General features: G+C 45.7%; 12 protein-coding genes and 1 long non-coding RNA gene across 29 annotated transcripts; 10 read left to right on the forward strand and 3 right to left on the reverse strand.

Annotated features, from left to right (window-relative positions):
• The first annotated feature begins 27,002 nt into the window (after positions 1-27,002).
• Positions 27,003-30,075, forward strand: GPR25 (G protein-coupled receptor 25). Its single transcript, XM_090025594.1, has one exon. It carries the CDS (start codon positions 27,693-27,695, stop codon positions 28,764-28,766), a length of 1,074 nt encoding a protein of 357 aa, XP_089881720.1. The 5' UTR covers positions 27,003-27,692; the 3' UTR covers positions 28,767-30,075.
• Positions 30,076-48,983: 18,908 nt separating this feature from the next.
• On the forward strand, positions 48,984-94,394 carry INAVA (innate immunity activator). Of its 5 annotated transcripts, none has more exons than XM_090026188.1 (10): positions 48,986-49,151; positions 56,935-57,091; positions 69,200-69,353; positions 73,335-73,459; positions 73,913-74,035; positions 79,486-79,714; positions 82,194-82,247; positions 82,561-82,816; positions 88,604-89,324; positions 91,331-94,393. In XM_090026188.1, exons 3-10 carry the CDS (start codon positions 69,299-69,301, stop codon positions 91,421-91,423), a joined length of 1,656 nt encoding a protein of 551 aa, XP_089882314.1. In that variant the 5' UTR covers positions 48,986-49,151; positions 56,935-57,091; positions 69,200-69,298; the 3' UTR covers positions 91,424-94,393. The 5 variants fall into 5 exon arrangements, with proteins under 5 accessions (XP_089882315.1, XP_089882314.1, XP_089882313.1 ...); XM_090026187.1 differs by having other exon boundaries at positions 69,203-69,353; XM_090026189.1 differs by lacking the exon at positions 56,935-57,091 and having other exon boundaries at positions 48,984-49,151; positions 73,913-73,972; positions 91,331-94,394.
• Positions 94,395-100,774: 6,380 nt separating this feature from the next.
• KLHL12 (kelch like family member 12) lies at positions 100,775-142,675 on the forward strand. Of its 3 annotated transcripts, none has more exons than XM_090025244.1 (12): positions 100,775-100,884; positions 101,544-101,770; positions 107,972-108,125; positions 109,525-109,742; positions 123,880-124,029; positions 126,352-126,466; positions 135,340-135,446; positions 136,817-137,012; positions 137,545-137,703; positions 138,787-138,885; positions 140,404-140,590; positions 141,179-142,675. In XM_090025244.1, the coding sequence occupies exons 2-12, from the start codon at positions 101,588-101,590 to the stop codon at positions 141,303-141,305; spliced, it is 1,695 nt and encodes a 564-aa protein (XP_089881370.1). In that variant the 5' UTR covers positions 100,775-100,884; positions 101,544-101,587; the 3' UTR covers positions 141,306-142,675. The 3 variants fall into 3 exon arrangements, with proteins under 3 accessions (XP_089881370.1, XP_089881369.1, XP_089881371.1); XM_090025243.1 differs by having other exon boundaries at positions 100,802-100,901; XM_090025245.1 differs by lacking the exon at positions 123,880-124,029 and having other exon boundaries at positions 100,802-100,901.
• Positions 142,676-143,974: 1,299 nt separating this feature from the next.
• On the forward strand, positions 143,975-145,134 carry RABIF (RAB interacting factor). The gene is made up of 2 exons (XM_090026184.1): positions 143,975-144,126; positions 144,445-145,134. The coding sequence occupies exons 1-2, from the start codon at positions 143,998-144,000 to the stop codon at positions 144,688-144,690; spliced, it is 375 nt and encodes a 124-aa protein (XP_089882310.1). The 5' UTR covers positions 143,975-143,997; the 3' UTR covers positions 144,691-145,134.
• A 7,271-nt stretch (positions 145,135-152,405) lies between these two features.
• Positions 152,406-160,883, forward strand: LOC149853936 (tubulin alpha chain, testis-specific-like). Its single transcript, XM_090025399.1, has 5 exons — positions 152,406-152,558; positions 155,707-155,929; positions 157,550-157,698; positions 159,476-160,156; positions 160,466-160,883. Exons 1-5 carry the CDS (start codon positions 152,556-152,558, stop codon positions 160,757-160,759), a joined length of 1,350 nt encoding a protein of 449 aa, XP_089881525.1. The 5' UTR covers positions 152,406-152,555; the 3' UTR covers positions 160,760-160,883.
• Positions 160,884-174,783: 13,900 nt separating this feature from the next.
• Positions 174,784-178,147, reverse strand: LOC149853937 (uncharacterized). The gene is made up of 3 exons (XR_016438934.1): positions 177,987-178,147; positions 176,179-176,306; positions 174,784-175,163 (listed from the first exon to the last, which is right to left on the reverse strand). It is a non-coding gene; the product is annotated as an uncharacterized LOC149853937 (long non-coding RNA).
• Positions 178,148-180,866: 2,719 nt separating this feature from the next.
• Positions 180,867-265,291, forward strand: KDM5B (lysine demethylase 5B). Of its 4 annotated transcripts, none has more exons than XM_090025226.1 (28): positions 180,867-181,165; positions 199,459-199,536; positions 200,472-200,594; positions 201,165-201,335; positions 202,800-202,856; positions 207,829-207,963; positions 210,173-210,266; positions 211,924-212,033; positions 215,257-215,415; positions 216,035-216,154; positions 216,728-216,886; positions 217,577-217,758; positions 223,456-223,618; positions 225,257-225,376; positions 227,355-227,549; positions 227,964-228,145; positions 229,481-229,605; positions 230,273-230,444; positions 232,227-232,341; positions 235,893-236,248; positions 237,709-237,847; positions 240,124-240,303; positions 240,596-240,754; positions 244,655-245,140; positions 247,152-247,263; positions 248,184-248,338; positions 249,251-249,583; positions 251,329-265,291. In XM_090025226.1, the coding sequence occupies exons 1-28, from the start codon at positions 181,028-181,030 to the stop codon at positions 251,464-251,466; spliced, it is 4,656 nt and encodes a 1,551-aa protein (XP_089881352.1). In that variant the 5' UTR covers positions 180,867-181,027; the 3' UTR covers positions 251,467-265,291. The 4 variants fall into 4 exon arrangements, with proteins under 4 accessions (XP_089881352.1, XP_089881354.1, XP_089881353.1 ...); XM_090025227.1 differs by having other exon boundaries at positions 180,868-181,165; positions 230,294-230,444; XM_090025228.1 differs by lacking the exon at positions 202,800-202,856.
• Positions 265,292-268,033: 2,742 nt separating this feature from the next.
• IPO9 (importin 9) lies at positions 268,034-328,661 on the forward strand. Of its 3 annotated transcripts, XR_016438855.1 has the most exons (25): positions 268,034-268,229; positions 280,531-280,592; positions 281,605-281,691; positions 285,288-285,489; positions 286,463-286,551; positions 286,972-287,058; positions 289,244-289,363; positions 291,721-291,821; positions 292,704-292,762; positions 293,589-293,740; positions 295,329-295,427; positions 295,617-295,723; positions 298,059-298,198; positions 301,971-302,130; positions 303,779-304,005; positions 305,049-305,197; positions 307,794-307,922; positions 309,048-309,323; positions 313,805-313,971; positions 317,271-317,404; positions 319,675-319,794; positions 320,134-320,235; positions 322,127-322,203; positions 324,810-325,308; positions 326,131-328,661. XR_016438855.1 is itself a non-coding variant. In XM_090025230.1 (24 exons), exons 1-24 carry the CDS (start codon positions 268,091-268,093, stop codon positions 324,918-324,920), a joined length of 3,096 nt encoding a protein of 1,031 aa, XP_089881356.1. In that variant the 5' UTR covers positions 268,034-268,090; the 3' UTR covers positions 324,921-328,661. The 3 variants fall into 3 exon arrangements, 2 of the variants coding, with proteins under 2 accessions (XP_089881356.1, XP_089881358.1); XM_090025230.1 differs by having other exon boundaries at positions 324,810-328,661; XM_090025232.1 differs by lacking the exons at positions 268,034-268,229; positions 280,531-280,592; positions 281,605-281,691; ... (1 more) ...; positions 286,463-286,551; positions 286,972-287,058 and adding an exon at positions 287,832-288,031 and having other exon boundaries at positions 324,810-328,661.
• A 1,550-nt stretch (positions 328,662-330,211) lies between these two features.
• Positions 330,212-373,676, forward strand: LZTR1 (leucine zipper like post translational regulator 1). Its single transcript, XM_090025249.1, has 20 exons — positions 330,212-330,460; positions 330,540-330,602; positions 332,427-332,483; positions 333,599-333,678; positions 334,196-334,304; positions 336,189-336,272; positions 337,389-337,446; positions 341,232-341,371; positions 341,892-342,093; positions 345,428-345,538; positions 347,729-347,821; positions 352,116-352,211; positions 352,875-353,058; positions 353,654-353,823; positions 355,242-355,398; positions 358,972-359,098; positions 360,315-360,464; positions 364,789-364,894; positions 365,902-365,982; positions 371,094-373,676. Exons 1-20 carry the CDS (start codon positions 330,273-330,275, stop codon positions 371,208-371,210), a joined length of 2,373 nt encoding a protein of 790 aa, XP_089881375.1. The 5' UTR covers positions 330,212-330,272; the 3' UTR covers positions 371,211-373,676.
• Positions 373,677-378,411: 4,735 nt separating this feature from the next.
• On the reverse strand, positions 378,412-380,951 carry LOC149853941 (sperm acrosome membrane-associated protein 3-like). Its single transcript, XM_090026347.1, has 4 exons — positions 380,813-380,951; positions 380,041-380,199; positions 379,666-379,744; positions 378,412-378,487 (listed from the first exon to the last, which is right to left on the reverse strand). Exons 1-4 carry the CDS (start codon positions 380,949-380,951, stop codon positions 378,412-378,414), a joined length of 453 nt encoding a protein of 150 aa, XP_089882473.1.
• Positions 380,952-396,506: 15,555 nt separating this feature from the next.
• Positions 396,507-416,075, reverse strand: TMEM9 (transmembrane protein 9). 2 transcript variants are annotated; one of them, XM_090025883.1, is made up of 7 exons: positions 415,848-416,075; positions 413,372-414,007; positions 410,126-410,227; positions 409,343-409,434; positions 405,381-405,489; positions 404,197-404,328; positions 396,507-397,483 (listed from the first exon to the last, which is right to left on the reverse strand). In XM_090025883.1, exons 3-7 carry the CDS (start codon positions 410,219-410,221, stop codon positions 397,334-397,336), a joined length of 579 nt encoding a protein of 192 aa, XP_089882009.1. In that variant the 5' UTR covers positions 410,222-410,227; positions 413,372-414,007; positions 415,848-416,075; the 3' UTR covers positions 396,507-397,333. The 2 variants fall into 2 exon arrangements, with proteins under 2 accessions (XP_089882009.1, XP_089882010.1); XM_090025884.1 differs by lacking the exon at positions 415,848-416,075 and having other exon boundaries at positions 413,349-413,392.
• A 41,983-nt stretch (positions 416,076-458,058) lies between these two features.
• On the forward strand, positions 458,059-521,595 carry IGFN1 (immunoglobulin like and fibronectin type III domain containing 1). 5 transcript variants are annotated; one of them, XM_090026316.1, is made up of 26 exons: positions 465,110-465,312; positions 466,234-466,284; positions 467,433-467,551; positions 471,895-471,963; positions 477,447-477,569; positions 479,614-479,753; positions 480,233-480,332; positions 480,525-480,572; positions 481,853-481,901; positions 482,763-482,940; positions 485,530-485,643; positions 487,118-487,289; positions 488,345-488,617; positions 490,363-494,676; positions 496,301-496,425; positions 498,786-498,927; positions 500,069-500,365; positions 500,839-501,138; positions 502,469-502,642; positions 505,827-505,955; positions 506,514-506,816; positions 508,453-508,541; positions 513,689-513,884; positions 514,538-514,837; positions 515,672-515,998; positions 519,451-521,595. In XM_090026316.1, the coding sequence occupies exons 4-26, from the start codon at positions 471,945-471,947 to the stop codon at positions 519,462-519,464; spliced, it is 7,926 nt and encodes a 2,641-aa protein (XP_089882442.1). In that variant the 5' UTR covers positions 465,110-465,312; positions 466,234-466,284; positions 467,433-467,551; positions 471,895-471,944; the 3' UTR covers positions 519,465-521,595. The 5 variants fall into 5 exon arrangements, 4 of the variants coding, with proteins under 4 accessions (XP_089882443.1, XP_089882440.1, XP_089882441.1 ...); XM_090026317.1 differs by lacking the exons at positions 465,110-465,312; positions 466,234-466,284; positions 467,433-467,551 and adding exons at positions 458,085-458,511; positions 458,661-458,737; XM_090026314.1 differs by lacking the exons at positions 465,110-465,312; positions 466,234-466,284; positions 467,433-467,551 and adding an exon at positions 458,086-458,511.
• A 21,986-nt stretch (positions 521,596-543,581) lies between these two features.
• LOC149853944 (uncharacterized) lies at positions 543,582-570,482 on the forward strand. The gene is made up of 5 exons (XM_090025586.1): positions 543,582-544,002; positions 552,263-552,879; positions 553,332-553,485; positions 554,900-555,020; positions 560,822-570,482. Exons 1-5 carry the CDS (start codon positions 543,688-543,690, stop codon positions 561,079-561,081), a joined length of 1,467 nt encoding a protein of 488 aa, XP_089881712.1. The 5' UTR covers positions 543,582-543,687; the 3' UTR covers positions 561,082-570,482.
• The last annotated feature ends 2,106 nt before the right edge of the window (positions 570,483-572,588 follow it).

Below are 572,588 nucleotides of genomic sequence, written 5' to 3' on the forward strand. Positions count from 1 at the left end.
TTAGGATTAAAAAGGGAAATCTGCCCACATATGGAGGATGTAACCTTTAAACCCCAGAAGGAAGCAAGGAGATCCAAGTCCTTCTTCCAAACTGAGATTCTTTAAGAAACAGCAAAGCAGATCATGGTCTTGTGAATGGAGAGGAGGACCCTACCCTTTTAGCTTCTCAGCTCAGGGCAAGTCTCAGATGCTTTCCCTGTCATATTGGTATGTAGACCACATACCACAGGCTTGGGGTAAGGGAAAAACTGGACAGGATAAATAGGAAATTCTACTGCTGGAATGCAAAGTCAAGTTGGATAGTATCCTATCCAGTATCAGTCTGATGGGAAGAGCTCAGTTTCCACCTGTTCAAAAATCAAACCATCCCTTGAGGAGGTGAGTTTGTATGAGGTGAGTCCCTGTGCTGAAGGCCCTTGCCTTTTGGAAGTCCACTTACTTGGGTCATTACCATCACTCATTGCATATGGCATATAAGGGCTTGTTCTACCCCAGGAAGATACACACACTAATAGGGACATGAGCTGCTACAGACGGTGCTTGCCTCTGTTATGTTTGACTCCTGTCACTGCTACTTTAATTCACAACCAGAATCTGCATTTATGATTCTTTTCTATTCTGAAAGTCAAAGCACCTATGTACATTTGACAGACAGGCAAACCAAGACACAGGAGACGGTGGCAGAGCTGTGAAAAGAACCCTTGACTCCTAATTTGCAACACCCTCTCCTCCAACACTCAGCACCATTAGACCTCTTTCTCTTCCCAGACCTGGGAATAAGATGCCCAGCAACACAGCACAAGCTGTGACTATGAGGAACCATGATCATCCTGGTGCTTACTGCAGCAATGCCTTTTTATTTCCTGGACTCCTTTGTCCTCTCTCTGAAGCTGAACTTTTCATTTTCCAGGGTGACTGCAAAAGGCAGAGGAGTCGTCAGATTCCAGGTAGGAGCTCCTTGCGCCAAAGAAGAAAGCATCTGTCGTGTGGGAAAACCACATTTTCCAGATAAGAGGAAGCCAAGGGATCTAACTGCCCCTACAGAGGGATGGGGCATTCAGAGGGTTTGGGCTTTTTCCCAAGCAAATTAATTTGTTCATGAGCAATGGCTGAGGCAGTGATGTAACTGGGGGGCGGGGGGTGACTGGGGCAGCAGCCCCAAGTGCTGCTTTGAGGGGCTGAAAAGTAATCACTGCCACAGCTGGTGGCTAGCCATGCCACCGCTACCAACAGCTGCTGCTGCCCCGTGCGCAGCCACAGTCCAGGGCACAAAGCTGCCGTCATGCCTCTGAGCCAAGGGGAGAGGGAGTGAACTGTTTCGTTGGGTTGGGAAGCTATATGATAAGCAGGGACCAGCAGCATCAAAGGTCACATTTTGAAGAGACTTCTTAACTTATTCAAGGAAACAAGCCACTGGAAAAAAGCCCTGAATCTCACTTTTATAAATAAGTAGTGATGTTGGAGGCCCCACTTGAGATGCTGTTAATGGAGTCTGATTTTCAGAAGGTGGGTGCTCATTGACTCCAAGTAGGACCCCCAGGGACTCAAAACCACTAGGCAGTCAGTAAAATGGTCTTGATTTCCATCCTTACTGGTCACATGTGGCAAAATAAAGAGACCAGTTAAGGTCATTTTCCAGTGCACCTCTGCGCACTCAAGTGGTAGATCCTCCTGAGCTAAGTCCCCTGTAGGGCTCTCATGGTGAAGGTATGCCCATTTCAATAACCTATGGTCGGGTTGGGGAGTTGTTGTATACCTGGGAGAAATGTTAGAGAAAATTTCACGAAGTGCCATTCAGTGGCCAACAGCACACACAGAGGCAGTGTAGCCACCATCCCATCCAGCTGCTTTTAACCCTCTCCTAAAAGAAAGGAAATTAATTTACAGCAGTGTAAATTGGGGCTGGCCTTTGGAATGTGTTGAAAATGGGTCTCATACTTAACATACCTCTGATGTCCCAATGAGGCACCTGAACCACAATGCCATCACCACCCACACAGGCCACAGGTATACCCTTAATTATTCTGCGACTAGTAAACACAACACAACCTTAATTAACCAAGCCCCATTGTCTGAACTTTGTAGGACCCCTGATACACCAATTATGTGCCAGAATTTAACTTGAGAATTACAGACCAGTTAACTTTTATCTAGGTCTGGGTGCTAGTTAAACGCTAAATTTAAAAGAGGGAGAGGAAAAGCTCAATGGAAATGATACAACTGAGACAAACCGGATCTGCTGCTAAAAAGGATATTCATGCTTCATTAACATATTAACATACCGGTATTATAAGCATGATGACAACATTCAGTGACATCATTTATTTGAACTTTCCCAGTCTTTGATAAGTCACTTATAAACCAGCCCTGTTAAGGGTATTAAGCTATGGGGCATTCTGCTAACAAGGGAGCATCCAACTGAGAACTTAAAATCCCAGAGGACAGAGCAGAAAGGAGCAAGCTCTGAGGGAACAGACTGCAAAAAGGAGAAGCACGGCTGCTGCGCTGGGGAAAAGATTGAGCAGAAAGTGACTCTTCTGCTAATGTCTGGAGAGGACAGAGGGCTTTGGGTTGTTTCATTTCTGTTGTTAGAAATTAAAGTCTCTTTGGTGAGAATTGATCTGCCTAACAAGTAACAACAGAGCTAACTGGCCTGCAAAAGTTAGCAAGATAAAGGACCTGCTTCCAACAACCCAGTATGCTATTGACTATTTGCAACATGGACTGCTAGTAGTGATTCCTGGGTCCAAAATAAGTGCAATCTCATCACTTGAAGGAAAAATGTATTGCAAAAATAGAAGGAACCTAGAGGTAGAAAGAAGAACAATCAGCAGCCTGATATGAATCAGCAGCCAGTCATATAAAAAGTAGGAAAACAAGGGGACGTTCTATTAAACTGTCAGGCGGTATCTTTAAAAACTAACATATTTTTTGCCTAATGCATAAGTCTGTAGAACTAATTGCCACAAAGTATCATTGAGGTCAAGAGCTCAATAGGATTAATAAAATGTTTAACATAAATATACATAATGAGCACACCTACAGTTAGATGAGAAAAACCATCACAACTGGTAGTAAGGTTCCATTTCTAAATCATTTGTAAAGGGTTAATACATAGTTAATCGTTGTTCTGACAACTAGTAACCAGTCATCTATTATTGAGTCCATTAGGTAGCCAATAACCATTTAAACCATGGCTAATCTCATTCATCTGGCATTTGCATTTCAGAGGCAGGCAGACAGGGCTTTGAACCTGGCACTTACCTGACAGTCAGTGGCACCAGTGGCCTCATTGAGCCAAAGAAGTTGCCAAACCCAGTCAAAGAGTCCAAGAACCATCAGGACCTCCATCGGGAGCTGTTGTTCAGCCACAGGAGGTATGTGATGAAGCTGTCAGGAGGGCATAGGGCAAAGGATAGGCTTATTCTATCTGATGCAGTGGGTGGCACAAGATCCTTGGCCTCTTCTGCTTTACCTGGAGATCCTTGCTTGCCAGGGACATTGAAACCAGACATCCCCTGTAGCCTTCTTTATGTGGGCACTTGGAGGCCATCAAGGTTTGAAGAGGTCCCTAGGCCCCATGATCAGTAAGCCAGGAAACAGAGAACAGGAATCCTTAATGATGATGCCTGAGTCTAGAGCAGTATTCTTTACCAGGGTGCTGTGGCACCCTGGGGTACCTTTAGATCCTTTCAAGGATGCTGTGGGCTGTAACACAATGTTAGCACTGCCAGGTGCACAAGCAAGATTCACAAGATAAACCAGGGGGTTTCAAACAGAAATCATAGAGTTAAAAGATTTCTGCCCTGCTGAGCTCTTTTCAACAGAAGTATCATTCCAGTATTTTATGTAGTCAAAAAACAAGTGAAAATTAAGAACTGGCATTTTCCAAGGGGTGCCTTGAGCCTAATATGGGGTGTCTTGAGTCTAAAAAGGTTGAGAATCAATGGTCTAGAGCAGAAGTGGGCAAAATATGGCCCACGGGCTGAATATGGCCTGCGGAGCAATTTTTCCCAGCCCACAGCAGGTCCCTTGGCCCTGCCCTGCCCAGGTGCAGGGGCAGCCTGGGCCATGACATGTGTGACCGGTTCTGCCATCCCTAGATGTGCGGCAGGAGTGAGGCAGCACTGGTTGAACTCCACTTCCCAGCAGCCCCCATTTCCCAGCAGCCCAAGCAGAGGCAGCTCCTTCCAGCTACCTCTACCGGACTCAGCCCCGCTGCCCATGCACCCCAGCCCATCCACCTGCACCCACTGCCGGGGGTGGAACGTGCACGGGCAGGGTGCACAGCCATGCAGCTGGGATGGGGCTGCAGGCTAGCAAAGAGGTACCTAGGAGTGAGATGGGAGGGTGGAGCTGGAGATAGCCAAGAATCTTGCTGTGGTGACAGTGCAGAGCCAGGGCCAGGACCGGGGTACAGCCACGATCCGCTACCCGCAGTTTCCACAGGTAGGCAGGGCTGGACACAGGCATGAGAGAAGTGGGCGGCATGCCCCATCCCACATAGGGACTTTTGTTGAGTTGCTGGGCAGCGGGAGGGGTACTGATCCGGCCTGCAACAGCTCAACAAAACTCCCTGTGTGGCCCACAGGCCCGCATAATTGCCCACCCCTGGTGTAGAGGCTTTTCTGTAGCATGGCATACTCACTGCAAAGCTGGATACCATCCCAGGGAGTCACTGAGAAAGATGGTGTATCCTAGTACCCAGGCAGCACGGCATGTGCAGTGTTTCCAACAGAGGTACCTGCAAAGGAAGGGAGGCAGGAATCTTGACTTAGAAGAATAGGACTTCCCAGGAACACAATAAAAATTAACACATTATTACTGGGAATATACCCCAGGACCTGAGGCCAGCTGAGGCCACCTTTGCTGACAGGGCTTCCAATACACTCAGTATGTCCACAGCCAGGGCACCAGGATATTGGGTCAAAAGAAAGAAGGGAGAGAGTAAAGGACCAGAAGGGGGGCAGTAATGGAGAGCTGAATCAGAAGAAACGAGGGAGTCTATTCCACTCCATTAAACCCTTAGTTATTTCCTGTACTCAGAGGGCTGTTGCCAGAACACAAACCTGAGCTCCAGAAGGTTTTGGAAACCAGGAGATTAAAACAACTGAAGGAAGAGTCTCAGAGGCCCCTGACAGATCTGGAGAAAGAGCTGAAGAAACGGCACCAGAAGCTTGAGGAGGTATGTGACCAAATAACTGCAAATAATATTCATGGAAATAACTTTTTTTTCCTTGCTTCTCAGTCTGCTGCCCATTAATTTGTGGGTCTTTGTTCAGCTGCTGGTTAGGTAGTGTGGTGTTTCTTGTAATGCAAGTGGGTGCATATGACTTGCTGAAAGGAAGCTAATTCAACATGAAAGCTAAGGCCAGAGCTATCAGTATGACGGTGACTGAGGTCATTCTTACTGTTGTTAGTGATAACTATGGTTCAAGTCCAGACTCAGAAATGCTGCATCTCCCATACTCCTGGGCCTTGCAAGGGTGATTAAAGTTTCATTTTTCTGGTGAAGCACAGCTGCTGAGATGGTCTTGGGGGCAGAAGCATCTCTCTATGAACCAGGACCGTTGTTAGAGAGGATTTTGAATTTCAAGGCAGGGCCCTTGATGCGCATGACACTGGGCATGTCTACACATGCGCTTTAATCTGCAGTAGCCTATTTTACTGTGTATTAAAGCATCATGTAACAAGCTGTGTAATTATGCTAATACACAGTAAAATGGGCTACTGCACATTAAGTATCACTTAAAAATCATGCACATTCGTTACTGCACATTAAGGTAGCCTGATATGTATTTCTTTAGTACCTCACACTGGAGGTACAAAATGTTAATGTGCATTAGAAAAAGTGCCTTAATGTATGTGTAGATGTGCCTACTGATTCTTAGACAGAGTGGAGGGATGGTAAATAATAAAAAAAAAAGACTTGTGGCTGGATATGACAAGAACAGCTACTCACTGGAGTGGAATAGCATGACTAATAGGCAGCCATCACTAATGCTAGTGGAGGCATGCTGCTGACATCATTCTAACCTTTCTGCACACCTGACAGTGTAGGGATTTGAACTAGCTGATCTCTTGAGATCCCTTCCAGCCCTCCTTGTCTTTGCTTCTATTGGTGGACTCTGTTCACTACAGAAAGGATTTGGACAAATTGGAGAGTCCAATGGAGGGCAACAAAATCGTAAGGGGCTGGGGCACATGACTTCTGAGAAGAGGCTGAAGGAACTGGGCTCATTTAGTCTGGAGAAGAGAAGACCAAGGGGGGATTTAATGGCAGCCTTCAGCTACCTGAAGGGTGGTTACAAAGAGGACGGAGCTGGACAGTTCTCAGTGGTGGCAGGTGACAGAACAAGGAGCAATGGTCTCAAGTTGCAACAAGGGAAGTTTAGGTTAGATATTTAGGAAAAACTTTCTTAGTAGGAGAGTAGTAAAGGACTGGAATAAGCTACCAAGAGAGGTGGTGAACCCTCCATCCTTGGAGGTTTTTAAGACCTGGGTAGACCGAGCCCTGGCTGGGGTGATCTAGTTGGTGATTGTCCTGCTTTGAGCAGGGCTTTGGATGAGAACAGTATTTCTCAACCCATGGGTCTCGACCCAAAAGTGGGTTACAAGAATATTGCAAAGGGTCACAAGCTGCAGCAGGGCAGACGGGTGGCAGGAAGGTGCCTGACCCTTCCAGTGGAGGAAGGGGGTGGGGGGGAGCTGCATGGCCGGGCTGGTGGCACTGGGGCTGATGCCCGTGCTCACAGGGGCAGGGCGGCTGGGAGATGCTGCTCGCAGGGTGGGAGGGGCCGTGATCAGGCTACCTGGTACAGCCCAGGGCAGGGGACTGCCACAGGCCTCTCCTCCTCCCTCCAGCCTGAGCTGGGGTTGGACTCGCTCCACTGCTGCCCACATGAGCCGGAGCTGCTGCAACCTCTGCGCTCTGACCGAGTAGGACGGGGTGCTTCTGGCAAGGCTGGGGGAGGGCAGGGAGCTGTGAGTCAGGAGTGAGGGAACCAGCATGGCCCGAGGGGGCAGGGGACTGGGGGTCAGGCCATGGATCTCTGCAAATGGGTCCCGGTAGGAAAAAGGTTGAGAACCACTGGACTAGGTGACCTCCTGAAGTCCCTTCCAACCCTAATTTTCTGATTGTATGAAAATGTGGCTTACTGTGATATCTGTGTCCAGCCTCCTTATATATTCCAAGTATTATTTGAGTAAAAGTAGCCAAGTATATAACTTGGCATGGACAGCTCCATGAACTAGGACTTTCTATGTACTGTTAGTGATTCTGGGAAGGAGATAAGGTTAAAATGCTTCAGGTGGTGCTACATAATTTGTATCTAGATTTAGAAATGTGGATGGTAACATAAAGGAACATGTTTGGAAAATACCCTGAGGCTTTAGGATTGTTATCAGAGAAAAGAGGGGCTGGAAAGGACCTCCAGAGGTCATTTGGTCCAAGTCTGTGCTCAAAGCAAGATCGTCCCCATTTAAGTCCTAAAGAAGTTCTTGTCTAATTTAACCTGTTCATAAAACTAAAAGAGCAACCTTCATCCACAGCTACCAAGCACAGTGCCCGAAAACACCAAGAACACCCTAACTTGCCACAGGTAAAGCAGGAGGATGAGGCTGCTGTCAGTGTCCTTCCACAGCAAGGACAGAAAGTAGATTATTAAAATACACTTGAGAAATCCAAGGAAAAGGACCATCCGTCTCTCCCTCCAGCAGCAGTGTGGCTGTACCTCCATAACCTTCTGGTTTATTTTGTAGAGACAAAATTACACCATCTCCGGATCTGAGGATGCATGCCCACAGCCAGATTTAGGGACAGATTTTATACGATCAAGTCAGATGCATGCATAAAAATGTACATGCTGAAACTTTAGAAAATAGTTGCTTTATGCTCATCTATCTGGCCTTGAGAGAGCTAGATAGATGGTGGTAGTAAAGGGAGCCAACTTGACAGCTTTTAAGGCAACTGTTAGAGAGAGGTGACTTAAATAACATGTAAGTGGATTTCCCAATTAGCTGAAGTCATGTAAAATTTAATAGGGTTGAAACCAAGAGGGTTCACTGGAGATTACTTTAAGCTCCTAGAAAATCTAATGGAGTTTCTTCCTTAGACTTTAAAAACAGCTAACACTATTTGATAGCAAATGTTATGCCTGCTATAATAGGGTTACCATACGTCTGGGTTTACCCAGGCACATCCTCTTTTTGGGATACTCCCATCTCATCCAGGTGGTTTTTTAAAATATCAGCAAATGTCCGGGATTTTGCTGTCTCTTCTTTCCCAGTCCCAGCAACTGCATACAGGTGAGTCTGTGTGTGTTTGTGTGTGCATGTGTGCATCTGCTGGCACTGCAGCAGAGCAGGGAGGTGGGAGAAGGTGGTAGGGAGGTCCTTCGGGGGCAGCAGGGAGTTGCTGGGCTGGGAGAGCAGGGGCTGTGGGTCAGGAGTGAGGGGCATTGGCAGGGTTGGGGTGGCCAGGGGGATGTGGGTCAAGAGTGAGGGATATCAGCAGCGATGCGGGGGCTGCAGGTTAGGAGTGAGAGGCACCAGCATGGTCTGGGGGGCAGGGTACTGTGGGTAGGGAGTGAGGGGCAGCAGCAAGGTTGGGGAGGGTTGCGGCTTGGGCATGAGAAGCAGGGGCAGGGCACTGCCTCCCCCCAGTCACAGGCTCCTGCCCCCCCACAGGCATCCTCTTTTTTGACACTAGAAATACGGTAACCCTAAGCTGGAGTGTTGTTGTAGCTGTGATGGTCCAGGAAATGTCATCTCATTCTCCATTCATATCAGTAAGACTCATTTGTAGGACAGGATTTGGGGTCTTCCCCTGATCAGTTGCTGCACTATAATTTAGGACATTTATATGACCATTGATTGAGAGAGTACAATTATTCCTTTCAGAGGTGCTGAGTACATGGGGGGCCCTGAGGGCTCTGGCCCCCGTGGGAAGAGGGCTGTCACCTGAAATGAGTAAAACTTTCCACATGTCCATCATCTTAGGCTTCCCCCCACCCTGGCAAAAATGAAAGTTGGCTCCTATGATTCCTTTGATCTCAAAAATTACACGTAAACAGGGAGCAGGCAGAGGAAACCCACAGCTAATTTTGTTAAAAACACGAAGGATCCAATTATGCCCTTAATTGATGCCACAGGATGAAGTTTGGACTTGTGATCTAATTCAAGGCATGGATGATGGTTTGGGCATGGAGTTCGGGATGGGTTGTAGAGACCATTTGAGGTTTGGCAGAAGGTTTGGGTTTGGGTTGGGGTTTAGCTGGAGGGACGTATCCTCAGACTAGTTCAGTTAGGATATGCATTTTGTCCTCTTTATAGTATGAGCAAGAGCTAGCCCTGAAGCAGGACCAGGAGCACAGACCTGAGTTCATCCTTGTCAAGGAGAGCCTGAAGAAGATCAAGTTGTCTGCAGAAACAGGCGTGAGGCAGACGTAAGGGACAGGCGGTGAAGCCAGCTCCAGGGAGGCTCCCTGGCAGAATCCCAGGCAGAAGCATTCTGTGCAAGGCAAGTGCATTTTCAGTGAGTGCCCTTCACAGGCCCTGTTGGCTTGCACCTGCCCTGGTGGCTAAGGAAGCACTGCTCACGTCAGACAGGACCACAGTAGAAGATCGAGGTGCTCAGCAAGAGCCATCACTTCCTGGAGGCTTCCAGTGAAAGACTCTCCAGCCAGGATTTTAGCCCAGACTCTACGGGATGGGAGATGGCAAATCTGCCCAGGCCGCTGTGGGCTGGATAGACATTTATTATAAACAGTTACTGTGCAAGCAGGTAATTTTAAGAAGCCTTATATTTGGCAAGGGATCCTGATATTTGCTTCTTGCTTCTTCGCCCCAACCCTCTCCCACACACACATGCACATTTACTCTCTATTATAGGTCTGTGTGTACTTATATTAGCCTTCTCCATTCCTTCTGTTTTGTTAACAGCTACAATGGCTCTCTTCCCTCTAGCCTGGAAAGACAGAAGACCAAGCTTACTGATTACATAGGCTTGTGTCAGCATTGCTGCATGGAGTGGCAGCCTGGAGGGCCTGCCACACAATAGATATGAATGCTTCCTGACTTCTGAGTGTATGCCTGCCATCTGTCTAGAAGACCAGAGAGCTGATGTCCAGCAGGAAGCCAGGATTTCTTATGCAGGGGAGGACTTCAAAGCTACCAAGCCAATGGGAGATCCCTGTTACACAGCACTTTGCATCAGCCAAGCACTTGTGCTCATCTCAAGCTCCTGCAGCTTATGATTCTCCACAGATCGCTTGATGGGATTAGCTCTCACCACTGTTCCCTTCCTGTCTGCTGTCATTAGAGAGCACACACATGCCTATACTTATCTCTCTATAAATAAAACTAAGCCAAACTTTTAGGTCTGCTAAGTACATTGAAAAACTCTCACTTACCTGTGAAGCTCTGGGGGCACTATCTACTCTTTAAAGAACAAAAGGGTAGCCTCTGCTCAACTGGTCCCTGAGTCCCAAACCTTTTTTAAGTGTTCAATGGCACTGGCACAGCCCCACCACCTGCCTCCCTCCAGATTTATCCCCAGGAGACCTGTTCTTCTGGCGTGGTTTAGTACCCGCCAAGGTGTTGGGGCTTAAAGCCCACTTTATGGAAATGGGAGGCTCCTCCCTAGCCGTTCCTGTAGCCATATGGCTGAGGGCAGGCTAAACTCAGGGGGCATCCGAACCCCAAGTCTTCGGGTTTGGGCCTGCACGTAGGATGCCCACCAAAAGACACTGGAAACATCTGAAGCCCCTGGCGGGGGTGGAGAGTGTTTGCCAGTGGTAGGGCCACATATGGCTCTGGACTCACCCATGGATTTGGACTTAATTTTTTTAAAATAAATTTTTCATGTTCCAAGCCAAATCAAGTGTTCGATGAACAGGCTATATAACCTGGCTGTTTGAAAGCTGGGGACAAGTATTCCCCTAAGAAAAACCAGGTTCCACACTTCTGGCTGAACCCTCAGATGGGGAATTTCCTATGGTTGGTCTCTTGCTTGTATTAGATCATTTGATTTCTAATTCCCAGCATATTCTTAATAGAAATGTCCTCACTGACTGGCTATGCTTGGTTTTTTGTTGTGTTTTGTTCTCTTCCTGTTGCTTCAGTTCCCTATAGGCATTCAAATAAGGGCCATCTTTTTAAAAGAGCCTCGCAGCTTTTAGCATACAGAACATTTTTGAGATTTTGTTTTGCAAGCTGTTTTTTTAAAGAGACCAGCTTCAGGAAACAGCAGCATTCATGTGGCTACATTTGAATAATAAAACATCCTCAATGATGTGCAGTAGCAGATAAGGAAGAAATGCGAATGCAGCAGGTATAAAGAAAAGGGAGATGCAATACAGCCATTTCACCCCTCCATCTCTCCCCTCTCCTCCCTCCCTCAGGACTATGTCCCACCTCACTGGGGGTGCAGGCCCTCCTTGTTTTATCTTTTTCTCAACCATGTTTTCTATTTAGAAACATCACTTCTGGGTGGTACAGAAACAGCATTTCAAATTCTGCTCATTCTGCATACAGGTTCAAACATTTATTACAGTACAGGTGGAGCCATCAAGTCCCCGAGAATAGTAGCTATCAGACTAGTTTAGTAATTATACAGTTTTGAATATCAAGGCTATTAGGATATAAAGAAAGAAGGGGAAATGAAACACTTAGAAAATATACAGTAACATTAAGTACAGAGGTGGGTTCCAAGTCAAAGCTACCTCTGACCACGTCAAAGCATTTGGACAGAGGTCTTTATACATTTTTAGGTCAAGAGTATATCTAGCTAATATTCTAACCTAGCCTCAAAAAGCCAGGGCTATCCAGACTAAATGCTGAAAACTGACTCAGTGCCTCACATCAGCTATCATGATGGATCTCAAACTTGGGCATAATATTAAAGGTTGTCTTAAGGAAGACAGCAAAGTAGGCAGAGGGTTGGAGTTTGCAAATGTTCACAAAGAAATCTGAAACTGCAAAATAAATCTACTTTCTAGTCTGTTAACTAGACCTGAAGCATATCTCAAAAGCACCCAGGTTCAACTGCAGCCGAACCTAACGTCTATTTATGTTTTCAAACTGAATGCACGTGAAATTCAGCAGCATCACAGGTAGACGCAGCAGAAGAGTAGCATTGGCTGTTTCAAATTTCACTTTGAGTTTTGGGGCTCAGAGGGAAACTTGGGAGGGAGCATGGCATATACAAATCCACATAGACCAGAACCAAATCAAAACAAGTTGAGTACCCTTTCCTTCTCCCCTCTCCAAAACATCCAGTGTCACAGGTCTTCAAATGCCACCTGATTTTTATGGACTTGTATCAATCCCACAGTTTCATGCAAAAATGTAACCTGTGTTTATTAACAGCTGCAAAAGGGAGATAAAAATAAAAGTTCTTGAAGCATACACGTTTCATTTTAGAAGCTGGTTTTGAGACAACAGTGTCTGGTATATGGGTATCACCATTGTGTTACCATTAGGTTCACGTAGAAGGCAGCACAAATTTGTACTTGTAGGCTAACTAAATCAGAGATGTATGGCTTGACCTTTCATGAGCCCAGGCTCACTTTATCAGATGCTGTGAAAGGTTTATGAACACTGATCTGTTGTGTGACACTGGGTACATCAATTCTCCTTGCTATACTTTAGCTGTAAAATTAGGATATTTATAGTCAGCTACTCCAAGGGCGGTTTTGGGGCTAAACTGATGATACTTGGTAGTGCTCTGAAATTCTGCCACAGAAGGTACTTGGAATATGCTTCAGTACCTTGGTATACAGAGCTGGTGACAGCATTTAAGGTTGTCTGGCCTTTCCCATCACAAGCCTCTAATTTCAGTTGCTTGTACTTTGGACTAACATTTTCTGTCCTCAGGGTTAAATGCTTTTTTTTTTTTTTTTTTTTAACATTTCAGTCAAAATGTCTCAGCCTCTTCATGAAACCAAGGTTAAGAGAAAATACTGCAGGTTGTTATGCCTGAATTAAAAAAAAAAATCTGGAGGCACTGTTTTGAATAGTTGTAGCATCATCATGTAGAATCAGGACACTGAAATATGATTGAGTTTTGAAAGGGTCAGGAGTGGCTTTTCCATCAGGAGCTGTGCCTTTTCCTGTTTGCATGTAAATCCATCCAGATTTAGCTAAATTATAGACTTTGGAAAGATTGCAATTTAAACATGCACAGTAGGGTCATTTGCAAATTTTAGCAGTCACATCTCCAAACATTCTTCACTAAAGATGCTTGAACTTGTGTTAACAAGACTGCAAATGTGCCACCCCTACCCAGCAGGTGAGCTAGCTCCCTCTTCTCCAGACCAGTAGGGGTAAAGTTGGATCTTCCCAGTAACTACCGGTCCTATCAGCTCCAGGTTAGGGTATCACAGGTATAATAATTCAACCTTTTAACCTGTGTTTCCAGGAATCTCCCTGCTGGTTTCCTGGAGTGTCCCTGCTGCTAACCCCGATTTTGAGGGGGAAAGGTGTGTACTATATGGTACTGAACAGGGCTTGTAGACGTGATGAAAGTTGCCCATTTTTTGAAGTTTAATTGTGTCACACTGCCTGTTAGAAATGGAATATTGTTAGAAATGCACAGCCTGCATCTTACTCTTGATAAGAAAGAAATACTGCCCAAGGCTCCTTTCTCCCCCTCACCCGCCTTAGCCTTTCTCATGCTGATTACAGAAGCTGGAATTCAATTGACTGTGGCCTTGGGGTATGAATTTTTGGCGAACTGTTGTAGTTTCTGGGCATGCTTAATGAACTGTTGCATATTCATCTCTCCGCCCCGCATACTTAAGTAGCTAATTATACTATACATGCGATGTATGTAATGATGTAACTACATGTATGCTTGTATGAAACGGAAGTAGCTGTAAGAGTTCCGGTGTCTGCACACGTGCTCAGGAGAGAAAAGATAAATTCCCCTTGCAAACACAGTTTGTCAGAAGCTGATTTGGGCATCAATGCCCCACTCTGACCTTGTTTGCAAACAAATACATCCTTTTGTGCCGGCTGATGTTTGTGTGTCTGTGATCTTTGCGGGCCTCCAGAGAAACGAACCGCTTTTGTGCAACAATCTGGCGAGCCAGGCAGGAGTTGTTTGGATCACCCCGGAACCCAGTGACAAGATCGTCCCTGCCACCATGGGGAGTGCGCACCGAGTCGCCTTTTTGGGCTCGCCCAGGGGGCTTGAGACGTGAGTTGGGGTATCCGGGAGATTAAAGGCTACCTGTGCAAAATTTTTGGTTTCTGAGGACTCCAGACACACATTCTGGCATTCTGATCGAGATCTCTAGGATACCTGAGTCAGTATACGAATTCTGGATCCGGGGGCAAAGATTTGTTCGATTTGGTTTTGTACCAGGGGATTTTTGGCCCGGTATTTGGTGTGCGTAAGATGTACTTTTGCAAACGGTCTGTGACTAGGATCTTTTGGTATTTGGTGTGCGTTGGGCGCACTCTTGTGGGCATTAATATGGGTGTGGGTAGCTCCCGTGTAGAAAACTCAGGTACTCCTTTGGGTTGTGTTTTACGGAACTTTAGCAAATTTGCAAAGCGGGCAGATTATGGGGTGAAGATGAAAAAGGATGATTTAATTAAGTTTTGTCAACTCGAGTGGCCAACATTCGGGGTCCACTGGACCCCGAAAGGATCCTTTGTAGTAAAAGAAGTGATAGCTATCCATGAAATAGTTATGCAGGATGGACATTGGGATCAATTTCCTTATATAGGTTGTTGGTTGGGAGTGGTTCAAAATCAGCCACCTTGGATTAAGAAATGCTTAGTAAAGTCTCATGTGATGGTTGTTAAAGGAAAGACTCGAGGAGGACCGCCTGTACTCCCTGAGTCTGATGAGGTGGGGAGGGATCCTGAATTAGCCGAGTACCAGGCTCATTCTCCTGTCACCCTAACAAGTAGCGAGGATGAATCAGACACCTCCTCAGGATCCAGTCCCTCTGCACCACCGCTCTCTCCCTCAGGGAAACCACCACCGGCGTACCAAAGCATACCTAATGATTCAGAGCATGTGCCTCAGCCAAGTGCCCCATCTGAATCAGGGAATAAGGGCTATTATTTGCGCAAGACTGTAGAATCACGGCCAGTGCTGAACTGCCCGATGCGAGAGGTTATTGGAGAGGGGGGCAATGCAACTTTTGTCTACACCCCATTTAGTACTTCAGATTTATTTAACTGGAAGAATCAGAGCCCCTCTTTTCGTGAAGACCCTGAAAAGATGAGGGACTTGTTTCGATCCATTGGGCAAACCCATCGACCCACTTGGGCTGATGTCCAGATGATGCTCCAAACTCTCCTGACCCCGGAGGAGAGGAGATTAGTATTGGGACGGCAGAGCGCATTGCAGCAGCCAGGGTAGAAGCAGAGGGAGCTGCTGGTCGTACCTTGCGTGATACCTGCCCTGTTGAGGAACCGAGATGGGATAATCATACCGCAGAAGGAAGAGAGCTGAATGCACGGTATCTGGGGATTATAGTGGAAGCAATGGGGAAGGGAGTGCCTCGGGTTACTAATCTGTCTAAATTGTATGAAGTGAGACAGGGAAAAGAAGAGGATCCCTCAGCTTTCCTCAGGAGGCTGTACGAGGCGTTCCGCAGGTTTTCGGACCTAGATCCAGAAGCCCCAGGTAATCAACGCATGGTAAATCTTATGGTTATTGGTCAATCCGCTGCTGATATTCATAAGAAGCTACAGAAAACTGAGGGAGGTGCTGGGAAACTGATTTCAGAGCTGGTGGAAATTGCATATAAGGTATATGGGAATCGTGAGCAGGCACAGGAGCGCAAGGAGGATAAAAAGGCTCAGTGACAGATGGTAGCGCTGGCAGCTGCTATAACTGGAGGTAACCCTGGAAAGGCTGGGATATAGAAAGGGAAAGGAGAAAGAGTGGGAACAGATGTTTGTGCTTATTGCACGGAGAAAGGACACTGGAAGAGGGAATGCCCAAAGTTGAAGGAGAAGAGAGAGGGTGAACCAAGAGGTCACCTCATGCAGGCAGAGGAAAAGGGTGAGGACACAGAATGAAGGGGACAGGGATCTAAGACCACTACCCTTCGGGTTGGAGCCCGAGAAGATCCCATGGTAACCATTAGGGTTGGTGGCAAAAACTTTGAAGCCTTGGTGGATACTGGGGCTACATTTTCAATGATTCCAGAAAAAAACCCCTGTGCAGGAGCTAGTGAACAGCATGTACTTGTGGAAGGGATTGAGGGAACGCAATCCCGACTCCCCGTTTGTAAGCCACTCCTCACCGAAGTGGGGGACCATTTGCTTGAGCACTCCTTTGTATATTCTCCAAGTTACCCGGTTGCACTCCTTGGGCGGGACTTACTCACAAAATTGCAAGCTGAGATATTTTTCAGAGACGACCAGATGGTGGTCCAGTTACCTGTCAAGCAGAGCTCGAACTATCAGATGGCTCTCCTGGAAGACCGACGCCCTGTAGTAAGTTCTGAAGATCACATGACTGGAGTAAACCCTTCGGTATGGGCTGATGGAACCCCTGCGCGAGCTAAGTCGGTCTCCCCGGTAAGGATCATACTCAAGGATGGGGAGGGGCCTGTTCGGGTAAAGCAGTATCCACTCAGCCGAGCGGCCAGAGCTGGACTCAAGCCGTTAACAGAGAAATACAAGAAGTACGGATGGCTAGTGGAAGGGTCCTCACCATATAATACCCCCATTCTTGGAGTGTCGAAGGCAGATGGGGTCTCATACAGACTGGTCCAAGACCTGCAAGCAGTAAATAAGAAGGTCCTTTCAGACCACCCTGTAGTCCCGAACCCACAAACAATTTTGACACAAGTGCCGGGGGAAGCTGAAATATTTTCAGTGCTAGATTTGAAAGATGCTTTCTTCTCCATTCCCCTTCACCGAGAGAGTCAAAAATTGTTTGCTTTTGAATGGGAGGACCCAGATACTTTCCATAAAGCCCAGCTCATGTGGACAGTTCTCCCACGAGGATTCATAGCAGCCCCCCATATTTTCGGACTTGCCCTTCAGAAGGACTTGGAGGAGTGGAAGGGATCACACCCCGCAGTGACCCTCCTCCAGTATGTGGGTGACCTGCTAGTTGCAAGCCCAAATTTGCAACTGTGAGGAAGCCACCAGATCACTGCTAAACACTCTAGGGGAAAAAGGATATAAGGTCTCTAGAGAGAAAGCCCAAATATGTCAGCCTCAAGTTACATTTTTGGGATATAAGCTCTCAAAAGGAGTCAGAGCCCTGAGTGTGGATCGCATACAGGCAATCCAAGGTCTAACCCCACCTAAGTCACCCAAGGAGCTGCGGGCATTCCTAGAGCTAACTGGGTTCTGTCGACTATGGATACCAGATTATGGTGGAAAGGTTAGGCCACTGTATGACTCCCTGACTAAGGAGAGTCTCACTGAATGGAAATGGACTAAAGAAATGCAGCATGCCTTTGATTTGCTTAAAGCAGCATTAACCCAGCTCCCTGCCCTGGCCATCCCAAATAATAAAAAACCATATCGACTGTATGTTCATGAGAATCGAGGGGTTGCATCGGGGTGCTGACGCAGCCATCAGGCCCAACCTGGAGACCCATGGGATATTACTCAAAGGTTCTAGATCCGGTTGCGCTCGGGTGGCCAGCCTGTCTTCGGGCTGTGGCAGCCACAGCAGTGGTTGTCGAAGAAGCCCAGAAGATAGTCATGGATGCAGACATGGAAGTACACACCCCACATGGAGTTCCCCAGATTCTAGGGACTGAGGGAGGAAAGTTTCTCAATCCTTCCAGACAATCACGGTATGAGATATTTTTGCTCTCTAATCCAAGACTTACTTTCAAACATACTACAGCCTTGAACCCTGCAACCTTGCTGCCGGAACCAGGGAGACCAACGCATGACTGCCTTGAGGTCCTGAATCAAACCACACAGGTGCGACCTGATCTTGCTGAGGACCCAATTGAAAACCCAGATGCTGAATATTTCGTAGACGGTTCCAGCTCTGTCATCGATGGAAAAAGACAAATAGGATGTGCAGTGGTAACCTTCGATAAGGTAGTATGGAGGGAGTCATTGCCGAGCTCATGGTCGGCACAGGCCGCGGAACTCACTGTGCTCACCCGAGCATTACAGTTGGGGACAGGCCGGCGGGTTAATGTATACATTGATTCTCGCTATGCTTTTTCTACGGTTCATGCGCACGGACTATTGTGGAAAGAAAGGGGTTTCATTACGGCTTCTGGGAACAGAATTGCTAACGGCCCTCAGATTATCAAGCTGCTAGATGCACTCCACCAGCCTAAAGAGGTAGCAGTCATTCATATGCGAGCTCATGGGAAGGCTGCTTAGGAACAGCATAAGCTTGGAAACGCAAGGGCTGATGCAGCAGCAAAAGAAGCCGCATTCACTGGTGGAGAGGTGGAGGAAGTATCCAGGCAGGCCTTGTCCCATGCCGTATGGCCACACGTCCGGGATCTAGTCCCGCAGTATTCCCCTGAAGAAGATAAATTTGCACAGGAGGCTTGCGCAGAAAAGAACTCCCATGGGTGGTGAATAGTACCAGGAGGGAAAGTCATGATACCTAGGCCATTGCTTCAGGAGGTGCTGCATCAGCTCCATGTAAGTACCCATATGGGAGGCTTGGCTATGGGTGATCTAATGATCTGCCAAGCAGTAGCCCCAGGGCTATATGTAGAAGCTCAGCGCATTGCTACCAGGTGCATCACATGTCAGAAAGTAAACCCTCGAATGAAACCTCCTGTGCCAATGGGAGGTAGACCCTGGGCAGCGTATCCTGGACAAGCATGGCAGATTGATTTTGCCGAGCTCCCACGGTCCGGACATCATAAGTTTTTACTTGTCATGGTAGACCAGCTCTCCAGTTGGGTCGAGGCCTGGCCCACCAGGACTGCCACTGCGGCTACAGTAGTGAAATATCTGTTGCAGGAAATCATTCCCCGGTATTCTCTGCCCGAATCCATCGAGTCAGATCAAGGACAACACTTTGTGGGAAAAGTAGTTCAAGAGGTTGCACAAGCCCTCAAGATCACTTGGAAACTACACACACCATGGAGACCACAGAGTTCAGGACAAGTGGAACACATGAATAGGACCTTAAAAACTCTACTCACCAAGATCTGTATTGAAGCACACCTTAAGTGGCCTCAAGCATTGCCGCTAGCTCTTACTTGCATTCAAAACACTCCCCGACAGGGCATTAAATTAACCCCATATGAAATTATGTTTGGCAAGCCTCCTTGAGTCTTACCCCCTGGGATGCGAGAAAATGTAACTTTTGAAGTAGGTAATAGCGAGTTTCACATGTACGTTATTGCTTTGCAGTCTGTCTTGTCTTCTCTTCACAGATATGCAGCCTCCTTTCAACGTCTGCCTTTAGACGTCCCGGTTCATGACTTCTGCCCGGGAGACTGGGTCTTGGTGCAGCGGTGGAAAAAGGAACCTTTGACTGAGAGGTGGAGTGGCCCTTTCCAGGTACTTCTAACAACCCACACCGCTGTAAAGATTGCTGGCCATGACCGTTGGATACACCATACCCGTGTGAAGCGACATCCACAAGTGTCAGAGGACATCAGCTCCCAGGACGAGCTCACTCCGGAAGCTGAGCCGTCCTCGGAACAAGAAGCCAGCAGGTGGAGCTGTGAACCTACTGGTGATCTCCAAGTGCGCCTGAGACGGCTTAATCAGAGTCCAGAAAATCAAATAAGGAAGTAACAAAGAAAAAGTTTAGGCTGTATTTGATCTCAAGGGAGGGAGGATATGGTGGGAGTCTTAATATGCCTTGTTGTTATCTATGTAGTAAAAGAGGCAGGATTGAGCAACCCTAGCCGCCACCCTATATCCCCGTTTCCCCCAATTGCTCCCCCAGAAGCAAATTTGTATGTTGACTTGATGGAAAGAATTGCAGGTACCTTCAATCTCACCAATTGCTGGGCCTGTGGGGGACTCCAAGAGGCCAGAGGCCGGTGGCCTTGGAGGGCTTTTCCTTTAGCCCCAAAGTGGCTAGTGAGTAGTAAGGCGGATGTTAAGAGTACTAGTTAAGAATGGGGAGCAGAAAGCATCTTGAGGGGGGAATATTGTTAGAAATGGAATATTGTTAGAAATGCACAGCCTGCATCTTACTCTTGATAAGAAAGAAATACTGCCCAAGGCTCCTTTCTCCCCCTCACCCGCCTTAGCCTTTCTCATGCTGATTACAGAAGCTGGAATTCAATTGACTGTGGCCTTGGGGTATGAACTTTTGGCGAACTGTTGTAGTTTCTGGGCATGCTTAATGAACTGTTGCATATTCATCTCTCCGCCCCGCATACTTAAGTAGCTAATTATACTATACATGCAATGTATGTAATGATGTAACTACATGTATGGTTCTATGAAACGGAAGTAGCTGTAAGAGTTCCGGTGTCTGCACACGTGCTCAGGAGAGAGAAGATAAATTCCGCTTGCAAATACAATTAGTTTGTCAGAAGCTGATTTGGGCATCAATGCCCCACTCTGACCTTGTTTGCAAACAAATACATCCTTTTGTGCCGGCTGATGTTTGTGTGTCTGTGATCTTTGTGGGCCTCCAGAGAAACAAACCGCTTTTGTGCAACACTGCCCACGTGCAGAATTTTTGCTGATTTAAATGAGTTTGTTACTGTAATAGCGTGGGGTCCTAGGGGTGGCCGTGATCTCCCCTAGCGCCCCCTACCATGCCAATGTGGTATTAAAGCACCCTCACATCTCTCCTGCCACGTCTTTGATGTCAACAATGTATAAGGGAGGCTGCCTTTTGTCCTCTCCGACATGGTGCTCTGATGTACCTCGGTCTCTGTTCTATTTTGGGTGACTCGGTGCACCCCAGCCTTATGGGCTATGCGTGGCTCCAACTGCCCCTGTACCACGCCGAAGCCTCGCAGATGTCCCAGACGTTGTTTGGTCAACTTCACTCTTTCCTGCCATGGCAGGGGGTTAGACTCGATGATCTGCTCAGGTCCCTTCTGACCCTAGAAACTATGAAACTCTCCTGCACCCCATAGGCGCTTCTGGCTTGCTTCGCAACCGTGCTCCCTGGCACTTGTCAACAATCTCTGCCCCCGCCCTGGGGCTTCTCGCACTGCCTGCCCTGGGGCTTCTCATCTTGGGGCTCAGGTGGCCGTAGCCAAGCCTAGCCCCCAAATCTCCTCCTTGGGTCTTAAACCTCCTGTGGGGCTCAGGCGGTCTCAGCCTTACCTGGCCCCCAATCCTCTGCTCCCCTTCTCAGGGCTGGGGTCAGCGCACCCCCGAATGTTGTGCCCTCTCTGGCACTGGGGTCCCCACGCTACCGTGGAGCCCCTATGAGGCCTCCTCCAACCCCTACTAGCCTCACCCGGTCCTCCAGCGTAACAACAACAAACAATAAGACAAGCTTCTGGGCTATAATGCAAAGCTAAACCTCACGGCTAAATGTTCTCCAAACCACACCACATCTCTCACCCATGTAACTAGCAGCTTGCACATCCAGGCCTTTTTCTCTTTCCTGCATTCAGGGCCGAGCTCTTTTCCTTAGTCAAGCAGTACTCCTTCCTGGCTGCCACTTGAGAGAGCAGTCACAGCCTCCTGTCTGTGTCTTATAGGGGTCAGCCCCGCCCCTTCCGGTCAGCTGACTCACCAGGCCTGGGCCCTTAGCGCCTCCTGGTTGCCCTTAGCAACCAGCACCTGAGCCCATGCTGCCGCTTTTCCAATAGCATGTTTAGTTTGCAACCTAGCCGTTTGTAATGTCGCAGCCTTTTGACGGCTCCCCCCACCACAGGAGAGGCGAGCTGAAGGCAGACATGGCAAGAGGCCTAATCCTTTTGGGGGGGGGTTTCCTTCACGGAGCCTGCCCGCATCTCCCACGGCCAGGGGGCGAGCTGCCAGCAGGGCAAGTGGCCCCTGAGCTGTGGGGGACCCTGGTCCTCCCCTCTGCAGTGGCAGCAGCCCCCAGGTAGGCTGCTAGCCGACTGGATGCTGCCCCGACTCAGGCTCAGGGAACAGTTGGATTGGGCTGCCACCCACTAGCCGCCCACCTTGATGGCTCCAGGGGGCACTGCCACCATGGAGGGAAGGACCTGGGGCTCCCACCGCTCAGAGCCCGCTGGCAGTTCATCTCCCAGCCATGGGGGAAGCAGCCAGGCTCTGCAGGGGGGGGAGGATCAGGCCCCTCCCCACTTTCTCTTTTCTTTTTCTCTGCAGAGCCTGCCTGCACAAGCTGCTGGTGTGGCCCCTGAGCAGCAGGACAACCTGGCCCTTCCCTCCATGGTGGTGGCATCCCCCAGGACCACACAGGCAGTGTGCTAGCAAGCTGGGGGCTGCCTCAGCTCAGAGGCAACACCTCAGTGGATCCAACTCTTCCCTGAGCCCACCCAGGGAGCAGCGCCTGGCAGGCTTCCAGCGGGTGGGCTCAGGGAAGAGTTGGATCTGACAGGGTGCTGCCTCCAAGCTGGGGCAGCTAGCCCCCGGCTCACTAGCACCCTGCCCAGGTGCCCCTAGAGGATGCTGCCACCATGGAGAGAGGGACCGGGGCCTCCTGCAGCTCACGGGCTACTCAGCCCACTGGCAGCTCAGCCCCCAGCCACAGGAGACACGCACAGGCTTTGCGGGTGGGGAAAAAAGGATCAGGTCCCTCACGGTAACAGTAATGGAAGCTCCTAAATTGAAATGGTGGGTTTTTTAATCATTGCAATTAAAAACCCACTGTTTCAATTTAGGGGACTAACCCCCGCCACTTATACAAGCCCCCATATAAGGAATTAATGATCTCAGATTAAGTCCCCAAGAATAGGGGATACTTCTTACGGCAAATTGATTTAAGTATGGTAAGAGCTCAGATACTATTGTGACGAAAGCCCAAGAAGTCATTAATAATTCCATCTTTAAAACAAAGTTGAAATAGTTTGCAGTAAAGTCTGGGGTCACACTGAATATTGATGCTGAAACAAAATACAGAATACCTGCTCAAAAAGTGAGCACATGAGGGTTGTGGACTAAATGAGACAGATCTTGTGGAAAAACAGTACGTGGGAATGTAATAATTAAAGACTTCTATACTGTTAACACAGGCAACATTAATGTTGGCATTTGCTAACTTTGCTTGACTTTGTAACATAAATAAAGCTCTTTTAAAATAGTTGTTGTTTGTAATTGTAAATAAAGTATGTTATAGTTAAAATCAGAAGTCAGATGCTGGATCTGAATCTTATATGAATTTTTGCAGCTTTGGGTAGTTCCTAATTTGAAATAAGTGAGTATCAAAGTTGCGCTGCTTTTAATGTGTGTGATTTTATGCCTTCCTGAATTGGGACCTGAAGCAAGAGCTTTTAGAGATCTGTGTCCCTGCCTTAGCAGTTGATTTCCATTTTGTTTTGCTTGTGGTTATATTAATTACCTGTGCCCTTGTTCTCTGATCAATTTTGATGGCAACTTCCTTAAAAGAAAGCATTTAAAGATAATGTTGTAAAATCCATCAGCAACAAAAGGCTTTTTTGAGGGATGAGGTGGGGCTGTGCAAGAGGAAAGTGAAAAAACAGGCGGATAGTGGCTTGGCAGAAAGGCCAACACACCTATGTCAAGCCAAAACCAACTGATATATTTTTTACCTTATTTGGAACTGTTGGCTCTGAAAAAGTAGGGAGGGTGCCACCTGAAATTAGAGATGTGGTTAGAGCTACAAAGGCAACCAGCTCATCCGTTTTCTGACTTATGCCCACAAACAGATTTCAGTAACGTATAAGCAGTTCTCTAATATTAGACCCCTCTGTCATGAGGCCCCAGTATTTCACCTTCAGGGCGTTTCTGATGTATCAAATGAACTGGAGTTATTTGGCTGTGCTGACCCTTGCAGCACATCTGTATGAAAATGCTGCTTTGTCAAAGCCCTTGGACACTCATTGCTCAGACTGCCAACCAAACCAATGCTTAGGGAAATATGTCTCTCCGTTGCGGATACGCAGGGGATCACTTCAAAGCCTAGGGCAGTGATTTCCAATTGACAAGAGATTCATTAAAGGGTGCCACCATATGTTAGCCCTGCTAGGCGTGCAAACATGATTTACAAGTTAAACCCAGAGATTTCAAATAGGAATAGTGCACTGCAAAACTGGACAGTGGGAAACTGCATCCCTGAAAAAGATTCATGTAATTCATATCTGGCCCTGCAAAAGCATTCTCACAAATGCAATCCTTTTGCCTAGTCATTGGGATATTCATATCTGCAAGACTAAGCCTTTGAAAGTTATAGGGGAAAAAATTACTTGCATCTATGTGACCATATTCTCAGTAGAAACCTATCTGTTCTCCCGTTGCAGTCAACAATACTTTCCCACTTCTAATGGTAAGAGTAGTCAGGACTTTACTGCATTTGAAAGTTGTATCCATATAACAGTTATACATTTTGCAAGACCTGCTACCTTGGTTAGGAATCTAAAAATTTGAGAACCACTTATTTAGACCAGGAGACTAGGGAATGAATGGAGTCTGGTTAAAAATGATAACCCTAGTGTTAGGATCTAGTTGGGATTAGAGAGTCTGAAGTATTTTCTAGGGTTGGGTATTTGACTGGTCAAATAAAGTTCAGTTAATTGACCAGTCAAATATTGGTCAAAAATTGTAAAAAAATGCCAGTAGATCCAAATATTATACAGAAAAGCACACATTTTCCATTAAGAAATGTGTCAAAAACGATAAAAACTCATATTTCTGTCAAGCAAACCACAAAAAATGTAGGGTTTTTTTGTTTTGTTAAATTTCTATAATCTTTGACTGGTCAAAAATATGCAGTCAATTGACCAGCTTGCCAACCCTAGTAATTTCATCTATACTAATGGTTTTGCACATTTAATCTAATCACCTGGAATGCACCACAGTCCCCTCTATTCATCTCTGAATTTCAGATTTGCTCATTTGTCAAGTTCTGTCATAATGTTTCTTTGTCAGGCTGTTCTGCTCGGCTGCATCACCAAATTTTAGAGTGGCTCATCCACTGAGCCCACACAAAGAAGAAAGCCAGTTTCCCATGGACTGAGAAATCAGTAGTTGGTAAGATAACAATTAAACTGAAGGGACTGTTCAGTTCTTGCCCTGCTGACACATCATGAATAAACAGATCCAAAAGAAACCAAATTCCCGACCCCAGCTAGATATGCATCTGTGCAAAAATGACTTGCAAACCAGGTTATTTATTCTGTTAGGTTTTCATTTTGTTAAATCTTTTGGCACATGCCACCTTGTTAAGGGGGGCACTGGGTGTAGCAGAGTATACTTCCGTTACTCTGTTTATAAGCATCTTTTTGCATATGCTTCCATTCTAAAAATATTTAATACGCTTCAGTGACTGCAACTTTCTTTCCAGGTGTTGTTATTTTTGCCTTTCAAATGGTGGCAGGTACATGGCAACGTCTTCAGAGTAGAAACCATGCCATCTGTGTCCATTTGTATACCAGAGAGCACTCTGGGGCTGATTCTGATTTGAGCTTATGGGCACTACTGTAATAAATAAGCCTGACTCGTCCTCCAATATTAGTTGTTAACTGGTGTATCTCTGCTGACATCTGATCCTGTTTTAAGTGAAGGAACAATCAGGGATATAATAATATGATTATTGTTACCTATGGTGGAACATTTCTGCCATTTTAGTTGTCTAGAATGGTTTAGCTGTCTATCATTAAACACTTTAGACAAAGGCAAGGCTCACATCCCACTGGCTAGGACAATGTTGACTTCTTTCTTGGTTGATTCCCAGTTAAACATGCTCCTGATTAACTTTTTGTCTGAAACTGATTCTAGCAGCATATGAACAATGAAGCTACTCTACCATCAATAAGGTTTGATGTCCACCCCTGGTAACACTGTAGCGTATTTAAATGAACTGGGAGAATAGCAGTAGCCAAGCTGCTGCTTCAGATAAATCGCTTTGGGTTCTTGAAAACCATCATGACTTTCTCAATCATTGCTTTTAGTAGAGAATAGTGACTGACAGTTGCTATGAAGTCCCGTTCACAAGATGCTCTTAGTCAAAAGAGTATTCACACACACACCTACCAGGATATCATACCTGCTTACAGCCTAAATAGAAACATAGGAACAAAGGAAGCACTGGAATTGCTGCTTCAAACCCTGGCCAACCGATGCAGCAAACAATCCCCCCAAACCCCAAGAACATCTTAAAGCAGGCTGCAGGCAAAAGCAGGGCAGATGAAGGCATGGGCAATACCCTGCAACATAGCAACGGGAAATTGGTTAATGTATGCTCAGAAGATCTTAAGATGTCCCATACTACAGAAGAAGATAGAAGTAATAATAATAAAAAAGTCTGTTCCAGTCTGATCTAAGGGAAAAATATCCCCAGATTCTGTGACTAGTCTGACCCTAAGTAGAAGACCAAATTCCCTTGCCAGGTTTTCTAACTATTATCAGAAATATCAGCATAGCATGCTCCTGTCAAAAACCTACAACCTGAAGTACCTGAGAGAGGGGCACAAGCCAACAAAAAAGCCACCCTAGAAGTCAGTGGCATTCTTGAAAGGAAAGAAATTCTTTCCTGGAAGCAATTGCCAACCAGCAAAAACACAGAGACAAGGGATTATCAAATGCCTTCCACACTTTTCAGCCAAGGTTCTTTGGGTGAATCTGGTATCTTTTATTAGACCAACTTAAATCGTTGGAAAACAATTATTAAGTAAACTTTCAGGTTCAAAAGCCCTTCACAAGGCTGAGGAAGTTTCTGCAGTCGGTGTGTGCTCTTCCTGGGTGGAATGAAAAGTAAAGAAGCCGGAGGCTGGGCTGGTATGTAGATTGACTCCTCAATCTACATTTTCACTGACTGCCTGTCTTGTATGCATACCGGCCCAGCCTCCGGCTTCTTTACTTTTCATTCCACCCAGGAAGAGCACACACTGACTGCAGAAACTTCCTTAGCCTGACGAAGGGCTTTTGAACCCGAAAGCTTGCTTAATAATTGTTTTCTAACTATTTAAGTTGGTCTAATAAAAGGTATCAGATTCACCCAAAGAACCTTATCTGCCTGTGTCCTTAGACCGACACAGCTACAACCTACACCCCTTCCACACTCTTCTACCTCAGCTGGGGAGCCAACGATTCCAAATTCCACACAATTATTGATGTGCCAGAAATGGACCAAAGACAACAGGTACTGCAAACCAAAGGGTAACCAAAGATGGCTGTATTCGTAGTACTGCTTTGAAGGGACCTGCAAATAACCAAGCTTGCATCTTCTTTCCTTCCTGTGTTTTTTAAATCAATCTATGTAGTGGTGTGCGGAGAAGAAATGTAGATTTGTCTGCTGCGGAAGACTCTGTGGATGGCTGAATTATGAGCATTTTGCAGTTACCTCGTATTTGCCTACAAATTGCATGCTATGCTTTGTTTTGTTTGTATTTTTTTTCATCATTTTTTTCTGGTTTCCAAAGACTTGTCTCAGCCCAAATTGCTCACACCCTTCAGTGCAGTCTTCCGCCCCACAACCCTTACCACTGCGATAAAAACAAATACAAAATATTGTTTCAGAAGTTCATAAAAACAAAAAACCACTTGATTTTTTTTTAAAAAAAACCAACCAGTTAGCTACGGAGTTAGCATACTTCCTTCAGCCCCTGCATCGATTTCTACAAAAGCTCTCAGCGGACCTCTCATTGAACAGGATCTGCTCAGTGCAGGAGACAGCTGCTAAAATGACAACTGAAGCCTGGACAACTGGTTTTGAAATGTCTGGAGATTATGAGTGGGGAGATTTATGCCAGCAGCAGAAGCTACACTTTGCTCAAGTCTACATTCCCATCCTCTACTTCTTTGCTTTTCTCATCGGCTTCATTGGCAACCTCTTTGTGATTGTGCTGATGGCCATGAAGAAGGGCAACAAGAGGATGGTAGATAACTTTGTCCTGAATCTGGCTGTAGCTGACCTGGTCTTTGTCTGCACCCTGCCTCTCTGGGCGCTATCAGCAGCTCATAATAATCGCTGGTACTTCGGAGAAAGTCTATGCAAGGTCAGCAGCTACATCATCTCTGTGAACCGGTGTTCCAGCATCCTATTCTTAACGGGCATGGGTGTGGAGCGTTACCTGGTGGTTATGAAACGTGTGCACTCCAAGTCCTCCATGACTAAGAAATGTATCTTCACCACCTGTGGCTGCATTTGGGCTGTCGCTCTCCTTCTGGGCATCCCATCTCTGCTGTACAGGAAGCTCAATGCCTCTGATAAATTTTGTCAGGATGAGGACTCTTCTGTTTACCGCAAGTATAACCTGGCTTTGCTCGTCTTGACCTTTCTCCTACCCTTAGGGGTCATCTTGTTTTGCTATTGTTCCATCTGCATCAAGCTGCTGAGCCATATCAGCATGGGAAAGGGGACAAAGAATTCCCTCAAGATCATCTTCACCATCATCAGCACCTTCATCTGCTCCTGGCTGCCCTTCAATGCCTTTAAAGCGTTCCTCATTCTCTCTAGTCCTTCAGAGCTCAATCAAGAAGCATCAGTCTCTTGCTCAGCACAGACTTTCATCAAATGGGGTCTAAGCCTTAGTACTTGCTTGGCTTTCATGAACAGTTGCATCAATCCCATCATCTATGCCTTCATGGATCACCACTTCCGTCGCCGGGTGCAGCTATACTGTTTCCACTTCTTTGGCACTTCCCGGAAGACAAGCCAGGGCTTGGTCGTCTCTTCATCTGCTGCTGAGTCCAGCCTCATGTTTGCCAGCAGGAATAAGCCATCATCACCTATTTGCCATCAACCAAGTATGTAAGACTGGGAAAGGGAGGCTTATAATACTAGCCTGTGACTTGTCGTTTGAGCATCTTTACTGCTTCTTGTGAGTATGTAAAATGAGCCACTCATTCTGAGGTGTCAAATTAAATTTGATAAGGAAAATCACTGCCCTTTCATGAAGGACCTCTCTGTTATAGCAGCATTAGGCAACAGATATACATAGAACTACTGTAAGGTTCTGTATCATAGGCATATCAATTGTCAGTAGAAAATTTATTAATTCAGTTCTCTGCTGGTGTAACTCCATTAATGTTAATGAAATCATATTAACACACACACACACTATCTCTACAAGCTCTAATGAATTACGAAAAAAAGGCAGAAGTTAAGATTTTTTTCAGTTCTGATGGGGATTTAATTGTACTGCTCCCAGTGAAATGAACTTCTCAACCAAAACCTAATCTAACCAATGCTCTCTTCTTGTCTGGGAGAAAGAAATCTCATTTGGTGTTGCCTACCACCATGTCTCCATCTAAACCAATTTTATATCTAGTGACTCTGTCCTTTTGGGGAGTTAAATAAATGGAGAAATGGAGGACACACTCTGACTATGGTATCACAGCAAGCAGGCTCTTTATTTAGTTTTGCTTAAGCAATGAAAGTCCAGTAGCTGAAGTAGTGGGAGCAGGAGCAGGACTGGCTGTGGGTCCACATAGGTTTGTTTAAACAACAAATATAGAAAATTGTGTAAATGTTTGGGTCCAGATTCTGATCTGAGTTACACCAATATAAAGCCAGAGAACTGAGCATGCACAGTCTTAACTCATACGTGTGATCCCTGTTAACATAGTAGCCTTACTGATTTCAAGCAGAATACACTCCTAGTAGTTACACAATTAAAAGGCTATGTAGATTTGGTCTCCCATGTCAACAGATTGAAACTAGGAGTAATTTAGACTGGAATCAGACCTAGGGTATAGAGTATAAAATCTAATGTATGTTGTTAGCATTGCAGTTATATTTTACAGTGTTAAAGCAAATGTAATCACTTGCTTGCTTCTGTTGTATTTTATTTTATATAATAAAGGCAGAATTGCTGAAATAGTGACCATGTACTTAAAAAAAGAGCTCTCCTCTTGTTAAGTAGTTACATTAATAAGCTTAATACATTAAAAGAAATAGATCCAGTAACAAGACTGTGATGTTAATTAAAAACTAGTAATGTGTTTACTATTAAAAATAACTCTGGTCTTATAATATGCTTGTGCAATGTATACTTTTTAAATACTGAGGTGCTATGCAGAGTGACCTTGCATGGACAAGCACTTGCTGAATCTAAAAACTGCAACCTTTGGTACTAATGGTTGGGAGTGTAACTAGGATTGGGTAAGCAGAGCTGCTGGCAGCCCCCAGGGACACTGCAGCAGTAGCAGCCGTGTGTGCATGGGGAATTGTGCAGCATCAGTAACCAGGCTCAGGTAAGGGTCTCTAGTGCTTGGAAACCCCAACTCCTGCTCCCGGTCCTTCATCCTCTCTGTCCAGGGGACAAAAGTCACTAGTCACCTTCTACTAATTATTCAGCAATGCAACTAATTTACAATCTAGTCTTTAGTGATCGTGTGGATTACAAAACAATGCTGATAACACTGGATTTATTACATTCAATTTATACTCAATTTCCATGCATTGTACAGCATGACTTTTTCATGACTTTGAAAGAAGCCAAGCACAATTGGATGACAGACCTATCAAGTAAACATCAATTAACAGTAGTTATTAAAAGGACTGCTTGAGGTTTAACAACTAATTGACATGTCTGTTGCCTTCTGTTCAATCCTATCAAGTATATTTTTAACAAACAGATGCTACTTCAAGTCTCACAAAACATGCATTAAATCTGAGTGGCACCTGTACTAGGACATGGCTAATATTAGTATATGCAAGAAATGGAGGCTAAGGGACTTCAACTGAACTTCTAGTCATTTACCTTGCACTGAGGCAGGAGAAGTACATCATCTCTAACCTATATTTGTCCAACCTGTTCTTAGAAATCTTCAGTGAGGGAGATTTTGCAATACCCCCAACAGGTTGGAGGCTTCCCTGGATAGACTTGAGGCACTGCTCAGAAAATCCCAGCTCTTATTTTTCACAATTTTTGTTTTACTATAAAAAATAATAGAGCAAATTTTCTGATGCAAAAAACCTAGAAATCCATAGTTGTGGTCTCTCTCTCTGAAATCTCTGGGGTAACCTTGTGAATCATGATTGCAAACTAAATAGTGCTAACAGTGTGCAGCATCCTGCAGCACCCTTAAAAGGATCTCATGGCACCCTGATTGAGAACTACTGCAGTAGAGGAAGCTGAAGAGAAAAAGTGGGGTCATTTATTATAAAGGAGTGACAGCTCTGCTATAGTTAAGATCAAGTACTACTTCCTATTTACAGGTCAAGATACCTACGTGCTCTAAGACCCATGTGCATACTCAAATTGCCTTGAAGGTTGGTGTGCCTTTTGGGGGTGCATGATAGGATTGCAGATTCAAATTTGGGGTCATTTCATCAACAGATTCCTTAAAAACCAACCTTCAAGCATTACAGTTTACCAACTTTTTTTCTGCACATATTTGGTATTCAATTGACTCCATAATTATCTCAGGTATTTGCATCTTCTTCATATGCAGTTAGCATATGACACCTCTCTCCTTCCCTCCCCCCTGCTTTCAAAAATGGCTTTCAAAAAGAGCTGTGCTCTCTCCCTAGGCACACACCTAGCTGTAACATGCCAAGCATATGGACTCATTCCATCAGGCACAAGGTTTCCATTCACCCAATATTAGGCATTATCCCAGGTGCCCCTGTACAGTACAGGAAGGAGAACAGATTGAGTGGGCTGGAAAAGGGGGGGAAATATAGGTATGCTTTAAGGAAACACATAGTTAACTCGTGGAGCTGTCTGCCACAAAATATCACTGAGGCTAAGAACTTTGAAGTTCTCAAAACTGTTTTGTCCCGGGGAATGCTTCTGCATGCATGCTCCAGTGCGTGGCAAATGGACCTGGGTGGGGTAGGGGAGACTGGGGCTAGCACTTGTGCTGTCCCCAACAGCCTTACCGTGGGGTCCTGGGGCATCAGCAGCATCGAGCCAGCCACTAGGAGCAGAGCTCTGGTCAGCCAGGCTCCATTTCTGGTGCTGCATGGTGCTGCCCCATGTGCCACACCATTTATGTAATGGCGGGGGTTTTTTACACTGGAAGATACTGGTGTCAAAAAACCCAGCGAAAAACTGCTGTGCTTGAAATTAGCAGTGCAGTGCATGGGTACATATGTGCTGTGTGTGTGTGGTTTGTGGTGCTTCAGCTTTGAGGCACTGTAAACCACATGTGCACATTCATCAGAACGTGTCCCCGGTGAGCAAGAGAGCAGGGGTAGAAGTTGAGCCCAGGCACTGAGAAGCTGCTTGGAGGACTCGGGTAAGAGGCACAGCGCCCAAAGTTCTGGACTGGCCAAAATCTTCCAGTCTAGTTCACTTCCACATCAGAAAGCTTCAAGATCTGTCACTATATAACAAAACTTGTCCAAGCCCTGCATCTGGAAAGGCAGGGGAGAAGGGTGTGGTGTAGAGTGTACGTGAGAGATGTGTGAGCGGAATTAGCATTAGCAGTTTACTCTGGAGGTCTAGCTCTCTCTTAGCCTGCAAACGCAATCACCCAGGTCCTGTCATTGTCAGAGTACAGGAAAATGTTCCCCACCATCTTCACACCCCCAGCAGCTTGAGGTCAGTCTGTAGCAAACTGAAGCTGCAGGATACTGTATTTCCCACCACAGGGTACTGCTGCCCAGCAGGAACATCATCTTCCATTTCTCCCTCTCCCAGGTAACTAACTATTGTATTTCTTTGGATAGGACACATTTTAAAAAGATATATTCTTTCTAAAACTGGCCTTCATCTTAAATTTGATTAACTAGACAGTAAAAAAAATTCTCATATTCATCATGGAGTATCGTTTGGGTGCATCATTTCCATCACTTCAAAGCCTTTTGGCGCAAATCAAATGTATGAGGGGGTGGAGGGCTGTGTGCGTGTATGTGTTTTTGAGGTTTGGGGGGGGGGGTTGGTTTTTTTTTAACTGCAACATGTTTGAAACCTCCCCCTCCCTCCGCAAACATTAGGGCTAGGGACAGAAGTTACACATAAACCAGTTTAAGTGATCAGACACTGGTTTAAATCTGTAACAGAACAAAAGTTCAGTGCACATAAACCAGTTTCAAGACAGCTGAAACTGGTTTAAGATAAACCTGGCTGAACATAGTTATCAGGCTTAACTGAGTGATTGAGGTCAAACCGCTTTGTGGAACTTCTGTCCCAGACGCCTTCCTCGTTTAAGCTAAATCAGAGTCCCCCAGCATCCCAGCATGCTTTTCAGCCCTGAGCTGGGCTGGGCTGGGCTGGGCTGTCTGCTCTGGAGAGCAGTGCTGGCCCTGCCCCTCTCCTCCGCAACGCTATCACTGCTCCGGCTGACTGAGAAGGGGGGTGGGAGACTGCAGCAGGGTCTGCCTGGCAGGGGCACAGCACCATCCGACAGGCTTCCCCTCGCCCCACCCTCCCCGCTCACTGTTCAAGCAGGGATCCCCCTCTCCCTCCCCTCCCATCAGCAGGATCTCAGCCGGGATCCCCCTTTGCCTCAGGCTACCGCATCTGGCCATGCCCCCTGTGCTAGCTAATGCTGAGGGGTGTCTATGGGTGCATGTCTCCAATTTCACTGGACAGGAGGCAGACAGAACAGTGTCCACTTAGGGCTTTCTGGAACTAATCAGCAGGTCAGCTGGGAATATCTGTCAGCCAGCCAGGGTTGCAGTATGAGCATGAAAGCAGAGCTCCCTCCCTTCTTCCGGAGTTTCTTTGAGGTTTGTGGCTCTCCTGCTTTCGCCACCCTCTCCACACTTCCCCCGCCACACACCAAACATCCAGACCTTTGCTGACCACTTTGCTTATTCCCCAGGATTCTTTATATAGGGATTAACCTTCTCGTCACAGTGAGAGGGCAAGGAGTGAGCGGGTACATTTATCACTCCCACTGAGGTCTACAGTTGCATTGGTGTGATTATTAGTGGTAGCAGTGTGCCTGTGTCTGGGATCTCTCTCTGTTTAGCTTCTTTGTTTCTTAAATGGGATGAGGCTAGCAGCAAAGCAGCTCTATTTTACAGCTACGGTCTAGTTGCCGTGAGAAAGCGTGTGAGTGGGGATCACCAAGAAGCCAGTAGCTTGGAAAAGCCTTGTAAATTCCTGCACCCTACAGGGGTGTAGGTGATAGCCATGTTGGTCTGAGGACATAGGCAGACAAGATTCTTTGGGTGAATCTGATATCAAGAGTAAATTGGATGCTTATCTTGCTGGGATCCTATGACCCCAGCTCACTTCCTGCCTTTTGGGCAGGGGGCTGGACTCGATGATCTCCCGAGGTCCCTTCCAGCCCTGATGTCTATGAAAATCTATGAAAATCTTTTGTACCAGATTCACCCAAAGAACCTGGTCTGCACACTACAGGTAAGAAGAGCTTGAACTAATGAGAGAGACGCTTTTATTTTCTTTTGTAGTCAAGAAGCAACTTGATGAGCTGATATGCTTTGTGTTCTGATAAGCTCCCTGCTGGCTTGCTTCAAAGACATCAGAGTGCAGGCCTCCCAAGTGCATTGCTTACCCTGAAACCCTTATATCAGATGAAGTTTCACTATGCAGCAATTCATGCTGGTGATTGCTTCTGCGCATCAATTACCAAGCCTGGTTAGAGTGCAGCTTCCCAGTCCTGCAATCTGTTAGTGTTCAATAGGGGGCAGAAAGAGGTGTGAGAAATGACCTGGTTTGCAATGAATGGAACCTGTCAGTTTGAGATTTAGGCAAATATGAAGCACTAGCTAGCAGGATAATAAGAAGGTGGCAGCAAATCTGCCTGGAGCAAACCAGTTCACACTGTCATGCTGCCCTCATCAATGATTTGGGAAGTGGCTGTGAATACCCCAAAGAACAAGAGAACAGAGGCACTTCTGAGAGGCTTTGGTGCCACTTCCTGTCTACAGCTGCAGACAGTACGAAGGAGCAGTGAAAGAGAGACTGAAATGCTCATACACTATCATCAACCGATGCGTGCACTCTACACAAGCAGCTCCCCTCTCCCATCCCCACCCCACTTTGCCTCAGAGTGCTAGCCAGGGGCCAGGGTCTTGCAACACTCCCCATCCCTTGAGCAGCAAGCAAGGAGGGGAGGTGGTGGGGGAAGCCGGACAACGGCTGCTTCCCTTTCCCCCTCCAGGTACACCTCGGCTGGGGACTATGCAGTCCAGGGTGGGGATTTAAACCCCTTCCTAATCATAGTGGTTTGCCCAGGCCTGGCTGCACCCACCCCTCAGGTCAGCACTGTAGAAGAAAAGGGAGGGCTCATTCTAGCATCCCACAGATTCTGGCCTGACCCACTGCAGATATGTGCCTGCATTTCCTGAATCAAAAGTGAATGTCTATTCATTTGCTTGCCAATTCAATCTATGCAGGTTAGACTAACCTGCAAAGATTGAATCAATTCAGGCTCAGGCTTTTTGAATGCCTGTACTTAGCCCAAATAACATTTTGCAGCATCTAATAATGCCTGTTTGGTATTTTTCATGCTTGCAGAAAAGACAAACCCCATACGTGCAAGTAAGAATCATACTCCTAGAATATGAGAGAGCTACTAATGTATTGCGGAGTTTTTCTTTCGAACGGCAGCATTTGCCACAATTCACCCAAAGATATCTACAGTAAAAGCCGTGTTATCTGGCACCTTACAAGCCGGCATGCTCTACTAACCAGCATGCCAGGTCGTAAGGTAAAGTGAAAACCGGAAAACGGCCTGGGGCAAAGCAGCCTGCACTGCCAAGCCCCCGTGGCATAGCAGGCTGCACAGGGCCCACCTCCCTGTCCCGCGGGAGGGGCAGCGACACACTGGATGTGGCGGGAGAAGCGGTGGCCCGAACAGGCAAGGATGCCTGTTCAAGCCGCTCAATTAACTGGCATATTTTGTTCTCCGGCATCCCCCATTCCCAGGGGATGCCGGATAACAGAGCTTTTACTGTACATGGCTGTGGCTTATGACACTGACTTCACAGGTGGCTCCTGAGCCTCTTAGGCCTAAGTGTCACTAGTCTAAAGTGTCAACCATGTGTCAACCATGCCTGAAGCAACCCCCTGAAAAGAACCTCAGAGCATCTTTATATAGAGGAGGTCTAAAATGAGAGGAATCAGGGATAGATTGGTCTAACAGGTCCCTCCTAGAAGTAAGCTCCATCCCCTAAGAAGTATTGTATATTGGACTGTTTCTACAGCCACTGGATAAAGAAATTCTTCAGGCATCTAAACATTTACAACAGAAAGCAAAAAAACAGAAGGGAATTCAGCTCTGCTTTCATGCTCATACTCAAGCTAATTTTCAGAATAATAATTGTGTTCACATGGCTTCATGCAAGTAAAGGAACACAATGGATTTATTGATACCTAAACAAAGGTGGTGAAAGTTGAGATGGTACAATTTGCAACTGAAGCAAGGCAATGAAGTCAGGGCTGGTGAAGACTTGGATCAACTTCTGAAAGAGCTCTCTCAGCTGAAGGTACAGGCTGCATGGTAGCAGATTCAGTGTTGATAAAAGAAACTAAGCAGTATGCACAAGTTGAAATAAATAATCTGAACTGCTCATAACCCCTGTTGGGCTCTAAATTAACTATAGGCACTGAGAACAATAACTTGAGCATCACTGTGGATAGTGCCTTGAAGAGCATCAATATGTGATGGTGGTATTAATAACAATTTATTATTATTATTTATTATTATTATTAATGGTATAGAGAAGATAGATTGCATGGTCCTATTCACTTTTTCTTATCTTACAATACTTTATTAAGCTGAAAGTCAACACATTTAAAACAGGTAAATGGAAATATTTATGACTAACTTATTGTACCCTTTGCCACAAGATATTACTGAAGTTGCCTAACATCTGAAGAGATACCATAGAATTGTTCTCCATTTTTCTTTTCCTTGTTCTCCATTTTTCTTTTTCCCCAACTATATTTCCCTTTTCCCTTCTGCTTTCCTATTCCTTTCTTTCACCTACCTTCTATACATTTCCAACATGTCGCAGGGTGTGTGTGGTCTTAGGATGTGAAATCCTAGCACCTTAAGAAATTACGGTAATGCCCAAGGATGAGAGATCAAACTGCCCTGACCCTTGCTAAAAGGTCCCAGTTCTTGTAGCAAAACATCAGCTAGGATCAAAATTAGGGGGGTGGGGAATGACTGCAACTCACCAGCTCTCAGTTGGTATCCTTCCTTCTCTGGGGCATCTCCAAATAACATTGTCTGGTCTGACCACCACATTTAGAAGGGTTAGTCTTCATGGTGAGACAGAGAGAGAAGTTCTCAGCATCAAGACATTGTCTGTTCTTACAAGCTTGTAACCCTCTTGGGGCTGGCAGTTGAGAGCTGGGTTGATGTGCACTTCCCATCACCTGCCCTGTCTGCCAGTGGCAGAGGATGTGGTCAGTTCATACAAAACCAAGCCAAGTCTGTGATTAATCTCTTGAGCTAAGTGGGCTCTCAGGAGAAGGTTTCTCATGGGTGCATATAGGGTATGAAGAGGGCAACTCAGACACCTTCCCAGCATCGAGATTTTGATACCAGGCTTGTCTGCACTAAGTGAGGGAACTGCTACAAAGAGACTGTCTGGTTCTCTGGTTTCTGTGTGCAGTGTCTCACCACATTTGATTCTGATGCACCCAAGTTAGCTTGTGTACTCAGAGCTCCTCTGAAAGCTAGCAATCAGGACTCATAGTAGAGATGATGTCTTTTATTAGACCAACAAGATTTTTGCAAAAAAAAAAATCTTTAATTGCAAGCTTTTGGGCACAAACATGCTTCATCAGGCATTGGAGAAAAGATTGTAAAAGTTCTCCTGGGTAGAAATGAAAGTTCATATTTCATAAGATTTCACAGAGGACTCAGTAGATGGAAAACTCTGGGCAGTCAGCTCATAGCTGGTATGAAGCCTCTGGCCTCCTGTGAGGATCTGTGATGATGTAAATTAGCTTGAAATAAAGGCAGGAGCAGGATCTCAGGTTTCAGGTAGTCACAGTTGCTTTCTGCTTGGGAACGTATGAAGATTTCATTTTTTAAAAATGGCTGTACCTGTGCATTTGGGGACTCATGTAAAATCCCTATGCAATGGTGCCCCAAATCATTACTGAGCACAGAGGCTCAAAAGTAATTTCCAAAGAGAAGCACAGCTGAAGTCACTTGACTTGTACTACAGAAGATATAAAAAGGCAGGGATTGCTTCTGGAAAGCAGACAACCTGCAGGGTTCCTTGCCCAGCCTGAAGCCAATCCACATGACATTGCCCCATGCTGCTTATAGTACAAAGGCAGAGGATAGAGGATTCCCACTCTGAAAAATCTCACTGCAGCCTGATCATTAGCTTGGGCCTCACTGAAGCCTCGAGCGCACTTCTCCCAGTCTGGCACAGATGTCTGGCCTCCGCTGGCTCTGGAATGCAGGGCTCAGGAATTTGACCCGGGGTAGAAGTCAAAACAGGGAATGAGAGGGTCAGCAGGGTGTCAGGGAGCCATTGTAATCACTTGACTCGGGTCCTTTTTAAAAGGTCTAGATGGAAGGGAGGAATGTGGGAGGAACGCCCCTGCTCTGGAGCAGTCTTGTGATTGTTACATGGATGAGAAGGGGGAAGAGGGGGCTAGCCGGCACCTGTGCTGACCTAGCCCCAAAACCTTCATTAAAATTTTAGCTACTGTTTAGCTTTCCCATCTGCTCAAATCTGACTGAGTAGCATATCTTCTCCTGCAACACAAGCTGACTCTCAACCTCTCCCTTGCCCCTGGAAGGTTACACAACTCACCCTTCCCTCAAATCCGGCTTAACCCCCCACAAACCATTATCAGGCCTCCCCATACTACACCTCCTCTGCCCCACAATAAGGCTTCACTTTAGCTCCTCTCTACTTCCCCACAAATCAAGGCTCAGCTCCACCATGCCAAACCAGGATACACCTCGGGCTCTCTAATATCCCCCGACCAGACCTCGCCTCAGTCTCCCCTCTCATGTCGTGCCAAACTGGACCCCTGACTGGTATTTACCCCATCCTCACCTCTAACCCCCAAACTGGGCTTCATCTCAGCCTGCCCTTTACCTAGGGCAGCCATCCTAGAGGACAGTCCGGTTGTCCTCTATTGATACAAAACTGGACATCCATAGACGTTTCATAGACATTTCATAGACATCAGGGCTGGAAGGGACCTCGAGAGATCGTCGAGTCCAGCCCCCTGCCCAAAGGGCAGGAAGTCAGCTGGGGATGCCTTTATGTCCTTGATTTTCAAGAGAAAAATTGGGTTTGTATCAATAGAGGACAGAGCAGCACAAAACCAGTGTGTCCTCTATGATGGTTTTACCACTGACAAATCAGGCTCCACTTTAAAATCTCCTTTGCACTCCACAGTTTCTCCTCTCTCTCCCCACAGCAGGCTTCACCTTGGCTTCCCTGGCCCTGCCCCAGTCCAAACCAGACCTCCGTCCTTCCCAAACAGAGAGGTTCTCTAGTATCCCCTCTGTCCATCTCAAAAAAGGGCCACATCTTATTGTTCCTTCCAACCCGCAACTGGCCTTCATCTTACCTCATCCTCTTCCTTGGCCCTCTCAGACTGGGCTGCCCCAGGAGTTTTGACCCCTAGTAGAGCACCAAGACTAGCATCATGGCTGCAGCTAATGAACGCCCCCTCGGCAGCTTTCTGTTCCCCTGTGCTTGTTGAAGCAGACGGTTTTTGTCATAGTGGCAATTTTGGCACTTGGGCACAGGTAACCATTCTGTTTCCCCGCCGGGTAGATGTGTGCATGGTCTCGCACACCATGTGTCTAGACTGAGCATGCACAGTAGACTATGCACTAGCTGTGCATGCACCTGAATACAAGTGTGCTCTGGTGTTGAAGGCCCAACAACATAGGCAGCCCCAACCCTATGGCTAGAGGTAGAAGGAGGAGGAGGGGGTGGGTTCTCCCATGTTTTAGAAAGGGATAGGCTCAAATCCTCTGTGTGTGTGGAGCAGGGTGAGGAGGGGCTAGAACCTGCGCTTCTGGCTACCCAGATAAGAGTCCTAATCACTCATCCATTTGGGGCTAAAACAGAGAAGGGTCACCCTCCTCCTCCATTTTGTTTCTGGAACTTGGGCCCAGGTACACACATGCATAGTTGTCTACCTGCACAAGGCGACGTATGGCAACAGAATGGCTGACATGTGCCAAATGTGCCACTTAGACACGGGAAGGAAGTAGAATTCCAGGCTATTGGCACTGGAAGTTGACCTGAAGACCTCTGAATCTTAAGGCCTCAACTACCTATGCAAACCGATTCAGCTCTGCTAGCTATAACTGTAACAACTTCAGCAAACTAGACTTGGGAGATGGGGGATCTAGTCCTGCTCTGTCAGAGACACCCTATACGACCTTGTGCATGTCAAAAAATGATAAAAGAATGAGGCTGGCAGGGACCTCAGGCGGTGAGCTAGTCTAACCTCCTGCTCTAGGCATGATCATCCTTGACTAAAACACCCTAGACAGATGTGTGTGTAACCTGCACGTAAAAATTTCCAAGGAGAGCAATTCCACAGCCTCTCCAGATGGCCTGCTCCACTGTTTCACCACCCTCATAGCAAGAAAATTCATTCTAACATTCATCCTAAACTTTCTTTGCTGCGAAGACAGACCATTGCCCCTCATCCTGTCCCCTGAAAGCAGAGAGAAAAATCTCCATTCTCTTTATAACCCCGTTCAGGTATTTGAAGACCATGGGCGACTGGTGCCTCCCAAGTCTGGGGGAGCACCAGATCACTGAAGTGGGAGTGGGGGTCCCTCAGTGGCCGATTGCTGATCGGGGGGAGGAGAAGTCAGTTGCCCAGCTGGTTTCATGGCTGGTGCTTTCAGGGGGGTGGACGGCCGAACTCAGGGGGTGCTCGTGCACTCATGTGCACCCCCTACACATCGCCAACATTGAAGACTATAATTAAATCCCCCGTCAATCTTCTCTTCTCCAGACTAAACAGTCACAGTGATTCCAACCTTCTCCCGTGAGTCATGTCTCCTAGATCACTACTCACTGTTGCTCTTCTCTGCTGGACTCTTTTCAATTTGTCCATGTCTCTCTTGAACTGTGGTGCCCAAAACTAGACACAGGACTCCAGATGAGGCATCAGCACTGAACAGAGTGGAAGAATCACTTCCCACGACTTGCAGGCAAAACTGCTTATATAGCCCAAAGTGCTATTGCCATTTTTTTGCAGCAAAAGTACACTGCTGACTCATAGCCAACTTGCAACCCTCAGATCTTTTTCTCTAGTACTATAGTCTAGCCAGTCATTCCCCATTTTGTATTTGTATATATGATTATTCTGTTTGAAACACTGGACTTTGCACTTCTCCTTACTGAATTTCATTTGATTAATTTTGGCCCATTTTCTCAGTTTCTCAACATCACACCCAACTACAGAATTGGTCCAATAAACAATATCACCAAATAAACCTTGCTTCTTCCATATTTCCTGAACCATCACAGCTACAACACTCCAACCCAAGAGTTTATCAACATTACTCAGAATCCTAATCCTACCCTCTAAAGCAGGGGTGGGCAAAATGGTGGACTCCATTTCCCAGCAACCCCTGCTTGCATCACTGCATCCAGTTTCCATGGAAACCCCAGTAGTGGCAGCCCCATGATGGGTAGCGGGGCAGGGTTTCCATGGAAACCAGCCCTAGCAGTGCTGGCAGCTGAGCAGGGAGCTCTGGGGTGTGCTGGCGGGGCATGTGGCTGGGCAGGGATGTGCAGGCAGCGGATCGCAGCCCTGCCCTGGCTCCAGACCTGCTGTCACCACTGCAAGATCCTGGCCCCAGAGCAACACCCTGCCCAGCTGCACACCCTGCCAGTGCAGCTGGGGCCAGACTCCATGGAAACTCTGGCCCCATGCTGTAACAGTGCTGCCACTACTGGGGTCTCCATGAAAGCCAGCCACACCGATGTGAGCAGGGGCTGCTGAGAAATGGAGTCCACAGTGAGCCGGACTTTGCCTACCCCTGCTCTAGAACCTGTTCAACTCCACCTGAATTTCCTAAGTGTGAACTCAACCCCGTCCTTCAAATTATTCATGAAAATAGAAAGTACCAGGCACAAGACAGACCTCGGGAGAACCCCACTTGATACCTCCTGTGACACTCGGAGCCAGTAATGACTATGCGGGGCACAATGATCCAACCAGTCATGTGTTGAATTGAAAGTGGTTTAATTTAGACTGTATTTCCCTAATTTACTAATTAAAATTACATGGGAGACAAGTGACAAAAGCATTGGTAAAGTCAAGGTATATCACACCTTGCTGTACAAGGTAATCAGGTTGGTCAAACATCATTTCATTTTGACAAGTCTGTGTTGGTTGCTCCCAATCAGCTGTTATCTTTTAGGTACTTAGAAATATATCCTTTGATGATATGGTCCCTCATTTTTCTAATCATCAAAGTTAGACTGATTGGCATGAAAATCCCCAGATTTTCCCTTTTCCCATTTTAAAGATGGGTTCTGTATTTGCCCTTTTCCCTTGTCTGGAACTTCACTTGACCTCCATGTGTTCTCAAAGATAATAGTCAATTGTTCTGCAGTTACCTCAGCCAATTCCTTGAATACTCTAGGATGAGTCTCATCTTGTCCTGCAGGTTTCAAAACATCCAGCTTCTCTAAGTAATCCCTAACTTGTTCTTTCACTACTCTAGACTGATTTTCTCCCCTGTCCTTGCTGCAAAGTGTATTCATTATCTAATTGCCGACTGTGTTTGTGAAGACAAGTAAAAAATGTACAAAATATTTCAAACTTCTCTACATTGTCCACAGTTAGACCGCCATTCCCATTCAGTGAGGGATATATACTTTTCTTGGTTTTCCTTTTACCTCCAACATACTTGTGGAATGATTTTTGTTGTCTTCTACATCCCTGCTAGCTGTATGTCACTTCATGTTCTGGCCCTCTTGATTTTCTTTCTTCCTGTCCCCCCAGTTCCTTGCTCGTCTGAAGTCTAGTGTCTGCTGCTCTCTTTCCTTCCTTTCCTTAGGTTATTCATGGTCACAGTCATCCAAGTTGCCTTCCACCTTTACCAATTCCTCCTTATTTATGAGCAGCAAACCAAGAGTGAGGCTATCAGGCTAAAACACTGCGGAGTCCCCTTCCTCCTCCAGCATCTAATATCTACTAGTCACACTTTTTTTACCCACATGTAATTTGGGGGCTTACTCTTGCCCTGGTAATTATATACAGAGCCACCTGCCTGACTAGAGATCAACTTACTGAGGATGCTCAGTTGCTGTCTACACTTGTGTCTACACTGCACACACGTGGAACAGGATTGTAAACTGTGTGCAAGTACCATTGACGTGTGTAAAGTGAAACTAGATTCAGCCCTTAAATCACAATTTGCTCCAAAATTTGTAATCTTTGTTTTACAAGTTGGAAGGAGGGCAACTGAATGTAAAATAGGTAAGAGAGTTTCTATACAGATTAATATGCATATGCCTTAGTGATCTGTATGAGATGAAAATTGAGGAATAATAGTAAAGGAGGAGGAAGTAAGAGTGAGACACAGAGAAGAAAGCAAATATAAGAGGAGAATAAAGCAGTCAACGAGAAAAGCACATCATAATAGAGTTGATTATTATTTACTACATATACCAACGCAAGGAGTCTGGGCAGTAAATAGAGGAACTAGAACTCCTCGTGTGTAACACCAGAGTGGAATTCTGTTACCATTTGCATCCTTAAATAGCAGCACTCTTTGGTACCTATGCACAGGTTGTGATTCTGCACGGTGGATGCCGGTTGAAGGGCATATTGCCATCTAAGCAGAGCCACCTAGCCTCAGCTGCAAGCATCAAGCTCATTCACTGCAGTCAGCTGGACTGAGTATATAAGCCCAGGTCCTTAAGCAGGGTTCTGGGTACTTAATGCCTTATCTTACAGCAGTTCAGCTTTGGTGTAGCACAGTCTTGCTCCAACCCTGGATTTCAGTATCTCATCTTCTGCCTAATCTGCTGTATTTCTAGATTTCCTGGCTTCTGACCTGGACTATGGACACAGATATTGTTTGAATGTGCCTGGTTGTTACCCTTTTGGTACAGATGCAGCTGCATCTGGATTCCCTGCAGGTTCAGGTACTTGGCTGGCTAACTCCATGTTTCACAAGACTTGTTTGGTATGGCCCATCCTTACAATGTGTAAGCATGCATGTGTACACTGAATATGCAGAAGATGATGCACTGGCTGTGCACGCACCTAAATCCTGGAGGGGGGAAAAAAGACCTACTGGTCCTCCCATAACTTGGCAGCAAAGACTGAGTGGCTAAGGTGCTTACCTACAAAGCTGGAGCTGAATTCTATGCTTCAGGGGGTCTGGGTTATTCTTCTCCTAGAACATTTGGGGAGGGGGGGAACTGTATACAAAAAACTGACTTATTATCTAGCATGGAGAGTCAAAATCTGTAAATGCAGGGATAGTGCCCCATGACTGAAAAATAGCAAATGTAGGCCCCACTTAAAGGTGTGTGGGGGGGAAAACTCGGAATAGATGCTTGTAAAATGATAGTGAAAGATATGGCAGGGAGTAGAAAATGGGATAAAATGTAACATAGATTTAGAATAATGATGCTAGTTTGACATAATATTATCTTATTAGATAACAGGCTCTGTTAAGGATAAGGCAGTGAACTAACTTACCTGGATATAAGCAAAGCTTTTGATAGTGTGCTTCATGGAAAATCGCTTTCCAAACTAGAAGGGCTGAGGATCAACGCTACAAATCCATGAGCTAGACTAAAGCAAGGTATATTAAAAGGAGTTGTCTGGCTAGAGGGCAGTTACTAGTGATGTTCCTCTAGGGATTAGGCTTGGCAGCCTGCTCAATAGGTCCTATTGCCCTTGGTGAGCCTAACAGCATAACTGCTATCTTCAGCACTTGTGCATAGGTGGTAATTCTATCAGCCCTGCACTATGGATGCATGCGTGTGCAGTAGGCTAGGCACTGTACCTGAGAATAAGTCCAGGTGGGGAAAAAAGATGGGGATCATCACATGTTTTGATTTCAAGAACTGAATGGTTAGGACACTTCCCGAGGAAGCAGAAGGCTCGGGATCCATGCTGCTCCTTGCCCTGAGGGCTTGAGCTGCATTTCTCTGACTCCCCTGCCTGCCCCTCCCTGCCCCCAACCCCTCTTCCCCTTCCCATCACAGTGCTCTTAGCACCATGTCAGGAGTCTTTCTACTTGTTCCCCAGACAAGCCCAAGCTGCCCTTATAGCCTGGATGGGAGTGGCTGCAGGCTGCCTGAGTGCCCTCATCTGTTTCATGATCCTTAGCTACCTGCTTTCTCTGCTTGACTCCTGCCTGAATCCTTGCCCAACCTGGATCCCCTGCCTCATTCCTGCCTGAATCCTAGCCCATGTCCTCTGCTTTGATTCTTGGTTTCTGGAGTCCTAGTTTGTGACACTTGTAGCATCTTGCTCCAATCCCCTGCATCCAGGTTGTGTCTGCGACACGCCAGACCACACACACCATGCACAGCCCCTGGCCTCTGTGAGGCAGCCTACAAAGGGAGATGTGGAGCCCCTGCACAGCTCCCCAACCATTTCAGTTGATGGCTATTATGTGCAAGGGGTCGTGGCTCATCCTCAAAAGATGTCCTGAAGAGTGGAAAAGCCCTAATCTATGGTGTGGTGGTTAAAGCATTATGTGGAGAAATTAGTGATGTTGGCTTAAAACCTCTCTTTGGTGACTGATTTTTAACTTGCATCACTGTGACTTGACTTGCTAGGTGATGGGGACCAGAAACCCAGGTCTCCGGCATCCTAGGTAAGTGCTTTAGCTATTCAGCTCTTGGGCTAAAACTTGGAATGGGTTTTCTCCTTTCCTAAACTTTGTTGCATGATTACATACCTAGTATACGTACATGGCCTTCTCAGTCTACACATAGATGCATGCATGTCTGCTATATGCAGTAACAGGCCAAAAAATGCAGCTAGGAAGTGGCCATGTAGGTGCACAATGACAAACAGAATTCCATCCATCCCATTTAAATGTTTGTAAGTGGCCTTGGCACTGGGGCTTGAAGCATCCTCATCAAATTTGCAGAACTGGAACAGCTTGTGGAACAAGATGGCGAGTTCAGGCACACAAATCGGGGTGTGTGATGTGGAAGTATGTAATTGAGGTCCCCAGGTTGAGCTCTGCAGTGAGAAAAACATGGTAACCCCAAACTCCAGAGCTTTGACTGGCTTTTACTGGGTGCTAGTTGAGGCCAAGAAGGAAATTTTCCCCTGCATGGTTCTAGAGGGTCTTGTTCTCTTCATAGCATGGACATGCATGACAATTAAAACAGAAGTGAACAGATAGAAAAGACACGCATTAAACTGTGTTGTGTTTAAATCCACCTGGAGCAGTTCAAAAGTGTGCCTGGAAAATCAAGTACTATTTTGAACTGGTGCACTGTGAACTGTTTCAGTGGTTATGTGTGGACTCAAAACTTTCTATGACATTAACCTGGCCAGTCTTCCAGGAATCCCAAACTTCATCACGTCTCGCCTCTCCCACGCACTGCTGCAACCGACTGCTCTGGTAGCGCTTCTCAGGCTTTTGGCTAAGATCAAGTGTAGTCCCATCAGCTGCACCAACCTGGGCTGAGAGAGGCAGCTGTGCCCAGACATCATTGTAGCCGAGGAGGAGAACAAATGCATTGTGATGGCTGTCCCGTTGGAGAACCAGCAGCAAGCCTTCGTTGAAGCCTGCAAGTGGAATTTGACATAGTACCAGCTGCTGGCAGGCGCTGTGAATAGGGGGCTGCAAAGTGATGGTGCAGGTACTGATTGTTGGGGTGCTCGGAGCATGGGACCCTGGCCACAAGAGTATCTTGTGTGCCTACTGAGTATGCCAGCGGATGAGATGGCTCATGGTGTCTGACACCATCAGATGTTCCAGGGACATCAACGTGGAGTGCATTGCGAGCGAGTGCCAGTATGCGGACACCAGCAAACTACTGGCTGGAAGCAACTTGGAGGAAGCAGGCTGATTTCTTTTTCCCCACCTTCCTTCCCCCACGAACAGATCATGAGCTAAAACTGCTTCCCACCTGGACTGTCCATTGCCCCTGCAATTATACTCCACATGCTGCTGTTTGTACCTGCGTATGTATCCCTTAGAGCCCACAACCCTACAATAATGCAGCTTCCTTGCACAGGGCCTTTGTATCTTCTTCCCTCGGTAAGCATCATGCTTTCAGCCCCCTTATCGCTCACCCTAACTCATCCCCTACCTAAGTAGGCTGCACTCTCTCTGCATAACTTAGTTGCATCCTCCATGCACCCACCCAGTACTATGCAACTACCCTTCCCTGGGTCTGCTGTGTCTCCTTCCACCTCTTCAACTCTGTAACGTCCTACTAATATATACTAATAAACTAAATGTTGTATGTAGCCAGAGTCCTACTGCCCCCTTTTGTTGGCAATTATTGTTTTTATCAATGAGCTCCCTTGCACTCTCTTTGCTCAATAAAAGTTGTTTTTCTAACAGCCAGCTCTGCCCTGATTCCCTACTTGTCTTCAGCCCATCCTCATGCCCCCCACCTGCCCAGGCCCCAGGCAGTACCTGCCACCCCCTCCCCACAACCAAAAAGCATGAGTCCAAGCCCTGCCTCGAAGTCAGGTGAGCACATTGCAAATGACTGAAGCCTTCAGGCTACTGAAGTTTACTGAGTTTGGACAAGTAACAAGGAATGAACTGAGAATGTAAACCCCAAATTGGGGCTTGGACTAAAGGACAGCAATTGGGTTAAGTAGGGCCAGCACCTGGCTGCGTGGGGATGCTGGGGAGTGCACGCATTTATTGGAATGGGTGCATCGTTTCTTAATGTGGCTTAATGTGTGTGATGGAAAGTTTTATGCTAGACGGGTTGTGTATGTGTGTGTACTATAAAACATTACTAAGCTTATATTCAGGAAGCAAATGAAAGTAGGAAAGGGACAAAACCCTCAGCCACACCTGGGACTCCCAAAGCATTTGCCCACTGCAAGGCATGCTGGGCTGGGTGCTCACTGCCACCCTGGTGTCCAAGCCACTACAGTTCCCACCATTGTGAAGGAATGAATTCCCCCCCCCCAAAGGATTTGATTGAGGATGTGGGCACACATTGCAGAATCATGCTGATTACTGGAGCTGGGGTAGGAAGGGTTTTTCTCCCAGACTGATTGGCCCAGGCACTGGGGGTTTGCTTTCCTCTGCAGTGTAGAGAGCATAATCCTTTTCATAGAAGAGTCTTCATATGTTTCATAGACATTAGGGCTGGAAGAGACCTTGTAAGAACATCGGGTCTAGCCCCCTGCCCCAGGGGCAGGAAGCCAGCTAGGGGCAAAACATCTCAGCAAGGTAAAAGTCCAAATGTTTCTTAAAAGTGTCCAGAGTAGGTGTTTGCATCACCTCGCAAAGTGGTAATTTCGAGATTCCTTTAACAATTGCCTGCAAAGGCAGGGGACTAGATTCAGTGGCAGAGGCAGCCCCTTCCACTGGTGTTTCTGGTAAGTTCTGGTTTTAACCCAGCTCCCTGCCTATCGCATTTTCTCAGTTACTAAGTAGCACACAGTTGAGCTGACTTTCCAAATAACTCATTAATTTGCCATTGTGCGTGCTGACTAGCTGGCAGATTCCAGCTAATCCATCACTAATAGAACATTAATAGCCAGCTGCCTTGCACACTTTCCTTGTGGGCTGAGCTGAAAAAAACTCTCTGATTCCTTTCTTTCCAGACTTTCACCCTGGGTCTCTCAGAAGAAAAGCAACCACAGGGGAGGCATTGTGCTGCTTGGAAGAAGTACTTCCAAGACTCAGTGAATTACCCTTTCCTAAGACTAGGGCTGGTGGGATCTGAGCAGGAAATGGGGACCAGGAGCAGGATCATTATTCTCTTCTCTGCTAAAAAAACAATACAGTGTTCAGAGTAACAACAAAAATCCAAGGCATGATACTCCACCCTGGCATGTTTCCTCCTTCGCAGTGCTACTTTAGTGAGGCTTGAACGAGTTTGAAAGCATACTAACCAGCATCTCCCCCTCTTTTCCTAAGGGATTGGTATGCCCCAGGGACAGATGTCTTTAGATCTTCAACCTTTGGGATGTAGCTAATGCCTAGTTAAATTAAGTAAGGGGGGAGCTTTGCAAAAGCAGCAGTGTGGGGTGATGGAAGCAGTGTAAATGAAATTCCTTGGGAGTGATTAAAAAAAAAAAAAAAGGCAGGAACCAGCTACAGGACTAGTTGCTTTTTAGCAGGTAAGTGAAAACAAACTTGAACTCTTTGTGAAATCTGATCTGCCTTAAAGTATCCTAGCAATTTGAACAGGAGACGTGTGCAGTGTGATCCCCTATAATTAAAGATGTTGCTGTTTGAACATGTTTTACTCAGCAGAAATTTGGTGGCCAAAAACAGTTGTTTGTTTGTTGTTGTTGTTTTTTGCAGTAGTAGTTTTTCCCCTGAGTTTCCCTCCTAAGATTCATGGAAATGTTTGTTGCTTGGTAAAAATATATCTTTGAAATGTTGTTCACCTAGCACCAGGGCTGGAAAAAGGAGGGAGAGGCAGATGAGACAAAGACAATGGGCCAGATTCTCAGCTGGTGGAGATGAGCTGAACTTCATTAGTTTGAATGGGGCTAGTCCAATTCACACTTTATGAATTCAGGCCAGATGGCTGGAAATTTCATATTGGCTACTTGCAGGAAGACATCCAATCAGAAGGAGGATTTTTTTATTTTATTCCTCTAAGATCACTTACATAAGGAGACTAGTTTGTTCTGTGCTGGCACACATGACCCCTGGGAAATTATTAGTTCGGGCCAACATGCTTGTCCTTTGCTCGCATTGTAAGAAGGGAGCAAGGATTGAAGGACTTATGAATGGTGCCAGTCTAATTTAAGTCTTTCAGCTCTGGCCTTTTAATTCGGTGCAGGAATGAAGTGAAGCATTACTCAGCTGTCTCTGCCTGAGACTTGGAAAGGCTCTGAACCTGGTTACTTCTTTGCAATGGATTTATATAACTTCTCCTTTGTTTCTTGTTTTGTGGGTTAATGTGCATCACGTTTTAGGAATCCCAGGGCCAGGTCCCAAGCTGGTGTAAATCAATTTGGTGTGGCTGGTGTTACTGGAGCTAAGCAAGCTTACTCCTGCAGAGGATTGTGACTGCAGTAGCATTTGAGAGCACTAGACAGGATGGAGACCTTATTGTAATAGCCCAGAACAAGAAAGCAACACAAAATTAGTCCCTCCCTGTTCTTACAGGCAAAGAATTACTAATCCTGAGGATGGGCCAGGCCTGCAATATTTTGATTTGAGTTTCAAATTCCAGGAAGATGCATTCTGGTCATTCACATTGAAGTCAATAGGGAGTAAATGCTATGGTTTTCAGTAGCAACTCTGAATCCACACCGATGTGACTGAGACCCAAATCTGAGTCAGTGAGTGGACCTCAGACAAAAAAAAGTCCAAGTGTGAATTTTGGAATCTGTGTTGGGACTCTGAAATTTTAGGAGTGAAGAGGACTGAAGCTATAGCTGGAGATCCAGGTATTAAAACTGAGATCAAGGCCTCTGCACTAGGCACTAAATATCCACACAATCATAGACAGTTCCTAACACAAAGAGCTCATGCTCCAAGACAAGAGTGGGGGTGGAGAAAGGAAATACCACTAGCCACATACAACAGGTGGATAATAGGGTCAAAGAGAAATTCTGGGCAAAATCCTGTTTCACTTTACATGTCCCAGTGGCACTTACCCACAGTTATAAATGCCATTTTGGACACTTGCACACAATGTATAACTACTCCATGTGCACATGGCTATTAAGCATGCTCAGTAAGCTATATGCTGGCTAGTCAGGTAGGTGGACCCATGCACTCGCTCATAAATGAGTGCAAGTTCCCGAACTTTTGCTGGGTAAAACAACAGGTGTTAGGTGCTGGAGGGAGGGGGCCCCCATGCTTTAGCCCACTGCTAGAGGCACTCACCTGCGTTCTAGACCTGCTCATCCAAAGGAGGTTTAATCATCTCAGACTTCCCAGCACAATGCTCTAATTACCACACCACAGGAAAGTCACTTTCTAGACCTCCTTTTGCAGCTGGACCCCAGAAAGAAGGCACGTGCTTGAGGATGCATGGCTTAATGAGATGAGCCTGGCTTTAGCCTGAGCTACTGGTTCCAAACAGAGCAGTGCAAGGGCACCTCCTGAGCTGCAGGTTCTCTGAGCCGCTCTGGCTAGCACTGCTCTGTTCCTCCTCCTGGGGTGGAGGCAGGAAATGGAAGCTGGAGAAGGGAGGGGGAGCCCAGGGACCCTGGTAGCAGCAGTAGAAGCAATGAAGGGAGAAGCACCTGGACTGGGAGCCATGAGTTAGCCTGTGGATCACATCCAGCCCACGAGTAGCTACCAGTTGGACAGATGTGACCTACAGGTTGGGTGGCTCTGTCTTGGAAAGTAATGGCACAGAGAAGGACTTGGGAATCATAGTAGGTAATCACCTGCATGTGAATTCTCAGCCCATGCTGCAGTTAAAATGGTTAGTGCAATCACTGGATGCATAAAAGGAGACTATCAAATAGACACAGAAAAGTGATCTTGCCTCTGGACACAGCAATGGCAAGACAATGACTCATGCAGTGCGTGCAATGCTGGTATCCACATTTGGAGAAGGATGTGGACTTACTGGAAAGATTTCAAAGGGAGAGGGCAAAAATGATTCAGAGGCTGGAATGCAAGCCCTGTGATATGAGCTTTAAGGCACTCACTTGGTGCATCTTACCAAACAAAAGATTGAGAGATGACTTACTTGATCACTGTGTGTAGTGGAAGTTATCTGATACTGGGGGCTTTGCAAAGGGTAACCTGATCCAGTGACTGGAAGCTGAAGTTGGGCAAACCCAACTTTGAAATAAGATGCACTTTCCTAGCAGTGCGGGTGTTTAAACATTGGAACTGCTTCCTACGGGAAGTGGTGGACTCATCATTGCTTAGAGTCTTAAGATTAGATTAGGTGTTTTTCTAAAAGACGTGCTTTGATCCAAATTCTGGGGAAAAAAATCTGTGACCTGTGTGTGTTTGGATGCAGGGGGATCAGGCTAGTCCCTTCTGGCCCTGGTGTGTGTGAATCTGTTCCTGTGTTCGTCCTTTTCTTTCATAGGCTACAGAAGAAACAGAAGGGTTGTTAATGTGCTTTGTTTGAATGAAGACAATTACTCTAATGATCAGTTCTCATGCTTGAGGGCTTCAGCTGGTTACCTGCAGTTGTTTGGACTTTCTCCCCCTGTTGCACAGTTGGCAAGATGTATTCTGCTTGCTTGTTTTGTGTTCAGCATTCTTTGAAGCCTCAAGGATTAGCTGTGGCTGAAGACAGGGCATGGGGTGCTCTCCTGAATCCCATCCCCATATCTCAGCCACAGGACCAGCTTTCCTTTCCATTGGAGCTTAATGGTTCTCATCTGATTCTACCAAGATGTCCCTGTACGTTTCCCATTAAACCTTCATTTTCAGCCTTCTCTGAACACAGTTAAGAAATTACCTCGCCTATACTCCTGACCCTTAATCCTGCATTGCTGTATCCAGAGAGTTGCTCAAACATACACCTCAATCCCTACCACCTGCCAACATACCCACGGAGTGACCGCTACAGGCAACTTAACCCTTACCCCAATAACATGCCTACAGTGTGCTCCCCCAACACCCTGGCTCTCACCACTATGCCCATAAACCCACAATGTAGTAGTGTTCAGATGGGGAGATTACTCAGGGATAGCGGGTGCGGTTGGTGTGCATGGGATATTTGGCAGGGTACAGCACATGCTAATGTTGAAACTTGGGATGCTTATGTGTAGTTTGAGGGTGTTTTGGGGGGGTTGACAGGCACAGACCTATAGAAAAGGGGGTATAGGCTTGGAAGGGATGTTGGGGGATGGTGGGGGGCAGGGGGTGGGGGAAGTAGGAAGAAGTTTCTTGTATTTGGCTATAAATGGTGGTTGGGAAGCATGGTTTAGATTGGCTGGAAGGTTGGTTTGCTTGTAAAGGGGTTTAGGCAGGGAAGAGGTGGTTGCGGAGGGAGGAGGGGAGTTTGAGTTCTCAAGTTTCAGGATGCTCTTAAGGGAATCCTATCCCAAGGTTATTTGTGTGTTTATATTGTCAGCTGCTCTGGGCCTTTTGGATAGGACAGGATGTAAATCAAATAAATAAATACATATAGATGCAGGCACCCAGTTCTTGGGTCCAGCAAGTGACTTCTTTCAAATCTGCCTCCTTCAGCTGGACAAGACTCTGCCATTGAAGTCCTTCTCTTGGGCAAGAGCCCTGCTTTGATCCATCCCCTGTTGCCCAGGGGCTGGGCACTCTGCTACACCTCTGACAGAGGAAGGGGAGCTGGCATGGATGTGTCTGGCAGAGGAGCAGAAATACTGGGGCAGCAGTAGATTTTTCACTGCAAATCCTTATCCAGTACAGAGTATAAATGGGGAGTGCTACATGGATCAGTATAAGCCTGGGAAAACTGCATTCACAGTGAAGAAACTGGTACTGTTGAACAGTTCAGGGCCTGTTAAGGTACTGTAGCATTTGTTTGCTGACAAAGGGTGAGTTGGGTGTGGTAGCTTAATCTTTTGTCCAAGGACATTTCTATTTTACAGGCTTGGAAATGGACTTGTAAAAGGCTATGACCTGCCTGGGGGGGCCATTGGCATATGATGATACAATGAGGATCACAAAGCAAGGAAAAACACATTCACAATTGTATGTCCAGATTTTGCAGCCAGCTGATTGCTTCAGGAGTCCCCTCAATGTGGAGTTGGCAGATGCACGGTGAGGTCCTGACGTTACGGGTCTGAAAGCTCTGCGGCAATCTGTTGACCTTCGTTAGTCTTTGCTGTCATTAGCCATGGGGTCCAAAGGACAGTTCTGCGTCATCGAGATGTAAACTCATTATCCAGGGCGCATCATGAAGAGGCAGTCTACATTATACCCCACCTGCCTGAGGTCACCAAGTTTATTGGTGTCAAGAGGAGGAGGCCTGGCTCCCAGGGCTCTGCTCTGACCTTTGCCTGTACTATTAGCATATACAGTCTCAAATAAAAAGCCAGATTTATATGACCAAAGATCCAATCTCTGCTGATGGATTGTCTCCATCCAACAATATTTCTTACTGTGATCAGGCAGCTCTTGAGTGTAGGCAATAGGGAAGCCACTACTGAGCTGGTTTGAACTATGTCTTACCTGAAGGGGACAGGTTGTGGACAGGTGCCACACTGTCTTCACCCCATGACTTCTGTTTGTTCCCGTGCTATGGTGGGGCAGAGAGCACAGCCCTTCCCTGACAATCGGGTTAGGCTCTACTGACTCATCATGAGCCAAACAGGCCTAGGAGGCTGTAAAAGCAACAGCTGCCCAGCCCTAGCACTGTACGCAACATGCTGTTTATGGCACAGGGAAGATTAGCGCTGACAGCAGCAGTGTTTGGCTGAGTCTCCTCTCCCTGGGTTTTGGTATCTTGGAGATCAACAGCCTCCGCCTGATTGTCAGCAAACAAAAAACCAGTCCTATGTTTTCATTTGCTCTGTCTGCCAAACCTGTGTGCTGCACCTCTAACCTGGGCGTCATACATGACATACCTGTACTGCCCAAACCTCATGTAATTTGTCCGCCCCTTGGGGAGGAAATCTCCTTTCGATATGTGCACTGACCATGGTGAGTGCTGAATGCATAATAACGAAGACCTGTGAGCTTGTTTCTCACCAAATGTGTCGGTGTGATGTGTCACTGTACCTAGGTTCTTGTCCATGAAAGACCTACCATAACACACCAGACTCAGGGTTAGTTTCCCAGGAGAGCTCTGCAGATTTGGTCACAGTGCTTTGGAAAATTCAGTCTTAGATGAGCACTCGGAAATTGTGTAAGTCCAAATTTTACCTGGCAAAAAACCCATCCCTAGGGGGTATTAGCTAGAGAGGGAGGAGGCCAACAACATTCCAGTGTTTTAGCCCCAGTAGCTGAATAGTTGGCCCTGCATTCAGGAAGTGGGAGACCCAGGTTTTAGCCCTCCCTCCTGCGAGATTAAACATAGAATCACACTGTATATCTTTGTGACTGCACACTGGAAGGGGTGAGACTAACCCAGTGAAGACAGCACAACATGGCCATCTGGGTTAGTGTCTTTATTTTGAGCAGGTACCAAAACTGAAAGGGAACCTGGTGCCTGTGGAGGCTTGCAAGGTTGCAACATCTAACAAAACCGTACTCTATACAATAGTTATTGAACCTCGCATCACAAGAACATAGGACTGGAAGGGACTTCATGGGGTCATCTAGAGCAGGGCTGTCCAACTGGTGGCCTGGTGGGTTCCACATAACCCACAAGAGATTAATTTGAAGTCCCTGGTCTCCCTCTCCCTCTCCTGGCTTCCACTTTTTGCCCCTGCCCCCATGCTGTCAGGGGAGCCTGTAGTTGGGGAGCTGAGGGTGAAGCCAGGGCGTCCATGAATGCAGTTCAGCAGGGAGTGCCTGCATAATGTGTGCCTGCAGCCCTTGGCCACTTAGAAGTTGGACTCCCCCCATTTAGGGTGTAGGCAAACGTGACTAGTTTAAATGCAGTTTAAACCCAAAGAGGACAGACATACCAGACCATTAAACTGGTTTAAAGGTTCAAAACCCTACCTGGAAAAAATGTTCTGTTGAACCAGGCAACAGTAAACTGGCTGAGTGTTGTGTGTGGACACCCAAGTGGTGGAAGGAGCACCACAGGTCATCATAGTTCCCTGTCACAGCCCCTGTCTGGGGACTTATGCTGCATGCAGCTGCAGTGATTTCAAAGCGCTTCAGCCAGGAGATGCAGCAGGGGCTGTGTGTTTTCCCACCGTGGCAACTCTGCTTTTCTAAACAATTCAAGCCCCTTTATAGTTTCAAACATTACACTTGTCCTCACGCTGAGATTTGCAGAAGGTAAGGGACAGGGGAATTGAGCTTGGTAGTGTTACCTTGATTTACACTAAGATGAGAACAGAATCAGTGGAGCCACTTCAGTGTCACTGTGGTGAACGAGAGAGGAAGGCTGCCTGCTAGACTCGCTCCTGATGCGCTAGGTAAGTAAGAGGGGAAGCAGCCTTGCGATGCTTCCTAGACTGGTTCAGACCATTGATCCTTCCAGTCTGATATTCCCTTTGCAACGGTGGTCAATACTTGTTGCTTTAGCAGCAGCCATCTTCTCTGGCTAGTTATACCAGAGGTGGCCAGCTTGCCGCATGGATGGCACCAGTGGTGTGGGCAGCGTCTGTGTGTGGGATGTGGCAGATTGGGAAGGAGTCAGGCAGCAGTGGCAGATAGGGCTGGGAGCAGCAAGCAGAGCAGCAGATTGGGCAGAGAGCACAGGGCAGGAAGCAAAGCAGAAGACTGAGCAGGGGAAAGGGATCAAAGTGGCATTCAGAAAGGGTATGGGGCTAATTCGTGGCCCATCTGGCAAAGAGGTTGGCCCCCCTGGAGTTATACAGTGGTGTATCTTTAAGAAAGGTAGCTGGGATTCATTCCTTTCTGCCCCCTCACCTCCCCGGTGATCACCTTATGTAATGCAGCCCGGGATCAGGTTACTCTTGCCATTGCTTGCACAATCTTAAGGGTAGTATGTGTGTCTGAAATGCTCAGACCCTCTTATTTTGCGGGGTACGACACAGGTGGTATCGCTTATATTGTGACTTGTAAGTGTTACAAGTGCAGAATTTGGGCCCAGTTGGAGGTGCTGGCCTTGGGGTGATGTGCTGTTCTCAGTACTAGGATAACATGGCAGCTGTACACCTGGATTAGCCGGGCTGCTGCACCTGGGACATGTCGAGCATGGTGTAGGTTTCCTGCTACACGTGTGAGAGAACTTTTCTCTCTCTCTCCCTGCCCCCCACCCCTTTGCCTGGTATCAGGCTTGTGCTTTGCCTCTTGCTCCTGTAAGGCTTTGGCTGCGTCAGTCCTTGTGGGTGGGAAGGTGTTTTTCACCTGCCCCTCCCCTCTGATTCAAGTCGAAACAAGTAATACGTTTTCCTGACATAGCCAGAAAGAGAGTGAGGGGAGAGTCTGGGAGAAGGAAAGAGTTGACCGAGTAGAGAAGCAGAGGAGTGATCAGCACAAAACAACCTCCTGCCGCAATTGGATTTACGAACCAAAATCACCGCCTGCTGCCAGAGCCTCGCTGGATCGGGAAACCCAGGTAAGACGGTCTTTCTGCTTCTCAGCAGAGAGAAAGTGGGTTAGGAGGTTAAGGCGCTGCATCCTGCTTGCTTGAGACACACCTGATCTGGCAGGGTGTAGGGCAGCCAGGAGGAGGACAGGAGAAAGGAAATGAATGGGAAGGGAAACAGAACTTTAATACAGACATTTTACTAAGCCCTGTAATTCTTCCAGGCCCATCTCTTGATATTGAACTGTGTTTTTGATGCATTTCTTCCCGCTGAGCATTGAAATGTCCCCCTGTGTTCAGCTGGGGCTGAGGTAAGGTGGAGAGAGTGAAAGGAAGAGGCGAAATGCAGCCTCCTTGTTTCCCAGAAACTTTTCATATGCAAGGAATGTTGTTCTGAACCATCCCTTGCATATACACACGTTTTGGGGAAGGTCAAAATGAACAGCTTTTGGAACTGGCAGAGCAGTTGTAATGGGAAAGGGGATGGTTACACTTTTTTTTCCTGATACAGAGCAGCACTGCACTCTTAGTGACTGCTTGGGGCAATCTCCCTATTTATTTATGATAAGCAGCATTTGAGTAATGCTCAAATATACTGAATTCTCTGGCCAGATCCATCATACGCCACATATGAATAGAACTGTATGGCACTAGGTGAGTATCGTTAATGCATCACCTTGGGAGATGATACCACCTGTTGTCCTTTCCTGGAAGACCTTCACTCCCCATAGCCCGTTCTCCATCTGTGTGTGAATAAAGAGGGTCTAGAACTGAATCATTCGGTGATGATTTTTATTTTTGGTTTTGTTTCTGCCAATCAAAATCCTTACAATAAGAGTTTGCCCTGATGCAGACCTGTCTCCTCTGGGTTTGTCTGTGCAATTGAGATTAGTTCTGAGTTCGGCGGCAGAGGTACCAGTGCTGAGAGGGGGGAAGTGAACTTTGAGTATAGAAATGGTGGGCCCCTCTGAACAATGTATGTCCAGCAGATAGTGAACAATAGGGGTGGACCGGTAGCTACCGAGAGGGCAGTGCTGGCAGGGAAGCTACCAAAGTGATCATGGATTCAGATATTGCAGGAGGAGGTAGGAATAGAAGGAGGGATGCAGTGCCAGGCCTGTCATGAGTGGTGTTCCTGATGCATTCTGGGAGGCCTCAGAGGTTTAGGAGCCATAGGCCCTGGTGCTGTCACTTCATGTGGACTAGGAAATAAAACCGTGAACTAAGTGTCGGGAGGACTGGGCTCTTAATCCCAGCTCTAGCACTGGCATGCTGGGAGACCTTGGGCAAATCTCTTTTTCACTTTGTACATCAGTTTCCCTTCTGTGAAATAGGGATAATAATATCAGCTTCCTTGGTAGCATGCTTGGAGACCTGTGGGTGGGAAATGTTAATGTAAGGGTCGAAGGCTATTTACTGTGGAACAGTACAGGGGATGTTATTAATGTTACTGATATCCTGGCTCGCTTTCATGAGGTCTTGTCTCTTATTTAATGGAAGGCACTTCAGAGTCCCACTGTGTGAGTGGAGGTGTCCCTTTTTTGTTCCACTTGGGTTTCCTCGCAAGCTGTGTCTATGACCCCATTGCTGGGGTGCTGAGGAGGTGCACACGCAAAGGGGTCATTAGGCATCCTGCCCTGATGGGAAAGTCGACTGTACTCGGTCTGTTCTCATGACCAGGAGCCTTTTGGTGCCCTCACTGTCATTTGAATACATGTCTGAAAGGCATCCTGTCTCATCCCCACTTGCCTCTGCTGTGTTCCCCCTTCCTAACAGGATATGAATGTACAATCGGCTATACGTCACTTGGGCTGCTGCAGCTGATGAGCCACACCTGGTGTAGCTCTTTCAATGCGAGTAATAAGGAAGAAGAGTTTTAGTGTCCCGTGAATCCCTCCTGATTAACCTTTTATTGATGGTAGTCCATGGTAGCGGGTAGGTGATGCATAGGCAGGAGTGGAGGGTAGATCACTACCCATCTCCATAGGTACTGGAGCTTGGGGGCTGCAGCGTTTGCAGGAGAACATTTGGCACCCGTTCTCATGGGTAGCTCAGTATAAGAGGACCCAGGATCCTGGGGCTTTATGGTCACCATTCATTCGTGGTCAGACTGTTAGACCCTGATTCCATGCAGCGCCCAATGAGTAGGGAGACGACAGTCAACCAGAGGGCCACAGCAGTACCATGTTTTGTAGCTGTACCACGCCAGACTTTTCAAGGTGCTCAGCATTCAGTAAGCACTGACCTTACAAATTCTTCTGTTCACCCTTAGGACCACATTCCTGGGCAAGTGTTGTCTGTCTGCAAGGGGCTGACACATATCTTTGCATGTGTTTGTGCAAAGCAGAGAGCCTGGTACTGGGCTGGAGCTGGCCTGGAGAAGACTGTAGGCACTGGCTGGTGGTGGAGGTGTCTTTGAGTTGGCAAGTACCTTATGGAAGCAAAGGCAGCAGTTGACTCGGACAGTGGCTATTTGCTTCTTTTGATTTTTCGTTCGGGGGGGACATGGAACAGGGGCTTCTTGTCAGCTGTTGGCATGTCTGATGAAGTGATATGACGGGGTGCAGTGCACAGTTTATTCCAGCAAAAAGTCAGGTTCCAAAGGGCTGAAGTAGCAATTTCCAATAAACTTCTTGGAGGGGAAAGGGAGAGTCCTGAAAGGGGATAGGGAGAGAAAGATGAAAATGTTATTATTAGTTCTATGATGACAGTAGCCAGAGGCCTCTGCTGAGATCAGGGGCATCAGTATGCTGGGTGCTGTACAAAGACACATCAGTGTGGTCTTGGTCCTGAAGAATGCCAGACCTATAGCCTGCCCTCCCCGTAGTGCACCCCACCTGTGCATCACCAAGCCCTGTACAGACATTAGTGAATTTTCCTTCCCAACCTCCCTGGTGAAGTGTGTCATTAGTTCTAGTCTTCAGATGGGGAAGTAGAAGCACAAGAACGTGACTGAGATCATTTGGTATCTGGCAGAGCTGAGAACCTAGATCATCTGAGTCTCAGACTCCTGTGATGGCCAGAAGCCTGTAGCAGAAGAAAATTAGAAACCAACTAAATGGTTTGAGGCTCCAAGTAAGTGGCAAGGCCAAGTGAAACCCGGCAGGAACTCAGTGCCATTTCTCCTCATTAGTGACTTGGGATGAATGTTTTGCAGCAGACGTTTCCAATGACAAAGGGGAGATTCTGAAACACAAACTTTTTTGCATATTCCTATTGATTTCACCAACTTTACTCATGAAAGGGGGAAAGCAAAAAGAAATGCTCTGTAAAGAGAAACATTTTGTATCAACCTTTTTCAACTGAAATGTTTCCGTTTGAATTGGTGTTTTCCCTTCACTTCAAAAAATAAAAATAAAAAAAAAATTACAAACTGTGAATTCAAGATTAACCCAAATTAATATTTTGTTTGGTTCATTGACTTTTTTTTTGAAGAGTTCATTTTGGATCAGCCAGCCACAGGTTTTTTTGTTTTTTTTTTCCTTCAGTTTTTCAGAATTGTAGGTGCAGTGAAACATCAGGTATCCCCGCTGTTTTATGCAGCACCTAATCTTCTGTTCTTGCATCAACCCTAGCTTTCCTGAGCACCTCAATCAAGGCAGGATCTGGCCTGTATAGGACACAAATGAGCAGCTGATAGACGGCTGGTGAAATGAACTCTGTTTTCATTCATGAATTAATTGTGGCTGAAGCATTGTGAAACTGCCTTATGAAATTTTGCCTGGGTTTCTTGGGTACAAAAGCAAGGCATGAGGATTTCGTTGGGCCGGGGGAGGTGGCAGAAATAAAGGGAAAGGTTTCTTCCTACAAAAGGAAATGTCTCCCCCACAACTAAGTTGTTTTCCCTGCAGCTCCAGTCTTAGCTCCAGTCTTAGCCTCATATTAGGTTGGTTTATATCGTCCTCCTTTCCCAGTGCAGTATATAGGAGGCTGCAGATGCTGTAGATAGAAGCTAAATAAAAACTGGGCCCGGTGCCCAGTGAAACTGGCCCTTTCTTCAGCTGAACCTGGGCAGAAGCAAACAGTTCAGCTGGAAAGGGTTGCTTCTGTTCCTCCTGGGAGATTGCAGTAGTCCTCTCAGTGCTATTGGGGTATGTGCATAGAGGAACATGGCTATGATATCTTGGCTATGCCATGCATGTAGCAAGATGAATGTGGGATAAACCAGACAGAAGGGAGCTAGCTGGAGGATGGGGATATGCTAGAAAGAGGTGGACAGGATTCAAGGATGGGGATAAGGCTGGGAGAGAGGGCCAGGAGTAGAGGATGGAGGTGGATGGGGGAGTGGGTTAAAGGGGTTGAGCATGGATGTGACCTGTTAGCAGGAAAATAGAGAGCCCCCCCCCCCATCACAAGCAGTGATTTAGAGCTGGGGGAGCTGGCCAGGGATGGAAGAGTCTGTGCCATGGCAGGGCGTGCTCAGTCATAGGGGCCAGGCAGTGCAGCCCCACACCCAGCATCTGGCGGACAAGAGCGGAGCAAACTGGTGCTCCGAGCCCCCCAGGGAGTCTCTGCCATGGCAGGTGCAGCTCTGCACCTAATAACATCTGAAGTGGGTGGAGAGTCAACTGGCTAAGTAGCAGCTCTGCAGAAAGGGACCTGGGGGTTGCAGTGAAAGCTGAATATGAGCCAACAGTGTGCCCTTAAGGCTAACGGCATACTGGGCTGCATTAGTAGGAGTGTTGCCAGCAGATGGAGGGAAGTGATTCTTCCCCTATATACGGCACTGGTGAAGCCACATCTGGAGTACTGCGTCCAGTTTTGGGCCTCCCACTACAGAAAAGATGTGGACAAATTGGAGAGAGTCCAGCAGAGGGCAATGAAAAGGTTCAGGGGCTGGGGGACATGACTTCTGAGGAGAGGTTGAGGGAACTGGGCTTATTTAGTCTGGAGAAGTGAAGACTGAGAGGGGATTTAATAGCAGCCTTTAACTACCTGAAGGGGGTTCAAAAGAGGATGGAGCAAGACCGTTCTCAGTGGTGACAGATAAGAGAATGTGGAGCAATGGTCTCAAGTTGCAGCAAGGGAGGTTTGGATGTTAGGAAAAACTTTCTTACTAGGAGGGTGGTAAGACACTGGAACTGTTTACCCAGAGAGGTGGTGGACTCTCCATCCGTGGCGGTTTTAAAGACCTGGCTAGACAAAGCCTTGGCTGGGATGATCTAGTTGGGGATGGTCCTGCTTTGAGCAGCGTGTTGGACTATGTGTGACCTCCTGAGCGCCCTTCCAGTCCTAATTTTCTGTGATTCTGTGGGCACCAGGTGCCACCCTCAGGGGACTGCTGGTGCCAGAGCTGGCACGGCCACAGCAAAAGTAGCAGCAGCAGCAGCTGCTGTCAGCGTGCAGAGAGCCCTGGCAGCTGAGACTTCCCTTGCTACCCCACCTTGGGCACTGAATGAGTCAGCGCCACCCAAGCACAAAGGGCAGAGCGCTGCATGTTGAGTGTTTCACAGTGTGGGGCCCCTGTGCTGGATAATGTTAGGGTATCTCCTACGCATGCTTTGCCAAGGGTTCGGGCAACCAGTTTGGAGCCCCATTTCCTAGGCTGGTGAACCGGTTTTGGAAGTCTCCATTTTTGAGGCCAAAACTAAGACACTTAAGCCTGACTTTTCACATCTGCTGTGCACTCAAAAGTCCAGGGCAAGTTAGGATGAGTTGCAGGGTCTTACCACCCCTGGCATTCAGGCCCTGGCTGTCTGAATGCAGGCACCTGGAAACAGGCCCCTTGATTCCAAAGCTGCCCTTGGGGATTCGGCTGCTAGACTTCCTGCTCCTCATCCTGGATCATAGGAAAAACAGAGCTGAAAGGAACCTCATGAAGTCATACGGTCCAGTGCCCTGCTTAAGGCAGGATTGTCCCTGGTGATGAACCATCCCAGCCAAGTGTCTGTCCAACCTGTTCTTGACCATTTCCAGGGATGGAGATTTCCACAACTTCTCCATGTTGCCTGTTGCAATACTTGACCACTCTGACTCAGAAAGTTCCTCCTAATCTCCAAATTCCCTTTGCTGAGTCTGAGGCCATTGCTCCTAGTCCTGTCCCCTAAAAGCCAAAGAAAAGCCCATCTCCATCTTCTTTATAACCACTCTTCAGGTATTTGAAGACTGTTATCAACTCCCCTATCAGTCTTCTCTTCTAAGTAAGCCTAGTTCTTTCAGCCTTTCCTCGTATGTCTTGCTTCCCAGGCCTGTAATCATTTTTGTTGCTCTCTGCTAGACTCCTGCCAGTCTGTCTATCCACATCTTTTTTGAAGTGTGAGGCCACTCCTCCAGGAGGTTAACTCTCAAATGCTGCAGTCTGGCAGGGGAGGTCATGCTTGAGCCCCTAAATTCTCTCTTGCTGACTTGTCAGTCTGCTTAGTACTTCCATGAGAGCCTGACTTTACCTTCCTTTTTATTATTCATGCCTCAGTCACTTCGGACTGTCTGGCTGGCTGTGACTCCTTTTGAGAGGGTGCGTGGGGGAGCAGGGCATCTGGAAAGCTGCAGTCAGCCCTGCTGCTAGCATGAGAACAGGCAACTTCCCCTTCTCACCCAGTGCTTTCACTGACCTTGGTTCCACCTTGCCTCTTGCATGCTCTGGGGACCTGCCTTTCCACCCAGCCTTCAGTTTGGTACTCCGGCAAAAGGTTGCTTTGCTCCTTTTGCTTTCCTCCCTGGTATTGTGACCATGAGCCTTCCAGCCACTGCATGTTCCCCTGGTATGTGTCCGCCTGTTGAAGACATTTCAGCTACTTGAGATGGTTTGCAGTGGTCAAACATACAGAGCCAATTCCCTTATCTCAAAAGGCAATGCACATGCATTGTGATGGCATGTGGTGCCTGTGTGAGCAAGACTGTTTAGGAGCAGGGCTTACAGGAAACCTGGCTTGGAGAACAAATGAAAAATAACAAGCAAATCCAGCCAGAGTAAAGTGACTGATTCTCCAACTACAAAAAAGTGTGAACAAACATTGTCACAAACCCATATGTGGGGGGACCACTGGAGCCCCGAGCAGTAGCGATGTGTAGGGGGTGCTCGTGCACCCGCTGAGAGCACTGGTGCACCCCCTGATGAGCCATGCTTTCCACTTAGGTGACAGGCAGAGGGGGAAGGTGGGAGTGCCAGTGCCCTCCCCTGTGAGCACCATCTGGGGAGTGGGGGCACCAGATGAAGTGCTGTGGCCACTTCTGGGAGCGCCGCAGCTGCTTCCCAGTCAGTGCAGTTGTCCCCCAGTCGCTGACTGGTCGCTGCCGGGGCACGATCCCCCCGACTAAGGTGGCACCAGTCACCCATTGCCTCGAGGTTCTCCCCACTGTGCTTCCACTCGCCTTAAGAAACAGACCTAAGACCTGAAAGAGCTCCCTATCTCTGCACCGCCATTCCTCTGGCCTTGTACGTGGATCCTGCAGCTGCAGTGATCCTGGAGCGGCCCTTGTATGTGGATCCTGCAGCTCCATCCTTGCATATGGATCCTGCAGCTGCTGTGCCCCACCCCTCTCTCACACTCACACACACACACACACACACAAACGCACACTTTTGGGTAATGGAAGAATAAATTATAGGTCCCTCTCTCCATGGAGAGGGCCAGGCTGGAATATCACCTCCCCAGAAGTCACTCCTTCTACAGGCAACCAAAAAGGAGACAAACAATAAAATGATTTATTATAAAAGCGGAACAAGCATAAGAAACCAGTAACCATAGGTTGAGATACAGGCAGAGATATAAGAGAAACCAACAAAAGCAAATACCAGAACATTAACTTGGTCGTACCCAACCCCTTAAATCCAAAGATGAAGTGCCTAGCTAGCTTCAGGAATCTAAAGGCAACCTCTGGTACTGACCATGCCCAACGGGGACCTCTCTCCACTTGGGTTACCCAGCCTCCTTGGCTGAGGGGGGGTTATTATAAAAATATATCTCTATATATACATAAAGTTTTATATATCGCTACACTCCTAGTCACATACCAAAAGGGAAAACCATAATCCCATCACAAAATCCCCAGCCGCGCACCTGTACAAAGGCCCACTGGGCACCCAAAGCCATTACAATATGCATGCCTGCACACCCACACACAAGCCCTCCAGTCTCTCAGACCAGACACCACAGTCCCTTCATCCCCGCCCCAATGACGGGGTTGCAGACTCGGATCATCCATTGTCCGTGTCGCTTTGCCCCAGCTCCCGCTGGAGGACTTGCTGCTGCTGTCGCTGCTGCTGTCCTCAGATCGGGTCGTCTTTGCATCCTCTTCACTGTCACGGTCTGTTTCCCCGCTGTGGGGTGGTTCCTTGGCTAGGGGATGCGGGCAGAGCTCAGAAGGGCCCTTGTACCTGGGAAGACTGAAGACAAAAGCCAGGTTTAAGTACCTTTGCCAGTCTGGCCCTGAACATATGTCACCCCTTCATTTCTAGGGGCTCGTATTATGCCAGTCACTTCCTGCCTCCTCCCAAGGTGCTCATGTACCAAAGTACAATCTCGCATCCTTTTTAGACATGCAGATTTGTTAATCTGATATGCAGCCTCTCCTGTATGACAGTTTGACCAGCTAGGTGCCATCACAAACCAAGTCAAATGCTAATTCTCAGCCATTTCCTCTTCTAAGTGTGAACAGTTGTGGGCTGTTATGTCAGATGCTGTAACAGACACAGATAAGAGAACAACAGAAGCAAACGCAGCTTCACGCTACTTATTAGTAGAGACCAACCACCCTGATATTACACCTAATTTGGGAAATATCCATGGTGAAACCCCCAGAGTAACTTTGTCTCGGGGTACCTCAGTGACAACCGCAGACCCAGTTTTCACGTAGGTATGCTTCATTTCTCACACTTCTATTAAAGCTTCATTTCAAAGGGTTTATTAAAGCTTAATACATGAGAGAAGCATGTTGTAGGCATGAACAGTGTATGTTACTGTTACCAGCTCATCAGTAATAGTTGGTAGGGATGGTTGTTGCAAGCAATTTACAGACCTATTGGACAAAAGATGAAACCCCTGTTAATTGTTTGTTGGCCTCTAGTGAGCCATTTAGAAAGGGAACGCTATCATAAATGATACGGTTTACGAGATGCAGACTGTATGTAACATGGTGACTGCAGTGATGTGACCCAGGAGCTCCTTTCCAGCTTGTGCTCTGCAGATAACTATCATAGTATGACCGAGCTTTCTCACATGGTGAGGAAATTTTGACTTGGTTACCTGAGGAGGGATATGAGGTATGTGTGTTCTTCAGTGGGTTTCCTTAATGCAGTGTTTCCCAACATTTTTCAGACTCAAGGCATCCTTCAGAAAATGCCAGGTCTTCATTTTTGCTTGTTTTTTGATTATGGAAAAATAATACAGCAATTTTGTTGTTGGGAAAAACGCAGAAAGCCCACAACAGGTCAGAATGTTTTTGATGTTGTGGATTCCTATTTCAAATCTCCGGGGTTATCTTCCGAATTATATTTGCACGCCTAACAGTGCCAACTCTGCAAAGCGCCTTGAGACGCCCTTAAAAGAATCTCATGGCATTGCAGGGAACTGCAGCCCCCTGGTTGGGAATCACTGCGCCAGTGTGTCCTCAGATCCTTCCTTGCAAAGCAGGTTAGTGTCACTATGTCACAACTGAGGCTCAGAAAAGGAAAGTGTTGGTACTTTGGCCATAAACCTTTTCCTGATCCACACCCTCAACCTATGCTGCTGAGAGGATTGGTTTTACCTGCTCTGTGCCGCCAGGGAATACCCACCACTCACTCCAGAGTGCCTTCAGTCTGCACTGCTGTGTCAGGGTGACATGAGCCAGACTTCACAGGGCTTGCAATCGTTGTGCTTGTGTTGAGATAGCAGCTGAAATCTCCAGTCCTGGACCAGGATCCTGCAGCAAACGATGCTGCACAAACACAGGATATCCAAATAGTCCCTGTCCCAGTGAGTCTACCCAGCCAGTTTCCCCTGCTGTTCCTGTAGGTCTTTCACTTGTCATTGTGGAAGACAAAACTGCTTTAAATAACAGGGCAATGTGGGTGTAAATGGCTGTCAAGGATGGGGTCTGAAACTAGTCTTAACTCACTTTTTGAAACTGCTCACCTGGTGAGAACTGAATGAATAAACCAAGGAAGTCTTGCCCGCTGCCACGCTGGTGGCTTGTGGTTTCCACTCAGAATGAGGCACACTGTCTGGCTTAGGTCTTTTTGAACCTAAAACTCAGAATGAAACCCAGTGGCTGTGATTCCCATGTGATCTGAAACTGAGAGGTCTGGGACCCTGTGAACCAACCCCCTGGAGCTGCAGGATGCAGCCTCACAGCTGTCAGCTGGGAGATGTCCTCAGCAGGTTTCCTCCTCCCCGTATCAGCTCAAAGAGTAAATATGTTAGATCCTTCTGCTCCGATGCCTCCCGTCTCCTGAATGTTTTCAGCACTGCAGACTGGCCAATGTCCATCACGAGCAGATACACTTAAGCTCTATCTAATTTAGGGGAACTGAGACTGAGTCAGATGGGGGGTGGAAACTGGGTTTTACAGCAATACTTCCTCCTTTAATAATCAGCTGGGGTCATGCACACCAAGGCAAGGCTCATTGTGCACTGGGTTGGTGTATCTACATGAGGACTTTGTACCAGTGGACCCATAGCAATGTAGTTAAATATGTTCACATTCTCCCCCTTTATGCATAAGAGTTTCTCTCCCCACTCCCAGGATAAACTCCAGACAGGAACTCTGGGTGACTTGTGCAATGGGCTGACTCATGCGGGGGCAGGGGAAGAAGCCTGGGTACGCAGGCTCAGCCCACACCAGGATTAGAGCCATTGCCCGGAGAGCAGCTGCAGGGTGAATAGCAAGGGGAGGGACAGGTGGCACTGCAGCAGGAACAGCCCTGCTGTCTGGGGACGCAGCTTGGCTCCTGCAGGGGAATTGCTGCTCACTGTGCAAGACTCCACTCAGCCAAACCGTCCCTGCCCGCCCAGGGTGGAGCTTGCTTGCTGTCTGTCTGCAGCTCCAGAAGGAACGGAGAACTGCAAGGCAGGGGAGAGGAGAGCGAGCAGGTCTAGCACTCTGCCAGGAGCTTGCAGATGGAGGAAGGGAAGCAGGGGGCACAGCTGTAAGAAAGAATAGGCCCGTGAGCCCCAATGATGCTCCCCTCCTGTGTCCCGAGTAGACTTAGCCACCACCATTGACTCTCCCAGCTATCTGTGTGGTGAAACACTGGGAGCCCTTGTGGAAACCTGCTTGTCAGAGCTAACATAACTGGGACTTTGGGCTTTAAAAGGGCCAGGCCTGAGTGGAACCTGAATCTTGCCCCTTTCCCTCTTCCCAAGGATGCAGCTTTCCTCTCAAGCTCATCACTTGCAGCAATTGCCCGCAGGGGTCAAGGCAGCGAGGTCGGCTGCTGGGGGACCGTCTCCCCATTGGCAGGACTGGTCGCAGGAGGGGCACATGCCCCCACTGACAAAGACGGCATGAGTTGCCCGTGCTAGGAATGGACTTTGGCTCCAATAAATATGTGTTCTTAGTGATAAGTTAAGGGTGTAAACATTTCAGCTGAATGAAGGCCTTACGTGTGTGTGTGTAGGCATGTGTGAGCCTGCAGTGTATTTACATGAATGGGTGTGTTTCTGAGAGAGTAAACAGTCACATTGGACTTAAACCATCAGTAGGAATACAATAGATCTACACAAGCAAGCACGTGCACTCACAATAGATGTCAAGCCTGTCGCATATCTTTGACACAAGCGTGTTTGGAAATCTGTATGTGCTTCCTAGAGATCTGAACCAGGGGTGTCAAATGTATGGTCCAGGCACAGGCTCTGTCTGGCCCATGGTGCCATATCACCCAGCCCACAGGGTTCCCAGAGGGGCTGGGAATTCAGAGATGAGGTGAGCTGGGAGGTGAACGTCGGCAGCGGTGGGGGGGTAATATAGCCATCGCTGCCTATGCTGTCACTGTTAGGTCTGGGTTCAGCCAAGGAGGTTCCTTGCAGTCCAGGTCCAGTCTGCAAGCAGATCCAGCCTGGGAGCGCAGGTGAGTTTGACATGCCTGATCTACACAAATGAGTGTGTGTATTCACAGTAGAGTTATACAAACAAGTGTATGTCTGCATTCACAGTAGATTTATATGCATATACATGTGTGCGAAGCACTTGTGAGTCTTTCTTTCATCTTTGTTTAAGCAGGTGGAGCTCACGGTTGACCATACAACAGAAGCCTCCACAGGTCTTGGCTCAGTGCCCTATCTGTCCACGTTACTTCCTGTTCTCCTGACCTTGACCATGGAAGGCAAAGATGAAATCAGTGACACAGACAGTGGGATCATACTACAGTCAGGTAAGTGACTCATGGTGGGAATTCCAGTGCCCTGCAGGAGGATGCAGTTGTGTTGTGCTCTGTCTGGAAGTGCAGTCCATCTTCTGGGAGCTCTGGGAGGAAGGTGCACAGGTAGAGGCTAGTGTATGTCTTTGGGGAAGTCTTTGGGAGTTCCCTTTCTAGCTACCAACTGTGGCTTGATTTCGCTGAGCAAGGCGCTGCTTTTCCAGGGGGATTTGGGGGCACCAAAGTGCCAGTACATCACCCACATGCTGTGCAGGATACTGTAGACATTTCTGAGCTAACTAGCTCAGGTCCCAACAGTCATCACAGCAGCTTGGAGCTCAGTGTTGACTGCTGTCATACGACTATTTGTACAGTTTCGCAGGTGGTTTTGTACAGCTTTGTTGCTGTTGCGGCTGTGGTTAGACTGTGTATCCTGTAGTCACGCAGTAGCTACAAGGCAGACATACTCATACTTGCCCAGTCATTGCAAGCCAACCTAAAACATTGCATGGGAACATCGTGTAGCTGACTTAGAAAAGCTTGTGTGGTTGCAGAAGGAAGACCAAAAGCCAGAATATCACCTCTCTTCTCCACCAGGATTGATATTTTAACTAGAAACCTCAGAAGTTATCAGTGATTTGGGCACATTGCCCAAGAATAAAATTTACAGCTCTAGGAACACAACCATATGGGGTGAGGAACTTTTCTGCACCTTTCCACGCTCTAGCCCCATTATCTCCAGCTCCCCCCGGCTGCTCAATCAGAGCTCTGTCCTATTGAGAAGCTGGCCTCAAAGGAAAATACTAGTGCAATGAAAGATGAGATGTCAGTCTCTCTTGCCCAGGGAGTCACAGCACTCCTTGCATCCCATCTGAAAACCCTTTTCTTACCCTAGCGGTTCATTTGTCTAGTAGTCTGTTAAACTCAGCAATGTTTTCACTCGCAACAATTCAGGCTCCCCACATTATCTGGGATGACCTGGGGCTGGTTACAGCCAACATAATCATTGCATACTCCAGCTAGGGAGCGTGCAGTGACCTCTGGTTGGAGGCTCTGGAGATGGACCATGCCAGCACCTTCACCTTATGCTGCTCACCTGGGTGCCGTGGAGAAGGAGCAGCACTCAGTTCACACGCTGATCAGGGAACCAGTACCTAGAGCTGTGGGGCTCAGCCCTTTTGGCAGGCGTATGACAAATTTGCCCTGTACCCCCCCACCCCCCCATGTGCCACTCCCCTCCCCTCGCCCTGCCAGATTTACTGCTCTGCTTTCTGCTCCCAGTCTTCTCTACCGCTGTGCTGCTTGTCCCCTCCACAATCTGCCTGTGCCATGCACAGAGGCTGCCTGTGCTACTTCATAGTCTCTAGGGTTGGAAGGGACCTGAGCAGATCATCGAGTCCGACCCCCTGCCATGGCAGGAAAGATTACTGGGGTCAAATGACCCCAGCAAGGTGTACATCTAGCCATACTTGTGACACCCGTGCTGCAGGTCTGTTCCCTAAGGCATTGTGGGAAATATTCGAGCTGGCTGACAACTGGAATTTCTATCCCTAGAGACATGCCAATGCTTTTAAATGAGCTTTTCCTCTAAATGGAGATGGAAACACAAATCCTTGAGGTCTTATGTTTGTTCAGCAGGGGAGCAGCCTCTAGTAAACCATGGGAGATGTCTGGGGCTGGTAAGGGAGGCCCACCCAGGAGAGGCTTACCAAATTATAGGTACCCATCAGGCATTGCAGTAGCTCAGGCAGCCACAGATTAGGGTTGAACTGACTTGAAATGAAACATTTCCATTTGATTTTACAACCCGGATGTTTTGATTTGCGTCAGTCTGACTGAAAACAAAATGTTTCCTTTGATGCGCCAGAAAGCAAAGCAGAACTTTTCAAGACAATTGATTGTTACCCCCCAGCAACGCTGGATGTTGCATGAAGTGCCTCTTCCATGGAAAAAGGGGGAAAATTCCAGGCTTCCTTCATAAATGCACATCTGTAACGAGTGAGATGATGTGCTTAAAGAGTCTGATCCTACAAAAGGATCTGGTAATTATCAGGAAATGAAACTTGAGGGTAGTGGACATTTCCCTAGATTGGACCCTGAACCTATACCTTCATTTGAGAGCTCTGTGAGGCTGGGACCTGTCTTTGTGCCTGGTCAATGTGGTCCTGACTTCTGGTTCATGGTCCTTAGGTGTTATTGTAACAGAGACAATAGGTTATAGCACCCTTGGGTAACCTAGATTGTGCCAGGGTGCTAAATGTTAATGTTTATTAGGGTTGGGGCAGCAGCACAGAGCACCCTGTGGTGACTTGAGCATCTTCACAACAATTAGTCTGGGCAGAAGGTATCCAGGAACTGCACTGCATAATAGTACCTGACACGTTCAAAATGCTTATCAAAGTTGATTTAAACTACTCAGTTAAAACCTTGCAGTGGCCTTTTCTGCAAGTCATCTGTATTACTGTTTGATGGGGAAACTGAGGCACAGAGCAGGGAAGTAACTTGTCCCAGGCTGCAGAGTCACTTTTGGTGCCAGCATTGCTTTGCTCCTTCCCAGTGCAGTGGAAACTTCCATTCTTCTGTCTGCTGCATTACTCTGTGCCTCATCCTGTAGCCCTGGATCAGCTGCATGAAGGGAGGTGCCAGGTTAGGGCAGGAATAAGCTGCTCCTTCTCCTACAGGTTCAGGACTTCAGAGACTGCATGGGACATGGGGCCCTGAGTCCTAAAAGCCCCAAACTGTCACCTGTACTTAGGGCCTAGCTCAGGAGTGGGCAGTTATTTCTTCTGAAGGGCCACTTAACGAGTTTTGGTGAGCTGTCAAGAGCCACACACAAAAAGTCTTTTAAAAGATATCATTTTAACAAATTATAGATAGAAAACAGATCATATACTAAAAATCAGACATCTACTATAACATATTTTAATTCTGTTTCAAAAAAGATTTGTCCCAATGTATGTTTCTTTGAGTAGTATATATAGGGGTGATTGCATAATAGCTCAAAATAAAGTCTTACTCTTGTGTGTTGTGGGGATGTGGAGAGGGGTGTGGAGGGTGGGGAGTATAGGGGCGTGGGGTGGTGCATATGTGTGTGCAGTGGTGTGCATTTGTATGGGGGGGGGGCTTCCCATGTGCTATGCCCCAGGAGCCATCTGGGGGGAGGGGCAGCAGGGCAGGGGGGCATGCATCAGAGCTCTCTCAGGTCATGCCCTGCAACTGCTGTCCCCTGTCCCAACCCCATCCGTCCATCTCATGGTTGCCCCTGTGGCACTCTTCATGGGGCCAAGCTCTGCCTGCTTCCATGCAGGACAGCCCATGTTGAACACCCAGCCCCAGCCTTGGCCCCAGGCAGCACACAGCTTCCCAGAGGGGCTGCTCCCAGTGCAGCTGCAGCTGCCTGGGTATTGCTCAGCTATCCCTGCCTCCAGCGGCTCCTCCTCCTCCTCCTGCCCCTGCTGCACTGCTCTGGGCAGCAGGTAGTGCTGGAAAGTGATGGTGGTGGCCATGGGGACATGTGCAAGGCATCACACACCCAGCCAGCTGGGGGCAGAGGGGGAGGAGGGGAAGCTGCAGCCATGCATATCCTGCCCCAGCACACATTCCCAGCTCCTGCCCCAGCGCACATCCCAACAGCCACTGCCACCGCTTCCCAGTGCTACTTGCTGCCTGGAGTGGCGTAGTAGGGGCAGGAGGAGGATGAGCCACTGGAGGCGAGGGAAGCCTGGCAGGACCCAGGCGGTTGCAGCCGCGCTGGGAGCAGCCACACCGGGAAGCTGTAAACAGTGGCCAAAGCCATCAGGGGGCACAAGCGGGAGTGTAGTGTGGACTGCCCTGGGCTGGATACAATTGATTGGTGGGCACCCACCCACAAGCCAGATACAATCAGCTGGTGGGCCAAATCCAGCCCATGGGCCATATTTTGCCCACCCCTGGTTTATCCCCATTATCACCAGCTTCCTCTGGCTGTTCAATCAGTGCTCATTTTGTCCCCAACAGGCCAGGTAAGCCCCGTGTCACCCCTGAAGGACCTGACCAAGGCAGTGCACAAGCAGCAGAAGGCACTGGAGGCACACCTGGAAGCCTGCCTGCAGGAGCTGAGAAAGCTCTGCCTGCGTGAGGCGGTAAGGGACCCTCATCACTGGTGCAATCACATGGGCTTCTTGGAGATGACTTGGCTATGGCTAGGTGTAGAGAAACTAGGAGCTCTGCTGAAAATCACACTGCCTGGCCATGGGAGATGCAAGGTTGGGGATGGGCATTTCTAGCCAGACCCAAGTCACATGTTCCCCCTGCCCACTGACTGCAGCCTCTCCTCGGGAGCCCCAGTGGCTGGAGTCAGGTCCAGCAGGAGCACTGTAGGGTTAAACAAGGGGTGGAATATCCCAGACAGGGTGGCAAGTGCTCAGCAGGTCGTGCATGAGGGACCGACTGCCAGTGCTATGTCACCACTGGCTGGAATCACCTTCTTGTTGAGAAGCTTCTCCATTCATCCCAAGGAAAGTGATACCCATGATGTAACTCCTACATTCACTAGAAGATGCCTGTGCCACCCTCACTGCCCTTTCCCCACACAGGAGCTAACTGGGATGCTGCCACAGGAGTACCCTCTGAAACCAGGAGAAAAGCCCCCAAAGGTGCGTCAGAGGATTGGCACTGCCTTCAGACTGGATGAGAAGACCATTGTCTCACAAGGAGCAGTAAGGGCCTGGCTTGTACTACAAAGAGATCCTCTCTCTCAGTTGGTGTTTGGTGCAGGGGGGGCGCAGGTAGACCAACACTGCAGGGCAGGCTGCCTAAAATAAGTGTGGAGGTTTTTAAAATTCATATGACAGTCACCAGTCCTATTACTGACCCTAGTTGGTGGGCACCAGTCCAGAGCTGGCAGGTTCACAGCACAAGAACCGCCACTTGTGCCATTGTTGGTTTCTTTAGCATAAAGGCTACAGAGGCACTGGATCCATAGGGAAGAGACCATTCCAGGCCAGGGTGAAGCACCACAAAGATGGAAACAAATTCCCCTGGTGTTGTCCATCTTGTACCTGTTGTATGAAGGGAGAACAGGGATGTCCAGGGTTGCCTACCCCATCAGCGCAAAGAAAAGAGATTTATGGCTTTAGCTTTGGCTAGGTTCAGAGAAGCTGTAGGAGCTGTCCTGGACATCGGGTTTCTTGGCGGTGGGAGATAAAAGGTTGTGGAGGAGCATTGCCTTAGTCTGTCCCACCCAACTCTGTCCATCTCTCCGTAGCCATTTGTGAAGGAAGCAAGCCCAGCACTGAGAGCTAGCTCCAGGTAAAAGGAGAGAAGAATAGCCCTGCTAAAGGGTCTTCTTGGGTGCATCTGCCATGCAATTAGCATACAAAAATAAATGCTGGCACAGTTCGTGTTGGAGTTAATGGCTCCCGGGCACAGTGTCTATACATGTGCCCAGGACCACACCAGTTTGAGCTAGGGTGGAGCAGCCCCAGGCTGGCAGCAGGCTCGGGGGGTCATTCCCATCTCCAGGTTGTGGTGTCAGGTGACAGATAGGGATGACTGAGGCATGAGAGTGCCCAAAGAGTAGAGCTTTGTGGCTAGGCCCTGGCCCCCTGTTGCCTGAGCTGACCAGGTGCAAGTTAGGCCCAGGTCAGCATTTACACTTGTGCTTCGGTTAAGATATTTTTGCTGTGATAAGATAGTACTTGTCCCCGACACTACCGTCTTATGGTGGTGAAACGTAGTTTGCTGCACTCCTGTAGCACCGCACATGTAGAATGTGACAATTTACACTGCAGCAAATTAATCTACTGAGCCATTAAGCACACATGTAGATGCATCCCTTAATGCTTGGTTTATAGAAGGGCTCATTAACATGCAATGTTCTCCACTTCTTTCTATCTCCTGAAGCTCATTTACCCAACCAACCCAGCTGAGATGGCATGTCTGACCCCAGTAGGAAGCAGCTTAAGGCATGGTGCTGAGGATGGTACTGCTTATTCTCTCTGTGAGTAGTGCAGGGTTGAGGCATAGGTGAGGATTGTATTTGCTGCTGATCTGAGACCTTGCTTGATCCCTGCGCTGCCAGCATACCCAATCTTTATCTGTGTGGTACCTTAGTAGAAGCCCCTTCACTTTCTGTTGTGGGCAGGGAGGGTATTTCCTTCACAATCCCTCTACCTGGGAAACCCCATATTGGAGCCATCATCTGGTCAGCACTAGGGGCCTAGACCAAACTCTCTCCAGAGCCTGACTCAGGTTCTGAAGCTGCCTGCTTCCCAGGCCAGATTATGCTGCATATGTAGCACCTCTACCTCTGCCAGGCTCAGGAGATGAGAGAGCAGGGCTAGGAAACAAATCATCCTCTCCTGTGCAGCTGCCATGCAAAGCCACAATCACTGTGAGTAGTCAGGGTCTATATTCTGTGGGTCCATCTCAAAGGCCAATAATGCTGATGCTTCCATTGATAGCATGTGGCATGCACGTATGCTGAGCTGTCCAGTGTGCCCCTATTCCTGGACCCTTGTTTGCAATGTCAAGGACAGTTTGGAATCTGGCTCCAGTAGCTCACAGATAATTCCTAGATGTGAAAGCCACCGCAAACCATTAGAGAAGAAGGATGGTCTAGTGTTAGAGCACCAGACTATGCTGAGAGGTCCTGAGTCCAATCCCTCCTCTGCCACAGACTTCCTGGGTGACCCTGAAAAATACCGCAGAGAATCTGAGCCTAACTGACTTGAGGACCTGGTTGTCAAGGGATGACTAGGATGTGGGTGGTCACTTGGAGCTTGATACTAAGTTTTGCAAGCCAGGGAGCCTGGACCAGGCACGGTCAAGAGGTAAAAGCAGGGGTCTGGACTGCAGCCACAAGCCAGGGGGTCAGGAGCCAGTAGTCAGGAAGCAGGGACGCAGGCTGGAGTTAGGGATTAGGAACTTGGAACCAGTGGACAAGAACCTGGAACATGGGTTCAAACCAGGCCAGGAGCCAAGCAAAGAAGCATCTCTCCTGTTGAGTAGTCTACCGAGTACTGAAAGGGCAGATGCTTATAAGCAGGCAGGCACACTCATTCAGGTAATCCAGGCTAGCTGGGGGTTAATTAGGCTGCCTGCTGCCCTGACATTAACAACTCCCTTTTGGAAGGGAGGATGTATAGGAGCATCCAAATCATTGGGAGTTAGGTGGCAAATCCTGTTTGAGGAGCTTGCCCTTTGCCTCTCTAGGTTTGATCTCCCTTTTTGTACAACAGAGATCGGGGCACTGCTCTTCCTCCCAGGAAGCACCACCATGATAGGGGCAAGAGAGGCTCCTCTGATGCATCATGGCGATCTTCAGTCAGCCTTGCAGAGGGAAGGAACTATTTTTTCCCCTATTACATTGGTACTTAATTCAGACCCGTGCTCCAAGACTTCATCTGGGTCTTCCAGTTTGGGGGATTCCTCTTTCCCTCTGTGTGCCTGAATAGTAGTTTCCATGCATGGGAGTAGTATTTTTGGTTCTTACACACTTGTCGCAATTCAGTTCCCCCTACACTGTGGACATATAAGCATACACATGTAGACTGACCATGTGTGGGGCCCAAATATGGGCATGTACACTCAGGTCATGAAAATGTAGCTTCCCCATTGGGAACAAGGGTCTAACCTAGATCCCAGGATTTCCCCCATCTAGGGGACCAGGCACCTTACTGAGCCACATCCCTTCTAGCTTGCTCGCCTGATCCAGCAACCACATATCACCCTCTCTTAGGTGTCCAGGGAGCCAGCTTCAGAAAGGGCACAGCAAAAGGTCCTGGACAATGCCTAACTTCTGGTGTGGTGGTGTAACAAGCCGTTATTGCAATGGTGTTGGGATGTTGGGATGCCCCTCAGCCTCAGGCCTTGGTCCACTGTTCTTCTGCTTGTTGAGTGAAGACAGAGTAGGTTTCACCCTTCAGATAACTCCTTATCCCAGCAAACCTCCACTTTATCTGCCCCAGACCAGATCTTGCAGCTCCAGCAGAGGAAGTTTGCCAGCTTTGGGGGCATATGCCCTTTAGTTTGAAAAATATGGTAGGTCCTCACTCCTGTAGGAGTGAAATGCCTGTAGCTGTAATTGCTCTGAAACCACACCTACTGTAGACAATTAGTAAGGTGTGTAAAACAGCAAAAAAGATTTATGGCACAAGCGACATAAATCATACAAACAAGTTTAACTGGAAGTTGGGAAAACAGAATGCCAGAAATGAACAGAAAGTTTACCTTGCTCTGCTTTTTTTCTTACTAGAAAGCAATCCTTTTCCTCTGCCCAAGCAACAGTTGTCCTGTCCTTCTTATGCCAACTCCTTTGATTTTCTTCTGTAACTAAACCAGATTATGGAGCTCTGCTTCATTCTCCTGCTGCTGAGTGTGGTCTTTTCCCCTACTCCCTGCTCTAGGCTGCAGAGCTCTTGTGATTGCCCAGCAATCTGGGGGCAGAGAAGCTCCTGGGCTGCCAGCTGTTGCTCCTTAGAGATCACTCCAGGCATCGCTACTTCAAGATCATCCCTGACCAATGCGTGTTTAAACTGTTCTTGAAAACCTCCAATGATGGAGAGTCCCACAGCTTCCCTAGGCAGTCTATGCCACTGCCTCACTATTCTAACCATGAAGAAGTTTGTCCTGCTATCCAGTTGAAACATATTTTGCTGCAGCCTCTCGCTATTTGGTCCACAGCCTGCTCTCTGCGGGAGAAAAGGTGTTTTCCCTCCTCCATAAAGCAGTCCTGGGGGCTGGAGTCACCCAGGCGCTAAGGCACACAGTTGTATAGCCTAGAAAGGTTGCAAGGTTGACACCATAGCAGAAGTGCTCATGGCGTGACCCTGTCAGATTGCAATGAATCTGCAAATTATACTAAATACCATGTCACAAGGACATGAAAAAGAAACAAAAGCATAACAGGCCTTTAGATGTTTGAAGGCAGCCATTATGTCCCTTCCTAATTACCTTTTCTGTAAGATGAACATATCTAGTTCTTTCAACCTTTCCTCATGTGACTTGTTTTCCAAACCCTTAATCATTTTTATTGCCTGCCTCTGGGCCCACTCTAACTTAACACTGAAAGTTATATCACCTTTCTGGCTGATTGAGTTGTATAGCAATCTCAAATGTAAACTCTCAGAGATTCATTTCCCTTCTGCAAGCCAGGGTTCCTCTATTGTCTGGTCTGGAGATATTCCTGATGTTTGCTGTAGCAACCACTTCATTGAACGATTCACGTCATATCTTAAATATAGAAAATAGAGTCACATCGAATAGCATAGTTCATACAAACATACACATGATAACCCTGAACATAGTTTAGCACTAGCTGTAAATAGAGAAAAATAGAAATTCCCAAATAGAGTATGGGAAAATATCTAGGCATGACACAAGTTGAAGTCCTAACATCAGTCCTGTGTTTGAGTGGATCTCTGAGAGGTGTTAGAGCACTGTGCTGCAAAACTGAAAGATGGTTAAAAAATCTCTGGATAAGGGAGGGGAAGATGTGGAGGGAGTCACGGTCCCCAGCTTCCTGGGCAAGTGCCCAAACCACTCGTATATTCATGCTAAAAGATAGGAGGCCGTCTTGTCTTTCCTGGAGGTATGCATGTAAGTGGCATGTCTATGTCTGGCCAGGATGTTGTCTTCTGCACATGCTCATGTGTCCACAGTCCAGGGTGTGCTTAACTGCCAAAAAACACCACTTCTGTAGACAGAAAACTCACGCTGAGGTGCACAAAAGGAAATAGATTTGTAATTACCAGATGTTCTTGCCTCTTCACTCTGGATTGTTTAACCGGGATACAGATGATCACCAGAAATGACCTCTCCTCTTTTGAATTGCTGGGGCATGGAAGGCAAGTGGATCATCTTCACAGCCTTTGAAATCGTAGAAAGCCCAGCTGGGTGGCAGTGTTATAAATGGGGTAGAAGTGAGGTGCAGGGTTATAAATGGGTAGAAGTGAGGTGCAGCAAGCTGGTTTTAGAAGCGCTCAGCTGGCTATCCCACCAGGACACTAGAATTCAGGGGTATTGAAACCTAGCTGGTTCCTGTTCTATCCCAATTGACTGGACACTGTAAAAATGAGTTGTTTTCTCTTGGCCTTGAGCATTTTGGGGTGGAGGGTAAACTTGCAGGCTCTGTTCCATGGATTGTATCTCCCTTCACTCTGCACAGGACCCTCTGAGCAGGCTAGAGAGAGACCTGTCTCTGCAGATGCAGATCGTGCAGGCTGCTCATCACCTCTTCAGGGAGGAGAACATTAGCAAGCAAATCAAGAAGCGGAGGAAGAGCGCTGTGCTGAAGGAGGAGAGGAAGATGAAAGAGCTGGAGAATGCCCTCAATGAATGCCGTCTAATGGCCGGACAGAAGCCCATGCCCAAGGCCAGCACCACAACCACTGAGGGTGAGCCATGTGCATCTGCAGCTCTCAGCATACTGCTCAGTGAAAACCTTCTCAGCTTTAGAGAGTGGACATGTAAGCCATTTGGGCAGCTCCATATGGTTGGCCAGAGATCAGCTCCTGTCTGACTTGCCTAGCACCCAAAGAGCAGCTTGGCCCTATGTCGAGCCGTGCCACTGACCAGGCTGTCCTGGGAGCTGGCACTGAGTGCCTCCACCTGCCGTAGGGTTTGTCCTGCCCACCCCCAGGTCAAGCAGAGCCCTTACCCCCAGGTAAGCAGAATGTGTCCCATAGCTGCAGCCTGCCCCAGTGGGCAAGAAATGACACCTGTAACTCCATAACAGCATGCACTAAGCTGTGCAGGGAATGCACTTAGGCTTGCAGGGGCTGACCAATGGATGAGCCCTCCCAAGGTCAATCTACAGCTCCCCCTTACATGGACTTCCATGTTGCCTTACACATCTTGCCCCTGGCTTGGTCACACTGCCCACGGACAGTCACACATACCAGGTTTAGAAGGGCTTAGCAGTAGATACGAGGAAGGGAAGCACAGATTATCTGGTCCCTGCAATGTGGGGATCCCTCCAGGGCTCCTGAAGTTAAGATGTCCTGAGCATTCGATCTTACTACCTTTATGTTAGCTGGTCACAAAATAGCTACCAGCTATAAGGCTTTCCCTCAGTTTGTGGCAGCATATTCTAGAATTAAACTATTCTAGCTAAAAGGCAAAGGCCTTGGGGTGAGTGAGTGGGGAAATGGGCCATCAAGCTTTCCCTATAACTAATGAAGATGCTCCCTACAGTGTCCTTAGCTGGGAATTCTGGTTTTATCTTGTTAATTCTGTTACCCGTCCCACTTTTTCTTGAGGGCGAACACGCTCTCCTCCAGCTTCACGTTACCGCCTAGAGTTTCTTTTCTCCAAAACTTATGGTTTCTCCTCTAGGACTGCCATAGCCTGTCTGTCTCCATCAAAATTTCCCTTGTGTTACCCCAGTGAAGGGCTGTGGTCAAGGCCAAAGACAGCAGTGTGCTTAATTAATTAATTAATAATATTTTATATTTTTACTGGGCCTCAAACCTCTTTGCATACATTAATCCAGGGGTTCTCAACCGGGGATACATGTATCCCTGGGGGTACTTGGAAAGGTGCTAGGGGGTACATGTGGGCAGGCAGGGATGGAGCACCACCACCCTCCACCCTGTGCCACCGCCTCCCAGGAGGCAAGGGCAGTGGCTCCCGTCTGCATGCCACACAAGCACCGCCCAGCTGGCTGGACATGGGGAGTGGGGAGTGGGGAGCTTGCATGCGGCAACGGCCGCCATCATTCACCACCCCGCACCACCACGTGCAAGCCCCACCCCTGCTCTGCATCCGGCTGCTGCCACCAGAAGGGGGGTACACTCCATAAAAAAGGTTGAAAACTCCTGCATTAATTGGTTAAAACTTCACAACAGCCCTGGGAGGCAGCTAGCTATGTGGAGATTTCTGTGGCTGAGAGGTATATACAGATATTTTGAAGCATGTCCGAAATGCAGCCTCCTCTCGGGTAAGGGACAGAATGCGACAATGAATAACCAGCAACAAAGAATAGTCTCCAAATGAAACCAAAGAGTCTGGGATGGGTTGGAAGGATGGAGTTTACACTGGAATTTGGTCTGTGATGCAGATGAAAAGGAATTTTTGTATCTACTCATCTTGTTCACAGTTTTGCAGTGTCCTCTCTACCAGACAGCTGGGCAGATCAGAGGCAGCTGCAAATGCACAGACGCATCTCAAAGGACAGAAGGGGAATTCTAGATGCCATGACCCTCTTACCATCATGTCCCCTTAGATAGGTCAGCCAGAGTGCCTGCAGGGAATGAATAAGAGAGAAAGCGCTGCTAGGGAGAAGACAGTTTTGTCTAGGCTCTCTGGTCTGGCATTTTCCGGGGGGCATTCTGAGTAAATGCTTGGAGGTGGGGCTGAGCTTCCCCCATCATGAAGAATGTAAGCTGTGGGCAGCTGAAGTTGAAAGTGTATAAGAGATACCCCTTCTTCATAAATTTTCTCACTGTGTCTCGCCTGTTCCTCTTGGGGACATGCAGCCACTTCCTTTCTAGCACATGAGAAACTTTGGGAGAAATGTTTCAAATACACCTGAGGGGCTTAGGAGTACATGCAGCATGGGTGACTGGTGCCTCCCAAGTCTGGGGGGGGCACCAGATCACCAATGGGGGGGTTCCCCCAGTGGCTGATCGCCGAGCCAGCAGCAAAACCAGAAGTGCACTTCTGGTTTTGCCGCTGGCACTTCCAGGAGGTGCGCAGCTGATCTCAGGGGGTGCACATGCACCTGCTACATGTCACCAATGCATGCATGCATGTAGTTTTGATGCTCAGGGGGTTCTACACTCCTAAACTCAGAGTCCTTATCCAGATCTCTTCTCCAGCACAGTCTTTTCTCCTTCTCTCATCTGTGTTGCTTCCCCTATTTTTTCTATCTAGAGCTGAGCATATCAGATGATCGCTCCTTGTTGGACACCAACCTGCAGGAAGAAGGTAAGGTATTGACTTGATGCTGTAGCCAGTGAGAGCCACTAAATCAGTGGGGGCTGAATGGGTAGAGCAAAGCGTGGCGTGCTCCTGAGATGCTGCATGGGTGGTGTGTGGCCTAAATCTGAGTTGTCTGCTTCATGCCCACTGGAAGCCCTGATCTGAGTGCTATTTGATTTGAGCAGAACCATGCAACTACAGGAGTGACCTTCTGGGCCATAACAGGACTGGAGCTCAGACCTGCAAGGAGGGGACATGTTTTACTGTGCAGTTTTCACTGTCTTGGCCTATGATGGCATAACATATCATTCCCTTTCAGAGTACTGCCACGCTCCAAATCATCAGGCTGTCCCAGAACTCCTGGTGCCAGTTGAACCAGGCACCCCCAACAGCACCCTGGCTCTGCCCTCCTGTTTGGCCCATCCCAAGAAACACAAGGGGCCACAGCCCGCGTGCTGTGAAATAGCAGGGCTGGAACGCACGCCTATCCAGAACAGCCCGTGGAAAGAGACCAGCCTTGATAAGCCCTATGAGAAGCCCAAGAAGCCATCTTTGGAGTCTAGCAATGTATCAAGGTATAGGTCATATATGATACCACCCCTCTCACCCCTATCTCTACTTCGGGGGTCCTGCCATCCAGTCTGTATTTGGATCTTGAGGATAAGACTGGGAACATACCTGTGTAAAGGAAAGAAACAGTTTGGCTTCCTAAGGTAGAGAGTTAAAAAACCAGGTGGTCAGTGTGGTCCCATAGGCAGCACCGTTCCCTCTGAGCTGAGCTAGCGTTACAGTGGCCCCTGTGCACCTCTCAGCCGAGTTCAGGAACTGAGGTCATAGAGATTTATGCTGAGTATAAATCCTTTGGCACTCATTCTGAGAGCATTGTCTTTATACCGCGTATCCTGGCCAGATTCCAGCTAATCGTGGCGTTTTTGCTTGGTTGTGGTGCTCTTCATTCCTTGTACTAAAATGTTGTGGTCTGTGCTGCTGCTTTCCATGGGTGCACAGCCCGGTATTTGGCCTTCTCTCCCACATCTCCTGATGAAGGTAGCATCTTCCTTACACTGGTCTTATTCAGTTTGAGTTGTTTTATAAACCCATGCTAAGCAGGAGTTTCTATGAACACCTTACTGGGCTGAACATCTTTTCCATTTTCTCTTCCTTTCCTTTCTTTGCCTTTCCTTCCTTTTATTTCTTATAGGGAATGTGATATCCTTGGGTGGAGCACTGGTGCTAGGAACTGAACCTTTGATTTCTGAATCTAAAAAGCACATGCCTATATTGCCAGGCCTAAAGGAGCCAGCTGTTTTAACCTGAAGGCTGTAGCACTCCTAAGGCTCTGCGAGTCTGACCTTTGTGGACAGCCAAAAAGTCTGTCTACACTGCAGCCACTGCCTCATCCATAGAAGCACTAGGTTCAGGTTAGATGAGGACAGAGTCCTACCTCTCAGCTCTCACATACCCAACCTCATACAGAGTGACTCTGGATCTGAGGCCCAGCATGGGTTCACTGCCCAAGTATTTACCTGGCTTCTCAGATTAGTTTTGGTTGCTTGCATTGAGCGCCACGCTTCCTCAGCTACACCGCCAGTCTTAGATATGATAAAGCTGGCTTGGGGATGTCTGCACCTACTGCAGTGACATCATACCCAGAGCCACACTGCTTGAGAGTGGTTTAATGACAGAAGGGGACAGGGGCTCTGTCCTCATCTAACTGGAATTCAGTCCTACTCTGTTACCAGGTGAGGAATCATGCCAGTATTGGGAGACGCTGGCTGTCAGCTGTCCCACATCTGTCTCTGCTTTCTGTGTTTCTCCCCCGCATCCTAGCTTTAATGCTCTTCCCAGTCCATGTGCCCAGCCGTGCAATTCAAAGGATGTCCAAAATGCCCCTATACTCACTGTCCCCAACTATGCACAGGCCTGGGTCCAGGACTCTGGCAGGCAGGAGGGGGTAGTCTCAGTTCATAAAGTCATACATAGAGACAGGATTGGCATCAGGGGCAGAACTGAGCTAGGTAGACGGGGAATCGGATAACTAGGCCTGTCTAGAGCAAAAGAAATCAGTGGGATCTAGTGGGTTCAGCACTGGACTTGGAATCAGCCAGCTAGAGTTCTGTTCCCAGCTCTGGCACTGGCATGCTGGGTGACCTTAGCCAAATCACTTCCCATCCTTCTGCACCAGTTTTCACTAGGGGTGCACAGATAAAGATTTTCTTGGCCAATATCGATAGCCAATGATTAACCAACTAATTATATCGGCCGATGCTGATTTAATAACCGATATTTAGTAATAGTGCAAGGCATTTTAAACTATTAATATGAATAAACCTTTTTTTGGGTTTGTTTTTCATTTATAACACACATGTATCTACATACTCTGGCCCTCGATGAGGGTGGCAGTGATTGCCTTATTCTCGTGCACGTCACACCTTCGCCCATGGCTCCTACCCTCTCCCCATGCTGCCATCCTGGGCAAGCAGGGCAGACATTTGAGCGAACAGCAGTACTGGACACATTTAGAGCCCCAGAGCATGCTGCTGCCTCAACACCAGTGGCCCTGTGCAGCACAGCTCCTACAGCTGCGGGGAAGAAGCTCCTTTTGCAAAGGCACCCAGTGGTGTGGGATGCCCCTTGCATGGCACATTACCTTTCCTGCACACAGCCCAGCATCTCCACAGCAGTCCCAGCACTCAGACCCTGGCCATGGCAGCTGCAGCAGCAGCTGGAGGCAGCAATGGTCCCTTTGTTGCTGAGTGCGGTGCCCTGTAACTGCTCCCAGGTGCCCCCTCCCGCTGCTCACTGGGACCTGCTCACTGTAGTTTGCCTTGGGCTCAGATCAGCAGTGGGATCTAGGGACTGGACTTCACTCACTGGAGTGCTCTGGGCACATGGCCTTAATTATTAGCCACAATGATCAAAAAAAAGCCAATAGCTGATAACGTTGTTTCTCTCTTTATTGGTGCAGGTCCAATAGCCAACTGATATAAGGGTGCACCCTAGTTTTTGCCCCTCCACCTCTCACTTCTGCATGCAGACTGTGAGCTCTCAGGGGCAGCAGCTCTATCCAGCACCCAGTACAATGCAGCCCTGATTCTGGTTGCCAGCCTTGGTTTCTACTTTAATAGGAATAAAGGCTTGTCTGCACAGGAACACTCAGAGAACTTAATATGAATGAACTACAAGTGTGACTTCTAATAGATAAATAATTAGTCAAGTAAACTAAATCAAATTAAATCCACTCTGATACTGAATGGCAGTGTCTATGGGCATCTATGCATGTACTCTGGGTGGAGGGGGAGAGGGTTTTTTTTAATTAGAGCGGCTCTAATGAAAGCACTCACAGCATCGCATGTATTCAGTTTTCCATGCTTCAGAATGGTGGCGGGGGCACTTGAACTAGAGCCTGTTGGACGAGCTTTAGTTAAAGTGCCCCGCCACTATTTTGAAGCTGGGGAATGCTGAATAGATGTGATGTGGAGGCTGTTGGAGCATGTTAATTAGCATGCTCCAGCAGACTCGATTAGTCATACCAGAGCAGACATCTGGCACATGTTTAGGTTCCCTGTGTGAGGACGTAATGCAGTTTAAGTAATGCACTTTAAAAGTTGATTCAGACCCTTTTTCCTGAGTGTCTTATGTAAGCCCTAACAGAGGTGATAACACTGAGATCCTGGGAGAAATACAAATGGTGTGCATTTTACATACAATGAGATGGGGGAGCACAGGAAAGAGTGTGGGATAGCAGGTGACTGTATGGATCTGAGTGGAGCACTGTCTTAGGAAAGGGAAGAAAAGCGAGATGCTGTAACTACATGAGCCTGACTTAAATCCTAGAACCTGTGATTTTTAGGACTCCAGCAACTTTTCTAACCTTGTAGTGTCCAGCAGTGGGATGTTCTGTCCTTCCTGAACCACTTTCTCTCAAGCTTTCATACCACTGAGCTACCTCCACGCACTAAATAGCTGTTGGGTGAAGGATGCTCTCCTTCAACATACTGGAAACCTTCCACATTTAATCATTAGCAATAGTCAGGTCCTTAAAGGACTCTACAGGGTCCCTGACACTTCTTTATTTTCAGAAAATATGCTCTGCCTAGAGAAGGGATTTTGGCTTCAATCCATTACTTCTATTTTTTCATTTTTGTGTCTGATTGGTTTTGGCTTGGGATAGAATAGGATGTCAGTGTAGGAGGTTACAGGATAGGGATATAAAGTGCAAGGGGGAGTCACTGGAGTTCAAAGGTAAGGGCTGTAGTGTTGGTGTTAAAGGGTACAAGGAGGTGCCAGTGTTGTTTGGGATGTCAGTGTGGAGGCTTAAGGGTAAGAGCCAGCATTGAAGATTAAGAGGGGAAGAGGGAGTCACTGAGATTTGGGGGTAGGAAGTCCCATTGGGTTTTGGTTGATGGTTTTGGGGCATAGGAATAGAAAGCACTCAGTGTTGCAGTTTGGGGTCTAATTGTCAGGGTTTAGTGTTTTGAGCGGGTATCAGTGTTGGTGTTAATCATAGAATCAATGAGTCGGGAGGGACCTGGACAGATCATTGAGTCCGACCCCCGCCGTGGGCAGGAATGAGCACTGGGGGTGGGCAGGGGTCATAAGACCCCAGCCAGGTGCCTATCCAGTCTCCTCTTGAAGATTTCCAGGGAAGGTGAGAGCACCACCTCTCTGGGAGCCTATTCCAGGCTCTGGCCACCCTTACCGTGAAGTAGTTCTTCCTAATATCTAACCTAAACCTATCCTCTCCCTCAGCTTGTGGCCATTGTTCCTGGTGACCCCAAGGGGGGCCCTGGTGAACAGACTTTCCCCGAGTCCCTGCTGCTGGCCCCTGCTAAGGTTGTAGGCAGCCACAAGATCCCCCCTCTGTCTCCTCTTGCGGAGACTGAAGAGATTCAGGTCCCTCAGCCTCTCCTCACAGGGCTGGCCACGGAGGCCCCCAACCATACGAGTGGCCTCCTCTGGACCCTCTCCAGGTACTCCACGTCCTTCTTGAAGTGCGGCGCCCAGGACTGGACACAGGACTCCAGCTGCGGCCTGACCAGCGCCGCATAGAGGGGGAACAAGACCTCTCTGGACCTGTTAGTGATGCCCCTGTTGATGCAGGACAGGGTGCGGGTGGCTCTGCCTATTACTTCGTCGCAATGGCAACTCATGTTCATCCTGGAGTCAGTCCTGACTCCAAGATCCCTCTCTGCCTCTGTGCTGCCGAGAGGGGCAGCCCCTAACCTATAACCATAATGCTGGCTCCCTCGCCCCAGGTGCAGCACCCTGCACTTGTCCTTGTTGAACCGCATCCTGTTCAGATCTGCCCACTTCTCCAACCTCTCCAGGTCTGCCTGGATGCGGTCCCTGCCTGCCGGTGTATTCACTTTACCCCACAGCTTGGTGTCAGCAGCGAACTTGAACAGGGTGCTCTCCACACCCTCGTCCAGGTTGCTAATGAAGATATTGAACAGCACCGGCCCAAGGACCGAGCCCTGGGGGACTCCGGTGCCCACATAAAGGGGATGTTTGTGGCCATCTAAAACCTCTTCTAGCAGGGCACAGGTTCCTCCCTGAAGGGTTGAAATTAAAATTAATAGTAGAAGGATGATCTTTGGGGTGTCGGTATCAGGGTTTCTGACCTGGCACTGATGTTGTGAGCTTCATTCATGAAATGGAAAGGCTTTTTCCAAGAGGACATTTCTCTGGCTTTCCAGTGACTTTTCATCCTGTTCTCTGCTCATTTTCAGTATCAAGCTTGTACTGTACGATTATGGAAAAGATGAATTTAACATATCTCATGAAAAACAAACCCACCACCTCTCCCCATGTCATAGGAACCAAGGCCAAAGGGGGAACGGTATGAAATGGGAGGTCTTGTGGGTACAATGCTGATGGATACAACTGGTACTAAGGGGACTGGAAGTTTGTGTGCTTGGAATCGCTCATAAAACCTTCTAGTGTGTGTTGTCTGGGCTGCTCATTTCCTAAGTGTGAATAGTTTTCTGGGATTTTTGACGGTGCTCCTTTCAGCCTGGCAGGGATGGGAGCCTAGCAGCCTAGTAAGAAGCCTTGCTGCCTCCAGAGGCATGAGTGAGAGCACCACTCCCGACTTGTGCAAGGGCTGTTTCCAGTTGTAAGCGGCTGTGTGATCATCATTTAGGCTGGGGAGTTTAAGGTAACTGGATGCAATGCTGGCTACATCCCTCCCTTGTGCACCATGGATTAATCATGTTAGGCAGATGGACCATTAGGCATGGGCAGGTCCTTGATTTGCTTTCAGCCTGAAATTCTAGGAGGGAAGGGGAAAGGGCATAGTTAGTTCTTCATTCATTGCCTGTGCTGTGAGTGGTCTCTAAATGGATTCCTCTTGTCCACAGAGTGGAGGCGTGCCAGGACTATGTGGAACCCCGTGGAAGAAGCATGCTACCAAGGAGGCGCCCTACGTACTACACCATCACTGTCCCCAGCTACTGCTTTCCCCTGCCTAAGCCCAGCGTGGTCTCCAACCCCACCTATCACTCCAGCTCTGACGACAGCAACTCAGACATCTCCAGCATTTCATATGCCACCTCTCCTGGCAGCAGCAGCCCTGACATCTTCCTGAGGCCAGTGCCCCCACCAGCTATTGAGCAGCCCTCTCCAACATTAAGGGGCCAGATTGTTGACAGGCCTGGAGCAGTGTATTACTACCAGACCTCCCAGCAGCTACTGCTGCCTCCTTGCTGCATCCCAACCATGGAGTATGTATCTGAGAGCCGCATGGGGGCTGCAAGGGAGTTCAGCTGCAGCCGCCCTTCCCTGGGCACCGGTGGGCCACCTCTGTTTTCCTATGAGGAGGACAGGGTGCCCATGCGCTACCAAAGACTGGTGCCCTCCCAGAGCAGGATTGTACGCACCCCATCCCTCAAGGACTATGCTACAGCCAGAGGCCGGACACTTTCCAAATCAGCTGTGACGGAGGAGCTGAAGTCATGGCATGAACGCACCAGGCTGAGGAACTCACGGCCCCATTCGCTGGACAGGCAGGGGACTTTTCGAATGTGCAGTGGGCCAGGCAGGGAGCTGTATGCCTTGCGATCCCCCATGCAGCGAGTTCAGGTAGAGCACCCTGGGGAGCAAGAGCCAATGCAGAGAGCAGTGCTCTGCCAGGGACACTGCATGACGAGGGGAAATAGTGGAACTTCGTACCACACTAGCTTCTCATTTGATGGGGGGGGGGAAAGTAACTATCCTGGATTTTCCAGCACATCCCCAAATTTCAGGGCTGTGTCTTGGTGTCCCCAAGGCTCCCTGAAAAAGGTTCTTCATCCTTGCATGTGATAAACTGGTCCCAGATCAGTGCCAGGCAGTGTCCTGAGCTGGGCCAAAACTGTGTCCCCCCAAATTCTGCTCCCTGAAAATTGGTCATTTTACCTAGCACATTGCAGAAGCTTGGGGTGCCTTGCCCTCAGGTGCCCAATGAATATGAGCTGGCAGGAATGGGGGAAGGTGGAAGCGGGGGAATGCAGGAATGGATTGTGCGTTAGGCTCTGCCAACTCAAGTTAAAATTTCTACAGATTAAATAGGCTTGTGAGTCTTGTTCTAATCCCTAGAAGTAATGATGTCCACATCACGCTACTGCCAGACACAGAACTGTGAGTGAAGGGAGTCCCAAAGTGTGAAAGAGCAAGAAGGTTCGGATGGAAGGGCATGGCACAGCTATAAGGGGGAAGCTACTAGTATACTGCCTGTTAAACTGTGGTTGCCTTAGCCACTACTCTGCACCCTTGCTATCATGTGTAGGAGCAGCAAAGCATGGAGAATGGAAGTGATTTAGCCCCAGGCCTCCTGACCTCCTGTGTCCCCATGTGCTGTTTACCTTGTAATTAAATGGTTACCAATTACCAGGCATGGGATCAGCCTTGAGAGGATAGTAACTCACAGCCTCTGTTAACGACAGCCTCTAGCACAGTAAATTCATCCTAATTTGATTGGTAAACAGTAGTGATCCTGGCTTGGTATTTATGGCTTTGCTGAGAGAGTCGGATCTTTGTTTCCAGGGTCAAGGCATAAAAAGAGAGTCACAAACATGTAGAACTGAGACCATCAGCTAATGACTACTGTTGGTCACTCTTGCATTGGAGCAAAACGCAGGCGCCAGACCATCTCTCCTATGAATTTACTCCAGTGTATCATTTCCGTGTATTCTCTGCTCTGTAAAGAAATGATGCTAGTAAAATATTTGTGACAGAATGGTGTTCAGGCCAAGATTTGTGACACTTGCATGTAGAATAGCAGCATCGTATACTGCCTTAGCTAGATCGTAGATCTAGGTGGTGTAAATCAGCATCACTGGCTCTAGTGGAGCTATGAAGAGTTACGTCAGTTGGGGGTTTGGCCCATTGACTCCAATGACACCACTCCAGTTTAGATCAACCCAGACTCTGGACCTATACCTTTAAGGCTACTTTAATAATATTGTAATGTATTTGAGCACACATTTGAAATATCCGTGCAGTGTCTTTAACTAATTATTTAACACAGAAACCCTTCCAAAACTTGCATCTCTTCTTCTGCAGTCTCTTGCAGTCAAGGATGATTGTTTTCTATATTTGTGGGTCTGAAGATGGCTGAGGAGCCAATCTGGGATCGACAAACCCTATTGCAAGATCCAGGATCAACGATTTCTGTTGCAAAAAATGTGCATCTATACCTATGCAGAAGAGGGAACTAGTTAATACAGATCAGAGGTGGCTCCACCAATGCCCTTAAATCCTAACTCTACTCCCATTTTGAACCTTCAGGTTCCCTTCCTATGTACAGTTCTGTGAGACATCATCCCTTTCAGGGATTAGAACAAGACTCACGTGCTTTATTTGTGGGATTTTTTAAATTTAGGTCTCCAAATTCACTAGCTTGAAGTTGTCACTTTTAATGTAGCCTCTTGTGGTGCCCTCCAGTGCCTTTTGGGTGGAATGAGACAGGGTGTGGGATCCTGTTATGCCAGCTGCAGTATAGATGCCTACGTGGGGCAGGCATTGTGCATTGATCTCTAGACCTGATGTACAGGATGACTGTGCCTTTTCCAGTGCCATTAAGCAGCTCTTTCCTTTGCCCTGTGCAGGTCCCTCAGATCCATATCCTGAAGCGGTCCCCTGAGGGAGCCCCCGTGCAAGTCTACGTGCCTGAAAATGGTGAGATCATCACTCAAGTCTAGAGCCAGCACTGCATCTGCTGCCACCCTGCCCAGCTGACTGCCTTCCTTGCCAGGGTATCCCCAGACTTCCTGCCTGAGAGAGTGCCAGGCAGTCCGAGGCACTGAGCTCCTCAGTCTGCCACCCTCTAAGCTTCTTGGGATGATCGGACAGCCATCTGCAAGCCATATATTTGTACCGAGACAGAGGCATGGGCACTTCCTGCCTTTGTCCCCCATTACCCCTGGAGGACACCACTGTGGGAACAGAGTCCAGACCACACTAATCCCAACTGTGTCCTTCAAGCACAGCTGTCATTTGAAAGGCCTGGATTCATTCTGGCATATTGTTACCCTCTGTGCTCTTCTTTGGACTGAGGGGCAAACGGAGAGCTGTTGCGTACGCTCCCCACTGTGTCTTCTTTTCACTCTCGTCCTATTTATTTATCTATCTGTGGAGAAGCATGAGAAGTGAGCTCCCTTTGGACACACTGTCCCTTCTGTGTCTTTTGGGGAAGGATTGATCCAGGAACAGTGCAGGCAAGACAAGTTTTGAAGCCTTCATTTGGATCTTAGAGGCAAAGGGACCCGCTAGATTTCTTAGCAGAGTAACAGAGAGCAAGTTATGCACATGGTGACAAAGACCTTTGCTTTGGAAGGACAAGGGGCAACAGGTCCATCTGATCCCTGGGTAATGATTGGCTACAAATGCAAGGGACTGCACTAAATGGCTCCAGAGGCTTTCCTGGTATTTATCCCCACGGAGACCACTGTATTTGGTTTGTGGATGTGTTTCAGCTGATAAGATTATCAGCAGTTTTGCACTGAGACCTTGCAAGTATTACCCTGGTGATGGTGTTTTGCTAGGACATAGGCTGCTGCCCAAATGGTACAGGATCATTTAGAGTGTGCCAGGATTCAGGCAAGTGCTGATAAATTCTTCCTCTTAATTGATTCTGCAAAGCAACTGCTAGTTTGCAGACCATGGTGCAAACAGTGCATCCCCGCAGAATGCAGCAGGAGTGAGCCAGCCTGTCGGTATGTCTGCATGTAGGGGGAATGAAAGGAAAAAAGAGCTGGCTGCTAGTCTCTCTGCACTCCTACAAACCACTCCAACTCTCTCATTGAAGAGGAGCCACAAATCTTGCCATCTTCCAAGGCTTTATATATTCTTTTCAGTTTTATGGAAAAATGTCCTTATGACCAGGATACCTACCAAGCTTTGTGGGCAGCAGCTGATAGTAGATGAAGTTTACAATTTCACTTTATCTAGGGACTTGCAAAGCCGGTGCCTTCCAAGACTTTGTGGATTTAACCTCAGAATACCCCTGGGGGACAAGAAGATGGTATCCTCACTTTACCCACGTGGAACCGAGGCAGAAAGTAGTTGAGATGACTTGATTAAGGTTGTGCAAGAAGATCTGTTGTGGAGTCAAGAACAGAACCCCGTCCTGTCAACTACCTGCCGAGTGCCTTAGCCGCAAGACCATCCCTAGAAGGGAAATGCACTGTGAGCAGAGGGAATGGGGTTGTTTCTGGGTCTTTGAGTAATCCAGAAAGCTGCTGACTTTGCTCACAGTGGCTTTTCATAGTGCTGGCAAGAAGTCTAAGCTTCTGAGATCCAATGGACACCTGGCATTTGCTGTCTCTGTGGCTGGTCAGGTGCTTTTCACTAGGACTGGTTTACCATGGAGTGTCAAAAGCATCTAATAGAAACATGCCCCAGGTTTAATAAGCCAGTTGTCTTGGAGCAGTCAGCTGGGCTCTTCCTTGCAACTTCTCCAGATGTCCATGAGCATTAATCACCTAGGTCAGTGTTTCCTGAACTCTGGGGCAGGCCCCACAGGCAGGAGGAGGGGAAAGGGCTTGGGGAGGGGGTGAATATTCCTATAAAGGTGCATGCAAATCATGGTGACAATCAGCTGTGCCCTTCCCCATTCTTCAGCTACTCTTGTGCCTACTTCAACCAGCAATGCCCCTTCCCCTTGCTGCCAGGTCTCATGGCCAATTGCTGCCAATTCCCGCCACCGGTGAAATAGGGAGGTGAGAGATCTGGGAAACACTGAGGCAGGGTATAGACAGATGTAATAACTTCAGTATCAAAGGATACCAGTATAAGCTGTTATCCTGCTACTGCTACACTTGCATAATTCCATGGTGATACGAGTTTAACCCTGTTTCATTCAAGGTCAAAGTCAAGGTAATTTAGTGTAATTATATCACTACAGGATCATGCAGCTGTGAAAGTGACAGTATAATAGCTGATACACACTTCAAAGCAGCAGCCTCCCTTCCTTTTTAAAGCAGGTAAAAGATATATTTGCGCACACCCCTAAACAGTTTCACAGTAGGTAGGGTCAGAAGGGACCTGAGCAGATTATCAATCTGACCCCCTACCATGGTAGAAAAGAGAACTGGGGTCAAATGAGCCCGGCAAGGTGTTCATCCAGCCTCCTCTTAGGAGGGTAGAAGCCAGCACCAGTTCAGTTCTGCAGCCTTCACCCCTATTTAGTCTAAGTGCCTTTCAGTCCTCTTCCATCTCACAGGCAGAGAACTGAAGCCCATGTACATTAAACAGTTTGCTCAGGAAAACTGGAGCAGAGTCAGAAATCGAGCCCATATCACCAGAGTCCCAGCCTAGTAACTTGTCCTCTCTACCAGCCTTCCCTACTTATGCAGCTATCCTTATTTCCTGTTATACTCCCCTTTTTGCTCACTGTTCTGTGTCTCTTATGATTGCCCATGTGTCTTCCTTTTATTTCTCTGGTAGGCTAGAGATGTTAACCTACTAACGATGCTAACAGAATTAGTAGTTACTTTTTATATATGGTATCCGTGGCACATGCTTTCTTTATATTAACTTATTTGTAATAATGTACAGTATTTGGTACCCAATCTATGAATGTGTATTCAATTACAAAGGGTCAATTTTGTTCTGGATTTCATTCCAAAATATCTTCATTAATAAAGTCTGTAATTTGGATTTGCATGGCTTACTTTTGACCCAACAGATTCCATCTCATACTTAGAGATTCCTTTGGAAAGGTTTTGTCCCAGCCCATGCTTTCAGGCAAAGCTGACACAGCAGTCTTGCTAAAGCTAGGGAAGTAATTAACTGGGGCAAGAGAGAAACTGCACCTGCAGTTATCAAGCACAGGATATCACTTTACACATGTGGAACTAAGTAAGTAAACACAGGGATAATTGGCCATGTTAATCTTCAGCCAAGACAGAACAGAGTAGCACAGAGGCTGGCTAAACAAGCAGGAACGTTCCCCTGTGCTTGGACTTTAGTATAGTTACAGGGCATGGAGTCTTATTTTCCCCAAAGCATCTTCCCAGCTGTGCCAGAGACTCCAAGAAGATCTTTGAGTGTTATGTGGGCAGCAAAATCAATACTAATATGGGTAGCAGACTAAAAAGCCTAAAGCGGTCGCACCTTTTGCAAAGAGAAGAGGAAGCTGAACTGAGATTATTTCTCACTGAACAGGTACTGGTGATTTTTCAGCTTTTTTTTCCTTCCCATGATTCCATTCTACAACAAAAAAGTGTTGGGAGTCCTCTGGAGATTAGAGAAATGCCTGTTCAAGTAAGAGTTCTGTTTGATATTATGTAGTTACTATGCGACTTGTATCAGGATGCCTTTTTATGGGTGTCCAATCCTTTCTTTGGAGTAGATACAATCCAGAGACTAGTCATTAAGTTTAATGACTCTCTACTGAAGCATAGATATGCTGAGGAGGGTGGGTGGAGCTGGGAAAAGTTATCCTCCAGCTTGTCTGTGGGGGGCTCAGAGAGTAGGGAGAAAAAAACAGCAGCAGGACAAAGGAATCGGGTATTGCAAGGAGTCCTATACATTCAGGAGATTCACTCAGACAGGAACAGAAATTCTGGGCGAGAGAGGGAAGGGGATGGGCTTTAGCTCTGGGCCCAACCAAGATCCAAGAGGGCCAAAGTTGGTAGGACTCCATAAGTCAGAGCCATAGACAATGCATAGGGGCGTTACAGGGGGCACAAGAGTGCTGGTGCCCCCCCTGACAGTGAGTGCTCCAGCTGGAAGGGGAGGCACAGAGAGTGCTTGTGCCCCCCCTAAAATTGGCTCTGGTGGTGGAAGTGCCAGTGGTGGAAGCGCTGGCACTTCCACCACTGTGCCGCGTGCAGAAGTGCTGGCACTTTCGGTGCCACTGTGGGGGAGACTGCTGGGGCACTCCCTCTGGTTGCCAGCTGGTCACTAGGGACCCCCCCCAGTCATGTCCTGCTGGTACTCCCCCAAATTTGGGAGGCATGATATGGTCAGAGCCCAAGCCATGGACAGCCCAGAAGGATCCTGGGTCACCTCGGCCCAAAGAATTCTGTAAAACAGTAAAGAAGCTGAGGCAAGGGATTATATTATTTATTATTTTTGTCTAGATCTGTACATTTCTTTTGCTACTAAGTGCAGAACAATGGTGTTTTGGAACCCTGTGCAAAGCCTGAATGTTATGTGTTGCATCTATCATACGCCCCTAGAGAGACAAACTAAAACAGATATTTCCTACCTCCTGTGGGGTTTTGAGTTTCAGCAGCTGCTGGAAAGGCTTCTGGAAAAGGTGCCTATTTATTTATTTTTTAGATTTATATATGTCAACCTTCTCAAACCAGGCTCAGGATGGATTACAATAAAAGATACAAAAAATGTAGAAACAGAATGAGATATTAAAATAAAGAACATGCAAGATTTCTTAGGATGGTGTTATTTCAGGGTCTAAACAATAGATCTGGGGATCTCTTTGTCAAGGGGGCTGCCAAACACAAGTTCACAGCCAGATTGCTTTGCCTCGAGGCCCAAAGTTAGTGACTGTGGTTATACTCCTGCCAGTCCCAGCAGCCTAAGGCAACAAAGGACTCAGGGCTTGGACCTGGTCCCAATAGTCTTTTCAACCGAGAGAGTGCAGAAAAGGTACATTATAGATTGTTCTAGCTATGAAGAAAAGAAATGTGACTGAGAAATGTGAAACCTATTTGTGAACCCCTGCAAGCCATGAGCCTCCAGTCTAAGGACTCCCAGTGCAAATCATCTGCTCTGAAAGCATTTGAAAACAGAAAGGCAAACATCAGAAAAACAAGTTGGCTTTCCGATTTGTGATAACCACCAGTCAAAAATTCAGGTGCTAGGGTGGGGAAAGGATCCTGATGGGAAAGTTTTGCAGTGGAAGACAGCAATTGGTTCTACCACTTTGCTTGATTCAGTCAATCCCACTCAGCCCTGATTATTAATATGTTTATGTTTTCAGAAGTAGCCTCCTTTTCAGCATGTTTCTGCTTTTGGGAACCCAACCTGGCACACTGTCAGTCTTTTCTTCTCTCTCCTTGGAGTTGATGGGATGTGCGGGGACTTGGTCCCTCTGGCCATCCAGCCACTCGCAGCCAGACTGGAAGCTATATACAATAATGGTAGTTGACCAAATATCCCACAACCAAAGATAACCATAAGTTCTTCTGACTGAATACCTGTCATTTGGAGAGACACGGACAGCTAATTAAAAAAGGCATACCCTATAGACAGAATCACTGATAGTATAGCTCTAAGGCTATTATTATATAACCTATACCCCTGCATGCCTACAACCTATACCCCTGCAGATATCCTTAGATTCTATGGATATGAACATATATTCACTCCTGCTGGTTTCTGAGGATGCCCTGAAACCATGGCACAGGTGTCACATCTTATGCCTTTTTATCTTTTCTAGTGTGAAATCATGCAATCCTCCAGCTGTTAAACTGGACTCTGCACTCCCAAAGCCAGTGTCTTGACTATGCTCATGTAACAGGCCCGACTGGCTTCAATGCCTGTGATTCTTTCCTCTGGGAGCTTGAGAGTAGCCACGAGTATACAGACCAGATAGCTGTTTCAAACCAAAGCATTATTTAGTATTTTGCAGTAGTAACAAAACATTTAGAGAGGAAAAAGGAATTGTAAAAACAAGAACGATCTAAATACTTATACACTTTATATGACCAATGATATACCACCATCCAGATCTCTTGACGGTAACGCAGACAGATATAGTTTTCTTCAGACAGACAGAAGATGCCCATTAAGTCTTCATCCTGACTCCCTAATCATATACTGTGTATAACAACTGCAGAGAGCAAGAGATCCTCTCTGGCCTGCCCAAATTTCTTTGTTATTTTCACTTCTGGCTTTTTACCCTTTGAACTAGTTTTGCAGGTTGGCTGGGGAGAAAGTAAAATCTTCAAAACTAACAGTAGGGCACTGTCCTCTAGCAGCTCGGAAGTGTTTGTTTAGGGCAAAGTTATCTTGGGCAATGTTTTTGCATCCCTACTCCTATCAAACTGATCTAAAGTATACAAAATGATATCATAAACTGCTATAATCTGGTCACCACAGCATTCGTGGACAATTAGGGAGTAACTTCAGTTCTATTCAAGGGGCATAGGGTTGATTTTAACCAGCTACACTGAGGTAAAGCTATGGGACACTTTGTATCCCCTAAGATTGTACAGAGTTAACTTTCCATGCAACTACATACCTATTTTGCAGTTTTGACAGAAATGCTAAACCTTTCTTCCCCGTGGTTCAGGTCAGGTTTTACAGCCCCCACTGAAACTTGTGCTTTTGTGGCTCCACTGCTATTGGCCGCAAGCTAGCTAGATTGCAATCCTGCCTCTGGATTGCTGTGCAGCATTAGTCCAAGGAAGGCAGAGGGGGTTATGCAGGAGGAGGCATGGCAGGACAGGGGCATGAATGTTAATGTGGAGGAACCATGGGGGCTCTGGAGAGACTGGGCATTTAAAGCTGATAAATAGAAGGAAGCTAACATCCCAAACCTTGGTTGGGAAGTGGGCAGGGACCATGGGGCAATGAGGATGTCCCATTCCTCCAAAGGTCCTTGCTGCTGGTAATGGTCTGTGCTTCTGCCAGCTGTTACGGCAGATAACTTTCCAATAAGGGGTGACTACCATGTCTCAGAACCTGAAAAGCTCCACTCTCAGGGTGAGACAGCACGGCATGCATGGGGGAAAGAAGAAAGCCCAGATGTGGCACTGTTTTAGCTTGCTTTCTTCCTTCAAGCTTGACAGCTATGTTTCTGGTTGGCTCCTCATACCAGTTCCCTCTTCCCTGAACTCAGATGGTGGTGGGGAACCTTCCACAAACAGACCAGGCTCTGGAGTATTTGTTCAATGTGCTGGTGGCTTACATGCAGCTCTGGCTTCTCAAATCCTCCTGCTGGCAAACTTAGGCAAAGCAGCACATGGTCCCTGGTCCACCACTGCTGAGCACCAATTTCTTTCACATGTGCACGGATCCACAGGCATCTCCCTTGCAAGAGTTTGGGCCCAAGGATAGAGGAGGATGGGTAACCCTAGCTGAATCTCCGCTCTGCCACCCCCTACAGTACAGTTCTACCTGGTGGAGGTGCTTTTTTCTGTACTTCTTTTTAAACCAATTGGATCAAGGATTTTGAGTTTTGTGGCACACTTGCTTTTGGATCTGAGGCTGAACTAGGCAATCTGAATAGCAGGGTAAAGAGCTCAGTTCTGTGCAAACAGCCACCCATAGGAGCAGAGCCCAGGGCATAGCAACTTCCAGCTTGTGGAACAAACATAGTTCCTATACCCTCTCACTGGTTTCTATGCTATGAAGACACCACTTTATTTATCCAGCTTTGACCTAAAAGGGCAGTCCTCTCCCAAATTCACACCATCTGCTTTAATGCTCATGATCCCCCATAATGACACTCTCTGTTAAATACTGTGGGCTTCTGCAGGTTATACAGAGCTGAATATTCTCAGCATCTTGCAAGATAAAGCCTTAAATGAGTAACTGGTGTCATTTGTGTTTCGCAATTTTAAGAACTCAGATGAGAATTTCCTTCATTTATGTTCTGAGCTAATGTTGAAGTGTTGCCATTAAATGAGTTTCCAGTAGAAATGTTGGCAAGAAGGCTGCTGTTGTGAACGTCCCTGTGGTACAGTGCACTGTGGTAAAGATACTCCAGTTATAATGTTCTCTGTAAATTATGTCTGTAGGTTGGGATCCTGTTGGCTCAGACTCCATAGGGGCCAGGTGGTAACCGCACTGGTCTAGAGACAAAAGGAATCAAAACTCGTGGCAGAGGAACATCTTTTATTAGAGCAACTAGGCAGGCAAGGTTCTTTGGGTAGATGAGATATCTTTTATCAGACCAGCTGAGTAGCTGGAAAAAAGTTCTTAGCAAGCTTTCAGGTGCAATCACCCTTCTTCAGGCACGGGGAGTCTCTGCTGGGCTGAGACTCCAAGGAATGAGAGATGCTAAAAGTGGGGCAGGATGTCAGTGAGAAGGTAAATAGGGAGAAATTAGAAAGACAAAAGGTAAAGCAGAGAGGGGAGGGGAAAGGCTAAAGGGAGACATTACAGTGATAGACTACAAGGTGGAAAAGAGGCTGTCTGTGAAGAAAGAAATAGCTGGAGATCAGGGAAACAGGAATAGGAGAAGCTCAAAGCGTGAGAGGATGTAGTGAAAATATAACTAGGTAGAGTGGAGAAACAAAAAGGGAGGGGGAAACAGGGACGGGGGGGGGGGGAAGACCAGAGGGAAACATTACAGAGGTAATAAAACAGGGTAAGAAAGAGGCTCTCAAAGAAGAAGGAAATAGCAGGAAATCAGGGAGACAAAAGAAAGAAAAGGAGGGGATGGGAGGGGAGAAAAGAGGAACATTAGAGGTCAGGCCAGGCAGGCACCTGTTGATCAGATGTCAGGCAGTGAAAAGAGGTTTCTTCCGTCTCTGCAATGCCTCCCTTTAGCCGTTGCTCCCCCTGCTCCCTCCCCCTCCCTTCTCTGCTTTACCTTTTGTCTTTCTAATCTCTACCGATTTACCTTCTCACCGACCTCCTGCCACACTTAGCGTCGCTCAGTCCTTGGGAGTCTCAGACCAGCAGCGGCTCCCCGTGCCTGAAGAAGGGCGGCTGCACCCCAGAGTTTGCCAAGAACTTCTCCCCAACAACTCAGGTGGTCTAATAAAAGAGATCACATCTACCCAAAGAGCCTTGCCTGCCTGTGTCCTTAGACCAACACGGCGACAACCAAGAACCCAGCATTACAGCGAGTAGTTTCTGCACAAGCACGTCTGTACAGGGGCTAGAGGAAGATGCCCGGCTCTGGCTCCGGTTCGGACGGAGGGTGCAGGTGTGGACTCGGGGCTCTCAGCACCTCTCCGGCCCGGACACGCGTTACAGCCGGGGGCCACCTGGAGTAGTATCACGCGACGGGCACGGGCAGGAGCCGGCCACCGAAACAAGACCCACGTGCGGCAGAGTTCAAACGCGCCTGCGCAGTGCAGGACCCTGACGTGTAGTAACCACGGCAACAAGACCGCTCTGGGGGTCACGTGGCACGATGGGCGGTGCGGCGCGCGCTGACGGAGCCCGGGTCACGTGGCGTGAACGGCTGCCGGCCTGTGACGCCATCAGCGGGCGCCGGGCCCGTTCCCCGCTGCGGGTGCGGTGCGGGCTGAGGTGTGTCCGCGGGCGGGAGCCGGGGGGTGTGCCCGTCAGGGGAGGAGGGCTGTGCTCGCCCGGTGGCGGGGTGCCCGCTGTTCTGCCTGCGGAGGCTCCTCTGGCCGCCCAGGCTGGTCCCCGCCGGCCTCCTGGGCCGGGGCAGGTGCTGCCTTTGTCCCGGGACGGCTGGTGCCTGGGTTTATCCCGGAGCAGAGATCCCGGGATTGGCCCGTGCCGACATGGCCCTTTCCACACAGGCTCGGGTCACCATCGTAGAGGACAGTCCGGTTTTCTGCTACTCTGTCCTCTCTTGATAGGAAACCCAGCGCCTTTAAGTCTATTTCAAGAGAAATCGAGGACATAACGGCGTCCGGTTTCGTATCAATAGAGGACAACCGGGCTGTCCTCTATGATGGCCACCCTAGCCATCGCTTTCATGCCAGAAACCTGGCATGAACCTTCAGATGCTGTCCTGGGATTAACTGTTCGTGCCCTTTTGTCCTGTGAAGCTCCTGGGACAGCAGGCACGGGCATCCGAACAGCAGCACATTGAGCCCGGATGAAACGGTTTGCCCCTCGACAAGTGGCGTCTGTTTGTGGCCTGCGTGTTGGAGGCGCCCTGCGCTCCTAGTAAAGTAAGACTGCTCTCTCTGCTTGCAGGGAGCTGAGGCGCCTCCTGCTCCCTGTGCTATGCTGCTGACGCTATGGCTCCGAAAGATATCATGACGAACTCGCATGCCAAGTCCATCCTCAACGCGATGAATTCTCTACGGAAGAGCAATACTCTGTGTGACGTGACGCTGCGCGTGGAGCAGAAGGATTTCCCAGCCCATCGGATTGTGTTGGCTGCTTGCAGTGATTACTTCTGCGCGATGTTCACCAGCGAGGTAGGCAAGGCAGTTGTCACAAAAGGACTTTGGATCCGTGTCTGTCACGGGTGTGGCTTGTGCCTCAAAACCTCCAACTGGGCAACCAGGGGGTTGTTGAGAGAGAGTGCTCAAGAGACAGGAATTTCCACCTTGCTAATGTAGGTCTATTCAGCAGATAGCACATGCTCCCATACCTAGAAATGCACTAGTTACTTTGCAAGTGAGTCTTCCTCCCTATCCTTGATATTAGACAATTCAGGGTCTCATTGGGGCATACTTTAGTTGTCCAGCGGTTTAGTAATCCAGTGGCCTTTTGTTCCCAAACTTTTTTTATGCCTTTTTAGTTGCATATTTATTATTTTCACCATGACTGTTGCAAAGACTACTGGTCATTTTATAGGTTATTTGCCTAATTGAGTTTTCACTGTTGGTTATCTTTCTAAAATCCTGACTGCATAGACACACCCAGGCTGTTATACTTTTCTTATCACACTTTTTTTTCTCTTTCTGAGCATCTTCTTACTGTCCTTGACAAAGTTTCTACATTTACAAAGCGTGCAGCTGCTTTGCTCAGCTTTGACTAGCTAGTGTCTTTTTAGCAAGCTTGCTGAAGTTTAGCAGTGCCTTGCAGAAGTGGCGACTGGCAGTTTTCTATGGCTTCATGGCCATCGGCCTCCTGCTCTACCAAAATCTGGTGCTTGCTCCATCCAACTCTTGAAAGCAAAATCCTTTCTAGAACCAAGAACATGCATCTTGAAGGGTTAGATTTTATTCTGTGTATTATGTAGCCAAGTGTGATCCAATTCTACCTGTTTCAAGTGCCAGAAAAATGTCACTGTGTACACTTGTAACGGTCTGAAGGCTAAGATGACAGACTAAGTCAGAAGAAACTGTGAGCAAGAAGAGGATCCGTCCACTTCTTGTGTTAACTGTTCCTCAGAAGGAGAGTACAATAAGATCATATACAGATCATGTATATTCTAATAGGTAGAATAAGATCTGGCTCTGACTACTCAGGATATTGAACACCTAAGGACTCAAAGCTTTCAAACAAAAAGCATTCCCCCAGTGGTCTTGTCATCCAGCAGTCTTTCTGATCATGGTATTTGCATCACAACAGTAATTAAAGATTCCAAATGGGATTATTATTCTATTATGTTAAGTGCTGTGTAACCAGAAACAGTGCCTAGAGAGTTTGCAACCTAAATAAACAAGAGTGAGAGAGAGCTGGGTAGGCAGCCAGTCCAGAGATGAGTTGCATCTCATTTAATATCATAGAGCAGGTCAGTAGCAGAACCAAGAATATAATATTGATCCCCTGAACCCTAGTGTAGTGCAGTCTTGATTAAGAACTGTTGGTTTATATTAGCCTACACTAGCGGTGCCAGATCTAGCACCTATGCTGCATCTGTGTGTGGGCTGATCTTTGGGCCAAATCTGTCTAGCACAGTGGTTTTCAACCTTTTTTCATTTGTGAACCCCTTTGGAAATTTTGAATGGAGGCGTGGACCTTTCTGAATTTTAAGTGTGGTATTCACTTGCTTTTGATCATAGTTCTCTTTCACGGACCTCCTAGATATAGTCTGCAGACCACAGGTTGAAAACCACTGGTCCCTAGCAGACCAGCCCTGTTTTACCCATCTGGCCCACAGGGCTGGGTGAGTTTGACATTCGCAGTTTACACTAAGGACATGTTCTTGTTCCAAGTCAGGGGCGGGCAAAGTCCGGGCTAGATCAGGCCTGCAGCAGATTCCATCTCCTAGCAGCCCCTGGGCCACGTTGCTGCGACTGGTTTCCATGGAGACCCTAGGAGCAGCAGGGCCATGACGGTGTGGGACCAGGGTTTCTATGGAGATTGGCCCCAGCAGCCTCCCTGCCCAGCTGTGCCCCCTGCCAGTGCCGCTGGGGCCGGTCTCTATGGAAAGCCTGGCCTCGCATTGTCACAGCCCCTCAGCAACTTGGGCAGAGGCTGCTGGGAAATGGAGTCCAGCTGCTGGCTGGATCTACCATTTTTCCCACCCCTGATCTAAGCAGTAAAATGACTTTGGCAGAGCTACAGCTAACATTGATTCAGACGGGTAAATCTAAAGCTATGGGTGACTGACTCAGACAATGTGGTAGCAAATGGGAAAAATAGGGAAGGTAAAGGAAGAGATCATAAAATTGGGTTTTTTAAATTATCTTTGTGGCTTCTTCCACAGAAAAACAAAAGGTATCTTTGGTTTCCGAATAACTTCTCAATTACTAGGGAGAGAAGAGGCATGAGCAACTGGAGATTCAGACAGTCTACCTGAAATCTTTCTGGAGATACTCGTTTTCCTAATCTTAGCCAGTGAACAAAGCTGCCAGCTAGAGGTCTGCTTTTATGGACATATGCCATATTTTTCTCGTACCTAGTCATAATGGAGAAATGATTGGAGTGTGTTAGTTTCTATAAGCAGGTCCAAGAAAAGCTTCTATTTACCCTGTATTTTTTGGTCTTCGTGATTTTAAATTTTGCTTTATTATCTCTACAAAAACTGAAATGGCTTTTATGAAGTATGTCTGTATTGATGGATATAGAGAACATAAAGGAAACAATGAAGTGAGTTTGGTTGTTGAATGTTTAGGCTTTACATCTCCATCTACCAACAGCTGAGGCATGGACATAGACTCTCTCCACTTCAGCCCCTAGCTCTTTCTCAGTGCATGTGACCACAGGAATTGCATCTAGCAAACTCAAATCCCGGGGGCCTAATTGAGAGTCCCAATAAAGGGGAACAGGGGCAGTGATTTGTGTGTGCTAGGAGTTAGGTTGTGATTGTCAGTTTTTACTCCTTTGTGTGCCGGCTTTAAATCTCCAAATTTTAGTGCCTGTGATAATAGTTGTTTATAGCTGTTTCAGGGACTGAAAAGTGCTTCTGACCCTTGCCTCCTTTTGTCCTTCTGTGTCACTTAAAGGTTTTACATGTTCTTTGTTCATCTTAGAGTTTTGCTTTTCTGTTTGGAACCCCAGTCTCAGAGGCCTGCCAAGTAAGATATGCCAATACCATGTGTTTATGGAAAAAAACTTCCTCCAAGAGAGATGCTTGCTAAACCCCAAGCTGTGTGTGGTGATAGCAAATGCACTGTTCAGGTAACAGGGGTTATGTTTGGTAACTGTCTCAGTCAGCTCTGGTTTTGTGTGCTGATAGGTAGGTCCATAGATATAACTCTAAATAGTGGTTTTGCAGATTTCACTGAAACCATGAGAACAGCGTTGTCCATGATTGCTGCAATTGCTGGGAAATCCGGCACTGGCCACAATTTCCCGTGAAATCAACCGGGGAAAAAAGTCAGTAGTGAGGTAGACTGAGTGAAGGTGCCCTCTGCCAATCAACAGTGAGGGGCAGGGCAAAGAAAGCTGTAGTGAGGTAGTAGTAAGGGATGCGACCATGGTGAAATGCCCACAAAATCTGTGTGCTGTAAGTGGGCCATGAAAAACTCATTGTCTCTCCATAACTTAGGTTTTTAGTTATGTCTCTCCAGTCATCTGGGAGAACTCAGTGTGACTGATTATGAAGTAGATTGATTGGCATAACAAGGGCTTTCATCTAAGTCAAGGGTGGGCAAAATGCAGCCCGGGGCCAGATGCGGCCTGCCAGGCCATCCTATCTGGCCCACAGGACCCCTAAAAATTTAGAAAATTTATGTTAATCTGCCCTGGGCTGTCTGTCATGCGGCCCTCGATGGCTTGCCGAAACTCAGTAAGTGGCCCTCTGCCCAAAATAACTGCCTGCCCCTGATCTAAGTATTTTGTATATTAGTTACAATCACAACTTGCCAGTGTCCTAGAGAAGTGCTAGGGGCTGGGGTGGTGCTAAGGTGGACAGTTGACAGCCCAGAGATTACAAGTTTGAGGTCGCAGCATAAGCGCTTCCAACTTATACTTACCTGGCAGGGGAAATATCCTGACCATGGTGGTGGCAAAGGAACTACCCTGACCAATGTAATGCAGTTAAAATGGCACTGTGTAGTGGAGGGTGCACCCTTGTCTGCTTGCAGACGGGACTCCCTTCGAGAGCCTCATAGTTAGCTTCCTGCCGGCCAGCCTCCAGTAGGAGGATTTCAGGTATATACCAACTTTATGGAAATGGGAGATTTCTCCCTAGCTTGCTACTGCAGCCATACAGCTGAGGGCAAGTGTAATTTGGGAATGCAAATCCTAAGCCTCCAGGCTTGGGCTTGCATGTAGGAGGCCTGCCAAAAGATTTGGAAGTATCTGAAGCTCCAGGCTGAACAGTTTGGGGTGGAGAATACTTGCTTGTTGTAGGGTCGCGTGTAGGTCTTGAACGATTCAAAAGATTTGGAACTGATTTGTCTGATCTGGCTAATTTGACCTGGAACACGAAAAAATTTTCCTTTTAGGAAAAAAAAAATTTTTTTTAAATTCATGGCTCAGCCCTGTCAGGTTCCGACTAATCTGTGGATTCTGCTAAATACCTTGTCACAACGGCATGTAAAACAAAAGGAAGGGAAGCTTTTCAGCTCTTGGAAAGTTGGGAATTTCTTTGCTTGCTCACAACATGAGTTTCTAGTCTGCAATATCTACTTAAACTTTGGCTGCTTTGTGTTGAAGGCCAATAATCAGGTCATAACTTGGGTCGCTTTTGTCTCAGCTCTGTGCTAGCCATCAGTAATTCGCCACTGTGGAGAACTGTCTAAATGCAATTACTGTGCCTCTGATTTTTCCATCCTTCGCCCTCTTTTGAGTTTGATGTTTACTTTAATTTTTTTTCAATCCTGTGTTAATATTGATTTATTTCCCATTCTGTTTTTCCAGGAGGCAGAGAAGCCATTGATTGCATGCTGAATCCCTGGCTGTTAATAACTGCCTTTTTTTGCATAGAGTAAGGGAACTGAATTAACCCTTCAGTTTCCTTGTAGAATTGTTACTTGCAATGAAAACTGAAAAGTCACTTCAGCAAATGCATCCCCACTTTTGGTTTTGCCCTGGGATTTCTGTGCTTGTTTCTGAAGAGCATATTATAACTTCTAAGGATGCTTTAAGAGCTGATCACTGCCTCCACTCCTGAAAAACTAGATAGTTCAATGAAGATAAAGTACAGGCAACCCCCACTTTAGCACTCTTAACACTGAGCATTAAGTAAAACCAAAAGTATATGACGACTCAAGATGGTGACCACAGTTGTTTTTAGTGATCCAAGATGACAGCCGCAAGCGGTATAACAAAAGTCACTGAGCCAGGGGGCAGGCAATTATTTTGGGTAGAGAGCCACTTACTGAGCTTTGGCAAGCCTTCGAGGGCCGCATGATAGGCAGCCAGGGGCAGATAAATATTAATTTTCTAAATTTTTTAGGGGCCCTGCAGGCCAGATAGAATGGCCTGGCAAGCCGCATTTTGCCCACCCCTGCCTGAGCGCTAAGTGAAATCAGGTATCAATTTCAAATGAGCATTATAGCGAAATAGCACTAAGTGAAACGGTGTTAAGTGGGGGTTGCCTGTACTCTATCTAATAGTACTCTCTAGGAACTGTTTTGCTTCCCTGGGATAATGTGTAGAAACATCCTTCTCCTGAAAATAAACAGCTTCTGATTCTGTTCAGGTTTTCATGAGGATGTCTGCTAGAGCTTGCAAGTCATGTGCCTTAAAGGCCCTGCTGGCCAGCATTCATCTGTCATATGGCAGTTTTTCTCTGTTCTTCTCTGCAAAGTGAAACTAGAGGGGTTTTTTTAATGTATGTGTTGTACCCAGTGTTTGGATCAGTGAAAGCAATGCACAAAAAATAAGTGGTGATGGTGGTGGTTCCAGAGTCTTGGGCTGGCCTTTTGGAAAAGCCCTATTTCATGCAAAGTGTGGGACATATTGCTGTAAGGGCTGTTGGTAGTGATGCTTGATACCTCTCTTGCAGCAGCATCCTGCCTCAGCTCTCACAAGTTTGGAATACAGGATGAAGGTGTTGATTTTACTCTATCCAGTCATAGCAAATTATTTAATTTAATCTTTTACAAGAGAAGCTCATATGTTCATATTGCTAATTACAAGAACTCTGACCATAGGTTTCTAAGCCCTGCTCTAAGGGAATTCCTTCCTCTTATGCTTTTTCCCTTTTATATGCACTGAAAAGGCAGAGCACTACTGCAGCCTTTGAAGGGTCATATTTTCAGATCCTAGTCAGCAGCATAATTGGTTTTTCAGGCAGTCTTTGAAAACCATTGTCATCTCCTTCTAATTTGCAGCTTTCAGAGAAAGATAAACCCTATGTGGATATACAAGGGTTGACAGCTTCAACTATGGAAATCCTACTGGACTTTGTATATACAGAAACAGTTCACGTGACAGTAGAAAATGTCCAGGAATTGCTCCCAGCAGCATGTCTCCTTCAGCTGAAAGGTAATTACAAAGCATATACCCATGTAAATTGGACTATAGCTGCCATTTAGACCTTTGGGCAGTCTGGCCTTTTATAAATAAAAGAGAGAATGTGTATGGCAGAATATTTATAGGTTGCTGCTGTGCTGTTTCCAGGCTCCTGTCTCTGTGTATTTAAACTATTTGATAATTGCTTGCTTAAGTTCATATTTGTGCACTTCTTTCGTAGTCATAGAGGAGTTCACTCCTGTGGAAGTGAAGTATTATAATTAAACAAATTGTTGTTCCAGGCTTATCTCTTTTTCTCAGGTCACTTACAGGGTGAGACTCCCTTTTGAGTTTTGGGTTTTTTGGTTTGTTTTTGTTTTTTTTAAATAATGTCACTTCATATGTGTAAATTAGGGGTGCACCAATAAAGATTTTCTTAGCCAATGCTGATGGCTAATTATTAACCAACTATGTCAGCCAATATGCAGCCGAACAGTTTGGAGAGCAGCGTTTGGCTGGTAAGTTTGTTGTGGGGGGGGGGGGCATGGGAGAGAGAAGGAGCATGGGGGATGCTGATTGAGGCCCCCACATTCAGGGAGGGAGTGGGGCTGGGGCAGGGGCATGTGCTGCCAGCCAGGGCAGTGAATGGGCTCCTGGCATGGGTTGTTGAGTGGAGCTGAGAACCGCTTGTCCGGGGGTGGGGGGAAGGAGGAGCTCCCTTGCCACTGCTCACACCCCCATGGAAGGCATGTGTCCTCCGGATTTGTGTGCTGGGCGAGGGCAGGCTATGGGCTCAGGGCCAGGGGCTGTGCTAGTTATTCCCTGGTGGGGCTGGGCTGGGATTGTGCTTGGGGCAGGCAGCGGTGCTGGGAGGGGTGGCTACGGCAAATTTTGAAGTAGCTATAGCCCACCCTATATCCACCCCTGCCGCTGGGGTCCATTCACTGCCCTGGCTGAGCAGCACCTGCCCCTGCCCCACCCCCTCCCTCACCATGGGGACCTTGATTGGCCCCATACCCCTTCCCTCCAGCAGACTTACTGGGTGGACGTTCCCCTCCAAGCTGCCCAGCTGCAATCCTAGTTGCATGCGTGGTGCAGCTGCACACTTGCACATGGCATTTATCGGTGACATTATTGGCTACACAGGCCAAAAATGCCGATTGCCAACAATGTTAATTTTTCTTTTGTCAGTGCTGATCCAGTATGCCACCAATGTATCAGTGCACCTCTAATGTACATACAGTAGTTAGTGTCATAAATGTGCTGCTTTGTTTTCCTGCTCCTTTAAGAAATGTTTGTTCTTCCACATATATTTTGTTTTTAAGTGTGATTCCTAGGTTGGGGTTTTTGTTAATAGATTAGAACTTGTTTTTCCAAGACAGTGACTGGAGAGAAATATAGGAGTTTGCTCACTTATTTTATTTCTTTATAGGTGTGAAGCAAGCTTGTTGTGAGTTTTTGGAAAGCCAGCTGGATCCATCGAACTGTTTGGGCATCCGGGATTTTGCTGAGACACACAACTGTGTTGATCTAATGCAGGCTGCAGAGGTCTTCAGCCAGAAACATTTCCCAGAGGTGGTTCAGCATGAAGAATTTATCCTCTTAAACCAGGAAGAGGTAGAAAAGCTCATCAAATGTGATGAAATTCAGGTAAAAATCAAAGGGACTGTTCCAGTATAAATCAATGAAAGCAAAATGCTTAAACTAATCAAATCAAAGATAGCCATGATTCCTCGGCTCTCTTTGGTTGCCTAGTTATGCTCTTGGAAAGGCCTTCTGCGTCTGAATGTCGTCCTGACATCTGCTTCCTGCTGTTATCAGCTGCATAGTCTGAAGCTGATGTGTAGATCACAGCTTCCCCTCTGCAGGAATATTTCTATCATTAGAAAGCTAGTGCAACATGGAGAATGAAGCCCTGCTTTCCCACTGGTCACTGTAGTAATCATTAACTGCAGTTCTGCAAAATGGACCCAAACTAGTGACGGGCAGCATGGCAAGTACAGTAGCTATAGGCTGTTTCTGTTTGAATTATAGCTGACCTAGGTTTTTCCTAGTGCTTGGTAACCAATGAGTTAAAACCTCTAGTGAAGAGAGAAGCATCCAGTGATGGCAAATGGATAGTGATTGTAGGCTCCATTCTTACTTTTTTCCACTTGATTCTGTACAGCCAAGCCATATCTTGCTCTGTTTTGCTTTACCTTTCCCTAGGGGTGCAACATAACCTGAAGGGAAGTCCCTCCATAGCATCGCAGATGCTTGTGCAGCTGGTTTAATTTGCTCTGAGATCAATGTACAAATCCTATAATTTGTCTTTACTATTCTCTAGATATCATTAATAAACTAATCATTTGGATTAATTGCAGGTTCTTAATCCAGCTGCATTTTGGGATCTGTGTTAAGCTAGCTTTTCCTGGGGTTATGTACTCTTCTGATTTGAAGTCTAGATTCTTTTCTGTTGTCTCCCTCCCCTGTTGCTTACATCTGATTTGAGAGGAGAACTCACAAATAGGTGGGCTTTCCAGGTGGCAGAGAGTTTCCTGTTAGATGGCTTATTTGTGAAGAAGTCTATCACAGCTAATAACCCCTCAGAGGTTCCTGTTCTCAGAGCATTTCCTCTTTGCCTTATTCTTTAAAGAAGCTTTCAGAATCATGGAGACAGGTTGCATTGGTGCCCAGTGTTTGTGTGTTAGTAATATGTATTGTACAGCAGTGCTTCTCAAAGTATCTGATGTGGTGGACAGGCATTTTTTTTTTTTTTTTCCAGTGGGCCAGGGACCAGTGACTGGTTCAGCCGGTGGCAGCAACTGTGTGTAACAGCGGTACACAAATGTGCGACCAGGTGTTTTTCTCTTTCCTCACCTCGCACAACTTGACATCACCTGGAGTGTTGGAACATATGAACTGTGGCAATATGACATATCAATGCTATGCTTCTGAAAATATATTTCTTTCTTTCCTGGCAACTCTCTGCGGACCGGCAACCGCTGGCTCATGGACTGGCACCGGTCCGCGGACCACCGCTTTGAGAAGCACTGTTGTACAGGATTTAATTTCTTACATTAGTCAGCAGCACTACGGGTATGTGTATAATCCCCATAAACATCAAATTCTCCTACAATTTGGAAACAGTGAAAAGCAGTACAATATAGGGAAGCCATGCTTTGTTTCTAGAGAGAGCACTACTTGGAACTGATTATTTACTAGATTCAGGCAAGTCTTGTGGGAAAGCAGATTTCTTAATGAGAACTAAAGAAAAACATTCCAGAATAGAAGAAGCGTTTTTCAAATTGTGTTTACACAGGATGGTGGGAGTATCCTCATCAGATTGTGATGCAGCATAGAGATACCTAAGCTAGCTATAAACAAATTAGTTGACAGAGCAAATTTAGTGATGTGTAGCCTGTAGCTAGATAGCTTGGGTGTCAGAGGCAAGCTTGTTCAAAGATAGCTCCAATATCTCCATGTGCCAGTGCATTATGCAATATAGACATGCCCCTGAAAGCAATTTGTGGATGTTTAGGCCTTTGTGCTGTACCAATTCTTGCAATATTGTTGCATATGAAATTAGATCCATTTTTTTTTATGATCCATGTAAGCGAAATAAAAAGAGCAGTTCAGATGGAGATGGGAAGTGGATTAAGAGGAGGGTGCATGTTAGTCCTAGTGCATTCCCCTTGCTGCGATTTTATACAGCCACATGAGGAATATTAGTAAGGAAGGAGGGTGGTCAAGTGAGCTCTGATTCTTTCTGTCTCTCAGACTTGCCTTCACTCTCATGAGAGGGTACAAATTACCTTCTCAGGTTAAGTCAGGAGTACAGGATACCACCATAAGGACCTAAAGTGTTAGTAAACAGTAGGATGGCTAATGTTATTATAAAGGTGCTAAGAAGGAACCTGAAAGAGTTGAATTTTACTTCGGTACTGGAAAAAGTAGTCAAAGAAATGTATTAGACACGTTTAGAGAAGCTTAAAATTATAGAGACAAACCAACTTGTTTTCAGTAATATTAGAGGTGTTTATGCCCTGTTTTACTTATTTAGGGAATTTTGGGGAAAAAAAAGAATCTGAAGAACTGCTGGTATCCTGTTGGGCTTTAAGGCTTTAGTAAATTTCTCATGAGCAAAATAAGAAGTAAAGTCCTGTAGCAGATAAAAAGCCAGCTTGAGAAAGGAAGCAAAGTACTTCCTCTCTCAAGCTGGCTGTATCTGCTGAAGTGAAGCCATGAGGAGCTAGCTCTAGATATGTGTAGCACTATAGCATGCTACAGTATAGTGATCTGACGAGGTGAGGTTAGTGGGAGGCCAGTCAGTAGTGACATAGTGGGTCTGATTAGTCAGCGATGAAGCTGTGAGTTTGTGAGGCTCCAGAAGGACCACCCATGCAAAGAAAATGAGCTACACAGTAGGAAATTAAGTTGAATGTGGAGAAATGTGCGTATGGCCTGAACTCTTCCATTCAGTGACCATTACCTTATGTGTTGCTGGGTTCCAAACTAGTTGTGATGTCTTTAGTAGGCAGTAGAAACAAATGTGGGTGTCACCTCAGTTAAGATGCTATGCAGGGGTTTAAGAGCCACTGAAAGAAAAAACGTGTTGACATGTCCTGACCTCATTCAGTTTTGCACATCACATTCAGTTTTGCACATCACAAATCCAGCAAAGATCAGTAATGAGTACAGAATGGAGATGTACAGGGGGGGATGAGAGAGGCTAGGTGCACTGAGTTTACAAAAGAAAGAGAGAGATGAGAAATGAGAGAGAATTCTAAAATGCTGACTTGAAGTGAGCTGGTAGATATCTTTGCCCCAAAATGTAAGTGTAAGAGACCACCTGAAATTACAATGTGGCAAATGTAAATTGATGTAAACTGCATAATTAACCTATATCATTCACTGCTGCACAGTGCTAGTCAGTGGCAGGGTGGGGGGAGCTTCTGGCTAGACTAGATAATTTACCAGACATATGAGCTGGAAGACTCTATCTACCAAACAAAGTATCTCTTTCTATCCCCTTACATGCCAGTTTAACTTTACTTAGTGACATATCGGTTGTCTCGGGGAATTCCCATCCAAACCCATAAAACATGAAATTAAAATAAAACTTTCCAGCAGTCCTTTCTTCTTTCCTATTACCTGCACTACTTTTGCTAATACCTGCAAAAGGCATTGACTTCCATCTGTATGAAGTACAGAACAGCTATGTGCTTTCTCCTAGTGTTTGCAGAGTGGGGTGTTAGATAGCAGTAGTGCCTGCTTTGCCATTGAAGATCCAAAATGTCCTGATCTCCACCAAGGACATACAAGTCTGAACAGACAGAGGTGTAAAGTGTCATAGAGAAGTTGCAGCTTATAGTATTTATGATGATGAGAGCTATGTGTCTATAAGTTACTTGCTTGTTCTCTAGTACAGAAATAATTGTTTGTCTTTAACAGTACCCTTTGAACTTTAGGTGTGAAGTCACAATTTAAATACTGTAGTTACTCAAATATAAGATGAGCCTGAATAGAAGACAACCTCCAATAACTAGATTCTATAGATGGAAAATCTATAAATTGGTTATAATTTTCCAGGTATAGAATCTAAGTATTGGAGAGTAGTCTTGAATCCCCCACCCCCCACTGCTATAGCAGGGAAAGCAGGGGCGGAGGAGTCAAGATGGTCCCTTTGTCTTCTGCCCTGCCCACTTCTCCTTGCAGCCTTCCTGCACCCTTTCTTCCCGCCTTCAACTGCCCAGTCTCTGCTTCTCACTTCTTTCCCTCCCCACCTTGCACAGTTAGACGCTGCTTGGGCTGCTCTATCCTGTCTCCCCCCCAGAGCACAGCACATGGAGCACAACAGCAGATCCCACCAGGGATCAGACTCCATTTTCCAGCAGCTTCTGCCCATGTTGCCACAGCCAGTCTCTATGGAGACCCCATCAGCAGCATTGCTGTGACAGCATGGGTCCTGGGTTTCCATGGAGACTGGCCCCAGCAGTGCTGGCAGGGTGCACAGCTGGGTGGTGAGCTGCTCTGGGGCTGGGATCTTGCAGCAATGACAGCATGGTCCAGAGCCAGGACAGGGCTGTGATCCAGGGCATGTGGGCTACAGATAGCTCTGCCCCAGCTTTGCACCACACTGTAACTGCTGCTGGGGTCTCCATGCTGCATAGTGACTTCCCTGTACTGTTTCCTACTGTATAGATCTGTTTGGGAGAAGTAAAAGGAGAGTTTAGACATGCATAACAGTTAGCCTGTTCCAAATGTGGTTTAAACCCAAAGTGGACAGATTTACCTGCCAATTAAACCAGTGTAAAGTCAGTGGGAATGGTTCAAAAGTATACCTGGAAAAATCAGGTTTTCTTTTGACCTGTTGGATTTTGATTTGTTCCATGTTATGTGCACATGCTAAGTGTTCTGTGACATGGCCCTCTGGGCAGCCTACAATGCAGCACTCTTCACCTCCCCCACTCCTGTAAGTGGCTTCTCTGGGACACAGGTTGTCTGGGACACAGGCCAGCGGTTACATTTGGTCTTTCTCCCCATTTCATGTCCCCTACTTGGGATCAAGGGTGGGAACATTACTGTTGCCAGCACTCCACTGCTCATGAAGGCACACTCCCATTCCTTGGGCTGCTGTCCGGCAGCTTGTTGTGGTCGGCAGCTTGCCATAGCACTTGCCATAGTCAGTGACAATTTCAGCACCGTTTCGAGGAACACCTGCTTCAACCTATTTAGATACTACAATGTCTGCTCCAGCCTTATGTCAGGCACACCAACAGCTGAAGACAGGAAGATTTGTTCTACCTGCTCACCATTTGGAACAATGAAGAAAGCTAGTGGGCACTCCAGTCAAGCCACCATAATCAGGCCATGTATGAGGGCATTGTTGTGCAGATGACAGCTTGGGGACACTGCTAGGACTCGCTGCAGCACAAGGTCAAGACCACAACCTCCAAGTTGAGTTACAGGAGGGCACGAGATGCCAGTTGTGTGTCTGGCACCTGTCAGATCACCACTACATATCACGAGGAGCTGCTGTGAACTCTGCTGGGGAATAACTCCATTCAGCCCTGTTACACCCTGGTTGTGGCCAACCACATGCACTCTAGTGCCAGCCAAGATGATGATGAGATGGGGAGATGACCCCTGCCACTGGTCTGCCATTACCAAGGGACCAGAGAAGCCAAGGTGCACAGCAGGATTTGCCCACACTACTTTTGGGTAAGGAAATGGAACCCTACCTCACTTGTGCACAGGACAGCGAGGACAAGATCAACACAGAGTGGGCCTACTCCATTCCCTCAGCATCACCCTAAGACTTGGCAAAGTCTCCACAGCACACAGCTGCTTATTGCTTTGCCATCCCCTTCGTGCTCTGCAGCACAGCCTCAGGTACACACAGCAGCATTGCAGCCTTCCTCCCACTGCCCTGCTACCAGTGGCTGAGACATGTGCCAAGGAGCCCTGGTGTCATCTGTCCCTAGAAGGTTTTGGTGACCCACTGTGGTGCCATGGGACATTGTAAAATACAGGGCCAGCATGACTGGGTGGGGAGGGAGGTGAATTTTGCAGCTACCAGGGCTGCCTCAGTTCCCCTGTGAACCTGCAAACTGTGTCTCAATTTCCCCTTTTGGGGGCAGTGTGTTAACAAAGGGTCCCACTGCAAGCCATTCTGCAACTTTAATTGCATGCTTTTCAGTGGCTCACTTTTTGAGAGAGCCTTTAAATGACTTGTTTAGTGTTATGGCCCACTTCACAACTCATCTATGCTATATGCTGATAACCAGCCTTCCCCTCCCACCCCGCCCCCCACACACACTGTTGACTGAATATCCAGGAATTCAGATGAAGGCCCAGACAAGGGTGAGAGTAGAAGGGGGAGTGATGGGGCAATCTTGGCCCCGCCCCAAATACCAACCCACCCCCTTTTTGCTTGCAGCTCTCCCATCCCCACATACCTGCCACTCACAGGTTGGGAACATCCTGCTGTTCACCATGGGATCTGTTCAGGACAAGAGACCACTCTTCTGCTCCTCTCCACCAGTCTCCTGGCAGGCATGTAAGTAGAACCTTGAATGGGGAAATGTAAATTACTGATTAGTGAGATTGGCAGCCTTATGTTATTACCTAGTAGCAAGCAGGAGGGAAGGGGAGTCGAGGTGAGCAGGGAAATCCTGTGTGGTGAATGAGCATTTCAGTGCACAACCCTGCCCCTCCTCCCCACCACCTTCCTCCCGTGCCTCTTAGGTTTCAGATTCCTGGTGGTGGTAGACAGGTTGACAGTCCTTGGACACTCTTGAGGACTGGGGGATAGGGGTGGAGACCATGTGGATGTTTGAATATTTAGGCTTCCCACTGATGTGAACAAATTCCCCAAGGCAGTCCTTCATTAGTGAGGTCTAGAATGGGCGAAGAAAGTGCCTGGGACTGGTCAGCCTGAGCACTGGCTACCCAATTGGCAAAGCATCAGGCAGCATTGATGAGGAGCAGGCAAGCCATGCGGTGAGACCCTTGGATTACAGCGATCTGTGGCAGTGGGTCTGACCCTGCTGCGTGTGGGCATGAGTTGGGGAAGACAACCCTTAGCAGAGCACTATTCCAGAGCTAGGTCGATGGGTGCTTTAATCTCAACCCAGTTGCCCCACAAGAGATACTGGTACCAGTTGCAGGCAGCCTGATAGTCTACACCTCGTGTTGAAAAGGCTTATTCTCTTCTCTTTAAACTCTTTTCACTCAAGGGAATTGACCAACAATCATTCTCAAGCAGGGAAACAGCATAGAGGGATGGGATGTCCTGTGTCATGTAGAACAGCGTATTTTGGTCCATGGTCAGTCTTACCAGGGAGGTAACAGGAAAAAAAAGTCGTATTTTTGCAATGGTAAGTGAAATCAAGTATGGACAGTGAGAGGCTACCCCAGGAAGTGCTGCACATCTCAGTCCACAGTGCTTGCCCTGGAAAGGTTCGAAGAGAAGGGTTAGTGGGAAAAGATACCAGTGCACAGGCTGGTCAGAGGAAGCACGTGCATCATGAACTTAGTCCTGGCAGCCAGGAATGAGAGCCAGCAGGCAGTCCCTACAAGTGGTATTGGGAGGTCTTCATCTTTTTCTCTAAAGTCGAGAGTTTGCAATGAATGCCTGTTCCTCTGATCTTTTTTCTAGGGCCAGCACTTACAGTCTCCCCTGGACCCAACAGCAGTTCAAGGCCGCAACACAAAAGGGTAGCCCAGCACTGGAGGCAGCCAGCTTAGAACAAAACTGAAGATGTTAGCAGCCCTTGTCAACCTCCCAGCTGAGGGCTGCTGGTGTAGATGAGTGGAGGGGGCTCATGGAATAATTCCAGCAGCACTGTGCCCAGGGTGCTATTTAAGGGGGAATCTCAGCTGAGCGCCTCCCCCATAAAAGATGAGGACCCCCCCCCCCATAAGATTTGAAAACCATAACCTGGGTGGGTCTCCGATCAGGTTGCTCCTTCACTTAGGTGGGCTTGTTAATCAACTGGTTTAATTTTTTTGCAGAGCCCCCATTTCCCCCCAAAGAGTGAAAGTGTAATTCGAACTTTGACTGTGCCTGCCTGATCCAGAGGCCCAGGCCAGGTGCATGTCAGTGTTCCAAGCCCAGGGGCATGTGGACACCATCACTTGGGCTATGGATGGAGCAAAGCACGCCACGTGCTCAGCCAGAGAACATTCAGTAGGGGATGAGAACCAGGCCCAGCTGGCAGCTTCCATCAAGGTGCACACAGAGCATCCTGGATGCTGCCTGCACTGCATCACTCAGCAGCTGCTGACACCTTCCCATTGCTGGTGGCAGCGGCATTCCCTGGCATCCCTTCTGTTTCCCATGACCTACAGGCACCGGTGCAGCTCTCCTCTCCTAGGGCAAGAGAAACCAGTCCTTACACCCAGCAATCCAGTGCCAGGATACTGTTCTTTCCAGGCACTTCGGGCAGGCCTCAGCCTCCCTGCGCCACTGCGGTAGTGGCAGTGTGCATGAGTGGGGATGCCTGAGCCAAGTCCAGTTCATTCAACTGTCTGAATGTGAAGCCATGGTCCCTCAGTATTGACTACCCCACTACCCTGGGGAAAAGTGACCAGAGAGTGTAGCTGCTGTCCATGAGCCGCCTTCAGTTTGTTAAATGTTGTTGTTTGAAGTGGGTTTTGTTCTCGTGATAAGAGATGAACTACTTTGCACTGCATGTTTAATAAAAGTTCTTATTGTTTTTCCCCAAAACAAGTTGTGTCCTTACTTCCCACTTGACTGCAGCCCCTCATCTTGCCCCCTGGCCCTGGAAGTCTGGCGCCTAAGCTCCAAATGTTAAGCACACTGCAAGAGTACCATCATGATTGCATGGTTTATTGGCTTCATGGTTAGAAGAAAAGCAGAAAATGTGCCCATTCCCAAGTCCCGTCCCGTCCCGTTCCCCCCAACCCCTTCTTGCGTCTCGGCTCTGGGATTGGAAGTAGAGCCATCAGGACACAAGCGTGTCCTGGCGGTTGCTGACCCTTGAGTGTATGGAAGTCCTGACAGACTGGCAGCTCTCCAGTTACCATACTTCCTTTGCCCAGGCCTCGTGAAAAAACTCCCCCCTTGGTCTCACAAATTTTGCGAAGGGTGCAGGCAGAGAAAATTGTGTGGAGCATGATGAGCTTTGTGACATCCAGCCAGATACCCAGTGTCTCCCAGGGAGCCTTAAGGCACCCAGTGTGCACTCCAGTCATGTGGAAGCTGCTGAGGCACTGGTTAAAGAGATTCCAGTGGGCATCCATGTGGCTTGTGCAGGGCTTCATGAGCCAAGGTTGGAGCAGGTATCCTGGGTCCCCAGTTAGCAGGGATGAAATCACACTCCCAGCCTTGATTCTGGGAACCTTGTGTGCAAAGTCCCTTTGCTGCATCCCAGCCAGGAGGCTGGAGTTGTGGAATACCTTGGCATTGGAACATTACCCAATCGGCCATCAGTCACACTTCTGAACTGTCCCTCGGGGGCCACAACACCCCATGACACCATGGAAAAGAAGCCCTTGTGGTTGCTGTCATCTGTTTCATTGTGCAGGAGCTAGGATGGAAATGTGTGTGCCCCATAGGGCTGAAACCAGCCACAGCCACTTGCGGGTTGGCCAGGTAGATAAACGGTGTTCCCAGCACTTCATCACCAGATACACCTCCTGCACTGCCAAATCTGCCATGGACTTGCCCGTGCCAAACTGGTCTGGAGAGCCCTCATCCCTGATTAAGCACCAGTGCAGATTTCCATGAAGGTGGTTCAGGACCTATGGGACTTCATCCACCACTGCTTATTGTCCCAGGCGGATAGGATAATGCTCTCGCATCCATTGCTGCTTGTCTGCCTTAACCAGAAGCACCATTCCATGATTTGGAGTTGTTCTCACATCAGTTTGGAGTTGGTGATGTGCTGTACGTCGTCATCTTCCACTGCCATGTTGGTGTGCAGCAGCATCAACATGAAAGATTGTGGGTGTGCTTCCATTTGTATTCCTCAACTATTTATGTTGGCTTGCACCTCCAGTGAGCTGTGAGCTAGTTGGCATGTGCAGCTGAGAAAGCCAGGGAAGGCTCACAGCCTCTGCCTAGAGCAGCACTCCTGAGACTGAAGCCACCATAGCTGTGCACAGGGGAGGACTTGCACAGTCACCACCTGGTAAGGCTCCATCTTCCGCTTCCTGCGTCTGGAGTGAATCTGACCTGCCTCCCCGGCACAAGAGTTAGTGAGGGCATTGGGGGTCGCCTTTGTGGCCATCCAGTTGGCTCTTTCCTGTGTGCTCAGGAATCCTTAGGAGATTCTAGAGACTTAGCTACTGTGGTGGAGGCTTTCTCTGCCCCCTTGTAACGTGTCCTCACCTGGACTGAGGAATGGTGAGCACTTTGGGCTGGATTTGGACTGGTGTGTGTTTGTATGATACACGTACAGATCTGCTGGGTCAAGGCACTGGTGACCCGGAGTTTCTCCTTAAGCCCAAAATGTTAATCGGTGTCTTCGGTATACACAGATGTAACAATTGTATCGGTATAAAAAAATACAAGCTCTTATAACGATGCTTCCCAAACATTTCCTTAGCATGATCCCATTTCTTCAGCATGGCCCGCCATCCCCGTTACCCCATCTGCTGACATTGTGACCCCCATTTGGGTTTGCGACCTACAGTTTGGGGACCACTGTCTTATGCTGCTGCTGTTATATCTGCGTAATTCTGTAGCGATGCAAATGTAGCAAATCCTCTCGTGGTTTAACTCTGCTTCGTTCAGGTCCTAATTGGAACAGTTTAACTCATTTGCAAATACCGGTACAGGATGGTGCATATGTAACGGTTGCAGTGTAGCAGCAGACGTGCACACCCCTGTTGCAGCTCCCTCCTTTTGAGTAGCTAAAATGTATGTTGTTCATATCCCGAGTCCCTCCAACAGGGCCTGTCTGTACTCTAGTCTCTCATACAGTTGAAAGAATATTGTCAGCACTTAATGAGGTACTATATCCATGTGTGTGCTCTGATTTTGTGAAATGTGTTCCATATTTGCATGGAGCCCATAAAATGGAAGTAAATATGGTGTACCTAGAAACTAGTTGGTGGTTTATACCACAGAGCAACTTTGTTGTCAAAAATGATGAGATTCACTGTTGAACAAATTTGCTAATATTATGTTCATTTTTATTTTGAAAACTCACAGTAAATGTATGCAGTAATTTTCAGACCTGAGTAAAATACATACCTCTTGTATGATATGTTTACAGTATAAATGTATGCAGGCAGGGAGATGGACTAGACGACCTCCGGAAGTCCCTTCCAGCCCGACTTCTCTCTAATTCTCTGAATACAAATCAAGAAATCCTGACCAATCCAAACAAACTTTTTATTTGGCTTTCCTCAAAATGAATTTGGGACTGCCAGATTTGAAAAGCTTTGAAAATGACCCTTCCTATAAAAATGAAACAAAACAACAACCGCCCCCACCCCATCTTTTGGTAACTAATTAAACGGTAAAGAAACATTTTAAAGTTCACAGAATCAGATTGCATGGATCTGAAAATTGTAAGTCTTTTGCTAGATGACCCAACTCCTCTTCCAGGCTAAGTTTGTCAGCGTGCATGTGCTTGTCATGCTGGCTTTTATCCTTTCTGCTTTTATTGTTTGTCAGTGTGCATGTGCTTTCTCATGCTGTGTTTTATCCCTTCTGCTTTTATTGTGCGTCAGTCTGGCGCTCTGTCAGTTTGTTTCTGGCAGTAGAAAATGCATTGTGGAGACGGGGGCAACAGCCCAGTTGTTGAGAAGAGTTTTACTAGCTCATGCATTGACGTTATGATGCTACTATAAACCTCATTTCAGAAGTTGTTTCTTACCATGAGGACACTATATAAGTACTGGCATTGTTTGTTTCCACAGATCGAAGTGTCCTGTAGCACTCTTCCCAGGTATTATTTCAGTGTAGCTGTTATTCCAAGGAAAAGATGATGTTGGCACAGTACAAACTTTTAGAGGGAGCTGAAGTAAATCCCCATCTCAAAAGCATGAAAGAGCATAATCTCTTAGTTTTCAAATGCTCCTTCCTTATCTGTTTCATAGATGCTTTCCTGTGAGTGACAGGTCATGAATCACAGAAATGAAAGGCTGGAAGGGGCCTTAAAAGATCGAGTCCACCCCCCCTGCTCCGGGCAGGAATACTGCTGAGATCAAATGATCCTGGCAAGGTGTTTATCCAGTCTCCTCTTGAAGACTTCCAAGGATGGGGACTGCACCACTTCCTTGCGAAGTCTGTTCCCGATTCTGGTCACCCTTCCTGTAAAGAAGTTCTTTATATCCAACCTGGCCCCATCCTCTAACAGTTTATGGCCACTGCTCCTAGGTCAACAGCTTGTGTATGTATACAGACTTCGCCCTCTGTCTTTGATAAAGGTCCACCGAGTTAAAGATAGAAAGAAAAGAAATATTTTTGGATATACTTTGGTTGGATACCTCCTATCTTTACAGAGAGACTTTTTTGCATAGAAAGTTCCCTTCACCCCTTGGACTTATACTGTATGAGGACATGGACACATGTAACACTTAGACCTATTTAAAAGCAGATTCAACCTGAAATGGACAGACCTACCAGCTGATTAAACAAGTTTAAAATCACCTGGAGTGGTTCAAAATTGTACCTGGAAAATCAGGTACTCCTTTTGAGCTAGTTCAGAGGGCACCAGTTCATTGTTACTTGTGAGGACCAAGCATCCTCTGACATGGATGTGGTTGGTCCTCCAGACATCTTGCACTGCATCACTCTCCCCTACTGCACAGCTGTCTGCTGTCATACACCGCCTCCCTGCTGCCTTCCTTTTTTCCCTTTTGTTGGCATAACTTTTCCTGAACAGGGTATCTTTCTAATGACTAGCTGCAAACTCACTGCCTAACTCATCATGCCCCCACCCCAGTCCCTGGGAAACCAAAAGCGTGTGTCCAAGTACCTTCCCACCCCTCTCATCACTGCCATCCCAAGTCAGACAAGCACACTGCATTTTGATCAGTTCTCAGCTATTGAAGTTTTTGAACTCATGTTTAGGAAGCAAAGGAAACCAACAAAGTGAAAAGGTACCCAGACACGGGTCCCCCCCAGGACCGCCAAAGCCTAGGTACAAGTAATCCCTCCAACTCACCCACTGGAGGTGTGCTAAGCTGGCTGCTCGTTCCCCATCCTGGTGTTGGAGCCACAGCACTTCAGCACCTAAAAGGTGACCACTCTGCCTGCAATACTAGGGCACTGTGCATACAAACACCTGTGACCCAAGCCAGTTGTGAACTCATTCACAACCCATGGCATTCAGGAACAGTTGGATTGTCATGTGTGTCGTCATCCTGAGTTGTCCTGGTTAGAACTGTGGCCTGTCTTTAACACCAGCACTATCCCCGGCTCCAGGATTACTGATTAGCTCCCCTCATCGGCTATTTTTGGAGGGAAATGGAATCCACTGTAAAGTTTATTCAGATCCTAACATCTACTTTGTCCTTATTGATGTGGTAAGTCCTAACCAAGATCCAGAACCCAAAGCCCTGGAGGTGGCGCTGTCTTTTCAGAGGGTGCTGTTTATGTGGAGGGAGTGAAATACTGGTTATGCTAGTAGGAAAGTGACTGTTTGCATCCCATGGCTGGTTCTTGCTTAGCCCCTCTACCATACTGAAGCCTTCATTATTTGTCGACTCTCTTGAGTTGCTGCAGTGAATACGTCCTGCAGCTGCCAGCAATGGAAGAATTCGATTTTTCTGAAGGTTGGCCAAAGTGCTTGAGGCTCTGCAGCAGATTTCAGTTGAGTTAGTAAATACGTGTCAGTGAGGGGTAGGCGTCTGAAGATGACTTTAAGTGAAAGGAGCTAGATCAATATGGATGTCAAGGAGGAGTGAGAGTTGCACCGTAACATCCCCCACTGTAGAGGTCTGATGCATGTGCGATGAAGAAGTTTCTAAGAGATGCAGAAATGCAGATAACGCACCAGGATGCGACTTAAAGAACTTCGGGATAGATTGCCTAAACAGCAGAGGGTTGATAAGAGTAAGTTGGTTAGATCTGAAAGGCTCTGAAATGCTCTGACAGTCTCATAGAGGCGATGTCATAAAAGGAAGAAAACATAGCACTTTAGGGGGAAAAAAATCAAGGGAATTTCAGGTTGTCTTCTATAAATATAATGACTCCAAATCTTCTTTAAAATGTGAACCTTAAAACATTCAGCCTCTTCGCTAACTGAGAAGCAGAATCAACAGGCTGAAGTCCCAGGGTTGCTCATGCACAGTCTCTCTGAAGTTTGATCAGTTTTCTTTTTAGGTGGATTCTGAAGAACCCGTTTTTGAGGCAGTTATAAATTGGGTGAAGCACTCGAAAAAGGAGCGGGAAGCCTCTCTGCCAGAATTGCTGCAGTATGTGCGCATGCCACTTCTCACCCCTCGCTACATCACAGACGTCATAGACACCGAGGTATCAACAGCACAGCGATCTTGTGGTATAGATGAAATTACAGTCAGTATTTTTATTGTGCCTTTGCATCTCGTAGTTCAGTTCCCTTGTATAGAAGACATTAGGGTCTCTTTCTCTCCTGATTCTTTTCAGGGATGACCTGTAAACCATGGTACCCAAGTCTGTTGGAGGTGCTATTTTTCACTACTCTCATCAGAAGCAGGGAACACTGTCCTGTAACAGTGTAAGAATCAAGTCTCTAAACACACACATCGGGCCCCTCAATTGGAAGGAAGACCCAGGCAATGGAAGTGTTCAGTTGCTTGCAGCATGGGCTGCTTGGCACTTGGGAATGTGTATGTCTACTGTTTAGTAATAAATACTAGCCAGCCCAGAGATGTAATAGTCCCTTCACATTGATTAACAGATTGTTGGAGATTGTCTGAGAAAAAATGGATGAAGCGAAGGTTGGGAAAACAAATACATGCTTTGGGATTTCGCTGTAGAGGTATTTTAAACTCATACTTTATCAAAAACGGAACTGGTAACATTGTGTAGCCTTTGTTCAGTCATTATGGACCATGCTGTCCTTGCTCTGTGATATAATCATAAATAATGCTGTTGGAGTAAAACCCTCTGACATGGAAAGTCTGCCCCAGGCCATTATATCACGTGGCAGTTTTTTTCTGATGAGAAGCTGCTAGTTTTCTAGCAAGTACTTGGCAACACTAGGGGTAGCTGAGGAGGGCACTATCTCAAAACAGAGGAGAGGTCCAAAGGGAGGGAGCTACCTGAGATAAGAAGAAAGGGATGCAGAGATGAATGGAAGGTAGAAAAACATCCAAAATCAACAGGTTGGTAGAGCCAGTGATGTTGGGCCCATGCAGAGTTCAGCCCTCTGTGTTGCCCTCCTCCAGTCAACTGAGAATTTGGCAGGGGTAAACCCTAGTGTGTGGTGGTGGTCAAAATAAAATAGCATAGCCTTTGCAGTGGAAACTTATGTGCCAAAAGGAAATCATCTTCATAGTCCACTTGGGGTGTGGTAAAGGGATACAGGATCTATCACTTGCTACAGCACTGATCAGTTCAAGTTCCCTGATTATTGACTCCCTGCCAACTGGCAGGAGGTGAATGCTGATCCTTCAGGGTTTTCTACACTCAGAAATGACTTATTAAGTTAAAGCATATTCTAAAGCATCACAGCCCCCTTAAACTGTTTTAAGAAAATCTGTACAAGGGTGCCTGAAATATATGTAGCTTTGTTAGAAGGCAGGGAAGGATCACTTCCTTAGAGACTAATTGGGCCAGAGAGACCCATACTTCTGTAGACAATGGCCCATCACCTAAGAAAGTTCATCTCTCTGAACCAGTTTTTAAGGTGTCACCCTGTCCTACCTTCTGCCTGACTTCAGATTAACCTAGCTCACTACCTCTCTATTCATTTAGCTTTTTGAGGTTTGGACTCAAGTCAGATTGACATAATCTACCCTAAACAGTGAAATCTGAGCCTCCGTAGAGGGACTGGTACCCATGTAACTGCATTGTTTCTGAACCAGTGTGGTTACATCAGTAGCAGGTTGGTGCTATCAGCCAAGTCTCAAGTTTCCCACTGTTTGAGGTGGTCCTTCCAGGCTAGGTCTGAGGCTTAGTTGCAGGCACTGGCCTGTTGTCTCCAAGGTGTATTATCTGGATTTTGTGCTGCCTTCACTGGCACTAAAAAAAGCACTTCTTTGAAAACCAATTTACAGTCTGGTGCAGAAATTCATAGTATCTTGTGCTGCCTGGAGGGGGCTGGCCCCTTGACATTGAGCAAAGGCCATTCAGGAGAATAACATCCAGTCCCTCTGCCAAAAGAATGGAAGTTGCAAACAACTGTATATTTAAGGTCTGAAGTCGAGAGAGGGGAGATGAGATTTAGTCCAGGGCCAGGTGCACATGAGACTGGCTGCAGCCATATAATGAAACTGATTTTAAATCTGCTTGGATGCCGCACGGCTAAGCCTCAGCAAAAACATACGTGAGCTGTTTAAACACTGTTTCCCTTAGTTTAATTTAGTTTGGTAATATACTCACTTTGGGTAGGGAACCTGCAGTATCTGGTGCTATTCAGGGAATCAAGAAGGTATGCCTGCCTTACTCTGAATTCATTGATTCCTCAGCTGAAATCCAACTCCAAGAAGCCTTTTGTCCTTATTCATCTGTGGCATTGGCCAACTTCTCTATAAGCCTGTCATGCAACTCAGTTTAATGCCACTGAAATCCCATGGAGCTTATTCTAAAATCATTATCTCTGGAGAACTGCAAATAAATCATACATACATCACGCTTGTGTTTTTTCCCCAGCCTTTTATTCGATGCAGTTTGCAGTGCAGAGACCTTGTAGATGAAGCTAAGAAATTCCACCTAAGGCCAGAGCTCCGGAGCCAGATGCAAGGACCCAGAACCAGGGCACGTCTAGGTGAGTAACAAAGACGGGGACTTGGAGAAGGATGGGTGATATTGTCAGGTGCAGTATAATAGATGTTCTCTAATGACTTCTAACTAACGCTATCAAGAAACTGTCAAGCACTAACAGGTTACCTTTGACAAACCCAAGGAAAGCAGGTACTTATTCCCAGTGTACAGGGAAGGAAACTGAAACCCGAAGGGAACGACGTGCTTTCATAACAGTGAGCCAGTGGTAGAGCTGGGAGAAGAAGCCACATGTTACTCCTACTTGAGAGCTTTAGCCCCAAGAGCTTCTTTCCTGGATGACTTATCTATGTCTCTAAGGACATCCAGGGTGGATTTGATTTATATCAAATCAGTTTAGATCATGGTTGAAATCATGATTTAAATCACTAGTCGGGAAGCCTCGATTCAATCATTGTTTTGTCCAAAAAGTGCATTCTTGTTTAATATAACCTTAATACATATTATTCACAACTCAAAGATAGATGTAGGTTTTGTTTTTAGAAGGTACACGCTATCCATTTTAAAGCAGTGATTTGAGATTTTTTTCATATTAACTGAATTATGGCATTTAAATCATTTTAACTAAAGCTTATGTATTTTAGATATTTTTTGTCAAGAACAAACAAACGTATAAGTATTTTAACAAAAAGCACAGGTCTTTTTGAATTTTTAACTATTTAAGTTATAAATATGAAATGTGTTTTTAACAAAAATTAAATAGATTTCAGCCAGGTCAACATGAGAAACTTAAAATACTGGGTTATGCAGCAAACTCAGTCTTCACCTTCCTCTTCCTATTTATTCATAGACTGAAAAAGAAAGACAAGTTTTCCTGCTTTTTCAGGGCCCAAGCGATTTTTCAATGTAGAATGAATTAGTCCGAAGAAAGAAAATATTTTTTTACACCTGCAGAAGAATCATCGAAAATGAGGGCTGGATGGGACCTCAGGAGGTCGCATCTAGTCCAACCCCCTGCTCAAAGCAGGACCAGGCCCAACTAGATCATCCTCTCTTGCTGCACTCGCCCCCCCACCCCCTTCACATGGGAGCCAGTGGTGGGTTGCTGAGGCAGCCCCAAGGCCCCTTAAGCCCCTCTGTAGTCTTAGTGCGCCTAGTGGGGGGTAGCACCAGTGCTAAGCCTGCACCTAGGTGTTGCCTGCGGAAAGATACTTGGGCATCTCCACAGCCCAAAAGCCCCAGCAGGGCAGGGAGTTCCTAAAGCCGCAGAGCAATGGCTAGGACAGTCTTGGGAACAGGGTCTGCGCCCCTCAGTGCTGCAGCACCCCTGAAAGGATCTTAGCCCAGGCTGAGAATCACTGCTCTGGGAGGGATCCAACACTTGCATGGGCAGGGGTGACACGTAAGGGGTGTATACAGGTGCACATGCACCCCCCCAAACGTGGTGGTGTATCTCCTGCAAAAAGATGCCACCGGCAATGTTGGTGGCGGCTGCAGGCAATCACCATTTGCCACCGATACCGATGGCAGCGTCTGTAGGCAGTCCACAATCACCCTGGCTGCCGCCACCAATGCTGGCAGCGCCTGCAAGTGGTCACCGATCCCTGGTTGGCACTTGCCACCCCTCCCACAACCAACAACAGTGCTGGCTATGTCTGCGGGAGCTCCGCACTTACCGTTGCTGGGCTCTCACCACCATGCCCCCCCAGGTTCCAGGGGCACGCACCATTTATGTGCGTTGGAGTGGCAGAGGTTGGCCCCCAACAGCTCTGAGATCCCCCTCCCCACCTTTTCTTTTTTTATAAGTCTCAAGTTGCAGCAAGGGAAGTTTAGGTTAGCTATTAGGAAGAATTTTCTCACTAGGAGGATAGTCAAGCACTGGAACAGGTTACCCAGTGAGGTGGTGGAAGCTCCATCCTTGGAGGTTTTTAAGGCCCAGCTAGATAAAGCTTTGGCTGATGTGATCTAGTGGGGGCTGGTCCTGCCTTGAGCAGAGCATTGGACTAGATGATCTTCTGAGGTCCCTTCCAACCCTCATTTTCTATGATTTTGCCCCAGCCAAAGTTTTGTCTAGCCACATCTTAAAAACTTCCAGTGATGGAGATTTCACAACCTCTTTGGGTAACCTGTTCCAGTGCTTTACTACCCTCCTAGTGAGAAAATTCTTCCTAATATCTAACCTAAACTTCCCTTGCTGCAACTTAGATTTCATAGACATTAGGGCTGGAAGGGACTTTGAGAGATCATCGAGTCCAGCCCACCGCCCCAGGGGCAGGAAGTCAGCTGGGGTCATAGGATCCCAGCAAGATGAGCAATTTACTCTTGAAGGTGTTCAGTGTAGGTGCTTGAACCACCTCCGATGGGAAGCTGTTCCAGACCTTGGGGGCTCGGACAGTAAAAAAAATTCTTCCTTATGTTCAGCCTGAAATGGTCTCGCAGTAGTTTATGACCGTTCAACCTCGTCATCCCTTGGGGCGCTCTGGTGAACAAACGTTCCCCCAGATCCTGGTGGTCACCCCGATAAACTCATAGGTGGCCATCAGATCACCCCTGAGCCTGCGCTTTTCCAGGCTAAAGAGCCCCATGGCTCTCAGCCTGTCCACTGAGACCACTGCTCCTTGTTCTGTCATCTGTTACTGCTGAGAACACAGTTTACCTCCATCCTCTTTTGAACCCCCTTTCAGGTAGTTAAAAGCTGCTATTAAATCCCCCATCAGTCTTCTTTTCTCTAGAATAAATAAGCCCAGTTCCTTCAGCCTCCCCTCATAAGTCCTGTAAAGAAGCTACTGCTGTTAAAAGCTGGATTATCACTTCAAGTCTCTGATGGATTCAGGTGCTTAAGTGACTTCCACCAGTTCACTGGTGTGACTTTCTTTAAAACCTCATCAGCAAACATGTATTTTTGTATGGTTCACCCTTAGCCCTGAAATTTGTTATAATTGGTATTATGGCGGTGTGATTGCTGGATGCCCATGTCATACCCAACTTCTCTTCTTCAGCAGTTAAAAATTGACCCTGGAACTGAATATTGACAGTATTAGCAAGAAAATGAGCTGGAGGTAGTGCTTGATCCACCCGTTGTTTTAAATGCCTGTAACTTAACTCTGTCATGTATTTCTCTTTGCAAGGTCTCTCTCACTCATTTCCTTCCAAACTTCAACAGCATCAACAATAAAACAGTGATTTCCCTGCACTTTGTTCAAGGCTATGGAAACAGGTTCAGGATAGTCGGCATATGTTCTATATTTCTCTTTATCCCAATATTGAGAATGTGGCTATAACAATTCCATCTGTTTTGTCACAATTTTGTTCACAAATTGTCATCAGATTAGGCCAGATCTCAATATACCACTCAAAACAGCCCAATGCTGAGTTCCATCGGTCGTCTTGTGGGAGAGTTAGTTTGGTTCCTCCTGCTTTCTTCAGAGCAGCTGCTGCAAAGTGGTTGTGATGGAAGTATTTTGCAATTTCAGCACTGTTAGCCTTTATTTCTGGAGCACTGAAATCTTTGGTTAAGAGGTGTTTCAAACAAGCACTGCAGCCATATGTTATTAGTTTGTGGCTTTCTTTACTTTCTTCTAGATTTCTTCTCATCTTTGATACGTTTGCAGCATTGTCTGTGACAAAGGTGCATATTAGACATTTGAATTTTTTTCACTGTTTGGTATAGCTTTTACTGGTACATCTTGTAAGTATTCCATTGTGTGTGCATTTCTTGATGTATCAGTTGTTTCTGTAAGGTAGACTGTCCCTTCTGTTGTCACACAACCACATGTTATTGGATCATTGTGGACATCGCTCCACCCATCAAGACTCAGGCTAATACTTTTCCCCTAAACTGCTTGAATGTTGTTTAAATTCTTTCTTACACACTTTATCCAGCAATATTGTCTCAAATAGTATATGCTTAGAAGTTATAATCCCTATTCCACGATGATGTCTTTGAGCTTTAACGTTTCTTAAATGAAAACTATCTTTATGTTGGGGGGCTTTAAAGCATCTTCACAAAAAATATGATGACATCAAAAAAAATCTTATTTAAAGTTTGATTTTTTTTAATTAAAAAAAATGTATTTTTATCCACTGAGTCATTTACCATGACGTGCTTCCTTCCTATATCCTGCCTTTCTTCTTAAATCCTTAGACGTACCTAAGAAAAGAAGAGCTAGGAAATGAAGACATACAAAAAACTAGAACTCTTGGTTCCAAAATGATACCTTTTATTGGACCAACTGGAAAATAGCAAGAAAAATGTCTTTTTCTGCAAAAATGAAGTTTATTTCCTACCTATGGGGACTTTTTTTTCTGCTGGTCGATGCCAACCTGGCTGGGCTCCTCCCATCCCCAGCAGCACATGGGAACCTGGCTTCAGCTGTGTGCTGCTCCAGATGGGACAGACCCACCCGGGTCAGCACCTGCCAGCAGAAGTGGCGGTGGAGCCGTGTGCCGCTCGGGACTGACCAACACAGGTAGGGGAAAAGCGCAGCTGAGTCCCTGCTGCTCCGGCTGGGCTCATCCTGAGGTCCATTTAATGTTTGTAAAATGCTTGGAGAGCCCCACATAGATGCACTGCATAGAAATGCAAAATATATTTTGACTTCTTTCGTTGGCACCTTGGGCTGAGATTTTCAAAGCTGAGTCAAAAGGCCAACTTCCGTTAAAATGAATGGGATTTAGAGGGCTCCAAGTCTTTTATGACAACTTTATAACATGCCTATCTACCCCTTTTTGCAAATCTCAGCCATAGTTTGGAAGCTCAGCCAAAGAACATAAGAGTTTCTGAACATAAGAGCATAAAAAGTGCCATGCTTCGTCAGCCCCATGGTCCATCTAGCTCAGTATCCTGTCCTGAACAGTGGCAGAGGTAGATGCTATACAGGGAGAGTTTTGAACTGGTTAGACCCATTTCATTGTCACTTCCTGCAACTTCATTGGTGTCAAAGGTCACATGACATTATTTCCTGATGTGATACCACTTCCTGTGAGGTCTTTGAATATGGCTTGCCGGCCCACTAGGTGATAAAAAGTTCATGATCCGGCCCCACATTCAAAAAGGTTGGACACCCCTGGTGTAGATGGTACAAGATGGTAAAAAGTCCCCATAGGTAGGAAATAAGCTTCATTTTTGCAAAAAAGGACATTTTTCTTGCCATTTTCCAGTTGGTCTAATAAAGGGTATCATTTTGGAACCAAGAGTTCTAGTTTTTTGTATGTCTTCCTGTCTCAGACCAAGAGAGCTACCAAGTACACCCAGGAAATGAAGACACACTTTAGTGTTAAAGAGCAAAAATGTATCCTTATTTTTGACAGATACTTCCTAGAGAGGGGGAGCCGCAAGCCCCCTTCTCACTTGGTGCTGTGTTCTAGTTTTTCTGAGAGTCCTGCAGAGCTGAGCTGGGACAATTAGTTCATTGTTAGGGGTTGCTTGTTCTTGGCCTGCTGATGCCTTTTATCTCCTGGAAGATAAAATGTTCTTCCTATCTGTTTCTGTAGCTCCCACTCTGCATTCCAAGCATAGTTTGGGGGCTCTTGAGGAAGATACTTGGCTTAAAGCTACAATTGTTTCAGGGTGATAAAAACAATGGGAATTATGCCCAGAAGAAGAAAAAGGTGCCTTATTGACTTATTACGCCTTGCTGCCATCCTCTTTGTTTTCTCCACAGGTCCCTCTTCTTCCATCATCTTAGACACAAACTACCTGACCTCACCTTTAGGGCCCTGCCTGGCTTAGCCCCATCCTACCTTTGGTCTCATACCCACTCTAAAGACATCAACTTCTGCCCTGCCCACAGTACTAGCCATTATTATTTCTTAGTCAATTGATCCCATAAATACCTTCATCTTTTCTCCGACCAGCCCTTACGCATGGGGGAAGTTGGCTGTAAATCCCCACAAAGTCACTATAGTGTAGTCCCGAAAACTCATCTCTACCACGATGCCTATGAAACACTGGAGAGCAACTAAACTAGTAACTGGCCCAGGTAAGCTGCCTGCTTCAGCCTTTGTTTGCGCTCAGTTTGCATACTTACAGAGCAGCTTTTTTACAAACTGGGCTTTCCATCCAGGGGAACCCTGCCATCTCCAGGTTCCCCTGTGCAAGATTAATTTTCTTTTCTACCTGGGAGAAATTTTACAATCTTTGAATTCTCTTTTGTCTGATGAAGAGCAATGTGGACCCAAAAGCTTGCAAAGAAAAAAACATTTTTGCAACTATTTAGTTAGTCTAATAAAAGATATCGACTCTTCCCCAAGAGTTTTGTCTGCCTAGTAACTGGACGGTAACTTATTACATGTATCATAGCTATTTTGCTGGAATCTTGTGCTCCTCTGCACCTGCATGTTGGTTCAACTAATTTTGAGTATAACACCTAGCACAGTGGAGCCCTTTTCCCTGATTGGGGCCTCTGGATACCAGCTCAGTACAAACAATTAATAATAATGTCTATAACTTTGACCCCTGTGTCTTTGTATACACAATGGTCATCCTAGGATCATATCAAAGTAGGGCTGGAAGGGACCTCACAAGATCATCTAGTCCAACCCCCCACCTCAAGGCAGGATCTTCAAAATCTTTTAGTCTTTTGAAATAGCTGTTTGTAAGTTAAAGAGCAGGTACGGCTTGCGTGGTAAGGAGTGTTATCTGTTCTATTTTTTTTATAGTGCCTAGCAGATTAAATTGCCACCGCTAGATCTGGGCACAGCCTTCCCCTACAAAAATCTTTAATAATTATGTTTGTGGTGGTCTTTCTATCTACTGTGGTAACATTTACCTAAAAATACAGCACTGTGGCGATTTTGATGGTGACCACTGTTTCAGTTGACTCTATCTAATTTACTAATTCACTGTCAGCTCTGCAGAACCTATCTTGTTCCAGAAGAGAGAAGCCCCCATTCTATCATGTCCCTAACAGTATCACCCAGATTGCTAGTCTCTTGGTGGTAATTACGTTGGAAAAAAGGGGATGAAATACGATATTTTTTGTTCATTAATGATCAAGAAAATACAGTTTGGGTATCAGTGGAGCATGGAGTTTTAAGTTTTGTTCTGGCACTTGGTGTACACACTAATTGCTTCTTTGTATGGTGATGAAAGGGGCATGACAGTTTAACATGTGATCATGGCCTGTCTGTGCAATGGTTTTCCTCAAAAAAGGAACTCCATTTCCCATGTATTTGCTTCTCTCAGATTATGTTGGATGGATCTGCCTATAGCTATGTTGGTAGTTAGGTTGTTCACAGTGGTGTTTTCAGAGTTCAGGCTCTACTTGCAACTTGAATGGGAAGATGCATCTTGGTTTAGCTTGAAGACTGACTGTTTCTGTAGTATCTGTAATGAATAGGGAACAGAAGGATTGGAATACTGACTTGAAGATCATTGTACACCCAACACAAAGTCACTTCTCTCTCTCTCATGTTATTCTTTCTCCGGAAAGTTTCTTCACTAAGATACGACTCGTGTAGTACTGCCTTTCACTCCTCTTCCTCACTCAGAAGAAACCTAACTGCTTGCCTATTTTACAAAATGTGCGATTTCATCCCATTCTTTCTCAAAAGGAATACCCTGTGCAACAACAAACATCTATCATCCTCATGAGATTATTAGAAAGTGTTATCAATAGCAGTAAACCCAACCATTTGTGCCTCATGTTCCTTTTCTGCCAAGTCCAAAAAGATCCATAGTGGGGTGCTGAATGACACTGGCATACTGATGATGAAGACTTGGCTTTGGGAGAGTGGGTGGTTGCGAGTTTGTAGGAGTCAGAGTCTGGATGAAGACTAACTGGCTGACAATTTGCCCAGATAAGAGGGAGATGACATTTTGATGCCACAAGAAACCACAAGCAAGCAGCACATCGACACTTGTCATCTGTTGAATGCATCCACTGTTGAGCCAGGTTCACAACTTCATGGAACCCCTATCCCTAGGGCCATGATGTTCCTGCTTTCTGGGATGTGTGGTCCATGTTTGGTACTTGCCAGCCGTTGTCTCCTGTGATGCTGTTGCTCCAGCAGTTCCAATGCAGAGTGCCTGAAAGCAGTTTCTTACCTTAATCTGCACTTTGTGACTGTTGGTAGTAACATGCTGCAACTTCTCTTTGTCCCTCTTTGGCACCTTCTGCTCCAGCTTCTCGTGACTGATGCAGGAAATCTTCATTCTGTTCATGCTATGCTTTCAGCCCTGGAAACTTCCTCCAAGATGAACACCAGCTTGCAGTTGGTACAGATGAAGCTGAAGTTATCTCAGCTATCAGGGAGGAACATGAACTTGGTGTGTCCCATGTTGATAATGAGTCTCATCTTGATGATCCACTCTCCACTTTTCTGTCCTTGCATCCTTGGAAGACTCCTGGGTGGTGGGGGAGTGGGGAAAATCTTATTCTGCCCTAGCTTTCTCCTGAGGCAGACTCAGTGTATTTACACAAGGCTGCCTTTTACAAGGCTGATTGGTCTCGGCTGGTCTAATTCATACATGGTCCTAGCTTTTACACTTCAGTCAGCTACACAAGACCTACCTGCAACAAAACACTCTAACCACACGCAGCTGCAAACACAAAGCATGAAGATGACTGAGACGGACGTACAGAATGAGGCTGCCTGCTATTGTAAAGGCTTAGTTCATAGTGGAGCAGTGAATGAGGGAGGATGCAGTTTCAAGTCTGGATGTCATTTATGTTAAAAAAGAGAAGTGGGGTTTTGCAAGAAAAATATACGGGAAACATGCACTCTCCATGCAGGGGAGATTGAAAATTCTGTGGGGAGCTCAGAGGCATTCACTTAGAGCCAGCTGTTCTGTACTGTTTGCACATTAAACTGTCTTTCCCAGGCAGATAAAGTAGTTAAAGTATTGGCTTGAGCCAATTCTTTAGTGATAAAGGAATTTGTTTTACTCTAGTCTTTTTTTTTTTTTCCTTCCAACAGGGGCTAATGAGGTTCTTCTTGTGATTGGAGGTTTTGGCAGTCAGCAGTCACCTATTGATGTGGTGGAGAAATATGATCCAAAGACTCAGGAATGGAGTTTCTTGCCAGTAAGGAATTTATCTGCTTTGTGACTTTTTTCAGCAGCACTAGTTCCTGCAAACATGCTGTGATTATAGTCCTAACAGACTGGAACATCCAGATCGAGCTCCAGTTGTTTCATTTTTCTTATTTGAAGTATCCATTCTGTTCTGCTAAGAATTTCAGATTCATGCTGAGAAGAATTGCTTAAGTTCTGTTGTTGCAAGAAGTGCTAATTATTCAGATTCAGGAAAAATGCATTGAGAGAGATTTCAACTATGTTCTAGAGCTGCCAAACAATTGAAAAACTTTCTAGTTTGTGTTGTGATACGCAGCTTGTGGTATCAGCAAAATGGATAGAGAAACCAGCCAATTTCTTTACTGAGAGAAAAGAATGTGCCTCACCTTTACTATTCTCTGTGATCTAAGAATGCCTGTAGATGTCTTCTGCGATCAGAGAATGCAAAGGCATGGAGAAAAGAGGAAAGGGGTGAAGTTAAGGATTAAAAAAGAGAACGTCAGAGGTAGGGAGGGAGTAGTGGAGGTACCATAACTATGCTGTGCCTGTTGCAGCATTAAACTGGAGTCTTCTGTGTGTAATGTCTTGCTGCATTTTTTGCAGGTTCATCACATGATTCAGTTGAAAAAAAATTAAGAAGTTAAGGCTGAAAAGTATTCTTTTACATTGAGCTTCTTCCCTTTTTTACTTCATTATGCTGTGTAAAAATGGGAAAGAGCGTTTTGGTTTTTTTTATTTTAAAAGTTTTAAATTTCAGCAGTAATTATTTTACTAGCTGAGGCAGCCTGGCAGTAGTTTCATTGTTGCTGACTGTAGTTGTAGAGAACAGGGAGGGGAACAAATAAGTTTGTATCTCCTGAAATGGATAATGAGAAATGTTCCTTCCTAAGCAAAGAAAGTGGTATGCTGCCTCTCATCTTCAGTACCACTGGGCTCAGAAGAGCCTGAATACTATGAACCTTTAACCCTAAATCCCATTTAGATGTCTGAAAACCCTGGATGTTCCTAATATATGTGACACAGCTCCCGCTTTCCCCTTTGCAAATTTCTGCAATGAAGGCAGGTGGTAGGAATGCAAATATCTGTGGTACATCAAAGATGCAGTAGCAGCTTACAGCAGTTTGAACTTAAATTGCAAAATGAACCATGTGAGAGTTCTGGGGACAGGGGATGGGGGCAGTGAGAGGAACAGAGCATGGAAAAGTAAGTCCATCCACACACAATCAGGGTCCCCCAGCATATCATTTAAATGCAGGTTGCCATGTGTCCTTGACTGCATTGATGGGTCCTTTTCAGAAAAGCAGCAAAAGGGAATGGAATAAGCTGTGATAGTTCTCCATGTATCAGTGTGATTTCCTTTCTCTGGTACTTCTCAAACAGAGCATTACTCGTAAGAGGCGCTATGTTGCTACAGTGTCCCTGCATGATCGGATCTATGTGATTGGAGGGTATGATGGACGCTCCCGTCTCAGCTCTGTGGAATGCTTGGATTATACCTCAGATGAAGATGGCATCTGGTACTCAGTGGCTCCAATGAATGTTCGCCGAGGTTTGGCAGGGGCCACTACCCTTGGAGGTATGCTCTGATCTTATGCTAATAAGGGAAACCAGATTGCTCCGCTGTCAGCATGAAATGCAATGTGTTGGCACCTTTGTTAGTGCATATGGTTGTTCATGTGGATGGGGTAACTTTCAGAGGAGTTTGTAGCACTTCTCTGTTAACCCTAAGAGCAACCCTTCCACCTTCTCCTTATCCTTATTGTGTGGAAGTCTGTATTTTGAGAAGGCAGTACCAAGCAGGGATTATAGACAGGAGACCCTTTTGTTGGAGCAAACCTAGCAGTATTCAGATGCAGTGTGTTCCACCCCTTATAGTGTTAGTTGGCAATGTTTACTTTATTTGTTTTAAGAAAGTGCTGATGTATCAATGAATGGTAGTGTCCAAGTAAACCTAGGCCTTCTATGCAGAGGGATACAATTGCACATAGAAGCTGTGCATAAAATGATATCAAGAGTGGAAATGATAGGCAAGGAAGGGGCATGTATGTATATGGGTGGGAATATTTGAGACCTGTTTATCTCAATCTATTTCCAATACTATGTTGCAGACATGATCTACGTTTCTGGTGGTTTTGATGGAAGCCGGCGTCACACCAGTATGGAACGATACGACCCAAATATTGATCAGTGGAGTATGCTGGGAGACATGCAGACAGCTCGGGAAGGAGCAGGCCTGGTTGTTGCCAATAATGTTATCTACTGCCTTGGTGGGTACCCATAGGATCCATCAGCTCTCTGCAAGTATTAGCATCTCAGCCATTCTGCAGGTGTTTGTGTCTCACCCAGATTTTTTACCCATAAGATCCATCAGCTCTCTGGAAGTATTAGCAAGGAACTCCTGGTACATGCAGAATCCAGCTTCAATGGGAAGTTGTTGCAAATGTTGCCATAGCAGGGTATAGGGCAGCTTAGTCGATAAGGACAGATTTATTTCATTCAGTCATTGCTGAGGGAGGCAGCAGTGCCTTAGACTAAAGCTCTTTCTTTACAGAATCATAAGATCTCTATATCTAGAAGTAAATTGGGAAAAACTAGCACTGGTGTTCTGTGAGACAATAGAAATACCTGAGAAGTGCAGGGACTGAGGGAGATTACAGGAAATATGCAGTGGAGCGTATTACAGGAAGTGAGAAGTAGTAACTGCACTTCCAGATCGGTGTTGTTGTGGTGTCACTGGAGCATGGAAAGTCTGTAGAGGCCTGTCCTGAGCTGCTCATGGTTCAGCTGTTCTTTGTGGTGATTGCAGGTAGATTGAAGGTCCCAGCTTGCACACTATGAATGTTCCAGGTGGAGGAATGTCAGATTCCCAGAGCATTTCCAGGTCCTGTGGTCAATTTTGCCTTAGCTTTTGCTTTTCAGCCACCCTTATCCAATTCCAGGGGAACTGCACACCAAACGCCATCTGCTAAATTTTCATACAGCTCCATCCTGAGTTCCCAAACCTTCCTCAGCCACTCTGCTCCTCTACCAGTGTGTACCCCACTGAGACAGCATGATGTAGCCACTCTGCATTGTCTTCTGAAAAAAGCTATGATAGCCTTGTATTCCTCCTTCCTCGCTTTTGCTGTCTATGCCATCCAGGGCTCCTGAGCCCTGTTTGTTCATGGTTAGAGACTGTATTCCCACAGGGTTTTTGCCTGGCAATGCTGGTCTGCTCTGAGTTGTTCTGCTCACACTGCCAAACCTAAGCCAGAATCACACAGATTGGGGAACGACACAGGTGCATTGCTCTCTGGCATTAAACAGTTCTCAGTGTCAAACCCACTGTTTGTTCCTATATTGTGTTTCAGGTGGCTATGATGGTCTGAACATATTAAATTCCGTGGAGAGGTATGATCCCCACACTGGGCACTGGACTAATGTGACCCCAATGGCTACCAAGCGCTCAGGTGAGAGGTCTCAGACACCCTGGAATCTGAGCAAGGGTGAATTGCAATTGAATGAACAGTCATTTCTAGTTGTCTTGCCACCATCAAAGCCATTGGTCATATCCTGATATGGGAAGGGAGATGGAGAAGTAGGTGTGTTGCAGTATGAACAATTCTAGCAACAGCTTTTGTGCAGCCTTAGTGACCATTTCCAGAAAAGTGTTCGCTTAGCTTCAAAAAGATTTCCTTACTCTTCAATGTAGCCTTGTTTCCTAAGGGAATATTCTATTCTCAAATAACAGACAAGGTTTTACACTACTCCGTTCTGTCTGTTCTGAGCCATCGATATTGTTGTATGTGGCTCATAGCATCTTGCATTTAGTATTTATTGGGTGAAACTGACAGGAAGCAGAGGGGAAGTTTTTGTCCCATTAGGAGCAAGGGACCAAGGGTGTTTTCCATTCCAAGGCAGTAGCTCTCCCATTGAGCCACCTGGTTTGTGTGCTTCTTCCTGGCCCCACATCTCTTCCTCCCTTGGCTGCCCAGTGTACCAGCTTTAAGAGGTGGGTTGGTGGTTAGAGTACTTTTTTGAAAAGCAAGAGATGCAGGCTCAAATCTTCTCTGGATGAGTAGGGGGGGCTATAACTTGGATCTTGCACTCCATGGGCAAGTGCACTAACCAGTAGGCTACTGGGCTAAAACATGGGAGGGCTGGTCCTTCTCCTGTTCTCCATTTTACTTCTGGCAGGTCTGAATGCCAGAGTCATTCTGTTACACCACGGGGCAAAATACTGAGTGTGCCACTTAGGCATATACAGCGAGATAAAATGTAACCCAAAGTGCCTTTATCACTAGATGAATCTCCATTGTAACTTAAGATAGCATGGCCTTTATTAGTATGCGTTGGAAACAGCACCTGCTCACACAGATATTTCTACCCTATCATGTGCGTCACCAGAGTGAACAGTAAAGACTTGCAGGTCTCTGAGAACCAGGTGCTGCGTGGCTATATGCAGAGCTAAGAAGGGAAAAGATAAAGGAATCCATCCCATAATTTGGTACTTTCTCCTTGTTCTAGCTAGTGGATGGAGGAGTAGCTGGAGATGTAACATCCTTGACTTATGGTGGGGTTAGGCTTGCACATGCATAGCTGTGCATTTGCTCATGTGCGCAAACATCTCTGAGCTGAACTGCCCAGTGTATTCCCACACACATGCTCTGCAGAGCCGTGTTAGTTCCATTGCATCCGCTGAAATTAAGAGAATTCAACTAGCTACAAGTGGGTAAGTGGTGAGAGATTTTGAGGAAAGTAATTGCATGTTTTCTTTAGGATAGAAGCAGACAGGAAACACTTGACCCCCTACTTGGTTTTTTGGCGGTAGCTTAAATGTGAAAGGAATGTTACTTCTGACCCTACAGGGTTTACCTGGGTCTGTGGCTGGGGTGGACACTACTCCATACATCCTAGCTGCAATGATTGTTGTGCGTTGCATGCATGGCATCTTTTGCTCAATAGAATGCCCTTCCTTCCCTTTCCAGGGGCAGGAGTTGCTCTGTTGAATGATCATATTTACGTTGTTGGTGGATTTGATGGGACTGCACATCTCTCCTCTGTGGAAGCCTATAACATTCGCACAGACTCCTGGACTACTGTGACAAGCATGACAACACCCCGTTGCTACGTGGGTGCCACTGTGCTGAGGGGAAGGCTGTACGCAATAGCTGGGTAAGAAGGGCAGGCCTGGGGTGGTCTCTAGGGTACCTCTACACAGGTTCATGCAAAGTAATAGAAAGCAGATCCCTAATGAGCTTAATGCAGGGGCTGCATCTGGCCCGTGGGCCGCATTTTGCCCACCCTTGGCTTAATGCTTAGTGCAGACAAATGCAGTCATATTCAAGCCTGTTAGTTGGCAATGTTTACTCCAGGGTGGCAGAGGAGGGGAGTAGCATGTTTTCGCTAAGGAAGGTAACAGCCATTGTACGAGTAAATTTAGTGTAACAGGCTGAAGATCCTACAGAAGGGATTCAAATGAGGCTGTTCACGCATTTCACTGATGGGACTTGTTAAATGAGGATGGGCTGTAGTTTCGCTGTACTAAATTAAACAAGTGGCAGCATTGCGTGCTGGAATGTTGCTCAACCAGACTGGATATAGTGTGAAAAGTTCCTGTGCTGGTTTTACACAGCCCTTCCCCTTGTACATGCAACTTTAACAGCATTCCTGCTCCATTCTAACTTCCTGAATTCCCCACAGAGCTCCAAAGGTCGCTCTCTGCCAATCATTGCTCACCTGTAACCTTCTCTGTCCTTGCAGATATGATGGTAACTCACTGCTGAGCAGCATTGAGTGCTACGATCCCATCATTGATAACTGGGAAGTGGTGACATCACTGGGAATGCAACGTTGTGATGCTGGTGTTTGCGTCCTTCGAGAGAAGTGACCTTGGGGGGCCCATATAAGAAACTCCCTGAGAACAGGCATTCTGGGTGGTTTGCAGTGACTGTTCTTGAGAGCTGTGCAGTGACGATAGCACTTTCTTTGCTTTTTTATGCAAAGTGTGCATAAACATGTTGGCTCAGCAGCCACTGGAAGTTGAGAGCTCTGTGAGAAGCTAGAGAAAGGCACTTGGGTGGACCTAGAGAAATTGCATCCTCTGCCAGCCAGTCTCCCATCCCCTGTGGCTAACAGCACAGATGCCTGCATCAGCTAGTCGGATGAATGCTTCTGAGGACATGTACATAGAGCTGGCTTGACAGTCCCCTCTGAAGCTTCAGGCCACACAGGGTTGCTGGCAGCTCTGAGTTGCCATGATGTGCGAGGATGGAATCCAGACTGCTCTCCAGATTGTCTTGGACAAACTGAATGTTTAAAACAAAATGTTCTGTGGCCCGTGTGAGCAATTACATCCCAGGGGTGTTCTGCATTGTAGCTATGTTTGCAGGCTATACACAACTTGAATACAAAGCAAGGAAGTCACAAATTACTGCTTTCAACTACTGAGGAGGGGTTTTTGGTACTCCAGAACAAAATTGGAGGAAGGAGCAGCAGAGTATGCAAGTGATGGGACTGCAAGTGATGAGAATCGCATTCAGTACATTCACATTTTCTGCAGGAAGGTCAATGGACATTTCTTGGAAGTGATATTTTTTTTCCTCTGGCAGCAAGACTTTGGCGTGCCTCTCTTCACAATCCTCCTGGGTGGATGTCATCTTTTAGAGGAACAGAAAGTGTACTAGTGAGGCCCTTTGGTGACTAAGACTCTTAACTGGGGACTGCGACTCAAAAAATGAATTTAGAATGTACACATACTACTGAGTAAGAAGTGAGCTCTTCCTAGGATGAATCTCTGCTTGAGTCTGTTGGAATCCATTTTGTCCTATCTTATTTGTGTTGATTTTCCTTTTATCCAGTTCCATTCTGCTTATAAGGGGCCTCTTTGAAATGGCATTCGGATTCCTTTTCACCCATCTATTCTCAGCTATATACTTCCATGCCCCTAGTTCCTTCACCTGTTGACTGCCCTTTTCCTTAACCACATCTCTTACTTTGTGCCCTCCATCCTCAAGGATCCAGGTCTTTGTCACTCCTGCCACCAGCTGAGCCCCCAAAGCATCCGAGTTCCATATAATGCTGCTCTTCTACATGCTGATGGCTCCTTGCTGATGTGGTGGGGTGGGACCAGGGACAGAGTAGCATGACTTGATGCACTTTCAGCTGATGCTCTGAATCCTTGTGTTTGTTCCTGCCACATTTTGACTTCATTTCCAATGTGTATTTTTAATGAAATTATCAAAAATAAAGTGAAGCCTATGAAAATACAGCTTTCTGTTTTCTGTCTTAGAGGACGTGCGTGTTTACAAGAACTGTGTCGGTGATACATCTGTACTGACCATACCGGGTCAACACATAGGGGGTGCGTGTGGGTGCACGTGCACCCCGAGCGTGGTGGTGTACCCCCTACAAAAAGGTGCTGCTGACACTGTTGGTGGCACCTGCAGGCAGTTGCTGCTTGCTCCCCCCCACCGCCAACACCACCAGCGGCGTCTGCGGGAGTTCCCGCTTACAGCCGCTGTGCCCCCACAGCTGCCGGGGGCATGCACCGTTCATGGACCTTACAAAACGCTTATTGGCTTAAACGGAGTCTCCATTTCAAAATATCCCTCAAGGCTGAAACTCCTAGGGCACAGGGAGAAGCTGGCTCTTTTTTTATATATAAAAATAATTTGTATCCATGGCCAAATTAGCTAAAACTAATTCCAAATCTAAGAGTCCAGAACCATAAGTGGCCTTACTACCGGCAAACATCCTCCACCCCCACCTGGGGCTTCAGATGTTCCCAAAACCTTTGGCCTGCATCCTATGCGCAGGCCCAAGCCTGGAGGCTTAGAGTTTGGATACCGAATTTTGCTTGCCCTCAGCCCTACGGCCACAGGAGCACGCAAGGGAGGAGACTCCCGTTTCCAGAAGCGGCTTAAAGCTGCTGCACCTTGGCAGGTACTGAACCACGTCAGAAGAGCAGTTTTCCTGCCAGGCGGGTCACGAAAACTGCCTTCATGGACACAGATCTGTGGTGTTTCCGCGCCCAGGTTAAGCCACCATTATGCTTGCTCTGAGCCTTCAAGAGGCCAAGATCGAATTTTATTAGATGTTAGGAGTTATATCAGCAGATGTTTAGAATTAAGACTCCAAGATGAAAGCCAGTAGGGAAATACAGATCAACGGGCAGACAGCCAAAGTCCTGTCTGCACATGAAAGTATCTGTGGGCCTTGGCTGTTTGGGTGGAGACTTTGGTTTTCTTTCTTCCCCCCTCACCTGCACAACCCTCGCGGCTCCCGGCACGTGTTTCTCGCCCCTGGCCTCCCACTTCCGTGCGCAGCCACGCCCCCGCGTGACGTCACCTGCCCCGCCTTACATCCCTGCAGGACCCTGATCCCCTGGCTCTTCCCCGGAGCTCCGCGCTCCGCAGGGCGTCACCGCTCTAGAGCCCCGCCCCTCCCAGTGCAACGCCCAGTTCCGGTGACCCCGCCCCTCGCGCCGTTTCACGTCAGTGACTGACGTCACGCGCCCTGTCCCCCCCCCCCCCCCCCCCCCCCCCCCCCCCAGCGGCGCTTCCGACTGCGGCTGCGCGGCGATGGCGGCGCCCGGCGCGGGGATGGAGGCGCTGGTGTGCGCCCGCGGGCGGAACCGCAAGGCCGTGCTGTGCCAGCGCTGCGGGTCCCGCGTGCTGCAGCCCGGCGCCGCCACCTTGGCCCGCAGGCAGGTACGTGCCCTGTCCCTGCTAGTGTCATGTTGTGACCCTCCCCCGGTGCCCCGGAAGAAGGCTCGAGGGGAGGGCGCCCCCAGTTGTGAGGAGACTTGCTGAGACGCTCCCCATCCCCACCACCTGGCCCTGCTGTAGTGGATCCGTTCGGTTTGGAAACGGGGCGTCATCGCGTGCAGAGAAGTAACGGGGGGGCCCCGACGAGTGTCAGGAAAGGGGGTGCCCGTGGTTGCCAAATGGGCTGAGAACCGCTGCTCTAAAGGGGAGCAGTACTGCGGTGGCGGTGACGGTCTGACGCGTGCTTTACTTGTCCGGCAGCTTTTCCTGCCTTCCATGAAGAAGAAGACGGCCCTGGCTGAGAGCGGCTCCCCTGATGGGGACGTGCTGCAGGACCACTGGCTGGTGGATGACATGTTTTCCTTTGAAAATATCGGCTTCACGAAGGACGTTGGGAACATCAAGTTCCTTATCTGTGCGGACTGTGAGATCGGGCCCATCGGCTGGCACTGCCTAGACGACAAGAAGAGCTTCTACGTCGCCTTGGACCGTGTTTCCCATGAGTGACAGCCGGAGCAACACTGGTTCCCCCTGAGGTCCTCGCAGCCACTGTAGCCATTTCATGCATCTCCATCATGCACTAACATGAATCTGTTCATACAACACATGGACTTGAACCTGTCATGAACTCATCTGAAATGGCTTATTTAAGGCAATGTGCAATTACTCAAACATTCATCAACTTCTGGTCCATCCTTTCATTGTATTATGGAGGTGGGGGTGGCAGTTTTATGATTTTTGTCTTATTAGGGTTTTTTTACTCCTGATTCAAGGGCATTTTCTAGTTGCGTTTGGAGGTGTTAAAGTAAGGACATATTTCTTGTTTCTACCATGTGTCTTATCCACGCTAACTCATTGTTCGTGTCCTAATATTGTTTAAATGTTGACTATACTATTGTGATATGTTACATTTAAAATGTTCATCCTCTAAGTAAATGGCTAACTAGAAACTACATCTGATAATAGGGGTAACTAGATAGAATTCTGTTTAGTTTTTGTGGCATTTCATCCGTGATAATGGCTTCCCATTGTGTTTTGACCTAAAGGGCTTGTCATTTTTACCATTCATTAAAAAAATTACAACAAGGGCAGCTTTGTCCCTAATTCTAAAAAAGGATGACTTTCCCACTTGCTCTTTTACTGCTTGAATTTTCCTTGGCCAGGCAGTGAAGATAATCTGGGATACCATGGAGGCAGTAGTAAGAAATCTGAGTTTTCTGAGAGACATTCATAGTAAAACTACAAGGAGCTGATGTACTTGATCTGCTGTCATTACGAATATTCATATTTGAGTAAATGAATTCCATGCTTCTCAATGTTGTTGTTTTTTAAATTGTTTTGCCTATAAAAAGGCAATGCTGATATACAGCATTTCTGTGGTTGCTGTAAGTCACATTGTTTGTTGTAGGCTAGCCACTAGAAATAGATTAGGACTTAGCTGAAAACTGAAATGATGATTATAATTCCCAAAATGAGACTGTGCAGTTGCTTTAAGTTAGGATATATTGTCTTGTTACAAAAGGCAAGTTCTTAAAATACAGTGCAGAAAAACTGTCAGGTGAGCCAGTATGGTTTTAATGTATATTAAATAATGGGAAAAGCTGGATAATGCTGAGAGGTTATTGAAATGATTTGGTTAAAAAAAAATCAGACGGGATCATTATCTGTTTAAAACTTTATGGTGGTAGAACTTGCTGCATGTAAAAGAATTGGACTATTTAGAAGGAAAAAACTATTTTCTGTAGCTCAACATTTATTATTCAGTAGAAAAGCTGCAGCCAAGAGGCTATTGCAGCAGACAATGTGGACAAACTAGCTGATTTGTTCTGACCTGTGGAATTGCAGGGTATTTTTTTTTTCTTTTTTGGAGAGAGAGTGCAGCTGCTGCAATTGAAAGTAAACACAAAAATATTAGTTGCATCAGCTTTCTAAATAAAGTGAAAACCCAGTCTTTGTACAAGTATGGTTGATTCAGTGGGAAACGTTAAGGAGGTGCAACTATAGTGTTTCCAGATGGTTACATGCTGTTTAGAATGACCTGGGAGAGGTGTCTGCTGCTGGAAGTAAGTGCTTTAAAATAGTGTATAGAGCTGCAGACTTAGCTTGACGTTTGGAAAGCAGTCAAGAAATTATAGGCATTGATTTCATTATCTTCACCTGTGCGGACTTGAGCTTTCTGAAAGAGCTTAAACTTTATGAAGTTTGATAACAGCATAACATAACTGTAAAATACTTAGAGCTGTGCAAGCCTTTTGACTAGTAAGTCACTACAACATTCATTTGTAAAATTAACCCTACACAGTATTAACTAAGCACACTTTTACCTGAAAGGTCTGAACAAATTGTGATCAGTAGGGATTTATTGTTCAGTGAGGATGATTTTAGTGGGGTTTCACAGGCAATAGTACTAAGACCAGTGCCGATCAAGTTTTTATTGGTAAAATACTTGGTAAAATACACAATCATCGCCCATGTTTGTATCATGCAAATTTTATCAGCAGAATGGTAAGAACCAGGGAAAAATAAAGTCAGTAAAGACTGACTACAAATTCTGTCCCGATCTAGATAATGTATCCTGTATCTCCATTCCAAAGGAAAAGGCTTACCCCACCAAGGACTTTAAATCCTGCACAGAGCAGCTCTGGCTGCCTGGGTCCAGGGCCATGCTGGGGGCTGGAGCCAGCCCTGGTGCAGTCCCCACTAGACTGACAATCAGCTGATAGTCAGCTGTGTCCAGGGATAGCACCACAGACTCCCCTGGCACTAGCACAACTGGCATCTGATCACCTGTCCAAAATCATGTGCCCTGCTACCAATACGTGGCGTGGCAAGAGGTTCAGTTGTTGGGATTCAGCATCAGATCCCATCACAGCTTTAAATGAATATCTTCTGGGTGCCTAGGTGTCCTAAAATTGACCAAACCTTTCCTAGAATGTTCTCTCCTGTGACTTAGTTACTTTTAATGACTTCCCCTAACCTCACTTATACTAACTGGGCCCAATATAAACTTAAAAGCAGCCTAAGGCCTATTAAAATGGTTACAGTGCAAGTTAAAAAAATTCCAGCTTACCACAAAGGTCTACAGTGGTCCCTAGTAAGTAGTATTGTGAAACTACAATATCTTTTGTATTTTACTCCTTACTCCATGGTTTTTGATACCCAATGTAAATAGCCAAAATGTTTCCACTTTGAATTTCTATGAGCAGGGAGGAGGTAGTGGTACCGTGTGCTCCATTTCCTGCTCCCTTCTTTGCTTTGGTTCTGAATGCTCTGTACAGAAGCTAGCCTCTAGGAAGACAGAGGCATTTTTGCCATTCTGCCCCAAGTGGCACAGAGGCAAAAACTGTAATACAAAATAGGAAGGACTACATACTTTTTTAATGTCACAAGCTTGAGTTACTCCTTGTTTGGTTGACTGATTATGGTGTCCTATGCAAAAGGCCCAGGTTCAAACTTCTCTGCTGTGTTCTGACCATTGAGCAAAGGTCTTTCAGTTCTCAGATGCGTGTCCTAATCACTGGATTATATAGGAAAGAGGTGTCAAAGATACAGCCCGCAAGCTGGAGCTGGCCCACAAAACTGTATCATCTGGCCCCCGCTGCTGCCCATGGGTGCCAGTAAGGCACAGGCAGCGTGCAGGGCATGCTTGATAGCCCTGTGAATGTGAGTGGGTGAGGCACTATGCTGGGGGATGAGCTGGGGTCTCGTCAGGTCTCTGCACCACATGTCTGAGACACGGGGTAGCTAGAGGGAGGGGAGATAGTTTCATAGTAGCTAGAGTCGGAAGGGACCTAGGTAGATCATCTAGTCCGACCCCCTGCCTTGGCAGGAAAGAGCACCGGGGTCAGATGACCCCAGCAAGGTGCTCATCTAACTTCCTTTTAAAAATCCCCAGGCTAGGAGCCTGCACCACTTCCCCTGGAAGCCGGTTCCAGACCCTAGCCGCCCTGACTGTGAAGTAGCGCCTCCTAATATCTAATCTAAACCTACCCTCCGCCAGCTTGTGACCGTTATTCCTGGTCACTCCTGGCAGCGCACGGGGGAACAGGGACTCCCCCAATACCTGCTGATCCCCCCTGACCAGTTTGTAGCAGGCCACAAGGTCCCCCCTTAACCTTCTCTTGTGGAGGCTAAACAGGTTCAGGTTTAGATGCTGCAGGCTGCTAGCTGCCTGTGTTCAGCTCCTGCTTCCCAGGTTGCATGACAGGCTGGATCCATAACCTGGCAGTGCACGAGGTAGACAAGACATCACCTGGCTTGCAATCCCCACTGGGGTTCCAGGGGCAGGACCCCTGGTGTGAGCAGGGGTGTGAGGAGCACTGGCTCTTTTACCTTCAGCGCATGTAGAGGAGGTGACCAAGACAGGCAGGATGAGGTGGGCTTGACCAGCACCAACCAGCCTGCAGCATAGCCATGGAATGGTTGGAGTAGGACCACAATAGTGCCCACTCTGGCCTCAGGACACGCAAGGCCAGTGTACGGGTTCAATCTGATTTGCAGACCAGCCCCACGCTGCTCATCCAATCTATGGGGCTGGCTGAGTTTCACACCCCTTATATAACATTAATTGGGATACAGAGATTGTGTACATCCCAGCTGTTTGTTGTTCCCCAAACAGATGAGAGACTGGTTGCAGTACTTGCTTCACTGAATATTTGATTATGTAAGCAAAATAGAATTGCTTCAACAGGAGAGAGAGAGATGCTGGGTAGGCATTCTCCTGAGAGCTAGGTGACCTTGGTTTAAGCCCTTGTTCCAGTTCAGGCAAAGAGGGAATTTAAACCCACATTTCCTACATCTTAGCGAAGTGCTCCACATTGGTTAAAAGGCATAGGGAATTGTAGTTCTTCCTGGCTGTGGTTTAAATGGGGGTTTTACACCCAGTATGTCAACTGGATGGAGCTCCACAGCCAAAATAAATATAGGGGCACCCATAGTTTTTGAATCCTGCAAAGGTTCAAGTGCGAGCTAATCGCTGAACAGATCAGCATTGCCAAGACAAGAAATTGTACCCATGCCCACCTGCAGAAATGTTAGTGCTTAGGGGACTTTTCTGGTGAAAATGTAGGTGTTGAAGGAATTTAGGCTCCTCCAAGGTTATGCAAGGGCTCAGCTGTGTGTAGCACAAAGAACAGTGGAATGTGCCCTTGAAGTCCACATAGCAAGCCTTGCTTACAGAGCAATTCCAAGTAGAGCTTTGCAGTGTGGCTGCTAATGCCGAGGCAAAGTCAACCCAGGTACCCAGATCCAAGTCCTAATCAGGTGGCTAACTGTTCAGTGAAAATATATTTAAAAGGGCTAACACAAGCCTTGTACACATAAAGGGGGACATGGAGTAGTTTTATGGTGGGGATGTTATTCCATGTATAGCAGGTGGGTTCCCAGTGGAAGAGTGTGTTCAGTCAGTTCTCATATTCCCATTTCAAAAGGGATGTTGAAAATAGCAGTGTGTGGCAGAGGAGTGGGAGGATTAGAAAGGCAGGTATTCATGGATGATCTGTGGTCCTGTATAGTAGAGGGAAACTAACAGGGCTCAGTTTATCTGTCTTATGCTAGAGAAGGTAAAAAGGCAAATTGTTCACAGTCAGCATGTCCCTACAAGAGAAATTTAAAAAAATATTGGTATTGACAAAAAAAACCCCCAGAATTTAAAAGTGTCCAACTTATAATCCTTCCACTTTCCCAAGTGATGCATTTTCTGTTGCTTGGTAGCCGTCATCATATAAACCTGTTCTCCTATTTCCTATAAAGTCTTCTGTGAAAAAGGATGAACTTAAAACGTGGTCTGTCCGTATGTATGTATGTATGTATGTATGGGTACATATCTATACACATCATACATGTATTTATATATATATATGTATGTATGTATGTATGTATATGTGTGTATAAAATAAATACCCCTACGACAAAAATACCTTCCATGCTGACGCAGTCAGCCCTCTTTTCTATCACAGATAAATAGAAAGGGGAAATGCCATTTTCCCTCTGCAGTTTTACTTTAATGTAGTTCTAATCTGTTCTAGAAATGCCCTCCAGAACCTTAATAGCTAACATTGTTGATCAATCACTCTTGCTAAGGATTTTTAAAGTAATGTAAGCCCCACCCTCTCGTACAGCCAGCCAGCCAAGGGAACACTTAACAAACCCTCTCTCTGCTTATGGATGAAACCCTTTTCTGAGAGGTTTGCTTTATATGAAAGAGAATGGCTCTATTCAGAAAGGATAACAATCTTATTGCTCAAGGCTGCTTTAAATACCTGTTGTGACTGATTTGGCAAATACTGTAATCACTAAAAACCTCATAAAATCACCACCAGGAGGGGAGGCATCCACAAGCTTCACTTCAGACGCAGTGCTTCTCATGAAAGCTTTTGATAATCTGTCCTGCAAGACTCGAGCTCTCAGTTGGATGCACCCCTACCTCTTGCCTCCTCTGGCAGAAGCTCCCCAAGTGTTTACTGCATCACTGACTGCAGGCCAGAGCAGCGTGCTCAAACCTACCACCCATGATGGTTCAAAAAGAGACTGGATATGTTCACAGCCAATAGATTTATTAATGGCTATTGAACAGAATGGTTGGAGAAGTTTTCTTTAGCACCTCTAACCCAATAAATGGTGGATGCCAGGGAGGGTATTGAAGGGGGGCATAGATCACTCTAGAGATATCCATATGTATGTATGTATGTATATGCATATGTGTGTATACACACACAGACACATATGTATTAAGGCTGTGCAAAGCTTCAAGTGGTGATTCGATTCAGAGGAGATTCAGCCTGATTCGGTGGCCGAATCTCTGAATCCGAATGGAATCGGGGGACCGATTTAAAAGTCCAAATCGATTCAAAGGTCTCCAAATCTTCGGAAAAGATTTGGAGAGCTTTGATGATTTGGGCAGTCCCTGGTGGCTGCAGCAGGGAGCTCCACCTGACTCTGAGCTGGTAAGTACTAGGGGTGGGAGAGGGGGGAGGGGACCATGGGGGGACCCCTGCCAGCCCCTACGACCCCCGCCCGCTCCCCTAGCCCCGCCATGACTGCCCCTGCCCGCCCCAGCTTAGTACTTTAAAAAAAAGCCCTGGTTTTCAGTGGGTGCTGCTGGGCGGGCAGCAATCCCTGCTTCCCCCCACTGCCCCATGCTGCATGGGGGGCTCTACCATGAGCCCCCCCAGCCCTCCCCTGCTCCCCCATGGGTCTCCCACCCGGGCCAGCTCCAGCCCTTTAAGAAAAAAAAAAATCAAGAAAAGCCCAGGGACTCACTGCTCCTGCAGCAGCCTTGGGGGCTCATGTAGAGCCCCTCACCTGGCGCAGGGTAGCGGGGGGCAGTGGGGATCGCCACCCGCCGGCAGTAGCAGTGAGTCTGGGGGTTGTCTTGGTTTTTATTTTTCCTTAAAGAGCCAGAGCTGGCCTGGGCAGGCACCCATGGGGGGCCTCGGGGAGCAAGGGGGGGTTGGGATGGCTCATAGAGCAGTGGGGGGCAGTGGGGATTGCCCCCCACCTAGCAGCACCCGGTAAGCCGAGGCTTTTTTTTCCCCAAAGAGGCAGGAGCTGAGGCAGCCATTTCCAGGCTGGGAGAAGGTCAGGGAATGGGCCTGGCCTGGCTGACTGGGCCAAATCGAATTGGGACAGCGATTCGAATCCCCGAATCCAGAGGGAGTACTACCCACTTCACTCACTCACTTTCTAACATTATAAAAGCCTACGTCTGTTTGTCTGTCTGGTGTCATGCTTTATTTGTGCTCTGATTGGCTGACAACCAGCCAATCAGAGTGCGAAGAAGGCAACCTGGCGCCATAATGGTGGGGGACATGACACAGGGGCACGGAGGCTCCTCCCCCTCCCCGGCCTGCTCTCTAGACACACACACACGTATATATAAAGTGTGCATGTATAATACACACACGTTGGTCGTGTACACGGTGTGACTCGACCCCGCGTGACATGCTTCCTGTCCGTGTCACTCGTTGTGCCAGACGAGGCCCCGAGGCGGTTTTGGTCTCTACCGCAGGGCAAGCAGGGCCTCAGCTGTCCCATCCCCCACCCATTTCCGCCCAGCCCAGCTCCCCCCTCCCGTGCCCCCGCAGCACAAACGCTCCAATGGCGGGAGCGGGCGACACAAATTCATACCGGCCGCCCAATGGCGAGCGCCGGGCACATCCAGCGGCGGACGTAGCCCAATGGCGAGCGAGGCCGCGCGCGGCCAGGGCATCCGGCAACCAATGGGGAAGGGGGCGGGGCATCCCTGCCGACCCCGGCCAATAGGAAGACAGGGCCCGGCGTCCTATATAAGCGGCGCGCAGGAAGCGGCCGCGCTTTGGCGGTGAGACTTGGACTCGTTGCGCGTCCTGTGTTACCTGGGCCTCGGCGGAGCCATGGTGAGGCGGCAGCGGGGGGAGGGGTGCGGGCGGTCGCCCGCTGCCTCGCTGCAAAATGGTGGCGCCCCGCCCGCGCGATCATGGCGCCTGACGCTCGCGGCGGGCCCGGCGCGGAGCTTCCCTCGGGCCGGGCCTGTCCCGGCGGCTCGAGGGCCTTGGGAAGGAGGCGGCGGTGCATCGCCCTGTGTAACATCTCCCGTCTTTCTCCAGCTTAAGAAGCTCTGCCCGGGGCCGGTGGACGCTAACCCAGCGGCACCTCCTCGGGGCGAGCAAGTCCAGCTTTCCGTCCCGATAAAAAGTTGAGAGCCAATGTCCAATATTGTTAAGACGCAGCAGATGTAACATTTCTGCCCGTGCGGTCTTGGCCGTGCTGCTGTTTTAGGCGAGCGAGTCTCATCTCTTTTTTCTTTTTCTTTTTTTCCCCTCCTCCCCATCTATGCTGCTAAGCAGCTTGTAGGGGTTTTTTTTGGTAACGATTAGGAAAACTGCCAAAGCTGCTTCCTCTTGGAAATGAGTTGCAGGTGTTTCTCCATGGATTTAGAGAAGCTGGTTCCTCTCCGTGAGTGATGTTGTAATGTGCAGTGACGTCCTGGATAGCTTTAAAAAAAACTGCCCCCTGCAAAGGCTCAGAGCTGAAAGGCACCCGCTGAGAAACCCGGTGTTTTGTTAACGTATGAAAGTTCGTCATTTTTAGCACTGGACTTTTGAGTGCTAGCGTTTGGCAGCAGGACCAGTATTGGACTGGTGCTCAGGGTGGCCCTGGGACAGAGGCAAAGGTGTGGGCTGGTTCTTCCCCCCTTGTCCCCACATCGAATTACTTTTGTTAATTTGCTTGGGAAAAGGTGGCATGCAGTGCTCCCCGTCTACAATTTTATATTTTTTGTGGCTGGTTACACGTGACCTAACTTCCCTTGCGGATGTCCTTGGGCTCCTGCCTTGGTTGCTTGTTCCTAAAACTGACTCCAGCTGGCAGTATGAAATGTGTAGACCCCTGCAATTACTGTGCAGAGCATGAGATGGCACTGTTTCTTCTGAAACCCTTGTGGTGAAGGGAATAGGGTAGGTCAGGGGTCAGCAAAATTTAAGGAGTGGCTGACTGAAGGCAGCCAAGTCCCCCTCTACACTGGTAGCTTATGCAGTGATTGATATGTTACCAGTGGTATAAATGAAAAGGGTGTTACATGTGCAGCCATTTTCAAGGTGCTATAAAATGGCAGACTGGCCATAAAAAAAAAAAACATTGTACATACAGTGTAAAGCAGTTTTATGGCTGGTTTATATGGTGGAGTTACCCTTGGTAAGCTACTAATAGTCATGAGTGCAGTTTCTCCCCGATTTTCTCAGGAATAATGATTTGATTAGTTGAAGTTAAATGAATGTAGGAGTTGGATCGATCTGCTCCTTTACTCTGGTGTCAAGATTGAGTACACTGATGTCAACATGTCCTATCCAGGCCTGAAAAGAGAGACGTAGTGTTGTGATTTCCCTGTAAAGCTCATTTAGGCAGGAGACAGGGTTGAGACTGTGGACATGTACTATGGGTAATGTATCCCCAGTGCTCCTCTTTCCTGTGTGGTTAGGAAGGATTTATTTCTTTCATTTTTTTTTCTTTCAGTACTTCAGTTTTGAAAGTGCAAGGGGAACATGGGCAAGAATCAATGCTGAGCACCCACAGCTTGAAACCAGTGTTGATAGAGGCTTGTGGGAAGTGTTCACCTTGGTGTTTAGGCCATTTCTGAAGTGCCTTTCAGTCTGCTGAAAAAAGATATCCCCTGGATTGCTACTGCAAGTGAAACAAGGAGCAATGGTTTCAAGTTGGAGCAAGAGAAGTTTAGGTCAGATATTGGGGAAAACTTTCTCACTAGGAGAGTAGTGAAGCCCTGGAACAGGTTACCTAGAGAGGTGGTAGCATCTCCATCCTTGGAGGTTTTTAAAACCCAGGTAGACAAAGCCTTGACTGGGATGATCTAGTTGGGTCTGGTCCTGCTTTGAGCAGGGGGTTGGATTAGATGTGACCTCCTGAGGTCCCTTCAACCCTAATTTTCTGTGAAACTGCAAACAAATCCCTTGACCTCTGCTTCAGTTTACCCATCTATAAAGTCCTGGCTTCCAGTTTTGGGTAAGAATAGACATTTGGGGGTTTTGGTGGCTCTTTTTCTGTTTGTTTTATTTGTAATGGTGCTTTGAATATGTAAAGCCAATTTCCTTGAAGTTTGAACATAACATGGGAGCCAGGATATGCTACAGAACTTGACACTGAAGCCCATCCGCTCTACACTGGGATCCATTTCCTGAGAATATTGTTGCCTGGCTTGGCTGCAGCAGATACTTGGAAGAATTTTCGGATCTAGAACAGTGTTAAACAGTTATTGGAAGAGAGACCCTTATTTGCAGTTAGATTTTTATAAATGAGTGCAGGGGTCAGTCATTTGTGTTAGTTCTGAAGTTCTGTACTTCTGTATCCAGCACATGGGAATGAATGTATAAGTCACATGCCTAGCAGAATGCATAAATTACTCCTTCAGCATGTGCAACATAAAGAGAAGGAGCTGGGGGTTGTACACCTTCAAGATGAATGACAAAAGCTTTTTCTGCCTTCACGTACTAATAAAAACATAGTATGGTCCAGTATTATGACTCCTGTAAAGTGTGCTCCCTCTGCTGGCTTTAACCAACCCACTCCTGAAGCTGAGCTGGTGTCCTGGGTGAGCCGAGGTGGGCCTACTGCCACTGCCCTAAGACGCATGTTCAAAGCAGCTGTTTAATTTTTTTGTGACGGGGAGGGAGGTGGTCCTCAGCCAGGGAGAGGGAAAATTGACAAACTTCATGCTTCCAGGTCTCTGAGGACACTAACAACGAAGAGAAGAATGAGCTTATAAAGTATTACTGGATGTTGTCCAAAGTTGTTTTTTTCTAGGTGAAAGGAGATGATGACTTGAAGGAAGCTTTTGTGTTCAGTTGAATTTTGTGCCAGCCACGCTAACCCCCAGCACAATGGGGCCAATGTTATGGGTGCTGTCTTTAATAATTTTGCAGCATGGTAGTTTCAGGCAGTTTGTATCAAACATTTTGCTAGACAAGGAAGCTACTGTTCCTGCCAAAAATTCTTCATTTTCTTTTTCTTTTTTTTTTCTTTCCCATTGCACAGCGTGAGTGCATCTCAGTCCACGTGGGTCAAGCTGGTGTGCAGATTGGCAATGCATGCTGGGAACTCTACTGCCTGGAACATGGGATTCAGCCCAATGGCACCATGCCAAGTGATAAAACCATTGGAGGTGGTGATGACTCATTTAACACCTTCTTCAGTGAGACTGGTGCAGGAAAGCATGTCCCCCGTGCAGTGTTTGTGGATCTTGAACCTGCAGTGATAGGTAAGTAAAATCAGCAGTGTGGATTGAACTAACAGATCAGCTGGAATGGTGTTTGAAGGTTCAGTTTACCTCTATTTCTGGTATGGTACAAATATTGTAAAAGCACTTAAAATATCTTTAGGCAAAGCCTAGTCAGTGTCTGTAACTGATGCTTTTTGCAAGTGACCCAGGAAACACTCTGTTTTCTCTTAGCCTCTAACAAGTAACACGCATCCTAAAATTGAGAAGAACTTTGCCATACAGAAGGGTTTTAGGGTTAGATGCCAAGTAATGGACGCCCAGCAGATGCATCTAAGGAGCCAGACACGTACTTGGATCTTTAGATTCTCACATTGTTTCCTACAGGCTAGATCAGCCTTTTCAGATTACTGTATATATACCGTGCCTTCTGAACCCTCAAGGCAGCTTTTTTTTGTCCATCAAATTCTCCTTATGCTCTACGAAAAGAATTTATATTCCATATCTGTGTAACCGGAAGTGCACTTAATACTAAACCATTGGCTTCTAACAAAACTACCAGCTAGAAAAGTTAACTCTTGTTTGCTTTGGGGTTCCCTTTAGTAGATTACCCCCAGTGTCCTTTCTAGCACATCAGCAACTTTCATATGCTGTTCACTGTGGTTCACGTGCAGACTCTTCCTAAAACCACTTCCATCCTTTCTTGTTGCCCCAAATACACTGTTTTATTCTGTCCCCTTTGTCTCTTTATTTTTTCATGTTTTCTGCCTCCTAATCATAGTTCTTCTACAGGCTGTACCAGTTCTTTTGCATTAGCTTTCCAGAGACTACACATCTATGCCTTAAAGAAATTCTAGGTTCTCTTAAGTCTGTTGCTTAAGGCAGGGCTGGCTAACTTCTAAGTGGCTGGGGAATGTATGCTGTGAACACACGGTCCTGTACTGTGCTACCTGGTGTCCTCCTCCACTCTACCATGTGTCCTGCTGCACCACCTGTTTCTTTCCCTGTTCCTTTCTGGTCATTCATGGATAATTGTTATTACAAATTGTCATTACAAATTAAGCAAAATTTTAGACGCACTTGATCTTTACATTCTGGATAACTGGTGCTTGGCATAGGGAACTTATAAAATACACATTCTGTTTCTGTAGCTCGTATTTTAATCACAGGGAAGAATCATAGAGGAGCAGGGCTAGGTGGCACCTCCACAAGTTATCTAGTTCAGCCACCTTCCTGAGGTAGGATCATCCTTTTCCAAACAATACTATAGAAATCCATTGTTTAAACCTCTTCATAAAATTTTGATTGACCCTGATGCAGCACAGACCTGGCACAAGTAAAGCAGGGGAACCACAGCAGCCAATGTCTTGCTTCTGTGATCTGCTAGAGTGGTTCAAAAGCCAGAAAACTAAATTGGCATTTGACTCTGGACATGCAGATATTCAGTAAGGTACATAAATGACTCAATTTTTCCTAGCAATTAAACACCCAGTAATCCAACACAACCTGGTGGGAACCGTGGGTGCCTTTTTAAAATTAAGATGTATATTACTGAGGTCTAGACATAGATTTGAGTGTTTAGTTTTGTCTTAGGCCAGGATCTTCAAACAGCATGCAAAACTTACTGTAATTAATTTGCACAATGTTTGGTTTTTTTCACAGATGAAGTGCGGGGTGGGACATACAAACAACTTTTCCACCCTGAGCAGCTGATATCTGGTAAAGAGGATGCTGCAAATAATTATGCTCGTGGTCATTATACTGTAGGGAAAGAGATAATTGACCTGGTCCTAGAGCGCATCAGGAAGTTGGTAAGTCTTTCTATGATGGTGGCTGTTCATTCAAATGGGGATAGCTAACCTGTAGCATGCACATCACAAGTGCCCAGGGCAGCCTCTGTGGCCTGTGACAGATCAGGAAGGGAGCAAGAGGCATAGTAGCATATAGGACAAGGAGCAGAAAGCAGAGCAGCAGATCAGGCAGGGGAAGGGGATTGGAGTAGTATGCAGAGGATACAAGACTAATTTGTGGAACACCTGCCAAAAACATGTGCCCCGCTACCTTGTGAGATTCAGCTAGAGAAAAACATTAGAGTGCCACGATCAGAATACTCTAATTAAGCTTTCATGGGACATTTGGGGCTCAGTTCAGTTCTGCACCCTGTTGCATGGTAAGGAAAGCTGTACAGGTCTGTTCAGTTATCTGAGTTGATCAGGTGTGTATGTTACTGATTAAAAATGGAAGTAGCTGATCATGGTTCTTACATGCAATCCAAGTGAGCCCTCTCAAATTGTCTAAACTGCTTATGTTAAACACACAAGCTTTTATCCTAACATTTGATTTTTAAACCTACAAATACCAAGGATGCAGTCCTGTCAATAGTGTCCAATTTCCATGTTTATTATTGGAAGAGGATCAGTTCCTGGCTGAGGTTACTTCAGAAATTTTAATCAAGGAACTTTACTTTGTTCCAGAATGGTTTGTTTTTGTGCAATTTGAATTCAGATCATATTTGAATATTTTATTCCTCTTTTAATTTAGTTTCCAATTTCTTATGGTAACAGAAAAACAAGGGTCTGAGACTTCCTTAGGCTATAAACCTTGTGGCAAACTGAGAAGAAGCGAAGTATCAAGCAGCAAGAATGTGCTTTGCATGCAGCCTAGATACAGAATGGTTTTGATCAGTGCATAAAGGCAATAGGAGGATTTGGCCTCCAGTGCTGTAGTTGGGGCTGGGGGGAAGAAGAAGTTAAAAGTAGTATCTTCCCCACCCCCCCACTCCCCCCCCCGGTTGCTCTTTGAAGGTCAGAGGAAGTTTGCTCTAAATTTTGAATCCTAAACTAGGGATGAGATACCAGAAAAGTCTCTTTATATTTTTAGACTGTTACAGCTGGTTACATACACTCCAATTTTGACAAGGTTTTTCCTTTCTCTTAAACTATTGAGAGTCCTCAGTCCTTCATATCTGAGCAGGTCGTATTCCTCCATTTCTGGAGTGAAATACTAGCTTTTGCCTACTGCAGGGGGCTTCCCGTTTGAACTGGCTTGGAGAGGTTGCAACAGGGCAACCATCTCTTCTGTATTTACATACATGCTTCTCAAACAAAATGGATAGCAACAGGAAATGACCACAATATAGAATAGTGCCATCTCCTGGCAGGAGTGCATAATGTGTGCATAACACTTGGTACAGAACTTGAGCTTTCTGAGTGGTGAAGAAGTTGAACTCTTTGCTTTTAAAAAGCCCAGCTTGACATTAATTTTCATGAATTTAATGTGACGTTAAATTCCCTGAATTTAAACCTGCATAATCTCAATTTAGCACTGGAACATAGGACAATACCGACATTTTGGGACAGATGTAGAATGTCAAATAGTATGTGCGTGTAAAAATAAATGATGCCACAACTTCCAACTGTGTATTTACTGAACAAAAAGGTATGAAATGGATTTTAGGGAAATACTGTTGAAGTGAAGGAGGTAGATATCATAGAAAATGATTCACAGTAAAGGGCCGGTTTATTTATTTAAATTTTAGATTCTAGTGTTCAGTTACTGTGTTCACATTTTAAATATTCTTTCTTTCAGTCTGACCAATGCACTGGCTTGCAAGGCTTCCTGATCTTCCACAGCTTTGGAGGAGGCACTGGCTCAGGTTTTACATCTCTGCTGATGGAGCGCCTTTCAGTTGACTATGGAAAAAAATCAAAGTTAGAATTTGCAATCTACCCTGCACCACAAGTCTCAACAGCAGTTGTTGAGCCCTACAACTCAATCCTGACTACCCATACCACTCTAGAGCATTCCGACTGTGCCTTTATGGTGGATAATGAGGCCATCTATGACATTTGCCGTAGGAACCTGGACATTGAACGCCCTACCTACACCAACCTCAATCGCCTCATTGGCCAGATTGTCTCTTCCATTACTGCCTCCCTGAGATTTGATGGTGCCTTAAATGTAGACCTCACTGAATTCCAGACCAACTTGGTGCCTTACCCACGTATCCACTTCCCCTTAGTAACCTATTCCCCAATTATTTCAGCAGAGAAAGCCTACCATGAGCAACTGTCTGTGTCTGAGATAACTAATGCTTGCTTTGAGCCTTCCAATCAGATGGTAAAGTGTGATCCTCGCCATGGCAAGTACATGGCCTGTTGTATGTTGTACCGTGGTGATGTTGTTCCTAAGGATGTCAATGCTGCTATTGCTGCTATCAAAACAAAGCGCACAATTCAGTTTGTCGACTGGTGTCCCACTGGTTTTAAGGCAAGTGCTAACTACTTCCTTTCTGAGTTGTACAATGGCTCTTCACTTGTTTTACATTGGGTTAGATTTTTGCATTAGTAAAATCAGGGCTGTGGTGTAGGTACCTAGTGGGGAGTTATAGTGCTTTTAGGAGTGAAGATTTGCATTTGTTTTGAGCATGCAGCTCATTGGACCATTATAGGGACGATTATGGATGGGTAAAATCAGATATCTGTACTTGATCTTCTGTCGGATAAATCTGTAAACAATTGGTCATTGCCAAATATGGCAAGAAATCTAACCTTTTTTTTTTTCCCCTGCCTCTTCCAGGTTGGTATCAACTACCAGCCCCCAACAGTGGTACCTGGTGGAGATCTTGCCAAAGTGCAGCGTGCAGTGTGCATGCTTAGCAACACCACAGCAATTGCTGAAGCATGGGCCCGTCTGGACCACAAGTTTGACTTGATGTATGCCAAACGTGCTTTTGTCCACTGGTATGTGGGAGAAGGAATGGAGGAAGGTGAATTCTCAGAGGCTCGGGAAGACCTGGCTGCACTTGAGAAGGATTATGAAGAAGTGGGCACAGACTCAGTGGAAGGAGAGGATGAAGGTGAGGAATATTAAATTCCACAGAAGTGAATGGCAAGTCTTTGCCACTCTACAGCCTCTTCAGCAATAATGAAAATGTGGAAATTTCTTTTCTGAATCATGCCAAGCTGTTTGGAATAAACTTTTTTTAAAATTGGAACCACTTAGTAGTCTCATTAACTCTGCAGATACACGTCTCAACCACACACAGATTGATAGCTCAAACTCTACATTTGGGGGGACAGAGACAGAAACCATAAAAAATGTCACCCCCTACCATATAAAGCAACCTCCACTGTGGACTAAACTCTGAAGTTGCGGTACCTGATTGTGAAATTGATATGGCCTGCCTTGCTTAACAAGGGCCCTTTGCTATGCTATGCAGACAGAAGAGGAGTCTGTAAATGTCCTTCTGTAAAAGCAAGGCACACATCAAGTAATGGGGGAATATATGGTATTTTGGTTTTTGTTCTTTGCCTGTCATAATACTTGGCAGTCTTTCCTTGCCTGAAAAGGTGGAATCCTCAAAGACTTAGATGGGAGCTGGGCAACACCATCCAAGTGGCAATAGGATCTGTATTTTGATTTGGAATCAGAAACCATTGATAGTGATTTGGGTTCTAATAAGGCACTTGGAGCTGCAGTCACCCATGTCCTGGAAACCACTGCGTTAAGTGCTGGGGAAGAAACCCCTTGGATTAGTAAAGAAGTTTTATGGACAGCCTGTTCTTGCACATTGTTGCTCTTTTATTTATGATTTGGGTTTATTATTTATTTGAATTTCAAGGGTAGTTGGGAGCTGATCTGACTTGCAAGTCTGTGATAAAGTGGAAATCTCATTTTATGGAGAGAAATGTCTCCCCTAGGTTTTATTGTCCTTATCAGCTATGCCCTTATGTAGCAATTAAGCTACATGCTACACTAAAGGCTTTTACTGTATGCATTGATTTGATAAAAGTAGCCAGAGCTGGTAAAGATGGCTACTTAAAACCAAATTTGACCCTGAAACTCTGGCATAATTCAAACATGTTGCCTCTGGTCCCTTTTTAGGTCTTTGAAATACTTCCTCGCTCCCTAATGGTTGGAGTATTAAGTTGTTAGCCATGCACAAGGAGAAACTTTTTGCTCAAGGGAATTTGCACAAGAAATAGACTGAAGCAGGAAGTGGAACCTGGGGAATCAAAGGTGGTTGCTGGAACTGAGTGGGGGGAGCAGAAGACTAAAGCAGCTCTTGTTATCACAGACAAGTTTGTAGCAGAATTCAAGTCTCTTCAAAGTCTAGAAAAAAAATTTATGAGGCAATTGAGTGGCAGGGGTGCACAGGTTTGAGGAAATGTGAATAAAAATCTTTAAACCAATATAGAATTGGAAAAAAAAATCAGTAGAGGGGAGAAACTTGCAGGGGGGAAAAAGAAAATATTTGAAATTTGTTTAAGGAAAGTAGCACAAGTGTTGGGTCTTACTGGGGGTGGGGGGGTGGAGAAAGGTGATTCTACTCCCATTTTTAAAAGCACTCCAAACACTTCTAACTAGTCTACACTCAGTGGCACCCTATTCCAAAAACAAATGGCATTTTGGGCTGCCTGGGTGGTGGGCATCATGTACAGTGTGGATCTTGGACTAGCCAGAGTGGGCTCTGCATGTGGTACATGTCCTGTGTCATGCAGTTCAACTTGAACCCATGGGCAGCACCAGCGCCAAATAGGACTCTGGGCTGGATTTGGCCTATAAGCTGTACATTTGACTCTTCCCCCTCCCCCCCCCCCCCGCCACTTCCCCTATTATAAATGGCAAGATCTTTAAAATGTTAAAGGAAGGAAGTTGCTACAAGCCAAGGCTGTCCTATGCGGGGGTTGGACTCTGATCTATTGAGGTCGCTTCTGACCCGAACATCTATGCACCTGGCACTGTGGGCTGCCTGGGCCAAAATGCAGCCCATGAGCTGTGCCCAGTCACTGTTCCTGCCATTGCTACTGCTGCTACAGCAGCTGGGGTCTCCAGGCCCCACTCTCTTCTGGCTTCTGGTTCCTTTCTGGGAGTGGGGCAGTGCAGTGGGATGGGGTCCAAAAGGTAAGTTGGTCTACACCCTGTATACATCTCCAGGTAAATCAAATAAAGTCAGAATTGCAATGATCAGAAGAAAACCTAGAACTCTTCAGCTAAAGGAAAATGTGGACAAGGGAGGTTATGTTAACTATGCAGTCAAAGGCCTTTGCTGCACGCATTACTTGGCAAGAAAACATCCTAGACTGGAAAACATTAGGTGCCTATTGACTTTGGCTCAAGTGCAGGCATTGTACAAAGTAAGCTAGTATCTTAAGTGAAACTAGCAACTGATAGCTGCTTAATCACCTGATACAGAATAATTTTCATGACTCACTTTGTGCCAGAGGAGGAAGTAGGCTAGAGCCCACAGCAAGCTGCCAGAAACCGTACTGCTCTTTGCAGGTAATGGCAATTTTAAATATTGTTCTAAGATCCTGTTTGTACCATAGCGGGGAAATGCTGTGCATCTGAATCAGTGGTATGGACCATATAATGAATATGCCTCATTTTATATATGGTAACAAGCATCTGCCACAGATGACTGGGCTGTTTTTGAGATGATTCAAATTATGACAGCTGCAAAAGTGTCAATTTTGGTATTGTATACACTAGATAATCATTTACAACATGCTTGGAAATCCATAGGCATTTCCCTACTCCCCTTATTGCAATGCAAATCCTTGGAAAAACCTACAGAGTCTTATACCTTCAGGTTATTACATGAAAGGGGGGTGAAAGCATGCATTTTTAATAGACCACTAATGGAAAGTATTACATAGTTCTCCCCCCCCCCCATACACATGCACAATTATATATATTATTACATGTTTATTTCAGTTCAAAAGGTCTAACTGATTGATTGGTTCCTGATGTATGTTCAGAACAGTATAACAGGAACCAGTCATATACATTAGACTTATGACTATATAATTCAGCTAAAAAATAAAGGCATGGCAGACCTGGCTGCACAGTCATTCGCTGCACTTCACCTAAGGTGGTATTTTTCTTAAAAGTATGGAGGATTCCCAGCTTTGCCTGCAGTTTTCCCTCCGACCCCCCTGCAGATCAGCCAGACTGGAAGGGGGAATTAGTGTAAGCCCCTAAGACCTTGTGTAGCAGGCATGCTGATGGTCTTTGTAATAATAATAATAAACTCTGGATCCCAGCTTCTTCGCTTTTCCATAATCGATTGCCATAGGCCAGTTTCACACTTACTTGCCCCAGTTTCTTCACAGCCTCTAATTCTGTCATCTATTGTCCTCCCTCACTCTACACGTTATTTCCATTCTGGAGCAGCAGGAGCCTGGGGCTTGAACTGAGGTCTTAGTCTCATGGGCACAGGTTTCCATAGCTGCTCCAGCATGTGACTGGCTGGATGTTAGACCCAGCCTGGCCTGGCCTTCCCATGAGGTTCCCAGTGAGGGACCATGTGACCCAAGAGAATAAATGGAAGCCATAAGCCCTTGATGGAAGGGCTATAAAAATCCTCCCCTAGCCCTGGATCCTTGTTCTTGCAATAGTGCTTGTAGTCCTGCTGTTTGGGAGTGTCTTGCCTTGGACAAGACTGAGTTCTGCCTGCTCAATATGATTTTTGGACCAACTGTGTTCTGCTCAATAGATATGATTTGCAGCTGATTTGCCCTGAAACACCAATTATATCATAAAAGAAAACTAAACCAAACAGTTGTTCCCTTTCTGCTTACTCCGTCTCCTGATTCCTGTGCTGGCCTCAACCATGGATCTGACTCAATCCCCAGTGTGAAACCTCAGACCTGAACTGATGCCTGTACTGTGACTCTTGGCTTTGGCTTCTGGACTCCTGGTATTGTTGACCCTCAGCTCCTTTACCCTGACCCCCGTCATACTGAGTGCTAGCTCACTTGTTTCATGTAACTACTAAGGATCCATGATCAGTATATCACTTTTAAGTGTGCAGTGCATAAACCCAAGAGCACTAATATGCTCTCCACGTTGTTTCCCCCCATGGTTCTGCCAAATCAAAATGTTTCCTTTGGGGCAAGATCACACATTCCCCTTCCCTGTGGTATCTCTCAGCCAAGTTTGTTTTCTATCTCCAGTTATAATCAGCAATTTTTTTCTTAGTATGATAGGAGCATATCTTTTCATTCTGCTTGGTCAGGAATGGATGACTTGGTCTTGCCCAGTTTTCCAGGAAAAAAAACTCCTAGGCAGGGGGTCGGATTCAATGATCTGTTGAGGTCCCTTCCAACCCATCTATGAAATTTATGAAAACATCTACGGTAGACTGGCATCAAGCCCAGAAAACTCCAGTTTAAAGGTACCCATTTACAAACTTATAACCATTTTATGTGGGGATGTACAGTGCAAATTATTTGGCAACCTTAACTAAAAAAGGAAGCAAAGGGACAGGCATCATAAAATAGAGAGGTGATGACCAGGCAGCCTAGTATACGGGGACGGGTATTTGATTCAACTACAAAACTGACCTCCTGATTCTTGGAGTGATTCATATGTGTCCCTTGGACTTTCTTAGGGGCAGACCTGGCACAGAAAAATATAACCCAGGTGAAACCAACTTCCTCTAATATAAAATGCTGAATTCACTTACTCCTACCAAGACTTCTTCAGTTTTTTTAGTCCTGAGATGATGTTGCCATGATGGTCCAGGAAATATGTGAGAAGAGTGAGAGAAGAATTCCTCTGGGTGATTTCTTTTCTTGGGGGTGATATCTAACCAATGGCGTGGTTGAGATAAAAATAGGCAAGCTTTTGGGTATCACAGCACCCTTTCTCAGGCCTCAGCGAAAGAAGCAGACACAGCAGAGCTAAGTAGCAGATAGCACAAAAAGTGATGTGGATAAAAACAGGCAGGGGAGATACAGTAGAAACCTGGTAATGGAAGAACAGGATTGTTCGGGAGGTCCCTTATCGCCTCTGAAGTGCACAGATTAGGGAGTATCAAGTAGATTGTAATGGACTATGAAGTCATTGTGTTAAATTCTTGCTGCTTAATGTCCAAGAGGCTAATTCATTTCTTTTCCCGTGCATATCTTATAAAATTGTTTGGTAGATTGCCTTTGAGCATAAGAACTGTGAGATCAGACAGGGCGTGATTTTTCTTTTTCTTTGTAAAGTGTTCTCCTACCTGTGTCCTGGTGTCTCTATCCTTTATCCTTTTTCTGTTGTTATTCACTCTGGCATGTAGTTTTTTGTCTGGTCTCACCCTGAGGGCACTGGATGAGGTATACCATGTTTTGGGATAAACATTTATATGATCCATGGACTCTAATGGTTCAGTTGTGGGGCATGTTTTCTGTAGCAGTACAGATGTGTTGACAGGTCTTGCATATATTGTTAAGGCAGGTCTGGATCCCATTAGGTGCCTGTTGATCAGTAGGGAGTTTACTTCTGATCATTAGCTGAGCAAGGTTAGAGGGTTAGGAATCTTTTTTTTCCCCCTCGAGATCTGGTCCTTTTTCAAGTATAAGCTGTAGTTTGATCCTTTTTGTTGGTTCCAGTATGGGATGGTAGATGACAATCAAGGATGTACGGTTAGTGGGGGCCTTTATTTCGTATTGTAGTAGGTTGCTGCGGGGTATTGGGGTGGCTCTTTCAAAGTTACAGTCTATTTCTCTGCTGGAGTATCCTTGCTGGGTAGAGGCAATTTTCATTTTGGCAAGATGGGTGTCACGCGTATTCTCCTCCAGAGCAGATGTGGTAGCTATGGATCACTATGGATCTAGAGCCAGGTTCTCAGAAGCCCATGGTTTTTCTGTATACAATGGTTTCCTGTAGATAGCAGTTTGTAGGATGCCCTCCCAGATATAGATTGTGATATCTAGAAAGTTGATGCTAGTGTAGGAGTAATCCAGAGAGAATCTGATGGATGGGCGGTAGTTGTTATTAAACCTGTGGTGAAAGTCCAGGTGTTCAGCCCAGATAATGAAAAAATAATCTATATAGCGTGAGTATAAGGCAGGATTGGTGGTGCAATTTTCCAGAAATTTCTCTTCTAGGTGGTTCATGAAGAAGTTGGCATACTGCGGAGAGCTGTCTTTATGACCATAGCTGTACCCATGGTTTGGAGGAAGTATCGGCTGTTGAACTGTGGGTGAGGATGAAATGGATAATTTGTGCAGTGTGTTGTGGTTGCAAATCTGAGTGTAGTCTGTTTTCCTGTAGATATTTCAGGCTTGCACTTGGAATGGGATATTAGCTAATGACATTCATGGTTGCAATGTGAGACCTTTGCGGGAAGCGGTGCATGTTTTGGATCTTGTTGAGAGTCTGTTGCGTCGTGCAAGAAACTTGCTAACTTCAGAGCCATTAGCCAGCTTCTCTGAGAGTGTGTGGAGGTTAGCTAAGGTCCTGGATAATTGCAAAGGGCAAATACAGAGCCCATCTTTAATAAAGGGAAGGAGGAGGATCCAGGGAATTGGAGACCAGTCAGCCTGACCTCAATACTTGGCAAGATGAGTCCAACTATTATTCTTCAGAAAGATTTCTAACACCTTTAAAAACTCTTTATATCTATTTTGTTCCTTTTTTCAGAGATCTTTGGCAAACAGAAGATATCATGTTATGCAATACAATCAACAGTCACTTGTAAAAAACACTTTTTACTCAGTCATGCTGAGAGCACTGGCTGTTGTGGCTTTTCAGTTATTTCAAAGTCTACTTTGAGGAATTTGCCTTTGGGTGAGCAACATGTCAGTGAGTAACACACGTGCTACCATAGACTTTTAGGCAGGAGTTGCTTAGAAGCAGCTCAAGACCTGACTTTGTACAGTTTTACAGTCATCTTCAAAGGTACGCTGCATGTAGAATCACTGTCAAGTTGACATTTAAATAACCAAGATGCTTTGGCAATGCTGAATTGTTAGGTGTGCAACAGACTTGCCTTTGCTTTTCACAGCTCTGCTGGAATAAGAGAGAGATATTCAGGGTATGGACAAATGTAGATTTCTATCATCTTCAAAAGGGCAAGGGGTGCTGCTCTGGAGGATGCAGCCGCTGTTATGCTGTAATAACCATTTGCAGGATCATGTAGCAATTCAAGCAACTCAGAGTTAGACTCACTTAGGACTGTGCAGACATACTCTCTCTCCCTCCCACCTTGTGAAGTCACCACTAATATGTTTGTCCATTGGGAGAAGTGTCACTGCTAACTCTAAGTGCTGCAGTCATTAGCTTCTGCTATATTCAGTGGAGCCACTTGGCCAGCCCAACTTTATGTGCCTAGTCTTGCAATCACTTTATAGATTAGGCATGAGGCCCCTCAGTTTTCACAGAAAGTGATGTTACTGACAGTCACTGCTGATGTGATTACATTCTGGGAAACCTTCATATGGGAGTGTTTTATCACAGAAGCTGCATCACTGAAATGACTTGCATTTCTTGTATGTACAGACATGAGTTATAGGGCAGAGATTTAGGAGAATCAAGCCCCTGAGCATCACCACTTGACTGGCGAAGGTTACTATAGTGTATCTAAATGAGCAATCACAGATGTCATGGAGGCACCCTGGGAAAGCTAAAGAATCAACCAAGCTCCTACATGTGCACTTACTCATTTAGGGTTAAAGTGGCTTAAGATAACTATAAGTGCAGAGCAGCACAAAGACATTTTGCAGCTGAATGAATGCATCTACATGGGGGTTTAACACATTTTAACGTGTGCACATTGACTCCATGCCCTTAATTGACTGCTTATTGACATGTTGTAAGAGTTCGTGATTTTACTGATCACTGTGCACTACATGGCACATTGCAGAATAAATAAAAGACGTTTAATATTTTAAAGTTTCAACATGGCAAGTGCTGGCTGTAATGCTGATGTCTTCCATCTTGTAAAGTCATTTATAACAGGTACCAGACACAGATATGAACTAGGTATATCTCAGACTCTTCAGAAAAGCCATATTTGTGAAAAAGCGGTTTGAAATCCCTTTGAGCTCAGTGCATTTTGAGGCACCGATTTTTATTTAGTTTAATAATATATTGAGTTCAAACCTGTTAAAATCACCTTCCCCTCTGGTTGATTTGATCGTATCTCTCCTGCTTTGAAGCCCTCCCTGTCTGCTATTGCATCAGATTTAAATTACTGGCCCTGACTTTCAGGCTCCATATAAATCCACCCAACCATTTATTTATCCCATGTTGGGATTCATGTGATCCCCTGCCCCCATTCTCTACCCACACTGCATCCTTTGTCCACAGTATCTGTTCACTCTGTGACTTCATTCATGTAGCCCTTCTGTATTACCCAGCCTGCCTAAACTCCTCTGCAAGGCCTCTTCCCTCTTCACTTAAATCCCTTTGAAAAACCCATTTGTGCCAAGCTGCCAATAATGGATGTTACTGATTTCTAAACAAAAAAATCCTTTTTCTCCTGGACCTCTGCTGATTTGTCTGTCCAGCCTTAGACTGGGAGTTTGAGGCAGGAACTGTTTCTCTTTGTAAATTCTGAAAGTATCCAGTAAATGCCGGGAGCTCCCAAAAACCAGTAAAATTGGAGAAAATATTTTGCATAGTCACACTTCTACTCAAGACCGTTGGTGGCAGTTTGCCCAACTGAAAACGTGACAATAATGGAGCAGTAACATGCCACTTAAAACGAAGATCTGACATTGATTCCATTGTTGATTTTTTTTTAAAGAAAACTTACATTGTTTAAAACACTCTCACTGAAGCTTGAACTTCTGGATAAGTTCCAAGTGAATCTTGTAATTGGTGTACATTATCAATTAAAAACAGATTGCCTTAAAAAAAAACGTAACTTGGGGAAAAGTCACAATGTTTCAAATATACAGACTGAATAATACCAGAAGCCTGTACCTAAGCGAGAGTTCGGAGGTCTCCTTAGAGGTATGCAATTATTTTACACTGATATAAATTTACCAATAAAATTATTAGCATTACATTTCATAACTGGAGAGAGGTAGTCATCCATATGAGTCAAAAGTCAGGTAGAAGGCAGGGTAGAGATGCACCTTATAGATACACTGAATCAGAGACACAAGCTTTTGCGAGGAAAAGCTCACTTGCTCAGATGATAAATGAATCTCAACTGCATTTCATTCCACCTATGTTGCTCCTTAGGCACTTACGTACTTTTAGGATCTGAGACTAGGGCTAAATTCACAAGGGGGTCTAGGCATTACCAAGTTGAACCTTGCCATCTCCTGGACTCCAAAGCATCAGGTGCCTAAGAACAAGTTTCACAGAAGCCAGCGCACTGTACAGGGAACTCCCAAAGCCAGCCAGTAGGAAAGTCAAAGGGTGATTAGGCACCTATCTCTCTTTGGGATTCTTAGCCAGGGATCGCCTCCTGGACTTAACCCTGATCAGATCTTTCTCAGGAAAACTGTGGAGTGGGAGATTGCTCCACTCTGTTAAGATCACTAAACACTCACCAGGGATGCAAATGTTTTTAAATATCTACTCTGTCTAGTCAGGGAGATTTGAACCCACAGTTCTCAAGCGTTAGAAGTGCCCTGACCACCACACAACAAAGTAAATCTCTCCCTACTGCTGTTCCTGTGAATATTTTATTTTGTGTATACAAAATAGGACAGCTTTAACTATAGGGACTGAGTTACTGGGTATGGAAAGGCTTAACAATTAAAATAATTTCAAAGACCCAGATGTACAAATGTTCAAGCCCTCTGAAACGTACTAAAAGTGGCGGAAACACTCCAAAATAGTGTTACCTTATTAAAGGGGGGTGCTGCTTTGGCACATTACGCTCTTGGTTATGTTTCCATAGGTGGGGGAGAGAATGGACAGCTACTCTGCTATCCCCATTGAGCCCTTCCTGTCTCTTGTGCAAGTAGCTGGCAGAGCTGGTGCCATGAACAGTCCTGTAAGGCAAGGCTTCCTGACCATCCAGGACCCAAATGATCTGGTTCAAGGGGAAGCTTTCTGATCCAACTACTCAGTGGCCTCCTGTCCGGATCAACTGGGTCAAGAGCTCTAGCCTGGTGATGAGTGACGGGAGGGCTTACTCCTGCCTGTGCTCCAAGCCATCTAGAGGAGAGCACGGGCCTGCTGCCGTCTTTGGGGGGTCTACCTGTCCTCAGCCACCCCTGCCTGCTTGAAAACTGGGACTGACTTGAAGCCAGAGATGAGGTTCATCCACTGTTTCTCCCTCTCAGGTCATCAGCCAGCTTGTCCTGTCTATATTCTGGCGCTGGTTCAACACCCTGCCCATGCCCCTGCACCTCCTGGCTAGCCCGTAGTACTAAGCTATCATTTTCTCTAGCCAGGATGGCAGCAGATCTCTACAGGTGTCCTGTGCCTCCCTTTGCTCAAGGGAAGGCAGGGCGTGGAGTGGTTTTCATCCACAGCCAGGTCCACACCTTCTGCCTCAGGCCTTGCAGCAGCAGCTTTAGTGTTTTATAGCCATTTGGCATGGTGCCTGGAGGGGCACACCTTCCTCTGCCACCTCCAAGGGCTCTGATATGACATGCAGCTCTTTTGCCTGAGAGATCTCCCTAAGTGAGACCTTGGAAGCTACTGGATTTCTAGCATGACCTCCTTGGGACTTGGAGGCTGGTCTACCCATCCAAATTTGCAGATGCAGTCACCCAGGGGACAGTCCTTCTAGATGAGCCCCTGTTGAAAAATCTGCAGCTGGTGTTACCGGTGATGGAAGTACCCTGGGAGCACTGGAAGACGGTTCTGGCCAACATCACTTGTATCTGAGACCTTCTGGACTTCTTCAGGCAAGACTGAGTAGAACCCCCTGTGCTGACCTAGCGTATGAAGCTGCCCATACCACATGCTCCCTGTCACATGCCTAGCTTGAGGGTGCCAGGCTACAGCTCTGCTACCACCTCTTCAAGAATTGATTTGAGGTCCTGGCTGCTCTTTTCCCCCATATCTTTTAGTTTATACATGCGTCATATATAGCCCCACTAAGTTCCAAGACATTCTGGTCAATCCCCTCTTGGCCACGTCCAGACTTTCCATCTAGCAGACCAGGAAGGTGGTGTGGTAGGGTGCTCTTCTGTTCCCCTGTCCTTCTGCATATTTGAGGCAGAGTTTCACTGGGTGGCACACTTTTGATTCCTTGGGTTATTTAAGACTATTTCTCCTGAGTGGCTCTTTGGTGAGACCGAGTCTCCATCCTTCCTTGTACAAAGGGAGATACTCCTCCCTTTTATTGTCGAAGCCAGTTCCTCAAACTCCACAATGCTTGTTGTGTGATTCCAAGATGCCAGTCAATGTTGGGTACTCAATTTTTCATCTACAGTTCATTCTAGATCAGGGCTGTCTAACTTCTGAGTGGCCAGGGACCACATGCTCCACAGCTGCGTGCCACATAGGCCACACATTACGGCATGGTGCAGGCAACCCGTTGCACTGCGTGCCCCCCACCCAGCTGCATCATGCCCGTGCTCCAATACTGTGTAGTGTCCCCAAGTCCTCTTAGTCCTCTGGCTGCAGGTTCCCTCAGCCACTCTATGCTCCACCAACTGTGCCCTGCTCCCAGTGGCTGGGCAAGACGCAGAAGCCGGAGGAGGCAGGGGAAGTCCAGAGACTTTAGCAGCAGCAGTTGGAGGAGGGGATTGGGGGGGTGGGGTCCACATGTGTCCCATGGGGTGCTAGTTGAACAGCTCTGATTAGAGGGTGTTTTATTCTACCAACTACCTCTTCTTGCAGTCATCAATCTAATACTGACGCTGGAAGAATAGGCAGACTCCAGTAAGTGAGCTGTGTTGTCAGTGCTTTCTCTTGGGGCTCCAAGAGCCACTATGATAACATTAGACCTAATTTTGCTGATCCTAAGAGAGGTCACAGCTAGACAAGTCAGACAGGAGGATCCATATAATAGCCTTAGTTCTACCAGCTTCAGCTAAACCCCAAACACCACCTGGAATATAAGACCTATTTTCCTACTGTCACTGCCTCCTTCCTGTCTCCGCCCCCTCCCCCTCCCACACACTTTACGTCTTATATTTCTTCTTTTTGTCTGGTATGATAAGAGTCTGGTTTAACCAAACAAGATAACTACATTTTGCAACAGTGCTGGGAAACTGTGACGAGATAGAAAGTTAAAGCAATTATCTTAAACAGGTCAGCATTAATACCAGTTTTGCTAGTTCTTGGAATGGCTGACGGAGATTGTTTATAAGGCCTATTTCCCCTGCTGTGAATTTGCAAGTAATTCAGCCAGAGAAACAGAAGCTGCCTTCTCTATACACATCTTTTTGTGTTTGTTTTCAAGGCAACAAGATTGGATTTCAACAAGCGCTCCATCTCAGCTAATTTCTTAATTTTTGCCCAACAAGAGCGATCGTTTCCTCTCCAATACAGTCTGAAAGACTGTCAAACAGGGCATTTTCCTGATACTGCAGTCACAAAAAGTAATTCTAAAGGCATTTTCCTCAAACTTAACTAACCACTGAGTTTCCCCTATAAGGACCAAGTATTTTCCACGCTTGTCTTTCCCATTGTTGCAACCTAGATGCAAACCAGAACTTTTGGGAGCTAGCCTACAAAACCAGGACAAACTGCTGGCAACCACAGTGTCTATGAACTTCACTTTTAGCCAGGGCACTATGAGTTTACATGTTGGTCTCAGCTGATTTCAAACCAGTAATACCCTACAAACACATGCTTTATAATCAAGGTCATAGTAGTGCAAAAAATTGTGCCGGCTAATTCATCTTTTTCTTGATGAGAAGAGAGACTGATACTGTTGCCAGCATCCTTGCACAGGACATGAGCCAGCAACTTTCAAAAGGTTTAAAACTAATTTCTAACCTAGATGATAAAATGCTGAGTGCTATGCAAGCCTATACAGGCTGCTGGTTTGCCCAAGAGAACTTGTTTGGTTTGATATGATACGCATCTGGTATTTCTAAAGCTGTTTATTCTCAGGAAGCCACTTCCCTAAAGAGTCCCAGAAATGTTAATATGTTTTCCTTCCCCCTAATCTGTGATTCTCTGAACCTGGAAAGAGACTTATTAGGTCTAATTCTTTGATAGTCTAATGAATGCACTGACTTTGGTGGAATTTGACCTGCTTGTAAGAACTGAGAATCTGGCCATTAGATTCCACATGCAGGTGGTGAACCCTTCTGCTCCTTCCGTTCAAAAGGGACCTGTGAATCCCAAGGTTTACTGGCTTTGGCCTGAATTTGACTCTCATGATAAGGTCAGCTGCAGCTCACTTCTTGGTGATTCTGGAACCAAATCTAATATTACACTGTTAGCATTTTAATTTCAAGGCATACTAACTGCTGAACAGCTGAAATAAAAATATTCAGCTTTTTAGTGCCCAAAGTGCAGGCAGTTTGGATCTGCCTTGGGCACAGGGAGCTGGCTTGGCTTTCTATAGGACACCTAAACCTGACCTTTCCAATGTTCTTTTTATTTGTCACCAGATAAATGAAACAGAGCTCACTGGAGTTAAGAAGATGCCTGAAAGGCAGGGTCTACCTGAAGCTCTGTTTTGTGTTACACAGCTAAGCTTGGTAAGGCTTTGGCTATTGCATTGGAAGAGGCCCTAGATCTCACCAAGCAACAATGGAAGCATTCACAAGAGAGAATTAAGCAGCAAAAGCTGCAGCTAAAATGGCAGCTGAAGTATTATGCTCCACATTGGGCACTGTCTGATTGAAATTGCTGCCAATAGGCCAGGAAAGGTGGGAACCACTACTTGTTGCAATGCTTATATTTATAGGTTGTGCTTTTGTTACCACCATCAAGTATAAATTTACATTTTCGCTGAAATAAAAGTTGAGAGTCTGATGTAATCACACAGCTCCAGGAACTAAAGGGCTTGATACTGGTCTTCTAGCCAGTCTGAGAATTATTCCAACATCACTTGTATTTATATATATGAACGGCAAATTGAGAATCATTTGAAGGAACTATAGATCAAAAGCACTGTGACCTCTTAGTGAGACAAACAATCTTTTAATTATTAGAACTGTCAGGGGTAGGGTTGGGGCTTTTTTTGAGAAGGGGGTTTGGCCAGTCTGAGATCTTCTGGGAAAGACGTGAGCAGTTATTTTTGGCTTCTTGGAGGAGCTGGACTCCATAAGTTTGTGAAAATGTAAAAATGGGTGGTCCACCTGAAGGAAAATAGGAAGAATGCACAGGGGAACAGAACAGCCACTTTGGCATAACTCCTATCCTCCAGAGTACTCTGTCCCCAATTACTCACCCTGCAAGGCACTGGCCCTTTGCACCACTCCATCTCCATGCTGGCCTCCCTTTATTCTCCTATCCCAGGGGACGCTCATTCTTGCACATCCCATCTCAGTCTCACATTTGTTTCCTCATCTCATTTTAGACCTTTGCAGTGTTTGTTTTTAGTTCTTTCTTCTCATAGCTTCTGCAGTAAGTCACCTGAATTTCTTTACCAGATATCCTGTAGACAAGGCTTTTTGGTACTGGACTGAAAACAAAAATATTCGCAATCATAAAGCAAGACTGAGCAAAGCTGTATTCAGCCTTGAGGTAGAGAGCCAGAGACCAGTCCTATTTTAGGACTATGAGAGCTGTTGCAGCAAAAAGGCAAATGGCTGGGCATTAAGACCTACTAACACATGTTACCAGGATGACTCTGCATCTCCCCATATTAAAAATGAAAGATGCCAGTGAGTAACCTACAGAAAAGTAGAGTTTAGAGTATTTTGCCTTACCGGGGCCTTAGACACTTGAGTTGCTAGTTCTCAGAAAGGGTGAATGGTGGGCCCACATTTTAGGTCATGCGATCTGGGAAGAGCTCTGCACTGAGGGCTTTCCCAGATGCAAATTGAAGGGGTTGAGAAAAAAAAAGGGGGCAGGCTGTGTTTTTATATAGGCACCTGATTTCTGACTGTGATTTATTTCTACTTCTATGCAAGGAAACAAGTCTCTACATTGTTCAAATAAACCCATTTCCAAATCACTGATTTCTACAAGCTCCCAAATCAGTTATTGCTCAGCAGATGGAATGACAGGACTTTTCCTCAGAGCTTACAGAGATTAAAAGGCCCTTCAGCTGACTGTCCTCTCTCAGGAGCGCTGGGTGACTAAGCCTTATTATTTCAAAGCTTCTTCTAAATCCAGATCAGGACATGCAGTCTCTTAGAATAAAAGATAATCCCTGTTGGGACAGAGTTATGAGACAAGCCCAGAACCTTATGCACCCAGCTGCACATGCAATTACTAACAGTAGTGCATGGTGCATGCACCATAAGCATAAGAAACTGCCACACCAGAGTTACATTACCTGATTTCTGGTGTACAGTGTTCAGAATTGCTTGTTGTATAGTGTGACTGAACCAGCTGCAATGTCTACATTTTTTACATGGCCTAAAGCCTGGTAGATCTGTTGGTGTTTGGCAGTGTCCTTGCATTTCTTGGAAGTCTCTTTCCTTTCTTGCTGTGGAAATTGGTAGCAAGTGTGGAGAAAACAGAATATGTACCTCTAGGATCCTTTGTACAATTCTCATCTGTGTTGAGCCTGTTCTTCTTTGAGCTAGTCCTGAATGCATACACCAGGGACATACAGAAGGATGCCTCCTGGTGAATGATGTTCACTGATGATGGAGTCCTGATCAAAGAAAGCAGAGAACATGTAGAGAAGGATCTGCGCAGATGGAGGCATCTTCTGGAAATGCATGGTCTGCACATCAGCAGGGAAAATGGTCTGCTGATGTACAAGTCATGCACATTTTCAGGTGACAGTACCAGGCATACTTCTGTGTCACTGAACAACATGGTACATACCACCAGTGTACATGTACCCCTGGGATCTACTGTGCAAGAAGATGGGGGAGAGAAATGAAAAAATCAGGAACAGAATATAAAGCATGAACAAAATGGAGGGAAATGGCTTGTAACAGGAAATGCTGATTTATCTGAAGGGAAAAATCTACAATTGCATCTGTATGGAGCAGAGTACTGGGTCATGAAGAAACGGCAGGTGTCCTGGGAGGCCAGAATGGTGAGGGTGGATTTGTGCAGTCCCTGAAAAAAGGCCCCACAACAGACAAAAATGAGAACTACCTCAACAGTAAGTGAGAGCAGACTGAGATTGTTTGGGCACATTGACTAAAGGTGAAAGTATAGGGGAACACGTGTGGAAAATTCAGGCTATGATAGCCTATATGCAGGAGAAAGACCCAAGAAGATATGGCATGAGTGAATTAAAAAAAAAAAAAAATTAAAAAAATTGAGAACATGCAGTGTTTCAGAAGAGATGGTAATGAACAGCAGCTTGTGGAAAATGAGGACTCAAAACACAGACCCCACCAAGGGGGGAGTACACTATGATGATTGCCAATAAAGCATGTTAAATAAATTAAGAGCTAGATAAATGACTCATCTCTAAAAACTAAAGTAGTAGTTGTCAATCACTGAATGCAAGTTTCTGCTCAGGGTTTTACAGGAATTAATATTAGTCTGGCAGTTTTCTACATGTTCACAAGTGATCCAGAAGTAAACAAAATGACTGCTGGTAACATCTGCAGGTTACACAAACCGGGGTGGAAAGGGAGCGATTTGGATTCCTTTAGAGTTTCGGCCTACTCAAACAAAGATGCGTTTTCATGCACAATTATACATCTCTGAACAAGGAGTTCAGGCTGGACTCAAAATGGGAGAAAGCAATCTGGAAAGTAGCAACTGAAAAAGAAAAGGACCGTGCCCCAGGCTCGAGTCAGGCTCTCCCCAGTCCTTGCCCATCTGATCGAGCAGAAAAATTCCTTCCCCGGCCCAAATGCCGCGATCAAAATGATGCTGCAGAGGGCGAGACCTTGTAGCCCAGAGGTCAGCAGCATTTTGCAGGGGAGGAGGGAAGGGGGATTAATGGAGTTGAGCTCCCAGTGCAAGCTGCTTCTGACATGCTGCCGGAGGCCGTCATCGCTCCTCTCACAAGGCCACTTTCCCCCCTGCCTCACTCCACAGCCCAGATAAAATGGCTCTATAGACCGCACATTACCATCTCCTCTCCCCCACGTACATCTTCACCCACGGCCTATCTTGCAGGCACCCCAGCCCAGCCTCTGGCTTCTTTCCTAGTCACTTCATCCAGGAAGAGCACACGCCAGCCGCAGCCTGGCAAAGGGCTTTTAAACCCAAAAGCTTGCTTTTTTCCAACAATGTAAGTCAGTCTAATAAAAGAGATCCAATTCACCCGAAGAACCTTGTCTGCCCATTTCCTTAGACTGACATGGCTACAACCTACACCCCTTTCTAGTGCACTCCTAGCAATGGAAGGAAAAAAACCCACCCCGTTTTATCTGGGACCAGTCTCCTCATGCTTCAGAAGAAGGGGAGAAGCTAATACTAGCTTCAGAAGAAAGCTCTGCAATCCCCAGCAGCATGCAGGAGGGGAAGCAGCTCCTCCCGGCCCCCAACAAAGGCAGAGGGGGCGCGAGGGGTGCTGCAGCCCCGGGAGGGTGCGAGGCAAAGGCTCCCCTCGCGCACGGGGCCAGCCGGGGGCCGCGAGGCGCCTCCAGCCGAACACGTGCGCTACGTGCGGCGCCTGCAGCTCCCCTGGGTCCTAGCGGCGAAGCGGCTCCCGCGCCTGCGCGCTGCAAGCCGGGCCTCCGAGCAGCTACCCCCAACCCACCGATGCCGGCCTGGAGACACAAAGGGGGGCGGGGGGGCGCGGACGTGGCGCCTCTTCATTGGCCGCGGTGCGGCCTCCCTCCGGCAGGGGGGCGGGGCCCGCGCCCCCCCCGGTGCGGGGCAGACAATGGGGCGGCCGCGCGGAGCGGGCCCCGCTGACGCGCCCCGGCCTCGGCCTATCGCCGCCCACACTGAGGCTCTTTAAAAAAACGAGCGCCGGCCCTGGGTTGTGTCAGCTGGAGGATCCCTCCGCGCATGTAAACACAGCTCATGGCGCGGGGGCGCCGTGGCCCAGCCCCGCGCACGTGCCTGGGGGGATCGCGGCCGGCTAGAAAGCCACCAAAAAAGGGAAACAAAGCACCGAGCAAAGCCGGGGAGGTCCAGCTAGACGGCTGTGGCGTCGGGGGAAGCATTTCTTCCCCGCCCCCGTGTCAGGCCCAGGCAGGGCCAGCATCAGAGAGACCCCTGGATGGGGCTGCAGGCCCTGAGGGGAGCTAGGGGCCATGGGGACCTGGACACGCTGGAAAAGGGTGGAAAAGTCATGAGAAGGGAGTGCCCAGTGGGTTTAGGGCAGGACCGCTGTGATCCCGCGGGTTATACCGCGCCCAAGGCTGGACACGGGCAATAGTGCGCTCCGGTTTGTGACGTGAAAAAAGTGGGCAGCACACGGCAAACCGAGGGAGGCGATTCTCCAGCTGTGTTCAACCCTCCCCTGGTCTTGTGTCCAGTGACAGGCCTCTGGAGAGGTGGCCGAATTAGAGAGGGCTCAGCTGGTGACAAAACCGGCATCCGGCATCTTTGCGCGCCTCGGCATCGATTTGCCTGCGCTCGGCCATTCGCAATGTCACCGGCAGCTCTCGTTGTCCCGGGTGATGGGAGCAGCACGGATGCCTGCACGGCTTCAATTGTTCCCGGCCGCGTGCTCTCTCCTTCAGCAAATGCTGCCGCATTGAGTTTCTCTCCGGTGTGGTGGCTCCATGAGGATGTCTATAACATAATCATGGCTTGTATAGATGCACAAGTATATAACAACAAGGGTCCCACTTGCAAGCCCCCGTTCTGTACCTGCCTGAAAAATGGATCGTTTTGGAGGAGCTGTTGGCGACGCGTAGGGGGCACCCCTGGGAATGCCAGCCACGGAACTGAAAGTGCCAGAGGAAGTACACTCTTGGTTTCATCACTGGTGATTCTGGGCTCTGCCATCGGCCTCTGGGGGGACCCACGTGGTCGGCGAGCTGGTGCCCCTCCAGGCTTGGGAGGCACCAGTCACCCATGGGTGGAGCTAAACTCTGTCCCCAGTCCAGTCGTGTTAAAAGCCCCTCCAAATGATGTCATAAAAGTCCGCGTTGGCCTTCACGGAGGTACGTGGTAGCCGTGTTGGTTTGAGACGGAAAGAAATGCACAAATCTAGAACTCTTTTTGTTGCAAAAAGGATACCTTGTATTAGACCAACTGAGAAATCGGCAAAAAATATATACATCTTTTTCCGCAAGCTGTTGGGCTCACATGCCCTTCATCAGGCTCAGGGAAAGTCCAAGATGGTTAAAAGTCCCTGTAGACAGGAAATTGGTAATTTTTTTTTATTTGTGTGCAAGGCCAAATTAGCCCAAACTAATTCCAAATTCCAGAGTCCAGAACCAGACGTGGCCCTACAACCAGCAAACATCCTCCACCCCCACCAGGGGCTTCGGATGTTTCCAAATCCTTTGGTGGGTATCCTACATGCAAGCCCAAGCCTGGAGGTGTGGGGTTCGGATGCCCCTGAGTTTGCTTGCCCTCAGCCCTACGGGCCTCGGAGCAAGCAAGGGAGGAGACTCCCGTTTCCATAAAGTGGGTTGAAAGCCGCTGCACCTCAGTGGGCACCGAACCAGGCCGGAAGAGCCGTTTTCCTGCAGGGTGGTTCAGGAAAACTGCCTTCTTGGACATAGATACACGGTGTTTCCCTTGCCAAGTTAAGAAGCCGTTATGCTTGATCTGAGCCCGCAAGAAGCTGAGATTTCTACACTTGATCCCAGCCTTCGAGAGGCCTAGCTTGAATTTTATTAGTCGATGTTAAGAGTCATGAACCAAAAAGATGGCAAAGCCGGAAGGGAAACGGAGCGCCTGAGCCAGGGGCTAACAAGAGGGATGGGGGTGAGGACAGGGCCACAACTAGGTTACAGAAAATACAACGTTGGCCAGCTAACGGGAGGAGCGGGGCTTTCACTTGATCCGAGGGAGGAATTAAACTTCATTTTGGCACAGAGGACACATCGGCCATCGCGCTTATCTGAGCCCGTCCCTCCAAGCCTGATGTGGGGGACTTTCTGGGACAAGCGTTGGCTGGTAAGGACCACTTTGTGTGGGGGAAACAGGAGCTGCAGGTGGCGTCTTTTATCAGAGCAGCTAGGGACTGATCTGCTTCAGGTGGGCAGGAGCCCCCCGTGGCGTCAGGTAACAACTCCCTCCGCGGCGCACCGGCCGGTTGCGCGCGGCTCCGCGCCCTGCGGAGGGGCCGGGCCGGGCCGGGCCGGGGGTGGGTCCGGGACTCTTTTCTCTCCCCTTCCGGCGGAGGCGCACGTCTGGTTGGGCGGCTCGCGCGGCGGCGGCTGCTGCGGGGGATTGTTTGGAGCGGCGGCGGAGCAGGACCGGGACCGGGACGGGGACGGGGACCGGGCTCCGGCCCAGGCCCGGGAGCGATACAGCCGGCCCGGCCTGGCCATGGCGGAGTTCCTGCCGCCGCCCGAGTGCCCCGTGTTCGAGCCCAGCTGGGAGGAGTTCGCCGACCCCTTCGCCTTCATCCACAAGATCCGGCCCATCGCCGAGCAGACGGGCATCTGCAAGGTGCGGCCGCCGCCGGTGAGTGCTCCGCCGCCGGCCGCCCTTTGTGTGTGGGGCGGGCCGCCCCCCAGCCGGCCGGGCCCCTCGTGGCGGGGAGAGCCTGCCCCGCACAAGTAACTTACCAGCCTCGAAGCGGTGCCCCCCTCCCCGGGGAGGTCTCTTTTCTCCACTCTTTTTAAAAATTTTTATTTATTTTATTTTTAATGTGCCAGCGCCTCGGCGAAGTTCCCTGGGGCGGCTGCTGCTCCGGGGGGAGCAGCCACGACGGGGGGAGACCTAGAGGAGGCAGCTGCTGGGTGTTGCCCTCCATGTTGGCATTGTGGCGAGCTGGGGTTGTACATGGCTCCCTTTGCCTGCTGCTGCTGCTCCTTGCCCCCCTGCCCAGCCCCGAGGCTTGGCTTTAGTTGTGACAGGTAACCTTCCCCTCCACTTGCATCGCCATTGCTTCTCCAGCCCACAGTTTGGAGGGGGGCCTCTTCTCTCTCTCTCTCTCTGAATCCCAGGCAGATATGGCCACCATTTTAGAAAGCTAGACATACTGGGGGAAAGTATGAAGTCCTCCTCATCACCTCGGGTGGCAAAAGGATTGGGTTGGAAACCCACAGTTTCCTTCTCTCCCTTTATTTCTTTATTATTTTTTGGTGTTACTTAAATAGTTCACCTCTCTCAAGTTTTAATTTGCACAGAAATGTAGTTTCATTCTGTTTTAATGAAGGCACTGTAAGGAGACCTGTTTGGGTCTGGTTCTTGTTGGGACCAAGATCTGTTTAATAACACTCCCTGGGAAGGGTTTTTTTTTGTGGGGGGGAGAGGGGAGGGTTCATTCCTACTTTCAAGGGTAAGGTGGTGCAAAGGAACTTAGGATAGTTACTGTACGGCAGCCAAAATGCTGTCCTGCTAAATAAGAGTGCTTGAAAGATTTACATCTGGTCCAGTAAGAAGTGAGGTTTACCAAATGCTTGTGCATGTATTTTTGGTTAAGTGTAAGTTCTGAAACCAAAGTGCATGAATCGGACGCATTTTGGTTGGACTTGATTACATTTAAAATTCTTGTGTAACTAGGGGAAAAAAACCCTTCAGTAACTTGCTTCTTGCCAACAGGATTGAAATAAAATAAAGTTACTTCATGATACAGTCTGAGATCAGAAATACATTTATAATTGGGTTGAGCAGGGTCATCTTCCTATAGGTAATTCCATCTTCTGGAAGAGATGTAATATGCAATTGAGAATGTGTGTCCTCATTAACTTTACATTTACTGAAACGGGGCTCCGTCTTGAACCTCTATAATCTCTTATATGAAAATCAGTTCTTTGGCCAACTGACTTTTTTTTTTCTTCAAACTATGAGCAGAATTCACTTTCTACGTAGCTTTTTTGGTGTTTTAGGTTTTAAATCTAAATGTATCCTATTTGCAAGTTGGCATAGAAAAGAAACCTAATAATAAAAGATGTTTTATAAGCTATGCTTCTTAATGGAGAAGTTGGAGATGGAGGGACCTTTAGGTCTTCAAATAACTAGTGTCAACATTTCTTTGTTCCTTTACCAAAGGAAGAACATGGTTTCAAATGTCTTGTTCTCCAACTACCCCCCCACCAAAAAAAAAAAAAAAGCCAGCATCCAGCCAATACCGGCCATATTGCTATAGTTATATGTTTCACTGGCTTTCTAATGTAGAGCCAGACTGGATACAGTGGGAGCTGCTGGATACTGAACATGTTTGTGCTTGACTGGAAGATGAGCACTCATGAAATCTGGCCCCTAGCTCTTGCTTATGCTAGAGCCAGTCATAGCACCAGTGTAAGCACAACTTCAATTCCTCATTGGCCCTCCTGAAACCATATCTCTGATGAGATCTTGAAATTGTGTTTTGGGAGCTTACAGATTATGGGGGAAGAGGTCAAACTCCTGTGAAGTCCATGGAACTGACATTTTCCTAGCCCTTCTTAACAGCATGAATGTGCTAGTCTTCCTCCTTACTGGAAAGATGCTGAATTTTTGAAAAGTGGGCTCTTCCACATTTACACAAAAATGTTAGGGTCATGCTTTCTACCTCAGGTAAGGGAGCATTAGAGTTTTATTTAAAATCAAGATAGATGTTGCGCCATGTGATGCAACAAGGGCTAACATGAAGACCTTACTGTGAAGGTGATACAGTATGCCCAGCGTACCATATTCTGGTTAGGTTCCTGAAATCTCCAGCTAGGCACATGGCTCTGAAGTCCCTACATGCACACTCTTTGCAAGTTCTACCTCACTGGGTCATTCTGAGACAAGTTGGTGGCATTAACTTAAACTTCAAGTTGACTGACTTTACTGTGCTATGTTTTTGGATTATTGTCAGCAGATGGACTAGTACTTTTGCATTTGAACCACAACTGCTGGATGGTGGAACCCAAGGTCTGGGATAACGCACAGTATCGGGGTCAGGGAGGAGACTTGCTCATGAACTAATTCTGGTTTCGCATGCAATCCCACAAGGATGACAGCTGGTTATGCTATAGAAAAAGTAGCTCTGGTTGCTGTCCACCAGTGACGGTTATCAGTTACTTGCCTGCTGGTTTGAAGTAGAAAAAAGTAATCTATGGTGGATTAAAGTTTGGAGGGCAGTGTCTGATGTATTGCAGGGGTGTGATCAAGATAACCCAGCGTACCAGAGATTGGTAATGGGTTTAAGCAGCTGAAGGGCCATTAGATCTCAAACTTGCCTTATGTCGCCATCCTTACACATGCATGTGTATAGCAACAAAAAGAATTACTAACCAATCCCTGTGCTAGAAACTCCCCAAACTGGTTTTGTAAGAGTGGTTAAAGGGAAATGCATTCCCAGTTCCATTGTTGATTTTCTTGTTTTAACTGCAGTTCTCTGGCTGTAATAACTGTAGGCCAAAAATGGCAAGTGTGGCTATGTTTTCCTGGTGCATTTTGTATGAAGTGGGAAGGCGAAGGTGAAGTTACTTGTGAATGTTGGCATGTGGAGCCTGAAAGTGGTATGGCTGCCTATGTGCTCAGCTGGGGTAGGGATTTTAAATGAGTCTATGTAGCACAGCCAATAGTTGATAGACTGCTCCAATGAATGCTCTCTCCATGGACTTCAAACCAAAGTGGAAAACTGAATACAAAAGAAAGGATTGAATGCATTGTATTTGTCTTGTGCTGTGTTGCAGCTTTGAGTTTTTCATGCATTGAAAACATACTTTATTTATCATGCATTTTTGTGGTGAGTAAATTTGAGGAGCAAGTTATTGTAAACTTTGGCATTAGCTTAGTGAGTTTGTATTTTGCGTGATTTTAGATTAACTCTGTCTCTCTGAATTGATTGTAATAACACTTTTATAGAAGAATGAAACAGTGATTGCTATGTAAGAAGAGCATCCTGACTGCCTGGAGTAGGCAGAGCCTTTGTTTTCAGGAGGTAGCAAAACTCCTTGCCACTAGTAATAAAAAGTAACATGGAAAAAAACGGGCAGTATAGGATTTCTTTAAAAAATGTATTGTATTTGGGACTGCATCTTCCTTTGCAGTTTCTTGCAGAAAAATAGGGAGCCTAAAGAAGGTTGTAAGGAGGTGGTAGATAGAGTACAGTGAAGCCAGGGCGTTGGACGGGTAATGCAAGGGCCAGTTTTCCGTGGTCAGTTTTTGGGGCCTTAACAGCTAACGCTTCTGGCTGCAGCTATCCGTCTCTCCTTCTCTAGGCTTGTACTCTTCTTTGTCCTCTTTGAGTTCGTCCTGCCGCTTCTAGAATGTGTGAATCTTTATGTTCTGCCTTTTCATAATGACCCTTTTTTTTCCCTCTTGAAATAAGTTTGTCCTTTCTAGTTCTCTTCCTTGAAAAACTTTCCTCTCCTTGGTCTTCACATTTTGTAAAGCAGTTAACAGTGCAGTGTGCAATTAACTTGTGGATCTCAGTGTCACAGGAGGTTGTAGAGGCAGACAGCACAGCCAGGGTCAAAAATGGACTAGACAAATTCATGGACAATAGATCTATTAATAGCTATTAAACAGAACAGTAAGAAATGTTTCCTCTGGCATCTCTAAATCGAACAGTAAGAAATGTTTCCTCTGGCATCTCTAAATCAATGATGGTGGATGTCAGGGAGGGTAACGAATAGGGGATAGTTCATTCTAGATGTACATGGTTCAGTGCTCTCTAAAGCAAAATCCACTCCTGCTGCTGTTGGAGATAGGTTGCAGGGCTTGGTCTGACCCACTATGGTGCTATTTATGTATAGCCAGAGGACTGTATTTGGCCCATTGAGCCAGGGATCTGTTGTAGCATTTTGACTGCTGGGGGAAGTAGTGGTGGCGGTACTGCAGGGGGGCAATAGTGACTGTGGCTCCAGCTACTGCTTTGGTGGCAGTGGCACTGGCCTCTATAGAAATGGCTCGTGCTCAGAACTAAGCTCCATTAAAGTAGCTTCCAACAGCAATAAAGTTGTCAACCTCTGTTGTAAAGCATTGTAGATGGTCCTCATGCTGGAGTCAGCCGTAAAACAAGAAACAACTAATAACCATTGCAGTACCGTATTCATCCCTTGGAATACGAAGTCAAGTTACTTATTCCATTAAAATTGAGTTCAGACTGGTTAACATCTTATGCAGTCTTATAACCATTTATTCTTTTGACTAGAGACTAGGGATGGTATACTAGAGAGGTGTCATTACTTGGAAAGCCAGCATTAAAACTCAAGAATTTCACAGTTAAGTTTAGAGTTAAAGGAATACAGACACATTAAAGTTTTGAAGTAGATAGCTGAGGCACATAAAGAACCTTAGCTCTGCTCTGCGGAAGATAAGCATTTTGGCTGTTTATAGATGCACTCTGGGAGTCCGGGGTGGGGTGGGGAGGGAAAGAGGGGGGAGCTGCTCTAATTAAAGCTCCCAAGAACATCTCTTGTATCACTGTCCATGTGGTGAAAAATGGTGGTGGAGGCGCTTTAACTAAAGCTTGTCAAATGGGTAAAGTGCCCCCACTGCCATTTTTTCAGTGTGGGGATGCTGATACATGAGACGCTGGAGTCTGCTGGAGCGTGGTAATTACCACGCTCCAGCAGACTCAATTAATCGAGTCTGCTCTGATGTACTGTAACTGCAGCACATTGAAGCAGCTTCTCTGCACAAGTGTAGGAGCTGCAGATTTGTTGCAACCAAGGGTTTTAAACATCTTCTAGGGGAAGGGGGAAGCTCTGAATTGCTGATGTTTTTAGTAAGCCTTGGAGCACTGGGAAAGTTTTAGAGGACTTCTGGTGATATGCTGGTTAGGCAGATTTAACTTCTGAGAGAGAAAAAAAAATGAAATGGCTAATATGGAACTCAGTCAGAAGAAACTAGAAGGTGGTACCAAATTTCAGTTAACACAATTATAGAAAAAGGTGGGTTTTTTTGTTTTTTTCCAAATTAATTTTACTGTATTTTGTTAAATTACAAATTTTGTTGATGAAAGTAATCATGTTCCTCTTCCATGTAGGCCAGTAGTGAGATCAGTTTTTGGAATGCATTTATTTTAGGTATTCTAACTTTACAAAGAATATTGATTAAGTGAAAAAGGGGGTAGAACAGAGTTGAAAAAAATATTCCAAGTCTGGGAGGGGAAAAAATTACCTATAGTGCCAAAAAATTTAATGTGCTTATTTTTAATAGTAAAAATAATTAACTATTGGAATATTACCAAAAATTGTGGTTGATCCTCCATGATTGGCAACTATGAAATTAAATTTTACTAGTTTTCTAAAAAACTAAAAAAGTTCCTTGGCTCAAACAGAAACGAATTGAGGCAGGTTCTGTGACTTATTTTACATGGGAAGTTTGTAGTCACTTATATTTGTCCCTTCTAATCTGTGAAAAGTCAGTGTATTTCTATTATTAAAACAAATACTGAGCAGTGACTGGCTTACCCAACTACTTTTGGAGGAAAAGAATGATAGATATAAAGGACTGATTAGCTTAGTGGAGAAAAGTATAAGGAGTATCAGTGGCTGGAGCTGAGTCTTGACACTTGAATAGAAGTAAGGCACACATTTTGGACAGTAAAGGTAATTAGCCATTGAACCAAATTACCAAGCTTTATAGGTCATATGCTGTTTTCCTAAGAAATGAGGTAAGTAAAATGAGGTACACAAAACTAAGATGTCAGATACTGGAAATCCCTGTTTTAGCTGATCACAAGTTGATTAAAGTGATGGATAGATAACAAGGTAAAATCATACAGGTCAGACTCAATTGTTTACCAATCTCTTCTGGCATTTAAATACCAAGGGAATGTAAAATGGGAGTAGAAAGTTTACTTTGCTGTTGTTCGCAGCACTGGTGAGAGATCTGATCGAGCACTGTGAAGTCCGTAATTCAGAGAGATTGAAAAATTAGAGCATGTTCAAAGAGCCACTCCATTGCTGCCACAGGGGGTCACCACCACTCCTACTGGTTCCCTTTTGGTTAAACTGGTAAGAACAGGAACTACACTTTCTCTCTCTTCAGGTTGCCTGTGCAACGCCAGCTGGTTTAGATCTTGACCTACTTCAACAGCCGACTTGGGGTTTTTCAGCTCTAGTGAATAACACATTTCTGACTGAACCTGCTGTAGGGACTTGTCCTCACAAATATGTTTCTTCTGAGGAGTTAATAAGCCAAAAGGCCCTCCAGGGAGTAACTCCTATTCAGAATCTCTCCTCTTCTTCCTCCTCTCACTCTGTGCACTAAAACTGAGGGCTGCCCAGCTGCAGATCTCTGCGCAGCTCACAGCGAGTGCTGACTTTTTTGTGCCTTTGCATAATTTTGCACTTGTAACATGTGCACGCCAACTAGGTTCACCATTTTGGAAGGGAGGGCTGGTAGGACACACAATCCAATCCACTGTAACCCCAAACAGTAATCCCCAAACCCCCCAACAGTGAAAGCAGGTGCAAGAACATGCATACTAATAAGGTTATGCAGAGAAAGAATACACGGAGTTACCATTATAGAACATAACTGTAGCCTCATGCGTATAACATAATCCGGGTTGCATCTAAGTTTTTTTTTTAAGTACTCATTTATTACAACAGTGGGGAGAGAGACTTTACTGTTCAGTAGATTAGAGATGTGCTAATTCCAACCCCCTACCCCATTATTTAACTCTTATGTGAAACTGTGACACTAAATTCTAGAAAAAAATGTAATGAATGTTTATAGCTATCAGTGTTGGATGCAAATGTGAATGGCATTCAAGACTGAACCGTTCTTCTTTTCCTTGGCTTTTATCCCAACACCCCAGAGTCAGCTCAAGCAGTTACAAAATTAAAAAGAAAGACGTTAAACAGAAATAAAGCGCATGGAACAAATATAAAGGACAAAAGTCAGTTTTTAAAATGTAGTTGCGCTAAGTAGGCGGCAGGCCATCTTTTTGAATTTTGCTGTTTGGATTTGGAGATGCCTGCAATCACAACAGATGGCCAGTAGAAGCTTTTCCCCACCACAGAGCAGCTCCTGCAGTCCCATGTGACTTAATATGGAGAAGAAAAAGGAAGCTGGAAAAACTCTGGAGAGAGAAGCAGGGCAGGGGATGCCTATTCCTAAATGGTGAGTGTGTGCGCATCTTGAGTCCTTCAGGAGTAAGGGGGCCCTCACTCTTGCCCTTGCTGCCAGCTATGCAAGGTCATTGATGTTTTTTCACTGTGGTCAAATAATAGGTGAATTGACCAGTCAATTGACATTATTTGACCAGTGGTTGTACAGGGCCTTCTTGGAGGTCCGAGAAAACCGTAGCACACTGGTACCAAGCAAGCACCCCCTGCAGGACTCCATGACATCTCTTCAATGGCATCTTTTCCCCATGGCGGCAGCTCTGGGACAGGAATGTCTCACTTCTAATTTAGCTCTCTAACACACGTTAAGGAGATCAGGATTCTCTTTGGGATTGGGTTTCTGTTTCAGTTCACTTTCTCCAATATCACTGCCACTTGTTCTTGCGGTATCCCAATTTATGGAGGGCTTGCTGTACACATGACTAGGGCTGATGGGGTAAGCTTTGCCATGATAGCTTAGTAAAGAAAATTCACTTTTACATTGCAATAAATGTGCATTGTATATGCTGGTGAATTCATTTGAAATGCCCTTAGGGGTTTTTCATGCTGTTTTCATATCTTTGCAGTGGGCTAGACTTCTATTCTTAGGAGCCTCTTTTCTGACATTTTTAGTCCTTGTTTGTACCATATCCTGCAAAGAGGGATGGCTATCCTGTGAAGACCTGGAACTTGGTGAGGTCTATATCAAATGTCTAATCTCCTAGGAATTCTGTTTGATATAGAAAATGTCCTTCATCCTAATATGAGGTTTGGAGTATTCTTCATTTAACTCTTTTTGAGTGCTAATGTTTGTATGTGCTTATTTAAAAGTCCCTTTCAGACCTCTGCCTTGCCAGGTGTTAATTGATCTGAGAATGCTAATAGGTAGGGAGCCAAATATAGTAGGTCAGCCCTAGAAGTCTTTACATTATCTTTGAAGCAGCCATGTGCTTTAAGCAATTTTGGCCCAATTATGGAGATGCGGTAAGGAGAGCAAAACTTTAGTCAATTTTAGCTCTCTCTCAAACCTGCCATCAGAATTGATGCACATTTTAGTAGTTCTGCCTTGATTTACTCAGAACTCGTTAGTCTTTTTTTTGGCCCCTTGTTGGTCATTACATTCCTGCAAGAGGTAATAAGGAGATCTCATTCAGGAGAGAGTTGTTATTTACTCCCAACAGTTGAAATGGAATGCTTCTGCACATTCACACTTCCTGCCCACCTTCTTGTCATCTTATTTCTATTGGTTTTAAAATAAAAAAACCCCCTCTGTTTATAGACATAAGTATTCAGTGTGCAAACAAGAGCTGAATTAATTACTGATATTTCAGATTCCAATTTTTGAGGCTAGATAGCAAACGAATGCCAGATACTGTAGATTAAATGTTACATTCACTGAAAGGTCTTTTGTGGCAGTTCTACAGTCTGTCTGCATCTTCCGCTGAAATAAAATAGATGTACGAAGGAACTATTGGAGCGAGTCTTTTAATGTCAGATGCAGTACACCAGTCACTTTTGCCCCAAAGTTTGGAGTGACTGAAACCCTTCTTACCCCTGTAAGCAGTCAGTTGCTATAACACAGAGGAGTCACTAGTAAATGATGTGCCCTGTGCAAAATCCTGCTGGAGCGGGGAAGGAGGAGAGCACACTCTTGCCTGCCCCTGCTGCTGCTGTGGTAAAGTCTATCCACCCCTAGTTGCTGCTGCTGCTGCTGGTAAAACACCCAGATGGAGGCAATGGCTGTGGCAGCTGCTGCAGTGCAGTCTCCCCAAGGGTCTGCCATTCTGGCATCCCCTCTGAGTGGGCGAGTTGGTCTGGTACCCTACTTCTATGATACAATGGCTTTAAAATACGATAACTTCCTTTTTAACCCTTTAAATATTCAGCCTTAGTGGTAAAGTTTAAGTGACTAGAAGGCTACATCTCAGTTTATTTGACTGCTGCATTCATGCCGTTGTGCATCTTTTAAGTCTGTACTTATGAGAAGCTGAAATGTTCTCAGCAGTCTTTCCAATTCTTATCAACCTTTGAATGTGAAACCTATGACCAAAGTGTATGTTATCATTGCACCATAACTGGTCTGACTCATTAAACTGTGAATTTAGTATGAGTCATGTGTAGACTAGGTTTGTTTTCTCAGCTGCCTTTTAAAAAAAAAAAAAAGTATCCTCTGCTCTCCCATTCTAAGGCTGTTGTCAGGGTTTGAACCTGTCCTTCTAGATCTCCAACATAAACCTCTACCACTTGCCTTATGGGAGTATTTGTTAGCCTGTGTCAGTTCTCTCCAGGAGTTGATTAGCATGTTCTTTGTCAGTGACTTAGTCTGTTTGTTGGGACTCTTGGGGTTTGGACAGACATAACACTTGAACTTTTCCAAGGATGTCACTGGTTGGGGGTCGGTTCACGCTGTCTCAGTTCAGAGGTGTGCATACATGCTGCCAATGGTTTTTTACTATTTTAGACACCTTTTAGACATTGCTGTGCTCTCAAACCACCATTGGGTATTCCCAATCACCCAGGCAGTATGGTCCCAGTGGCAAGTGCCGCAGTTTCTGCTGAGCAGGGGAGGAAGACTCTGATTGGCTGGACACCAAGGAAGAGGAAAAAAATGTCCAAGGCCTCCATGTTCGTTGCTAGGAATGGAATAAAATTGACCAGTGGTTTGGTAGAGAGTGCTCTTTTTAAAAGCTTCAGAGACATTGGGCAGTCCCTGCCACTTGTTTCCCAGGGATCCAGAAACAGGAGTACCTCTTTTTGTCCATCTGCCCCATACCCGCAAGCCTGACTCAGCCTGGGAAAGCATGCACTGGGTCAAAGGCAGGCAATACAGATTGGGGCAGTAGAGTTCTGGCTGCAAGCTATGGCAAACCTTGGGGTTGGGACAGCAGGGTGGAGAAGCAGTGCAGTGTGGGATGCCTGGAGGACTGACCAGACACTAGTCATTGAATGCTTGGTATTTGCACACAACACTGAACTAGTTCAATGACACCTGATTATCCAGGTATACTTTTGAAATATTCCAAGATGTTTAAACTGTTCTAAACTGGCATGTATGTCTGGCTTGCAGTTTAAACAGCATTTAAAATGGTTTAAATGTTGTATTTGTCCACACCCTTGGGCTTCATGCTCAGGCTCCATGCTCCTGCTTTGTAATCTTTTTATTTTCTAATGTTGTAGGAGAAAAACCATTGTAATTAGGGTTTGTGGTTGTCATACTTTACTGTGGTGATTTAAATGATAAGCCTAGGTTAGTTATAGGTATAGGAAGATGGGCTCATTTGAAATGTGCTCTTTTAATAAAGTTATAAGAATTTGGGATTAGAGCGGACCTCCTACTTCTTTGAGTCTAGTCCACAGTTCCTTCTCAAATGCAAGGTTGTATTTCTAGGAACAATGAATGTAGGTCATACTGCCAAGAAAGGCATCCTGGGAAGCTGGCTTATTGTAGATAACTATCTTAATGATTATGAGCTCCCAGCATGATGATGTGCGAGAAAACTACTAACAAGATCCTTGTGTGTACATACAAGGGAATGTCGAACAGGAGCAGAAGTGACACCTCTCTTCCCGATGGCATCGAGCAGAGAAGACTGACGTACTGACTCGGTTTAAAAAGTATGTTGAAAAATTGGAGAGGATTCAGATGAAAGTGAAACATAACTTGTGGTGTGTGAGGCATGTCATGCAAAGAGGGGCTAAAGGAGCTCTATTTATTAAGTTTGAGAGGTGGCTATTGTGGCTTAGAAGTACATACACAAGAAGATGTTTTAGTTGGCTTTTTTTAATGTAGCAGACAAGTAAGTTTTTGGAAGACAAAACCGGAAGACTAAAAGTGGAGGAAGGATGGCTACCTTCACTGTTGAAAACTGTTAACATTTAGAAGAGAGAAGGGTAGCTGTCATGTTAGTCTGAAGCCAGGCAGAAAATAGGGCAGATTTGCAACTTATAAACCTAAATTTTGTGCTTAAAACAGATGCATAAACTTCCCATGCATTTCTGATTTAGTTAGTCTATAAGGTTCAAATCTACCCTGCCTCCTGCCTGAACTTTAGGACAGCCTGCCAAGAAAAAACAATCTTCAGTTTGGTGGAGTGCTATGTTTGGATATCTATTTTGAAGTTCTAGCTTTACAAAAGAATTTGGATGCAAAATTTACTAGTTGAAATCATGAAGCCAGGGATCTCTTCTGGCCTCATAGTTATGATCTAGAACTACACCAAAATTAGTAATGTAAACTTCAACTGTTTAGGAGAACTACTTGCAATACTAACTTACATGTACAGAGGTCATCCTCTAAGAAAAATAGCAGTAAATGATGTTTGTTTTTCAATTCAGAAGAATAAATGTTGTTGACTTTTCTTTTGAAATCTATAGGAGAAGCCTCATTTTGAGAGTCCAGTTTTGCTCATAACTATCTTTTGTATCTATATTTTGTTTGTTTTGACACTCATGACACCACTAATTTACCACCTTGACAAAAGTACTTAAGCAGCATTAGTGTAGGTTTTGGAAGAAAGCATACTTAAACTTGAGACCCTCACAAACACATTTTGGATGGAAATATTCATACTTACAAAGCTTTTTTTTCACTTGGTGGAACTTACTGAATTAGGAGGGTAATGGGTTGGGGTGCAGACAGGCAAAACACTTGACCTATTCCAGGAATATTACTGATTGGGAACTAGTTCACAGTTGTCCCTGGACAGAAGTGTATGCACATACGCTGCTAAAGTTTCTAAGCAGAAATGGCACTTTTTAGGGATTGTATTGCTGCCAAAATGCCATCAAGAAGTGGTAGAGAACCCAGACCATCATGCCTCCTGGGGTTCGGTGCCTGGTGTTTCCCCAGGATTCCCTCAGAGGCGGAGGAAGACCCAGTTTGGCTGGATGCCGAGGAAGAAATCATGACCCACAATAGTAATTTCTGCTCCTGCTTCTCAAAAAATGAATGGAAAAAAAAAAAAGCTGCGTTTAATAAAGAACATAATTATGCTTCTGCGGAATCTGACTGGGAATGTACAGGTGTTTGTGTGTAGGGTGGGAGGTGGCATTCTGGACCCTGTGACAGGCAATGGACCCTCCACTTGGTGGGATCCCAGAACCATTTAGGGCAGGGATGGCAGTGAAGAGTTTGCCAGGTGCTAGGGAGGACTGTGTGACCCTGTGCTTGTGGTTTCCTGGGGTGGGGGGGGGGTTGCATGCTATTGGGTGCCCCCCAAAATCTTAAGCTTTTCAACCCTGCCCTTAAAGCTGCACTGTTAATTTCACCTTCCTGTGCTGGGAGGTGGGGGGGAAGGGGGCCTGTCTGGACCCCTGTTTATTTCTGGGGAGGCTATAATAGCCCCCTCTTCCCCCCTGCGCTTGGTAACCTATCTCTTCCCACCTCAACAGCAAATGATCCTGCAGCCAGGAAAGCAGAGTCTCTAGAAGGGAGGGGAAGGTGACAGCACAGCTTCCAAGGCAGGGGTTTGAATCCTGAGATCCCAGAGAGAGATGGAACTGGCATGGAAGCTTTGCTTCAGTGCAGCCTTGCAAACTGGTCTCCCTGTGCAGTAGATGTATGGACAGCATGGTCCTGGCTGCGTTCCAGAACAGCCCCTTATGCTGTGTATGTCTGAGGGTGTAGTGCCGTGCTGTCGGGGATGGCTGGAAGACTGACCAGACAGTGGACATGGAGTGTTCTGTGTCCATACATAATGGTGAACCAGTTCAAAATAATACTTGATTTTTCCCACAAGTGCGATGGCCAAAAATGTGGAGTAGCTAATTCCAAGGTAATGGTATGCAGAACTGCCATGAAGTGGGGGAGTAACCCTCTGCACAGAGCTGGGATGGAGCAGAGGATCAGCCTGCTTTTTGGAAAATGCAGAAGATGCATCAAATTGGACAGTTGAGAATTGGCACTTGGTTAGTAAAACGCACACGAGATCAGACCTTCCCACTAGATGAAGTCTGTAGGTTGCTGCCCCTTGCTCTAGGACAGGGGTGTCAAACTCACCCAGCCCCACAGGCCAGATGGCAGTTGCTAATCTGGTCTGCGGTCTGCCTTGGGCCTCAGAGCCAAGGCAGGGCCAGTTTGGCAAGGCACCACATGCAGACTGCATCGCACCCTGGTCCCATGTGCCACATGCAGCATTCATGGCTGGCCCAGCTCTGTATACCGTGTGTAGTACACTGGGCGCCACTCCAAGGCTCACTCTGCACATGGTGCAAGTAATGCATGGGGTGCTCCGCCAGACTGATCCTGTGCACTGGCTCTGGGGCTGGTTCATGTTGGGTCCCGGGGATCAGATGGACAGAGCATCATGCAAGGTAGGTTTGGGTGGGGAATGGAATCCAGGATAGTTGGTTGCACTATAATAATGGCAGAAGAGAAGGCTATGCTATGCTGATACAAAGAAAGGCTAGGAAGTGCAGCAAGAGATTAGCTTGACTAATCAGTGAACCCTTCAATGAGTTGAAACACCAAAAAGGAATTGGAATATTGTCATCTCACTAGGGAAGAGTGTGACTATCTCATGGTCGTTTAAGGAGAAAATCAGGAAGGCCAAGACAAATTGAGATGCAGCTAGCAAGGGGCATACAGCAACAAAAGGCATTCTGCCAGCATGTCAGAAATAAGGGAAGACCATGGGAAGTTCAGGTCCCTTATTGAATGCAGCCTTCTGTGCAGCATCCATTGCCTCTAACGTATTTCATGCCTTTTTTTTTTGTTACATGAATAAGGTCAGCTGGCAGATGATGAGCACAGCTGGCAGCAAAGCTAGACAAGGAGATCAGCAGTCTAGAGAAAGGTTAGAAGTAACTTAGAAAAGCTGGATGTTTTCACATCAGGGCACGATGGGCTGAATATTAAAATACCAAAGGATTTTGCCAAGGTAATTTCAGAGCTATTAGCTCCAAATACTCCTTTGAGAACTTATGGAGATTGGTGAGGTACCAGATGACTGGAAAAGGGACAAATATGGTGCACATCTTTAAGCAGGGGGATCTGGGAAATTAGAAATGGGTCACACTGACCTCAATACTTGGAAGTATTATGGAGCTTATCATCAAGGAATCTATTTCCAAACATCTACAGGAAAGCAAAGTAAGCAGGAACAGTCCATTTGGATTCATCCAAAGCAAGTCATGTCTAACTAACCTGATTTCCTTCTGTGACAAGGCAACAGGCCCTATGGGTGGGGTAGAGCAGTGGATGGGTGGATACATAACTGATTGGATCATTATGTTCACAGTCAGCAATGGTGCAAGGTCTAGTTGGAAGGAAGTGTCAAGTGGGGCTTCCCTGGAATCTGACCTAAGTCTGGTACTGTTTAACAGTTTCACTAATGAATTGGAGAATGGGACTGTATGCACTATTCACAACTTTGGGAGTGACACCAAGTTGAGTGGAGTTGCAGACACGATGGAGGTTAGGACTAGGATCCAGAATGGCCTGGATAAACTGGAGAAGTAGTCTGAAATCAGTCAGATGAAATTCCACAAGAACAAATGCAAAATCCTGCACTTGGGACAGAATAATCACATGTACAGATATAGACTGGGGAATGATTGTTTACCCCGGTGTCTCTCAACCTTTTTAGAGCCAGGGTACCCCATCCACAGCTTTTTGCTTTTTGAATTTGGTGGCAGCCCTGGTTGAGAACCACTGTTGTACCACCTCTGCTTTCCTTGTTTATTCTTAACCAAGGTGCTGCTGCGCACTTCTGCCTGTATTAGGGTTTTCTGAAAAACCTAAAGCAGGCAGAAGCAGAGGCATAACTAAGGAGTTTTGTGCCCTGGGTCAAACTCCCCTGTGCACCTGGGCTGTTGGGGCAGGGGTGGAAGGGAGAATGGTCTCTACCTGCCCAGGGTGTCCCTGCAGTCAGCTTCTCTGGCTGGGCAGTACACACAGCTGCTCCAGTGCAGTAGGACTCATTTGGCTGAGCTCTGTAAAGGGCTGCTGCAGCCCAGCCTGAACCCCTCTGGATGAGAAGTGAAAAGCGCCTGTGGGGTCAGACTGGGAAGGGCTGTGGCAAAAGTGTGGCCTCCAACCACAGCTGCTTCCTGACCTGCCTCTGCAGGAGGCACATGGGCATTTTAACCTGTCTACAGTGGTATCTGCACTGTGACTCCCTTGGAACGGGCTTGTGGCACTCTGCAAACCACTGGTTTAGGCTGTGGTACTGCAAAGGGAGAGTTCAGGGGTTAGAGCTGAATAGGAGCTATCAGTGTGGCTTTGTTGCAATAAATAAAACAAAGTAACTGTACTGGGTTGTATTTATAGGAGTGTCACTTGCAAATCAAGGAAAGTGACCTTCAACTCCATTTGCCAAGAACTCATCTGGAGTCCTGCATGCAGTTTTGGACCCTGCGTTTCAAGAAAGGTGTGGACAGATTGGAGAGACTCTGTCAGAGTCACAGAAATGATTAGTGGTCTGGGAAACATGACTTGTGAGGAAAAGCTGAACTAATGAGTACTGTTTAGTTTGTAAGCTGATGATTGCCTGTACTTCAGTGTTTTGAGTTACTTTTCACACTTGGGGACACCCTGTTTCAACTTTCTGATATCAGATTTGACTTTAAAACGCTTTATCCAATGCCATGCCAATAAACAAGTTTGCTGTGTAACCCACCTCCCTGGAGAACATCTGTCCAAACTTCCTTCCACGTTTTTATTAAGAAAGCAGACAAGACTCAAGAAAAACCTGCAGCCGAGACTCCTGAGAAGACTCCAGCCAAGAGCCCTTCAAAAAGCAAAGTCACCTCAAAGAAGTCCTTCCAAATCAATATGATTGCTGCTTACAATATAAATACATTAGTGTAGCTATATTTCTCGTCTATAATTGATCGAGTACAAAATTCTGGGTTATTTTTGGTGAAAATAGGGTATCGGGCCTTGGTTCAGGAACCAATCCCTCATTTATAACATTGTTTCCTATAGGAAAATTGGTTTTGAGTTGCAACGTTTTGACTTAAGACATGGTTTTTAGGAAACAATTGTATTGTAAGTCCGAGGACTGCCTGTACTGTTGTGTAGTTTGGAGAAGAGAGGATGGAAAGGGGGATTTAACAAGTCTTCAATACCTGAACTGAGATGAGAAAGAGGATGGAGATGGGCTTTTCTCTGTGGCCTTGGAGGACAAGACTAGGAGAGACGGTGTCAGCCTACAGCAGAGAAAATTGGGAGGAGATTACAAAGAACTTCCTGACTATTGGAACAGGCTGCCTGGAGAGCCTTCTGGAATTTCTGTCCTTGGAAACATTTCGAAGCAGATTAGGCAAACGCTTGTCTAGGATGGTTGAGATAGGGATGATCCTGGCTTGTGTAGGGGATTGGACTAGATGTTCTCATGAAGTCTATTCTAGTCCTGTTTTTCTATGATATCTGTCACTGTGTTAGTGCTTTTTATTTATTTTGTTGAACAAATGTCAGCTATTACTGAATATTTCCAAGTTGGGTACAGTTGAAGTAATTGTTTCTTGGTTGTCATTGTAGCTCCTGTTGCTAAGAGTATCATGTATGAGAAGCAAAGAAAATATTTACCTGCTGTGTTTGTCCCGTGAGCATTTAAAGTCTCTGATTTCAAATAATTACCTTCCCAGGAGTAAAGTCAGTGTCTGCCTTGTAACTCACTTTGTCATTAATGAAAGAGTTTAGTTTAGATTCTATTTTGCCTGACAGCAGTGTTCACCTTTTTATGTTGCATATATTTGTTAATTATAACATTTATCTAGAAGTTAAAAGATTTCTTTGACCTTGTTTTGCACAAAAGAAATTGCACAGTAAATTCTTTACAGTAAACCTCCTATGCGAGTTTGACGGACAGAATTTCCAGGTGACTGTTTCAAATGGGCCTTTGCAGTTGGTGAGATTCATAATGCTGAGAGATGCATTACCCTTCTCACCTGCTGCCAAAGATCATACACGAAAGACCAATTTGTATATGTGAACCTATGTGGGATTAAAAAGCTAATTAGTGGGAATGTCTGCATGTACTATTAATGCAGTTGAATAAACTCCTGGGCATGCATGTTGAGCTGGGGTGGAGCAGCCCCAGTTGGCAGGGGACCCTGGGGGTCAGCCTGCCAGCTTGGGGTTGCTCTGACCTGGCACAGCATGCTGTGGAAGGGCTACCTGGGGCATGAGGATGCTTCATTGTGGGACTGGCCAGCTGGGAGCCCCTGCACTTGTAGCAACCTCACATCCCAGCCAGCCCGTCAACATATGCATTGCAGTGGCGTAAATAACTCCCCCCACTGGATAGTACTTGTGTTTGGCAGTACTATCCTACAGTGGATTTAATTAGTTTACTCTGTCCTAATAGTACCGCATGTATAGACAGTTATGGTTTACTGCGGAGGTAATTTAAGCAACTGTAAACATCTCCTATAGATGTGCCCAGTCTGTGTAACTCTTTATTATGTCAGTGAAAGACCAATATTATTTTGATACAAGGATATTAAAGGCACTGGAACATAATTCTTAATAAAAGTAAGAAGTATACCTGCACTAGAGTATTTATTTTTAATTTTCTTGCAGATAACATGAAGATGTTTTGCTTTCTCTTAATTTCCTTGGGTATTTTTTTCTATGCAACCACTTGGGAGGGAGGGGGGAAGTATACTTAAATTTGAAGATGGAGGGGGAGTGACTTTTTTGCTTTAACTAGTCTAGTTTTGCCGATGGGAATCGTCGATTCTCCTGGATCGTAGTGTATGCATGAGGGCCACCCAAGTTTTGCTGATAAGCGTACACACAAAAACATTTAATTTTTCTCTTCTGTTTAGGATTGGCAACCACCGTTTGCATGTGACGTTGATAAACTTCACTTTACTCCACGGATACAGAGGCTGAACGAATTGGAGGTAATATAATAAACTGATTCCATTGATATTAGTATTGGCCTACTTACACACACAAATAATTTAAAACAATTATTTTGTCAAAATGAGAATTATTTAGGAGTATACAATGAAGCTGAAGGTCACCTTTGCTCCAAACTGCATTCAAAAAACAAGTGGTATTTTGAAAAATAATGGACCTGATTTTTCACCAAGGTGATCACCTGCAGCTCCTATTGATTTCAACTGACACTTCTCAGGGGTTCAGTACCTCTGAAAACCAGATGCAACATAAAACATGAAAACTGAATCTCTTCAAAGTGTCTTTAGAAAGAAGGAAGGATCTCTAGTGAACATAAACAGCAGTGTTATTTTGAGGGCAAAACTTGGCTCTACTGTAGAATTGGCTAAAATATATTGAGGGGGTGGTGTGAATTGTTTCTTCAAAATTATTTTTAACAGGCCCCAGTTAGGTCAAGGCTCTGTTTTACAGTTAGACACTGTACAAACATAGTAAATGGCTGTCTCTGCCATCAACATCTTATGTTCATGAATATGAGACTACCACTTGGGTGGCCATGGGAAAATAATGCTGGCAGCAAAGGTTAACTTTTTACCACAAGTTAGTTATTGGTACACTTTTTTTTTAGCCAGTCATAGGCTAAAATAATAATTCGTCTCCTGCCTGGCTGTTCTCAGATACTAGTTTTCTGAATGCATCATGGAAAGTGACCTTTGAGGACATCTTGAAGTAAGGTAGGGGGGTGGCTTTATGGCTTTTTTTTTTCTACACTGCCTTCCGTGCTACCTCTTTCTCCCAGAAGTCTGCTTGGGGAAGAAATGTAAGAGCAGGTGCTTGAGGCTATTGTAACAGAACTTGAAAAGGCTTGGACACTATGAATGTTGAAAAATGGGAGGTAAATTGTGCTGCCTATTGAATGCAGATTGTCTTCTATTAGGCTCAGACTCGTGTAAAACTGAATTTTCTGGACCAGATTGCGAAGTTTTGGGAGCTCCAAGGATGTACGCTCAAAATACCACATGTAGAGAGGAAGATCTTGGATTTATTTCAACTTAATAGGGTAAGACTTTTTAAAAAAAAGCTTTTTATCTTTTACCCCAAAAGATGTCATGAGCCTTCTGCTTCTAGACTGAATGTAAACTTGCTTCTGTGATAAGCTACTTGCATAGAAAGTGAGGACCGCAGGTTCATACTCTATAAAATGGACTCTAGACAAGTATATAGTTGACATTACACTAGAAAATAGTGTTGGAGTGCTGACTGAGTAAGTATTTAGTGTTTTGGGAGGTTAGCTTAAAGTTCTTCAGGCAGGACTATAAGCCTTGCTTTATCCAATTTTCCTGTTAGACTCATCGTGGAATATTTACCAAAACTTTAAATTTTATGACAAACTAAATAAAATATCAAAGCTCTAGCTTTCTCTTAATATGAAAGCTGAATATAAATTATTTGTTGGTTACCATAGCAGGTATTAACAGAAAACACTTTTCCCTTTGGTTGCTTCCTTGCCTTCTCTTCTTCCCCCCCCCCGCCCCACCCCCTCCCTTCTCCTGGTAATATCTCTTTAAATGTTTATAATAAGAATAATGTTATTCTTGAGAGTGTGACCGTTATGTCTTCCTGTTTACAGCTAGTGGCAGAAGAAGGTGGATTTGATGTAGTCTGTAAGGAGAGGAAATGGACCAAAATAGCCACAAGAATGGGTTTTGCTCCTGGCAAGGCTGTGGGTTCACACATCCGTGCACATTATGAGCGTATTCTTTATCCCTACAATTTATTCCAGTCTGGAGCTAGTCTACTGGTGAGTTTTTTCTGATTAGCTCACTTTACTAGTAGTAACCAATGTGTGGTGTCCTTTGGATGAAATATTTCTAAAATGTTAAATCTTTTAAGCTTATATTTATATTGGTTTTCTAGGTTTCATTTTGGTTGCCTTTAAAATATGCTTTAGAAATCCGCAGTTGTATCAAGTGAAATGTATTAGAATTTTTTGTGCAGGAGGACTTATGGTAACCCTTACCTAGAAGGCTCACAATCCTTTGTGTTTTCTTGTTTCTCTAATGTCTATGCCTGATGTCATAATTGCTATTTAATACTTTCTGGAATGACTGCTTTGACACTCTTCTTGTCAAATGTACTGTTAAAATACTCACAAGCCACTAACTGTCCATCTCTCTCAGATGGGTTATATTCAAGTCCTGGTAATCTTATAGCCATTTTCACCTGAATTCATTTTTTATGGGTAGAGAGATAAACATGCAAATGCTATTTGGATCCTTCATGGAAAGCATAATGTAACTTGATAGTGTAATGAGTGGTTGAGTTTGTTAAACCTAAAATTGTCGTCATCATCATCTTCATTTTTTTTTTTTTAAGTTTTTGACCAGTAATAAATAAGATTGAGGTAGAAACTCTGTCTGCTTTAGTGAACTACCAAGACTGTTCTTTTAGACCAGTGTTAGTTTATTTGTGAGACCTACACAGATTGATACAAATGGATTTCTGCTGTCTTAACAATTCCCACCTTGGCTCTGTTTCTCAACTAAGTGGGTTACATCGTTGAGAAAATCCTGTTGTGAATGTTGGCCAACTCTACAGAAAAGAACAGTACCACCTATTGTTTAGACAAGAATGGAAATTTGACTTGAGTAAATAAGATAAAACTATAGTTAGTGCAAGAGTTTTTACATGAGCAGGGAGAATTAATTTTTGGTGAATAGGAGCAACAAAAATGTGTAATTCTGACTCAGGTTTTAGGTGTTATACAAGTGTAGAACAAAGAACAATATGATATGGGGTGGGGGGGAAGAAATATGTTTAGAGCTAGGGAGACTATCTAACCAGAGAGGTTTTTGCCTTACTTCTGACATGTTCATATTACATAGTGGAAAACAGCACCATTTTCAGTAAGGTGATTCATTGGCACCTTTCCATTTTCGTTCACTCTGAAGACTCAAGAATTGTCTCTTGCATGAAGGCATTATGCTCTTTCACACCTAATTATTTTCTCATATTTTTGAAATGACAACATACAGTAAATGTTTGTAATTAAATGTCCTAGAACAGAATTGTTCAGTGACCCTAAACTGCTGAAAATCTAGGCCTCTAATGCAAGTGCCTTTCACAAACTTGAGGCTTAAACTCATAGTTTCTCAGTAATGGATCATTTTACATTGGAAAGATTCTCAAATGGCTGCTTGTGATCTCATTTAATGAGGTCACGCTTCTTTTTAAATGTAACTTTCCAAGCTCTCTCTTGCATTAGGCACCTGACATTTGTTCCAAACTGATGTGTTTAGTGGATCATGCAGTTCTGAAAAAGGTATGTTTAACTTCATTTTTAACCCACAAAAAGCTATTTTTGTTCTAAGCTGTTGAAATAGTTCCCTTCCATCCTCCTAAGTATGGTATTAATGCATACTTTGAGTCCACTGGGCAGTGAACTCAGAGAATCCAAAGAAGTATATTTGTTTTTGTTTAAGTAATTTTTTGCCCTGCTAGAATTTGATTTTACTTCTTGCCATAGTATCTTCTGAACTTGTTTTGCAATAAATGTTCTCTTGCATTGGTGCTTGATGTCCCTGACCAAGAAATTCATCAGAGGTGGTTTCTTTTGTTTTCTCAATAAACAGTGCTTTTCCAGGTGTTCCTTATATAGGTGTTAATTTTATTGTCCATTCAGTGCTTTTCTGGAAATTTATGACTTCATTCTTGGAGAAGATACAGCTGTTGGATTTGATAGCTATCCATTTCAAATCTGCTTCCTTTCATTTGATATTTCAGTAAGCCTTTGAGAGAAGCTCTGCATGAAGCCAATATCCTCCATGAAAAGACTTCATACATATACTTCTTGAAACACATTTTTTTAAATTGATGACACTGTATTCCATTGATTTTTCTGTTTGTGCGCGTGTGTGCGTGCGTGCATGTGCACACAAGTCAGGGATAGAAAAAGAAGTATTTTCTACTTACTGACAACGCAGCATACATTTTTGTTCAATCTCACATACAAGCTGAATAGTTTCACTGTCTGTCTATGGCTTAAATATATTTTTAAACTGGCTTCAAAACTGACTTTCTTGAAAATGTCCTGTCTGGGGAAAAAAAAATTTTCTGTACATATAATATTGAAATAGGAATTTGCTGAACAATAAATAGGTCGTCATCACAACATTAGCATAATTAGATCAGTAAATCCAAAACAATGAAAATAAAGAGAAATACATGAATATACAAGAGGCAATGCTTAAATCCATAGAGAAGTTCTTGAAATTAGTAACTTACTCATTACCTGTTTTACAGCAAGTTAGATATGTTGCAGTTTTATTATACAGAATAATAAACTTACCATTTGTTAGAGATGGACAAATGGTAAGTGTTTTACTGAGGCAGACAAAGTTCTTTGGCTAAATTTGATATTTTTTGTTAGACTAAATAGTTAGAAAAATTGTTCTTTGCAAGCTTTTGGGCACAAACACCCTTCTTTTATTCGTAAGCCATAGCATATGTGAAGCATTTTTATTATACTTCAGGCTCTAACTTTGGGTATTGGCATCCATGCCAGAGCATGGCATGTGAGGCCACTTTCTTTGGTATGCCACAGTGGGCCCAGGCTCTGGGCATCTGCCATCAGCCACAGAGCCCAAGCTGCTCACAGCAGGTAGCCACCAAGTCGTCGCGTGGGTGCAGATTGGGGTGTTTTTGACACTCTGGCCAAAAATGTTGCCCACCCTGCTCTAACTTTTGAATGAAATGTGCAAAAGCCACCTCAGGATAAGTTAATTATCTTCAAGTTTCCCAGGGCTTGTATTAAAACTGTAATGTTTCCTAAACCTCAGATGTGGTTATAAATCTGTATTAATTTAAAAAACCACCAATTCAGGGCTCTTACCCTAGGTTCTCATTTCTCCGGTATGGTTTAATTATGAAACTCTGCTAATTAAGATGTTTGGTTCCCTGTGGCAACTGTAGACTCTCCTCTGCTCAATATTCTGTAGCTTCCAGTACCCGTAGAGGCCCTGGAACATTTCAGCCGGTTCCTCTGTTGGTTGGGAAAGGAGTTGCCACTCAATGATCTTGGTCAGTATAGCATAATATACTGCTCCAGGGATTCTTTCTGCCATCTTATTATATAACAATTACCGTCACAATCTAAATAATAAGCCTGAGATCAGTTAGTGGTTAAGTAGCAACTTTTTTAATTTAAGCTCACAAAATGGCGATCACCTTGGTTGCAGCTACAGGCTCTGAAAATGTATTCAGAATTGATCTAGTTGATTCTTCATATGAGGGACTTGGGTTCATAAGCATTTTTCACTCTTAAAAATGGATCTTAGCCTCCTAATACACCGGTGTGTTTTGGGGAAGGGGGTGAAGGCAACATTGTTCTTTGTCTTCAAGTTTCATGGCCTCTGTAACTAGTATAGAAAAGCACTGGTCTCCCAATCTTTAAGATTTCCCCACTTATGGGATGTACCATCCTTGCTAGGGCTTGGAGTTAAACTGTTGATGCTATCTGCTATTTTGCTTTCTAGGTTTCATTATCTCTTAGTTTACCTGTATGTTTAGGAAAATATGTGACTGTCCATTTCCCAAGATTTAAGTAATGAAAGATAGGCAGTGTCTTACAAACACTTTACTTTCTCTTTGAAAAGTAAAGTGAACCAACACAGGCTATGGTAGTATTTCACACTCCACACCCACATGCCTTTTTTTAACTCTGTCCATCAGAAAGGTCGAGGAAATATTAGTTGTTTCACCTTTTTTCTAAAGTAGTTTTGCACAATCAGTCCTCAGTCTCACATGAATACTACTATTCATACAGTGCTAGGCATCTTCTCCATCTTCTGCCCTACAGTATTGTCCTGGGGAAGTCTGGCAGCCTGCTGGCACATGCAGAACTACAAGATTGAATCAGGATTCCCCAAATATGATCCCCCCCCCCCCCCCCCCCCCCCCGCTCTTCTGTGTTTGTACTGTTCTTGGAAAGGGTACAGCCCTGTTGTCTCACCGGGCTACTCTTTGAAGGGATCTGAGTTAATGCGTGAGTTTAGGCTATGGCGGGGGGGACTTCACCTTTTTTTTTTTTTTAAGTTTAAAGCATTAGAGTATCTTACATTTAGGGGTGGGGGATATGGGAGGCACTACTGGTCAGCCTTGCCTCTGATTTTAAAACAAAGTTAGGACAGTAACTTTCAAGTTCAGTTTTTTTCTTCTTATTGGACAAGGTGACAAGAGAATACCAAATTCCAAGCACGCTCTCAGGAGGGTGGCTTCAGGCACAGACTCTTACAGGGTTAGAAGACCGTTCAGTTCCCTTTACCTTTACAAGTCTGCTTATCAGGGAGAAACCTCTATTCGGTCCTCCATTACCTCTTCCTAACGTATGCGGAGCCTCTTCCCTTACCTCTGATCCCCTTAAGTTTGTCTTTCAGGCTTCATTTAATGGACTTCAACAGACTTTAAGGAGTTATTTCTTTTTTTGTTCTTGTACTGCCATGCAGTGTCCATAATTATACTGTGTTTCGGAGCATTTTTCAAGCTGCTTATTCTTGAAGTGCTTATTCTGCCTAAATGTAACCTGAAGAGAAGGTTAAATTATCATGTAGTTTTACATTTCTGAAGCTTTTGTCCATCCTGTTGCAGAATTGCCTACCCACTCGCTCGTTGGTTATTTGTACTTTGGATGTTTAAATGTTTTATGTATTTATTCACATTGCGCTTGTACATAACTCTCCATCAGAGTGATCCTCCAGTGTTGAGTAACCTTGACATACACTTAATAAGAGCATAAGAGTCAAACTTAAATAATCACTGGTCAGGATCACATTTTCAAGTTTTTTTTCCTCCCAGCATGTTGAATAAATGCCTTGATCCTAATGTAAGCACATAACTCCAGGACCCCACAGTCCCCATACAAAAGTATACCCAACTAAATATATACAGTTTTCAATTATGAATAAAAATGATTGTATATTCAACAGCATGAAAGAACTGAATGTTAATGGTACTTTTCTTTCATTCTTCCCTTGCTCGCCTCTCCTTTTTTAGTGACGTTTGCCTTAAACAAAAAAAACCTATAAAACTTTTTAATATTTAAAATAGTATGTTTGAAAGTGCTGATAAATATTAAATACTTGACAATAATTTGCAAAATCAAATTGTAGCCACATCTTAATGGCAACAGACAGACGGGTGTAATATACTTCCATTTTTTCTGACCAATATTGAAATAAAGCAATGCACTGTACTGCAGCCAAACTTTTTGCCGCCACAAAAACTATTTCAAGAAAACCGAGGTGTTGGTATTTCCTACAAGAGCATTGTTTACTTTGAGAATAACTGATGTTTCCTCTATTGCAAAGTCACTGCACTGAATGCCACGGGGAACTAATAGAAACATTAGAGGTGTGCAGAGAAAGATGATTATGTTTTGTGGAGAGCTTTAGTAGTTTGAAATTTGGTTTTGTTCCAGTTTGGATTTCAGTGCCAAACTTTTGAAATTCTCTGTGAAAGGGAAACCTGTGAGGCCCCAAACTCGGCAGTGGTATGTCTGGCAAGTTACTCTCGGATTGTGGACCCAGAAGTCCCTTCCTAGGGGGTAGTCTGACTTGACAGGCTATGCAAGATCCTGCTTAGTGTGAAATCTTGGGCTATCAAGGAGTCACAGGTCTGTGAAGTAATGCTCCCAGAGCTTCCCAGTTGCCAGGCATCTCTGGTGACCTGCATAGGCATAGAGAGCTCTGCTCCCTGACAGCTTTACTGTTAACCTCCCAGGTTCCTCCACAGTTTAAGAGCTGAAGGAATCAAGATTCAGAAGGCACTGGAGACCTCCTATTCTCCCATCAGCCTACCTGAGAGGTTGCTGAAGACTTGAGTATAAGCCATCAGGAAACCAAACACGTTTCTGATAGAAGAAGCCTTCCCACTTTCTGTTGGGCTTTGCTAGTTAATGAAAACTGAAACATTCAAGCATTCTCCAACAGAAACATTTTGTTAGAGTATTTCTGGCTAGCTCTAATAAACATTAAAAAATTGATTAATTTTGGTTTCATTTAGAATACTTATTTCTTCCACTTTCTTGAACGCAGTAATGAATAACATTGTGATTTTAAATTCTAGTTGGTAGTTACGACTACTCCTTTTGATACCACAGCACAATAAATACAAAGTCTTACATGTACTTTCTTTTCACGTGATCCAGGAAAAATACTTTACACACTTTTGTGTGAGGAGCAATTTTAGCAAGTGATGAAGAGAAAAATGAAATAACCTAAATTGTGCTTCTCTCATAGTGTTTGCAGAAGCCCGACCTCACCAATGATACGAAGGACAAGGAATATAAACCTCATGATATTCCCCAGAGGCAGTCTGTTCAGCCATCTGAAACTTGTCCACCTGCACGTCGTGCAAAACGCCTGAGAGCCGAGGTGAGGGAATTTTCCTTTGTGTCTGCAGTACCTCAGTTTGAAACAAAGCAGCTCTGCCACGTAGGACACATGCCGGTTTAACTTGGGGTCCTAATTTTAGCATTCTGTTCACAGGAATGCATGTGTTCAGACTACTAAATGAATGCATGTAGTATGTTCACAACATTTATTCTGTATTTCTTCTTTTGCCATCTGTTTGAATGTGCTTAAAACCCATGAATCTTTCACCTAAGATCTATTTGGCAAGAGATTTTCTGTGGCTGATATGTAACACTTCACAATTTCCAAGCACAACACAAGTGCCGGATCTTTCTCTGAAGTGTTTATAGGTGGCATTGACCCTTTTATAAACAGGAAAACTGCAACCTAGACATGAAAGGAATCTTGTAGTGGAATTGATGAAATCAATGTGATTTTATATTCTGAACTGCTTCAGAACAGTTGGGTGTTCACAGGCAGTGGATTCTCCTTATTTTCGTATAGGTTCATAATGGGGATGGAGAGACAAATCAAGAGATAATGACTCGATAGCCCATGATTATGACACTTATCTGGGATTTGGGACAGCCAGGTTCAAGTCTCTGCACTAAAGGACATTTAATTATTTAATCAAGTGGAACCAACCTCAGTAGCAAAGACTGAGAACACCACTCCAGAAAACCCAGCAGCTTTGTGGTTAGCACAGAATTTGGGAGATCTGGTTTCATGAACCTACTCCAAGTTGGGCAGAGTGTGGATTGGGAACAGGTCTCCCACCAATTAGATAAATGCTCCGATCAGTGGGTTATTGGTTATAGTACGACTGGGATTGCATGCATCTTCCTTTCATGAAATACAAGGGAAGAGTTGGATTTGGTTTTAGGGTAAATCTTTTAACTTCAGGGGCGATTTTTCCAGCAGAGAATATGCTGAGTGATGTGTATGCCTACCTCTCGCCCAGAGCTGGGGGCCTTAGTAGCTTTGAAGGGTGTGACTAAGACCCTATCATTCTTCATGGGATTTCCTACATGTTTAGCCTGTTTCTGGTTGTTTCGTGTGGATCTTGTTCTTAGTTACCTGACTTTTTCCCCATGTAGAGCCCAGGGGTCGGTTGTGGGGCTGGTTTTGTTCAATATTTTGATCATAGAGTGCACTCTCAGCAAGTTTGCAGATGACATCAAGCTGGGGGGGACTAGTAGATATGCTGGAGGCTAGGGCTAGGATTCAAAGTGACTGAGACAAATTGGGTCAAAAGAAATCTCATGAAGTTCAACAGGGACAAGTGCAAAGTCCTGCACTTAGGACAGAACAATCCCATGTACCAGCACAGGCTGGGGGCTGATTGGCTGGGCAGCAGCTCTGCAGAAAAGGATCTGGGGGTTACAGCGGACAGTAAGCTGAATATGAGCCAGCAGTGTGCCCTTGCCGCCAAGAATGCAAACGGCATACCGGGCTGCATTTGTAGGAGTATTGCCAGCAGGTTGAGGGAAGTGATTATTCCTGTCTATTCAGTAGTGGTGAGACCACATCTGGAATACTATCCAGTTTTGCACCCCCCTGCCCTGCCACTAGAGAAAAGTTCTGGATAACTTGGAGAGAGTCCAGCAGAGGGCAATGAAAAATGGTTTGGGGGGCAGATTTAATGTCGGCAGTTGGCTTTTTTTTGCCTGACGTAGCCAGTAATGTCACTGATTAAATGCCGTATATGTGTGCAGCCACAGCATGCGTGCAGCCAGGAATGCCCGTCCCACTCCTTCCCTCACCATGGGGGGCCTCAATCTGCCCTCCCACACCCCACCCCCAACTTACCTGCCAGACGCTGCTCTCCAGGCTGTCCAGCTGCATTCCTGTAAATCAGTTATTGGATTGGTATCAGCCGATATGGCTGGCTAATAATCGGCGGTTGGTATAGGCCAATAAGGCTGGCTAATATCTGGCTATCAGTATCATCCAAGAAAATCTTTCTTGGTGCATCCTTAATATATGTAGTTGTTTGTGGAACATTATGTGAAAATTTTACCTGCTTGAACCAGAAGTTGTATAATCCCCATTGGTCACTTGACCAGATAGCAGGTATATGGTATATGTACTGATGATGTGGTTGGTTAAGCAGCATTTTGGTTTCAAGTAATTTAGGTTTCAGTGAATAGTATGTAGGTTACCAATACAAACAATATCTAGGTGTTGAGGAAGTGATTAAATGACTAAATATGATTTTTCTTTTTTTAAGGCTACTAATATCAAAACTGAATCTGAGACCCCAGGAGCCAGAACTCATAACTTGAGACGCAGAATGGGATGTACGCCTTCAAAGTGTGAAAATGGTAAATGTCTTAATGAGTGATACACAATATGAATGGAATGCTTCTGCTTTATACAAGCTTATTTTAAGTTCCAAAATCATTTTTTGCTTTTGGCAGTATTTGTCATCAGAGTTAACACTTCAAGAAAATGAGACTAAAGATCATTTAAGGAATATATAGTATTGGTTCATGCCTCAATGTAAAGGATCCCAGTAAAGTCTTTAGAACTTCTGAGTTTCATGGACCTACTCCGAGTTGGGCAGAGTGTGGAGAACTTCAGAGTTCTTGGTGCTGCACTTCGGGAGGGACGTGGAGTACCTGGAGAGGGTCCGGAGGAGGCCACTCGTATGGTTGGGGGCCTCCGTGGCCAGCCCTGTGAGAAGAGGCTGAGGGACCTGAATCTCTTCAGTCTCCGCAAGAGGAGACTGAGGGGAGATCCTGTGGCTGCCTACAACCTTATCAGGGGCCAGCAGCAGGGACTCGGGGAAAGTCTGTTCACCAGGGCCCCCCTTGGCGTCACTAGGAACAATGGCCACAAGCGGAGGGAGGATAGGTTTAGTTTAGATATTAGGAAGAACTACTTCACGGTAAGGGTGGCCAGAGCCTGGAATAGGCTCCCTAGAGAGGTGGTGCTCTCACCTTCCCTGGAGATCTTCGAGAGGAGACTGGATAGGCACCTGGCTGGGGTCTTATGACCCCTGCCCACCCCCAGTGCTCATTCCTGTCCATGGCAGGGGGTCGGACTCGATGATCTGTCTAGGTCCCTTCCGACTCATTGATTCTATGAACAATTTAGCCACCTCACTTGAATTGAAATTGTGTTCATTTATGTCAGAGAAAAGTGGTGGCATTTGGGTCACTTAGGGCTGGGACACAATATATTTACATTGGTGTAGTATATGTTAATTTTGTATACCAGTATAAATTATAGTGGGAACCTGAGTGGCCAGCTGAGCAGCTATTAGGAGTAGCTGCTTGCAGTATGTGCTATTACAGTGCTATGGCACAAGAAAATGGCACTATCTGGTGTTGCCTTTAGAAAATAGCTGTCCTGGGATGAAGGTGGATGATGATTCCTTTACTGGTATAACTTAACATGGAAGTATTTTTTTTCACTACAGATTTTATCCTGGATTACCACGCTCTTAAAAGCAATGCATTTTTTAATTATCTTCTCCTTGTTCTACAGCAATGTAAAAGCTGATTACACCAGTGTAGCCATGTCATGTGTCCAAGCCTTCAAACTATTTCAAATATTCACTCTAAATAAATTAGTTTGTCTGTAACAATGGCCTTCTATTTATACTCCCACGCTTGTTCATTTTTATTATTAATAATTTTTCTCTTTATAGGTAAGTGTTTCAAGTGCTGCCTAAAAGTTCATAGGAGCATGTTTGCTGTCTTTCAACCAGCTGTCAAATCTGGCATGGCTTGCAGTTTTCACGCAGGCTTAAGTACAGTGGTTGCTGTATAGTAGGGCAAAGCTCTTTGAAGAAACTTACATACTTGTCTACAGAATTACTTGTTATAGTCTTTCCTGTCCATCCGTGATTATAAAAGTGAATTTATTACTGAAAGGAAATGCTTTGGATGTGCATAGTAACAGGCCAGTGTATGCTTCAAATTACTGAGCTGTTGCAGTGTTTTGTAATAGTCCGATTTTCTTTTGCTGTACCAGAAAAGGAAATACACAGCACAGTGAAACGAGAACTTGCTGAGAAGAGAGAACACATTGGAGACGTGGAGAAAGAGAAACTGAAAAATTGCTCTAAAAAACCCACTAGTTCAGTGAGTACACCTTGTATTTCTGGTGCTTAACACTGATTGCAGTTGTTTCTGGGTTGCGAGTAAGTGCACAGGGTAGCAGATGCAGTGAGAGAGTTTGTCTTGTTCTAACCACAAACATACCATGCAAAGCGATGCGTCTGTCTGGTCACTGGAATATCAATCTTCCCTTAAGATTTCATGCTATAAAGTAGGAAATAAGTCATTCCATTTTACTGTTACAAATCATACCTCTTCTTCCTCACTGTACTGCCTAGAAATTACAATTATGAAAGACCAGTCAGAAAACCAGATAGTTCTTCTTGGGGCTGGTCTCCTGATGTCTTTTTCTTGGGCATGGACAAATGTACGCTTGAAGCAGTTTCAGTAGGGGAAGGGGAGCTGTTGCTTGACACTGCTCAGCAGCCGCACATTGTAAAAGTTGTGTGCGTGATCCTGTAGCTTTAAGAGTGAGCTAAATCACTTCAATTTAGACCTTGGACGAAGCAGGATTGTAGCTGGAGCTGTTTTGCCACAGGTGCATTGCTACAGGCACATACTTACCTGTCATGCAGTCCTGAGCAGCAACTTCCCCTTCCTTTTTGAAGCTGCTGCAAATATAATAGTTCATATCTCTTGATGATTCACCTCTGACTGGTTAAGCTGTGAGTTTTAGCACCCAAATCTTCAGCAAACCTACTTTTTATATTGTTGCTTGAATTCTTAACCCCAGGCCCAGATAAAATACCAGTGGAAGTTTACATTGCTAACATCAAATGATGGACTCCAATCTTGGAAAAATGGTATAACTCTATAACTTAGTTGGGCCAAATCCCAGATTCCTGGAAAGGGAATATTACTGTACTGATTTTCAAGAAAGGTTTAAAAGATAAGCCCAGAATCTTATCGCCCTACAAGTTTGATAGGTGTTTCAGGTAAAATTTCTGGGTGCCATTTGTTCTATCATCTCATAGTACGGGTAAAAGGGGAAAACTGTATTACATTAACATCAGATCGGATTTAGGGACAGATAAATTCAACTATTGATAATGTATGTATTCTACAATTTTTGAGACATAAGTATACACAGATGCGTAAGCCAGCACTGTATATTGTATTTGTTGACTTGTGAAGAGCTTTTCACAGTGTAGATAAAAGTAGATTTTGTATGAAATTGATAAATTATGGGACTGACCCTTTTCTTTTGCATTTGTTGATAGACTATTAGAAAGATGCATGGGCCCAAGGCAGGTGGAGCTTGAAGGGTGAACTTACACATAAATTCACATACATCCTTATCTAACCCCTTTTTGTGTTTTGGCCCCTTTGTTATTTAATCTTTATATGAATGACATCATTGGAAATATGCAGGATATGCATTTTCATCCCCCAAAACTGTTAGCAACCCTGATCCCTATTTAAATGTACACAGATGACACTGTTAAACTGTCAAGAACTCCTAATTAGATTACGGAGAGCAATTACAACTTCTGAGCATCTTTGGACAAAATAACTTTGAAGATAAATTATGATAACTCCAAAATAATGCATTGGGGAGGTCATTTGATGAAATAGCCATGGAATACGCTGGGAACCAAACTTGAAGTTGTCAAAATCTATAGGTATTTGGGTGTGTTGTTCATAGTTTCTTCATCATGGAAGCATCATATTCAGTCAGTTAAAACTAAGGCAGCCCAATTAGCTGTGACTATAAAGAAATTTTATGAAACCACAGCAGGACAATCAGTCTAAGCTCTCCTATATCATCATATAAAGCCAAAGTTACCTCTCAGATCTTATATGATGCTGAAGTATGGAGTTATGGCGCTAGTAATGATGTAGATATACCTCTGAACCAGTTTCTTAGGGCTCTTCATCTCTCAACTCCTGCATCCTTTTTGAGATTAGAGACAGGAATGGATTCTTTTTCAACTAATATTATTATTAGAATGGCGGGATTTTAGTTTAAAATCCTGCCCCTTTTTCAATCTCATCTGCTTAAATTATGCTACATAGGAAGATATTAATAATCCCTCTTCCTCTCCAATCACCCTGGTTAGCTTTTCTTTCCTGTACTTCTGCACTTTCTGGGATGGGATACTATCTCAAAGATAATGAGAGATTTCTCTCCCCCATAGAAAAGGTTCAGGTTTTCCAGGGGATACAAGATATTGCCAGGCAGAAGTAATTTTGCAGTGGCTAGGGCTACTCTCATTGCCCCTTTTATATATACTCTTTGGAAATTAGATTGGGGGGGAGAAAGGTATTTACAGGTGGATCTCAATAATAAATGGCAATCCCCTTTGACTAGACTTGGGACCGAACAGATGTCCACAGCTGTTTTGGCTGGATATAGATTTTCCATTCCAAGGGCTAAAAGATGTTGCCCAGTCTATCCAGGAGTTTTGGAAGATACTGGAATCAATTCCCTCTAGTGGTGGTTCAGTCACCTACCCTGGAAAGCTTCAGAAGGAGACTGGACAGTCACCCCTCTGGGGTGACTTGACCCCAGTTGTCTTTTTCTGCCTAGTGCAGGGGGATTGGACCCGATGATCTACACGGTCCCTTCAAGCCCCTAACCATCTATGAATCTGTCCGCTATGTTTTAGAATGTTCTTTATATAATGACATAAGGAGAACCTAGTTATTACCGTTCTTGCAGAAATTGATACATTTTTCAAACAGAGAAGTTAATCTGGCTTTTACAGCAAACAGATCCAAATTTAGTAAACCATCTTGCAATTTTTGGGGTTGCTAACAGAAAGGGTGAGGTGGTTAGAGTTAAATATCCTTTATTACTGATGTGAGTGATAGATTTTAACATTAGATTTTATTTTTGTCTCAGTTGTGGATCTATGTACAACAATATTATAGATTCATGTTTTGATTTACTACTATATTTATATTAATAATGTTTTATGTTGGTGGGCTCTATTTTAGTATAATATTTGAAGTTTGGTTACTCTGTTTGAACTTATTTATATTATGGTTGTACGTGTGTTATGTCATTTTTGGGAGCATGGCATTTAGCCAGAATCCTTAATAAATTGAATTGAATTAAACTCTAACTCAGATGCTTCTTGTGGTGCTACATGGCAGCTGTTGCTTCCAAAAATCAAAAAAAAAAAAAGAGGACTGCCTTATGGGTGGAAAAGAACCTACAGATTATTTTAATTTACAAATTGCTTTTTTGCCATAAACTATTTGAAAGCATTTCAGTTCCCACTCTGATAATTTCTTGTTGCAGGTGGACTTGTATGTATGTCTCTTGTGTGGTAGTGGTAATGATGAAGACCGTCTTCTGTTGTGTGATGGCTGTGATGACAGTTACCACACTTTTTGTTTAATTCCACCCCTTCATGATGTTCCCAAAGGGGACTGGAGGTGTCCCCAGTGTCTGGCTCAGGTAATCCAGAAAACAGGCTGCAAAGTTATTTATTCTCTTCTTGCTCCTACTGGAAATTCAGAATTGCAGTTTATTATTACCTTTTGAAATGGTCCTGTGAAGTGTATGGTAGAAGATGAAACAATAAAAGAACTGGGTGCATTTTGAATTGTTACATTGTTATAAAATAAGCACAAAGTTAATGTAAACCTTTCAGAAAAGGATATTTTAGTTTTTAGGTAGCTTTTAACATAATGGCATTATACTTTTGTGTCATTGGGTTTTACAACATTGAGTTTTATGTGTTTGTTTTCTGCTTCACTGTAGTAGAGGAAACAGAGTTTGCTGGGACCGGGTTATGCTGCCCCTACTAATGATTCATAGCATTGTACAAAGCAATGCATGTCATGGTTTGGTGAATTAATCACAGAAGTAGGAGTCAGGACTCAAAGTAGTATTTCTGACTTTTGATTGGCTGCTTGTGTGCCCTTGGGGCAATTCATTTCAGTGGAGTGTCCAAGCTTCCTTTATTTGTAAAAGGGAGGCAATACTGACCCACCTGTGTGAAGCACTAAAAGGTACAAAGTTATAGTTGTCATTATTTTCTGCCAATGAGTTAACAACCATGTTTTAATTGCAGGAGTGTAATAAACCTCAAGAAGCATTTGGTTTTGAACAAGCAGCAAGAGACTATACACTCCGCACATTTGGAGAGATGGCCGATGCATTCAAGTCGGACTATTTTAACATGCCTGTACATGTACGTTTGTTTGTTCTGTAATTCAGATAAGATTTTTGTGCTTAACAAAATATTACACAGTGGGTGGAATGGAAACTTGAGTTTAGATGAGAACAAGTGGAAAGTTGTCACTCATGTAAATTGTTTGCATATTCCTTGCCACTGATAGTATTTCGGTTTCTGTTCTAACCCCTCTACTTTCCTCTTTGAACTTTCTCTAAGGCATCATTTATTAAAGGCACAAAGCAGCAGCATTATGTATATTTTTGTAAATTGGAGCTTACAGGTCAAATATCCGCATTTTGCTATGTTAGTTTAGTTTTGCATAGTTGAATTAATAAGCAACTACTTTTTCAAGCTTATAGTAATAAAACAGAGAACGTGCAGTAGAGCTCAAGTATAGTTGTTGAAACCACAGTGTCATTTGGGGGAAATATTTGAAGCCCCAGGAACTTCCTCCTTGAGTTTTCTGCCATTACGTATCTTGTACCTATTGTGTTGAGTTTCTACAGAACTACAGGCAAAACCTGAGAAATGCAGCTTTTGTTGTAGACTTATTGTCTTTTTAATTTTTTTCTTTTTTTTTTAATCCAGATGGTTCCCACAGAGCTGGTTGAAAAGGAGTTTTGGCGACTTGTTAGCACCATTGAAGAGGATGTCACAGTGGAATATGGGGCTGACATTGCTTCAAAGGAGTTTGGTAGTGGCTTTCCAGTGAGAGATGGGAAATTTAAAGTTCGGCCTGAAGAAGAAGTATGTCTCAATTGACACTCTTGAGTTCATATTTGTGTCTGAGAGTTTTACCAGTCCAATTCTACATTAAATGATGTTTAAGAAAAAATATCTAATTTTGTATCAATGGCTACTTGGAGATGTTTAAAAAAAATGCTTTAAACTTGTTGCACTCTCGCACTGAGCCTGGTGCATGTCTGGAAGAGGCAGCACCTTAGCTGGGTCTGGCTTGCCCAACATCTGTATAGATTAGGTGCTTTAGCAGGTCTATTTTGATGCTTCTCCCTAATAGCTGATTGACTCGGCTTTAGCTAAAAGAGCCAAAAAGTCCTGTTGAAGTGTTCAGTTTATACAGATGCTGCAGAGCCAGGTTCAAGGTCCCAACTGCCTCTACCACTTCTTTGTGCTGCCTGGTTGTGGCAGAGGAAGAGCTCCCTCTTTGCCAAATCCTTGGATGCAGCATGACGTGGGCAGAGCCCCTCACCACCAAATGCCATCAAAGGCACAGCACAGCTGTGCAGGCCAGATCTGGCCAATTAACCATATATTGCCAACCCTTTTAAAACTATTAGTTCCTTGATGTATACATATATTTTATCAATTGAAAAATACTTTTTTCTATCAGAAATTGTACTCTTAAGTTTTACCTTTGTTTTGCACTTAGTCTTGCTTAGTTTCTGTAATTTTTTCTTTTCTGTTTAATTTTTTTAGGAGTATCTTGACAGTGGCTGGAATTTGAACAATATGCCTGTGATGGAGCAGTCTGTCCTTGCTCACATCACTGCAGATATATGTGGAATGAAATTACCTTGGCTATATGTAGGAATGTGCTTTTCTTCATTTTGCTGGCATATTGAGGACCACTGGAGCTATTCCATCAACTACCTGCACTGGTGAGTTTGGGAAGGAAACTCAATCCTCAAAGTCCTCACTCGTTTTAAAGACTGAAAGCCAGGTTGTAAATTTGTAGATCCTAAGGCTGGAGGAACCCCTATGTTATTTAGCCTGGCCTCATGTCGTTACAGACCATAGAATTTCATCCCCGGTTTCCACCCTTTAAGCCCAATATTTTGCTTTTGAGCTTTAACATGTCTTTCAGAAATAATGTTCTGATTTTAATTTTGTTTTGCTTCAGCTTAGAGTTCTGGGATCTGATGCATGCCTTTGAGTAAAAGTTATTTAGCTGTCAAACATGAATCGTCTTTCAGATTGTTGTGATGAGACTGGTTTTTTAGAACTTGCAGAATTGCTCAAGTTTTGCTGAATGTTTTCCAGTGTTTCTATGGTCTTTTTAAGCATAGACAACAGAACTGGACATGGAATTACAGTAATGATTTTGCCAGTACTTTATTCTGAGTTAATGCCACATCCCACCTCCTACTGAATTATTCCCTTGTTTATATATCTAAGAATTATAGTAGCCGCCCTATCCGTACCATCCCCCTGAGAGCTTACTTTTGTTTAGTTGTTGTGTCTCAGCATTAAGCCCTTTCAAAATCACTTTTTCCAGGATACAGTCCCCTCCCCTCTCTAAGTGACTTGCAGCTGAAATAATGGATGAATTTAATGTAATTGCAAACATAATTGATTCCAGCTTTTTTATGTGATCTGTATCATTCTGTAAAAGTCACCTTTCAGTATTTGCCCCTCTGTCCTATCCTATGTCCTTTGTCCCATTGAGAACAATAGAAAATGGCAGCCATTTCACAATGGAGCAGGTATTCATTGATGAATCAACTTGAGCCTCTATTTGAGGGTGTTTCTACTTGCTTTTGTTAGGTTATCTCCTTTTTGTGCTTTTACATTCGAGTCAGCAATTGAATTCTGTTTCTGCTTATCACTGCAGTTAACTAAATTCCTGTTGCAAAAATGTTATTTATTCATAGAACTGAAAACTAGAAGGAACAGGTTTTTTTCTAGGCAGGAACCTAGGCTAGTATGTCACAGGCCATTAACATTTCATCCAATCTTGAGCCCAAGAATTTGTTTGAAGCAGATCTGAAAACATCAATAAATGGGGAAACTACCCCTTCCTTTAGTAGCTGTTTGAATTATTAATTTGCCCTTATTGTTAAAAGTTCTGTAGCTTAAGTATTTGTCTGTTTTGCCTAACCTTCTTGCCATTAGTTTTTGTTGGGCCTTTCTTCATTAGACTAAAGTTCTGTTTAGTACCAGTATTTTCTCCCAGTTAATGTACTCATAAACTACAGCCATGTAGTCTCATCATTTTTTGGATAACTTTATCAAAATTGAGATCTTTGACCCTTTGCTACTATTTATACATCCAAGGATTATATTATCTCTTTTTTTTTACCTCACAGCTTTGCATTGAGAGCTTGTATTAAGTTTATATTCTGTGATTTCTAAATGCTTTTCAGAGTCAGTCAGTCATGCCCCCCCATAGGTATGATCTGCAGTCTCTGTTCAGAAATGCATAATTTTTTATTTACACTTTTTTTCTATGCCCTAGCTTATCAAGCAATCCAGTCGTGTCTTCATTATTTACGACTCTGGGTCTTTGGCAGATTTTTATCAGCAGTGATTTTTTTTTTTTTTTAAATGTATTCCTGGATAACTGAGTAGTGTCAGGCCAAGTATCAAATTAGAGGATAGCTCCTTGACAGATTTTTGAGACCTGTCATTTGGAAGAGGGCTTAGTTCATTTATCCTGTGCTTTTATTTATTACTGAAAGTGATAACTTTTAATCACGAAGTCAAGTGACTTGCGAAAATTTATGTTACGTGTACAAAATTGCTATAATTGACCAAACCTGTAATCTGGGTGAAATGAGGTTTGAGATTCAGCATTGTTTAAATAAAATACTACTGGCAGTAATTACACTCCTATCCCTTAATTTCACTGATTCCTAGTATCAGCTCCTCTTTTGTTCTCCTTGGGTTTAATATCAAAGTAACTGCTCTATAAATACTTGGGTCATCCTCTTTGCCCATCCCAAACTTCTGTGTTGTTTCAGGATGTATTAAATCTGAACATCAATGGACCAGAGATATTCTTTAGGGCTTTTGAATGCAAGTTGTCTAGGCCTCTTTATTTAAATATTTTCCTTAACTAGTGGTTTTTAATGTCCTCCTTGGTTACTTAAGGATTGGAAGTAACTCCATCTTCCTGCTTCATTCCAAATACAGAACCGTTGAACATACCCGTTGAACACTTCTGCCTTTCCTCCATTGTTAACAATTTTAACAGCTGTCTAGCAATGGGTGTGGTTTCTAGAGTTTTGTTACATTAATACTTGAACTCCTTATTGCTAGTACCCCTTCTAGTCATGGATTTTCCTTGGCAACTTTAGCTTCATAGTTAGTAGGGTCGGAAGGGACCTGAGCAGATCATCTAGTCTGACCCCCTGCCATGGCAGGAAAGAGTACTGGGGTCAAACGCCCCCAGCAAGGTGTTCATCCAGCTTCCTTTCAAAGACCCTCAGGGTAGGAGCCAGCACCACTTTGCTTGGGAGTTGGTTCCAGCTCCTAGCCGCCCTGACAGTGAAGTAGCACCTCCTGATGTCCAATCTGAATTTACCCTCTGCCAGCTTGTGACCGTTATCTCTAGTCACTCCTGGCAGTGCTCGGGGAAACAGGGACTCCCCCAGTGCCTGCTGTTCCCCCCCTGACTAGTTTGTAACAGGCCACCAGATCCCCTCTCAGCCTTCTCTTGTGGAGGCTGAACAGGTTCAGGTCCCGTAGCCTCTCCTCGTAGGGCCTGCCCTGCTGCCCCCGATCATGCGAGTGGCCTCCTCTGGACCCTCTCCATGCTGTCCACATCCCTCCTGAAGTGTGGCGCCCAGAACTGGACACAGTACTCCAGCTGTGGCCTGACCAGTGCTGCATAGCCGGGAAGGATCACCTCCCTGGCCCTGCTCGAGATGCATCTGTGGATTCATGACAAGGGGCGGTTGGCCTTCCTGACTGCCTCCCCACACTGCTGGCCCATGTTCATCTTGGCATCAATGATGACTCCAAGATCCTTTTCTGCCTCTGCACTGGCGAGAAGGGAGTTCCCCAGCCTGTAGGTATGGTGCTGGTTCTTCCTCCCAGGTGCATCACCTTGCACTTGTCAGTGCTGAATCCCATCCTATTCTCATCCTCCCACTCCTGTAACCTGTCGAGGTCCAATTGCAGCCTATTCCTTCCTTCTAGCATGCCCACACCTCCCTGTCAGAGGCTTTTTTAAAGTCCAGAAAGACTATGTTCACCGCGACACCTGCATCCAGGAATTTGGTGACTTGGTCGTAGAAGGCCACCAGGTTGGTCTGACAGGACTTGCCTCTAATGAACCTGTGTTTGTTGCCCCTAAGCATAATCTCCCCTGCTGCCCCTCGTGGACATGTGCCAGAATAATTCTCTCAAAAAGCTTGCCTAGGATTGAGGTAAGACTAACTGGCCTATAGTTCCCCGGGTCTTCCTTCCTCCCCTTTTTGAAGATGGGAGCTACATTGGCCCTCTTCCAGTCCTGGCACTGCACCAGAGCACACGAGTGTTTGTAAAGCCATGCCAGGGGTCCCGCAATGACCTCAGCTAATTCCCTCAGCACTCAGGGGTGGAGACCGTCCGGCCCAGCTGATTTGAATACGTCCAGTCCCTCCAGAAGTTCCCTAACTAGTACCTCAATAACCCTTGGCCTAGGTGCGCCTCCCCTGGGGTTTAAGGGGGGCCCAGGGGTGGGAGAGGCTGTTCTGGTCCCTGCTCAGGAAAATGGATGCAAAGAAATCGTTAAAAAGGTTAGCTTTGTCATCTGGTGTGATGACCAAATTTCCTAGCCATGTCCTGCAGGGGCCCCATGTTACCCAGAACCTTCTTTTTGCCCCCTATGTATTTAAAAAAGGACTTCTTCTTGTCCTTGCTTTGGGAAGCTGGTCCCAGTCTCATCTCCGCCTTGGCCTTCCTGACTGCCCCCTGCATCCCCGAGCAACCGCAGTATAGTCGTCCCTGGTGATGGCCCCTCCCTTCCAGTGGGTGTGCGCCTCTCTTTTAGCCAGGAGACATTCCCCGATGCTTTTGGTGAGCCATGGGGGCTTTTGTGCCCTCCTGCTCCCTGTGATCCGTGTTGGGATTACCTCCCTTTGGGCTTGGAGGATCATCTCCTTAAGGAGCAACCACCCTTCTTGGACACCTGGCTCCCCTCCGGGACCTCAGTGCTTCCCCGACTATTTTCCTTAGCTCTTTGAAGTCCACCTTCCTGAAATCTAGGGCTGCTGCCTTGCTGCAGGCCTTTGCTGCCTTGCTGCAGGCCTTTGCCGCCTTGCGCTGGATGGTGAATCCCAGCAGGCGATGATCACTGTCGCCCAGGTGGTCGAGCACCTGCAGCCCCCTCACCAGGTCGTCGCCCATGGCCAGCACCAGTTCCAGCAAGGCATCTCCCCTGGTGCAGCTGCATACCTCCTGGGTTAGATGGAGGTCCTGCATTTTGGCTAGGAGCCTACATGAGCAGTCAGACCTGGCTGATTGCTCTTCCCAGCAGATGTCTGGAAAGTTCAGGTTACCCATTATGACCACGTCCTTTGACCTAACTACCTCCATGAGCTGACTTAAGAATTCCTGGGCTAGCTCTTCTCCTTGGTTGGGTGGTCTGTAGTAGATCCCCACCGTTAAGTCCCTTTCCCTGCGACTGCCTTGTATTCTAACCCAGAGCACTTCCATGTGCCCCTCCTCTGACTGTGCTACCTGGTGGGGATGTGTATTCCTCCTTGATGTAGAGCACCACACCCCACCTTTCCTCCCTGTCCTGTCCCCCCTGTAAATAAAATACTACTGGTAGCTTATAGCCCTTGATATTCACCGCCCAGTCCTCCTTGATGTAGAGCACCACACCGCCGCCCAGTCATGTGTTGGGTCCCACCACGTTTTGGTGAGCCCCACTATGTCTGGGTTGGTGTCAGCTAGCAGGAGGGTAAGTTCCTCCTGCTTGTTTCCCATACTACAAGCATTTGTGTAGAGGCATTTGAGGCCTCCTGTAGATGTGTGCACTGGCCCCCTAATCTCAGCATTGCTCTGGCCCCTGCTGCTTACCTGTGTATGTGTTCCACTCTTCTGTCCAGCTGTGCTTGTGGGTGCTGCTTGGTTTAGCAGTCCAAGGCTTCCTCCTCCCTCGTCTTCCCCTTCCCCCGACAAGCTTCTTTTATCAGTTTCTGCAATTCTAAGTTAAATTGCTTGTGGGCTCTCTTTTTCTCCATTTGTTAGATTATTTCTGTCCCCAGTATTACCATAATATTTGCCATACTTGCTGGCCTTCAGATGGAGTTTACTGCGTCCTCGGTTAAAGAAGCACAAACTACTAAAATAAGTGTAATTTTCCCAGTATCAAGTAATGATAAAAATGGAACTCCACAGTGCATTTCTTGAGGCACTTTACAGAATTCTTTAAGTTATGTACTAAAAAATCTAGTCGGTTTGAGCTGAATCAGAAGGGAAACCTGTAATTTTAAAATGTGAAATGCTAAGGCAGTTCATAATTTTAGCTGTTTCATGGTGTTGCTTCAGTTTTCTTTTTCTTGTGACTCATTGTAAAGCAGAAGTCTCTAGACACTTTAACAAAGTTGTAAGTGTTTTCTCTTTCTCTCTAAACCTTTTTGCAGGGGGGAGCCTAAGACTTGGTATGGAGCTCCAGGATATGCAGCTGAACAACTGGAAGATGTAATGAAGAAGTTGGCTCCTGAGCTATTTGAGTCTCAGCCAGATCTTTTGCACCAACTTGTCACCATTATGAACCCAAATACGCTGATGGCCCATGGAGTGCCTGTATGTCATTGAATTTCTGTGCCTACTGTCCTTCCTCCCTCTCCTGCCTTGTTTTGTATTGGTGTTAAGTCTTTAGCAAATAAAATTTGCAGGTAACTTCCAACTTGTTTCCATTTTGCAGCTGGGATATATTTAAACAGTTTCTTCAGATTGTATGGACTGTGGGGGTTTTTTTGCCTTCCTCTGTATCAGGGGTGTTGTCCTCTACCCAAGACCTCTTGAGCTTATATCAACAACAGTTTTTATAGAAGCAGGACATTGGCTGACATGGTTCTCCTGTGGGTTACCTAAGGCAGGTTAGGGTGTTAGGTCTGTGTTGCATCAGGGTTGATGGTGGTCTTATGTAGAGTTTAGACTGTGGTTGTATGGGATGGTTTGGATAGGGGTGATCCTGCCTCAGGCAGGGGGTTGGAATAGAAGACCTCTGGAGGTCGCTTCCAGTCCTACTTCTTTAAGATTTTTTTTTCCCCGTCTTTGATTCTCACTACATAAGAGTAGCAACTAACTGATTATAAGTTTAATTTCTCTTTTGAAGTAGACTACCGGCATTCATGTGTCACTTCTGTGAAATGAGAGGTGAGGACTCATGTTTTAGGTGGTTCTCAGATGAAGTTCACAAGGTTGTACCAATGGTTGATCACAAGGTCTATGTTCAGAAAAGTGTATGGAATAAATATACTGTGTTCTGTAATTATGATTTATTGAGGTTGCATTACTTGACTGCTTTAGATAATTTCTATGATTTACTATTTAAGTGCTGGGTTGTAACTCAAACCTTACTGGGTGCAAGAGAGAGTAAGGCCTTTGCCTTTGCCTGTGTGGCAGAACAAGAGCTTATCCTGAATCTTGAACCCAGGGTCAGGAGAAACATCAGGAATCTGCGCTACCCAGTACCTCCTCTATTTAACTGGTTGGATGTGGGAAAATTGAGCAGTCCTGACTGTCTGCCAACAAATCTGACACGGGAAGAATGTTTCTTGTAGTAAGTCAGTGCCACTTACTATCCTACCATCTGAGCAAATTCAGAGGTTCATATGAGGAAGTCATGTTAATTTCCAGTGTTCTTCCTGGAGCAGCATTTCTTTGCTCCACCACTAAATCCAAGATGGAAAAAAAAACTTGTGACCCTTTCTCACCTTTTATAGAAAGATGGCTATCACAGAATTCTTAACAAACAAGTAATAAAGTATTTTTAGTTATTGTTAGCAGTAAAATTGGGTATTTTTTGTTAGTAAGTACAGATTCTTAGGTTGTAGGGATGTCTACCATCCTTATGGAATATGTACTATCTGAGCAGCATCTCTTGCAACACTAACAGTGGGGCTGTATAACACTCTGCTGGGAATCTTATTGTCATTTGCTCTGACTGTTTCACAATCGAGTGCTGGCATAAGGAATTCCCCTGGAGTCTTCTGAGTACAGATATAGGTGCATATTGTCTCTGCTGTCTGGGGCTAGTGCACTGGAATGCTAGTACTGATTCAGTTTTTTGGGTTTTTTAAGCTGTCTAAGGATTTGAATATGCCCAGTTACCATAAAGTTAACGGAAATCAGATGTCTGCGTTTTTCTAGGGAGCTCTGAAAATCTCAGCCCGCAGCTCTGTGTAGACCTTAACTGTTGGTTTTTGTTTTTATTAGGTTTACCGAACCAATCAGTGCGCTGGGGAGTTTGTGATTACATTTCCAAGAGCCTATCACAGTGGCTTTAACCAGGGTTTCAATTTTGCTGAAGCTGTTAACTTCTGCACAGTTGACTGGGTATGTTTCTGAACATAATGCAAAATTTTCAGGTTTTTACTCCAGGTTCTGGACAAGGCCCTGTGTATGACTAGAATATGGGAAATCCAGAGGCTACTTAAATTCAGGGGATATACTAACTGTTTTTTTGAAGTAGGCTGTCTTCCATGAAAGCTTGTGCCTTTCTGAACGAGTTAGTCTTTAAGGTGCCACCTTGCCCTACCTTTTGCCCTCATTACAAAAACAGAATTACTTGGTATCTGGCCCACAGATCCATTTCTACCTCAAACAGCTTTAAAGAGATATTTGTGGCATTTTTATCATATATTGTAACTGTTACTTACTGCAGTCTTGGATGAAGATTGTGTCCCAACACCTCCAAGTTCATCTTTTCCACTTAATGCCAGTTAAACTGTATGAGAGAGGAGGAGTTTTTGGTGACATCTCTTACGGGGCCAGTTGTTTAGATGGGAGAAAGTTAGAAAAACATTGGGACACAATGGGTGCATCTACACAAGATGCTACTGCCTACTGGTTACAGCACATTTATTTAGTATTTGTATAATCAAGTACTAAAATGCAGTAGCATTGGCAAATACCTTTTTAGTGATGCTACGGTGCAGTGGCTTACTAACACTGTTGGTGCTGTGATGCGCTACTGCACGGGTAGCGTCTTGTGTAGATGTGTCCAGTGTGCCCTTTTTCAGGTCTGGACTTTAGGTTAAATTGCATGTATTCAGAGCTGCTATTTTTCAGTATTTTTAAGCTATTGGAACACACAAAACATTGTTCTTGCATTTGAGAATTCTCCAAATCGGACATTTTGCACAGAAACAAAAACTGTTGGGATTCTTTTCCATGGACTGTTGTTCTTAAATTGCCTAAGGTTTGCAGCATATGTTGGGAAGTGGTAAACGGTCCTCTGCAAAAAAGCATCAGAAAAATTGCGTTATCACTACAGAAATATTAAGAGGTTTATGCAGCCATCTTCCAGAAAATTGAACTTAACTTTTCTAAGGGCAGCACATGAACTGCACATCTCTGTTCATGTCCTTAAAAGTATTAGTCATCTAATCCTATATGAGAAAAAGGAAGACCCCTATACATAGCAAGGGTTTTGCTTTTTAAAAAGTTTTTAGTCCAAATAAATTCCTCCAAAAGGAGGACCCCCCGCCCCCCTCTAGCAACAGATTCCACAGACACAGGCGATCAAAACACCTCCAGTGATTTGCTGTGTCATATCCGTCTCTTGAAATAACAGCTATTTTGGATTATTCTCAGTTTGGATTTTCTCAACACGGATTCATCATCCTATAGACCAGTGTTCATTCACTTGCATGGAGCCCATTTGAAAAATTAGTGGTTGAACAAGCAATAAGGCTCAGATGCTGTATACCTGGGTTTCCAGCTTTTGGTACTTGAGTTGTATGATTACATCAGAATATCAGCTTTTAAAAGAAAATAGTTTGTGTTCCAGTTGCAGTGCGCCCCCCCCCTCCCCGAAATAAACAATCAACAAAAAAACCCAACAAAACCAATACTAGTAAATGCAGCCTATGTATAACCAAAGCAGTAGTATTTGTCTGAGTCAGTAGACAGCCCAAAATAATAGCCATTCACTCCTTCCATGGCTATGTTCATAATGAGCTAGACTCACTCCTTTGGGGGTTGGTGTGGTATGCTTGAGGTGCACTTAGTTTTCTTATTTTGGCTCTGAAGACAGCAGGCATCCAAGATCAAATGTGAAGTCGATATTCTAGGTTTATAGAGCTTACTCATGGTTTCATTTTCTCTTTAATCTCTGTATATTTGATGAAAAAAATGTATATTGTTTCTGGAATGAGTTGTCATTGGCTGTCTTTTGGATGGCTAGATATAGTACTTGTTGAACAGCATAAATGGCCTGCTTTCAAATCATTTCCCCTCTAAAGACTTTCTGTGAATAAGATTTTATTTATATATTTTTGCTGTCTCCAAACCTTGTTCCCCTTCCATATAGCTGCCATTAGGTCGTCAATGTGTGGAACACTATCGCCTGTTAAACCGCTATTGTGTATTTTCTCATGATGAGATGATATGTAAAATGGCTTCCAAAGCAGATGATCTTGATGTTGTGGTAGCATCTACAGTTCAAAAAGACATGTCTATTATGATCGAAGATGAAAGGGCATTGCGTGAGGCTGTGCGTAAACTGGTAAGTTTTAGGAAGTGAAGTTACAATTTCTGGACAAGCATTAAAACATTGGTTGGAAATGCATTTGTGGCCTGCATTATTGTAACCAATTTAAGATGCATATTTTATGCTATCCTTGCTGATTTTACTGTCATGAATAGTTCTGTTTATTTCAGTGGAACTACTTGAGTTGTGGGGGGTCGGAGGGCATGAATGCAACTAATCATTAACTAAGTTTTTAAGGTCTGTCTTTTTGAAAGTTTTATGGCTTCTTAACTAATTGATCCATTAGCCAAAACTTGGCTATGTTCACATTTCCAGTATCATATTTCTGGACTCTTATGAGTAGACATTACTTAGCTACTGATCTCCCAGCCTAAGTTAATGTATTCAGTTTATTATACTCTGAAGATTCTTACAGTTGTTCTGTTGTAGGGAGTGACTGAGACTGAGAGAGTGGCTTTTGAAATGTTGCCTGATGACGAGCGCCAGTGTTTAAAGTGCAAAACCACTTGCTTCATGTCTGCTGTTTACTGTTCATGTAAACCTGGTTTACTGGTTTGCCTATATCATGTAGAAGATCTCTGTTCCTGTCCCACTTATAAATATAAACTGGGGTAAGTTTCAGCCAGCACCAATATTAAGTATTGGAAATTAGAATGTGCTTTTCGTAAATGTTAAGGGCTTGATGATGTTCTGGCATCACTTGCAAAGCAGATTAGCCAGGCTTGATGCCATATGCCTGCTTCTCTCACAACCAAACTTACCAATCTGAATCGGGATCCCAACAATTGCATGTCCTGCCATGCCACATATGCATGGGAGGACATGCAAGTTTTGGGATAAGGGATGAGATTCCAACTGTGCCCTTTTTACCAGTACAGGTGGAGCCTAAGATCACAATCCCAGACTCTACCTGCACCAGCAAATTCAAAGCGGGGCATCAGCAGCCCCACGTGTATGATGGAGGGTACTCTACTTTGACCTTTTTGCCAAGAGCACCCATGGAGTAATTGCAGATCTGCATACCTGCAATCCTGCATGTGGGACACCCAGTGTTCACCTTTGACCCTGCTGCATGGGGCAGCCAAGAGCTGTGCCATTCAGCTTTCCCCTCCCCCACTCTTCCCTCATGTGCAGACCCCTGGGCAGCCCTGGTTGGAGACTTTATGGTGCTCTGGCCCCCACCCCCATGCTGACAATCAATACGTGGGGACTCTGCAGCCTGAGGCTTGTAGCTTGGCCAGGGTTGTCCCCCTTTCAATGCTGACTCTCAACTGATTGTCAGTATGGAGTGTGTTGGGAAGTGTGGGACAGCCTAGGGTGCCACGCTTTCAGTTTAAGGTTTCAGTATAAACTAGCCACAAAGATGTTATATGTAGGATGTCTTTGTAGCTGGTTTCTCATTTTATTGTCATTAATTGGCTGAATGTGTGGCAGTGTTACTGCTTATGTCACCATCAGTGTGTTAATCGCACCATAAGTATAACACCTGCCAGGGCCCACAGTGTCTGGGCATGGAACCTCTTCTTGGGTGGTATACAAGACTCACTTTTCTCATTTTACAAAGTATCTTTCTTCTACGATATCTACAAGAAGTTGATTTGCTAACTTATTTATATTAACAAAAATCTTTGTTTCACCATGTTGTGATAATTCTAAGGTTTTCTAAGGAACTGAGTGATCCTACTATTTTTCCCAACTGCTTTTCCTTTTTGTGTTCTCTCTCCCTATTGTTTTTCCCCCCCTTTGTTTTGAAGAGCTCACAGTTCAGTTTCGTGTGGGAAAACAGAGACCATGGCTATGTATTTGTACTGTGAAGCACCTAATGTGCTTGGGAAGTATAAAATAATGATCACTGGTAACTAAGGTGATGCAGTAATGTAAACCATACTTTATTTTGGTTGTTAAACATGCCTTGTTTAATAGTTTGAATTCTGTAACACTTCCAGCTACCGGTATACTCTTGATGATCTTTACCCAATGATGAATGCATTAAAATTGCGTGCAGAATCCTACAATGAATGGGCTTCTAATGTAAATGAAGCTTTGGAGGCAAAAATGAATAATAAAAGAAGTATGTATTTTTTTTCCTACTTTCTGGTTTGCTACATTAGGCTAAAAATGTTGTTGTTTCTTGCTCAGCTCTTAATTTCGGAAACTTACCACTTTTGTCTTGGAAACTTAGATGGCAACCCTAAAATGATATAAATAAGTAACTGTTTAAAACTTTAATTGTTAATAGCCTCTGAAATTAGGGAACGCTGCATAAAGGTTAAGGATGAAGAGCAGTCCTATTTTATACGTGAACTGCTTCTTTTGTACTCTTCTTTCATGTACTTAGTGCTAGCATTTCCTGGCCCCCTCTCCAATTTCTAATCATTAACTTTACATCAGGAATGTAGTGTTGCTGAATCTTGGGACTCTAATCCTTGTGTGGATAGAAATTTAGCCTTCTCACCCTAGCTGCTGGTTGTATTTACAAAGACAGAGCTGGGAGGAATATACCAGGGCAGTGGGGGTATCCTGGAGAATAAGAATGTCAGGTCATTAAGCATTGATTTGGTCTGATAGTTGCACATAACTGTCGCCATGCATGTGAAGAAAAAGTGGAATTAGATTAAAAACTTACATTTCCTTAAATCAAATAACTGATATTTAGATAGGAATGCTGTTGTTGTTGCACTGTAACATTCTGTTTTATGAATTAGGACAATAACAAATTAGATGTTTTCTAATTAAAGAAAATATCCTCTTCCAAAAAGGCCTCATCAGTTTTAAGGCTTTGTTAGAAGAATCAGAAATGAAAAAGTTTCCAGATAATGATCTGCTGCGACACCTTAAGTTAGTTACCCAGGATGCTGACAAATGTGCCTCAGTTGCACAACAACTTCTTAATGGGAAAAGACAAACCAGGTAAGTGTGTGTATGTACATTTGTATGTGTACATGAATGCACAAGCATGTAGAGGTTTTGAACAATTCAGGGGTAGATTTTGGGAAATCCTTTCTTCCGTGGGCTTGAAAATTACAGCCTTCTCTGTCCCTTCCAAAGATGTTCTACTTTACTTATCATATGCTAAAAAGTTCATGGACTTGCAGAACCCTCACCGAGGCTCTTGTTCCACTTTATATACTTTCCCAGAGTAAGAGGTTGCTATGACATTATAACTTGTTTTTTCTCAGAGAGATTTTGTTGAGCACCCAGGTCCTTTTCTCTCTTCCCAAGAGGAAAGACCTATTATGATATTTATGGACAAAAATCATTATGAACCAAGGCTGTCCAGCTGGTGGGATTAATCTGAAGTCCAGTCACCGTTCCCCCTCAGCCCCTCATCATTCCAGCTGCAGCAGCAGCCAGGGTTTCCAGGCTTCTTCTACCTCCTCTGACATTTGCATCCTGCACCCACCCCAGGGAGCAGTGCAGTTCTGGGGGAGTTTGCAGCACAGTGGAGCCTGTGGCTGAGGAGCTGAGGGTGAAGGGTGCCCAAATATACAGTGCAGTGATATCTAGGGCTTCACCCCCATGCAAGGTGCAACAAGATAGTGGGGAGCTGCCTGAGATGTAGAAGTTGACATTCTTGCCTTAAACAGGCAGGAGCCCACTTTACCCATTTTGTGCCATGAGGCAGTGAAGTTGTGATAGTGGTGCAGACATCTTTATATGCTGCATGGAAGAACAGAATACCTGAGAAGAAAGGTCTAATATTACAGGCCCTTGAAAACTTCAGTTATTCATCATCTCTTCTGCAATTTGAGAAAGCTTAAGATAGAACTTTTGCTACTAGCAAAAGCAAATGTTCTTTTGACTAATTATCCACATACACTTCTCACTGGTAGGTGTCTCTCACAGCCTGTACTTCAGTCAGAGACCTTTTTTGCTTTAGCACAATTGGTAGAGTGCACTTTCTTTGCTTGGGTACAGCCTCCCAGATCTGGGGGTTGGGTCCAGTTCCCCCTTCCTGAAAAGCAGAACTACAACACAAGATGATGACTTTGCCACATATACCAGCCACATGTGTTCTTTCCACTTCCCTGGGTTTCCCTTGTTTGAGTTCCTTCTGGTGCCACGTTTTTCTTTAGATGGCTTTACCCAGACCTGTTTCATACTTGGGGTTCAGGGCATGCCCTTCCAGTGCTGAACTAATTCCAGCTCTATGAGGTGCCTGTTTTGCCTAGGGGAGGCCCATATTCCTGAAATTTGTTCAGGAAATGTTTTCATGAGGAAGAAAAATCTCCAAGACCTCTTAGCTCATAAAGGCACTAGGTGAGACTCTTGAAGAACTTGATCCCAGGCACAACTTGAGATGCAGCTGGTGAGGGTCATAAGAGGTAAAAATAAATAAAAATTTGCCTCTGTGACTTCATTTTACAAGTATGTCAAGAGTAAGAGAGAGACCAAAGGAACTGTAGGTCCCTTATGAAATGCAGAAGGAAGTGAAGTTACAGGTGATGCAGAGAAAGCTGAAGCATTTTATGCTGTTGCAGAATTCCCAGTCTGGATTGTAATGTACAGGACTTCTACTTCCTTTATAGTTTTTACTGGCCTCTCACGGAGCATATTATGACTTTTGAAACATACTATGCTCTGTATCTTTAGATTTTTTTTAAATATCTTAATGTATTTTCAGAAAATGTTAATTGTTGAAATATGTTTTTCTGCGATCTCGCAACTCAAAAAACACCTATGTAATTTCAGATATCGTTCTGGTGGAGGGAAGTCCCAAAATCAGCTGACTGTGAATGAACTCCGGTTGTTTGTAAGACAGCTATATGCTCTACCCTGTGTCCTCAGTCAGACACCATTACTGAAGGTAACTTTGAGAACACTAGGAGAGACAGGAAGAACTTGTATTACATGAGGATTGTGAAGAATTGTCCACTTGATTAGTAACTAAATGGATGTTAAAATCTCCTAACAGAGAGACTTATTTAAATGATCAGGCCTGCATAATTTGCATCCAGGAGTCCTTAAAAGGAGTTGCCTGAGGAGATCTCTGACATACTCGTGTCTATTTTTAGTAGATCTTGGAATACCTGAGAAATTGGAGGAACAAAAAAAATGCCAATATTGTACTGTAATCCAGAGGGGAAAGTGGGTTGACCTGGATAAATATAGCCCAATTAATCTGACATCAATCCTGGGCACAATAATCAAAAAACGGGCATGAAATGTAGTTAAATAATTAAACAATAGGAATGTAATTACTGTCAGTCAGTACAGACAGGTTTGTGGAAAATGGGTATGCGCTACCAAACCTGGATTCTTAGAAAATATTACAAGTTTTGGTTGATAAAAATAGCCCAGTAATTATAATGGATTTTTTTAAGGTGTCTTGCTTAGAACTGGATGATTTTCTCATTAAAATATCAGTGCCATATAATGTCAGTAAAGATCATTTTAAGTGGATTTAGGACAGGTTTACTTATAATTCTTGGTTTCTCCACATAAATTCTAGCATTGTATATCAAATTCAGTGCATGAATTAATTTGTTTTTTGTTTTTGGAATACCAGTATTTGGAGTTTTATCTATGACCTGGGGCTCTCATAACTATTGTTGATAAAGTTATTAGGAAAATGGTTACCTTAACCAACCTCTGAGAACCTTCTTACCACTTACGGCTTTGAGACTAGACCCACTTATGTCCACATCTCTTCAAAAATAGATATAATAATTGGGTTGTTTTCGGGGGGGGCGTTTCACTACTTAATAGTTATCTAAACAGTTATTTAAATGTTTTGTTCCCCTTTTGGAGTAAGACATCAATGGGTTTTTTTGTTCCTTCCATCTTCTATACAAGGGCTATAACTGTACTGTGTGTGCATGTGAAATAATCAAAATCAAATCTCCAGGATTCAAGATTTATCCATCCGATAAATACAGCAATTCCCTTCAACAACAGACATTTACTTAAGCCCGCTATAAGGTGCTGGTTGGTATACAGACCTTCTTCAAAGCGCATGCTAAAATCAAAACTAAAGGTTTATCTCCTAGGGACAGGTACGCAGGCCTCTCCCTCTCCAGCATGTCCCAGTATCCATTCTGATGCATCCATTATTAGCTTCCATTTATTGTGGTGTAAGAAGCATGCATACACAAACCCCTTCTCTAGAGCAGCTGATGCAGGGTAAAGTCTCTTCTGACTCCCTGTAATTTGTTTTATCATACCCTCAGCTTAACTTTTGCCACTTTTTTTTTATTCTTGCACTTTCTGACTATAGCTTTCTTTATCAGGACACACAGTTTTCTACTCCTTGTTGATTCTTTGCTTAGTCTTAGTATCCTTTTTGAGATGGTTGTTTCCTCCACTTAGAAATGAATCCCTTCCCCACAACATTTTTTCCCTTTTTTGGAAGAGGGGGATTTTGGCTTATTGGTTAATTCACAGAAAATGATAATGAGCTTCCAGTTCTATGCAGCTGTAAAAAAAAGTCTAACTCAATCTTGCAGTGTTTTAGGCTAGGGTGTAATAGAATCAAGGGAATCCTAGTATTATTGTACGAGGAAATGAGGGTGACTTTCTGTTCCCTTCCTGATTTATCCAGGTGCCTAGATTTGGCTGTTTAAAATATGGGTATATTCTATGCTGCAAAAAGACCGATAGGCAGAACTGATTATAGGAACTTTGGCCAGTGTTTGTACCATTGAGATGGAAGGACAAGAGAAGGCTGGTAGGGAATGGAGACACCTGATAGAGAGCTACATGTACTAAGTCACTTATGTATGTAAGAATTAGCATTAATGTAAGTGTCCTATTAGGTGCATGCATTGCAAATGTTATATAGTGTCTAGCTACATCTTTAGTTTTTGACTTTTTCTTTTCCAACACTTGCATAATTAGCTTCTCTCAGGTATGCACTTAAAGGTAGTGTATTGTCTGTAGCTTCTTTATCCAAAAATCTTCACTGTTTCCTCTTCCTCTTCTGGTCATGTCCAGTGCTGCAGTCATTATTGCTGCCTTCTCTGTTGCTACTTTTTTCTTTAAAAAAAAAAAAAAAAGCAGGGGGGGATGGCCAGCCTGTGGCGCAGATGCCGCTAGTGACATGGGCAGTCTCTGTGTGTGGCATATAGCAGATTGGGTAGGGGGCCAGCAGCATAGTGGCAGATAAGACAGGGAGCAGAAAGCCAAGGAACAGATTATTCAGGGAGCACAAGGTGAGGATCAGAAAACAGAACAGTAGATCAGACCAGGAAAGGGAATGGGATGTCACTCAGGAAGGATTTGGGGTCATTAGTGGCACACCTATCAAAAAGGTTGTCCCCCCACTCCTTTAAAGGACAAACGCCTGGAAACTCCTGTGCAGATACCCTACTTCTCTTTGCTAAAGTTCTTGGCTGTGGCTACATAGATCTTTAAATCTCTGTGGGTTAGCCCTGTTTCCTTGTTTAGATTTGGTGTTCACTGTCTATCAGCTGTGATCAAGGGCAGGAAGCCTTCAGGTTAGGGTATGCTAACCCCCGCCTTACAGCAAGAGAATTAAAGAGCTCAAGCCAAAAGAATGCAGAGAGATTATATGATTACATTATATAAATACTTTCATTTGGAGAAAAGAGTACTAACAGCCTGTTAGTGAAAACTAATGGCTGGAAGATGAATCCTGCCAAGTGGAAACTGGAAATAAGGCTTTTTTTACCATTTGGAAAAGCTGTCGTGGGAAGAAGTGTTGGATTCCATCTCTCTTCTCGCATCAAGATCGAATGCCTTTCCTGAAGAGACAGACAAGATTCTTTGCTCAACACAAGTTATTGGATTCACATTACAGTTGGGAGGGGGTAGTAATTGGGTGAAATTTAATGGCCTGTGATAAAAGAGATCCATAGAGGATTTTGTAGTCACCTTTTGAGCTCAAATTCTACAACTTTTTAAAGGAAAACACTTAAACTTCAATACTTTTTCAAATGGGAGGCCTGATATTGCATTCCTTGTCAATACTGTGTGATTTAAATTATTTTAAATCTAAAGGAGTTGGAAAGATGTATTTTAAGATGCATTTAGATGCGTCTTTAATAAGCAAGCTTGTCTTGTGGATTCCAAAGGCTACATCCTCTTCTTTCTTTAATGTGTTAAGTCTAATCCTGTTCTGCCTATCTGTTTTACATCTAGTTTATTAATTCACTTCCATCTTACCCCTTTGATCATAAGTGGATAAGGCCCACCCACCTTGTGCAGCAAGTTTTTAGGGACCTAAACAAGGTTGAATCAGATTCATCTTCAAGCCCCATAGGTGGAGTGGTGTATTTTGTTTTGTTGTTTGTTTTTTTTCCAACTAAAGGAACAACCAAGGTTATTCTCTTCTTAGAAGAGGAGCTTTTTACCATTGCACTGGCTTTCTTTATTAATTGCTGCTGTTGTGTATTTCAGGATCTTCTTGATCGTGTGGAAGCTTTCCAACAGCATAGCCAGAAACTACTTTCTGAAGAAATACCCAATGCAGCAGAACTACAGAAGCTCCTAGATGTCAGTTTTGAGTTTGATGTTGATCTTCCACAACTACCTGAACTGCGGATACGCCTGGAGCAGGCACGCTGGCTAGAAGATGTACAACAGGCTTGCGCAGACCAAAGCTCCCTTACTCTTGACGATATGAGACGCCTCATAGATTCGGGTGTTGGTTTGGCTCCTTATCCAGCAGTTGAGAAGGCAATGGCTAAGCTGCAAGAACTCCTTACTATATCTGAACACTGGGATGACAAAGCCAGAAATTTGATAAAGGCCAGGTAGAAGCTAAATCTTCTTAGTGTTGTGTCCTGCATGCTGTAACAGAAAAAACAAGCTAATCTCAGTCTTGACCTTGTTTATGTAGTCATCCTCATTTCTGAATGTATGAATAGCAAAGAAGTATTATTGTTCAGCTTGAGTCAGATAATGCACAGAATTGCATGCATTAGATTAGTGGGGGCATGTGGGCCACAAATCAACGCTATCTTCAAGAGGAGACTGGATAGGCACCTGGCTAAGGTTTTATGACCCCTGCCACTCCCAGTGCTTCTTCCTGCTCGTGGCAGGGGGTTGGACTAGATGATCTGTCTAGGTCCCTTCCGACTCATTGATTCTATGAAACCCTCCCCAAGTGTCACTTCAGTCCTTTAGTCCTGCTCAGTTTGCGTCTCTGCTTCTGCTCCCTGCCCAGTTTGCCATTGTTCTGCGTGTCGCTTCCTCCATCTGCTGTATGCCGCACACAGAGGCTGCTTGTATCACAGGTTGAGCATCTTCATAGTAGGTTATGAAATGGACAGATATTTCATGCGCATATGTTTGGTTTACATAGAGCATGAGGAAGAGTAGTAAGTTGAAACTTCATATCTGTTTCATAAGGATTATTACATCAATAATTTAGACCAGTATAAGCAAGGTATGAATTGAAACCAGTGTATTATTTGTACCAGGATCACTTGCCCATGTAAACACTTTTATACTACAATGTAAGAGTGTCTTTCATGGTTTAACCTTATCACTTGGGATGGCCTAGCCACTCATAAGAGAGTAAGTACATTCAGATTGGTAGATATAGTGGTATAACTATAGTTGTATTAGTAGAAGTGGTGAAACTTTCCTGTGTAGACAGGCCTGAAGATGCAGAGGTGATTTGCTCAGGTCAGTGTGGCCATTAAAGGAAAAATGTTCAGCTATTAAAAACTTACTGCTGGATGGATGCTTAAGAAGTCATAATTAAGGCTGTGATTTTTCACTGCAAAAATATGGGGGTTTAAAAAGCAAAATCAGTAGAAGCAGCTAAACAATAACCTTCTGAGTGCATTTGTTTCCAGTGAGTATTTTCGTATTGGAGTTGCAGCGGGCTATTACTTTCTTTTCTCCTGTATGCCAGCGTATCTAGTGAACTAGATCTCTTAGGCCTCCTTTAGACATTACATGTGTTTGCAGGATATATGGACTTGTCCAGAGAAGAAAAAATGACTGATCTTTCCCCAAAATTGCTGATTCAAAAAGCAACTATTTTGTTGTACTGGAACAAAAATCTGGCCATATCTCTACTTTCCACGGTGCTCTGCTCTTCCTCCCTCCTGCCACCCCCCCCCCCAAAGGGACAAACAGAGTAAGCGGTTGGCTGCCTGACCGTTTTGTACTTAAATTTCCCTCCCACCATGCTTTGAATATCAGAACTAAAGCTGAACTAGATTGTCACATTCTGAATAGGATGTGTGGTTTTTTTTCATAGACCGCGGCAGTCACTAAGCAGTCTTGTAGCTGCAGTAAAGGAGATAGAGGAGATTCCCGCTTATCTCCCAAATGGAATTGTGTTGAAGGATGTTGTGCAGAAGGCCAAAGATTGGCTACAAGAAGTGGAGGCCTTGCAGGTAGGTGAAATTAATCTGTCGTCTGTTCATTTGGGGATATCCCTCAATACTGGTGTATTACTATATATTTTTTTTTCACATTAAATGTACCTGCCTTATTGTCATGCCAAATTAAATATCTTGGATTTGTAATGGCTGTTGCCTTAAAATAGTTGTGCAATTAAATTATAGCGATTGCTCTGTCTCAAACAGTAGTGGACCTTATTTATATTACCTTGGTCTGGAGTTAACTCGCTAAGGGAAGTATTGATGCATAAAAAATGCAACACATTTACCATTGTGCAAACCTCTACTCAAGGTGAAGCTCTCCAATTGCCAGTTAACAGTGTTAAAATATAGTGCAGTTATTATGTTTTTGTACCATTATCTAGCAACAAGAAAAGCATCAAATTATTAGACTTCCCTTAAAGATCATTGAAGGTTAGCTTTCTCCTAGTCTTTCAGTTGCAAACCTTTACATGCTTACAGCCCATTCTCAGCCCATTCTCAGAATCAGAGGGTTGAAAAAGACCTTGGGTCATGTGGACCTTCTTTGTATGAAATCAGGAATTCTCTTTCTAAAGGATACTCAATGGGAAATGTCCACATGGATGAAGTAGGGCACTCCCATCTTTAAGCCCCATAGTCTAGGAGCTTGGGTATACCCAAGAAGTGGGAGACCCAGGTTCTAGATTCTCATCGACCTGAACCCACATTTCCTACTTCCAAGAAAAGCACCCTGACCACAAAACTGAACTTAAGCAGGGTGAGAGCATCTGCTTAAGCATCTGCTTTCTGCACAATCAAGAATTATGGGACCAGAAGGAGTGGAAACCAAAAGAGGTACCGTGACTATGGCCCAGTGAGGAGGCCACTTCTCCGGAGGGAAGGAACCCTGGTTTGGAGATAATGGGTTCGAACTACCTCTGGTTGAGGAGGGCCCAGATATCTCCCACTTCCTGAGAAGTGCCATAACTATTGGACAGTTGGGCTAAAACATAGGTAAGGCTGCCCTTCTCTCTCTGTGACTGGTTTTCCCTTAGGAGATGGATAAGATAGAAGAAAGATACGTTTTTGGGTAAATGAGGATTGTATCTCTCAGGTGAGCCAACTTTGTTTTGGGGCTAGCCACAGAAAAGATTTAAACATCTTAAAGGGGAATTATGGTCTGGCCCTCCATGTTCCAAGCTGCACGTGCTTTGCTGGTAAAAGCCTTATTGCTAAGACTGTCTTTTTATTTCAGTCGTAGTACAGCTGCTATCCTGTCTTTAGGGAATGGTATTTTCAGAGACTGGTGACTAGCTATTACAGTGTATTATTCTGTAGCATGAAAGGTTTTGTTTATGACCCGGTCATGTTAATTGTATTTGATAAGTATGTATAGTGTCCAGGTGACAGGTTCAAAGTTCTAATGTTTGCTACCATTAAATAGACCAAATACCTTGTAATAATTATGAACAGCCATCCATGTCAGATGAAATGTCAGGGGAAATAGAAATCCATTTTATTTAAGTTTTTGGAGTATTGCCTATTTTTCATGTTCTTTAACATTTTGCTGTACCTGACATTTTCCCTTGAAGCTATACATCTGTTAGGATTTCTGTTAATTGCCTCCAAAGGATTTATAGATGCTCTGAAACAGTCAAACTCTCATTTTCTTATTGGACACTTGAAGAGAATATAAAACAGTGTGGCTGGATATAAAAGATATTTTTGTCAATTGAACTACTTTTCTTTGAAGAAATTGCTGTCTAGCCAGGCTAGTCTCTTGTTGCACTTCCCATTCCTCTGTTGCATTGGAACAGCTTGCTCCTGCGCCCTTTAAACAGGCCTCATTTAAAGTTCAGCCAGCTCTCCTGGACTCCTTTTCTGTTCAGACTTGCTTCCCAGGAGATCATGGCCACCAGTTCTCCCATTTCGTTTAATCTGCTTTTCTGAAGTTCAGTGTCCTTATTCTTCTGCTTTCCTTCCTTCCTCCTCTCAGGATCTTGAGCTCTATCATTTCATGGTTAGTGTCATCCAAGTTACCTTCCACCTTCACATTCTCAACCAATTCCTCCCTTTTTGTGAGCAGTTGGTGTACTTAATGTTAGGGGCATTTTACAAGATCTAGTTGTCCAATAACTTGGATCAAAAATTGGAAAAAATAACTAATAATCTTCTAATGCTTTACCAGACAAAAGAAGTACTTTAACGATAGATTGTTTTACAAAACCTTTTTCCAGCTTAGCTCAAAGAGCTTTTTGTCTTTTGTCCTACTTGCAACAAGTAATTCTTACTGTTTTTTATATTGTTAGGGTGGAGGGCGTGTGCCAGTACTTGACACGCTTGTGGAGCTTTTGACAAGAGGTCGCTCTATCCCAGTACATCTGGACTACTTGCCAAGGCTGGAGTCCTTAGTGGCAGAGGTTCAAGTGTGGAAGGAATGCGCCAGCAATACGTTTCTGACGGAGAACTCCCCTTATTCTCTTCTAGAGGTAAGATATCTAAATCACACGTGTCCTCAGAGTTGATGTGCAGGCAGAAGCACATTGCAGCAGTGGGTGTTAATCCCATAGAAGAGTGGATCCATCGCACCGTGTCGAAGGTGGTTGCATAACATTCCATTTCATGCAGTTCTCTAGCTCCTTTTTATGTTCCAGCTTAACTGCTTGTTGGGCAAAGCTTTATGTGTGTGTCTGTTCTAAATAGTATCTATGTGTATAGCTATGTCAAGCCGGGATTAATGTTGAAGATAGTTGTGCTTTTTTGTTTTCTTTTATCTATTAGGTGTTATGTCCCAGGTGTGATATTGGAATATCTGGGTTTAAAAAAAAACAGAAGAAATTAAAGGAGCCAGTACCAAGTGGAAAGAAGAAGGGCACCAAACTGGAGAGTCTGAGTGACCTAGAAAGAGCTTTATCTGAGAGTAGGGATACTGCCTCTGCGGTACGTAACAAAACTTATCAATAGGCCTGTCGATATAAATTCAATTTAAGATTTATTCCCGGATTTGATGTATACATTTTTTATTTTTTTTTTTAATATATATGACTATTTGTCTCTCTCACCACCTGCAGTTATCAAGCCCGCTTTCTGCTGCCCAGTTTCTCATTGAATGAGTTATAGATTTCTGAGGGATCCTGTGCTGTTGCTATCAGCTCCAGAACTAAGTCTTGCCCCTTTCTTTGGAGCCTCAAAAGTTTGGTCTCCAAAGAGAAGCTGCCTTCTGTGTTTCTGACCAATTCGTTTCATTCTTTTCATTTGTTGTGCAATAGCAATCTTATTTCAGCTTCTAGTTCTTTTCTCTCTTCAGCTTGGCAACTGCCAGGCTCCCATCCACTACTACAGTTTATTTATAGCACTTCTTCTGTCCACCCTCCCTTTCATCCCTAGCTGAGCACAAACTCAGACTGCAGAGCAGTTCTGCACTCTTCACTAAGTCCAAATGGAGCTATGTTTTTGAGGCTACCCTTCAGAAACTTGTGAAAAAGATCTCTGCATTGCCTTCCCCTAGCCAACTGGCTTCCCCTCTTCCAGAGCATGGAGCTCTAAATTAAAATGAGATAGTAGAGCTTTGACACCTTGTTTTACTGTGGAAAATTTAAGCAGGAAGGATTCCCACTTGGGTCTGTTCACATATTTGGAGAAGTTCTCCAGAGTTGCAGATATCTTTGAGGAGCTTTGTCTTAACTGCTGAAGGGGAATTAGTTTGTGGGGTGAAAATTTAGGAATTTCAGTGCAGTTAAAGGAACTAGTTCAAGACTTTGTTTAATACAGAAAGTGGGGGAGGGGTCACTCTCTTCAGCTTTCACAACTTGGACTCCCTATTTTAAACAGCTGGTACCCAAAGCAGAAACACATGAGGTCTTCATTTCTCACGCATCCTTGAATACTAGCAGAGTAAATGAGAAATTGCATCCAAAACACGTCACCTTAGTAAACAAAGCCACAAGCTGGGAGCTTTTCTGAGAAGCAGCCATACAATCTAAGCTGGTGGTGCCTAACCTTTTGATCCTGCAAGCCAGATAAGCCAGATCCTGCATGAGGTCAGCATGGGGGCGGTCAGTCCAGTCTCCTATGTTGGATCCAGTCATATGGGCCTCCCTGTAGGTCTGGAAATTTGGCAGCGGGGGAGCAGCAATTAACACAGGCACCATTCCTGCACTGCCAAATTTCCAGACTTGTGTGGAGACCTGCAGGCCAGATAACATGACTCTGTGGGCTGAATCTGGCCTACTGTTCTAGGCAGAGAAGAATCTGGTATTTTCTAAAGCAGATCACAGTAAGGGTATGATGGAACAGAAAGATGAAAAGAGAAAGCATGGTTTTGGAGACTGATTGTAGCATCCAAAAAACTTTCGCATTTTGTTCCAGGTTACCTTGACAGCTCAGGCACTGACAAAGAAATGTAGTTCAACAGGGATTCTGCTTGGGTGTTTACACAGGACTCAACCAGGAATATGTTTGTTTGTCAGGTCAGGTTTCATTCTGGCACAAAGAGAGACCTGAAGTCCAAGTTATACTAATTTCTTCATGGTGGTTTGGATTCTTTTTACAGTCAAGAACCATAGCAAGACGGTGGTAATTCCCAGCATTGGTATTTGCACTGCTATCTAGATCTCTGTGATTAAGCACCTGCAAGCATCAAGACTTCTCAGAATAACTAGATTAGACAAATATGCAACAAATCTTATCTCCCCAACATCTTGCCTGTTTCTCTTATCCAGAGCAAAGTGGAAGAAGTCAAAGCCAGCTCTGTAACCTAATCATTCTGTATAATTTAAAACTTTCTGTACCATTAAGCTCTGTCTTTCTAAGAGACACGTAGAAGGCATATCTTTATCAAGTTACTAATTCTAACAGTGCACTGTTTGTTAGAGCCCCAAGGTACCTTTCTGTCTGTTGTAAAAAATTGTTTGGCTCTCACTGCAGAGCAGCTGGAGTACAGCAGTAAATCTGGCTTTTCGTTTGTAGGTGGGTTAGGTGGGTGGGTCGGTTGATGTCATGATGCCCTTTGCAGCAAAGGCTTGGGCAGTTTACAGGAGAACAAAGAAACGTATAAAACAGGAGAACAGGGCAAGAGAACAATATAGCGTATACAAGCAAGTAGTGTATCAAAATAAAATAAAAGCCCCCTACACAAGTTCTGTTCTAGCCTTGCTTACTAAAAACCTGCCCAAACAGGAAAGTCTTACAGCAGTTTTGGAAGATGCCCAGGCTTGGGCTCTGGTGGGCTTCAAAGGAGAGGGAATTGCAGAGTTGGGAGCGACTGCCAAGAGTGACCTTCCACACATTTGTGCCAAGTGAACTTTATGCTAAAGGTATTTGCAGGAGGTTGCTCTTGGCTGACCTTAAGAATTGTGATAAGGCATAAGGGAAAAGGCGGTTCCTTACATATGTAGGGTCAGACTGTTTCAAGCCTTATAGGTCAAATCCAGCACTATGTACACAAGGAAAAGACTACTGGAAGCTACTGTAAACCCTGGAGGACTGGAGTTGTGAGCTCCTGGTGACCCACTTCTGTCTGAGTGCAAGCTACTGCATTCTGCACCAGCTGCAGCTTCTGGATACTCACCCACATGTAAAGTGCATTGCACTAGTTCAGCCTCGAGGTTATGAAGGCATGGATAGTGGTAGCCAAACTGGAATCTTAAAAACAGGGTTGCAGCCTTCCTACCACATGGAGCTGGTGAAAGGTGCTCCTAGTCATGGCCACCATCTAAAGATCCAGGTGCAGTAGAGGATCCAGAAACACCTCAAGGCTGTGAACCTGAGTGACAACAGAGGTGATTTGTAGGTGTCCCAGTACTGCCCAGATCAAGCAATATGCCCACCGCCATCACCTCCTTTTTTGGTCTGGATTCGGCTTCAACTGGCTCACCCACATCCAATCCCCAACTGCAACTAGGCACTGGGAAAGCACTGAGACTGGAGGGCCCAGATCAGATGAGAGAGAGAGTGGGGTGTCATCAGTAAATAGAGGGCACTACACTCCAGTTCTCTGCATGATCTTTCCCAGTGGCCTCATACGCATTGAACAGCCGGTGTGACAAGCTGGAGCCTTTGGGGCAACTCGCAGGAGAAATCCCAAGGGAACAATGAGTGTTTACAGCCCATCATCATGACCTCCCTGCTAGGAAGGAGTGGAACCAGTTTAGATTAATCCTGTGAATCCGCTCCAGGTCATGTAAATGCTTTAACCAGGATACAGTACCAAACCACCAAATTCATAATGGATAGAACTGATATTTATAGTACTTGCAGAAAGGTCTGTAAAAATAGAGGATGTTTTCAGAGGGGCCCCACAGACTTCACTGCTTGAAAACTCTGCTGTAAATGCATGAATCCGAATATGCTCACACATTGCATATCCAAACAGTTTAGTCAAAAAAGAACATTAAATTGAGGCTTGCCCCTTGAGAAGCATCTGTCAACTACATCTGCTCTTTAGTGTCTGAACCTTTGGTTTCAAAGTTTAAATGGGCTTTTGAGGAAGTGAAGATAATATATTTTTATATGTGTAAAATGGGAATTGGCCTGAGTAGGAAGGGATATGATTATTTTGCAGAGTGTGCAGCTTTACAGCTGTGAAGCTGAAGAGGCTACAGGTGGAACTGACACAGAGCATTATGCCAACCCTTAAAAGTTTGAAGTCATGAGGGGAGGGATGGGGTGTTTCAATAGACAGTATTATCACAAGGTTTAATATGCACGCTGATGCATCTTTTAAGAACGCTGATGTGCAGAATTCACTCAGAAGTCCAGTGAACAACCTTAATTTAGAGCGGATTCTGTTTGTGGTCAGCTGGGAATTAAATAATAATTATTTTTTTAACTCTCTTTTAGATGGCCACACTTGCTGAAGCCCGTCTGAAGGAGATGGAAGCACTTCGTTGTCTGAGAGCAACAAATGAAGGGAAAGTGCTAGCTACTGAAGAGGATGGAGAGATGAAAGTTTGCCTGTGCCAGAAAGAGCCAGTTGCCCCCATGATACAGTGTGAACTCTGTAGAGGGTTCTTTCACACCAGCTGTGTTTCAGCACCCAGCATTTTGCAGGGACCTCATGTGTGGCTCTGTCCTCACTGCCATAGATCAGAAAAGCCACCGTTAGAAAAAATCCTACCTTTGCTGGCCTCCCTGCAGCGTATCAGAGTGAGGCTTCCTGAAGGAGATGCTTTACGGTATATGATAGAGAGAACTGTGAACTGGCAGCATAGAGCGCAACAAATGCTATATTCAGGGAATCTAAAACACATACAAGACAAAGTTGGCTCAGGACTATTGTACAGCAGATGGCAAACCACAGCAGGCCAGCTGCCAGAGACAAACAAGGTAAGACTGAGCTACTTGCAGCTTCCCTGCTTGGAGGTGGAGTATGCACTTAAAGAGCAGTTTGCAAACCTTTTTGCATTTTGTGGGTTCTATTTGAGACATCTTGACCATAAACTCATCCAGCGTCTGCACACACATTCTAGTGGTGCAGGCTCACTCTTAAGTCTTAGTTTTTCCGCAGCTTTGAGGAAATACTTTTGGCTCGTCATGTATTTATTGTGCATGTATTCTTTATATTCTCCAGCAGCAACTTGGAATGCTGCATTCCTTCCCTGCTATAACTCTGAGAATACTCTTATCTTTCTTATTGTTATATCTGGTGGGCTTCCCTTCTGCTGTATTCTGCCTCCTGTTGGCACTGCTGTGTAGAACTGGAGGGGAACTGAAAGATTGTTTCACTTAGTATTTGTTTCTAGGGAGACCCATGATTCTGTTCTTGAGTCTGTCCTAAGTAAAGAATTTAAAGATTTCTTTAAGTAAAACCTTACCTGCAAGCAACTGGTAACAAAGTAGAAAAATCTTCCTTCCTGTTCTGTCTGTTTACATTTGCTCCTGGGAAGTATTGTTCTTGAAGTTCTCACTGTGGTGTGTTAACTGCCCATTGTCTTCATCCTTTATAATGAAACCTCCAAAAGTTCTCTGTTTAAAAGCACTGTATGAATCGACCTACATTGGGTGCTTTGGGTGGAATATATTGCCTTGTTAATAGATTTTATAACCCTATTTCCTGAGCTTGGAAAATGATGATCACTTTTACAAAGCAGAGTAAAAGCATTTAGCCAAGATTCACTTTTGTAGATGTAAGATTTGTTTTTTCAGAGGCCTTGAATGCACATTCATTTGTGTCATTCCAATATAGCGTATCCAGAGAGATTTAAGTACATTAATGGTAATGTATTTTTAGAGTTGAAGGCAAGAGAAACATTGCGATCCTTTTAGCTTGAATCAGACCCATCTTACAAAGCCCAGTGCAGAGGGGAATGTCAGAAATATGCTCTGACACGACAGTTATCATAGAAAATGCTTCTCTGTTTAAATTTCCTGTTTCAAAGTGATCTGCAGTGGAGGCAAACTGTGCTTACACTTTTTTCTGGCTTGCTTTTTTGCGTTGCCTAGAGGGAGGGCCTGTTCCCACCCTCCCTCCCTCCCATAGTTAGGCTTTATAACTCACAGTAACCATGTTTAAAGGTCTCAAAGTATTTGCCTGGAGTCTAAAGAACGTAGAAGTTTTAACAGAGTTTTAAAACAATCTGTCTGAAAAATAATCCTAAAGAAATTAAGATCAGGGTCCATACTCATTTCATAGTGTATATATATTCATCTAGCTCAGGGCTGTCAAACCTGTGGCCTGCAGGCCCCTACAGCCGTCTCTTACCTCCCACTACCACATGGTAAGGAGTGGGGGTGGGTGGGGGAAGGGCACATACCACTGCGTATGGTTTGGGAGTCCACGTAGTGTGTGGTCCAAGGACTGCATGCCAACATTGTGCAGACCTCAGCCACATCAAAGGTGGGCAGCCCTGATATAGCTATATGCACTTCAAGATCTCCTAGCTATCAGCTCATTGCCTCACCAGGTAAATCATCTGTTTAAAATAGAGGAAATTAACATTAAAAGCTATCATAATCCAACTTTTCTAGTTAAAAATATTATATAGAAGTCAGTCACTTACTGCCATTGACCATCACTTGGCTCCGGTGTATGTGTCTGCTATGGTTTATTATTGATCATTATAAAACGGGAGAAGTTGCTAGGTCATTGTAGTGGTGCTATTGTTTGGTCTCTGGAAACTGTAATTTACAGCTTTTTACTTCATCACAATGTTGCTTTCACTGGTTTTCCAGGTTTAAGCTGAAAAATTAAAATGAATTTGCTAGAACGAATGAGTTGCCATACGGAAAGCTTTTAAAATACTTGTTGAAATAGAAACACATTTGTTTTGTTGCATTGTGATTTACAGTTTAAATATTTGGTAGGAATGAGTGTGTGTTTATGTTTTCCTTCCATTAGGTATCTCAGACAATTGGTGCTATGTCTTTCTCTCTGCCTCATGACTGGGATAGCAGAACCATATATTTACATTCTCCTTTTTCTACAGGACAAAACTGCATCCCCCTTCATGGTTTGTATGCTTTACTTTAAATTTACTATACATGCCTAGAAAAAAAAATGCTGTGTAAAACTTGGGGCTACGCCTTGTTCTCCATCCCTTGATTTTTGAGTCCTGTAGCTTTTAGGTTCCCTGCCATTAAGCTTCTCAGCAGATTATCTAGAATGGATTAGATCAATATAGGATAGGAATAAGTGAAATCTTTCCAAAGTCATCCTTGCTTTTCTTCCCCCTGTCTTTACTGCAGACATCTACTTCTGTGTGAGATACCAAGATCCAGTTTTGGTTTTAGGTTTTATTTCTTGATATAGTTGAGTTCCATTTCAATGTACTAACCAATTATAGGCTTGTTTCTTGACTTCAGCGTAGAACAATCTTTTGACAATGTTGTAGTATAAAATTAAATAGACTCAGCAGCAGAGAGCTTCTTTATCACAAGTCCAGTACACTTTGTTTTTTAAGCTCAATGCAAAAGACTATTAACCCTTAACAGTATCTGAATAATGCATAATTTGGCTTTTAACCTTTCATTTATACTAGAAATTTACCAATATGAAATGACTGATATTTATTTTTTGTCTTCCTTCTCCCATCCCCATCTTAGTCCTTCACTGTAGTCTTATCCAGGGTTTACAGATATTATCTTTTTCAAAATGATAACCTGGAAGAATTTGGTTGGGGCATTTAAAGATGATCCTACTGTGCTACACTGCTGCCCATTAATTATACTATAGGCTTTCACCTTTCCTTTAGCTATATTTTCATAACCAGAATAGTGAAGACTCTGAGCTGACTTAAAGTTCAATCTAAAAAAATCGTCCCCAAGTAATTCTTTGTATTGACTTATTTACTACAGTGAAATAATTTTCTAAAGCACTAATTGTCACAAATGCTAATATCGGAGAATTAAAATCTTTGTTTTATCATTATAGTCATTAGTGCAGAACTGGATGAGTTGATGATGGAAGCCCAGCTGCTACAGGTTTCCTTACCTGAAATACAGGAGCTGTACCAGATCCTATTCACAAAACAGAGCCCTGTTCTGCAAGCAGAACAGAAGTCACCAGTAGGACCATTGAATGAAAAGGCAGGTATTTGACAACAGAGATGGGACTGGGATGCTTTCAAAGCAGAGAGATTCTGACTGGAATCATAAGCTTTACAATAATGATAGGTATGAAGCTTCTGTGGGCCCTGGCAGATGTGACATTTATTGCATGATAAATTGTAACATATCACATGTTCAGTCAATCTATTACACCAATAAAATGGCAAACCCAGCCACAAGGATGTTCAGCATATAATGTGGAGTGCCTTTGTGGCTGTTTTGTATTGTGCCTTAATTTCAACACCTGGCAAGTTTGGCACCGGGCTTTATGGTGGCTTTTGGTGCTGTCACACAGAGAGCTGACCAGCTAGTTGGCTTCTCATGCACCAGCAAGTTGAAAGCTGGTGTGGCAAGATGCATAATTGTTGGGATTTGGGATAGAATTAATCAGATACCAGTCACATAACTAAAGTAATATCTACCAGGGGCCTATGAAAATCATCTTGTTTTCTGAAAAGTTTGACAAGTTGTTGAACTGGTACAGCTTGCTGGAGAATTCTCTCTGGATACGTTTTTGTGATTTATTTCTACATCCTGAAACTGCATTTCATGGTCATTCATATGACTTAAATATGGCCATTGTGTTTTGAATGGGAAGCAGTTACTAGCAAGTCTAGTGGAAGCTTTTCCTAGAAAACTGGACCTATATTACTTTGGAGGATGTAGGGCAAGAATCTCTGTCTTTCATGAACTTTAGTCATTTAACATTTGCCCTGAATCACTGTGAAACTTGTAAGAATAGCTCATTGTGAAAAAAATAGCTCGCAGAGGGCTTGTCTTTTCAGTGTTGAAAGTAATGGACGATATACTGAAAAGGAGCAGGGAGCCTGCAAAATAAATTAGTGTTTGAATTCAGTACTTACAGTTTTGCTTCAATATCTTTTCTAATAGAATGAGTACTGCCGGGGCAGGAGAGATGGAGTTGGTTATGTGGAGAGAAAGTTAAAGAGGCGCTTTGAAAGAGAGGGTTTCTGCGATGGAAAGAGAGCAAGGATAAAAAAAATGAAAACCCCCAAAAAGAAGAAACTGAAACTGAATTACTCGAAGGATCTCAGTAACAACAAATTGGAGAGGGAGAGAGAGAGAGAGCGGCTCATTGAGGTGCAGCGCTCCAGTGAAAGCCACTTGCTTCCCTCAGATACATCATTCTCAGAACAGGAAGACTCTGAGGATGAAGATGCGATCTGCCCTGCTATGAACTGTCTGCAGCCTGAAGGAGATGAGGTCAGTGAAGGGAAAGCTTGCTGTGGGCACTAAATGCAAGGAACCAGGGATGTTGCAACTGAACACTAATTGTTTTATTAGAAAAACATTTTCTACAAAGAGAGACCCTGGACAAGGATTCACCTGAAGTGGTTTCAAAAGGGGGAGCTGCTGCCTGGGGATGTGCGCCAGCTTTTATGCTCTAACTCGGGGGCAGGCAATTATTTTGGGTGGAGGGCTGCTTACTGAGTTTTGGCAAGCTGTCAAGGGCCGCATGGGTAGCCATGCCCCTTGACAGGTGCCCTGCCCCCTGGTCACCATCTTGTGACCAGAAGTCCCACCCCATAACCGCTGACTTGCTGCCAGAAGTCCCTCCCCTTGCCCTGAGAAGTACTCCTTTTAGCAAGGAGTTTTGCCATCTGAGAACCAGAAGATACCCGATCTATATTTTAAGAAGTGATCATCTACAACGTTCATTAATGTTCACATCTCTCAACTTTCAAGATACCTATAGTTCCTCCTCACACTCAGACTTTCCCATAGGAAATACCTCAAACCTATATTTGGTCAGAGCCGTTATCAGTATGGTCACTGGCGATGCATCGTAGGGGGTGCACGTGTGTCCCCTGAGTTTGGCCGTGCACCCCCTGGAAGCGCCACCTACAAAATTGGAAGTGCACTTCCAGTTGCACTGCAGGCTCAGCAATTGGCTGCTGAAGGGACCCTCCCTGCCCCAGTCAGTGATCTACTGCCCCCCCCCCCAGACTCTGGAGGCACCAGTCATCTATGAGTGTGGTGTCCTCCTAACTGGCCTTTCAGTGGCTAAAAGGGTCTTCCCCACGATTTTTTTTGTGGGTGGTTGCATGCTTCAGAAGGCAAGTAGTCTTCAATGATCCTGAAGTATGAGTATAGGGAGACTTCATAGATCTTACCAGAGCAGCTAGAGACCCGTTTATACCCTTGCATGGACACAATAAAGTAAACAAAGTTGAAGGTCTCATACAGGCCCTTCTCCATGCAAGAGGGGGCAAGAACAGGTGTGTTCCCCACGGGACTGAAGAAAAACATGGGGATGCAGGTGCCATCTGTGAACTTCCCATGGGCTTGGGAAGCAACTTGGGGCGACAGGTAAGGACCCCTTACTCCCAGATGCCTGTACGGAAGGCTCAGCTGAGCACCAGGGACTAGAGACAATGGAAACTAAAACAATGATATGGTGAAGGCAGCCATCTGACTAGATTTGTCCTAACCCTTCTTCAAGGAGACAGGGTCAAGATAGAAAAGATGCTCTCCCCAGAAGGATGGATGCAGAGGTAGCAGGGAGAGGAATTTTATTTATAGGGATGAGGGCAGGCAACTAACAGGTGACAAGTTTGTTTTTTAGGGATGTCTACGTACAGCAAGTTTGAACTGTGTGTCCATCTGACCTTGATGCATGTGTTAGCTCCCCACTGTATGTGTAAATTGTACCGGAAGCTGGGAATTCAAAAATGCAAAAGAACAACCCCCTTCCACATGATGTCCAACTCTAGGCAAGGGGAGGAATCCAAACACTGCTGGTCACTGCTGTTTTAGTTACACCAGTGAAATGGACTCCATAGCCATGTCCATAGCTGTGCCCCTTACAATTGCCAAATGAGTCCTAGATACATGACAATGGCTGCTGGTTCTGGTTGGTAAGAACTTGGAAATAAAGCAAACAGTTTTCATGATTAGTTATCTGCTGCCCCTATCTGAACACTTATCTGTCTGTTCTTCATAATTAGGTGGACTGGGTCCAGTGTGATGGCAGCTGCAACCAATGGTTCCATCAGGTGTGTGTGGGTGTCTCTCCAGAGATGGCAGAGAAGGAAGACTACATCTGTGTCAGCTGTGCTGGGAAGGACTCTCAACATCGAAAGTAAAACTCCCCATAAATCATTCAAGACTCTATTTTAAAGAAGGTTATGAGAATTTCTCCATAAAGCCACAGGGGCTGGTTTAATAGCCAGGCTGCAAATGGTGCTACTTCTATCCTCATGGGATCATTTTCCAGAACTCAATTTTTGACACTTTTTGTATTTTTCTCCCTTGAGCTGTTTGTGATTGTTGAGGTTTGAAATGCTGACTGTTTAGCAGGGGTTTCCGCCAATTTGGAAGGCATTTGAAACATGCACCTTTTTATTGTACAGCATTAAATTACCTCTCTCTGGGATTTACCGGCATATTTAAATCAACTCTGTTTGGGTGCAAAAAACTGCACTATGAATTTTTCCAATAAATCCTCTTTTGAGGAAATCCCTGTTTACCCTGTTAACTTGTTGGAGACTTTAGGTTTTTTTCACTTTGATTTTTTTTGTAGACTAGGTTTATTTATCTGAGCAATAACTTCTATGTCTGGCTTCAGTGACTGGAATGACAATTCTGAACAGCGTGTTGGTGCTTTTAGCATTGGTTAATGTACAGAACGCAAACGGTTAGGTCCTAGTATCACTGATGGATTAGTGATTTAGAAGACAGAAATGGCTCTGTAAAGTAATTGCCACAGCTGTATTTTGGCTTTCTTCTCTTTTGGGTAGCTTGTATCAAATGTTGCAGTTTATATTGTGGAATAAACCCCTGGTTATATTATAAAACTAAATGTTGGTGTTTTCAGAGAGCTTAAAATGCAGCTTCACTTTCAGTTTGGATTGGTCTTTGCATTGGTTGGGTTTCACTTGGTCAGAAAAAAAAATCCATCTGATTAAAAAAGAAATAAAAAGCCACGCCATTTTCTTACCTTCTCTACACCTCCAGTCTAGGAAGAAGGAAGTGAAATCAAAATATTGTTTGCATCAAATACATTTAAAAAAATATTTTTTTCCAAAGCAAAAAGAGTCTCGTAATAGATGGGCTCAGGAATAAGCTGTTCTGGGGGTTCTTTAGCAACAGAGTCTGGAGGAATTGCTGCTGTTGCTGCTCTGTGAATGCAAGCAAGGCATGACTCATTAGGTGGGGAAGCAGGAAAAAAAAAGGTGATATAGCTCCGATCTCATCCATCTGGCTTTGAAGAGAATGGCTTTGCTTAAAGCACAGATTGATTGCCAGCTGGGCAACAGAGCACTGGCTGCCTGTATCTCTTTGTCTCCAGCTGCTTCCACTGATCTTCAGGCTTTAATGGCAAATAAATAGCCTGTATGTCAATGTAAATAGTTGGGGAGACAAAGAACTAATCCAGCTGCCTCTGTTAGGGACCACTGTTATGGACTGCGTATAGGGGCCACAAACATCAGTGTTACAAAGGTGCCAGCCATCAACCGGATAAAAAATACTTTGAGGAGAAGGGAACAAGATAGCCAAGCATCCATGGGAGCAATGTAGAAGAGACTGAAGCAGCTTATCAGTGTATCCAAGGAAAAGGGGACTCAAGCAGCAAGTAAAAACTAAGCAGGGAAGAGCATGTGGGAGAGAAGGGCAAAACAGCAGCAGATCACATGCTGGAGGGAGAATTGAGAGAATCCAAATAGAAAATGTAATTAACTTTTAATTACAATCACCATGCCTGGGATTGTACCTTTAGAAATAATAGAAAAATGGTACTGCAAATGCCTCGGGTCATAATTTAGCTCCCTGCTCAAGGGAAAATTATTCCCTTGTATACCAACCCAGACAAATATATTAAAAAAATTAAGTGTAGATGTCACCACCTCTCCAGCTAATCTGGTCCTGTACTTCACCATTTTCATAATTGGAATGCTCTTACTAATGTTCAACTTAAACATTCCATATTGGAATTTGAATCCATTACACATGTCTGGTCTCCTGTGGACACAGGGAACAATTGATAGGCATCCCCTTTGTAACAAACCTTTTTGTATTTGGAGACTCCCCTTAGTCTTCTCTTCTCCAGACATCTTAATCACGGTTCTTCCAATCTGTCATCATATGTTTCAAGTCCTGTGATCGTTTTTTGTTCCTCTCATTTAGAGTCTCCAATTTGTCCATGAGACAAATCTTTTGCATTCCTTTGCAAAGAGAGGCTAGTGCAGGGTGTGGCAGATTGGAAAATGCCACAATGCTCTGTGGCTTCACTGGATGGTTATTTGGCAGGTGTTAACTTAAAGCATTACCACTAACCTCTAAAGTCCTGGAAGGGCCTGGGACCTTTCTAACCTTCCTCCATAGGTTATACTGACACCACTGTGATGGGTGGAAGTGCTGGTATTCCTGTTATGCTTGAGCAAGAGCATCCTCTCACAAGATAATCTTCATTGGTGTCCTCAGCTCTGGATTCCTTCCTTGGTCTGAATTACTCAATTGTGTTGACTTCCTGGGCACACAGTAAAGACTTTCTTTTTGAGCAGGGGAGGATTGCCAGTGTTTAGGGATGGACTGTGTGGAACATGGAGGCTGATAGGGTTTAGATTTGTAATGTTTCCTGGCTGGTGTTTTAGTATACTTAGTCTTGTATTGGATTTTTAACTACCGTTGAAAGCACTTAGAGCCCAGCTTATACAATTGTCTAAATGCAAATAAAAAGACAACATGACACCACAACATCAGCGGTAAAAACAATTAAAAGTATATAAATACATTCTGCAAAGATGTTGTGTGGTATCAAATGGAAGAGAAGTTATCTACTGGATTCTCAGTGATGATGTACCCTGGGGCTGTCCAATTCACAGGCTGTGTGCAACCCATGAGGGGTTAAATTGTGGCCTGGGTACTGTTCCCCCCGCTCCAGTTGCTGCTACTGCCAGGATCTGGGCTCCCCACTCCCTCCTCTAGCTTCTGTTTCCTGCCTCTGCCTCTGCCCCTGGGGTGGGACAAGGCAGCTTGCAGAACCAGGGAGCCTGCAGCTTGGCATCCGTGCGGCACAGTTTGTTGGGGTGGGGAGGAGAATACTGGTGGCATGGTTTGGCAGGGACCATCGTGACCCGCAGCCATTATGGAGCTGGACAGCTCTGAATGTAGTCCATGTTGTGAGAGAGGTTTGGAAGTCCCTGTCCCTGCAGCAAAGCTATCTGATACAGATCACTCCATGCATTTTAGAAATAGCTTTCTTTAAGGGAAATGGGGACAAAATGGGGAACAAAGTTGTAAACACACACTTGGCCAGGGTTTTTGATATCCCTGTGGATATTACTGAAAATGTTAGACTTTTTCTCCCAGGTTCTCATTTTCTCAGTGCTTGTTTTCTCCTTATACTTGCTGGGGTATGCAATACAGTTGGTTCAGTAAACGATAACACACACATCTCTTGGACATTTTTTGGCCCATCACAATTACAGCAACACTCCAAACCTACCATACTATGTTTTGATCTTGTTATCCTGACCACCTATTTACCACAGGTCTTAGGCTTTTACTCAGTAGCCTTAAGCTTAACTCTAACTTAATTGGAGCACAACTTTCAAAAAGACCCCTGTACAATCTGAGTGATCATCTTAATATTAAACATTTATATTTTTATTTTCAGTTGGAATTTGTCTGACTTCAAGTTACAGCCACTAAAACTTTTTGTATACTTGCCTGCTACGTTGTGAGGCTCTTCATTTTTGTAAGCCTTCTTCACATATTGGTACTTAGACCATGATAAGGGCATTTGTTAACTTTCTGTTTAGCTAAATAGGTTAAGCTGTTTTAATCTCTTGGAATAAGACAGGTGAGTGTGCCTTGGCATGCATCCCTTTGAGAGGGAATGCTGGCCAGTGTAGCTTAAATGGCGCAGTCCTCTCATGCAGTCTTCCTACTCTTCCTCTCTCCACTTGTGAACATTTAAGGACACATCTGTACTCTGTCACATACTTTGAATTGCAGCAATCCAGATGGATGTGAACAAATTTGCATCCTGATTCTTTTACTTAGTAAATATAGTGTCTTATAGAAGTCTGATTTGTAGTTAGTAGGTTAGGCTAACTTAGTGGTTTAAAGGATGTTCTTTGTAGTCTAACTTAGGTCTGCATCTGGTTTATTTAGGGATTTGGAATTGGAGAAACCTGCTTTTTAAAATGATACCCATCTTGTCTGGTAGTTCTTTTGGTATTGGTGCTCTTTTTATGGGTCTGGATTCCCTGGATGTGGGCTGCTCTGCCTGAATGAAAATTATCCTGTAGGCCTACAAGGAACACCAAAACAGGTCATATACCTTATTGCTTCAGGAAAGTGTGGCTGCAAAGCCTTTCTGATCCAACATTCACTAAAGGATCTAAATGTAGTTTAAAAAAAAAAGGTGGCTCAAGCTTCATGTGGGTCTAAGATGATGGTAATACAGAAAGCGTGGGTCTCAGTTTTAGGATCTGGTTCAAAAGTGCCTGTGCTTTTGTTTTGCAAGGCCTTGGCTCAGACTTTCAAGTGCTGACATATTTCATCAGTTTTAACCTCCAAGACGAGAGCCAAACCAGTGGACTGTCACTAAACTTATCTGACTGGTTCTCAAGAAGAGTATCACAGACTGCAAAAGTCTTTCATTGTTAATATGTTGAGACAGTTGGAAATCCTGGGGGTCCACTGAAATGGAGCAGAGTCTCATGGATCTTAAACAAAAAGATGAAAAACCAAAAACAGTACTTTCTCTGTCCCAAGCATCGCACTGCATCTGAAGAAAGCTTGAGAATCATCACTAGCCCTTTCACTAGTACACTCATCTTCCATTGTCTAGGTGGCTGACTATGTGAGCCATGTTCAGATAATTTCCCAGTGTGTTGAAGACTTCATCAGGAGGGCAAAAGAAAGTGGACATTGTCAGCTTCTCACATTTTTCCACTGGACACATGAAGGCAATGTGCAGATTTTCTCACTGTTCCTTCCACACCGTCTGACCACGCGGGTCAAAACCTGACACTGAGCAGGAAAATATTTTCATATGCAAATGTGGCAAGATACCAAACAGTGATAGCATATCAATATAACTTAAAAGACAAGATCTCTTTGATCCTTAGGATGTGCTTTTCTAAACATAGAGTGGCTAATACTTTGGTGATTGATGGCAGGATGATAGTAAAATGCACATTCTGTTTCATATTCAGTAGTAAAGCTGATTGCATATGCCACTTCAAACATGTTATGCCTCTGAGGCCTTTTATTGTTCCATTTGAAACTAAATCTGAAGTAAATAATCTGTCCTTTCAGGGGCCTGTACTGTACAGTAACAAGCGTGAAATATTAGAAGTGAAACCTTATGGAAACCATTGGATCTCTGTCTCTTTAAACAAGCCAATATTTTTCTAAGTATCATAGACAGGTACCCTCTTACTAGGGACAGATGCTCATGAACAGCAGCAGGAACCCTCCTCTTTGCCAGCTCGGAAGCAGATGCGTGCCTTGCTATATTGAAGATCTCTGAATAGTCTCCGCTACTGTCTCCCAAATATCAAGTCTTTAATTTTGGCATTAACACGGAGAGTTTCAAACCAAGAGGCAGTGACCTTACCTTCTCAAACTTTTGGAAACGTTATATTTCCCATGTGAACTCCTGGAATCCTATCAAGGTGAACAAGTGGAGTTCAGATTTTGGAAAAAGGGCTCTGCCATCCCACTTAAAGCCTCTCTTCCTAATCCCAGACTACTGTCCCTAGTCAGGAACCCCTCTTATTAGACCAGGGGTGTCAAACTTGTGTCATCCTGCTGGCTAGATGAGGGTTGTTGGGTCTGTGGGGCTGGATTGGGACCACACATTGGAGCCAGTGCACAGGACCTGTCCAGCAGCATGTGTCTCTGTGGTGTGCAGAGCAAGCCCTGGAGTAGGGCCAGTGCGTGCTGCATGTGGGGCTGGACTGACTTCCTGCAGCGCAGGGCATGTGCTGTGTCCAGCAGCCTGATCCAGGCCAGCCCTAAAGCCAGAGCTTAGGCCTGATCTGGTGTGGGTGCTGTGTGCAGCACAACCCCCAAAATGGCCCTCAGTGCTGCATGCATTGCTCTGCGTGCCATAGTCTTCAATGCATGGGCTGGACTGTAGGCCTCCATGGGCTGAATATGGCCCATAGGCCATATGTTTGACACCCCTGCTATACTTTTCTGATATTGGAAATTTAGTCTGGTATAATGAGAACAGAAAGGAAGATTCCCTGGGAGTTCAGGAAAATGCAGTTAAACATACTGGAAAATTGAAGTGAGATCTTCTGAGTTTGTCTCCTGCCAGACTATTGAATAACAACAGCAGATCGTTTTCTGCTTATAGATGATAGGTTTGTCTTTGCACAAAACCTTTTAAATTTATGGAAGTACTGATTAATTTGTATCTACCATTAAAACATTAAGTCAGCCATGGAATCTTAATTCACTACAGTTTTAACCAGTTTATGATTTTTCCAATTAAACTAAGGAACGATATGGTGCAAATACATTGTTTTAAGTGCTTTTAATTTGTAGCGGTTTAATAGTGTACATATTTATATCCGCCTCTTTGCCATGAAGCAGTTTTTTGAGTTATCCCTGTTTCATCCAGAAAATAGATGGACGTAGAAGCTCTAACTAGAATTTTCCAGTATGTTTAATTGCATTTTCCTGAATTCCCAGGCCCTTTTGTACCAAACTAAATTTCTAATATCAGGACAGTCTCATGAAAGAGGCTCCTGAAGATTTGGGATGATTTCTAGCACCATAGCACAGCGCATCAGCTGTCTGCTGAATTTTTAAAACACTTTAATATATTGTAAATGAAACAGCTGTCCATGCCCTAAAATAGCCATGTCAGCCTGGTGAATAAGGCTGGGCATGTCTATAGGTGCCCCTGACTGTGCAGTTGTTACCTGCTTTAGCAAGTACTAAATGACTCCGCAGTAACAACCACACAGGTTGTTTCTGATCCTACTGCACGGTAGCATTGGCATCACAGTTTGTGCCTGCTGATGCTACATTGCCATAGTTCACCACTACAGCAACCTAGTGCACTGATGGTAAGCCCACAATTCTGTAGCTTTCATAATGGTGAAAATAATTATTTGTCCTAGGCCTAGATACTTTCCCAAGATGGTATCTGAATTCTATACTAAGAATTAATTTTTCAGTTTTCTGTCCTAGATGCTAATAAAGAATCTAAATCACATTCAACGATGTATAAAAGGAGGAGGTAGAACAGCATCTATTTCCCCTTTCTCCCAAGCTTCTAACATTCCTCCGAGACAGTGGAAGGAACTGATAAAGCCAGAGCGCTGTGGCATCATTTATAGCCTCATGCTCAAAATGTTCAGGAGCACCACAGACTAGTAGGAGGGTGTGTGGCAGCACTGCTGTGAGGATGGGTTCTACTGAAGCTGGACTCGCTAGTGCATCCTGTGAGTATGTCAAAAGCTTCTACTTATAAGCAAGTAACCTCCATTTTTTTCGGCGTTCAAATAATTTTTCAGCATCTTGCACATGCTATTCCAGCATAACCAGCTGAGAGAGAAAACTTGCTCTTTAAATCCATGGGGGTTCAGAACTTGAGATGGGAAACAAGTATACATATCTTTGTCTTGCCTTGCTGTGACAGCTTCTTTAAAAAGACCTTGTTTGCTAGAAATGGGCAAACTATAAGTCAAACAAAGGGTTTAGGGATTGCACCTCTGGCTTCTGAAACTTTTTGAGAAGTAGGTGGCAATTGAAAGATGTACACAATTCTTCTAAGTTCTCTGTTCATTAAACAGCACATATAAATACCCAATTTGCTTGGTCAGTTCTACTCAGCAGCTAGAGAAAGTGTTGAATATTCTTTCTGCCCTTATGTTGACAAAAATCTTTACCTTCATAACAGTATTTGACATTTTCAGAGTTCCAAGTCCTGGGAACCCAACTCAAAGAAGGATTGTACGTGGTACAGTAGTTGGCAGCAGTTCTGCAGCGCAGCAGTGCAGGCAGGCTTCTGATTAAAAAAAAAAAAAAGCAAACCTCTTTGAGAGGTTATCCTTGAATCTAAGCTGGTCTCTTCCTCCACTAGGGTATTCTTCAGAGCTAGCTAGTTCCCTACACATCCACACTTTTCTTGTAAGAATTCTGGGATTTCTTGATTGGGTGTTCAGTCTTTGAGCTAAGCCCCAGCTATTTCCCTGGAGGCTCCAAGAATTAGTTTAACCCCTAAACAGTTTGCCTTTGACACCATGTGGCTGTCTAACACAGTGCCAGAAAGCGTATTCCTCAGATTGTTCAGTGGAGGTAAGAAGTACTGAAAGTTGAAAGCCATTTACAAACATAAGGTGAGGTTGAAGTTGAAGATAGATTGCACACTGGATACGCTTAAAATAGCTGGAGCCTCCAAGACTGGGGATCAGATCACAGATTGGTGTAGTGAACTGCTGGATTCCAGAACGGAAGGGAAAGGTTTGCAGTGGTGATCACTGGCTGTGTTTTCTTTGGTTCATTCTGATCAGAAGGGAACCTGTTGAGGTTGGTTTACTGGAGATCTTAGTTTGATGACTGAAAGGCTTGAGGGGACGTGGTTTGCTATCGTAACTGTCACCTAGATTTGCCATCACACCGCCGGGTCATCATTTCCTTCACCGCCTAAAAGAGTAGACCAGAGAGAAGCAAATGGCATCACTACTTCTACTGGGTTTTTTGATGTAGAATTTCCTCCTTTACTGTAGGTTTCTGTTCTTCTCCCACTGGATAGACACCTGGCTGGGGTCTTATGACCCCTCCTACCCCCAGTGCTCATCCTTGCCCATGGCAGGGGGTCAGACTTGATGATCTGTCTAGGTCCCTTCCAACTCATTGATTCTATGATTCTATATCTCATGTTATTTCTGTTGCCTTCTGTCTAACAGGAGCCTGGCTCAGTCAGACATTGTCTTCCAAAACAGTGCTCAGATCAAATAGGCAAGCACAGTGATGAAAACCCTTCAATATTTAGAAGTAGTTTAAAAAGGGATAAAAGCCCCTCTGCCCCTCAGTGAGGTCTGTCTCAAATGAGCACCACCAAGTCGGCATCAGAAAAACAACTAGACACTGAAGTGGTTGTCTAGACTATTAAGCTCTGCAGCAGAGGAAGTGGGTGAGCCGACCGCAGCACCTGGGTGAAAACCTGCTGTAGGTGGGGGATTGCCATTTAAACTCTCAAATAGTTTGTGACCTCAGTCCTGTATGGGAACTTTTGACTGCCTCAGAGTCAAAGCTCTAACATGCATTAATACTTTTCATCCTAACATGAAAATATTGTGGCAAGTGATCAAACCACAGGTGTAGAGTAGGCGACGAGGAGACTAGAGAAAGTGCGGTCGGTCACTAATCGTAATGGGCTCCAGGATGCAGAAAAAACTCTAAAATTCAAGAATGGATTTTACTCATAGTCTTCAAGAATGAACAATTAAATGGTAGCAGTGGCAATAGTGAAAAGAAATTAGTTCTGTGGAGCTGAACTAGAGTATATACAACTCTGCAGTAGCTATGTGCAGTATTTTCAGTATCAAAACAAGGAAGCTTGGAAGAGATGGGGGAAAGCATACATAGCTTGTTGAGGGAGAAGTGCCTCGAAGTTCTGCATAAATCTTCCTCTGTACCAAATTAAGAAAAGTATGAGTCAATCGATAGTCCCTGTCTGCAAAAGGACTCTGGTTCTATGGGCTGAGACCTTTCCCTGGCATATGAAGGGCAAAGAGGGGTTTGAAATTCAGCAGATGACAGATTATTTGAAAAACAATCCTTTTAAAACAGCGTTATCTAGTGTGCAAGAATCAAATGTCATCTGAAAGGAAAAACTGTCTTGCAAAATAAAACCGTCCAGTCATTTTCATAGAACCATGGAAATGATTTCATGAAAAAACACTTTCATAGATAATGTTCCTTCAACTCATTTCCAGAGAGTGTTGTAGACTGTGGGAGGAAGAGATTTGGTTTAACCAGAAATGCTTTGCTTAGGCCAAAGGAAAGGTGTGGGTATGTAATTTACCAAAAACGACACTTTTCATCTTTAAAATACACTTCTTTATATTTTGAATTTAATTCTTTTTATAGAAGGCCATCAAAGCTGTGCCATTAGTGGTGGACTCTGTTGCTTTCCTGGACAGTGTTTTATTGAAATATTCAAGTGCTTTAAGCAAAGGGAAATTGCACTTAGTGAGTGCAGTTGACCAACGATTCCTTAGAGGTGTATATCAAGAATAGGCAGAGACAAAGTTACATAAATTTCCACCCGAGTTTCTGGTATTTGGAGAGAATTTGCTAAATGATTGTACTCCTTAGCCATGCCTTTGTTGTTTATATCCTGGACAAATTTTCCTTTAAAGATGAGGGTAAAATGTGCAGACATTGATATTATTTCACAGTTAGATCAGACTCCCTTGTAAGCAAGATTCTGTGGTTGCAATGGGAATCAAGGCTAGCACATTGGAAATTATTTTGTTTGTTTTTCCAGGAAATGGAACAGGTTGCACTTACTTCAATTGGTCTGTTCTTCCAAAAGAAAATAAAGACAATTAAAGAGAGGTCTCTTCTAGGAGGTAGATAAATAAATAAGTTTTTAGGAGTCATCTAATAAATGAAGACCCTCACAGAAAAAAAAAAATTAGACCTACAACAGGACATAAAATAGTTTTTATTAATCTATTCAACTGTTGGTTCAAAACATAGCTTTTAGGTGGTGTTGGGAGGAAATTGGATACATCACATACGGATCTCACTGAAAAATATTCGGGTATAAAAAGCAGATGTTTTAGAACTTAAATATGATAATATGTATTCTAAAGATGGAAAACTATTTTGACTAATATTCTCCCAGTTCAAAAAATGGGACACCATAATGAACTAAGTGCTGACAATCATAATAATTGTCATATTTGAGATTCCCCAGGCTCTGAATTTACTAAAAATACCTAAAAGTAGCAAGCTTCTTAAAGATATAGATCATTGAACTACAATATAGAGCCAGAATTTGTTAAAGTGTTTAGGAAGGGGTGTCATTCTCCCCTGGTACTCGGCCTTGGTGAGGCCACAGCTGGAGTACTGTGTCCAGTTTTGGGCTCCACAATTCAAAAAGGATGTGGAGAAGCTTGAGAGAGTCCAGAGGAGAGCCACGCGCATGATCAGAGGTCAGGAAAACAGATCTCACGATGATAGGCTGAGAGCCATGGGACTCTTTAGCCTGGAAAAGCGCAGGCTCAGGGGTGATCTGATGGCCACCTATAAGTTTATCAGGGGTGACCACCAGGATCTGGGGGAACGTTTGTTCACCAGAGCGCCCCAAGGGATGATGAGGTCGAACGGTCAGAAACTCCTGCAAGACCGTTTCAGGCTGGACATAAGGAAGAATTTCTTTACTGTCCGAGCCCCCGAGGTCTGGAACAGTCTGCCAGCAGAGGTGGTTCAAGCACCTACATTGAACACCTTCAGGAGTAAATTGGATGCTTATCTTGCTGGGATCCTATGACCCTGGCTGACTTCCTGCCCTTTGGGCACGGGGCTGGACTCGATGATCTCCCGAGGTCCCTTCCAGCCCTGATGTCTGAAATCTATGAAGGTACCCAACTCAGTCAAAATCAGTGGGAGCTAGGTATTTAAATACTATTAAAAATGTGGCCCATAAAACTTAGCAAAAATACTCTCTCCCTGTTAAGAGACTATTAGTTTGATGGCTATTTAGATGACACTGGATTCAGTAAAGCAAACAAATGTCAGATATTTGTTGAACATTTGGGATTCTTCAAAACGCCAGCTCAAGGAAGAGCCATTTCTCATAACCACTTGATGCAGAAAAGCGGGACGGGATAGAAAGTAGTAGAAATATTTATCCAAAAAATGATCTAACATGGGCCCTACTGCCTGTTTCTCTAAATTTAATTTTTGCTCTTTGCAGTAGTTAACATATAAAGGGGCTGGTTTTCCCTGCTACAGCTGAACAGGGCAATTAGTGGGAACACCCATTGTATCCTATGCTGTCCATTGTCTGGGAAGCTCTTTGTGCAGAGACTGAAGAAATTAAAATTCGTTTTTCAGGAAAAGAACTTGAATGAACTCACCGTACAATAGTTTCATATGCTGAGAATATAGCATTTTAACTTAACCCAAACATTTTAGGTAAATCCCTGAGAAAACAGTTGCATAGAAAATGATATGTGAAACCTAAAGAAAACATGACTTGGGGTTGGAAATAAACACTATTGAATTTTAAACGCCAGTTATATACTTCCCAGACTTGGAAGAATTGTGTGTCCAGTAAACTTGAGTCTAAAGGGTCAACACATTTTATAAAATAGATGGGAATTCCAATCTGATAAAGTCTAGGAGAGTTGTACAGTTTAAATGTCAAGAAAACAGTAAAAGGCTTGGAGTGTTAGGGCAAAGTGTGCAATCACTTGGGCAGATTTATTAAGAATGTATATGAATCAGGATACAGAGCAAATGAAAGGAGATCTGGAGTGAACACAGCTGCGGGTTCTGTATGTTTTCTGTTACTATTGAGTGATCCAAATCAAATCAATTGTAGATTTGAGGGTCCTGGTGCAGTCCTGGTCCTACTGAAACCAGTGCGTTTTAGAATGGACTGCAGTGAATCCAGAACTTTATCCCAGATGTTCAAACAAAAATTTGTGTCAGTGTAAATATTGCATTGACTACAGTTATGTCCTGCATATATCTGCACTCAGCTGTCTAGCAAATCTTCCTGCTTAGTTTGGAAAGAGCTAGAGATAAAAGCAAGTTCTTTTCCATCACTGTTAGTCTCTAAAGGCAAATAAACAAGACCCTCACCCAAATAACATGGATTTAAAGACTGGAAGAGTTAAGAGATATGCGTGGTTTGTCCTGCAAAGAGACTTTAGCTTTCTTTCGAAAGAAAATGGCAAGTCTTAGATATTTTAAAATTGTAATGTCCAACTGAAAGCTAATGGAAGAGTAGACCAGTTCCATTTTGACTTTGATCGCTAAATATGTTAATCTGTTCCAAAGCAATGGCTTTTGGACAAATTATATTTATTAAATATTTCCTGGCAGCTTTCCTGACAAAGAAGTGTCAATATACCAAGATGGAAAAAGGATGTGGCTGGACAAATTACCTTTGATTATAGTCTTTGATCTGAAAGAGACTAGCAATCTTGATTTTAAAAAAAATTCTGCCAGTGCTATTCCTACACAAAATGAGTGGCAAGGAATGATGTTGAAGAAATTTTAGAAGAAAAAGTGACTAATAATTGCATATGTCTTACTATATGTGCATAGAGAATATTAGGATGCAATCCATTACCAAATATTACAGGTTTTTTTGGATGTTTATAACCAAATCATCTTTTGGTAACCCTCTTGTAGCTTCCTAAGCAGAATGGGTCCACTTAAGGAAGAAACTGTGTCTTGTGTTAGTAGTTTAAAAATTAGGGATAGCTTCTCTTTGGGAAAAAAAATGATTCCCCAAACTGGAGGAATGTTCTACATGATATGGGAGATTGTTGTTATGGGGATGAAGAAATCGCAAGTACATAGGCAGCCAGACAGAGGACAAACATGCTTGACTATATTGTTACCATTTATCTACTGCATTACTCAATCCACTTACCTACTATATTTGAGTATTTTTATATGAATCAATATAATAGACTTGGGTTTTGTTAAAAAATAAAGAAATGTTGTTTTGTTCAAGAAAAGCCCTGCCAGTACCATACTCTGGAAGAGCTAGGCTGATTCATCCTCTGACCTATTAATACTTTGCTGAATAGATTACACTTGACTCTGTCATCTCTCAGACAAGAAGTCCATTTTTGTATGTGTTAATATTGCATTTTTGGTACTTGTATGTTAATGATTTGTAAAATTGCTTATACTTCCTAAATAAACAGTTTAAAAAAAAAGAGAGAGAAATAGAGAAATGGACACAGAGCAGTAATTTCTCTTCTTTTCCTCATATATGCATGTTTTGCATGTTTTTGTCTTAAAAGCAAGATAAAACAACAAAGGACCATTTACAGCTGATTCTTTCTTATTGCACGAAAAAGAAGAATTGTAAACACAAAGTGAAGGTTGACATGGTGTCTTGTTCTCTTCCAGAACACTTTCAATTACACCCAACCTCTGAAAGTCAGGAAGTGAAGAGGTATGGTAAATGCCAATGCAAACAATTTGGGACACTGATCGGTGACTCACTATCCACACAGAATAATACTGACACTCTTCTTTGCAGACTGTGCCCATCAGGTGCGGATTGAAGCAATAAGTTGCTAGACTTCACACTAAAATAAACTTGTGCATAGATGAGCTATATTGAACAAGAAGTATCTACATCCATGCGTCATTCATACTGAGCCTCCTTCTCCCTCCCTCCGCAAAACCCCCCAAACAAACCACCCCACCACCCTATATTTTGCAACCTTTTAACTTCCCTTTAAAGCTCACTCATCCATCTGAGGCATGTCTCATGACACAACCTCCACAATGTGTAATCAAAAGGAATTTTGCCAGAAAGCAAGCTGTAAAATGTATTGCCTTCATGGGTGAACTTCACAAGCCTTCACCTGCTAGGAATACACAGTGATCTGGCAGATTACTTCAGAAGGGACAGCAAGATACAACAGTAAGATCCCATTATAAATTTCTTACCAAGCTGGAATTGGACTTTTATAGCAAATCAGTTTCCCTCCCATATTCTCCTGCCCCAGATCAAGCCCTTCACTCCAAAGGGTAGGCTGATGCCTACAGATCCTCAGCTCCAACCAGGCTTGAGTTTGGGACTGAGGTGTTCCTAGGACTAGGAGAAAATTGCTCAGCTACTGGAGTTGTGGACAAGTCAAGATTCCAGAAGATCACCCCAGAGAGATCCCCTGTGTATATTACATCTCAAACTCTGTCTGGCCCTAGGCAGACACCGCATCTGCTGAATATATGAAATATGTCTCCCTGCTAATTGCATCCAATGCTGACACTCCCTGCTTACTGGTCGGGAGGTACCACTCCCAATCTTGCCTTCCCATTTGCAGCCACTGTATCAACATATCTAGCATAGACGGTGGGATTGAGGCAAGCATACAAGTCACTAAGATACTTTTGAACACCCTTGGCAGAATTGGATTTCCCTTTCTGTGTCTAGATAGTACCTTTCCAGCTATAGGCATCATGGCTGCGGCACTTGCATGCAGGTTGAGATTCTTTTTCACTACGGCTCTGATGCTCAGAGATGGCTATGTGGAATCAGGAGGAAGCAAACAAATAAGCCTGAAGGTCTGTGGCTTAACAAGATGGATATTGCCTTAGTTGGAAATGGCTGCTGATTTCAGTCCTGAACTTTTCCTGGCAATGGGCAAGAAGCTTTCCTGCTGTTCTCTTCCCAAACTTCTGAAGATGCAATGAGAAGAAAAGGCCAGAACCACCAGAACATTGAGACTATAGACCGAGGTTAAAATCATACACACTTTACAATGCTTTGACCGATCAGCTGGGAGACAGCTTCACTCTGCGTGGGAGGAGGGTTGTGGCCCCACAGCCACCATTTTTACTCAATGCACAATTCATTTATGCAATGGGCGAGGATTTCTTAGGATATCTTTCAATGGACCAACAATGTAGTTGGAGAGCTGTTAGCTACAGCATGGGGGACCAGCAAAAGCCTGCGTCGGTGAGGGGACATGCTGTGTTCCCTGGACCCCAGCAGGCATTCACATCCTGCTCCTGGGGTCACTGATGCCATGACATCTTTTTTCTACCGCAGCTACATAGCTGGTCCAATAAACCAGATTACCCTAAGAAATCCTTGCCTCTCGTCATTTCTGAACCATCACGGGTACAGCATCACTCCTACGTTACCAGTTCATCTATGAATTTCTGGGGAAAGGGGGTGTTATTTAAAAAAAACCCTGAAATATTACATTTAAGAAAAGCCCCCAGCTGCATGGATTTATAAACCCACGATGCAGCCACACCTTGAAGTCTGCCCAGTTCTCCTCCCTGCACCTCCAGAACATACAGAAGAGGTAGAGGGGACAGAGAGGGGCAGCAAGGATGATTAGCAGTACGGAGGGGCTTCAATATACGAGAAACCAGGCACCGGGCCTCTGTTCGGCTTAGAGAAGAGACACTTGATGGGGAACGTGAGAAGGGTTTACAAAACATTAAATGGTGAGGAGCAACTCAGTAGGGAGTTATTATTGACTCTCACCAGACAAGACCTTGGGGTCCCAACATGAAACCATGTTTAAAATGAACATAAGGCAGCCCTTCTCCACCCAGCGTGTCATTACAGGCCACCAGAGATGGTGGAAGCCGACAGCTCAGCCACGTGCACAAAGGGACTGGACCACTGGCGCTAGGGCGGCCATCACAGGGGACAGTTCGGTTTTCCTCTATTGGTACGAAACCGGATGCCTTTATGGCCTCAATTTGTCTCTTGGAAGAGATCCTCTGTGCATATTGCATCTCGAGCTCCGTCTGGCCCTTAAATGCTGGAGGCTGCGAGCGAGGAAACGGGGAAGTCCCCAGATCCGGTCCAGCTGCGCGAGTCTGGGCTGACCCGTGCGAGCTCCTGGGGACGCCCCGGCGGCGCGGCGAAGTTCCCCTCCGGGCCGCGCGGGGGCGCTGTGGCGCGGCGGCTGCCCCCGGCTCGGCGCCGCGGCTTGTCTTGGCGCGCGCGTGCGTTTGGCGCGCGGCGGCGGCGGCGGCGGCCTGCAGCCCGGCCGGGGCGGCATGTCGGCGGCGGCAGCGGGGCCCGTGGCGCAGGGCCTCAAGGAGGCGCTGGTAGAGACGCTGACCGGCATCCTGTGCCCCGTGCAGGCCGTGCGCGCCGCGGCTGAGGAGCAGGTGAAGGTGCTGGAGGTGACCGAGGGTGAGTAGGGGGCCCCGGCTCGGCCCGGCCCAGCCCTTTGTGCGGCGGGCGGGAGGAGTGATATGGCCGAGCCTCCCCCTGCTCCGGGCGCCTCCAGGAGCTTTGGCTGGATGGAGACGGAGCCGGGCCGCGCCCTTGCGGCCGTGAGACGCATCCCTGAGGCGCGGGCAGGACTGAGGGGCGCAGCCCCCGCAACAAAACTACCTCCATGCTGCACGGGATTGGGGACGGGGCTCCCCCTTCAGCCGCCGCCCTCTGCGGGCCTGGCCCCACCCCGCGAGCCGCACGCCTGGGGTAACAGCCCACAAAGGAGCCGGTTTCCTCCGGAGCAGGGGGCCCGCGGGGTAGCCACGCTTTCAAATCCGCTTCTGCCTGTTTCAGCAGGCCCACATGGCTTTGGGTGGGGGGCTTGCCCCTTCATTTTGAAGGATACGTTTTTGCTTTGCGGTTTTTCTCTTGCAGCTTTATCCCGTTGCTGCCGTGTAGTTTCGTTGTCCTTGAGAAATTTGCGTGTCAACTGTATTGGAAGAAAATTGTGCGTTTGCACACACGCATTGGCAATTTTTTTTCTGTTTTTTAAAGAATAACTTGCATTTGGTTCTACTCAGCAGTATAAGATTAGGTGGTCTGGTCTAGGTCAGGGGTGGGCAGTTGTTTTGGGTAGAAGGCTGCTTCCTGATTTTTTTGGCAAGCTACTGAGGGGCGCATGACAGGCAGCCGGGGTAGATTAATATTAATTTTCTACATTTTTGAGGGGCTCCACGGGCTGGATAGAATGGCCTGGCGGGCCTCATTTTTGGCAGGGTTAGATTCTAGCTGAATGCTCTGAATATGCTACTGCCATCTAAATGTTTGACTTAAGCACTCATCTACTTTAAAAGCACCTAAATGCTTATAAGGACCTCATTGTGTTTTTGTAAACATGTTGCTTGTCCTGTCTGCAGCCCAGAAGAATGTAAAGATCTTTTCCTGCCTGTCATTTAACAGAGTTAATTAACTTAATCTCTGGTTGTAGCGATAAAAGGGTTCAGTGCTATGGGAATAACTGATAGATTAGGTGTTTAATTATGGGCAATGCTGATCTTCACCAATAAATTAAAAAAAAATCCTTTTGGGACTACAAAAATAAAAGAATCCACAATGTTGTGGGTCAATTTTTGGTGCAAATCGAACTTTTTTTTCCAGAATTCTGAATAATTTGCACACTGTTTGAAATTAAAATAGGTTTATGTATAAACATATTTGCATTCTGTCATCTGGCTAGTTAAATCAGTATGCCTCATTCCTAGTCTTGGTTGAAAACTTTTACTTTTTCCATTCTTGGACTAGCACACAAGTAAACAGCGTTCACATATAGCAGTCACTTACCACCTTTTGTGTCTGACTGACCAGTTTTTGAGCATCTGCAGCTCCCCTCTTTGGAATCTGTTGATCAACAAGCTTCTTAAAACAGTGGATTTTTATTTAACATTCAGAACAAGCCCTTTAGAAGGAAAAAAAAAGTTAGAACAATCTGAATTTGTTTCTTTTGCGTAAAGTTCTGTTGTCATGTAATGGTGAGCTAGGCAGGCTTCATCTCTTCTGACACCCCTGTGTCTGACTGGTTCCCTTCTGCATCCGTGGCAGAGGTGTTAAGCGTGTTTTGCTCTTCAGAAGGTTTCTTCAAAAGTGGAAAGGGCTTTGTACATTCTCCCACTCCCTCCCCCAACTCAGAATAGTTTCACTGTCTATCCATGGGACCCAGATTTGGAACAGAATGGTTCTAGCATTGTCCTTTACTGCTCTGTCAAGTGGTGATCCTGAGCCATTGTTTGTGTCCTCTGTGGTCAAAGACTTCTTACTTGAGCCAGTGGATCTTGTACATAATTAATTAGATCAGTGCTGCTTAACCTTTTTGGTCAGCATGCCTGATGGACAGTGCCTAGGCCCTCCATGGGCCGGATCAGCCTGGTGGTCCCAGTTCGGCACACCATGATCGCAGCACGATCCCCATCTGGCTGTGCAGAGGTGGTCACTGGGCTCCCACCTGGCCCCAGGTTGTGGGGGAGGAGGTGGGGAATGGGAGCAGGTGTGGCCTGGCCTGGCAGGGAAAAGGGGCATGGTCCAGACCCAACTTGCCCCTACAGGGAGGAGAAGGGAGTGTAACCTGGCCCCAACCCTGCCCTGCTGGGGAAAGGTGTAGCCAGGCCCCATTGAGCAGGGGCAAGAGGGGTGTGGCCTGTCCCCCTCCAGCTGTGGGGCAGGGGGAGAGGGTATGGCTTGGCCCCAACCTGATGTGCAGGGGTTGGGAATTTGGCAATGGGGTAGGGTAGCTATTCATTGCTACTGCTCCCCTTCAAATTTCCCAATCTGTGGGAAGTCCCACAGACTGGACACCTGTGACTCTGCAGGCCATGCTTGGCCCGAGGGCCAGAGGTTGAGCACCCTGCAGTTAGATCACTGTTTAGCTCAGGTGTAAAAATCTGCAAAAAAGCTTACCACTCTAGAATGTCTTGAGATTACTAGTGCCTTTTCATTGGTTAGGTGACAGTTAATAATGATTTGTACTTGCATTCTTAACCAATCTTATCACATGCATTAATTGAAATGGAAGAGTTCTGTTTTAGGAGACAGCGTATGACCCAGTCAGGTTAGGCATTGTTTATGTAATAAAAATTTGTTTCACATTTGCCTAGTACTTTTTACAAAAATACGGAGTGGAGCAAGGATGTACTTCACAAATGCAAATAGTTAATTTAGCTATGAAGCCTATGCTCATATCTTGTTAGATGCAGTGCTTCAGAGAAACCCTAGCCTGTCACTACACACTTTACTATATATAGTAGTGTGTGTGTGTGTGTGTGTGTGTATATATATATATATATATATATATATATATATATATATATATAGTATTCCTAGTGACTTCTTAACCAAATATTTCCAGATAATGGCACCTACTGACTTGTTGGTATTCCTCATGTAAATCTCTTAAAAGAAAATGTTTAGATGCTAAAACCAAGGTCACAAAACAAGCCTTTTAGAATTGAGATGGTGACTTATGAAAGATATTTTCATAGAATATTTGTGCAGATTGCAAAATCTAGGATGTACTTTAACTGCTAACTCGAATTGTGAAGATATTTTTCCAACTACCATCTTGCCATTTTGGAAGAACAGCATTTTCTTTGCATATAATTCTAGTAATTTGTGGTAATTCCATTTTATATAATGGTATTGGACTAGTGGAACTTGGTTGAACATTCTAACCTCCAAAGTTAGACAAAGCTAAGAAAACATCTTGTAATAAACACAGGGAACAGTCCCTACAAAATGAATAGAATGGGATTTAACACATCATGTTCATCTAACATCTGTGACAGTTCTCAGGTTGAGTATCACAGCTTAGGCCTTTAAGTGGAACATTGGTGTTTACCAAGCAATTTTTTCTTTGTTAGTATTATGAAACCTTTTTTTGGTGGTGGTTTCATAGTTAATATTGTGTTCTGCTTTGTTACTAGCAGAGACTAAACTTTTCCCAAAAATAGTAAAGCCCCTTGTTCAGCAAGATCAAGGTCCTTGTACTTAATAACCACAAACGGAACACTTTGCATCTTTGTCTGTATGGATTCCAATTTCATGGTGTGCATATGTCTTGCATATGCAAGATTTAGTATCTTTTGATCAGCTTTGTCTGTTGAGCTTATGACTAGGACATCCTTCTGTCCCTCTGCATCTGAAGGTAGAGCAGAGTAGTCTTGATTATGTGTTTTCTTTTAGTGCCCAGGGCACTGAGGCTGAACTCATTGTTGTCTGCTTGTTGCTCTATCACTCTTTCATGGACTTGAACATGACTGATGGACGTTGCTGGTGCGTCTGAACCCTCTCATTCTAGCGGCCTACCCTGACGATGTGGAGGGTCTAAGGGGTTTTTTTCCCTGGCCATGTAGGAGCTACTCTGCTTATGTCTCTCTCTGTCTCTCACTTCCTGGAAATGACCTTGATTCCCTTCCCTAGTTATGCTCTTGATTAGACTGCTCGGTGAATAGCACCTCTCAAGGGAATGGGGTTGGGGGAGTGGGGGTGGAGAATAACCTGAAAAGAAGGTACAGGCTCAGGCATGAAAGTAACATCTACTCCAGTACCACCATATCACAAATCCATACCTTTCTTAGTGTTCCTGGGAAGGATTTTATATCTTTGAGACACTGAATTTTCTGCTGTCTAGAAGAAGATGTTACTTGACATTGCTTGTTCTAATCTAAGTAGACCAACACTTCACTAAACTAGTCCTAAAGATTTCTGAAGACCTATGGGATATTTCAGTTTCTCAATCTGCAGTTCTGACATGAATAGAAGAAGACGACCCATAATTGTTTTGGACACTTAATTTGCATCAGATTCCTGACTTCTTGCTAGTGTCTACAGTGCAGGAAAAGTCCAGCCAGAAGGATGTGCCTGAAGACCTAAATGTTCTTTATTTCTTAGCTAGTAAGACCTGTTCTTTGGATTCTCTGTAACCACAGACAGCAAAGTAATAATTCATAGTTGCTAAATAAGCTAGATGTGGGATTGGTAGTGGTGTTTTAACAAGTTCTCGCAGGATGTGAGGACTGAATTGAACTCTTGTTATTTCAGAAGCGGGTGCTAGCCAAATTGTCCCCCACAACCTTCCTGGATGCAGTCTTCCTGACCGCTGCTGTTATCATGAATGAGCATTCTTTTCCACTGTGCAGATTCTGATAAAAGATCTCTGTCTGAAGGCCCCGACCTATTCAATTTGTACAGACCAGTTGTTACCTGAAAGGACTACACTGATCTGTGGATCCACTTAACCACCTGTTACCAGGAGAACAATTTAGACAACTAGACTGGCAGGGTCACGCACTCAGGGTCTGGATAGGCATTCAGTTAGAGTGCCAAAAATATCTAATGCCCCAGAAACATGGTGAAGAGGGCCATAAAAGTGTTCCAGCCCCCTGGCTAGTGAGCGGCCCAGGTGTAAGCTCTCTAGCCAGGGGTGATTAGACAGCTGCACCTTGGCCTTCTCCACTTTCAAGGGAGCCTGTTTATTTACAGCCTGCCTTCTTCCCTACCTGGGAAGGGGGCAGAATGTCAGTGATCAGTTTGTCAAGGGTGGTTCCCTCCTCTCCTGGTTCCCCCGCCCCCCCCCCCCGCCTTGCATACATAGTCCTGGGTAGACCTGGGACTCTGCAATGGCAGTGATCTTGTGTTTCCAAGGGGACAGTTTGAGCCACAGAGTAATGCACATGTCCCTTTCGTGGTTATGGGGAGATCTGGAGCCCTGGAAGGGGAAGGGAACAATGTTTGCACTGTTCACCTTGTTCCAGGTCTTCCTGTGTTGGTTTGAGCTGTGAGGGAAGGCCACCTGCCCCTTGCATGGTTCTGAAAAGCTGTGCTGCCACTTGAACAGTATCAGGGCTCTCTAGGACTGTTTATACAGCAGGGAGAAGGTCTGCTCAACATGAACAGTTCTAGGGGTACCTAGAGCTGTTTTGGCAGTGGGTGGGAGAGGAGATGGAGAAGGGAGAGAGAGGGAGACATTGTGTGAACAGTTCTGGGGTTTGAGGGTGGGGAGTGGTGTTCATGCAGGAGTGGGAATGGGTGTTGGAGCTTGAGCAGTCTAATTTCATTTTAGTGTCTGGATGAATTGGTTTGCTGGTGTGAAGAACCTTTTATATTTTTACATTTGTGTATCATGCCCATGGCAGCCACTTTCTACACGAGGCATACCAATTGGAAAATCAGTTAATGTTAATTTGGGACTTTCAGGTTTGCTAACTTCTTTTTTTAAGCAGGTTAAGGTTCTTCTCTTCCAATTTTTTATGCTGTTTAGACATTTGTGTTAGTGGTTTAGTATCCTTGTTTCTGTAGCTTATTTCCAATCAGCTCCTCTTATTTCCTTGATCTGCCACCTTCACTTCTATATTTACTTTTGCCAGTACAGGGTTTAACTTTTTTCCCTTGTTTTTACCATGGCATACTGTATTCTGTACCAATTAATGTGCAGTCCTTTAGGAGAAGGTGAAATGTACTGTGATTCATCTGATCATTTGTCTACTTCTTGGGACAAGTGCAGACTGTCTTCTGCCTCTAGTCCATAATCTCTTTACACCGTGATGCGTGAGATCAGATCCGTGCTTAGTCTATATAGCTGCAAGTAGTTAGTGTTCATGAATTGATCCCATTAATGTGGGGTCAAGAGTAGAAATTTCTTTCCAGTTCTCATCTGACATTTTCTGGATCTCTTCCAGTATAGCGTAAACATTGCCCTTCTGCAAAGGAGAGCCCCCTGAGGATCAAGACTCACTCCTGGGCATATGGTGTTCACTGAGGCTAACTGATGGAGCCTACACTTGGATGAAGGCCAGTTGTGCAGTTTTTTCTATTAGCTGCTATGTTCAAAAAGTATTCTTGTAAACACTTAAAGTATCCAAAATATGCTATTAGCCAGAATGATTCCGTAGTTCTGCCAAGAGCTCCCAAAGCACAGGTTGATTTCTCTTGAATGTGAAGCTCCTTTTGCTGAAGACACCATCTACTGTAGTCATATAAAAAAACCTGTAAGTGGTGTCTCATACTTTAGTCTGCTGGGCTTATTTCTGCCAGTCTCTTAAAGCTTTTAGTTTGTTTTTAATTTAAAAAACGAAAAGACTGGTAGGGCAGCAGATTAGTGGATACAGACCTGATGGGTACAAATGCTAATTAAAGTATGAGTAAATGTTAAGACCCCCTCAGTGTAACTATTGTGATCAAACGTGTACTGGGATGGGAGATGTCTGTCATAGATTCCTCCATGAAATGGTAAGTTCAAGCCCATTTTACTTAGTTAACAATATTTTCAATTTCATAGTTAAAGTTGTATTTCCTTTTTCTATAAAATGAAATTCCATAAAACGTTTCCATCATAATTATAACAGTGCTGTAACTGCATGAGCTACTTTGGCAAACTTAAATATTTAGAACAGTTCAGGATTTTGAAGCTGTTAAAGATTACTTATCTTGAAATGTAAGGGCTGGAGCTTATTTTTTTTTCATCACCTATGAGTACTTGAAGTTGCTTGAACATAATAAATCTCTAAAAACATACATGTGAGCTACCTGAGAAGGGGAGAGGCAGGATGGAGCAATGCTGTGTGGGATATCAGGAGGACTGACCTGATCTCTGTCATGGAGCACTTGGTGTTCAAAATAATGCTTGATTTTTCCAGGTACACTTTTGAACAGTTCTAGGTAGATTCAAACCAGTTCAACAGGCTTGTATGTCTGTCCACTTCAAGTGTTATACATGTCCATGCCCTCCGTGTTTCCATGTCTGCATGACTTCTTTCTGGGTATTCCACAGGTCCCTACCCAGGACTTTTGAGTAACAGTGCATTTAATATTTGAGGTGTTGCCAAACATGAGGTGCCTTTTGGCAGCTAACCAGCGGTTCACCTTTGCCCTGAAACATGTTTTGACTTGGGATATTGCTGGTTTCAGAATAACAGTCCACCTTATACTTGGCAAAGTTGAGGTAGCCCAGTCAGAAAGTGACTGCTGCTTTCTATGAAAACTTGGACTGATAAAAATAGCACATATTTTGACATCAGATTGAATAGTTTCTTGTCATTCAGTGAGAGAAGGTAGCGTTTCTTGTTCTTAAGTTTTGTTTTTAATGCAGCTTTGGTCCTGAAGAACTCCATGCTGTTGACATACAAAACACCATAGCTATATTGGTTTGCAACTATCTTTTTATTCTCATGGACATTCCCACTGCCTGGTTGAGAATCTTGCTTTCAGAAGTTATTTTTTGGAGGGCTCTCTTGAGTGTGGTCCTCTGGACCATTTTGTACATCTTTATTAATCTTTGTGACCTTTTTGGTTAGCACTTTTTAGGGTTAAATTGTATTTGAGTAGGAGAAAGGTAGTAATGCTTTCAAACTTACCCACCTGAAATTCAGTTCACAGCAGATTGCACAGACGTTGATGTGATTCTGCCTGCTTTTTGAGTTCTTTGGGCCTAGTCCAGGTCAACCTGTGAGCTTTGCTGGACTCAAGACTCTTGATTGTTTTTTTTTTTCTTCTCTTTGAAGCTTGCCTTTCCTCGTGGTGGAAGATGAGGACCTTAGATGGGCTCCTCTAGGCTGTTTAGATTTTCTTTGAGGAATAATAACATTATTCGTAAATTGTTTTATGATGCCTAAATAGTGCAGATATCTGTCAGCTCACCTGTGCTCATATGTTGTTCTTGGGTTCCCAGGCATCAGCATCCCTACTTCCTATGAGTTGTCAGGATGTCCAGCTGGCTTAGCCCCCCACGAGTTTTTCTTTTTTTTTTTTTTTTCCTCTTTTGGGAGCTGTGACTGATAGGGAAACACAAGGGGCTTGGAATTACTTCTTCAGAGCAGAGTATCAGTGACACATGAGAACTGAGACATGTAGGTCTTTTGCTTTTAACTCTTTCTCTGAGTTCAGAGTCTTACCTAAAGCTTGGCACTTAATCAGTTTAGGCCTAACCAAACACTTTAGGCAAACCAAACTTATCCCAAGTGCGCTGCCTCTGGGGACTAGGTTTTCAAGCTGTTTTTTGTCTTCCTTGATATCCAGGGCGTCTTTCTTTTCTTTATCCACAATATTTTTGTTTGCCAAACTCTTCTCCTGAATATGCCACGGGGTGGAAGTAGGCTGTGAAAGAAAAAAATGCAGTCATCTTGTAAATGTGGTTGAAGGCTGGCTATCTGAAGCCATTTTCTGCCTTCCTCTCATGTGTAGGGTGAACCCGATACCAGAATTTAATTCTAGCAAATTGCAAAAAAGGAGGTATTTAATACTAAAAAAGCATTAGTCATTGAAGATGCCTGTAGGTAGTATGGTTAACCACTTAAAATGGGCAGATGGCATTAGCCATTTATCAGATCTCATGATATTTACTATTAAAGCCATTTCTTAAGGTGAATTAAGCAGGCTAGCTAATTTGTGTGGAAACAGCCTGTGCGCAGCTGTTTGAACCTTATTGGACTCATCTGTACCTCAGTTGCCTTTGTGTCCAGACTGAGACAGGCTTGAATATATCACCTTGTGCCTCCAGGCATGTTGCAGAAATGGGAATGTCAGTGTGATGCCTCTCTCAAGCCCTCTGTCTCCCTTGTGCATGAGAGCTGCTGCCAGGGGTGAACAGAGAAGCAGCCTTTTATTGTTTTCTGACTTGAGCACACATTTGCAGCAACTTTGTAGCTTTCTGGCTGTACCTACAGCCTTCATAGCACTATATTTTTGTAGTTCTACAAATGTGTGTCTGTCTATGGCCAGGCTAGCAGCCTAGAAATTGATAGGATGTGATCAGTTTGTGATTTACCAAACAAGCCCACCCTGTGACTTAGACAGATACCTCATCACAAATGCTAACCTGGAAGGTCAACAGTTTGTAGTTCCTTAGAGCTCTGGCAGACATTACGGGCATTTATACACGCTGGAAATGCAGTGACTTGGAGCAGACTCGATTAATCAAGTCTACAGAGCATGCAAGCTGATGCGCCTGATGCTGTTGCACAATTTGTATAAATGGCAAAATGCGTGTCTGCACTAAGAAAACAGTGGCGTTGCACTTTGAAACTCAAACTTCTTTGATGCGTTTTAGTTCAAAAGTACATCACTGCCATTTTCTCAGCACAGACGTGCATGTTGCCATTTATACAAATGTCTGCAACGTGGCGCTGCATTGCATTCGTGTGTGCATACACCCTACATTTGTCAGTGAAAGTTAATAGCAGATGAAACACAAAGATATTGGAGGAGAGTGGAGGAATCTTCCCTGGGAGGGGGTGAGGGATGGAGGAAGAGGTGTTTTTTCTGTATTTGGATGTAAACGGTATTTGGGAAGGTAGGGCTATATGAGGCTTAGGCAGAAAAGTGGTAGTTGCAGGGGTGGAAGCTGGAGTGCTCATGCTCTGGTGGGGTGTTTGTGGAATCTACTGCCGCTCCCTATCTGTGGGTTGCTTGTTTGTTACAAGTGCCTCTGAGCCTTTTGGATGTGGTGGGATATAATCAAATACACAAACAAGGAAACAGCAATTGATAAACTTTGAAGCAGCAATGACTTTGTCATGGAAGCTTTTCTGCCACAAAACTGACACTTGCGCAGATCTGAGAGACTTTTCTCCTCCCTGAGTGTGCTCCAGCTCAGAGCTGCAGGGGTGAGCACAGTTATTTCCTCAGCGCTTTCTTCTGGGATTTCTTGTGTCAGAGTGCCAGAAATGAAAGCAATGAGACTGTCTCCTGCGCCAAGTGATCCCTGTGGTGGTGTCCAAGTAGCTGCAGGAGAAGAAAAAAGCAGCTTGAAGTGAATGCATAGGGATGGCAAGGACAGAAGAGAGAGAACACGGGTAGAAGGGGCAGACCTAGTGGCAGGGACAGAAGAGCCTGCAGAGAGGGCATGCTTCCTTCCAGTGCTCGAATTAAACCTGCAGGATTCTTGGGGTTCAGAATTTCTCTTCTGTCTAGAACAGTGGTGCTACCTTTTTTGGTTGGTGGGCTGCATGGGCAGTATCCAGGCTATCTGTGAGCCAGATTCAGCTGGTGGTCCTGAGCTGGGAAGGGGCAGTTGGGGCAGGGACCCATCTAGCTGTGTGGAGGGGGACATAGGGCATCCCTGCTCTAACTTAGCTCTGCAAGGGGCAGGGATGGGGTGTGCCCCACTCCCAGGCAGTGCTGCAGGTGGAAGGGGGCTTGTTCTAGCCCCACAGTGGGGTGGAAGGGGGCTCAAGCCAGCCCCGACCTGGCCCCAGGAAGCAAAGGAGGTGTGGCCTAGCTCCATCCATCCCAGGGCAGGAGGTGGCCCAGCTCCACCCTGCAGATTCTCAGGGTTTGGGAATTTGGCAGCAGGGGAGGGTGACAATTTTTATCGCTGCTCCCCTGTTGCCAAACTTTCTGATCCGTGGGGAGCTCCCCAGGCTGGGTAGGCACCTATGGCTCTGTAGGCTAGAGGTTGATCATCCCTGATCTAGAAAATAGTTGTGATGTATTAACAGGAGTGTCTTATGGAAGACACGGGAGTAATTTTTTCACTTCTCACCAGCAGTTGGGGTAGATTTTATACAGTTTTGTTACTGCACTGGAAGAAAGTTTTATGGGTACAGGAGAGCAACAAGAGGAAGTTTAGAAAGCAACATGGGCGGGAATGTGGAAGGAAGTGGGTTGCTTTGTCTAGAGAGGTGACTAAGGAAGGCTTGTCTTAAAATATGTGTAAGGTTCTCATAGAGAGGACCATGATACTTTGTTCTCTTTGACTGATGTTGGGAGGGAGGAGAAAGAAATCTGCTTAATTTCTAGCAGAAAAAACACTTAGGTTGGATACTAAGGAAGACTTTTCCAGTTATTCGGCAGGGCTGATTAAATGCTGAATTAGCTGTGTAGGGAAGTTGTAGAATTGTCGTATCTTTAAAAACAGGTTATAAAAAATGCATGTTAAAGGAAATGTAGAGAGAGGTAGTTGCTGTGTTGGTCTGAAGTCAGTTAGCTTAGGAAACCTCAGCATACTTAGTTATATTTCCATGATGCGTGGACTTGGATGACTTTTTGTAATTCCTTGTAGCCCTATAAGCCTTATATTCCTTGTAGCCCAACTATAGCCCTATGAAGAGAATGGCAGAACTGTTTCTATTTCTTTACAGATCTGCTTTAAGTATTTTAGAAGATGTGAAAATATCAACCACGCAAAACTAGTCTGTTCACTAGTTAACAGATTTATCTAGAAGTTCAGATTTGCTACTACCAGAATGGCTACTGGTTCTCTGCTATATTTTCTGCATAGCTGAACTGAATTATATCACCCATCTCTCTTCACTGAGTGACTAGCAGGTGTTTCATGAATTAAACTCTGAAAACCTATTCTGTAGCTCAGCTTCTGTTCATAATTCTTCTGGGCAGGGACTGATTCATTGTCACTGATTGTACTCAGTTCTGTGTTGAAAATTTATAAATTTTGTTAAAATTTGAAACATGCTTTTTATTCATGGTTGTTTACCTTTTGGTAAAAGTACTTCCAAAAAGTTCTCTGTGACAGTGAATGAAGTTAATGGAAGGGGGAAGAGTATGTATAGGGAATGTATAGGAGAAATTAGATGTCTGTAATGGAGAAAGGTTACCCTGTAGGGCTGTCTTTCTTACACAAATGATGCTATCAGTAGTATGCCTTCCAGAAGGTGTGGGCTAGTATCTAGCCTAGTTGTCTGTTCTTGGCATGAATTTCTTCATAACAATTGCTACTAATATCCTTAGTCTCATGTAGCTATCTTTTTTTCTTCTTCTTTCTTTTTTGCAGAATTTGGTGTTCATTTAGCAGAACTGACGGTAGATCCCCAGGGAGCTCTGGCTATTCGTCAGGTGAGTCTTCCCAAGCATGTGCTAAATATAGGATCAGCATGTGGTTTGGGAGTTTCTGTGCATCTTGCAACTGTTTCTATCCTCTTTAGGAAGTTCTAAATGTCTTGGGTCATAACTACTTGTGGATTCCCCTTGATTTAAAATCAGCTGCGTGCCTGTTGCTTTTACTAGGTGCGAGTTCCAAAGGCTTGGCAATCATTCACTTTTCTTTTTGGATTTAATAGAGCCTGAGACGGTATGGAAGTCTGTCTAAACTAGTGCTTGACAATAAGTATATTGAATTTTAGCACCTGATCTTGGAAGTTCCCTTTCCTTGTTTGTGCCCTTGCGACAAGGTATCATAGCAGAATTCACAGATTTGTTGGAATCTGGTAGGGCCATACCATGAGCACTTCTGCTGTAGCCTCAAACTTGTGAACTCTAGGCTGTGATACGTCCGTGTAGCTCCTGTGCTATCCCAGTCCCCTATCTTGGAAGTTAAGCATGCTAAATTTGTCAGCATTCTCCATTGCAGTGGCTCACTTACTGAGATGTCATTATTATGGAGTTTGTTTGTTTGTGTACAGTGAAAATTGGCAGTGTTTTTCAACACATGCACCCACACACACTGCTTTATACTTTATCATCTTTAGGTTTGTAGAAGCAACAGCTTTTTAGAATCTCTTGGAATTAGAACATTGGGCTAAGCCACTAAAATTCTTGAGCCTTTTTAGTATAATGCTAATTTTGCAGATTGAGGAGGGAAGAAGGATGGTGGAAGGTTTAGGAATTAAGGTGGATAAAGATGGCATCAAACAGTTCTCTGTATAGTGTCCCTTGGGCTGTCAGAGCACGGCAAATGACTATAGATTCTACTTTTGACTGCATTGTAGGTTTATGCCTTTCACATCCAGCCTCTCATTTTGACCAACTACACTCCTACTTATCCTTAAGAGGGATAAGTCTGGAATACTTGAACAGTCCTGCAGCTATTGCCTTCTGTTTGTTTCATGTCCTTTCTTTCTTCTTACAGCTAGCATCTGTCATTTTAAAACAATATGTGGAAACTCACTGGTGTTCCCACTCAGACAAGTTTAGGCCTCCAGAAACTACAGAAAGGGTAAGACTAATTTTTCTAATACCAAAGTGATTTTATGGTGTTTGGCTGTCTGTCATTGATATACTTTTATCACTGAAACTAGTTTTTGTATTTCACAGTGCATAGGTTTTTTTTCAATGCAGAAAGTCAGGATTTTGATAGGCATGGTGTATAAGTCAACCCACAGTTTATTCAGAGTTAAGAACAAATGGTAATTGGCTTGATTTAGCACAATCAGCACTGGTTGTCATGGGTTACATGTGATTAGCAATCAGCACAGGTCAGGGGCCATCAATCAAACAATCGCTGCCATGAATTGCTAATCAGCAGCGATTACTACTGGCTATTAGCAGCAGTTACAAAACATTTAAAAACCTTTTATTTAAAAATCTCTCATTTAACAATAATAATTCCTCATAATACTAACAGTTAAAAATCCCTCATTTAATTAATTTAGACTATTAAACAGTTTCTCGCAAACTGAATGGTTAGAAATCTGATCATCATATGGAAGGGGGAATTGGATGTTTTGGTGTCACCTTCCTCTGTTTGATCTTCTTTGCACCACAGAATATCCTCACCATTCTAGAATAACTGATCCTGCATTTTTTTGAATGAATGTGAAATGGTTTCAGACTTAATGCCCCTCCAAGCTGTAATAATCCACTGGCATGCAGTTGCTAAGGAGGCTGCTCTCATGTTTCCAGCTTTTGTATGTGAATGTTGTCCACTCATCATCCAAGTCTGCCGCTCGATGTGAACACGGTCTTTGAATGGTTTATTTAAGTACATATCCGGTGGCTGAACAATGGATGTTAGCCCTCCAGGGTGGACCACTAAGTCTGTTTTACCTTGCCATAGACTCTTTTTCAAATTGCTGCAGAGGTGCGCCCTAAACATGTCCCACACAAGCATCAACTTTGGTTCTTAACAGCATGCCAGGGCACATATTCCACACTTGCTATATCCAAATGTTAATGTCTTCCTCATCTATCCAGGCTTTTGAGTGAACATGAATAACAATGCCAGCGGGGAATTTTTTCTTTCATAGGCAATGTTTTTTTTCCTTTTTGAAGATGATGATTAGTTGTAGTTTTGTCCCATCAGCCATGCAAGCAAGAATTACAGTGAAGTTGGTTTTCTCATGGCCTGTATTCTTCAGCAGTACACTTTTAGCACCAATGACATCCATGGTTCAGCTTGTTGGCATATCGAAACGTATGGGTGTTTCATCCATGTTCCCAATTTGGCTGAGATTGTAATTGTTTTTCTTTCAGAGGTTCAACACATAGCTCTGGAACTAGGCTATCTTGTTTTTGAGGTTGGCTGGCGCAGAGAGAGAATTCCTTTTTATAAACCGGAAACACTAGGTTGGGTAGCTGGTAAAGTCTTTCAATCCTTTCTGTAGTCCATATCTTGCCTTGCAGTCGGATAACGTTTCTTGTTAAGATTCTGCCAGACTGCCACTGATCATTGATCCATTTGGCAAGGTATCTTTCTAATTCTGGCCACATGCATTACTTTCTGCAGTCTGCACACTTCTCATGTGGCATCTTTATATTGTTGATATTTTTCACCACAGACATCTAATTTCTCCCATACATTTCATGAACCAATTTCTCATCTGCACCAAACTGACAGGCTGCAGAACAGTTGTTAGTACCAAAAGCAAAGTTGACCACTCTGGTCTTGAATTTGGCATTATAGTTCATTTGTTTTGGTGGTATCCTGAATACCAGTAATTAAATTTGGTTTTCACTAAAATAGCGCTGGTAATTAGTGTGACCATACCTCTGATAATTAGTGGCATCATTCTTCCTGCAATTAGTGCAGGTAACGCGACTGTGCCTAATGTGTTCACTAAGCTAGCGGTTAGTCGGCAACAATGTTTTGATGTGGCACCGTGTATAAATCAAGGTTTGTTTGTTTTGTCGTTGCTGTTGGGTTTTTTTTAACGCAAAAATCAAGCTTCAAAACCTGACTTATACATTGTGAAATATACAACAATTACAAAATTACCGTATTTTGGGATGAAGGTTTTACTTGAGCTGTCCTGTATTTAATGTGTGTAGCTGGTCCTGTTAAGCTTTCCTGACACTTCTCAATAAAATAATCTGTTTTCAGTTGTTTATAATATTGCCAAGATGTTAACAGTATGTGCTGAAATATTTTTTTCAAGAAATTTAGTAAGAATGTTTTTAGCTATTTTGAAGAACAAAGTAGACTGTTAATAAAAATAAATAATAATAAAAAAAATCAGAGTTCTGTTGAGTGGCATTACCTTTTTGTGTTTGAAGTAGAACTTGAAATTAGATAAGGGAGAAAGCCCTGTGTTAGGGATGTTTTTGCTAATCCCCTAAAAGTCCACTTTAAATTTTACAAAGTAAGTCTTTGGAAGATTGTAGTTTTCATATGTTCAGTAGAAATACCTTCTATTTTTAACAACCTCCACAAATTTCTTCCTTTTGGAGTATGTTCTATTCCCTTATTACTCTTAGTATTGACAAAACTGCATAGGTACCTTAGCATAACTCCCTCCAGGTTGGGGCTATGGGGATAAATTTGAACTTTCTCTGTAATGATAGCTCGAGTCTAGGTTGGGACTTAATTCTTCTGTTGGCTCTGAGGCAAGGTGGAGGAAGACGTTACTTGAACTTGAATGTCGAAGGGAGCACAGCCAGAATAGGAGGGGGAAGAGAAAGAAGTAGTTTGAGAGAACGGAGAGAAATTGTGGTAGAAGACTAGGGCAAGAGTGGTAGAAAAGGTAAGGAGGGGAAACAGGCCAGTTAACTTATGGGGAACCGTTGAGATTTACACAAGAAATTTGGTGGGAGGGAGCAATTGGAACTAGGAATCAGGGAGAAGATGGTTTGAGGGAGGAATAGTTTGGCAAACACTGGGAATAATAGGGTAGTGATAAGGAGGATCTGAGACTAGGTATGGCATTTGGATGGGAGAGTGCAAGGTGGTTGATGGGTATAAGGTGGAGAGGGATTAGATTCAGAAGCAAGAGAGTTCTGGGATTGGTTGAATAAGACTTGAGCTGTGTTAATAAAGTGGGGGATGAACCAGGGGCAGTTTAAAATGGAAAGGGACAGAATTTTGCAGGGAACAGGCAAAGGCACTAGGTTTACCTTTTTTTTTTCCTGCTGTAGACGAACCTTGATGAGATCCAAAGCATCTTGCATCCCTATCTGTACTGCTGCCATCAAGTACTGTTAGTTCTGTTCTTGAAACTCCTTTCACCTGGTGTTAGTGCTATGATCCTGGGCCTTGGTAATTTCAAGGCTGGTGTTTGAGGCAAGATCACTGAGTAACTATGTAAAAAGTCTTAACTAGTTACGAACATTAGAGTAGGCTACTTCTGCAGAGATAATGGCTAGTGTCACATGCATGATTTATATGACTTCTCGCCTTGCCGACAGGCATCTGCAGTGGCGTGTAGTGTGCTTTTTATAACAGAGTAAGTTATCTGTAACAAAAGACAAAACTATTATATGTTTTTCTTTCTCTTTTGATGTTAAGGAGAGTCCAATTTTATATGCAAAATATTTATTAGTTGCATGTATTGCACCACGGTTTGAAATTCTCTTGCTAAGTAACTTTATTTTCTGCAGGCAAAAGTTGCCATTAGGGAGCTGCTACCCAATGGGCTGAGAGAATCGATCAGCAAAGTACGTTCAAGTGTTGCCTATGCAGTTTCAGCTATAGCCCACTGGGACTGGCCTGAAGCCTGGCCAGAGCTGTTCAATCTGTTGATGGAAATGCTGGTTAGCGGGGATGTGAATGCAGTCCATGGAGCTATGAGAGTGCTTACAGGTATGTGACACTTGGGTAGTTATCTTGGTTTTCCCTTGGCTTTATTTGTTCAATTTCCTGTTTCCTGAGATGCCAAGTTCCAGGTTGATCTACCTGTGCGCTGCAAGGATTGAAGCCTGGATCTAAGTTGCTAAGTTTCCTTGCTTGAATTGGTATCATTAAAGCAGAGGGCCTGTATTGGTCACATGCTACCTGTGCTGTAAGTTAAGGTTGGTAAGGATCTTCCATTATAACACCCTGTTTTCACATACTGTAACTTTTATAGCCTGGTATTTCTTCTACTTGTTTTTGGCCAACAGATGGGATTCTTCTTAATATAGATGAAAAGTTTTGTTTTAAAATTGCTTAGCAGAAAGGTGGCACTTGCTAGCTCAGTGGTTTTCTATAAAGAAACTTTTTTTCTCAAAAGTCTTATAATTTTAAACTGTAACTAAGGCATGAACTTTATCTACAAAGAACTACAAACTAGAAAATGTTCCATTCTAATCTTCTACCAGGCATGAATATGGGTGGGTGGGGAACATTGCACACACAAAATACAATTTTTGAAAAACCCCACTACTAGCTCTAGAAAGTGAAAATCCAGTATCAAAAAAGACAAAAATAATCCCAAACACGTTTTGGTCATTATTCTTCTGGCCCAGGCTATTTAAAGTTATAATAAAAATCAGTGTGTTTGAATTTGACCCAGAGGGAAAACAATGCTGAGGTTAGAATCTTGCATATAAAGTGACTGCTTACACGTGACCATTTACCAAACAGACCTTCAATGTCTGAAGCATGGTAGCTCTCAGTATTGTCAGTGGGCTACAGCGGTCTAGTCGAAAAATGACCGACTATCATTCTTGCACTGTGTTGTCTATAATTAACCAATAATAAACATCTCTATGGTTAGAACTTAACTGGATTGGAATGAGAACCGGGAGCATACTTAAGTGTATAGGAAATCTTCTTGTGTGTTTGCTATTCCTAGAGTTTACCCGGGAAGTGACAGACACACAGATGCCACTCGTCGCTCCTGTTATTCTTCCTGAAATGTATAAAATTTTCACAATGGCAGAGGTATGGAAAAAGACCCCTTTGTTTTCACTTTGCCAGTGTGCTTCCTGGTATAATGTGTTGTAGGCTGAGGACTCTGTCCACTGCTCTGAGCCCAAGAATGTTGTAGGTGTAGCTAGAAATTATATGTGAAAGTGTGCTGAATGTGTTAAGAGGACTTCTCAGAGAAGCAACAAATGGATTGCATGGGGTATTTGCACTTCCTTTCTATTTTTCTCTTGTATAAAAGATTCCAAGTTCATTTGCCAATAATAAGTAATTTGCCAGGGCCTTGCTTCCAAAGTCACACTTTGCTATAAGAAGAGCTAGTTACTGAATTGTGCTAAATTGACTAGAGCATGTTTCATGGCAGCTTGTGAAATGCTCTCTTGATATCAATATTTCTCTTGTTATACTTGAAATGTATTACATGTTTCCTTCTAGGTTTATGGTATTCGCACAAGGTCACGTGCAGTGGAGATCTTCACCACATGTGCCCATATGATCTGTAACATGGAAGAGCTAGAGAAAGTAAGAGTTGAATTTGATGTTTGTGAATTTAGTGTGTATGTTATAGGAAATGATTTCTGAGCAAATGTAAAACAGAAGCGATTGGAAACAGGACATTTAGATTCAGCCCTGCTATTCTGGGGAGGAAGCACTATTGTCCATTTATTTTGGCTGTCAGTTATGAAGTAAACTGCACCTCAGACCCTCCCTGGTCTCTTGGTCCCTCCAAGGTCTCAGGCAGTCATCTGGCCAAGTGGACTCATGGAGTTGCCTCACTTTTGAAATGCAAAATTTAACTCTTGGCTATGGAGTCATGATAAGTCTCTATAAACAGACAGGTTCTGGTGTCTGAAATATTTATAGTTATCCCTGAACAATATCAAGGGAAACTATAATAATTTCCCTTGATATATACATATGTTAATTATTTCCCTTGATTTTGTTCAGTTTAGAGCCTATAATTTTGCTTTGCTTGCCACTATTCAGAACACGGCTTTGACTTTAGGAGAACAAGCTTTTAAATACCGTATTTACTTGCATACCACACACCCTTTCCCAAAAAATTCAGCCCTCCAAAATTGGGGAGGGTACTTTAAGTAGAGAATCAGGATGAAATAGAGCAAGAAGACACTAACTTTTTTTTTTTGGCTGTAGAGCCACTGTACTGGTGGAGGGTGCATGAGCTGCTGCCTGCAGTCTGTAGTATCTTGGTGAGGCTTGTGGTATGGAAACAACACTTTCTTATTTACAGGAATTTATATAAAGAACTATTTACAGCAAAGAAGTAACAGTCTTACTACTGCCCTTGCAAAGGTCTGGGGCCTAGCCTTTTTGCTGTCCTGCCACACCAGGAAGTCCCTGCTGCCTAACCCAGGCTGTCTCATGGGATGCTACACTTCCTGAACACTCTGTTTCCAGGAGGACTTACTCTGTCACACAGGCGTCCATGACTGGAAAAAATCTTTTTTCCTACATTCTGCCTTCCAAAAACAAGGTGTGTATTTTTATTTGGGGGCGTGTGGTATGCGGGAAAATACGGTATTCACCAGATGACTGAGCCCTTTAATTTTTAGGCTATCTCTTATTAGTAAGACAGCAATAATTAACTGGGTAAGTTGCAGTAGCTTTTAGACTTTGAGAAACCTATCAGTTTGACAGTTGGCATGAAAGATTGCTCAAAAAATGTACTTAAACTTGAGACTGCATGGACTTTGCAGTGCGCTGTCATTGTCACCAGCTGTTTTTTGTGGGGGGTGGCAGGGTGCAGAGCAGTATGGTTTGCTTTGCTGTCTTGGAGATTCAGGGTATGGGTAGGCATTCATTTTAGGTGCCAAACATTTCCAATGCCATAAATGTGGTGAGAAGGGGGCTGTGCAGGGATTCCAGCTCCTGTGATGAGGGCTGCTCCTTGGTTTCCACTGCCCCAAAGGAAATGGTCATTGACAGCCTGCCGCTCTGGAAGTTGAAAAGCTGTTGGTGATCAGATTGACAGCTGCTGCTTTTTAGCAACTACTAAGACAGCCCCTCCCCTATACAGCGATGATAGGGCTCAGGAAAACACCTGACCCCCCTCTCCTGGGGAGACCCCAGATGTTTGAAGCCATGGGGATGCCCTGCCATCCCCATTACTGCCACTTTACTTTCAGAGATCTAGAGAGACCCCTGTTCAAGAGGTAAGGGACATTGGTGTAACCGTCTGAACTGTCCCAGGACTCTCTGGGAGCATCTGTGGTGAAAGGAATTGGTGCTGCTGCTTGAACAGTATTGGTACTATTCAGCTGCATCAGTGTCATCCCAGCAGAGGTCCCTGACAGTTCACTGCGGGACAGGTCACGAGGGAGCCAGTTATTTCTCTTCCTCCTTCTCTCTTGGAGTGAGTGGGGGGAGAAGGAGGAAGACTGGGCTCTGAAAGAAGCAAGCATGCATTACAGGTGGTCTGAGAGAACGTCTTTCTCTTGAAGTTGCTGGTTTAAAGAGCTATATATATTTTTTTCTTTTTTTAAGGAACAGGTAGTTTTTATTCTGCAGAAAACCCCTTGAAGGCCTATATGCTATCTTATATTGTGCCTGAAAAAAAGGGCGTTTTTTTTCCTTGGCACAAATGTACCTGTCCATGGTCTCAGCTTTGTAAAGCTTCATGGGAGGTATGTAAACTTACTAGTTATTGCATCTGGAATTCACTTGTTCTTCTGTTGATTATGACTAGGGTGCAGCCAAAGTGTTGATTTTTCCTGTGGTGCAGCAGTTCACAGAGGCCTTTGTTCAGGCTCTGCAGATGCCTGATGGGCCTACGTCAGACAGTGGATTTAAGATGGAGGTCTTAAAGGTAAGCTGGTTAAGAGTGTTAGACTACAGAAATGTTTATCCACAATCTTTTGACAGTCATAATCTTACGGTAGAAAACAAGAAAACCCTTGAACTGATTGCCCCCTCTGGCAATCTCATGTTATGTGGGATGTTGGAAGTTGTAACACTGAATCTTACAACATTAACATGAAATGTTGTGTCTGATTGAATTGAAAATACCTGTAACAAAAATGTTATTCTCTGACTCTTGTAAGGAGTATGCATGTGGGGTAGCTTGTCTCAGCTTTTTGATGCTTGATAGGTGGCATATTAATTTTCACTGACCATAGCTGTTTATGAAGATTCATACCACTTTGATCAAAAACATTTGGCAGTGTTACAGACAGGGCCCTGTGCATGCTGTGATTGCAGTGATGTGGTATTTACCTTTGTCCACTTAATTGTGGTACAAAATTCTCTACATTTTTTTTTTTAATTTTGTGGTGTGAACTAGGAAAAGGTACACACAAGGTATTTGTAAACGGCCTAGTACAGTAAAGAGCTGCCTTTCTCACTTTTTTTTAAATCTTTACGTAAAGGTGTTCCAAGGTGCCATAAGACTTCTGTAGTTTGGGGTTGGCCATATTGTTGGATCTCCCTTCCCTTTCAGGACCTTCCTACACCTTTTATTATTTAACTGTTAAGTTACAGAAATACTTAAAGGCTACAGCTAGGGATTGTAGCCTATTCTAGATTCTCTGCCAAGGAGGAGTTTAGACAGATGCCACTCTTCCCTGTAGCCAAGCAAATGAGGATTAAAGAGTAAGAGTAGAAATCAAGTTCTCTCACAACAGATGGAAGAAAACGGAAGTTCAGGATGGGTTGCCCAGAGTAGCTTTCTCAACCCATGACTTTGACCCAAAAGTAGGTTGCAAAAATATGTGAAAGGGTTGCAAACAGACTTTAAAAATGAATCAACAAACTTTTAAAAGTTGATTCTTCTTTTAAAGGAGAAAAAAAGTGGGAAAACTGTGTCTTTTTCCCTTGCAGCCTGTCAGTTCTAGCCTGCCTGGGACTGCTTGGGGACCCCTGCCCCTCACACTTGCCCCTTACCCCACACACTGGGGGGCTGTGGCTTGGGGGCAGGGGAAGCAGGTTGGGAGCAAGGGGCGCTGGGTTGAGACTGGCTGTCGATGTTTACAAATGGGTTCTGATACAAAAAAGGTTGAGAACCACTGGCCTAGAGCATAATGCAGCAGTCGGGAATTGGAAGCAGAAAACCACTGAATCTGGTTCAGATCTGTCATTTCCTGGGCTTGGGCTGAGGATGTTGGAGGTCGGGGTGCTTAGTCATTATGGTCAGTGCTGTGCCCTATCAAGTTGGCTGTCTGGAGAATTAGTGGAGAGAGAAGCTGCTAAAAACAAATGTCAAAGGGCTTTGTCAGTGAGCACTTCAGTCCCTCTGGATTTAGGCTTTCCACAGCATGTTGGCGTTCTTGCTGTAGAATTTGATCCCATTCTGCTGTGTACTAAGTATGGGCTTCGTTACAGTAAATACTCACTGGCTTTCTTCTGCACACCCCACTACTCTGTCCCAGCATGCTGTTGATCAGTTGCACTTTGGGAAGCAATGGTGACAAATTTGGCATTGTCCTTAAATAGTGTATGCTGCCAAGGAAGAGAGGAAGCAGAGTAGGATTATAGGGATTCTGCAGAACATAACGATTGCACTGATACTGTAGCATTTTGCAGTAGAAAAGTAGGACTGAAATTTTCATCAATTTAATGAAAATCAAAGCCAACAGAAAAAACCTGAACTGGTATTTTAAGTGATTGGACAGTCTTATAATAAACTATTTTCAGTAAGTTAATGAATTGTAACTGGCAATAGTAATTATTCATGACAGGATTGGCAGATCAAATGGCAGGGGAATTGAACGATCTTTCCATTAGACTGAAAGTGACATTAGACTATTTGTGTGCAAATTCCTTTTGAGTATCCATGGATAGAAAGTGTAGTTACACAGGATAGGAGTGGTTTAAAAAAAGTTGAATATATTGAGGGGGAGGAGGGAGTACACGTTAAAGAGATGTAAGGTACAGTTTAAAATGTCATCAAACAAAAAATAATCCTGCCCCTTTAAAGTTTCCAATCCATGGGCATAAAAAGTTCCAAGAACCAGATAATTTTGCTTGTTCAGGGTCTCAATATTGACTGTGTTGTCAGCAAGCTGAAACTGCTGGGGGAGGGGGAGGTAAGCTTGACTCACCCCTACAAAAGAGCAAACATGAATAGAATATTTCTGAGAGAACTGGCAATGTTAATATAGTTATTCTGACTTTTTAATCTGATACATTGCTTGAATGTTCATTTGTAATTGTTCTTTTGTTTTCCAGGCTGTGACAGCACTAGTGAAGAACTATCCTAAGCACATGGTTTCCTCTATGCAGCAGGTCCTTCCTATTGTTTGGAATACCCTTACGGAAAGTGCAGCCTTATACCCTTTAAAATGTGTGGTGTAAATTAGAATAAAAGAAAATCCTCGTGGCCTCTCATAATAGGAAGCTACTATATATAGAGATCTTTTATGTAGCTACTCCAGAAATTGGAATGTAGTTAGTTTACCATTGCGGATAAATAAATAAAAACACCAATTGATTGCATAGGCCTCTGATAACTTACTCAACTCAAAACAGTATGTAACTTTTTTAACAAGTTCACAGATTTTGAAAGCCAAAATGAACTGTTTTTCTTCTTAATCTGGCCATCTGTAATACACAACCATATAACTTTACCCGGTAATTTCAGTATAGGTTATTAGAAACGTAGAAAATAGGGTACCATTAAAAAAAAAATACACTTAATTTTGATTTAAAGACTTCATCCAGGAATATCCTTTGGTTACAGACCTAATGTCTGTTCAAGCTGAAAAAGATTTAACTTTTTTTTTTATTTCATTTTTCATCCATCATATCTTCCCATGTTGCTTGCTTGGTTAGGGAGGCCCATCCAGTGGGTAGTTCTCCTGGTGATACTTCTTAATCTCTTCTTGGATAAACTAAATTGATTGACCTGCATTAGTCATTCACTTTAAAGCCATTTCTCCAGACTAAAAGTAATCTCATGGCTCTTTTCCAAGCTTTCTCTTTTTTCAATGAGAACCAATGGGCACCCAAAAATTGGCAATCTGGTCCTCTGGGAAGGTACAGTACCTTTTGACAGACTACAGTATCTTAGGTATCTATTTTGCTTGCAACTCGGAGGTGGGAAAACAAATTGCAAAGACTTCAGGTTAAGAGCAGCTTTGTTTCTAACTAGAAGCAGCCTTCTAGAAATGTGCAAACCAAACTTTTGATCTTGTTTACTTAACTTACTCTACCTATGTGAGAACAGAAGTAAATTACACAGAAGAAGTAGAGGACCCTGTAGATTCTGATGGTAAGTATGAGTTGCACTACACTTACCTGTTTTAAAGATGGATAGTAGGGAAAGTAATCAAAACAAATCCTGCTGTCAAAACAGTGACCTAGACGTGCTAACAGTTCATGAAAACTTGCAAAGTTTTCCAGCATTGTACTATAATGCATTGATGTAGTGCACATGCTACTTCATAGATACACCAGGGTGTTTTCTTGGTCATAAATGAATTGTGGCTGGAAATCAAATGATTTTTAAACATCAGAGGAGTGACATTCTGGAGCAACATTCTAGTAAGAGTAGCAGAGGGGGGAAAAAAACCCTAATGAATTCTAAGATGGATCATGATAAGTTTATGAATGAGTATATGATATTGTGGCTTACAATAACATACAGTAAACTGTAGTGGTTAAGGAGGCCTCTACCTGTCCAATAATCCTTACTGTAGTTGAAGATTTAAATTAAGGAAGCCACTGTGTTAGGAAGACACTCTAGTTAGGTTTTTTTAATGTATTTAAAAAAGAAAATCTGGCACCGTTTCTTTTTTGTTACTAACGACATAATTGGCTGAAGGGACCTCTGTCCTTTCAGCTATGAAAAAGGCAGGACTTCTGTTAAAACCAAGTGTTGGCCCTTAATAATTTCCAGGGATTGCAATTTAGTGTAAAGGGGAAATGGGTTCTTTCTGGGTTTTCTCTGCAGTAGATCCAGTTCTTTCTAGTCTAGGAATGAAACTAAAGCTAATCCTGATTGATATAATAATGGTTTATAACTGCATTTGCAAGCCATTTGTGCTCTGTAACTCTGCATTTTCAGGTCTGAATCTTTTCCTTTGTTCTTTGTTCAGGTGAAGTATTGGGCTTTGAAAACCTTGTGTTCAGCATATTTGAATTTGTTCATGCCTTGTTGGAAAACCACAAATTTAAAAGCACAGTGAAAAAAGCTTTGCCTGAGCTAATCTACTACATCATTCTCTACATGCAAATTACAGAGGAGCAGGTGAGTACAGTTGTATAACATTGCGTAGGAAGTAAATTCAGTAAAGAAAGGAAGAGATGCCAAATTTTAAAACAAGCAGCTAATGCCCTAGAAAATATTTGATGAGGCCATGCTACTAATGGCCTCATCCCTTTCTTAAAATTGTGTGTTAGGAGTTAGGAAAATTGCGAGAAAGTAGTAATATTCTAACATGCTTTGGGATAATGCTGGTAAGTGATGAAGGCATGTGATCAAATTATCTTTTCATAGGTAAGATCATAGAATGTGCTGAGAGAAGTTCATAGTGTTTCTGCAGGAATGGAGGTAGAAGTTGTAATGGAAGGGATAGACTTTTGGCCTCCTTTTGTTCTTTGTTTTTCTTTTGTGGTAGTGTCCTTGAGCCCTTTCTTGTGTGTTTTGGGTTTTTTTTTTCCCCCATACTAGTAATGTGTGCTAAGCCTAGGAAAAGGTTTGATGTATTTGCTGCTTGTATGTTCAGTGAGTTGGAGGCAGATACTCAATATTTGAAGGCAAAGTGCATTCCACAGCATGCTGTTTGTTTGCCAGATGCTCACAGGGCTTATGAATGTTGTTAGACACCTTGGACCTATCATTGGTACAGTGATAAGAATGCAGGCCTCAGCATTTATCTGGGTTTAGAGCAGTTTAATTCATACATTTTCTCTGGGGACATCAGAAGCTTTTTCAAGGATGTTTGTGCATATGGGAATATAGGGTGCTAAGCCAGGAGTAGGCAAAGTCTGGCCCATGGGCCAGATCAGGCCCATGGTGGACTCCCATTTCCCAGTAGCCTCTGCAGTGGCAGCTCCTTCTGGCTGCAACTGCGGGACTCAGCCGCGCTGCTGGGGGTGGCACCCATGCAGGCAGGGCATGTGTCCAGGCAGCTGGCATGGAGCCGTGGCCAGGATCAAGACAGACAGGCAGAGCTGGGGTGACCTTGGGATTTTGAGGGGGCCAGGGCTGGGGCAGAACCATGATCCGTTACCCACATGCCCATGTGATGAATGTAGATTCTGTGGGCAGAGATGTACAAAGCGCAGATCACGGCTCTGCTGTGTGCCCTGCCTGTGTGGCTCCTACCCAGTCAATCTCCATGGAGGCTGGTTGGGAACCACACAGGTAGGAGCTGCTGGGAAGTGAAGTCTGGCTGCTGGCCAGATCCACTATTTTGCCCACCCCTGTTCTAAACTAATGATTGAATAAATTAATGAGCACTTGCAATTGCAGTGAAACACTTATCAGAAATTCAAGAGGGTCTTCAGAGTCAGCTAAAATACTGTTCTGATCTCCCGTCTTAAATTAGTAGAACGTGCTCTTGACTCTAATCATATCCTGACTTACGCATTGCAGCCTTTTAGATATTATTTCTAACTGAAATGCAGCTAAATAAATATTAGTACATACTGACACCTGAACACTGAACCCATTTCAGAGGAAAAGTGGTTGAACCTTCCTGGCCATCTAATCCAACAGTTCAGCTCTGTGCTTTGGATAATCATGAGAGTAGGCAAAGGATGTTGTTGTTTCTCAGCCATAGCATGTTACTGAACTATTGTTCTTTCCGCACCCCCCTTTTTTTTTTCTTCAGATAAAAGTCTGGACTGCAAATCCACAGCAGTTTGTGGAGGATGAAGATGATGACACATTTTCCTATACAGTAAGGATCGCTGCACAAGACTTGTTGCTGGTAAGAAATGTACTTCATTTTTTTGAAAGAACCCTGATGGTATTGAGTTACAATCTAAATCAGCCTAGTTTTTGTTACTGTCCCTTATGTGCCATCTTTACAACTCAGTTTGCTACAGCAGCAGCAAAAATGCTGTTCAAAATTAAATGATATAAAGACTAAGAATTAATAACTTCCACTTCTATCTAGGCTGTGGCTGCTGACTTCCAGAATGAGAGTGCAACTGCTTTGGCTGCAGCTGCTACAAGACATTTACAAGAAGCTGAACAGGCTAAAAACAGTGGTGCTGAGCATTGGTAAGGAGGCATAGTTGAAATGAATTGTGTGTGTGAAATAATAAACTAGCTAGTCTCAGATTTGCGTCCTTGAGTCCTCTGAGATGGGCTCTTTTTAATTTTCACTAGAAAAACATTTAAGTTGCATCGTAAACCTGTTGTTATAACAAGTAAGGAGAGGAAGACCTCTTACAGAAGATATTACAGAGTGTATTAGCTTCCTGATCATATTTAATTGGATTTTAGAGAGTAGCGGTAATCACTCCATAATTAAAATTGTAGCTAAACTCCTGTGGGTGTATGTATGTGTTCGCTTTAATGTTCAGTAGCCTATTCTACTGCACATTATAGTGGTGCATAAAAAATCGTACTAATACATTGATGCACAGTAGAATAGGCTATTGTGCATATTTTAAAAATCTAAAATACTAGATTTCATTTTTTTTTTTACTAAGCTCAAAATAGAAACACAACACCAAAAGGGCTTTTATATGAAAATGGAGAAAATTCTTTTATGATGAGACTTTTATATTTAGAATTAAAAAGTTACTTAAGTTAATGGGATTAATCTCTAAAAGCGGCAAAGCATACTTTGGCCCTGCAGCCTTTTGGCAGCCTCTCCTTTTGGACATTAGGAAAAAGTCAAGAAGGAAGTTTGGGCAGGAGAAGAGCATGGGAAATTGTCTGGAGCTGAGAAGAATGTACTGTGGAAATGGGAGGGAAACAGGAATGTGGGAAAGGGATGTGGGGAAACACTACCAAAAAATATTCTACTGCCTCTAGAAACCTTAGAATCTGGGATTTCCTTTTGCAGCTCTGCTGAGACTTCAGCCTCTGGTGTGGTTGAGACTTTCCCTTGGAACAATTGTAAAGCAGCCTTAAAAGTAAATTTTTGGCTCTAAGTGTGAGAATGGGATGCCACCCAATTGCTCCCAGTGAGATCTGCTACCATCATAGTATAGACCGGGGTGGGCAAAATGTGGCCCGTGGGCTGGATGTGGCCTGCAGGGCCCCTACAAAATTTAGAAAATTAATATTTATCCACCCCTGGCTGCTTGTCATATGGCCCTCAATGGCTTGCCAAAACTCAGTAAGCGGCCCTCCTCCTGAAATAATTGCCTGCCCCAGTATAGACAGCCTAAGAGACCTGTTACTGACCTTCTGCAGTGGCCTTGTGAAAGGAGCCATAATGTTGCACCCAGAAAACCTTAGGGTTTCAGTGGTAGTCTTCATAACCAGCCCAGTGGTCTGTTGGCATTAGCAGGCTTGGTAGATACTACTGGGTGGAAATTTAAAATTGAATTCCAAATTTCCCCAAGTTGGGTTGCCTTATTGAAGGTTATTAGGTAGGAGAGGTTGTTGGTTTTGCTTCTGAACAGTTCCCCGAGGCCTGCCAAATGAAGGAAGGGGCTCTTACAGGTATCCTTATGATCACTGGTTTCAAAAGGCCCTTGAATGAGCCTTCTTTTTGTTCTGGAGTATGTTTAAACCTACTGACGCTTGCCCTAGGGACTTGGACTTCTGTGTCCCCTGTGTGCTTCTAGGGCTGTGGGAGGCTTTGGTGAGGCCCAGCAAGCTTCCTAATCAGGCTTGCAGAAGGAGATGTGGAAGCCTGAAGGAGTATTGAGGCACTTGCTGTAAGAGAACCCGTAGCCCTCATGATGATGCATGAGTTCTGCTCCTTTCTTGCAGCTATCAGGAAATCAACAGGAAGGAAGAGGGTTCTTTTTTCAGGCACCTGTTAAGGTTAATTAAATGTCTTTTTAAGGCTGGTTTTACCAATGTGATGGCCACGTTAAAGTCCCTTTTGCCCTTCTCTGAATGAAATTTCCAGACTAAAACTTTATTAAATTGAAGGAGAGAGACTAAAGCTATTTGTTTGTCTTTTAAAGTTAACATTAATTCTGTACTTCCTGGTGTTTCTTTGTAAAATGTACTTATTCATTTAGGTAGGCAGGTTTCTTTGAGTAGAAGTGATATCATTTATTAGACCAACTGAGTAGTTTGGAAAAAAGTTCTGGGTAAGCTTTTGGGAACAATCACCCTTCTTCAGGCATAGGGACTCTCTGCTGGTCTTTATGTAGTATTTTATATATACCAGGAAGTTCAGAGTTAATGTTAACTAAAAGACAACTTCATATCAAATAGTTTTGGTCTGGAATCATAATATTGTATAGATAGTAAAGGATTTCAAAAGAGCTAATGATTGGCCACCATCAGTAGTAGATGCCACCATATTTTGACTTGTTGGCCTTTCTCATCATTTTCATTTATTTTGTGGTGGAATATGGTATAATGGTGGGAAATATTACGAAACAAATGTAGGAAAATTAAAGGCATCTAAATTCTTTTCTAGGTGGAAGATACATGAGGCCTGTATGCTGGCTCTAGGCTCTGTGAAATCTATCATTACAGACAGTGTGAAGAATGGTAGAGTTCATTTTGATATGCATGGTTTCCTCACAAATGTTGTTCTTGCCGACCTCAACTTGTCAGGTAGGTCCCTAAAAGCTTTGAATAGTTACAGGTGCCAAGAATCTGATGAGCCAAACCTGTTCAAAAGCATTTACAAATAAGTCTCTGGAGTATGCAGTGGAAAATGGTATTTGGCATGACTTCTTATCATTATTCACAGAAAACTTGAGGAAGAGGCCAAATTGATCTTTATCTCTTCCTTCCCTGTTTATACACAATCCAGGTTAAGTGTCATCTTAGTTGAATAGTAAGCCAGTATATTTTACTGAAATGCTTTGCATATATGTAGATGACTTGGTACTTGCAGGACCTCCCTGGGGTAGAAGAGAAAAAATTTTGGAGAACTTTTTGAAGGACTTTTCCACTCTCTATAAGGTGCTTTGAACGTTTCAAGATTCCAGTAGCACCAGAATATTTTAAACTGTTTAGTGTACTTTACTTTTAATTTCTCAGTGCATTCTGTTCCTGACTAACCTAAATAACTGTCATCTGCAACTATTGCTGTGTTTTTGGTCATCCCTATTTCCAGATTGCAAATAAAGCAGGATCTAGAAGAGCACGTTGAAACGCATACTGTCAACTTGTGCCATAACAAATTGTTAGTTTAATACTATTTTGTTTCCCATCTGCTACTTTTGCCAAAGCTTTTGCCTTTTATCCCATGATTTCTAATCTTTTTAATAGTCTTTTCCATGACCGTCTCAAAACCCGTTTGGAAATACTAAGACATTGTCAATTGCTACTCTTATCTGTTAGAATTCTTTGAATGTGTCAGTAAATTAAGATGAGCACAACTAATTACATGTTGCAGAGCCCCCCATGCAGTGGGGATTGCCCCCCTGCCTGGCAGCACCTGGTGAGTGGGGCTTTTCTTTAAAGCACTGCAAGTGGGGGGGGGTGGAGTAGCCATGGCGTGGGGCTGGGGGAGCAGGCAGGGGATGGGGCATGGCAGGGGGCCCCCCCATGGTCCCCTCCCCCGTCCCCTACTTACTGGCTCCGAGTCCTGCTGCAGCCACCAGGGACTGCCCAAATCATCGAGGCTCTCCGAATCTTTTCTGAAGATGCGGAGAGCTTGAATCGATTCGGTCCTTTTAATTGGTTCCCTGATTCGATCTGGATTCATAGATTTGGCCACCGAATTGGACTGAATCTCCTTTGAATCAAATCGGCACCTGAAGCTTCTCGCAGCCCTGTTGTCTAGGGTGAGTTAGGGATGATTCTGCCTTGAACAGGAGGTCGGACTAGATGACATGCTGAGTCCCTTCCAGCCTTACTTTTTGTGACTCGAAGACTTGATTTCCACCCCCCTTTATGGTTAGATCTTACCATGATCTTTCAGGTGGTTGATTGTATTTTCACTTATTTCGTCTGATCTTTCAATATACATGTAGGATTTTTTACAGCTCTATAATTAATTATTTAAGTCCTTTTTAAATCTAGACTTAGTGTATTCTGCCACCCTTTATGGGAAAGTGGTGGTATAAAGAGCTTGTGTGATGCAACACTCCCCAACCTGGAATTCAGTCAGTTGTGCCTTTGAGATGTACCCTAGGGTGCACTCACACTTTCAGGGTGTCCTTCGGCCCCAGACTCCTCTACTCTTTGTGCTTGGCCACGGAGATGTGCCAGAAGCCATCTCCTTGGCCTTTGGTACATCAGTTTTACCTTTGTCACCCAGGTTGGTGCTAGCTTTTGGCAGAAGAGACTTTTCCAGTTTAAAGAATCACTCCTTTTATCCAGTTTGTACTCAGAAATTACAGGTCCCATCCTCTGAAGAAGAGGCCTGCCTGTTTGGTCAGATGCTCTAAAATTCTAAATGAATGTACTGACAAAGTTATGAGAGATAACAAAACAATTTATAATAAAAATAAGAGCAGTCATAAAAATCAGTAACAATGTGTTGAAACAAAAATAAAAAAAAACTAAAGGAAACATTAAAATAGTAATATGATTTTTAACCCTGCATCTTAAACCTAAGATGTCAGCTTCTACTCTGCTTGACAGGTTAGAAAGCAGCTGTTGCAAATTCTCCTGTCAGCTAGTAACCTGAATGAAAATGTCCCCTTGTGTCTGGGAAAACTGAAGTCGAAGGCTTGCTCTCATGGCAAGGCTTAATTAAATATGGTCTCTTACCTGACTGCATAATTCCATTGAATTCTTGGGGAGCCTGTATATGTAAATAACTTCCTGTCCCATGGTGTGCATCAGTTAGACCGGATGTCTTTCCTGATCCAGTTAAGACCAGGAGAATATTTACATCCTTTCAGACAAAGATTGCTAATCCAATCTTTTGGATGTGGTTTATCTCAATGGTGTCTCATTTGTTTTCCCCGCTGTGAAAAATATTCTTTGAATAGCCTATTTCCAGGAGTCATACTTGCTACAAACCTCTCCTTTTAACATGTAAATTCATCACCACCTGGAAGAGCCTGACCCCTGTGCCCCCCCAGGGCCCAACAACCTATTTGAGTGGCCATTAAACCATGCCCATTTTGGATGCTAATTCTCAGTGATTGATTTCTCTCAGGTGTGAATAGGGGAGGAACACTTAAGTTAATCATCACCCCATTACCCAATCTGGACCTTGTGCTGTATTTTAGATGGTCAAATCCCCAATCTGGATTGTATTTTAAATGGTCAGTTTGTTCCACACCTCTTCTGATCCATGGCTTTCTGTGAAAGCCTCATCTTTATTACCATAAAGGAATGTTGAAGGTAGGAGTATCTCCAACACTGCCAGTAATGAAGGCTGACGCAGAGAAATCACGTAACATTTTGGCCATGTCCTTACCTTTAACCCTTGGTTTATCAAGTGTACTTATTACTTCCTTCACAGCTTACCTGTTTCTGATATACTTAAACAATGTTAATTTAGTTGTTTTGTTTTGTTTTTTTAACTTGAGCAGTTTGCTCTTTGAAGTTTCAATTTTGGCTCTCAAATTACTTCATTTTGCTTCCTGTAACTTATACCCCCTGTCTATAGGTTTTTCTACAGTCTGGTTTCCAAATTAATCTTGTTATTTAGCTATATTGGTGTACCCCTTGCCTGCCTGGTTTCCTTTCTGTTTAACTGTGGTTCTGAAGGCGTCCATGTTTGTGCGTCTGAGTGGCTTCTGTGTAACCTCTATGAATTTCACTTTTAAATATTTTGACTAAGTTCATTTTAAGTGAAAGTGCCCCTTCTGAAGTTGTGGCACCACATCCCTTTTTGGTACTCACTTTACTAGTAGGATGTTGAATATAATTGTATTGAAGTCATTTGCCTGCTTTTTTAAATCTTTTTTCCCTCCCCCCCTTTTATTTCTTATCTTTCCTCTGAGTTTACTTCAAATTAACACCCTTCCTCCTGTTGTTTAGCCATTTCCAAACACTTTGAATTTCATTCTGAGAAGAAGGTCATTTGAGTTAAGGTCTGAAATTTGGTCTGTTTCTTTTTTTTTCCTTTTTCCAAATTTCCATTGTCGTGAACTTCATTCTTCTTCCATATTCCGTCTGTTTCAATGTTTGGGAGACCTTTATAGGATTGTATTGAATACATTTGTGTTACCAGCCGAAGGTTTGATTAACACCTATGAAAGTAGGAACATTTTAAAAAATGAAAGCTTGGGTTGTTTGGAGTTCATCATGCAGACGAGATCAATTGCCCCTCCCCCTGCCTTAATGGTCTTCTCTGACATGTAGAAGACCTTCCTATAAAATACTGCATGTAGGGAGAGCAGAGTATTTGGATGCAGAAAAAAAATACTAAACTTAAATTTGCAAAACTTAGTCTAAAACATTTCTCTTCCTTCAGTCTCTCCTTTCCTGCTGGGCCGAGCTCTTTGGGCTGCCAGTCGTTTCACGGTGGCTATGTCTCCAGAACTAATCCAGCAGTTCCTACAGGCTACAGTCAGTGGTCTTCATGAGACCCAGCCCCCTTCTGTCCGGATTTCTGCAGTCAGGGCTATCTGGGGGTAAGTAGACCACACAGTATGATTGACCTTGTAGATGGAAAAGAATCTTTTGAGAAGGAATGGTTTAATACAGCTGGTGCTATAGATCAGGAAAATTGAGGTGTGCTTTGGAGGTGGACTTTTATAAATGAGGGGCAGGTTTGACTCTTAAAACATTATAAAGTTCTAAACCAGCCTAAAACTACACAAATTGACCATGTAAGATATGCTGTTGAAAGTTAGTATGACAAATGCTTTCAAAACACCACAGTAAGAAAGCATGGGGACAAAAGGAGGTACTGGATCATAGGACTATAAGCAAGTAGGGCTGGAAGGGGCTGGTGGTGGTGGTTGTGAGGGCAGAGGTGCCCCCAGCTCTCCTTCTCCTTTGCCCTGGGACCCCATGGGTTGCTGAGGTTGCAGGGTCCTTTGAGCTCGAGGGGTGACTCTGTGTTGGGGTGCAGGTTGGGAGGTGGTGTGAGGGTGAGGTGGGGAGGAAAGGCAAAGGTGGCTAGCTAGAAGGGTGGGACAGGCACTTTCCTGCCGTACTGGGCAGTGATCCACGCACCTGGCTGTGTGTGTGTCTCTCCCCACCCCTGCTGGAGCCTCCTGGAGCTCGCTGTTGGGCTGTGCTGTAGCCCTACCCGTTGCCCCATGCTTGAGGGGGCTGAGCCCATTAGCCCCAGCCTTCCACTGCCTATGATCACATGGCAGGGTGAGAAGGAGAGATTAGACGAACAAAACGCAAACACTCAGACCCACACAGGAGGGAAAAGAGAAGCACAATCTGACTTTTTCAGATTATGGACAAACAGTGGAAATGGAGGAAGGGGTACATTGTTTGTCAGAAGAGGGTAAACGTGGAGTTGCAGCAGCAGATAGTTGGGGGTGGAGTGGGGAGGGGAGGGTCCACAGGTACTGTAGGAGCTCCCTGGAGCATCAGCAGCAGTAGAGGGAGAGGAGCCCATCCGTATCTCTGTCTTCCCCCTGTACAGGGGGAGACTGGCATAGGTTAGGGCTCAGGAGTTCCTGCTCCCAGGTCCAGCCAGGCTCCCTCTTCTTCCCCCTAGCCAGATTCAGATTGCAGTGCTCCTTGTGAGCTGGATCAGGTCCCACTTCCAGCGACAGGATGAGCAGTCTCACTTGTCCCGCCACTGAATTGTCAGGTACAGAGCCCTGCTACATATTTATTTGGGGAGCAATGGGATGGGATGAGTAGCAACAGAGGTGTTAACTCCTCAAGAGCCTGCAGCTGCTGTGTCACCTCAGGGAGCCACAGGGCTTAAAATCATTGTTACTCAAAGCAGGTACCCAGTAGGACTCTATTCTCTTGGACATGTGATGGCAGTGTTTAAGCTTGTGGCTTCCTGAATGGGCAGAGCTGCTCAGGAGCCCCTAGGATTAATGCTACCATCTCTTGCCTAATTGCTATCCAATGTACCCCGAAACTCTGTGGCAGGATTAACAGCAGTGCTGGAGCTGCTGGCTCAGGGAGCCATTGGAGTCAATACCACCACCACTTCCACTGCTGCCTAATTCTCAGCCCTTTTAGGAGCTCTGCAGGCCAGATGATAATGCTCTTGAGCCTGATCTGGCCTATAGGTAGCATATTTGACACCCCTGTTCTAGTTAGAACTGAAGTTCTGTTTTCTGCCATGTTTTTCTTTAGTTACTGTGACCAGCTGAAGAGCTCTGAAAGCACACATGTATTGCAGCCTTTCCTTCCCAGTATTCTTGATGGACTGATCCACTTGGCAACTCAGTTCAGTTCAGAAGTCTTAAACCTTGTGATGGAAACACTCTGCATTGTCTGTACAGTAGATCCAGCTTTTACAGCAAGTGTGGAGAGCAAGATCTGTCCCTTCACTATTGCAATCTTCCTTAAGTATAGTAATGGTATGTGCCTAAGGTTTGTCTCTTACAATATGGCTATTTTTGCATATGAACCCTTGTTAAGCTTAATGTCTTGTAAAGTTGATTTTTAAATTTTGTGTTTAAAATTTACAGAGAAACAGTTCAGAAATGCATTGTTTCATATATTAAGGCCAGAAGGAGTCGCTGTTAGCAAGTTCTCCTTAAGTCCCAGAGAATTTCATTCATTGATTTCTGTAACTGGCCCATATTTAATGAGTTAACTCAACCACTACTTTAGAAAGTTGCCATTTGGGATTTAAAGACTTCAGGTGATGATGAACCTACTACATCTCTACTACATCTCTTAGTTAATTGTTCCAAAAATATACTTTATTTCAAATCTTGCGTCACAACAGGCATCCTGACTGGGTAACAAGTGTTCAGGAAACCATGTGCACCCAGTATGACAACTGAACAGCTGGATTCAAATCTGAATGATTATGCCAAACCTGACATGGCTGACAAGGAAACATCATAAGCTATCACCTTGATAGAGGGTAGGGGCCTATATCAGGGGGCCCCTTGTGAGCCAGCTGCTGACACATACACACCAGGGCTCTGTCACTGGGAATTTGCCAGCTGGCCCTGCCCCTGAATTCCCAGCTGTTCTATGAGTCCCACTGGCCACATAAAACAAGCTGTATCTTTGAACACCCCTGTTTAAAGAACATGGTCTCCGTGACTCTGGGACAAGCAGTGGTCCAGAACAGGAGATGCTGGTGCTGGCTCCGGCTGCATGTTGTTGGGGCCTATACAGGAGATACAGAATTGGTTTGACCTGGAGCAATGAATAGCACACTTCCCTCCTTTAGTAAGGATTGAGAATGTGTTTTGTGGGCAGTAAATCTTGAAGAATTTCATTTCCTGTGTAATTTTGTTTTCTTTAGTGTGGCTAAAAGAAATGGCCGTGTAATTGGATGATCCAGTAGAAGCTATTTCTGTAACGTGTCTTGAAATTTCCAGTTTTCCCTTTTGAGACAAACATCTGTGAATTTGTCTTCATAACTTGTGCTTTCTCATTTCAGATCCAGTTGTGGCCTCTCTTGCCCAAGATATCTTCAAAGAGCTGGCGCAGATAGAAGCCTGCCAAGGTCCGATGCAGATGAGATTAATCCCAACTCTTGTCAGCATCATGCAGGCTCCTGCTGATAAGATTCCAGCAGGACTTTGTGCAGTAAGTATTATGGGAGAAGGTATTTGGCTGCAGATGATTGTCTTGCAGGTTAAAGGATAGGGTTTGCACCTTCCTGCTTTACTAGTCTCTTCTGGTATTAAAAGATTGGATGCCTTTACATTACCCGTAAGCATTTGCTTAAATGATGAACAGAAACTTTTTCTTGGAAAAAGGGAGACATGCAAGGAGGACAGAAGGATTTGCTAGAGCCTTGGGATCTGCATTTTGTCAGTCACCTGTTATGTGGTCTTTAGAATGTTATTAGCTGTTTTTTACTATTTGAAATATTGTAACATATGGTGCTAGTTTTCAGTCAGTGGAGAATTCTCCAGTAGAACACACACTTATGCATGTCATACAGCCACAAATTGTTGGAAATCAAGATATTTGCATCTTCCCACATGGGTGTACCATTGTGTGCACTATAAACGTATTGTATGTGCAACTGTGTATATGTAAAGAGCATCAAATTAGGATTCCATGTATCTGTGGCTAGTAAATGATAGCTATGTTTAAAAATGTTGTGGCTATCGATAAGTAATCTTTTAGACCAGTTTGTCTAACAATTAGTACAGGGATAGGCAAAATACAGCCCAGGCTAGATCCAGCCTACAGAGGGACTTTGTCTAACTCATGGCGGGTCCCTCAGTCCTGCCTGGCCTGGGCACTGTCTGGCCTGTGGTGCGTCTTGCCACCCCCGGGCAGGCAGCGGGCTGGGGTAGCTCCATAGCCAGACTCCATTTCCCAGCAGCCATGGCAGCTTCTTCCGGCTGCCCCTGCTGCTGGCTCCAGCCCCATGGCAACCATCCAGGATCTGTGGCCAGGGCCTGAGCCCCAGACCCTGTATGGGTGGTTGGGGTCCCTGTAGTGCTCATTCCTGACCTGCCTGCCCTGGCCTTAGCAGCAGTGGTGAGACTAAATGGGACCCAGAGCTGCCCTGCTAGGTGTGGGGGGCCTGGAGGCAGCACTGGTGGCAGTGGCAACTTCAGGAAAGAGCTGCAAGACAGCCCTGGCACAGGCTCTGGGTTTGGCATTTTCCTGCTGCCACTGCTCATCATGGCCAGGGTGGGCAGGTCCAGAGTGGGTGCTACAGGGACCTTAACGACCCCCCTCCCCCAACGCAGGGCAGGCTGGGACTGTGCACTCAGTCCAGGGCTTGGGCTCTACCTACGCAGGTCCTAGTGGGTCTCAACGGGACTGGGATTAGGGCTGGCAGCGGTAGCAGTTGGAAGGAGCTGCCACCATCTCTGTGCCTGGGCTGCTACCACTGAAGCCGGGTAGTGGCTCCAGCTTCTCCTTGGGGTCTGTGTAGGCAGGGCCCAAACCTTAGGCTGAACGCATGGCCCCAGCCCACCCCAGAAGGGGGATTAGGTTCCCCGCAGCACCTACTTCAGACCCAACTGCTATGGGCATGATGGATGGTGGTGGGAAGAAGCAGGATCTGGAGTCTGTCCCAGGGCTACCTTGTGGCACTTCTCTGCCACTGTTGCCATCAGCACCTGTGCCAGCCTACTCGTTCCCGTGCCAGCTTCCCACCCAGTTGTGGCCCCATCTTGCATAGGGAGGTTTAGTGAGCTGTTGTGCAGGGGCCCATGACAGCTCTCCAAAACTCCTTGTGGCCCACCAGCCCAAATTATTGCCCACCCCTGCATTAGTAGATACTAATCTTTTTATTGGCTCTTTATAAACTAAATGGAAGAATGTAGAGTGTAATAGTTTGGGAAATACATAAATATACCCTCCATTGCCTTCTGGTGTTAAATTAACACTTGAATTAACTGGTAGAGGAATCAGTTCTATGCTAACTGGTGGTATAAGGATTCTGGAAAGTTTGTGTTTTTGGGGTGTACTAGCGCCAGGGGTATCACTCAGTACTGTGTAGAAATATAGCTATATGTGAATGAGTTATGTCACGTGTCAGAAGTGGGACAGCCGTGGTAGTTTGCTGTTCCATCAGGCTAATACACTCTGCTTCCTAGTATGTAAAATGCCATTTTGATGGGTATAATGTACATCCGGTATGACAGCTGAACAACTGGACACCGTCCTGTTCCTAAATCTGAATGATTATGCCAACCTGACATGGCTGACAAGGAAATGTCATAGGCTATGGAGTCCTGTGAAATGGATGAATTAGTCACCCCAAAACTCTTTCCTGGAAAAGAATGGTGTAAATATTAACAGCTGTTTGAATGCAGGCATTCACTTGCAGAATTAATGTGCTGTTTGCAGAAGGAAAATGCTGCAGCTGTAGGATGTGGTTAACTGACAACAGAAATTTAGTGATGTAGAAATATGCTATTTTGATCTCTCCAAGACTGCTGTTTCTACAGTGACTCTAATAGGCAGTGGTCTCCTACATTCATTAATAACAATAGCTTTTTCCAAGACTTTTGGAAGTTGAGTTCTCTTCAACAGTCTCTTCAGCTTTGTCATGTTAGCAAGGCAGGATAGAGGGACCTGTTGAGTCAGTTCTGTGTTCCCTCTACATTTCCAGGGAAGCCTTTGCAGGTGCTCCACAAACCTTGGGAAATGCTGAGTTACTGCACTGTTGCTGCTGTTTTTTAAAAGTGTTCTCTTTGCTTTGCCCTTTCAGACTTCTATTGATATATTAACCACAGTTGTGAGGAATACAAAACCACCTCTGTCCCAGCTCTTGATTTGCCAAGCATTCCCTGCAGTGGCTCAGTGCAGCCTGAACACAGACGACAATGCTACCATGCAGGTAACATCCGTAGGGATGGAGCTGAGGGAGTGCAGGGTCACGTTAGTTCAAGGTGGTGGATAACACAGGTGAATCACTTGACATCGTACCATAACCTAGTCTTTTGGGGGTTCACTCTGCCTAGAGGGAAACCAAACTTTGCTCACTGGCAGCCAGAAGGAAATAACTGGAGTAAAGCCATGTCTTTCTGGCTCCAGTTAGGGGAATGGGGGTGTTCAGGGCAGATTTCACTGTCTACTGTTAAATCCTGATTGCTTCAGAATTACTGCTTAATGCAGCTAATTCTATGAGTGGTGAATGCTTCCTCCCTGGTCACTGCTATTAATCCATGTTTCCTTCCTTTTCTCTTCCACCAAAATCCCAATCTTTGGGTGGAAGAAGAGAAAGAGGAAATTGTATCTGTAGTACCAGAAAACACCTTCTATTTTCTGCCTGTTGGCGTTCTCTGCTGATCCTTGTTCATGCCATAGTTTTAAGCAAGTGGGACTTCCAGGTTTGAGACAGAGCTCTCTGAGCCTTTCCACTTTTAAAACAAGGTTTTTAGTTAAAATTTGAAGCTCAATTACCCACCTAATCTTAAAAATGGAGAGAAGCAGCTCTTTGGTTCCATCTGCCCTTTCTTATTGCCAAACATAAATTTTGGCAGCACTTCAGTGAGAATGAGGTAAAACACTGCATGCTGTATTGTGGCACTGCACTCTTTTTGTTTAAACAAATACAGAAGGTCCAGCTTTATTGTAGGATTCATTTGACCATGTTCATACCATGTTGCACTCTTAGCTATTGTGGTCTTTAGGTGGTCAGAATCCCTCACAATGTATTTGAATACCAGGCTACTGGCATAGAATGGCAGATATAAGCACTTGAGGTTATCTTTATTTTTACCAAGTGTACCTATACAGAGCTGCCTGAACATAGCAGTGTGTATGACTTATTAAATCATTCTTTCTATCGGTGGTCATTTTGCAGCATATTCAATAAGAATTAAATATTTAACAAGGTGTCACGTTTAGCTATTCTTATTTAGGGTGCTTTCTGATGTAGTGAATGGGCGTTCTTGTTTGCTTGGGAGTCTACAGTGTGGTCAGTGACAGTCTTAACAACAATTCTCTCTCTTGTTTTCAGAATGGTGGTGAGTGTCTACGTGCATATGTCTCAGTAGCATTAGAACAGATTGCGCAATGGCATGATGAACAAGGCCACAATGGGCTATGGTACGTGATGCAGGTAGTGAGCCAACTTCTGGATCCGCGGACCTCTGAGTTCACAGCTGCTTTCGTGGGCAGACTGGTCTCCACGCTGATTTCCAAAGCAGGAAGTGAGCTGGGAGAGAACCTGGACCAGATATTGAGAGCGATCCTTAGCAAAATGCAACAAGCAGAGACACTCAGTGTAATGCAGGTAAGTAAGCTGAAGACTCAGTGGAAACTTTTACCAGTAGCAGGAACAGAGATTTCACCTGGTACTAAAGCATTTGCTTGATTTATTGTCCATTTATGCAGTTGCAGGTTCCATATACTTTCCCAGGGAAGTTGAGCTACAAAAACCTGTTCTCTGCGAACACATTTACCTCTCTTGAGATATCTGAAGCATGGATTCAGTTTTGCATTGCTGTTTTTGGCCGCCATCTGCTCTGGTGCTTCTTTTTGATCGTAGAATTGAGGTGTCCTGAAGAGGGAAGATAGAATTCTTAGTCTGTTCTAGGCATGCTGACTACTTACGACAATAAAGTACGCTTCAAGTAGAAGTAGGAAGGGTTGTTACTTCTTTATAGAAGCAGTTCTAATACAGGTACAGGAATACTGTCGCATACGTAGAGCTATTTGGATCCCTTGGTAAACCAAGCTCATTCAAATAATATACAACCAAATGCAAGGTCATTAGTGATTTTATTGTGGAAGCCCCTTCTGGGCCAGATCTGGATCTAGCAGCCACAACAGATCTGTGTCTGCTCAAGGAGCTGTGTGGATTAATGGTGCTGCTGCTTACCTTGCCCTGGAATTCCTGATCCTCCTGGAAGCTCAACAGGGCAGAGATGGCCTGTGGGCTGTGTGTTCAACACCTCTTCTTCAAAGGTTGCAGTATTCAGGTTACACTGGGAGCTCATGTTCAGTTGGTTGTGATACCATGGCAAGGAGAGCAAGTGCAATTGTTGCATGTATAAATGGTGAGAAGGTTTTTCATCGCATGTAGCATTTTTAATGACCTGCACAAGTCTAATGAGATCCAGTGCCCGGGAGCTGAGGATAGGTAATCTAAGGTTATAGATGGATGTAACAAGTATATTGATATCGGAGGGTACCAGTATAAGCTGCTTGGATAAAACCGGTTATGTTTGTATGGTTCTTCGATGATTCAGGTGTAGCAAAACCATTCACCTGCTTTGATTAGGGTAAACTTTAACCTGCGTTGATTAGGGTAAACATGTAGTTTAGATATAACTTGGATTGCTGCAGGACCATACAAATATAACAGCTGAAACATGCTTCTGAGCAATAGCTCCACTTTCCTTATTAAAGCAGTTAAATATGTTTGGTCATACCCTTAGAGCAGAAATGAGATGCAAATATTTGAAGACTGCAAGTAAATAGCCATTAGAACAAGTTGCATAAAGATGTGATGAATTCTTACTTAAAGTTTTTAAATCAAGGTGGATGTAGTTTGAACTAGAGCATATCTTAATCAGAAGTTACTTAATGTGAAATGGGAATTACTAATAGAAACTCTTTGACCTACTTTATTCATTTGGTTTTGCTACCACTTGTATAACCACAGATAAATGAAGTCAGTTCAAAGAATCATAAAAAATGAGGGTTGGAAGGGAGCTCAGGAGGTCATCTAGTTCAACTGCCTGCTCAAAGCAGGACTGTCCCCAACTAGATCATCCCAGCCAAAGCTTTGTCTAGCTGGGTTTTGAAAACCTCCAAAGATGGAGCTTCCACCACCTCTTTGGATAACCTATTCTAGTGTCTTACTACCCTCCTAGTGAGAAAATGCTTCCTAATATCTAACCTAAACTTCCCTTGCTGCAACTTGAGACTGTTGCTCATTGTTTGTCATTTGCCACCACTGAGAACAGTCCAGCTCCATCTTCTTTTGAACTCCCCTTCAGGTAGTTGAAGGGTTGCTATTAAATCCCTCCTCAGTCCTCTCTTCTCTAGACTAAATAAGCCCAATTCTGCAAGCCTGTTCTCATAAGCCATGTCCCACAGCCCCGTCATCATTGTCGTTGTCCTCTGCTGACTTCAATTTGTCCATGTCCTTTCTGTAGTGGGGGGCCCAAAACTGGACACAGTACTCCGGATGTCGCCTCACCAGTGCTGAATAGAATGTTTTTGTTACTTTTTTTAGGGCTGGAAGGGACCTTGGAAGATCGAGTCCAGCCCCCCGCCTGAAAGGCAGGAAGTCAGCTGGGGTTATAGGATCCCAGCAAGATGAGCATCCAGTTTTCTCTTGAAGGTGTTCAATGTAGGTGCTTGAACCACCTCTGATGGCAGGCTATTCCAGACCTTGGGGGCTCGGACAGTAAAGAAATTCTTCCTTATGTCCAGCCTGAAATGGTCTTACAGTAGTTTATGACCGTTTGATCTCGGCATCCCTTGGGGCGCTCTGGTGAACAAACGTTCCCCCAGATACTGGTAGTCACCCCGATAAACTTATAGGTGGCCATCAGATCACCCCTGAGCCTGCACTTTTCCAGGCTAAAGAGCCCCACAGCTTTCAGCCCGTCGTTGTAACGTCTGTCTTCCTGACCTCTGATCACGCATGTGGCTCTTCTCTGGACTCTCAAGCTTCTCCACATCCTTTTTGAATTGTGGAGCCCAAAACTGGACGCAGTACTCCAGCTGCGGCCTCACCAAGGCCGAGTACAAGGGGAGAATGACGTCCTGGGATTTGCTTGAGAAGCATCTATGGATGCAAGCCAGCGTTTTGGTCATTTTACTAGCCACAGCATCGCATTGCAGGCTCATGTTCATCTTGTGGTCAGTGATGACCCCCAAGTCTTTCTTCTGTAGTGCTAGCCAGTGTAGCACTGCCGAGCCTGTAAGGATGCTGTAGGTTTTTCCTCCCAGGGTGGAGAACCTCGTGTTTTTCAGTGTTAAACACCATCAGGTTCTTGTCCGCCCATTTGCTGAGCCTGTCCATGTCAGCCTGAATCACCCACCTTCTTCTGGTGTGGATGCTTTGCCCCAAAATTTGGTATCATCGGCAAACTTGGCCAATCTGCTTCTGACTCCAGTGTCCACATCATTGATGAAGATGTTGAACAGTATGGGTCCAAGGACAGAGCCTTGGGGGACCCCACGGGTCACAGGGCACCATGATGATTGACTTCCATCAACCGCCACGCTCTGGGTCCGACCATGGAGCCAGTTTCTCAGCCAGCAGATCGTGGTGGATACAAGGCCACAATTGGCCAGTTTTGCCAAGAGGTGATCATGGGATACCAAATCAAAGGCTTTTTTTGAAGTCAAGATATGACATCAATCTCTTCTCCCTTGTCTAGGTGATAGGTCACCTGGTCACAAAAGCAAATGAGATTGGTCAAGCAAGACCTACCTGCAACAAACCCATGCTGGCTATCCCTTAGGATGTTGGCATCTGCCAGTCCATTAAGGATGGCCTCTTTAATAAACTTTTCTAAGACCTTCCCCGGGATAGAGGTCAGGCTGATGGGCCTGTAGTTTGCCGGATCCACTTTCCTCCCTTTCTTGAAGATAGGCACCACAGTGCCAGTCTTCAGGCACTTCACCAGTGCGCCAGAAATTCTTGAAGATCTGTGCTAGAGGCTGGGCTGTGATGCTCACCAGCTCCTTGAGTACCCAGGGGTGCAGACTGTCAGGGCTGGCTGACTTGAAGGTATCCAGCCTATCTAGGTGTTCACATTGATGGAGGGCAGGGGATCTACCTCACCCGAACCTCTTGGTCCCGTAATGGGCATGGGCATCCCATAGGGCTGATGAAAGACCGACACAAAGTACCCATTTAATAGGTTGGCTTTTTCCTGGGTGTCAGTTGTCCTACCTGGTTTAGCAGGGGTACAATGACAAGGGAATAAACACTTCCCTTGTCCTTCTGGCAACACACCTTCCAGTGCAGCCCAGTATGCTGTTAGCCTTTTTGGCAGTAAGGGCACACTGCTGGCTCATATTCAGCTTATTGTCCACTGTAACCCCCAGGTCCTTTTCTGCAGAACTGCTGCCCAGCCACTCGGCCCCCAGTGCAGGACTTTGCACTTCTTGTCCTTGTTGATGCCTCTGACTTTAATCTGTGCGTCTGTAATGGTAAACATTTCAGGAGAATAAAGATTTCCTGAGTGGTGGTGGGTTGATTTTTTTTTTTTTTTGTGTGCCAGGCCTCTTAACCTAGAATGTGCTAGATCTCTTTGAAGGTAAGCAGCCCTGCAGAGGAAAAGGCAATACTTGTGTGGTAGAGTACCCTGAAATGCAGCAGGAGGGTGAAATATTCCTTCTTAGAAAGATGAAAAATGTTTGCCATTGCTTGGCAGCAGCACTGGTTACTGGCAAAATCCCATCCCTTCTCATGAAATGGGATGGATGGAAATGTGTTCTATTTTGATCTTCTTGTCTTGTGCATCCCTTTGATTTTGTGTAATGCATTTTCAGGCTGGCATCCTGAGAATCTATGCCATGCTTGTGTGCTACTCTAACGACATCTGTGCCCACTGGAATGCAATTGCTTTCCTACTTAGTGAACTATTTTCCTAAGGGATTTTTGTTTTGCCTTGTTCTAGTGTTAAGCCCACAATGCTTTCAGACACAGTGCTTTGTCAAAAACATGCCCCCCCTTTATCTTTGTGCTTTGTAAAGCATTTCAGGCTCTTAAATATATACATTTAGTGTTCTTTTTTTCTTTTGTAGTCTTTGATCATGGTATTTGCTCACCTGGTTCACTCTCAGCTGGAGCCACTTTTAGAGTTCCTGTGTAGTCTTCCTGGGCCAACTGGCAAGCCTGCCTTAGAATTTGTAATGGCTGAATGGATGAGTCGCCAGCACTTGTTTTATGGACAGTACGAAGGCAAGGTCAGGTAAGACATTGTATAAACTGGAATAAATTTAATCTGCGTGGAACAAGGGTCATACCTTATTTCAATGCTGGACTGAAATCTCTTCCTTCTTTGTCAGGCTGCACTGAACAGCACCTTAGTAAGTGGAGAGAGAGGGCCACAGTTGCAGAACTGGAAACTTTAAGCATATTTTTTTCTGTTTACTGCTTGATCTTTTCTGTGCTGGGACAGAGTCCCTGCCTTAATGAATAAGTAGAGAATGTACTAGAAAAAAATGCTTAGGAAAGGATCTGTGAGGAACATAAATGTAAGAATTGGTGAGTGCTACTCTTATAGATATATTGATTAGCATTTTATGCGGTGCTTTACAGTTTTAAAGCACTGTATACAATGATATTTCAAGTGTGATCCAGACCATCAGTAAGGGAAAGTGGCAGATCAACTGAAATGATACTGTCCGTAGTTGCCTCTGTAACATTTTATAAAAAGTTAAGTGCCTTTCTAGTGCTTTAGTGTTTGGTCCCATATTCGGGAATTTTAAGTGTGTTGTCACCTTGCTTTAGTGTCTTTCTGTGTTTTATTTCACTAATACTGTAAATTTGATAAGTACATGGGTAGAGTAGGAAGCTGTTTGTTGTAGTGGGTGAGCCCTGGTGCAAGAGTCACAGTGCCGTTCTGCCACTGACCCGCTGTTTTAATTCGAGCTGATTTCTTCCGTTCTGTGCCCCTCTGTTGCCCCAGCAGCCTTACCTGGGGTTCTGGGGACCTCCCGGGGCTTCAGCCACAACTATCCTGCTGTGTGGAGCCTGACTGGCGGCTCCAGGTGGCCCAGCTCTGCTTCTCAGCAGCATGCACTGTCCAAGTGTGCGTTGCTCCTTTTTCCCCTGCAGGTATTTTTGACTGCTAGATATCCAGGGGTCAAAAAACCAAAAACCTGCAGGAAGAAAAAACCTGGCCCAGTGCATGCTTGGGCAGCATGCTTTTGCAGCATGGAAAACACCAGACTGTACAGTATGTGGTGCTGCAAACATGCAGGGGATAGCACTTGCTAATATATCCAAGCCCCAGAAATGACCCTGTCTTCTAGGAACCCACAATTTTATTGGAATTCAGTAGGACCCAATTTTCAGAGTTCCGGAATAACTTTTGAAAAGAGACATGCCCATAAATAATTTACGTGCTTTTGTAAATTTTACCCAGTATGTCAAAACACTGCTTAATATATCAAGAAAGGTATCGAGCAATATTAAACAATATAACAATATTAGAAACAGCAGAGATGGGGAGAAGGGCAAGATGTAATTGAATGCTTTTGATATTTTGTGATATAAAATAAGAGATGGGATTATAGTTGGAAAGGCAGCCAAGGTTCAGGAATGGCACTTTGAGCCTTGGGATAAGAAGGTCTTCAGGTTGTTATGGTACAGAAGGTATGAGCTAGGGGACAGGCTTAGGTCACCATAAAGTTCCTTTTTTTTTTTTTTTTTTACTAGTAAGGGGATGAGAGAGAATCACTGGAAAAATGAGGGGAAGGCAGGGGACCTTAAGCTTTGTGGTGTCAGGGCTGGCTGCAAAGGTCTCTGGGGAAAATGAGGATTTTGCTGTTTTCTCTTTTAAGAAGTCTACAAGATTTTGGGCATAGAGTGAGAGGAGAAGGTTTCATATAAATGCTAGTGTCTGAACAAGTATGAAAACAGATGCTACATTTGAGGTGGCTCTGGTTGAGTCAACCTGAGACAAAAGCAGCATAACTCTTTTTAGGTACTTTGCCCTTCTGGCAGTTAACTCGAATAAACCAAACTCTAAGGCACATTTTATCTTGCATACTTCACAGGTACTTAACGTGGGACAATGGGCAGGATATCAAGACAAAAGGCTTTTTCTCAGGGGAAAGAGGCGGTCTATTTTTACCCAGCATGTGATTTCTGCCCAGGTGTTACCCTCAGGAAGCCACTAATAAACTGTAGGCAGATCTGTCCCTAGTGGGGGGCATGAATCAGGGCAACTCCCCCGGACCCTGCACTTCAGGGAGCCCGGTGGAGTGGGGCAGAGCAGTGGTGGCGCAGAGCTGGGCAGAGTGATGGTTCCACATCCAGCCACTTGCTACCCACCTGCCGACGCCGCCACTGGCATCGGTGGCAGCAGCAGCTTCTTCGTGTCTGGAGCCCAAATGGGCTTACTTGCCCCGGGCCCCGCACCTTGCTGGGGGCAGCTCTGACTGTAGATTTAGTTGTTTGTCTAATTTTATTTCCATTTTGGTTGGAATGTGCCAAATTACTGTAATTTTTAGGTGGTGTTGGGATGATGTTACAGCCATGATAGTCCAGGAAAAATGTGAGAAGCAAGGATTTTTGTGGGTGATATCTTTTATTGGATAAACTGTATAGTTGGGAGGGACAAGATAGGCAAGCATTTATTTACTACTGTACGCTTCCTCTGATCACTTTAAATAACGTGAAAGAAAAGCACCAAACAAGTATTCAGAACCATCAAATTACTTATACCCTGTAGCTGTTTTCTCTTACCTGTTCTTTTCTTTTGTGTGCCTTTTTAGTACATCTCCACCATTCATCATTTCTCCCCCCCACAATGACTCCTCAGTCTACATTTTCACCAACTGCCTGTCTTGTGTGCATACCAGCCCAGCCTCCGGCTTCTTCACTTTTCATTCCATCCAGGAAAAGCACACACCAACTGCTGAAACTTCCTTAGCCTGGCGAAGGGTTTTTGAACCCAAAAGCTTGCTTAATAATTGTTTTCCAACTATTTAAGTTGGTCTAATAAAAGATATTAGATTCACGGAAAGAACTTTGTCTGCCTTTAGTACATCAAGACTAAGTCTGCGTGAGCTAGCGCAGTGTGTTGTACGTAGGCACCTCTCGCATTTAGGGTCCCATACAGGTAGCAGGATTTTTGAACGAATGGACAGGACATAGTTTGGTTATCAAATTGGTTATATAACTCGGCAACATGACATGCTAAGAAAATGGTTGCAGGACCTTACATAAATGTAGGCTGAAAGTTATTCTTCTGAAATTAGGCTTAAACAGGATTAATGTGAGACTTATTATGGACAAACTAGGGGAAAAAGCAAAGAAGGATGTGCTTCCTGAATGTCTGCAACTGGAACTACATCCCTCTTCACATGTTCTTCACGTGTGAAAAGGAAATATTTTTGTTTCTGAGTTAGTGAACAACTATAGAGAGTGAAATTTTTGTGAGGAAGCCTGAAAATTGAATGCGCTTTATTTTGATTCCTGAATTTTGGATTTTTTAGAAGATAAAGGGAGACTTGTATTGTATTTCTTCTTTCTCCTCAGCTCTGTTGCATTGTGTAAACTCCTCCAATATGGCATCAACACAGATGATAAACGACTTCAGGATATTAGGGTAAAGGGGGAAGAAATATTCAATATGGATGAGGGAATACGCACACGGTCCAAATCGGCCAAAAGTAAGTAATTGGATTGCCCTTACATTATTGGATATACAAATGGTACATTTTGGCAGGTGTTCTAGAAGCCTTTCAAATGGATTATCTGGGTCTTCTGCAATTTTTTGGATATACCTATTGATTCTGTACAGACTTTCTTAAAGAAGGGCTTGGGACACTGTTGATACACTTCTGATTTAAAATTAAAGGTGAAATGGGTAGCTCCTTGGATATGAAATCCTTCATTGCTATATCGAATAAAATTCTGTCCTAATTGAGTGACCTAAAATTGATACCGTTATGTTGCTTGTCTATGTGAATCCAGGTGAAATGTGTTCAGTGGACACTGTAGCTTGTCACAAGTGCAACTCCAGAGGGGGAAGGTTCAGTTGAAGGGAGGCCTACACCATGATCAGGCAGTTTTGCATTTAATAGAAGACTTCATTCTCTTATGATTTCAGTCTAGCTTCTTTCATTCATCTCAGATTCATATGAAAGTATTCTTCAGTTTGTCTGGTTTTCTAGTCTTTTTAGATGGAGTCTCCTGTATAGATTCACATGGTGGTTCTTCATTATCATTAGAAGCCGCATTTGGAAAATGGTGCCTCACTGTGTTGGGCACTATGTTATGTACTCGTAACAAAATGGTAGCTCTCAAGCAGGGATCATCATTCCGAATATCTGAATCTGCAATTTACTGAGCCTGTGCTCACTTGTGAAAGTATGCAGGGTTGAGGACTAAGAAGACCAGTGGAAACAACCTAAGCCAGGGGTTGGCAACTCCTGACGCATGTGCTGAGCATGGTACGCAGGGCCATTTTGTTGGCAAGCAGCTGCAGCCAGCCACGAAGCCCAGGTTGCTCCCAGCAGGTGGCTGGGAGGCTACAAGATCTGCTGCAAGTAGACCAGGCTTCTTGGGCCGGCTGCAGCCGGGAGGCTGCAAACAGCTGCTCCGGTATGTTGGCACTCAGGCACCTTGCAAAGTAGACATTGTCTTTTTTTTGGCACTCTGGCCAAAAAACATTGCCTACCCCTGGCCCAGGTGATACCTGTCCAAAGCCCACAATTGCTCTTCACAAAGAGAATGGTAATTGCCACCTAGAGCGATTTAGGAAGGTTAACTACCATTCCCTTTTTGCTTTTAGTTTATTATTCAGACAGGAAATGAGATACTAGTTTACTGTCTCTGTTGCATTTATTTGGTCTTGCCTAGGGCTCCAACTTGGGCATTTCATGCCTAGCCCCTCATACTTGCTCTCACCATTTAAAATGTGCTCATAGTATTCCCCTGTACTTATCTTCAGCTTCTCACTATCTCGTACCCAGAAGCTGCACAACAGGGAAGTTAATACCAGCACCTAATAAATAAGTAGCAGAAGATTTGAGATGAGAATTGTGAAGACTGCAAATGTGGAAAGTTTCTTTTTAACCTTGTTTAGTGCAGTTTAAGTTGTTTGCAACATGTCCCTCCCCCATGGAGCAGCTTATTACAGTGACCAAAAGATAGAGCTCCAGGATGTCAGGCCTGCTTCTGCTTCCAAGGAAGTTGATGACAGAATCCTCTTTGGCTCTAACTGTGACAGAATTTGAGGTCTGAATCCAAATACTGATCTTCAGCACCTGTTGTTCTTGCAATCTCCACTGCCACTACTTAGCAGTGTCTGTGTCCAAGTTCTTAACAGGACTACTCATCAGGCCGTCTTCCAAGTTGAACCTGCTCTTTCATTTTTTCCTTGACCTTTTTACTTTTATTCATTTTGCAGCTGTCCAAGTGAAAAACTTAACTTTGTTCCAACCTTTTATTCCAAAGAAGGAAGTTCTTCTGGGATAATTTGTATATTGAATAAAATTTTGATTTTCTTCAGTAGGCTGGAGTATTGTTGTCAGACACCCTAATCTCCCAAATCCAGTAGTAGTTTCTCTTCTATCTGATGACCCCTCTCTCTTCCTCCCCCATCCCCTAATTGATATTTTTTGTTTTTTTGCGGGAGGAGCATATCTTGTAAAAGTAAGAGTGCCTAGATCCTTTTTTGACAGCTTGGTCTCATGGTTACCTGTTAATAGAATCCATTGTAATTTAAATAACAGAATTGCAATAAATTAAGTTGTAATTAATTGTTTGGCTTTGCTGTTTTCTTCTCTTTTCCAAACAGGGCTGAATGCACTTTTTTTCAACTGAAGGTTTGGTTTTTCTCTGAATGTTTATAGCTACGCAGTGTATTTTAAAACCCTCCAATTCAGTGGATTCAAGCTTCTTTTCTTGAAATGGTCTGCTTCCTTCCCTCTTCTAGATCCTGAACGCTGGACAAACATTCCTTTGTTGGTAAAAATCTTAAAACTAATAATAAATGAGCTTTCTAATGCAATGGAAGCAAATGCATCTCGACAGACAGCAGCAGACTGGAGTCAAGGTATTTTTGCTGGTGGTGTCTTTCCTCATTTTAACTGATTCAGAATGAATTGAGCATTGAAGTTGCTAGCAGAAATATGCAATCTCATCACCTCAGTGCTGTCTTTTGATTAGAACAGCCTCAAGCCTCTTACTGATGTTAACAGTCCGTTAGGTACTTCTCTTATAACCTTTGAATTTTGTTTGTGTTGATAGAAGGCATATAGGCTTTCTTTTCCGTATCTGAACACTTGCACATAGGCAGTTTTTGACCCTTGCACTATTTAAATGAGGGTAGTTGTTATGAGTCCATAATTGATATGTTCCGTGTTGGTTTAAGATGCTTTTCTTTTCGCAACAGATGACTCCAATGATATGTGGGAAGATCAAGATGAAGAAGAGGATGAAGATGAAGGTTTAGCAGGACAGCTTTTATCAGATATTCTTTCCACAAATAAATATGGTAAGCAGCAGTTCTTAAATACTGTTTTAAACTATTGTGAGCTGTAAAGGATGTACAGTTACGAACATTAACATTTCTCTTTCCATTCAGCAGGTATTTTGAAAGTAGCAAGGTGAGGGAGAATGACTTGGAATGAAAGAGCAGGGTGTGGTTGGGGACAGTAAAGGATACAATCTGAAGTGGGGAATTTGCCTGTGAATAAGTGTGAAAGGGAATCAATTAACAGAGCATTGTCTGTTTTCTTAGAATCTCAAATGCTAATATGGCTTTAGATGATGCCCCTTAGAGAGGTCTCAGAGGTGAAGAGACTTTTGCAGGGTCCCATGAGGCTAGTGTCAGAATTGCAGATAAATTCCAGTTCTCTTGAAAGTCTTTTGTTAAAACAGAATGGACTTGTGTGTGGTTATCTTGAGCTGATATTTGTTGTGATCTGGAGAACTGAAAAGAGGTGTGTGCAAGTGGGAGAGAATCTGCCTTGGTACTGCTAAAGCAGCTTAACAATTTTCTCTACATTAGCATGAGCACAGGAGACAGAATACTATTATGATACGCTGGCTCTGCTCCAGCTACCATGGCAAGAAAAAAAAACATAGGTAAATTTTAGTGTCAGGAAATGATCCAGGTTCTTTTGTAATTTGGAGAAGACTTCCCTCCCTCCCCCTCCCCCCCCCCAACTTCATGTCCTATTCAGAAAGGGGCTTGTCTGTGCACACAATGAAAATGACCTTATAATGCACAAACTCTAATAATGCCCCTTTGGAGGATGCTGGGTGCCTGAGCTGTGCATGTGGTGGTGGTGGAGTGGACTGGGCTGCTCATGCTACGCATGACAGGCAAGAGCTGGGTTACACGCATTGCAGGTGGGTGACATAGCTGGGAGGTGAGGGGGATGCAGCCGAGAGGGCTTAAGCTGCCTGTGCTGTCCAGACAGGTTAGCGAGGAGACAGGGTTTTGGGCTGCCTTTGTGGCAGGTGAACACTCAGGAGGGGGTGCACATGTGGCAGGCAGCACTTGGGCTCTGTGCCCTGTGCCTCATAAGGCCACTAGGACTGTGCCCTGCAGGGTGTGTGGATCCTGGTTGCTCAGAAGTTGGGCAGCTACCTGGAGCTGCATTTATAACTTTACAAAGCATTATATCCTTGTAGAAGCCTCTGGGACAGATATTGTGCTTGGCATTGTGGTTTGCCAGGGAGTTGGCAGAGGGCAGTGGAGGGTGCTTTTGAGAACTATTTCCAGATGTGTGGACACTGCTTTGGAGTTGCTTACCAGTGAGTCTGTGCATGTTCAGAAGGAGGAAGTCAAGTTTAATAATTATCAGCAACTGATGTTTTTTGAGATGTGTTGTCCACATACACATTCACATCCTGCCATCCTTTTTCTCCTTTGAGTCAGAAGTGCAATTGAGAACTGAGGTGCAAACAGCCCTTTATTTTCTTGGCTGGGATGCACAAGGCGATAGGGCTAGAAGGCACTGTGTGGATACTGCCAAGGCGGAAGAGTGTCTAGTCAACCGGAGAGGACATGAGACACCATCACAACTGAGAATGTGTATGTGAACAACACCTCTCTAAACTTCAGTTACTTATAAGTAACTTCATTTTACTTCATCTCACAAATCATGATGTTCACTCATGGAGTGACACTCAAACACATTTGTTGGGCTTCTTGGTTTCTTGTCTCAACTGGGAGTGCCTAAAAGCTATTGCCTCTGCTCCTCTTCATTTTGCCACTTCTCACTGCTCTCAACCCATTCAAAATAAATGTAATTTTTATCTAAAATGACACTTCTGAGACCAGCTTGCAACTAGATCTCTTCATTGATGGCCTAGTAGGATGCTTTCTAAAATAGTTTTGTTCTCTGTTGCCAACACCTGCTTATTTTGCCTGACAGATGAGGATTACTATGAAGATGATGAAGAGGATGATCCAGATGCATTAAAGGACCCTCTTTACCAGATAGATCTACAGGTGATATGTTAGAGTAATTTTTGCACTCAAATTTCACTTCATTTCTTATTGTACCTGTGCAAAAAAAAAATCTGAGTACTGCTGGCATGAGAAGGAGCAGTCATCCTAGTATAACATTTAAATATGCTGAATTATTAGTCAGTTCAGTGGGGGCTGGGGTTGCACAGAAACTAAGGCGCATGGATGACAATCTAGAGGTTGCAAGTTTTAAGGACATAGCAGAATGCTCATGGTGTGGCCTATAAGTTTCCAACAAAATCTGTGAGTTCTGTTTAAACACCTTGTCACAAAGACACAAAAAAAGGAAAGGAAGAAACCATTCTGGTTAACTTGATTTGGAAAGTAACAGACAGACTGTCAAAGATGCACTGGAGATTCTTTCTGTGACAGCCATACAGTAGTAGTATCTTATGTAAAAGGTAAGGATTTTTGTTGGTTGCATCTTTTACTGGACCTACACTATTATTAGGGATATAAATAAGCACTGTTTCCTGCTTCCTGCTTGATCTGCTGCACTGCTTTCTACTCCTTTGCCCCATCTGCCTGTCCTCTCCCTTCCTGCTGCAAGCCGCGCAGGCTGCCCACATGCCTGAAGCTGGCCAACTCTGTATTAGAGGAAAATGTAAAGCTGGTTTGTTACATCAAGAATATTGAACTGAAACTTGCTAAGAACACACAGTTCAGAAACTGACTTTCTAGAGGCTTATGAAGGGTAACAAGCACTGTGAACAACAAGCAGCATTGGTGTTTTAGAGTATATGTTGAGTGTTGCTGGGTTTGCAAAGTTAGAAGCCCAGACTTATAGAAAACCTTGTTGTATATTTCATGCAACATGAATTCTGGCATTAGTTTTTCTTTCTTCATTTTTTTTCATTTACTTGGCTATTCTAAATATCTTTGTACTGATTTTATCCGTGTCCCTGTTCACCCCATTTTCCAGATTTTAAACAAAGTATCCACTTGCCCAGGTTCAACATAAAAGGTGAAGGGTGCTTTCAACCAGACCAGTCCACAGCCTAGTGGTTAGGACTTTCCTGAGGCGTGAGAGAGAGGTTTAAATCCACCCCAGGCTGAGGAAAGTTTATAATCCAGGTCTTCCACCACATGGACAAGTGCTGTGACCACTAGGTGAATAGTGGACATCACCACTGTTTTCAAAGATGGTTGAGGATGCTGAAGTCAATGCTTTCAGGTAGGTATGCTCAGAGCATACCTACCATATCGGACCCCTGAGGGAAATTAGACTAGAGGAGGCTTAGCTTGAGAATCCAGAATGGCCTTATGCGATGTTAAATAACTAAATGTTTGAATCGGCCAAAATTTATCTCAGCTCTCGGTCTGCACAGTTGCCGAACTTTAGGTGCCTAAGTTGTCATCAGCAAGCATAAGTTCCTAAGGCCTCTTGGTTACCTAAACAATTAGGCAGGAGATTGCTTGCTTCAATTTAGCTGCCTAAATTCCTATTTTGCACCTGGCCCTTACTTTTTTTAAATAATCAGTTTGTTCCATCGTGTCCCCTTCTTATGCATCAGTCTGTGCTTACACCTCATCTTTATTTACAGAGAATACCATGCTTTCATTGGTGTGCTGTTTGAGTGTTTATGACAAATAACTCAAAGGACTATGTGCTGAATAAGAATTTTAAAAAATGAACTATATTGGTCCTCGATTACCCTCTGTCCTGAGCACTGCATTGAAGGAGGCTGAGGCTTTGTGGAGAAACTAGACTGTAGCATGCATACAAGGAGAAGGTATTAAGACTGTATAGGAATTCTTAGTTCTGGCATTTCTTAAAAGAACAAACAAGTTCATGATGTACAACTCTAAATGAACAAATTGGGGGGCGAGGGGAAAAATCCAATTGTATTGACCCTTTGTCCCCCACATTCCCCTTAGTTTAGTCATCAGTAGAGTTTGGACCTTTTATGACCACAGTGCTAGTTGGTTATCTTTATGTGGTCTGGGTTTCACACACACTTGTCAAAGAAATGTAGAGTCTGAAAACATAAGGGTTTAATACCAGGTTTTGGAACAGAATGTGCCTGAAATCTCTTCTAGGACTGTGTTTCTCCCCATCTGTGTGCCTCCTCTTTCTTCCCAATATCTTATTCTAGCTACTGTCTGATCTTCTTTTTCTATTTTTCTGTATCCTAGTGATTCTCAACCTTTTTAGACTTGAGGCACCACTCAAACTCAAGGCACACCTCAGAAAAGGCAGCTCTTAGTTTACACTACTGAAAAAATAAGTCATTCTTCTGTTGCAAAGAACTCAGGGAGACCATAGTAGATTAGAATGTTTTTGATGCAGTGGATTCCTATTTAAAATATCTGGCTTTATTTTGTGCATCATGTTTGTGCACTTAGCACCCTGTATCACCAATGAAAGGCTCTTAAGGCACTGCAAGATGCCACAGCACCCTGGTTGAGACTCTCTGTTGTCCTTTTGAGTTTTCCTTGTAACCCAGTTGCTTTTCAGGATAGGGCCCTCTCACCTCTTCTCTGCATTAAGGTTCTTTCTTTCTGTGTCTTTTGTTAAATTGTAGAATTTTAATTCCAAAGACAGTAGTGAGAGGTGCTAACCTGTTCTCTTGTCACTTTCTTTCTAGGCCTATCTCACTGACTTCCTGTGTCAGTTTGCACAGCAGCCGTGTTATGCAGTGTTCTCAGACCACCTCAATGAGAATGAGAAAAGAGTACTACAGGCCATTGGGATATAAAAATAATTGAGAGATCACATGGATCATACCTGGATATTTTTTTTTCTGGCTTATTCCATATATTTTTTGATAAAACACACAGCATTTTCCAGTGTTTACCTACTGTTACCAATGTGATCATCCTCATTGCAAAGTACTGAGCTTCATTAATTACCACAAATCTTTTTAATGGAAGGATTATTAAGAAGGTAACAAAGACTGATGTCCGTAGAGCTTTGCACACTGTTTTCACCATGGGAACACTTTCCTTTTTCATAACAACTTTCCAGGAGGTCTTTAATGTGTCCTTAAATTCACTTAAAAAAACCCTACAAAAACTTGCCTCAGAAGACATACTTAACTGAATTTCACATAACACTGTTGGACAGAGGAAGCAATTGTGTTACTGGTAGGTTGCTTGGACATGTCTTGAGAAATTGGAAGGTTTGTCCATCTTAGCATTTGCATAACACTTACAGGGTAAATATCTTACATTGTGACTTCTTTTTATAGAACTATAGACACTTTTATTAAAGAAATGCCTGAATGGTATGAATACTGTTTACAGGAATTTAAATGGGAATCTGAAACAATAAAAATGAAATGAACATCTTGGTTTCCAGTTGTAGTTGGGTGGGCTCGTAGTGAATTCCATCTAAGTTTCTTTTCCCTGGTTCTTTATTAAAGCTTTCATATCCACATGCTGAAAGGAAACTACCTTGTAAATCTCAGTTCCTCACGGCATGTGGCCATTGAAGATTTAGGTTCGAAACAAAAACAACCAGAATTTTTTTAGGGGGGGAAAAATGATTGTATTTAACTGTTTACTCCATGACAGCCATTCTGTGAACTTTTTTCCTTCACACCCTTAAGACTTGTAAGAAATAGTTGAGCTGTAGTCCACAAAATAGTATATGTATTTTTATAAGGTGGTAAAATAACATTTGCAAATTGATTCACCCACAAGTATAGTGTGATGTATCTTAACACCTCTCTGCCTTTTTTTGTTCCCTTTTTGGGAAAATAAAACTATTTAAAATATAAATTGGTATCCCTCTTTAAAAACAGATTCCTAGAAGGAAATCTCATTACATTTGATCATGTTTTTAAACATATTTGTCCATTAAAATTTCTCCTGTAACTGCTACCTAATATGATCTTAAGTTTTGTGGTCAGGAGAGACAGATTCTGTAACTGACTTAGCATTTTTCTATCTCTTTTTTTTTGGCAGAATGAGACCCACTAATTTGCTTCCTTTTTTGAAGGAACGATGAAGTATTCCTCTTCATGGAGTAATGTACATTAAGATGCATCAGGAAAAATTTTGTACTAATGCCCATGTTTGCTTTTTTGAATTGTTAATAGCTTAGGTGTAAAAGCACCAAATATCGGCTGGATTTCACTGCACAGCTCTGTGTTGGCCTGAGTTCTGCTGGTGTAATTTAGGATGCAATTTAGTTGGGATAACAAATTGACTGACTGTTTAGATAATCCAGGGAAAGATTGCACAGTCATTTTTTTTAATTAAATGGGTCCTCATGTCTGAGTGTCTGGGATCTGGGGTGGGGGGGAAAGAAAATCAAATGCATGACACTTACAGATATGATCCCTAATGTTCCTGAAGCAGTGACTGGACATGGACAAAAACATTGTGACTGGCAGTCTGTTTCAAGTGGAGTCTGAAGGGGTCAGATGCTGAGAAATACAGCAAGGTGTTCACTGCAAACTGCAACTAGTTGGTGTGCCCAGTTTATTTCTCAGGTGATTTAACAAAAAGTATGGGACTGCATTTCCAAGGTAACTACACTGCAAAATGTATTTGATATCCCCAGATCAGATATTCTTTGTAGAGAGTAAAAATAAGGCTGTAGAATGTCTTGGGTGGCTGAAGTTCTGCTGTTGAATATTGGAGAGAACCTTTTGCTGTATAGAGCTTAGTTATGGAACATGTGTTGAAAGTCTGGAAGAGCAAAGGCGAGAGCTGAATCCCAAGGTAAATTGTATGAATGAATGAAAATATTCTCATCGAGCCTGAATTGTTTCCTCTGTGCATTAAAGGCAGAGTGCTAAAATAAGATCCTCTAGCCTTCTAGGAAAGTGAAGGACAGGTGTATGAAGAGAATGAACTGGACAGTCATGCATGTAATACACTACAAATTCTGCCTTTTATGTGCAACACTTGATTTAGCATGTCAGCAGTGAAAGCGCCTGAAAATGTCTGAGTGATGTCCCTCTTGACTGATTCTCCAAAGGCTTCCAAGGAACAGCCCAAGTGAAAATGGTCTTACACTCATTTGCCAGCTTCTGCTCTGTGCTTGTGATTCCCAGGCTTGTCTGTTCTGCTACAGGAGGGCTGATCAATGTTACATGTCTTGTACTCACAGCTGAAGTAGAGAATGAACACCTACTATCTCCTCAGTTTCTAGGCTGTTGGGGCAGTGCCATGAGGTGCTGGCTTTGCTCTCCAGCTCACAGCAGAGTTTTTTACATCATACCTGGTCATACTTTCTGCCCTGTTTGAGACGCAGAAGCCAGCAGAGGTGCTCAGTATGCTGGTTCAAGACTCAGTGACTCAATGCCACTGGAAAGGCACCTTCTGAAGCTGTGCTACGTATTCTCAGACTTGCAGGAGGAAGAAATAAGGGATGCCATGGAGGACAGTCTTCTCAGGACCGCTTGCAAACTGTTTACTGTTGCCTCTAAGCTAAAGACAGAAGCAGTGACTGGTGGGAGTGGAGGGTCCTAAGGACTTTGGAAAACAAGCAACAGTGTCAGAACTTCAGGCTGAGTAGAGTGACCTTGCTTAAAACCTGTGCTGAGCTGGCCCTGGTGCTACAGAAACAAGGTGACCGATGTAAGGGTGTTTTGTGTACATGGTAGAGCAAGTGACAGTTGTGCACTTCGGAAGCTGGCAACCTACAGTAGCCTCCAATCTGTAGACCAACCACTCCTGCAGGGGCAAGCTCACAGTTGGATTGTATCCAGGAGGTGTGCTGTGCTATCTAGCATGTGCCAGCACCTCACTCCCTCTGCCTGACTTGCAAGAGGTCATAGCTGGATTTGCTCACGGGATTTCTGAACTGTTGGGACTGTCTGTGGCACGCCTATTGTCTTGTGAACAGTGGCTTGGAGTATTTCAGCCTCAAGGGCTACTTCTCCATAGTGGCCCACCAGGACAGTTGGCACATGTTACCACCAAATGGTCAGGCAAAGTGCACAATGCTAGGGTTTTCAGGAACTCCAGCCTCATGTCCTGGATCTTGTGGGGAATGTTTGCCCAGTATGGTGACCATCTCCCTAAAGTGCAGCCTACTTTGTTCCTGCCATAGCTCATGAAATCCTAAACTGGATTCTTGGATGTCAGGATGGAGCTCTTGCACCACTGGCTGAGGAACAACCTCGTACCTGTGGGTGTTTCGAGTGAGAGTAGGGTACCACATATTTGCCTGCATGCTAGCGATCAGTGCCTGCCCCAAATAGTCATTTCAGCCTGTGTACTGCACAAAATCTGTGAGGACAGGACCAGGGCTTTCTCAGAGGCCTGCACAGTGGAGGGAAGCCCAGAAGCTTGCCAGGTAGTACAAGACTGAAGAGACAGCCTCTTGATCACCACATCCATCAAAATGATCTCACAAGGGAGATCCTGGCAAATTCCTTCCAGCACTACTAAGGTGGGGGGATGGAAGGAGGGCACCACTGTGTAAAGTTCAACTCATTTACAACTGAAGAGAATTTCTTTATTAAAAAGTGCGAACATTCAAATGCTCTGTGCTGTGCTCTTGAAACAAAATCTCTACAGCGGGGGTATTGGGGTGGGGGTAGCTTGCGAATTTAAGGAAGGGAATGTGCAAGGGAGGCTAACATTTTCACTGTATCCCCGTGGATACGGAAGGGTGCTTGGGGTGGAATGGTGCAGCATCCCACAACATTGTGCAGAGGGATCAAAGAGACTAGAGGTGCCCATCTTGCTTTCCTTATGAATACTGTCTGAGACCCTCCAAGGTCAATGGGAGTTGACCCTGCCTCCACATCTCCAAGAAGGAAAGTTTTTGTTCTGTGACTTTTATTTTGATTCCACTAATTGTAATAGTTGGAAGAGCTTTTGAGCACAAAGTGCCTTATCTTTTCTGGGCTGAGAGACTGTAAATGATAACAGACCAGAACCAAAGGAGTGCACTTTGGGAGACATGTTAGCTCTTGGTCACAACTTTACAGTTGGGTCAGTGACTGATATAATCAAAAGCCCCTTTTGATTTTCACATATTTGCAGCAACACTCCAAACCTATATCCCCAAGTCATCTTGGGAAGATAATGCCCTGGAAATCCCTGCTGGCAAGGCTATTGCTTTTGGGGGTGGGTGGGTGGGGGGGGGGGGGGTGGCCAGCCTACCTGTATTGCTGCAGCTGGTTTCCCTGGAGACCCCAACAACTGGGAGGCCACGATGGCACGGGGCTAAGATTTCCACGGAGACCAGCCCTAGCAGTGCTAAGAACTGGAGTCGGTCAAAGGCCACCAGCCCCTGGGCTGGACTTTGCCTACCCCTTGGTTAGCACCTTCTGAAAGACTGGCACAGGCAGGCAGGGGGTTTGCTTGCAGTCTGGTCTAGGTGGCAAAGGAAAAGTTTGGGGGTAGGAAGAAAGGGTCTGGGGCAAGATGTGTGCTGGGCATAAAAGGACCTGCAGGGCACAAGGATGCTGCGTTTGAGGCCTGGTGTTAGTCGAAGGGCCAGGGGAGCGGGGCAGGGTGGGGCTGGCTCTAAGAGTGGCCAGCAGGAATTTTTCCCCCAGCACTGGGGATTGCCACGGATCTGCCCAGGCTCCTGCTGGGCCGCTAATCCAGAGGTTTCTGGCTGGAGAGTCTTGTGCATCTACTGGGGCTCACGCCGTTTGCTACATTTGGGATCAAAGAAATTTCATCTGATCAGTTCTGTGCAAGCTGGGGTTTCGCACTGCACATGCGCCAGAGCTGCTGTCTCGCCCCACCCCCGCTCCATTAGCCCTGCAGGAATTGTCTTGGCCGTTTCTTCCGCGCAGGAGCTGAGGTCCCCGCCCCGGCCTGCGGTGCAGAGCATGCCTGGAGTTACAGTCTTATTCCCCCACCATCGTGCCGAGCGCAGAGTATGTCGGGAACGGTAGTTCCTTCCCCGGCCCTGTGCATGTTGGGAGTTGACATCTCCCCGCCCTCCCGCCGGCTCGGAGCGGGGCACGCCGGGAGTGGTAGTCTCTATCCTGCCTAGAGCAGAGCATGTCGGGAACGGCAGTTCCTTCCCCGGCCCTGGGCATGCTGGGAGTTGACGTTCTAGTGCCCTCGCAGGCTCGGAGCGGGGCACGCCGGGAGCCGCAGGGCATGCCGGGAGCGCCCGTGCCGGGGCGATGGCGGCGGCGGCAGGAGCGGGGCCACTGTCGGGGGGCGCAGCGGGACGCTCCAAGGTGGCGCCGAGCGTGGACTTCGACCACAGCTGCTCGGACAGCGTCGAGTACCTGACTCTCAACTTCGGGCCCTTCGAGACAGTGCATCGCTGGCGCCGCCTGCCGCCCTTAGACGAGTTCGTGGGAGCCCGGTGCGCGCCGGGGCCGGGCTGGGGGGTGGGTAGGGGCCCGCGGGTAGGGCCCTCCCTGACGGCCGCTGTCTCCCCGCAGGCGCAGCAAGCACACAGTGGTGGCCTACCGCGACGCCATCTACGTCTTCGGCGGCGACAACGGGTGAGCGCCGGGACCGCGCGGAGTTTAAACTTGGGGGGACCGTCATCTGCCCGCAGCCTCGTGTACCGGGGCAGGGAGCTGACAGCCACAGCCCCCAGCTGCCCGCGGGGCAGGAATGAGGCATGCTCTGCTTGCCATTGCCCGGGCGGGCAGGTGTATGGGTGCAGCACCGGGTCGGTGGTGGGAGTGCCAAGGCTGCTCTGACCCCCTGAGAGTGGGCAATGGGGTGGATGCAAGGATAGCCACCATCCAGTTGTTGCTGCCTGTGCTGCTGTAACCAGCAGTCCCTGCCCTTCCCCCCTCCGAAGAAGAACAGCATTGTTGATGCCCTTTGCTATGACAGTAATGAAGTCTGCATCCGCTTGCTTTAGACTGAAAAGAAATGCATCCGTTACAGCTTAGTTGTATGCACAGCGTGGCAGCACGCCCTCAGAGCCACCGCCCAGCTTTATACATAACAAGCGTGTCTACATGGGCATGAATGTGTTCTAGTTCCTGCGCATTAAATCTGTGACCTCCATTGTGAGGTACTGGGAAAATGCATGTTAGCTTGTCTTAATGTAACTAAATAGAATAGTTTTTTCCAGTGGTGCTTTAATGAGCATTAAAATAGGCTAATGCACATTTCAGTGCACATATGGATGCACCCAGACTCATCTTAAAAGGATTTGAAACTCACATCTTGCAAGCTATTGCTTCCTCTTAAGAAGCAAAGGAAGCTGTAGCTTTATTCCCTCCCCTTTGTACATACCATCATGCCAAACGGTAGCACCTTCAGGTATGTAACAGCTCAAGCTGTTTATAGAAGATGTGGAACAAGATTCCCTGCTACTGTTCTTCTCTAGGGCTCATTAGAGTAATTATTTTCAGATTTAAACTACAGAGGCTTAAGATATTTGGTCCTTTGTAAGAAATACATTGGCTTGTGTGCTCAAGATGTATATTGTTCTTCACTGTAAGCTCCAAGACTCTTGAACAGAGTGTATGTCCTCACAGGCCTTGAAGTTTCCAGAGACCTCCTGCTGTTGATGCTTGTACTCTGTTTACTATGCTTCTGCCTGCCCATGGTAGGGGGCTGTGCTTGACAGCTGTGGCTGCCCTGCTTTGCAAAACAGCTGGTCAGGGATTGTTCAGGGGCAGCTACAATGGTGAGCAGTGCTGTACCTCTGCTCCTGACAGCTGTGACAGACTTACTGATGACATTATCAGCTGCCAATCATCTGTTTGACAGAGCAAGACACCTATGATTTTAATAGCCATCAAAGGGAATAGAAATGCAGCTTTGCTTGTGATGCCCTGTCAGGCAGTCAGTTACTCTCCTCCCTTGCCCTGAGACAGGGGGAGGGAGAGCAGAGCTTTCAGGGATGCTGGGAGTCTTGGGAGCATCTCTGTTGTGCTACATGTTGTGCTACATGTGACTGCCCATGTTTTATGGAGCACCACAAAGAAGTTTCGGATCTGCCGTTTTTGTAGCACTATAAACAGCCTGGATGTGTACACACTCACTATTTGTGGTGCTATAATAACACATAAAGCACTGCGAAATAATGTGTCTGAGGCCTAACATGAGACTCGCAAATCACTACAAATATAATGTGTCTAATCCTTGGAGCTAGGATATGCAGATGGCGGGCTTGAACATGGAGTCTTAAGTATGTCTCCTTGCACAAATGCTTTACAATTCAGTTCTTGATTATGTAGTGATCATGTACTACATTTCCAAGAGGACTGAGCTGTCAAAGTTTTCTACACAGCTCTAGTTTGTCTTTGTCCCACATACATACCGAAGCGCTGATTACATATTCCTACTGTGTTTCATTGCAGAAAAACAATGTTGAATGACCTGTTAAGATTTGATGTGAAGGATTGCTCTTGGTGCAGGTATGAAAATGTTTTTTTGTTGTTTATTGACCGAGTTTCTGAACCTTGCATTCCTTAACAGCTGTTCAAAATGAGTTAACCAAAGTACATTTTTGCTTTGGGCTGTAGTTGTTTTATTTTCCCTGTGTTTGTGATGCTTATCTCTGTTCCAGTCCTTTTACACTAGATAAAAAGGGGCAGATCTGTGTAAAAGAGTCTCTTAGAGTTTTGCATCCAACAGAGAGAGGATTTTCCTTGTGCATGCTTAGTCATACTGCTCGTTTCTGGATGATCCTTACCAGCAGTAGAGTTTGTGGCATGTCAGGTGCAGGGCTGAAGGCAAGATTTCATGTTAGAGTGATGCTGCAATTTGCAGTGCTGTGGAAATTGTGTGAGACACTAGTCCATAGAACAATACCAGAAGGCTGCTCCTTCAGAAGTGTCCAGCTGACATGTAGGGGAGGGATTGCTGCTCCTTTCCTTCAGCCCCAGAACTGCCCAGGATTGGAAGAATGCAAAGGTGTCTTTTAATGGCACCTTAGCCTCATTGTTCCTGCTGAGTCGTGGTTCTGTGCTGTCTCCTGGTATCTGTACAGAACCTTGTAGAATTTATTTCAGCATTAACCTTTAAACTTTGCATGACTTCATACATCCCTGTCGCTCAAAGTATCTGTGGCCAGCACGTGCCATCATTTGTCAAGCAAATTGCACTATTTACCACAGCATTGGATCCCAACCAGTCATAAGCAGTGCCTTTATCCTTAAGCATGACTGCTATTTCATGCAGAAATTTCTATTTTAGTCACTTACACTGCTAGTAACCTCACATTTAGCCAGCATGTAGGTGTTAGCTTAGCAAGCCCATTGTAAGCTGTGGGAACTAGATACACAAGATAAAGTGTTGAGTTTAATCCATCGTAACATCATGTCCAGAATGATTTAAGAAGTATGTAGAACTACAAAAATGCTAACATATTAAACTGAAATAAGCATTTCAATTAAGTGTTTGCCCTTCCTCTTTCCCCTCCCTGCCCCATGCCCCCACCAAATCTCTACATTGAACTCAAGCTACTGCTGTTGTGTACTTGAAGCATACAAATAGCAAAAGTCAAACTTAATTTTGTCATGCCATGCAGGGCTTTTACTACTGGGAGTCCTCCAGCACCTCGGTATCACCATTCAGCAGTAGTTTATGGGAGCAGCATGTTTGTGTTTGGTAAGCTAATGGCGAACTCCAGCTTCGTGTAGTCTAAATGATGAATGTGTCTGATAATTTGTCAGGTTTGAGGCAATGTTAAACTTCTTAAGAAGTATAGATCAAAGTCAAAGATCTCTGGTTCAGCAATGAAGGTACCTTCCCCCTCCACAGCCAGAGCTTCAGCTTTGAGTTCTTTACTTTCATCTTCTATTCTTAAAACAAAACAAAACTATCATTAGTAACTCAGTGATCAAGTGATTATTTTCCAGTTCACTAAACAAGGCAAGTCTGGATAGAGGACTGCATATCAGAATCTCTTTAATATTCTCATTTTTTTTCTTATTTAATTTTAGACCTCCCATATGTTTGGGCATAGTTTTTAGACTTTTAGCATGAATTAGTTGAACCAGCACTTGCACAAAATTTTATTTTAGGCTTGACCTAAACTTAAGCTTTACTAAGGTATGTATGTTGATTAGGACAATGTACCTAGTGCCAAATATGAAATTTAGTCTAATACATTGTTGCTATCTAGGTGGCTACACTGGGGACATTTACTCCAACTCCAATTTGAAGAATAAAAATGATCTCTTTGAGTATAAGTTTGCAACTGGCCAGTGGACAGAGTGGAAGACGGAAGGAAGGTAAGAAGTACCGTTTAGTCTGTACTTTTGAAAAGTGCATGGGCAGTTCCACAGGTAGTTACAGTGATAGGTACTAGGAAGTACTACCTCTCAAGTTGCAGAACATTTTCCATTATAACCTTTTGTTACTTGCTTAAGTCTTTCCACTTTCTTTCAGTGAGTTATATTGGAAAGTTTCTCAAAGTTATTTCATGTATTTCAGTTCTGTGATAGTGAGGCAAATAAGATTTGTGTGTTGTTCTTCCCCCATAAATTTGCTTTTTCTCCAGTAGGGATGTCATGAAGATGCCTGACCTCTTAAAGTTGATTAGACCAGGGGTTTTAAATTCACCCTGGGCCCTGGGCTGAATCTGGACAGTGGGGTCTCCTGTTAAGCTGGATCTATGGGACCAGTAGCAGCAGTGATGAGCCCCTGTGCCTGTGAGCAAGTAGGGTCAGCTCCACTATAGCTTAACTGTAAGGATTCCTTATTAAAGACTGCATTTTTAAAGTGTTCTAAAATCCATGCTCTTTCTTGGGATGCCTCGAAATTTGATGCGCCTCACAGAAGTGTGGGATTGAGTTATTTATCCAGATTTGGGGACATTTTGCCAGGAATTCCAAAGAGAGAAATGAAAAACATCATTTCTTAAGATTGACAGCTTCTGCCTGGCTATTTTGTGCATATCTGAAGAATTAACTAGTGGTTCTGATCATGCCCCAAGTACTCTGTGTTTACCTCAACACCACACCACTGCCTTTTTTGTGAAGCAGTATTAAAATGATATTCAAGAAATTTTGCCTGTGCAGATATGTGTCTAATGCCTATAAGCAAAGTGGGTTACAAGGCTTTTGATACTGTCCCATGACAATCTTATTACCTGGCTATAAAAATATGGACTAAGTGAAAGTACTGTAAGATAGATACATCATGGTTGACAGCTAATCATCAGTGGCTCAATGTCTAGTTGGGAGGAGGCATTAAGTGGGGTTCCTCAGGGGTCTGTCCCACGTCTGGTACAGAACGGAACTGAATGCCAGACACAACATCAAAGTTGGAGATGGAGCAGTGGATCTGAAGTCCAGCACTTCTTGAGCTCGGATGTCTGCGAAAAATATAAGGAAGGGACCATTTTACTAACAAGTCTTTTACTTCAGGTGTTGGATGTCAGAAAACCTAGTTGCACCATCACTTTCACCTTGCCCCCCTGAGGCATTGCAGTTTTCAAGGCAATTTAATGTGCATGTAGGTTTTGGAATATCTTGGAAAACTTAAACAATGTTTGCTCAGTCTTTACTATGGAGTTGCTAGGTTTTTCAGAATTAAGTTGGAATCTAGAATCTACAGATGGAAAAGGGATTTAGTTTTCTTATCTGTGACCTGTTATAGTACATCTTTTTATGTAATCATCCTGCAGCAGAGAAACTTGAGGTTGGAGATTAGGAAGAACTTTCTTATTATGCGGGTGGTCAGGCTACTTGGAGAGGTTGTAGAATCTCTATCCGTTGAAATTTCCAAGAGCAGGTCAGACAGATGCTTGGCTGGGATGTTTTAGTCAGAAATGATCCTGCCTTGAGCAGGGGCCTGGACTAGACCTCATGAGGTCTCTTTCAGCCCTTCCTTCCTATGATCTGTAACCACTGTGGGGAGATCTGCTATTAACAGACAACAACAGTTCGCTAAAACTTGAGGCATGCATTTTAGGGAATCCTTGCATAAATCTGTGCTGTCTTGGCAACATAGAAACATATGGCCTTTTCTTCCCCCCAAACTGCTTGATGCTAGGAGTATTCATACGTGTTGTAAGGGTATATCTAGCCTGAAGTGCAAATCTCTACTGATCAAACTGTTTATAACCTCTGTTGGGCAGGCAAGGTGGTAAGTTTTTTATTTTCCTGTTGTAGATTGCCAGTTGCAAGGTCAGCTCATGGTGCAACAGTGTATAGTGACAAACTGTGGATCTTTGCAGGGTACGATGGAAATGCTCGGTATGTACCAAATTGTCCTCTCCTAATTCTTTTTTTGCAACATTTAGCCAGTCATTTATTTAGAATGCTTTTAAGAGATCCCCTTGCCCCCAAAGTGAAATGTAACTGTCTACATATGCCATGTAGCGTTACAAAATGTAACCCTACAAATAAGTTCCTGTTTGAAAAGGTCCTTTTTTTTTGTAATCAATCTGCCAGTTTGGTGGTGGATCTTTGTAGTGCTACAGACATCCTGAATGTGTGGAAGTTCCCTTTTTGTACTGCTATAAGGAAGCATACAGCACTACAAAAGTGATGTGTTTATTAAGTAATGTGTTTTATAGGGACCCTGAAAAGTAATCCATGTTCTAACCCTCAAAACTTTCTGAGATGATTCAGTATATTTTAGTGAATGGGAAAGGAAGGGCCTTCTGAAGCTGCTGAAAACCCACTGAACAAAGTAAGCACTTCATTACAAAGATGTAACTAGATTAAAGGAAGGACAGTATGTTTGGCCTTATTCCATGGTGAAATTTGTTACAGTTGATAGGGCTGTATCCTAAAATCTTCTAGTTTATAGGGCAGATGAAAAGTTCAGTAAGGATGCAGAACTAAGGGATTTAGAATTGATCCTTAAGCTTGGTTTTATTTCCCCGGTGTGGGGTAGGTTTTGGCGCCCAACTATGCTCCTTTCAGCAGTCTGTCTCCTTATTTTCTTCCTGCCTCTTGGTGAGGATGAGAAGTTTCTTTATGCTGACAGACCATCTCTTAAACTTCAGCTATAGAATCTGGAAGATGGTATAGACCCTGAAGTTACTTGACTGTTGTCCCCCCCACCATCTCTAATCCAGAGCAGACCTGCTCTGAAATGCTGTTTGCTGTAGCACAGAAGCAACTAGATTGGTATAACATAGTCCCAGGTTCACACGGGGTGATCATAGAAGGTACAAAAATCTTCAGCAGATTTTGTGTTTATTCCACCCATCAGTCTCCAGTTAAGGAAATTCTTACTGTGTTAGAAGATTTGGACTGTTCTTGCTGACTTAGGTCTTTTCTTCTTACAACCCCAGAAGCCTAAAATAAGCAATTACAATGTTAATCCATTTAATATCTAAATATTTTAAAATTATACTTTAGATTAAATGATATGTGGACGATTGGCCTACAGGACAAAGAGCTGACATGCTGGGAAGAGGTAAGAATCTGAATCTGCGTTACACAGGGCTTCCTTCTTTTGCTTTTAATTTATTTATTTATTTATTTTTTGTAATTTGGGCAACTACAGAAAAAACTCTATCACGCAATTCATGTGTATTTATTGTATGTGCTTGAAGTTAATACATCTTTACAAAGGGTATAATATCTGATAATTCTTATAAATGATCACCTTTCAATATAGTGATTTATATATGTAATATGACATTCAGTAATAGTCATTGATACTCAGATGTTCTGGCTAGAGACTCTGAGTTACTTGCAGGTGAGTTTTTTGTTCTCTGCATAAATCAAGAATGAATCCATATTTTTAAATATCCATTCCTCTTCTGTCTCTTGTCTAATAATCTAACTTGATGGGACAGTTTCTCCATCTCTAGTAAGTCCTATATTGTAGCAAACTCCATTTTCAGTGTTGCAAGTGATGGATATGAGTCCTTGAACATCTGAGCGTAATCTATCAGCTTACAAGTAGATTTTCAGTTCTTCATTCTTTGCTAAGTAAATTTTCTTTATGGAGGTACTCAGTAGACAGATCAATTAATCAAAAGGAGTATTTCCAACTACTACAATAGTTATTACTCTGGTCCCTTGCTCCCAGAGTATTTGGACCTCTGGGTACAACCACTACATACAGAACAAGGAGCTTCTTTCTCTCTAGCATGTTGCATCACTGTTAGAAAATATGTATTACAACCTATTTGAATATAGGTACTGTTTGTGAAGTCATTTATAAAAGTTTTCTTTTATAACCATTAGAGGTGCACTGATACATCGGTCCAATATTGGACTGGTACCAATATAAAGAAAACTGACTGTGTCAGAAATCGGCCTGAAGTGGTTGACATTGGCAATATGTAGGGGGTGTAGGTGGATGCATGTGCACCCCCTGAAATTGGGGGTGCGCCTCCTGTGAAAAGCGTTGCTGACGCTGCCGGTGGCACCTGTAAGTGGTTGCCGTTCACCACCGCCCCTTTCTGCCACTGCCGGTGGTGTCTGCAGGTGGTCCCTGATCACTGCTGGCCATCGCCACCAAACCCCACCCCTGCTGCTGCCTGCAGGAGCTCCCCACTCAGCCCGCTCAACTCTCCACTTGCTGCTGCCATACCCCTGCTGTCAACACTGTCACATGCGGGCAGTCGCCGCGGGGACACGCGTTGTTCACGGTGGCCGATAATTTGGCCAATAAATGCCCATGCATGCGCACAGCCACAGTGCAGCGTGCAGGGAGCAAGGACCACAGCCTGGCAGTGTGCAGCTGGTGAGTGTGTTGTGGTGGAAGGGATGTCGGGGGGCAGGTCAGCGCCTCCCATGGTGAGGAAGGAAGGGGGCAAGGGCAGGCACTGCCCAGCTGGGTCGGATGCGAGATGAAGCCATGGCTCGTGGGGTGGGGGCAGCTCCCGCTGCTGTACACACCCTAGGAGGGCATTGAGGGGGGCGGGAGAGGCTTGTGCCCCTGGATTTGCACAGGGCAGGTGGACTGCAGCTGCAGGCTGGAGCCAGGGCTGTACCAGGCTCTCCTTTGCAGGGGCTGGGCTCAGGGCGGGTGGCAGTGGCACTGGGTGAGGGACTATGAAGAGGGCTGCAGCCACCCCAGATTTCCCCATAGCTCCACTCCCAGTGCTGCTGCTGCCTGCCTGCCACAGCCCAGGCTCAAGCCCCACCTCCCCCCAGGTGCCAGGGAGAGCCAGGACTGCACCAAGCGGGCGGCAGTGCTGGGAGTGGGGCTATGGTGAAATTTGGGATGGCTGCTGCCCCCTTCGTAGCCCCTAACCCCGCTTCCCCCTCCCCCCCCCCCAGATCTTGGGGCACTCCCACTCTCTCAGGGTGCGTGCAGCAGCAGGAGCTATGGCCCCTTCACTCCCCCCTCCCCCCACAATTGCGGCTCAGTCCTGTGCCCCACCCTGGCTGGGCGGTGCCTGCCCCCTCCCTCCCTTCCTTTAACATGGGGGAAGGGGGCGGTGGTGTTGATCTGCCCCCTTCCCTCCACTTCCACCACAACAGACTTACCAGCTGGAGGCAGCTGTATCGGAAATTGGATTGGTATTGGCTGATATGCCTCCTTAAGTATCGGCTATCATTATCGGCCCCCAAAATCTCTGTTGGAGCACCCCTAATAACCCTGTTCCTATATTGCTATCCATTGCTTCAGCTCAGTTTCTTTCCCCAGCTCTCTTTCCCAAGCCTGCATTTGCTTAATATTCCTATTTGTCCTTTTCTTTATTGAAATTACTTACATTTTTTAAATTAATCCTTTTTCCCTTGGGTCCCCATATATCAGTTGCTCAAAAGGGGTAAGTGATCTAATGAGAACTTTTAAAAATAATTATGTTGAAAAAAATAGACTCTTACCCATTTAGGATTATCATATAGAGCTGCACGTTTGATAAGTTCTAGGGAGGAATTCTTTATTTCTAACAAAGGTGATTAACAGGGAAGAATGAGTGAGGGAAAAACAACTTTTCATATTTATCTCAGGATCTCAGAGTAGTCTGGATCCAATTTTGGGACCTGCATTTCTTTCTTCCCCAGCATACACCTGGGAAATCAATTTACTTTTACTATTCTCATTCTATTGCAACCTGTAGCTTGGAATTAAGTTTTACACACTAGCTGGTGTGTTGATAATGTGCCATTACATTGGGGGATGCAAGATCTCCAATCTTAAATTGCCTGTGTAATACTGATGCATTCACCCTCTTCTTTTTCCAGCTGAATTTCAGGAGAACAGCTTGCCAAGCCTATAAATTGCTCTCTGTTGTATACGTATAGGTAAACATTGGAATAAAAAAAGAAGTTTTAGGAGTATTTTTGTTTTAATGGTAGCTGTTCTACCTAGCTAAGAAATCTCCATTTCCACCCACTCAATCAATCCTACTTTGATACAGTATGTGTGAACACTCCCCTCACCTCCCCAAATGCTTTTCAGCTCTCAGAAAACTTTGTAAAAATGGACACAGGCTAGTGAACAGCAGTGCTCAGGGATGATGTAGGGAATAATCATTACTGCATTTAATTCAGGGAGTGGGGCCAGATGACCCTAGAAGTCTCTTCTGACCCTGTGATTTAGTGTTTAAAAGGTAATGAATACGCTGTACACCAGACGTTTCCAAACTTTTTCTTACTGTGTACCCCCTTCCAGATTTACCAGCTGCCCCCATATCCCTACCAGCAGATATTTACTATTTTTATCCTTTAACTGCCAATTATTATTATAATGAAAATTAAATCTGCCATTACGCAATTTCTCCCGTGTATGTCCCCGCAGAGATGTCTTATGTATCTCCAGGGGTACGCGTACCACAGTTTGGGAACCTCTGCAGTACACTGTCGTTAATACTGCAGTAACAATAATAAAATGCATTGCATTATTACATTACAGATTATCTCAATTTGTAATGTAAATATTCAGTAAATGAATTTAAGAAAAAAAAAATCCTGCAGCTGTATACATATCAGAAAAAAAACAGTTGCTGTTGTTTAGACAATACTCCCTTGTATCAGCATCAGCTGATTAGGAGCTGCATAGCACCAGAGCACTGATATGTCACTGCAAATGGGCATCTGCTGTTCTAGATACTTATATGAACAAGTTAAGTCTCTGTACACTTTAACCAAATTTATAATCATTCAGTTGGCAGCATGGTTTCAGATGGCTTCGTTATGGTGGATCTTGATTTAGTAGTATATTCCTGCCATGTGCATGGAATCTTGTAGTGCAATTTGGGAAATTAATTATTCACTTTGGATTTTGCTACTTTTCAGATTGAACAGAGCGGCGAGATCCCTCCGTCATGCTGTAATTTTCCTGTGGCTGTTTGCAAAGACAAGATGTTTGTGTTTTCAGGCCAGAGCGGAGCAAAGATCACCAACAATCTCTTTCAATTTGAATTCAAGGAAAAAATGTAAGTATCTAATTCAGGTGAACTCACCTACACATTCTTCTGCTCAGAGTGAAAATTATCGTAATAATAATATTAAGGAAAGGACTTTGTTTCATAATTCAGGGTAACTGTTCTTTCTAATCCTAACTCCCTTCTTTTTTAATTAGAGACGTATCAGGCTGATTTGGGTACTATATTGATGATATGATAGCTTGGCCTTTTGCTTTGGCTAGATACAAACTTCTTGCAAAAAAGAAAATCGAACAGATTTGCTTGAAATAATAGCTACCATACTCAGTACTTTGTCAGTTGTTATGACTTAGTACACAACTATATCATAGCATTTGATGAAGTAGGTTGTTGCCTACAACAGCTCATGCATGCCTGTCTGAATCAGTGAGTCTGTAAGGTACCACCCTGTCAACTTCTGCTTGTCTAATCCATATAATCTTTCGGGTATTCTTGGGGAGTTAATTTTCAAACCTCAGTTTTTCAGTAAGGAATTTTAAAAGATTTACTCTGTTTCATATCTTTTTCTCAGTTGGACGCGAATTCCTACCGAGCACCTACTTCGGGGCTCTCCTCCTCCTCCACAGCGAAGATATGGCCATACCATGGTTGCCTTTGATCGTCATCTCTACGTGTTTGGTGGTGCAGCAGATAATACGTTACCTAATGAACTTCACTGCTATGATGTAGACTCTCAGACATGGGAAGTTATCCAGCCCAGTCCAGATAGTGAGGTAGAAAATGCTCTGTCTGTTTGCTCCTTTTTCTCTTTATGTATTTTACTGCCCTGATAAAAATTGCTGCTTAAGCAAATAACGCGTTATAACAACTGGGGATCCTGTTTTCCTCTGTGTAAAAATGGCAAATTCTCTGATTTTAAAAAACTCTGTCAAGCCTTCAAGGGAAAACCTGCCATTTCCCACATTTTTCTCCTTTAAGGAGAAAAGTGCAGATTTTCTCCTTTAAAAGAGAAAATCCACATTTTTCTCCTTAAAATGAGAAGAAGATGCATGTTTTTCTGCATTTTTCTGTAGTGAATGGAAAACCCAGATACCTGGTGATAATTTATGACTGTTAATGGTTCTCTTTCCACCTAATGTTTATACAGCATTGTGAACAAATTCCTTAAAATGTATCATAACTGTTGATAGTCCCTAACCCATTGTCACCATTTTAAAGACCGTATGGAAAAGAATTAAGAGGAACATAAAACTTGACATGGAAAATCATAGCCCCGCATGTTTCTGAGCAGAAGTCATCCGCTAATGGACAATTCTCAGTAAGAGAAATAGAAATGCAAAAAGTTATTGCGCTACGAGGCATTTCCGTACCTAAAAATTAGGTTCCTGACTCTGGGAGAGAATTCACAAACCCACGCTGGGTGCTCAAGTTTCCTATACTTCATAGGTGTAGATTTAGCCACTTAGGTTCAAAATTCACAACACTCAGCATGCCGAGGTTGGGGGAGATGCCTAAACCAGCCACTCTGCTGGATTTCTTTGAGGGTGTTAGACTGTCTCATGGTTTCCCTATTTTACCTGTGGTAGGTTAGGATGTTAGGTGTGTGTCATGTCAGGAGTTGATGGCAGTCTTATGCAGAGTATAGATTATGGTTTGTATGGGATGGTTTGGATCAGAGACGATCCTGCCTCAGGCAGGGGGTTGGACTAGATGTCTTCTGGAGGTCCCTTCCAGCCCGACTTTTGTGACTAAGGGTAATCCAGTTGATGTAATACAGGGGTTTTCAATCTTTTTGGGTCAGTGTACCCCCAGCAGCCGGCCGTGCTGGGGGAGGAGGGTACAAGGGGGGTGGCACGTGGCCAGACATGGCGGGGGCGCAAGGCTGGATGCGGAGCAGCGGCAGCCACTGTGTGCGAGCTTCCCCCACCCCTGTGTCCGGCTAGGTGGGTGGTGCCTATGCAGCAGCACAGGATCATGCAGGGTGGCACGCCATCCTCGCCTACCCACACATACTCCCATGGGCCTTCTCAGGTATCCCTGATGTAATATATTTGGATTTTCACTAGGGCTTTAACAAGGACCCTTGACCAAAGGCTTCTTGAAAAGACAAAAAACCAAAAACTGAATTACCATGGGATTGAAGGGGGATGGTCCTTTCACGGGTCAAAAGCTGGTTAAGAGATGAGAAAAAAGGCTCTAGTGCTAAACGGCCATTTTTCAGGATGGAGGAGGGTCATTAGTGAGGTCTCCCAGGGATCTATCTTGGGCCTGGTTTTGTTCAACGTTTTCATAGAGGACCTGGAAAAGGGAGTGCACAATGAACTTGGAATAATTTAGCATCACCTACACACTTCACAAGTCATCAAATCCTAAGCACCGTGGTAAAGAGCTGCAGAAAAATCTCCCAAAACTGAGTGGGCAAAAATGTGGCAGATGCACTTGTTAACTCTGAAGTGCAAAATAATACACCCTGGAAAAATAACATCAACTATCTATACACAATCCTGGCTCTGAAGTAGTCATTATGACTCAGGAAATAGACCTTGGAGTCAGTGTTGATAGCTCCCTAAAAATACTGACTCAGTGTCCAGAAACAGCAACCTAAAAAACCAATAAAATGTTTGGTATCATTAAGAAGAGAATAGAAAATGAAACAAAAAACATTGTTTTGATACTGTATAAATCTGTGATTCATCCACAATTTGAATACTGTGGGCAGTCCGCAGCTTAAAAAGGATGTAGTGGAATTAGCAAAGGTACAGAGAAGGACAGCATAGGGCGCAACTCTGCTATGATCAGGAGAGCAGAGCTCGTGTGAGAGCCTGGAGGGTGAGGGGTTGGTGGACAACAGTCCTCTGCTTCTGCAAGGAAGTGGATGTGTTTGAAACTGACCAGCCCTCCTGACATGAAACTGACCAGCTCTACAAGTGGAGGAAGCGCTGAGCAGAATCCTGTGGGTTCTAGTCATTGGATAAATGACTGTCTAGTTATTCATAAATCACCGCTATACCCACACAGCTGTCCTCAGAAGCCTCTGGGGAATTGTACCCACTAGCATCACCACAACGTCAACTCTTTGAAGCACTTCACGTTCAGTTTGTCCCTACCTAACTCAGATATTCTAGCCTTGGTGAAATTTTCTGGGTTTTATTATTCAGGAGGTTAGACAATGATCATAACAGTTTATTTGACCTTAAAAATCTGTGGGTCGCGGAAGATGGAATTGGAGCCAGATGCTTTTAGCAGTCAGGGGATTAAAGAGATAATTTGAAGTTTAGTCCCACTAGAGACTATAGGCTTTTTAAAGTAGAGTGTATATTTATTTCCTTTTGTGAGGGCTAGTAACGGCTAGATGTTCTGGAGAAGGGGCAAGTTCGGTTTCTTTTTCAGCTGTACTTCCTAGTGATCAGATACTCTTCTGTCTCCTATTTTACAGAATCCATTTCAGCAGGCAGCACTGGTAGAGAAGCACATGACTGAACTGCTCTGACCCATATAAAATAATGTGTTAATTTAAAATGTCATACACAGGCTTCAGAGTTAGTGCTTCACTGGGACAATGAAATAGTTTACACTTTTGTTTCAGATTGTCAGCAGAATGAGCACTCTGTTTATATACAGAAATTTTGGAAGATATATCTAAATCCATAAGCACTAGAAATGTTTATTTTTGAAAATGAATGTTTGATCTGAGACAGATTCCCAGCAAGGGACATATTCTGGTAGATACTGTCATTTACAGAATATTATAGCTTTGTTTATATAAAATGTCAGTAATTCAAAGAAGTTTTATGAAAGAGAGGTATCATTAAAAGTGGCTAAAAGGAATCCTTTAGATACAGCTTCATAGTTGTTAGGGTCAGAAGGGACCTCAATAGATCATCAACTCTGACCTGGGCAGGAAAGAGTGCCAGTCATGGTTTCATATAATGAAACCAGTCCTAGAAGCTAACACACATCAACAAGATTGTCCAGGCCTGCGTTGCTATTTCATTTCAGGGTTGTTGTTCTTCCCTTTCTTGTTGATGTTCTATTTTCAGGCAAGTCCATTTTATGAAAAAATCTCTTTCAAATATTGTTCTGTTTTTTGTGCTTTTGTTTTCCTAGCTGCCTAGTGGGAGACTCTTCCATGCTGCAGCCGTCATCTCAGATGCAATGTATATCTTTGGAGGGACAGTGGACAATAATATTAGAAGTGGAGAAATGTACAGATTCCAGGTATTCTATGTTGACATGATTTAGGAGAGTGCCAAGCAGAAACAATGACCTAATTGTTTATGTTGACTAATTTTTTCCATTATAATTGCCCGTTTGTCATTAACTAGCCAGCACTGTAGTTTAACTGTTTTGACTTAACATTTTCCAAGTTTACTCTCAAAATCTTTTTTAAATGTTTCAGCTAAAACAAGTCAGCTAGCTTACCAATGTTAAAAATGTCTGTAAGACATTTCTTTTGGGATCTCTAACATCTCTGTGCTTTGTGTCAGGTGCTTGAAATACAGAAGGGGGTGATTTGACTGAAGCTTTAATTCTCTAAAAATTGCTGTTTCTACATCTCTGATTTAGTTAGTTTGTGAAGTGAATATCTACCCTGCCTTCTGCCAGACTTCAGACTAACATGGCTAACTACCTCTATTTCTGCATTGTCAGTTGAGGTTTGTTACCTAAGTCTTCAAACTTTCCACCTATAATAAGCATAATTTGACTCTACTGTTTATCTGTGTATGCTAACTTTGCTTCGCTGCTGGCAGTATGGCAGCTGCAGAGTGTTGCTGTATGTGTCCCAGGCTCCGTGTAGGTACATATGTGGTAGATACAGCTGTAGAGCCACGACAGAAACCAGGAAGGAGGGCAGAGACCTCTAGGTGGCAAGGAAGCTGTTTGAAGCCATAGTGAATGTATTCTACTCTTGTGTGGGCCCTCTTAGTTTCCTAATTGTCTTCTAGTCTTCCTCTTAACTCCTGTAAGTCTCAGAAATTAGCACCCTGATTGTGATAGTGATACATCTGAAGTATGTGAGGTATTTCTCCCTTGTGGCAGAACAGGAATATACATGTTGTAAATCTAGGGAATTTCAGGGACAAGCTGGCAGAGCTACACCTTGTGACAGCAAAATCCTAATAACTTTAGGTTGTTAAGTTTTTAAAGTTGTGGAATTTCCAAAAGTATTCTGCACCTAGGTGAGTCTTTCCTCCACTGATTCCTGACATTCAAATGCCTTTTTGGTTTCGATCCCTGCAAAAGGGTTCAGAGGAGAGGTTTCCTGAAACTCCTTGGTGGAATTTTGTTTCCCTTTGTATGTGTCAGTGACAGCTTTCTAGTCCAGTACACAGTGGTTCTGTTTCCTGTGTGGACTCATAGTTATGTGTACATAGACTGAGCATCTGCAGTAGACTACACACTGGTCTGTGTACACATGTGCATCTATCCAGGATGCATACTTTAAGTCACAAAGATGTCATTGGCCAGAAAGCCATGATTTGCATTTGAGGGGTGGAAGAAGTGGGGGAAGAGGACCCTACCATGTTTTATCCCTAGTAATTGAGCAGTTAGGGTACTCAATGAGAAAGCCAGAGACAAAGGTTTTAGCACTGCCCTGTTCTAGAGATGGGGGTGAACCTGCATCTCTGACTATTCCACACTGTGCTTTAATCACCAAGCCACAAATTTAGGAATTGCCCAGGCTCTCCTTGTAAGACTAAGCCACTGCCCCTTGCTTTTACTAGTCGTTGGATAAAATGAATGGAGAGCAGTACAGTGGGGACATTTCTGCTCTCTTGGGAGTAAAGGTGCAGGCTGGACCCAAAAGGCTTGCTCCCTTCTAGTGCAGCAGGCATCTCACTGAGTTAGAGACCCTCTAACTTATTCCCTTTCTTCTGGCCCCACACTGTCTTCCTCTTTTGACTGCCCAGGCAACCAGCTTCAAAAACAGGGCTGGGGCTAATTTTTCTGGGACTTGTAATCAGGCATGTGAGCATCCTACCTGCATGACTGCTGGGGCTAAAACTTGAGATGGTCTTTCCCCCACCCTCTTCATTTTTCCAGTACTTGGGCTCCAGTAGTCATGCACATGTAGTAGTTGCTCTGCTGTGCCTGTTCATTCTGTGCATGTATACTTACACATCCTGAGCATAAAGCAAGGGCCAAAAACGACCAGGTAGATAACTAGAAAACTGCTATTTAAAATAGAATAGAATTTCAGCTAGTCTCCCAAATCTTGAAACTTGCAGTTTTTGAAGTCATTCGTGTTTTATCACTTCAGTTTTTTCACAGAGTTATTACCATGTAGGAGGTGTATCCTGAGCAATAGTTAATGTTAAATCAGTGTGGAAATTCAGTGGCAATATTAACCATGAAGCTGTTGAAGTGAAATAAACTATAACAAGTTTTATTTTTTTCTAATTTCAGTTTTCTTGTTACCCAAAATGTACTTTACATGAAGATTATGGAAGACTGTGGGAAAACAGGCAGTTCAGTGACTTGGAGTTTGTTCTGGGAGAGGTGCGTTTTATTCTAGTGAAAATGATTTTTGATATTTGAATTTGGCAGTTGTCTATCCTTTCTCGCCATACCAAAAGGACACACTCAAGGTGTTTCCAGAACTGGGAACTAAGGCAGCTATTTCTATCATGGCATATCCAGAGAGATTTTTGTACCTGTTCTGTGTTAATTTATGCAGTTATGTCACTTACATTGTTTGGTAATATGTTGTAGAGAATCAAGGAATGTGAGGTGCACACTAGAGTGAATTGCTGATTCATTAGTGGTAGTACTTCTATTATGCGGAAGTCATTGAAACTTTAATAAGGTACCTGGACATTGGCAAGAGTTACAGTGATTACCTCTATTGGGCACACCACTACAATTGCTAATGCTTGTTTATTATCCACCCATTTTAAAATTCAACTGGCCTGTGTTTGCATAGTTAATTTAGAGCTTTTTATCAAAAGCTATGGGTGAATAACATAGATCTTAATACTTTGGCTTCTGTTCTAATGTTTATTGACTACTTATTGGCTTACAGTTGAGCTGAAGCACACAAACATGATTTTCTTTACCAGTTTACATCTTCTTTTAAGTTGAGCTGCTGAAAACTTCTTAAAAATTTACAAAGTAGCTGACTTGTATCCCTGCATGCCTTCAGAGGCAGATTGCTTGGGATCGTTCTTCAAAACATTTCAGTCTATAATATCTTACGGTGATGAGCTTCACAGTTAATTTGTTAATTTTGAATTTTCTACCTTTCAGTTCCATTAAATATCCCCTTGTTCTTGGTTTATGAGGAAGGGAAATCAGAAATCTTCACTGTTCAGTGTTGCGTATGCTTTTATTTTATTCCTTTATTAGTCCTCTGTTTTCCAGCCTCTCTTTCTGGGAGAGTGTGTCGAAGCCTCATAGAATTTGTCCTTTGAATGTGATTTTTATTTCACATTATCATTTCTGAAATGTGAATTTGAATATTACCTCTTTCTCTTTCTTCCCTGCTGCTTTATGTGCATGACCTGCACCTCCAGTTTTCATTTGGCAACTCACTGCCCTTTTCTTCTGCCATTTCATCCACAACGATTAAGTTTTATTTTAAAAAAACAAACAAAAAAACACAGGCCCATACAGAGGAACATCAAAAGGTGTGGGCAAACATGCATTTTAGCCACTTCAAAAGGGAAGAGGAGCTACTGTTCAGGAGTGCATGTTAGCACATTAGCCGTAACTGTTCCATCTACATGGTCCTGTTGTGGTATAGGCTAGAAGAATCAACCTGATTTTGACCCTGAGGTTAAAGGTGGAGTGTTTTTGCAACACTTGTACAGGCAGTCCTCAGACTTTAGACACAATTCGTTCCTGAAAACCTTGTCTTAAGTCGAAACGTTGTAACTTGGAACCAATTTTCTCATAAGAAACTATGTTATAAATGGGGGGTTGGTTCCTGAACCAAGGCCTGATACCCTATTTTCACCAAAAATACCCCGGAATTTTGTACTCGATCAATTATAGATGAGTAATATAGCTACATTAATGTATTTATATTGTTAATAGTAATCATATTAAATTGGAAGGACTTATTTGAGGTGACTTTGCTGGACTTTTTGAAAGGCTCTTGGTTGGACTTTTTTAAGGGTTTTTGGCTGGAGTCTTCTCAGGGGTCTTGGCTGCAGGTTTTTCTGGAGTCTAGTCTGCTTTCTTAAAGAAAGTGTCCAAGGAAGTTTGGACAGATGCTCTCCAAGGAGATGAGCGACACGGCGAACTTGTTCGCTGGCATGGCGTCCCATCGGATCAAGTGTTGTAAAGTCAAAACTGATGTCATAAAGTTGAAACGGTGTCAATTTATAAACATTGTAAGTGTGAAACATTGTAACTCGAAACATTGTAAGTCAAGGACTGCCTGTATTGCTACAGAAATCATGCAGAGTAACTGTTTGTTTGTTTTGTTTGATTTTTATGCCGCTCTCTCCAAAAAAAGCTCAGAGTAGCTTACAATAAAAACAGATAAAACAATAACACAGAACTATAAAGAATACCTAGCCAACCCAAATAAGAAGGTCTTACACTATGTTTGGCTTTGGTGGGCCTCAAGGATGGGGAGAGATCCAGAGCTTGAGAGCAACAATTAAGAATGATCTCCCACATGTTTTGCCTAAGTAAGCTTGGCAAAGAGATGGTACTTGCAGGAAGTTGCTTTTGGCTGACCTTAGGAATTGTGATAAAGCATAAGGGAGGAGGCAGTTCCTTAAGTATGTAGGACAGGGGCGGGCAATTATTTTGGGCAGAGGGCCGCTTACTGAGTTTTTGGCAAGCCATAGAGGGCCACATGACAGGCAGCCCAGGGCAGATAAATATTTTCTAAATTTTGTAGGGGCCCCGCAGGCCGCATAGAATGGCCTGGCACGCCACATTTTACCCACCCCGATGTAGGACCAAGGCCATTTAGGGCTGTATAGGTCAAGGCTGCCACCTTGTGTTGCACCTGGAAAGCTATTGGAAACCAGAGCAGATTCAGAAGCACTGGGATACTGTGTTCCTAGGAGCTGCCTGTGGTTCCCTGATGGTCCTCAAGTGCCCCAGCCACTGCCACAATCTGAGAATCCATGTGTAGCAAGGAGCACCCCAGAGCTGCAAACCTAAGTAACAGAGGGAAGTTAAACGCTAACAATAAGGGTGTTCCTACCCCCACAAGTCATGAGATCACCCACCATCATCACCTGTATCTTGTCTTGTCAGCTTCAACTGGTTTACCCATATCTAGTCCCCAACTATAGCCAGACACTGCCTGCTGGATAAAAGAGAGAGAGAGCTGGGTGTTGTTAGCATACTGATTGCACCTCACTCCAAATCCCTGCATAATCTTACCCAGTGGCCTGAAATACGTGAACAGGAGGGGTGACAACATAAAAGCTCTGGGAGACCCCACAGGAAGAGGTCCTGGGGGGAGGGTGAACACTCACCCATCACCGCTGTCTGGGGTTAGTTACCCTGTTAGGAAAGAGCAGAACTGGTCAAGAACGGTCCCATGAATATCCACCAGGTCACGTAGGTGTGTTCTTAGCACCTCATGGACAATTATCAGTGGCTGCTGAAGGGATCAACAAGGAACAATTTCCTCTGTTCATCTCCAGGTGAAGTTCATCAGTCAAGGCTACAAGTCCAGTCTCTGTGCTACACCACAATGAATGTCAGACTGGCGGGTTGAGGGACCCTACAGCATCCAGATGCCCACTCGGTGACCTTCCCCAAAAAGGGGAGGTTGGAGACTGGGTGGTAGCTGGCTGTGGAGTCCAAGTTAAGAAATTCTTTTCTGAATAGGAGCTGGACAGTTAAGGGCATAAGAATATCTGGCACCCTACCCTTCAAAAGGAAGACATTGACAACCCTTGCTAGCTGTGGCCCCAGTCTCCCTCAGCTGGCTTTTACAAGCCAGAACTGGCCTGGATCCTGTTCACAACTGGTCTCACGTTTGTTCCTGTCGTTGGCAATATTGTCTGTCAGAACAGTATTTCAGGTTTATTTATAGGACTGTGATAGGGAAGCAATCTCAATCTATAACCAGGAAAATCTGTAAGTTATTGAGACACATGTAGAATCCAACAAAGCCATTTTAAGAATCTAGATTTTAAGAGCAATTGCAAACAAATGCTGTGTTATAAAGGAAAAGACAATTGGACATGGATAGAATCTTGAGCATCTGGAACCTGTCTCGGAAGAGGTGAAATTCCTTTTATTTCCATTCTCTTTGACTAACATACTATGTGAATATGTCTTACCACAGAGGCCAGTGACCTTGAATAATGGCAGCTCAGCTGCTACAGTGAGCTGCCATTTACCTTCCTCCTTAGCCCTCACCAGTACACTGTGGACAGAGGCAATGTGGGGTCACATCTCAATAGCCCCAGCCCCCTCATCAGCTTTCTTTTCCATCCTTGAGAGACATCATTGCTGCAGGGGGAGCTGTTGGTTCGTAGAGCAGCTGCCAAGTGTGGATCCTGTGGCAACCCCTGCTATAGCTGCTTCCAGTTGCTGTTGGGGCAATCAGTAAAAGTAAATTCGGTGGCGAGATAGGCAGTGGCTATAGTATGGTGGCTGGGGTAACCCTCTGGCTGCTGGCCACACCAACACCTCCCACCTACAGCAGCAGCTTCCTCAAGGTGGGGAGGGAGGAATGGGAGTCTGATGAGGGCATCAGGGCCACTGGGATGCAAGCCCCCAGCTGTGGGGACTCTCCTCTGGGTGAGATTTAGCCCATGGGCTGTAGGTTGCCAACTCCTGCCTTAATGTATGCTTTTTGTCTCACTACCGACAGAAAGAAGAACGAGTCCGTGGTCATACAGCAATTGTCACAGCTCGCTGCAAATGGCTAAGGAAGAAAATTATACAGGCAAGGGAAAGACTGAAACAGGCAAGTATCTCCCAGAAATAGTCTTATGGCAAGTTGATGCTTAACCTGGCTGAGTTTGGCAATAATTAGTCAAAAGACTGAAAGGATCTTAGAAACGGAACAAAAATAGAATAAGATTTGCTCTCTGAGTAGGGTCTTTTTTTGGTCTGTTTACCGTCCAGCAGAGTATTAGAATCACATCTTCATGTGATTAGGTCCCAGGTTTCCTTCAGCATCCTGGAGCTTAGGGTATGTTTGAGGGTAGGCAGGGGACATAACAGGACAAGGCCAAAACATATTGCACTCACAATAATCAAGGAAGACCAAGGCAGAAAATTAAGGAAAAAAGGGATATGCATGCAATCTAGAGATTACTTAAGTAAGCCAGATGTTTTCATATGAGCAGGGTTTGATGAAATTACACCTAAAGTATTCAGTCAACTGGCTGAAGTAAAGTCACCGTACAAAAACAAGTCAGGTCACAAAGGGACAACAATGGTAAAATCCATGTCACAAACCCCAGGAACAAAGTAAAGCCATTGTTTTGCACTAGTATTATATTTCATGTACACCCATAGACATAGTTCATTCTCTGGTAAATCTAGACTTCACCCCAGCCTTGAGGGGTCACCCAGACAACCTTAGCTTATTTTATGTTCCTGCTTTTTTTTTCCGCCCCATTAGAAATCTAAGCAAGAGATTGAAGAAGAGGGACGAGAGATGTCCCAGAAGGAAGGAGCAGGTGGTAATGTTAAGCCGTGCCGCCAGCAGCCGCTGCTGGAGGTGACTATCCGGGAAGCTGAAGCGCAGCCCTTTGAGGTGCTCATGCAGTTCCTGTACACAGATAAAATAAAATATCCACGCAAAGGTAAGACAGCAGGATGAGGACTGTGGTTTAAACCCAAAAGACAGCTGTATTGGAAATAATACCAGCTTCTCCATGAATCCCAAACCCTTACGAGTCGTATGTCCTCATGTCCAGACTGAGTCTGTTTTAATGGGGATCAGTCAGAATCAGCGAACCTATTGTGAATGAGGCAGAAACACCAGTGACATCAATCAAAACTGGTGGGTGTTCCACGCTATTAAAAATCAGACCACTTATTTGGAGACTGGATTTAAGAACTTAAATTAAAGCTCTAGTTTTGTTTTATTATTAAGTTTTGCCCCAAGATGTTCCAAAAATTTTAGTAAGGCCAGAAAAGGGCTTTTTTACCTCATCAGCTTTGAAGGACTTTTCCTTGACTGGTGCTTACTACTCCGTGATCTAATCTAAACTGAAGTTGATCTTCTGTAATAAAAGTACTTTGCTAATTGCCTTTGGTTCTGCTGTTCTAATTACTCAAGATGGCATCAGAAGTTACCTTAAGAAAACTCCTAACCTCCCTAGATCTCTGAATAGTCTCATATTCGGGGTCTCTCCAGAGCTGTGAAAGGATACTGTTTTCCTTTGTAATTTACAGGTCATGTGCAGGATGTTCTTCTTATCATGGATGTGTACAAACTAGCCCTGAACTTCAAGCTCTCTCGACTAGAACAACTCTGCGTCCAGTATATTGAAGCATCTGTAGATCTCCAGAATGTGCTCACTGTGTGTGAAAATGCTAACAAGCTTCAGCTAGATCAGTTAAAGGTAAATCCCTATTTACAGAGTAACTGGTCAAATGTAAAAAACAAAGTCTCAAGTGTAGTCAATGTAGACATTGCTTACAAATGTTATCACATAATGCTGTGGGTTTTAAGGTGATCTGACTGTGTAGCTGGATGCATTTATTAAAGGAAATTCCTGGATGCTTGGTATTGGTGTAGAAAGTTGATTCCTTACTTACAGACATGTCTCTCTGAGCTGAAGAGCTCTAAAAACCCTTTTACTTAAAACACCTCACCTACACTTAGGAGATCTGGCTGGTTCTGGTGAAAGTTTCCAGCTTAAACTCATGTCTTTTTCTCTGCAATCACAGTTCTTTGAATATATATCCATGTAGATCCCATTGTAGGGGCTTGTGTGGCTCATATATGTACAATCAAATTTTTTAATAGAGGTATTTATTTGGATTGGTGTGTACAGCCTGTGCTTCCTCATGCTCCTGTGCCTGTGTATAAGTGGCAGAGTGACCTCAGTTCCCTCTTACTTCTCATTGCAGAGAGACAGAGCCAAAGGTGTTTCCATCCTGCTGCACTCTGCAGAGATCTTGAAACTGGTTCTTCAACCCATTCAGTGCAAAGTTTTGCTTTCATGCTTTTTCTTTAAACAGTGTGCCTTAAAAAAAGGTGGAAAAGAGAATTAATTGACAACTCAGGAAGGTACTGGCATATTTTGCACCCAGGATACTTGAGTGCAAGCCACAGGCTATGTGGCTCAGTGAGAAGGTTGATAGCTTGGAAAGGAGGGGACTTTTGGTTTAGCCTAAGTCCTTGCTCCCAACGAGTCTGGAGCTCCCTCTAGCACTGTCTTCTATCCTTTTTTCCCCACCAGTGACTGTATTACTGGTCCAGCTTCAAAAGGAGCACCAGAGCAGGGACCAGATAATGCTTGACTTGTAGCTTGGTGATTACAGCTATGTGTTGGGAAATCAGACACCCAGGTTCAAACCTACTCTGGCTCAAGTGGGCATAGAACAGGGTCTTTTGGATTTCCGGGGTAGTTCTCTTGCTATTCAACTATTGTGGGGGAAAGATGGTAATTCTCCCTCTCTCACTCTGTTGCTGGTACACATGTCCAGTCTGCTTGACTACATAGTTGTACACATGCTCAGTGGTACACATCCAGGGGTGGAATTCCACTGGGTGCAAAGGTGTTGGAATGCCTTGTAGATGACCGAACCTAGATTCTTAGCTGCCCATGAAGGGAATATTATTATAATTTGTAATTAAATCAGAAATAAGAGAGGGTTAAAGACAAAATAGGAAAATTATTTTTCTTTAATGTCACGAAAAGCATTAATTTAGGAAAAGGTTTTGAAATGAAAGTTTTTGTAATCATTTTTCTTGCAGTCTGTATAAAATGATAGGATTTCAGATGGGACACCAATGATTTTTTCATTGTTTAAGGAACATTGCCTAAACTTTGTGGTGAAAGAATCGCATTTTAATCAAGTAATAATGATGAAGGAATTTGAACATCTTTCCTCATCCCTGATAGTGGAGATAGTACGGAGAAAACAACAGCCTCCTATTCGAATGCATTCTGATCAGCCTATCGATATTGGTAAAGTAACTTCCTCATTGCTTTAAAAGTTGCACTTTTTTTTGAAACACTAATATGATTAGGACCTGTCTCTCTCTGTTACTGCCCGTTGGTTATGCAGTCAGTATAGCCTCATTAATGCTTCCTGCTAGTTGTAGGCAAGGATATGTCATTACATCAAAGAAGTTTCAAGCAGAAGATTGTCCCTACCTTATCTGAAACAGACCTGATTAAAGCGATTTTCATGTTATGAATGTCCAGCTGTTACTTTTATCTGCTGTATCTTAGGAACGATACCAAAGACTTCTAAATGCTCTGGAAAAGCTGCAGTTGGTGCAGAATCCAGTGCCCCAACTCCTTAGGGCATTGATATATTATGCCATTTCCTATATTGACTCCTGCATATTGGTATCACAGACATTAAATGGGACAATTTCCATGACTAGAATATCAACATACTTTGCTTTGGAAGGGCAGGTCTGGTTTTAAAAAAAAAAAAAGGAGGTGGTACTGTACTAGACTTTGGACGGAGCCTTGTAATAGGTGCTAGTCACTGTCGGAGCATCTGAGTCCCAATTGCCAGGCCTTTTTATACCACCATACCTTCAGTCTTGGCCCTAGCACTGTTCCCAATCATGGTTTGGCCTTCGAGCAGGCTTCATAGCTGCCTTGGACTGAAGAATAGCTGACATCACTTTCTCCCATCCCCTCCCACTCTTGACCCAGATAGTATGTTGGCTGCCGACACGAAGGGAGAAGGACCTGGCCAGCCTGTAGGCCCTACAAAGCTGGTAAACCTCCTCAAGCTGGTACCACTAAAAGCATCCGTTGGGGAATCATGGTTGGGATTTGCTGGAAGGTTTGCTTATGTGCAGCGTTTAGTCAGGAAAATGATAGTTGGAGGGAGGGGAAGTTGGAGTTCTCAAGTTTTGGGCTGGTGTTTGGGGAATTCTGTTAATGGGGTTTTTTCTGTTTATTGTAAGCTACTTGGAGTCTTTTGGATAGGTCCAGGATATAAATCTAAATAATAAAAAATAATTAGAAGGCCCAGTTGCGATGGCTTGTCTAGACTGCATGCTGGATGTTGTTATTACCCCAGATGGCACAGGGGTCCATTATCTCTTCCCACCTCAAACTGGTACACTGCTACGCAGATGCAGCAGAAGAGGGTGGTACAAACTGATGGTGGCCTGCTTCAAAATGGTTCATGAAGCTGTTCCCAGACAATAGAAATTGAGTTTTCAGGGTGTATATCTAAGAAAATAAGGGCACAATGTGGCCTTGTCACCTGGTACTATATAGCAGAGGTCAAAGGGCAGGCAGGTCCTGTAATCCCAGAGCCATGGAAATTGGTGTGAGTACCAAGAAGAGGCTCCTTGAAGCAGTAGAAGGGGTTGGAAGGTGCAGTGTGGGATGCAGGTGGATTGACCGACTCCCTAACATGCTCTGCTGGTGGGTGGAAACATGTTGTATTTACTCAAATAGAAGACAGCACTGAAGACAAAATTTGTTACAATTTTCCAGGTATAGAATCCAACTATTGGAGGTTTGCCTTGAATTTGTTCCCTCCCGTTGCTACAGCAGGAAAAATAAATCTGGGAATCAGGTAGCCCTTTGCTTTCTGCTTCCTTCCAACTTTTTCCCCTGGCAGCCCCTTATCTCTCTTTTTACTGCCAGACCCTGCTCTCCTTGAACATGTGGAAGTGAGGAGCAAATTCGAAAACAATAACCTTAAATTAAATATGGCTGTATCAGTATGCATATAGTACCCATGGACTTGGTATATCCAAAATTGATATGTTACCTTTTCTTGAAACTGCTGCAAGTTTTAGCACAGGTACTCCATAAGCATACTTTTGAGTAGCACTCTTGTACTACATGTAATTAGGTGCCAGCTATGCCTGATATTAGTCCAAAGTCAAAGGCTTGTAATTTACCACATAGTTCATTAGACTGGGCCCCACCAGAGTCAAGAGCATCCAAAGCCATGATGACCCCATAGCTCAGCACTGCTGAGTGTGTGTGTGTGTGTGTGTGTGTGTGTGTGTGTGTGTGTGTGTGTGTGTGTGTACTCCAGATACCTCCCACCAAGGAGGTACTAATTAGCTCCCGCTCACGACTGGAAGTGGGTGTTCTTGTCACAAATCCTTGGGATGCTCCAAAAATGTATATGCAAATGAAGTACAGGGCAGCCTGGTCCAACTCCACCTCATGGAAGGCAGGACCACACTAATCGTGTACCAAGCTGAGAGGGGGACTGAAAGAGGGAGTCTGGGTGAACTGAATGCAGTGTTGTGGCTCACCATGACTTGCAAAAGAATTAGTGGTGAGGGGGACTGCATGTACGGGGCATGACCATATGTCTTATTCAGATGGGCTGTACTAACTTATTCTTGTGTATGTTCCCATCTGCATGTTTGCCCAATGTGGGCCATGTGTTTTATAGTCGCGCTCAGTGTGGTCTGCTTTTAATTTTCTTCATAGTTGGTTTCCACTGCTAAGCACATGCTGCTTTGCAGCAGGAGTTTAATTGACACTGTATTTAGTGAGATTCTTTGTATGAGATTATAAGACAAGGGGCTTTTTCTCCCATGCCAATTGGGGAAAAAAACCTCATTTTGTATTTGAGTAAATACAGTAATATGAATTGCTTCATAGAGAAGTGCTTCCAAGATTTTCTTCTTTCTGCAGGGTCATTTCTGAAGCAAAATGGGCATTTTTTAAGCACTTCATTGGTCAAGTATGTCTGTAGCTTCACTTTCTGGAGCACACTAAAAGCACTTGGGCCACTTCAAATGTTATTTTTGTCCCTGCTGTGAGAGAGCAATATATGGTAAAGACCAATTTAGATGGAGTCGCCAGCTTGGCAAGTAGGAATGTTAACTAGGGTTAAAAAGTGAATGAAGACAATAAGATGAGGAAACATGTAGCTCAGGTTTTGGATAGGTCATCAACACAGAGTTGACATCATGAATATGAGAGACTGAGAGGAGAGCACAGGACAGGACTAAACCTGGAGTCAGAATCAGGGAGGTCTGAGAGGACTTGGGTGACAGCAGTGTGAAAGGGGAGATCAGAAATTAATTGGATGCAGCAGGGTTCAAAAGAAGAGAGGGAACATGGGAAGGGAAAGAATGAAAAGCTGGCAGCAGCAGGAATGGTAGAGAAGCCGAACATCCCCACCAAGGTCTGATCCAAGGTAGAAAAAGATTATATTGCTATCGAAGGATACTGAAACGAGCTGTTACGAACAGATGTTACCTCTGCATGATTTTGTAGAAGTAAAAATATAGCAAAACCTCTCCAACTTTATCCCTGCTTCATTCGGCATCAAAGTTACAGTGTTTTTTTATTACTACAGGATGATGTAGATGTAGCAGTTACAGCTTAACAACTGCTGCACAGTCTGGAGCAACTGCACTAGCTGAAATTAAACATGTTCTACTCTAAGGATGTAATGAAGTGGCTATTTGTCAATCGCCTCCTGAAGGAAAACCTGTTGGTAGAAGTGGTTCAACCTTCTGTTAACTTTATAGAAGCTAATCATGTGGAATGTTTTATTTTTAACCACCTCACTATGTTGCTTTTCTTTAGGCACATCTTTGATTCAGGACATGAAGGCTTATCTAGAAGGAGCTGGGATGGATTTCTGTGATATCATTCTACTGTTAGATGGCCATCCAAGACCAGCCCATAAGGCTATTCTTGCAGCCCGCTCCAGGTATGTCCAGTCAGACCTACTATTTGCTGCAATTAAGTCATAATTTGCCAGGGAAGTAGGAGATTTTAGGCATAGAAACAATTCCCCCAAAATCCCAGATTTGTTTCTTGGGTCAGCTTATTCTGAACTAGATGAGAGAAGAGGTCTGAGTAACACAGGGGTTTGTTCAATAAGGGTAATTAAGCTAGTCAGTAGTTATGGTCCCACAAACAGGTTACAGAAAAATAAGCTGGAGTGTGAATTAATAGTGTTTCTACCTAAGAGCCTGACCATGCACATGCTCTTTACCCCTTCTTTTAAACTGAGGGGCAAGCTGTCTCGCACTTGCCTCACATTAGTGTGTGCATGTGGGCAATCACCAGGGATCTGGGTTTTCCATTTCCTGTGGAAAAATGTGGCTTTTCTCCTTTAAGGAGAAAACCACATATTTTCACATTTAAAGGAGAAAAAAAACCCGGGAAGCCATGGATTTTCACCATGGAGGCTGGCAGGGTTCCAGCCTGCAAGGGCTGCCTGGGGCTGTGGGGAGTGGGAGGAAGGCGAGGGACCGCATGCATATGGGGGAGCAGGAGGAGGGCGAGGGGCCCCACCACATCACAGTGGGAGTAATAGGAAGAGCTGGTGCAGCTGTGATGCTGTTGGCGACCGGATCAGCTGCTGCAGCAAATGCACAAGCTGTTGCTGGTGTTTTCACAACAGTGGTGCCAACAAGAACAGCTGCCACCACCACAGGGGGCTGTCTTTGATAGGCACTGCTGTAGGACTGGGACCTGTGCCTGGAGCAGTGGCTGTCAAAGGCAGCCTGTCCTCTCCCCTGCTGGGAGCTGGTGGAGGCTGTTGAGCACAGCCTCTGCCTGCCTGCGAGGACAGTGGGAGTGAGGAGAGCATGCACTGTTGCCCCCGTGGACAGCCAAGGGCTGCCTCTGCCACTACTACCTCCTGCTGATGCCTATGGTAGCATAAGCTGGAGACAGCTTCTCTGTTGTAGGGCAGAGGAAGTAAAAGAGCAGCCTTCGCTATCACCTCTTGGCTGGAGAGTGCACCTTTTGAGGCAGCTTTATCATGCTCCAGCCATTCACTTGATGCCTGGTTTTAAGTAACTTGTATAGAAGTCGTAGTGCCTTGTAGCTACATGCGAGTAGGGTTGGTTAAACATGGTCTGTAGAATTGTATCTCTAACACTTGTATACTACATGAGTCGTATTTCTTTTCCCAGTTACTTTGAAGCTATGTTCCGTTCTTTCATGCCAGAAGATGGACAAGTAAATATTTCTATAGGTGAAATGGTTCCCAGTAAACAAGCATTCGAGTCTATGCTGAGATACATTTATTATGGTGAAGTGAACATGCCTCCTGAAGACTCCCTGTATCCTTAAAACTAATTGAAGCAGATCCCTCAACTGACTTTTGTTATAGATGCCCAGATTTGATATATTGGATCTGAGTCTTCCTTGCTAGGAACATTGTCAGGCACTATAGTGTGAGTGTAAAAGAAAATACCAAACTGGAGTATGCTCATTTTGCACAAGTGTAACTGCTGGCATTGCAAGGGTGTCAAGAAACAGGATCTTTCTCCAGGATGTTCAGTTGAAACAGATAATTGCCGTTACACAAGATAATTTCAGATTGGGTGGAGAATAGAGAGAGATTGGACTTTAAGAACATGTAAGTTCTGCTTGCATATTTTGTGCTGGATTCTGAGGCCACTGCTGTCACTGACACTAGGGCCGTGTGGTGTCTGCTAAACCAGGGTGTTTGTTGTGCTGGACTTGTGTAGCATTGGCAACTGCCATGAGTTTAAGTAAGCAAACCTCATCCTGATCTAGAAGATCAATTATACCATGGCAAACGAAACGTGCAGATATTAGGGGTGCACCAATAAAGATTTCCTTGGCCGATACCAATAAACGATTATTAACCAGCCATATCAGCTGATACTGATCCAACAACCGATATTAACTGCTGGTTGAGTCGCACTGTAGGTTGTCACACTGGGTCGGGCTGGTCCAGGCAGCTCAGCTCCACCAGCTCCTCCCCACCCCAGTCATGTCTGTGGCATTTGGTGCCTTTTACAGCACCCGCCTCAGCCCCAACCCACAGTGTGCACTGTGCTGTGCCAGTGCCTAGGGTACCATGGCAGCTGTTCCCTACAGCCCAGCCCTCCAGAGAGGGGACGGGGGTGTATCCGGGGTCACCCTGGCTCATGGAAGGGAACCCAGGCATCTGGGGGGCCCAGACAGAAGGCATAATTATTGGAGAACATTATCAGCTACAACGGCCGATAAAAAGCCAGTAGCCAGTAATATCAATTTCCCTTTTATCGGTGCTGGTCCGATAGGCAGCCAATATATTGGTGCACCTCTAGCAAATACGAAACAAAATTTGGAGCCACAGTTTTCAAATGTGAGTGCTTATAAATCCACGAGCACTCGGCAGTTGTTTCACCTCTGCCAGGCAATTTCTAAAAGTTCCCCAGGAGCATATTTGTATGTCAGATATCTTATGTAGAAGTCTGCCTCTAGGCAGCCAAGTCTGAAAAAATTGTGCTTCGTTATCCAGCAGTTTTTACTGTCCCAGGCAATGGAATTAGCATTGCTGATTTGTTTTACAGGTTTCCATCACCAGTCATGGTTTTGCCAACCATGGTTTTGAGTATCCATGCTTCAGAGAAGGCGGGGGGCACAGTCGGAAAATGCGCCCGCCCCCCCGGCCCTGCTTGTACTTCGCACTTCCCCCCAACCCTCCCCCTGCAGCTTTGCTGGTGCCCCCCAGTCCCTGCTCCCCCAGCCCTGCCAGTTTTGCCAACCATGGGAACTTTCAGGAAAACCTATTCCCCATGGTTGGTAAGGGAAACCTGTACAAGCTTATCTTGGAGGCCCAGCTGAGTGTTGTTATTCTAGTGTGCAATTAGTTCTTGCCCTAAAGTTTGAAATCTCAATAAACAGGATGGTGAAAAGGGAAACAGGGACATCAGGAGGAGTAGCAGTGACTTGCCCAGTGTCACACAGTAAGTTAGTAAGCTGAGAACAGGCAGAAGGCAGGTAAAGATGCACCTTATAGACTCACTGAATCAGATGCATAAGCTTTTGTGAACCTGAGCTCACTTAATCAAAAAGCTTATGCAGGCATGTCTACATATGCATTAATGCACTATAATTTCGGCATATTAAGTGTAGTAGCATAAAGTTTAGTACCTTTAGTAACTTAATGCACCATAATTGGCACTACTGTGCAGTAGCACCAGTGCACATCTTTTACATGACGCTAATGTGCAGTAGACTAATTCTACTGCACAATAGCACATCTTTTGCCGTGATGCATTAACACGTGGTAGAATTAGTCTAATGCACTTCCAGCGTCTCGTGTAGACGTGCCCTGTATCTCTGATTCAGTGAGCCTACAAAGTGCATCTCTACCCTGCCCTTTCCCTGACTTCAGACTAACACGGCTAACTACGTCTTTCAGGTGAGAATAGGATCTCTTTTGTCTCAGGACATGTACAGTCACATGGCTTTAAAGGGGTTGACTTAAGGGTCAGGAGTGTGTAATAGTTGATTTGGTATAGCTGTTTCATGTGTTTGTCTCTGTCCCTGTCCCCACCTCATTCAGATGTAAGTTATTATTCAGCTGCATTGAATCCAGTCCTCCTCCACTCATATCTTCATGCCTTTAGCCTAGTGGTTTGCCTGCTGGAACTCACTGCCTTGGTTTCCATAAAGCACTATGAGTCTCATTAACTTTAAGTTGGGGCATAGCCACTAGTGGAGAACGTGCTGGTAGGGTAGGACATCCTGCAGTGTTGGAATCTGCTGGATGCTATCTAGCATCTCGCTTGTCCTTATAATCACCTTTTTTTCCTTGCATGGAGAGTCTAAGTTTCAGTCTCTTTCTCTGCATCTTTTTTTCCTGACTTTCTCCTGTTTCTACGTCCCTTGTTTTTTTTCTGGGGGTTTTTGGGCGGGGAGGGAGCTCTTCACAATACCTCTCTCATTCCCCCTTGCCTTGAGACTCTGCAAGAGGATGAGGCAAGACAAAAACATCGCATTCCTATTTCCTGTGAAGGATTTTCCTTCCGAGGTATCGCATTGCTTGTGCTGCTGACCAGGCCTCCTTCTGGACGGCTTCAGCTCACAGAAACTCTGGAAATGGCTGAGGTCCTCATATGCAGCATAGTAGTGCTAGCTTCAGCGTACTTGCTCAGAAAGAACCTTGCTGTTACTATAGCAGAAGAGAAGCAGCAGCCGCAGTAACAGAAGAGAGCGAATAAACATAAGCATGGGAAAGTTTCTTATAGGAGTAGGAGCCTGTTTGCAGGAAGGAGTGTCTGGGAACCTTCCTCCATTTCCTCTGCTGTGGGAGCCAGCAGCCTTCCTGATCCTGTATGCATGGAGTGGGTTCCCTCATGTGCTGCTCTGAAGACATTTAAGGAAGTGAAACACTTAGAAGCTAGTATTGGTGAGGATACCAACTTAGATGGCATTTATAGTGTGACATGAGAGAAAAAAAATATCAGTGCCCTGATAAAGCTCCTTTTGTTAGATACTCACCTGGTTTGGGTCCCCACATAGTGGATTCAGGACTGGAACTCAGCAGGCTCCAGCCTCTTTCTCTGGTCCCAGCCTCTCTGGCACATGTCCTCAAATTAGGGTTTTTCTGCTACAGAGTGGTGCACTGTGGCCCTGCTACCATAGGTACCAGGACCAGCATTGAGCCATTAGGTACCCCAGTAGCTTAAAGCACTCCTTTCCCCAGAGCTCCAGCCCCTTGAGGAATATGTGATACTTGAAGCAGATGCATGGTTTGTAAGGATTTCAGAAACCAGTCAGTCTTAACTTTAGCCCTAGAAATACGTAGCTATATACAACATAGCAAGTGTGCACACCTTGTTCCCTGTCTCGGTACCCTCACCAGTCTGGAGCATTGTGTGGGTTATGGGGGCAGGCAGATCTGGACAGAATTGGTGAGACTGAGGGGAAAGAACGACATTGCCTAAATATCCAGGCTCACACAATACCCGTACAAATACTTCCTGAAAACATAAGAACTCATATCTTGGCAGGTGAGACTAATGAACCCATTAATACAAATCAAGGTGTTCATTCATAAACAAAAAAAAAAAGAGCCACCGTTGTCAAAAATATATGTGAAATTTTGCGTAGCTTGCCCTACTCTTAGTACAGATCGAACAGAATATGAAGGAAAGGCAGGACTTTGGATAGAACAGTTGGGTTGGAAGGGATCTCAAGGGTCATCTAGTCCAGTCTCCTGTATGAATGCAGGATGCGTTATGCTTAAACCATTCCAGACGCATGTTTATCCAGCATCTTTTGAAAATTTTCAGTGAGGCAGATTCCATATCTTCCCTGGGCACCCCTCCTCGTCTTAAACTTTAGGAAGTCCTTTCTGAGATTCAATCTAAATCTGCTTTTCTACGGTTTAAACCCATTGTTTCATTCCCTGCCCTCTCATAAGGGAATTACCATATATTTATACTAATATGGGGAAATCCACTATTTTCTGCAGGTTTCTATTTTGCATGCATGTAGTCTTCAAGAAGCCTCTGTTCATCCCAGCCCTATAATACTATACTATCATATTCATCCTTTCCCCTGTAGCATTTGTATTGCTGTTCTGTTGTTGTCATTGGCAATTTGGACCACAAGATTTATTTTCTTTGACTAGCTTTACAGCTACCTCTTTGCGGCCCCTTATTATTATGGCTTCTTCAACAACAGACTTCAAGCATACTGTAAGCAGAATTTGGAAATGAATGTTACAGCAGAAAATGTGCTCCAGGTAATTAGCACTCACTAAATTTAGTGCGATCATTGGAAACACAGTAAATATTCAAGAAATTCAAATGGTGCTTCAACTCTACTCAATAGTGTCTGTAATTTGGTTAAATTTCCAGACAAAATATTTTACTAAATCTAAGTTAATAATTCTAGGTATATTTGTCTGTTAGGGTAAAGAAAAAAGGATATTCTTGAGGTTTTTGCTGTGTGGCTGGAAATCAAGCCTGAATTTGTATAAAAGAGCACGCACAGTTTGGTAGTGTAAGAGTGATGTTGTGATGGTCGAGAAATCTTACAAGAGGCAAGAATTTTTTTTTAGGGTAATCTCTTTTATTAGCCTAACTGTGTAGTTGGGATAGAATAAGACAAGCTGTCGAATGCAAGACATTCTTCCTCGGGATACAAGCTTGGAGGCTGAATGTCAGTGTTAATAGGGGATGCTCATGCAGTCCCTGCAGACTTGGGTTTCCTGGAGGTTCCATCACGTCGGATATCAGACCCACAGTTGTGAATGCACAGACATGATTCTCAAACCATAGTTCCCGGTTAGCAAGGTGCTTTTTTCCTAAAGATCACGGACCTTTTCCAGTTCATTTGTGCTGCTTAAGTGGTTTAAAAGGAGAAAAATGTGGCTATCCAAGAATCCTTTCGGTTGGGGAAATCCTCAGCTGGTATAAAGTCAGCCTAGCCACTTCTTGTGGGAATTGTTCCCTGAACAGGATTTTTGCATCCATCTCATTGTGACACCAAACATAAATTGGCCCTGATGGCTAGCTTAAATCTCACAAAAATTATCTACTGATGAAAACCATGTGCAGTATTTAAAATACAGCATTGATTTTAGAGAAATTTGGAAAAGGTTCCAAATCGGGGCCGGAGTAGAAAGCTGGCTGCAATTATAAGTGCAGGGAAATTACCCTCTCTGCGTAGTAATAGCATTCTTTTTTGCCTCTGCATTTACCTGAACAAAGCAGAAAGAGAATTAGTCTTAATATGTTTCTGTTCTAGATTTTAGAGGCAGCTGACAAGACCCAGGCTCTGGACATGAAGAGACACTGCTTGCACATCATTGTTCATCAGTTCACCAAGGTTGGTTGGCTCTTTTCTGGGGTTCTGGGGATCTGCTGTCCTCTCTCTACCATGGGTTAAAGCAGATTAATATGGGCCTTTGTTTTGTACTGGTTCTTCCCTGGGACAACTTACTATGTTTATGATCTGACATATTGCCAACAGGGTTATGGCAAAACGATATTATGACATATTACCAACAGGATTATGGCGCCACCTTTTTCTTTCTCTCCATTTTTTTAAATCAAAAACAACCACTTTTTGTAGACCTGAAGACCTGCCAAAGAGAGTAGTTATTAAGAACCATCTCCATTTCCTCATGCTTCTTAGCTAGTAACTCTTCCATGCCATGCCTTGCCAGTGCTAGATTCTGACATGTTTAACAAAATATGTTTGATGTGCACTGAATGTCCTAGTTCTTCTTTCTCCCTGTCATTTATAAATATTATACTAAACTTGCTTTTGAAGAAGGTTCCTATAATAGATGCAACATCATTACTGCATTAATAAGGCCTATCATGTTCAGGTCAAGTGTTCTGCAAACTATATGTGAAATATAAATATGGAATATTGTATTAAATAGTGATACATTATGCCAAAAATATGATACTTGTGCCCTTGATTGAGAATAATTTTGGTATTGTCATTTAGCTTTAAGTAATAAGATATATGGTCCCTGACTGATAAAGATAGAATTTCCCAACACATTGCCTGCTGGTGACAGGTGCAGTATAGTTAGCCTCATGAAGCTTCATGGATAAATCTTAAGATACTGGAAACTGGAACTTCTGTGTGCAAAGCCCACGTTGCTAGCAGTTGTGTGACACAAGACTGCAAAATCGTAGCCATTCACTACAAGATGCCTGTAACAAAACATTCTGGTTGTCAAAGTTACGACCAGGACCAGAACCAAATCATTCTTCTAGGAATCCATGTAGGTATTGCGCCACCTAAAACTTAGGCTGCGGTCCCTGTTTCCAAGACTCTTTTCTGTTATTTAACAGATCATGTGCATAAACAGTTTTGGGAGCTTATGAAAACCATTTGTTTGTATGTTGCTACCAGTATAGTGTTTTAAGCACCACACCACAAATTAAGCATTATCCAGATACCCTTCTGGTGCTCCTTTTGAAGCTAGCGCCGTGAACAGGCAAGAAAGGAAGGTATATAGGGCCAGGAGGAAGAGCCAAATTAACTGGCATGTACCACATGCCAGTTAGTTTCTGCACTGCAAGCCTAAAGCCTGGAACCATGCCCAAGTTTCTACACTGTCCTGTCCTCCATCCATTTCATGTAGTGACTGAAATGAGAGGGACAGTGGCTCAGCCTTGTCAGGAGGGCTGGAGACACCATTAGATATTGTCTGACCTTTTGTGTGTGTGTATGTTTGTATGCACATGCGTGCATGTGGGTTGAGGATGGTTAAAGCAATGTGCTAAGTAACCAGAGAGCTGCAGGAAAGGTAGACCTATATCCCAGGTATCCAGCTTCCTGGGTGAGTGCCCTAACTTCAGCTACTGAGGCTAAGACATGAGGGGGCCCTTCTCCATCGCTTTTTTTTTTTTCTGGGACTTGCACATTAATATTATGGCAAGTGCTCAGTTCCACGTGGTCAGTATACACACAGTCTTACACAGCCATGACGGGATGTGTCATGTTTGGGGTAGGGCATAAAAGTCCTTCAATCCCAGTCCAGTCACTGTGGAGCTATCTGTAACCTGATCCTTTGGATCGTGCATGTGATGTGACGATTTTGTCTTGGACTCTGAGTCTACCCCATGCCTGATCTTGACACTCAGCTGAACATCAGGATTGGGCACAGGACTGGGAGCAGCCCTAGGATCCGGCACGCTCTGGTGCCATGGCTGACGGTCATTGCTGGCATCAGCCCCAGGTCCAGTTCTAGACACAGAGCTGGTGGTAGCAATCAGGTGCTGAAATTTACTGCCTTGCCTTGTGCGTTCTTCTGGTAAGGCAGCAAATATGCCTCCTGGTGAGGGCACATCCGGTTGGTGACAATCAGTGATTGCCAACATCAAGACTGGGGCAGCCCTCAGCTAGATCAGGGGCTGCCTAGATTCTGACGTTTACAATCAGCTGATTGTTGGTGTCAAGATTATGGGGCATGCCACACATTCAGTTTATGAAGCCCGTACAAACCAGTCACAAAGATGTTACACGTATTTTGTGGAATATTTTTGTGGCTAGTTTGATATAAATGTGTGGCAAGTTGCTATGTCTGTAATGTGTACCAGGGACCTTAGCCACACAAGAAGAGATGGAATTCTGGCCCATGTGCACAGAAGACTAAAAATAATAATACTATGGATTACTGCATGCTAGTAATGTTTAATGTATATCATCTCTGCAAATTGTACAACGATACTTAGGAATCTGGCTGGTTAAAAGCTGTGATAGAATTAACCAGGCTAATACAGGATTCCTTATGATTCAGAATGAGATAATGCAAATAATCCATGGTGGTCATGGAGTCCTTGGCCTACTTGGCTGGTGTACAAAATGTTTTGTCTTCATGCATCGTCATCCCTTTAGTGTCTCTTTGGGAGACTTCATGAGTAAGAAGCAATTAGAAACAAGCACTGTACACAGTATTGGAGCTTGGCCATGAAAATAATATTGCAACTTTTCAAATTTGAATTGGGTTTTTGTTAAATTTCTTTCATCCTTGTCAAACGTTAAAAAAAATAAATAAGTCTAGAATTGTACATTGAAACCTGTCTAGTCCTTGGATGCTTTGAAACTGTCACTGAAAGACTGCAGGAAATCCAAATTTGTTAATGTTTGTGCTTTGTCTGAGATGTTTTGATATGAAATTTTGTTTCACAGATTGATTAAACCTGTGTATGTTTGGTCATTGCAGTCTCCTTACATTAACTGAGGAGCATTGGAATTCCTATTCAGAATTGTTTTTAATTTCCCTGTGGGAAAAAGAGAGGATATTAATTGGAGAGTTGATTGTATGGTTGGAATAGCTTGGGCAGAGATGTATATTAATCTCGATGTATATTGGTATTATATAAATGCCTAATAAAACCACAGTTTCTGAAGTGCTGGCTTGTGCTCTGACATGGGCCTCTGTCTTTGTGTACCCGCCCTTCAGTACAATATCTGTTCCTCAGTGCAGGTGCACTATTTCCTCTACAGCTAAGAGGTACTGTCTCTCCCTTGCCCCTGCATAATACTCTGTGTGCATTGAGTTCTTTCCAAAAGTAGCTTAACTCAACTGTTTCATTTTGCTGTTCTTGGTTTCACAAAATGGATTGCTTATAAAGGATCAGGGTGGGCAGAGTATGGCTGGATACAGCCCACCAAGTGAGTCCATCTGGCCTGGAGCTGGTGTCTCAGCCCTGCCAGGCCCAGGTGCAAGGGGCATTCCAGGCCGTGGTGCACATGGCTGGTTCTGCCGCCCCTGGGTGTGGAGGTGCTGCCTGACGTAGCCTGCCCTATTCCTGTGTGTGGCTCGCGGACACGTCGGGAGCTGTAATCCATGGGGCCAGGCAGGAGCGGTGAGCTGGCCAGACTTGGCTCCCTGGCAGTCCCTGCCTCTGCTGCCCAGGAGCAGGTACATGCCTCACTGCCTGGACACTCCAGGCTTGATCGTCCCACATCCACCACTGGAGGTGCTGGATGGAGCAGGCAGGTGGGGTCGCCATGGAGGCTGGGCAGGGAGCATTCAGCAAGGTGGATGGGATGGGGGCATGGGCATGGGCAGACAGCGGTGGCTGGGGTGGGACAAATGGACTGGGATTGCAGGGCAGTGACAGTGCAGAGCCAGGGCCTAGGGCAGAGCTGCAATATGCTCCCTGCTTATCCCTGCAACAGGTGCTGGTTCTCTGCTTATTGGTTTCCTGTGGACTGGCACCCATTGCAGGCTCTGGCCCATGCTGTCACTATCCTGTGATCTCTGGCCCATGTGGTCACCATCCTGTGATCTCAGCCCCGCTGTCCTCTTCCATTCACAGATGCCGCTCCCCACCCACCCATGCCCCCATCTCATCTGCCCAGCCCAGTGCACCCTGTCTGTGTCGGGCCTGGGCCAGTCTCCATGGAGACACTGCCGACTCCGTCTGACACCCCCAGCAGCTGGTATGGCATGGATGGGCCCAGGACTGGATAGGATAAATTTGCATCTCCCTGGGCTACCCCCCTCCCACCCCGCCAAATACTGGGTGGTGTATAAACAGCTATGATGGGGCTGAGGCTGGGTCAGCACTGCCCCTCCACCCAATTTCTGGCCCTCAAGAGCTCACCAAAACTCCTTAAGTGGCCCTCCAGCCAAAGTCGTAGCCCACCCCTGCTTTAACTGGTGGAAAAGTACAAATAAAAATATGTGCATTACACACAGCAGTGCTTCGAATAACTTCTCATGCGTCCACAAGAACAAAGCAGCAGATAGCTCAAGATCCACGCAATAATCTACAGGTCAGTTGAGAAGAATCCAAATGGCCGCAGGAACACAACGGGTTTGAATTTCAAAACTCATATAAGCCAAATTTGTGTGTTAGTCAGTGTCCAGTTTGCAAGCTGCATATTAATTATGCATAATTCTCTACACATGACCTTACGGTGCCATCATTTAGGACTTGTTTTTGGGAGTCCTAAATGATAGCACGGTAACAGCTCGTATTGCTGCACGCTGATGGCGCACTTCTTTTGCAGCTATGTTGCTATAGCAGTGCTCTATACTGAGGGAGCTCATTGCTACAGCGACGTAGCTGCAGCATCATGGTTTGTGATCACTGATGCGTTGCTGTGTAGCATCTTGTGTAGGCGCTTTTATGGTCCTCTAAAACAAATGATATGATCAGACTTCCTGTCGCATCTTCAGCTCTGTCCTGCAGTAAAGGGTAGTCTGAAACCAGAAGACAACTAGACAGTGTTTTAGTGGGCATATGGACAGAGCAGCTTTGGTTATATTCATGTAGCTTCATGCCTTAGTTTTGCGTCTGTGATTTTACTAGTCCATAGCACGCACACAGTAGAACATCAGTAGATGTAATTAACCTGTGTGTTTCTTCTGTGGGATGGTAGGGATTAACAGTGTTATTTAAACTATTTTTTAATTTTTTTATTTCTTGTTTGTGTGTTTTTGTTTTTCTTTTCTTTTGAAGGTCTCCAAGTTGCCAAATCTCCGGTTCCTCAGTCAGCCGCTCCTTCTTGACATCATAGAATCATTAGCAAATCACATATCAGACAAGCAGTGTGCGGAGCTGGGTTCAGACATATAGGATACTTTCTGTCAAACAGATATTCTGTTTGTTCACAAAAGGGTAGCACTTTACAACCTCATCTCTCTGCCTTCATAACCATTGCATTCTAAGCTCTGAATGTCAACGTGATACAACAGAAAGCCTGAAAAGAACATGGAAATCTGCACTGTTACTCTCCTGTGGATCTGTAAGGTTTACATACTTGTGTTCGAGGTAGAATCAGGTCTCAGGTGCACCACTGTAAAATTTGAAATTTTTTCAGTTTCCTAGTAGGTAGGGTCGGAAGGGACCTGAGTAGATCATCTAGTTCGACCCCCTGCCATGGCAGGAAAGAGTACTGGGGTCAAACAACCCCGGCCAGGTGTTCATCCAGCCTCCTCTTAAAGACCCCCAGGGTAGGAGCCAGCACCGCTTCTCTTGGAAGCTGGTTCCAGGCCCTAGCCGCCCTGACTGTGAAGTAGCGCCTCCTGATATCTAACCTAAACCTACCCTCTGCCAGCTTGTGGCCATTATTCCTGGTCACTCCTGGCGGTGCTCGGGGAAACAGGGACTCCCCCAATGCCTGCTGGTTCCCTCTGACTAGTTTGTAACAGGTCACCAGATCCCCCCTCAGCCTTCTCTTGTGGAGGCTGAACAGGTTCAGGTCCCGTCGCCTCTCCTCGTAGGGCCTGCCCTGCTGCCCCAATCGTGTGAGTGGGCTCCTCTGGCCCCTCTCCATGCTGTCGACATCCCTCTGAAGTGTGGCGCCCAGAACTGGACGCAGTACTCCAGCTGCAGCCTGACCAGTGCTGCATAGAGGGGGAAGATCACCTCCTTGGCCCTGCTTGAGATGCATCTGTGGATGCACGACACGGTGCGGTTGGCCTTCCTGACCGCGTCGCCACATTGGCGGCCCACGTTCATTTTGGCATCGATGATGACTCCAAGATCCTTTTCTGTCTCTGCGCTGACGAGAGGGGAGTCCCCCAACCTGTAGGTATGGTGCTGGTTCTTCCTCCCCAGGTGCATCACCTTGCACTTGTCAGTGCTGAATCCCGTCCTGTTCTCATCTTGAGGGCAATGAATTTATTTCTTATTGTCATTGGTGTAGCTGACTTTACAATCTGGCACATTTGTTTTTATCCTGCAAAATGTAAACTGTAATAGATAAAAAGATTGCTAAGAAGTTCAAACACAATATTTAAGGATTCTTATTTAACAAGTTTCATAGTTAAAACCAGATCCAGTGGTGGGATGTAGAAGTCAGAACTAATTGAACTGGAAATAAAATGTAGTTTTAACAATTAGATGATTGAACTGATGGACCAGAATACATCATCTCTCATATATCAGATCTTTCTAAAATAGAAGCCTTTATTCATCCACCTTTCTAGCCTTGTTACATATTTTTTTGGGTAGGATGTCGTGGTCTTTGTCATATGGGAGACAATGGCCCTTTGTAACCAAATCTTCTCTCTCATCCTTTCTGAATTAATGTACCAATAAAATGCTAAGATCTCCTTGAATTCCAGGAATCACTTTTTTGAGCATGAAGAACATGAAACAGAAAGAGACAAGGTTCTTTGGGTAAATCTGATATCTCTTATTAGACCAACTCAGATCTTTGGGAAAAAATCTTCTTTTCAAGCCTTTGAGTGTCTGCAGTTGGTCGGGAAGAGCACAGACCACCTGCAGATGCTTCCTCAGCCTGATGAAGGGTGTTTGTGCCTGAACGCTTGCAATTAAGAATTTTTTTCCAACTATATGAGCTGGTCTAATAAAAGATATCAGCTTTATCCAAAGAACCTTGTCTATGTCCATAGACCGACACGGCTACAACCTACACCCTTTAAGCAAAGAGATGTATCGAGACAGGATATCAGCCGTGTGGCATTTGAACGTGGCTGCATTAAGAGAAACAGTCTTTGAACAACTTCTGTTGGCCGGTGCTGACCTGGCCGGCCTCCTCCCCTCCCCAGCGGCACGTGGGAAGCCAGCTTCAGCTGCATGCTGCTTTTCCTGGCCGGTGCCAACCTGGCTGGGCCCATCCCATCCGGAGCGGCATGCGGCTGAAGCTGGCTTCCCATGTGCTGCTGGGGACACGCGGCTGGGTCGGCACTGGCCAGCAAAAGTGGCGGGGAGCCTCATGCCTTTTGGGACCAGCTGGTGCAGTTAGGGGGAAAGTGCAGCAGCATGTGGGGAAGCCACTGCTTGATAGGGGATGGGATGGGCCGCACTAGGGAGGCAAAGCTGTGGCTGAGGCCCCTGCAGCTGTGCTGTATGCTTGTTTAAGACTGAACAATATGCTCAAGAATAGAGCGTGAATGATCTGGGCTTCAATGTAAATTTGGAGCAGGTAAAAATCTTTGTAAAAATACTGTCCAGTGTTTGGATCGTGTTTGCTTCTGTTTCTCTTTGTGGGGGACTGGGGGTTCAACTTGTTACTACTTGTTAAAGATGTGTTACTAACAAGTTATTCATTCAATAAAAGTAAATCTTACTGAAGATTATTCTCAAAAATGCCCATATTTTGTTGCTTTGACTAGTTTCCACTCTTGCTGATAATTTTTCTGCATTTGATCTGTCAACTTGCATTATGCTTCTTTCATTCATTGGGAAATGAGTAGAAGCGAAAGTGTTTATTTTAGTCAAGTGTTTGGTATTATTTCATTGTTGCTTTTATATTGTTTTTATTTTGGATTTTAAACCACATTTCCAGACCCGTTTCATTGTCACTTCCTGCAACTTCATTGGTGCCAAAGGTCACGTGACATCACTTCCTGATGGGATACCGTTTCCTGTGAGGTCTTTGAATATGGCTCAGTGGCCCACTGGGTGATAAAAAGTTCATGATCTGGCCCCACATTCAAAAGGTTGGCAAAATACAGCCCACAAGCTGGATCTGGCCCATGGGGGGCCCTCAGTGACCCCTGTAAGCCCCGACCCTCGGCTGCCGCTCTGCAAGCCGGCACCTCCATGCAGCGGCTCCGGTTGATAAGCAGGTCCCACCCCAGGTCTGGGCCCACCAGGCAGGGCCAGGGACTCCTTACTGGGGGAGAGGGGGCAGGAGTGTGGGGAGCCATGTGCTGTGGGGCAGGGCTGGGCTGGTCCCGCACACTGCAGGAGCACAAGAGCCACTTGCTATGGGGCCAGGTGGGGCTGGCCCCACATGCAGCCAGGCACTTGGGCAGAAGCACTATTGGGCAAGGTGGAGCTGGCCCTGCATGCTGTTGTCGTGCAGCCAGGGACTTGGGCGGGAGCTGCATGTTGCGGGGCCGGGTAGAACTGGCCCCATACCTGCCACCGCATGCGGCTGGGGGCTGGGGTGGGAGCACAGGGAGCTGTGTGCTATGAGACTAGCAGGGCTGGCCCCAATCACTGCCACCACCGGCAGCTCCAGGGACTCTGAGGATCACCCCCCCCCCGCACCCACACACACCCCTGCACCCCCCATACCCCCAAGCATACCCACAGCCCCCACACACACTTCCACCCCCACCATGCACACACGTGCACACCCTCCGACACACCCCACCCCACCCCAAACACATACCTTGTACCCACCCCCTTCCATACCCCCACCTCCCACACCCCACCATACACAGCATCCAAGAGTACGACTGTATTTTGAGCCGTTATGCAATCGCCTCTAGATGTACTATGCAAATGCACACAAGTCAAGACAAAAATATTAAAAAAAACCCCAATTATAGTAGTTTGTGGTTTTTTTAGTATATGCTTTGGGTCTTCTTTCACTTTCAAGATGGCAACCCCCCTCCCCTCCCAAAGGAGTATTTCCAAGGCAAGGGGAGGGACTTCTGGTGGCAAAGGTCAGGGGTTAGAGATGGGACTTCTGGTCCCAAAATGGTGACCAGGGGGCGGGGCACCTGGCAAGGGGTGGGGCTACCCTTGTGGCCCTCACCAGGGAAGTGGTGATGTCCCCAAAAGATGGGGGCTGCAGAGTCCACGCTGCTTCCCCAACACAGGGAGAGGGGAAGTCTGCTGTTGACCCATCGCGCTCCCTGGCTGGAGAGGGCACCCCTGAACGCAGCCACTGCCATTTTGAAGTAGCTGATGGATGTCTGCCTGGGAGTGAAAACATTATACGGCTCAAATTCGCCAAACCTGTTGCCCTTGAAGACATTTCTAAATATTTTCTCCCCTGTAATGCAGCCAGCTGTAGGCGGGGGAGCAGCTGAATCTGCAACAATCAGGAGACTTGGGGATAGTTTCTGCTCTTTTTGCCACTGCCTGAGCAGTACAAAGAAAGTAAGAGGGATTGGAGAATCCACCCTAAAGAGCCCCCTCCTTTTTTGAAATGTTGTCACATACCACATACAGCCTTTCCACCAAAACCAGCCCTCCAAAATGGGGGTGCATGTCTTAAATGGGGAAGCAGATTTTTTTTCTTCGCTGGAACAGAAGCGGTATCGGAGACGCTACTGAAACGGCAGCCGCTTCTCCCTGGGGCGGCGAGCACTAGGGGTGAAATCCAGTGTAAATCCCTTTACAGCTGCAGTTGGTAGCTTTTGGCCGAAGGTGAGCAAGCTGCTTCCTGTAGTCTGCAGTATCCTGAGAACTGTAGTGTGGAAATGACACTTTCTTATTTACAGGAACTTAAAGAACTATTTACAGGAAAGAAGTAATGGTCTTGCCGCAGTCCTTGCAAAGGTCTGGGGCCTAGCCAACAAGGCTTTGAATTGTAGAAATTGGTAGTGGTGTTAGAAATATTATTGAAAATGCATTATCAATAGTGTTGTTAAAACAGCACAGCTGCCAGCTTTCCCTGGTGGGGGCAGGGGTTGGAGGAGAAGCTACTAAGGGCTCTTTATATTAAAATATCACTCTCTTTGTTTTGCAAATTTACTATCTCTTTGTTGCACTAAATCGCCCTCCCTTTCATGCTTTCTTCATTTTCTTGGGTAGATAAAAATAATTGCAATTTTTAATGATCCTGTCCTTGAAGACAGGGAAGGTTTACACTTTTGTAACCTAAAGTACTTTCTGAGCAGGCGCAATTAGCTAATGCATATAAGCCTATCCGCCCCGCATACTTAAGTAGTTAATTATAATGCACATGCAACAGATGACGTGACGTCATTTCATATATATTTGTATGAACCAAAAATGAGATGTAAGAGTTCCTGCTTCTGCACACGTGCTCAGAAGAGAAGAAATAAAAGCCAGCTAAAAGTTGTCCTCAGTGGTTGGAGTGATCCTTTGTTTCCGCTCCAACCCTATTTGCAAATATATACCTTTTGTGTTACTAATAAAGTGTGTCTGTAACTAAAAGTTCTTCGCCTCCCAAGAAATGAACCATAACAATTTCTGCAACAGTGGGACCCACCCTTGCTTGCCCTACCTCGAAATTTCTGGCGTTTCTAGGAGCTTTGCAGGCTGCACGACACAGCTCTGGGGGCCATAGCTTTGGCACCCTTCCATTGTGCCAAAGCAAAATGGAGAAGTACCCCTTATGGCTGACATACCCCATGGTGCAGTATAGATGGCACTGATGCAGTTGAGAAGTTCACGCAGGCAGATCTGGCTATGACGTCCTGATGCTAGGAATATCAAAATAATTGTGGTGTGAGCGCCATATGGATGGGATGGCCAATGCAGCTGTGGATATAGCCAGGCTGAAGTGGTTGCAAGGGCAGAAAGAGAGGGCAGTGCTGTGACCAGCAGAAGGGGTTGAAACGAACAACAAAATAAACCCATGGGGGCATAGGGGTCATCAAAACTAATCCAGGTAATAGGATTAAAATCTAGTCCCTGTTTAGACGACACTTAACAAATCCAGTCTGTGGGTTGGGCACTAGCAAGGTGTGGGTCAGAACAAGCCATCCATCTTTGCAAATGGGTCCTGATACAAAAAAGGTTGAGAACCACTGGTTTAGGGAGCAAGACAGGGTATATTTGTAGATACACTCACCTTTTTCTAAACCTTGTTAACTGATTTGCATCACTCAGTTTGAATCAAATTTCAACTTGAATTAAGAGTTGGATGATCATTAACCATCTGCCCCTTATCAGACCTAATTTGCAGCCTCTGTGTGTGTACGTGCTTAGCACTTGCTGTTGGAAATAATTAAGAGGCGATAGGCCTTTTAAGCACTGCTGCATTGTTGCAAGCCTACTGACAGTTATCTAAGTGCTGTTCTAGAAGCTTTAATGCAGGGGCAGGCAATTATTTCAGGCAGAGGGCCACTTACTGAGCTTTGGCAAACCATAGAGAGCCGCAAGACAAGCAGCCCAGGGCAGATAAATATTAATTTTCTAAATTTTTTAGGGGCCCTGCAGGCCGGATAGAATGGCCTGGTGGGCCGCATTTTGTGCACCCCTGCCTTAATGGGTGCGATTAACCTGAGTGTTGATGACTATCTCAGCCAATATTTTGGGCGGGGGGGGAAGTCAAGGGGGCTTGTCTCCTTTACAGACTAGTAGTCCGTGTGCTTGGGCAGGACTGGGCGTTTAGGATACTGGTACTTAGTCCTGGTGAGGTGTTGTTGGCACATTAGACCGTATAAAGGTGTTACTTTGTACCTGATAGCCTCTGTTGCAAAAACCCAGTTGAGTTTCCCTTGCCAGGATTGATATTTAGCACTTGCCTGCCAAGTTCCTAAGGACTCATAGATACATGTTAATTAATGCAGGTTAAATTGCCTAGTTCAGACTGCCCTAGTCTGCATCATCTTTAATCCTCATTCAATAAGGATTAGTTAATTCAGACTGGAGCCAATTTTAATTTGGACTACAGACATCCACATGTATATAGTGATAGCTGTAGTCCAGATCAGACCTAGAAAAATGTAAATCTGTAAATGGCCAGGGATGCTAGGGTCCAAGGGAATGGATAACTAGCGTAAAATATAGAGCCTGCAAGTCCCGGCTCCCAGCCCCTCGAGCACTAGAAAGAGACCCCAGGAGCTCTGACTCCCAGCCCCTCTCCCTGCTCTAAGCGCTCACCACCGGCCAATACAATTCTTGACACTTGTCATTTAACAGACCTCCAGCTGCATTTATTTGAGGAAACTGCTCCCTATGGTTCAGTCCTGTTATGAAGGGGAAGGCCCCTGCCCCTTTCCCAGTTAAACCAACCACGCAGTTTGGGGCTAGCGAAGGGGCAGAGAATTTAAGGGTCGAGGAGTGTTTCACTGAACTTTAGGATAAGGTGCTGGAGGTCTTGCAAGTGACTCTAGGGTGCCCCATTTCACCGATGCTGGGCCTCCCCGGCACTCCTTCAGCCGCCTTTCACATTACAGCCTTCTACCCATATGGAGAGGTCCTGGCCCTTACAGCGCTGCCTCCAGCTCATCCTGAGAGGGGAAAACAGAGAGAACAGGTCAGTAAAATCAGCTGCCATTAATCGCAGCAGTGGCACATGGGGACGGATTACCTGGCACTGAGATGCGGTCCCCTTTGCAGCTGGGCACCTGGGTCACAGCTGCGTTGTTTCTACTTGGGGACCAGTCACCTGGTGCCAAGAGCCCCTAGGATGCTAAACCGCACTTGTTTGCCCAGCACTGAGATGCAACAGCCTCTGCTGTAGCAGGCCAACCGCAATACAGGGATCTTATACTCTGTGGTATGTGGACACAGGTTGTAAGAATATAGTTGTGTTGCTTGTGTGGTACCGCGTGTGCTCAGATACAAGACGAGGTTTTCCCTTCATTCAACATAGGATTTTAGGGTTGAGTACGGGGCAGGGGAAGGGGGAGATGGGCAAGGCTGCCTACCCCAGGGCTGTTGCATGCAGAGGTGGGCAGACAACACAGATTTAAGGTTATCTTCCAGAATTAGATTCTAGACATGGAAAATTGCAACCAATTTTTACGTTTTTACATTTTCCATGTCTAGGATCTAAATGGTGGGGGAACTGCCTTAAATTAGAAGGTGTCATGGGTTTGCGGAAATATGGTAATTTATGTTTACATTGCAGCCTTTTGTAGGGCTTGTTGTCCTACAACACTGGGTTTTGCTATATTACATTATACCTTCCTGTGCAGCATTTTGTGTGCTCTGCTCTGCTTTCTAGCAGTGTGCTGTGCTGCAATATATAATTTTGTGTTGCACTGTTTCATTGTTTAGTGTACAGCTGTCAGTTTGTTAAGCACTGCGTATGGCTGTCAGTCCAGCACCATGCACATTTATGTTGCATCGGTTAATGCTCTGCGGCTCTGTGTGGGGTTATGTGCATTTGCGTTGCCCCGTGCAGTTTTCTGCAGCCCTGTGCAAATTTGCGTTGCTGCACGGCACTGCCTTGTAGGCTTGTACTGCATGACATGGGGCTGTGGAGGTGTGCATTGCAGTCTGTAATGTTGTGTGGCAGTCTGCAGCATCGTGTATATCTGTGCTGGGCTGTGTAATGCTGCATTGCACTGTGCAGTGCTGTGTAGATTTGTGGAGTATTGTGGTTGGTTGCATTACTTGGTGAAGGGCTGGACAGTGTTAGGTTGGCAGCCCGCTCGCACCCTGTCATCCAGCTATGCCTTACCAGATCCCCATGCCTTGGGGCTGCTGCACAATATGCATGGCACATACAATGTCATCTTTGATGTTACTGGTCAGCAGATCTGTGGAAGGAAGGTAAGAGCGATACTGAGAGTCTAAGGGAGTGCAACCCCATGCACTTGGGGCCCCGGGTCTATTCAAATAAACTGACCTCAGCCCCCACTGTCCACTTTCCCACCTGCTGGAGGGAAAGGTGGATCTTTTCTTGCCATCCCACAATGCCTTGGGTCCAGAAGGCAGCTTGGATTAGTCAACGGTGACTCCCAAGGGAGACTGTTTCCCCTAGATCCCACCCCCTTGCTCTCTGCAGCACAGGCCCCCACGAGGACAGTCCTGACGCTTGGCAGGAGGCTCTCACCACTGCAGTGCATGTGGCAGAGGTTGCTTGATGAGGTCTTGTAGTCGTTGCACCACAGGCGGCTGTTGATCTGGAAGATGCCGTTGTTAGAGCTGCCGTCAGGTTCATGGACCACAGTGCCTGTGTCAAACCCGCTCTCGAAGAAAGCCATGCAGAGCCCTAGCAGAGGGAGAGGCATCAAGACAGAGCCCCAGAGTGAGTGTTTGAGGAAGTGCGTATGCACACAGCAGGGGCGGGCAACTATTTCAGGCGGAGGGCCGCTTACTGAGTTTTGGCAAGCCATCGAGGGCCGCATGACAGGCAGCCAGGGGCAGATAAATATTACTTTTCTAAATTTTTTAGGGGCCCCGTGGGCCGGATAGAATGGCCTGGCATTTTGCCCACCCCCCTGCCATAGAGCCTCAGAGGGAAGGGCCAGAGGATGAATAAGCACCGCTCCCTCCATGGTGAGGCTGGGAGTGAATAGGTGCAGAGACCCAAGGGGAGGTTGCTGGAGGATCATAGGCAAGTTGAGCTGGAAGAGACCTCACAACATCATCTAGTCCATTCCCCTGCTCAAGGATCATCCCTGACTCAACCCATCCCAGCCAAGCACCTGCACCCATCCCCGGGGCAAGGGGCAGTGCGCTGAGTGTGCATGGAGCGAGCCCCACAGCAAGTGGGTGTGTGGAGCCTGATGGCGAGGGGCTGAGGAGCAACTATCCCTGGAGTCCCATAGGGAGAAGCTGAGGGAAAATAACAATGAGCCCACACCAGGGGCGGTCGCACTCACAGTCGGGCAGGCTGTACCCGTGGAAGCCATTCATCCCTGCCTCGTGCAGCGCCTGGGCCAGCTCGCAGCGCTGGAAGATCTTCCCTGCGCAGCCCGCGAGGAGGCCGGCCAGGACGGAGAGCAGCACAAGAACCGTCATCCTGGTGAAGTGCAGGGGCTGGACCAGGGCAGGAACCGTGGCTCGGGGGGCTGTCTGGTGGTGGCTGGGCCCCCGGCCCCAGCACGGCCTGCCCTGGCAGGGTATTCTGCAAAGGAGAAGGTGGTAATCGGGGTTAGTGCCTGTCATGGGAGCAGCACAGTGTGCGAACTGATGCCCACCCTGCTTTGCAGCCATCATTCAGCAGTATCAGTGGGGCCAGGGGAAAGTGCTCACTGTCCCACAGACCAGCCTGGAAGCTGATGGCCCCCTGGACCATGGACAGTCAGTGGAGTTGCAGGTGTCTTGACAACGCGCGCAGAGCCAAGGACTGCCCTGGCCCCTTCCTCAGGCCTAGCAGGCATAGGAGCTGGGCTTGGGCCCTTTGGAGCTCCCGGACCCATGGATCCCTTCCTGGAGCGCTGCTCACCAGGCTTTGTGCACCTACTGCACCAAGCGCTGGGCTCGTCCTGGGTGCAGAACCAGCACTTCCAGAACTGCCCCCGGGTCTGTGACATCATCGCGGCTTTTCTGCTTCTAGAACCGCTCGTCTTGCTTCTGTCCGGCCTCGGCCTTTGTTTTGTTAGACGGACGGCGCTTGCCGTGGTCGCTACAGAGGCTGGATTGGAAGCTGGTGGGAATTTGGAGTTTCCCTTTACGGAGCCGAGGGCAGCTCTTGTCTCCAGAAACGGGCTTCTTCTCTGAGGATGATCGCTAGGGACACCAGTCGCAACCGGTGGCAAAGAGTTTTCTGCCTTGGTTTGATCTTGGGACTTCCAGCGACACTAGTTATGAGCCCTCAGCTCAAGCCTCCCTGAGGGAACTGGGCTTATTTAGTTTGGAGAAGAGAAGACTGACAGGGGATTTGACAGCAGCCTCTAACTGCTTGAAGGGTGGTTTGAAAGAGGATGGAGCTGGACTGTTCTCAGTGGTGGCAGATGATGGAATAAGGAGCAATGGGCTCAAGTTGCAGCAAGGGAAGTTTAGGTTAGATATTAGGAATAACTGTCTCACTAGGAGGGTGGTGAAGCACTGGAACGGGTTCCCAGGGAGGTGGTGGAGTCTCCATCCTTGGAGGTTTTTAAGACCCCACTCAACAAAGCCTTGGCTGGGATGATCTAGTTGGGGCTGGTCCTGCTTTGAGCAGGGGGTTGGACTAGATGTGACCTCCTGAGGTCCGTTACAACCCTCATTTTCTATGATTCTATGAATGTAGTCTAGTTTTCATCCCAGGGACTAAGAGCTATGATAGACAGCTATGCCTAGGGGTGGATAACAAGATAGATGAGTGTGCAAGCAGACAGAAGGGTAAGGGTTAGATTCATCTAGTCTTTGACAGCGACCAGCACCAGACGCTTCGTGGAAACTGCAAGAACAAAAACAGGAGGCAGGTGGTGGTCGGAGGGGAGGAGGTGGCTACTCGACCAAATGTCAGGTCTTTTCTTGACCTAAGCACAAAGCTTAACAACCGTTCCAAAGCATTTTATCACTAATATAGCAACTCTGGATGTTTCTTATGTGCTTGTAGGTATAGCTGTGCATTATAGTTAAGTTAATTAGATTTATCAATTGGGGTGGAATTTAAATAAGAACACCTCCTCTTCACTGAGTCCAGGAAGGTTTATTGATTTTAAAGGTACGTCTTCTCAAGACAAAATTTTCCCTGGACAGTGTTTTTCAGATGAGTAGGTTTAGTTAGTCTGTACCATCTGCTGCTCTGGTTTTCTTTTCTTGGCTTGTGTCTTTGCCCAGTCTGCACTGCTTTCTGCTCCTTGCCTGCGCTGCTCCCCTGCTTTCTACTTCTTTCCCTCTCTGCTGCTGTGTTGCCTGTTCCTTCACTCATCTGCCGGGCACCGCAGAGGTTGCCTGTGCTACTTGCGGTATGTGTGTCACAGTTTGGGCACCCCTGCTATGAGCAAGAGTTGTCTTGATTAGGGTACAAAGGAGGGTCTGGGAACCCTTGACATTTTTGTGCTAGGTTTAGGGAGCATGTCTGTCAATCATGCCAGTCCTGTAGCATAAATATCCTGGCTAATACCCTGTCATTCCTTGGCTATGGGTGTTAATGTTTGGTGCTTCGTAGGTAATAAATTTGGCTGAGCTTATTTTTCATAAACCGAGCCTGGTGGTCATCCTTTCGGCAACAAGGTCTTTAAGGGGACAAACACTGGAGCGACAGCATCCTGACAGCATTTAAACCGAGGGAGTCCAACAGCAGTGGCCCCTCGGACAGGAACAATTTTAGTCCACCCTGCTCACGTCCCTGGAAAACAGTTAAGACAAAATAAGTAGTTTGTCCTCCTCCTTGCTGCTTTTTTTTATGACTCAGTCATAAAGGGTAAGATGACTGTGTGTTACAGGAGTAGATGCATTAATTAACGTTAGGAGTCCTGAACAGAGTGGGATACAATCGGACTTAGGTGCTTACATCTACTTAGATACCTCAATAGGTAGAATAGACGCTGGGCCCAGAGTCCCAAAGTCAGGAGCAGTTTGAATAAGGGGGTCTTTTCTGCTTCCAAGTGAAATGTTTAAAAAACAAACAAAAAAAAATGCTAGAATATAAATACTAGAATTTCTCTTTTTGTTTTTTAAACATTTCAACGGCCCTACTAATACAGCCAAGGATGCCATCAGCCTTCTTGGCAACAAGGCCACACTGTTAGCTCATATTCAGCTGAAACCCCCAGCTCCTTTTCTTGACCGGGAGTCTGAACTCTTTGCCAAAGTGGCTGGATGGGGCAGCAGGCTTATTCTCCCCTGGCATTAGGACCGTATCTGTTTCTCCAGTGGGAAAGTGAAGGCCTGCCACAGCTGTCTCTCCTAACCCGGTTTGAGATGTGATTCTCAGAAGCACTTGCATGATATCGGGTCACAGGCCTGCACACCGGACTCAGATGCTCCGAGGACCTACTGAAGAAGTGGGGCTCTACTGTTGGTTCAGCTACCCGTAACTGCAACACAGAGCCTCAGACTATGCAACACCTGCTACAGCGCCCACTGCTTGAAGGCGCACACAGTGCAAGACCTTGTGAAGTACAATAAATAAGCGCGTGCATGTGTAACAAAATGGTCAAATGTTGTGTAGAGACACGAAAAGAAGACCATGCTAGTTGAGATTTCTGTAGGTGTTTGAGTACCGCTCCCTTATGGCATGTGAATCTTGGGAACGGGGAGCCTGAACTGAAGCTGTGACCAGGGGTCCCAGAAGGTTTCAGGCCTGAGACTCAACTCGGCAGAGTGCAGGAAAGGGGGGCCGTGAGTTGGGGAAGGTCCTGGGAGAGCGAGCTGCGGGGAGCAGGTAGGTCTGGGTGGCGAGGATCGTGTGAGCCTGGGGAGGAGAGCAGGGCTGACCTGGGGAACCGCAGACGAGCAGTGTTTCCTCGGGGGCCCAAGCAGAGTGCAAACGCTTTTATGCTTTGGCAGAATAAAGCTGAACTCGGGTGTGGGAAGAGCTCAGCTGGATTCCCTGCTGTGGGGCGCGAATGCCTCTGGGACCCAAAGGGAGAAACCCAACACAGAGAGCAACCCCCCAGACACAGGGGCAAGGACCCATCTCGGGCAACTGGCAGTTTTGCACTGGGGCAAGGACCCGTTCCCCTTCTCATCTGAAAAGTCTCCCCGACAGGATCGTCCTTGCACTGGATCACACTGAACGCGCCGAGAGGCTTCACAGGGATTGTTGGCTTTGTCCGGCAATTTCTGAAGCCAGCCCGTTCCTGGAGCTAGGTGCTAAAGTAACAGAACCACAGTCAGCTCTGTGCAGCCCATTTATTTGGATGCCCACGCGGGTCAACTGGACCTAGCAGAAAGGGAAATAGGGCAGGGTTATTGTGACTTGCAGCTACTGCAGTTTAATAGCTAAGAGTGCTGCAGTATCATGGTACACATCTTATTTGGGGCCAAGTTGTATGCAAGAAAATACAGTGCAAGGAGCCCGGCTGTGACTTGCCAAGAGTTGCTCCCGCTAACACAGGCGTGCAGGCCAAGGACGACGCCTCGCGGTCGCTGCCTGCAGGCGGGGGGTCCCGTCCTGGAGGGTACCGCGCTATCACACACAGCGGGGAGCTTGAAGTAGGATGCGGGAGGTGGGACACCTGACATCTGAAAGGGGTTTCTTCCAGCTGAGACTTAAAGTTTCTCAGGAAGCCTTGGCGGACAGTCCCTGCTCTTCCAAGCACCGGGACAGGTTGTGCTGGCGCAGTCCTTCCGATTAGCTCCTCTTGGCTCGGGGGAGGAGGGCGGCAGGGCTGAGCACGAAGAGGAGGAGGTCACCTTGGATTCCTCATCGCTGCCGTCCGGTGCGAAGGAGCAGCCGGGAGCTGCACGCTCCGCCAGGCTGCTGTCGGCTTCTGGAGCCGGCCCCTCGGGGCCTCTGCTGAGAACGTCTTGGAGATACTTTATGTACCGGATGGCAGCTCGCAAGGTCTCCACTTTGCTCAGGCGCTTCTCTGACATGGTGCCCGGGAGGTGGCCGCGGAGCCGGGCATAGCCTTCGTTGACGCACTTCACCCTTCGCCTTTCCCGCTCGTTCCTCTTCTGGATGAAGGCAGGCTCGAAGGGGTAGTCACAGACCCCAAAATGACGGTGGAAAGGGACATAAGAGATCACGCCGCCACAGGTATTGTAGCAGCTCGGGTCAAGGTCGGTGGGGTGGAGCCAGAAGGGAAAGGCAGCCACGGCGTCCGGCACAGGATGGCAGGAGTGGCGGGGAGGAGGAGAAAGTGCCAGCTGCATGCAGGCGGAGGGAGCCATCGGCCTCCTGTCAGCCAGGGCCCTGCAGAAGTTACTGTTCATGATTTGGTGTCACCCAGCTTAACAACACTGTGCAGCCGCCACGGAGGAGCACCACAGCTCCCGGGCAGCCGAAGAGTTTGGCGGTGACATTATAGGGTCCTTCCAAGGATCCAGGGGTCAGGGGAGAAAAGCCGCTGCCGGTTGCTCCGCAGAATAGACGCTTTTCCTCCGTGGCCGAACTTGCTTGATCAGGCCCACGTCACTCGGTCCCTTGCAGCCCAGTCTCTGCCCGCTGAGCCTCACGAACGGAGACGCTGCTTATCTGCGAGAGTTTCTCTTCTGGCTGCAAAGTGCACGAGCTCATCTGCTCGCCCGGGCCCCGCTCTCCCGTTCAAACTCGTTCACGTTCTCTGGAGCGGGAGCTGCAGGCAGGTGCCTGGGAGCCAGGATGGCAGCTGGAGACAGGCTGTAGCTCGCAGCAGGTGCCGGACGCCTTGGCCGTGGCCCGAAGGATCAGCGCGGAGCTGTGGGAGGTTACAATGACTCCCGATGCACCGAGGCTCTTTACCAGGCAACCTTCACCTAAGGAAGGAAGAAAGAAAACGGTTCTGAAACCTCCCGCAGGTTCTCACGGGGAGAGTCTCTGCATGTGCAGCCTTGGGGGCTGGGGGGTTTGAAGCAAATAAACCGATCGACCCATTTTTGGTCAAGAAACTGTGCTGCCGTTCTTCTCAGACCCGAGTCCCTGCTAGAAATATTGTTCCACTAAGAGCTAAAGATGGGATCAAGAACGGGGCTGATTAAGAACCTCCTCCAAGTTCAGGGTCTTCCTATGCAATGTTATGGCTACATTTTGTTACGGTGAATGGACGAATGGGGTGGGAGTACTTTAATAACACCGTTAGCTAAATTACTCATCGGCTAGCCTCCCACTGGCTTCCAAGTCATTGTCCTCTCCGCCTCCTCCCCATCTCTCCACTGCCCTTTCTGTTGCTTGTCCCATGCTTCCTTACCAGAGTCTTTGCAGGAAAAAAGTTACAAGCATCAAGTGTGGATCAGACTTGCTACCAAATCTCCTCTCAGGAGCAGATGCAGAGCTGGTTCATCTGCAATGTTGGGCCCTTTCTGGAGCAATGCAGAACAAGCCGGCGGATTCCCTACTCCTGTTCTGGGGCGAGCGTGCGGGCGCCTCATGCAGAGGCTTGCAAAGCCGCTTGGATATGGTGGGCTGGGGAGATTCCCTCTGGCGAAGGCTGCAGTGGTCCCTTTTTTTAGATCGGGCAACTATTCCCAGCTGCGCTCTGCTTTCCTAGATGCCCCCTGGCAAGCGGCTTCTGTCTCTGCCGCAGCTTGCCCTTCTGTGAAAAATCTTTACGGCAACAGAGAGGTTTAATTCATTCCTGTCCGCAAGGTGCAGTCAGCCTTTCCAATGGAAAGTGCGGGAGAAGGGTTTGGAGGCTTCCCTCCCGCTCCCCACAGCAGTGAGGCTTGGGCTAGGCTGCCGCTGTTAACTCCAGCGACTTCAGTGATGCTCTGCCTGGTGCCACCAGCTCAGGCTCTGGCGCACAGGCCGCAAAGCCTTTCTTTGGCAATATTATCTCACTCCAGGTGAGGGCTGCAGACCTCTAACAGTTTAGCTAGAGCAATGACCTTTTGGGCATTGCCTTTGGCTATTACTAGAAGACCACACCAGCATCCAAGGAGGATTGAAAAGCTCAGAGGCTGCTCTTCAGGGCATGCTCCGTCCACGGAGGCTCTGCTGTCTCCTGCTAGGGGGGCGAGCAGCTCCTGCAGCCGGATCCCAGCTGGCGTCAGCCAAGAATCGCCAGGATCCTTCCACGCGTCTCTCCTGCTTCTGCTGTCGCTGCTCGCAGCTCCTCCTCTGCCCTTAGCTTCAGCGCTGCATTTAACAGCCTGCACTGGCATCCCTCCCAGCTCTGCTATCACCTCTGCAATCACCCTGCAGTTCCTCCTAGCTGTGTTGTTGCTCTGCACTGTTGTTTTTCCCACGTGTTATTACTTGGCCCGGGCGACGTGCATCTCAGATGGTGGAAATGGAAACGAGGAGGGGGCAGCGCGTCGTCCTTTTGTGGAGCGAGCGCAGTGACCCGCAGCGCAGCTTGGGGCAGCGAGTCTCAACCAGGGCGCTGCGGCAGCCTGGGGTGCCTTAAGGTCCTTTCATGGGTACCGCATGGTGTTAGCACAGTTAGGTGCGGGAACACCGTTTAACTCAGATATTTAAAAATAGGAATCCAAAGTGTTAAATGCGCTCTGCCTTGTCGTGATCTTTCTGAGTGCTCTGCCACAAGAATGACTCTTATTATTTTTCTGCAGGCAAATGGCAAGCGGAAACGAAGAGCTGGCATTTCCCCATGGGCCCTTGCGTCTAAGGCGGAGAACCGCGGGCTTGGGTTGGCTCAAGGTGTCCCATGCAGGAGGCTGCTGGGCTGACAGGTCTCAGCACACAGAGAACAGGGTGGCTGATTTTTCAATTGAGGTGGTGCCCGGTGTCTTTGACATCAGTGGGGTGACACCAAATTGGACCCCCCTGGCAATGTGACTGAATGAGAGCACTTCGTGCAGCACATGCCCATTTCACCCTCACTCAGCCTCGTAGGATCGTACGACTGGATCTCACAAGGTCATCTAGTCCAGCTCCCTGCTCACAGCAGGATCGCACCTGACTAACCCGTCCCCGTCAGTTGTCTGTGTAACCTGCTCTTTAAAGTTTCCAAGGACGTGCACAGATTGCCCCAGCCAGGACTCCAGAGAGACATGCTGATGCACTGCAGGCTCCAGCTGCCCCACTCCCTCCTCTGTGTCCTGCTGGAAAGCGCTGCAGAAGGAAGCTGCAGGCACCTGGCCCTGTTCTGATGTCCTGCAAGAGAATAGCTTGCCCGGGGGCTCCTGCAGCTTGGGTGAGGAGAGCAGACCGCACCTGGCAAGGGCTGAGCCAAAACCTAGTGCTCCCGCTGACTCTGGACTGGGGAGCTCCGGTCTTCCACGGGGAGACGATTCTTCTCTGCCTACACCCCAAGCGGCAGGGTCCCTGGATCTGTGCCCCTACCAGCTGCCAGGCTCGTTCAAAATCCCGTCCCATGATATTCCTTGGGGGGAGCTTGTTCCCTGTTTGCCCAACTTAGTTTTAATGGGGAAGTTGTTCTCGCTGGCATCTGCCTCCCACATCCTACTTCAAGCTCCCCACTGCTGTGTGACAGTGCGGTGCCCTCTGGGACGGGACCGTCCCCCTGCAGGCAGTGACCGCGAGGCGTCGTCCTTGGCCTGCACGCCTGTGTTAAGATACAGCGGGAGCAACTCTTGGCAAGCCAGGCTCCTTGCACTGTGTTTTCTTGCATACAGTCCCCCCCAAGTAAGATGTGTACCATGTTATTGAAAGGCAGAATGAGGGGGGAAAAAAAGATCTTTCCTCGAAAATACTGGTAAGTATGGTATTTTTCCACTGAAAGTTCAGGCAGCTGCGGTCACAAACACTATGGCTGCTCTGTTAACCTCCTAGCTGCAGGGACCAGCCGGGCCAAACTGCTCAACCTCTCTTCTCCTCTCTTGAGCGGAGCTGGGTGAGCGGCCAGCAGTGCTGACCAGGTCAGCGGGGGGCCTGATCCTATCCAGCAGCCCCCCAGAAGTCAGCTGGGGGCCCCCACCAGCTCATTCAGCCCGAGCCTCTGCCCTGGCACCGTTGGCTCAGCTTTGCTTTAAAAATAGAGCAGAATAGAGCCAGCGACCTCTTGGCTCCTCTGGTCCACAGCCAGCTGCTAGGGAGCCCCAAGCACTCGCTGTGCAGCGTTGCCATCTCTTTTCCCCGGCCAGAGGCTCATGCTGTAGAAGCAGCAAGTCGCTGTATTTCCTCACTTAAACTGCTCACCCCAATTTCCAGCAACTGATTGGCGGGGGTGGGGAGTGCAAGTTGTATGCAAGAAAATACAGTACTTTCTTTCCTGGAACCTGATTCTGCTTCAGGGCGATCAGGATCGGGGCTGCTGCTTGAAAATAACTGCTGGCCACACTTCACATGAACAGAGCGCTCTTTCCTAGGGCAACGCCACTAGCTATTCACACCCCTCCCTCCACCCACGCACAGGAAATCTCCTGTAAAACGCATCCGAGGGGCCAGCTCCTTCTGCAGGTAAGTGAGTGCAACTCCGCTGGGTTTCAGTGATGCTGTGCAGATTTATGGTACATGATGTCTACCTGGCCACTAGACCTACAGAGCGCCATGCACCACTGAAGGAGGGGGATTGTCCTTGTTTTAATGGCAGGAAAACCAAGGCACAGAGAGCTGAATTGTCCCAGGTGTCATGGGGAGCCTGTGGCAGAGCTAAGAATCGAGTCTCAGCATCCTAAACTCGGAGGCAGAACGGCATCAGGATGTTTTCTTTATGCATATTGTGTTTAATTAAGCAGCTGCAAGGAATAATGCTCCTGAAAGATGCTGGGTCACCTCAGCAGCAAGGCGAGGAGTTCAGCTCCTTCCAGGGCGATGCTCGTGATGCGGGGACACGTTCTTTATAGGAGCTTGTTGTTTAGGTCGCTCACCACAGCTCCCTTGGCTTTATGAAGCAACTCCTGGTTTGTGCCGCCCCAAGAAACAGCGTTTAATGGGGCCATCCCTGCCTTCTGGGTGCACCCCTCCCTGCTCCCACTGCAAGTGCTGGGTGACTGAGACATCATCAAAAGCTGCAGGCCTGGAGCTGCTATGCTCTTCAGCCCACATCAGAATAAAGGAGGCGATCTTGCCTGTTACCTCTGCGGACGGGCATCTGGTCCTCACCAAGATTTCTTCTGAATCACGGCGCAGGAGCGGCTGTCCTTCAGCCTCCTTCTTCGGCTGCCCGGGTTGGAACGGCCTGGACAAGCTGCTCTTGGGATCCTTTAGCATCCCTTGAAGGATGAAGCCAGCCCCTGCCAAAGCCTTGCTCGCTGTTCGGCTCCAGCGTGCCCGCCTGCCTGCCTGCTTCCTGCCGAGAGATTCCCCTGCCACAAGCGCCAGGAGACAGCGACTATTTACCTGATTTCACTTCAAAGGTGACACACCCAAAAGAGTGGGAGGAGAAGGGGGGTTCCTGAGCTGGGAGATGTACATGTGTCTGTACAGGAGGAAGTCAAAATTGCCATATTAACTGGATGAGTGGAAGGAGCTCTGCATGGAAGGCACAGGTGAAAAATACCTGGGACGAGGAAGCAAGGACGGTCGATCTGAACTGCTCTTAAATAAAAATCCTTGCTAAGCTCTGGTCCAGAGGGGTAAACTACCTTACATTTGTTTGTGCTAAAGGAGTCTGCAAAGAGCATTACTATTGAGTAGCCAGTGTGGTGTAAATTTACACTCAAGTTTATTGTGCGGTGCCTTTAGGCACATAGTACTCCCCGCGCTCTGTATAAGGAGCCCGGGTATTGGGATTTCAGGCAACTGGATGGGTAAAACCTAGTGCTCGGCATGATGGCGCTTAGGTGAAGGACGCCGTGTAAAAACAGCCCCAGGTGTAAGGAGCCAGAAGGCCACGATATCCTTCTCCAGAAACCTTGAGCCGATGGGAGAGGTGGGAGATGGACAATGACTTCAAGTGTAGCTGGAAACATAAATTGTGGGTACCGACTGAGTGAAGAAAGAGACTCCCCGTGCCCTCCCCCTGAGTGAAGCCTGCCACGGGTGTAAATGTAATGCCAACGCAGCTGCATTGGATGATACCACCTGAGGATCTGACCCCACTGGTCGTGACTCCTCTCTGACACCGGTGTAAATCAGGAGTCACTCCATGAGGCCTCATCCCCCCTCTCACCCGTCCTAGTGTAAATAAAATGGAACTCCTTGGGGTTTTACTCCCCATCCCTTGAGTCCCCTTCTTTACCTGGTGTAAGTCTGCTAGGTCCGACTTCTCCTTGGTGCCCGTTAGGAGTGAATCTGGTCCTGCTGTATATTTTAGTTGCATTTCTGCATTGGTAGCTTGTAAAGGGCTAGTAAATACTTTAAGGTTCTTAATAAAATATTTAAACATTAAAATCTAGATCGTGAAGTAGCAGGTTCCGCTGCTGTGCTCCCATGGCACTTGGAGCTCAGGGGTGCAGGGCCAGGCTGCGTTTGACTGCCTCTTCATGTGCTGCAGCAGTTTGTGTGTTAGGAGCTTGTTAGGTGAAGGCAGATGCAGCTGGAGTGACCTGAGGCTCAGCCTAGAGGGGCTGGATGGAGCCTGTAAACAGGGACCCCCCCCACACAGCCGGCTGCATTAGGTCAGGGTTTATTCCCATCTTGTAGGGGTTATTATCATTAGTATTGCGGAAATACCAAGAGGCCTGAAAGCAAGACCCTGCTGACCGTGCATTTGCACACCGTGAGACAGACCCTATCCCAACAGTTGCCCAGCCAAGGCAAAGACTAAAGGGGAAATGGGACATAAAGAAGGGCAGAGGCTTCTTAGGCCCCAGCTTTCCTGGTATCCATTGTGCTGTTAGACCGGGCTGCCTCTTCATTGTAACACAGAAGGTGTGTCTGGTTGAACAGACTTGGGAGCCAGAAACTGTGTTGCTAAAGATGTCCAGTCCAGGTCTCCCGCTCTCACCATCTTTGTCCAGCAACGGCAGCTCCCACGACCTCTTCGCCTCACCTCCAGTGTGTGCAGGCTGCGCTGAATCTGCAGGACAGCCTCTTTCCTGGCACAGCTCCCCACCGTCGTGGGATGCTCTGCACTTCAGATTCGACCCAGATAAGAACTGGTTCCATGAGGATTGTTTTGGAATAAATTTCAATGTCCACACTGCTCCGGGCCTGCTTGCTGGAGCGAGAGGTGGAGAGGTCCCCATTTCTTGGGGACTTCGTTCTAGTCTGGATTGGCTCAGGAAGGCATTACTTCTGAAAGATGAGCTTGACCTTTGTGGGAGACTCGTCCACTTGGCCTGATGCACAGAGCTCATCATACCCCTGGTCCCAGTCCTTTAGGCTTTTATAGGGATCCATGACTTGGGCCACGATAAGAAAGCCCCAGAGACCTTGAGGTTAGCTCATTTTTCTGGGAGAAGCCAAAGAAGAGAGCAGTGGTCCCAACAGTAGTGTGGAGCCCAGGTCCTTGCAACGTACTTGGAGTCAGGAGATGTGGCTGCTACCTCTGAGCTGTTCTTTGACCTTGGGCTAGGCAATATTCTCGTGTAGACAATAGTGGGAGAGCTCCGAGGTTGACCCCTTGCTCCATCACAGCTGAGCACTGTGGCGGGCCAGTAGGGGGCGCTCCGGCATTGAGCCACCCACCTCCCTGCGCCCAACCACCTGCCAGGCTCCAGGAAGGGGGTCGGCCGGAAGCGAGGCGCCCCCAGGGAGGCACTTGGAGCCTGGCAGGTGGTTGGGCGCAGGGGGGTGGGTGGCTCAATGCCAGAGCGCCTCCTACTGGCCCGCCACAAGCACCGGTTCACAGAGCTCTGCAGTTGCCTTTACTCTGCAGTATGTTACAGGCTAAACCTTTCCAGGGCCTTTTCTGCTTCTCGTTAGCTGTAGAGGCTAACGGAGGTCTTGAAAGGGACACCACAGGGATGTTTACAGCAAAGAGCAACAGCCTCCCAGGTGGGATACCTCCATGGGGCCTGGACGGAGGGGGATTTCCGTGCCTGGAGAGCTGGTTCTTCCCTGCAGCAAATTGCTGCTGAGATACAAGAACGAAACACCCTTGTGCTGATCTCTGGCTGCAGTTACAGCCCGTAGGTAGGGCACATGAGGAGTGTGTTCAAGACATGATAACCTCAGAGGCTCATGTGCCCAGCTCCACCTGCCTGGTTCACAGCCTCAGAGGTACCAGCTGGTCTGTCTCTATATGATGCGGCTGCTGTCGGAGGGTTCACCTTCCCAGAGGCCCATGGAGGATATTTCCTGGCACCACATACCAAGGCTGAGTCAGTTTGTGCCTGGCAACATCAAAGCTGTAATTTCAAAACCACTGCTTGCCCTGCCTTCCTCTTCCCCTCTGCAGCCCTTCATGGCAAGGGCAGGAGCGCGATGCTGCAGGGCTGCTCAGGGGCCCCTGACGGCACTGCTTCCTACACATAAAGGATTCCAGGGGATTGAGGATACCTCGGCACAGCTATCTGTTTTGCCAGTTCCTGGTGAGATGTACTGGGCTATCCCTGCTGACACTTCACCACTTGTGCATGTGTTTGTGAACCCAGAGTAATTTCATTTGCTCATAGAAGGAGGCTGATGGTCTTCATCTGGCTACTAGATGAGTAGGAGGTCTGGCCCAGGAGTTTTATTCACAATGCTCTGTAATTTTTAAGCAGAATGCTTTCCTTTGGCACCAGGCTAGTCCCCTTGCAGAATTCAGCTCTAAATACTATGCAGTCTGTTAGTCAAATATAAAATACAAAGACCATCCCTCATTATTGTGGAGCTCAGTGGCTTGAGCAAAAGGGGAAAAGCGCACATAGCTGAGATCTCACCAGTGCTTCTTTGAAACTTATCCATGGTTTGGAGCTACATCCCTTATTAGTGGGGCCAAACTGGCAGCATCAAGGCTGTAACTGGGGCCAAACTGGCCCCATCCAATAAGCCCACATAATATCTTGTTCTAAGACACCGTCCCATCTGGCTTGTTGAATCCAGATTTGTTTCTTGCAGGAGACTTTGTCTCATCTGGGTGAAATCAGCAGATACACTGAGCATAGCACAGGCTGGAGAATTTTATTATCTGCTTTGGGAAATGCAGTACGGAAGCTGAGGAAGGATGGATAGTTTGGGTTGTAGTTATGGCCTTTTCCCTCCTCCCCAACTCCAAAACCACCCATTTCTTCCTCTCCAGCATTACTGTGAGGTACCCTCAACCTTGACATGGAACAGTTTAGTCCTTTCCCAGTAGAAGCATTAACAAACACAGTAGAAGCACAGTTAACAAACGCCATCCAAGGGTGCTTGTACAGTTTCAATTTAGGGGAACGAAACCCGCCTCGTGTGTACAAGCGCCCCAAGCGATGCACTCCTACCTCCATTTAATGAAGAGCTGCTGCATGATAACAAAAGTCAAGAACCATCCTTGTGTTAGAAAACATTCTTGATGGGAAAAGAAAATGAAGAAACAGGTTGATCAAAGCATTGAAGGAGACCCTTCGTTCTCTCACTCGGCAGGAATGCAGCCTGTCATCCGAGTGCAGTGTTTCTAATGTGTTTGAGGAGTTAACGTGCATCTTTCCTGCATCAGGAGTCCTGTGGCCTGGAGAACAGGTGTGCTCCGGAGCCAGTGCAGCCAGCAAAGCTTTTGTCCTAGACTCCAAGAGCACTAATGCTCTTGTGCCCAGCAGCGTGAGAGGAAAGAAGTCTTGAAGTAAGTCTAAGCGAATTTACTCTTGTTCTAAGGCCCCTAAACACTGCCAACACAGATCGAAAGGTGATTAGGATCCTTTGTTCCTTGGCCTCCTTCACAGATTCATAGATGTAGGGTCGGAAGGGACCTTGTAGATCTTCTAGTCCAACCCCTTCCCTGGGCAGGAGAGAAAACTTGGCTCAAATGACCCCAGCCAGGTAAACGTTGAGCCTCCCCTTAAAGACCCCCAGGGTAGGAGCCAGCACTGCTTCCCTTGGAAGTTGGTTCCAGATCCTAGTCGCCCTGACTGTGAAGTAGTGCCTCCTGATGTCTAGTTTAAACCTACTCTCTAGCAACATATGGCCATTGTTCCTTGTTACTCCGGGAGGTGCTCCGGGGAACAAGGTCTCTCCCAAACTCTGCTGGTCCCCCCTAGTGAGTTTATAGACAGCCACCATGTCCCCCCATAGCCTTCTCTTGCAAAGGCTGAACAGGTTCAGGTCCCGTAGCCTCTCCTCGTAGGGCCTGCCCTGCTGTCCCCAGATCATGCGGGTGGCCCTTCTCTGGACCCTCTCCATGTTGTCCACATCCCTCCTGAAGTGCGGCGCCCAGAACTGGACGCAGCACTCCAGCTGCGGCCTGACCAGTGCCGCACAGAGGGGGAGGATCACCTCCCTGGACCTGCTAGAGATGCATCTGTGGATGCACGCCGAGGTGCAGTTAGCCCTACTGACTGTGTTCTTGCGTTGTCAGCCCATGTTCATCCTGGAGTCAATAATGACTCAAGGATCTCTTTCTGCCACTGTGCTTTCAAGAAGGGAGTTCCCCTGCCTGTAGGTATGCTGCTGGTCTCTACTGCCCAAGTGCAGCACCCTGCACTTGTCAATACTGAATCCCATCCTGTTTTCATTTGCCCACCCCTTTAACCTGCTGTAATCTGTCCTTCCCTTCTAGCATGCCCACCTCACCCCAAATCTTGGTGTCGTCTGGGAATGTAAACAGGCTGCTCTTTACCCCTTCATTTGTTAACAGACCCATTACGTTTGCGATGTTCAGTTACACAGAAAGGTTATGGGCCAGATTGTGGTCCTGGTTTTGCTGGTGTCATTTGGTAGTCAATGAGTTTACTCTGGATTTACACCAGAGCAAAGGAGAGTGGCAGTTGGCACAAAAGATCAGATTCTGTTCCCATTCACACCAGCACAAAGCCACTGGTATCAGTGGAATAGATGCTTTTGGTACTGGTGCCAATGAGAAGAGAAACATGTCGTTTGTGTCCAAAACAGCATCGACAGACAAAAGCAGGGATCTTGAGTGGCCGTAAATGAAGGTAGGTTGACTATCTTAAATGGAATGATGCTAATTTATATCTGCAGAAAAGTCTGGCGCACTCTGTTTTAACGGCAGACTTTTTCATAATGGGTCGCTGAGTAGAAATATTCAGCAATGAAAATGATACCAGATAAAAATAACTAAGCCCACCTCTGATTTGAAGCCAGCTCTAACAGAGTGCAAGCCACATCCTTGCTCCTACATATACACACATGGTTTATTTGGTCTTAAATAGTACATTACAAATGCAAGCTTTCACTTGAGTTCCCTGGGCCAGAGAACCTCAGCTAAGGCCAGGGTCTCTGTCAGCCATCGAAGGCCTGTGTGCCCCTGGCATGTGGTGTCACTGGTTTGACAGCACAGCAGGGAAGGAGGTTTGGCAGAAGCCAGACACTGAGGCAGGTATCTCCTGTGAGTCAGGAATGGGCTCAGCCACCTTCAAAGGACTTTTAAGTTTCATGAAATAGTTTTTCTTTGAATTCTGTAGGCTGCAGTTTTTGTGCCGGAGCTAGAGCCAAGGGAGAATCCTCCCAGATTCCCAGAATCGGCTATTTTCCGACCACGCAGGGGGACAGCTGCTGAGCCAAGCACAGACCTGGCCCTTCTAAACCTGACTTTCACGTGTCCCGTATCTTTAATGTAGGGGCACGATTGGCAGAGCCTGCGGTTCCCAGCATGTGATGGTACACCATGGCTGCTGGGATCAGGCTGCAGCTCCCACAGCATGCAGGGAGCTATGGTTTTAGTGTTGGAGAAGTTCAGTCCCTAAACAGCACTCGATTTGAGACTGTTCTCATGCAGCCCTAGGGTCAGTGGTCAGCATAGGCAGCTTTGCTTGAGAGGGTAAAGGGTCACACCAAGGGGCTTCAGGCTTGCTTATGGGAAACAATACATCGGAGAGGGGGCATATAGGGAATTCAAACCAAACACCAAGGGCAACCTACTGGGTAAGATACATGGCCTCTGCCCAGTTGCACTGCAGATGCCTATGCCTGGCGAATGGTGCTGAGGGCTCAGCTTCCTCTAGCTCAGCATCTTGTGCCGGTCAAAAACTGTCTTCCTTTGCTCCTGCACCTGCCGCTTCCACCGCTGCTGGGCTCCTTCCACCCTCTCCAGCACCGTGTTGGCTCGGGCACCAGAAGGAGTAGGTACTGCTGCCAATGAGCGTGCATCCTGCAATGCAAAGAGAGGAGAGTGTTTATAGGGGGAAATCTCTCTAGTGCCGAAGGAAGCGGCTTCTCAGTTTGGAGAGAGATATTCACATGCAGAGCAATTTGGGGAGTTCATTTTCCCTGATATCCACAGGACGAGATTTTCAAAGATTTCCAGCACCAACTACATCTCGCTGCAGGTCTTCATGGTACCAAACCTCTACAGGGCTTGAAACTGGGGCCATCAGTGTGCAGGCCCCCAGCACTTGAGTTAAAGGAATAACTATCAGGAGGTAGCTGTGTTAGGGTCTACTCTTCTACAGACCAGCCAGTAAAAAAAGGAAACTTTAGCAGCATCTACCCTGCTAAACTGAGCTCCATCAGCCCCTCTGGACATTCAGCCCATGCTTAATGATGTGCAAGTGGCCTGTGTTTCCCAAATTTCAGACCTGCTTGTATGTTCGGTGGTGAATTTCTAGACCAAAGGAAACTGAAACTCTGTCCCACTGAGGGGGGAGAGAGAAAGGGCCGTAGAGATGGAGAGAGAGAGAAACCTTAATAGAAAAGACGGAGGCTATATTCTCAGCACATATAAATTTTATGCAGTTTTGCTAGCTATGCCAAGTCATACCAGGTGAGGACCTGGCTCACAGACTTTAAGCTGTAGCAACCCATGTCAGCTGATTTATCAGGGCAGTTCTAAGCATAAACTGTTGCTATTTAATGTTCCCGTTCATAGCAGAGGTTTCTGTAATGTAGTGCTTATAGTGTTTGTTTAACATATAGTTTCATAGTAGCTATGGTCAGGAGGGACCTGAACAGATCATGTAGCCTGACCCCCTGCCACAGGCAGGAATGAATGCTGGGGTCACAAGACCCCAGACAGGTGATCGTCCAACCTTCTCTTGAATTTACCCAAGGTAGGGGCGAGGACCGCTTTCCTGGGAAGTTGGTTCCAGATTTTGGCCATCCTAACTATAAAATATTGCCTCCTGATCTCTAACCTAAACCTATTCTGCCAATTTATCTAGCCCAAAGCAGTGTGGATGTATAGCAGCATGGTCAGCCACCTCTGAATCCTCACGCTAAAAATCAGACAGGAGCTGCCTGACCTTCCCCTCATTCATGCTGGGTATGATCATATTGGGCCTGATATCTTCTTTTCTGACCCTGGGAAGTCACCCCATTACGGTCAATGGAACTCATTAAGTAGCTTTTGCAAAACCCAAAGCAAAAGGGGTCCCTTAGCTTAGTGCATTTCCAATAATGAATTGGACCAAAAATGGTTAACTGAGACAAGAAAATGAAAACAAAGGTTTCCCAATGTCCTGGAGATCCCTTCTGTCTGCGCCCCTTGCTACTCTATCACCGAGGTTCTTGATGCTGGACGTGGCTGAGAGAAAAATAATTGGGATAATAGCACTTGCTCATAGAGGAGACCAAGAAAAGAAATAGCTTTGAATCAGCTGGGAGGGCTGCTGGGAGTAGAGGTAGGAGGCTGAGCCCTATCCATCCCACCTCCCCAGCTTGCTTTTCCCACCCACGAAAATCCCCTCCCCCTGTGCTGTGTTTCAGCTCCTCCCAGCCATGGGGGACTGTACAACTCTCTCCATCAAAAGGGAGTGTTCCTGCTGTAATTGCAGCATGCGGCGCTCTCTTGCATCCGGAAAGGCTAATTCTGGGTTTTTGTCAGGATTACAGCTCTGTGGAGCTCCCCAGCTCCTGTGGGGATTTCCTCAAGGGCTCCATGCCCCTCTCATCTCCTGCCATGTGGTTCTTAAAGGATTAATGTACCTTGCTTTCTTTGCACTCAGATCTGAGCGCCATCCAGTAAATGCACCTTCCTGTACAGTGCCCTGGGCTGGCACAGCATCTAAGGCCTCGTGACTTGAGTTTAGCAGGGAACAAAGGCAGCGGGCTGCGGAGACCAGTCGCTGGTTAATTGCTTGGCTACAAACAGGTGCCAGCTACATCCTAAGGCCCTGTTGATATCAACAGAAGAAAAAGGAGCTACAGAGCCATCAAGGAAGGAGTTAAAGGTGCATGGCTCCTCATCCTAACCTCGGTCCCAAGGAAGGCAGGAGTCCAATTCCCACTTACTTTTAATGGGACCAGGCACAAATCCAGTGCCTCGCTCTGAGACCAAGGTGCGCGGTGGGTATTATGTCAGGAAGGAGGAAGACTTCATGGCTGGGGGACTCTTCTGCTCTTCTGCTTGGTAGCTGTGGCAATAAGCTGCTTCCTTTCCCACCCAGCAGGAGCTGGGTTTGGCTCTGCTTGAGAGGAAGCCAAACAGCGTATTCCTCAGATGTGCAGGTGACAGATTCTCCGACCCTGAACTCCCTGACTGGCAGCACAGGGGTGCCGGCTGCTCAGTACAAGGGCAGTGTGTTGGGGAGCAGGTGCGTGCTCTGTACTCCCTCTCTGATAGGCCTCTTGTTTGGTAGCTTCTTGGTTCGAGTGAAGCACGTGGCTGCTTTTTGTGTGTGAAGGGCAGAATTGGTCTCTGAGCCCAGTGAGCATGCTGCTGGGTGAATGCAGGGGCTAGTCTAAACAATTTTGCAGGGCTTCCTTGACTGAGACCAGCCAATGTCTTCCTCCCATAGATCACTCTTCACAGCCACCTAAAAAGTCTGTAGCTTCCTGAGTCTTCAGTCCTATCCTGGCCCTATGGATGTAGAGAGGCCCTATGTGCTGATGCTGGGCAGTACAAACCTGAGAGCTAATAATCCCAAAGGAACCATGGAGTCTTCCTGCGACTTGCAGCCTTGAGAGAGATTTCCCCTTCTCCCTTCTTTACTATTGCAAGCAAACAAGAGGGAAAGCCAAGCTTGACAGGGCAGGTATTCCAGTGCTAACAAAACAATTACCCTCCACTGGAGATGCCGCACCTGCTTCAAAGACCCACTGAAGAACACATGATCAAGACTCTGCTAGCTAGGAGAGGATACTGGAGGCATTTTCCCATGGCATGTCCTTCAGATGTGTTAGGGAGTGGTGTGTTTCCCAGCTGGGGCTGTCCTCTTTCCAGCCAGGATCCACAAGGACTCTGGACAGCAAGTGCAACATTTCTGACTGCCCAGAGAGCTTGCTGCCCTCACAGCAATAAGGCTGCATCACCAATACACTAGACTGGGTTGGCTGGAGAGAGCCAGGGAAGAGGTTGCAGCCTGAAGCTATCTCTGAAGTTGTCATAGCCAGAAACGTAGATCCAAATTCTAGTTCACTAAGGCAGACTGCAGTTCTCTAGACCCGTGGCTTTTAACCTGTGGTATGTGTTGCTCTGTGTCGAAGGGGTCCACAAAAGATGACTATGATCAATTAGAGGTATATGAACATTCATACTTCTGGGTACAGAAGTACAAAGGGGTCTGCACTTCCATGTGAAATATTTTTTAGGGGTCTGCAAATGAAAAAAGGTTGAAAATAACTGCTCTAGACAGTATCCATTGTGGAATATCCAAAAGACATTACACAACACAGTGGAACAGACAGTATTTTGGTACCCAAGTCTACGTATCCATCTTAGAAATGAAATAGGATTTGAGCTTTTTTTCAAGTGAGAGAACCTGGAAAATCTGAGTATGCCATGCAGGCCACCCCATGTTATCAGAAAGGAAAGGTGTTAGTTCATTTCTATAGAGATGAATATCCCCTACTTGCTCCCAACCTGATTTTTTTTTTTTTTAGGTGGCGATCTGACTAATCAATTTTCTGTGGTGAAATCAATGTGGTTCTCCTCTTACTTACATCACTATCACACCTGTCAAACTACACTGACTTCAAAGAAATTACTCTTGACTTTATACCACTGTGTATAAGAGTTTTGGGCCCATGGTCATCAAACCCGGTGGGGTAAAATGGGTTTCTGCGTTCTGCACAATTCTGTTGCGTAGAACAAATCTTCCACAGTGAGACTGCTCTCAGGTGACTCTACCTAACTATCCCCATGGGGAGCAGGCTTTTCTTTGAGGCAGGACGGGATGGATTAAATAGTATACTCCAGGCAAGAACATGTGTCACAAAAGGCTTTGCTAGTTACAGCCCCTCAAGCACATGCACTAGCTTCCTCTGTTCAAAGCACGTCTGAGCACCTGGATTAGAGCTAATCAGGAGGGAGGCAGTACGTGCTGCAACCCAGGGCTTCCATAGTCTTTAGGGGTTGGAGAGAGAGGCAGATTTCTCATCTTACTCCTTAGCACACAACTAGGATCCTAATGCTCTTGAGAAGTGCTGTTTTATCTCATAAGTGTGTCAAGGAAGATACCTCATCCCACAGGCACTTATAGTGGCAACTACTGTGGCAGCATGTAAACCGCAATGTCCTGGGGGAACAGACAAGCCCCCTTAAGCTGTTCTCTGGCCCACTGATTTACCATACAGCTGAGTCTTTCACCAAGGGTTTGTGCTGCTCCCAGTATGCATGTCAGTGGTATTCAGTCCCACCCTGCTTGCTGCAGAGGCCTGGAGGGGCCAGGCACGCGTCAGGGTGATTTCCCCTCTTGCCTCCACCCCCTCCCATCTCCTGCTGTCGTGCATCCCCATGTGGGCCTGAGGTGAAGGCAAACTGGAGCTAGCTGGCCAGAAGCTTCAGAGCCATGCGGTGACAGAACTCAGGACCAGAGCAGGATGCACTCCCAAGACAACCCCACAGGCAGGGAAGCATGCTCTCTTGGGGATCAGACTGGTGAGGCCACTTCGGGAGTGCTGTGTCCAGTTTTGGGCCCCTCACTACAGAAAGGATGTGGACAAGCTGGAGAGAGTCCAGTGGAGGGCAATGAAATTGGTTAAGGGGCTAGGGGACAAGACTTAAGAAGAGGCTGAGGGAACTGGGCTTATTTAGTCTACAGAAGAGAAGCCTGAGAGGGGATTTAATACCTGAAGGGGGGTTGCGAAGAGGATGGAGCTGGACTGTTCTCAGCGGTGGCAGATGAGAGAACAAGGAGCAACGGTCTCAAGTTGCAGCAAGGGAAGTTTAGGTTAGATAACAGGAAAAAAACTCTCACTAGGAGGGTAGTGAAACACTGGAACGAGTTACCTAGAGAACTTACGGAATCTCTGTCTTTGGAGGTTTTTAAGACCTGGCTAGACAAAGCCCTGGCTGGGATGATCTAGCTGGGGCTGGCCCTGCATTGAGCAGGGGGTTGGACTAGATGTGACCTCCTGGGGTCCCTTCCTTCCCTCATTTTCTATGGTTGTAAGACTGGACACTGAACTTGCACCTTCCCCGAGCTAAATACCCAGCAACCAGGCTGAGCCAAGTCCTTCTCGATAGTCTACACAGGATCTGCTCATGACCAAGTCAACATAGGGACTTGAGTTGGGGTACCTCCATGGGCTCTAGCTGGTCTCAGTTAAAAAAACTGTGGGTGTGAGGGCCAGCTAAAGAGAAACACAGCTCCATCTTGCCCAGTGCCATGGACCTTAATGACAGACCAGCCACAAACAGCAGAGACACCTGAATGAAAAAGTGTCCCTGAGACATGCATTCCAAGGAAATGGCAGCATCAGGCCCTGTAATCAGCCTTCTGTATCTCTCAATTACAGCGTGAAGCAGGGCTACAATTAGCACATTATAGCTAATCACTACATGTGCAGCCATTCCACTCCTTTGCTATCAAGGCTGCCATTACTGCACAATAATAACCAGTTTTGCTTCTGACATTTCCTCTCCCAGAGGCCACCCACATTCCCGCTCCCCCTGCCCACTCCCACTTTCCATAGCACCCTGCTCACGGACGGGAGCCGTCACGGAAGGAAGAGGCAGGATATACAAAGCTAAATCCTAATGCCTTTGCTCTGAAAATCTTCGAAGTCAGTGGGCACTTTGCTTCTGTCTGGGTTTGGGCCTCTGACTCACGCACAAAAAAATCAGTGGTATTTGCAGGCTGCTTGGGCAGTAAGTTCACTGTGGTAAATAGCTGTGAGACAAACCTCGCAGGAGCAGAGTAGCCCGGACCAGCTCTCTGTCCTCCAAAATGCACGTGAGCTAAATAAGAGATCTCCCTATGCTGGTACCATGTATTTTTCCTCTTTATGCATGCCATATCAGATCCTCCCCCAGATACACAGCCAGCACAATATAATGAGAAATATCAAAAGCTGAATTGAAAACAAAGCAGGAAAGTACAACTGAAGCCTATCATCAGATCACCCTGTGTTAAAAAAACTGCCCCAAAATGGAGCAAAAATTGCTATGATGGGGCAGGCTCTGCACCTCCCCATGGTGCTTTGTGTGTGTGTGCAGGGTGTAATCTAGCAGGGCAAAGGTAACAAACACGGGGTAGGGCAGAGTCAGAGATCAAAACTCCCTTGAAATGTAGCATTTTGGGCCCAGAAACCTGCCTAACCTCTCTCCCAAATATACAGTTGGTCCAATAAAAGATATCATCTTGCTTTTTGTGAAGCGGTGATGGGTAGGCCAAGTGGTTTATGGCACGTAAGAGTAAGCCCAGCTGAGGACAATCACAGCAGGGGCTCCACCCCTGCTGATCTCGGGATGCAGTGAAAGTACCTGGGGGGGGGCGGGGGGTGGTAGGAGGTGAGTGCAGAACATGCTCAAGGGGATGCACAAATAGGGAGGTGCAGGGTCAAACATCAATAGCAGCTGTTGTTTTGTCACTGCCCTCATTGTCCTGCTCTTCCTTTCCCTTACCCTCATATCTCCCTTCTAATTTTCCCTCCTGTGGTCCCATCCTCCAAGTCACCCCACATGCTCTAGAAAGATGCCATCACCTCATTCTCCTCCTCGTTGTGCAGGGGCTGGGTATAAGCATCTGGCTTCCGGATCAGTGGGTCGACCAGCATGAGGAAGGCCATGTAGAGCAGCAGCGCCCCGACCACTGACAAGTAGATGATGATGATAACCTGTGGAGTTGGTAGCAAAAGATCAGTGAGAGCTCTGATAATCTCCAGGCCTCAAGGTGTCCTCACAAGCCAGTCCCTGGCTGATGAGGCTAGGAGGAAACAATCCCTACAGGCCAACTTATATTGTTACTCACTAGGAGGTTTCTGGAACCTCCTTTTGAAGCAGCTCGGGACTCTTGGAGCCAGAATAAAAGGCTAGATGGGCCCATGGCTTGATCCAATCTGCAAATCCTTAAACAACCTCAGCAAGGTGGACTGGTGCTTCCACACAGTCTGCCTCCCCACTGCCATCAGCCTTCCCAGAAATGGTGTGGGGTGAGCCACCTCCTGCTCGGGGCCAGCTGGTGATGGGGAGGAAGCTGGAGCAGGAGTGGGGGGAGGGAGGCAGGACAGGATCTCAAAAAGCCCACAGATGATAAGCAGGGCTGAAAATAGGTGCCTGGGGCAGGCAGCAGTGAAAATGGAGCTCAGTGGTGATGGGCTCACTTCTCAGAGGAGGTTATAGATGGACCTCGTAAAAGAATGAGGCAGGGGGATCATCAAGGAGAAAGGCAGGGTATTTTTCATGGAAGAATGAGGGGGAAGTTGTTCCTCCTGGCTGCCCCATAGCCAGCAGCATTGACACCACTTTCTTCTCAGCTGGTGTCTTCCTTCTTAGCCTCAGACACCTTCATTCCCCTTCCCCATCTCACAGATGGGAGACTGAGCTATGGGGAAGGGAATAACTTGACCACGGTCATACTAGGAGACAGTAGGAGGGTCTCAGCACCCCCAAAGTGCTTTGCAGGAGGAAGCCCTGTTTAATTCCTAACACAGCCCGTTCAGGTCACCCCTCAGCTGGGAGAACCATAAAGGAAGGGGCATGAAAAGGCCTTGCTCCCGTCCCTGAAGACAACACATCATCTTCACCTTCCCCATTATAAACATTAAGGTCCCAATCCAAGTCTTTTGTCTTATCCCATATCCTCCACAGTGGTCTTCCCTGCATAACTCTGCCTGTGAGGTGCACAGCATGGCGACAGTGAAAGCTGTGGGGCTAGGTCCATTGCTACCTTGATGGTGGTGGTGCTGCGCTCCTCGTACTTGCACTCACACAGCAGGCAGTAGGCTTCAACATCACGGCCTGGCACTGGCATTGGCTCTACCATATACAGGCAGTTGCTGCAACACAAATATGCCAGTGTAAGCACTAGGACAAGGGGAAAGCTGTGCTGGGGGTGGGGGGCACTGGAGTTCTGGTGTCTGCAGTACTGTCCTTGCTGTCACTGCTAGCCAGGGCCATTACACAGGGTGACCATATGTCCTGATTTGGCTGGGACAATCCTGGATTACAGAGGCTGCTGAAAATTAAAATGAGTGCCCTGGGTGCAGGGCAGAGAGGCAGAGCAGCATGAGCTGTGAAATACGAAGCCCTGGTAGATGGCAAATTAAATTGCCCTAAAATAAGTTAGCTTGATTAGTGGAATGAGCATTTAAATGGGGAGATGATTGTTAATGCCTGTGAAGTAGAGAACAGTGGGTCATTAATGGACCACTGACTCCCTTAGTTGCCTGAATACCAGAGCTGAATCACACGGCCATCCCGCCCCCTCCTCTGCCTGCAGCAGCATGGTTGACTAGAGGGATAGGGTGGGGAGGGGCATGAATGCTGGGTGCCCTTGAAGGCTTTGGGGGCATGGCGACTACCCACAGGCGGTGGTGCAGCAGGGGCATAGTGGTGGTGAGCGGGGAGCTCCCACAGGTAACTGCGGCAGTGTTGGCGGCAGGTGCAGGCCGAGGAACAAAGAGAGGGGGTTGGACTTGATGATCTGCTCAGGTCCCTTCTGACCCTACTAACTATGAAACTATGAAATGGGCATTGGAGAGGGCACAAAGAGGGCAGCCTCCACCCAGCATCCAGGTACCAACCTTCACAAAGCTGCCTCTTGCTAAGGGATCCCTTTCCAAAGACAATGAACGGGGGCTGTGAGCTGGACTTGATGACCTTAATTTAATTTAATCCTTTCAACAGAAAACCACCTAGTAGAAACATATCAAAACAAGGCAGTGAAAAAGAGAGAAGAAACAGGGAAAGACTGTATATAGATAAAAGATAATGCTTAGGAGGGTGCCTGAAGTAGCACTCCATAGAGCAGGGCGGATCCTGCTGATCTGTCTCTGCTCCACAGGTATTAAGGACCCTCTGTCCTTTTTAAGGGTCTTGATGTTCCACTATTCAAACTAGCCTTTCCTCTACAATGTTGCTGTCTGTTAGCCAGTCTGGGCGATGTCTCTCTTCTGTTTCACAGCTCTGCAGATTATTTTTAGCTTTAGCTAAAAACCTTCTCTTAGATATGGTAATATTTAACTCAGATGCAGAAATACTGACAATTGGAGGCAGCGTCAAGACACAAGAAGGCTAGATTTTGTTTTCTGAATCTAAATAAGATGTTTAAGTATATTCTTTTTGACTATCTTGCCTATTTTATGCCTAGTTTGTTGTGTGTTTCTTTCTAATCAATATATAATCGAACAAGTTAGAGCACATTTCAATAGTTATATCTGTCTCTGCTTTCACCGTAAACTGAATAATATAGTGCTAGCCTCCTGGCATGCTGACAAAGCTTCTCATTTCACTTTGACTGGAGAAAAATGTGTGTTGTATTATATCCAATGATGTGCTACACCACCTGCCCCCTGCCCCCTTTTCAAAATCCTAGATCCAGTCATCCTGTTTAGTTCCCAGTTCTGCCCTTGGCTTGGTGGATGACCTTGAGCAAATCCCTTCCTTTAACTTAGGTTTCCTTGCCCTGAGCATGGAGATAATGTGGCTGACCTCCTTTGTGAAGTGTATTGAACTGTACTGACGCGATACAGTAAATGAGAGCCAGGAAATATTGTTGGATGGATTCTGCTGTCTAAGAAACAGACTTGACTGATATTATGAGTAGGAACCCCGTGGGGCTACAAATCACCAAACTACAGTCAACAGCCTGTCTTTTTAACCCTCAGCCATTCAGTCCTGCCTATTCCCTAGTGTAAAGAAACATGTATGTGGGACCCCTCATTTTAAACCTGCAGCTGAGAAGTGTTGCATTTCTAATCCCCGCACAACAGGGAACACTGTCTTTCAGTAACTATTTTGCCATCTCCTGGAACAGCTCAGAAGGATGTTGAATGATGGGGTCTTGGGGGAATTTGAAAAAAGTACATTAAGTCCCCAGATCTTAACAAACATGGATACCGGTCTGTCTTGGAGGCTGTGGTGGCGCTTCCTTGCCTATATTAGCCTGAATGGAGGCACAGGCTGGAAAAATTAAAGCTATTAAAAAAGCCTGGAAGAAGAACAGGCTGTACAGGGCAGGAGTCAGGCCACCTTGCTCAGTCTACTGTGTAGCTTTAAAGCCCTGCAGACAGCAAGCAGCAACACCTCAGTGGCAGGCTGATTTAGCAGGTAGGACCCAGGAAGCTACAGCGCTAACTTCAGTGTAGGCATAGGACAGGCAGGTGCGGAGGACTTAGGTTTCCTCCTCCAATTCAGCTCGGCCAATCCCCCGAATATCAACAAGTCCCCCTTCAGTTACAGATGTGGAAGTCCCCAGCACCCAGCTCTGCTGTTGCCCTTCAGTCCTGACCCACAGCCCCTCCTATCCCAGCCCTGGACTCCTCACATGCACAGCTCTGCCCATGTGGCTCAATCCCGACTTGTGAGTCCTGTTATTCCAGTCATGGTCTGTGCCCAACGAGAAACTGCAAACTGCACAGTTGTGTGCAGTACAACTGGACCGCGGGGGAGAAAGAAATAAGAACGTATAGGTAGCAGTAGCTCCCTTTGTGTACTCTGGGTAAGTGAAGTCAGCAGCCTTGCACCTGTGCTAATACAGCAGATAACTGGGCATCAGCCCAACTGTAAATGACACTTCAGGAGATGATTTTCTATGTGGTTGGGCCTCCTCCCTGTTACAGGGGCGTTTTTTGTACATTGGGAATTTAATCTCACTATGTCTGGTGAGATAGGGAAAATTTCGATCCATTTTACACATGGTGAACTAATGGACACAGAGCTTAAGTGATATGTTATACAGGGAGAATGTGGTAGAGATGGGAATTCAAGCTAGAGTGTCTGAATCCCAGGTCAGTATCTTAACTGCAAGGCCATCTTTCCCCGCTCTACCTGCTCTATGCAACAGAAAGCTGAGGAGCTTCTGAGAGCTGATTCTCCTGTTTGTAGATGGCACTCTGTGCATAGGATACACCATAGCTCTGCAAGAAAGATGCTAGGGAAGAGTTTATCTGTTAGCTACAGTGCACAAGGAGCCACATAGACCAGGGAGGGACCCACAGTTTTGGAGCTCAGTGCAGAAGCAGGGAATTACAGGTGTTATTTAAAAACCATCATCCTTATACTTTGTGTATTTTAAGTGCCTTTTCCCCCTCATTCTCTATAATGCAGCATGATCTGGTTGTCAAAGCAGGAGACTGGGACTCCGGTCCCCTGGATACCATTCCCTGCTCTGGTCGTGTCACCTTGGAGGGTCATTTCCTTTCCCTATGCCACAGCTTTCCTACCTGTAGTGTTGAACTCACAATACTGACCCAGCTTAACCCCAAGGCTCAATACAGTGTCTGCTGTTCCTGAACAGAAAGATGATGCATTGATTTTTCCCTTGCTACGCTTTGAAGAACCAGGTAAAACTGCAAAGGACAGGACTACAGGGTAGATATCTCCTTAAGGTCCAGGGCATGGAGTTGCATCTTTATCTCAGTATGGGCAATGCCCATTGCCAGGCAGTACAAGGGTTGTTGGTGTGAGGGCTCAGCTGTGAGACGTGTTTTTTTCCTCTGTAAAGAGCTGTCACATACTATCTCTGCTGTAAACTAAGCTCTAGCTTAAATTCCCATCTCTACCACTGATTTTTTGAATTCAAGCCCCAAACCTTAGGGTTGTTAGGACTGAACCAGGTTTTCTGGCTGAAGTCCACCACTGCCTTTACAGTGAAACCCCACTCATCTTTTTGGCTGGGGGGTGACTCACCAGTCCTTCTGTGACACATTCCTGTTGTAAATGTGCCCAATGATATTCCTGTAAGGGGGGCAGATGCATTTGCAGCGGATGTCCTCAGATCTCTGCATGGGGAAGAGGAGACTGTATTGGTGAAGGTACCCAATGGCAGCTGGTAGCTAATCAAAAAACTCTGACCCCACCACAGACCTGGTGCTTCTCCCTTCTCAGCCTGCTTCAGTCACTCACTGGTCAGACTCTCACCCCTGGGCAATAACAGCATCTTTCCCTGAGACACCAGCCAGTCTCCAAACAGACCGTTACAGGGATTAAATCCTCCGTTTTCAAAAGCACAGCCTTAGGGGTAATCTCCCTTAGGTCTCTGTGGTATATGGTGTAAGGCAGGGCTGTTCAACTGGTGGCCCATGGACCTCATGAGGTCCTGACAGGTTAACATGTGGCTCACGGGCTGGTGGTCTGGGCACTGCTCTCCCCACCATGTCCACAGCTGCTGCCACTGGAGTCTCTGGGCTACCTCCATCCTTCTTGGGCTTCTGCTGCCCGACTGCACCTCTGTGGCTCTCAGCCAGTCGAGCTGGATAGCCCTGGCATGCATCATACAGGTTCACCAGTTCCCACTCCATCCAGCAGAAACCAGTGCTACCCTCTGCCCCCTTCCCCACCACACCACCCGGTCTGTACTCATCACCTCTGCACCTTTCCACAATGGACCAATGATTTCTTTGTTCCCTGTCTCAGTTGCATGAAGCACCGAGGCCACTCAGAATCTATCCCCCACCGTGCCCTAGCTCTCACCTTGCTGGCCTGTGCCAGGGGTGTTAGGACACACCACACTACAGCCATCAGAGACAAGAGTTGAATGCTTTTCCAAATGTGCTGGGCAAAAATCATGGTGATCTGAAATGAGGAAACAAGGGTGTCAAAGGTAGCAGAGAGTCCAGTCTCAGCTAAGGTGCTGGTCTCTCTGTCCTCTTCCCCAAATTCCCCCCACACTACGCAGGCAGTGTTTCCCTAGAGTCGTGGTGCTGAAACCTCCAGCCACGTGAGTTGGATGGGGTTGCAGGGGCCAGTTCCCATAGGGTGGGGGTAGTCTGTGGGCTGGATCCAGGATCAGTTTGGAAAGTGGGGTCAGTCTGTGGGTGCATTCTGGTGCATCAGGCCAGCACCATGCGCTGGAGCCTGCCATGGACTGGCTCTGGAAGCTGCAGCAAATGGTGCTGCCACTCTCCCACTGTCAAATTTCTGGACTTGTGGGGAGCCCTGTGGGCAGGAGGACACAGGCTGCATTTGGTCAGCAGGCTGGAGGTTGAGCACCACTGCCTTAGAAAATTAGTATTTAAATTACGGTAAACTTTAGGGCCTCCACCCAAAAGCAGGGAATCGGGTACATGCACACATAGTAAGTGAAAGTCACTGTTCCAAAGAGCTTTTACATGTAGACAGACAGGCTAGACTAAGGGTGGGAGGGGAGACAGAGGTCAAGAGGTGGGCAGTACAGTATCACTAGCCTGACAATAGCAGGGGAAGTTTTGTTTCCAATCGTTCATAGGAACTCGCACAGTACCACAAGCAATTTTCCAGTTTGCATTGGCTGTTTGGGTTTCTAGGGCAGAGACAGTGAAACTAAATCTGGGGATTTAGTTTATTACCTTCGGAGAACCATTCAACAGCTATTTTACCAAAGGGAACTGAGCTGGAAAAATCAAGAAACCTGAACAGACTAAAAACTGTCCACTAGAGTCCCATGATGAATACCCCTTAGAAATTCTTGACATTCTTGATTCATTACTGAATATCAGTCTTTCAATAAAGGGCCAATTCTGTAATTAGGTCTGCACAGGCAAACCCTTACTTCACATTAACTGCAGGTCTAGTTACAGGGATGAGAACTAAAATTATACAGTTAAGCCTAAAGCTACAAAGAGAGAACTGACTCTTCTGCTTAATTCAAGGTCTAGGGATAGTTCATTTCTACAGCAGGTATATATTTGCATGGGTCTACATAACTCTGTTTTGCTCTTGTATTTTCCTGTGATCCTTTGGTCCAGTTACCCTCCTGGCACTGCATTTAAAAGGCCATGTGCATAATAAGCTTTTGTCTGGGCCAAAGATCAAGGCAGTTACTGAGGGACCTCCAAGTGGAAGTCTGTCCACTGATTTTGAACACACTTTGGATCAAGAACTTAACATGGTATGAATGCTTTGGAAGCAAGGCCACAATGTAGTACAGCACAACATACAGAGATCACTCTTCAGCTTGCTTTTCCTTCTTCAGCTTCCAGATCTTTGCTTTAGGCACCGCTCCACACAGCCACCCTTTGCGTTTGCTTCTCCATGTAACTAACAGGAAAATACCAGGCAGACCCCAGCCTTTTGTGGGTTGTTGCAGCCTGGATCTGAGGCAGGTATGAGCAGTATTTGGCCCTTAAGTGCTAAAGGAAGTGAAACTATTAAAGCAGGGTGCTGCAGCATGCTAGGGTGGCAGGAGATCCTTCTTAGGCTGCTGATACCTACACAGGATTCACAGGATAAACCCAGAGACTTCAAATAGGAATCCACAGAGTCAAGAACATTTTGCCCTGTGTTCTTTGCCACAGAAGAATTTATCTATTATTTTTTTGTAGTCAAAAAATGAGTGCAGACAAAGAGCTGGCATTATCTGAGGGGTGCTTGAGTCTAGACAAGGGTGAGAACCAGTGCCTTAAAACTTCCACTTCAGAGCAGGATTATATATCTCCAGTCTACTAATCCTTCAGGCCTCTTTTTGTTTGAGTAACAGGAAATTGGGGCTGAATCCACAACTGACTTTGGCATCTAAGCAGAATCCAGCTGCCACAGTAGGGGCCTAAGTCCAAGATTTGGATCTTCAGAAACCTTCTTTACTGTTGAGCAAAGTCTGCAGGCCCCTAAGTTTCCAATAGCCAATTTTCTCAAGAAGGGGATGCAGGTTAAAATAGCTTGAAGCACATGAAAGAACTGGACCCACATTTCCCATATAACGGATATCTCAGCAGAGCAAATTAGTATGGACACATTTGCACAGTGCTGTGACTAGGGGAGTGGAGCAGGACAAGCTGATCTGTTAAAAGCTAGGGTTGCAAAAGCAGTTTGCAGTGACCTGCAGCTCTGCTACCCCCAGCGTGGTGGAGAGGAGAGTGGGGAGTGGACTGTCAGTGAGTGCTCTCCCGTTTGCTCCACCTCCCCTCTCCCCTAAAACTAGGAGGCCCTATGCCCGTCTGCCAGAACTGGTAGACCAGCTGCTTCTGGTTGGAGAGGTGGGAGATGTCAGTTCTGGCAGTCGGGCACGGGGCTTCGGTTTCCCAGTTCCAGGGTCTCCTGGTTCTGGTGTTGGGGGGCGGAGGCAATCTCTCTGTTGGGGAGGGAGAGAGTAGAGCACTGTGGGATGCTGGAGCACCCAGGACTTCCCTATTATGCTCGGGAAATTGTTGACCCCATCCTGAAAATCATTAATCTGTTCTGAGTAACCTTCAGTGGTGGTGTCATTGCATCTCTGATGACCTGACATCCTTACACTGTCCGGACTCGCAAGTCCTGAAAATCCAGTGCACGTGACAACTAAAATACAAATCATTTTAAGAAAAGACCACAGCTTTCCCACAGCACATAACTGCCCCCAAAAACTGATTGCAGAAGCTACTCTAGAGACTCAGCTGCGCGCAAAGCCAGGATCTGTCAGTTCTTGGGCCCAGGATGCACAATACCCGAGCTAAGCAGCAGCTGAACCTGCATGGTTGCCAGGAAGTACAATTAGACAGCAATTCAAGCTAATTTAGTTTGCATTTTGAAATACTTCTTGCAAATTTAGATTGTATTTGACGCCATTTCTGTTTCTGTACAATCCCAACCCGCAGCATGCAGAGAGGCTCACTGCAACACTGGCTGCAGGAGCAGTTATTTTAAGCAACCCCACCCCGCTCTCCCCAGTCAGCATTAAAGGCTGTAAATCAAAGTGCCCTACAAAGGTCTCCCAGTTAAAAATTAAAATCATCACATTCACCTTAGGAAAGAACTGACACTCACCCCAGCAGTCTCCCCGCAGCTGCTAAAAGGATGGAAGCCGCACCTCCTTGGCAGCGATTGGCTCTTGGAAAAGATCCTCTTTGGTCCAGACCATAACAGACAGCCCTTACTCCCAGCCAGCAGTTCATGCCCAGGGTTTCACTAAGGGACTAGAAATCATTTCTCAACCCCAGTGTGGCAAGAAAAGCAAAGCTAGAGTTGCAAAATGCGATGCTCTTGTGAAGCATCGCTGCCAAAGTACAGTGCCAAAAATATAATGTGAAAATGCCACACAGGAGGAGACTGTGGTTTATTGAATCCTTAATTATTATTTTATGTTAAATGTACAAAGCTGGTCATGTTAAAGTATACCTTATGATCAAAACCTTACGGTGCTATTCCTGTGTGACTGTGAGTTAGCCACTGCTTGTTACCCCTTTTCCCCCCACCGGCAGGTAGGTGATAACGATGCAAGCCTGCCCAGACTGTTTGGGACAGTTTGAGTGGTTGGGAAAGACCTAGTTGATATTAAGAAAGACTGCTGGTTCCCCTCTCCTCAGGGTTAACGGTAGCAATATTCGGCTTTCTTCTCCATGAATGCACCTCCAGCCTTTACCTGGAGGGACACTTCCCTGGGGTGGGAGGCAGAGCTGGATCCTGAAAGAAGATTAAAAGGAATTAGGCATCCAAGTCTTACTGAAGTTTGTATGGGGTGAGAACATGTCTTTATAGCCATTTGGCCCTGGTACTCTGGATAGACCTGGATTGACTCATGTCAGATGGCAATGGATTTTAGTCACTATGCACCAAGTCAAAACACCTGAATGTGTATTTCAAGGGTTCACAAACTGGTACAGGTGCCCCTGGGGATACACAAAACATGTCTGGGGGTATGCAGGCAAAATTTATGTAATGGCAGATGCTGGTAGGGCTATGCAGGCAGCTGGTATATCTGGTAAGGGGTATGCAATAAGATAAAGTTCGGGAATCTCTGGCCTACCTAGAGGGAAAATTCTTTCCCTATTACCCACTAGGGTGACCATCATAGAGGACAGTCCGGTTGTCCTCTGTCCTCTATTGATACAAAACCCGACGCCTTTATGTCCTCTATTTTTCTCGACATAAAAGCGTTCAGTTTTGTATCAATAGAGGGCAGAGTAGCAGAAAATGAATGTCCTCTATGATGGCCATCTTATTACCCACCCGTGGTACATAAGTAACTCTACAACAGGTCAAACTGTTGACTGTCTAGTTCCTTCATGAAATCATAGGGCTTCTGGCGGGCAAAGTGTTTTGACTTTCTCTGAGATGTCTGAACGTTGGCCACAGCTAAGATGAGTGGGGTTTGACCGGTGTGCACTGATGTTCCTGCCAGTACTTTTAAAACCCAGGGGTTCCTGACTTGAGGGTCTTCTAGTCAGTGAATTTCAGAGCAAAAAGGATTTTCCCTTCCCTTGGCATGCACTGTTGGTGGTATTGCCTTCCTCTGCGGCATGGTCTTTTCCCTAAGGTTTTCTTAGCATGCATTAACCAACTACTTCCTTTTCACACCACCCTTTTTTTCCACCCCCCCCGTGTCATGTTGTAGGATGTTCTTAGTGTTTCAGGTCCAGTGTCTTGTTAACTGTGGGTCTGAAAGGTCGATTCTGAAGATTTTGCAGCAGGTGATGGAAGACTGCCTGCTGAAGCTGGTGGGCGGCGTGCTGATGCACAAGGGGCTGTGGCAGCCAAGGAGTGCCTCTGAATGCAGGGGATTTGATGGCTCAGAAATCTTCTTCCAGTTCTGTTTTCCTCTTTTTCTAGTCTGACAATAACCCTTGACCATGACCAGTCCTAGTGGCACAACAAATCTTGCTTTTAACAGCAACACTTTGCTTCAGATCAGGGTAAAAACACCAGCCATAAAGCAAGGGAGGAACTGTAGGACACTGCACATCAGGGTCAGCGATCATCCTCACTCCTGCAGCATATGCCCTGCCCCAGGGTATAGCACTTCCTCCACATTGGCTCACGTAGCTCGTGGTTTCAGAGCTTGCACGAGCCTGTCAGACCTATTTTGAGAACATCAATTCCATGTGTTCAGGGAATGGCAAAACCCACTCCATGTTTGGTGAAAAGATGTCCAAAACAGGGAGATGCACCTGGTTTGCAAAGCATCATCTCAGATCAGGTCTGGGACTGTTCCCAGATCAAGGACCCTGTGGCGGCAGCCACGAACCGGTGCCTGGCAGAAAGGGCTGGACTGTCACGGGTGAACTGGGCAGCTGCCCAAGGCCCGGGCAGAAAACGGTAACTTAAAAATTATTATCATTCTCTCTGGCGAAGGGGGGCCGATACTAAAAGTGTGCCCGTGGGTCTAGGGTGCACTGTTGGCAGAGCCCGGTCTGTCGTGCTTGCAGTTTCCCTCGGGGAAAGCGGGGTGGGAGCCGGCGCAAGGTGGAGAAGAGAGACAAGGAGCGAGCAGTTTGGGCTCTGAGATCAGGGTCACACGCAGCACCTGAGATGTCGCAGGGGCTGGGCTGCAGGGCACGAGTCGGCGCTGGAAGGCTAGCCAGAGGTGGACAGGAGGGCGGTAGGGCGGGCAGAAGAGCAGCCCCCGTGTGACACCGGGCGGGCTCCTCAGCTCTCCATTCTGGCGAGCAGGAGCAGCTGCGCTGGTGCCCGCGGCACGGACACGCTCGCGCTGCCCCCCGGCCGCGCGCGCAGCACGTGGCAAGGCCTCTTCCGGAGCAGCGCCCCGCGCGTGGCTCAGGCTGCCCGGAAGTGGCGTCACACGGGAAAGGGCGGGGCCAGCCCGGGCGAGGGGGGCTGCGGGCGGTTGCCATGGCGGCGGCGGACTGTGTGCTGAAGCTGGGGGGTAGCGCGCTGACGCACAAGGAGCGGCGCGAGAGCGCGCGGGACGAGGCGCTGCGCGGCGCCGCGCGGCTGGTGCGGGAGCTGCGCGGGGCCGGCGCCGGGCGCTGCATAGTGGTGCACGGAGCCGGGTAGGCCGCACTGGCGCCTTCCAGGAGACGCCGCGCTGGGTCAAGCCGCGGAGCCTCGTTGTGAACGGCCAACCCCCAAGGGCGGGTCCCAAGAGCGGGGGCGGGGCTGGTCACCGTGTTTGCAAATGGGACAGACAAGGTTGAGACGTTTGCGCTGGAGTAGGGGATCCCTGGAGGTCCCAAAGTGACAGAGGTGCGGTGCTCCTGGCAGTGGACCAGTTTGTCATTCTCTGTAACTTAAACGAGTGACTTTCCCCACGTAGGAAATACCTTGGAAGAAAATGGTTCACGGCATTTGAGCCTTAGGTGGTGTTCGCAGACTTCTGTTCTGCTCCCAGAGGAGCAAGCGGGAGAAATGTTTGAGGTGTGAGAATAATAGGTGCTTCCAATGGAGGAGATCTTTCTGTCTTTTTCTTCTGAATATTTCCAAGTTTGAGTCCGGCTGCTTTGAACTCGGAGAGTTTCCTCAGGCTAGCTTTGTGTACCAAAATACAAGAGCTGGGTTTTGGGGGTGGGAGGTTAAGCCATTCACGTTTTTCTGGCCGGTGGAATTGCTCAGCAGAAAACAACCCGTTCGAGCACGTGATTTTTTGTCACTGTGGCAATGTGTAGGTGGTGGACGGGGGTGCACGTACACCCCCTGAGAGTGCTGGTGCACCCCCTGACAGGCTGCACTCCCCACTTAGGTGATGGACATCGGGGAGCGCTGGTGCTCCTCCTGCTGGCGCTGGCCGGGGAGTGGGAGAGCCACGGCCACTTCCCAGGAGTGATGCGGCCACTTCCTGGTCAGCAAGATTGGCCGCGGGGAACCCCCTGCTCCCAGTCGGCAAGATTGGCTGGGGGGCGGGCCACCAGTCAAGGTGGCGCCACTTGCCCATGGTGATGATGCTTAGCACTGTCGATCTAAAGAACACCGGGCACATCTACATGAGATGCTTTGAGTGCATTGGACTAAATCTACTGAGCATTAGCACAGCAGGCAAAGCCTGTGATAATGCATGGTAGATTTAGTCTAATGCAGGGGTTTTTAATCTTTTTAAAGTCGAGTCCCCCTTCTGGTGGGTACTCCTCCTGTTGGGTGCCCCCTTCTAGATGTGGAGTGGGGCAGGGGGATCCCCCAGCAGCCGAGGCAGCGGTGGTGCTTCCTAAGTACCCCCACTTCTTTGTGCCGCAGCTGCATACCCACTGGGACCTTCCCAAGTACCCCCGCTTGACAACCCCTGGTCTAATGTGTATTAATGTCACTAAAAAAGTGTTCATCAGTGCTAAAATGCAGTAGTGCCGATTAGGGCGCATTAAGTTAGTACCTGTCATTATAGATACTAAACTTAATGTGCTGTAATTAGGGCACATTAAAGAACATGTAGATGTGCCCACTGAGTACTACAAAGCTTCCCAGCCTGGGATGGCATCACACCCTGTCCATGCATCTCTGCTTCTCAAAACCATTCTCTTTCTCACTGGTGTTGAGGCAGTCAATTTATAGCACTTTGTCTTCTTTCCCTTGAAATGGGTTTATCACCAAGTATTACAATGCCAGGTGGCTGGTATTTGCTTGGACAATCTGAAGTTCACACATAGGAGTTAAAGCATTGTGTACTGTTCAGAGTTTTGCTGCCACTTGGGTGTTTGCCTAAAAATGCTCAAGGTGGAGGTTGTGAAAGGAAACAGTCAAATTTAAAGGGTCACCATTAAGATACTAATATTCATATGGGGAATGAGCAGTGTGCTGTTTGTAGCGCTCCTGATATTCTAGTGAGTCCTGTTCAGGGTGATTTTTTTCATTGCGTTCTATGCAGTTGGTAACACCAGTAGTATCAAAATTATGACATTTAAAAAGTGGGTGCTTTTATCTTGTTGTTTCTGACTCTCTTGGGTGCTTTGGAGTTGCATTTTAAGGTGTTTTTCCACTGCCACCAGGTTAGCATGTATGCTTTTTTTTTTTTTTTTTATAAACACTGAATTCTTGCCTTGCTCCCTTGTCTTATGGATGTTTTATGAAACCCCCCAGTAGAGAGCTGGCAGTGCTATACCCTTGTTGTACCACTTATGAAACCAGGTCTTTTTCTGTTCTGTATGCTGCACACTGGAATGTGGAGGCTTCTTCTCATCTCTTTGCAAGGGAGAAGCAGCTGTGATCGTGTGCCCTGCACAGTGTTTTAACATGAGTTGTTATATCCTGTCTCTCAGGATCAGGAAGATGTTACATTTGTTCTTTGGTGCCTTTCTTCATCAAGGCTGAGAAACATCAGGTGTTATCTTGAACTGTGTGACTTGAATTCTTTCCTAATGGCCAGCTCTAGTAACTGCTACTCACTCATTAGAAAGGAGCTATCCTTTAGCTCTGAGGCGCTGGTCAGGGTTAGGGGGTCAGGAGTTGTCAGAGCACCAGCTTGTGGGAGATCCAGGGCTGCAGTAGCAGGGAATGGGAGGCTAGGGGGCAGCAGTAAGGTGCATGGGAAGAGCTCTGTGTGGGCTCTGGGGTTGTGTTATGGGACATTGCAGGTCACGATCATGATGCATAGGCAGAACTGGGGTGGAGTGGCTGGGTCTGCTCTGTGTGAAGAGCGAAGCGTGCAGTGATTGTCAAGTTATTTTTGTTTCTTTTCATGCTTTCCAACCCACCTGTTATATCAGATGGACCCCAATCTTCTCCCAGATGTGGGAGTAGAAAGGACTCCTGGCTCTTTACACCCTTGATTCAGTGTAACAAGCTCTTTCACCCAGAATCAGAGAGAGAACCCAAGAGCCTTGATCCCCCAACTGTCCTACTTTTCTTCTCCATCTCTTGCTGTCACCAAAATTGTGATCTCATTTCTCCCATTGAGTCACCTACTAAACGCAGCAGGGTTAGTGCTGCTCAGGTACAGAGAAGGCTGGACTTGGCATGGCACTTGACAGGCCTTCAAATTGCATCCAAATCTATTGGCTTGGATGCAATCCAGGTGTTGCCAGAGTTAACACACTGCATCCTGGAGCTGTCACCATCCAAACGTTATGGAGAGGAGCAGTCATGATAGCATTTCACAGTAGGGCTCAGTCTGTGTGCCTGGGCATGATTATCTGTTTCTGACCTGGCAGGGCTTGGAATTGCAAATAGCAACCAAAGTGAATCAGCTGAAATGTGCATGGGCCTGAGTGTTTTTGTGAGTGCGCGTGTGTGTACGCACAGGTGCGTGAGCTGGGAGGAAAGACATGAGGATTGAGGAGAACTGACAGAACCACACGTGAGACATTCACACAGCCTCTACTCATTTTAAAGGCTGCACGCGGATGTTAAAAAAGAAAAAAGCCACACTTTACTTCAGACCTGGTGTGCTCCTGCACCAAGCCCAGCATATGCCCAGAAGAGGCAGTTATGTTACTTGGACCTGGCTCCCCTGAAGAACCAGGTGCTTTAGTGGGGCCCTTTTGGTGCTTTTTTTCTAATAGCTGATTGAATCTGCTTTAGCTAAAAGCACCAAAAAAGCCCTGCTGAATCACCTGATCTATACAGACAGACAAGGTTCTTTAGGTAAATCTGATATCTTTTATAAGACCAACTCAAAGAGTTGGAAAAATTCTTCTTAGCTAGCTTTCAGGTTTAAAAACCCTTCAGACAAGCAGTTTAACCTGCGGTTTCTCATGTTTTTCTCCTTTAAAGGAGAATCCATTTTTAAAGTCTGTTGATCCATTTTTAAAGTTTGTCTGCAACCCTTTCATATATTTTTGTGACCTACTTTTGGGTCGTGACCCACGGGTTGAGAAATGCTGCCCTAAGCTACAAGTCCTGCCACAGCCTCTGCTAGCTGCAGCTCGAACTGCTATAGTTGGCAGCATCCAGTGGTTGAGGTCAGAATTGCAGTGTGATTACTAGTATAGGTAGAAATCCTAAACTATTGGGAATGCTTAAATTGTAGGACTTGTGCGTTATACCTCTGGTTGCCAACTCCTGTGATATCCTTGTAAGAGCTGCTCCCTGGGCACATATCTACGCTGGTGGTCCTTTCCATGGGTTTCCATGGCCAGCATGTGCCCCTTCTCTGCCCCTTCAAGGAGCTCCAGACCTCCTTGTTGGGTGCTGAAGGCTATTCTCTTGCCTCTGCTGCCAAAATGTATGCTAAGTAAAACTTTACACAATGAGGTTTGGTGATGGGGGTGAGTGACAAAACTTTAACTATGGAGCCAGTACTTCCAAAATTACCAACTCACGAGACAGTCATTTCTTTCAAGGCAGTGTGTTTAGTGTTGAGTGCCTGTAGTCAGGATTTTTGATCCTGTTCTCAGGTCAGGAAGGGGCTGTTTGCTTGATTAGGGGGCTGGGATTCTCATTTCACTTTTTACACAAAGTTGTTTAATTGCTTCATTCTTCAGTTTCCTCATTTGAAAATATGGGGTTGTGTTGCAGGGCTGCTTTGAGCATGATTTACTGCTTCTGAAAGCCCTCTGAGATCATAGCAGGAAAGACTGAGATGTTGAAGCCCACGTATTGTTTTAAAGGTTACTTAGCATCCTTTAGTGATTAAATGTCATCAATCAATGGCAGGAGCAGCTGGTGACTGCATGTGGCATAGAGATTGACATGGTTTTCCCATCATGCTGGTCTAAGGGAGATACGGTGTTAGTATGTGGCATTTAGCTATGCACAGAAAAAACAGCCAATATAAAGGATCTTCTGTCAGGTCTGGGCTCCCCAGGGATGTGCATGAGGCAGTGAATAACCATTAATGTAACAGCCATAAAAAAAATGTAAATCTTGAAATTCAGTGTTGGGTTTCAAGGCTGGCAGCTGCACAGCTTGCTAGTTCACTTGGTAAGGCTGCTAGAGTGCAGTGATGGGGAGAGCCCATAGTGCAGGCTGCACCCATCTTTCCAGGAGAGCGAGGTAGATACTGCACAGCAGGCGTTCACCATGGCCTTCAAGACTTGAGAGCACTGCTTTTCCGTGGATGGTATTTAGCACTGGAATGGATAGTTTTCATCCAGTGATCTCAAACTATTTTGTGGAAGGCAGATCAACTTAATTATTTTCAGTCCATTGATTGGGAAACAAAGACTTGTTCAAGATTCACAGGGATGCTGAGTCTCAATCCTGTGCCCTAGCTATGGGTCTGTGCTGTCTCCTTACTGAGCTCAGTGGAGTGGTTCATCTGAGGAGAGCCACTCAGCCTGCATAAGGGATGAAGAGCACAGCAGACCTGTTTTCCGTCTGATAAAGTCATTCTCGGTCCAGGTTCCAATGTGGTCCAAATACACTAAATGCAAAAATACATAGAAAAAGCTGCATACAGTGCTTTTACATATGGGACCTATATGTTTGGGAGCTGGGGCAAGTATAGGCATTGCGTATATCTAATCTGTGCTCTTTCTCCATGATATTAGAACAGAAGACCAGCCCACTAGACCTGGGATTTCCCACCCACCGTCTACAACAGATGGTGCAAAAGCCTAGCTATTTTATGAAGTTCCCAGTCATTGCAGTGCCTAGTTTTGCACCCTACCATCTTGAGCCATCTATTGACCCTGGTATATGTTCTCCAGGAGCAGCCTGTGTCTTGCATAGAGGAAGAGGGTGGCAACTTCTCCTGGTGCTGGATGGTTAGTTATGCCCTGCTGTGGAGACACTGGGAGTGGATTCCTTCATCACTGTCCCAGGCAGTTGTTCACTATGGGATCTAGGCTGAAATATGTCGGATCCTGTGGCTGCTTGTAGACATTAAAAAAACCAACCAACTGCACTTTACCAGAAGAAGCAGCATATTACTTCAACCCAGCTCTGCAGCATCTGTATAGACCGGGTGCTTCAGCAGGGCTTTTTGGTGCTTGAGCTAAAGCTGATTCAATCAGCTGTTAGATAAAAGCAGCAAAAAAGCCCTGCTAAAGTGCCTGATCTATACAGATGTCTGATGAGCTGGGTCCAACTAATGTGCTGCCTCTTTTGGGCATGTGCTGGGCTTGGTGCAGGAACACACCGAGTTTAAAGTGAAGCCTGTAAGGTCAAGGTTGGTACTTGGATTGGAGATTTCAGTAGGGATGCTCTTCTTTCAGTTTGAAGGCAAGGGCAATACTGCAACCTTGCTCCAAGGGGAATGGTACTGCCAGAAGTTACCACCCTTTGGGTTGTATTAAGATAGGGGTTTTCAACTTTTTTGGATCAGTTGTACTCCTGATAGCTGGTTGACAAGCAGGGGGGTAGCCAGTTGATGAGCGGGGTGGAGGTCCCCCAGCGGCTGATTGGTGTGGTGGTGGCGATGGCAGAGCCTGCTAACAAGTACCCCCTGAGGCCATCCCAAGTACCCCCAGGTGAAAACCCCTGTATTAAGAGAAAACCCTTATGGTCATGAAAGATTCCCTTAGCACTTTTGCAACGCTGTGGGTGTTGGGGCCAGATATCTTGGCCCATTTCTAACTTGGACAGTTGCTTTTTAACTGCTTTGAATTCCCCTACTTTTCACTTGGCTATGGGATTTTTCTACCCCTGACCTGTCAGACCAGACTGCTACTAAACAGCTGCTACGTTTCATTGGAAATGAAGCAATTCTTGCCTGTAGCTCCTGCAGCACTTTAGGTAGCATTTGTTGCTAATATTTTAACACAGGACTTCTAAAACAAAATTACCCTTTAGCCAAGACAGGAGGGGATGGGGTGGGGTGCAGTCAGGATTCCCTTATTTTCCCACAAAAAGCAAATAGTTTCTGAGGAAGTGTCTCTGCTTGGCAAGCACAGGCGTATTATGATGTATCTAAAGATCTTTATGCTTATTATTATTGTGCAAACCTGGAAGGATTTTTTTTCCTTTCATGAACCTTCCTGGCTCCTGTGGAGCTTTTTTATCACCTTCCAGTAATGCACTGGGATGTTGGCTGCTGTTGGTACTTAGAAACCCCAGAAGTTCCTGGCTAGTGGGTCTCGCTCTTCTGCTCAAGGTTATGGTGATCACCAAATCTGGGGGCTTGGAAGAATTTGACCCTTAGGCCAGAATGGCCTGGATTGTGGGACTTTTTGCCTTCCCATGCTTCTAAGTAGAGTGTGTGTGTGTGTGTGTCTGCGTTTGTGCGTCCCCTGTATCCTGCAGGACCAAGGGGCAAGGTGAAGAGTCTTCCTGACTTTGCTAACAAATGATGCCATGATGCAATAAAAAGGGGGCCACCACATATTCCAGGACATTCTTGTCTTCATGGAATGTTTTACAGGTTGGGTTTTTTTGCCTGTTGTCAAATAATAGGTGGTCAATTGGGCAGTCTGTGCTGTGACTGGTCAGCTGATTGGCTTGCCAACCCTCGTTATAGTGTTCTTGGTGCTTCAGGATTCTGCTTTATAATAGTGGGGTGGGGGGGGACTTGAAGTAATTTGGGGGATTCCTTGGGTACATGATTTCTGCCATTGTAGGGAACTGGATTCAATGGCCCAAGATACCTCTTCTAGTACTATATTGTCAGTGCCTTCCTTCATGACCTTGGGGTCATGTTAGGCACTTCTTTGCCTCTGTTTCCCCTCCTGTAAGATGAGGGCTGTGGCATTGATCAGCCTTGCAAATGCTTTGAGATTCAGACAAGGAAGATGGGTACAGTTTGGGCCTAGTTCTCTATTACCCTGCGCCTTGTGCACTTGATTGCAGCCAGTGCAAAATAAGTGGATTGTGCCATCATGTCGGATTGGCATGGTTTTGCACAAGTACAGATGACATCATGGAGTAGGGGGCTATGATGAATTAGGCATCAAGGTGCGTTACCCCAGCCCCTGTCACTGAGGTATTGCACTGAATTTGAATGTGCCTGCACACAGTTTGGCTTGGATCAGACTCACTCCCAAAGGGAGTGAAACTTTTTCCTGAAAATAATCACACCTTTGTGATTTCATCTTCTTGTTGCTAATCTTTCTGGAGAAAAGGGGGTGTGGTGACAAACTGTCCTGCCAGGGACCGCAGTGTCTGGTGATCACATGCCACGTGTGGGTTGCATTAAAAATAGAATTAAAAACAATTCCTCGCGCTCTTTAAAAATGATCTGGGGGCATGGACATGAGGGCTCCACCCCTCTCCTCCCCCATGCGTTCCTTCATCTTTGGAATCCCTCTTCCCTTCCATCCTTTGGTTTGGCTTCATTGCTGCCAAATAGATCATTTTGCCCATATCATTTCACCTCTCTCCATGCCATACAAGTCCCTTCTACACATAATCATACTGGTTATGTTCCTTGTCTCTTGCCACCCTTCAACTGTGAAGCTCCTCATGGACTTTCAGGCATTCCCTCTTGCTGTGAAAATCTTTGATGGCTGATGCTGCCCTGACCTTAGCACCTGCTGCTCATCACCTCTTTAAACTGGTGAGTCCCACAGCTCTTCCACACCTTTCTGTGTCTGACCATGGTGTCTGGTGGTGGTCAGCACACAAGGAATCAAGGGGGCAGCAATTTTCCCATCACTAGCTGAGAACTCTAGGGCTTTCTAGTCTATTGATGTCCATAGGCTTAGAGAGTTCATGATTTGGGAGTTATAACTCCCAGCCTGAATATAGGGGTTGCACTAAAAAAGAAGAGCAAGTTTGGACAGATACTTATCTTCCTTTGTTAAAAGTGAATATATGTCACCATGGTTGAAAAAAACAACTGTTCAATAAACCAGGAGTGTTAGAGACATGGCTCATGGGCCAGATCTGGTCTGTGGAGCCTCTTTAACCAGCTGCTGGTGCTGCCTCTGGTCTGAGTTGACCTTTATACTGCTGGACCAGCCCTGCACATAGGGCCAGGGTGCACATTACATATGGCACCTGCGGCACACGTTACATATGGCTTCAGGACCCATGCTTAATGTGGCATCTGCCACTCTCCCTTCTCCTGCCAGCTGCCCAGTCTGGGACTGAGCTGTGTGTGGCATGAATCCTGGACCAGCTATAACCAGCACCATGTGCAGCCCAAAGCAGCCAGGGCAGGTGCCACGTCTAGCAGGAATCCTGGACCAGCCACTGCAGGCACTGCGTGCGGCATTCATCACAGGACCCACGCTGCACGTGGTGCCCATTGCTGCCCATTGCAGCCAATCCAGGATCTGTGCCACATGTGGCCAGCTTCTGACTCTTTAGGGCAGGGAATTCCTTAGTTTGGCCTGTTGTAGAGCAGGCCTGTCTCCAGATGAGTTTGGGTTTTATGCCCCTCTATTCAGCACTGGTGGGGCCACACCTGGAGTACTGTGTTCAGTTTTGGGCCCCCACTACAGAAAGGATATGGACAAACTGGAGAAAGTCCAGCAGAGAGCGACAAAAATGGTGAGGGGGCTGGGGGACATGGCTTATGAGGAAAGAGTGGGGGAACTGGGCTTATTTAGTCTAGAGTAGAGGAGACTGAGAGGAGACTTAATAGCAGTCTTCAGCTACTTGAAGGGGGGTTCGAAAGAGGATGGAGTGAGACTATTCTCAGTGGTGACAGATGACAGAACAAGGAACAACGATCTCAAGTTGCAGCAAAGGAAGTTTAGGTTTGATACTAGGAAGAATTTTCTCACTGGGAAGGTAGTAAAACACTGGGACAGGTTACCCAGAGAGGTGGTGGAAGCTTCAATCTTGGGGGGTTTCAAAACTCGGCTAGACAGCCCTGGCTGGAATGGTCTAGTTGGGGCTGGTCCTGCTTTCATCAGGGGGTTGGACTAGATGTGACCTCCTGAGGTCTCTTCCAACCCTAACTTTCTATGATTCTGTTGTATGTAGAGGATTGGTGTGGCTTTGCTTCTGCAAGTAAGCCATGTCCCTCGTTCTCTGATGTTAGGGACCTGCTGTACATTGGTGTAGCTAAGTGTCCATTGCTGACAGTGCTGCATAGTAATTCCTTCCATGCTGTGTACGCTACTTCCTGGGGTCGGTGGAAGAAGCAGGGACATGGTATTTACTTTGCGTTTGTTCAGCTGGAGTCCCCTGCAGAAGAAGTGCCCTGACCCCTACTCATGTTTCCCTTTAAACAAGCCTAGTAAAAATGTGGTGGTCTAATGACCCCCATGAGCCTCCCAGGAAAGGAAAGCCTGACTGTAACAGGAACGCGTACCTCTTCAACAGCTCCCTCCCCTAGTAAAGGTGTTTATCCCATTGACAAGTACTCAGGCAAGCTCCATCGTCCTTTCATAATTGCTGCATTAGCGGAGGATCAAGTAACACTTAATGGTTGTAGGTTCCCTCCTCAAACATGATTGAGAAGGTCAGGCAGGGTTGAGGTAGAATATTTGCAACAGTTTGACATAAACCTTGGCCACTGTTTAGCAACAGGTGCATATTTTATGGGTCCCGTTCCCTAGCAAGTATTTTTGCCATCCCCTGGCCTCTGCTCCTCATGCCGGGTCAGTGCATTGCAATGGTGTCGAGGAGCTATTGCTGAGTTATTGCAAAAGCCATGGCATCAGGCAGGGTGCGTATCAGTCTGTGTCAGATTAAATTGCTCCATTGGCTCAGATGAACGGACAGGCTTGACTGGAGGCTGTGCATAGCCTCTGCTGTTGGAAAGTGCTGGGAAGGAGGATGGAGGACTCTTCCCACTGGTTATAGTCCAGGCTCACTTGGTCCTTGAGCTTCCTCTTGGATGGTTGCACAACATCTTTGTGTAAAATGAGTTTGGTGGGTCTTTGCTTGTTCAGTAACTCGTGTCTCCCACTGTAACTGGCCAGCAGAAATTGTGCTGGGACTCACCCTGCTCTTTGCACTGCCTTTGGCCTCCTGTCCATGCCCTGCAGATTTTTATTTTATACACAGTTCTTAATCCAGGCCAAGATGCAGCTGTTAAGCTCATTAAGTACATGGCAAAAGAGAAGCATCCTGATGAGATATGAGAGGAGAGGGCATTTGCTAGGGCTGTGCTGAGTGACAGTGCTACCAGTGAAGATCATTCAGCAGCATAATTTATGGCTTGGGAAAGTAATGGCATGGCCTGCTTCTTCTTTGCAAGATGCTATGAATAGCCTACCTTCATATAGTTGCCTTACCTTCTCCCTGACTTAACACTAATGTGGCTAACCACCTTCCTGTATCAAGGTAATATCCCACCCACGCCTGAGCTTTCCAGTTGTAGCATGGGGAGCACACACCGATTCAGAGCTCTATTTCAGGGACTAGTTTTCTCAGTTTTGTGGGTACTTGTGCCTGTGTAATGAAAACATCAGTTAATTAATATTTGGGGCCAAGTGTGAAAAGTATAACTCCCACCCAAATCCCTCGCTGTGCTGCTCATCTCTCTTGCGTATGGGAGAGGCTGAGTCCAGTGCAGTGAAGCTATCTTGCACGGAGCTAAAAATTGCTGGAAATCTTTTGCTCAGTCCATTAGCTTGCTCTTTTATTTTAGCCCAGGGCTGCCTGACACCACTCTGCGGATGCCCCTGTGTGTTTATAGCCCCATACTATCCCAGCCTTGCCCTCTGTGACTCGGCTATGCTAGTATCTCTTCATTTGAATCTGCAGTCCCTACCTTCCTGCGCCTGGGCCTGCCTTAGCTGAGGTCATCAGCTGTAGTCTAACAAAACCGTTGATTAAGGGATGTGGCCAGGTGCCCACTCAGCACCTGGATGTGACCATTATTTATTTTCCATTGCCACTTCAGCTGGGATTTGACTTGATGAAAGGCCAGTAGCCTCCAGCCACTGTGAATCACGCACATGGCCCAGGTCTTCTTTTGCTTACAGGGCACACCAGCTGAGAGGAAGCCCTGCTCCCCTTTGAGACCTTTGCCCAGCTTCATCTTCGCTAACTTATTTCTAAGTACAGTTTGCTTTGTCAGAGTTGGGTATATGTGGCTTCCTTTTACCTTTAATATCACTTGCTGCATGGAAAAGGCTCTAGCCTGGCTAAGCCTGTTAGGAATTTGCCTCCAGGATTGTGAGTATGTGTTCCCAGGCACTACTTGCTAGTGCTGATTGCGGAATACAACCTGGTACCTGGCATGGAGTTGAGACTGAAAGCTCCTGGATGATTGTCACTACTTGGTGGTGCCTGCTTATGTATGGCCATACAGAACTGGTGAGATCTCTGCATGTGCCAGTCTCTTTCCTTTGTAGATTTATGGCTTAATCCAGTGGTGGTCATGCTCAACCATTTTCCCCAGAGGACCAGATGGGCAGTACCTGGTCTGACTGCAGGGTGGTGCCACTTGGAGAGGGGTGTGGGGCAGCTCGGCTTGAGCCTGGGCCCACAGGGGGAGAAACCGAGCATAACTTGGCCCCAACTCAGTCCCGTGGGGAAAAGGCCGCACCCATAAAAAGAAAGGGTGTGGCTTGGCTCCAACTGGATGCTTGGGGTCTGGGCATTTGGCAGAGGGAGGGTGGCTGTATTAATGGCTGCTGCCAAATTTCCTGACCCATGGGAAGCCCTGCAAGCCATATGCAATGGCTTCATGGGCCACATTTGGCCCATGGGCCGGAGGTTGAGCACTCTGAATGGAGTCAGCGTAAAGGCTCCCATCAGGCACTCTGAGGGCTGGATCGGGGCGGGCAATTATTTCAGGCGGAGGGCTGCTTACTGAGTTTTGGCAAGCCATTGAGGGCTGCATGGCAGGCAGCTGGGGGCAGATAAATATTAATTTTCTAAATTTTGTAGGGGTCCTGCAAACCAGATAGAATGCCCACCCCTACGCTAAGGTGATTTCCTCCCAGCAAAAACCCAGAATCCTAAATCCAGGCCTGGTAAATAAGCGTATAAGTGTAAATTGACATGTCAGTCATCACTTTGGAGCCCTTTTAAAAGGGGAATGTTTCAGAAAGGGCAGCAGCTGTTACATTCTGCTTGTGACATGTGGACAGACTGGGCCTGATGCAAGTGTAGTATAACCACTCCACTATTTAATACTGGATGAAGCACAGGTTAGGCTCATGTGCTTGGGAACTGCGGATGCATGTTGGTGAATGGTTCCTGCCTTGGAAAGTTTCAATGACCCTTCATCACTTTTCCTTCCGCTGCTCTCTCTACTGCTTTCGGGGAGTGTTTTGGTGAGACAGCATTACCGCGGATTGCTGAGCATTGATAACAGACTCAGAGCTGTTGCAAAACAAAGACAGGTGCTGTTCTGCAGACCTTACTGAGGAGACCTTAGTTTTTTCCAAAATCCCATGGTTTTATTGCAGTCATATGGTATTTAGCAGTTTTGTTCTGTTTTTGACTTAACTTCTGGAGTCATGCGCTTACAAGAGAATCTCAACATCCAGCTGAAAACAAAATGAATTTCTAGCTGTTCTGATTGCAGCGAAGATCTTCAGACAAAGTCACAAAGGAAAAAAGCCTAATATTCTTCTGTTGTTTCTAAAATCTCATGGTTTCTAAGCCAGTCCCATGACTTTGAGGCCCAGGCAATGAGTTTAGAGCACCAGGGGATAGCAATACACTGTCTGTGCATGAGGGGAGGAGTGGGGGCAGACAACCCAACTAACTCTGAGATGAGACATTTATGAGAACAATAGCATGATATCATGCCCGTAGTAGCAGAGGGCAGGAGTTGGTGACCATAAAGGTCCTTTCTAGTTCTGTGTTCCTTCCAATTTATTGAAATTGGTTAAAGCAGATCCCCAAGTGTATAGTTATGTTGGTATACAGTTTTTGGCTATTGATGTAGCTGATTTCTGAACATTTGAAAAAGATGCTTGAAGAGTTCTGGAGAAAAATGTACATAAGCACTTCCCTTTTATTTAATTTTGTTTTCCAACCAAGCTTTTCATTTGTGATTTTACTGCACAGTCGTACTTCATGTGACTAGCCAATAGAGGTAACTGTTGCATGTCATGCTTAGTGGAGGCTGTGGCTTGGTGGAGAGAGCAGCAGCCTAAGATCACTGGATTTGTGACTCAGAGGGAATATAGCATAGTGGTTATCTCTAGGCCCCTGCTCCAAGGGCCCCATAGGTCTAGTCCTTGCTGTCTTGCTTACATGAAGTAAGTCACTTAAATACTTCCTGCCTTGGTGTTATCACCTGTCACATGGGGACTCTGAGAAGCATTTTAAAGCTAAGACCATGAATGACAACCAAGTATGACACAATTTTCAGCTGAAAGCTGCTGTGTGGGTCCAGGATTTAAAAACGGGGTGTGGGAGCAGCAACCAGTGCTACACAGGATTCTGCTGCTCCCAGCCTCCTTCTCCATAGGGCAGGTAGCCTGTGGCATGGGAGCATCAGCCAGAGACTTTTTTTAAAGTCCCCAAATCGGTAAAAATCTCCCCTTTCCACTCTTGGCACCCTCTCCCTTCCCTCTGCTATGTGGCACCTCCCTTCCCCTCCCATTTCCACCCTGCTTTCCTCTCTACTTACATCTCTGTGCATTGGAAGGGGAATCCCACCTGGCACTGCTGCTGTCCTGGATGCTCTTGGCTTGCTGCAGTCAGGTGCATAGGGAGTAGTTATGCAGAGATCAAGGCTCAGATGGGGACAGCAACAGTGGAAGACAGGTTCTTCCGCCGCTTCATCTGCTCTCAGGCTGGGAGGCAATATGTGGGGGGATTGGGCAGGGTGGGGAAACCCTCCTGCTGCTGCCACTGTTGCAGCTGAGCCCAGCTCCCCGTGAAGCCTGGTTGGCGCAGGTCAGGAATGACTCTGGAGCTCCCCCTGTCTCTGGGGGAATGGGAGGGAAGGAGAATTGCCTGAGTTCATTGCAGGACCCCTGGCCCGGCTTTACGAGCTCTCGTGGTGCTCTGGTGTGGTGCCAGAGGATTGGAAGAGGGCCAATGTGGTTCCCATCTTCAAAAAAGGGGAAGAAGGAGGACCCGGGAAACTATAGGCCAGTTAGTCTTACCTCAATCCCAGGCAAGCTATTTGAGAACATTATTCTGGTGCACATCCAGGAGGGACCAGCAGGTGACTGCATGCTTAGGGGCAACCAACACGGGTTCATCCATGGCAGGTCCTGTCAGACCAACCTGGTGGCCTTTTAGGACCAGATCACCAGATCATTAGATGCAGGGGAAGCAGTGGACATAGTCTTCCTAGACTTCCGGAAGGCTTTTGACACTGTCTCTCACCCCGTTCTCATTAAGAAACTGGGGGACTGCGGTGTTGACACCCACACAGTCAAATGGGTTCCCAGCTGGCTGGAGGGCCGCACCCAGAGGGTGGTGGTGGATGGGTCCTTCTCAACCTGGAAGGACGTGGGCAGTGGGGTTCCGCAGGGCTCGGTCCTCGGGCCCGCACTGTTCAACATCTTCATCAGTGTTTTGGACGAGGGGGTGAAAAGCAGCCTGTTCAAATTTGCTGATGACACTAAGATGTGGGGGGATGTGGGCACACTAGAAGGAAGCAACAGGCTACAATCAGACGTAGACAGGCTACAAGGGTGGGCGGAAGTGAATAGGATGGGGTTCAACATGGACAAGTGCAAGGTGATGCACCTGGGGAGGAACAACCGGCACCATACCTACAGGTTGGGGAACTCCCCTCTTGTCAGCACGGAGGCGGAAAAGGATCTGGGGGTCATCATTGACTCCAAGATGAACATTGGCCGGCAGTGTGGGGAGGCAGTCAGGAAGGCCAACTGTACCTTGTCATGCATCCACAGATGCATCTCGAGCAGGTCCAGGGAGGTGATCCTTCCCCTCTATGCGGCACTGGTCAGGTCGCAGTTGGGAGTACTGCGTCCAGTTCTGGGCACTGCACTTCAAGATGGATGTGGACAACATGGAGAGGGTCCAGAGAAGGCCACTCGCATGATCAGGAGGCAGCAGGGCAGGACCTGTGAGGAGAGGCTGCGGGACCTGAACCTGTTCAGCCTCCACAAGAGAAGGCTGAGGGGGGATCTAGTGGCCTGTTATAAACTAGTCAGGGGGGATCAGCAGGCATTGGGGGAGTCACTATTCCCCCGTGCACTGCCAGGAGTGACCAGGAATAACGGCCACAAGCTGGCAGAGGGTAAGTTTAGGCTAGATATCAGGAGGCGCTACTTCACAGTCAGGGTGGCTAGAATCTGGAATCAGCTTCCAAGGGAAGTGGTGCAGGCTCCTACCCTGGGGGTCTTTAGGAGGAGGTTAGATGAACATCTTACTGGGGTCGTTTGACTCCAGTACTATTTCCTGCCATGGCAGGGGGTTGGACTTGATGATCTGCTCAGGTCCCTTCTGACCCTAGAAACTATGAAACTATGAGAAGGGTGGTTCTGCTGAGTGTGGAGGGGGAAGGAGGGAGGGGGGCCAGGTTCTTTCCTGCTTTGGGGTCTTAAAAAAATCCCCCAACTGCTGTTCCCTCAGCGTGGTCCTAAAGGAGCATGTGACTGTGCCACCACATCCACTCTGGACCCTGTGTAAATGCTAACCACAGCAGTGATGCTTAGCACAGTATTCACAGTAGAGCCCTGCCCCGGAGGCAAATTGCGAGGGGGTGCTAGTGAGCAGGTGCAGCATCACTCATCATTTCTTCCCTGGGTTGCACCTTTTCCTCAGAGAGAAGGACCTGTTGAGGCTTTCAAAACTCTTGCCATCAAGTGGTTTATTTGCCTTCCTGGGCAGCCACACATGCCAAACAGTTTCAAAACAGGATGTGAGGGCTGCACATTTTCATTGGTAGCTATGTAAAGAGGTGTTAAACTTTTGCCATACATAATTTATACTATACAGAAGGGAACTGAGCCCACCAGGAACCAGCTTGCAGCTGGTCTAATTCTCCTAGACCTGAAGTTCTCAGCTGCTGGCCAGCTGCAGGGGGAAGTGCATTTTTTCCCCTGCTCCCTCCTTGGGTAGCAGTGTCATGAGTCCCAAGGTAGGTGTTAGGCTCTGTGGCATCCAGCGAGTTCCAGTAAAATACTCAAACACGCGTGTCTAATGAGAAAGGAATCTTTACTATGGCTGGCAGAGGGGATGCATATAGACGAATGCACGCAAGTGGTACTGCTGCCTGCAAGAAAAGGCAGTCTCTAGGATTTCTAGCTAAACATTATGAATGGCTAATGGAAGATTGCTGGGTCTGCTCCACTAGGGCTTCAGTGGCAGGAGCATCTTTGGCATTAAGTGCCAGGTTTGGTTCAGCCTCTGCTGACTGAGCTTCTGTGTTATCTTATTGAAACCCTTGGCATGGTCCATTTGCTGCCATGCTGTGCAGAAGGATCTTGCTTTTGCTGTTTTTATCTGGATTCTTCAAGATAATGTTATGGCAGGGGTGCTGCACAGTAGGGCTGTGCGAAGCTTCGGTCCCTGATTCGATTCATGAGAGATTCAGCCCGATTCGGTGGCTGACTCTCTGAATCTGAATCGATTCAGAGAACCCTTTACTACAGACCTCCCACTCAAAGTCCTGAGCTTGACCAGGAGTTCGCCCGGGAACTGACTGAGGCCGCTTGCTCCAGGACCTTGGTTGTCATGGGTGACTTCAATTACCCAGGCATCTCGTGGGAAGATCACTCAGCAAAATCTGAGCGGTCGCAAAGCTTTCTCTCATGCGTGGATGACCTCTACCTGACTCAAGAAGTCTATGGGCCAACGAGAGGCAAAGCGCTGCTCGACCTGGTACTGGCTACGGGGGACGACCTAATCGGCGACCTAGTGATTGATGGGAAGCTGGGTGACAGCGACCACGAGCTGATCACCTTCACCATCTGCCGTAAAGCTGGTAAGTCAGTCAGCAACACAGAAGTCCTGGACTTCAGAAAAGCTGACTTTGACAAGCTCAGGAGGCTTGTCGGTCAGGCCCTCAGGGACCGTGACCCCAGGGAGATGGGAGTTCAAGAAGAGTGGTTACTTTTCAAGGAAGCGATCCTCAGTGGAAAGGCAGCAAGAAGGCACAGCAGCCCTCCTGGCCCTCCAGGGACCTAGCGGACCTCCTGCGGCTAAAAAGGAAAGCCTACAAAGGATGGAGGACGGGATTCACCTCCAAGGAGGATTATTCTGCGCTGGTCCGGTCCTGCAGGGAGCAAACCAGGAAAGCCAAGGCTGCAACTGAACTCCAACTAGCTTGGAGCATCAAGGACAACAAAAAGTCCTTTTTCAGATATGTGGGGAGCCGGAGGAAAAGCAAGGGCAATGTTGGACCCCTGCTAAACCAGATGGGGCAACTGACGCCCAGGAAAAAGCCAACCTATTAAATAGGTACTTTGCGTCAGTCTTTCATCAGTCCTGTGGGACGCCCATGCCTGCTATGGGACAGGGAGATCCGGGTGATGGGGATCCCCTACCCTCCATAAATGCTGACCTTGTGAAGGAACATCTTGAGAAGCTGGATACCTTCAAGTCAGCTGGCCCTGACAATCTGCACCCCAGGGTACTCAAGGAGCTGGCGAGCGTCATAGCCCAGCCCCTGGCACGGATCTTTGAAAACTCCTGGCGCTCTGGTGTAGTGCCCGAAGACTGGAAGAAGGCCAGTGTGGTGCCGATCTTCAAGAAAGGGAGGAGAGTGGATCCGGCTAACTACAGGCCCATTAGCCTGACTTCTATCCTGGGGAAGATCTTAGAAAAGTTTATTAAGGAGGCCATCCTTGATGGACTGGCCCAGGCTAACATCCTAAGGGATAGTCAGCATGGGTTTGTTGCGGGTAGGTCTTGTTTGACCAATCTCATTTCCTTCTATGACCAGGTGACCTATCACCTGGACGAGGGAGAAGAGATTGATGTCATATATCTTGACTTCAGAAAAGCTTTCGATTTGGTATCCCATGATCACCTCTTGGCCAAACTGGCCAGTTGTGGCCTTGGCTCCACCATGATCCACTGGCTGGGAAATTGGCTCCGTGGTCGGACCCAGAGGGTTATAATTGATGGCAGTCACTCATCGTGGTGCCCTGTGACCAGTGGGGTCCCTCAAGGCTCTGTCCTGGGACCCATACTGTTCAACATCTTCATTAACGATGTGGACATTGGAGTCAGGAGTGGACTGGCCAAGTTCGTTGATGACACCAAACTTTGAGGCAAAGCATCCACGCCAGAGGACAGGCGGGTGATCCAGGCTGACCTGGACAAGCTTAGCAAATGGGCAGACGAGAACCTGATGGTGTTTAACACCGAAAAATGTAAGGTTCTCCACCTTGGGAGGAAAAACCTGCAGCATCCTTATAGGCTCGGCAGTGCTACGTTGGATAGCACTACAGAAGAAAGGGACTTGGGGGGGTCATCGACCACAAGATGAACATGAGCCTGCAATGCGATGCTGCGGCTAATAAAGCGACCAAAACGCTGGCTTGCATCCATAGATGCTTCTCAAGCAAATCCCGGGACGTCATTCTCCCCTTGTACTCGGCCTTGGTGAGGCCACAGCTGGAGTGCTGCGTCCAGTTTTGAGCTCCACAATTCAAAAAGGATGTGGAGAAGCTTGAGAGAGTCCAGAGGAGAGCCACGCACATGATCAGAGGTCAGGAAAACAGATCTCACAATGATAGGCTGAGAGACATGGGACTCTTTAGCCTGGAAAAGCGTAGGCTCAGGGGTGATCTGATGGCCACCTATAAGTTTATCAGGGGTGACCACCAGGATCTGGGGGAACGTTTGTTCACCAGAGCGCCCCAAGGGATGACGAGGTCGAACGGTCACAAACTCCTGCAAGACCGTTTCAGGCTGGACATAAGGAAGAATTTCTTTACTGTCCAAGCCCCCAAGGTCTGGAACAGTCTGCCAGCAGAGGTGGTTCAAGCACCTACATTGAACACCTTCAAGAGTAAATTGGATGCTTATCTTGCTAGGATCCTATGACCCCAGCTGACTTCCTGCCCTTTGGGCAGGAGGCTGGACTCGATGATCTCCCGAGGTCCCTTCCAGCCCTAATGTCTATGAAATCTATGAAATTTAATCTGTCTGAATCGAATCGGGGCCCTCCGAATCGATTTGGAGAGATTTGGAAAGATTCGGTGATTTGGACATAGACACAGCTTTAAATGTTTTTTCTACATACCTCTAGGTAGCAGGCGGCTCGTGAATGCTGCAATGCTGGGGCACATGGAGTGTCCCACAGGAGCACGGGGGGCTCCCCAGCACACTCGGCTGCAGATCCGGAAGTGGACCAAAATCACTTCCAGTCCACTTCTGGGTCCGCTGGGGAGCTCCCCCACGCCCTCTCCAGCTTGGCAACTGGTGCTTCCTGTGTCTGGGGGGGCACCCAGCATCCCCCCACAGCCAATCACTGAGCTGGAGGGTGTGGGGGGGGCAGTGCGCCCCCCAGCAGACCTGCAAGTGGAATGGAAGTACTTCTGGTCCACTTCCAGGTTTGCTGGCGAGCATGCGGAGGGCCCCCCTGCACTCCTGTGGGACACTCTATGCGCCCCAGTATTGCAGTGATCACACGCCACACTGGTACCTCGAGGTGTGTAGAAAAAACATTTAAATCTGTGTTTATGGCCAAATTGCTGATTCTCCAAATCAGCACCAAATCTTCAGATTCGGATTCAGCCGAATCGAATTGGGATCAGTGATCCAAATCAACGAATCGAATCACTCTCCCTGATTCAGGCGGAATCCAAATGGACTAGGGCCTGCTTCGCACACCCCTACTGTGCAGCGGAGAACTGCATGGCAAGCCACTGTCAGCTCCCCACACACCCATAATGTGACTGCTCTTCTAGTCTTGACTCTTGGGAACACTGGAGCAAGACTTCCAGGTCATTAAATATGAACTGTATTGGTCTGATTGTAAGTCAGCCATGCGTGCGAGTTGATCCCTTATTTTCAGGTACAGTTCTAGGGAAATCAGTGATGCAGCATGATGTGTCGCACCTCCTGTTTCAGTACCATCCATTGTCATCCCCCTCTTAGCCATTTCCTTACCCGTATTACTGTTCTTCTACTTAATCCTGTCTTTTCCAGTTTAACTAATAATTTCTCATGTGGCATTATATCATGTACTATTCTGAAGTCCAGATGGATGAGATCTGATGCATTTTCTGCGTTGTTTTTCCTTGATTTTATTTTATTTTTTTGGTAGTCAATTTGGCACAGTCTACCTTTAGTAAATTCAATATTCCATTTATCTTTGTATCTTAAATTACTTTTTCCTTCAAAAGTTATGGTCAAACCTCACGTACCTGTCAAACCAAAAGGCCCACTGTTCATCCTTCTCTCAACTTCCTTAAATATAGGTACTACCTTTGCTGTTCTGTAATCAGGTGATACTATACCTGGCTTGATACGTATTAAAAATACTTGATGCCAAATCTGTAATTTCATGTGCCATTTCTTACAGGAATCTAGGGTGCAAATGATCCCTTTGGTCCAAATTAAGTTCATGAAATTGTTTGAGTTTTGTTTCCAGCTCGGTGGTGCCGATTTCTGTTTCCATAAAAGCATTCATATTTTCCATCCTGCCTTTTGATCTTTTAACTTTTGGCACTTCTCACTCTATCTCTGCACTTTTTTACCTTGAGGAAAGGGTTTCTTTGTTGATCAGTCCTTTTTTTATTTTCTTGTAGGTATCCCTACTATCCAGGGAGAGCCTCATAATGCTGCTTTGCTTCTCCACAGCTCTGGTTGGCTTTTCCATCAGTCACTACTTTCTTCCAGACCTCTTAAAAACAGCCTTGTGAAGTCATACGTTGCCATTGTTATGAAGAAGGCTAACGGCATACTGGGCTGCATTAGTAGGGGTGTTGCCAGCGGATGCAGGGAAATGATTATTCCCCTCTATTCAGCACTGGTGAGGACACATCTGGAATTGTGTGTCCAGTTTTGGGCCCCCACTACAGAAAGGATGTGCACACGTTGGAGAGAGTCCAGTGGAGGGCAATGAAAATGGTTCGGGGCTGGAGAATATGACTTATGAGGCGAGGCTGAGGTAACTGGGCTTATTTAGTCTGGAGAAGAGAAGAAAATATGAAAAAGAAAGAAAATATGCTCGCTAAGTTTCAGAGTGACCCAGGCAAATTGGAAGCTTGGGCCAAAAGAAATGTTATGGGGTTCAACAAGGACAAGTGCAAAGTCCTGCATTTAGGACAGAAGAATCCCATGCACCAGCACAGGCTGGGGGCTGAGTGGCTAAGCACCAGCTCTGCAGAAAAGGACCTGGGGGTTACAGTGGACAATAAGTTGAATATGAGCTAGCAGTGTGGCCTTGTTGTCGAGAAGGCTAATGGCATACCAGGCTGTATTAGTAGGAGCGTTGCCAGCAGATCAAGGGAAGTGATTATTCCCTTCTATTTTGCACTGGTGAGGCCACATCTGGAGTACTGTGTCCAATTTTGGGCCCCCCAATACAGAAAGGATGCAGAAAAGTTGGAGAGAGTCCAGCAGAGGGTAACAAAAATGGTTCGGAGGCTGGGGCACATGACTTATGAGGAGTGGCTGAGGGAACTAGGTTTATTTAGTTTGGAGAAGAGAAGACTGACGGGGGATTTGACAGCAGCCTCTAACTACCTGAAGCAGGGTTTGAAAGAGGACGGAGCTGGACTGTTCTCAGCAGTGGCAGATGACAGAACAAGGAGCAATGGTCTCAAGTTGCAGCAAGGGAAGTTTAGGTTAGATATTAGCGTAAACATTATCACAAGGAGGATAGTAAAGCACTGGAATAGGTTACTGTGAGAGGTTACCCTTGGAGGTTTTTAAGGCCCAACTAGACAAAGCCCTGGCTGGGATGATCTAGTTGGGGCTGGTCCTGCTTTGAGCAGGGGCTTAGACTAGATGTGACCTCCTGGGGTCCCTTCCAACCCTCATTTTCTGTGATTCTATACAGTTCTTTAGAGAAATATCAGGATACTTAAAAGCAATTTGCAGGGGACTTCAGCTCTTTTAGAGGATCCCAGTGGGATCCTTTCCGCTGTAGAGAGACACCCTGACTGGTCCTTTTACTTTCTCCTTCCCTAAGGGAGTTTGGCTGCAACTGATTCCTTGCCACCATTGGACAAAACTCCTAAGTGAAGAATTTCATCTTCTTGCCCTGGGCCTCTTCATCCTTAGCACAATAAACTGCAGTAGGAATTAGGGAAACTTCTGGCACTGAGCAGTTTGGCATAATTCACTTTAAGCACATATTATCAAACATGGCTGTTTGTGTTTTATTCACCCCAAGCTTCCACTCATTGTCATTTAAGAAAATTGCCTTGCATAGTTACCTGCAGCCATGGAAGTGAGAAGAATGTGTATTAATTGAGATAAGCACATTTTATGCAAGTAGGACATGCATTGTTCTATAGCCAAACAACAGGCAAATGATGCCTACCTTACCATTTTATCTAATTTGAGCTCAATCTGGTCATAGTCACTTAATCACTTAATTATTAAAGGTTATTTTTTTAGTAGTTCCTTTGTCATACTTTCACTAACCAGAATCAATTCTGACATAGCTAGTGCTTTTTGGGTCAGTAGCTGTTTGGTGGAGAAACTTGTCTTCTATCATATTGAGAAATATCAGGGCCTTTCCATTATTAGGACTCATTTACCAATCTCTGTATTAGACTAAATGATCTCTAATAGCATTACAGAGATCTCAGTTTTACTTAAATCTGAACTGTGGTGCTCTAGAGGAGATGCCCAGAACTTCGGTCCCATTAGAATCATCCTTCACCCTAGTAATTTTGACCCAAACATGGTGTTATTCATCCCATTCCATATTTCTTTGGTCCATCACATCACTAACCTACAGTGCTACCACACTGTTTTTGCATTCCCCCCCTGTATTTCTGGCTAACATGTCCCCTGGAATATCTGTGTTCCCTGTTTCTGAACCAGCTTTTATCTTCTGAACTATTACTTCAAAGCATTTTGGGTATGAGCCAAGGTACATTTTAGCTGCTTTAAGTGGGGAGGGAGAGCTGCTGTTTGGGAGGTTGCAGCAGTGATTACTTTGTAAGTGAACCTGCAATTGAGCTAAATCCCTGTAATTTTTGACTCTGGATGAAGTAGGGTTAAAATGAGAGCAGCTGTGCTGCACTCGTGTCACTACAGAATCATGCAGAGGTAACAGTTTGATTATAACAGCTTGTATAGTATGCTTTGATATAGCTACCATTGTTATATCTGTTTATATCCCGTGTTGCTGAGGCTTCGGTATTTATCACGGACCACTCCAGTCCCTACCCACTTGAGTGCAAGCTTGGCATTGCATTGTCTACCTGACTGCTCTTCCCATCGGTATTACTATTTTCCTCTACATCTTTCTACTCCTTGACATTTCTTTATCCATTGCTATATCTTCATTTACCTCATTTTACTCTTCCTGTTTACATAAACCAAGCATGGGATTACATTACTTTCTTTTCCAGTCTCTCCCCACCCACATGCAATCACAACTACTTACTGACAGCAGGGCATTGTTGAGACTCGGGTCTCCTGGGTTTCATTCCAGGTTCCCTGGGGGTGGCTCTAATTGTTACAGACCCTCTTACCCTCTCCCTCTGCTCTTTTCTCCAATGCATCCTGGTTCCTGACATTCGCAGCGCCACTCTCCAGTCGCTGGTCTGCAGCTCCAGTTTGTCCCCTTCTTCAGTTCCCACCAACGAGTCCTACAGCTTCCAACCTGCCCTTGTTCTTCTCTCTTGTTTTGCAATGCTCTACATTTCAATCAGGCTGCTTTTTCCAAGAAAAGACATACAACTGGAAGGGACATCCTGGTTTAAAACGGGTTGTGCGTCTCTCAAAACAGAGCAATGCATACTTTGCCAGAGAGGTTGGTCAGAGGCCAAAACTTCTGGAGAAGAATGATAACACATGCAAGTGTTTTTATCAGTGAAGTATAAGTTCCTTGACTAACTTAAGGAAAAGGAAGGGGGGAGGCAGAGGAAAGAAAAGTGGATGGATAGTCAGAGATGCACAGAAAGAATAAAGATGAGCAGATTAGGTAGATACCTTTAAAAGAAAAAGGAAGATGGTCCTGTATCCAAATTAAACTGTAGTGGGGTAATGAGGCATTTGGAAATAATACTTCTGTTGGAAATAGGACGTGACAGTGGGATACAAGACACCCCTGTTCTTACAAAACCTGGCAGGATGGGAGCTGGAGCCAGGAGGGGCTAGGACTTTCTCTTTACACTTTTGAATGAGGGTAGCTTCTCTGTTTAACTGATTTGTCCTCTTTGGGGGTTTTTTGTATTGATTCTTGAGTATCTAGGCAAACACCTTCAGCTCCCTGCAGGACCATTTGCCTCTACTGATATTCCCCAGATACTCAAACTTTGTGGCTGTCACCAGTTTGGGGTTGGACTGGAGTTCCTCATTAGTCAATCGCTAATGAGAATGTCTAGGATGAATCCCTGCTTAATGATACAAAGTTCTTCCTCCCAGTGAGGGTGAGTCAGGCTGTCTCCATAATCCTGTGTTTCCCTAGGGGAGTGAAGGGGAGTGCTCAGGAACCTGGGAAAGTTACAGGAACATGTTAGGTCCTCTTGCCTTGCTAATATATGGTGCTCCCTACATTATGGCCGTCATTAACTCAAGATGGAAAGTGTATTGCCAGTGCCTGTTTTTCTCTGCAGATCCAGCACCTGGTAGAAAGGACACTTTGAAATATCCCTGCTGACTTCCTGCCCCTGGGCAGGAGACTGGACTCGATCCTTTGGGGTCTCTTCCAGCCTGAATATCTATGAAATAATAACTATTCAGTTCCCTTCAAAATAGAAACAGTTGTGGGGTGAAGAGAGAGAAGCAAAAGGATACAGGCTGTAAAATAAGATATGCCTGAAAAATCAGCTGAATAAATCTAAAAGGCACCTGACTAGCCTAAAGGGATGAGGGATTATCCATCCACTGACATATCATAAATGTGTTACAGACAGTCCTGAACCATCTGTAGATATCTGATCTGCCAATAAAAGAGATTGACAGGGGCCTGCTGGCCTTCATTAACTCAAGATGGAAAGCAATTTGTTTGCCCTTATCTTTGTTTCAGCGTTAAAGCTGCCCTGACTGAAAACAAGACTAAGAAGGACCTGTACCTTGGGCTGGCCTTGCTCTGCTTTTTGTCTCCATCAGCCAGACTACCTGCACATACGCCCACTGTACTGTCTTCACGTGGGTGGCCCCTTGCAGCTTCTGTCTGTGGCAACTCTTCTGGATCTTCTGTTCCTCTGAAGATCATGGTACCTATCTAGTCATAGGCTTTGCTCGCAGTATTTATCTCACTGTAGCATCCACAGTAAACTTTCCTTCTTTTCTTCTTCCTTTCCATCTCCCTTTCACAGGTACCCATTCATTGCATCCACCACTCTATCTTGGTGCATCCATCCATCTTGCATGTCCAACTGCCTGGAATATTCTCCAACCCTACGTCCTGCAGCATGGGCAGCTGGTGCCTCCCAAGTCTTGTGGGGGCACCTGCAGGTGCTGCAGGCAGCGTCGACGGTGGGGCTGGAGCTGGTGAGCTCCCGCAGTTGGTGTCGGCGGTGGGGGCACAGTTGGCGAGTGCACTGGCGGTGGTGGCAGCAGGGCCAGAGCTGGCAAGCTGCAGGCGCTGCCTGTTGCGGGGGGCCTGTGCCCCTTCCTCCCCCGCTATGCGTCGCCAATGCCCTGCAGTAGCTCATTTATATTTCTGACCGGAGATTGAATTAAATTGTCTAATGCCTCTGACAAAACAACTGGAACTTGGGGTATATGTGGATCATATAGCATCTGCATGATGGAGATGGTCAGAGACCTTGTCAGGGAGCAGATGTCTGTTGGTTAGTAAACATATTTATTCATTAACTTTCCCCCGCTCTTTGCTATCTAGAAACCTGGAGGATGAACAGTCCTGAGAATTAATAGACCTAGAGCACATGTCAGTGCATAAGTCTGTACATTACATAGGCCTAGGGGAGTGCAACCTTGATCCTTGGGAACTTACTTGTCCCAGTTGCACTCTTAACAGGGTGGCAAGGTTGTACTGGACCCAAGGCTCATTGTAACATTTAGGCAGATATATGCAGTCATAGACATGGTTTGTATTCAGCTAAGGGGCACCTGACTGCTCTGCCAACTGACTAGGATAAGCCCTGGGTGTCATCCTAAAAATGCTCATGGCACTGTTATGCTGCTGACCCTTTAACTGTGTCTGTGTAGCAGATCAGTCCAGTCTTCCTGCCTTTGAGCTTTTAGTAGAATGTTATTCTACATTGCCCTTCCTTGACTTCTTGCCTCAGCAGCATATACTGGATCATCTTACAACTCAGCTCTGTTCACTGGAACAGCCAAGATGCAACCTGCTTTTGGGTTTATACTCGGAGCAGACCCAGATCAGTCCATTAGGGATGTGGGGAAATGGAACCACATTGCTAGATGCTGGTTAATGTGGCATCTGGTGTTTGGTAGCTTCAGTCCTAAGTAGAAAAATAACATTTTCATGACACTTTAAAAAAAAAAAAAAAAAAAAAGCAGAAGAGAAAGTTCGGGATGGCTGGTGCAGTACATGGGCTTGTGAGCAGAGACCTGCTGCTCCATCTGCTTCTACAGTCCCTGGGCATTTGTACACATGACACCATTAACATACACATGATGAAAACGTCACTTTGTGTGGCTTAATGGCATCACAGTGTACACTTGCAGGACTTTTTGTGGGGTTTTAAATTACCTTGTATCATTGCAAACTGAACTACATCTGGATGTAGTTTGATTTGCACTGTTGCAAATTGCAACAGTGAAGCTGTTGGCTCACCCCCCAGCCATGGGAGAGATGGGCAGGCTCTGCAGAAGAAAAGGATCGGGCCCCTCGCTGCTTGTGCTTGAAAGCAGGGTCCTGAGGCTGGCAGGATGGCTGGGGCCACCCAGGAAAAGTCTGGCTTGCCGCTGGGGTGGTGTGGGAAGTTGGCATGAAGGCGGCTAGAGAAGGCGGCAGAGATGGTGGAGGGGGTGCTGGAAGTCCAGGTGGGCTGCTAGCTGGCTGGGTCCTGCTCCAGCTCTGAGGTACCCAATCCAGTACTTCCTCATGCCCGGCCAGGCTTCCAGTGCCCTGTGCACCATCCCCGCCATGTCCTCCAGCCACCCTCCTGCCACCATCCTGCGCTGTGCCAGGGGCAAGCTGGCTCATTTCTGGGTGGCCCCAGCCATCCTGCCAGCTGCAGAACTCTGCTTTCAAGCACGAGCAGCATGGGGCCTGATCCTTGCTGTTGTGGAGCCTCCCTGTGCCACCCGCCACCCCCAGCCAGGGGGTGAACTGCCAGTGGGCCAAGTGGCCCCTGAGCTGTGGGGGGCCCTGCTCCTTCTCTGCAAGGCAGCACCCATCCTGATCCAACTGTTCCCTGAGCCTGCCTGCTGGGTGCTGCTCCCCGGGTAGCCTTAGGGAAGAGTTGGATCAAGCTGAGTGCTGCCTTCGAGCTGGAGCAGCACCCGGCCTGCTAGGAGTCCACCCGGACAGCCCCAAGCGGCATCACCACTGTGGAGGGAAGGACTGGGGCCCCTTGCAGCTCAGGGGCTGCTCAGCCTGCTGGCAGCTTGCCCCCCAGCCATTTGGAGAGGGGGTGGGCAGGCTCTGCCATAAGCAGGATTGGGCCCCTTGCTGCTTGTGCTTTTAGCAGTTTGCTGTGGCTGGCTGGATGCCTGGGGCTGCCTGGGAAAGAGCTGGCTTGCCCTAGAGGCGGCATTGGGAGGCAGCAGGAAGGTAGCTGGGTGCCCTGGCAGTAGGAGAAGGTGGTGGAGATGGCATATGAGGCACTGGAAGTCCGGGTGGACTCATGGGGAAGTTGGATCAGGTGCCTCTGGGCTGGGGCAGCACCCAGCCCACCTGTAACCCACCTGGGCAGCCCTTGGGGGGGTGCCACTGCTGAGGAGGAAAGGACCAGAGCCTCCCATAGCTCAGGGACTGCTTGGCCCACTGGCAGCTTGCCTCCTAGCCACAGGCAGGCTCCGGCTCTGCCAAAAGAACAAAAAAAAATAAAAAGGATTGGACCCCTGGCCATAAAGCGATGGAAAAATTGAAATGATTTAGTTTCCAGGGTTTTATTTTATGCCCCACCATTTGAATTTAGGGGGCATAGAATAAAGCTTTGGGTTTTAAAGCCTTGTCACAGGTACAAGTGCCCCCCTGTGCTCCCAGGTCATAGCTTTGGGATACTTGCCATGCTCTCTTTCAAGCTAGATCCTGTTCTGAGTCCCTCTGTGTCCCACTGTAAGAAAATATTTCAGATTATTTCTTAGAGCTGCAGGCTTCATCCAAACACACTCTTCTGCCTTTGAAATGCAGGATAAGGCTTAGATGTTCAGCTGGTGCTTAAAGTATGAATTTCAGGTGGTATTGTGCTATGTAGAACAAGAATTTCTTGGTGTATTTACCTTTCCTGTTGGCCCCGTAACATTTAATAAGGTTTCATAGAGAACATTTTAGAAACCCACATGATTTTTTGGAGAACAGAGTCCTGCCTAGGAGATATTTGAATCATCTTATAAAATTTGATAGCAAGGATAGGGTTTTTTATTCCATAACATGGGATCGTTCAAAAACCTAGAGAGAGTAGTCCCTTTTCCATGACATTCTGTAGCAGGTTCCCCTGGTGGATTCCAGGAGAGGGTGGGATAGAAGCACAGTTGGATAGAGAGGCTTATTCTTCATTACTGTGAATTTTGACCATCCCACCTCTCCTTTAATCCCTGGTTTGATCTTATTATTACTTCTGCCTTGCTGAGTCCCAACCACTTCCTTGGGCCACCAGTAGGGGTGTGTATTAGGAGGGCATGGGGTAGCACAGGATTGTCCAAGTTTGGAACAGCCAGGGGTTGCATGCCACATAAGCCTCCCTACCTGCCTCCCTGCTCCCAGCACATGGTGCAGGTGGTAGCATCAACACTTCCCTGCCACTTGCCTGTTTGATATGTGGCAGGCTCCCTCTTACTGTGTTGCCTTTTGGCACTGGATTTATGACCCAGATACTTTGTTTTGGGTGGACCCAAACTTTCAGACCAATCATGACTTTTTTAGTAGATAATAGGCAAATGTTATTGATACAGAATGATAGTGGATGAGAATAATGTAGGCAAGGCAAACAATTTTGTATTTACCACTCTTAAGGCTGTTACAGAGGGAAGGTGAGCTTTCCAGAGCTTTCCACACATCTGGCCAGAATGTGAGCTTTATCCAGAGGGATTTTTTTGTATGTTAGATGTCAGCAGCCTGGAGCTGGAGGGCTGAGGCCTACCCTTCCCCTCCTTTCCCTCCACCCTGAGGGGTGCATGAGATGGACTGGTGGTGTGAGCTCTGTTCATGGTGGCTTAGGGTTCCCCTTTTGGGGACCCTTTGCTGCTCTGAAATTTCTTCGTCTGTGTTCTTTCTCATTCTCTGATAAGTGTTTATCTTTAGGTACTGTTGATTGTGGTTTTTTTGTTTTGGTTTTTTGGTGGTTGTCATACTGTTTACATTTTGTCCTGCTAACATATTTTTTTGTTTTAGCAAACCCATTATGTGCACACATCTTAATTTGGTTATTTACTGGTCTCCTCATTTTGTTTGTTTACCAAAACTGTAAATTTCAAGGGCTCTGCAGCTGGGCACTATGATCTAATGCCACCTTATTTTGTGTTATGCAGCAGTGTGGTACATGTCTTCAATTTCTTAGCCTGTGTATGCCTTCTTGTTCCTTGGCTTCAGACATGGTGCCTGTTAGTTTTAGGCACATGGGGCCTTGAAGGAAATGTTGTCACAAACAAGCTTTTGGAGACTAATTAACTCTTGCTATTGTTCTGGACCATTGTTCTAATACAATATCTACTTTATCTACAAGCCAGTTTTCAAAAGCAAACCTTTAAATATTATTTTTTAGTCATCACTGCTGTGCCCCAGAAACCCTGGCAACCCCAGCAGCAGGAGAAATGGGGGAGGGGTTGGAGGGAGGAGTGGGGATGGCAGCATTTGTGTGGGAGCCTGCAGACCATACAATAACTCCTTGCGGGTAGATGTGGCCCATGAGCCACTACTTGGACAGCCCTGGAGACGGGAAGTAGGGATGAGGGGTGTAACCAGTGGAAGTATGAAGGTGGGGAAGACTTGTGGCCGCTTTTGGTGTTCATTGAGGGACTAGAGGTATCCAAAGAAAGAAGAGGGCCTCAGGAAAGCGAGCAAGAGCTAGGGAGAAGGCAGTTTCCTACTGTGGGCAAAAGGAGCACGTGGAGAATGGGATCTGAGTTTGCATGCTTCAGAAGAGGGCCTGTGACACCCTGAAGTTATAGAGAAGGGTTGGTGTGAGCTGAACTGACAGCTGTCTTCAATAACTGAGTTCTCCTTCCCAATTGCAGCTCTTTTGGGCATTTCCAAGCGAAGGCACATGGTCTGGCTTCGGGGTCACCGACGAACAGTGAACGTCTACGACAGGGGCTGTGCCTGACCAGGATATCTGTCACCAAGGTAGGCACCAGTGCCTCACGCTGCTTGATCATGTTAGGTGGTGATCTGCATGCCCTCCCACTGAGCCCAGAGAAGGTCAGCACCAGGGCTGAGGGAACTAGACCCCCAGAAGCTAGTAGAGCCATGCTCATCACCTTGAGCTGGGGATCTGGCCCATTAGCTTTAAAATATCCTGTACTCAGCACTTAACAGAATTCAGATTAAAAAAGGGCTAGGTTCTGAACTTTGCCATATCTGCATTTAGCAGAGCAGAAGAAAGAGGGACCCAAAGTTGTTTTCAACAGACATCGCTTCCCCTGTTCTGATCCATCCTGTTGTCAGTCTCATCTCTCAGTGTAGCTCAGAATGCCCTTAGGTGTAATCTAAGTTACCATAAGGAGCTTTTCCAGGAATCAGGGACTGCCAGGGTGCAAGAGTTGTCACCTCGCTCTGTTAGCCTGCATGCTGTGACCCACAAAGTGGTTGGTGGTTGATAAGTTAACCACGGCTCTCTGCCACACCCCCACACAAAGGGAATCCTGAAGGAGCAGGTAAAGCCAGTTTGTAGCTCCCTAGAATATTTGCATTTTTATCACCTCAAACTGCTTCTTTTCATAAAACTGAAGTTCACTGCGAATAAACAATACTGTCTCAGGTGCACCAAAATAAATGGAAACAAATCTACCACATCAGTGGTTCCCATAGCTAGGCCTTCAAGACCTTCCTACATTGCTCATGGGCATAGGAAATTTAGTTTTCCACAGAACCATGTGTTTTGTCAAGGTGCCAGGGAAAGGAAAGCATGGTATTGCCTCTAGCATGTTACTCAGCAGTGGACCAGCAAATGTTGAGGCCACTGCTCCATACTGTAAAATAAGAATAGACACACATACCTTCTGAGAACTATCCCACATTTCATGGTAACACAACCACATAGATGAATATATTGTGCAACTGAACCAAACATGTTATTTATTCATGCCATTGCTGCCCACGTAATAATGTGGACGTGTTGCATGGGACTGAAAGTATGGGAGAAGGGAAAGGATGATTGTTTAAGAGATGCTAATATTTTTGGGTGCAAGTGCCTTGCAGAAGTCCCAGGGCTGGGAGTTGAAACCTGCCTGTAGCCCAGGTTTTTGTGATGGCGACTGATATTGCAGGAGTCTCCTGTCTCTCTTGCTGTAGTGATCAGTCCCTAGCTCCAGTAATATGGGAGGAGAGCAGCACCCTGGTTTCCCCCTCTTCTAAGACGGTCACTGCACATTGCAGTGTATAAATATTTTGTCACTCCAGGTGACATTCTCCATCAGAGTCTCGGTGTCTGTACCAGAAATTCTCTTCCCTTCCTCAGACAGCCATGTGAGGTCTTTGGGAGTATCTTTTAGCAGTACCTGGCATAGCTCCTCGCCAACCATAATAAGCAATGTTACATTTAGTTGGCAGTAAAGCCCAGAGCTGAAACCTCATCTCCCTGGGGCTGGAATTGCCTTACCATATGTGCAGAATATTGGAGCTCTCCTAGGTAAGCTTAAGGCTTGGCTGTCGCAAGAGACTGGCTGGTGATTAGGCCTTGATGCAGCAAGTTAAGGGGATATTTTTCTTTTCCTTGAGGGGATCTAACTCCTCAGCATTGATTTGAGAGTCCAAGAGGAGCCTCCTGCCTCACTTTGGATTTGAGAGCATGGGAGAAAGGGAAGTTAACGACAGGAGGCATCACTCAGAACATCTGTCAGGCATTGGCAATGAGACATCTTTGAAGACCTTCAGAAAGGGCATCCACAATATGCCCCTTGGCTACATCAAGGCAGAGCTCACATTTCCTGAGAGCAGAAGCATTTTCCTAGAGGTTTAGTATTGGTCGGGGGGAGTAGTTAGTGATGCTGGTGACTTATCACTCATGTGTAGAATCAGCTGATGGTGTGTTTTCTGACAGTAGACCAGCTATTTCTCCAATGGCAGATACAGAGTCCAGTGGGACAGATTCTGATGTCTGTTACAACACCTTTGGTTCAGATGAACGCCACTGAAGTCAGTACAGGTACAGCAGCGTAGCTGGGGGTAGGTGCTGACTGTGGCTGAAGGGATAATAAGGCCTAAATCAGAATCCCAAGATCCAGCCGCACTGGAACTTCAAAGGACTTTGTATCTTGTCCCCATTTCTTTTGTGAATGACACTTTGAACTTGCACACCATGGTATCATTCGAAGACCTGAAAGTATTTTATAGCCATTTTTAAATTCTGCCTTGTCGCTACTCTGCTCATTGGTAAGTACCTCACTTTATAGTGGGGGAAACTAAATCACAGAGGGGGCTAAGGGTGAAATCCTATTTCACCTTTACTTGCCCCAGGGGCTATTAAGTAGTTGTCCAAATGGAATTTTTGGCACTAATGTGGTGTTTGGATTCTGTTTTTACCTGTGGCAGAATAGAATTACTATGGTGCACACATACCTTTAAGAAGTAAAAATACAGGACAACTTGCAAAGAGGGTTTTGCCATGGTCCCAGTCTACAATGGGGCAGAAACTAGCCCACTGAGATTTGCCTGTTTTATCTGGTGAATATTAAATACAAATGCAAAAAACCCATCCAAGTGTCTTGGGGCTCCTCCATTTGAAGGCGGCATCCATCTCACTCTGCTACCTTTCCTTTGGCTTGTGATCATCGTCTTGTCCACATATACCATTCTCTCCTGGCCCAGGAGACTGGCTTCGAGAGAGATTGGAGAGGTCTCTAAGCCTTGTTCAGCCCATGTCCTGGTGGTTACAGCATTTTGCTAAAAGCAGAAGATGATGGTTCAAGTCATGTTTTTTCTGAACAAAGTTTCAAGACTTCCATAGCACTGTGCTTGTCATTGGGCACTTTTGTGGGAACATACATGACCATAATGGAGCCTTCTGAGCATACTCAAAAGGGAAGCACAAACCAAGTGTAGATCCACAAATGCAGATAGAATTGAAGCTCTGTGCAAGTGCCAAAAACAGCTATGTAATTGCTGTTTAGGCCGGTAAAGTTAAAATTGGAGTTAGTGCTAAATGGTTTAATCAAAGCTATGCAGCAATACTGACAGAACTGGGAATAGAACCTAAGAGCCCTGGCTCCCTGTTTCTTTTTCTACCCATTATATATTGATTATATTTAGAAGAAGACCTGATACAGAAAAAAGAGGTTTGTGGGCCAGTGAATCACAATCTTCAGATGTGCCTGCTGACCACATCTGAAGATTAGACCCTGTTTAAATGGGGAACTGATATTTTTGCCCAGAAGGTCTCACTATGAACTGATATACTGTACATAAAATAAAAATTAAAACTAGCAGCAGACTTGACCAGCAGACTCATTTGTGTGCATAATGGTGGGAGCAGCATAAAAACATTAATCAATGCAGTGGGCTTCAAATATTTGTGGTTGGGTTAGCAGTCTTCTTGACAAGAAGTAAGGTGAGATGGCTTGTGATAAGGTAACTCCAGATGTTTTCATATGGAATCTTTATTACCCTGATGGGACAGATCAAACAGATGCTGGTGGTGGATTTAGCTCATATGCTACTCTTAGTCCCCGTGGAGTGTGACATTGCAGCTGGCTGGGGGAGGGCGGACAAAAAGCCATTCTAATGGGAATTATACTGGTTTTGTCTCACAGCTGAACCACATGGTGACAGAGCAGCTGGTGATGTGTGGAGTCCCGGCAGTGGGCATTTCGGTAAGGGGTGTATGTTGTTTGCCTTCTGGGTGCTCTCTGTCTCTCTTGGAAGGGAAGAATTTTGTGGGATGGAAAGAACAACTTCCAAGTTTTCCAGGAAGCCTGACATCTCAGCACCTGAAGAGGTTGCTTTCAGTTCAGCTGGTAGAACTGCTGTGTATGAATTATAGTAGTTCGCTTCAAGTCCGAGCTCATCTAGCTGATGCATGTACACTTTGAATATATCCAGTGGATGAGGCACTTTGCTACTTCATTTATTCCACACTGGAATGAGGTCACCTGATTGTCAGCTCTCATACAAGTGTGAATACTGGGGTTAATTTACATAACATGGCGTTACACCATAGCAGTTCTCAACCAGGGTGCTGTAGCACCTTAGGAAGCCTTGAGATCCATTGAAAGGTGTCATAGAGTGCCGTACAACATTAGTTCTGTTAGGTGTGCAAATATGATTCATGAGATAAATCCAGAAGGCATGTCCCCCATGGGCAGGAAAGTACATTTCCTGGGGACAAACAGCAGCAGTGCAATATGTGCCACTGCTTCTTGTCCCTGAGCAATGCTCATGCACGCATGCTCTGTTGCCCAGCACGTTGCCCCAGCTGGAGTAGTGGAGGCTGGAACCAACACCTGGGCTGGCCCCAGCACCCTTACCTGGGGGTCCTGGGGGCCTCTGGGAGCTGTAGCCATGGCGATTCAGCAGCAGGGAGCCTGGCCAGTAGTTGGAGTATAGTTCGGGCGGCCCAGCTCTGGTTTTGGCCAGTGCATGCTGCTGCCAAGTGTACCACCCTGCTTTTTTTAGACATGTTTTTTTTTGACACTGGGATTTCCTGGTGTCAAAAAACCCCCATGCACTGCTAATTAGCAGTGTGGGGAATACCTGCACATGTGGTGCATGCATTATGTGGCCCTGTAGACAGGTCTGTGGCTCTGCATACTGCATGTGAGCGCTCATCCAGACACACCCAGAGATTTCAGCTAGGAGTTCATAATGTCAAAAATGTTCTGCCCTGCTGTTGTCTGAGTTCTTTGCAATAGAAGAATTACTTTATTATTTTTTGCTAGTTAGAAAAACCCCCGAGTGAAAACTAAGAGCTGGAATTTTCTGTGGGGTATTTTGAGTCTAACAAGAGTGCATTGAGTTAGTAAAGGTTGAGAATTGCTGTTTTAGAGTGAAATAGTGGGTTGTTCAGGCATAAAGGCCTAAGTACTTGGTTTCTGAACCCTCCATTCCCCTTACTAGTTGGGCTGCTATTCAGAAGTGTATGAGGTCATGAAAGCAATCAAAATACATGGTAGGGCATCAGTGTGTCTGTGTTGCAGCCCTTTGGAGCCTGGAGGACAGCAGGCAGGAAAATCACCCAGGCTGGCATTGCTACCATAAGGGACTCCTTGGAAGCAGGATACATCCCAGTCCTTCATGGGGACTGTGTTCTGGACTCGGAGCAGCACTGTAGTATCTTATCTGGTGACACAATCATTGAGGTGAGAGGAATGGGGGGAGCCCCAGGCAAAGTGGCGTATAGTGCAATCTAATATTTGCACTTCTGGTTGTCACTAGTGGGTTTTGCCCTGGAGACCCTGTCTACCAGCAGGAGTCATTCCATCTACCCCTTCTTGAATTGTTCTTAGCTTGAAATCATCATAGACATGGTTCTGACCTGTATAGAAATCCTCTGAAAGAACTGATCCCTAGGGAGTCCATATAGGAATCTCCCTAGAAATGTCTTACTTGGATGACTGGACCTCTAGCTTGACTCTCAGTGCCTCCTAATTACGCAGTAGAGATGGGCCTAATCCAAAATCCTGTCAGAAAGCAACAGAGCTTTCAGTCTATTACCATCCTGTGATATGTACAATCAGGACAAAATTAGAGTCATCAAACTAGGGCTTAAAGGCACTTGTAATCTATCCTAGTTGAGGGGATAGTCTGGGCTACTCACTGGAAACACAGGCTTTCTGTTTGCTGACATAGCCCACTTGCCCAACACAAGTTTAAACCCTAAATGCTCAATTTGGACATGGGCAGCAGGCCACAGGGCATGCTGCGTGTCTGTATGTGAGATATGGCAGTAAGACCACTGAGAGAGGCTGGCCCTGGAATTGTAATTGAGTACAAGGAAGCCTGATGCTTTATCACTTGTTTTGCATAATTTGCAGGTTCTGTCCCGTGAATTCTCACCGAAGCGAGTGGTGTTTCTTACTGATATCGATGGAATCTATGATCGTCCACCTGATACCCCAGGTAAGGTATACAACTTGAAAAGAAAACAGATTGGAGTCTGGTCCTGTCCTGTCCCAATATGTGTTTAATGCTCTGGAATTGGACCCAGGGGACTCAGGGGCTTAATATACTAAGAGCAGAATCGTATTTCACTTCATGCACCTAAACGGCTCATACCCAGTCACATGACTGCCATTTTTTCACTTATGCAGTATTTGCAGTTCAGCTCTGGGTGCACTCTGGGCACGGCTAATGAAAGTGCTCAGTAGGATACAGCTCTGCTCAGGCAAACACCTGGCTCACTACATTCAGCCAAGTATGTCCCAAAATGTGGCTGGCCAAAAAACTGCTGTGGAGGGGAATAGGAGGATCCTTCCATTGAATCATAGAAAAATTATGAGGTCATCTAGTCCAACCTCCTGCTCAAAGCTGGACCATCCCCAACTTTATCATCCTAGCCCAATAGCCTAGTGTGTAGGGCACTTGCCCAGGCCATGGGAGGGCTGGGGGTGTTGAACCTGTACTTCTTGCTTCCCAGCACAGCTTTCTAACCACTAAGCTACATGTTAGGCATCATCCAGGCTACTGCCCCGCTGCACCGTGCATTTAATAGTTATTGGCTCAATGGGATAGGATTCCCTACTGTTCTCTCCCTAGTTTCGCCAATAACTATTGTTCACTTCTGCATGTTATCCAACTTATCTCACAAATGTAATGAGTTTTGTGACTTGGCAAAACCCTACAAGACAAATTAGAACTTATCAAGCAAATATGGTAGGGTTTAGCACCTTCCTAAAGGACACAGACTAGAATAGCACAGGGGCTGTAGATCAGGATGGAGGAGCATTTACGAAGCTGTTTGAGGGCCAGGACTAGGTGAGTTGGGGAAGCTGTAGGTCAGAACTAAGGTTCATTAATTCATTTACACCTTTTAATTTAATTTAATTGTGTGGGGGAAGGGTCATGCTATCCCTCCCCCACCTTCCAATATCATAACTACAGCTTGATTAAAATATTTTGGTAAATAATTTATTTGTTGAAAAATTTAGTCTTGAATCAACAGAAAATATTTGCAAGTTTGAGTTGAAATCTATAGGAGACTTTTGTTTAAATGCTTTATCTTTCTGTGCCTCTTGCTTGGTGGATGAGGTTATAATGTACCACATGCTCCCACACTGCCTGTGCTACAGAATTGCCTCATCTTTTAGCACTTTTTATGTTAATTCTGACCTGCAGGCCTGTTTCTTTTCCCAAACAGGTGCCACACTGGTGGATTCCATTGCTGTCAATGCTGATGGAAGCATAGAACCACCTGTGCTCACATCTGCACTGCCACATGATGTAACTGGAGGGCTGGCCCTGAAGTTACAGACTGCAATCAACATAGTTACTCAGAGTAATGGCTCCATCCCTGTGCTGATCTGTAAACTTGAAAGCGAAGTGGCCAAACAAGCCTGTTTAACTGGAGAGCTTAGAACAGGTGAAGGCACAAAACTCTTCCTCCGGCAGACTGAAGAAGCCACTTCTGTAATAGCCTCTGGTTGGGCAGGATGATCAGCAAAAATATTTGCAAATATTCACTCCTTAACTTACTCCCCGCTTCCATAGGTGCCCCCAGCTAAATGGTGACCCCAGCTAAAATGTCTCCTGGCAGATGAGTCCTTTCTCCTCATTCATTGGCAATTAGGAGAGTCCAGTTTAGATTTTCATGCATCTGGCATCTGTTCTCTAGCCCAGGCTTGACCTGAATGGTTAAATCCCTTGCTAGTTTTTCTTACGTATATCTTTGCTTAAAGAGGCATATAAAGCTACATAGAGAACAAAGGTTATTTTCAGCTGGGAAATGGGCTCAAGCTTTTCTCCTGGGGATTAATAATGTAATGTTAGCACAGTGATTTGATGCTGTAAAACACTGTGTAAATGCCAAGTTTTATTTGTACAATAGAGAGGGAGCTTTCATTCCAGTTAGACTATATAATTCATTACAAGCTGATGTGTCTGAAATTCCTTTCTTCTGCTGCAGGCTGCTTGGGCTTCATGTTTCTATTTAAGCATCTCTGCCAAAATTTTAGATTGAGGTGTTTAAATTTTAGTTGCCTAGGTCTATATTCTTAAATAAGAACCCGAAGCTATTCACCACTCCTTATCTAGATGCTCACATGAAGTATTCAAGTGCCTCACAGATAATAGCAATCTTTGTCTCACAGGCTGCATCCAGATAAGCACGGCTGTGTGGTATGTGGTGCCACAGACCACACATTCAGCTGTTCTCCATGCTGCAAGGAGCAATGTACAGGGGAGTGTTGACCCCTGGATATCCAGGGGGTCATTGAAACCTGCACAAAAACAGCGGTGCATGCAGGGCATTGCATGCTGCTCAGAATCGGAGCCTGGCTGGCCAAAGCCATGCTCCGGCTGCCGACAAGGCTCCGAGCAGCAAGATTGCTGCTGCAGCAGCCCCAGGAGGCCCCCAGGGCCCCCTTCCCTACCCCACCCAGTGTAACTTGCCACACACCAGAGGGCACGTGACATAGGTGTTCCCTGGGGACAGTTAGCTGCAGCACAAGGTGTGCTGAATGTAGTTGTAACCAGGGAATCAAATGTCCACTCTCATGTCGATGTGGCCACAGTGTCTCTGTGATACAGTTCAGATGTATTCCAGTTTTACAGCTGGGGAGGAGTGACTCCGAAAGACTAAGGTTCAAGTTTTCAGAAGAGCTTACCATGGGTACACGATTGTGTGCTGTGCACTTTCAGAAATCTAGCTAAGGTGCATCAACCTTGCATTATTTTGCACGATTACAATTTTGATGGTTGTACTCTCTGATGTTGAGTTGGCAGTGGTATGTCACACACCAGCCGCACAAAGCAATCGGCGCTTACTTGTTCGGTAAGGTGGGTTTACGACTGCTTTCTATTGCTAGGGCAGAGCAAAGAAGCTGAAGTATGTATCTTTGACTTGCCCTGTCTCCTATTTTCCAGATCCCCTACCTATTATGTTCCTTTGTGTAAACGTAAAAGCATACGTGCTCTACACACAATTCCTTTCTTCCTTTTTTTCATTCTCTTGAGTTGAACTGATGCAAAGAGTAGCTTTGAACAAGAAGTATTTAGGATGAATGGTAATGTCTGGTGTTACTTTTCATAACCAAAAGTTCATTTGATAGCCATGGTTGGTGTGTAAAAATCCTCTACTTTAGAAAAACTGACAGAAAATTGCTTTACTTAAAAAATACTACCCTCTTCATTTTCTACAATAGGGCTAAGGCTATTAAAGCCCTACAACTTTTTCTTTTCAGTGATATTGAAGCCAGAAACTACCTTTAAAATATAGACTCTCAGATAATTCTAAACCTAATTTTCCTTTCGCTGTGTGTTACTGCCAAGTTTCTTCATTTCTCTAGTTTTGGCCAGTGAATATATGCTAGTAAATTTTGCTTTCTCTTTAGTATCTTTAGTATTCCTTTCCTATGTTCCCACGCTTGAGAAAAGGAACCATTTGTGTTGAGCTTAATAGTTGTAAATGTTTCAGTTTTGCTGCCAAATTTGCCATGAGAACTTTTTTTTTTTTAACTACATCTGCTTTTGTTTTGGGAGGAATTATATTGGAAGGAATTATGATGGTGATTTTTATCACAGCCATCAGTATTTGTGTTGTATGTAAAACTGGTTGTCACTTATGGAAAAAACAATGATGATTTAATATCTGTAGTTACAAAGAGCACCTCAAGAAGGTAACAGATGATGAATGCTTTGTGTAGTTGCAGTATATTTTATTTTAAAAACAAACTAGTTTAGAGGACAGCTGCATTCAGTGTGTGCTTATCTGTGCTGGCCAACAAAACACATGTATGTGTATACACGTTGGTGCGTGAATTTTAATTTGACACTTTTTGAAGGAAAAGTAGAATGAAGTAAATTACATCGTTTTTAAAAACCTGTTCATTTAGGGCAAAGACCTAGTCCATGAAGCTATATCCATTAAGTGACATACTGGGCCTGATCTTCGGCTCATGTAAATCAGCAAAGTTGCCTTGATTTCAGTAGCTGAAGACGTGTGTTTGTACCTGGAAGCCTGCAAAAGAGAACATTTCTTGCTATTTTAGTTAGTCTAATAAAAGATATCAGATTTACCTAAAAAAAACCCAAACCCCTTGTCTGCCTATGTCCTTAGACCAACACAGCTACAACCAGCACCAGTGGAACTACAGTGATTCACACCAGCAGATTCATCCAATGTGTGGTGTGTATCCTACTATATACTCTTATGGGAGACAGCTAAGGAAGATATCACTGGGTCACTGTAAAAACAATGTAATTTGTATGTCTGAAATACCAGGCATGATTGTATCATTTTAGTTGATAGCATTACATTTTTTTTAAAGGAGAAACTCTAATAAACTAAACAAAAGTCAGCATTTAACAAATACAATCATTTTGGGAACTGACCATGACTGAGCCTGTAAAAATAGTTATTCGGAATACTATATTTAGCATTTATTGCATGTGAGGCTCTTCAAAGTACTTTATAAACATGAATCAAAGTGCTAAGAGCTTGATTTTTAAAGGTGCTCAGCTACTGACGTCAACTGGACTTGTGAGAACTCTGCACCCCTGAGAGTGCAGCCCTATGTAATCTTGAGACTGTTTTCAAAATGGATAATTATGTCAGAGTTTGCTTAAATTATTCCAAGACTTAGTGGAATGAAAGCTTTTAAGGCCATGCTTTGGAGAGGAAATAAGATCTGCAGAAAGTCAGTATTCCAAACTGACCTATGACATGGTGCAGAATGATTTTAATCTCAGATTTGTGCAGCTCCATTGCTGGTATGCACTGAAATAATCATGAATAGGAGGCAGGTTTTATGCATCTGATTGCTATAAAAAATATCATCTGCATTTATCACAGACTAAAAGCTTTGTGACTGATTTTCACCTACTAAAGGCAGAGGGAGCCAGATTACGTCAGTGAGAGGGAGAAAGTGAGACTGACACAGAGCAGCAGAGAAGGATCCTAGTGACCTGGTTCTAATTCTGCTGTTTGGTAGCTAAGTTTCAACTACAAAGGCATCTTGTGAGCAGCAGCTGTTTCTACAAAGCTGGGGAGAAGGGGAGCCGGGAAGAAGCAATTATACCAGCAAGTCACACACAGGTGAGTTCACAGCATCTTTTGCAAACGCAGATTAACGGTGGATCATTGCATGCTGAAAGTATATTTACTCTGACTCCTTACCTTCACTAAACTGAAAAAGATAATCTATGAGCAGTAGTAACCTCTGCTAACCTCTTGTTTATATAAAGAGGGAAAATACATGGACCTTTCAGAAAACCACTAAATCCATGGGAGCACTGCACGTGAGCCTAAGATACAGTGGCAGGTAAATAGGATTTAGTTTTTCTACCTGGTTTTATTATATTTATTTATATATAATATTATAGGGGTGTGTGTGTATCTAGCTGTCTCCCTGTCTAAAATTTATAACTGTATAATTATGGAGTGATTGCTGGATAATGTTCTGGTTTCAGGCAAGAGCTACTTTGTTCCTGCAGTAGAGTGTTGATTTAAAAACAGACTTTGCTGGGAAATACAACCTGTGTAAGTGAAACTTGAATTCCCAGAGACTAGATTTCTCTGGCACTTCTCTGCCCATATCAGATACAGTACTGGCCCCAAGTAGCTTAGGCTAAGGTCAATCAAGACACCCCTCGGAAGATGTTGAAAATAACATTCAACCCTGAATGGAGGGAAGATAAGTATTTTGTTGTGGATTAGGTGGATTTTGGAATGATTTTTTCAGCATTTATTTCAGTGACAGACACTTAGCACAGTGGAGTGGAAATTGTTATAAATTGTTCAGGACCGGGCAGTATTGCATACGTTGCTGTTGAGAGAGATATCTGGGTGGGATTGTTCTAATAGTCTAGTCTAGTTCATTTAATATGAATGGCAGCATTTCAATAACCACATGTGTGACTGGCAGGAGTTTAGAAAGTGGTCAGGATACTTTATTGTGTTGTCATTAATTTTAGTAAGAGCAGAATAACATCTGACGGAGAACAATTACTATATGTGGCCATATGGGAGTGGCACTACCAGGCATACTTTTTATACCCGTTAAGGCACCAAATATCATTTTCTTTAGTATATAAGGAAAGAGTGAGAAAAGGGGAGGGTAGCTTTGGCAACATGTCAGGGGTTAGTTAATGGCCTTGGTAAGGAGCCCTCATTAAGCTCCCGTTTGTTTATATATTTTTTCCCTGAATGGAAAAATGTAATGCAATCCAATGCCCATCAATCCAGCCCCCCCCAGCACAGGAGTGGTTAGGGACTGGAAGTCAGTCACAAGGGCAGCAATCACAGGGGTGAGGTATGAGTGTCACATTTATAACTGTCCATCTAAATCATGGATCAAGTTGACAAACCCCTCCAGTCAGTCATGGATGAAATTATTAATTCAGCTCTGTACAAGGAACTAAAAGGGATTCTGTGTGTCATGGGAAAGAGCTAATTTATGACTTGGGAGCTGTGTATTGCTACTCCCATGCATTAGGCCTGACTGATTCTGTTCTCTTGCTGAGCAATGCTTCACTACAAGCAGTCCCATTCCCTGAAGTGGGATTAATCATGGGGCTTTATAAGCAGTGATGCCAGAATCTGGCTGCTACTAGTAAAAGTGCCCAACTGACATCCATGGAGACTAAGGGTAATTTTTTTTTTAAATCTTGGTAACTCAAGGTGGGCCCTTCAGGTTTTCAGTGGGGTTGAGCACCAGCATCTTCCACTGAAGTCACTGGGAGACCCTGCTCATTAGCACTTCTGAAAATCATTCACTTTTATTTAAGTGTCTAACTACAGGCATCCAAGTTTGAAATTTTTGGCCTACCACCTTTTATCTACAAACCAAGTACAATGTAATACAGTCCTATATAATGTTGGGCAAGGTAAGCGTCTCTCAGCCCATCCAGGCCCATATGCTTTGGAAGCATATCTGTAGGTGAAACAAAATTCTTCCCTTATGGCCTATTTTACCCTCAACCTCTCCCATAAAATGGCCAGTAAAGTTGCTAATTTATGCCAAAGACACATGTCTAGAAAGAATGGGTCTGAGATTACCGCCTAGCTGTATACAGTTTACTAGGTTGGCCATGAGGATTTAATGACTTTCAGTTACTATCAACCTTTACTAAATTTGCGTTAGTGACACAGAAATCACAAGAATCCTACTCTGTTATTCACCCCTATGGCCATATAGTTCCAAAGAAGTGAACATGGTTTTTCAGCCCAGAGTGATAAAAGGTTCGGTATAACTATGTGAACATCCAGCAAATACTCATCCCATGTAGCCCCTAAAAATGTATTTCTTCCTTTCCTTTTTTTGTGCTCATTTTACTTATGAGGCTCCAGTTCTAGTATCTGGGTGGATTTTTGAAGGTAATCCAGGACATTTGGGTGTCCAGTGGATTGTTTATCCAAATCTGTTAGGTGGCTTTGCCAGTCACATCCTGAATATTTTGGACCAAAGTCTTCTCTGATGTAACTCTGACTTTCAGCATAGTTTCTCCAGGGATGAATATGGCCCTATCTATCACCAGAAAACCACAAACCAAATGAGTAGTCCAACACAGCCTTGTGAGAGACCAGGTCATGTGGAGCCTTGTAGACATGACAGCTCTTGGTTTGACATTGGTTCCTAGCAGCTCTTTTGGGCAATCTACTGCAAAGATCTGGAAGTGGTAATGAACACACTCATGAACCAGAATTGAGTTCAGCATGGGGCACTTGAAGGAGAAGAGAGCTAAAGAAAAAAATGAAGGTCCAGAAGATTCTTACCTCTAATTAAAATGAAGTTAAATTTAATCTTGGAATGATGCAGGAGATAAGACACTGCCCTGGGACAGTTGCTTTCCCTGATCCTTTTTCACTGACTGTTGCTTCAGTTGGGGGCATGTGCTCACTTTAAGAAATGCATCTCCTTTGCTGTTAAACTGGTGACCGCTGCTGAATGCATGAGATGCCATCCTGACATTTCGCAGCTTTTCAATGGCACGCTGGCAGATCAGCCGCTGTCACGGAAGGGTTAATAGGACTTTGTGGTGGGCAGGTGGAAGACAAGCTGTGAAATGAAAGAAGGTCAGCCTCTTGGAGGGGTTTGCTCTGTCAGATGGTTTCAAGTTATCCGCCTTTTTGCTTGGGATGTTTTGCCCCCAAAACAACTCTGGTAAAACCAGTACTGGAAGTAAGCCAGAACCCTATTAAGATTGTAATCTAGTGGAGCAAATGGAGTGCGAGTTCCTGGCACCCCTTATGACCAGTTGTGTGTCCAAAAAAAAAAAAAAAAGACCTCTTGGTAGCTGAAAGAGAAGCTATGATGTTTCCTAATGGGAATTTTGACTATATATCATCAGCAGGATACTTATTTGAGATCGAACTATTGGAAGGGAGAATGTGTAAAGGGAAACATTCATTACAATGAACAATGGACCAGTTTTTTCTGGTTATGCTGCTCATACTAAATAAGTGATTTCCCCACTGGTTAAGACAGCTGAACTCCAGTGCTGGGTGAAAGTCCATCAGGCAGGAAGGATGCAGCCAAGTTAAGGAAAGTTAGCTAAGTTCCATGACTTACATGAACCATCGTAGGCTCTGATAGGGCCTCAGGATTTATTCAAGGGCTACTAAAGCAGCAGATGACCAGATAAAGATAGGTAGACTGCCAATCACCAGTGAGATTTAATTCCAAGAGATGGTCCCAGGACAGTTACTGGGAGAACTGAGGGTTGGGAAGGGGCTAGAACAGAACCCTTGCTCCACATGTGCAACAGGATTGATTTTCCAGCTGCAGATAGAGGGGCCTGATGTTCGCTCATCTTGGTGCAACTCCTTTGAAATTACGTCTGCTTTACAGCACTGCAAATGCAGAATCAGGTGCATTGAGTGGAAACTAGGAGGATTTTGGTTTTAACATCTGTTTTGAATAATCTAGTTTTCACTTTAATTCCTCTTGTTTTCCTATAAATTAGAATGTTAAATACGACTGATGTGCAATATTCAGTTGGTCTTGTATAAGATATCTGCCAAAGAAATCCTTGCCTCTCAAAATGTTGTTACTAGACACAACTAATACTTGTTCTGCCTGTTTCACAGGAAGACTAGAAAAAGACTTCTTCCTGGAGACCATTTTCAAATCTTCCATTTTAATTTGTCTTTTAAAAGGGCTTGGTGCTGGGGTAGGTGGTTTCAGTTGCTAGCAGGACAGGCTTCTCTGACAAACAGTCTTGCCTCCAAATGCTAGAAGAAAGGTTATTCTTCATGATCTTTTGTCTTCATTTTCTCTGTTGTGAGTGCTGGGAGCAGAGGTGGATTTCTATCATGTGCTTTCCTTCACCTTTTCACTAAGAGCTCAGCTGAGACCCACCACACTGAACTTCCCCTAACAGGCCACCACAGAGTAACAGCAATCAGCTGGTAACAGCAATCAGTTCCTTCATACTGGGGCTGGCTTTGAGCGAGTTGCTTAGAGGTAAAAGGCTCTATGCATTACTAACCTTTTGAGTGAGCCACTCCCACTTTAGCATTTCATATGAGGAAGCAGAAGGGAAAATAAAATGAAAAAAAAAAACCCTTGCTGTCATCAAGAGGTGACAGTGATGGGACCCAGACTGAACTAGTTCGTGAGAAGGTGGCTGAGATTCCTGAACTACTCAAGGCACAAATAATTTGCAGAAAATAAAATGGTCCACTTTTCCCCCCTTCAAAATAAACCTGTCTTGCATTATAGTTGAAGCTTTCCCTAGTGGGTATGGACTCATATTTGGTGTTATTGAAATCAGCATAGTTTTGGCATTGGCTTCAATAGCAACAGGATATGTGCCAGCAAAGAGCCCAGAGTGTAGTCTGTTTTTGGTTTTAGAGGTGATGTTGCCCAAGAAGGAGACCAGCTCTGTTGGTTCAATTACCTTTTAACCCTGATTTATTTGTACTATAGCAGGGGTTGTCGACCAGGGGTATGCATACCCCTGGGGTACTTGGGAAGGCCCCAGGGGGCACATGGCAGTGGCACAGAGAAGCAGGAGAACTTCTGGTTTTGCCGGCAGCATGTGTTCCCTCCACCCCCCTGGCTCATCCATCAGCTGCTGGAGGACCCCTTCCCCCAGCCCCGCTCCTTGATCAGCCAGGGGACTCCCTGTTTCTTGACTGGCTGCTTGGGTACACCAATCAAGAAAGGTTGAAAACCCCTGTACTATAGAATAACTCAGAGTGTGGAAGGACCCTTTGTTGAATCCATAACTAACCTGAATCTCAAATTTCTTTGTTCCTGTAACAGGGGGCCATCCTAGGGCTGGTCAGTTGTTAGTCCATCTGCCTGTTTCTGGGCTAACCGTCCGCCTTCCTCACCTGCCACACCTTGATGCTAATAATTAAGATGCTACTCAGGTGGGAGGCTGCCCATTTACATGCACTGGTGATAAGGCCCTGGTGATTCGATCTCAAATGATAAGGGCAGATACACTAATCTGACCTCTCCTTATCATGTCTCATGCCTCACAGATGGCATCCCAGGCAGCCAAGTTCACCTGTAGCCTTTCTCCCTCTCAAGTTGTGGTCCCCCTCTGGGACCTTTGGCCGCCCTGGCCCTGCCTTCATCAGGCCAGTCAGACCCCATGCCCCTGGCTCTGGGTGTCCCTTAGCTGTGGGCCCCTGGCCCTTTTGACCACCCCTCTCCCACGTGGGTCCTAGTCCCAGCATTGATCAGTTCAAGGGTCCATCCAGTCAGGTCTGAGCAGCTTGCCTTCTCTTAACCCTTACAACTCTGCTGTATCAACTGAGCCTCAGCCCTCTCAATGTTCTCTCAGCTCTGGGCTCTCTCCAGCCGGGACTGTGTGTGGGCTGGGGTAATCAGGCACCCCTACCTGCCTTTCACTGGGGAGGCAACTGGCTTGGCATTTCTTGGGACTACCCCGCCATGAATAGCCCCACCAGACCATCCTGCCCCAGCAAGGTGCAGGTTTTGGTCATACCCAGGATCTGGGGTCTCCTTCTTCCCCATAGACCCAGGCCATAAGCTGTTCCTGAGCAGCAGCTCCGCCGGGTGATGTTATTCCAGCTGCCAGCAGCAGACTGCTGCCCCAGCCCTGAGAGCATGGCTCTAAAATGGAGGTTGCTCACCTCCTTCCTCCAATCCCTGGGGTTATGTGACTTCTTCATTAGGGCTGGCCTGCACCTGCTGGCTGCCCTGCTGCTTGCTTTCAGCCCTTAAAGTGGCAGGCACCACCAGTGCCCTGCCACAGTTCCCAAGAAAAAAAGCAGTCATTTTGCATTATTTTTACTAACCATTTTTCTTCTAATTGGAAGTGTGAGAAACCAGTGGATGTGTGTTCCTTTCTTAGAACCAAACTGCTGATATGACCTAAGAGACAGCGATGTACCTGTGTTTGTTTGTCCCATTATGACAGCTTGTTGATCTGTATGTGAATTTGTCCTTTTCTTGGCAACAAAGTTGTGGCCTGCTTTGCACTTCTGAGTTCAGGGATTTGACACTTGCCTGGAAAACTGTCCCCCCTGCTTTGGTTTCCTTGCAAAAGCCATTTGAGATCAGCTGCAGTGACCTGGGGAGACAGCATGCATAACTAGCTGCATGTAGCCTGCACATAGCACAGTACAGGGAGTGACTCACCATGGAGTCTGTGTAGGAATTTCCCTTGTGAGAGAGCTGAGTAGGGAGCAGACAAGAACCAGCCATTTCTTCCAGCACCCAGGAATATTGACAAGGAAACAGCTCAGGGGCATGACTTGTGGATTCAGATCTTTTAATATCAACCAGAAAGGAATTCAGATGATGGTGGTGAATAACAGAAAGCGCTTGGAGGTCTACGCTGGCATGAAACGGCCAGTTTCTTGGGAAACATGGTATTGACTCCAAGGAGGATCAACGCAGCCTCTCAAACTGCTAAGGTAATAGTGTGAATTCCATTATATAGCCTGTATCATAACTGAGATCTGTGAATAACGGGTATTTGCCAGTGTTTATCCCTCAACACTGATGTGAACATACATCCAAGTTGCCATAGGGCTGCATAGCACATAAGTGAGGAACAATGCTCTCAAACCATGTGAGAGCATTATTGAGAAGATGTTTAGGTTGCTTAAAGATTTATCCAGACCGATCTTATGGAGCTAACATCCATGGTAACACGTGAATGTATGCTACGTGTCATATGTAATGGTAAGTTGTAGCGTGCAACATTTAATTTCCTGGCAACAGTATTTCTTATGACACCTAGCAGGAATTTCAGTAGGGTTTTTATTAACAACACTCTTGTCTGATATCTCTGCTCTGCTACACTGTGACTGTTTTAAAGATTACTGTGCATGAACATATTTGTCTACCTTGGGATCCATTTTTAAGGATCCTACTAGCATTAGGAAAGCAGGCTGGCCAATTTTCATGTGGTTAATTCACACTTGTTTCACCAAAGTAACATAAGTTCGCGATGGTCTTCACAGTTTTTCTGGGGTTTAAAACAGATTTCTTTGCTCTGATTTGTTCATAAAATGCAGTTAAAGTATCACCCTCCTCTTGCTATGACAGAGCCCATGTTTTTCATGGGCTTCATACAATACCTATCTGTATTAAATATATTGTGGCTAGCATGAGCAGTCTGCTACATTATAGGCAGAAACAATGGTTTGGAAGAGGTGGGGACATGGGACATGTCTCACCAGCTTTTCCTCTATCCTTTGATTGTGATTGAAGAACTCCTGACTTCCCCTTCCTGTTGCATCCTAAACAGTTTTTACAAAACTGAGCCTCTAGGGTTGTTTGCTTTCTGTTCTGTGTATCTTATGGAGTTTTTCATGTCTTTCTTCCTAAAGAAATGGAGAAGAACAAGTTCTTACCAGAAACAAAAGGCATTCTCTCTACTGGTAAGAATTTCCTGCCTTCCAGGGCCAGGGTTCAGATGCATCAGACTTCTTTCCTGGAAAAGTAAAGTCTCATTCTATCAGAACAGTTCATGGTTAGATTTTGGGGGCTAAGAACAGGAAAACAGCTTGGCAGTTTGTTAGCAGGTTTTTTGGGCTCCCCTTGTTCTTCATGGCCTACAAATTGAGGTAAAAAATGGTATCTGATGCTAATTAAATTATTGTACCAGCTGCTTCACTAGAAACTATTCTTGCTGTATTTGCATGCGAATGCTAATGGATTTGGAGCCCTCTGTCCAGCTGTGGGTATTCCCATGTCTGCTGACCCATGCATGCAGTCTCTTTTGCCTGTGCTTGTACTGCTGGATAGGTATCCTCTCTCTACATATCTTTTCTGTTTTATTTATTCATCTGTGCTGATGGCGTTGTAATATTTTGACCATGTGCCAACTTCAGTTGCCAGGGGCTGCAGCCCAAGCGAGCTGCAATATTGCAAGCCATGAGCCCCCCAGGCTGCTACTATACACTGCTGCCTACTGCTTCATTGCACATGCAGGCCCCCCCTCTCTTTCTCTTCCATTGCTTTATGGTGCTTGGGTGACCACCCCACCCCTCCAGCATAAGTGCAAGTGGGCAGCCTTCCTCCCTCAGCTCACCTGCTGCAGGTACCCCCACAGCACCATGCTGTGGGCACCCTTTGCACCACAGGCTGCACTGCAGGGTCCCCTGGGGTAGGATCAGAAAGCAGAAGCCAGTGAGGAAGCCTGGAGAAATAGGGGGATTGTGGCTAGCTGGGAGCTCAGGGGCCACAGGTTATGCTGCTGACACCCCACCTGTTGTTGCCCCATTTGCAACCTCCCCTTTTTGGGTAGTTGCCTGATAGCACCAGATGCATCTGGATGCCATGGCTTCCTGGGTCCTTATCAGCCTGAGTTTCGTTCTGGACATAAACATGGACACTGTGCTCGTGGCCTTGGTTGGTTGATGAGTTTTGCCTTGAGTTTGACAGGGGAGATTGTGGCCTGCTGCTCTGACTCAGTCTTTTAACAGCCTTTGATGCAGTTGACCATGAGGTGCTGATAAAGTGCTTACATAGCCTGGTGTGTATTTGTGAGACAGCTGTAAATCGATTCCTCTCTTTTTTTGAGCAGGGAGGTCCCAGAGGGTCGTGATGAGCAAGTGATCATCATCTACTTGGGACTTTTTCTGCGGGGTCCCCAAGGGGCTTCATCTTATCCCCTCTCCTGCTGAATGTGTATGAGGCTACTGGGTGAGATTTTGTAGAGCTCTCTCTATCCACCTCTACCTCTTCTGCTCTTCTGACCCTGGCCCTGCAGTCTCAGTCCTTTCCAAGTGTCTGCCTACAGTTGGGGACTGGATGTAGGTGAAGCAAGACAAGACAAGTCATTGTGGTGGGCAGACACAGGGTGGGGGCGGGGGAGGACAGGACTGGGACACTTTTCCTTGATGGGGTTCAACCTCCCTTTATCACTCAGGTTCATAGTCTTGGAGTGACCCTTGATCTTTTGCCGCATCTGGATCTCCAGGTGGCAGCCAGGGCTAGGTGTGCCTTGTACCAACTTCATCTGGTGAGGAGCCTGCAGGCCTTTCTTTCAGACTCTTAGCTGACCATCATTATCCATGCCTTTGTATTCTCAAAGCTAGACTACTGCCATACACTCTACACATGGCTGCCCTAGAAAACTGGAAGCTGCAGCTGGTACACCCAACTCTAGTCATCCAGCATCTGCACTGACTCTCTGCAGCTTTCCAGACACACTTCAGTGTTCTAGTTTTGACCTTTAAGGCCCTAAGCAGCCTGGGCCCTACATATCTAAGGGACCACTTTCTTCTGTATGCCCAACTGCAATCCTGAGAGTCAGCCACGAGCGACCTCCAGCAAGTACCATTAGTATGCCAAGTCTTCTTGGCAAAAATGTGTCAGAGAGAGGTCATTCTTAGTAGTAACTCCTCAACTCTTTAACTCCTTCCTTTTGAGGCTCACAAGAGCTTGAGCCTGGACATTTTTTGGAAGCAATGTAGGATCTTTCTATTTGAGCAGGCTTTTAATAACTAAGACTAGGTTGATGTTGTTTAGTGGGTGTCTGCTTTGTTTTGTTTTATTTTGCTATTTTGTCTTATTTGTTCTAGTTGCCTTTTAAAGTTATTCTATTTCACTTACTATAAGTGACCCTGGGCCTTTGTTGGGAAGGACAGCATATATATCCCAAATAAATACAGGATAGCTTTGTGCTATACTATCAAAACATCAGACATACTTACCTTTGTTACTTAAGTATTCCATATTATCCTCTGAACTCTAGGATTCCCATATGTTTAGTTAATTCAGTTAGTTGATTAATGACCTAAATGAGGGCATCCAGTCATAATACAATTTTGAGCAATCTGTTTTTTAGGCCATTCTTTTGTGTGCTATTTTAAAAAAGCAATTTAATTGGTTTTATCTTTAAAATAGTTCTTGATATTAATTAAGGCCTGATCCTGCTTTCTCATTAGTCAGTGGCATTTTCATTATTAATTTTGATGGAATGGAGCTGGGACTCTAAGCTGGGTAGAATTAAGGGCAGGGCATGAGTACTTGCAAATCCAGTGCTAGTGAACACATTGCATGCCAGGTTTATGCTATGTAGTCACTCTGTTCCAGATCCAGGCTCCATGAACATTGACAGAGCATGAAGATTATAAACTTGGCAATGTCAGATTACCACCAATGTTAAATTTTGGCTGAAACAAGTCATTGTAAGAGGCCTTGTTTCCATCATTCAGCTGATGGAATGATTACCAAACCGAAGCTACTGGTGGGAGGTGGTTATGGAGAGATGGCCCATTCCTCATACTTGTCCTTCAGTGAAATGGATTGCTTTTTCGTGGCAAATATGTACCTTCTTCTCTCTAGAAGATTTAAGGGCCTTCCTGTATTTTAGCCCAAGTTGCTCAGTGGTTAGGGTACTCATCCAGGAATTGAGAGACACAGGTTTTAAGGTCTCCTCTTGTAAAAGGGCTTTGAAACCTACAGTGGCGTAACTAGGGGTGTGTGACGGGCACCAGTTGACAGGAAGGGGGGTAAAAACAAGTGCTTTTGCTGCTGTGGCATGATTGCGATAGCAGCAGCAATGGCAACTGGAAGCAGCCTGGCTGCATTATTACGCTACTGAAACGTGCATCTTTCCTGCTTGCCAGCAGGGTGCTTGAACCACTAGGACTCGGCCTAGGCATGATTTAGTTCAGCTCTCTTCCTGAAGCTGATCCCCTGCACTTTGCATTTAATATCCTTAGGATAAAGTGGCTGGAAAGCAGTGGGGAAGTTCCTGCGCCACTGGCAGCAGGGGCCAAAGCTAGAATGCAGGGCCTGTTACCTCCCAGGGTAGCAGCCACCTCATTGAGCCACACACCTTTGTGTTTTTCTCCCAGCCCCATGTATTTTCCTCTCTTGGTTGCTCAGGAGTCGCTTTCAAGAGAAGTGCTGGAGAGGATGGGGAGGATGCAGGAGGAGGTGGATGGGGTGCAGCTATACCCCATCCTTCTTCAGCTGTGTGATGCATGCGTAGTGAGCCCTCTGAGCTCACCTTGCTGGCTCCAGCTGGATCCACAGCTTTTGCACAGCAATGGAGCCTAGGGGGTGAATGCTGCTGCCTGTTTCTCCCTTTTCTCCTTCTCCCAGATTCAGTGGAAGGCGGGCAAAGGGGTGGGAAGAAACAGCAGTGATATCCCTCCCTTCAGTTCTGGTACTAGGCAAAGTGGTGGCTCCAGCAGGAGCCCATGTCAACAAGCTGGTGAGCCCAGAGACCTCACTGTCCACATGCCGCACAGTTGACGAGGTGTGACCCACAGCCCCTTGCCTCCCTTCCTGGACCCACTCATGAGAGAGGACATTGGGTAAAGCTTGAGTGCTGTGCTGTGCTGTGCTGTTCTGGGATGCAGGAGAGATGCAGGTTCAGCCCTGCTCTAGGTGATGGTGGTCCAGATCCCGGGCCTTCTATTTCCCGGGTGAGTGCTCCAGCAACAAGGCTATTGGGGTAAAACATGGCAGTTACCTTCTCCAGACTATTTGGCTAAAACATGGTGTCTAACACCCACTGGATTTTCACCCAGCTACAATGTCAGGACTTCAGCTCACCCAGGTACATGCGCACTGACCAACAGAACTGCTTGTATATCCACGCGGCACATGGAATATGATCCCAAACTGTACTAAAACCAGTACATTCGCTGTTGGGTAAATGCCATTTGTCATGTAAAGTGAAATAGGATCCTGTGCCTGGCATCAAAATATACCTTACCCTGAAGGGATGCGAATCCATAATATCCCACTTTCCAGAAGAGTGTCCTAACTACCAAGCTATGGGCTAGGCTGAGTAGGGCCTCCCTCCTTTCTTGTTGAAGCTGGCCCAAAGGGAAGTTTTAAGTGCCAGTCATGGGCTTTGAAGGAGAGGAAGTGAATGAGGGAACAAACAGCAGAAACAGCCTTTTTCAGGGTAACTTGGTATTGTCTTTTCTCGATTTGGCTAAAATCGGATGTGCAAAATCATGACTAGTAAAATAGCCGGCCAACTTCAGCTTTTAAGAGGTATAAAAAAATGTTCTGATTGAACCCATTTCCATCCAGGGGTTTGGTGAATTAGTGTTTTATACAAATCCATTTGCCAATCCCTAACTGAATGTGCAATTATGGCTAAATCGTATAGAGCTGGGTTTATGCAAACTGAAATTTGGAGGGATCCTATCAAAATTTATCAACCTTTTAAACTTTTAAAAGTGCCCATTGTTTCTTATGACTATGTGCAGATGCTACTAAATGCATTGTAGTCTACTTTCTCTCTCTGTACTTCAGTAATGCTATTATGACTGAACACTTCTCACATATCACTGAATTTATCCTTACAAAACTCTTGTAAGACAGTAAAGTACTATGCCAGCTTATATATGGGGAATTGCTGCACAGAGAAATGTGTTTCCTCAGGTCACATAAGGAGTCAATACCAAGGCTTAGTTAAAGCTAAATACAACATTTAGCTGTTTGTGCCTATGAATAAGTACTTCTTTGTCTTCTGCCTAGGATCTTGTTAGCCAGCTGCTACTTGTCATGGATTGCTGCCGATTTATCCCTCTTTTTAGTACAGGAATCTCCTCAACATGTTACCATATTTAACCCCAAATGGGGGAAATGTAAGTGAACAGTGCTTGAGAATGCTAGAGGGAGTCTTTGGAAACAAGGAAGGAGGTAATTCAGCTGAAAGATGCAATGGCGAGGGGGCAGCAGGAATGGGACATGTCAAATTTGTAAATTTGCTTGAATAAAATAGTTTATTCCTGCTAGCTGACTGGTTATATCAGTCATACCTTGCTGATAGTTCATAACTCATAATGAAGGGAGCAGTGATGAAGGAAATGGAAAATGATGTATGGATGTGAAACTTTGAAGAATAGGTGGCAGACATGTTCATGAAGGTAGCCTTTTTTCTCCACAAAGTTGGGGATGGGTACATTAATTTAGATAAACCAAGCAAAATTTAAGTAGCATTAGGTTCTTCCAGAGCTTCTGTGAAGGTCAGACACTCTTTCCTCAAGTAACGAAACTCTTCTTGGTTGCAGGTGAATTCACTGAGCTGCACTATTGAGCTTCAGCTGCCAATAGAAGGACAATGGCAAGCCACAGGCCAGGTGAGCAATAGCAAACACACAGGAACTCGCACAGGAACTGAGCCTCACTTACCCTCTTGTAGCTTGTGTTTCACATCTGATGTTGCCTCCACAGGGAACTATCTCCTGATGTGATAATGGCATGGACCAGGGACTTTGTCTAACAGGTTTTGTTCATCTCTGCTACTATCCTTTCTTAGTTTCAAAGCACCAGCTGTCTTGCATTTTGAATGCTGAACAGTCATTCTCTAGAACTGGCTATGTCTACAAATTTAAAGTCCAGAGAATGTTAGATACAACTGGTTTGTCTGTGAGGAGATACAGACAAATTTTGACTTCTTAGGCCGTGTGTAGATGAAACCGCTTTAATGGTGTCAGTGTTTGCATGCACTGGTGGCATATTGCGCAGTAACTCCAGTTGCTGTAGCAAAAAAGCATCCGGGAATGTCTCCTTGCTAAAAAGGAGGCTTACACCCAATGGAAAGAAGGGGTCACCACCAGGGAGGACTATTCTGTAGTTGCTCGGGGATGTAGGGGGGTAGTTAGGAAGGCCAAGGCAGAGATGGAACTGGGACTAGCTTCCCAGATTAAGGACAATAAGAAGTCCTTTTTTAAATACATAGGGAGTAAAAAGAAAGTCCCGGGTAATGTGGGGCCCTTGCAGGACGCGTTGGGAAATTTGGTTGTCACACCAGACAGCAAAGCTAACATGTTTAATGATTTCTTTGCCTCCGTCTTCCTAAGTAGGGACCAGAACAGCCACCTCCCTGCTGGGCCCCCCTCAGGCCCCGGGGAAGGCACACCTGGGCCACAGGTTAGCAAGGATTTAGTTAGGGAGCTTCTGGAGGGGTTGGACGTATTCAAGTCAGCCAGTCCGGATGATCTCCGCCCTAGAGTTCTAAAGGAACTGGCCGAGGTCATTGCAAGTCCCCTGGCACGGCTTTACGAGCCCTCGTGGTGCTCTGGTGAGGTACCGGAGGACTGGAAGAGGGCCAACGTGGTTCCCATCTTCAAAAAAGGCAGGAAGGAGGACCCGGGAAACTACAGGCCGGTTTGTCTTACCTCAATCCTAGGCAAGCTGTTTGAGAAAATTATGCTGGCACACATCCAGGAGGGGCCAGCAGGAGACTGCGTACTTAGGGGCAACCAACACGGGTTCATCAGTGGCAGGTCCTGTCAGACCAACCTGGTGGCCTTTTACGATCAGATCACCAGATCATTAGATGCAGGGGTAGCAGTTGATATAGTCTTCCTGGACTTCCGGAAGGCTTTTGACACTGTCTCTCACCCCGTTCTCATTAAGAAACTGGGAGGCTGTGGTGTAGACACCCACACAGTCAAATGGGTCACCAACTGGCTGGAGGGCCACACCCAGAGGGTGGTGGTGGATGGGTCCTTCTCAACCTGAGAGGACGTGGGCAGTGGGGTTCCGCAGGGCTCGGTCCTCGGGCCCGCACTGTTCAACATCTTCATCGGTGATTTGGACGAGGGGGTAAAAAGCACCCTGTTCAAATTTGCTGATGACACTAAGATGTGGGGGGACGTGGGCACACTGGAAGGATGCAACAGGCTACAATCAGACGTAGACAGTTACAAGGGTGGGCGGATGAGAATAGGATGGGTTTCAACACAGACAAGTGCAAGGTGATGCACCTGGGGAGGAACAACCGGCACTATACCTACAGGTTGGGGAACTCCCCTCTTGTCAGCACGGAGGCGGAAAAGGATCTTGGGGTCATCATTGACTCCAAGATGAACATGGGCTGGCAGTGTGGGGAGGCAGTTAGGAAGGCCAGCCGCACCTTGTCATGCATCCACAGATGCATCTCGAGCAGGTCCAAAGAGGTGATCCTCCCCCTCTATGCGGCACTGGTCAGGCCGCAGCTGGAGTACTGCGTCCAGTTCTGGGCGCCATACTTCAAGAGGGATGTCGACAGCATGGAGAGGGTCCAGAGGAGGCCACTCGTATGATCAGGGGACAACAGGGCAGGCCCTATGAGGAGAGGCTACGGGACCTGAACCTGTTCAGCCTCCACAAGAGAAGGCTGAGGGGGGATCTTGTGGCCTGTTATAAACTAGTCAGGGGGGATCAGCAGGCATTGGGGGAGTCACTGTTCCCCCGAGCACTGCCAGGAGTGACCAGGAATAACAGTCACAAGCTGGCAGAGGGTAGGTTTAGGTTAGCTATCAGGAGGTGCTACTTCACGGTCAGGGCGGCTAGGGTCTGGAACCAACTTCCGAGAGAAGTGGTGCAGGCTCCTACCCTGGGGGTCTTTAAGAGGAGGTTAGATGAACATCTTGCTGGCGTCGTTTGACCCCAGTATTCTTTCCTGCCATGGCAGGGGGTCGGACTAGATGATCTGCTCAGGTCCCTTCCGACCCTAGAAACTATGAAACCTATGAAATTCAGTGGTGTAATATGCCTGAAATGACTTGGGGTGCAGCAAACTAAAACTCCTCTGAGGAGTTTGCTGCCCTACATCTGTGGAACGAAGCATTGGGCTTTGTGCAGCTATGGGGCTCTACAGGAAGCCTGTACAGGCAGCCTGGCAGCAGCCTGGGAAGGCAGGCTCCGTCCAAGAAAAAAAAATCTTTTTTTTTTTTTCTTTCCTTGAGCCTGCCTGCTGGCCTGAGCTGTCCAGGGGCCTGGTGCTTCCCTCTGCGGCTGCAGTGCCTCCTGGGACTGCCTGAGCCAGGTACCTGTGAACGGTGCTGCCTGGGAGGTGGGGATGCTGCTGCCATGGAGAGAAGCACCACTCCCCCTGCAGCCCAGGGACCACTCTGCCCACCAGCAGCTTGCCCTCTCCTCCACGCTGCTGGAGAGGCAGGTAAGTGGGTGTGTGCATGACATGGGGGTTTAAAGGGCCCTAAATTGAAATGGTGTATTTAAAAACCAACCTCTTTAATTTGGGGCGCCTGTTTCATCTACACATGCCCTTACAAGGTACCTGGCCCCTAGATTTACAGTGGATCAAAACAATATTGAGGATTTCAATGTCTCTAACTTTGGGAAAATCTGAATCTACGTCTGATCTTTGTTGCTCCAGCTTCTGTAATGATGCATTTGTATCAGGGTAGTGCCTAGAGGACCTGGGGCTGAGAGTAGAAACCATTAGGGCTGGATGCGGCACGCAGTCATACTAAGAGTAGAAATAAAATATAATAAAGTTACAGTGAGAAAAAAATGGCAGGAATTTATCCTCTGCTAACTGATCTGTGGTAATTTTGGGCACTGACAGATGTGCAGCTCCTTGGTCTAACTCATAGTGCTTCACAGAAAGTGCCATAAGTTAGACAGAGTCTTCTGACCCAACAGATGTTGACTGTTGGACTAGGAGGGTGGGTGACTAACCTTCATTTTGGAGTCGATCTAGTGAAAGAGGTCGTGCGTCTACAGCCTGTCTCCCTTAGCCCTGCCCCCAGCTCAGGAGGCTTCAATATACTTGTCTCACTCTCCAGCGCCATCTGAGCAAACTCCAGACCAAGCTCTCTTGCTCCATTTCCCCCCTCCCATTCTGAAGACAGCACTGGGGATGGGGTCATGCTGCTTCAATCCAGCCTTGCTCCCAGTGTGCACTAACAGACATTAATGAAGGCACTCTGCTTTGGAGCTCCTTCATCTAAACCTGAGGGTTCATTTGTTGTGTGATTGGGCACTTTAAAAAGCGCTCTGCTGCTGTGCACTTCTGTCAGTGCACAGTTGCAGAGCAGTTTCAGTGGCCAGTTGCACAACAGAATGTCATCTGTCAGTACCTGGTGTCTGTTTTTATCCTAGAGCAGGGGTGGCCAACCTGCGGCTCCAGAGCCATATGCAGCTCTTCAGAAGTTAATATGCGTCTCTTTGAATCTTTGCACAAGCACATGGTGACCAGCTTCCATAGCTGTTACACCACATTGTGTGCTTGTGCAAAGATTCAAAGAGATGCATATTAACTTCTGAAGAGCCTCAGGTTGGCCACCCCTGTCCTAAGGTAAGTAGAAGTTAAAGCAGGGCACTTTACCTCCTAAAAAAATGGAATTAAACTTCTGCAGTGTAGCTTTCACTAGCTGCTGCGTGGGAGCAAGCACACAAATGGTTACTGCAGAGTAGCTGACATGGGGTAGAAGTATGGAGAAACTATAAGCATGGAGAAACTATATAATACCAAAGGCTGTTACTTCTTTTCCTCCTTTTCCCTGCAACCTCTGCATGGAGGGAGGGGGAGATGCAGAGAGGTGGCAGTGGTATAATCCCACCCCCTTTGATTCCTGCTCCACCCAGAGTTTAAAATAAACTGTCCAACAGCTGCAATGGTATTTCTATTCAGGCAGCACTGAGGAAGTCAATTGATTTCATGGCTCGTTATAATCTACCTGATTTTTGGTGATGACTCTTCACTCCGGAGGTGGTAAAAAAAAAACCAAAACAACAAACCTCTCTCCTTTTTAAGGGTCCACTAATGAAGCTATTCTTTCTTCAGCAATTTTGTTGCCTGTTTGTTGTCCTGGTCTCTCTTTTCCTTTTCCACAGCCCTGCAGAGTGTTTTAGCTCTTTTCAAAATCCGAGCTTTACTTATTTACCTATAGAGTTCAGTCTTCAGTAGCAGCTACAGCTTCAGCTTTTGGCTGGGCAGCCAAGACCTGTTTACAGTTCAGCTATGAAAGAGTTAAAAACTGCAGCTGTTGCCTGAGCCAAAAAAGGAGGGTGAATGAGCTGAAGATTAGGCTCTGTCCTCATACAACCATAACTGGAAAAATCTTTTTTTTCTTCATTCTGCCTTCCCCCCCCCTAAAAAAGGTGCATGTCTTACTTGGGGCATTGTATGGTGCACAAGAAAACATGGGTATCTGGTGCATAAATCTTATTGGTTTGTACTCTGGCTAATTCATCACAGTGTAATTAGTCATTTCCAAATGTATACACATACTAAATCACAGTTGAGTTTGCTCCTGAAAATGTAGTCTACTGAAAAGGTACTGAAAAGGACCTATACCCTCCATAGCATCTCTCAAGCTAGCTGATGCTCATAAAATATTGGATACTCCTCAGCCTTTCTTGGTTCAGCAAGACATAGATAATAAGCCACTCTATTTTGCAGAATTATCTTCACTTTTGGGTGTGCAGAGCAGAAGTCTTTGACTGACTATTTTATTCCTTCATAGTCATAAAACTTTATGTAGTGTGCACTCAATTTTTCTAGTAAGATTTGTATGTTAAGTATGTAGTGGTGTAATCATACAATTCTCAGACAACAAGTTAGGGGGTATATAGCTTGCACTCAACATTTTTGTAATATATATATTTTCTTCATTATAAATATCAAAAAACATTTTACTGTGTTTTGATATGGCATGCAAAATACAGCTCACAGCAAGATGAAAATGGCTTACTGCTGATGATTAGTCCCTCACAATAATTAGTTACCATTAACCAATGCCCCTGGAGGGTAAATTAACCAATTTTACTGTATTTATAGATAAATATTTGAATTTAGATGCTTACTATTTTTGTTCTTTTCCTCTAGTGAAATCTGTTAAGAAATCTTCCATCCCTGGGGTGACCATCCAACAATTTGTTGATAATATTCCGACAGGATGTTGTACTCCTGACTTTGAGCGAAAGCCCATCACTCTGACATTACAGGAAGGTGAGATTCGTTTAAGAAATAGATAATTTCACAATGCTGGATTCTTGATCCCAGGTCTTGCCAACATGAGAAAGTGTCTATTTAAATATAGATTTAGTTGCATCAGTAAACATTCCTCATGTAGCTAGCTAAGGCATAATTTGCATTGGTGCAAATCAAGAGTAAGCCTACTGATGGTGTCACCCAGGTTTTATACCACTGTAGTGAGAATTTGGCTCATACTGTAGAAACAGAATCAGATGGACTCTGCAGCAGGTGGTTACGGTAAAATATTTTGCACACAGAAGATTCAACAACTTGAGATGGTTTGCTTTCATTGGTTTCCTTGTATGTTGAGCTAAAGTACTTTTAAAAAAACCCTAAGTATTCAGATTAAACCTTCATTAAAGCAGGGGTGATGGAAACCATTGATGCCTTCTTTTAGGACCGGGGTGAATCTGGGGAGCGGGGTGCAGGCTGTACCCCATCTTTGATTCCTGTCCCATCCAAAGTTCAAAACTTAACTGCCTGACAGTGGCAGCACCATTTCTATTCAGGTAGCAGTGAGGGAGTCACTTGATTTTATGGCTCATTATAATCTACCAGATTGGGCCCCTGGCGTATTCCATTTCCCAGCAGCCCCTGCCCTGGTTTCCATGGAGCAGTGGGCGGGGAGCTGCTTCAGGGCTGGGATCTTGCATGCGGGTAGCAGATCATGGCTCTGCCCCAGCTCTGGACCACACTGTGACCACTGCAGGATCCCAGCCCCATCCATGGAGCAGCTCCTGGTGCCCTGCCAGTGCTGCTGGGGCTGGTCTCCATGGAAACCCTGGCCCTGTGCTATCACTGGGGCTCCATGACAACTGGCTGCAGCGTCGCAGGCAGGGGTTGCTGGGAAATGGAGTCCAGCCGACAACCAGATCTGCCATTTTGCCCACCCCTGCTCTAAATTCTTCCTTCCACAAGTGTTAGTGGCCCTCTCTCTTTTTTTAGTGGTCTTGATGTTCAACTCATTAAGCTGTCTGTTCTACTGCAATTCTGCTGTCCTGTTAGCTGCTTCTCTTAATGTTGCTCCTATTTCACAGCCCTACAGATTGTTTTTAACTCTTTATGAAATCATTAATTCAGATGTGAAACCATTAACTCAAGGGGAACATCAAAGCAGATGTGGAAATAACTTTAAAACTTTGGATGCACTATCAACATGCTCAAGGAGGCTATTTTATGAATCTGAAAGAGATGAACATTTTAATTCTAATGGCAGCTGAGCTAAAGAAACAACATCTTTTGATTATTTTTTTCTAGTTTTGTTGGGTTTTTTTATACCTAATGGATGATATAGCTAATTAGTTTGTATTCTAATAAAGTTATATTTGGTCTTGCTTTGATCTTAAGATGAATAATATGGCCCTAGTCCCTTGCATATTAGTAAAGCCTCTAGTTTCTTTTTACTTGGATAAAAATGTGTGTTGTGTTATACATGATGATGCACCACACCATCTGCACCCCCTTTCAAAATCTTAGATCTGCTTGTATTCAGGGATATGCTAAGCCTTGTCAGTGAATGAGGGCAAGTCAGACAAAAAGAGTGGTGTGAACCAAGGCACTGTGCTTGAGAACTGCTGATGTAATGTATATAATAAGCCTTACATAATATATAAATATTACATACTCATTTTATAATAAATTAGTTAGCTATAATTTTATAATAATACATTTTCAAACAACTATACTCCTTTAAAAATCTGAGCCATTACTAACATGGAAACAATTTAGGTTGGACTTGAACTGAAAACCTAGATTATCTCCATTCTGCACCACAAATGCTGGGATGGAAGAAACCCAGATATGAGTATAAATGCACAGGTTGAAGCCTAAATGCATTTTCTTCCTAGATGGATGTGAAATAAAACATAGGCAAGAGACCTTATTCATTAGTGACTGAATTTAAGAGTTACCCTTCAAGTCAGTTCTTTTGAAAACCAGCGAGGTCACCTATTGCTTGTTCCTCTTTTTCTTCACCTCCTGCCTCCTTCCCTAACTCATTTCTTGCCTCTCTTCAAAGGTAAAAATGCCATTTTCAGGGCTGCAGTCAAGGGTGTACCTGTACCTGAGGTGATATGGAAACGGAACAAAGGAGAAATGGATAATCCTGACAAATACCAAACATCCTTCAATGCCGTTACAAATGAGTTCATTCTTCAGGTAAAGGTCAACTGTTGCAGAAAACTAAGCCCAGCTTAACAGACAAGTGAGAAGGGAGCAACCCAGGCTAGGGAAGCTGTGGGTCCGGGCATTGACAGTCAGACATTCATGTGGGGTACCCATAACGAGTGGTGCAGCTCAAGATGGAAGACCATCAGCAGATCTGTGTAAGGACCCCAGAACTATAAAAGGAACAAAACTATGGGGTATTAGAGGCTATTTGGGGGTCAAATTGCAGGTATCCCATTCTAAACTTTGCAACCACCCTTGTCCCTGGGAACACAGTTGTTTCGGTGGGTCGTAAGCTGTGGTGATATGGAGCAATTCAAGAGCAAAGAAAAGTTTAAGGTTGTCTTGGGAGCAAAAAGATTAGGGTGTTACTTTTAAAGTTACTTCACGAGAGGAACAACTGGAGATGAGAGACTCCATTTTCATCACTTCAAGTTGCTGCCACCTTTTTCTGTCTTCCCCTTTATCAGATAAATAAACTCACAGCAGCGGATGCTGATTTGTACCGCTGCTCTGTTGTGAATGAATATGGGGAAGCCTTCTGTGTTGTTGGCCTCAGGATCATACAAGGTAGGATTGGAGGGTCCTGTGTGAAAACCCAAGTGGGTCTTTCATGCCTTTTGGGGGGTAGTTCCTGAAAACATTGCCCAGGTATATAATACCAAAGGCTTTTAACCACTATGGTGACTGTTACCTAATTTCTTTTCTTTTCCTTTTTTTTTAAAACATCTCTCTGTTCTATCTCTTCTCCCAACTCATCAGCTGGTTTTAAGAAAAAAACGAGACCGGTCCCCACTGAGACTCAGGAGAGTAAGTATGGAAGTTACTGCTCGTATTATTTTTTTCTGAATCGCATCAGCACCTCGGTCTGCCTCCTGAATATTATCCTTTTTGGTTGCAAGGAATCAAACCCTGTTAGAGGTTATAATGTGTGGAGTTATGCTTGCTGTCCCCAGGTTGCAGAGCAGAAAGAAAGCTTTTGGTTGTTCCATGCTTCTGGGCTTCGCTGGTTGCCACGTAGGGCCAGGAAGGAATTTTTTTCCTCTCTTGTTGCTACAGGTATAAGGGGTTTTTTTCCACCTTCCTTGGAAGCTCTTGGTGTTGACTGAAGCCAAGGTTGGGGTGCACCAACGCTCGTGCTGGGACTAAAACCTGGAGGGTCTTGGTGCTTTGCTCAGGGTCAGACTGATCACCACATTTGGGATGAGAGAGGATTTTTACCTCATGGTCAAGGGATAGCCCTCTTTTTTGGATCTCCTGAATGCATTTTAATAACCTTTGCAGTGGCGGGGCACTGACAGCCCTTGTCCTCCTGCTTTACCTGTAGCAGGTTAAGGTGCTCTTGCTGTTTTGGGGCAGTATGCCTTGTAGAGGTGTGACAAGGTTGATTGTGTAGTTTTAGGAATAGGTCAGACAAGGGTTTGTATTAGATGGTTTGGATAGGGATTATTGAGCAAGGGGTTGGACTAGATGGCCTCCTGAGGTTCCTTCCAGCCCTACTTTCCTATATTTCTCTGGTTTGATGAAAGCTTGCAAGGGAAGAATAACATTTAGGCAAGAGCCAAGTGACAGACTTTTGCTTACTTTAATCCTTCTGCCTACTTGCTGTGCATCTGCGGGTAAACAATATTTTGTTTTGAAGAAGCTGTTTTTTAAATGCTTTAATCAGTTGTTGGTTACAGGCCCCAGAAGAAGAGGACTTACATGTGCAAAACACATTGGGCCTGTTGTGTTTAAATGGCTGGAAAATAGTGGAGCTGCCACTCAGAAATCCAGTCCTCAAGTGAGGGACAGTGAGATTTCACCCTTGAGAGAGAGAGGATAATCAAACCTGTCCTCTGCAGGATGTTCTTTAAAGGCACTAAAAGAAATATAAAGTTCACCTTAACCTTAACTGTAAGTTTTTAGCCAGTTTTTCAAAACTGCCGTAAGTTGTTTGAGGTTGAACACGTCAAAATCGAGGCATTCCACTCGGTGTGTATTTTGTATGAGGTTTGCCTTAGTTTTTTTCTAAAGGGTTTTTTTCTTTTAGCTCTAGGTTATGCTGTGTTGAGTGACTCCATTTTTTAACCTGACATTTCTTTTTCTAGTAGACCTGAAGAAAGAGCTGCAGGACTTCAGGAAACTATTAAGGAAGCGGTGAGTGTTTCCAGGGCAGGATAGTGGCAAGACAGCTGCTTCCTGTGTATGGCAGGGATGACTGCTTATCCTTCACAGAACATCTAGTCAACCCTTCCTGTTTCCATTTGTTTGGAGTCACCATATATAAGGATTGATCAGAGTGCTCTGTTAGAGGGAATAGGGATAAGGTGCTAGCTCACTCCGGCAGGAGGTGCTGGCAAACCACTTATGTTACCTTGTATTGCAGTATTCTGCCTCGAGGGATCTGTCTTTCTCAGGATGAACTTTTTAGAGGACTGGCTGAAAATGGGTAGAAAGGTGCTGTGTATTCTTCAACAACAACCCCTTTGACCAGCTAAGGAGCACTGGGAATTTTTACATGTGCTCTAGGAGGTGGTGCTGGGTGCTTTAATTAGTGAGCTGTGCTAATTAAAAGCACCCGCGTGTCACGTGTATCAGCATCCCCAAGCGTCTCTGTGCTGAAAAAATGGCAGTGGGGTGCCATGAACTAAAGTTCATCGAACATATTTTATTTCAAAGTGTCCCGCCGCCATTTTTTCAGCACGGGGATGCCCGGGGACACTGATACATGTGACATCGAAGGCTGCTGGAGCTTGTCAGTTTTCGTGTCCCGGCAGACATGATTAATCGAGTCTGCTCTAACATGTTGGATTTCCAGCGAGTCAGAGCAAGCTCCCAGCATGTCTATAGGAACCCAGTGTGTCCCAAAAATGTCCCAACCAGCTTCATCCCAATTTAGTGTGGGATGTGGCCTGCAGAAATGATGGGGAAAGAAAAGTGACAGAAGGGTAAATGAAGGGAAACAAGAACTTCCTGTTCACCATCTAAACTCCTGTTATCTCCTCTTCTGTTTTTTAGAGGCCCACAAGCTCCTCGGAAGAAGGACATTGACATGGAACAGGTCTGGCAATTGTTGCTGCATGCAGATAAGAAGGATTATGAGAAAATTTGTTTAAGGTATGGAATTGTTGACTTCCGTGGAATGCTAAGGAAACTTCAGCAGATGAAGAAGGACAAAGAGGACAAACAAGCCAAGGTAAGGCCAAGCTTGAGAAACCATTACTGTTGAGTGAGACTTAGAATGCTAAATACAAATGAACCTTTTGGGCAACTAAACAGGATGTAGGCAGAATTTAAGCACCTAAAGCACAAAAAATGATCCATATTGATCCTAGTCCAGGAACTGGAGAACTGCCCATTTGCCTGAAAAAATCCCCAAGTGCATCGACTTGGGTGGCATGCTCAGAAGCAATCTAGAATGGTCACAAAGGCATCTCACTTGTGCTTAATCTCTGTTGCTTCCATACTGGTGTGGGAGATGCCCTGAACCTTGTCTAAGTCTCTGCCCTCTTTGGCAGGGATTCTGTTCCTTCGTGGTTGTCTAAGTGGCCATTTTGCTTTGGTTTTCTACATGGTATTTTTGGCACTTATGTTCAGGTAGGAATGCTACTGCTGGACACAGAAGCTTGTACATGTAGATGACTATGTGCTTGCGTATCTAGGCATGCTTACCAGCAGTAAGGTTATGGTGGTGGAAATTCCCATGTTTTAATCCCAGTAACTGAGTAGATAAGAGATTTGCCTGGGAAGCTGGAGACTTATGCTCTCAGCCTCTGTCACCCAACAGGGAGTCTGAATGTTGGTCTCTGAGGGTGCCTGTAGACATACTGGGAGGCTGTTCTGACATACTGTAATTACAGTGAATTAGAGCTAATTAGCACGCTTCAGCCAGCCTCTAAGTATCAGTGTCCCCATGCTTCAAAATGGTGGTGGGGGTGCCTTAACTAAAGCTCGTTTGGCGAGTTTTAGTTAAAGCGCCCCAACACTATTTTGAAGCATTGGGATGCTGATACATGAGACACTGCGGCACTTTAATTAGAGTGGCTCTTGGAGCCACCCCCAGGGCACGTGTGAAAATGCCCTGACTTTCCAGCACAGCACTTTAACCACCACCGCATGGGGTCAGGAGTTATCCAAACCCATCTCACCTTTTTTTTTTGAAATTACCATCCTGGTCAGCCAGGAGAGGGAGGTATGTGGGAGATACTGGGTCCAGAGGGAGGAGAGCAAGCCGGAGGGTTTGTGGCTCAGTGGTGCGACTGCCCAGTTGGAAGGGTGGAGGGCCTGGTTCTAGCCTGGAGACTTGCTCCTCATGAGGCAGAGACTCCCCTCTACACTGCTGTCCTCTAGTAAATGCAAGGGACAGAGGCTCAGCTACAAAAGGCTTTGGATATGGTCTGGTCTGGTCTGTGATGTGGGGGTTAGGACACTATGCTAGGAAGTGTGAGGGACCCAATTCAACCCCGCTCTGGCTGGGGGTGGTCTGGAGATATCCAGATTCTGAACCAAATGCCCTAACCATCTGGGGTTAAAACATGGGAGGGCAGTGGTCTTCCACCTCCTGAGTCTGACATCTGCCTGTCAGGTATTTCAGACTGACTAGGTTTTTAGGTCTTAGACACCACTATGAATTTAAAAGAAGCACATGCGTGTAACTGGGTATGTATACAGCCAGTGCCCAGTTCATAGCCTATCATGCATGCAGTCATCTACATGTGCAGGCTTATGCATCTAGGACTACAATTCCTACCTGCACACAAGTGCTAAAACTGCCATATGGATGACTAAAAATGTCTGCTTAGACAACCTGAGAGGAATAGAAGTCCACCTGTGGTGGCACACTAATAGCATGCATGTAGTTGCACAGCTACTAGAGAAGGAGGAATCCACTTCTTGTCCACTAACCTACTGGTTAGAGCACTTGTCCCGGATGTGAGAGACCTGGCTTCTAGGCCTTTTTTTAACCTGAAGGGGTTCAAACATATATCTTCCACCTCATAGGAGAGTGCCCTAACTACTAGGCCAGGTGGAGTCATCCTCTTTTCTGTTCAAGCTAGGCAACTGTACTGCCAAGAGTGCAATGTTTATAGGGGCAAAAGGAGAACAAGTGAGTGCATCTTTTGTGACCAGTAATGAGGACACTCTTCTGAGAGGGTTTTTAGTACCTGCTGGGAACTTGGATGCCTAATCTGTCAATTTAGATTGTTCTCCTAGGGCAAGATGCTTAGCATTTAGGTACTGTGGTACCTAAGGGGAGGCATCTTCAAGATCGGTTTGGATCTGGCCCTAAGTCACTTTTTGAAAATGGGATCTAAGGTCCTTGGTATTTCTGAACATCTTACCCTGGGATCAAAAAAACAGAGAAGGCTCAACTCCAGTCTAATATGGCTGTAATTCTTGTTGTTTACACTTACTTCTTTTGAATATATTGGTAGAACTGGGCCTAAAGATCCCATTTTTTAAACCTTGGAGCTGTATTCTATATTTGGGTGGTTACAATGAGTACCACCGAAGTGCTGATTTCAACATTCAAATATAGAATTTAGGTTTTCTAACATGGAGAGATATGTTAGAAACTTGGACCAGTAATGACTGTTTAGTGTATGAAAGACCCAGAGGGATGGCATATACAATCCACTTGTCTACCAGAGCAAAACAACTGAGAATTAGTGCTGTTCCTCTTTTCTACACTGATGAAATAGTGAACAAATCTACACCAGGTTGATGGGAGCTCTATCAAAGCCAGCCCCATCACGTACCATGTGCTTGTATCTGTTCTTCGCAGTATATCAACAGTATCAGAAACCTGAGACACGTCAAGGTCAACAAGGAGGGAAATGCTATGTTTGATCTAGAGATGGACCTGAAAGATCCCCAAACCAGAATTTACTTATACAAGGTAAGGTAGAGATGGGCAGGCTTGATCAAGCCAAAGAGAGACTATAAGGATCACTTAGATATGTGATATTTCTGATTTACTAGGCAGCGATCAAGAGGAGACAAGTATCGCCTTAGAAAGTGCCCTTCTGTTAGCTCTGCTGCTGCATTAAGGAGCAAAACTGATATTGGACTTTCATCCAACCCTCTTTGCGGGGTTCAAATAAAGTGGAAATGTTTAGGTTTTTTAGGGTTTTGCTTGAAAATGTCTTGTTTCTTCAGGCAAGAGGCAAGCCATGATTGCTGTTTGGAGACTCAAATCAAAAAGTCAGACTAGTCTGATTTATTTCAACAGTCATTATATCCCTGTATAGCTTATCTTCCTTTGAAAACGTTTCTCAAAATATGCCTAATTACAGAGCTTCACAAGCCATGGTCCATAGATTACTGGTGAGCCACAGAGAATATGCTGGTCATCTGTGGAGATCTGAGCAGTCACATAGTGCTGAAGGCTTCCTCGCTGCTGCTGCTACACACAGCATTGAGGAACGCATAACACCATAGTCAGTATTTTCCTGATATGTCTTTCATACCTAAGCAGTTTCTCTAGCTGCTTTATTGATATAGTGCAAATCCACTACCAGTATGACATTGTAACAAAAGTGCTAATATGATCCTTGGATATATAAACCAGGAAACAGTGAGTAGGAGTACAGGAGTATGTGTATCTCTATATATAGCACATGTTTTTTTTTTAACAGTAAGGGTGACTGAACTTTGGAACAAATGCACAAGGGAAAGGTGAAATTCCATCTCTTGAAGTCTTGAGATCAAGGCTGGGTAACTTGCTGGAATATATGCTTAAATAAAAGAAAAGATGTTTGGCTCAAGCCTAGAGTGCTTGGGAAAATGTTCTTGTCACCTAAATTCTCATTATGTAGAAGCTCAGAGGAGATGGTCTGATGGTTTCTTCTATCCTTAACATTTATGAATCTGTGAATCAAGTTGGTGGGGACAATGGTTTGTGTCTTCCCAAACTGGAGGAAGCACACTGTATATGACACACATAGAAGGATGGTCAGCCTACAAGCAATTCCATGCTTGAGGAGGTGGTCCATACTATGAGAAAATCTGTGCAACAGGAGCAGTTTGCATATTAAAAATTACAAAGAAACTAATTAATCAAGCCTCAAAGTCCTGTGGGAGTTGGGCAGATAAAATTATTTTTTTCATTCAAGAGGGAGGGTCTGTATAAGACTGATTGTGAAATCGATTTTGTAAGTGCTCACCGTCTGTAGCCATGCCTGCTATAACATCAGAGTTCTGCCAAGCATGTGTTTGACGTAACATGTTTGAAGTGACTTGGACATCTGGAGTTTTCATATGTTAGAGACTGAGCTGTGCACATTAGTATGTTGTATTTAAGAATTCAGAGTGAGCACAGGCTGACCATTGCATTGCTGTAGCCCGGCGGACTGAATCTTTTCTTCCCGTAGGATGGTGAGATGATCAATTATGGATTAAATGATGACAACATAAAACACTGCCTGAAACAGGTAGGGAAAAAGTACAGTTTCATCATCAATGACCTGAAGCCAGAAGATGCGGGTGTGTACCAGCTGAAAGTAGAAGATATAGATGTCTTTTCAACTGAGCTGGAAGTTGACTGTAAGGAGCTGAGCTTTCTGAATATGCATTTTGTATGGCTGTGATAAGAACTCACTTTAGGCAGGAAATCTAATATGAGATCAAATCCAAAATTCATTGGGAAAGCCCAATGGCCACTGAAGTTTTTGCTTTTGTCTGCTGAAACAAGAGCTTTAATGTTCTGACAACACATTAGGACAGGATGAGAAAGGGTAGGAAAGCTGCATGAATGGAGGGGGCAGTGGACTGCATCTTGGGAGGGGTAGGTTCAATTCTCAGCTCAATGCAGACTCCAGAAGGATCTTATACATGTCACTTAACCTATATTGTGTCTTAGTTCCCAGCTGTAAAAACTGGTAAATAGTCCCTCAGTTCAAAGGGGTGCTTTGAAGGCTCCAGTCCATTACTGATTGCAATGTGTTCAGTTGGCACAGTAATAAGTAACTAGCTGAATCATAAATGCAAAAGCGTATTTTTGAATTGCACAGAAATAGGGATTTCCTTTTTTTCTACTTCAGCCAAAGCTCATTGATTTCAAACCTTTCTTTCTTCCATTTGGCCTTTCTTTTGTTACATCTTTCTATAAATAATAAGTAAATTTAGTTCTGGTGAAACAAGCAGCAATCCTCTCTTCCCTGCTTCTTCCTTAACATTGGGGCCCTCGATCCACACTTGAAGAGACCATTTCTTATGCTCTCAGTTCTGTCTTTATAAGGAAACAAATGTAGTCTGAACTTGGCCTTTGGGGACAGGAGCGGCCTCTCTTTCTGTTTCTTGTGGGGAACATCAGACCACAGAGGCCTTACGGAGGGACTGGCAACTTGCAGCTGCCCCATGATGATAATTTTCCATATTGACCTCCAATAGGAGGGAAACACCACCATACTGCTTCTGGATATGTTTAGTGGCACCCCTGCAGGTAAAAAATAAAAGTAAATGGCTTGTTGGGGGACATGTAGCCTTCTTATTGCACAGCTTCACAGACCTGAAGAGGCTTCTTCCACTCCAACAAAGCTTTTCTTCCTAGAAGACATGAGATGCCCATGTGCCTAATAGCTTTTGCTTTGCCATTACAGCAATTCCTGTCACATTTGAGCACCCGCTCAGTGAGGTGTGTTGCTCTGAGAAAGAAAATGCTGTCTTTGAGTGCAGCCTATGCAGCCCCTGTTATGATGCCATGTGGTTACACACAAACAATCCCATTGACAATAATGACAAGTATGAAATCTCTGTCTCCTCTGATGGCTTGAACCACAAGCTGATGATCAAAAATGTGCAGCCTGCTGACAAAGGCACTTATACTCTTGATACTGGCATCTGCTCCTCTAGCGCCTGCCTTTTGGTGGAATGTAAGTGAAAATCTATTCTTCCCTTCGTTTCAGTTTTACTTGCTTATGATGTACTTTAACAAAATATTGTGCCTTAGAGTCGGGACAGATGTAACATTTAAAGAGCTTTGAAGTGCAGGTGCTTGGAGTGTTTCAGTGGCAGAAAGATGCACAGTCTCCTGTTGCGTCCCACTTCCCCCATCCCAGCTAGAGCACTTCAAAATTTCTGCAGGTGCAAGAGTGGGAAGAAGAGCTGACTGTCGGTGAACACTCCCCTGGGTGCTCCACTTCCCTTCTCCCAGAGGCCCCACTTTGTGGAAGAGGTGCAGAAGTGCATGGGGCCTCATGGTTTCGATAGGGGATGCAAAGGGTGAGCAGTTGCTGGCAGTCTGCTCTGATGTCCCCTCCCCTCTTCCCTCCAGGATGGGGATTTTTAGCTTCTGCATATACATTTGATTCTGTAACTCCTGGAGAAGGTGCGGTGCAGGATAGAAAATGCCCATGGATCTCTGGTACCACTTCAACCTTTCATGACAGGTTGGCTGATGACTAGTCCATCCTCAGCTGGTGGGCACAAATACCCACTTAAAACCAGGCCATTTCAAGGATTTAAGACTATCTTAGGATACCTGTATCAGCAAGTCCAACCATTTTTTTAGGCCTCCCTCAAAGCAGCTTATTCTATTGATACTAGACAAAGCTATCCAGCCAGAGGCCTATGGTTAGTTTATAGGCAAGGCTTCTTGTTAAATTGAACACAGCCTGAACCAGCTTTTCATTCCAGCTCCATCACACTTCGTGGTAGGAAACAGAGCCCTTAGTTTAGTATGTCCCTAGGATAACAGTCAGAACTGCTAACAGCCTTACAGGGCCACTCATCTCCAATGGCTGCTGGTGACTGCTGGAAACTGGTGCTTCTTAGTTGTCCAACACTGATCTCTGTGAGTTTGCTTTAGTTCGCAGCCCTTGGCAGCTGGCTGCAGGCAGATGACTCTCAGCAACTTTCTTCCTGTGCTTTTTATTTCCCAAGGAGTCTCTCTCCTTAGTGGCTGTCCAGATTAGCCTGGATGAGATTCCAATATAATTCCCCAAGTGAAATATGTGACGCTCAGCAAAAGGGTCTGGGCAGGGGACCAGGCATAGAAAGTTGAGAAGAGCATTGAATATTCAGCTTCAAGTGCCATAGCAGATTTTAAAGGGGTTCTTTCCCTTCTTGTCAACAGCCAGCCCTTTCCTGCTAACAACCCCCACCCCCATTCCATAGACCAGCACCTACAATGCTAGTTGGGTTAAGTCTGATGATCCTCAGGCTAAACACCTCCATACCCTAAAATAAAATATTAATTGAAGACCTCCTTGAGCTTCTTGAACTTGTTGACCTCTGGGGCTCATTGCAAAGGTCCTCTTTTTCCAGATGATTGAGAGAACTGTTATTGTGAAGATATGGACTTGAGCAAGAAGAGAAAATTGTAATAGAAAGTCCTAAACTGCTGCACTTAGGATTTTTTAAAGATGATCTCTAAATACATTATTAAATCTGAAAGTGGGAATGGCCAAAAAATTATACAAACTTCTGAAATCCTCAAAAAAGAAGATTTTCTTTCATGGTATCATCTTTGAACATATTTCCCATTCCAAAGTAGTCTGTGCACATTTTTTTTGATTACCAGTGTATTACTTTAGCTCTTTATTCACTCTTTGCTGCTTCTTTTTTCCCCTGTAAATGATTTATTTTACAATCAACAAACACTACATCTACAATACAGCTGCCAGAGGAAAGAGAAGACAGGTTGAAGGAGATGAAACGGATAAAAAGGGACGGCAGATGGATATGTTATCTGATAAAGAAAGTGTTAAGAAGCTTCGACAAGGAGAAGGTCCTGGGGACAAACATCACTTTAGAGACACTGTCATAGACAAAGATGGACTATATGGAAGTGGCCTAGATGACAGCAAAGGACGTTACAGCTCCTCAATGGGTGCTGATGGAAGACATGGATATTTGGGACAAGATGGGCTGGCTGCTGGCAGCAGAGATGGAAAGATGGGGACAGGGCAGTTTTCTGCAGTAGGGATAGATGGAAACTTAATGGAAAATGCAAGTAATATTGGCGGATTTCCTGGTGATGAAGGAGGCTATATGAGAGAGATTTATGGCCAGGAGTCAAAGTTAGGCGACTCTGATAGTAGTGGTAGATTAGCTGGAGAAGGGGTTAGGGCTTCTCTTTATGGGAAGGAGTCTAAGCTAGGTGGAGCAGGAATAGGAGGGGCAGATTTGTTGGGTTCTTTACTTGACAAGGATTCTATGGTTGGCCGATCATCTGCTGGTGGTGGCGGGAGGTTAGGGGGGACAGGGGAGCTGAGTTCTCTGGGTGAGGGAGAGTCCATGCTAGAAGGTGTTAGCGCTGCATTAGGAGGCTCAGGAGGGTTCAGTTCTCCCCATGGCAAAGATGCTATGTTAGGAGGTGTTGGTGCTGGTGGCCATGCTGGATTTCGAGGAGCAGAGGCCCTAGGATCCCTCTTTGGTAAGGATGCTGCCTTAAGTGGAACTAGTTGTGGTGCTGGCTTAGGTGGTTCAGGGCTCACAGGTTCTTCCTATGACAGAGGTCATATATTAGGGGTTAGTGGCACTGGTGAGGGAGTAGGAGGTGCTGGCAGCATGGGTGCTTTCTCCAGCAAAGATGCCATGTTGGGTGGAGCCAGCGTTGGTGGTGGGCCAGCAGGTCCAGGGAGAATGGGGTTGCTCTATGGGCAGGATTATAGATTAGGTGGACCTGGCGCAGGGGCTGGATCAGCAGGTGCTGCAGGAATGGGTATTCCTCATGGCAAGGATGCTGTGCTAGGTGGAGCTCATGCTGGTGTTACTGGTAGTGGCTTATGTGGTTCAGAGTGGTCTCCTGGTATGGAACACAGTGCCATTGTGGGTAGTGTGGGTACTCGTGGTGCAGGGAATAGTGGTGCTTTTTCTGGCAAAGATTCTATGCTAAGCGGAGCCACAGCAGGTGGCATTGGTGCTCTGTCTGGTAGGGCTGGTGGTGGTCAATTCAGTGTTGATGGTGCCAGTGCAGGTTGTGAGCATGTAGTGGGTGCTCCTTATAGTAAGGACAGTGCAAAAGACAGAGCTGTTGCTGGTGTTACTGGTGGCTCTGGTCAAGGTGATGTAGAAGGAATGGGGTCTCTCTCTAGTGAAGGTGGTATTTGGAGTCAAGCTGGTTCTGGATTAGGGGGTATGGGGTCTCTCTATGGTAAGGATGGTGTGCTGGGTGCTGGCTTAGGTGGTCCAGGGGTCACAGGTTCTTCCTATGACAGAGGTCATATGTTAGGGGCTAGTGGCACTGGTGAGGGAGTAGGAAGTGGTGCAGGGGGACTAGGGGTCCTGCAAGCTGAGGGTGGTAAAGTAGCTGGAGCCATGGCTGGTACTGGTGGAGCCAGTCCTGTTGGTGACAAAACAGGTATGGGGTTGCTCCAAAGTGGCAGGGGCACAGTAGGTGGATCCAGGACTGCAGCTGGTGCAGGTGGTGCAGGGGGAAAGGGTTCTCTGTATAGCAAGGATGGTCTGCAGGGTGAAGTTGGTTTTGATGCTGCTGGTGCTGCTCAAGGAGATTTGGGCGGCCTGGGATCTCTGTATGGTAAAGATGGAATGGAATATAGTGCTGGGGCAGGTGCTGGTGCACGGGATGGAAGGGGAATGGGCACTCTTCATGGTAAGGATGGTGTGTTAGGTGTTATGGGTGCTGGCAGTGCTAGTGGAGGTGGGTCAGGGGAGATAGGGTCTCTCTACAGTAGGGACAGTAAGCTAAGTAAAGCTGGTGCCGCTGGGGTTGAGCTAAGAGATATGGGAGGTGGAGGGCATCTTTATGGTGAAGATGGTTTGCCAGGGAGAACCTGGACTGGTGCTGGTGCAGCTAGTGCTGGTTTTGTTGGTGTGGGAGGCCTGGGGTCTCTTCATGGCCAGGATGCTCTGCTAGGTACAACCAGTGCTGCTGTTGATGGAGCTGGCATCAGGGGCATGGGGTCTCTCTATGGTAAGGATGGTATGCTGAGTGGAGCTGGTGCTGGCGTAGGTGGTGCAGGAGACATGGGATTTCTCCATGGTAAGGATGATGTACTGGATGTATCTGGTGTTGGTGGTACAGGTGCAGCGGGGGTGGGGTCTCTCTATGGTAAGGATGGTGTGCTGGGGGCCGTTGCAACTGGCGTAGGTGGTGCAGGAGGCATGGGATTTCTCCATGGTAAGAGTGATGTACTGGATGTAGCCGGTGCTGGTGGTGCAGGTGCAGGGGGGGTGGGGTCTCTCTATGGTAAGGATGGTGTGCTGGGGGCCACTGCAACTGGTGTAGGTGGTGCAGGAGGCATGGGATTTCTCCATGGTAAGGATGATGTAATGGATGCATCTGGTGTTGGTGGTGCAGGTGCAGGGGGGGTGGGGTCTCTCTATGGTAAGGATGGTGTGCTGGGGGCCACTGCAACTGGCATAGGTGGTGCAGGAGGCATGGGATTTCTCCATGGTAAGAGAGATGTACTGGATGTATCTGGTGTTGGTGGTGCAGGTGCAGGGGGAGTGGGGTCTCTCTATGGTAAGGATGGTGTGCTTGGGGCCACTGCAACTGGCGTAGGTGGTGCAGGAGGCATGGGATTTCTCCATGGTAAGAGAGATGTACTGGATGTATCTGGTGTTGGTGGTTCAGGTGCAGGGGGAGTGGGGTCTCTCTATGGTAAGGATGGTGTGCTGGGGGCCACTGCAACTGGCGTAGGTGGTGCAGGAGGCATGGGATTTCTCCATGGTAAGAGTGATGTACTGGATGTAGCCGGTGCTGGTGGTGCAGGTGCAGGGGGGGTGGGGTCTCTCTATGGTAAGGATGGTGTGCTGGGGGCCACTGGAACTGATGGAGGTGTTGCAGGAGGCATGGGGTCTCTTTATGCCCAGGATGGTATGTCAGGCAGAACAGGGGCTCATACTGGTGGTGCTGGGAAAATAGGGTCACATACTGGCATGGCCTCTGCGCTAAGTGGAACTGGTGAGAATGCTGGTGGTGGTGGTGTTGGTGGTCGAGAGGGGACAGGGTCCCTCTATGGCCAGGCTGGCATATTAGTTGGACCTGGTGTTGGTATGGGGGATTCAAGGGGACTGGGTACTCTTGATGGCAGGGGTGCTGTGCTAGGTGGAGTTGGTGCTGTTGTGGGTGGAGTAAGAACTGCAGCAGGTAAGGGTCCTTTGGCTGACAAGAATGCTGTGTTAACTGCATCTGGGGCTGCTGCAGGATTAGGAGGTGAGGAAGCACTGGGTTTGCTCCGTAACAAGGATGCCATATTGAAAGGGGCTGGGGCTGGGGCTGGTCTGAGTGATGCGCAGGGACTGGAGTCTCTCTCTGGAAGGGATGCTATGCTACGTAGAGCTCGTGGTAGTGCTGGTGACGGGTTAGGAGGTGCAGGCAATCTGGGTGCTGTCCCTGGACAGGGTGGTAGAGGTGGTGCTGATGGTAGATCAGGAGGGTTGGGTTCTGTCTATGGCAAAGATGACATGTTAGGTAGCACCAGTGCTCTTACACAAGCGGGTTTAAGTGGTGATTGGGGCATGGGAACTCTTGATAGCAGAGGTTCTGCGGTAGGTGGTGCTGGTGCTGGCGCTGGCATGGGTGGTGCCAGTGGATTGGATTCCTTGCATGGCAGAGGTTCTGGGCTTGGTGGAGTAGGACCTGGGAGTGAATTCAGAGGAGCTGGAGGCATGGACTCATTTGATGGCAGAGATACTTTCTTAGGGGTAGCTGGTGCCAAAGGTGGAAATAGTGGTTTAAGGGGCTCAGGTTCTTCTTACGAGAGGGATTCTGCTTTTAGTGGGACACATGTTGATGCAGGGGGCAGATTATTTAATGAAGTGACTGATGGGAGGAAGTCAGGAGTTCCTGATGAAGGCTGGCAGGGTTATGAGCCAATGTCAGGCCTTCATAGTGGAGCCTTTTCTGGAGACCGAAGAAGACAGGTGTACGGCCTTGATGCCAGTGGACTGAGTGCAGATGAAAACTTGGGGAGTAGAGACAGGAAAGGAAGAGAAGGACGTTTTCCCCAAGATGATCTGAGAGGTATTTAATTTTTTATTAATAGATTACTTGTTGCTTTTGCTCTGTTTTATATTCCTACTATTTATGCTCCCAATACTTTGGGGAGGATGGGTAGACTTGTGGTTCAGATCCAGGAGTGAGTGTTTGTATGTCCTACGTGCTATTCCTGGCTGCCACAGATTTCCTCTGTGATCTTAAGCCAAGTCACTTGTCATTTAGAAGGGGTGAGAACTTACTAATTCAAAACTCCATTTCTAGCTGAACTTGATGGGGCTAGAAGAGGAGACTTTTGAAAATTTTGGTGCTAATATGTTTGTGTTTCATTTCCTACATCTTGAAATGGGCATAATTTGATCAACTCCCAGGAAGGTGGGAAGAATGTCTATAAGGGCCCTAGCATTTAAAGGTATGATGAGTTCTGATCCCTGATCCCAACAATCATACCTTCTGCCATGCCACACATGCATGGGAGGAAGGGTGATTTTGTGATAGGGGATCAGATCCAAATTGGGCCCTTTCTACTTGCCAGTACTGGGGGAATCCAGGATTGTGACCTTGTGCTTCCCTGGCACCAGCAAGTAGAAAGCTGGGTGTCTGCAGGTCTAGGGCCAGGGCTGGCAATCAGCTGACTGTTGGCTCCAGCCCTGGGACCACACTGGGGTCTTGAGCCATCCCCAGCGCAATCTGAGGCTAAGGCTGACAATTAGATCTGGATCTGGCCCTACCATGTCGTCAATTTAAGGTGCCAAACAAATCAGCCATAACAATGTTCTACATTCATAACATGTTAATTGTGGAATAAATGTAACATGTAGATGGGGCCTTAGAGTGCACTAGACAATAGACCTATATTAATGACAGCTGTTGTATTTATTTTGTAGTCATTTATCTGGGACCCCTTTCTAACCCCAGCTCTAACAGACTCAAATTGGACTTGCTTAGGAAATATATTAGTTCCCATGTATTTTCATGCATCATGTCTATAGTTCTTTGACATCTCTCAGTAATTTAAATTGGATCTTTTTTTCCTTTATTTTTTCTATAATTACTTAATGCAAACATCTCAATTTTCAGCAGTCCTAAGAAACATTTCATGCAATGTTTTTGTTGCATTTTATTAAAATATGATCTTCAGAGGTCTTATTTATGTGAGTGGCCCTTACCTAACTAGTGCCACTGAAGTCAAGGCAGCTACTCATGCAAATAAAGGCTAGTTAAGTTAGTAAGTGTGAGATTTAAAATGCTAGATATCTCTGTTTGGAGATGATTGTTTTTATAGAAAGGAAGGATTAGGGTAAATTTACACACTCACTATAGTACACTTGAAAACAAAGCATCTGTTAATGTATTTAGTCATCCATTCAATTAACTAGATTATTCCAGATCCTCAGCTGAAATCTATCAGCTTGACTCTATTTAAGTCAATAATGATTTAGACTGGCTGAGGATCTCACTCAGTGTTTTGGGATTATTACACAGTCAGCATTATGATACATTTTTGTTTAGGCAGGTGCCTCTTCCCTCCACCTGCCTGTGTATTTTGTGTTGAGATGTTTCTCCGCCAGTTTGTTCTCTTGTGCAGCAAAAGGTCTGCACATTTCTAGTGTGGGGTTTTTTTTTTTAACTTTCTTTCCTGTATGTTTAGAACCACGTTGCCATTTCAACAAACGATTATCAGATGTGCACGCCTTGAAAAGGAAGCCAGCTGAACTGTGTTGCAGTCTCAATAATGAGCAGATGGAAGGGACTTGGTTTAAAGATGGATTCAAGGTATTTGTTCAGTAGCTCATCATTTCCTCAAGGATGGAAGATTTCTTTAATTTGCAAGCTACAATTGTCATGAAATATTATGGCACAATCTTTTGTCATTCTGCCCTGCCTCTCTGCAGTGGGGTCTCTTGAAATGATCCCTCATTTTCCACAATAAGAAGAGGCACTAAACTAGCCTGCCTGGCCATTCAGTGCAGCCTCAGTGCAATTATACAAGAAGCTGTTTGCATCAAGCTTCCTAGTAGGACGTGGATAGGATTCCTCTGTGCTCTCAAAGCAGGACCATTTGCACTCTCACTGGCACTAAGAGGCTGCTATGAGTTTTCCTTTTCTTTTTCCTTACCTTGAGCATTGAAAATCCTTTGAATCAATGCTCAGCACATGCTAAGACCACACAAATCTGATGCAATGTCTGAATACAAGGCAGGAGAATAATTCAGGTTGCAAGGAGACGGAGGCTAAGACTGCAGGAGTTCAGAAGAAAGGTGATCCATTTACTGACAAGGTTTTTAGCTGTAGCTTTGGCCAGGAGAAAGAGGTCTCAGAGATATTATTACTGGTTTAGAGCCTGATCCGAATTCCATCAAAGTCAACAGAAAAACTCTCTTTGACTTGAATGGACTTTGCGTCAGTCTATTAGTGGTCATATACCAGTCCATCAGAGCATATATGTAGTACCACCAGTTAAATAATCAATAAATAATAAGCAATACTGACCAAGATATAGGCTGTTTCTGGAGTGTAATAACCAGCTGAAGTGGAATTGAGAGTACAAGGCACAGATGATAAACTCTAGACAGTCACTGATCTCTTTGAAATGCCCAGTTTTTTTCTGCTAGTTGCCATTATAAGTAAAACAGGCACAGACGTAGGGCCAGATTGTATTTCACCTACTGTGCATCTGAATGGACTTATGCACCTAAGTGTGATTCCCCCCCACAACTTGCTCGAGTCCCTGAACATCCATAATTGCACTTGTGCAACTCAGTGCCATCTGACCCTTAAGACTGAGGCACAAAACTGCAGTGAGGAAGGGTAGGACCGATCTACTTTTTATTTTAGCAGTTTTTCAGGGGTTTGAGCAAAGTGGAATACAATTGCATTTAGGAAGCTAATAGGTAGAATAGAGTCTAGCCTGTGATGATCAGTTTAATTTGGCACATGAACTGTTTTCCTATATACTAAATCCAGTCAACAAAGCAAACATCTTCTTGCATGCTTTGTTAATCTTTTGGTCTGTGCTTGATCTTTCAACAGTTTGAAATGTTGAGATTCAAGTGCATTTTGGTGCTAGATTTGATGTACTGCTTAGCTAACCAGAGAAGTGATTGCTGGCAGACTAAGGGTACCATAATATTTGTTCTGATGGCAAAGAAAGTGTTAGAAGGGTTTTTGTGAGCACCTTATAAGAACTGGCCCAAAATTTCCCACTTGCATTTTTTGATGAGTAATGACACTTCAGATGAATAGAAAGATAGTTAGTTGTGTTAGTCTGAAGTCAGCCAGAAGGCAGGGTAGATATGCACCGTTCTAGACAAACTAAATAAAATTATATATAAGAACACCAGCTTTTGTGAACCAAAGTTCACTTCATCAGATGCCGTGAAAGTGAAGGGCGGTGTAGAAAGCAGAGTGTAAGGAGAGAGCATTCGGAATACAAAAGACAAAAGAGGGGGCACTGCTAGGATAGAGAAACAAACAAGCAGTAAACCCATAGGAACAAAGTATGTTACAAATGCTAATCCAGGTAATGAGCTAAGAATCCATGGTCATGGTTTAAATTATACCAAACAGTCTAGTTTGTGAATGATTTCTTGTTCTGCAGTTTCTTGTTCAAACCAGGTTTTAATTTTTGTTTTGCCAGAGCCCAGGAAGGTTGAACTGTTCTGCCACAGACTCTAATGTCTTTCTGTGGCTGATGTCAGATTGGTATTTGTTCATTCTTACATGTACAAATTGCCCTGTTCATCTGATGTAGACAGAAGAGGGACATTGTAAGGAGATGGAGTTGCTGGTGAATGAACCTTGGATGTGGTACTCCTTGTTATTAGGTCCAGTGGTGATGTGGTCTGGATTGATCTGGGGGGCACGTTTCAACAGAATATAGACATTTTTTGCAGCAAAATTCCATTTTTATCAAAAAGTTGGATTTTCAGGTTTTTAATTAAGCACTTTGCATTTGTGGATTTTTTCATGGGGGAAAAAAATCATTTCCTAACTAGTTCTTGTGCCTGGTCTTCATGGATTTATCAGTGCTGTGTAGCTATAACAGTAAAGAAGTTCCCATCTGGCATTTTTCCTGTCAAAGTGTTTGATAGTTCCTTCAAGGAAATAACATATTCTTGTCCTTTACATTGTAGCTAACAGGCATGGATGGAGTCTCTTTCAAAAAGGAAGGCCCAAACCACAGACTAATCATAGACAAAGTGGATGATGTTCATGCTGGAACGTATAGGTTTGAAGCTGAAGGCATCAAAACTGAAGCTAAAGTTTTTGTTGAAGGCAAGTTTGTCAAACTGCTTCATTGCCCAGAAAAAATACAATGCAGCCTCATCATATTGAAACCCAATGGGACCGGGACAAATGTTCATTAAAAGAGGGTGTTTGACGTAATAAGCTTAGACAATTTTTTGCATCATCATAATGGGATTTTTAAAAGTGGAGTTTTGTTAGATACAAGAGTTGTTATGAGGCTGTACTGTAATGTTAAACGTGGATTGTGTTTACTCCATTCTTAATGAAGTGCAATGCCAGTATGTGCTTAAAATAAGAACATAGGACTGGAAGGCACCACATGGGATACTGAGTTTACTTCTATACTTGCAAGTAATGCTTTTATTAATAAAAACTAAAATATGTATTTAAGCTGGTGGGTGAAGGGAAGGCAGGAAGATGGTTCTTCTTGACCCTTACAGGTGACGAGTAGAAACCCTAAAGCATGAAAAGCAATACATTGGATGGTCTTGTGGTTAAAGAACTGACTCGCCACATGGGTTTGTTTCTTAATTCATGGAGGAGATAGTGCATTTCCTAAATTTCAGTCCAAATGTTAACTGTGCAGCCCCTCCTGTTGTGTGAGGAAAAAGCAGTGGATGGACACTGGCTGATGGTAGGTATATGTTGCAAAGTGCACAATTTTATAACCAAGAGTGCTTGGCAGAACTGGAAAAAAACTTTGCACTTAAGTCAACATGTCTGTAATATACACCTCTCTGAATGAGCTGTGTTGTTAGCTCAAAGATTTTGATCAGCTGGAAATGCTTAAATTTGTTCTAAAACTAGTTAGTTTTTTCTCGTGAGTGTTTAATTCTACTGCATATGAAGTTATGCAGTCAGCATAAGCATCACTGAAGCACTATTTTGAGGACTTTACTGATCTCTGGAAATTACCCCGGCGTACACATGCACGTATAACATCTGGTAAATATGCAACTGAACACAAAGGTTCAAATGCTGAGAGTTTCTGAGCACCACTTGTACCATCATGATCTCCTGCGAATTGTATTGCTCTCAGACTCCCAAATGCCCTGTCAAATAATATTTAAATTCATCACCAGCAATTAGTACAGAGCATTCCAACTCTATTGGTTAGATTTCCTCTTTGAACTGCATTTATTAATGATTTTTTTTTTTTTATGTTTAGATCCCCCAAATGTTGACAAAGCTCTTCAGGAAAAACTGATGAAGGATCCTCTAGTGATCAAGGCAGGGCAGAGTGCTGTGGTCAAGATCCCTTTTGAAGGCCGGAAACCAGTCAAAGCAACATGGTTAAAGGATGGGTGTGAGCTCCTGGATGATACCAGGATCCACACTGACAAAACGGATAACTTCACTCGGCTTTCTATTTCTAGCACTAACAGGAAGGACTGTGGGGATTACAAAGTGAAGCTCAGCAATGGGAGTGGAGCCTTGGAGGTCAACCTAAAGCTGGTAGTAACAGGTGAGAGCCTCATGATATTCATCCACCACTTTTGTTACAAGGCTTAGAAAGAAGACCTTGTAAATCACTGTTGGGATCTCTTGAAAGAATCACCAGAAAGAGCCTAATTGAGAGCAGTTGCATACTCGGAAGGAGAGGAAAAGGGCCCTTCTTTCACTGATGCTTGTACAGAAAGATGCTTTCAAAAGTATCTGAAAGCTGGCTGGGTTTGGTTTTCTCCTAATAAAGAGAAAGACAGTGAGGTACAACATTCCCAGTTCTGAGCAGGACTGAAGGCCTTCAGCTCTCACTAACTTTAACAGGACTTGATGTCACTTGGCAGCTCCAGGGCTTGCTTGGTGCCTTGCTGGCTCAAACGATCATTGGATTGATATGGCTGCAGATTTACCAGCTCTGACTTTGCTCCTTCATTAGCTTACCTTTAGAATAATTCCTTAGCCAACTTGCATTTTCAGTTTTATTTCTCCTTTCAGACAGGCCACAACCACCGATGGGCCCTATAGAAGTGGTAGATAGTTCCATAACTGGCATCACCATCAAGTGGAAGCCCCCAAAAGACGATGGGGGCAAACCAGTGCTCAGCTACGCCATTGAGAGACAGCAAGTGGGCAGACAAACCTGGCTGACAGTAGGAGAAGCAGATGGGAGCAGCACCACTTTTACTGCCAACAAAGTGGAACATGACAAAAGCTACTGCTTTCGGGTGCGAGCGATAAATGCTGAGGGGACCAGCGAGCCATTAGAGTCAGGCGAGGTGATGGCTGCAACCAAAGGTAAGAGAAAGAGCTTTATGTAAATGCATGCTATGGCCAAGGGAGACTTTTGCTATGAAAGCCAAAAAGAAAAAGCCAAAAAGCTTAGCTCAGGTTGAAAAGAAAGGTTGCAAGATTGGCTGCATTACTGACATTATGATTTCATATGAAAACTGAGTTTCTTGTAAATCCGGATGATTCTGAATAAGATCTGTTTTGAGCTTTGGGAAGCATTCCAACCTGAATCTCAAAGCAGGGTCCACCACGGGATTCATGTGTGGACCAAAGCCAAAAACATTTCCGCAGCAAAGAGAACCCAGTAGGTCTTTACCTTATTTATGCTTTCGGCCAGTCTTTCCCAAACCTTGTAAGTCAGGCCTCTTGTGCCCCGCTCCCAACCACCTTACTTTAGCCTCTGCTTTCCTTGCCACGGTTCTCTCACACCTCCTTACTCCATCCACCAGTTTCCTTGCCACTGATTCCCCTTGCTGTGGCAATCGCAATCCCTGGTGAAGGGAATCAGCAGCTGGAAAAGCAGCAGCAGCAGCAGTAATAGTGGTGGTAACAGCAGCTGAAGATCAGGGGGTGCAATCGCTGCTGAAGTAGGGGGGATGCCACCAGTTGCTACCATGAGTTACAGCCTCCCTCCACCCTCCGGGGGCAAGTTGCGCAGTTTGGGAAATGCTGTCTTAGGCAAATGAGTCTCCCAAAAGGACATTCAATGACTTCATCTTTATTCAAAACAATTCTAAGATCACAGCTCAGTCAGTTCTGCTGTAGGAGCTCCCTCTAAACCGAATATTTAAGGTATCTTGTGGATAAAACATGAAGAAAAAATCAGAGAGAAGATCTCATTCTTTTTCCCCCTTTTTTCTTCACATCCATCCCTGCAAACTTCTTTCCCTCCTGCCTTTCTTCACCCTTTTCAAATCTCATTTTGTGCTAAGATATTTTAAAACAATTTTTGCATAAATTGCTGATAGTTTTACTCTCCCTCCAGCACTGTTTCTTATATTCAGGGAAAGAAGTGGGATTCTATCAGTTTTCCTCGATTTCCCTCAGGAAAATTTTGTCTTTCCTTCTCTGTAAGAGCATCTCCCAGCATTAGCAGTAGGGGGCTGCTCATTAAACAGCCAACTTCAGGACCCTGGATGAGTTTCTTCTTCTGTGCTCCCAGCTCCTGGCTGTCCCGGGGAATAAGAGACTGAGTCTTAGATATTACTCATACCTTCCAAAATTACCCCATCAGGATATATTTAGCAAATCATGGAAAAAGCTAGCTCTCAGAACTTTATTGTCTTGTGAATGAGCAGAAATACCTGTTAATAATGAAGCACTGATTTTTCTTTAGTTTTCCCTGGCCCCCCTGCTCCTCCTAAGATTGTAGAGACCAGCAAAGAGGCCATCAAACTGTCTTGGGCAGTGCCTGACAAAACAGGAAATTCCCGAATCCTGGGATACGTTGTTGAGAAACGTAAGAAGGGCAGTAGCACCTGGGTACCTGTCACTGATCAGCCAATCACAGGTAAGCACCTCAGAGCTTGAAACAAGCTCCAGAAAGGCAAGAAGACTAGATGGGTTAATGGATAATGCCATTTTGACCTATTATTTGCTGTGGACTGGTGGCCAACAAATGTTACTATCGAGACATGTTCAGTGACCTCTGTGTAGGGGCATGAATCAGTGAACTCTTTCTGGTTGCTAGAGGCCAGATCCTATTCCAGCTATTAAACACTTAAGTGGACTTTGGTGCCTAAGCATGATCCCTTTCTACCCTGCTTGAATCCCTGAACAACCATTAATGCGAACGATGGATGGTTCCTCTTCCTGCTCACTGCTTTCTGTGACTAAGTCTGAAATGTGGGATTGTGGTGTATTACAAAAGTAGGCACTTGTTAACACTTTTTAAGGGACTTGAGTAGGGTGGAAGAGGATAATTAGGCTCCTAATAGTGGGAATAGGATGTGGCCTTAGGGTGATTCTTTCCTGGTCATGTAAGTGTCCAGATTTGCTCACCTATGTGCCCCACTTACACAGACATTGCAATTCTGTTCCTGGATGTGTAACCCTGTGCACAGGGATGACTGGACTACACATGGGACATGAACTGGAAACAGTGCAAGAGCCCTCCTATCTTTCCCCACTAAAAACCCAGTAGCTAGGGCACTTACCTGGGTATATAGTGACCCGGAAAGGGTTTAAACCTTGCTCTCTCTGACTCCTTCACACAGCGCTCTAAGGAATACATTACAGATTAGCCATTTTCTAGTTTCTTCTCTGGTGGCTTTTTTGAAGTTGGCTCCCTGGGACCTCCCAAGAAGGGGAATGTGGGGCCAGAAAGAAAGGAGTATGCCAGAAGCTGTGTGGCTGTATTGGCTTGGCAGGGAGGGGGACTTTAGTTCTAGCCTGAAATTTTCTCCCTGGTAGAACAGAAACTTCCACCCATACTATCCTTCATTGACTTTTTTACTCCATGACAATGTTAACAGCTGAACTTCAAAATGAGCGCTGAAGCATCCCTTTCTAATTGAGTGGTTTGTGGTGAGGTTGTTAAAATGCCTTGCTGGGAGGTCAGAAGAATCAAGATTCAAGCCTGTGGGTGAGGGAGGGCTAAAATCCAGACTCCACCTTCCAGAGGAATAGTCTAGTTACTGAACTATGGGGAGAAAAAGATAGACCCCTCATATTCCTGGGAGTCATTGGGATGGAAGTAGGGAATGGACATATGCATAGATAGCCCTTTTCCATTTCTGCCTCTAAGTTTGGTAGTCATGGGTTTCAGTTAAACTTCATTTTTGGGCATCTAAGGTGAGTATGCATCCACAGGGGCAGTGGTGGTGGTATGGCCAGACCCCCTTTTAGCTATGCGGCACATGCAGTGCACTCACCAGCATGTCAGTGCAGCTTATGCCAGAGCTCTGCCTGTGCTACGAGGTGCTGATCAGGTGGGATGTGAAAGGCAGTGGTGCTCACCCCCTTGGCTCCATATTGTGTGAAAGCAGGCTCTGGCCAAGGTCACCACCAGTCAGCTGGTGAGCTCAGAGAGCTCATGGCCCATGCAGAGCTGTAGCAGGAGCTCCATTAACATGCTGGTGAGCTCAGAGAATTTGCTGTCATCCAGGACTGCAGTGGCCATACCCTTCTCACCGCAATCCTGGATCTGCCCATGGGCATCCATACAGGCCCCAGTTAGTACTGTGTATGCCCAGTTCATGCGACCTATGTTCAGACATAGCTATCCACATACACAGACCTATGTGCCCAAAATCAGAATTCCAGCCTGAGCAAAAGAGGCATTTTTGGCACTAAGATGACCAAAAATGCTGTATAGCCCAAACCTGGACACTAGAAAGGAAGTACCCTAAGTGTCTGTAGTACTAAACATGCCCTCATAACTGGTTCTGCTGGGCCATTTGGGTTTCTCTTCAGAGTCAAGAGAATGAATAAGTCATGGAGCTGGAATTCTCTACTAACCCCAGGAGGAGATGTGGGAGGGTGCTGGGGATCCTTCCAAGTTTGTGAATAAATATAATGTTGGTGAAAAAGGGGGGATCTTTCATGGCTGTTGTCTAGCCTGCAGCTTTTCTGTGGGTAAGTTGGGCACTTCAGCTTCCTGGATAAGCAATCAGGCACCTTTCACTTCTGATGTGGAAGTTCTGTCTTTGCTAATCATGCTGGGAATGGGGAAGGTGGGAATTTAGGGTGCAGACAGAAGTGTAGCTTCCCGCTGTAACTGAGAACACTTTTCAGGAAGCGTTTTAAGTTGCAATGATCTCCTCCCCACCAGCCAAACAGAAGTTCATTGTTGGTTGGTTCCAGGGGGAGTGAAATCTGGCTGCTAGCTACCAGCAATGGCTGCTCCTCTCTTCCAGCCTGTCCCTGTTTTCAGAATGGGTGGGGAGAAAGAGAGCAGAGGGAGCTCATTTTAGGGGTTACCCAGTCAGCTCTGGATGGTGGGTGGGTGAAATAGAGCACTCTTACCCCAGACAGGGGCTCCAATACACCCACCTCACCCTCCAGCAGGGCCTGAAAACCCCCCAGACTGAACTCCCTCTGTTCCCTTTCCTCCCTCCCATTCTGAAAACATCTCAGAGGCTAGCAGGCAGGCAGACACAAGTTACAGAAGATGCCATGGTTTGAAATGTCTTCATCTCCAGATTTTCATCTGACTGGCCATTTTTTAAGTGGTCTGCAGCCATGCACTCATGTTGGTCATGGCTATAGATTGCTTTCGGTGGTCAGATTGGGCAAAAGTTGTCACTTCTGTCTGTGCCTTTATTGAAGCAAGGAAGGCAGGTAGGCAGAACTAATGTCTCTAAGGGCTCCAAGATGTGTTTGTCTATTGTCAGTTATCTCTCGGATGCAGACAAGGTCTTCTTATCTCCTGTATAAGAATTCAGGGTCATCACTAGAGTTTTTACTCTTTACCGGACTTTCTCATTAGCGCTCAAATGGCTTTTGAGCTGAAAAGAAGGTGAACGTATAATAAGAAAGACCTGAAAATATGTGTGCACTGGTGAAAGAAGGATGGAATGAACAGAGAGAGCACTTAGAAGAAGACATATGTTCCTTTTAGGCTGAAGGGTAGCCCAGGATATAGAGTGAACAAGTGAACATTGTACAGGAACAAGTACAGGAACATTGTCCAAGTGAATCCTTCTGTGGGTACTGAGCCAGAATTTTAAGTATCTGATCTTTTTCTTCCACAGAGAGGAAGTGGAAAGTGACTGACCTGAAGGAAGGACTGCAGTATGAATTCCGCGTGACTGCCATCAATGCTGCTGGTACTGGCGAGGCCAGCGCACCATCAGAATCTGTCTTTGCTCAAGATCCCATGGGTAAGTTGCCCATTTGTCCATTCAGCAGTGGGAGGCAGACAGTGGGGTGGCAGGCTGAGATGTTAAGTCTGGGGAATTGTATCAATCTGTGTGGCAGTGCTTGTCAGGTGCTTTACAGTGTATGCTTGGTGAACTTAAATGCTTGAAGAATATTCAAAGATCAAGAATTCACTGTTTGTATTAGAGAGGGATGGGGAAGGACTTTCTTGGTGTTGGGTAGGCAGATATGGGGCAAAATCCCCAGTGGGCTGCAGGAAAAGGAGGGTCAGACTCCCCTATTCTACGTGTGGGGAGTCTTGTATACCCTAGGAGTGGGATTTCTGTGTGCTGCAAAGGGGAAGAAGACAACATTTCTAGGATGTTGTGTGCTAGGCAGGAGCAGGATTCCCAATACATTTAGAGGAATGAGGATGGAATTTCAGTATGCTGCATGGAGCATGGTAGGATAGCTAGCTAGTGTGCTGCAAGAATGCTGAAATGGATGACTCTATGTACTGAATGAGGACTGGAGGCAGGAATCCTAGGCCACCAGGGTCTAAATAAACTTTCCCTTTCTAGATCCTCCAGGTCACGTGAGGGACCTTAAGGTGACCAATGCTGATTACACCAGCATTGCGTTGGCGTGGACAAAACCCAAACCAGAGGATGGGGGTGAAGTTAAGGGCTATATAGTAGAGATGCGATCGTCTAACAACCTCAAGTGGACCCAGTGTAACACTCAGCCCCTAAGGATGACAACGTATACAGTGAAAGGCCTGGAACCCAAAGAAATGTACTTTTTACGGGTGAGGGCTGTCAATGATGGGGGCACTGGTGAGGCTGTAGCACTGGACACTGGTATCCAAGCCATGCCCCCTATTGGTAAGATAAACCACGCTTCCACTGCCATGTATGTGATAAACCCACAGGTGCAGATCACACAGTTAAAATCATGGGTTCTCTGTCTACAGGTGGGTCGACTATTGGAGACTTGTGTTGACAGAAGCCATTCAGGATGGCAATATATATTTTCCTGGTTGACTAGGTGGCCTTTTTTTTCACTTACTCAACTGGATGTATTGTCTTTAGGTGCTCAGCACTGTGTGCATAGACACCTAAGAAGCCATGTAGACTGGCAACAAAATATGAGTGAGACGGTCTTTTCTTTTCCTCCATTCACCTGGGAAGCTGGAGGTCCTAGGTTCTAGTCCTACCTCATCCAGAGGTGATTCAGACCTAAATCTCTTTGACTTCCCAAGGAAAGAATGGAACGTCACTCTCAGTCTGTGTCACTGAGACACAGAAGCCTGGTTTAGATGCTATCCTAGACTGCACGGAGTTGACACAGATCATTTTGCTCCTATCCAGCACACTGGCAATTTATTTATTGGCTGGCTTAAGTAGAAATTTAGCGGTGGGGTTATTTTAGAGGCTCATTATGATTCAAGGCCACTGAATATTGTTGACTTTGGATTTATGATCCAGATACCTTATTCCAGGTGGACCCAACCCCTCAGACTGACCACAGCCTTTCCCTTTGATAATAGGCAAATTGTATTGATGCACAGTGATAGCAGATAAGAATAATGCTGGCAAGGCAAACAAATTCTATATTTACCAGTACTAGGGTTGTCACAGTGGGAAGGTACATACATCTGGCCAATATACGAGCTTCATCCTGAGGCTCTTTCTTGAATGTCAGATGTCAGCAGCCTGGCGCAGTCACCCCACTGGGTGGGTGGGACAGGCTGGTGGTGTGCCCCCTGTCAGTGGTGGTCTTGGGTTCCCCCTTCAGGGACCCTTTGCTGCTCTGAAATCCCTCCTTTTGCATTCTTTTCTCCCTTCTGATGACTCTTCGTCTCCAGATACTGTTGATTAGTTTCCCTGTGGTTGTCATGCTGTCCACGGTCTGTCCTATCAACATACTTTTTTGTTTTACTAGCCTATTACATATACACATTTTAATTTGGTTGTTTACCCGTCTTCTAATTTGGTCTGTCCACCAAAACCAGAAATCTCAAGGGATCTGCAGTTGGGCACTGTGACCTAATGCCACCTTATTTCATGTTATGGAAAAGTGTGGTACATGTCTTCAATTTCCCAACCTGTGTGTCTGCTGGCTTTAGACACAGTGGGCCTTGAAGGAAACTGTGTTTCAAACAGGTTTTTTAGAAATCAATTAACCTTTGCCATTCCCCTGGACCATTGTTTTAATACAATATTTACTTCATTTGCCCTTTTATGATACTCTGTTGAAATGCGGGTTTGTGAATACATCTTTACAATAGTTTCTGTCATTTGGTGATCAGTGATAAATAAATACAGAAATATGATTGCTAAGACATTGCAAAAGCTCCATTAACACCATATAGCTGCATACTTGTCAGCCCGGCAGCTGGCCAAAAGTAAGAAGCAACTTTAGAATACTGGACATGATATTTTTTGTGTGTTCAAATCAGTCTATTGTCTTGTAATAAGATATTGCTTTTAATTGTGTTCAATAATTTTTATCTTCCAGTTACGCCCAAATTCCTAATAGATGACACTGTGAAAAGCTTTATGATTGTAAAAGCTGGAAACTTCATCCGAGTGCACATTCCCTTTGAAGTAGGTCTTTGAGTACATTTTTAAGAGGTCTTCCCTCTATTTTTGTGGTGTAACATATACCTATATAGATAAGATTCTATTTATTCTTGAATCTGCTGTGAATTTTTTACATGTCTTGAGCCAAGTAATCTAAAACTAGTTCATAAAACCTGGCTTGTGGTTTATTTACATTTGTAAAACAAGGAGGGAAACGTTGGTGTCTGGTCACACGGTAGCTATGAAGTTAAATTCATTTTTGTAAAGTATAGTTCTCTGAGGTCCTTGTATACTATCTTGCACGATGGTCTCAGATTTTCATGTATGAACCAAGAACTTTTTTTCATTCTTCCCCCCGTCGCTTCCCTTGAGAGGACTGAAGGTAGGGATTTGAAAATATCCTGCTGAGTGGGTTCACCAAGCTACATAAGAAGAGTCATGGGACTTAGCTGCATTTTATGTGAGAGCTACAGATTTGATTTGGGCAGGATACAAAATGGCTCCTTAAGTACCTTGAACTTAGACTTCAGAACACTTTAAAATTCAGTGTCTGATCCCAGGAGGGTGATTCAGTTAAAAAGTAAAAATAAAGGGTTGGGGAGCTAGTCCACCCTTCTCCCCATCCCTGCCCCGCAGTCAGCTGCAGAGAGGTCAGTGTCACTAAAGGCTGATTTACAGAAATCTATTTACAGATCGGGGAGATGCCTAGAGGTAGCCAATAGGAAATGCTGAAATTCTGCTCCTCTCTGGGGTCTGACTCCTGGCTGCATTTTAGGTGTCTCCATCTACTCAGAATCCAAAGTGTCTTGTCCTCATCCAAGGGTAGGTGCCTGATTGACTAAGATCCTGGTGATGGTGGTGCTGCCACTCACCTTTCATGTGATAGCATAATGCAGTGGTTCTCAACCTTTTAAGACTAAAATTATCCTTCATTAGATTCAAGGCACCCCTTGGAACATGCCAACTCTTAGCTTTCACTAGTTTCTTGACTACAGAAAATAACAGAAAAATTATTCTGTTGCAAAGAATTCAGAAAGATCAAAACAAGTGACAATGGTTTTAGGGTTGCTGGTTGTATCCATGTTGGTCTAAGGACATAGGCAGACAAGGTTCTTTGGGTAAATGTGGTATTTTTTATTAGAGCAACGAAATAGTTGGAAAAAATTGTTCTTTGCAAACTTCCAGGTGCAAACACCTTTCTTCAGGCAAGGGGGAGTTTGTTGTTGCTTTTTGTGTTGGGTGGAATAGAAGCCAGTATGGATTCCTATTTGAAATCTCTGGATTTATCTTGTGAATTGTGTGTAGGAGTTTACACAGCAAATATGGTGGCATCTTTAAAGGTCACCCTGGAATAGCATTTAGAGCACTTGCTTAGGAGAGTGCATTACTAGGCCCTCTCCAGTATAAGGTGATTCAAACCCATAACTCTGGTCCCCAGGAGATGGCCCTAATGAGAAAGCTATGTAATAGTAGAGGGGCGTGTTACACTATTCCTGCTGAAACTAGACTCCTGGTTAGGCAAGAGTCACAGGGCCAGGAAAAAGGCGGTCGTTTAACTCTGTAGCCTAGCATTTTGACACTCAACTTTGAGGAAGGAGACCTGTGCTTTGATTTGTTCCTAGCACTACTTTCCCATTTTGTATTAAACAGTCTTTAAACAAAAACAAAAATAATAATAATACTGATGGCAGGGACTAGACCTTAAATCAGCCTAAATCGGGAGAGTGCCATAACCACTAGAATACAGTTAGGCTCTCTTGCTGCTTCTGGCCACCTAATTTTTGGGGCACTTGTACATGTGATGAAAATTGGCCATTTTTGCGGTTTAATAGTGGCACGCTGTACACGTGCAGGGTTTTTTTACGTTTTAAATGAGTTTCCTATGCTGCGAGCTAAACCACATACACGTGTAGTTTAGTTTGCGAAGTAGCTATGTGTAATGTTGTAGCCTTTGACAGCTCCCCCTGCTCCCCACCTCCCCACCCGCCATGGGAGTGGCGGGCTTAAGACAGAAGCAGTGAGGGGCCCTATCCTTTTTTTTTCCCCTGGGGAGTCTGCCCACTTCTTCTGTGGCTGGGGGTGAGATGCCAGCAGGCCCTGAGATGCAGGGGGACCCAGACCTTCCCTTCATGGTGATGGTACCCCTTGGGCAGCACCTGCCCACTAGCAGCCCACCCAGGGGTCCCTGGGGGGGCACTGCCACCACAGAAGAAAGGACTGGGGCCTCCTGCAGCTCAGGGGTCACTCAGCCCGCCAGCAGCTTATTCCCCAGCCATGGGAAATGTGGGCAGGCTCTGCAAAACAAAAAAAAGAATTAGGCCTTTCACTGTAACAGTGACAAAAGTCACCAAACTGAAATGCTGGGTTTTTAATAGTCAAAATTAAAAACCTACCATTTCAATTTAGGGGTCTAAATCCCTGTCACATGTACAAGTGGCCTTGGATTCTTGGCTGAACAGTGTTTCCAGCTTCAGTGGAAAGTGCAGAGAATGGGCTCAGGCAGTTATGGACAAGTTCCCAGAGGTGGAAGAGGATGTAGAACAGTTTTTTGCTTCCTAGACAAGGGCACTAACTTCTTGACTATTATGTAGAAAGTGCATGGCAGCAGCTCCTTCTCTGTTTAAGTTCTTGAGTGAAACAACTGTAGCTTCTGTGTGGTAGACATGCTTTCCATGCTTAGGGCACGCCTACTGGATCGGACACCTTTGCGGACCTAGGTGAGAAATTAGAGAGATTTAGGGTCAGATCACCTCTGGATGAGGTAGGAGAGATGTGTTCAAACTCCTGTGGGTGATGGGGGAGCCTCGAACCTGCACCTTCTCTTTCTTATACAAGCGCCCTACGTCAGAGCCATTTGGGCTAAGGCATGGGAGATTCCTTCTTCTGTCTAAAACCTTCCTAGTCCTAGGTTTTTGCAAGGCAGAATTTTGTACCAGGACTAGTAGCGTTGAGGCAGGGTGCTAATTAACTGATTAATTGAGGCAGCTTAGCAAAACTGCTCAATAAATGAACGGGGTAGAGCCCCAACTTTCATCAGGTTGTTAGCCTGCAGCCTGGCTGTAACCTGACCTGATATACTTAATTAAGAACAAAGAAACAACACAAGATCGTAGAAAGTTAGGGTTGGAAGGGACCTCAGGAGGTCATCTAGCTAGTCCAGCCCCCATGGAGGGATGATAACAATAACTATGTTCAACAAATGACAACAATTCAACAACAGTCGAATATCAATTGCAGCAACACAGTATACGTACATGAATAGCACTCCAAAACCAGTACTCACCCAAAAGCGGGTGCTAGACATCAATATTAAGCTCCAACTTGCTGTTGGCACTTGCTGCAGCTACACCTATCACAGCCTTGGACAGTCACTGCAGAGCGTTACCTCCCCAGACCCTCACCTTACATCCACTGACTGTTCAGGCACAGACACAGACCCATGGATGAGATATCGGCTGCTCTGAGCCCTTGCTCACTCTGCATTTGATCTGTGCTCACGCTCTCAGACTCCCTCCTTGGAGTCCCAGCTGCAGGCGTTCCTTGTTCAAACCTTCGATGGCCATCAGACAGACCACACCAGCATACATCTGCTTGCATGCAGTGCCACATCCCACATACACGGTTGCACCCAGCTTCAGGTGCAACCCCTTTTTATAAGCCTCGCTCCACTGATACCTGTCAGTCATCCATACAGCCAATCATACGTCCATGCACACGACACTCATGCCATTTCACACAGCACGCTTCTGTGCACACGACACGCATTACCCAGGTAAATGTAATGTTGACTTCATAGGTAGGAACCCACTGAATTCACGATGGGAGTGAGCTGCTCAGCAGCTCCTATAATTTTGGAGGTTTTCCTGTGCACCCCCACACTGTTGATTGGTAGAGCGGCTCCACTGCTCGCTGCTCACTCCTGATTGGTGGGGAGGCAAAACCCATAGGTTTAAATATAGCACTGTTTTTGCTGCTCACCGCTGATTGGCCAAGGGGCCCTGGCAGCCCTGCTGTCTGTTGCTGACCAGATGGGAGGCAAAAAAAGCACCATATTTAATTTGGCCTCCCTGCTGATCAGGAGTGAGCAGCGACTGATGGAGGAGGGGCGCAAGGGAGACCCTGCAAAACCAAATTGATGGCAGGAGCAGGGTGCGCACCTGTGCGGTGGCTCCTCTTGCAGGTCCCTGCATGCCTTGCCACCACCCGCTGCTCACTGCTGATCAGCGGGGAGGTGAAAACAGTGGTTTTAAATATGGTGCTGTTTTTGCCTCCTGTCTTGTCAGCAACAGACACCGGGGCTGCCAGGGCCCCTTGGCCAATCAGCGGCAAGTGGCAAAAATGGCAACATATTTAAAACTAGGGCTTTTACCTTGCTGCTCATTAGGAACGGCAAGCAGTGTGGCCCCTTTGCCAATCAATGGTGCGGGGCACAGGGGAACCCAAGGAGCCACTGTGCAGCCCATTTCCACCATGAATTCGGTAGGTTTCATGGGCTTGCCGCCCAAACCAAGTTACCAATCTGAGCATGCTTGGACCTCAAAACTAGGTCACAGTTCAATAGTTCAGACTTTCTAGAGCCTTCCTGAGCCAAACACTGCTGAGCATGCACAACCAGAGACCATTCTCTAACAAGACTGGGGACACTGAGCCTAACAATAGCAATCGCCTCAAATGTCAGTAGAGGAAATCTAGGTAGGACATTAGGAAGAACTTCCTGAACAATTTATTCTGTAGCCTATGTGAGGAAAGGAGCAAACTTGTGGGCTGATCTCAAGGTGGAATTTGTAAATTCTACACTGATCTCTGCCGCCAGGTTTAATTGACTGAAAGTCACTGTAAAATGACATCTTATGGAGAAAGTCCTAGGAGGAAAATGGAGTGACACTGCATAGAAGTCACCTCTTCCCTCCAAAAACAGAAGTTGCCTTTAATAGAAATAATTTTGCCTACCTATCTGTTCTGAACTAATGTCTTCTGTCTGATTTGGTAGTACAGAAGCATATCAAGGCAACATACGTGTTGTTGGCCATAGCCTTTGGGGCAACAAAATCAAAGAAACAAGAAAGGGCTAACAGCATATCTGGGAGCTAAAGTGAGGAAGCTGGATGTGTACCAAATGCAAATACAAAGGAAAAAGCAGATTGTTTGCATATACTATTCCTGTTTAATAGGCATCTCCAGCTCCTGAGGTGACTTGGCTAAAGGATGGGCTTTCCTTACCCAAAAAGGCCATAACAACCACCAAACGTGGCCACACTCAACTGGTGATTCCAGCAGCTGAATTTTCAGACAGTGGGATCTACTCTATTTTGCTCCAAAATGAGTTGGGGAAACGAGAATCGTTCAGCTTCCAGATCCAAGTCACAGGTAACCTGTAGAACAGATGCTAAGGGAGAAGGTATTAAATAAAACAAACACTGCAAGTTTTGATGGAGTTAAGAACTACAGTCAAGGAAGAAGACTACAATCTTCCATGACACTTCAGACCACGGGATCATCTAGGGCAGGCCTATGGGTTATTGAAAAACATTTATTAAATTATAGGCTGTGTTCTGACCCACAGCACCCATGTAAATGAAGCCATGTTCCATGGAAGGGTCAGGTAATAGACCCTGTTGTCCTACCCATGCACTGTGAATGTCAGTCAATAATAAAACAAGATAGCAATGTCCAATCATAATTATTATACTCCAGTTAATTCCACCCTTAAACAGCTGTGTATATAAACACATCTGTACCAATGCTCATAATCTATGTTTATCCATAAGAAGAAAAAGAGTCTTAATATTGGTGTGTTACCCAACATCAATCTAGTTAATGGCAAATTTTCCTTTGTTAGGTGGTGGGGCCTGCATATTTAGGAAAAGATCAGAATTACTTCCCTTCCAATGAAGTTTATCTAGCCACAGTTTTTAGAATGTCTGCCCCTAATGATTTTATGAAATTACAATTGAGTTATTATAACAATTCTGTACCTTTTTTCCTCTACTCCTCTGACAATATTTGATTTCATCTTACAGATATCCCAGAGTCACCTGGTCCTATTCAGTTAAAAGAGAATGTCCCCAATACAGTTACAATAACATGGGAGCCCTCACCAACTGAGAAGCGGGAAAGTAACCTCTACTATATGGTCATAAAATGTGACTCCAGAAATGGCCACTGGCAAGTGGTGGGTGACCTGATCTACACTAATAAGTTTACCCTCACCAAAGTCATCCCAGGCCGGGAGTATTACTTCAGGGTTGTGGCAAAAAATTACATGGGATCCAGTGATCCATCTGAAACTGTGCAGCCCTGGAGCATTCAAAAGGAAAAAGGTAAAAAGGCTTTAAAATTTTTATCAGTGCACTTTTGTGAATGAATCCCAATCCTTTATGTATGCAGTCTCCCAGGAGGAGAGTACATTGAAATACCCTAAGAAAATTCTGTTGACTAAGGAAGTCTATCTCCTGCTGGACTGGCATGTTTACAGATCAGCTAGGCTTCTTCATTCCCACTTTACCACCAACTTATATCACTCATATGATAAAAGGTTTTAAGAGAAATAATTTCCAGAAAACTCTGAGATTTAAATTCTCCAGAAACCAAGGACTCAGCTTGATTCATGAGGGCCTGGAAAATTTTAAGAGGAAATTATGGAATCCAGCAGGACATTGGCAACTGAGATTGGCCGCTGTTGGTGGCATCTGCGGGTGGTCACCGCTCACCACCCCATCCCTCCACTGCTGACGTTGCCAGTGGGGTCTGCGGGCGGTCACCTATCGCCACTCAGCATTTGCCACTCCCCTCGCCCATCACTGCCAATGCTGCCGGAGGCATCTGTGGGCGGTTGCCGATCACCACTTGGTACTTTCCACCCCTGCCAGCAACACCGCCCCAGCTGCCTGTGGGCAGTCTCCGTTCACCACTGCCACACCTCTGCTGACAACACTGCCACCACCGCCTGCAGGCAGTTGCCATGCCCCCTCCCCCCCAACCTTGGAAGGCACAAGGCAGGAGGAGCTAGGTATCTTAGCCCATTTGACCTATAGAAGTCCCAAACTTGCAAGTTTCATGTCAGTCTTATTTAATTGTTGTAAGTAGAGACTATTCCTTCACCCAGACTTTAAACTTACAGATCAGTCCCTGAGTAGGATTTATGTTTCTTACAGCTGAAGTCAAAGTTCGACTACCGAAGTACAGGGGTGTGAATCAAAATCAGCCTCCAAGATTCCTTGTGCAGCTGAAGCCCCATGTGGTAACCACTGGATTTGATTGTCGTATGAGCTGCGCAGTAACTGGCCACCCAAAGCCAAAGGTCACATGGTATAAAGATGGCAAAAACCTCTCAGAGGACCCCACTTTCTTCAGCAAAAATGACTTCGGTGTTTGCTGCCTGGTGATCTTAGGTGTCACAAGAAAAGATGAAGGAGAATATGAGGTGCTGGCCAGCAATGAATTGGGTTGTGCCATCAGCAAAACCTTCCTCGTTGTAAGAGGTAAAGACCCTGTACTGGATGGTGTGGTGGCACAGTAGTGGGCACTACTGTGCAGAGACACCTGCCTCACTGTGCCAGGCCCAAAACCTTGCTTTGAGGGTCTCCCTTGGGGAGCCTACAGTCGGCTGTCCGCTTCCTGGAGGACCCCCACAAGCCTAAGAGAACACTGCTACCACCCGGGCACTGGTTTCTGGCATGTCTCTGTGCAGCCCAGGACACACAGACCCTGCAAACCTTGGGGGTGCTTTGCCCACAGTAATATTTCTGGGTGTTTCTTTCATCCCAAAGCATCCCTAGATAGCATCAGGAAGAATTGAGGGGAAAAAAGAAAAAGAAAAACTTTGCTGGCCAGGCAGGGGGTAGAAGGAATTTCCCTCTCTCTGTGCCCAACAATTCAGGATGTAACTCAACACCTTTACTGAGTGATGTGTGTGTGTGGGGAGGTTGGATAAGGAAGTCAGAATACTCTTTGAGCAAACAAAAGCAACACGAGTCTTTACACAGACTGGATACAATAAGCCTTTTAAGATGTGACTTGCCTATACATAATTCTTAACTCCTGACAGGTTTCCAGGTTTCTACTTACAGAAATCACGAGGCTGCTGCCTGGGGTATGTGCTTGTAGTTTCCAGGTGCCTACTGGAAGGAAGAGAGAGCTCCTCTCTCCCCCTAGGAATTTTATCGGGCCAGGTCACTTGATTGACCAGCCTGATCCAAGAGGAGCAAGGAGGGAGAGGGGTCACCTGGGCTGACCCAGGCGAGGGTCAGAGTGGGGGGGAGGGGATTTCTTCACAGATGGCTCCTGGCACACTTGACTTCAGTGCTCTATCCACTCGTGTGCTGTTGAGTTTGAGGGATGGAGCCACAGCTCATCTGGAGGGCACAAGGTGGGGCAGGGAGCAACTCCCACCACTGTGTGTGCCCCAGTAGGGAGGGGGGAGCGTGTACCCCCAGATCTGTGCAGGGTGCTGGCAGGGTGGGCTGTAGCTGCTGACTGGGGCTGGGACTGCACTGGGCTTTTTTCTGATGGGGGGGTGTTGGGTTGAGGATGCACTTGGGTGGGTGGCAGTGCTGGGAGAAGGATATGGGAAGGCTGTGGCAAATTTTGGGGGGGGGGTTGTTCCCTCCTCTCCCATAGCCTCCTTCCCAGCACTGTTGCTGCCCACCCTGAATAGAGCCCAGTGCAGCCCTGGCCCCAGCCCACCCTGCCCTGCCTTGCCCCACGCTGATCTGGGAGCACCCTCCCGTGCCCTCCCAGGATGCATGCAGTGGTGGGAGCTGCACCCCTGGATGAGCCATGGCTCTCTCCCACACCTGCCCCGCTCCAGTTGGGCAGCACTTGCTCCAGTCTCTGTCCCAGCCCCACTCCTTCCTCACCACAGGGGCCTTGATCTGCCCCCTCATGCCCCTTCCAGCCCCCCTCCCCTTCCACCACAACAGACTTAGCAGCTACACACGGCTGTATCAGAAACCGAATTGGTATCGGCCAATATGCCTCCTTAAAACTTGGCTATCGGTATTCGCCCCAAAAATCTCTATCGGTGCACCCCTAGCTATTAGTCCTTAATATTGTCTTAGCTGCACAGAGATCTTTACCCAATGGAGGCAGGAGGTAGTTCTTGTACAGCCTCAAAATGTGCATCCTTCACATGTTGGCTGGGTGACAGGATGGCTTCTTGGCCTGCACACACCTCGCTGGCAGACTTGCTTAGTTCTTATACTATTTAATTGTATAACTTCAAAGCATTTTTCTTTGATGGTTGGCCAATTTAGAGTCCAAACAAACAGGGAGGAATATCATAATTGTTAATTGCCTGGCTCCAGTTCGTGGATCGTTTAGGAGTGTGCACAGCGGTGGGAAGCCAGCCCTCCCCCTGCCCCCCAGATGAGCCGCCTGCGGCTCCATCCTGGTCCCCACCCAGACCCTGCGGCCGCACATTCTGGCCCTGGGCCGCAAGCCCCACGCCCCACACACTGCCTCAGCTGGGCAGCAGCCCCAGCCCCAGCCCTATCCAACTCATTTCCTCCCTCACTATGGGGGCCTCAATCCCCACTCCCCTCCCTCCAGACTTATCTGTGGGAACTGCTCTCCAAACTGCCTGGCGGCCGTGTGCATATGTACGTGTGCACATGCACATGGTGCCTCCTGCCTGACTGCCCTCCTCCTGCTCCCCCCAGCCCCTCGTAGGCTGGAACTCTGTCATCCTGCAGAGAGCTCTTTGCAAAAGTGGAAAACCCATGTGTTTCTCCATTAAAGTAAAAAAAAAAAATCCATGTTTTTCTTGGTTGAAAGGAAAAATCTGCATTTTTTTTCTGTTTTTCCATGGGAAATGGAAAACCTGGATCCCTGGTGATATCTTTAATCCACAGAATAAAAAAATACCTTTTTGAGCCAGAGTGATTTGCAGGGGGAGCACAGCAATTTCCATTTGTCTCTGACAAACAGCCATTCTGTTATTTGCATCTATCAGAGATAAATCTTGCTCTGAATGATCCCTGTACATGGGGAAACTTTTCTAGGTTAGACTTTGTTCTTGGATACAGATTGGTCTCTCCTGTGTTTCTCAAGTGACTTATACTGCAGTTTAATTTGACCTGCTGTTGCTTTTCCTTGTGATTGAGTTTTAAACTACAGTATTAAAGATGAAGAAGGTAAAATGTCAAGTGATTTCATGAGCATATACAAAAAACTAGAAGTTTTGGTTCCAAAATGATATCTTTTATTAGACCAACTGGGAAATCACAAAAAATAGTCCTTTTCTGCAAGCTTAAAGGATCAAAGTCCCCTTCATCAGGCTCTGGGAAAAGTATAGCTGGTACAAGATGGTAAAAAGTCCCCACAAGGAGGAAATAAACTTCATTTTTGCACAGCATATGGTAGCTGTATGCCCGGAGCAAAATGTGGTTTTCCAGGATGGATGAATTAGAGAAGACAAGGTAATTTTGGCCATAGCTGAGCTATGCCCTAGGACCAGTGCAAGATTGTTCCATATATTTTATTAACCTGTATTTTTATCAGTTAATGACATGCCCCAAGCAGATCTATCACCACCTCCCTTGTTGATGACAGATATGAAAGCAAATATTTGATGAAGATTAGTTATATTAGACTGTGCCATAGCTGACTGCAACTTATACTCAGACTAGTTTTCTTTTTGTTGATTTTTTTCCCCCTACTTCTACTCCTGTGTATCACCTACAGTGTTCCAGAGTCCTGTAATCATCACGTTTCTGCTCAGCCTTAGCTTAAGCCAGTCAATAAATATTAGGCTAATCAACACACCTCAATAAGGTGACATCAAGATAGGACTCGGCCATTGAATTCTTGTAATCTTTTCTCATTTATTCAGTCCTTCCAATCCCTTAAGACTTTCAGTTCTTCTTTTCAGTATGTTTTCCAGTCTGTCTCTATCTGTCTGATATTAAGGTGCTTCTCTTTCTCCTGCTTTTAGAACCCTCCTTCTAATACGACCTGCCTGAAGAAAACCTCTGCACAGCCATCAGATTAAGAAAGCTTTCATGTAGAAGTGGCATTGTACCAAAAGCAATGTATCTGTTTAATAAGACCATATGATGGTCTTGGGGTGGCTTTTGTTTTCTGATCCATTACCTATATCTTGAGCATTGTGCTGTGTGTGTTGCCAAAATGGGAGAAAATAAACACTGTGAGAGCATATACTTAGTACTGTGCAGAGTACCTCTCCACAGAGCAGAGCAGCAAGATTGTAGGGTCTTCTGAAGAAATGAGAAATGTATGGGACAAGGTAGGCAAAGTGAGAGAGCGCGAGCAAGCTGTAGATAGAAGTGCTTGGTCAAGAGGAGTTTTCCATGGAGGTTACAGTCGTGAGATGTCCTGCAACATCGAGAGATCACTGCCACCTGCACATGGACCCTGGCTGAGAACTCTTCTGAAGCAGAAACTTCACCGTAGAAGCTCCATGAAATTGACCTGCCGGGATCTGGATATCTAATCTTCTCTCTCACACGGGTTGTTTTATTCTCTGAGTTTTTAAACCTCTAAAGAACTGGGTGTGTGGCTGTAAAAGTTGTGATGTGGTAGAAGGGTGGGTTGTTTGTGGCCTCCCTAGAGGATATACTTCTATGCTGATGAGAATTGTCTGAGTTGTGATTTTCTTTGAAATCTTAGGGTGCATCTACACGTTGCCCTAAGGCAACATAGCAATGTGCTACATTGCCGTGCGGTGCGCTACGGTAACATAGCAATCATGTATATCTATATGTGATCGCCAGCTATGTTGCTGTAGCAGTGTATTCCCTGGGTATAGTATGCCTCTTCGGCGCTGTAGCAGCGAAATCTAAGTATGCACCGCATGCACAGTGTAGTAACTGCCCATACTGTGCTGTGCTTTAGCAACATCGCTGTATATAGCGACACATAGACATGCCTATAGTGGCCCCACATTTGATCTCTGGAGGTTCAAGGGGTGCAGCAACAGAACAGAGGCGACTGAACAATCAAATAGTGGAAAAGCATTATTTAAAAAAAGGATGAATAGCCTCAATTCATTTCTTTAATTTTTCCTCCCTGTCAAGCATTGAAGATGGAGATTGTTAGCATATTTGGTAATGACATACCTGCAATTGCTTTCCAGAAGTCCCAGTTCTACTAACAGGAATCGTGCACGTATCTAATTGTCTGAGGTTGTGTGCATTATGCCCATAACTGTCTATGCTGAAAATATTGGTCCACACACGCACGCACGCATGCACACACACACACATGCACACAGAGTGAGAGAGACTGACTCATATAGCAGTATCTTCAGACTAGTAATTTCTCAGGCTGGAACAGCAGGAGTACTACAATTCAGGATTGTATTCAGTGGCCCAAATTTTAATGGGAACCCAGACTGGGGTAGCAGATGCCCCTGCAAGCCAGAGCTTTTTACATGACTAGGTCTGTGCCCCACTTTTTTGCACCATACTCTGGCTGCCAATGCTTTTATAAAACATATAGACTTTTTAAACTACCAAGTTAATATTTCCTTTGAAAATATAACAGTAAACTGGGGTTCAGTAATGATCATCATGGGTCTGCAAAGAGACTGGGAGCATTGGTGGAGTGGAGGAGATGGTGTGCCACCATTGCTGGGCTGGGTTGCCTGGCTCTGCATTAGCTCACCTGGCCTATGGAGCCAGGGGTAGGGGTCCCACGGCAGAGGTGATATGAAAGGGTTTTATGGCTTCAGGAAGTTTGAAAACCACTACATTGGAAGACTACAACCTTGCATATTTGATCAAAGAAGACTCTACCAGAAACCTCTGAGATCAAATGATTTGAAGATTTGCTTGTTGAATAGATGTTGAGGTACTAAAATCAACAATTTATGGTGAAAGGACACTTGCACAGCATCATTGCAGTAGTGCTAAAGGTACTAGCAGGTGCTGTCATGCGAGATGTGAATGTACCAAGAATGAAAGATTAGAGGCCGTTGAATTGTCAAATGCTTGCACGTGGCTTACCGTTGAGGTGTTTCAGCACTTTCCTTGACATTTTGTGCTAATGCAACACAGAAATGGCAACTGTAGATAAAGATTAAATTAAATCTCGGTTCAATAAAAATCAAAGAGAATAAGTAGGATCCTTTCTTGAAAAATCAATGTATGCTGATTTTACATACTGTGTATCTTTATATGCTAATTGATACCTCATACCTATTAAGACTCCTGCCAAACTTAGCTAGACCTCTTAATCCTTCTAGGCTTCTGTAAGTTCACTTATCACTGAGCAGCTGAAGTACAGTGGCAGAATGATGAAGAATCAAATGCACATGTTTATGCAAATTAGATACAGAGAAAATACGTTATTAACATGGTTCAGGATATAAGACAGCCCTTTACTGGTGAGGTCAAGGAGAAATGTTACATGTAGACAAATTATCCTTGTCCTAGTGAGCAGAGGTTCTTGTACTTCTTCGTTGCAGTTGGGACTAACCTGTAGTGACAAATTACTGGATCCAATCTGAAAGTTCCTGTATGTTCCTGTATTTATCTCAGTGAGAGAATGAGGAGGGCAAAGTTCTGATTTTATAATTGTCATGATTACCTCGTTGCAACAGGAAGGACCAGTCTGAGCCTGACTAAGTTTTGTGGATATCTAGCAATGTGTACAGACACAGGGCGTGGGGGGAACTCAGCTGTAAAGTTCATCTAGCATTTGTAAAAATACCGATGCTTGCGGTATCTTGGTGCAGTCAAGACAACTTGGGAAAGGACCTGTGAGGTTCTAGCAGGCCTGATATCAAACAGTGAAAGAACAAGCCAGGAAAAATTCTGCTTGGAAAAAAAAGGCGAGGTTTGAAATGCCTTTTAGCACCATTCTTATCAAATCAGCAAATGCATTTCTTCTTTCTTCAGGCTAGATGCTTACGCTGAGCATCTCCCAGTCAGAGGAAGAAAGCTCTCTTCACTTCCTATCTTCATTCATCCAATAGATTCCCTTCTTGCTCTGGGATCATGTGCTTGTCATTGCATCATGAGATGACTGGCAGCCCCTTACCCCCTGGGCACTGCTTTCCCTGCTACAGCAATGGGAGGGATGATTTTAAGATGGTTCTCCAATATTAGATTCTATACATAGAAAATTATAACAAAATCATCACTTGCTATGTACAGAGTGTAATTATTGGGGGTAGTCTTAAATTTGAAGTCATTTTGGATTTGGGTAGATATGGTGATTACATATTTTATGTGCGTCTGTGCATGGTATGATCATGGAGAACTGGGACTGGGAGTCATGAGACAGAGAGGGGCTGGGAAGCAGAGAGAGTGAGAGAGCACAGAGCAGGGAGATGGGGAACCTCCCCCTCATAATAATACCCTGGCACATTAGGGTTATTTTCTTAACTATGGGTATTCAAGTAGCACTGAAGGCTCATATTGTCTGCCTCTAGCCTCCACAATAAGATTCCTAAGTGGCCCTCAGCTCTTTTGACCTCTGACATCTGCTCTCACTGCTTTAAGTGGAGGAGGAAGGTTGTATTCCCTACCCCTTAAGTGCCATTGAGACCTAGGTGGGGCGGGACAGGCCTGGCTGACTCCTTCCTGGGATTCTGGCTTCTCCTTGTCACCTGTGAACAGCTTTGTCTGGGAAGAATCCATCTTGGGGGAGGAGAATGAACTGCATCGCCCTCTGTCCCCGACTTGTTCAGGTTGTTGTGGGAGGTAATTCTAGCACTGTGGGGGTCCAGGAACTGCTGTGCTCTGTGATGGGGGCAGCCCAGGTGGACGGATCTGACAACGTTTTGTTCAAATCAAGAGAATGCTGCAGTGTGGGGAACTGACTGGTTTGGGAGTGTAACAGCAGCGTATGGAAACTGGGATGTCTTAAAAAAAAAAAAAAAGTTGTCGGTAGCTTCCAAGATAGTGTCGGGGGAAGGAGCCCTTCCAGGGCTTGAACACGGAGGGGTGGTCTCAAAAGCCCAAACCTCTCTGCACTGAGCAGAGGTCACTGGTGCAGTGGACTGTTTTCTGCCATTTGTGTTGGTAGTCACAGTTAAATCCCAGTCACACAGGTGGCAGTCTGCAGTTGCATCCAAAGCAGCAATTCTCTGAGCTGACAGAATGGTAGGGAAGTCTGTCAAACATTGACTCAATGATGTTTATTATGTTTTTAACATTTGAAAATCAATTTATTTTCCTCCACCCCGTTTCAGAGAAATGGCAGAACCATTTTGCTTGAAAACAAAATGAAACAACACAAAACGTTATAACAAATACTAAGAAAAATAAATATTCTTTGGGATCTTGACTTACATCTAGAATAGATTAGTGAAAGCTGGAAAACCACACATCATATATGAGTCAGAATCTGATCCAGAGATTGTCAAGTCACAGATAAAACTCTTCTGCCTTTAGAAGGGCCTGTCTATGATCAGAATTTTATTTGCAAGTTCAGACACAGAATTAAGGTAGAGTTACAGGTCCCTTAGAGCTCCTGTACACACTGCAGGGTTTAATCCCCATTAAATTAAATAGGTTTATAAAATTTAAATTTATTTTAGAGCATTGCATCAGTGTTTGCACACATTGGGTTTTTGAATGAATTAAGCCTGGTCCCTGGTGGGCATTGTAGGAGAGCAGGACAGTCTAGTGCTGCATCCCTCTCCTGCTCCCATCCCCACATAGCTGTGGAAGCAGGGAGTCGGCAAACCACATAAGAAGGAAAAAGAAAGTGGAAGCAATTGGAAAAGGTAAACTACAAAAAAGTCGCAGCGCCATCTGGTGGATAAAGGGCTCATTACACGTCTTTGAGTGCCTTTGTGTTTGCATGCAGCAAATCCATGGACGCAATGCTTTAATTCGTGGCAAGTCAAACTAAACCACATCCAAGGAGTTTAATGCACTAGAAAGACTTTTAACGCATCTGTTAAACCTGCTCATACAAACAGTCACACCATTGCAGTGCAAGAAAGGGGAAAAAATGTGGCGTGTACAAAGGCCCTTAGTGATTAACCATCCAGGTAAGTGCTCCAGGTTTGGTTTGAGTTGTTGGTGGTTTTGGTGGTGAACTGCTTTTCCTCTGTGCTGCCGGATACACATACACCAGGATCTGCCTTACAGTTCCCCTTTCATCTCTTTTCTAAATTTGAGATCTATTTCTCTCTTGACACGTTCAGTAGCAAAGATTCCATAGAATTCTAGCTGGCTCCAAGCAATTAACTTTTTTCCATATCAAAAGGTAAAAACAAAAAGTTACTACAACAGTTGCTTTCTAATTGCTATTAGCACTTTTCAAAATGTAATCGGCAGCACTTGGCATAACCTAATACCAATGATTTGGGGTGGTAATAGCGATTTTTATTCTGCTTTCACAGGAAAGAGATCAGGTGAATGGCAGGAGAGGAGCTCAGGGGAAGATGAGCTTAGATCCTGAACCACAGCAGGCAGTCTGGCCCAAGTGATGCTGGCCAGACATGAGAAGTGCTGGCAGGAAGTGGAGTAGTTTTTTATTAGTGGACTGAGGGTCTGGTGACAAGTAGGACCAAGGATGAGCTGAATAAGCACTGGTAACACTGCCAGGATCACTCCAAGACTGGGGCAGCCTTCCAACGTACGATGACATTCACATCAGGGTGCGGCAGGTGAGACAGAAAGGGGGTACACAGGAGCTGGAGTGAGGCAGGATTAGTGTGGCCACTGGGGGCATTACAGCCACCCTCGGGCTGGTCCTGTCACAAAGCTCCTAAAATCTTTGAAAAATTGAACTTAGTGGAAAACATTCTGGAAACTCAGGGTGAGCCTGACACAGATAGAGAGAAGCAGTACCACAATACTGGATGGCAACCTGTTTGCCAGGGGTATGACTTGGACGTAGCAGGGTCAGGGGCTCAAAAACCAAGGGTTGAAACCAAGCCAAGGGTGACAGTACCTAGTGTCAAGTAGAGTCTGACAGTTCATGCCAGGGGATCAAGCAAGTTGAGGCCAGATCCTCGGAAATACGAATTTCCATCCTGACCGACATGGAGGGCAAAAGTCCAAGAAACCAGAGTCTATGAATAGTATTGGATATAATGTGTGTGTGTGTGTGTATTTTATGTATATATATCTCATTACATTGATAGTGGAGATGATTTTTTAAGAATTGTTGTGTATTATTTCCTTTGTAAAGATGCAATAACTTCAACATTGTGCAACTCCTAAGTAAGCCTCCTGTGTTAGAATTTAATTTCTGTATTTGCCTGAATAAAAAGTTTTAAAAACCCCCTTAGAAATGCTCTTCTTTTGAAAGGACTCTAAACCAGTGATTCTCCATCTTTTTATACTCAAGGTACCTCTTGGAAAATGTCAGCTCCTAGTTTTCATTTGTTTTTTGGCTACAGAAGAGCAATAGAGCAATATTTCTACTGCAGAAACCTCAGAAAGACCACAATAGGTCAGAATGGTTTTAACACTAAGGATTCCTATTTGAAATATCTGTGAATCACGTTTGCGCACATAACCATCCTAAAATTGCTTGGTACCTGGTGGCACCCTTTACAGGATCTGAAGGCACCTCAGGGTGCTGCGGGGCCCAGTTGCAAATCGCTGTTCTAAATGTACATGTGTGCACACCCTAGCTTTAGGCAAGAAGTAGGGTTTCCACTGAGTAGTATTGGAAAAGTTAGTCCTGCTGTAGGCACAATTCTCCATGTGCTCCTTTCTTGGGGAGAGGATTCCTGTAGCACTCTTTAGGTCGGGGTGGGCAAAATGCAGCCTGTGGGCCGAATGCGGCCTGCCAGGGCATTCTATCCGGCCCACAGGACCCCTAAAAAGTTTAGAGAATTAATATTTATCTCCCCTGGCTGCCTGTCATGCAGCCCTCAATGGCTTGCCAAAACTTAGTAAGCGGCCCTCCGCCCAGAATAATTGCCCACCCTTGTTGTAGGTGGTGCAATGGCATAAGTACCGCAGTCTGGCCCAGGATGTATAAAATCGGCTGCTAAATGCGTGTGAAGCTTATGTTTCAGGGCATTCACTTGTGCCTTAATGAGTAAGACGTTCCTCTCCGTTTGCTAATAGATGATAACTAAGCAGGCTTCTGTTTCCTTCACCATCCCTTTTGAATTATCATCCACTGACCACAACTGCATGAGATAATTTTATGTGTTACACAGATATTTTAGATACCTTAAATTAGAATCTTTCTTCAGGATACAGGTACTACACTAAAAGTATAAGTTAAACTATGGTGGGTAAAATAAATGTGGATATATGGTTATTTCACACAGTTTGAATAAGAACAATCATAGGATTTTTACTTTCTGCAGTGGGGAGCTAGTAGATGCATCTATTATACATGCCATTGAATCAGCAGTTAGAGATTGGAATTACTGGATACATTGAGCGTTAGGTATGCAATGCAGTTGCGGAGGCAATGGGGAGAGCCTCTGTAGGGTGTGCAGCCCAGTAGGGCTGTGACCCACCCTAGTGCAGCTGTCACCAGTACAGTTCCTGTTGGTGTGTCTGATGATTGTGCAGGCACTAGGTCCTTGGCAGTTGGACAACCCTGGTATAGGCAGTAGGAATAAAGGTGGGGAGTGAAGTGACTGACAGAGTGAGATACTGTGCAGGTGCATCACAGTCATTGTGAGAAAGCAGCAGCCTCTCAAATGATACATACTTGGGGAAACACTGAAAAGCAGCTACAGCATCTGTGCTTGGAACTGCAGTGATCTGAGGTGTACAGTTGCTGGACAATCCACCCAGCAGTAGGAAGTCTCTTTCTGGTGCTGGTACCCCTGAATGAATAGTCTGCTTTATGGGTTCTTGTTTTCTTGTTTTGCTCCGACTTGGGAGGATTTCTGCTTTACCATTGCATAGCTTGGAGGTGGGATGGTTAACCTGCACCACATCCATTACGGCACTGCAGCAGCCCTCTAGTCCAATGATCAGCAGCCTGCAGGCCGCAGAGGTATGATCTTGCACGAAGGATTGGTGCCAGGGAGCTGCCCTGTATCACCCATCCTTTCCACTGCAGAGCCTGTTCCACAGCTTCTGCACTGCCCGCACTGGGGACAGGTCAGGAATCTGAATCGAGGGTGAGTGCAGGCAGCTAGCTGCTTTGTGGGGCAGAGACTTCTGGGCTAGAGCATGATGGGGAGTGGAGGGGGGTTATAACCTCTGGCCTGCATCTACAGAAGACCACCTATCCCTGCTGTGGTCTGTTTAGGGCAGGGGTGGGCAATTATTTTGGGTAGAGGGCCGCTTACTGAGTTTTGGCAAGCCATCAAGGGCCGCATAACAGGCAGCCAGGGTAGATAAATATTAATTTTCTAATTTTTTTAGGGGCCCTGTGGGCTGGATAGAATGGCCTGGCGGGCCACATCTGGCCCCTGGGCCGCGTTTTGCCCACGCCTGGTTCAGGGCATTGTATCTCCAGCAGGGGCCAGTTCATGAGCCAGATGAGATGCATGCTTTGTCAGAGGGGTTCTCTCTGATATGGGTGTACATAGGCTGCTAAATATTGTTACCCCTGCCTTTCCTTCCACCTAGGTAATGTGTGCATGGTGACTGGAGGTGCTAACTTGGCTGTGTTCATGTGATCGCTAACTGGGAGAGACAACGTGGCTCACTCAATGTCGTTTACATGTTGGATACCAGCAAGTACAGCTCTGGCACCAGACTCTAATGTCTTCGCTGTTGGCAAGTAAGCGTGAGCTAATAGGACCTGGGGTGCTTTTCTTTTCCTGAGGGAGGCTTGTAACGAAGAGCTTTCCTGCAGGAAAAACTGATGGCAAAGACAAAAAGGGTTACCAGGTTGTTTTGAGCACGTTGTGCCCAAAGCTACTGCTCAGTGACAGTCATTAGTTGAATTTACGCACCGACTCTGAGAGCCGCTCTAATAAATCGTCTGTAGCATCTTGTGTATCAGCATCCCTCACTTCCAAGTGGCGGTGCGGGTGCTTAAACTAAGGCTTCTTTGACATATCCCTGCTGCCATTTGGAAGTGCGGGGACACTGATACACAAGACAGGGAGGCTGGTTGGAATGTGCTAATTACCATGCTTCAGGAGACTTGATTAATTAAGTCTGCTCTGATGAACTGTAATTACAGCGAGTCAGAGCAGCTTCCTGGCACATATACAGGGTTAGAGCTAGGAGTTTCTCCTCCTGGTCATCAGTGAAGGTGAATCAACTCTGTGAAAGGGTTTCTGGGGAGTCTCTCTCCAAGAGGAAGAGTGTTCCTATCACCTGGTGCATTGCAGCACCAAGAGCAGATTTCCTGCTCTGACTTTAAAGACCAGCTTCATCAAATGAAACTTGCTCAATACTTCGGTAAAACATTTTCTGGCTTTTTTTTCCTAACGTTGCAACGCATCCTGGTAACACTTGGTAGACTGATTGTTGAAGAGCTTTCAGCTTGATTGTTTGTAATTTGAAGTTTGGATGCTCAGTGGATGTTTTTGTTTCTATCCAAATTTGTAAACTGGACCAGAAGGGAATGCTTTGCTCTTAAGTTTGTGTTCAGTCTCCTTACAGTTCAGTAATTCAAGATTTATGTGGTTATGGTAGGCCTGTGCAGAGCATTCAGGGAGGCACTGTATCTCTGGTTTCCTGGCCATGAAAGGCAAGGGAAATAATAAGTAGAAGTTAGTTAGATCACTGGAGATAACAGCTGAAGGACTAGTGCTAGATAAGTAAATGACAGTTGGCTTGTCACTGGGGAGGGGACACTGGAGAGGTGTTAGAGGGACTGGAGCTATGGGAGTTAGATCACATCTATTCTGGAATATGGGGGAGGATGTACGGTAACACCACGACAGTTGAACTGTTTGAGGAATTGCTTGGGAGGGTTGCAAATGCCAGGCTGAAGTTAATCCCTGTGCAGTCGCCCTGATCCATGTATCACAGGTATTTGAAATAGCCTGATGGCCTTTCCGTACTGAACCTCTTTTACTTAGACCGTTGTGAGACAGGATAGTTTTACCCTACTGATGATGTGTTTTTGCAACAGCAATCCTGCTCAGTACGAGAGGAACCGCAGGTTTGGACTTTGGTGCACGTGCTTGGCTGTGGAGCCAATGGGATGAAGCTACCATCTGTGGGGTTATGACTGAACGCCTCTAAGTCAGAATCCCCTCTAAACGTAATGATACCACAATGCTGTGGAGCCTCGGTTGGCCCTGGAAAGCCGACTGCCATCTGGGGGTGGGGAGGACCTGAATTTTTGTTTTAATTTATAAGAAAGAGTAAGCTGAATTTGAGCCAACAGTGTGCCCTTGTTGCCAAAAGGCTAACAGTGTACTAGGCTGCATTAGCAGGAGCATTGGCAGCAGGTCAAGGGAAGTCATTATTCCCCTCTATTTGGCACTGGTGAGCCCACATCTGGAGTTCTGTGTCCAGTTTTGGGCCCCCACTACAGAAAGGATGTGGACAAATTGGAGACAGTCCAATGGACGGCAACCAGAATGATTAGGGAGCTGGGGCACATGACCTATGAGGGGAGGCTGAGGGAACTGGGGTTATTTAGTTTGGAGAAGAGAAGACTGAGAAGGGGATTTAATAACAGCCTTCAAATACCTGAAGGGTTTTCAAAAGAGGATGGAGCTGGACTTCCTCCATGGTGGCAGGTGACAGAACGAGGAGGGATGGTCTCAAATGGCAGCAAGGGAAGTTTATGTTAGATACTGGAAAAAACTTCCTTACTGGGAGGGTAGGAAAACACTGGAACGTTACCCAGAGAGGTTGTGGAGTCTCCATCCTTGGAGGTTTTTAAGACTTGTCTAGACAAAGCTTTGGCTGGGATGATCTAGTTGTCCTGCTTTGAGCTGGGGGTTGGAATAGATGTGACCTCCTGAGGTTCCTTCCACCCCTCATTTTCTATGAGTCTATGATTTTAAGGGGTCTAAATGCTGGTGATGGAGCTCTGAAAATACTGCTTGGCCTGGAGCTCAGCTTGACAAAGGCATTTGAGAAACCTCATTGCTTCTAAGATGTGAGCTGGTGTGTTTCAGGCCCAGGTGATATTCCTCTAGAGTGCCCTGGTTGTTATTCAAAAAGCCCACTACAATCACAAAATATGCAGCTGCCTCCTATTGATGGCACTAGCACTTAAACAAAGTGTTCCCCCACTGTCATCCCATGAATTATCCCACTTCTCTGCCACAGGCTGAAGAGGGAGGTCGGGTTGGAAAGTCTGTGACATGAAAACTAAGCACTCTCAGCAGGTAAAAGGAGGGGACTCCTGAGTGCTAGACTGTTCAAAGCTTGGGTGTTGGGCATTGTCTCCTTTTAGAGCAGCAGCAGCTGAAAGAGGTGGAAAAAGGAGGAAGAAGCAGAAAAATTGGAAGGGAGTGAGAAGATTGAAACATGGATTGGACGGAAGGGAAACAGTGGGCTGGGCAGTGTTTTAGGAAGGTGAGTATAGTTACTGTTGTGATGCCTCCATTTTCAATGGACTTTTGATATCTCACTAAGTGAAAGAACAGAGCCTACCCACTGTAGCCATCTCAGCTCAGCACCCACAGGGCTTCCCCCATTTTGGTGTAAACTGGACCAAAAGGGAATGCAAACTGCTTGATGCTTCAGTGGTGGTTTGCATCCTGCAAAACACAAAGACAAAAAGGGAGGGGGCTCAACCCCCTTTAGGTTAGTTCACTTTTAGCTGATGTATGGTGGCTGGCTCTGCCCAAATTGGTCCTACCTCCCCCTTTCGGAGTGTGCTGCTTTGGTCCACCCCACACTATAACACAGTATAACAACAAAAGATGATACTATAACCTTTATTTACCAGAGTGACTCCTGTCTTCTTTTTTCTGTTTTCCAAACAGAATATACAGTGTCCAGTTTAACAGTTTTTCCGAGGGTAAATGGAGTTTAATTCGCATCAGCTTGTCCAGATTATCTCCTTCTAAATGATTTCTAGATTTTGTTTTTATTGTGTTCACGAGGCTAAACCCTCTCTCACAATCTTCACTAGATGCCTGAAAAGTTGCACAGAGGTCAAGAAGTAATGACAGTTCACTAGATTGTCCCTGTTGTAGTATGTAGGTAACCACATCTTCAAAGGTCTTTATTGCCCCAGTTTTCATTTTCTCACTAACAGTTAATTTAAAGTCCACATATTGTTTGCATAGGTCCTTCTTAAAAGTTTCTACAGATTTGTTTAGCAAGATGCTATATCTTGTTGCCAATGTTTTCAGCTTCTCATGGCCAAAAGAGAAATCATTCCTGTTTGATGAAGAGGAAAAACAATCCTTATCAAAAAGTGACCATTCTTGCAACTCGCCTTCTGGCAATCCGTTGTCTATGTGGTCACATATACCCTCAATGAACTGAATAACTGATGTAGTGTCAATAGGTGATTCAAGTGATGACAGCAAGATTTGAATGTCTTCAGAAAACTATACAGTCTCACTAATATACTGCGAATGAAGTTTGGCAATTCTAACTTTGGCAAACTGAAATGCTTCTACTGTTGTTAGTGAACAAAATATCTAGAGAACCATCTGACTTCATTCAGTGGCCTAAATGAAACTGTTTCACACTCAGCAGCTTTAGATAGTTCTTCAAACTTAGATTTTTTTACAGAAGACTTACTAAAAAAGTGTGTATATGGTCCGTAGTAGAGTTGCAACGAATCTCATCAACGGTATGTCTTTCCAAGCATCATTAATCCCCAAGTCTTCCCAGTGTGCCACGCAGTGCTATTACTGAAGCACTGTCAGAGGTGACCATTACCACCTTTTGCATAGCTAAGTTGCTGTCAACATAAAACTGTCTAATTGCTGCTGCAATAGCAGAGGTATCACAGGCTGCCAGCTCTAAAATTCCAGCAAACCTGGTCTGATGAGTGAAATCGTCCAGAGTTTGGAATTTTACAGAATTAACATTTTGCTAACAGAGATATCTGTGCTCGCGTCGACTATCAAAGTGTGGAATGGCGATGTACACATTTCATTCGGTACTTCCTGATTCCATTCAAATGCATAATTCTTACTTCTCCAGCTTTCAGGAATTTTAACACATTTGCCAATGTGACTGTGGATTTCCTGCAACGATAGCATCGATAAGTTTAACTTCACTGTGAGGAGAACATTATTAATTAAGATTTTGACTTAGCATTTTATTGCTTCCTTTCAGACAGTTCTATCTTATTTTCCTGTGTTTTGTGTGTTTCAGAAAATAAAATTTACAGGATTCCCCTGCTTTGGTTGCGTAGTTTCATCACAGGATCTGGGTGAATCTTGTGTGTCAAATGGCATTTCAAATAGTCTAATTTCCAGTCACCCCATTTTTTTCAAGTTGTCCATTCACTATTGGTGCCTGCATGCAGATGGTACATGAGACATCCCCGCTTTCATGATACTGGAAAATATCTCCATGACTTGCATGCTGCTGACTGGATGCACGTGGCATGTAGCTTCGAACATCTCCTTCAGCCAATCTTCTTTGAATCCCAAGCAGCATTTTTTCTTAGCTGGTCCACTGCATTCACCATCTTTACACTTATGCTTCGACACTGTAAAATGAATATAAAAATGATCCTTGCTGCAGGGAAGATATTGGCTTTCCTAGAATGACAGAAAAAGCAACACTGCCCTGGGGAAGATCACAGCCTCTTCCTAACAGCTAACAGCTAACATACTCAAAGGTACAAAATCCATTACATGGATCTGGACTATGCTAAGTCTAATAGAGTAGGATCCTCATGTACTGGATCTTCATGTACTGGATTTTGCAATAATCCTCCAAGTACAACACTGGGGGCTGGGGAGCAAGGCAGTTCCCCAGAGCTGGTAATAATCAGTGATAACAGTGATGATTGGGCTTCCCCAGGTGTCAGGAGTGGGATAATACCTGGCTTGGGCATTGCAAGGTATATGACGGAGACTCACAGACACTTAAACATTTAAACGGAGTTTGGGGTTTGTGTTTGGGGTGTTTCCCATATAGACCTTCACTGGTGCAAAAGGCAACAAAAAGGCAGTCAGATCTTAGACCTCCTGTGCAATGCTGCTTGGACCTGGGAATTTTCAGGCCATGGACCCGGCAGAGCCTGTACCAGCCCCCAGCTCCCACCCCTGTCTCACCTCTGGGGTGAGGAGGCATATGGCTTTGGGGAGGAGCTGCTGCCTGAGCTTACCTCCGACAAGTGTCCCACACCGGCCCCGGTGCCTCTGCCATGCTCCGCGCCCAGCTCTTGCCCAGCTCTTCTCCGGGCGGGCATGCAATAATAAATTCGTGTGTGGCATGGTTTTAAATCGTGTGTCGCTGCACACTTGCGCAGCTTGGAGGGAACCTTGCTAACAACCCTAGTTAAAACTACTATACAGCTTTACCTTACTACAAGTCTTAGCTAACCCCTCTAGAAAGGTTCAGATTGTATCAACAAATTCCCCGATTTATTAGGTCACTGCCCTCAAGTCCCATTTGGCAATTGTTGGCACTGGATCTGGTCCTAGTCTCTGAGTAAGAGTCACTGTTCCTGGTCCTGGCAGAGTCGCCAGTTGTTGGGACTGGATTTTGAACAAAAAGACTCCCATTAGGCAGAACAAGATACTCCCCTCATGGTTGAGGGTTGGGGCCAGCCACCCCTAAACTGCTAGACGTCTCAACAGGTAAGTCCGGAGGCATTTTCCACCTCTGCTCTCAGGCCCCTTCTTTGGGCCTGATCTTTTGGGCTTTCCATCGCTGGAGTAAAGGACCATCCCTCTGAGACCCGGAGGGTCAACAACAGAACAAAAAAAAAAAAAAGGAAAAAAAATAATAAAAAGAAATGTGCTGCCTTGTTTGATGCTCTCTCCTCTGAGAGAGAAGGTGGGAGGAAGGAGGAATTGCACAGAGGGGGCCTGTTCCTCCGTGCCTGCCCTGGGAGGAGGGACTCTGCCCTGTGGGTGCCATACCACTCCCGTGCCTGCTACCCAGCCTTACTGGACTCTCCTCGCCCAGTGCTCCTTTTCCCCACTTGGTTCCCTGGCACCTCCCAAGTGCCTTTTAATCCCTGTGTGGTATCGCACTGGGCTGATGCCATCTGCGGGGCACTGCCCAGGCAGATGGACAGAGAAATTATAAAGCAGCATGGCTGTGCTGCATGCTGTGCCAGTCTGTGCTCTCCCTCTCTGGCAGGTAAGTTTTCTGGCTCTCTTTCTGGTGTAAGTCTGCCTCCTGCTGCTCCCGGCAGGCTCCTCAGAGGGCTGGGCAATCCTTCCCAGTCTTTGCCACCACACTGCAATATTTATAAAAGATTTTGTTTCATAGACTCACTTTCTAGGGTTGCTTTTCCATTTGGGCTGCACAAAAAGAGAGAGTCTCAAGTGAAGAATGTGACTCTTTCCTTCATAGAGAGTTTTTTTTATGAAACAGTAAAATTAGACTGGACTTTGCAATATTCAGTACCTTCTCCAAATCAAACTACTCGTAATACATGAGGTTAAGGACTTGTGAAAGTCTTTGAAAGTTTGGAAGCGCATTGGAGGCCTCATACAGAATGTAAAAAACCTTTCCCTAACCATGTCTTTTTGCTCTGTTCTTATTTTTCTTTTTTCTTTTTTTAATTCAGCCTGAACAAGCAGTTCAGGTACTTCCAGGAGAAATGGGAGAAAATACTACACAGGGAACTGGATTTGAAGAACTACGAAGGAAAAACAGTGAGGAAAAAGCTAAAGTATTTTGCATCATGAAATTATCCTCTTGGGTCTGGTTTGTTCCTACAAAGAGCCACTGGCATGGATCTAGGCTGCCGATTACCTGATATGAGGAACAGTAAATTCTATTACAGTCCTAAACTTTGGGTGTAAACTAGTTGCAAGTCTGGGGTTGGGGTTGGGGGGTGGGGTCTGCTTCCCAGACTTTGCTATAGCAATAACAGCAACCTGTAAAATGTTCTGCCCCCAACTGCCTGTGTCTATCTCATTTGAATAAAAGCCATAGTCTTTATTACAGTAGGGTTGCAGTATTGTTGTATCCATGGTGGTCCAGGCAATATGCAAGAATGGAGGTCATTTTAGTGACATCTTTTCTTGGACCAACTGCAAACTTGGGAAAGCATTTCCCACTTCAGTTTCTATTTTTTCCGTCATGCATTTCTCCCAGTCACGATGTCTTTGCCGAGTTAGAGAAGGTTCTGGGCACCAGGTGCTCTTCCTCAGTGCCTTTGGCTAATGTGTCTCCCAAATTTTACACCTGATCCAATAACAGACACCCCGCCTGGTTCTCACTTGCACTACCTTTGTCAGGTCCGGAGCCTCTAGTCTCATTCTTGACTTCTGCAAACCCTTCCTCCTCCTGCCCCACCCTTCTCCTGCCTGCCCATGAGTCTGCACCATCCTGAGCCTCCCTGGAATGAACCTGAGGAGGATCCCAGCCCTTTGCTGCCTCCCTCCCAGCTCTCTTCAGGCAGAGCTCAGCTGCCCTGCAAAAACAGCCAAAGGAACAGGGAAATGGCAGGAGGAGGAGGAGGGAGGGAAGACCCCTGTGGAAGTCAGAGGAATGGTGGGGAAGCTCTTGTTGGGATCTACGACCTTCTGTACTTGATCCCCAAGGGCTGAGACTTGGAGCAGCCCCTGTTTTCGGGGCAGCAGCACCCAAGTCAGAGTGACAGAGACAGCTGGGCAGACAGAGCTGCAGTGGGATGTGGGGATCAGAGCCTCCCCCCCCCACCCCCAAGAGGGTACATCTGGGTATTTAGTCCTGAGCCCAAACATTTTGGTGGGGCCTGAACTGCCTGAGATTTTGCAGAGCTCACAACTGACTTTTCCACCAAAGTTGCTATTGTGTTGTTGCCTGCTACGGCCCTGTGATCTGGGCCTGAGTTACAGACTGTAACTGAGAAGGGCCTTAACCCTGAACTCATTAACCATGAGGAAGGGTGGTGGGAACCAGGCAAAGAGAGGGCCTCAGCTACACCACTTGGCCCAGACCCAGGAGTTTCTGGGGGTGGCAACTTTGGGGCAGGACAAAGGAGGAAGGGATGAATAGATGAGAGAGGTGGCCCTGGGCCCATGAATAGGAACAAGATGCTCCCTCACCTGTATCAGCTTCAGTCAGAGGGACCTGCCACCATAAAGGTCTGTTCACATCTGAGCTTCTGGTGTGATTTCTGGAACTTGCCCTGCAGGCAGATGTCACCTTTTATGAGGTCACTAATTCTGGCAACTGCCTGATATCCTGCCAATGCATCTTTATGAGCTCACTGCCTGCCCCACCCTGCCCACCTAGCCGGACTCATCCCCCTACCCCATAGCAGCCCTTCGACCACATAATCCAGCGGATCCCATATCCCATCCCTGACAACGCCCAGTGCCAGAGGCTGGAGAAGATGGTACACCTCTGTCTGTCTGTCTCCAGCACTGATCCATCACCTCGGTTGCCATAAAAGTCAAGCCCCTACCAGCCTTTCATGTGTTCACAATCTCTCCTATGTCCAGGCCCCCTGTGGGGTAGAGCTTCCTATTTGAAGAGGGGGAAACTGGTGGATTGAAAGGGTTGTTGCTGTCAAGAGGAGGGGCAGAGAAGGAAAATGGCCCGTGCTGTTGCTCCAGGCAGGCAGCGGGCATTGTTTCTAGTACAGAACTGTCACTCTTTTTCAGTTGCAGCCATAAAATCCCTGTCCCCCTGCAGAAGTGGCTGTGGTAGAGGATGTGTCGGTAAATCTCACTGTGTCTGGATTCACTGGCACAGGAGTGGGATGGGTTTCCCAGGCGGGTTCCACCTGCTGAAGGCTCGGGAGGGCTGCACCTTGTCCAGGTTGAATGGGATGTGGCTTTCAGTCCTTCCACAGCTGGTGGCACCACAGCCTGGCACATCTCCTGATTGCCATTATCCTTAGCAGAGCCACTGTGTGTGTGTATCAAAGTGTTGTTACACATGACCTTGCAGATGTGTTAAGGACTGTTAAACAGGAACGTCCACACATTAGGGCAGGAAAACATGAGTTAAGTGCTCTCTGAGCAACTTGGAGAGAGTCCTCGTCCAGTGAGCCTTACCTCTAGCCCATCTTGGGCAGCTCATGTTACAGTCAGATTAGACTGTTATTCTTGGCTACCCCCAGCCCAGATGAGTTAGGGGTGGTTCTCCAGCATCCCAGGAGGCACCGCTCCCAGCCATCCCTAGGTGGACCCTGGATCTTGCCCCAGCATGACAGTAGGAAAAGCCAGCAGCCAGGGGAGCCCTAAAGGGAAGCACTCTCCCTCCTCTAATCCCCTCCTTTCCCATTCTGGGCTCACCCCTTCCTTGGGAGCTCTCCTGTCCCTGCCATCCCCCAGGGTCCACCCATCCACATCCATCCTTCGGGGCTTCCCCAGCTTTCCCCCACCTCTATTCTAGCTCCAATCCACCCACCTCTTTTCTAGCTCAAGTTGGGCAGGCCCAGCCTGTAGATCCCTTTCCCTCCTTTCTCCTACTCCCTTCCTACAGGCAGCAGTGGGAGCAGGGCTGGGCTGCATCAGTCCAGCCCAACTGCACAGGGACAGACAGAAGTTAATGAAGACATTCCACTTTGAAGCCCCTTCATCTGAACCCTCATTACACAAGGGTTATTTTGTTGGGTGATCTGCAGCTGCACACTTGTTGTGGCATGGCTGTAGAGTGCATTCAAGGGGGCAATCATGTGACAAATGTCATGTCTGTCAGTGCCCTGAGTATTGCTGAACGCAGAAATGTTCTGTCTAAACCATCCCGGAAAAATGCTTGTTTTTAGCAAGTCCTCTTTTTAGTTACCTGTTCCAGGTCTGAGCATAATCAACCTCAAAATGTAAGAAGAAAATAATTGCAAGTAGTGCATGTTTAAATAAAGGAGAAAGATGAGCTCTGGACATTTATTTCAGAACTTAAAAAGCCAGTTCATGAATACAAGCAAAGGGATGATAAACACTCCCTAGGCTGGAGGCAACTGCACACCATGCACAGCCCACAGGGTGTGTGGCCCTGCCAGAAGTCAGGCCAGTAGGCCCCCAGAGAGCCCTGACAGCCTGCGGGGACTCGGGGCTGGAGTGTCTCTAGCTAGCCCCAGTTCAAGTGCTGGGTGTGGCTGTATAAAGGGCCCCCTACCCCAATACTGAGGAGAAGAAGACTAGGGAGAAACAGGCTGCCTAGGACTCTGTAAGGGCTGCTAAGAATTAAGAGGCTCTGAGAAAAGCAGTGGCCCACTGGGTGCGGAAAGTTCAATCCACGCCTACAACACAGAAGCCTCAAGCCACGGCTGACAGGTCTGATGGCTGGCCAGGTGACCCAAGGGGCATGGCTATGGGCATGGGCTACTGGTGCCACCTTAGCCAGCAATCAGTTAGCAACCAGGGGTCCCCCCCAGCCGATTACACTGACTAGGAAACCAGCCACGGAGCTCCTGGAAGTGGCCACAGTGCTTCATCCAGTGCTCCCACTCCCCAGCCGGCACTTGCAGGGGCTGCACTGGCACTCCTGCCTGACCCCCCTGCTCATTGCCTAGTGGGGAGTGCAGCCTGTCAGGGGGTGCACCAGCGCTCTCAGGGGGTGCATGTGAACCCCTGTGCATCCCCTATGTGTCGCCACTGGCTATGGGCTTTATAAGAGCAGGACCCAGGCTGAGGCTTCAGTTTCACTTTGGCCTGCCTTGTGCAGGAGCTCCAGACTGCAGGGGCTGAGGGCAGCTCAGCATCACCATGTCCTGAAGTTCTTAATTGTGTTTATTGTATAAGATTGGAGGAGTGGGAGCAGCTATGAGGGGAGGTTTGGATGCAGCAGGGAGCACCTGGAGGCTTTGCCGTTGTTTGGGGAGTGGAGACAGGTGCAGTCCAAAGGATATGGAGAAGGGGCCTGCAGCTCAGAACAACTGAGTGAGAGGGCCCAGAGCCCAGGAGGGCTAAGAGGGAGTGCGACCCTGAAGCCAGAAGGCTGTATACGCAGGCCTAGAGCCCAGGAGGGCAAGGAGAGGGAGAGGGTCTGAAGCCTGAAGGGCTGCATGAGAGGACCCAGAGCCCAGGAAAGCAAAGAGAAAGGGCGTGAAACCCCAAAGGACTAGGTCTGACACCCATAAGGGCCCTGATGAGGCGTAGAAGAAGAGCATGAAGCCCATAGAGCTGAATGGGAGGGCCTGGAGCCCACTGAGGCAAGAGCAAAAGACCAGGGAAGACTGGCAGCCTTGTTATGATCAGGAAAGAGCAGGCATGCAAGGCCTAACTCTGTTTCTGAAGGCAGCCTCCTAGGATACAAAGATATTGGAACAGCTAAGGTGTGGCAGGCGAGAAAGCTGAACTATTTAAGGCCTGGAGGTTCATTCACTTTGCACATTTGAGCATTAATTTGTGGAGTGTAGCAATGTTAGATGTTTACACAACTTGGTGCATAGCAGCAGCTTTCAGATGCATCTTTTGATGAACTCCACCTCATATCAAATCCTCACTCATTCTCGTTTTCAACCAGCCACCTGAAGAAATGGATGGGCTTGTGGGTGTCATGCTTGTGGTCCCTGGCAGGTAGGAGAGTGAGCTTAATGTTCCCACCATGTGCTTTGAAACAAACATTTAAGAAAATGGTATGCAAACAACTCCAGTTTGGTCATCCTGTAGGTGTTGGTGAAGCGATAAAGTAGGAAGGAAGCAAAAGGCAGAGCTAAACACTCCTTGAATCCTGCCTGCGGACATATGGACGGTTAGTGAACATGCCCCCACCACAGCGCTCTCAGTGGGATGTAAGGGGCAGAGCTGTGTCAAATAGTGGAACTCAAAATGCTTGAAATAGCAAAACAATGGCAAATCTTGCCTACAAGGTATCAAACGTAGTTTTGAAAGGAGCATTTGTCTTCCATGATAGAATAGCTGAAATACATTTATTTTCTTTCTTCTTGCAGGCTTTCCGTCCATCAGCAGGTCCTCACAAGTGAAGCGAGTGCCTTCCATCCCTTCTCCTCCTAAAGGAACAGACTCAAGTATGTCCTGACAAGAGATGAGGTCAAGAAGATCTGCATGCATAGGTGCATCAAGATGGATGGCTAAGTTGGCACCGACATCACCTATCCTGCTGGCTTCATAAGTTAGTCGGGACAGACCTTGGGAGAGCTGGAAAGGATTGGAGGCAAATGGGAATGTCTTTTAACAAATGACTTCCCTTATGCTTAGAGCTGGATGTCATCAACATTGAGAAGACAGGCAAGCACTTCTGTCTGGTGTATGATACAGGGATCCTTTTGCCATTTACTGGCGAACAGCTGGAGAGGCCAAGGTGAGTCCCTCTTTCTGGCACTGTGAGAGCCTTTAGAGTGCTGTGGAGTTTGGTGCAGCTGAAGGCAGAGCTGGGGTTTGTTGGGTGTCCGAAGCATTAGGGCCAAGGTTTACATTTGCACTTCTTCCTTTGAATGTGGGCAGATGGGCTGCCAAAGGACTGATGCAGTATCTGCCTTCATAGTCTGATTTAAGAAATGGAGACTCCTGCTCTTTCTGGGTGACAGGATGGGAGGCATGAGGGGTGCTGGTGAAGTGGATGCTGCTTGCAGAACCTCTGCATGTAAAAGAGCAGCAGCTGGTAGTCTGAGAGCTGGTGGGGTCCAGAGGGATCTCCGCTCAAAACTTCCCTTTGTGTAAGCTTGCCTTAGCACCTTCTGAGTGGGCAGGGTGTGTGGTGTTTGTGGGGTTGGTCAGCAGGTGGGCGCTCCAGCAGAACCAAGCCATTGCCTGCATTGCACAGTTGTGCTGGCAGAATAACATAATCTCAGGGTGGGAGAAGCTGCATCTCTTCTCCCAGGAGTGGCCAATCTGTGGTCTGTGTGCCCAAGTGGTCTGGGCAGGCTCCATGTGTGGCATATGGCAGGTCAGGGAGGGAGCAGGCTACACAGTCTCATATAAAGCAGCAGATCAAGCAGGGAACATATGTCAGGGAGCAGAAAGCAGAGCAGCAGATGAGGCTGGGGAAGAGAATCTGAGTGGCACTTGGGGAGGCTGCAGGGCTAACGTACGATATGCCTGCCAAAAAGGTTGGTCCCCTCTGTTCCAGCCAGTGCAGCTGTCCTGGCAAAATGTCTGGCATGGGCTTTTGGGGAATTGGTATAGTTTTGTTGGCAGAACACCTTTGACAGGCCCTGCAATATAGCCCTAGACTACTAGCTGCAGTTTCTGGACATTGCGGTTCATGAAGCAAGCACCACTTCTTGGGGGAAGCTGGTATTTCTCAAGGAAATGACCATTGGGAAATGGTTCTGATTCAGGCACTTACCTCTTGGCCCCTTGCAAGTTATGTTTCACCTGCCTTTGTAAAATGGAAACTAATTGTATCTGAAACCAGTTGCCTTATGAGTGTTGTGTGCAGATTTGTTTCCTGGTCTGTGGGGGGTTGGGAGGATCCTTCATGAGAGAGGCACAAGCTGTAAAAAGAATGCAGCTCAGCAAGATATCCCTACATTTGTTACAGAGACAAAGTAATGGGACCCTATTGAGCTTGTTGGGATCAAAGCTATTTGAAGGTTCATAGATCTGCAAAATATTAACAAAATATCAAGAAGCTGGAAAAGCGATAGACATTTCACAGTTTCTTAAACATATGGGTGACAGTTTCCAATACTGTTGTGTGAGATCAATTTCTCATTTACGCAGAATTACCCCAAACATGACTTACGTGCAGACAAAAGATTTCTGCATTTGCAGTGCTGTTAAAGTGAGGAATCAAACTTTTGTCTTTCCCAAACTTGCCAGCTTCGGAGTGACTGCTCTCCTGGTCCATGGAGGCTACGTTTTTGTACATGCAGTGGTTGTGTCTTCACTTGGCACATGCAATACGCTTATGTCCTTTTCCAGATGCTCACTGACGATGCTGTTCCTTTAATCAGGTTTCCATTGTTGTAGGAACTTAAATTGTATTTATTTTGAATAAATAAAAAGTGTTCTATAGCCATATTTTAGAAAAACTACAGAGAAAACATTTTAGATCTTATTCAAGTTTCAATATATTGTTCCAGAATACAAATATTTCTCTAAAAAAAACCATAGGATGTCCAGATAGATCAAAGAGTAAGGCTCCTTCTTTCTGGAAAAGGATTTTCCTTACTGTCTCAGTTAAACCGATAGATAAATTTCATGCTAAATGACTTTTTTAATGCAACAATAGTCTGGCAAATAGAAGCACAAATCAAACCAGGAATTTTGCTGCTCTGAGACTGGAGCACAGTGTCCCCATTAGAGTCCTGAGGGGCTGCAGCGTGTTCTGGTCTCATGCAGAGAGATCGGTGTATGGCTTCCAGGGAGTCCCCAGGATTCGTTCACGATGAATCCAGAACGCGTCCACTCCGGCAGAGGAGATGAGACAAAAGGGCAGAAAGCCGTTTTTGATGCAAGGAAGATGACCAGCCAGTGTGCTGGGGTGACTGATGCAAGCACAACATGCCAGCTAAACAGTTGCTTGGCTTCAGGAAACTGCTGATGCCTCGCTGATGATGCCTTCAGTGAAGCAGTTAAAGACACGAAGGGGGACGGATGTTCTGAATAATAGGGAGCCGCAGAGTAAATCACTGAGCAGCTCTGGCACAATGTATGTGTGCCATTGCCCGAGATGCACTCAACGCTGCCGTTGCAGTGAATCTGCTGTGTTACTTGCTACCTGGGCTCAGTGAACGCACCTAGACAAGCAGCGGGGTCAGCACTGCAACCAGTGGGCTTTGCAGGTGCTTCCGGCCTCTGGCAATCCCACCAGTTGCCTGGCCATGGGTTTAGGCCAGCACATCGCTGCAGGCACCTCTGCCTGCTGTTGGTGCTTGCGCCCAGATACCACTCTTTGCTCTAGGGTTTCCAGGTGCCCGCGTGTTGGCCTAAGGCCCCGGGCAGGTCCTTGCGTGGATGCGATCCCTTTCATTAGGTCAACAGAGTCGTCGGACGAAGCTCTTGGCAAACTTTGGGGCGCAGTCGCCCTTCTTCGGGCACGGGGAGTCGCTGCTGGTCTGCGACTCCAAGGCCTGAGAGACGCTAGAAGTGCGGCGGGAGGTCAGGGCGAAGGCAAACAGGGAGAGCTGGCTCGTGCGCGGCCCTGCTCTGCCCCGTCTCCAGGCGACCACAGCTGCCCCCGTCTGGAGCCTCCCCCACCTGACCACGCCCCGCCCCTCCCCCCCCCCGCCGCCGCCGCCGCCGCCGCCGCCGCCGCCCGCTCACCTACCTGCTCGTCCCGCCCAGGCGCCTTTTTGTCATTGGCCGAGGTGCCGGCGCGGCAGCCAATCCGCGCGCGGTTGCCAGGCAGCTGCGGCAGGAAAGTTTTCCCGGGGAGCGGAGCGGGCGCTGTCCCGGCGCCTCAGCATGACCCTCAAACAGCGGAAGGCGGGTAGAGGGCGGGCGGAGGAGAGCACGGGGCCGCCTGCGGGTCCCTGCCGGCCGGAGGGCAGCCCCAGCCCGCCGGGGGCGCCCGGGGAGGGCCGGGGCCGGGGTCGGGGCCGGCTGCTGCTGGGGCTGGCGCTGCTGGGGGCGGCGGCCGTGGGGCTGGCGCTGCTGGGCTGGCTGCTGGCGCACCAGCTGCGGAGCCTGCAGCACCTGGGCGCCGCCGTGGAGCGGCTGCGGGGCCGCCTGCAGGAGCTGGAGGCGCTGGAGGAGCGTGTGGAGGGGACGAGGCAGCAGGTAGCGGGGCGCCCGGCTGCGGGGGGGCTGGCTGCTACATGCACGCACGCACAAATATATATATATACACAAACTTCTTTTGGAGAAAAGTTTTAGGTAAACGCGGTAAAGAACAAGGTTCTTTAGGTGCGTGCGGTATCTCTTACCAGACCCAATGAAATAATTGGGGAGTGAAGAAAGAAAAGCGTTCTTTGCAAGCTTTCGGACACAAACGCCCTTCCGCAGGGCACAGGGAGAGCCCGCCGGTGTCTGGCTTTGCTTCCCCCCGGGAGCACCCAAGTCTGCAGTGTGCGCCTCTGCGACGAGAGCTGCTGCCGACTGGGTCCAGCCAGTGCCAGTCTCCTGTGGCGGAGGGCAAAAGGGAGAGCGAGCTGGGTGCTACTGGGGTTTCGGCTTCCGCTGCTCCTCTCTCGCCTGCAGCCTTTAAACTTTAGGAAGTTCTGATTCGGAGGCTGTGCCCCTTGCTCCCATGCTCAGTAGCGACCGATGTCCCTTTCCTCCAAGCGTGTATTCAGTCCCTCTTTTTGAAGCTGGCTGAACTGTCAGCCTCCATCACATCTGGCTGTGAGGTCTGCCCTTTCATGACCTGCTGGGTGCAAAGGAGCTGCCTTTTATTTGCTTTGAAGTTAGCATTCACTCAGCTAGTTTTCGCTCAGTTTTTCTTCTACAGAAAAAATTCTAGAGCGCTTCTCTTGTTGCAAAGCATGCCGATGGCACCCAGAGAACTGGGATGCCTTTAACACCATGGATTGCTGTTTGGAGGCTCTGGGTTTCTTTTGTGAATGTGTTTGCACAGTGCTAATGCTGTGTTGCACCTTGCAGCATCCCTGAAAGGATCTCAAGGTGCCTCCGGGTGGTGCATCCCCCTGGCTAAGAACCACTGATGCAGCTCTTGCTCCCTTCTTGCAACTTGCAGTTATTCACCTCTGAGTCCTTTGTGTGCTTCTAAGTCTACTCAGGACTCATAGTAGGGATGATATCGTTTATTAGACCAACAAAGATTTTTGCAAAAAGTCTGCTCTGAATTGCTGAGTATCCCTGGCCACCTTTGCTCCCTTTACCTGAACACCTGAGTTCACCCCATGCCCAGAGAAATAAGACATTCAAAGGGGTCTCCTGAGGCTGCCACAGCTCTGAGCAAGAGCCTGCTACAGTGTGCAGAGACTTATGAAAGAAAGTGGGACTGTTATTTTTGGAATAAAATCGAAGACCTGCGGTGGAGGGCTTTGATTGTGACCCTGCTAGAATCCACAACCCTACAAAGTTCAGGAGTGGTGGTTTCTCAGGCAGGATCTGTCTGTACAAAGCTCCTGATTGACCATACTGTGAGGCTGAGAGTGGATTTTTCTCTTGAAGTGAAATGGCTTCAGGCTCTTCGCTGATCCTCTGTGGGGGATGGTTTTGTGCCAGAAACAATTCAGGGCATCTGCTTAGGATGCACTGTCGGTCAAAGCTAAAGTGCCGCAGGGTGTAGGATTAGAAAGGAGTTCAGTTGACATTGCAGTGCAAAGGGGATTTGTGTGGCACTGGTGTGCGTGAATATTGGTTTTAGCTACTTCTTGTGCTAGCAAGCACTGTGTGTGTATGTGTGTCTACATCTTGTAAACGAGTGTAATATTTAAGACTGATCCTTTTCCTACTAGGTTCAGTCTCCCAGAAGTACAGCTGTTTGCTCCCTGTTCTTGGCCCGTTGCAGCCCAATGATTGAGGGTCTAGACCAGGGGCAGGCAATTATTTTGGGTGGAGGGCCGCTTACAGAGTTTTGGCAAACTGTCAAGAGCCGCATTTCCCTCTCCGGTGCAGGGAAGCAGGAACAGCCCCGTGGTCCCAGGCCAGAAGCCTCTGCTAGGCAGGGGCTTCTGGTTGAGAGGGGGAGGGGCAGGGCTGGGCAGGCGGGCCTTGCTTCTGGGTCCTGCTGCTGGCTTCCCCTGGATTTTTGACAGGCAGCCAGGAGCAAATAAATATTAATTTTCTAAATTTTTTACGGGCCCCATGGGCCAGATAGAATGGCCTGGCAGGCTGCTTCTGGCCCCCAGTCCATATTTTGCCCGCCCCTGCTTTAGTCCTATATTCCTTCCTTCCTTCTATATTCCTAGAGCCATTAGGAATCGGAACTCGGGCAGCTATCTGCTAGATGGCTGCGAGGTCAGGCCTGCCATTTCTGCTGGGACTGGACAAGGGCTTGAGATGCACAGATAGGTATGCACAGTGCTAGAGACACCTGGATGCTTGCCCTGGGAGCCATTACAAATAGTGTTCTACATAGCAAGTGTCTGGGTTTGTACAAAGGGGCTGAAATGAGAAGGAAGATCAGGTGACCTTTTCTCTGTACGCGGAGAAAATTAGGCCTGGGGAAGTTCTCTATTGCCATATTGCACCCAACTTCTTTTGGAAGCATTGAATGCCTTGTGTATCAGCGAAAAGGGCTGGTGAAAACCTTAGTTTGCTTTGTTAGTTGTTTGTTTTGAAAAGTGTTTCTTTGGTTGTAAAATGAAGAGGAAAAACACTTTCTTGACTTTACTGTGTGTCAGGCTCCCACTTTGCAGTAAAATAGACAGGTGACACTGACCATTTGGCCGCTTAAACAGAGATGCCTTGTCTCTAAAGCCTTGCTTATATAAATTGGCAGGACTGCATTCATATCTCATGAATAGCCCATGTAACTCCCTGGCCCCAAGCTATGTAAACTTTATATGTTTCTGGCTAACGGATAAAGAGTTTTGTGATGACTAGTTATTTTCTTTTGTTAATGCTTTACTTCTAAGCTTTGTGGGTCCTTTCTCCTCCCCAGTAGATGCCTTTAAAAATAAATAAGTAAAAGGGGGGTGGGCACAAGAAATAACTTGCTGATTTATTTTAATTTTTTTTAAAGGTGTGGTGGAATGGGTTCCTTTTCAGGCTTCGTGGTTTTTGTTTTTGTTTTAAATTGCCATTTTAGCTGTTATTACTTGTATTTCTGATGAATGTATAGCAACATATTGTTGGTTGTCCCATGGGTCTGGAAGGAATTGTTTCCCCTCCTGTTGGTATGGGTGTCTCTCTTTTTGCCTTCCTCTGAAATGTTGGGTCTTGTTTCAGCCAAGGCTAGGGATTTTGATGGGATGTGCTTATGTTCCTTCTGGGACTAACATCCCGCCCCCCCCCCAGTCCCCTGCAAGTTCCTGGCTAGAGGTTCTTGCTCCTCCATTCAAGGTGAAACTGAGTGCCACATATGGGATCAGGAATGATTTTTGTCCTAGAGATGGTGGTGGGGTGGAAGGGGAGAGAAAGGGATTGTCGTCTTTTATAGCAGGTAGCATAGTCTTGTTCCTTAGACCTCTTGGCTGGGTCCAGACAAGTGCAGCAAGCGGTGCTGTAGACGCATCTGCAGCACCATGTACCATATATGCAGCCGTTCTCTGCGCTGCAGGGTAGCAGTGCAGGGTTTTTTTTCTTTTGGACCCTGGGAGATCCCAGGGTCCAAAACACCTGTGCAAAAAAAAAAAAGATGAGCGGTGCATGCGAGAGCAGTGTGCGCCGCCCAAAACTGGAGCCTGGCTGGCTCTAAGTGGCAGGATTGCTGCTGCTGCCACTCTAGGAAGGCCCCAGGATCCCAGGTAAGGGTGTTGGGGCCAGCCCAGTGCTGGCCCCAGTCTCTCTTACCCCAGCTGGGGTAACCTGCTGTGCTCCAGAGGGCACATGGCACAGGTGTTCCCCAGGGACAATGAGCAGCGGCACCAGGTATCCCACTGCTTGTTGTCCCCGAGGAACCAAATGTCCACACTCATCTGGACCCAGCCCTTGAGTGTATTGTAACATGCTACCCCCGTCCTTGCCCTCATCCCCCTGTTTTACGTGTGGCAAGTTCAGGTGGTTTTTTGTGTTTTGTTTTGCTTTCAGGCATGATGCCTCCTAGTTGTGCAAGAGGGCAGTTCATGCAGTTCCAAGAATAGATGAGACCTGGGGTCTGGTTTTGCAGACCAGATTTGTTCCTTGGAGGTGTGCTCCAATCTGCATTTTATTAACAGTGCACTGATCTATGGCAATTTGAACCTTGCCCATAACAGCGTGCTAATCCCCTGTGGCAGTCCCAGCATTTCTGCTGTGTCTGGAGGGCTGCTTTTCCCCTTACTGTTCCCTTTGGTCACCAATACTGCTGAAGTAGCCACTCTAAATTCTCAGTTGCCTTGCTGGTTAGGGGCATAGATTTTGGCTGAGGCTGCCTTAGGGGAGTGAGAAAACAGCTCTCTGCACAGCCAGGATGGCTGGAGGGAAACGGTGCCCTGTAGCATTGGTTAGGTTGCAACCTTCAGCCCCCCTGCTACACAAACTCTTGTAGAGGGTGGTTGTGATCGGGATGATCTTACCTTGATTTATCTCCTGTGGTTCCTTCTAGCCCTGCCATTCTATGATTCTGAGAAGCAAAGACTTGTTTCAGACCTATCCAAAAAGATCAAGGGGGTGACTAGGGAACAAGTACACTCAGGAGCACGTATCTGATGTCCCGAAAGCTGAAGCGTCTCCCCTGTTTTCTAGTGCGCCTCACTAGTGTTTGCGAGCTGCAATATCTCCATGCTATATCTGCTTTATAGAAGGGTAAACTGCAGGAATACTTTCACGTGGGGCTGCTGGGTTTTAATCCTCAAGGGCTAAAGGGAGTAGCAGAATAGGGGTGTATTGGGGTGGTAAAAACCAGGGCTCCTTGCTTGCAGTCCCCCCTCCTTTATCCAAAGTAACTGTGTTTGTAGTAGCTTGACTTCTTTTAGTGTTTGGACAATAACTTCCAGGCAATTCTGAATATAACTGAAGCTTACCAGATTTTCTGGTTTAAACACTGGTAGAGTTTCCACTCTGATGAAGACATCAGGCCTGTCTTGATATGGTTAAAGCCTTTCTTCAAGAGCTAGCCATACCGTGAGGTCATAAGGTTAGTGTTGGTTTCGGACTTGCTTCCTTTTCCATTTATAACGATGGCAATAATGTGCATTGTTTGCAATAATGTGCTTTGCACAAATGCTGTAATCAAACTCAGATGTGTTTCCTTTATTCCCTTACATAATGCCACATTCCATCCCAGAATACTTAAAACTTTGCTCATGGCATTATTCAAGGCCTGTTTGGGGTTGGTGGGGAATGGGAAGTTTCTGAGCTGCAGATGCACTAGCTGACTTCACTTATGTCCTGTCAAGCAGCATTCATGCAGGTCTTGTCCTCTGGGTGATTTTACTCTCTTGCCTAAATGCAGAGCTGTTTCCTTTGCTTGGCAGCTAGTGGAAGATAAGACATCTTGCCTCTGAGTAGGGTTACAGTAACAGCCCTGACCAGGGGTTAGCAATGTTTTTGGGCAGAGTGCTCAAAATGCCCATAACCTCGACTTGTGAGATGTTGGCATGCCAGAGGCGGATGGTGCGGGAGTCACGAGGGGCCTGATCCTTGTTGTAGCAGCACAGTCCCAGTCCTTCCCCACCGTCCTCCCCCAAGGTGCACGTGCCGTGCTCTGGCACCTGTGCTGGGGATCACCTACCCCTGTCTTATACTCTTATCTTAGTTAATGAATTAATACTTGGTCGCTGTCTGGAATGGGGTATTGTTCTCAAGACAGCCTCTTGAATGAGCTCTTAGAGAGAGAAGGTAAGCAATTACCAAGTCATGAGAGATGAGTTGGACACCAGCTGGCAAGAGCCATGAAGTCGAGAAAGCCTTTATCTGTTCAATAACGTTGTGATACAAAGTAGGAGCGGCTTGATCGAGTGTGAGATGGGAGCACTGTCTGCCTTAAAGACAGAGTGTCTGGGCATTTATAGACGAGCTTTGGGAGGCGGGGAAAGGTGTTTTAATTAGCACTGAAAAATGGCGACAGGGTGCTTTAACTGAAGCTCGTCAAACCAGCTTTAGTTAAAGCACCCCCGCTGCCATTTTTCAGTGTGGGGACACTGATACACGTGACACTGAGGTCTGCTGGAGTGCAGTAATTACCATGCTCCAGCAAACTTGATTAATCGAGTCTACTCCAACATGCTGTAATTACGGCAGGCTGGAGCAGCCTCCCTGCATGTGTAGAGGGACCCTTTATCAGCTTGCCTGGAAGGGAGTTTCTGTATGAAGAGATTAGGCAGCTTCATAATGGATTTGGGCCTTGGATTTTAAATTGCCTGTATCTGCCCAGCCCTAGGGAGTAGCAACTTGAAAAATCTGCTAAGCTTTGTCATACAGGAGGGGGGAGTATGTAAGATTGTGGATCCTGCTAAGTGGATGGGCGTATTAAAGTCTACAAGGTGCTTTGGATGCTAGCCTTAGTATCCAGATCTGAGCCTCTGCTCCAAGGCAGATGTGGGTAAATGTGGTATGCTTTATTAGACCAACTAAATAGTTGGAAAAATTGTTCTTTGAAAGCTTCCAGGTACAAACACCCTTCTTCAGACAGAGGGAGAAAACTTGAAGCTCTGAGGCTGAAAAGTTAAAGGGCCATGTTGGGGTAACAGCAAGTGACCCCCCAGTGTGATCCCTACAGAGCAAGGGTTCAGGCATATGAGAGAGAGAAATGGCCCTTCCATTGCCTGAGGTGAAACACACAGGGCTTTGTTCTCATTTCAGCAGCCTGCCATTGCTTACCGGAACAAGCCCTGAGCCATGGGGCATCCAAATCTTCAAACATCTCAAAAGTTCCCAAGAAGAGGAAGCCAAACTTTCAAGAGTAAATTGGATGCTTATCTTGCTGGGGTCCTATGACCTCAGCTGACTTCCTGCCCTTTGGGCAGGGGGCTGGACTCGATGATCTCCCGAGGTCCCTTCCAGCCCTAATGTCTATGAAATCTATGAAACTTGCAGAGATGCTTACAGTAATAGTTTGCAGGGTTCCCCGACACAGAACAACATGAGATCGAAGTGACTGGCCAATTCATGTTGCAGGAGCAAAACACTCAATATTAAAGCAATGGCAGGCTGCTGAAATGTTTTGGAATGTAATTTGCTGGAGTTGCCTGTTATAAGCCCATCTTCAGTAAACAACACCTGATGTTTAATGTGTGTGTGCTGCCTCTGGCAACTACAACCCTCCTATCAGTACCCTGCTTTGTTGTCCCATTGAGAGTGACTCCCATTGCATCTTATAACAGACAACAAAGAGAAACTTACATGCTGCTTTCCCTAGAATCGATATTTAGTAGAAGAATTGACCCAAACTGCTTTCAGCATGCTTCCAAGGAGACAGGCGGTGTGATCTTGCTGGGTCTTTGTAGTGTGAAACTTGGTGCGGAAGGTTGTTAGCTAAACTCTACCTTGAAGTTCTGTAAAATATTTTTGACAAATACTCCCCTCTGGTTGGGAACTGCAGCGTAACACTAGGGGGAACTGAAACGGACATTGACTGTAATGTTGGAACCAAGGCTATCCTTTGTTCTTCAAGCAAAGGGGTACATTAACAACATCAATAGTAATTAGTAAATTGGGTTTTCAGCTGACTTGCTTTCCACAGTCTAACTAATGCAAGGGGAAAAGAAACATACTTGCAAGCAATTGTACAGTTTCTTTAAATACTTGCTTTGTAGATGTTCTGTCCTTACCCTGATCATGACAGCTCTGGAACAGCTGTAAAAGAAAGGGTCCCAGTGAATCCTTCTTAGGCCATATTCTGAACCCAGTGCATGATACACTGGTACCTACAGGTGAATCTGAATGGCCCCCTCTAGTTGGATATGCACCATGAGATGGCAGGACCTTACTTGGAGTGGTACTTGGCACCCACAGTCCCCTAGAAGCCAGTGGGTATCAGATTGCACTTTCAAAAAGAGATGGCACCTTAAACCTGTGTTTACTCTACTCTAAAAACACTGGCTGCAGGAGTGGAATGAGTGCTCCATGGATGCTCGTACCATGAAGACAAGATCAAAAAGACTCAGGATTATGTTCTCTGATGTCCATGCTGGAGGTGATGGGAGGGTTCTCATCGTGAAGTTTGCAGTGACAGTTTTACTAGTCTGAGGCTTCTTGTGATCTTGGGTAACTTACAGAGCCAGATTTTTCAAGGGTATTTGACCACCTAAAGATGCAGAAAAATGCCTAATGTGATTTGTAGAGATGCCTAAAGAAGGAAAATTTCTAAAATGCTCTTCTGTAGCTTCCACTAGGTGCTTCCCCACTAGGTTCCTAAAGCCCCTAAATACCTTTGAAAATCTGCCTTGATCTCCCATTGATGCCTTGCAAAAAACATACTGACCCTGAAATATTTGAATGCTACAGTGATGGGTTGGCCGTGACATTATTGTGCCTCTTTCCTTCCTAGCTGTTGAACACAGAAGAGCTGGAGCAGCGACTGTCCTCTCTGGAGCTGGCTCAGATGTTGTCCAAACAGAAGCTGGAGCGAGCCTCTGCTATGGCTGAACGTATCACGACCTCTGATCCCATCAGCAAGCTGTCAGCTTTTCAGGCTGAAGTAAAGCAGGCCATCAGTGAACTGAGAGGAGATCTCCCCTCCAGGGCTGACCTGGCTGCTCTACAGAGCCAGCTGAAGCACCTGCAAGCAACAGAGCTGGAGGCACTGAAGCAGGGAATGGACTGGGTTTTGTCCTCGGGCCCTGTACTGGAGCAAAGTGTGGCATCCCTGGGCAGCTCCCTCTCCAGCAACCAGAGAAGAATGGAAGAGAATGCCGTCAGCCTGCAGGCCCTCCAGCAAAAAGCAGAGCACACCCAGATGGCTGAGGAAAGGCTGGAAAAGGACATTGATTCCTTGTTTGCCAGGACCTCCACCTTGGAGCACAGCTTCAACCATAGTATGGAGCTTACACAGAGTTTGCAGCTGCAGGTGGAGCAGAGCAGCAAGCAGTTGGCTGGGTTGAAGGATACAGTGGCAAACCAGAGCGGGGCCAGCAACCCAGGGTCTCAGCAACTGGAGAACATCTGGTAACAGTGTATTCTTGGGGCTATTTGTGTCTTGGGGTAGCACTGAGGGTGTGAAGGGGAGGCGTGAGCAAAGTTGTCAGAGCCTCTGGAGAGTAGCTGACTTTGATTTGGGAAGAGCAGCTAGGGTGCTGCTAGTCTGCCTTTGACATGGAGGTGAGGGGGGTTGTGTGAGGGAGACTTGCTTTGGTTTGGGCTGCAGAGAGTGCTCCCTCATGACTATCACCAGCCACTTTCTTGCCTCGTATGGTAGCAGCATCTTGCCCCTGTTGACAAGGGAAAGCAATTTGAAGGCATGGATATCAGGCCCAAAGTAGTGCAGGATGATGCAAGGTTCCAGGGCCTGCTGTCAGTACCAGCCAGTGCTTGGCAGCAGGAGAGAGCCAGCTGAAGCCTCCCCCTTTTCCCTGACAGCTCCCATATCTTACTTTGCTCTGTGCCTTGGGGCTTCCTAGGGCGCGGATCCAGCAGCTGCAGGAAGAGAAGGCTGTCATGCAGGAACGAGTGAGCAATGCACTGTACAGCATCACTGACCAGAGGAGAGAGTTGAAGGGCAGGACCTCCAAGCTGAAAGCAGCTATTGATATTCTTCAGGGCCATGTGACACAAGTAAGCACCCCGGTCTTCCTAACCATGTGTACTCTCCTGTCTCTGAGGCTAGGTGGACATGCTGGCCAAGTCCCATGTTCAGGAAAGCAATGCAAAGCAGGCTTAAAAGATGGAAGAACAACAGTGATTGGTCATGGGTGGCTAAAGGCCTTGAAATGCCTTGAAGGCACAGTGCAAACCTAGCTGTTCATCTATGGGCGGCTAGGAATCCTGCACATCCAGCAGTGCCATTGCTGAAAAAAGAGCACAGTTAAAGTTGAGGTCACAGTAAAGACCTGCTCCTGTTGTTTTAAGCAGTACAGCATAGATGCAGGTCTTGAAGCCGTGTGCTGTAGAGTGAACCCAGGTAGGTTTTCTGCTACTGGGTATTCCCTGCCCTGTAGCTCTATGTTGGCACTTTGCCCTGAAGGTTTACTGGCTTGTGCAGGTTGGCTGAGCTAATGGAATGTGACATTGTTTTGGTAGCAGGATTCATTAGATTTTCTTTCCTGTGAAATTTCTCAGCCGCTGGGCATAGAGTTGGGAGAGGGAGAAAGCTTCTCCAATGTGTATCTGGGTGCCCTTAGAGGAAGTTTCCTGATGCTTGCAAAGACATGATATTTTGGTTGCAGTAAAGTCTCCCAAAGCAGAATAACTCTGTTAGACAGCAGTAAGCTTTCTTCCTTGGCGACCATAAGAGTTTAGATGCAGGCAAAGTTGCACTTGGCTCAATGGGAGATGCAGCTATTGGAGCCATTGAACAAAGGAATTGGCTTAAAGCCAACCTGGGATGGTGCTACAGGAGTGCTGTCACCATGCAACCACTGTCCTGAGGCCCATGGGAAATCAGATTGCTCAGCTCAGCTCAGCTCAGCTCTTGAGTGAGTGTGGTAGTCGCAGAAGCATTGGCTCAGGTTGGTTTCATTGCTGAAGTGTCCATGGAGTGAGCAACCTGCTTGGGGGTGGAGGATCTGTATTTATGCTGGAGTGGTCCTAGAGCATCAGGTTTGGGGGGCTCTGGTGGGCAATATGCTGGTGGGAAGGCTAAACAGCTACCAGATGTACTCTTAGTAAAGTGAAACACTTCTATCTCCAGTATCTCTTGCCTTGCATGCACTTGGGGCCTTGTCACAAAGCTGTCATCTGACTGGGTCTTCCCGGGGCCTCTCCTTGAGTGCCACTTCTGGAAAGCCTTATCTGTGAGCTAGGGTGGGGTTTATAGTTGGTCATGATCACTGGATACATGACTGTCCTGTGCTGGGAGGGAAATAGTGTCCTGATAGGATGCTGAGGTAGCTCCCAGACAAAGCATGAAGCCTTGGAATGTGCTGGTATATGACTTTTGCCTGCACAAGTGCCACGGGCTTGAGGAAGATTCTCTGGGGAGGGAAGAGTTTGTTCTATAATCTGGATTTCCCCTTTCTTGTCTCCTCAGGTGGAGCTGGGCACAGCCAATCTGAATGCACAGCTGACTACTGCTGTAGAGCAGCAGCTGCAGGGTCTGAAGCTTAGCATGGACAAGCTGGAGAGCAGCCTGGGGACCAGATTCCAGCAGTGTAAGAACAAAACCCTCCTAGAATTAGATGGGGTGTGGTGTTCTCCCATGTCATGGCTGGCAGCACTTCTTCATGCAAGAACTGGCACTGTTGCTAGTGTTGTATGCTCAACAGCTGGCGCATGAATCTTTTTGCTTGCTGCTTGAGGAGCCACAGATGTTGGAGATGGAAGCTAATTCAACACGGCTCCTTCCTTCCTTCCTGCCCGCAGGGCTGTTAGCACACATGAAATGGCTGCTTCCGTGTCACTTGATTGGAGTCTGCTCCAGACTGGGGAGCTCTCTATGCTGTGCTATTTTTGGGACAGACACCAGCTTTACAATGTCTCTGACTCCACTGTTTCCCTTCTCTAGTTCATATTTAACTAAGAGGTCCTCTTCATATTTTCATAATGAAGACCTGGAGCAGCTGTCACATTGTGTACAAAGCATTTAGGGCTGTGTATGCCTATTCTTCCTTCAGTTGGGTCCCATTTTCAGATAAGTGGCAGCTGTTTAATGGGGTGCCTTTTTCCAGCCCCTATTGAACATGTGCACCTATCAGACTACATTACTCTGTCCCTCAGCCCTTTTCCCCTTGTATGAGAGCCCTGAAAACTGGCAACTGGTGCTTCAGCTGTCTTGTCACAGTTCTCAGCATGGGGCCCTCTGCAGGAAAAGGATCCTGTGCCACCTCTGAAAGTAGCTGAACTTAGTGTAGAGATTCAGAACACTGGTTTTTCTAGCACAGGGATTGCAAAGCATTTAGGTGGGACTGTCATGAGGGGCAATGAATTATTTAATAGCATAGCATAGTGTCCACCTTGCATTGGCAGCGTTAGCGACTAGAGCAGTGTGACGTGGTGTAACGTCATGCAGGTTGTTGATGCTTATGGGTCTTTCCTTATGACAACTTCATTCTGGAGGTAGCGAGCTGATAAAAGGCCTATCAAAAGGTAAGGCATATGAAAGGGCCTCCTGTTTGCCCTGTCTGGTCAAGATGACAAACAAGCACCATTGTGATAGTGAGGCAGGAACACTGTTTACAAGAGAAGCACATTTTTTCATGGGGCCTGCAGGTGACCTGCAGAACTCACTACTCCAGAATGTCACCATGACAAAAGATGAAATATGCTTCCTTTTCCTTGTGCTGCCACTTCATTGCCTTCTAGAATTAGAAGCGGATGCTGACAGAACAGCATTTGCAACTAGAGGTGTTGGGATAAAAATGAAACGGGCTCTTGGTCTGTTATAAGTTGGTTGGTGCTTGTCTGGGGAGATGTATCTGAGTTTGTGGAGATGCTAGTTTTCAGTTACCGGTGATGGCAGTATTTGAAGCATGAGGGACAGAGAGGTTTGTTTTTTTTTTTTTGTTTTTTTTGTTTTTTTTTTACATTGGTATTTACAGGTGGATTCTGGTTATCCTACAGCATCCACTGGGTGGTGCTACGGGACTGCAAGTCCTGCAGGCTTTTCCCACAAAACAGAAGAGGTGGGCTGCTTTGCACAGTGGAGATAGATCAAAGATCCTGGATACCCTTATCTGGGAGGAAAGGTTAGGACAGTAAGTCTAAGGAAGATGCTAGGCTAGCCAAGATTGGCTTTGCCAGATTGCTTGGGGGCTGGAGGATTCCTGATGGAAGGAGAGTGTTGCACTCTTAATGTCTGGACTTTCTTGAACAGGTCTTTTCAGTTTTCCTCTTTGACATGCCTGCTTTTAAGGGCAATATCAGCTGAAATGGGCCTCTGTCTTCCTGGGGCTTGGCTCCTGAGAACCACAGGCATCAAAGCTCTTCTGCGTGAAGGCAGCTAGATACAGCTGCTGTCTGCCTGGCCCCTGTCCTTCCTGCCAAAGAGATGAAGGTTGCCCACCCAGGCACCCAGCCAGGACAGTGACAGACTCGTACCAGTGGTCACTAACCACAGGGGTTCTGGGATTCCACCTTCTCTGTAGTGCAGTGCTGCCCAACGTTTTCCTTAGTATAACCCCTTTTAAACACTGGAAATTTTTTACCCCAAAATGATACAGATAACATCAGTGCCTCTTTCCCCCTGTGGGTGACACAGCCAGAGTGGAACACGTGGGGTTGGGGACGATGTAGCCTGCAGACTCGGGGTCCCTGAACTGCTGCCCTTACCCTGGGCTCCTTTGTGGCTAGATGGGTGGGTGGGCAGCAGGGTGGGTAGCCTCAAGCCTGCAGCAGGCAGCCCACATCCACCTCTGTCCCATGCCTGGAGGGCACATGCACCCCCATGCCTTCCTCCCTGGAAGTGCACATAGCAATGGGGAGCCAGGCCCCCCGCTACCCTCCCTGGACATGGCCCCTTCCCCCACCTCCCCCCCCCGGCTCCATCCTGCTTCCTCAGTCAGGCTCCACATTCCTGCCCTGGCTCTGTGCCCCTGACTGGTCTGGTAGGCAGCACCCCCATCCCGAGCTCTGCTCCATTTCCTCCCTCCCCCTCTCACTGTGGAGGACTCAATCTGCCCCCCTGCCTCTTCTCTCCATAGACTTACCTGGAAGGAGCTGCTCTTCAGGCTGCCTGGCTGCCACATGCACGTGGCAGCCCCTGTGTGGTTGCCTTCCTCCTAATTCCCACAGCCCCAAGTAGCCCCTTGCAGTCTGGAACTGTGCAAGCCTGCAAGAGGAACTGGCCATTTCCTGCTATTTTTTCCTGTGGTTTTCATCATAATCAGTCAACACTGTTGAGTGCCTCTGGGTAACCTGTTCCAGTTCTTTACTACCCTTCTAGTGAGAAAATTTAACTTAAACTTCCCTTGATGCAACTTGAGACCATTGCTCTTTGTTCTGTCACCTGCCACCACTGAGAACAGTTTAGCTCCATCCTCTTTGGGACCCCCTTCAGGTAGTCAAAGGCTACCTAGTTAAATCTCCCCCTCAGTTTTCTCTTTTGCAGACTAAATAAGCCCAGTTCCCTTCAGCAACTTTTCATAAGTCATGTGCCTCAGCCCCCTAACCATTTTCATTGCCCTCCCCTGGGCTGTCTCCAGTTTGTCTACATGTGTAGTGGGGGGCTAAAACAGGACACAGTACTCCAGATGAGGCCTCACCAGTCCTGAATAGAAGGAAGGAATCCCTTCCCTCAATCTGCTGGCAGCACTCCTACTAATGCAGCCCATTATATGCTGTTAGCATTTGCAATAAGGGCATGCTGTTGTCTCACATTCAGCTTATTGTCCACTGAAACAAGTCCCCCCAAGTCCTTTTCTGCAGAGTTGCTGCCCAGCCAGTCAGCCCCCAGCCTGTACTGTTGCATGGGATTGTTCTGTCTTAAGTGCAGAGTTTTGTACTTATCCTTACTGAACCTCATGAAATTTTTTGTGGTCCAGTCCTGCAATTTGTCATAGGCTCTCTGATCCTAGCCATACCCTCCAGCTTGCATTTATCCTCTACTGACACCAAGCTGGGGGGGAGTAGCTGATACCAAGCACTGTGGACATGATTTTTTTGGCCTGGCAAATCTAGGACAATGCTGAGAACAACATCAGGAGCTTCATATTCCTTTCATCAATTTGACCAGAGCCTTTAACTTCCTTAACCATGAGGCTCTGTGGAAGATCTTACTGAAGTTTGGCTGCTTAGGGATATTTATCACCATCTTAAGACTTCTCCGTGACCAGGTGACTGCCTCTGTTTTATGCAGTGGCTCTGGTAATGGAGCCTTTTGCCATTCAACCCGGTGCCAAGCAGGGCTGCATGATTATACCAGTTTTGTTTTCCATCTTTCTTGAGGTCATCAAGATGCTCATCTGTGACTGTCTGCCACATAGCATCAGCATGTAGTGCAGGATGGACAGGAACCTTTTCAGTCTCTCCTGCCTCCATGCCAAAACCAAAGTTATTTTGGTTTTGATTTGTAGAACTTCAGTGTGCTGATGATTGTGCTGTCACTGGACCTATGAACAGCCCTTAACTGCTTCTCTCAAGCATATCTGTGCCTAGGACTGACCTTTAACATTGGAAAAACAAAGCTGTTTTACCAGCCTGCTCTGGGACAGTCAGCTGCCCTGGCTAACAGCCTTGTTGGCAGACAGCATCTGGAGAATGTTGAACACTTCACATACCCTGGCAGGCATTTCTCAAAGAAGGCCAACGTCGATGAGGAGATCCAGGATAGGATGTCATGTGCCAGCTCTGCCTTTGGAAGACTGAATCATTGTGCGTTCAATGATTGTAACGTAAGGACTTGAAAAAAGCTCCTACTGTATCAGGCTGTCGCAGTTTCAACTCTTCTCTATGGCTGTGAAACTTGGGTGGCCTACAGGGACCACTTGAGAAGCCTGGACTGCCATCACCAGCGCTACCTCTGGGAGATCCTTGGCATAAAGTGGGAGGATTGTCATACAAATGCCAGTGTCCTCACCAACGCTAACACAACCAGTATGGAAACATTGATTATTCAACATCAGCAGTAGTGGATGGGGCACTGTGTGTGCACGTGTGATGTATATTTACCCAAACTACTGCTATATTCCCAACTCAGCCAAGGACAAAGGACACATAGGGTGCAGAGGACATCCTCAGGGCAAACATTAAGATGTGTGGCATTGACACCACAAACTGGGAAAAACTATTCTGGAACAGGGCTATATGGCAAAAACTTGTAAGAGAAGGTACATCTTACTTTGAGGAAAATAGTCTTGCCCTTGACACAGAAAAATGACAGAAATGGAAGGAAAGGAAATAAGGTGGAGAAATTTGTGGTTCAACCCTTCCTTTTAACCACCACTGTGGCATCTGCCAGAGTCTGCAGCTCTAAGATCAGTCATCTTAGCTATCAGTGGACTCATTTACAACCCTTTACTTGGCCTGTCGGGGTGATCATCCTCGACTGTAAGGGATTGCTGCCACTGCTGCCTCTTCTTCTCCCCACACACCCTGGTTCTTCAGGCTTAAACAAGCCTGGTTGATGCCTTTTCTCTGGCAGTCTGTCAGCTTCTGTCAACCATCCAGGCTCTCTCTGACTTTGGAGGAAAAGGGAACTATGACCTGTGCATTGACTGTCTCTAATTCCTGTGAAAACAGACTTTGCCTGGGGCAGAGGGCACTGTGTACTGTAACATTTGCTTCAGGAGCACAATTCAGTTCTGGCATCCCAAAGCACCCTTTCTTTTGTTGTATAGACTCCTTTTATGGTCTAAATATCTTAGTCATAGGGAAGCGGGTTGGGAAGGGACTTTCATAGGTCATTTAGTCTAACCCCTTGTTTGAAGCAGGATCATCCCTATTCAAACCATTCTGTACAAATCTATAATCTAACCTGTTAGTAAAACTACCATCAGCTCTGACACAACATGAGACTTAACATCCTAACCTGACACAAGTAAAGCAGGGGGACCACAGCAGTCAGTGTCCTGCTTCTGTACAAGGTTGTTAATATACTGCTATAGAAGAAGGCAAAAACCCCCCACAGTCCATACCAATCTGACCATGGGGTAAGATTCCTTTCTGATGCTAAATGTGGTGATTGGCTTGACTTTATGTGCAGGGGCAAGATCCTCTAGCCAGGAACCTCTGGCTTTAAGTGCTAGAAGGAGCTTGGGCACACCCCAGTCAATGTCCAGCCTTGAATGTACTCACCTGTGGGCAGAGGTGGGGAGATGATGAGTTGTGCTCCCTGTGCTACAGAGATTGCTTTGCCAGTCTGCTGGTCATAGAGATGGAGGTGCATAATACGGCTGTATGTGAAAGCAACAGTGGGAGGGGGACAGTGTGCTCATCCAGTTGCATCAGTGGGAAGTCTGGCTCAGTGTGTTCTAGACAGATGAGAGAAAACTTAACTTCTTGTTTTCTCCCTTGCCAGGTCTCTCCGGAGAAGTGCGGACCCACTGTGAGATGGAGGATGGCTGTGGGTGGCCACACCTGCGTGAGGTCAGCTTTCCCCGCCGTGTTCTGACACAGCCTGCGATCATGCTGGGGTTGGCAGGGCTGAGTGCTCATGGCTCTGTGGGTGTCTCCGTGAGAGCTGTGGATGTCACAGATTCTGGCTTCAAAATACACATCACCAATGTGGGCAACCACAGCTTGTCCAGTGTGAGGGTCTCCTGGATGCTGTGCGCATAGACCAAAACCTTTTGACGTGGCCTGTGGAGCAAGAAGTCAAGGCATGGGGGTGCAGGCAACTGTATGGAAGTGACTGTAGTTTTACTTTGGTTTTTCTATAACATAGTTGCAAGGAGCCCTTCTGGGTAGGATCCAATTTATAGCCCCTCTTAGGAGCTACCTGTTCTCCAAGAGTGGCAGGCAGCACAGCCCTAGGCCTTGGTGGAGAGCGTACAACTGCTAATGGCAAAAACTGAGGCTTAAACTTGCAAACATAAGTCCTAATATATGCTTATCTGCAGGAGGCTTTTTGTGTGTGCATTTACCCACTCTGTATCTACAGGTGTAAGGATTGTTCATGTAAAAGGTACACGCTGGTTAATCGGGGGGAAGCTGAGACCTGTGCCCAGCAATTTGGTGATTAAGCTCTTTTTTTTTACTTTGGTCTTTATATTCTCTATAGCAATATTCCTGGAATGTCTTGTTGCCACCTTAGGATGCGACTCAGGGTTTGGTATCTTTGTGCTTAAACTCATTTGTGCAGCGACAGAGCTAACAGCTGGGTGGAGCCCATGTACCAAAGGCTGACGCTTTCTACTGTTGCAGTGCCCTGGCTGAGTCCATTTCTCCTGCTCAGCAGAGGGCACTCCTAGTCAGCTGTTGCCTTGTCAGCCCTGAGTGTCTCTGGAGAAGAGGTGGCTGGTCATGCTAAGCTTTCTGACAGTGTTTGTAAGTTGATTTAAGATCATTGATCCCCTTCTCTGTGGAGTGAAACATGAATTTAGACTAAGGCAAACGTCTCTCTTCTAATTATTGTGCAATTTCCTTTTAGCCTCTGCAGAAATAGAGTATTAAACAATCGCAAAAGGAGGATATGTTTTTTGGGCTGTAAATAGCTTGTCCAGCCTCTTGAGCCATTTACAGTGACATCCGTCTTTCAGAGAGAAGCAGGAGGACAGCTGTCACTGGAGCTCTTGGCTCCGTTATTGGAGAAGAGCCTGCAAGACAGGTTGCAGCCTCCCTGTGAGATACCTTGGAAGGACAGAAAGTGGTTCTTGAGTGCATTGTTCCCTTTTGCCCCAGTTTAAGGTTAGAATGTCTTGTGGTGGCAGTAATGGGAGTAATCTCTACTAGCACAAGGTAACATGTGGGCCTAAAGAAGCGGCATTGGAGGAAAAACCTGAGCATTAGCCTGTTAACCTATTTCTAGTATATCCCTGGACTGAACATTAGGAGTGGGCTAGCAGTTTCTCCTGGTCTGAATGAAAATGGGAGAGTCTTCCTCAAGGATGATAGCTGATCTGGGGCAAAGGGACTGGTCACTTCTAACTTGATGCTAGGACTGTCTCTTTTGGGCTCTAGAGTAGAACTGCCTGCATAAATTGCCTTCATTATATATATTAGACCATTTATAGTTGTGAGAGATGTTAGATGAGCTTTTGGATACGCATGCCCTTCATCGGCCGGCTCTGGGGAAGAAGTAGATACAAAGGGGAATTCTAGGTCAAACAATTACTCTTGTTTAATTCCATCATTCAATGAAACTGGTCACTTAAGAAGAGGTCATGAAAAACCTGCGGAGAAAAAAGAAGTACTTGGAAGGACCAGGAGGGAGGTGGGCACGTGGCTTTTTATGTATAGATTGTTTGATGGTCTGGCTGAACTCTGAGTGGTGTGGTATTTGACAGCCAGGGGTGGGTGGTCAGTCAAGCTAATGCCCTGAGATCAGCTTGAGCTATGACAGCAGGTGCTTTACAGACCCGAAGAGAAACACTGACCCCTCATGTATCTAGCCCTCTGGAGTTGCCAGTGAAGGGATACTGCCTGAGGACCTCGGTGAGGGGAGAAGGGTCATGCAGAATCAAGGTGGAAAGACGCCCTCCCCCAGCTTTTAGCTGTTTCCATGTAGCTGAAGCAGTTCTAGGCTTTTCTGATCCAGCAAGAAGCTCCTGCTTCATGATTTCTATAGGCAGAGGACCTGTTGGTTGTGTCTTTGTTTTCAGGAGTTGATCCTGTGACTCAGTGGCATAGACCTGGGGGTTTGCAGGCAGGTACTGGCACAGACCTAGCTGCTGCTTTGGGAAGGAGCAAGTGCTGAATCGCAAAGTTCTTTGGAAGTGAATTGGCGCAAGCCAAAACTTCCTGGGGTGGATCTCTGTTGGGAGGGAAGCATTTGGCTTTGTTCCCATCACATGTTGCTCTAAACTGGTTTTCTGCTCACGCTGGGGAAATGCTGTCCCCGAAATGGCTGTGTGTTGCAGGCTGAGATTGAACTGATGGCTGAACATATATACTAATCCCCAGTTAACACAACGTCTTCTGCTTTGTGCATTGTTTGGTGGGAAATCACAATAGCTTGAAAACGCATTGCTCTCTATTCCATTGTTTCCATTCCCTAGCTGCTTTGACACCTGGCTGCTCAGCCCCTTGGGTGGGACCTGCTGGCAACAAAACCACTCACATGAGCATTGTGCTCTTCAGCTACAGGGTGCTGTTTCCTAAAGGCCAAATACTCTAGTTTGTCTCAAAGCAACACCCTGTCCCTCCTGCCCTGCACCACCACTTATTTGTGGGGAGCATTGTATTTAATTTGCACAGAATTTGGCCCAAAGTTCCTGCTGTCTTGGCCAGTAGGTTCCCCTCTGTACTCATCTAGGCTAAGATCACACTTCATCCCATCCATTGTTTTAAGGCCAAGAGCCTCACAAAGGTCTTGGCTAAAGCTTTCCAGTGTCTTTCCAGTGCTGAATAAAATGCAAGTAATCTACAGGTTAGCTGAAAGCTTTGAAACTGTTCTGCTAAATCAAGGAGGTTAATCAGAGGTGGTTTGGGTGCAAGACTGGGTGTCAACTCCTTGTTTTGAAGTAAGCGTCCTGTTTTAATTTAGCCCAGGTCAGTAGAAACCACAACTGGCTGTGGAAGCACAGGTCCTGCAGACTGTGCCTAAACTAAAAGTTGCCCTATCCATCCATGCAGGCTGCTTGCACATGCTGGGGACCAAAAGCAGCAGTGTGTTAGTTGAACCTGGCTCTGCAGCATCTGTATAGATTGGGCACTTCAGCTGAGCTGTTTGGTTCTTTTAGCTAAAGCTGAGTCAATCAGCTATTAGAAAAAAGTGTCCAATCTATACAGTTGTTGGGTGAGCTGAGTCTAAGGTGCTGCCTCTTCTGGGCATGTGCAGGGCTCAGTGCGGGAATGTGCTGAGCTTCAAGTAAAGCGCTGTTTTTATTTTTATTTTTATTTCCCCCTCCCCAACATCTGCAAGCAGCCACAGTTCCTACAGCTTAGTGTAATAAGTGTGTTGAACTAATTCACTGATTCTCAACCAGGACGCCCTGGACTTCCAGAGAGACTTCAAACCCAGAGACTTCAAATAGGAATCCGTAATATCAAAAACATTTTGACCTGTTGTGGTCTTTTCGTGGTCTTGCAACAGAAGAATTGTTCTATTGTTTTTTCTATAGTCAAAGAATGAGTGAAAACTAAGAGCTGGCATTGTCTGAGGGGTGCCTCAAGTATGAAAAAGTTGAGAACCACTGAACTAATGCAACTTGTCTCTGTAGGAAAATGCCAAGTTACTTTAGTGCAAAGTTTGTCTTTGCACAGTCATCTTGAATAGAGCCTAAATTGTCTTCACACTCTTAAAGTGGATGTGTTTTCTATTGTATGTTTGATAGAAGCTAAAATCATAAGATGAATCAGTGGAAATGGCAGCAGAATAGGAGTTTCAGTCCTTTTTATATTTCTGCTGCAACCAGCTTTTGAGAGGTCCTGGAAACCTGGAAGTGAGCAGTGTTCTCTCATTGGTCACAAATGATATTTTCATGTTCCTACTTCCTGCCTGTTCTTGCACCATCCTCTTTACTTGGTCCCTTTCTAGACTGAATCCAGTACTAATAGAACCGTACTCTGCAGGACTTCTCCATCTGGAGATCTCCAAGTACTTCCCACACTTCAGGTATGTAGTTGAGTTACGCAGTGCTACATCATGTAGAGCTCCCACTTTTAGCTAGTGCTACTGCTGTCTGCACCCTTGAATCAACCATGTTAAGTGACAGCATGGCAGTCATGGTGTGAAGACTAACTAGTTTTCTCTTTTTAAGAGCTTGGTTTCTGTCTACTGTGCCAGTCTCAAGGGAGGCTTGTTCAGAGCTTGTCCAGTTCAAGTACTAGGCTTGGCTTTGGTTCAGTAACAACTAGCTTCCCTTAAGTTTTTTCTTTGATTGAGCTACTAACTGCAGTTCTAACTTTTACAGCAAATCTCCTTGAATAGAGAAATAAAAAACAGCTCCATTTCTTTCTGGGAGACAATGCCATCAGAAATCAGTCCTTCAGCTGCTGCTCCCCTAGATAAAGGATCAGTTTGCAGCCCTAACCAGGCTTAGTGCTTTGCTGCTCAGACTTTTTAAACTACAATATCTGTTGATGCGCACTGCTTTATAAAGAACTGAAGCTGGATTACAGATATCAAGTGGGATTGAGTAATGGTTTATTTTTTTCCCCATTACTTTTGAACAGTTTCCTGCAGTGGGTTGTTTTGTTCAAAGACCAAATGACCAAAGTTTTGTTGTTTGTTTAATTACAAGGGATTCTTGGCCAATATTAATTTCACTTCTAGCAAAACAGAGACAGGAAGGACTGTACCTGCAAGTGAATCACTGCATCATGAGCTCTGACCCCTTCGTTAGCGTTGTAATCCATGCCCCTATTAGAGATGACAGACCTGGTAACCTTCTCTTAAGCTAAGAGGGATGGAATTGGCAAAGGTCACACAGCTTGAGCTACAGCCTTGGAATGCCCTTTCTTGCAACGAAGCATCCCTTTTGTTGTCTTTTCTACCTACTTCTCAGCTTCCCGACCCGGCCCCCAACCTCCTCTCCACACAGATTCTTTCCAGTGTCTTCCCCCATGATGTCTCCCTTCACAATAGCTGTTTTGCTGCACCTTCCCTTCCATCTGTTTCAACTGTCTTCCCACCAGAGTTTTAGACATCTTTCCCCGGAGTAAGTTCCACTCCTTGCAGCACATGGGAGTCATTAGGGGAGCAGCTGATGGAAAGAGCTTCAGCTGAGAGTTTTTATTTCTCGTGGGGTACTAGCACTAGTGCATAGATTATGACATTTCTTGTATTGTAGGATTAAAGTAGGGGCCTCAGAAGATCTTAACTTCACTTTGACCAATAGCTGGGATGGTTTAGCAAGGGACAATCCAGTCTTGAGCAGGAGGCTGGACTAGATAACTCCAAGATGTTCCTTCCAGCCCTGTTATTTTATGATCCACTCTATCATGTGCTGTTTAGTTCCTGTGAGTTTATCTCACCTTGGCCCTGCCACCAGGTTGTTTGGGAATGTCTATATATTTCTGCTTGGGGCAACTCCAAGGGATACTTTTGAATCTCCTGAGACACACAAGCCATCCCACCCTGATTAGATTACTGTGGCTTTCTGCACATCTGAAGAGATGGTTTTTCTGCACAGGAAGGGCAAGTAATGGGAAGACTAGTTCCTCAAGGAGCTCTAGTGCGGAGGAACAGGAAACTTGAGCTGAGTCCTTCTAGGAACTAAGCCTTATGATGCACCCCTCTTGTGCTGTTAATTACAGGCATTAAAGACAGGAAGTGGGAATGAGTTGACTGCTGCTGAAGGGTGAGCTGGGTGGGGGTTAATGTCAGTAGCTGGTGAATTAAGCCTATCGCAGGTCTTCTGTTCAGCCCCAAGTATCAGTATTGATGCATCCTTTGGATCTTTGTCTCTTCAATTACAGCTGCACTAAGATATAGGTGAGTTATAGATGGACTCTGTCCCTACAGGCTGGCCTGTGTGCTGTAGGCTGACTCCCCCAGATATATATGCTAAGGGCTGGCCCACGGATTGTAGTCTGGATAGCCCTGTAGATTTGGTGCTACAAGCAGTGATGGCAGAACTTCAGGATGCACAAGGAATCTCTGGAGATTTGTACCAAGCTGGGCCCATCGCTCCAGAGGGAAGCCACTAACATAAAGGTGCTTGTGAGGAGGGAGAAGCAGGTTTCAGTTGCTGTCTGGAAGCTGGCAACCCTTGATCACCTCTGGTCTCCTGCCAACTATTTTGGCATGGGCAAACTTATGGCTGGGCTTCTGTGACATGTTGTGCACCACCCAGAAGAGGCTGGTGGTACACTTCTGCCACATTGCCAACCTGTTGAAAATCATAGCTGGAATGGTCTTTCCAAATTGCATCAAGGCCATCAGTGGCACCTGCATTCCCATCCTGTGTCTAGTGCACCATAGCTCAGAGTACATCAGCCACAAAGGCATCTTCTCTGGTGTGCTGCAGGGTGTCATGTGCCATCTAAAATGGTTCACCCATGTTGCCCCTAGGTAATTAGGCAAGGTCTATGATTCCAGGGTCTTTGGGAACTCTGGCTTGATTCCTGTGATGACATAGGGAGGATTTGCCTGCAGCATTCTCAACATGGAGGTGGAAGGGATGACTGTCCCCTCAACCCTGCTGCTTGGGGAACCGGCATACCTACACTGGACCCTTGGATGCCAGGAGGGAACTGTTCGACTACTGTCTGAGCAGCTGCCAGATCACTGTGGAGTGTGCCACTTCGAGGCACAATGGAAGATGCTCCTGCAGCACCTGGACGCTGGCAAGTATTTCCTGCCCCAGACAATCATTTTCATCCACATCTTGCACAACAACTCTGAAGCCTCCTGAGCATCACAGCTGCCAGGATATTCTTCTGAGGAAGACGCTGGCAGTCAACTTCCTGGGGTGCCAGGCTGTGGGGTGGGAGGAGGGCATCATTGTGTAAAGCCCAACTAGGTGCAAAGGACAATTCATCCACTTATTTTTATAGCAAAGTAACTTTTTATTAAACATTTTAAACATTCAAAGTCTGTGTGCTCTGCTCTTGAAATGAAATGTTTTGCAAACCAGGGGTGGGGTGTGCAGGGGTTGCAGTGACCCAAAAGCAACTTAGCCCTGCCAGCACAGGCTCACCGGCTGCCTGTTGGTTCACATTGTAATTAATTCAGTCTGTTCTGCATTTTAATGAGAATGCTCCAGTATCACTTCACCTCACCATCATGTGTATTAAGCCCCTTGCATTTTAAAATGGCTGCTAGGGCACTTTAACTAAAGCTCATCAAATGAGTTTTAGTTAAAGCACCCCTGTGGCCATTTTAAAATGAAGGTTGGGGGGTGCTTAATACTTGTGACAGTGACCAATTTTAATTAGAATGGCTGTTGGGGAACTGCTCTAATTAAAATGGCCCGTCCCCACCCCGAGCACATGTATAGGCACCCACTAAGTCTGAAAAGGGAGAGGGGATTTTTGGGGCAGTGACAGGCAACAGGCTGCCTCAAATCGGAGGCGTTGAAGGGGCTTCTCTTTCTTGAGGTAAAATGCTTGGGACCCTGCGAGGTTGGGGCTGGTTCAGACCCTGAGTCCTCCAGTGTCCCTTCTTTGGTGGAGTAAGGGCTCTGGGGCCTCACAGTGGAGATGTTTGGTAAGTGTGGCTGAAAATGAGGACTGAGGAGGGGATTGGTCTTGCTGTCAGTATGGCTGAGGCAGCTGGGGGAAAATCTGGGCATGAGGTTGGGGGAGAAGGGGGAAGGTCTTGAGATTGGAAGGTATATGCAGGTGTGGCAAAATTGCAGCTCAGGGCATGAAAGTTTGTCCCGGGGAGGTGGTTGGGACTATGCTGGGAAGCTCTGGCCCAGGGGAGGGAGAGGTACAGTGGCCAGTTATAGGCGAGTCTAGGCTTGTGGTAGGTACTGATGTCCCTGGGCCAGAGAAAGATGCCTCTTAGCATGTGGGGGGATAAGTGTGGGCCTGGGTGGAAAATGGAGCACAATTTGAATGCTGTCTCTCTCCTGGTTGAGGGTATCTGTGGGAGACTTGTGTGCCTCCATCCCAGTGGTTTTCAATCATTTTCAGACCCCTAAAAAAATTTGAATGGAGGTGTGGACCCCTTTGGATTGTAAGTGTGGGTATTTACATACTTTTGATGATAGTCATCTTTTGTGGACCCCTTTAGACATAGTATGCAGATCCCCACCCCACTGTTCTGTCCACATGGAGGTACTGCATCAGGGTGTCCATGGTCTGTCTTGCTATGTCAAACCAGCTATGTGGTTTTAATGTGCCTGGAGCATAAGAGGCATGCCTGATCAACGCACTTATTCAGGTGATGCTACCTGCGGTGCTGCCAGGCCTCCACAGCCATAACTGTCCTCTTTGAGCCTCTTCACATTTGCTCCAGGCTCTTGAGATGGTAGGTATACAGGGGTCTTGCATGGGGACCTCTGTCCAGGCTCAGGCTGTCTTTGGTGCATCTAGGATGTGGGGTCAACCAGGGGAAGGTGTCCCTCACTGGGGATACTGTGGGACCTTGCCTTGTAAGTTGGAAATGGGGGCTCAAGGAGGGGAGGGGGAACAGAAATTGACTCCCAAGCCCCAGTGTTTCCAACATGCTTCCCCAATCTTGGAGCCTTCCATAGTTTATGGTGATCTGATCTTCCTCTGTAGCCCAAGAGCCAAATAGCTGGAAATACATAAGGTCTTTCTTTTGGAAATCCTGCTACCTATGCCATCCTGAAGGTGCAGGAAGTGGTTCTGCCTCCCAGCTTCACCTCCTGGGAGGTCCAAGCAAGTTACTGGGGCTCCCAAGGGAGAAAGGGTCTGCCTTTCAGTGTCGGAGCAAGTCTGCATAATTATCTCCTGGGGAGGTGTGAGTATGAAACCATGAGGATTGGATTGTAATGCAGTACTCTCTTGACTCCTTCCTGCAATGAAAAGATTGTCAATGCCCAAGGGGTGGCTGTGTGCTTTTGACAGCCTACTACCACCAGGGATGCTTTGCTATTTCTAGGTAACTGCTACCTAGTGTACCCAGCCCACTGTTAGGTCTCTCTACCGGAGCCTGCACTCTGCTGCTCTTCAGAAGACCTCTGCTCTGATCCCTGCATGGACCTCATGGAAATGCTTGTATTAGAGTCCAGGACACCACCTCCCATGTATCCGTGCTGGCATCAGTGAAACTCCTGCAGATTTCCACTCCCTGCCTGCTTGCTGTCCTGCTCAAGTTGAAGCGTATCAACTTTCCCAGGAACTTCTAAAAGTCCAACAGCAAGGACTGAGGAGACAGACTGCTAGCTCCAGTGTGCCCTATAAAATCTTGGTGAGCCTCCATCCATTGCTGCACCCCTCTACAAGGGCTACAACTGTCAAGGGAATTAGCTGGGAGAAAAAGGACGTTCAGCTTGGCTGTTTCAATTTGTTGCTGGACAGGGAAGCAGCTGATGAGGTGGGGAAAGGGGGATCAGTGAGGTGATATATGACCTCTCATGTGAGCACTGACATATGTGACTGTCTTTCTCTTTCAGACTAGCTTTGCTTGAATTGAGCTGCACTTGGAAATAAAGATGTATTTGGCTAAGAGACCTGTGTGTCTGCACCCTGCCTGAACTCCTTTTCATGGGGAGGTTTTCAAATTTTTTGGGAGCCGTGGCTTGCAGGGTGGAGAAGACAGCTGCAAGTCAGTCCCATAGACAGTACCAGGGGTTGGGGTGGGAGGGGAGAAGAGGCACCATTTCAGGCCCCCTCCTTTGGGGGTTGGTGCCCAGTAGTGGGTGATGTGAGATCCCAGGTGGGTTAGCTGCCAGCTGCCTCAAGTCCTAGAATGTGGGAGGGCAACGAGCAATTTCAGGCTGGACATAAGGAAGAATTTCTTTACTGTCTGAGCCCCCAAGGTCTGGAACAGCCTGCCAGCGGAGGTGGTTCAAGCACCTACATTGAACACCTTCAAGAGTAAATTGGATGCTTATCTTGCTGGGATCCTATGACCCCAGCTGACTTCCTGCCCTTTGGGCAGGGGGCTGGACTCGATGATCTCCTGAGGTCCCTTCCAGCCCTAATGTCTATGAAACTGGAGAGACGCAATGAAATGTTAAATTGCTGCATTGGCCAAATGACCTGCCCACAGACTGAAAACCTCCTAGTGGTCGAGGACAAGTTTCCAGAGCATTTCCCATTGTACCCCCAGCCTTGGTGTGAATGGGCTAGACAGGAGCGGTGCTAACTCTACCGTCAACTAGAAACCCTGGATCAGACCTCCCCAGAAAGGACTATCAATAGTAATATCACACTTTTTCAAGGCTCCTGCATACTCCCCATATTGCCTGTGCTCACACTTGCCCTGTTTGGAGCTAGTACGAGGGTCCCCATTCCCCTGGCTTTGCTCTACAAGAATACCAGAGACCTAGCAGTTGACAGCTACAGTCCAGCGGTATCCCAGTCCTTGCTCATTTCTGGCCTTGGGGTACCTCAAGCCATTTGGAAGGGAGCAGGGCTTGAGTGATGTCTCCACTGGGCAGGGACTCAGCAGCGGGTTCAGCATTCAGCCTGCAAGCATTTCTTTCCCGGGGGCTGGGCACTAGTATGCCCTTTAGGCAGCTGGGATCTGGGTGCTGAAAGGATGAGCACAGTTCAGTCAGGAGAGATGGTGGCAGGACATCCATGTGGGAAGGTGATTGTAGGATGGGCAGGCAAGATGCTGGCAGGATGGTTGGCTGATCCTCTGGAGTGTAAGTGCCATCAGATCTGCCCCATCCTGAGGCCCAGTACAGCTCCAGTTCACCAGTCTTGACCAGGAAGAGCTCCCCAGTATCATCTTGTCCTTTCTGGGACTGCACCAACACTGGAGCTCGGACTGGACCCTCCTCACTTTCTTCCAAGTCCTTGTCATGACTGTTTTCAGACAGCTGAGGATCCAGCCCAGAGTCAGCATTGAAGTGGGCTCAATGAAATTGTCTCTAGGTGGTATGCATTACAGCTCCACGCAGCACAGGTATGACAGAGACGGTGTCATGGGCTCTATTGTACTGCATCTTCAGCACCTTCGCCTTGGCCCGACACTCGTGGGGGCTGCCGCATCTCTGTCCTGAACTATCCACGTGTGGCCTGGTTCGAGTAGCTCTTCCTGAGGAACTGTTGGGTACTCTCCTCACTGCTTTTGTTGGTGGTGCACTTTGCCAACAGACACGTTTTTCAGGTGTTGGCAATTTGATGTGGTAGGTGAGTGGGTCTGCTGCGCTCAAGAACCCAAGTCCCTGTATGGTGGTACAGAAATTGCAGCTGCAGCATGCTTTTGTGCTTTGTTTTGATAAAGATGAGGCAGGGCTGGTGAATCAAGGGCAGGGGAGTTGAGGGTCACCCTGCGGTGGGACATACAGAATACACATAAACCTGTGACAGAATCCAGATTTCAATAGGAATGGGGGACTTATAAACTGGCTGGAGGTGGCAGAGGACTGGATTGAAGTTCAGAAGATGTGACTTTCACTCCAGATCTGTTGACAGACTGGTGACGTCGGGCAAGAAACTGAGAGCAGGATTCAGAGAAGGCAATGCACTGATCTGGAAGCCACCTAAATTAGCCGTCAAGAACTGATGAGAAGGGTGGGGCTTCGGCAGTTAGGTGCCAAACTCTAGACTGGAAGGAAGCAAGTCCTTCAACTTGGGATCATCAGCCATGTAAG

The sequence above is a fragment of the Crocodylus siamensis genome, chromosome 13 (assembly GCF_052110815.1).
Source record: "Crocodylus siamensis isolate JL-2025a chromosome 13, ASM5211081v1, whole genome shotgun sequence".
In the NCBI taxonomy this organism is placed as follows: Eukaryota; Metazoa; Chordata; order Crocodylia; family Crocodylidae; genus Crocodylus; species Crocodylus siamensis.

Bases quoted from the DNA above. Each gene is read 5' to 3' on its own strand.
- IPO9 (XM_090025230.1), top strand. From the start codon at position 268,091: ATGTCGGCGGCGGCAGCGGGGCCCGTGGCGCAGGGCCTCAAGGAGGCG. The intron at 293,741-295,328 runs GTGAGTACAGTT...TTTTTTCTTCAG, and splicing joins TGCAAATTACAGAGGAGCAG to ATAAAAGTCTGGACTGCAAA. The intron at 317,405-319,674 runs GTAAGTAATTGG...TCCCTCTTCTAG, and splicing joins ACGGTCCAAATCGGCCAAAA to ATCCTGAACGCTGGACAAAC.
- LOC149853944 (XM_090025586.1), top strand. From the start codon at position 543,688: ATGACCCTCAAACAGCGGAAGGCGGGTAGAGGGCGGGCGGAGGAGAGC. The intron at 544,003-552,262 runs GTAGCGGGGCGC...TTTCCTTCCTAG, and splicing joins TGGAGGGGACGAGGCAGCAG to CTGTTGAACACAGAAGAGCT. The intron at 553,486-554,899 runs GTAAGCACCCCG...TTGTCTCCTCAG, and splicing joins TTCAGGGCCATGTGACACAA to GTGGAGCTGGGCACAGCCAA.
- GPR25 (XM_090025594.1), top strand. From the start codon at position 27,693: ATGACAACTGAAGCCTGGACAACTGGTTTTGAAATGTCTGGAGATTAT.
- RABIF (XM_090026184.1), top strand. From the start codon at position 143,998: ATGGCGGCGCCCGGCGCGGGGATGGAGGCGCTGGTGTGCGCCCGCGGG. The intron at 144,127-144,444 runs GTACGTGCCCTG...CTTGTCCGGCAG, and splicing joins CCACCTTGGCCCGCAGGCAG to CTTTTCCTGCCTTCCATGAA.
- INAVA (XM_090026188.1), top strand. From the start codon at position 69,299: ATGGAAGGCAAAGATGAAATCAGTGACACAGACAGTGGGATCATACTA. The intron at 73,460-73,912 runs GTAAGGGACCCT...TTCCCCACACAG, and splicing joins AGCTCTGCCTGCGTGAGGCG to GAGCTAACTGGGATGCTGCC. The intron at 89,325-91,330 runs GTAGAGCACCCT...TGCCCTGTGCAG, and splicing joins CCCCCATGCAGCGAGTTCAG to GTCCCTCAGATCCATATCCT.
- TMEM9 (XM_090025883.1), bottom strand. From the start codon at position 410,221: ATGATTTTTGCCCAGCACATTTGGAAAAGCATTCAACTCTTGTCTCTG. The intron at 405,490-409,342 runs GTGAGTCACCCC...TTTGTGTTGCAG, and splicing joins AATGTGTCACAGAAGGACTG to CAACTGCCTGTATATGGTAG. The intron at 404,329-405,380 runs GTAGCAATGGAC...CCAACTCCACAG, and splicing joins GCAGCACCACCACCATCAAG to GTTATCATCATCATCTACTT.
- KLHL12 (XM_090025244.1), top strand. From the start codon at position 101,588: ATGGCTCCGAAAGATATCATGACGAACTCGCATGCCAAGTCCATCCTC. The intron at 124,030-126,351 runs GTATCAACAGCA...TTTTTTCCCCAG, and splicing joins CAGACGTCATAGACACCGAG to CCTTTTATTCGATGCAGTTT. The intron at 137,013-137,544 runs GTATGCTCTGAT...ACTATGTTGCAG, and splicing joins AGGGGCCACTACCCTTGGAG to ACATGATCTACGTTTCTGGT.
- IGFN1 (XM_090026317.1), top strand. The intron at 480,333-480,524 runs GTAGGATTGGAG...CCAACTCATCAG, and splicing joins TGGCCTCAGGATCATACAAG to CTGGTTTTAAGAAAAAAACG. The intron at 501,139-502,468 runs GTAAGAGAAAGA...ATTTTTCTTTAG, and splicing joins GGTGATGGCTGCAACCAAAG to TTTTCCCTGGCCCCCCTGCT.
- KDM5B (XM_090025226.1), top strand. From the start codon at position 181,028: ATGGCGGAGTTCCTGCCGCCGCCCGAGTGCCCCGTGTTCGAGCCCAGC. The intron at 216,887-217,576 runs GTATGTCTCAAT...TAATTTTTTTAG, and splicing joins AAGTTCGGCCTGAAGAAGAA to GAGTATCTTGACAGTGGCTG. The intron at 232,342-235,892 runs GTAACTTTGAGA...TGTGTATTTCAG, and splicing joins GTCAGACACCATTACTGAAG to GATCTTCTTGATCGTGTGGA.
- LOC149853941 (XM_090026347.1), bottom strand. From the start codon at position 380,951: ATGACGGTTCTTGTGCTGCTCTCCGTCCTGGCCGGCCTCCTCGCGGGC. The intron at 379,745-380,040 runs GTGAGAGCCTCC...TTCCTTCCACAG, and splicing joins CTGCCACATGCACTGCAGTG to ATCTGCTGACCAGTAACATC. The intron at 378,488-379,665 runs GTAAGGCATAGC...TTCCCCTCTCAG, and splicing joins CCCCAAGGCATGGGGATCTG to GATGAGCTGGAGGCAGCGCT.
- LOC149853936 (XM_090025399.1), top strand. The intron at 155,930-157,549 runs GTAAGTAAAATC...TTTTTTTCACAG, and splicing joins TCTTGAACCTGCAGTGATAG to ATGAAGTGCGGGGTGGGACA. The intron at 160,157-160,465 runs GCAAGTGCTAAC...TGCCTCTTCCAG, and splicing joins GGTGTCCCACTGGTTTTAAG to GTTGGTATCAACTACCAGCC.
- LZTR1 (XM_090025249.1), top strand. From the start codon at position 330,273: ATGGCGGCGGCGGCAGGAGCGGGGCCACTGTCGGGGGGCGCAGCGGGA. The intron at 333,679-334,195 runs GTAAGCTAATGG...GTTGCTATCTAG, and splicing joins GAGCAGCATGTTTGTGTTTG to GTGGCTACACTGGGGACATT. The intron at 345,539-347,728 runs GTATTCTATGTT...TTCTAATTTCAG, and splicing joins GAGAAATGTACAGATTCCAG to TTTTCTTGTTACCCAAAATG.